At 24.3% G+C, this 576,716-nt stretch overlaps 5 protein-coding genes across 12 annotated transcripts; 2 read left to right on the top strand and 3 right to left on the bottom strand.

Annotated features, from left to right (window-relative positions):
• Positions 1 to 26,426: 26,426 nt before the first annotated feature.
• LOC122505008 (frizzled-2-like) lies at positions 26,427 to 472,503 on the bottom strand. 7 transcript variants are annotated; one of them, XM_043616409.1, is made up of 4 exons: positions 471,916 to 472,503; positions 460,924 to 461,006; positions 367,382 to 367,443; positions 26,427 to 29,253 (listed from the first exon to the last, which is right to left on the bottom strand). In XM_043616409.1, the coding sequence occupies exon 4, from the start codon at positions 29,203 to 29,205 to the stop codon at positions 27,031 to 27,033; it is 2,175 nt and encodes a 724-aa protein (XP_043472344.1). In that variant the 5' UTR covers positions 29,206 to 29,253; positions 367,382 to 367,443; positions 460,924 to 461,006; positions 471,916 to 472,503; the 3' UTR covers positions 26,427 to 27,030. The 7 variants fall into 7 exon arrangements, with proteins under 7 accessions (XP_043472344.1, XP_043472343.1, XP_043472342.1 ...); XM_043616408.1 differs by having other exon boundaries at positions 367,388 to 367,443; positions 460,924 to 461,011; XM_043616407.1 differs by having other exon boundaries at positions 460,924 to 461,011.
• On the top strand, positions 432,828 to 479,818 carry LOC122505011 (kelch-like protein 17). Of its 2 annotated transcripts, none has more exons than XM_043616414.1 (10): positions 432,828 to 433,426; positions 440,711 to 440,921; positions 462,361 to 462,481; positions 464,595 to 464,760; positions 473,798 to 473,991; positions 477,678 to 477,895; positions 477,958 to 478,140; positions 478,333 to 478,411; positions 478,699 to 478,877; positions 479,423 to 479,818. In XM_043616414.1, the coding sequence occupies exons 2-10, from the start codon at positions 440,728 to 440,730 to the stop codon at positions 479,622 to 479,624; spliced, it is 1,536 nt and encodes a 511-aa protein (XP_043472349.1). In that variant the 5' UTR covers positions 432,828 to 433,426; positions 440,711 to 440,727; the 3' UTR covers positions 479,625 to 479,818. The 2 variants fall into 2 exon arrangements, with proteins under 2 accessions (XP_043472349.1, XP_043472350.1); XM_043616415.1 differs by having other exon boundaries at positions 432,836 to 433,426; positions 477,678 to 477,847.
• On the top strand, positions 472,639 to 473,458 carry LOC122505014 (probable small nuclear ribonucleoprotein E). The gene has a single exon (XM_043616419.1). The coding sequence runs from the start codon at positions 472,744 to 472,746 to the stop codon at positions 473,026 to 473,028; it is 285 nt and encodes a 94-aa protein (XP_043472354.1). The 5' UTR covers positions 472,639 to 472,743; the 3' UTR covers positions 473,029 to 473,458.
• Positions 479,819 to 493,594: 13,776 nt separating the features above from the next.
• On the bottom strand, positions 493,595 to 530,148 carry LOC122505013 (knirps-related protein-like). The gene is made up of 3 exons (XM_043616418.1): positions 529,379 to 530,148; positions 507,713 to 507,790; positions 493,595 to 495,186 (listed from the first exon to the last, which is right to left on the bottom strand). Exons 2-3 carry the CDS (start codon positions 507,788 to 507,790, stop codon positions 494,092 to 494,094), a joined length of 1,173 nt encoding a protein of 390 aa, XP_043472353.1. The 5' UTR covers positions 529,379 to 530,148; the 3' UTR covers positions 493,595 to 494,091.
• A 19,913-nt stretch (positions 530,149 to 550,061) lies between these two features.
• Positions 550,062 to 560,546, bottom strand: LOC122505012. Its single transcript, XM_043616416.1, has 2 exons — positions 560,010 to 560,546; positions 550,062 to 552,537 (listed from the first exon to the last, which is right to left on the bottom strand). The coding sequence occupies exon 2, from the start codon at positions 552,476 to 552,478 to the stop codon at positions 551,141 to 551,143; it is 1,338 nt and encodes a 445-aa protein (XP_043472351.1). The 5' UTR covers positions 552,479 to 552,537; positions 560,010 to 560,546; the 3' UTR covers positions 550,062 to 551,140.
• Positions 560,547 to 576,716: the final 16,170 nt, after the last annotated feature.

Below are 576,716 nucleotides of genomic sequence, written 5' to 3' on the forward strand. Positions count from 1 at the left end.
CTCTCTATATATATGGTATTGAAAAAAAACACCTTATACGCGTTCACTCACAAAACCTATTTTTTCATTGGATTAAAAAAAAGAAAGGAAAAAGGAAAAACCTTGTTGTAAAAATTCAGGAAATATTGATTCGTGGAAAATTGTAAATGCGTACGCTATGATTTTTAATCTTTTTGCTTTTAAATTCTTTTTACAGTTTTTTTCACATTAAATAAGCGTGAAAAGGAAAAAAAAAACTACACAAATTATTAATTATATTAATCCTCGTACAAGCTAACTTTTCGGCTAACTTCTTACTGCCTTTTTTCAAAATAAAATTAGCAATTTTAAAATTAATAGAATTTAAAAATTTTCTAATTTAAATTTTTGTTGAAAATACTAAAAAAAAATTCAATTTTGGAGAAAATACAATTAATTGCAGAAATCCAATTATTTTCCTGAAAATATATTTAAAAATTGAAACAATTAAGAATTATTTTTTCTTTCTTTTTCTTTTGAATATTTCGCTACAGTATAAATTGTATATAGACTTTGTAGATATAATCATATTTTTCCCCACCTACGAGAGGAAATTTCAACGCCTAGAAAATAAATCAAGAAGGGGGAAATTTCTATTTTTAATTCAAAAGATGCGTATATATATATATATATTGCCCACCCAAGCAAAAGATGAAAAAAAAAAATAAGTCTTAGAAAATATCGCGAGATAAATTCCACACGATATAAAATTTACGATCACATCTCGATTCAACTATTTCAGAAACATTATCCACGCTTGTATTTTGATTGGTCCTTGCAATAATTAACATACAAATTGATGTAATATTTTCAATACACATTGAATTTTTCATTTTCATTGACGTTAAATGTTATTGAGAAAATTGTGTTCAGTCAGTTATGTTGAATTATATTTAATTACCTTCATCCATTCACTTTACAGAGAATAAACATTGACGTGTGAAATGTTGCGGTAATTATATTATATCAAATTGGGAATGGCAATACAGTGATGACGAGAGAGCAAAAGGCACATCAATTATGTTGATTTTATCACATATATGTAAAATAGAAATAATTAATTTACTTCGTTTAATGAATCAGTTTTTATATATATTTGACTTCTGTTTTTTTTTTTTTTTTGCTTTGTGGTAATTTTAATCGCAGACAAAATTAATTACTATTGACTTTTAGTTATTCGGAAGTAATACTGTAATAAAACTTTTGAATTTAAATTTTAAATTCAATAAAAAATGTTTAATTTATTATTCAATTAAATCTTGAATTTATAACTAATATAACTAATTTATAACATTGTAACTAATTTTTATTTTTAATTTTAATTTGTCAAAATTTAATTTCTTGCGATTTTTAATTTACTATATCATGAAAGTACTCTGGAATAATTATACTTTGCTTCCTTTAACTCGTTTGTGAGAGAACTTTCATGCCATCTGGACGGCAAATCCCAGAGTTAAAATGGCACGAAATTCAAATTTTTGAAAAATTTTAATAATTCAAAATCTTCTAAAATTAGTTAAATTTGTCAATATTATAATTAATTAATTATTAAAAATAATGGATTTATAGAAGAATTTTAGTTAAAAATACTAAAAAAAAAAATTGAATTTTGAAGAAGTTACAAATGATTGCAGAAATTCAATTACTTTCAGAAGTAATAAAATTCTTATCACAGAATTCAATTATGTCAAAAATTGAAAAAAAATCTCGTAAAAATCTTGATAAATAATAGAATTCTTCTTCAAAATCAATTATTTTCCAAAATTTTCCATATCTCTATTTTAATAAAATTATCCGAAAGAAATTAACTATTCAAAAAAAAAAATTTAAATAAAATTGTTAGCAAACATTATATTATTTTCAAAAATAATAAAACTTTCACAGGAATTGAATTGTTTACAAATTTTTTTTATAAATTTCTTCGCAATAATTCAATTATTTCCATAAATATTAGCATTTTTTTACAGAGATTCAATTATTTTAATAAATAATACTATTCTTCTCCGAAATTAAATTATTTACAATAATTTTAATAAAATTCTTGTCGAAATTTCAATTATCTTTATAAATAATAAAATTCTTCTGGAAAATTCAATTATTTTCATAAATATAGGTAATAATTTTTTTCAAAAATTTTAATTTTTATTCTGTTGATATTATAGTTGAATATTTTTAATTACATTTAATATTATTTCAAAAATTTTAACGCCATTAATTATTCGAAAGAATTCAATTATCTTGAGAAATATCAAAATTCTTTCTAGAAATTTAATTATTTTCAGGAATAATAATAAAATTCTTTGCAAAATTAAAATTACTTTCATTAATAAAAATATACATGACGGGAATTCAGTTACTTTTAAAAGTAATAAAATTCTTTGCAGAAATTCAATTATTTTTAAACATTTTTTTCACATTATCGTCAAGATTTCAATTATCTGAAAAAATGCAAAATTCTTCACCGAATTTTAATTATTTTCAAAAATTTTATTTCAATTCTTAGCAAAATTTCAATTATTATTAAAATTGGTACTTAACTCAATGATTTTTAATATCTACTACTTTAATAAAATTTTCAAAAAGAATTCAATTATTTACAAATTTTTTATAAATTTCTTCGCAATAATTTAAATATTTTCAACAAATAATAACATTTTTACAGGGATTGAATTATTTTCATAAATTAAAAAATTCTTTTTAATAATTCAATTATTTTCATAAATAATAAAATTCATCGCAGAATTTTAATTATTTTCAAAAAATATTTTAACATTACCGTCAAGATTTCAATTATCTTTAAAAATGCAAAATTTTTTTACTGAAATTCACTTACTTTTAAAGATTTTATTAAAATTCTTATCAAAATTTCAATTATTTTCAAAAATTGAATTAAAATTCTTATCAAAATTTAAACTATTTTCGAAAATTAAATTAAAATTTTTCCTAAAATTTCAACTAATTTCAAAAATTTTACTCAACTCAGAGATTTCCAATATCTACCAATTTAATAAAAAGTTTCCAAAAGAATTCAATTTAAAACATTTTTTTCAAGATTCTACGCAAACATTTAATTATTTTTCTAAATAATTCAAATTTCACAAGAATTCAATTATTTACAATTTTTTTATAAATTTCTTCGCAATAATTCAATTATTTTCATAAATAATAAAATTTTTTATAGAGGTTCAATTATTTTTACAGATAATAAAATTCTTTTTAGAAATTCAATTATTTTCATAAATAATAAAACTCATCGCAGAATTTCAATTATTTTTAAATCCAATTTTAATCGAATTTCTTGAAAAAAGTAACTATTCTTAAAAATTTTATTAAAATTCGTCAAAAGAATTTAATTATTTAAAAATTTGGTAATAAAATTCTTTATAAGAATTAAATTTTAAGAAATATTCAATTATATAATTTACTTTCGTAAATAATTGAATTCTCATAAAATTTTCTAATAAAAATTGATTTAAAAATGAATTTTTAGTTGAAATTTTAGATAATAATTGAATATGAAAATAATTTTGAAGAAGTTACAATAGCAATATTCTTATAATATAAAATAAATATTTTACCTTTAGAACATCTTTAATTATTATAAAACATGATTTCTTCATGTTTTATAATAATATCCTTATGTTATTGAATTTAAAATTTTTGGAAATTTTAATTTCTATGAAAGAATAATAATGATTAAATATTTATTTAAAAATAAAGTTCTTTAGAGGCAGGGAAAAAGTCAAAGATTTTTCTTGAAATCAGGGAATTATTTAATTTGGTAAAATATAAGTGTATTTTATTAAAAACCTGGAAAAATTTCGTTTTTTAATCTGGAAAACCTGGGAAAGTCAGGGAATTTGAAAAAAGCAAAAGTGTGACAACCCTGATATATTTTTGGAACATTAATTTCATTTAATGGATTGAATACTTTTTCCACTAAATTTTTAAGGAAAATAATAATAAAATTCGAAAATTCTAAAAATACCAAAAATAAATAATAAAAAAGCAAAGTAGGTACAAATTGAGATTCAAAAAGTAATCAAAATTTGCCGACATCACAAGAGAGAGAAAGAGAGACATTATAAACTATTCGTGCAGACATTTACCAACAAGTGGTCGAAATTCATTCATCATCAGTGCGAATAGAAAAAGTATCGTAAAATGATAAATGAAGTAGTATAAATGCAAATTTTCCTTTTTTTCTTTCAGAAAATATAACAAATTACTATATATAGTATGCAACTAAAGTAAATACTCTTGATATTTCATTTCAAATGACAGCGCGACTAAAAAGTATATATACAGGTACATATATATTACTTTATGACGCATTTAATCATTTTTCAAAAAAAAAAAAAAAAAAAAAAAAAAAAAATGAAAAAACCTTTTAATTTCTCTCAGAATCGTTTTTCTCTTTGTGCATAATTTATGTCACACACATATATATATATATATATATATATATATATATATATATACACGGAAAAAATTAATTTAGTACATTTTACGAAACTAATTTTGGAATAGCGGATACGGAGAGGAGTTTAGTATAAGATCAAACAGAATCAATAGTAATATATGATGACTGCGTTTCTCGAAAACTCAAAAAAAATTCTATGGAATTCACAAATGATCGGTTGGACGTTCTAATTCAAGAGTTTTGTAAAATGTTTAGCCTGAAGCGCATGCGCCACGGAAAAAAATATTCACGGAGAAAAAAACGAATAAAGCAGAAAAAAGAATTTCTTAATGTACCAATGAGCTCTCAAGACCATTTTTTCTCGACTTCTATAGGAGATAGATGATTGGTTCGACACATGTGACTGCACTCTACAACGCAATGGTTCGCTTGGATTGGCTTATTTTATTCTGACACTAACTTAACGGAAATACGCATACATATAAACGAATTCTGACGCAACGCACATACAATATAACTCGCACTTGTAGATGAAAGAATTGAGTTTCTTTATATACTAACTGAGGAGATTAAAACTGCGCTTGTGAGAAATGTCAATATACTGAATATTAATTTTTAAAAAAATCATTTTTTTAAAAGTTATACAAAATATTTTATGGTTTTTAAAATAACATTTTTTGATTATAATTAGTTATAAAATCTCTATAAAATTTTTCAATTTTTAGAAAATAATTTTATTCTTAATTTTAAATTATAAATAAATTGACAAAAAATTTTCAAAATTAAATTCAAACTCAAAAAATGTTTATATTAAATTGTCTAAAATTTGAAGTAATAACAGTTAAAACTTGAGAAATTAATATATATATATTGTCATCGGTAAATATTATGATAAACTATAAAATTTATTGGAATGTAAATTAAAAGAAATTAATAATAATTAAAAGTTTGGATTACAAAAGCACATAAAAAATGTTACGAATTTGGAACAATGAAATGTGAAATACGTAAAAGAAAACAATTATCCAAATGTTACCGGCAGGTAAAGCAGTTCTCTTTTTCCTTCCACATTATATCTATATACAGCAGACAAGTTAATACCGACGCGACGAGACAAGCTTCAACATATCTATTTATAACGCGACTTTTGGTACACCCCGTATAGAATTTTACGAAACTTTGTGTTCGAGAATTCACGATAGACAGCGAAGTGGAAACTCAAACCACGCGTTTTTAGATTGCACGAAACATTTTTACCATTTTCTGATAAAATGTTCACCAGAAAATACGTAACATTTCTACATTCAAGCTTGTTTTATAAATTACAACACTGGTTGCAGTTTCTCGACAATTGTTCTGCTTAAAGTAGTGAAAGTTTCTGGGTTTTTGAAAAACTTCGTCTAGGAATCTTAAATATCCGCTAGTGCGAAATTAGTTTCGTAAAATCTGCTGAACTTATTTTTTCCGTGTATATATATATATACATATACAGAAGCTGCAGAATCGACGAGGCAATCTAGACGAGAGTATATTTTTTCAAAGTTCAATTCTGCCCGCAGTAATTACATTATACGAATCAATTCGTAAATAGTTTTTCCACACAAGCAATCTCTCCTATATACTCTGAGTATATAACTACGAAAAGCAAAACCTAATAAAGTCGCGACATCAAAGGATTGAGTAATAAAAAAAAACCGATTTCCCTTTTTTTCCCCACAAAAAAAGGGCTTTAAAAAAAAATCCTGCCTGCTTTTCTAAAAAAAAAGGTTTAGTAGCTATAGACACTTGTAGAAATTAGAATTAATCAATTTTGACTTAATTTAGTTTTATGGTTTCAAAAGTTGATACTCGAGACTTAAAAGCTCGAGGGGGGGATTTTTTTTAAGATGGAAAGAAAAGGAGAGAAGAGAGAGAGAGAGAAAGAGAGATTGTGAAATTGCGAACGAGTTGTGCGATTTTATGTCGCGTTAACGAAGCCAGGCGTTAGTTACTAACGAATAACAATTTATCTTTGATGAAAGGATAAGATAAAATCTTACCAGCAGACTGTTCGATTACAATCGTTACAAGCGTCTTAGAGAGGTCTCTCTAGGGTTGCCACAGGTCAGGGAATTCAGGGAAAAATCAGGAAAAAGTAGAATTCGTCGGGGAAATCAGGGATTTTTGTTAAAAGTAATAAAAAAAATTAAATTTTTAGAATTCATAAGAAAATTCTGAATTTTTGTGATTTTTTCTTTTGCCTCATAAACTATGAAATTACCACGAATTCTAATACGAAACCATCAATTTTTTTCTATTTCTGACAATAATTTCTTTTCAAATAACTTAATTCTTGCAAGAATTGTCATAAAATTATTACTTAGAAATAATTTAATGAATGATTTTACTTAAATATTTCAAAATTAATTGAACTCTAAAAGAGTTGCATTTACAATTTTCACAAATAGATCAATATTTAAAAGGTTTTAATTTTAAATTTTAGAAAATTTTAATTTTGAATGAATTTAATTAGAAAGAACTTAGATTTTTGTAAAAAAAAATTAATAATTCAAATTCTTCTGAAATTAGTTCCATTTTTTAATATATAATTAATTAATTATTAAAAACAAATGAATTCATAGAAGAATTTTAGTTAAAAGCACTAAAAAAATTAATTTTGGAGAAGTTATGAATGATTGCAAAAATTCAATTATATTCAAAAATTTTTCAAAATTTTTTTTAATTCTTGGCGAAATTTCAATTATTTTTCAAAATTTTGCTCAATTCAATAATTTTCAACATCTAGTATTTTAATAAAATTTTCCAAAAGAAATCAATTAATTAAACCAAATTTTAATAAAATTCTACGCAAAATTGCAAACATTTAATTATTTTCAAAAATAATAAAACTCTCACAGGAATTCTATTATTTACAAATTTTTTTATAAAATTTCTTCACAATAATTCCATTATATCCATAAATATTAGAATTTTTTTACAGGGATTCAATTATTTTCATAAATTATTATAAAATTCTACTCCAAAATTCAACTATTTTCAATAATTTTAACAAAATTCTTTGCAAAATTTCAATTATTTTCCAAAAATTTCCTCAATTCAATAATTTTCAACATCTATTATACATTAATAAAATTTTCTAAAGGAAATCAATTATTTAATCAAAATTTTAATAAAATTCTACGCAAACATTTAATTATTTTCAAAAATAATAAAACTTTCTCAAAAATTCAATTATTTACAAATTTTTGTATAAATTTCTTCGCAATAATTCCATTATTTCCATAAATAATAGAATTTTTTACAGGGATTCAATTATTTTCATAATAATATAATTCTTCTCCGAATTTAAATTATTTACAATAATTTAAAAAAAAATTCTTGGCGAAATTTCAATTATTTTAAAAATTTTCTTCAATTCAATGATTTTTAGTAATTAACTAATTATTAAAAATAATGGATTTATAGAAGAATTTTAGTCAAAAACACTAAAAAATTTTAGTTTTTGGACAAGTTACAAATTATTGCAGAAATTCAATTATGATAAAATTTTTTAAAAAATTTTCGTCAAAATTTCAATTATTTTCACAAATATAATAATAAATAATAATTTCATTCAATAAATTTAATTTTAATTCTGTTGTGATTATAGTTGAATATTTTTAAATACATTTAATATTATTTGAAAAATTTTAACGCCATTAATTCTTCGAAAGAATTTAATTATTTTGATAAATATCAAAATTCTTTCTATAAAATCAATTATATTCAAGAATATTAATAAAATTCTTTGCAAAATTAAAATTATTTTCATAAATAAAAATAAGAATTCAATTACTTTTGAAAATTAATAAAATTCTTTGCAGAAATTCAATTACTTTCAAACATTTTTTTAACATTATCGTCAAGATTTGATTTATTTGAAAAAATGCAAAATTCTTTACCGAAATTCAATTATTTTCAAAAATTTTACTCAACTCAATGATTTTTAATATCTACTACATTAATAAAATTCTCCAAAAGAATTCAATTATTTACAATTTTTTTATAAATTTCTTCGCAAGAACTGCATCATTTTTATAAATAAAAAAATTTTTTAATTTAATTTATTTAATCATTTTCATAAATAATACAAATTTCACATAGGAATTCAATAATCTACATATTTTTTATTCATTACTTCGCACTAATTCAATTATTTTCATAAATAATAAAATTCTTTTGAGGTATTCAATTATTTTCATAAATAATGAAATTCATCCCAGAATTTCAATTATTTTTAATACAATTTTAATTCAATTCCTCGAAAAATGTAATTATACCTAAAAATTTTATTAAAATTCGTCGAAAGAATTCAATTATTTAAAAATTTGTTGATAAAATTCTTTTTCTGAATTTAATTTTTAAAAATTTTCAATTATTCATTAAATTATTTATTTTTCTATTTAAATCATTAATTATGCTTTGATTTAATTAAAGAATTTCCGAATAATCGAAATTTTTGGTTAATTTGAATTGTAAACAAACAGATTGGAAAATTCTCATTAAGAACTTTTTCGAAAATTATTTAAAATAATTGATTTAAAGAAGAATTTTAATTAAAAATTGTAGAAAATAATAATTGATTTAAAATGATGAAAATAATTTTGAAAAAGTTAGATTAACAATATTCTAATAATAAATAATAATGATTTTATCTCTCGGTCACCTTTAATTATATTATGTAAAACCGAAAGAAATCGATTTCTTTCTGTTTTACAATAATAATATTCTTATAAGTTATTAAATTTTTTTTTACCCGAAAATTCGCGTATTTTTATACGCGAAAATAAGAAGGCAAAAGAAATAACAAGTTTTAAAGGGTTGGAAAAGAGGTCTCCATGGGGAATTTGTATAAGGGTACGTGTGAACGGTCAGGGAGTTTACAAAAAAAAAAAAAAAAAAAAAAAAAAACGCGCACACGCACAAAAGAGAATATGTAACATGTACTTCTAAGAGATGCGCGTATTTTTTAATTTTAAATATCCATCATGGCCCTGGAGCATATTTGACTTGGGAGCGAGCGGCGAACCGACCGCGTTTGTGAATGCTAATTAGCTGCATGCTGCGCGGGTCCTTCTTCTCCACCATCGTGCAGTTTCGCTCCGGGGGCCATGCATCACGAGTTGTGTTTACGCGACCTTTGATTCCCTCGCTGATTTCGTCTAAATGCGAATCGCTTATAAGGTACACCTACTGATTCTGCCATCAAAAAAAATATATTTATACTCCCCTCCTCTCCCTATTAACGAAAAGACTGAATAATTTGTTATACACAAGATTTCTTTTTTTTTTTTTATTATTACTTTTGTTTCAAAAGAAATCCAATTAGGAAATTATTTATGTTATTATTTAGGGAAAGAAATATTTCAGTATGTTTTGTGATTCAGATTTAAATAAAAAGCGTTGTAAATTTCACTAAAAACACAATTTAAATTATTATCAAAATATAATTTTTTAATTATAAAAATTCAGAGATAAAATGGTGGATGAATCTCTCCACTTGAGAACGCCAAGGTCGCCACCAGGTGGCAAGGGGAATTCTAAGAAAACACTGAAGTGCCATCTAGCGGTGACCTTGGCGTTCGCAGGTGGAGAGTAGCATCTCGAGAAGTTCGTCAATCAATAATTATTTCCTCATTTCAAATTCCCTCACTTTTCCAGGTTTTCCAGGTTAAAAAACATAATTTTTTCATGTTTTTAAAACTACATTTATATTTTACAAAATTTAATTTTTAATTTTATTCTTAATTTTACAAAACTCCCTGATTTCCAGACAAAACGACTTTTTTCCTGTTCTATTACATTTATTTACGAATTTCTTTAATTATTGTAAAATTACTCAAAAATATCAATAACTTCGTTTTTAAATGAATATTTAATAATAATTATTTTTTTACAGAAATTAAAATTTTCAAAAATTTTAAATTCAATTACATATAAGATTATTATTATAAAACAAGAAGATATCGATCACTCCAAGTCTTCGACTCGGAATAATAGCTTTCTTCATGTTTTATAATAATTAAAACTTGATACTATCATTATTTTATATTATAAAAATATTGTTACTGTAATATCTTCAAAAATTATTTTCAATTCAATTTTTCATGTCTAGAATTTTAAACTAAAATTCTTTTTTAAAACAATTTTTTTTTAATAATTTTTGAAAAAGTTCTTCTTTGAGAATTTTTAAATCCATTAATTTTGTTTACAATATTCAATTTTACCTAAACTTGCGATTATTCTGACATTCTTTAATTAAATAAATTAGAAATTAAAAATTTTAAATAATTAAAAAAAAATTCTATTAAACTTTTTGAGAAAAATTAATTCTAAATTTCCTTAAAAATCTTGTCAAAAATTTAATTATTTTTATAGATAATACAATTATTCGCAAAAATTCAATTATTCTCAAAAAATTTGAATAAAATTCTTCGAAATAATTCAATTATTTTTAAAATTGACAAAATTCTTCGCAGGAATATTCAATTATTTTTAAAATTGATAAAAATTCTCCGTAAGAATCCAATTATTTTCAAAAATGATAAAATTCTTTGTAAATATTCAATTATTTTCAATATTAATTTTTACGTTATTTTGATTATTCTGATATTCTTCAATAAAATATATATTAGAAAATAAAAACTTCAAGAATTAAAAAAAAATTCAGTTAAACTTTTTAAAAAATCAATTCTACAGAATTGTTAATTAAAAGTAAGAAAAGTTGAAATTTTCTTAAAGATTTTAATTTGAAACATTTTAAAAATTCAATTATTTCTAAAAATTTACGCTATATTGCTTTCAATATTCAATAATAATCTAAAATTTTAACTGAAATCCATTTTTAAATCAATATTTATTAGAAAAATTCATGAGAATTCAATTATTTAAATACAAATAAAATTCAAATAAATATTTTATTAAGTAATTGAATGTTTCTTAAAATTAAATTTTTATAAAGACTTTTATCAACAAATTTTTAAATAATTGAATTCTCTTGACAAATTTTAATGAAATTTTTAAGAATAAGTTTATTTCTCGGAAATTTGATTAAAATTTGATTAAAAATAAATAAATAATTGAATTTCTCCAAAGAGAAAAGAGTTTTTGAAACTTTTTTTATGAGTTTTTCAAAAAAATAATTGAAATTTTGCCAAGAATTTTATTAAAGTTTATGAAAATATTTGAATTTCGGAGAAAAATTTATAAAGATTATTGAAATTTTGACGAGAATTTTTTTTTAAATATTTATTGAAATTTCTTTGATGAATTTTAATAAAATTTTTAAGAATAATCTCATTTTTCGAGGAATTTTATTAAAATTGTATTAAAAATAATTAAAAGTCTGAGATGAGTTTTATTATTTATGAAAATAATGAAATGTTTGCGTGATGGAATTAAAAAAGTTTTTTTTAAATAATTGAATTCTTATGAAAAATTTTATTAAAGTAGTAGATTTATTAAAAATCAATGAATTGAGGAAAGTTTTTGAAAATAATTGGAATTTTGCCTTGAATTTTATTAAAATATTGTTGGAAATAATCGAATTTCTAAGAAGAATTTTACTAATTTATAGAAAATAATTAAATTTATGCAATCGTTTGTAATTGCTTAAAAATTCAATTTCTTTTAGTGTTTTTAATTAAAATTCTTCTATAAATCCATTATTTTTAATAATCAATTAAAAATATATATTAAAAAATTTAACTAATTTCAGAAGAATTGGAATAATTAAAATTTCTCAAAAATTTACGTTCTTTTAGACGATTTCTAGTTAAATTCATTTGAAAATTGAAATTTTACAAAATTTCAAATTAAAATCTTTTGAAATTCATCTGTACTTATGAAAATTGTAAACGCAACTTTTTTAAAATTTAATTAATTTTGAAATATTTATGTAAAATTAAGTTTCAAGAATAAACTTTAGAAAATAACAATTTTCCAGGATTTCGATCAAAATTTCCTGACCTTTCCAGGTTTTTCCAAGGTTTATAAAATTCCCTGACATTTCCAAGTTTTCCAGGTTTCCAGGTTGCGTGGCAACACTGATTTATAATCAAATTTAAAGAGTTTCCTTATCGATATTATTATCTTCTCTAATTTTTTTATTAGAATTAATTTTTCTATACTAATTAAAATACTTAAACTTTCAGTTTAAGAAAAAAAAATTATGTTTGTTTCACTGCTCGCTAATTTTTAATTTAACGATATTAAAAAATAATTTATATTTGAAAAGAATATAGAGCAACTTTTAATGGCGTTAAGAAAATGCTTACAACAAAATTTATTATCTCACATGAAAAAAAAACCTTACGACGATTATAAGTCGCATTTAAAACGATGCAATTACTTGCAATGTCGCGATAAAAAATGAAAATTATTTTTCAAAGAATATAATAACTATACGAGATAATTGTTATATAAATAATGATGTTTATTACTCTCTTTCTAAAAAAGAAGCCGCACACACACACACACAATATATTTGTTAATGACAAAAATTAAGTTGAAAGAAAAAATTTACTTATTAAATAGTGAAAGAAATGCTTAATATATATAAAAAAAACCAGGAGAAGAAAAAGATTATTTCATTTCACTAATGAATCTTTGAGGCTCTTTAGAGGGGAAAAAAAAAAATTCCCGCAGAACTCTGCTAGAATAGAACGCTTGTAAAGTCTGAATGTGCGCGGATGAGAATTGCGCGCGTGTGCAGGTGGCCAGCAACATTAAATGAATCTTAAAATTCTCAGTGTAATTCAAAGTTAAAAGATTCTATAGAAATAAAAGTAAATTAAGGCAATGCGAAACTTTCAAAGTCGAGACATTCACCTTTTTTTCTCCCATAATCAAAGTGAAAATATTTTACAAAAAAAAAAAATTTCTTTTCTAATTATATTTAAAAAATATCGAGGAATTAATTCACCAAAAGCCTTTCAAAAACCCAAAGAAACCCAAGTTGATAATTATTGTATATAATTATTAAATGATATTTTACTTTCATATTGAAGATGTTTCGAATTTCTTTTTTTTTTCTGTTGGTATTCGCAGTTATTAGATTGTTTTTCCATGGTAATTGATATTTATCTTGTATATGTGCACGAATATATCGTTTATTATAATGAAAGAAAATAAGACTCAATAAAGGAACGGATAATTATATATTGTGGTATCAACAATCTACAATAAATAATTACAGTCTTCAGTTATTCAGAAAATGATGTGTCCTTGAAAGATGGAAGATACGGTACTTTTCTTATGAGAGGCAAAAAGCTCCAGTGAAATCGAAATGTAAACCAGATTTTGTAATTGCAAAAAAAAAAAAAAATTATCAATTTAGGTAAAATTTTGATAAAATAATTAAATAATTAAGTTTAATTAATGTTTACCAATATCTTTTTTTATCAAGTTTACTTTATACATTTATATTTATAATATTTTATGCAATACAAATTTAAATATATTGAAATAATGTTATTTATATAGTAACAATTTAATTATAATTTTCAATATTACTCTTCTTTCAATAATTGAATTGGAAAAAAGTGTTGCAAATTTGCAGTAAAAACACAATTTGAATTATTCTCACAATATAATTTTTTAATTACAAAAATTGAGGGATAAAAAATTTGAGAGACAAAATGGTGATTTAATTTTTCCACTTGAGAACGCCAAGGTCACCACCAGGTGGCAAGGGAAATTCCAAGAAAAAATTGAAGTGCCATCTAGCGGTGACCTTGACGTTCGCAGGTGGAGTATAGCATCTCCATATTGAATTGGAAGAAATATTAAACACATAAAAATTAAAAAAAAGGTTTTTTTTTAAGATTCTACGCAAACATTTAATTATTTTCATAATTAATACAAATTTCACAAGAATTCAATTATTTACAAATTTTTTATAAATTTCTTCGCAATAACTCCATTATGTCCATAAATATTAAAAATTTTTTTTACAGGAATTCAATCATTTTCAAAAATAATAAAATTCTTCTTCAAAATTCAATTTTTTAAAATAATTTTAGTAAAATTCTTGTCGAAATTTTAATTATTTTCAAAAATTTTCTTCAATTCAATGATTTTCAATATTTAATTAAATTAAAAAAAATTATAGACTTGCAGAAGAATTTTAATCAAAAACACTAAAATAATTAAAGTTTTGGAGAAGTTACAAATTATTGCAGAATTTTGATAAAATTTTTTTAAAAATTTCTTTAAAATTCCAATTATCTTTATAAATAATAAAATTCTTCTCCGAAATTCAATTATTTTCAAAAATAATAAATTTTTTTTAAGAATTCAATTATCTTGATAAATATTACAATTCTTTTCAAAAATTCAATTATTTTCAGGAATATATTAATAAAATTCTTTGCAAAATTAAAATTATTTTTATAAATAAAAATATACATCACAAGAATTCAATTAATTTTGAAAAGTAATAAAATTCTTTTCAGAAATTCAATTATTTTTAAACATTTTTTTTTTAACATTATCGTCAAGATTTTAATTATCTAAAAAAATGCAAAATTCTTCACCGAAATTCAATTATTTTCTTCTAAAATTTTATTAACATTCTTAGCAAAATTTTAATTATTTTTAGAAAATTTTACTCAACTCAATGATTTTTAATATCTAATCTAATCTAATTTGAATAAATACTAACATTTTTTACAAGGATTCTATTCTTTTCATAAATAATAAAATTCTTCACAGAAATTCAATTATTCTTTAAAGATTTTAATAAAATTCTTGGGTAAATTTCATTTATTTTTAATACAATTTTTAATCAAATTCCTCGAAAAATGTAATTATTCTTAAACATTTTTTGATAAAGTTCTTAATAAGAATTAAATTTTAAGAAACACTCAATTATTCAATGAATTATTTATTTTTTTAATTAAAGAAATGAATTCTCGTAGAATTGTCTAATAAAAATTGATTTAAATTCATTTTCAGTAAAAATTTTAGATAACAATTGAATATTATTAACATCATTATAGCGTGAAATCTTAGAAATAATTGAATTTTAAAAACAATTTTAATTAAATTTGTCTATAAAAATCTCAGGAAATCAATTATGTTCATAAATAATAAAATTTTTTTAAGAATTCAATTATCTTGATAAATATCAAAACTCTTTTCAGAAATTCAATTATTTTTAATAGGTACAATTTTTTAATTAAATTCCTCGAAAAATGTAATTATTCTTAAAAAATTTATTAAAATTCGTCGAAAGAATTCAATTATTTAAAAATTTGTTAATAAAATTCTTTTTCTGAATTCAATTTTAAGAAATATTCTATTATTCATTAAATTATTTATTTTTCTATTTAAATAATTGAATTCACGTAATATAAAATTTTTTGATAAAAATTAATTTTAGTCAAAATTTTAAATAATAATTGAATATTATAAGCATTCTAACCTGAATTTTTTTTTAGAAATAATTGAATTTCTTCTTCTTCTTCTTAAATGACTTGTGGCCTTGCCGAGTGTCAGAACTATTATAATTGAATTTCGAAAAGGTTTCAGATTTAAATCTTTGAAAATCTGAATTTTTCATAATTTTATCTTAACAATTCTGTAGAATTAATTTTTTGAAAAAGTTTAATTGAATTTTTTTTTAATTATTTGATGTTTTTTTCAAATTTATTGCTTCCTCGTGAAGAAATCTTTGATTTGATTGAAGGATTTTTCGAATAATCAAAATTTTTCGTTAATTAGAATTGTAAACAAATAGATTGGAAAATTGTCAAAGAACTTTTTCGAAAATTATTTAAAATAATAAATTGATTTAAAGAAGAATTTTAGTTAAAAGTTCTAGAAAGTAATAATTTAAAAGAAATGATAAAAATAGCATCTGCATATTGAATTAAAAAAAATAATAAACACACCAAAATTTTAAAAAATAAAAAATAATTGAAGAGCTAATTAACTGAAGGCAGAATTAATTGAAATATAATTAATTTCTTAAAAAAATTTATAAACAATTTGAATTAATTATTGCATTAAAAGTATCAATTGAATAATTATAATATAAGTGAATAATAAATAATAATAATAATAAATTATTATCTAAATTATGCAAATAATAAATAATCATAATAAATAAAAACCAGTTAGTTTTTTGAAAAAATAATTATTTTGTTAATAATAATGATAATTATAGAGTAATTTCCATCTCGAGTAAAAAAGAAACATTGTATTCACGGCAATAAATGTAAAGAACGGAAAATAATGACCATCAAGTATGGATGAACTGAATATCTAATGAGCTTAACCAGTTAAATATTATAAATTAACGGCTAGAAAAAATGTAAAAGTATTGTAAACAAGATAATTGCTTGTCATGTCTATATAAACAAGGAATGGAGTTTTAATTTTTTAATTAGTTATTATCAGCATTCTCGCACCTTTAAAAAAAAAGGATCATCATCATAACAATAATAATTAAAAAATATAAATGCGAAACAAAAATAGTTTCCTAAGTCTTTTAACGAGCAGATCATCATCATCATCATCATGGACCAAACTCTCTCTTTCCCTTTCTCTCTTCAACATTGGCCATAAACGTTCACGACGCACATATATACATTGTTTATGACGGTGATATTCGCAGTTCACTGCGTCGAAGACCATAAATTCGACGGCAGTTAGTCCTCTTGGTAGGCGTTCATCCCTGTCCGACCCCTGACCGAGAGTCGCGAAACCCACTCTCACTATATGGCAAAGTGAATACCGCATGATTCTTCTTTAGCATCCCAAGACCATACTTCACCAGACATTTTTATTTTTTCAAAAAAAAAAAAAAAAAAAATCAACAACAGCAGCAGCAACGGCGGCAGCAACAACTACTGCCGCTGGCAAGACTTCTTTTGACAAAATTCCCAAACCCTTGTAACTTTGCATTACAATAAGAGAAATTTCTTATAGACGAATAAAAGTTTTTCATGTTTTTCGTCGTAAGAATTTTATTATATGGTGTGTTCTCTCCTCATCCCCTTTTTACCGAGTTGAGTCCGGCTTTTGAATAGGATATAAAAATTCAAACACTGCGTCGTGTGGTTTTGCCCGTATGTGGCAAAAACATCGTGGCATTTAAAAATATTTTTTATTGTGTGCTTTAAATAGATTTTTTAGTTTTAAGTATCGCCTCTTGAAGTGCTTTTCTTGCAAATAAAACGAAAGAATATGTAAAAGAGTGGAAAAAAAGGAATAAAAAAAAGAATAAAAGAAAGAATACAGAAAAGATTATTTTCAATCTTTAAATTATTATTTTAGTTGAATTGTAGATATTTTATATCTGAAAAAGTGCGACGTTGTGTTTACTTGGAGAATACAATAATTCAGCTACTTCAGCTCATTTTTACCTACCTTCAGCTTAAATCTAATTGTTATTTTATGTTTAGCAATTATTGTTAGCTATCTAATAATTAGTTAATTTTTTTGCTGAAGCGAGAACATTTTTTTTTAATCCAAAAATAAATAGTCAGCCAAAAAAATATGTTTGATTTAAACATATTTTATATTTTAATTAAACGGAATTATGTTTCAATGAGACCTTGTTTCTTTTTCTCATTATTTTTTTTAAAAGTATTTTTAGTATTCTTTGTATTTTTTATAAGCGGATTTTTAAATGTTTTAAGTGTTTTTGGTATTTTTAGTCCTTTTTATATATTTTGTATTGTAGTGCTGAATACTAAAATACATAGTATTCTTAATATTTAGTACTTTTAGTATTCTTAGTGTTTTTATTATTATTTGCATTTTTAATATTTTTAATATTCTTAGTATTATTTGCACTTTTATATTTTCTTAATTTTTTTGTACTCTCAGTATTTTCAGTATTCTTACAAATTAGTATTATTTGCATTTTAAATATTCTCTATAATTTTTAGTTCTTTCAGTATTTTTAGTATTCTTAAGTATCGTTTATTGTATTTTTAACTTAGTAACTTAGTATCGTTTATATTTTTAATATTTAAAATTTTTTTTAGTAAACTCTGTATTTTTAGTATTCTTAGTATTATTTGCATTTTTGATTCTTTGTATTTTTTTAAAACCGGATTTTTAAATGTTTTAAGTGTTTTTGGTATTTTTACTCCTTTTTATATATTTTGTATTGTAGTACTGAATACTAAAATACATAGTATTCTTAATATTTAGTACTTTTAGTATTTAGTATTCTTAGTGTTTTTATTATTATTTGCATTTTTAATATTTTTAATATTCTTAGTATTATTTGCACTTTTATATTTTCTTAATTTTTTTGTACTCTCAGTATTTTCAGTATTCTTACAAATTAGTATTATTTGCATTTTAAATATTCTCTATAATTTTTAGTTCTTTCAGTATTTTTAGTATTCTTTAGTATCGTTTATTGTATTTTTAAATTAGTAACTTAGTATTGTTTATATTTTTAATATTTAAAATTTTTTTTAGTAAACTCTGTATTTTTAGTATTCTTAGTATTATTTGCATTTTTGATTCTTTGTATTTTTTTAAAACCGGATTTTTAAATATTTTAAGTGTTTTTGGAATTTTTAGTCCTTTTTACATATTTGGTATTGTAGTACTGAATACTAAAATACATAGTATTCTTAATATTTAGTACTTTTAGTATTTAGTATTCTTAGTGTTTTTATTATTATTTGCATTTTTAATATTTTTAATATTCTTAGTATTATTTGCACTTTTATATTTTCTTAATTTTTTTGTACTCTCAGTATTTTCAGTATTCTTACAAATTAGTATTATTTGCATTTTAAATATTCTCTATAATTTTTAGTTCTTTCAGTATTTTTAGTATTCTTTAGTATCGTTTATTGTATTTTTAAATTAGTAACTTAGTATTGTTTATATTTTTAATATTTAAAATTTTTTTTAGTAAACTCTGTATTTTTAGTATTCTTAGTATTATTTGCATTTTTGATTCTTTGTATTTTTTTAAAACCGGATTTTTAAATATTTTAAGTGTTTTTGGAATTTTTAGTCCTTTTTACATATTTGGTATTGTAGTACTGAATACTAAAATACATAGTATTCTTAATATTTAGTACTTTTAGTATTTAGTATTCTTAGTGTTTTTATTATTATTTGCATTTTTAATATTTTTAATATTCTTAGTATTATTTGCACTTTTATATTTTCTTAATTTTTTTGTACTCTCAGTATTTTCAGTATTCTTACAAATTAGTATTATTTGCATTTTAAATATTCTCTATAATTTTTAGTTCTTTCAGTATTTTTAGTATTCTTTAGTATCGTTTATTGTATTTTTAAATTAGTAACTTAGTATTGTTTATATTTTTAATATTTAAAATTTTTTTTAGTAAACTCTGTATTTTTAGTATTCTTAGTATTATTTGCATTTTTGATTCTTTGTATTTTTTTAAAACCGGATTTTTAAATATTTTAAGTGTTTTTGGAATTTTTAGTCCTTTTTACATATTTGGTATTGTAGTACTGAATACTAAAATACATAGTATTCTTAATATTTAGTACTTTTAGTATTTAGTATTCTTAGTGTTTTTATTATTATTTGCATTTTTAATATTTTTAATATTCTTAGTATTATTTGCACTTTTATATTTTCTTAATTTTTTTGTACTCTCGGTATTTTTAGTATTCTTACAAATTGGTATTATTTGCATTTTAAATATTCTCTATAATTTTTAGTTCTTTCAGTATTTTTAGTATTCTTTAGTATCGTTTATTGTATTTTTAACTTAGTAACTTAGTATCGTTTATATTTTTAATATTTAAAAATAATAATAATAATAATAATAATAATTTTTAATATTTATTTTTATTTTTTTAATATTTTTTTTCAATATTGTTAATTTTCTTTATGCTCTTAATATATTTTTTTATTAATATTTTTAGTATCCTCATAGTAATTCTAGTAATTTTCTCTCTAAAAAAAAAAATATTCTCTCTAAAAGTAAGTCATTTATTTGTAAAATGCTGGTAACTAATTCAAATAGTATTATTTTTACTAATTACCATTTAAATTCACTTATTGTAGATTCTATTAAATTAACTAACATTCACTCTCAAATTTTAAATATTTTTCTACTAAAAATTATTTAGTATATCTTACTAATTGCTAATGTTTACTTAGATCAATTATTCTATTAATTAATATACTAATAAATTAATTTAACTATATTTATTATTTATTTTTAACAAATTCAAATTTAAAGAGACGAGATATTCGCAGAATATTGAAGAATATTTGCTAAAATTTTAGTGAAAAAGAAAATTACTAAGTTTTATATTTTTTATTAAAAATTAAAAAGCTCTTTTAAAATAATAAATAATCCTTTTTATTGAGAGAAAAAAGCTCCTTTTTAAATAATAAAGAATCCTTTTTATTAAAAGTAAAAAAGCTTCTTTTTATTAAGAAGATTTTATTAAGAAGAAAAATTCTTTTTATTGAAAGTAAATAAACTCCTTTTTAAATAATAAAGAATCCTTTTTATGTAAATTATGTAAATAAGCTTTTTTAATACAGAAGCTTTTATTATTGAAAACAAAAAAAGCTTTGTTTCAAAAAAGGCGATTTTTATTAAAAACGAAAAAGCTCTTTTTAAAAAAATAAATAATTCTTTTTATTGAAAGTAAAAAAAAACTCTTCTTTAAATAATAAAGACTCCTTTTTATTGAAAGTAAAAAAGCTTTTTTTATTGAAAACAAAAAGCTAATTTTTAAAAAAGTAGATTTTTTATGGAAAACGAAAAAGCTCTTTTTACAAATAAAAAAAGCTCTTTTTAAAAAAAATAAATTATCCTTTTTATCGAAAGCAAAAAAAAATCTTTTTTAAAAAATGAAGAATATTTTTTATTGTAATTAAAAAAGCCCTTTTTTAAAAAAAATAAGTAATCCTTTTTATTGAAAGTAAATAAGTTTTTTTTGATAAAGAAGCTTTCATTATTGAAAACGAAAAAGCTATTTTTCAAAAAGTAGTTTTTTATTGAAAACGAAAAAGCTGTTTTTAAAAATAAAAAAAGCTCTTTTAAAAAAAATAAAAAATCCTTTTTATTGAAAGTAAAAAAACTTCTTTTAAATAATAAAAAATTCTTTTTTTTGAAATTAAAAAAGCCCTTTTTAAAAAAATAAAAAATTCTTTTTATTAAAAATAAATAATCCTTTTTATTAAAAGTAAAAAAGCTTTTTTTTTTAATAAAGAAGCTTTTTGTATTAAAAACAAAAAAGATATTTTTCAAAAAAAAAAAAAAATTTTCTTATAAAAAAATATTAATTCTACCACAACTAAACATTCTGCTTTATTTTCTATAGGTAATATTGTCTTTAAAAATCTATCAGCTGTAAAATTATAGAATTGAAAAAAAATATCCAAGCGTTACAAAAAGGGAGTGGGATTAAACTTGATGAAAGGTGTTGATTTAAGGAAAAAAATAGCGATTGAAGATAAATAATAATAAAGTGTATTAAAAATCGTATACAATTTTGATTCTCGAACGTGGTCGACGAACAATTACTTTTAAGGCTATGGCAACATAAATTATATTATTACAAAAAGACGACTGTCTTTGGAAACACCAGGCAGTCTTGAGACCATCGATCAACCTCGCGAAAAAACGTAAAAGCGAGACGAGGGAAAGCTCCAGCAAAAAAGAGACAGAGAGAGAGAGACATGCGATATACCTTTGCACCACAGTTCTTAAAAAATTTTATTATTCATTTAAAAGAAATGGAAAAAAAGACACAAAAAAAGGACAAAGCGCAAAAGAAAATTTAATTACAATTAATTAATTATTTAACTAATGAATCAATTCTTGCAGTAATTAATTAATTAAGTAAGTAACTTATTAATTTACTAACAAATTAATTAAGTAACTAACTAATTAATTAACTAACAAATTAATTAGGAAAGTGACTAATTAATTAATTAACTAACAAATTAATTAAGCAATAAATTAGATGAATTAATTCTAAAATAGAGATAAAAATATAGTAAAAGTATAGCAAAATATACAAAATTTTTTTGCAAATGATTTTCACTCTTATTTTTCGTGTGTAGTCTTCTTTTTATTGACAAACATTCCTGACAAAAAATTCATCGATACAAATTGAGTCATATTTTTTTTTTTTTTTTTTTTCTGAAAAAAATTGGTTTTCCCTCGTTTCTCGAAGTTGCGTCCTTCCGCTATTAGAATTTAAATTACCGTGTACTCCTTAATTTAAATGCGCAGAAACGATTCGATGCACTTTATACGTCATACGTTAAAGTTCGTTTTTTTGTTACTATTTTTTCCGTAACGACCGATCGTTTACCTTTTTTTGTTTTTTTTAAACTGTTCTTTCATTTTTTTCTTTATACGTGATATGTGAAACTAACTTCTTTTACTCTTGCTACCTTAAATTTTTATTTATGTGTACGTCTGTTTGGCAGAGGGACCGTCTCAAATTTACCTAAGACGGCTAAAAAAAGTTGCTTGAGGCAGTTTTTTTTTCGAGTCTTTTGACAATTTCTCTCATCATGTGTACAAATTTTTGTTTTTTTTTGTACACTGCACCTCGAAACAGAACAGCGCGCAATAAAATACTGTTTTTTGTTCGCATTTTTTTTTTTTTTTTTTTAAAGAAATTTTGAAAGATAACGCGCTATTACTCTTCTAGTTTCGCACATTTATATATATATAATATATATATATATTTTTTTATATTTATCTATAATATATAATTATGTATCTTTAACCGCGTTGTTTAAGAATCTACTTCAAGTCGCATCCAGATCATTAAACATTTATGGACTATAAAATAAAACAATAACAAAAAAAATTATTTCTTTATCATAGAGAAAAAAAAATCCTTAATTTCTCCATTTTGAAAAGTCAAGTTTTCGTTTTTAATTTCTTTTTCGAGAAATTACGAGTCAGACGAGTTTGTTGGTCGAAGTAGTGAACTTACAGTAAAGTACAACGACATTATTTGTGTATTTTTATATATATTTATGTGAATGTCTGGTTTATAAAAAAAGGACTTCAAAGTCAACACAATATGAAAGGACGACACATTTTTTCTTTATCTTCTAAACAGTAGAAAAAGGATTTTTTGACTATCGTATTTATAAATGTATATTATATATATATATATATATATATATATATATATATATTTTGAAAATTTATTTTTTTGTCTGACGCGTTCCTCTCTGTACACTCTTTGGACGCTTCGGATCACTTCCGCTCGTGACAAATAAGATTTTCGAGATCTCAAATAAAATTTGTTGCCTGCGCGATTTTTGCAGGCAATTTTTTTTTTTGTACACACTACCATCTACAAATATGACCGAAGTTATATTATTTATTTACAACAGAACATTGTTCAATAGAGGTGAAATATTTACAATTTTTTTGTTTATCCTCTTTACAAAGTTAGCCTATACACCCTCTCCTTCAAAATAGTTGATCAATTTTCGCGAGCTTCTTTCGATGAAATTTTTTTTTTTTTGCAGATTTTCATTACACTTTTTGTTATTTTTTTTTTTATCTTTCTATTACTAAAAATCTAAAAATCTATTTTTCAAAAATCTGTCTTCGAAAAAAGCAGGCGACTTGCGAAATTGATCAGCAATTTTTTTTTAATTAATTATATCGATTGCTAAAACTAGATAAATAGAAATTTTCTCGTGCTGAGAGAGTTGATTTTTCAGTGAAAATTACGACTTTTTCTTAATTTCTTTTCTTTGCAGTATTTTTTATTTCTTTACTTTTTTATTTATTTTTTAAATATTTTTATTTATATTTTTTAATTTCTTTTCTTTTGTAGTATCTTCATTTTAATTTGCTTTCAACGTTTGTCGAGAATAATTTTTTTTCAGGTTTTAATTTATTTTCATCTAGGAAAAATATTTATTTTTTCGTCTCGTATGAAAAACATATTTTCCATACTTTTCTTTTGGCAAAAATTTGCATTTTTCGCATTTAAAAAGAAATTTAAAGCTAATTAAAAATTTTTAGAATTCGGGAAAAGAATTCTTCACAATAGAACTCTGAATAAAAATAATAATAAAAAAATAAAAAAATGACTAAAAAATTATAAAAAAATATAAAAAATCTCTAATTACATCTAAATAACTATAAAATTATCAGTCCCGAATAGAACAGGAATATTTCATTTGACATTCTTGGAATATTCCATTGGAAAATTAAGAATATTTCTGTCTACATTTCAGAAATATTAAAATTTACTTTTTTTTCTTTTCTTTTCAAAAGAATTTGAATTATTTTTTTTTATATTACAGAGAAGAAGAGAAGAAAAATATTTTAAAAATATTTTTGGAATATTTTTTTTTTTAGAATTTTACAAGAAATATTTATTATGTTTATTAATATTGACACGATTTCCTAATTATTTCTATTCATTTTGTAAAAAATCAATTTCTTTTCAAATATAAACTTTCGGACTCTAGAAAGTAATATTCTCTGTATTAATATTCTAATAATATTTTCATGGAATATTCAAACAAAATATTGCTCCAATATTTAAATGGAATATTATTAGTTTTCCAATAAAATATTTTAACAATTCTTTCATTGAAATATTTTTACAGTTTTTCAAAAAAATATGTTTATATTATTCCAATTAAATATTTGCTTTATTTAAAAATATTTAATTCGAGTATTGAATGAATATTTCAATTAAATATTTTTATTATTTAAAAATTTTCTAATGAAATATCTAATAAAATTGTAATAAAATATTTCTTTAATCTTCCAATTAAATATTTTTAATGTTATTCCTAAAAAAAACGATGGAATATTCTGAAGGAATATTTCTGAAAAAATCCCCGAAATATTTTTAAGGAATATTGCTAAAAAATTGCTGCTATATATTGATGGAATATTCTGAAGGAATATTCTTAAAAAATTGATGGAATATTTTAAAGGAATATTGATAAAAAATTGCTGCAATATATTGATGGAATATTCTGACAAATTATTTCTGAAATATGGATGGAATATTTTGAAGGAATATTCCAGAAAATAAATAGAATAATTTAGAGGAATATCCCTAAAAAGTGTATGGAATATTACGAAGCAATACTGCCGAAATAGAATTGAACATTTTAACGAAATATTCCCAATATTTAAACGAAATATTCTAGAAATATGAATAACATTCCATTCACAATCATCAGTACAATCGGAACTGATTTTTGAATACTTAAAAAATATTATTTTTGGTCCACTGAAAAATAGTTTTTTTTTTCTTTTTCTCTTTCCTCTTCTTTTTTTCAATATTGACAAACGTTGAAATCCCATTCAAATGAGAGTAATTTGCATGAATTAATTATTATAAATAAACGACACACTGGGAATTGTCATTCGTAAAATCGTCGTATTTTCCATCAACTGACTCGGCGCTGAGTGACATGTAGACAAGACAATACACATTAGACGGACAAGCGGACCGTGCGATGTCCGAAGGAGTGCAGAGAGACTAAATAGAGTAAAAAGAGAGACAGAGAAGGATTTTTCACGTACTTTATACTCCCACACACATTCAATTAAAAAAAAAGAAAAAAGAAAAAAAAAATTACAACAACAGCATTCACTCATACTAAATCACAATCACACGCGCGACACCAAGACCTCTCTCGTATTTCTTGGATATACACGTCTGCCTTCGACTTTGGCTATATTCTCAAAGGTCATCCGGTTCAGAGAGAAGAGAACGGTATTTCCATCGACTCTTCGTTAACGATTTGAAATTCCCGCCTCTTGAAAGAGAGATAGAGAGAGAGAGGTTCCGTGTGTTTATATTCTTTTTTTTTCTTATCACGCGCTTTACAATACGTATATCGGGTACAAGACGCTTCAGCAAAGTCCGAGACACCACGAACATTATCTGATGAGTCTTTCAGAAGAGCTTTTTTCACAAACTCCCATTAAAGAGGTGTGTGCGTTTTTTTTTCTCATTCGCCTTCCGTTTTGGAATGTTCCCATTTCGTTGCTTTTTCAGTGTTTTCTACATTCTAATAATTGCTGCTTATATATATTAATATTGTTAGAGAACAAACATTATGTAAGAGTCATTATTTCTTTGGCTGTAAATTCGTGAATTAATTTAGGCACTAAAATTCAAGTGTTTTTTTTTATATCGTCAGGTTTTATTTTCCAAAAATTGGTGTTCAGCGTCAGAATAATGAAACTTACGTAAAAAAGAAGGGATTTATTTATTTTTGGATGTATTTACAGAAGTTGGATGTTTTGGTGCAAGCAAAAGGGAACATTCGAAAAAGGGACACGATTTTAATCAGGAGTCTACACTTCTGTGGCTTGAGTGTATGACGGAGCGAGTCCATGAGCAGGTGTGAGGGGTCCTGTTGAGGCAAGTGATCTCCTGGAGTAAATTGTGGCTGCCGAATGTGGCGTGTGCGGAGCGGTGTGCGGAGTATGCCTTCGGGAGGCCGACGCGAAGGGCTAAATGGGCCCGTAGTTGCTCAGAGCAGAGGGTCTTTCTTGTTGCTGTGATTCACAGCCTGCGGTGCTCATGTCCCCTCCCGCCGACTGGTGACGTCATACGTGTGAGAGGGGCTGTTGCTTGAAGACATGATGATGGAGATGATGTTGAGAGGCGCTGGCAACGCTGCCTGGGGGGAGGAGAGCACTTCCTGGACCTGGAGGCGGTGGATAGTGTGGAGCTGAGGGGCGGCCGACCATTCCCTTCACGCCTGACACATTACCAAGACCACTGACACCCGTGACACCACTGATTCCACCAGCGCCGACTCCGACCCCATCGCCGAACACTCGTCGCCATCGTCTTCGCCAAGAGTCCAAAGTCTTGCCACTCCAAATCCAAACGCCGGAAGTTATGCCCACCGCCAGAGCCATGAAGTACTTGAGCATCAGAATTGAGTACATGGGCCTAATTCGACGATGGCACGGGCAGGCCAACGACTCCAGCCAATCGTTCCTCATTGTCGACTCGTAGAGATGGCAGGCGAGGACCGCGCTCGCTGGAACGGTGTACAACACCGAGAAGACGCCAATGCGGATCATCAGTTTCTCCAGTTTGTTCGCCTTGGCGCCCGGCTGACGCTTGATTACCGAGCGGATTCTGAAGAGACTGACGAAACCCGCGAGGAGGAAGCTCGTTCCCAGGAGAAGGTAGACTAGAAGTGGAGCCAGAATGAACGTGGTGACACCCTCTGGGGCGACGGTGCACACTCCGGCGATTGGGTCGCCAGCGACTCCTCCGGCCAGCAGGGCCCAGACGGTCTGGGCTGTCGGGGCCAACCAGGCCGCGAGGTGGAAGTACTGCGAGTAGGAGGCAATCGCCTCATTTCCCCATTTGAGTCCCGCCGCCAGGAACCAAGTGAAGGCGAGAATAACCCACCAGACTGACGATGCCATCCCGAAGAAGTAGATCATCAGAAATACTGTGACGCACATTCCAGGACCCTGAGCCCCGGAGCGAAGTACCGGTCCATCGCAGGCAATCTCCTCGTGGCCAAGATAACTCCTGGTGAGATAGCCGAGGGACACGATGAAGTAGCAGGCCGAGAGGAAGACAATCGGCCTCTCCGGATACTTGAAGCGATGGGTGTCAATCAGAAAAGTGGTTATGGTGGTGAGGGTGCTTGCCGCGCAGAGGCCGCTCCACACAGCCAGCCAGACGGCCGCGAATCCCCTTTCCTCCGTCGTGAGGAACGCCCCGTGACACGGAATGTAACAATCTGGAATTCCTACAATGTCTTGATTGTGAACGGGCACCAGACCCGACCAGGGAATTTTGGCGGCGGTGGCTCCTGTCCCATGGAATGCAGGGTTTGCCCCCGCTGCCCCCAGGGGATTGTAGACGAGTGGTGCTCTGCATCTGCACGCGCACTCTCTTACCCTTTCCCCCGGAGGATTTTGACAGTTTTTTTGATTCTTTCCAGGTTTGCATTTGGGTGGTTGCGTGGTCTTCGATGGCCTCGTGGGCCTGGGCGGAGCTGCGGGCGCCAACGGCGGTTGACTTGCCGAACCGCCTTGCTCCGAAGTACTCGTCCTATTGTCCTGGTCCATACACAAATTATCCTGATCGCCCTGCATGGGCAATCTCTCGCAGGCCATTCGCTCGGGCCAAGAGAAGCCGTACTGCTGCATCAGCGGAGCGCAACCGGTTCGCGCCCTCTCACAAACACTCCGACAAGCCGGCAGCGGTTTATTGTACTCCGGCAGGCAAATCGGCGTGTACATGGAGCAGAGGAAAAATTTCAAATCCGGCGAACATTTAATTTCCACAAGGGGCCAAAATTGATGAACCTCCAATCCAGCCTCCTCCTGTGTGTCGTGATTCAATTCATTCGGCATTGCCGTGTAGTTGTAGCCAATTCCCCTGCACATGGGAATGGTGATTTCTTCACATCTGCCGAGTCCGTGATTGCCTCCATTTCCTGGATGACCGCCAATCATCGAGTGTCCCGGTCCACTTCCGCCGCCAATTGACGCGGATCCCAAATTACCTGGGTTCGCTCCATTGCCAGGTATTATTCCAACGACTGATGACGATGACGAGGATGATGAGGCGGATGATGATGAGGAGGAGGACTGAGGCGAGATCACACCGGGAACGAGATCCAATTCATTGTTCACGGGACCCACAGCCGATTCCGATCGAGTGATTGGCAATAGCAAGATTACCAGTAGAAACGATAAGTCCGCCATGGTCCTAGGTAAAAGCAGGGGTCCTCTCATGCGTCCCATTTTGGTGGCTGTGAACCCTTAAGCTCTCGGCTGTCGCATCACGCCTGCCTGAAATTCAAGAAAAAAGGGAAAAAATTATTCTCTTTGGACTTAATCAAGTGCGAATGAATTTTTTTTTTTTCTTTACAGTGAACGTATATAAATCAACGCACCAAGTATGCTGCTGATTTAAATCAACGTTTACTGGAGAGTAAAGCAAAACGAAGAGGAGAAAAAAAATGCGATGAATGTCGCTAATTTGATCTTAATGATTATTTATCGTACGCTCAGTTAACTTGAATCAGTAGCACATTCAGCGTTATTCTTTTCTTCTTTCAAAATTACTTTTAGAGAGACTCCATTACATTTTCTCGTGAAATTAATTTACTAAAGTAGCAAAATCCAAATTTTTTTTTTGCTAAAACTATTGTTTTAGCTTAATTAGATTTTTGATAAATTTTTGTTATTTTATTATTAAATTTAAATTGGTTGGAAAGAACTAATTTTATAATAAACAGTTAGTAACTGTATAAGTAAAAAGCCAGACATAATTGATTAATAATTAGTTATTTTCTACTAATAATTACTTTCTGCTACTAATTAGTTATTTTTTACTAGCTTTTGAAGTCAGTCTAGAATTGACTAATATTTTATTATTTTCTACAAATTTATTATCTACTAGTTTCTGTTACTAATTAGTTATTTTTAACTAATTGCTGAAGCAAAAAGTCAGCTCAGAATTGATTAATTATTAGATAGTTTCTAGTAAGAATTAATTACTTTCTACTATTAATTAATTCTTTTTAGATAATTTTTAGTTCCTTTCAGTAAACAATTAATAATAATAATAATAATAATAATAATAATAATAGGTAATTTTAATATTAATATATTATTCTTATCAATTATTAAAGATTATATTAGAATTATTAATTGTAATAATTATTATAATAATTATAATTAATTTTATTGTAAATTAATAATTATTATAATAATTATAATTAATTTTATTGTAAATTAATAATTATTATTGAATAATATTAACACAGGTGCGATAGATACTATGGCAAATTTTAATTAAAAATTAATTTTTTATTTCGTACAACCTCTTTTTTTTAATTATGAAAAAAAGTATTAGCCCGTGGTGGTTGGGTATCAAAGACGCACTAGAATCGTAATTATGCTCTAGTTATTTTTTCATTAAGGTTCAACTTTGACAACTAAATTGATATCGATCGAACATTTCTCTACTTTTTTTTATGGAATAAGTGAAATCTAAAGAATTCTCTTGACATAAAAAATGAATTATAATTACAATTGAAAGAGAAAAATATTATTTTAAATTAAATAGAGTCAATCAATAATTAAGTAATATAAAAATTATTGATGAAAAACAAATTTAATTTGATTGAAATTTAAATATACGCATTTGATGAAATTGAATTGAACGTAATTAAGGTGCAGTTAATTGAAAACAAAAAAATTTAATGAATTTTAATAATAAATACGTGGAATAATAAATACATACAAATGGAATAAAAATTGATAAATAATATATAGGGGAAAAAGAGTTTGGATAACATTTTTGATGAATTTGATGAGGAAATAAATGTAGTAATTAAAATAAAGTTAATTAAATTTTTCGAATAGCTGACAGTTGGAGAGGAGAAAATGTATATTTTTAATAATAATTCGAAATTTATTTTATTTTATTAAAGTGGAATTATTATTATAAATATTGTATAATATTTCAACAGTGAAGAGAAGTAAAAAAAATAGTAAAGCAGTAAAAATATAAAAGTAGTAAAAATAATAAAAATTACCTAAACATTTTCCCCCTCTCAACAATAAAAAACATGAAAAATGAATAACGAGACCAAACTACAATTAATAACAATAAAAATTAAATAAGACCAAAAAAAAGTGTAACATAAAATAATAAATCATGCCAGCACACCAAGACAAATCTTCTTTGTCAGTAGGAAATAAAAATAAAAAAAAAAAAAAAAAAAAAAAAAAAAAGATTAATGAAAGAAGAAAAATTGGAGATATTTCCTCTCGAATCCAGAACACGAATTGAGACGCGCAACTAAAATAATTCAGACTCTTAAATAATTTGTTTCGTGATTGTTTTAGTGGCATTCTATAAAAAAAGGGGAAGGGGGAAGAATGGCAGTCTGGAATAACGAGAGAAAGCGCAGAGAGCCAAAGATCGAGGAACACGGCGATCTTATAATAGTCGCGACCCGCGGAAAACACGTGACCAAAGTGAAATGTTATTGTAGGAGGCCGTGTTAGTTTTACCGTTTGTTAACTGCCATATAGTCACCCTAACGTGACGCTATTTTTAAGCCCCCCGACGTTGTTGCATCCGAGTGCAAACGTCGACTTGTGTGTATATAAACGCTCTCTCTCTCTCTCTCTCTCTCTTCTCGCCGTGTGTGGTTTTTTTGAATGCGATCGACGTGTTTGTTAAAAAAGAACATAACAAGAAAACGTGCGTCTCGTCACTCTCTCACTCTCTCTCTACTCATTGAGCCAACTCTTTCCTCTTAACCTCTGAACTCGTGAGCCTTCAATTACAACCTCGGGACTTGACGATGTACAAATGGGAAATCGAATCGTTATATGAGCCAACTTTGAGTTCAATAACCGGACAAATTGTTTATAGAGAAAAATTAGATTCAAAAATTTTTGTTTATTTTCAATTTTGAACAAAAAATGTGTTGGCATTTTGAATTTTGCAAAACTAACATCAAATTCGTAACCAGCGACCCCGAAAACCCCCCGAGAAACAAGTTTTAATCGAATGGGATCAATTTTTATTTTTGATAGCCGCCATATTGGATCCACCATTTTGAATTTTGTAAAACTAACATCAAATTCGTAATCAGCGATCCGAAAACCCCCGAGTAACAAGTTTTAATCGAATGAGATCAATTTTTACTTTTGACATCCGCCATATTGGATCTACCATTTTGAATTTTAATTAATTAACACCTGACTTGTAATCATTGACGCCGAAAACTTTTTCTAGTCAAGATTGTTATTGAAGCCATCATTTCTTTGCATGAACAAAACGCACCGAAATTTGATAATAATTTTATTACAACTTTCGAAATAATAAATATTCGATTCCTGAGAAATTTTAAAACTATTTTCCCTAGATATTTGAAGGTTAAGAAAAAAATTTATTAAGAATTTATCATATTAATTGGAATTTTGGGAAATATTAATATTCATGGAATTAAAAATAATTTAACATGTTTTTAAAAAATTGAAATTTTAGAAAAGTTTATTTAAATTTCAGAAAAATTATATGATAAAAGTATTTTAATTCTAATTTTGATAATAATCGAATTTTTGATAATTGAATTCTTATAAACAATTAATTGAAAATTTTTGAAATAATTAAAATTTCCTAAAATTATTTTCTAAATTTAGGAATTTCATTAATTTTAATGAAAATTTCTAAACATTCTATTGAATGTAACTGAATTTTCAAAGAATTTTATTTCAACTTTTGAAAATAATTGACTGATATTTTAATTATATTTTTCAAAGATAATTGAATTTTATATTCTCATCGAAAATGAAAAGCTCTTGTTTATAAACAAAAAATACAAATTTTTTTGAAATGATTGAAAAAATAATTGCAAAATGTTACAATTAAAATTTTTATTATAATCAGTAAATTTTAAAAAGAATTAAACTTAAAATTCTTTTAAAAAATAGAAATTTTGAAAAATTTTATTTAAAATTCCGAAAAATTAGTTTATTAAAATATTTTAATTATATTTTTTTAAAGATAATTGAATTTTTATAAACAAATAATGTAAAATTTTTGAAATGATTGAAATTTACTAAAATTCTATTAAAAATAATACATATTTTTCAAAAATTCTATTGAAAGTATAATTATTTTCTTAAAGATAATTGAATTTTTATAATTAAATTTAATTGAATTTTTTTGCAACAATTCAAATTTATTAAAATTCTATGAAAAATAATTGAAATTTCACAAAAAATTCTATTAAAAATTAATATGAATTTTTTTATGAATTACAACTAAAATTTTTGAAAATAATCGAGAAAAGTTGGATTTCAATGAAAATAATTGAAATTTCCAAAAAATGATATTAAAAATAATTGAATTTTTAACCAATTTTATTGTAATTTTTAAAAATAATCGATGGAAATTTGTCACAGTAACTAATTTTATTTTTAAAATAGATAAACACCTTGAAAGTTTTAAATCAAATTTTTGTTAACAAAAAATTATCTTTTTTTTAGAATTGACCCCTCTTTGAATTTTTTTTTATAGGAATCAGGGAAAAATTCAAAATTCTGTATGAAAATCAAGCTGTAAGAAAATAGAAATATTAAAAATTTTTAACCAAATTTTAAATTACCAAGAATTTTTACAACTCTAATAAAAAACTGACAGTTTACTCATTTTTATAGAAAAATTTAAAAATGACAACAAAAATGTTTTCAGCATTTTTTCTTTTTTGTATTTATGGTCAATTCTTCCCTAGGGGAGATTCGTCTTTCTCTCTTATTGCGCGATTATTATTAGTCAATGCCAATCGATGTTGGGTAACTTTGTCGGGCAATTACGAGGGGTTGATGATCAGACTCCGCAAAAAGGAGGGAGGGAAAGGAGACTCTTTCCCATTTTTTTTTTTTATTTTTTGTATGTGACTGGCACTTCTTGTCCCTATGGCTCATAAACACGTGACTCACGTTTATCACATAAATTTAAAATTATTCGGAAAAAAACAGAGCCGCGTGAAAGACCGTGAGGTCCCTTTTTTTTCCTAGGGCAAAAGATTTTTGAGGTTTTAAGGAATATTTATGTGAGGCATTGGGATCTTTAAGATTTACTCCTAACAGATGGGTTCATAAGTCAGATGAAGGGAAAAAAAAGAAATTTTTTTCCTTTTAACAAGCTACTCATTTGCGGTCTGTGTTGATCTTCTTTAAAAATCTAAATTGGTACATTAAACACTAAATGTCAATAGTTAAAAGAAAACAAATATTTCAAATTTCTAATTTTAATCTAATTCTAAATTTCTAATCAATCAAAATAGAAAAATTTAGAAAATTAAAAATTTAAAATAGAAGAATAGAAAATAGTTAATGGGAATTTTGGAAAAAAATGAAAAGAATTGAAATAGAATGTTGAAAGTAATGTTTATTACATAATGTTTATAGTTTTGTTGAAGTGTCATAAAAGATGGTTCTACATTAATAGGTTTAACGACAATTATTATTTTCTGGTATTGCTTATATGGTGGGAATGACTCCTTTATTGCGATATGTGAAGTTTCATGAAAAGCTATAAGCATTTAAAGGGTGTTAAGCACCGGCACGTACCTATATGTATTTCGATTGTGCTCATAACTTCCCATTACGATGAAAACCCTCCGGCAATTCACAGAGGGGGTGACAGAAAAGGGGTATAAGGGACGAAAAGAAGGGAGGGGTGGGTGCAAGTTACACTCTTGGCAATGAATCAGTTTTAAAGCCTCCTCTGCCAGGAATACGTTGTTTGGCTTGTAATATACTCTTCTTATATGCAAATCGTACCTTGCTCTTTAAAAGTATTCAAAAACTATTTTGAATTTAAGAAATATTATTATTTCTTGTCTGTCTCTCTTTATTCTTTTCGAATTTTGAAAAAAAGTCGCTTTAGTCGATTAAAAATACAAAAAAAGTCATGATTTTCCCCTTTCACTAATTTCTAAATTCAATTTTTCAAAACTTGAATAATTTTATTAAATAATTATAATTTGTTTTTCCATGGGAAATAAAATTAGAAAAATTTCAAATTAATATTTTTTGAAATTTAATAATTTCTTAAAATTACAATTATAACCCATTCAAAATTAAATTTTGAAATTTTCAACTAAACTTCATTTCCAAATGAATTATTTTTAATTTTTCTTCCAATTATTTAAATACAAAAATTCAATTTTCCTTAATAATTGTAACAGTATGTAACTGTTTATGGTTCTTTTTTATAAAAGTAATTAAGATGAATCACTGAAAATATTTAACTAAAAATGTTGAAAGTAACTGATTTTAAAAAATAATAAAAAAAAATTCTTAAAATTAATTTTTTAAATATATATTTAAATAATTTTTGGAAGTTTATAGGTTTTTAATTTATAGAATTGAAAAATTTCCTAATAATTGAAATTTGGTAAAATTTTTTAAAAATAATTGAACTTTTAAAAAATATAAAAAGAAATAATCAAATTTTTATGAAGAATTTTAATTTCAAAAATGAATATGATTTCTCAAAAATTTTAATAAGTCTAAAAAAGTAAATTTCAAAAAATTTTAATTTATTTTGTTCGAAGATAATTGTGTTTGAATAAAATAAATCTAATAAAGAAGAATCTTAAAAAATTATAATGAAAGAATTAAAAGACTCAGTTTTTTAAAAATATTGCATAATGTAATTTTACAAAAATAATTGAATTTCTTTAAAGAATTTTTGTATATAATTTCAAAGAAACTAATTTTTTGTTGAATTTTAATAAAAAAAATAATTTACACTATAAAAATTAAAATAAAAACGTATTTTATACCAAAAATGTGGTTTTTGTGGCAAAGCTTGGAAGAAAAGTCAAAAAAGTCGCAATTTTTGAAAATACTCGAAAAAGTTCTTTTATTTCTAATCTTTTCGAATTTCGAATTTAAAAAATGTTGTTTTTCTTTTGTCCCTTGTTTTTCTCTCTTTTTTCAATTGTAATAAATTATTTAATAGATAATTGGAATAAATAATTATAATATTTTTAAAAAAAATTTTTACTCCAATCAGAAAATTCTGTTTTCTACTTTTTCTTTTTTGAAATAGAGATTTAGTCTCTTCATTTCATCTCGTTTGTGAGAGAACTCTCATGCCATCTGGACGGCAAATCGCAGAGTTATAGTGGCGCGAAATTCAAATTCTGAAGAAATTCAAAAAAGCGAAATTTCTTTCTTTATTCTCTAAATAATAATTATAATTTTCTAGTAAAAATAATTTCCTTTAATAATAATTTCTTTCCCCAGTAATAATAATTCCCTTCCCTAATAATAATTTCTCCCTCTAGTCAATAAAATAACGGACATAATAAGACCAGCAGAATTTTCTTCAATAAAAATTTTCTCTCGACGACTTTTTTCTTTTTTTTGCTGAATAAAAATGACAGCAAAGTGTTGTTTCTTTTTTTTTTGCTCCAACTTTAATAAATAATCACTGGAATTTGAAATTCAGAAACGAATATATACACAAGGATAATGTAATCCAGATGAAGGTTTCTTTCATTTCTGTGAATGAGGTTCAAATGAAAGTTGGCGCTATCTGATAATGATTGACGTGAATGGAATAAGAACACTTTGAGATAAATCTCTAATGATGCATTGAACTGGAGTCGGTGTTGGCTTTGAAGTTTCGATACGAATTAATGAAACAGCGTTGTGAAGCTGCTGTATATATGTATTTTAGTCACATCGTTACTGGATGAAGATATTTGAAGATATTTTCCAATTTTTCCTTTGATTGTATTAGATGAAAAATTCTTTGGAAAATTGTTACTAAAAAAAAAAATATTTGTCTCTAAGAAAGAAAAAAGTAAATTATTGTAGAATTTTTAATTCAACTATTTTTACTATTTTTAATGTTACTCTTCAATTCAGATAATTTTTACTTCAAACCTTTAATTTACACATCAACTTGCAGAATTTATAGATTAACTTACTATTTAATAATTTCTTAACGGAATTAAAAGGAGTAGAATTTTGATTTTTTTTCTTATAAGAAATTTTATCACCCAGTTCGGGGAAAAAATTTTTACTTTAAGAAATCTTTTTCATCGTTTGAAGTGTTTTTTTCTTTTTTGCTGACATTTTGGACTCTTCTTTTTTTTAGTACCCACATCTTGCATGCAGAAGGAGACTTTTTTTTGGGGCCATTAAAAACGATACTAAACGTCATGGTGACTTTCATTTACCGTATGATCACCTCGAGTGAAGGGAAGTGTATGTAGTTTTTAAAAAGAAAGCTCTCGCGACGCTTAGTTTAGATTCTTATCGTAATTGCCGTGGTAACGAACTTTTAGCTTTTCATCGGTTTTTTTTTTTTTTTTGTGACGAAAGAGAAGACGATGAACCGTAGAATGAGTACAGTGAAGAAAGGTGACGGGGGGAAAAAAGAAGAAAGGAGGTGAAATGTAAGGTGGAAGGGGAGAAAAAAAGAAATAGAAGAAGATAAAAAAGAGGAAATAGAAGAAGATAAAAAAGAAAAAATAGAAAAAGAAGAAAAAAGAAGAAATGGATGAAAATAAAAAAGAAGAAATAGAAGAAGACAAAAAAGAAGAAATAGAAGAAAAAGAAGAAGAAGAGCTAAGTGGAAGGGAAAAAAAGAAGAGATAGAAGAGAAAAGGAAAAAGGAGGGAAGAAAGAAGAAACGGGAGAGAAAATAGAAGGAAGTGAAGAAAGAGAAGAAGAAAAGCGACTTCGCTTTTCTTCTTCTCTTTCTTCACTTCCTTCTTTTTTCTCTCCCGTTTCTTATTCTTTCTTGAGTGGAAGGTAAAAAAAAAGAAATAGGAGAGGATAAAAAAAAGAACATAAAGAAATGGAAAAGGGTAGAAAAGAAGAAAAAGGAAGAGAAGAAGAAGAAAAAAGAAGAAATAGAAGAGAATAAAAAAGAAGAAAAAAAAAGAAATGGAAGAGGATAAAAAAGGAACATAGAGAAATAGAAAAGGATAAAAAAGAAGAAAAAGAAAGAGAAGAAGAAAAAAGAAAAAGAAGAGAAAGAAGATGAAGAGAAGCGAAAAAGGAAGAGAAGAGGTAACGAGAGGATAGTCTCTGTCAAGTGGAGCCTCGATCAATATTATTATTTATTTATGAAAATAATTAAATTTTGCAAAAAATTTTGTTAAAATGCCTCAAAAAAATTGAATTTTTGGGAATAATAAATTTTGTTCAATTATCTTTAATAATTGAATTCTTTCGAAGAATTATTTATGTAAATAATTGAATTCTTGGGAAGAAATTTATTAAAATCTAAAAGAATAATTGAATTATTTAAAAAAAAATATAATTAAAATTCAATTTAAAATAATTCAATTTCTATGAAAAATTCAAATATTTTTGTAAATAATTGAATTTTTGCGAACGATTTTAATAGAATTTTTAAAAATAATTGAATTTCCAAGACAAAATTTATTATTTTTAAAAATAATTGAATTCTTGTAATCAATATTGTTATTTATGAAAATAATTGAATTTTGCAAAGAATTTTGTTAAAATGCCTCAAAAAGTTAAAATAATTGAATTTTCGGAAATAATAAATTTTGTTATTTATCTTTAATAATTGAATTCTTTCGAAGAATTATTTATGTAAATAATTGAATTCTTGGGAAGAATTTTATTAAAATTTTTAAATAATTGATTTTTTTCGACTAATTTTATGCAAATTCTAGTTTAAATAATTGAATTTCTGAGAAATGTTTATTATTCACAAAAAAAATCGAATTCTTACAAAGATTTTTTACAAAAAAATTTTTAAATAGTTGAATTCTGTTTCGAAATTTTATGAAAATAGTAGATATTGAAAATCATTAAATAGCGAAAAGTTTTTAAAAATAATTAAATTTTACAAAGATGTCTATTAAAATTTTTAAGAATAATTGAATGTCTGTGTGGAATTTTATTACATTTTTTTTTAAATAATTGAATTTCTAAAAAGTATTTTATTACTTATGAACATAATTGAATTTATGCAAACCATTTTATTAGAATTTTTTTAAATAATTGAATTTCCAAGAAAAAATTTATTACTTTTGAAAATAATTGAATTCTTGTGATCAATATTGTTATTTATGAAAATATAATTGAATTTTTCAAAGAATTTTGTTAAAATACCTCCAAATAATTGAATATTCGGGAATAATAAATTTTGTTATTTATCTTTAATAATTGAATAAGAATAATTACAATTTTTTGGCAATTCCTGTAAAATTATATTTGAAAATAATTGAAATCCTGCGATGAATTTTATTATTTATGAAAATAATTGAACAGTTGCAAAGAATTTTATTAAAATTTTCAAAAATAATTGAATTCCTGAGAAGAATTTTATTTATAAAAATAATTGAATTTTTAGCAAAAAATTTTATTAAAATCTGTAATAAGAATTGGATTTCTGCGTGCAAAATTTTATAAACATTGTTTTAAATAATTAATTTTTTCGAAATATAATAAATATTATATGATTTTTCCCGTTTCTTCTTTTTTCTTAAGTGGAAGGAGAAAAAAGAAGAAATAGGAGAGGATAAAAAAGAAGAACATAAAGAAATAGAAAAGGGTAAAAAAGAAGAAAAAGAAAGAGAAGTAGAAGAAAAAAGAAGAAATAGAAGAGGATAAAAAAGAAGAAAAAAGAAGAAATGGAAGATGATAAAAAAAGAACATAAAGAAATAGAAAAGGGTAAAAAAGAAGAAAAAGGAAGAGAAGTAGAAGAAAGAACAAGAAATAGAAGAGAATAAAAAAGAAGAAAAAAGAAGAAATAGAAGAGAATAAAAAAGAAAAAGAAAAGAAGAAGAAGAAGAAGAAGAAGAGAAGGGAAAAAGGAAGAGAAGAGGTAACGAGAGGATAGTCTCTGTCAAGTGGAGCCTCGAACAAGCAGCTATCTCGCGCCTACCTGTAGTTTATTTAAGAAACTCCATGGGACACCGAACCAACTCGTTCCCTCATTCCTCCCTCGCGTTTCCCTTCCTTCCTTCCAACCTCGAGAATCTTTGTAGGACGTAGGAGCTCTTCAGACAAGGATAATTCATGCGCGAGCCTCCTGCCGAGGCAGACACCAATTCCTCGGATATTATTTTTCTCCTTTTTTTTATTTTTTATTTTTTTTTTACTCTTCCTCTTTTTTTCTCAATGCTTACTTTTAATATTTCTTCGAGAGAGTTGTGTGAGAGCTCATTCGTATAGAAAAGACGTGTGGATAAACTTTGCAAAATTCTCCTTGTCATAAAGGTATCACAATATTTATATAAAGGATGATCCACGACTAGAGAAACAAAATTACTTCATTTACAAAATACTATATGTAAAGTGGTCGCACTTCTTTCAGTTTGTCAATTTCCCTGACAATTTTTACTGACATTAAAAAATTCCTATGTAATGAATTTTAATAATTTCTAAAAATTACAATTATATCCCTTTTTGAATTCAATTATTTTCTACAATTTTCAACTATAAGCTTCATCTGATCCTGATCCTGATTTTAATTAAAAAATTAAAATTTTAAACCAAAAAAGTGTTTTCTTGTAGTACGAAAATATTTTTTTTTCTTTTTGTCTAAGAACAAGAATTAATTAAGAAAAAAAAATTAGTTTACAAAAAAATCGAAAAGGCCCATTTTATCAATCGCATTTTTTTGAAAGCAGTCGAAAAAATCGAAGAAGTTATATACTATTCGAGCCATGAAAAAAAAAATGGTAAACATAACAAAAGAAAATTATACACGCTCGACGATTTTTATTATTTTCGGAAAAGTGGAACGCTCGCGTGTAGTTTCCTCTGCTTTTTTTTTGTTGCACTCACTGTTTTATAGTTTGAAAAACTGTATAATGCAAGTAACGACTTGCGAACTGCAACTATGGGAGGTAAATATAATTGGAGATTGTAATAATTGGATTCAAGAATGTTATAATTGGATGCAATAAACAACGGATCAGGTACTTTGTAGAGAGGCAAAAGCAGTACTCTCCTGTTTTATCTGGCTCTTCAATTTATTTCCAAGCGAGTTTAGTACTTAATTTCAGAATATAAAATTTTTCGTCCTGTTGTTTTCATTTTTTTTTTCTTTTTTCAGCGCCGAGATTTTAAGCCAGAAGGCATGTATGTTCATTGAAGATATTAGTTTTTTCAAAAGGTAAATATATAATTTAATATTGGAACCGTTTCACTTTTGTGAACAAACACAATTAACTCTTGGAGTACAGTGTGTAGGTATCGTATTACGAGGAGATAAGAAAGTTTGCAAAACTCAATCGCACGAGAGAGTGAGTGTGGATGTTGTGATTTAATGTTTGATTGTTACACAGTTTTACTGGCCATTTCAAATGATAATCTAGATTTACCTTTTGATAACGATATTAATATATAGAGCACATAATTGAAACAAGAATTCAAATATTTAAAAATACTTTACGGTATTTTGTGTTGTAAATAATAAAATTCGCACTTGATAATTAATTTTAGAAAAGTAGCAAAAAGTAGCTTTCAAACTAAAAAAAAGTAGTAAAAAGTACCTCGCGTGTAGAAATCTATCGAAAAATTAAACTTGACAACCAAAAAAACTCGATTTAGACACTTTACAAAACCCACAAAAATTCCATTCTATATTTTATTTTCCTGACTTTTTCCTAATTTTCATCAAAAATATTTACTTCTTTCTTATCCTGCTAATAAATTGAATTCCTGCAAAGAATTTCATATTATTCATGAAAGAATTTAAATATTTATAAAAATAATTTAATTCGTGCGAAGAATTTTATAAAAATTTTTCAATAATTTATTTCTTTCGACTAATTTTATGCAAATTCTAATTTAAATAATTGAATTTCTGAGAAAAGTTTATTATTCATGAAAAGAATTGAATTCTTACGAAGATTTTTACAAAAAAAAATTTTAAATAATTGAATTCTGTTTGGAAATTTTATGAAAATAGTAGATATTGAAAATCATTGAATTGCGTAAAGTTTTTAAAAATAATTAAATTTTACAAAGATGTCTATTAAAATTTATGAGAATAATTAAATGTCTGTGTGGAATTTTATTAATTTTTTTTAAAATAATTGAATTTCTAAAAAATATTTTATTATTTATGAAAATAATTGAATTTTTGCGAACGATTTTATTAAAATAATTTTTTAAAATAATTGAATTTCCAAGAAAAAATTTATTACTTTTGAAAATAATTGAATTCTTGTGATCAATATTGTTATTTATGAAAATATAATTGAATTTTTCAAAGAATTTTGTTAAAAAGCCTTAAATAATTGAATTTTCGGGAATAATAAATTTTGTTATTCATCGACATAATTGAATTCTTTTGAAGAATTATTTATGTAAATAATTGAATTCTTGGGAAGAATTTTATTAAAATTTTTAAATAATTGATTTTTTTCGACTAATTTTAAATTATAATTTAAATAATTGAATTTCTAAAAATTTTTATTATTCATGAAAGAATTCAATTCTTACGAAGATTTTTACAAAAAATATTTAAAATAATTGAATTCTATTTGGCAATTTTATGAAAATAGTATAGATATAAAAAATCATTAAATTGGGAAAAGTTTTTAAAAATAATTAAATTTTATACACGGAGAGACCCACATTTGCAAAAATTACTAAAAATGGTTGCAATGACCGGAAATAAGGGGATTTTTAGCATAATATACTACAGAATTAGATAAATTTACAAAAGAAATAGATAAATTTGCTACATTGAAATAGCAAGTTTTAATATTTTGTGTAAGAGTTGTAAATGTAGCGAAAATTGATTATAGTTTTCTCTAATTTAATTAGACAAAATCTGACAAATGAAGACATTTTCCACTAAAACTTTCTATCCACTGTAGTAATTTTTGGTGAGCAAGTGTGGCTAGCGAGCGCAGTCATATGGCGCCTGCATTTCTATTGGTTGCTAACTTCGTCAATCTCCGTAAATGAGCCGATGCCATCCGATCATTGACAGTGACTATGTTTCGCGTATGTAAAATAAATTTGGATATTATCTACAATAATTAAATATAAAGGGAAACGTAGGTCGTTCGTTATCTCAGAAAGAGACCATTATAAATTAATAAATTTTGCATCTATTCCTGTCCCAAGAACTATGTCTTATAATAAGTTGTTAAAAGTAAACTGCTTTCTCGTAAGTGCTGTAAATTTTCATCATTCAATATATAAGGAAACAAAGATGTATACTTTCAGTGAAATTCGTCGTCGTGCGTGCAGTTGTGTATTAGTGTATTAGTTAACCGCGTCTATACATATAAGTGAAATAAACATGTGTGTGTCTTCAAATATTTATCCAACAAATATATAAGTGTGTGTGTGTCTGTGTATGTAAAAATCCTTCCAGTTTGTCTCCATTAGTCAAGAATTGACGGGAAACCGGCGACAAAAATCCGTATTTTTTCTTTTCACTCTTTCTTTCTGCATTTACAACGACTATAGTAATTTTACGTACACAATACTTCTGAGTTTACTACAGTTGTTTGGAACTATTGGACGAAATAGTAAGAAACTTTGCTAATTTGGTGAATATTTGTCGGATTAGTGACTTAGTGTAGAAAATAGTAAAAAATACAAAAAATCCCCTTATTTCCGGTGGTTGCAATGTGAATATAGTAAATTCTAGTGTGATTTTATACAAAAATTAGTAATCTCGGTCTCTCCGTGTAAAGATATCTATTAAAATTTTTAAGAATAATTGAATGTCTGTGTGGAATTTTATTAATTTTTTAAAAAAATAATTGAATTTCTAAAAAGTATTTTATTAATTATGAAAATAATTGAATTTTTGCGAACGATTTTATTAAAATTTTTAAAAATTATTGAATTTTTAAGAAAAAATTTATTGCTTTTAAAAATAATTGAATTCTTGCGATCAATATTGTTATTTATGAAAATAATTGAATTTTGCAAAGAATTTTGTTAAAATGCCTCAAAATAATTGAATTTTCGGAAATAATAAATTTTGTTTTTATTTTATTTTTTTTTTTTAATAATTGAATTCTTTCGAAGAATTATTTATGTAAATAATTGAATTCTTGGGAAGAATTTTATTAAAATCTAAAAGAATAATTGAATTATTTAAAAAAAAACATAATTAAAATTCTATTTAAAATAATTGATTTCTTTCGAACAGTTTTATTAAAATATTTGAAAATAATTCAATTCCTGCGTGAAAAATTCAAATATTTTTGTAAATAATTGAATTCTTCCATAAAATTAAAAAAAAATTTTTTAATAATTGATTTTCTCGAGGAATTGAAATTAAATTGATAAGAATAATTACATTTTTTGAGCAATTCCTGTAAAATCATATTTGAAAATAATTGAAATCCTGCGATGAATTTTATTATTTATGAAAATAATTGAATAGTTGCAAAGAATTTTATTAAAATTTTCAAAAATAATTAAAGAATTTTATTTATAAAAATAATTGAATTATTGAGAAAAATTTTATTACAATCTGTAATAAGAATTGAATTTCTGTGCAAAATTTTATAAACATTGTTGAAAGTAATTAATTTTTTTCGAAATATAATAAATATTATGAACATTTTATTTTAAAATAATTGAATTCTTGTGGAAAACTTTATTTGTGAAATTAATTGATTTTTTCGATTAATTAATTTTAAATAGTATTAAAAATAATTAAAATTCGTCGATGAGTTTGTTATTTATGAAAATAATTGAATTTTGCAAAGAATTTTATCGAAAATTTTATTTAAAAATTTAATTTTCATGAAAAATGTTATTATTAGTGAAAGTAATTGAATTATTGTGAAGAATTGTGTAAAAATTTGGTTAAATAATTGATTTTTTTTGAAATTTTTTTAAAAATGCTAATCTAAATTAAATGAATTCCTGTGGAAATTTTATTGTTTATGAAACTAATTAAGTTTTGGATGAATTTTATTAATTTTTTTTTTAAATAATTACATTCTTTTGGGAAATTTTATGAAAATACAAGATATTGAAAATGAATTTCGAATATTTCTTGAAAATAATTGAATCGTTTTAAAAAATTTGATTATATTTTTTGAGAATAGTTTTCTGATTTCTAGTATTAGCGAATTTAAAGTAGTGGAAATTTAGAAAAAAAAATAGAAATAGTAGCTTTTAATGAAATAATGCCTGAAATAATGCCTGTACAACTTTTCCTGTCAATTGTTGTACATGTTTGTCATACATATTCCGTCATGTTGGCGAATTAGTTCACAAACTGTTTTCGTTGAGTGCGTGCTAGATGTGTATATATTTCATTTGAATTCTTCGAATTCACTTCATTCTCGCGGATATGAAGTGAGAGTTTATTATTAGATTCAAATGCTCTGCAACTGTTCACAATATTCTTCTCTTTATACGGTTGCAAAATGAGACTTATTTTTCGAAAAAGGGAATTAATAAAAAAAAAAATTTTTTTTCTTCTTATTTAGTGAGGAGAATTAAAAGGTGTGGACGTAATTTTCTACCACTAACCGGTAGATTTTAATAAATGATTTTCTTTTTTCTTTTTTACTTGTAAAAAAAAATTCAGGTTTTCAAAAGGACCGATACTCGTAACTATTTATTAGTCGCCCAGGCATTTTACATTCACGCCCATTGCGCTTGCTGTTTATACGAATATAAAGTGCTGTGTATATTATGCTTACTACTGAATTCAACTCCGCCCCGATGGTGGTTACGTTGTAATTTTCATGGACAATTTACTTGCGGAAGGCGCTTCTGTTATGTGTACGATTACAATTTTTTTTTTTTCATTTTATAATCAAAATTTCAAACGAATTTCATTCATTGACTTTCTTTCTTCTGGGGGGGAGCATTTAAACTTTCAATTTTATGCAAAACTGTTAATGTTAGTAATTTTAATTTTTAATTTTTAATTTTCACTTTGAATCTTTAAGTTAAGTTTTGTTTTTTTGATATTTTTTTTATTTTACTTTTATTTATTATTTATTTATTAAGTTCCAAAAGAATTAAAAATTAAAAATACCTTTTTGTACAAATTTAGTATATAGTAATTTCTTTCCTATTTGACAAATTTCTCTCTATCAAATTCGAATTTCGCGCCATTTTAACTCTGGGAGTTGCCGTCCAGATGGCATGAAAACTCTCTCATATACGAGATGGTTTAGACGAAGTACAACCAAATACTCCTCTTACTGTAATATTTACTTATTTATTTGTTTCTGAAAATAAATTACATATTAATAATGATAACTATAGTAAATAATAATTATCTTTATCATAAATAAAATTATTTATCATAAAAAACTAAAAAAATAATTGAAATGGTAAGAAACGGAGTCACTAATAGTTGTCTTTGGTCTTCTTTATATCATCTCGTTTATGAGCGAGTTTTCACGCCATCTGGACGGCAACGCTCAGAGTCATAATGGCGCGAAATTCAAATTCAAGAAAACGAAAAGCTTTAAAATTTATTAATTCATATATTATTATTAATTACTTTTTATTCTTGACTATTATCTATGACCGTATAAATTACTTTTATTAATAATTAACATATATTGTATATTATTACTTTTATTTTATCTTATAAAAATTGAAAATGTGATTAATGACAGAAGAATGATTCTCCTGTCTCTAAAAATTAAATTTACATAATTGCATATATCAGTGGAAAAAAAGAGAAAAAATAATTTCTCACAGATATAATTCTTGCGAAAGTCGTCAACCTTCATGAATCACGAATCATCGATCCGCGTCGATGAAAGGGTAAATATTACTCGCGAATACTGGTGCACACCAAAGCGACAACTCGTTCATAAATATTTACACAATTGTATTAAATGAGATAATGAGACGATAGTGCGACACACACACACACACACACATATAAATATATATTTAAATGTTTATGAATAATTATGAACCGAAAGTACAGTTTATGTCGCATACAATTGTAACCAGGAAATATTTTGAGAGAAACTGCCGCGCAAAGAGATATATTGATTGCATGTATATGTAGGGAGACCTGATTAATTACAGTGTTTACTCCAGACTCATTAACTCATGTGGGTCGGATTGCGAGATATAATATGAGATGTGTCGCCATTAATGAATTTTCTAACTGGTCTAAAGGTCTCAAGTTTATTAAAACGACAATTTCTTTTTTTCCTTCCCTCTCTTTCCTCCCACCTTTATATTCAATTAATCAATTCTGATAAGCTCCGTGGTATAAAAAGAAATTACATTACAAGTGTTAGATGAAGCTATTTTTAAATCACCAGAGAGAGAGAGAGAGAGTTGTGTAATAAGTGGCTTATTGAATAGGGCAATGATATTAACCTCATTCTATATATTTATTAGCCCCTACACAAATTCTACACAATAGGAGAAAAAAAAAAGAATTCTCGAACACGAAAAGAGAAGAATCGTCGAGTGGAAAAATTTAAGCGCGAAAAAAAGGGATGAAATTATAATAGGAAGGGGGTAAATTATAATTTAGCAAGGGATGTCGACGAAAGTACTTGCGACGTAGACACAGTAAAATTGCAAATTGCAGGTCATAAATAAATTACGGTATTATAAATTATCTCGAGTTTGCAAGGGCGTTACTTAATGAAGAAACTTTTCGAATATTAATGGCTTTTATGATTATATACATTATACAAGACGAAAACCGTTCGTCTTCAAAAAAAAGAAGAAGAACAAATTGTGTGATATTCGTTTGTGTTTTGGGATGCTTTTCATCTATATCTAAACGTATAAAAATGCAATTCCTTTCTGACAGATTTGATCTTTATGAAACACAATGTTAACTATATGCTGCAAAGTACATTTTATCGACCCTGTTGCTTTTATTCAGATTTACACCTTGTCAAGAATGTTCCCACATTCCTATATAGAGATCGTTATGAAATATAATATATAGATTGTTATTTTAATCATAATCCGCTTGCATAACCTTCTGCTTTTATGTGCAAAACGACTGAAAAGTATTTAATCCATAAAAGTGAAATATATTTTTTATTTTAATTAATTTTTATTTTAAATTATTATTATTATTGATACTATTATTAAGATAATAATTATTATTATAATTACTGTTTTTACAGTACATAATTTATATAGTCACTAGATATCAACACCCTACATTATATAGTATAAATTAGTTTATAAGTCTACAATTTATATCATATATAAATAATATTGTACACTGAAAAAAAATTTATTAGATTCAAATAAACGATTAATTGACTATTATCAATTAAATATTTACTTGAATCAAAAATAATATTTATTGGAGTCAATTAAATGGTTTAATTCATATTTGTTTCAAATACTGAAATTATTGGTTCAAATACAATTTAATTGACTCCAATAAATATTATTTTTGATTCAAGTAAATATTTAATTAATAATATAGTCAATTAATCGGTTATTTGAATCAATTAAATTTTTTTTTCAGTGTATATAAGCATTGTTAAGGGTTGCCACGCTTTTGCTCTTTTCAAATTCCCTAACTTTTCTAGGTTTTAAAAAACAGAATTTTTCCAGGTTTTTAAAACGAAAATTATTCGAAAACATCTATAACTTCATTTTTAAATAAATATTTAATCATTATTTTTTTATAGAAATTAAAATACTCAAAAATTTGAAATTCAATAGAACGCCTTGATGCAAGAACCAGACATAGCTCCGAGAAAAGAGTGGGGGGTTGTCCCCTGGCAATAAAATATTTAACTTCAAAATTTTGGAATTTTTAAATTTTATTTTTATAAAGAATAAAAAACTGCATCTTTTTTTCCTTTGAGAAAAAGTTGTAGGATTAATATTTTTTTAAATAAAATTGAAAAAATTGTTTTTTCTCAAACGAATTTTTAATTAAAATTTCATCTTCAACTCGCTGCCAAATCTACAATTTTGCATATTTTTAAATCAAATTTGGAATGGACACACTTTATATTATCCTTTTTGAGCATATATGTTTTAAAAATTTATATGTTTGTTTATAAACAAACTAAAAGATATTTATTAGCCAATGGTAAAATTTCAACACCATAATCTTTGAACGCTTCGTTTATCGAGGAAATTTTGAGCAAATGAAAACTTCCAGTGAAGAAGTTGTTCAAAATAGTATAAAAAAGTTTTCTGGAAATTATTAAATTATCAAAATTGATAGAAAAAATTCTAACAACGTTTAACTTTTCTCGCGCGGCGTACTCTAACGTAACGAACTTCTATATCTGGCGGAGCCAGCCAGGACTGTCTGTTTTTTCATTTCACAGCTTAGAATAATGAAAATAATTAATATTTATTATTTTAATAATATTTTTTAACGCTAATATAATAATTTATTTATTCTTATATTGAGTGATATGAAAAAATATTGTTTTCCGAAAAAAGCATATTAATGTTTTTTTTCATTATTCTAAGCTGCGAAATGAAAAAACAGACAGTCCTGGCTGGCTCCGCCAGATATAGAAGTTCGTTACGTTAGAGTACGCCGCGCGAGAAAAGTTAAACGTTGTTAGAATTTTTTCTATCAATTTTGATAATTTAATAATTTCCAGAAAACTTTTTTATACTATTTTGAACAACTTCTTCACTGGAAGTTTTCATTTGCTCAAAATTTCCTCGATAAACGAAGCGTTCAAAGATTATGGTGTTGAAATTTTACCATTGGCTAATAAATATCTTTTAGTTTGTTTATAAACAAACATATAAATTTTTAAAACATATATGCTCAAAAAGGATAATATAAAGTGTGTCCATTCCAAATTTGATTGAAAAATATGCAAAATTGTAGATTTGGCAGCGAGTTGAAGATGAAATTTTAATTAAAAATTCGTTTGAGAAAAAACAAGTTTTTCAATTTTATTTAAAAAAATATTAATCCTACAACTTTTTCTCAAAGGAAAAAAAGATGCAGTTTTTTATTCTTTATAAAAATAAAATTTAAAAATTCCAAAATTTTGAAGTTAAATATTTTATTGCCAGGGGACAACCCCCCACTCTTTTCTCGGAGCTATGTCTGGTTCTTGCATCAAGGCGTTCATATATCATAATAATTAAAACTTGCTACTTTGTTACTGTAACTTCTTCAAAAATTATTTTCATCCTTACGATTATTCATTACTAGAATTTTCAAACTAAAATTCTTTATTAAGTCAATTTTTTTTAATAATTTTTGAAAAAGTTCTTTGTGAATTTTCAAATTTTTTTGTTTACAATTTAATTTTACGAAATTTCGATTATTCTGAAATTCTTAAATTTAATATAATATTAGAAATTAAAAACTTCAAGTAATTAAAAAATAATCCATTAAACTTATTGAAAAAAATTAATTCTATAGAATTAATTTTTCTCAATAAGTTTAATGGAATTTTATAGAATTATAGAATTCTTAATTAAAACTATGAAACGTGCAAATTTGCAAAGATTTTAACTGAAATTCATTTTTAATCAATTTTTATTAGAAAATTCTACTAGAATTAAAGTATTTAAATAAAAACATAGTTTATTGAATAATTGAATGTTTCTGAAAATTGAATTCTCATAAAGAATTTTATCAACAAATTTTTAAATAATTGAATTCTTTCGACGAATTTTAATAAAATTTTCAAGAATAATATCTTTTTTCGAGGAATTCCATTAAAATTGTTGTTAAAAATAATTGAAATTCAGCATTTAGTTTTACTATTTATAGAAATAATTGAATCCCTGTAAAAAATGTTATTATTCATGAAAATAATTGAAAAATATATAAAAATAATTTGTAAATAATTGAATTCTTGTGAAATTTTTATTATTTATGAAAATAATGAAATGTTTGCGTAGAATTTTATTAAAATTTTTTTTAACCAATTGAATTCTTTAAGGAATTTTTATTAAAGTAGTAGATATTAAAAATCATTGAATTGAGGAAAGTTTTTGAAAATAATTAAAATTTCGCCAAGAATTTTATTCAAATTTTTGAAAATAATTGAATTTTTGAGAAGAATTTTACTATTTTTGAAAATAATTGAATTTCTGCAATTATTTTTAATTGTTTGCCTTCTAAAACTGAACTTAATTTGCTTTCAGAGGGTCACTGGTACTTATACCCCGGCCACTCGATATCGTTTGTGAGAGAACTTTCATGCCATCTGGACGGCAACTCCCAGAGTTATAATGGCGCGAAATTCAAATTGAATGGAAGAAAAATAGAAATAAGTGAAGAATATAAATACAAATAATAAAAATACTTTTACTCTTAATTAATAATGATCAATAACAATAGATAACAATATATAATAATAGTAATAATAGTAATAATAATAAAAAATTGATAATAATAAAACTAAGAAGATGATGATAAATATAATCTTCTGCGAAAGAAAACGATTAAATAAAATTCGTTCCAAATTTTTTTGAATAGTTCAAAGAAATTTACCCGAAAATCAAATAGGAAGAATTCAACAGGAAGGCGTTGAAATAACGAGCACATAGATTTATAAAGTGGAACTGAAACGATGAAAAGGTCACTGTGAGAGTTTCAATTAGAGCAAAGAATGAATACTATAATCGCATTGCTTCTTGGATAGTGAGAGTAATAAAATGATTATGAGAAGGACAATGACGTATATATACTGGTGAATAACGTTACTTGCAACTAGAGACCCCACATATACATTCAAATACCGTAGAAATGATTCCTCGGAACGCCACGCCTCTTCGCTAATTAATTAGGAATGAATTATGGATTCGCGCGCTCGGTTAATTGGATACGATTCGTTTGCTTTTACACTGCGTGTGCACTATTCGAGGATTCTATTAGGTCTGCGGTCGTCGTCATCGTCGTAGTCGTCGACGTCGTTTCTCTCTCTCTCTCTCCCTACTCTCACCAAGGAGGAATTTAAGCTTTTGGGTTCACATACATAACGCACAAAACGCAAAATGCACATATACAAGAACCATGACAACCATGATGAATTGCCACCGGAGAAAGGGATCTCTTCTTGGAACAATTTGTTGTTTCCATTAACATCAAAATTTCTTACACACAAAAATATCTCGATTATTAAAAATTAAATGGAAAATTGAAATATAGAGATAATTTAATTTCTTTTTGAATTTTGTAAACAAATTAAGGCGGAGGAATATGTTGATAAATGGGGAATTCATTTATTAAATTTGAATTTCGCGGCATTGTAGCTCTGGTAGTTGCCGTCCAGATGGCATGAAAACTCTCTCATAAACGAGTTAGAGGTCTATTTTTTCTTTTCGCAAATCAACTGCAAGTCAGAATCAAATACAGAAATAATTTGAAAACTGAAAATTGATCAAAGAGATCTACAAACTAATTAGAACATTTGTAACTTATCGAATAAGAAGTTTAAAAAAAATAACTAAAAAGAAGGTGAATTTAAAAAACGAAATCGGATAAAGATGGAAGTGCTAGAAGAATAACCATGAATTTAATTAAACAAGCAAGAGGGCAGCATGTAGTATTTGATTTTTTTCGGTACACACAAGAGAGAGATCTTGGTAGAAAGACCAGGTGGGTCTTGAGGGTTAGATTAAATCGTGACTCGCTACTTCTTGGAGTGGTTGTGCTCAACCCACGAGATACATCATGGGAGTGTCTTATTTCTACATAGTTTCTTTTTCTTCAAACCGGATGGTGTAACGGGTGCATGAGGATGAGAAGATAAAGCAGAGTCTCGTTACCATAGTCGTTGTTTACTTTTAATGGGCAAACCCCCAAAGATCCCTAACAACTTTTCAACATGCATGAACGCGCGAACGTTTTTCAATTGAAATAAACGATTGGACATTAAAAATAAATTTTAAACCGCGGTGAAGGATTTAAAAATGAACTCTAAGGGGGTTTTTTTTAAAAGAAAAGAGGTGGGAGTACAACTACTGTTAAAAAAGGGTTAAAAAGGCAAATCGTAAATCAACTCCCTGTGGAGTGCTCTGGAGGAGTTTTACTTTCATGATGTGCCCGAGAGGTTTCTTTCACGAAAAGATAAATAGTCAATTGGCTGTACGGTGTTTCATATATCTTCATGTCTGTTGGGCGCTCTCATTAGGGTCTCTCTCTCTCTCATCTCGTGTTTCTTATCTGTTCGTAACTAGATATTTCACCTAAGACTTTATCTTTAAACGATAAGACCGTTGGCATTTTGCTAGAAGGGTTCCTGCGAAGTGAAATCGTCCGGGAAAATGTTTATCTTTCCGTTTTCTTCCGCCCAAAGCGCATCTGCGTCTGATGAGTCCAAACTCGCGCCTTACTTTTCAAAAAGGGGATCTTTGATCTTCTTTCCGACCAAAAATAATTTCACATAATTGTTTATCGTACAAATTTTATCCTCTTCCTTTTGCATATTGACTTCGTTTTCTTTGATCAATTTTCAGTTTTCAAATTATTTCTATATTTGATTCTGCGACTTGCAGTTGATTTGCGAAAAGAAAAATAGAAACACGAATAGATGCGCTTTGACTCCTTCATCTCATTTATGAGAGAGTTTTCATGCCATCTGAACGGCAACTACCAGAGTTATAATGGCGCGAAATTTAAATTTATTAAAAGAAATTTGTGAACTAGAAAAAAGTCTATAAATTAATATAATACAAAATGAAGTGATTCACCTCTCGCACTCACTTTAAAGAAGCAAATTTATATTCTCGAACAATTTTGCTAATATTTTAAGAAGCTTTCACGATATTTATGACCCGAAAATACGAGATTCAAATTATTTTCTGTACTTTCCGATATTTTGGGAGCAATAATTCAACACCTTAATCCAAAATTATTATCCCTATTGCAAATATTTATTTCCAGAATTTATCATCGAGATAAAAATCTTTCCCCTTTTTTTCGTGCTTTACTCTCTTCGCCAGTAGCCAATTAAACGAATTCAAAATCTAAATCCAAATCAGCGACAATTTATAGAGAAAGAAGGTTAAATATCTACTTTCGAAGATCTAGGGTCATCGATTCGAGAAACTAGTTGTTTTAATTAAAATAACAAATGTTTCTTCGAGGTTTTAATTTTTTTTTTGAATGCAAACGCTATTGATGGTTCGATAGAAAATATTTTTTTATTCACAGAAAGAGAGGGGGGTTTTTGATATATATTTAAATAAGTCGACAACGATTCTGACATTGGCGTCGAGAGCGAGGAAAATCGTTGGGTCGTTTCTCAAGGTTCGTGATCGAAGATAGTGTGGACCAGGAGGCAGTTGGCTTCGCATAATAGATTACCTCCTCTCGAAACCCACGCCGGGTTGGGATTATCTTTAAAATATTTCCTCAACCTTATACCTATCTAAAGATACTTTGTACTTTATGTCCAAACTAACTTTTAAGTCCGAACGCACGGACTCACTTACACACACGAGTCTCTCAACTTCCGTAAAACTAACCATGACTCCTGATCCTTATCAATGAACCCCGTACATGTTGATCGCATGCACGCCAAGAGTATTTTCTTTTCATTTTCAAATGACCACAAAAAGAGCCTGGGTGACCCTATTCTTCGTTTTGTCCCATTCTCGAAACAAAGAGATTCAAAGATCAAAACCCTTTCTCTTAGCCTCAAATTTATTTAGAAATCTTCAATATGTCGTGATGGAGATAAAATTAATCAACGAATATGGTATATGGTACTTTTTAATACTTGTTTTCAGTTAAAATAACTTTTAAAAAAAAGTAAAAACAAACGGTGAAAGGTTGAGGAGAATTGACAGATATGCTATTTTATCTAATGCAAAAGGTGTCAGAAATAATTACATAAATTGAAACGCTTTCTATATTTATGTAAGTTTACGAATAATTTATTCCCAGTAACTTGACAAGTGTTTACAGTGTGCCATTTTCTGACGTTTCACGCTTGTTACACGCGCGCATTTTGTTCAAAAAAAAAAAAAGAAGGCAAAGCACGTAAGGGCGGATGCTGAGGCTCGTTAAGAAAAAAGCGAAAGAGAGAGACAGAGAGAAAGGAAATAAAATTGCGTGCAAGGAAGCTGGAAAGTCATTGAAATTTCCCATAAAATTATATACTGGAGGAATACAGATGTCAAACCAGTTTTATGAACATTTTGAACATAGGTTGCATTGAAGCAAGTTGAAGCTGATTACGGAGTACGATCAACATGACAAAGTAATAGAGTTAGCGATATCGTTTCGTCCAAGTCCAGAGTCTAATTTGAAGCTAAATCTTCGAGGCAGACTCCCCGGTAACCCCTCGAGCGAGAACTATAAATTCAACTCACGATGTATCCACGGGGCGATTTATTTGTTAGCTCTCGAGCAAAGGTTGTTGTTGAATCCAAAAGGCAAGGATGAATTCTCTCTCTTTCTCTCTATAGTAACATTGGCATTCGAAATATTTGCACACGCTCGCGATCGATAAGAGCCTCACCGTCACTTATTAGCGGGGAATACTTGCTCCCACCAAAGCTAAACATACACGCGGAACAATGAACTTTTGTCTTACAGATATTGGCCTTTGTAAACTCCAAAAATAGTTTCTTACTCTTCATTGGTTAATTTTTATAACTGATTATTTATTTTATTATTCCCTATGGAAAATAAACTACAATAATAATAAAATGGAAACAAAAATTGAAATAAAATTGAAATTTGAAGATAAAATATAAGCAATTTTCGTTTAGTTGAATATTCATAATATTTTGGGGTGACATAAAGAGAACTTTGTAGAAAGAGGTAAAAGAGTAAATTCTTGGAATTTTTTTTTTGTCAAAATCACCAAAACGTTGAGATAGAAATCCGAAGTTGAAATAACATAAATTATCTTCTCGTTTAATCTAAATGAAACGAGAGCGTAGATGATTTTCATCCGTGAAAATGAAAGAAGACGGTTTAATACCTGTCAAAAGTGATTGATGTGATGCTAATTTTCTCAAGGGAAACAAATTTCCATGCGCGATAGGGATTAAAAATCGATGGCATATGGGGGAACTATTTTTCCTTTCTCTCTCTCTCTCTCTCGTTATGATTTTTTTTCTTCTTTTCTCTCTCCCTACGCAGATCGGTAAACCAATGCATCACTAGACTGTCAACCATAGGTATATTGGCTTCGGCGATAAACTTTCCAGTTTGGTCGAAAAATTGTTTGCGCTTTTCTCTCGTGTCAATGGAATAGAAAGAGGAAGAAGAAGAAGAAGAAGGAGGAGAAGGAGGAGGAGAACATGAAAAAAGAAGAAGGAGGTCACACTCGACCGATATACGCGCCTTTTAATACATATCAGCATCCGCATGCATATGTATCATTTTGGATACGCTCCCGTGGATGCTTGTTCGTCTCAAGACTCTTGTGTGTGCATAGGCGTTGCCACACGTGGGTGCTCTGAAGAGCGAGCAAGCGAGGAAAAATGTTCTTGGGTGCGGTGCTCCCACTGATATTTTCCTCGGCTTTCGTGATAGGGACTTAAACGGTGCTACAAGCAAAAGAAGGGAGAATGCTGAGCAAAGCCTACAGGGCAGAACAAAAGATCCTACGTCTTCTTGACGCGTAAATCAAAAAGGTGACGTGGTTATAAACGTTCATGCCGCATTGGCATTAATTGAAAAAAGAATCGATTGCATATTTTCATATTTTAACTTTCTTCTTCTTCTTCTTCTTCTTATTCTATAAGCGAACCAACGAAAACAAGAGAAAGATTCTCTTATTTTTTCTTCCTTCTCTTCATTTTTCTCCTTTCCCTTATTTTTATCCCCTTTTCTTTATTTTTACCCGATCTTTTATTTTTCTTCGTCCTCTTCTTTTTCTCCTAAACGAAATTCACAAAGACACAATATTCCTCAAAGGATCCTGTTTTTTCAATGAATCAGCATCGAGGTGTGACTGGCGACTTTTTACATCGTTAGGCATATATACTGTCATACTCACTCGAGGAAGGAAACTTATCAAGGGGAAGAAAATTGTAAAACAAACTCTTTATAAAATATAAACTCTCATCCTTTGTGAAATAAAATTCTTTATTTAAAATTCTATATTTAAAAATCCTTTATTGGGCAATATTATCTAATGTATATAAAATCCACGCCCACTGATTTAAAATTTACGAAAGGGTTTTTTTTTTTTGAATCGTATTATAGTAACGGATCTTGGAATTTAAAGTTGCATATTTTATTTATATGAAATTCAGTATTTATTAAGCACGTAACTTGTTCTACGTGGAGATGAAGATAGAACATGAAACATGCGACAGTAAGGGTAAGTGTATGCAAAGTGCTCGTTTTCAATGCGCCAAGACAGAGGTATCCAATCAAAGTCGATGAAGTTTAGTTAAAAGAGTGCTTCGTAAACAAAGGCGCGTTCATCTACCTCATTATTACTTTTTTCTTCTTCTTCTTTCTTTGCTTCACGAATATAAAGATAAATATATTTCTTGAAAGGAGGAGAGAAGCCAGAAGTGGATAACAAGAAACACTTACTTATGGGAAATTAACATTTTTTCCTAAATTAATTTTTTTATGTTTCTTTTTGGAATTGATTACAGTAAACATAAAAAATATTTCTTTTTTTTATAAACAAATCAATGTAATAGTGAAAGAAGTCACTATTTGTTGTACTTCGTCTACATCATCTCGTTTATGAGAGAGTTTTTATGACATCTGGACGGCAACTACCAGAGTTAAAATGGCGCGAAATTCAAATTTAATAAAAGAACTTTGTGAATTAAAGACCGAAGAATACAAAATATTTTCTTTAGACAAAAAAATTTATTTCTTTTGATATAGAAATGATAATTTCTCCAAAAAATGAAAACATTTTCTCTCCGCTGTGAATGGGTAAAGATTTGAGTATATAAATATATATATTCGTTAAAGAAAGAAATATAACGTTTTCGAATATGTCTTAATAAGGATTTTGTAAAGTGTATATAATTAATTGCCGTGGAGAAAGGTTGAATGAGCGGGGGGGAGAAAAAAATACAGAAATGTCTACAAACCGAGAGAGGCAAACAAAGTAAACGAGTGCAAACCTTCTCTCCTTTTTGAGGTTGAAACTTTCGTAGAAATCGACTACTATCCGCAGAAGAAGAGTGCAGGTGTAAGAGGTTAATAATACATTCGAAGGTCTCGCTGCAGGCAAAACGCGTGCGTTCAATGATTATTTTGCCTCTCTTCCTAAAGGAATTGACTTCTTTTTTGTATTCATTGTTTCTTTAAAAACATTGTTGGCGAGAGAAACGAAAAAGTTGTTATATAGATTACTGGCAATCGTGAGGATACCGTATGCATGAGGAGCAACCGGAATTTCCTGATGCTGCTCTCTTTCTCTCTATTTTTCTTTTTCTCTCTCTGTATTTTCTTTTTCTTTTCTTCTTTCTCTCTGTTTCTTTCTTTCTCTTTATTTTTTTTCTTCTCCATATTTCTCTCTTTAATTTTCTATTCTTCGGTATATTTCTCTCTCTTTCTCTATTTTTCTCTTTGTCTCTTTCTTTCCCTCAATTTTCTTTTTCTCTCTATCAATCTTTTCCTTTTGTTTTAATTTTTCTTCGTCCTCCTTTTTCGCGTCTGTCTATCTATCAAAGAAGAAGGCGAAGAAGAAAAGGAAGAAGAAGATGATGATGATGAGAAGAATCTATCTTCCTCTCTCGGCATTTGATTTTCTCGGCTCGTTTGTTGCCGATGTTACATTCTGTGTTGCTACCGCGACGGTGTCGGCAGCATAGGATTAATTTATCGCGTAAACGAGCCTTCTTGGATGCAAACGACCTTCAAGCGATTTTGAACACTTCCCTCCTCCTCTTTCTCTCTCACTCTCCTTCATCTCTTCTTCAAGAAGTAATTACATTTTTCATTAGAAACACAAATTTTCATAGTAAATACGTCGCACTTTATTTAATTTCCCCCTCGTGTCGAACGTTTCAAATTTATCCCAAAATTGTTGTGGGAGATAACAAATCTTTGGATTTGTTATCTCCAACAACAATTTTGGGATAAATTTGAAATTTCCATTACATGGAAAATTGAAAGTGAATTAATTTTTTTAAATTTTGCTTCCACATGAGGAGAGTTTGTATTTTTTTAAATTATTTCGTTAAAATCATCCTCTATGGACAGAATTTTAAAAACGAAAAGAGAAAGTTGGAGAATATCAATGTGGAGAAAAATCTTATGATTCGTTGAAGATGTTTCCTTGGAGCGGAGCAGAGAGACGGTCGATAGCACTGCTGCCATCACCCACGACCATCGAGGGTAGCCCCTGAAATATCGCCGTCTCCTTCTCTCGCTCCTACATCAAATGTTTCGTTATCCTTGTCGTTTACTGTCTCTTTCCTTCTGTACACATATATACAGCACTGGCTCGTACAACGCTATGTTATCGATCCAACAGCCTCCCGTGAGAGCGATACGCGAAACTTTGAGTGAGCCGAGGGTTGCGGCTTTCGTGTGTATATATATCTGGATTTTGTTTATCGATATGTCAACCTAAAATGTCCCAAAAAGCAAAAAAAATAAAATAAAAAATAAATAACACGAACTACGATCCGACTGGGAAAACTAGATCGAATGCTAAAAAAGAAACTCGGAAAAACTTGTCACGAGAGCAATACGTGTATACAAAGACAGGAAATGTATGTACACACGCTATTACTGAACATGGTCTTCTTTTCCATCAACTTTTGTTTTCTGGCGAATGAGATTTTCTATTATTCTCGGAAATCGCTCCTTATTTGGAAATTTTATTCTCAAGTCGTAATTAATAGTGTCCTTAAAATTTTTTTTTGATCTTTTAAACAGACGACGCTTTTTTGTTACTTCTTTGAATTTTATAGTTATTCCAAATTCGAAATTTTATTCGACAAAATCCAGGGCTCGAACTAGGTCCGTAAATCCCATAAAGGTGCGTAAATTTGCTTCAAGCTTGTAAAAGTCCGTTTTTTTGAAAAAAGGTCCGTAAAGTCATTAATTTGATTGAAAAAAAACGAAAAGTTGGTAAATTGTACGATACAATTTGGAGAATTTTAGAGAAAATAACAAATGAATGAATAAGATCAATTATTTTCAAAAGTAACAAAATTCTTCGCAAAAATTTAATTATGTTAAAAAATTGTAAAAAATTCTCGTGGAAATTTCAATTATCTCTAGAAATAATAAAATTCTTCTTCTAAAATTCAATTAGTTGTAAAAATTTTGATAAATAAAATTTTTGGCAAAATTTCCAATATTTTAAAAAATTTTCCTCTTTTTAATGATTTTTAATATCTACTAATTTTAATAAAATTTTCCAAAAGAATTCAATTATTTAAAAAAAATTTAATAAAATTCGACGCAAAACATTTCATTGCTTTCATAAAATCATAAAAATTTCACACGAATTCAATTATTTACCAATTTCTTATAAATTTCTTCGCAACAATTCAATTACTTTTATAAATAGGTAGTAAAATTGTTACAGGAATTCAATTATTTTCATAAATAATAAAATTCATCGCAGAATTTCAATTATTTTTAATACAATTTTAATTCAATTCCTCGAAAAATGTAATTATTCCTAAAAATTTTATTAAAATTCATCAAGAAAATTCAATTATTTAAAAATGTTTTTGATGAAATTCTTCATAAAAATTTAATTTTATGAAACATTCCATTATTCAATAAATTATTTCTTTTTCTATATTAAAATAATTGAATTGTTGTAGAATTTTTTAATAAAAATTGATTTAAAAATGAATTTTAGTTGAAATTTTAGATAATAATTGAATATTAAAAGCAATACAGCGTGAATTTTTAGAAATAATTGAATTTTTCATATTTTAACGAACAATTCTGTGGAATTAATTTTCTTTTTTTAAGAAAGTTTAATTGCGGACTTTTTTTGGAATTATTTAGTTTTTATTTTGTAATACATTTTTAATTGAAGAATTTACGAATAATTGAAATTTTGTAAATTTGAATTGTAAACAAATGAATTTGAAAATTCACAAAGAACTTTTTCAAAATTTATTAAAAATAATGCCTATCGAGAAAAATGTAATTACTTTAAAAAATTTTATTAAAATTGATCGAAAGAATTCAATTATTTAAAAATTTGTTGATAAAACTCTTTATGGGAATTGAATTTTAAGAAATATTCAATTATTCAATAAATTATTTATTTTTGTTTTAAAATAATTGGATTCTAGTAGAATTTTCTAATAAAAATTGATTTTCATTTCATAAAAATGAATTCCAGTTAAAATTGTAGATAATAATTGAATATTAAAAGCGTGAATTTTTATAAATAATTGAATTTTGAAATTTTTTTTTTTTGAGAAAGTTTATTATTTATAGTTTTAAGTAAAAATGTTCTCTTATTTGATTTAAAAAAATTTTCTTCTTTGAATTTTCGCAAAAACTTTGAAAACTGCCTACATTTATTGCAGTTAAAGAAATAAATATAAAAAACCGTAACCGTGTGTTATTAATTTGATGTTAATTCACTCTTTGGAAATAAGGAACAATTATACTTTGAAATTTGCATTTCTCTTTGATCCTACGAGGGAAATTCTGTAAATCCTTTTTTTTCAGAGCTTAATTCTTCCACAGGTTTAATCTCCAGAATATCGCACTTTTCACGTCTCACATTCGCATTTCGAGATCCGATTTTGTATTCGAACGAGAGAAAAAAAATTACCTCGGAAAAAAAGGAAACGAAAAAAATCTTGTGAGAGCATTTCGTCATTAAATTTCGTTAACTGCGGAGAGAAATAAAATTACCAGAGAGAGAAAGAGGAAATTGCACTAGAGGCAAAATTAAACACAGTTTTCTTCGTCTTGTACCAAAAGTATAGGAATAAAAAATAAATATACCAAAAAAAAAAAAAAAAAAAAAAAAGAGAAATTTATGGATATTAATAGAGGATATTTTTTGGGAAACAAAATTGAGAAAAAAGGCAAAAAGAGAATCGCAATTAATAATAGAGAGGAAATCTGTAAATGCAAAAAGGTGAAGAAATGAAAGGAATAAAAGAGGAAAGAAATCAGAAAAAATTTTAGAAATAAAGGACAGGAAATGAGAAAAAAATTGGGGAAAAAAGAAGAGGAAATAGAAAAGAGAAAAAAAGGATGAAAAAAGAAGAAAAAAAAGAATTAATTCTTTTAAAGAAAATTTTATCTTCAAATTTGAATTTTTTTTCCTATAAATATATTGCTTGAATACAAAAATTCTAAATAAAATATTAGAAAAATAAATAAGTTTCAAAATGTTTAATTTTACTGATACTTATACTCGAGCGACTTCATTTCGTTTATGAGAGAGTTTTCATGCCATCTGGACGGCAATTTCCAGAGTTATAATGGCGCGAAATTCAAATTCAATGAAGGAAAATTGTTAACTAAGAAAATTATTACTTCACTAAAATAGAGAAAAATAAAAAAAGAATGAAAAAAAGAAAAAGGCAAAAGAGGAGAAAATTTTAAAACAAGTGAAAAAAGAAAAAAAAGAGAAAATAGAAAAAAGAGAAGAAAGCAAAAAATTAAGAAAGAGAGAAAAAAGAAAAAAAATAAGGAGAACGAAGAATAAGAAAAAGCGACAAAAATGTGAGTAAAGTAAAAGGGTTAAAATAAGAAGAGAAAAAAATAACAAATAAAGTGGGAGAGAGAGAGAGAAGGAGAAGAAAGAGAGAAAGAGAGAGAAAAAGGGAAAAAAGACAGTTGTCTCGCAGTTGGTGTTAACTCAAATGACTAAGAAGCCGTGACGATTTTTTCTTCGTCCCTTTTCCTGTGTCCACCCGTTATGCAGATACGCGCCTCATTCTACGAATAACAGCCCACACTATAATGTGCAACCGACCCGAGTACAAATTATGTGGAATTGCATAATTGGAATGAAAAATAGCGATTTTGCTGGAGAGCAGACGCCCTATTTTACCTTCCTCTGTCTGCGTATTCGTTATACAGAAACTTTACGCAAAGCAAGGAAAAGACAATTTTAACGATTCAAATTTCAACGTATTTTTAAATTCAATATTTTTACTGTTCAAAAAGAAAAATAAACTAAAACTTTCACCACTAAAAAAGGAATAAAATTAAATTTTACTTGCAATTATAGTAAAACGTAAATAGAAGGAAATTTTTCTCTTCATTTCGGTCAATTTTCTTACGCGGTAAAAGTAAAATTTACGATTTAAAAAATTATTATTTTCGGAAATAGTAAATTAGTTGTTAATTGGAAATTATTAATTTAATTGTGTAAAATTAATTGAAATAGTAAAAAAAATTAGTAAAATTTATTTTGATAGTCTAGTAAAATTCACTTTGGAAATAGTAAAAATTACTAAAAATCATTTCGGTCGTCCAGTAAAATTTACTTTGGAGATAGTAGAAATGAATAAAATCTGGTGCGATTGTCTAGTAAAATAAATTACTTTCCGAATAGTACACGGAAAAAAATATAAAGTAACTTTTACTACTTTTATAGTAAAAAATTCCCGGTAAAGCATTTCTGGTAGCTGTAATTTTTACTACTTTTGGAGTAAATTTTGCTACGTTCGAAGTAAATATTTGTAAAAATTAGTAGAATTTACTTCGAACGTGGTAAAATTTACTCCAAAAGTAGTAAAAATTACCAGAAATGCTTTACCGGGAATTTTTTACTATATAAAAGTATAGTAAAAGTTACTTTACATTTTTCTCCGTGTAAAATTTACTTTGAAAGTAGCAAAAATTAGTAAAATTTACTTTGAAAATAGTAAAAAATAATTAAATATATTTTGTAAATATTCAAAATTAGAAAAATTTACTTCGGTAGACAAATAAAATATTTATTTTGGAATTAGTAAAAATTAGTGAAATTTACTTTGAAAATAGTAGACATTAGTCAAATTTATTTCGGTTGCCGAGTAAAATTTACTTCGGTAGTCAAGTAAAATATTTATTTTGAAATTAGTAAAAATTAGTAAAATTTACTTTGAAAATAGTGAAAATTAGTAAAATTTATTTTGAATATAGTGACAATTATTAAATATATTTTGAAATGAGTAAAAATTAGTAAAATTTACTTTGAAAATAGTGAAAATTAGTAAAATTTATTTTGAATATAGTGACAATTATTAAATATATTTTGAAATGAGTAAAAATTAGTAAAATTTACTTTGAAAATAGTAAAAATTATTCAAATTTATTCTAGTCGTCTAGTAAAATTTACTTTGAAAGTAGCCAAAATTAGAAATATTTACTTTTGCAGTCAAGTAAAACATTTATTTTTAAAATAGTAAAAATTAGTAAAATTTACTTTGACAATATAGTAAAAATTAGTAAAATTTATTCTAGTCATCTAGTAAAATTTACTTTGAAAATAGTAAAAATTGCAAGAAATGAACAGCCGAGATTTTGCTCTGTAAATATATAGTAGGTAAAAATTACATTATTCATTTTCTTACTTTTTTTTCTTTCTTTTTCTAATTATTTAATTTTTCATATGTAAAAAAATATTTTCCACTGATGAGTAAATATTGATTTATTTGACAATATATTAGAAATTCATTGCTTTCTCAATTTGTGAATAATAATTTTGCAAAAAAAATCTTTTTTCTTTTTTTTTTTAAATTAACGTTAATGAAGGGAGAAGAAGAAAAAACAAAAAAAGTTATTAGCAAATTGAAATAATCTTTAGAAACTGATTTTAGTCAAACACAAGTAACCTGTAGAGAAAACTTCCTTTCGTTCTTCAAATGGAATGGTAATGGAGCCTTACATGTTGATGAGGTACTTACGTACTTTCACGCACATCTTTTTCGTTAAGAAAAAAAGAGAGGAAATAAAAATGAATACGCACGAGTTGCACACTCACCTGAAACAAACAAGAAAATATGTCAATTATACTTTCAAGCTCAAAGAGAATGAATTTTTATTTAACTTAATTCTTATATGTAGAGTTTATTTTTGGACTCTCGTTTATATTATTTTCTTTTTTTCGATTTGAGTGGTTTTTTCTCATTTTTTACTTCGTGTTTCTTTTAATTGTAGATTTTTAATGTTTTTCTTTTTGTTTTTTTTTTACTTATTTGGAGCAGCAAATTAATTTTTTGTATAGGATTTAATTTCTTAATTCCATGAATTTTAATTAATTCCTTAATTTCCATTTTATTTTCTACTTTTTTGAAAATATAATTTTATCACTTATTTTCTACTATTATTAAGAATTTCAATTTTCTTATTTAATTTTTTTCTCTGCAATTTTTACATTACAGAAATACCAAAAGATTAATAACTGAGCATTAAGATTTTTTATTTAAAAAAAAAAACACAAATTTTGCAATTAACAATTAAGTGGAAAAAACGACATAACACTGTCTTTATTTATGCAGAAAGCAAAGAAGCAAAAAAAAAAATGCCAAGAAAAAACAAGAAGAAGAAAAAATGTACACACACTGCAAAAAACGAACTATTTCTGAATAAACAATCGTCGACTTAAAAAATAATTCTCAAGAACACTTATGAACTTAAGCTGTGCTTCATGAGTCATTAAAATTCCTCGCATTTAATATTTTAAAAGCGTTTCGCATGATTTAAGTGTCTTTTCCAGAAAAACTTTAAGCTTGACATTTCCTCCGCAGATTAGCATAATTACAGTTTCGAGACTTTTTTTTCACCACTGAAATAAATCTTTACGCACATATACAGTATAAATTCTTCTCTACCCTACAATATGTTAATTTGTAAAATATACAAAAATTATTTTTTTTACGAAAAATTGAAAATTAGTAATTATAGAATAATTTGCGGAATTTATCGAAAGTTTAATTTTATCGAGAGATGACTGTATGTAAAAAATAATTTTCCCCTTTTTTTAAACCCGGCAATTATATTAGTTCTATGAATGAAAAATCATTCTCTCTCCATATTCTCGTTAGTGCTTTCTTATACTTTAGTCTTTTGTTTTATCGTCTACTCGTGTCAATGCATTATTTATTTGGAAAACGAGGAACAATAAAACTCGTGCAAACTAGGAGAAGATTTTCAATTGCGGTTCACAAAGCGCTGCGCGTTAATAAGTAAGTGGATCGAATTTGAAATGCAGATTGCCAGAACTAGTTGAGTCGGTAAACGTGAAACCTGTCCTCGCGTCCAATCTACAGCTATAATTACATCTATTCTTGGATGCGATATAAACTGTGAGGAGAACCGTGAAACTAGCGTCAAGGGGAGAGAGAAAAATTAAATCCCTAACAATTCTGGGCATTGTCTTTCTTTCTCTCTCTCTCTCTCTCACTGTAATTGTGTGTCTATTATATAGGGGGTTGGTAGTCACTAGATGGGGTTTGTATTCTTTTTATTTAATATTTAATATCTATTTTTATTAGGTGTGTCGTATTGATTTATTTACATGTTTATGGAAAATAATTACATATTAATAACAGGGCTCGAAACAGGGAAAGTTTCATGTTTCTTAAAAATTTTAAATTCAATTCTCATAAAGAATTTTATCGAAATTTTTTAAATAATTGAATTATTCGAGAAATACGATTCAAATTGTATTCAAAATAATTCACCCAGAGAAAAAAGTTATTTATTTTAACTAAAAGTGTATATTTAAGAAAAATTTATTTGTTGCAAATAAATATTTTATTTAAAATAAATAAACTAATATTTATTTCAAATAAATGCACTAATTAATCTAAAATAAAGAAATATATTTGCAATTTATGAAATAGTATATTTGTAGCAAATAAAAAATATATTTGATTCAAATAAATGTTTGTTTGACTTATAAGTAGACGCCTGCGCATATTGCATTGCTATAGTAAAACAATAAGATGTTTTGCTTTTAACAGTTTAACGCGTACAATTATAAGAGGTTTATTCATCATGAATAGTTAACAAATTTAATTGATTTAAGTACAGAATTTTTCTTTTTAAGTGAAAATTTTAATTAGTACAAAGTAACAGATTTGTATGTGATTTCATTTACATTTTAGTGTCTTATTTGAGATTTTGTGAGAAAAATGTGACAGTGGACTTTTACATATGAAGTGAAAAAGTAAAGTAAAATGACTAACAATAAAAAAACCTGACTTTATTTAACAAATATTCTTATAAAAATAAACATTTATTTTAATGAATATTAAAAGTTCCATTAGTGATTGTGATTGTTAAATTTATTTGAAGGTTATAAGTGAATTTTAATATTTTAGAATGCTTACAGGATTTATTAAAATGAAAAGTGTTTTTTATTTGTTCTAAATATAAAATATATTTAAAGAAAATATAAAATTTTTTTCATTTAAATAAAAATGGATATTTAAACGAAATATATTAATTCAAATAAAAAATATTATTTGAGCTAAATAAAAGTTTAGTTGGTTCTGTGACAAATATCCTTTTTTATTTGTTTGAAATAAATTTTATTTAATTCAAATAAATCATTTCTCTAGGTGTTGAAATTCTGCATTTAGTTTCATTATTTATGAATATAATTGAATTCCTAAAAAGAATTTTATTATTTATAGAAATAATTGAATTTCAGGGTGTCTACAATTTTCGTTCAACGAAATTCCCGGTTTTTCCCAGGCAATATCCTAATTTTTACCCGGTTTTTTTTCTCATCAAATTTAAATTTAAATTTGATTTCAAACATAAATAAATCTTTAAATTTGTTGAAAATAATGTTTTTTTTCAATAATTTTAATTGAAAATTTGGAAAATAATTGAATTAAACAAAGAATTTTTTTCCATTTTTTAAAAATAATCTTGTCTCTTTATAATTATAATTGAAAATTTGATTATTCAGTTTTATTAAAATTATATTGATAATAATTGAATTTCTGCTAAGAATTTTACTATTTATAAAAATAATATTGAATCCTTCCAAAGAACGCTAATATTTATGAAAATAATTTAATTCCTTTGTGAAGAATTTTATTAAAAGTTTTGAAAATAATAAGTAGCAATAATTAATTATTTACTTAATAAGTAATAAACATTTAATTTTCTCAAGAAACAAATAAATATCATTTATTTGAACATTCAGAAATTTGAAATTATAAAAATTTAAGAGAAGTTTAATAATTATAATTATTGAGTAATAAAAGAATGATATAATTTTTAGAAGCAAAAAATTGATTTAAAACTGTAAGAGGGACTTAAAATTTTAAAAATAAAATTATAATTACGCTCACTAACTTCTCTTGACTATTTTCGAAAAATTCAAATAAAATTCTTTAAAAGAATTCAATTATTTTTCAAAAAATGTAAAGAAATTTCAATTATTTCAAAAATTTTCAATTATTTGTTTAGAAAAATTCAATTATCTTGAAAGAATAGAATTAAAAAATTACAACAATCTTATTTTTCAGATTTAAAAAAAAAATTTGCGAAAGTTCATATTTTATTAAACAATTTTAAGTATGTATATTTTTTTAAATTAACTAATAAAAATTTTAATTATTAATAAATAATCTTCACCCTTAGAAACATGAATACATTATAATATGACTCTTTTAGAATTCAATTATTAATCAATAAATTATTAAATTTAAATACTTTGAAAATTCTATTTGCTAAAAAGTTTCTAATGAAATTTTTAACAAATTTAATTCCTACATTATTTTCAGTCGAATTTCACAATATTTCTATTTACTCCATAATTTTTTTTTAATTTATTTACATAATATGTTTGAATTGGTGACTGATTTTTTACTATCAAATTATTTATTTTTAACTAATTTGAATTTAGAGAACAGTATAAATATCTATAAAAAAAATTCTAAAAAGAATTTAATTATTTATGAAAATAATTAAATCACTGCGCAGAATTTTGTTACTCTTGAAAATAATTGAATTTCTGCAGTAATTTGTAATTTCTCAAAAATTAAATTTCTTTATTAGTGTTAAATTTTTTTGAATAAAATAATTAAATTTAATTAAATTTATTAAATCTTAAATTTTAAATAAAATTCTTCTAATAAGTCCATTATTTTTTATATTTATTGAAAAAGTTCTTGGAGAATATTTTAAATTCATTTGTTTACAATCCAATTTTACAAAATTACAATTATTCGGAAATTTTTCAGTTAAATAAGTATTAGAAAATAAAAACTTCAAAAAAATAATTTCAAGTAAAATTGAAATAAAACTTGTTTAAAAAAATTAATAACTTTAAAAAAAACATGGACAATAATTACAGTTACAAGATAAAATTTTTGTTGCAACACTGAATTAAATAAACGACTTTTTTTGCTTTATTTACTTTTTATACATTCAAAATTTAACTTGCACTGAAATTTAAATTTAAATTAATTAATTAAAATGTCTAAATTATTTATAGAAATTTACTAGAATTTACCACTGAAATTTACTACATATGTAAATAATAATTTTCTTAGTTAAAAATACCATTTCATTGAATTTGAATTTCGCGCCCTTGCATAGTTCTCTAAATTTCCGTCTAGGCATAAAAACTCTCTCGCAAACGAGATGGTGCAGACCAAGTATAACTATTACTAATAATCTTTACTTAAAAGTTTCTTTGAAAATCGTCTTGAAATGCGCAATAATTATCTAGATTTTATTCTACTCTGTAAAAATTGTAATATCCTTTCTTCTCGTGGACACAGTGTCTCGAAATGAATCCAGAATCAAATATTTCATCTCAAACAATAAAATCATCAGTCATCGCTTTTATTCTTTTTAGACTCTCGGCTTTTATATAGCATCAGAGAATTGAGGGATTTAATAGTGGAATTTTTTATCAGAGACTCGGCAATTAGCCCAATTGTCAGAACATGAACGCACTTAAATTTCATTTCTCACCAAGTTATATACTTTATAGAAATTACGGAGTCTTGGTCGTCTCTTCTTACTTATAGTACGATTCCTGGAATGCTTATATTTATTACGTTTAATTACGAGTTGTGGCCCCTCGTTACAGCTAGCTTTGCAAACGCAGAATTGAATGTAGTTACTGTATATATATATGGAATACAGAAAAGGAGAGAGAGAGAGAAGAAAGAGAGTGAGAGAGAGGAAAGTTAGTCTCCTGAACCAGTGGCGCCCCCCATGTCATCTCTGCATTTTCGCGAATAGCGCGAAGTTAGTCGACAGGCGAGGCATTGTGGTTAAATGAATTATTTTTAACGAGGTGGCATTATGCTCCCGGGCACAATGAAACTGTTGTTCAGAGAAACCTGGCGAGCGAGTGTCTCTCGCTACCGCGTTTTCACGGCTCTTTTCCGAGGGACCAACGTAAACTATATTGCTATTGCTATTGCTATTGCTGGCTAACCCTTCTCTCTTCCATTGTCCCATTCTGACTACTGCTGACTACTAACCCCCTCTTTGCATACAGATATAGTGACTTTTGACCCCCCCCCTCTTTATATGCCCATATAGTAACTACCCCCCCCCTCTGTGTTTTTATACAATGACTACTAACTCCCTCTAAATACATAGGGCCTAAGCAAAATTTATTTTCTCAAATTTTAATATAATTCTTGGCAAAATTTCAGTTATTTTCAAAAATTTTCTTCAATTCGATGATTTTTCATATCTACTATTTTATAGTCCTAAAGTTCTATTTATTTTCTATTTATTTTCAAATGAACGAAATTTATTTATTTCTTCTATTCAATTAAAATTCTTATATTAGAAATAATTTTGTATCGAGATAAAAAAAAATTAATTATAAAGATTCAACATGTAAAGATTAAGTTTTTAATATTTATTTAACAATTAATAATTTCTGAAAATATTTTTAATAAAAATATTTCGTTCATTTGAACGTTCAAAAGTTGAGAGTCATTATTTTAATCAAAATTTTCCAAATAAATTTAATTATTTAAAAAAAAAATTAAGGCAAAAATTAACTAAAAAAAAATGTTTTTTTAAGATTCTACGCAAACATTTAATTATTTTTCTAAATAATATACAAATTTCACAAGAAATCAATTATTTACAAATTTTTTTAATAAATTTCTTCGCAACAATTCAATTATTTTCATAAATAATAAATTTCTTTTTAGGAATTCAACTATTTTACATAAATAATAAAACTCATTTGGTGAATTTCAATTATTTTTAACGCAATTTTAATCGAATTCCTAGAAAAATGTAAAATTATTCTTAAAAATTTTATTAAAATTCGTCAAAAAAAATTCAATTACTTAAAAATGTTTTTGATAAAATTCTTTATGATATTTGAATTTGAATTTCAGAGAAGAATTTTATTATTTTTAAAAGTAATTAAAACTTTGACGAGAATTTTATGACTTTTGAAAATAATTGAATTTCTGCAAGCATTTGTAATTTCTCTGAAATTCTTCAAAATCGTAAAATTTACGAACTTTTCGTCTTTTTTCTATCAAATTATGGACCTTTTTTTTAAAAAAAACTGACTTTTACAGACTTGATGCAAATTTACGGACTTTAACAGGATTTACGGACCTAGTTCGATCCCCGTAATAATTATAATAACAATAATAAATAATAAATAATAAATAATAAATAATAAATAGTAAATAGTAACTATTTTTATTAATAATAAAATAATTTTTCATAAATAAATAAATCACTAGTGGTTGTACCTCATCTCCATTTCGTTTATGAGAGAGTTTTCATGCCATCTGGACGGCAACTCACAGAGTTATAATGCGGCGCGAAATTCAAATTCAATAAGGAAAACTTTTTGAACTGAAGAAAAAGAACTCAATTTTAGATAATAATTTTCAAAAATTTGGTGAAATCGTATCTAATAATATGTTTTATATAAAAATATTATTTCCCTTTTTCTTAATACATAAATACAAAAAGTTATTTTTACCATTTTTTCTGTTTTTAGAAAAAGGGGAAACGATATTTTTCTCTTTCTTCTTTCTCATGTGGAAATTACAAAATAAAATTTTTGGTTTTAAAAATTTATAATGAAAAAAATTCTAACTTTTTTTTTTAAAATTTTAATATAATTTTTAAGAAACTAGTTTTTACTAATTTCTTCTTTATTAATTTACACTTGAAGATTTTTCATTAAATTCTTTATTGAGAATTCAATTATTTTCCCAAAATTTACAATTAAACTTCTTCAAAAGTTGATTTTCAAAAATCTTAATAATAATACTTGATAAAAATAAATTATTTTCAATTAAATTTTATAAAATTTTAATTATTCCAAATCTTTTTAATTACGTTTATTTTGAAAATTTAATTAGAAAAATTATACAAAAATAATTTTTGAAAGATATTTGTCTAAAATTTTTTTTTTACACTAGAAAAATCGAAATAATTTGCAATTTCTTTTGGTATTTTGTTGCAATATTTGGAAAAAAAGTTGAAAATGTCGGAATTTTTGAAAATAAGTCAAAAAAAGTCTCATTTTTGGAAAATAGTCGAAAAAGTCAGAGGCCTGTCTAAACGACGCAAAAAAATATATGAAAATAAATCCTTTTTTTTTAAAGAAATGAATTTATTTTTAGCCTCCTTATTCTTTTTGATACACCGAAACGAGGGCGTTAAAAGAAGATTTTTCTCTTGGTTAAAGATCCAATTCATCATGTAATGAGAATCACGTGGAGAGAAGAGGACAGATTTTGCATCATTTTTTTTCTTTCTTTTTACTTCTCCACGAAACTGGCACTGGTTCATTAGTCAATTTTTCTCTAATTTGGTCATATATTTCGTTCAAAAAACTGCGAGAGTAATTAAAGGAGAAAAATAAATTTTTTTGTTTTTACTTTGGAACGTTTTTTATTTTTTAACTGTCAATTTCTCAAATATTTTCAAAAAAATAGGATTGCGATACAATTTTTGACATTTCTATGATTGATGCAATTCTTGTCATTTCTATTGATGAAATTTTTAACATTTTTGTTGAATTATTTACTGATTAAGTTATATATGTATATATATCTTTAAATGGAAACTTGTGCTGTGTGAAAAGAAAAATGTTGCCCAAGTATTTTTCCAGTGAAAAAGTTTCTACTTTATAATGTTTAGTGGGTGATTGACCTGCACTACTTAATTCGTGACAGATGTCTTTTAATCTGATAAAAGTTACACTGGTTAAGAAAACAGTGTTTCTAATTGATACATTTTGTATTATTTTAATAATTTATTATTTTTATTTTTATTATTTTTATTATTATTATTATTATTATTATTATTATTATTATTATTATTATTATTATTATTATTATTATTATTATTATTATTATTATTATTATTATTATTATTATTATTATTATTATTATTATTATTATTATTGTTATTATTACTTTTAAATTATTATTTATTATCACAAATATAATTTTGATAATTATATTTAATAATAATAAAAGTAATAATAATAATAATAATTATTATTATTATTATCAGTTTTCTAAGGATAATAATCAAAGTTAGTAAATACATTCAAGTAAAAAATATTTTCTTTTTTTTTCTATTTCTAATACAAAACCCCTTTTCTTTATGAGATTCTTATATTTACTATTCTCGAGAAAAGAAAAATACTAAACGGTTTATAATATTCTTATATTCTAACGGGAATTAAAATTTTTTTTTCCAATTTGTTGCGGTAGTTTAGATTGAAGGTAAAATCATTTGCGATAGCGTTTATATATCTATATATTTACACGATTATTTCAAATTGCTTTCTTCTAAATGAATCGATTTACGATTCGAATAGAATAGCGAGATTGTATTCGGAAAATAATTTATTGAAGACATAAAGTGTCGATTAGACGCATAACGAGAAATAATATGCTTAAATATTATTATAACATCGGAAATTAAATACCTAAACTTCAACGCCAAAGCTATTATTTTACGACAGTCATCAATAAGTAATTAAAAAAAATTCATAATGAGGAAAAAATTCGCATTTACGTTTGTAATTAACGTTTGAAAATAAAATTTATATATACAGAACTTTAGAATTTTTTCCAATTAATTTTGTTTAAAATGTTTACAATCAATTTTGTTTAGACTTAATTGTTAATTGTTATATTCAAAATTATTCAAAAATTTCCAAAAAAAATTTTTTTTGCGAAGGTTTATAGTTTTGGTATTTTTAATTTTTTAGAAATATGTATTATTTATTACATGTCATATTATTATATAATATTATTATATTATTATATAATATTTATAATTATTATATAATTTTTATAAATAATTTCAGGAAAAAAAATTTCTTTACGGTTTTTATTGTAAGGATTTAAAAAAACTTAAAGTTTTTTTAAATCCTTACAATAAAAACCGTAAAGAAATTTTTTTTCCTGAAATTATTTTTAAGAAGAATGATAAAACTTTTTCTTTATAAAAAGAATTCAAGTACTTGGGAAGAAAATTTATTAAAGGAACTTCTAAATTCCATTAACAACAACAACAACATCATCATCATCATCATTTCCATTTAAAACTATTTTCTAGAAAAAATTCTAAGAGACTTTCTTTCCAGACGATAATATTAATCTCCATTTTCTGTATAACCTGTTCATATAATGCTTACATGTAAAACACGTAAAATTGAGTAGCTCTATCTTTCTATAAGGGTGTTCACTCGTTCCCGCCAGTTGCATAGCGATAAGATAAGACTCTTAAATTATGAGTATTCTCGTCGAAAACACTCAAGACATTCGAGAAAGAGAGTGAGAGAGAGAGAGAGAGAGAAAGATACTCCCCCAGTTTATTTTTCCCCATTTTCGTTTCTTTTCTTGTTTTCTATATTCACTTTTTTTTGTCCCAACTACTGAATAAGTTTTTTCCCCCCCAAGATTCAAAGTTTTTTTCTTTCCCATTCAAAGTAATTCCCCCCTCCCCAAATATTTAAAGTATATTCCCCACTACATTTAAAGTATATACCCCCCAGGATTTAAAGTATATAATAACTAGTTGTCGTACACGTTTTCGACGAGTATAATATTGAGTTTTTTTTAAAATTGAAATTTATAATTACAACCAACTGTACTTGCCTTTGTGTATTTTATTCTCTGATAAATTTCGAATTATTATTTAAACAATTTCTATTATAATTTCTATTCAACAAAAATTGGGTAAATGATACTTTTTTAATACTTTGAATAATTTTTTATTTTCAAAAATGTATTAATTAACATTTTCTCCCTCTAAGCCGGGGGGGGGGACAAGTTTCAGTTTAGCAATTTCCCTGACATTTTCCTGACAATTTACTGATATGAAAATTACTTTTCTTGACAAAGCTCATTTTATAGGAAAATATGAAAGTTTACGGAAAATGAGTATAAAGTTTATGAATTTTAATAATTTCTAAACATTACAATTATAACCCTTCCTGAATTCAATTATTTTCTACAATTTTAAACTAAATTTCATCTTTAAATCAATTATTTTAAATAATTTTCCGAAATTTCTTCTAGAATTCAATTATTTAAATGGTTGGGGTACAATTTTTCTAAAACGTATTTTCTAATTTTTTATTTATTTATTATTAATAAAGGTCATTTTCTAAAAATTTCATTTTTTAATAAAGGTAATTTTTAAAAAAATTTTCTCCTAATAATATATTCAATTTTTGTAATAGCGATCAATATGTAAATGATTAAAAAATAAAATTTGCGAAAATTTTTTAATTCTTTAAAAAAAAATACTTGAGATTTTGTTAAAAAATTATAATAAAAAATAGAAATTATGCGAATTTTTTAACAAAATTCTAAAATAATCTACTTAACAATCTATAAATCTAAATATAATCTAGTTAATAAATAGAAATAATAAGAATCTTTTTCCTAATATATAGATGTTTAAATTTTGCTAAAAAACTGTTTTTATAAATAAACTAAATCTGGAAATTTTTGTATAAAAATGATGCAACTTATTATTTTTTTCAAAGAAGAACAGAATTTTGTTAACAAATTGTGATAAGAAATAGTAATTTTATAAAATTTTTTCTTCTTTTTCAAAAAGAAATTTTAAAATTTTGTAAACAGAATTTTCTAACTTCTATTGCCCGTAAATTTGTAAAATAAATAAATAAATAATTTGTAACTGTCCATGTTTTTTTCTGAAGTTTTTAAGGTATAATATATTTTCAAAAAATTATTATAAAGAAATTCTTAAAATTAATTTTTTTAAAAATATTTTTCAATAATTTTTGAAAGATAATATTAGTTTAAAATAATAATATAATATAAAATTTTATTAGTTTTTTAATTATATATAATTGATAAATTTCCAAACAATTGAAATTTGGTAAAATCTTTAAAAAAATATAAAATGATTGAATTTTTAAAAAATAATAAAAATCATCAAATTTTTGAAGAATTATAATTATAAATATGACTATGATTTCTCCGAAATTTTATAAAGTCTGAAAAAGTAAATTTTTATTCACTTTGTTCTAGGATAATTGAATTTTAAAAAATTATGATAAAATAATTCTAAGAATTAGATTTTAAAATCATGTAATATATTTCGAAAATAATTGAATATCTTAAAAGAATTTTTGTATAATTTAAATAAACTAATTAATTTTAAGTCGAAATTTAATTAAACATTTTGAATATGATTTTTTTCTCCCAAGTTTTTAAAAAATAATTCTGAAAACTTTTAATTTTTGTATTATTTTTTGTACCTATACATTTGAACTTTCGGAATTATATTTTTTAAAATACTGAAAATAATTGAATTTTAAAAATTTATAATGAAAAAAATTCTAAGAATTTCTTTTTTAAAAAATATTTTAATATTATTTTTAAGAAGCCAGTTTTTATTAATTTTCATTTTCATAAATTTATACTTGAAGATTTTTCATTAAATTCTTTTGAGAATTCAATTATTTTCACAAAATTTGTTCTATTAAATTTCTTCAAAAGTTGATTTTCAAAAATCTTAATAATAGTACTTGAAAAAAATCAATTATTTTCAATTAAATTTTACAAAATTTCAATTATTTCAAATCTTTTTAAATGTATAGGTATATTTCGAAAATTTAATTAGAAAAATTATACAAAAATAATTTTTGAAAGATTTGTCTATAGTTTTTTTTTACACTAGAAAAATCAAAGTAAGTTGCACTTTTTTATTAAAAATTCTAGTATTTTGTTTCAATATTTTTAAAAAAAAGTCGAAAAAGTCAGAATTTTTTAAAATAAGTCGAAAAAAGTCTCAATTTTTTTAATTTCCTTGACAAAAAATTTTTTTTCTTACATTTCCCTGACTTTACTGAGAAAAATTTTTTTTCCTGACATTTCCGCGACTTTACTGACAAAAAATTTTTTTCCTGACATTTCCCTGAATTTTATTTTATATATATTTATTTTTTATTTTGTGTCCTATCCAAAAGTCAAGCACTGTCAAGGAAGGATTCACGTACTTTTTTTTCCGTGTATGAAGAATTGTAACGTTAGTTTTAATTTTAATGTTAGTTTAAATTTTAATGTTAATTAAAATTTTAATGTTTAAATTTTAATGTTAGTTTAGGCTAGTGGTTAGTGGCCAAGTCTACAGTGTTAAAGGTTCCGAGTTCGATTCCCCAACGAGGCGAATATTTTCATTTCCAATTAATAAAGAAATTAACTTCGCTAATTTACCTACTTTAGGACCTGAATAATAAAAGAGCAAATAAATGAATAAATTTACAGAAAGAAGTCAGATTATTAATAATATAGACAGACATGTACTATACGAAACGTATTTATTTGCTTCATCGTCTTGAAATATAAAATTGGATTTCTTTAATGAAGCTACACACACACAGACACAGACAAGACGATAAATGAAATGATCTGAGTCATTAGAGATAAGAATATGCTCAATGATTATTTTGGTGTTGTGTTGCAAAATACGTGTATGAAATCACATGAAATGCATTAATGTATCGAGTGACTCGAAGACGTTCGCTTGCGTCCATGAGAGTGTGAAATTGAAAACACTCGGAACAATATTGGAGATACCAGGAGGAAGCATCAGGATATAATGTATTAACCGGTTCTATGTAGGCTTTCGCCTGTAAATAAGGACCTCGTTTCACAACATGGCTATAACGGAAAAACTTGCTCAAAACTTCTTATATTTTATTTCGTCTTTTTTTTTTTTTTTTTTTTTTTGCTTTTTCAACGCCAAAAGAAAATTTAATTATCCATTATAGTTATTTTATGCAATTTGAAAAAGAAAACAATTTACAATTTTTTTTTATTTCTCATTCTTATTCTATGAAGGAATTTGAGTAACTTGCGCGAGAATGAATAATTATATCCACTTCACTTGAATTACACGACTCAAAAAATATCAGTTTTCATAAAGTTGAATATTTTTAAATTCTATTTTTCATTGTTATGAAAAAAGTATCGAATCACAGCAGCTAGTATAACACTAGAGGGGGGATGAAAATAAATAAAAAGGGCTGGAACAGTCTGTTCTTCAGCTAGAAAAAGACTCATTTGTTTCAAATTTTTTGACCGAATAAAATTTCTACTTTGAAAGAAATCATTTTTTTAATTTTAGTTTCTATTTTTAAAACAAATTAATATTTTTCCAATTTTAATGTATATTTTGAAACTAATAATTAATTAGACTTCGAGACAAATATACTTTTATTTAACTTAAATTATATTTGAAGTAAAATATAAATTTTCCTTGAGTGTTGGAATTAAATTGACAATTAAGTGGCAAATGGAAAGGCAAACTTGTTGAAGAATATGTGGGAATATAAGCGCGTTAAAAAGGAGAGAAGTGTGAAAATTAGAAGTTATGAAGAATAGAGGAAAAAGTGCTTTATAAGTTTGTTATTTTTGCTGTATTTTTCCTTTTATAGATTTTTTTTGTCATTGTTTTTTTATTGTTTTTTTTTGGTGTGTCAAATGCCACAAAAATGAGAATCACTTTTCAAGAGAGTTAAATTTTTTTTTTTTTTTGCTATATTATTCCTTTTAGTGTTCAATTCGCGAACGAAAACATTTGAGAAATTGTTTTGCAAGAAAAGAGTTTTCAATTCAAGTTTAAACTTCCATAGAGCGCACATTGCGATATATAGGCAAAATAGCATCAAAGAAAAAGAAGTGTTCACATATACAAGCCCGCTTTTCCGGTCGCTGACCGTGGCGCGAGAATTGTAATCACTCCATTTTGCTCTCTTACTATTCACCGAGCATAATGCTTAACGATCGGTGCACAATGTTCATAAAAAAAAGCTTTTTCCCTACGAATACACACACTCACACATGAAAATTTCATTTCTATGATTCTGTCTAGAAAAAACTTTTGTATTCACAAAAAAATATTTTCATTACATGCGAATTCATTTGTGGAGAGAAATTGAATTTATTTTTTTTCAAATTGTTGATAATAGTTTTTATTTCAATATTGGAAATAATCAATGATAAAGTAACTAAGGAAATGATATAAAAATTAATAAAATAAAAATTAAAAATTAATAAAATAAAAAATAAAAACAAATAAAATTAAAATGCAGAAAAAATGAAAAAAGATTGAATGCAAATCAAATAAAAAATAAGAAAATAAAAACGAATAAAATTAACATGCAGAAAAAATAAAGAAAATTAAGCAGAAAATAAATAAGAAATAAGAAAATTTTCAGCAAATAAAATAAAAGTGCAAAAAAAAATACAGACAAGAGGAATAAAAATTAAAAAATTAAAAATAAATAAGAAAAAAATTAAGACAAAAAATGTATAATATAGACAATAAAAAACAAATGAAAATTAAGAAAAGAAAAATAAATAAAATAAAAATGTAGAAAAAAATCTTGTTAGAGAACAAAACGAATAAAAATCAAGAAAATAAAAAAAAATGGAATAAAAATGTAGGAAAAAATGTAAAAAACCAAACGAATAAAAATTAAGAAAATAAAAATCAAGAAAAAATACAGAAAATAAAACGAATAAAAATTAAGAAAATTAAAACGAATAAAATTAAAAAATAAAGAAAATTAAGCAGAAAATAAATAAGAAATAAGAAAGTTTTCAGCAAATAAAATAAACGTACAAAAAAAATACAGACAATACGAATAAAAATTAAAAAATTGAAAATAAATAAGAAAAAAATGAAGACAAAAAATATATAATATAGACAATGAAACAAATGAAAATTATGAAAAGAAAAATAAATAAATTAAAAATGTATAAAAAAATCCAGAGAACAAAACGAATAAAAATCAAGAAAATAAAAAAATGGAATAAAAATGTAAAAAACCAAACGAATAAAAATTAAAAAATAAAAATCAAGAAAAAATACAGAAAGTAAAACGAATAAATTTGAGAAAATAAAAATCAAGAAACAATACAGAAAACAAAAAGAATAAAAATTAACAAAAATAAAAATACAGAAAGTAAAACGAATAAACATTAAAAAAATAAAAAACTAAGAAAATAAAAATGCAGAAAAAATAAAAAAAAATAAAACGAATAAAAAAATGTAGAAAAAGTACAGAAAATAGAACAAATAAAAATTAAGAATCTAAAAATTCAAAAAATAGAAATTCAAAAACAAATACAGAAACAAAATAATACAGAAAATGATACAGAAAACAAGAACAAAGAAAATACTCAAAATAAAAAAAAAATAAAATAAAATATAATGAACCTGTCATGATAAAAAATGTAACAAATTTTTAAAGTTGCAGTAAAAGTAGTAGAATTAATTTGCGTCTTGTATAATTCCATCTTTTTTTTTTTACAATTATGAATAATTTGAATAAAACATTAGCATATCTGGCTTTAAATTAGACCCATAATTTATCTCTCACTATCGAAATTCGCTGGTACTTAAATTCCGAACATGATAATAATCATTGCCCTCATCATTAATATTATGTCAAACTTTCGAAATCGTTATTTTAACTTTTAAAAAGATTTTGCTAATTGATTGCGAATAATATTTCCCGTTGCAGATCGAAAAAAAAAATTACATACATATATTGATTTCAAGATTATTTTTTTCCTACTCATCCAGAATTATTTTTTAAATATTTTCCAGGGAATTCTTTTTTAAGAAACATTTAGGACAATTTAGAAAGATTTTAAAAGATTTAAAAAAATTTAAACAAATTTAAAATTATTTAAATTGATTAAAAAATTTTAGAAAGATTTTAAAAAATTTAGAAAGATTTAAAAAGATTTAAAAGAATTTAAAAAGATTTAAAAAGATTTAAAAAGATTTGAAAAGAATTTAGAAACATTTAAAAAATTTAGAAAGATTCAAAAAAGGTTTAAAGAATTTTAAGATTTAAAAACATTTTTTAAGAGAATTTAAAAAGATTTTAAAAGACTTTTAAGAAGATTTCTAACAAAAATTATTAAAAAGGTTTTAAGAAAAATTTTTACCAAAAGTCTTTCAAAATGATAACAACCGCAAGACTCTAATAAAACTTTCAGAATTCATTTTTAGGAGACCTCAGCTCCCAGAATTAGTCCTCCACTAAATTCACATAAAAAATAAATTAACGAGAGAAATACTGTAATAAAATAGCTACGCCATATATTTTCATCCACTCGTCTCGTGGCAAGGTCAAAAAAATAATATTTAGAAAATAAAAACTATTCTTTTTTTCTACAAATAAAAGTTTTGCGATTTTAATAAAAAAAAAACACGATTCATCAAACAGCAGTTTAAACACACACACTACGAAAATTTTACTCACTGTAAAGGGCAGTTCAAATTTGAGAAACCCATATTTCAAAGTGAAATCGAATTATAAAATCAGACGATAATTTAATTTTCAAGTGCATTTTGAACTGAGTGCATGCATAATGTAAACTCAACGAATTAAAAAGACTTTTTTATATTTGCAAAGAAATTTAAAATTTTTTAAAAGCTTTGATATTTTAAAAGAGCTTTTTAAATTAAAAAACACTTAGACTCTCTCTCTCTTCTTTTTTTTTCTTTATTAAAAGGGTCAATTAATTTAAAAGCGTTCGAAATTATTTAACGAGCCAATTCAGCAAATTATTGGTTTACTGAAAAATTAACGAACGAAAAAATTTGGGAAATAGAAGAAAAAAGGAAATTAAAAAATAAGAATTGAAAAATTAATCATATGATCGAACAATATTGTGAATAATTCCAGGAAAATTCAAATTAAAAAATGTATTTGAAAAAAAATTTGAATAAAATAATACGAAAACAATGGGTTTAATTAAGCAGTCATTTGTCTTGATTAGAAACAATTTTACCACTGTCACGTATATGTACATATAACTGTTCGCATTATTATATTCATATCTATAACCCTCCATTAAGTTTTAAGTATGTCGTAAAATTTATGTGTTTATCATTCTTTTCATTAATAATGATGAATAGAAATGTCCCCTCTCAATTATTATATTTCTATTCATCAAAGAAATAAAGAATCATTAGAAAAATTGCAAATTATTGTTGTTAAGGGATTTTTTTTTCATAAAGTCGAGAGGAAAATTTTTATTTCTTTATTTCTCTTCTTTATTTTATTTAATACTTTGATTTTTTCAGTGAAATTACAGATGAAATTAAATTTTTTTTATGCAAAAAGAGAACAAATTTTTTTCCAAGAACAAAAAGTAAATAATTTTTTATTTTTATTTTACTTTCATTCGTATTTTTATTTTATTTTCCATCTTGTATTCATTTTTATTTTCATTCTTATTTTTATTTTATTTTCATTCCTATATATTCATTTTTATTTTCATTTTTACTCGTATTTTTACGTTTGCAATTAGAAATTTTATTTATTTTATTTTTACTTCGTTGATGTAAACTTTTTGTATATAATTTAAGGAAGCAAATTTCTCTGTGTGTGAAACTTAACTGCGGAGAATTGGGAAAATTTTTCTTTTTTATAGTTGGGTGGGGTTTTTACTATACCGTTTCGAAATTAATTAAGCAGAGAGACTTTTTTTTCAACTAAATAAAGAATAAAAATTTAATTTTTGAATTAAAGAATATTATTAGAGTTTGGGTTAAAAATTTATAAGAAAACATTAAATTAATTTAAATTTAGTAAAATTTTACTGAAAATTAGTAAAATTTTACTAAAGATTATTAAAAAAATGATTAGTATTTTAAATTAGTGGATAAATTTTTACTAACTCCGATGTAGAGAGCAGTTTATGAATGAAAACCAAAAAGAAAAATTTTATTGATTTCCTAATAAATTTTACTTTACGTTCACAGTCGATTTTTAGTAATTTTAGATTGAATAATAATTATTTACTAATAAATTATTAAATATTGTATAATTATGAACCAATAAATTATTCACTAATGAAAATTACTAAAATTTGTTCCAATTTCAGAGAACGACCTTTCACTAATTTAGATTGAGAGAGCACTAATTTTGATTCAGACGATAAATATTTAAATAATTCCCCGTGACCTATCAAATCAGTCTAGTACAATTAATAATAAATAATCTAATCATTTGACTCTAAAAATTCATGAAAACATTTCCAAATATCAGATTTTTCTTGTTTATATTACAATAATTATATGTACATAATTTCCACGATGCTATCCAATAGTATGTTCAATTTTAACACTAAATAATTCCACTACTAAATAATTGACACAGATTTCAGATTCTAACTCTAAATAACACTATATACAATAATTCCGCCACTAAATAATTTCCAATAATACTGTGATGTCTACTAAATAATTCCCAATAATCCCAATACTAAATAATTCTAATAATCCCCTGCAATCGAGTATCTTTGTTGAAACAAAACCAAAAACAAACAATTCTCTAAAATTTTTCCAAACTTTTAAACTTTTTAAATTTTTAAATGAACGAAATTTTTTTTCTGCCTAAATATTTTTAAAAATTACTGTTCAATGAAGAATAAGAATTAATTAATAACAATTAAAAAAAATTAAATTAAAAAAAAAATTAAAATTAAAAATTACATTAAAAAAAAAATTAAAATTAAAAATTAAATTAAAATTAATTAAAATTAAATTAAATTAAATTAAATTAATTAAAATTAAATTAAATTAAATTAAATAAAATTAAATTAAAATTAAAAATTAAATTAAAATTAAAAATTAAATTAAAATTAATTAAAATTAAATTATATTGAATTAAAATTAAATATATTTTTTCAGCTACAACTTCATACTTTTTAATATGCAAAATATTTTTTTTTTTGTAAAAGGAAACAAAGTGAAAGAATTAAAAATTCTTTGGGGTTTATTCGATGGTTTGATGCTTTGGAAACAATACTAACTTTTAGTAGAAATATACTAATTTTTAGTAGAAAAGTACTAATTTCCAATATCCCAGAATGTAGCATATAGACACTCAGCTATAAAAATTGTTATTTGGACTTTTTAGTGATGAAAATGTGCCTAATTTCCATTATTTAATTTTTTTTAGCAATCAGTAGTTTTTTTATAAAAATAATGTTTAAATAATTAAATAAATTAAATTTAAATTATTAAATATTATTTCTTTATTAGAAATTAATTTCTACCAGCAGTTAGTAGTTTTTACTCAAAAGTAACAGTTTCTACTTACAAGTAGTAGTTTTCTAGTAAAAAACAGTAGATTTCTACTAAAAATTAGTAGTTGCTACTAGTAATTAGTAGTTTTTAAAAGGAATTAGTAGTTTTCTAGTAAAAAAAAGTTGTTTTCTACTAACAATTAGTAATTTTCTTGGTAAAAATAGTAAATTTCTAGTAGCAATTAGTAGTTTTCTAGAAAAAAATAAGTAAATTTCTACTAGCAATGAGTAGTTTTCTAATAAAAATAGTAGATTTCTACCAGCAATTAGTAGTTTTCTACTAAAAATTAGTAGTTTTTACTAGCAATAAATAATTTTTACAAGGAATTAGTAGTAAAAAATAGTAGATTTCTACTGACAATTAATAGTTTTCTAGTAAAAATAGAAAAATTTCTACTAGCAATTAGTAGTTTTCTAGCAAAAATGAGTAGATTTCAACTATCATAGTAGGTTTCTAGTAAAGATTAGCAGATTTCCATTAAAAATTAGTAGATTTCTACTAGCAATTAGTAGTTTTTACTCGCAAGTAATAGTTTCTACTTGCAAGTGGTAGTATTCTAGTAAAAAATAGTAGATTTCTACTAAATTTAGTAGTTGCTGCTAGCAATTGGTAGTTTTTAAAAGGCATTAGTAGTTTTCTAGTAAAAAAAAGTAGATTTCTACTAACATTTAGTAGTTTTCTAGTAAAAATAGTAAACTTCTACTAGCAATGAGTAGTTTTTTAATGAATGTAGTAGATTTCTACCAGCAATAAGTAGTTTTCTACTAAAAATTACTAGTTTTTACTAGCAATTTTTGACTGTGCTAAATGAATATATTTTTGTCTTGGGTCTATGTTAACCGATTTTAAGAATTAAAAAATTATATTTTTTTTTTAAAACCTACAATTTAAAATCTATTTATTTTGTAAAAAAAAATTTTAATTCTTTTTAAATTATTTATTTATAAAATTGCAATAAAAACACGTTTTTCACGTTCTATGCAAAATTAAAAAATACTATTATATTCTCCACATATTTTTGAGTTAAAAATTTTAAATTAGTAGATTTCTACTAGCAATTAGTAATTTTGCCTAGCAAATAGTTGTTTCTACTAGCAATTTGTAGTCTTCTAGGAAAAATTAGTAGTTTTCACTATCAAATAGTAGTTTTTTGGTAAAAATTAGTAGTTTGTAAAAGGAATTACTAAATTGCTAATAGCAATAAGTATGATTTCAACTATCAACTATCAGTAGTTTTTACTAGCAAATAGTTGTTTCTACTATAGCAATTTGTAGTTTTCTAGGAAAAATAAGCTGATATTTACTAGCACTTAGAAGTTTTTAATGGCAATTAGTAGTTTCTGAAAGCAATTAATAATTTTCTAGTTCAAAGTTAGTAGTTTTCTAGTAAAAAATTAGTAGATTTCTACTAATAATTATTAATTTTTTACTAGCAAGTATTAGCTTCTACCAGGAATTAGTAGTTTTCTACTAAAAATTACTAGATTTCTACTAATAATTATTAATTTTTTACTAGCAAGTATTAGTTTCTACCAGGAATTAGTAGTTTTCTACTAAAAATTACTAGATTTCTACTAATAATTAGTCATTTTTACTAGAGATTAGTAGTTTTCTATTAAAAATTAGTAGATTTCAATCAGAAAATAGTAGTTCTCTTCGAAAAATGAGTAATTTTCTTCTAGCACTTAGTATTTTCTACTAATAATTAGTAATTTTTACTATCAATTAGTACAAATTTCGACTCTAGTTTTTTTTGCCGTTTGGTTTGCAATTTTTTTTTGTTTTGACATTTTTCTTCTTCTGCCAATTGTCGATGCTTGCACACACAACTGGTAAAGGAGCAATGTTCCGAAGTTCTCGTGTGTATATGTATTATAAAATGGTCGGGGACTCCCCGAATGAGAGACGAGAAGAGAAAATAAAGAGACACGTGCATGTGATATACATTCGGTGTGCACTTTGCTTCCTTGTTGCTTCTCTTTGCATTTCGTAGGTAGATGTAGAAACTGTGGAATACCAAAAGGCAAGACTGACTACCAACTAACTCCCTTAATGTCGAATACACCCCGGGTTCAAATCCTCTCTCTCTCTCTCTCTTTTCTTCTTGACTCCAGAGATTCTATGAGAAGGCGAATCTCGATGAGAACAAAGGACTCGTGCCGAACAATGGCTATGTTTCCTTTTTTACATATCCACTTGGAGAGCTAGAGAACAAGGCATGCATAAGCGATCGTCCTCTCCAATATCGATATCCTTAGAGAGGCTAGAGATTCATCCTTTGCCTCCTCTCTAACTACAAGAAATCTTCAGCATTCATATTATCTTCGCTGTGCGCAGCAAATTCAGAATTATCGTCGTCGGTCATGATTTTTCTTTTTTCTTCTGTAAATATGTCTACTTTTTTTTTACTCTTTTGTCTACTTTGTGGTTTTGTTCTCTCTGAATTTGAAATAGGAGTTCTTTTTAGCAATTAAATAGTGCGGATTCGTTATGTACGTGAATTGGTGGCATTTGACTGGCTACAATAGTAGTGATATTCAAGTCATGACATTTTACTTCTTTTTAGTAGATATCTAGTAATTGTTAGTAGAAAACTGCAACTCCTAGTAGAAACTACTATTTTTTACTAGAAAACTACTAATTACTAGTAGAAATCTACTAAATTTTTAGTAAAAAACTGTAACTCCTAGTAGAAACTACTGCTTTCTAGTAGAAACTACTATTTTTACTAGAAAACTACTAATTACTAGTAGAAATCTACTAAATTTTTAGTAAAAAACTGTAACTCCTAGTAGAAACTACTGCTTTCTAGTAGAAACTACTATTTTTTACTAGAAAACTACTATTTGATAGTGAAAACTACTAATTACTAGTAGAAATCTACTAAATTTTTAGTAAAAAACTGTAACTCCTAGTAGAAACAACTGTTTTCTAGTAGAAACTACTATTTTTTACTAGAAAACTACTATTTGATAGTGAAAACTTCTAAATTTTTAATACAAAACTGTAACTCCTAGTAGAAACTACTAATTTTTACTAGAGAACTACTAATTTCTAGAAAAAACTAATAATTTTTACTAGAAAACTACTAATTACTAGTAAAATATTATTTTCTAGAATTTGTAATTCAAATTATTCTTTAAATCAATTATTTACAATAATTTTTTTAAAAATTCGGAGAATTTTCAAATGTATTTGTTTACAATTCAATTTTACGAAATTTCATCGATTGTTTGGAAATTCTTCAATTAAATATATATTTGTAAAATAAAAACTTGGAATAATTTCAATTAAACTTTTTGAAAAAAATAATTCTACAGAGTTTTTAGTTAAAAACTATGAAAAATTCAACTTTTCAAAGATTTGAATTTGAAACTTTTTCAAAATTCAATTATTTCTAAAAATTCACGCTTTATAATTATTTTAATATTCAATTATTATGTAAAATTCTAACTGAAATTCACTGAAATCAAATTCTATTGGAAAATTCTACGAGAATTCAATTATTCAAATACGAAAACAAATTATTTATTGAATAATTATTAAATGTTACTATTAAATGTTTCTTAAATTCTCATAAAGAATTTTATCAAAAATTTTTAAATAATTAAATTCTTTCGACGAATTTTAATAAAATTTTGAAAAATAATTACATTTTTCGAGGTATTTTGAAAATAATTAAAATTTTGCAATTATTTGAAACTTCTCCAAAATTCAATTTTATTTTAGTATTTTTAACTAAAATTCCTCGATAAATTCATTACTTTTAATGTAATGAATTAAATAAATATATTAAAAAATTTAACTAATTTCAGAATTATTTAAATTTTGAAAAATTTTGCAAAAATTTTAGTTCTTTAGAAATTCTAATAAAATTCATTCAAAATTGAAATTTTATCAAATTTAAAATTAAAATCTTTTTAAGTTCATCTATTTATGAAAATTGTAAACGAAACTATTTTAAAATTTAATTAATTTTCAAATGTATTAATAAAATTATTCATTAAATAATTTCTAAGTTATAATTTTATGATAATTCTTCAAGAATTAAGTTATTTAAAAAGAAATTATTGTCAGAAATGGAAAAATTGAAGGTTTTGTATTAGAATTTTTGTTTTTTTTAGAAAAAACAAATGTCAATTAATTATTTTTTTAGAGGAGTTCAACAAGTTAAGTTAACAAGTTAAATCGTTAAATTTGTACCATTTTGGAGTAAACAACTTGTGATTGTAAGTTCTTCAATGTTAATTTTTCCATCATTTTTCTCCTTTAAATATTAAATAAATTAAGTCAGTTTTTTGTGAATAACTTGAAAATATAATGAGGAAGGGTTGTGGGATGTATTTTTAAAAAAATGCATCTCACATTTTTTTAAATCAAAAATTTTGTTAGAAATCTCGAAAATCAGACAAAATTTTAGAAATTTTTTTTAAATTCCACACTATTTCCAAGTTTTTCACATAACATTCTCCAAATTGAGGGTCCTGATTAAAGAACCGGTTTTAATTGTTAAAGACTAAATTCTCGATTTCAAAATAAAAAAGGATTTAAATTTTCAATTTCCAGTAACCATTTTCTATTTGTATAAATAAAGATTATGAGAATGGTTCTCCAAAAAATATGATTTAAAACTTTTTAATTCTCTATTTATTGGACAATGATTTTCAGCTTAAAAAATTTTTAACCGGTTCTTTGATCGTTACCTTCAATTTCCTTTCAATTTCCAACTAAATAAATTTCGTTGGTTTAAAGGTTCAGAATTTTAGGGACATTTTTCTCTATCCACTATTTTCAAAAGAAGAATTTTTCAACCAAAGAATTTATAATTTCCTTTTTGAAAAATATATTTTTCTTTAATTGTTGATCAAGGGTTGTAAACCTCACTGAGGTAAAGTTTGCCCCTTTGTATCAGGTCTTTTAGTATTTAACACTTCGTTCCTTAAATGTATGTGTAAATTAACCCCCAATACGTAAAAAAATCATTATCTAAAAAGCTACAAATTTCCCTACATTAGCGAAATTTTTACTTGTTTCAATTAATACTTTCGCTATTCTAGAGAAACTTATCGCCCTTCCAGGTAAAATTTTTAATTCCTCAAGAAAAATTTCCGTCTTTTTGTAAACTTCCCATTTATCCCGTTTTTCTGTTTATCCTTTTTTTGAAGTAAATTTTCAAATCGAAAAACTTCACCTCCAATTCTCAATGCCACTTACTCCATAAATTTTTTCATTTTTTCACAAAAGTTACAAAAAAATGTTAAAATACCTTGATTATCAACGGCGGATTATTCTCCTAATAACTGCAATTAATCCATTTTTCCAAAAAACAAGAAACAAGTAATGATTTGTCAATCCTGGTAAACGAGTAACTTTTTTATTTTTCAAATTTCTTTTTCTTTTGAATATTCACTTTCAACTTTTTTTTTTATCATTCACAAGTGCACTGAACTCAAATTTCCTCCTTTTTGCGTTGATTTTTGATTTATTCGAAAAGTAGGAGAAACTCTTTTTTCGAAAAGGAAAACCCCCGCGGAGCAATTAATTCGCGACGAATGATTCTATGGGAAATAGACGGTGTGATCGATTTTGGCACGTGCGAGACAATATCGAGGGAAAAGAACCTTCCCCTTTGGCGAACGGGAACGCACTAAACGGGCAGCGTGGCAAGAGGAGAAACGAGCGAGAGCGATGGAGGAGCGTGGCACAAACACTGGCGTCGACCCCCCTTCTCCCATCGCTCTATCTCCCCCTTTTAAGCCTGCTTACCCAGTCAGTCCTCCTTTCCAGGGTCGGATTCAAAAGAAATTTTCCTCAAAATACGAAAGAGAGACGAGAAAATAGGGGAAAATTGAGAAAAAATTCAATTTTTACCAAGTTTTTGTTGTTTTTCAAAATTTTCGGAGTTAATTTTCACTCTTTGAGGTGTAAAATCTCTTTTGGAAGATTTGACAGGACTTGGGAAATTACTTTGTGGAAAAATCGAAGAGTGAAGAAGAGTCACTCTGATGAGGTGAATTTTGACACTTGAGTTAAAATTTTATTCTTTTATTACAGTGTAGAGTGAAATTGTAACTCTGGAGTGAAATTAGAGTAAAATTATAACTCCGAACTAAAAGTCGAGAAAAATTGCAACTCTAGAGTGAAATTTCAGTAAAATTTTAGTCCGGAGTGAAATTGGAGTATAATTATAAATCCAGAGTGAAATTGGCATAAAATTAAAACACTAGATTAAAATTAGAGTTAAATTGATAAGTAATACTGTAACTCTGGAGTGAAATTTTAGTAAAATTTTAATTCTGGAGTGAAATTGGAGTATAATTTTAACACTGGAGTACAATTTTAGTAAAATTAGAGTAACATTGCAACTCTAGAGTTGAAATTGAACTAAACCTACTGTAACTCTGGATTTTAATTGGAGTAAAATTGAAAGTCTAGAGTGAAATTCAAAAAAAATTTTAATTCTGGAGTGAAATTGGAGTATAATTTTAAATTTGGACGACAGCTGGAGTCAAATTTGATCCCTGGATTGAAATTGAAGTAAAATTGTAAATATGGAGTGAAATTTTAACTCTGGATTAAATTCAAGTAAAATCGTAACTCTGGAGTAAAATTGAAGTATGTAAATCTATATAACTTTGGAGTGAAATTAGAATTAAATTATAACTCTGGACTAAAATTCGAGAAAAATTGCAACTCTAGAGTGAAATTTCAGTAAAATTTTAGTCCGGAGTGAAATTGGAGTATAATTTTAAATCCAGAGTGAAATTGGAATAAAATTGAAACACTAGATTGAAATTAGAGTTAAATTGTTAAGTAATACTGTAATTCTGGAGTGAAATATTAGTAAAATTTTAATTCTGGAGTGAAATTGGAGTATAATTTTAACACTGGAGTACAATTTTGGTAAAATTTGAGTAACATTGCAACTCTAGAGTTGAAATTGAACTAAACCTGTAACTCTGGATTCAAATTGGAGTAAAATTGAAAGTCTAGAGTGAAATTCAAGAAAAATTTTAATTCTGGAGTGAAATTGGAGTATAATTTTAAATTTGGACGACAACTTGAGTGAAATTTTATCCCAGGAGTGAAATTGAAGTACAATTTTAAATCCAGAGTAACATTGGAATATAATATAAACACTGGATTAAAATTAAAGTTAAATTGTAGCTCTGGAGTAAAGCTTTGAATTGAAATTAAAGTGAAATTTTAACTTTGGAGTAAAATAGGAGTATAATTTTAAGACTGGAGTACAATTAGAGTAAAATTACAGTTGCGTTAAAACTTTGAGGTTGAAATTGAAGTAAACCTTTAACTTTGGATTCAAATTGGAGTAAAATTGCAAGTCTAGAGTAGAATTTTAGTAAAATTTTAATTCTGGAGTGAAATTGGAGTATAATTTTAAATTTGGACGACAATTGGAGTAAAATTTCATCCCTAGATTAAAATTCGAGTAAAATGCGAGTAAAACATTGCAAGTCTGGAATTACAATTAATGTAAAACTGTAACTCTATTGAAATTGGAGAAAAATTTTTAATCCTGATTGGAATAAAATTTAAACTCTGGATTAAATTGGAGTTAAATTGTAGCTCTGGTGGAAAACTGGAGTAAAATTTGTTTTTTGAGTAAAACTGAAGTAATAATGTAACGCTGAAGTGAAATGAAAGTTATAGATTTTAACTCTGGAGTAAAATAAGCGTATAATTTTAACACCAGAGTTCAATTGGAGTAATATTAGAGTAACGTTGCAACTCTGGAGTTGAAATTGAAGTAAACCTGTAACTCTGGATTCAAATTGGAGTAAAAATGCAGCTCTGGACTATAATTCAAGTAAAATAGCAACTCTGGAGTGAAATTTTAGTAAAATTTTAACTCTGGAGTGAAATTGGAGTACAATTTTAAATTCAGAGTAACATTGGAATATAATATAAACACTGGATTAAAATTAAAGTTAAATTGTAGCTCTGGAGTAAACCTGGAGTAAAATTTTAACCCATGAGTTAAATTGAAGTAAAACTGAAGTAAAACTGTAACTTTGGACTGAAATTGGTGTAAAATTTTAACTCTGGAGTAAAACTGGAGTGAAATTGTATCTCCTGAGTGAAATTGGAGTAAAATTAGACCAAAAAGCAACACTGTCGTAAAACCACAATATTCTCATCCCCTAAATAGTTGAATATCCCAAAAAAAAAAATTTACAAAACATCATAATTGGAACTAAACCAATCAGTTTGTTCTTTTCCTTCAAGAGCAATTAAAAAAAACTCTTCTAAATTATCAGAAAAAGCCGCACTATACAGTCAAAGAGTATTGCCAATAATAGCCGTATTATTGAGATGATATCTCCTTTTCGAAATGCAAAAGCTCGTAATTTACGTTCTATCTCAAGAAAAAAAGTACCATAAATTGAAAAGACTCCTCTTTTTTTTCTCTAATAAATTCATTATAATTAGAATGTATCTTATCGCGTGAGAGGGTCTCGTGATAACGTTATTTTTCTCTATATAAAACTTTTGTCACAACTCCCGTGTATATATATGTACGTTCATCTTATCCATTTTCATTTCTTTTTTAAGCAAATAAATATAACTTTCAAAAATTTCCGAGCAAAAATTCTTAACGGACAAAAGAAATGAAACTGGCTCAAAAAGTTCCTTTAGGCAACATTTCTCATGAGAATAGAAGAATTGGGCGCATTTTCTTCAAAAACTTTTCAATCTGAGAAAAAATATATATATAGAAATAACTTTCAAGAAAATATATATACACATTCTTAAAAGTTACTCCTTATATACATATATTTTAATTCTCTATTCTCTTGGAAAAATTGAGATTCAGTGAAATTTTGTTTCACATGAAAAATATTACTTGTGAATAATGATAATCGTAGAATGTGAAAGTATATTTCATTATTAAGTGTTTGTATAGAATTCGAAATATTTATATACTATTTATTATGATTTATGACATTCTTGTTTGTAATAATGATTCATTTTTACCAAATTCAAAAAAAAAAAATGAAAGGACATTGGAAATATTTTTTATCCCACTAAAAAGACAATCCGCTTAATGGAATTGTTTCTTAATTTAGGAAAAAATAATTTTCATGATTCGACGATTTAAAAGCAGGTGCTTTATTTTTAATAGAAGCTGTGAACAGGCTTCAGTAGTTTTTCTGCAATCAGAAAATGGACAGTGCTTTTAGAATGATATGAGTCGAGGAAAATATTAAAAGACTGCGTCAGAGGGATATTACAATATAAACTGTAAGTGAAAGGGTTTTCGAAATTTATATATTCTTCTTTGATTAAGAACACTTTTGTGGAATCAATTCTGTTGAAATTGTCTTTTCAAGATGAAAAAAAAGAGAGAAAAACGAAAAAAGAAAAATGTAAAAAAGAATAAAGGAAAGAAGAAAAAAAAGAAAGAAAGAGAAAAAAAATTTATGAAATAACAAAGAGAGAATAAATTTAAAAACCAAATTTTTTTTTCGTTACCAAGTTTGACTATATAGTCACGGAAGTTTCAAATAACTTTTGTTATTGGTTTACAAATGTTATTCCAATCTTATGAAGTCACTGGCATTCAATATACAATCAGTTGCATTCATTTGCATTCAGTTTGCAATCATTTGCATTTAATTTGCGATAATTTGCCTTCACTTTACAATCATTTGCATTCACTGTGCATTTATTGAAATCTGTTGCTTGCAATGATTTCTCTTACATTTCGAATATTTTTTTTTTTTTTTGAAAAAAATCATTTTTTTAAATTTATTCAATTTTTTTTTCGAATCTATTATTATTAGTAATTTTTTCTCGTCTAAATTGTAGTAGAAAATGATTGAATTTTATTGAAATAATATACTTTTATGTCTTATGTTTTCAATTTTTTTAAATTTCTTCTAGAGGAGGAATTGAACTCGAGTCTCGCCGGTTGCTTAGAATCTTGCACTCTTATCCCCGTGGCTAATCTGACGTACTCTTTCGTAATATATTTTCTGTTACATTTTCCAATTTTTTTAGCAGTATTCAGGGCATTTTTTAGTGTTATAAATTCTTTATGCAGTAAATTATTTTTTTTACTCTGAATGAGTATTTGACTAAAAAATTTACAAATATTTACAATATTTAAAATTTTTACTAATTCATCTTTAAATCTGAATTAATAAAAATTGTAGGCACTAATTCACACTACTAAAAAGTATTCACTAATTTTAAGTCAAATATTTCTATTTTCTTTAGCTTTAATTTTTTTTTAGAAAAAGTTTAGTGGAAAATGACCGAAAATTAGTCAAAATTGTCACTAACGTGAATTAATTCTTCAATTTTCATTAATTCCTCTCTAAATCTGAAGTAGTGGAAATTGGGTCACTAATTCACATTACTAAAAAATATTGACTAATTTTTAGTCAAATATTTCTATTTTCTTTTGTAGTTTTAATTTTTTTTATAAAAGTTTTAGTAAAAAATAGCTAAAAATTTGTCAAAATTCTTATTAATGAGTATTGGTTGAGGTACAGTTTTTCTAGAACGTATTTTCTCAAAATTATTTTCTAATAAAGGTGAATTTCTAAAAAAAACTATTTTCTAATGAAGGTGATTTTCTAATTTTCTTTCTTCTAATAAGGGTCATTTTCGAAAAATTTTATTTTCTAATAAAGGTAATTTTCAAAATTTTTTTTCTAACAATATTTAATTTTTGTAATGACGATCAATAATATGATTAAAAAATAAAATTTGGGAAAATTGTTTAACTCTTTTACAAAAGTACTGGAGATTTTGTTAAACAATTGTAATAAAAAATGGAAATTATGCAAATTTTTTAACAAAATTTAAAAATAATCTAGTTAAAAATCTATATATCTGATAATCTAGTTAACAAATAGAAATTAAAAGGATTTTTTTCCTAATGACATTTAAAATTTTCTATAAAAAATGTTTTATAAATAAATTAATTCTGGAAATTTTTGTATAAAAATGATGCAAATTATTATTTTTTTTTTCAAAGAAGAACAGAATTTTGTTAAGAAATTATGAGAAGAAATAGTAATTTTATAAAATTTTGTTCTTCTTTTTCAAAAAGAAACTTAGAATTTTGTAAACATGCAGAATTTTCTAACTTTTATCAAAATTATGGAATTTTACAAATTTATTGGAAAATAATTATTAGAAATCATAACTTTTTAGAAAAACTTTTTTTCGAAATCAAAACTTCTTAGAAAAACTTTTTTTAGAAAACAGATTTCATTAGAAATCGCTTTTTTTAAACAAAAAGAATTAGAAAATATTTTTTATAAAAAGTGACTAACCTACCATGACTACCATATGACCAACCTACCATTGTCACTAATATTTCTCTAAATCGAAATTAGTAAATTAAATATTGAGTTTCTAATTCATATTACTAAAATTTTTCAATAATTTTTAGAAACATTTTTTTTTCTATTTCTATTTTCTTTTGTAGTTTTAATTTTTTTACTACAATTTTAATGAAAGTAACAGAAAAATAGAAAAAATTCTCATATGATTTTTCCTGTGAGAGAGGGAAAGTACTAATTAAAAATACTACCGACTTCTACTAATTTGCAATAATCTTGTACTATATATTACGTTGTTTAATAGTTTTGATTTTTCTTACCAAAATTTTAGTAAAAATGACTTTCAATTAATAGAAATTATTACTATTTTAATTGTTAGTTAACGAATTTGTACTCTTTTAGATTTAGTCGTTTGATATAAAAAGTATTTTAAATATTTCAAAAATGAATTGTTTATTATTCAAAAATTCGAACTCTATTTCTAAGCAGAAAAAAATTTAAAATAACTCTTCATTGCAAAGTAAGTTTTATTAGTTCCGAATTAATTTTACTGAAGTTGACTTCGAAATTAGTAAAATTTACTCTTTAGTTAGTGAAAAATAAGTAAAAAAAATGCATGGTAACTCTAAACAGTTTAGATTTTTACTGTAAAAAAATATTAAAAATTTCTTTGATCGTTTTTTCTTGTATAGAAAGTCGTCTTATACTCCGAAGAAATCAATCTCGTTTATGAGAGAGTTTTCACGCCATCTGGACGGCAACTTCCAGAGTTATAATGGCGCGAAATTCAAATTTCCTTCAAACAAAATTATGCAAAATTATGGGAAAATATTTTATCCCCAAAATATTTTCTGTCTAATTTTCTACTATTACTTTTTAATTGTTGGTTTGTCAATTTTCTTTTATAAATACTTTCTAAATCTTAGGTGATGGAAAAATAATTTTTTTGTAGTATGAAGAATTATTTTCGTGTTTCTGTTTTTTTCTGACAATTGAGATAATTCTTCTCTCAATTATTATAAATTCTTCATACTAAAAAAATAATTTTTTGTTCTTTTTCAATTTTCTAAATCTTAAGTTTATGAAAAAATAGTTTTTTTTGTTCTTTTTCAATTTTCTAAATCTTAGGTTTATGGAAAAATAATTTTTTTCTTCTTTTTTTATTTTCTAAATCTTAGATTTATGGAAAAATAATTCTTTATACTATAAAAAAAATTTTTTTTGCCACACACTTCTCGTACATATAATGAATTGTTCTTATTTTTCTGCCCACTTCGCGCGCGCAGGTATCACTTTTCCATTTGCAGTTGAGTGTGTCATTTAACTCAACTGTAATTAGATATGCAAACTTCTTTCTTTTTTTTTCCCCAGTGCAATCAAGAATATAGCATTTTCCAGCAATCAGGCAAAATTTTGTCGACAATAAATATTATCTGCTGACTCATAAAACTTGAAGTTAAACTCAGGTAGGTAATAATTATAGTGAAAGATAGATAGTTTTACGGACATTTGTAATATATATTATAAATAGTCTAGGCATTATGCAAATTTTCGGAATGACAATAAATATGTATATAGATATGTGTATATATGGGGAAAAACTAGTTGACCGACCCTGTTTTTTGCCACCACTATATGTCGTCAACGTGTCTATCCCCCTCACCAGCCATAAGTTCCTTTGGAGTAGAAGGCCTAAAGAGTATATAGTGGAATAAAGAGGTGTAGGTGCCATTGACGCGTGTGGGAGTTCACTCACGCGTGTATTCAACGTATACACGATTCTTGTATATACGGTGTACCTTCTCTCTCTCTTTCTTTCTCTCTTTTTCTTTCTTCTTTCTCTCTTTCTTTTCTTCTCTTTCTCGCTCTTTTCTCTTTCTCTCACTCTCCTTTGCCCTTTTCTCTCTCTTACTCTCTCTCTTCGCTTTTTTTCTCTCTTCGCTTTTTCTCTCTCTCTTTTTCTTCTCCTCTCTCGCTCTCTTCCCCATGTGACGTCACACTGGGCGCCGTACAGAGAAGAGCGCGAATATAACGAGGTTCCCTTTGGTACAGACCGCGCGATCCTCTCTCTCTCTCTCTCTATCTCGTTTGCTTCGATCGCTAATTATCTTTCTCGCGATTCTCACAAGTTTCGTGCCCACGAAACGTGTACGTCGTCTTGTTCGTGTACAATTTTTTTTTCCTCCTCTTTTCTTTTTGACCTTTTGCGACAGAGACAGTAGAGATTGACCGGCGGAACATAGACACGATCTGGGACGTTCGTTAGCATACTGATTCGAGCTCTCTCTCTCTCTCTCTTTTTCTCTCTCGGGACCAAAAGATGTCCGTGGTTGTCATTTTAACCATTTATCATCCACCTACCTTTAACATCAAAAATAATTTTTATCAGATCTCCGCCCTTCCTAGAAATGTCAATTTTTCCATCAACTCCCATTTGTCAAGAAAAAAATTGTATTTTTTTAATCTTGATTGTCAAATTGAAAATTTTTCATGTTTGATGATAGTTAATTAAAGAATGTTTTTTTTTTGGTCTGCGCACACAAAGATAAAAAATTCAAGCCCTCTCTCTCTTTATTTCTTTCTTTTTCTTTCTCTATTTCTAGAGAGAAAAGAGAGAGATCGAGAGAGAAAAGAGAGAGAGAGAGAGGGGGGGGGGGCTTGAAGTTGAAGAAAATAAATTGAAGTTTCTTTTTGCAAGAAACTAAAGCGGATTATCGAATTAAAGACAACTTGGTCGAGAATCAATATAATATATAAAGCAGGAGGATTTAATTTACCTTGGAGCGTTAAAATAGGAATTATTTTTGAAACAAAAGACTCGAATTTAGGGGAGCATTAATAATGTTTCTGTTTCGTTTTGCGATCTCAAAGTTTTGTGTGCTGCGACCGGTTTTCTCTTTTGCAAAGTAAAGATCGAAGGACCGATTTCTGGTTGGCGCGACGGCGACCTGGTGAGAGACACGACGATCGGCGAGGCAAGATTATATATACAGAAAATATGCCTATATACGAGAGGCTGCTGCTGCCGCTGCTGCTGTTGGCTTTCGTTTCGAAGCTAAGGGTCACACCCAAGGCTCCCCCTTCATTTCCACCCTAACATGGAATCCTCAGACCCTTCTCGCTATATTTTCCCTCTTCCAAGATGAAACTTGCTAGGAAATGAGGGGTGTATTTTTCCAACAGAAAACTCCAGTAGCACAACGATTACGAGTTTCTTCTATTATATACGACTTCATTCATATATATATGTATACATCTATATAGCAATTCAACACATATTGGACCTCTAGAAAAAGTCATTTTCAAACACTGATTGAAATCCTTATTTACTTTCGCTAAGACACTTTCACCGAAAAATATATATTCCGCAAAGAATAATAAACTTTCAATAAGTATAAGAGGGACAAAAAACTTTAGGGGTAATTCAACTAATTACTTTTTTTTATATGAGGCGAAATTTCGAAGAGCAGACCGTTTTGGAAAAATTATTTATACTTTTTTCATCTATTTGCAATTTACAAATTTATTTATAATTGGGGAAAAATATAAAATAGTTTCGGAGGAAAAATCTGAACTGTCTGGAATTTCTGTGCATTTGTGTGGCAAATTTCAATACATCCGGAATAAAATTTACTATGGGGGGGGGGATCTATAAATTATGTAAGGCATTCTTTTGGACATTTCAATCCCCCTCCATTCACTAGTGCCATTTTTTTTTGTTGCTCCAACTTTCCCCTTAAAAAACGTATACGTAATTTATGAACGATCCTATATACTTCAAAATATTATTTATTTGCAATTAATTAAATATTTAACTGGACAGTAAAAAAAAAATATTAAGTAATTTTTACTATTTGCATTAAAGTAAAAGCGAAACTATGTTCTTTCATGCTCTTAAAATTATTTTTCCATCACCTAAAATTTAGAAAGTATTTTTTCAAAAAATTCAAAATCTAACAATTAAAAAGTAATAATAGAAAATTTGACTGAAAATATATTGGGAAAAATAATATTTTTACTAATTTTGTATAATTTTGTTTTAAGTACATTTGAATTTCGCGCCATTACAACTCTGGAATTTGCCGTTCAGATGGCGTGAAAACTCTCTCATAAACGAGATAGATTTCTTTGGAGTATAAGACGACTTTTTATACAAGGAAAAACGGTCAAAGAAATTTGTAATATTTTTTTACAGTAAAAAACTAAACTGTTTAGAGTTACAATGCATTTTTTTTATTTATTTTTTACTAACTATTGAGTAAATTTTACTAATTTTGAAGTCAACTTCAGTAAAATTAATACAAACGTAATAAAACTTACTATGCAATTAAGAATTATTTTACATTTTTTTCTGCGTAGAAATAGAGTAAGAATTTGAAATAATAAACAATTTTTTTTTTGAAATATTTGAAATACTTTTTATATCAAATTACTAAATCTGAAAGAGTACAAATTGGTTAATTAATAATTAAAACAGTAAGAATTTCCATTAATTGAAAGTCATTTTTTACTAAAATTTTTTTCTAAAAAAAGCGATTTATAATGAAATCTGTTTTTAGAAAAAAGTTTTTCTAACAAGTTTTGATTTCTAAAAGAAGTTTTTCTAAAAAGTTATGATTTCTTATAATTATTTTACAATAAATTTGTAAAATTCCATAATTTTGATAAAATTTAGAAAATTATGTTTACAAAATTATGTTTCTTTTTGAAAAAGAAGAAAATTTTTTATAAAATTACTATTTCTTAACAAAATTCTGTTCTTCTTTGAAAGAAAATAATAATTTGCATCATTTTATACCAAAATTTTCAGAATTAATTTATTTATATAACAATTTTTTTTTTAGAAAATTTTAAATATTATTAGGAAAAAAATCCTTATAATTTCTATTTGTTAACTAGATTATTAGATTTATAGATTTCTAACTAGATTATTTTTAAATTTTGTTAAAAAATTTTCGCAAATTTTATTTTTTAATTATATTATTGATCATCATTACAAAAATTGAATATTGTTAGAAAATTTTTTTTAAAAAATTACCTTTATTAGAAAATGAAATTTTTAGAAAATCACCTTCATTAGAAAAAAGTTTTTTTTAGAAATTCACCTTTATTAGAAAAAAAATTTTTAGAACTCGGAAAATACGTTTTAGAAAAACTGTACCCCAACCAATACACTCATTGGTAAAAATTTTGACAAATTTTTAGTTATTTTTCACTAAAACTTTTCTAAAAAAATTAAAACTACAAAAGAAAATAGAAATATTTGACTGAAAAGTATAGTGAATATTTTTTAGTAATGTAAATTAGTGACCCAATTTTTACTACTTCAGATTCAGACAGGAATTAATAAAAATTGAGTAATTAATTCACGTTAGTAACAATTTTAACTAATTTTCGGTCATTTTCCACTAAACTTTTTTTTAAAAAAATTAAAGCTAAAGAAAATAGAAATATTTGACTTAAAATTAGTGAATACTTTTTAGTAATGTGAATTATTGCCTAAAATTTTTACTAATTAAGATTTAGAGATGAGGTAGTGAAAATTGAGTATAATTTACTATTACCGTCTACTACAATTTACTTCAAGAATTAATACTACTTTTCGATCATTTTTCACTAAAACTTTATAGAAAAAAAAGTATTACTTAAATTAAACAGTAATATTCAACTAATTAGTAGGGAATATTTTTTCTATGATATACTTACTACTCTTAATGATAATTAGTGGCTCAATTTTTACTAGTCTAGATTTCCAGAAGCGCAAAATCGTGAATTTGCATTATTAATTCACAATTTCTTCTAAGGATATCAAATTGAGACAAAAATCGTATCAAAATTGTCGCGAACTAACGTTTTTATGTCTTAATTTGATATTCACAGAAAAAATGTGAATAAAAATAAGAAAAAAATTCTTTTTTTAATAAATTTTTTGCCAAATTTCGAAAAATATTAAATTACTAATACTTTTGAAATGAGTTTATTAATTATTACTAATATGTGTTTAAAAATTAATTCAAAAAGAGTATTAATTTATATGCTACTTTGCGGATAACGAAAAATTATTTTGAAATGCTGGAAAAAAAATTTTATCCGATAATATAAACGGTAATTTTTCCGAAATTAGGGGGAAATCAGTTTTTCCGAATATTGAATAGGAAATATTTCCGAAAGTAGGTGGAAAAATACTAGTCGCATAAAAACCGGAAATTATTCCTTTATTTTCGGCAAAGTATCCGAAGATCGCGGATTTTTTACCAGTTTTTCTGTAACAATTTCCAAAGTTAAATGGAAAAATAATTTTTCCGACAAAAGTCGGAAATTATTCCATAATTTTTTGTAAAGTTTCCAAAGATAGTGGATTTTTCACCAGTATTATTATGAAATATTTCTGAAGCGAAGTAAAAGAACAGTTCTCCCAATACTTAATTGGAAGTATTTCCAAAGTTAAGAGGAAATACACATTTTCCGAATATTTAGTAGGAAATATTTCTTCTTTCCTAATCTGAATTAGTAAAAAATTCAACTTTGAAAGCAAAAATCAGTAAAAATTGTCTGTTAAGTAATTATCGAATTTTGACTTTCTTAACCATTTGTTAAGTATATCAATAAATTATTTTTTTACATTTAATTTATAATTATTAGTCAACGTTTTTTTCACTAATTACTAAAGAAAAAAATCCGATATGTGTATTTATATACTACTCTTTAAATCTAAAAAAAGTGAAAATTTACTTAGAATACATCAAAAGTATTCCACGTAAGATAATAAGTATATATGTTACCGGCAAAGTATGTAATCAGGCATTTTATAAAATACCTAGGCAGTATATAAAATGCCTGTCTGTCTCAGGCAATGTGTATAAAAAAAAGATTTTCTATACATTGCCTAGGCATTATATAAAATGCCCACTAGACTTTAGGCAAAGTATAAAATTTAGTTTTATTTCAAATAATATACATTTTTCTGTTATAAAAATATTAACTTTCTTTTGTAATTTATTTGTTACAACACGGCATACTTGAATGACATTTCGACTGACACTGGACCTTATTTTTTATGCATAAATATTTGTTGCTTTGACAGTTTTTTACAAGAACATTTTACAAAACCTTGGCCTGTTCCTTTTTCTCGGTAGCTTTAACATTATTAACATCACTTATCAACTGCTTATACCGTTCGTCTGATAAAAATATACTGTTTTTTGCCATTGCATTTTTAATTTTAGAAAATTCGGAAAAAATCTATCCCTTGTCACTGAAACATTTCCTATTTCTGCACTCATTTTAAGTTCAAATTTATGTTTCTGCGACTGATTACCTCAAAATGTGAGAATTGACTGACAAAATTTGTATTTTCTGTTAATTAAGTATTATTCTTAAGAGTTAGAAATATTGAACTTCATTGTATAAAATTACTCACTGCTAACATGCAGCTATGTAAACATAGCTAAAATACTTATTGTTATATACTTATTATTTTCTATTTGTAATAGAAAAATCGTGGAAAGTGTTTATAGAAAAAGGTAGACGTTTCAAGCTGCTGAGACTATTATATACTTTACCTTATGCTCGATGGGCATTTTATAAAATACCTAGGAATTTTATAAAATGCCTAGGCAATATATGAAAAAATAATTTAATTATATACATTGCCTGAAATGGACAGGCTTTTTATATACTGCCTAGGCATTTTATAAAATGCCTGGATTTCATACTTTGCCGGTAACATATATATATATATATAATTAAAAATAAATGAAAAATCATTTATGAATTAGTCTACATGCACGTACTTTTTTACGTGAAAGACTTATGACGTAACTTTTCTAAGAGCATTTTCACTTACTTAAATTTGAAGAAAAATAATTAGTTTATTTTTACTGTTTTAAATTTAAAAACTGTTAAATAAGAAAAATAAATACTATGAATACTATGAATACTATGAATCGGTTGGTCAACAGTTTTAAAGAGATTGAATCTTTCGAAATTCCATAGAAGTTAGAAAGAACAGATTTTACTCCACATGTTTCTTAAAACTGATACTTTGCAGCAGATTCTCATAGCCTCCCTTGGTCGAGCGCGTCTAAGCGTGCGCTCCCAATGGTTGAAGGCTCCATTAAAAAAAACCCTACGCACAGACACCCAGGTGCGAAAAGTTGGTCGGGCCATGGTCGCGCCGACCAAGTGGATAGTCGTGCCGACCTTGGCAACCAAAGGTCGGCCGAACTAGCGAATTGTAACACCCGCCGTCCAGTGGCTGACATGGTCGGGCCGACTATGGCTGCCAAAGTCGGACCGACCAGGGGTGCCAAAGTTTTGCCAACCATGTGAAAGAATGTCGGCTTGACTTTGGCAACCATGGTCGTGCCGACCTTGGCAGCCAAAGGTCGGCCGAACTAGCGAATTGTAACACCCGCCGTCCAGTGGCTGACATGGCCGTGCCGACTATGGTTGCCAAAGTCGGGCCGACCAGGGGTGCCAAAGCTTTGCCGACCATGAGAAAGAAGGTCGGATTCACTTTGGCAACCTTGGTCGTGCCGACCTTGGCAGCCAAAAGTCGGCCGACCGATTGCAAAAAATTATTAATTATTTATTATTATTATTAATTATTAATATTCATTATTTATTTGTTTATTGTATACATCTTAACACTAAACGCAATCTTACACATAAATACAAATTAAAATTTCTAACGCTCGCAGGAATCGAACTCGCAACCTAACGCACCGAAGTCTAACACGCTAACCATTACGCTACGCTTACATGAAAGCCTAAGAACAAAAATGATTTTATAAGCTGCAACTTCAAACTGACCATCGGCCCGACTCTGGCCAAAGTCGGCCCGACCAAGTGAAATTAGGTTTTTTGCACTCTGGCTGCCATAGTTTTACCGACCGTCGGCCCGACTCAGGCCAGAGTCGGCCCGACCAACAGAAATTAACCTTTTTAAACTCTGGCTGCCATAGTTTTACCGACCGTCGGCCCGACTCAGGCCAAAGTCGGCCCGACCAACTAAAATTAGGTTCTCTAAACTCTGGCTGCCATAGTTTTACCGACCGTCGGCCCGACTCAGGCCAGAGTCGGCCCGACCAAGTGAAATTAGGTTTTTTGCACTCTGGCTGCCATAGTTTTACCGACCGTCGGCCCGACTCAGGCCAGAGTCGGCCCGACCAAGTGAAATTAGGTTTTTTGCACTCTGGCTGCCATAGTTTTACCGACCGTCGGCCCGACTCAGGCCAGAGTCGGCCCGACCAATTGAAATTAGGTTTTTTAAACTCTGGTTGCCATAGTTTTACCGACCATCGGCCCGACTCAGGCCAGAGTCGGCCCGACCAACTAAAATTAGGTTCTCTAAACTCTGGCTGCCATAGTTTTACCGACCGTCGGCCCGACTCAGGCCAGAGTCGGCCCGACCAATTGAAATTAGGTTTTTTAAACTCTGGTTGCCATAGTTTTACCGACCATCGGCCCGACTCAGGCCAGAGTCGGCCCGACCAACTAAAATTAGGTTCTCTAAACTCTGGCTGCCATACTTTAGCCGACCATCGGCCCGACTCAGGCCAGAGTCGGCCCGACCAACTAAAATTAGGTTCTCTAAACTCTGGTTGCCATAGTTTTACCGACCATCGGCCCGACTCAGGCCAAAGTCGGCCCGACCAACAGAAATTAACCTTTTTAAACTCTGGCTGCCATACTTTAGCCGACCATCGGCCCGACTCAGGCCAGAGTCGGCCCGACCAACTAAAATTAGGTTCTCTAAACTCTGGCTGCCATAGTTTTACCGACCATCGGCCCGACTGAGGCCAGAGTCGGCCCGACCAACTAAAATTAGGTTCTCTAAACTTTGGCACCCATAGTCGGCCCAAACTTGGGTGGAAACAGTAACCAAAGTCGGCCCGACTTTGGCTGCCGACCTATTGGCAGCCATAGATGGGCCGACCTGCGCCCGACCTTCCAACTCTGGCGGCCGACCAAAATTCGCACCTGGGCAGCACTATAAGGCTGACAGTTCAAATCGTGGTAAATAGATAAATAGATACTTCCGTAAAAATGTAAATAATAATTTTTTTAAAATTAATTTACATTTATTTTAATATATCAGAATGTAATATAAACAGTTTTGATTTTTTACATAAATATTCAAATGATTTAAGTAGAATTTCCGAATAAATAGTAGGAAATATTTCCGAAATTCATGGTAGATAATTCCTTTTATTTATTCGGAAAAATTTCCACCGTTTGGGGTTCCGTGCTGTCCGTATTTTTTCGGAAAAAATTCCGAAAAATTTTTTACAGTGTATAGACTTGAATTCGTGAGTCGGTTATTGTGCAGAGTTAATATAATAAAACAGCGATAAAAATCAGGAGATATATAATGAGAGTTGAAATATTCAATTTAAATTTACAAAAGAGAAATGAAAATGCAATTTTCTCTCTTTCAGCAAATTTTCCATATTTAATTAGAAACTCTCTTGTTGTTTCAACAAATATTGTCGGTATCTTTTCAATTTGTTATAACATCACACAAGTTTCACGTAAACTTCCACAACAGATTATATTAAATTTCATCTCAAGATCCTCGAGAATCCCTTTAGTGTTATTAAACTTGCCTTTCCTTATTTAAAAGAAAACACTTTTTTTAACCCAAAGAAAAAGTGTTTTCTCTGTTATGTAAATTGAAAAATAGGGGCCGAACTCAAAAAAATTCTTTTTTGAATATCCGTTCCCCTTTTTTTCTCCTTCCTGTGTCGCCTCTTTTTCTCTAAACACATAGTTTTTCTAAGGATATCAAATTGAGACAAAAAACGATTCGTTTTTTGTCTCAATTTGATATCCTTGGAAAAAATGCTTGTAACAAATAGCTTGTGAGCCTCTCTTACTTCTAAAAAGCGTTGTGCATTTTTCGAATGGAGCCATAAACGAAAATTGAAATGATTTATAGAAATTATATAATAGTTTGTATGTAGAAAATTATGATGAATAACTAGAAATGATGAATAACATTTAATTTCTGTTATACCGGAAAATTTTTGAAATAAGATAAGATCGATTGGAAAAGTTTCAAGCGCCCGCAGACAAGAGAGAGAGAGAGAGAGAGAGAAATCTTTATAGAATCTTTGAAAGGACGCGAGAGTTTTGCTGTCGCATGCCCGGGACACACGAATATATTTGTAGTGATTTCTGAAGTAAGAATTTGAAAGTGTGGTTTTTCGAGTCAAGTGGTTCGTCGTTGCATTGTTAGAAGAGAAACGAGTCGACTCTGCGCTTTTCCTTTTCTGTTAAATTGAATTCGTCTATAAGCGGGAAAATTTGCTTGCGTTCGCTCAAGCACACCCGAGAAGCTCAAGAAGAAACTTTTCCTGGAATAATTACAACTTACTGCCTTCGACCCCGAAAAACCTCTTCACACGGCCCTTCCTCCCTTCATCCTCGCGCTCGCGTCGTTTTTCAACTCTTATATAACTTCCAGTCCACGATTTCTTTCTTCATTTTCCCACAGCCACATTTACACTTTTCTTTTTTTTTTGAAAAAATGTCTTCAAGTTTAAATGCACTTCCGTTTCAGATAAAGTGGAAATGCTTTCAAAGAACTTACTTCCCCTTTGTAGTAGGTTAGTGATTCGTTAATTGAGGACTTGGGAGAACAAAGTTATTCTATTTGCTTTATTCTCGGATCAATGAGAGAAACTTTCCAAGAGTTTGCGCGCAATCTAAATATAATATAAGCAAAAATAATTAAATTCTATTCTTTTTGGAAGAAGGGGAGAATATTCGACTTGGAAAGAAAATTTTTCCAAAATATACAACGAAAGGTCGAAGAAACGTTCGAAAAAAAAGTGAAGAAAGGTACCTTAAGAAGCAAATTTTTTTTTAGGTTATGTTTGTCTTACTTTTATTTTTTTTACTATTTAATGGTTTCAAAAAATTATTTAAAATCACAGTAAATCGAGAGGTATTAAAAAGTGTTGCAGATTAAATTAACACCAAAAAAGATTTTAATAATCAATTTTGGTGTTATTTTTTACAATAAATGAAATTTTAGTTCATTACATTTTTTTGTAACTATAAAACATGAAGATATCGATAACTCCGAGTCTTCGACTCGGAGTCATTGATTTCTTCATATTTTATAATAATTAAAGATGAACAAGTAATAAAATCATTATTTTATATTATAAGATTATTATACTTCTTCAAAATTATTTTCATTACTTCAATTCAATTATTATTTTCAAAAATATTTAACTCCATTTTTGCTTTATAACAATTATTTTTTAATAATTTTCGAAAAAGTTCTTTGGCAATTTTCAAAAACATTTGTTTACAATATTCAATTTCACGAAATTTCAATTATTTCTAAATTCTTTAATTAAATGCATATTAGAAAACAAAAACTTCAAATAATATAAAAGAAAATTCAATTAAACTTTTTCAAAAAAATTAATTTCAAAATTCAATTATTTCTAAAAATTCACGCTATATTGCTTTTAATATTCAATTATAAATATTATAATGTAAAATTTTAACTGAAATTCATTTTTATAAAATGAAAATCAATTTTTATTAGAAAATTCTACAAGAATTTAATTATTTAAATGCAAAAATAAATAACTTATTGAATAATTAAATATTTCTCAAAATTCAATTCTCATAAAGAATTTTATTAACAAATTTTTAAATAATTGAATTCTTTTGTCGAATTTTATTAAAACTTGCATGTGAACATAATTACTTTTTTCAAGGAATTCAATTATAATTGTATGAAAAATAATTGAAACGCTACGATCAGTTTTATTATTAGTAAAAATAATTGAATCCTTAAGAAGAATTTTATTACTCTTGAAAATAATTGAATTTCTGCAATAATTTGTAACTTTTCTAAAATTAGATTTTTTTCTAGTGTTTTTAATTAAAATTCTCCAATAAATCCATTATTTTTAATAATTTTTTAAAAAGTTCTTTGAGAATTTTCAAATTCATTCGTTTACAATTCAATTTGACAAAATTTCAATTATTCGGAAATTCTGCAATTATAAATATATATTGAAAAACAAAAACTTGAAATAATTTCAATAAAAATCCTATTGAACTTTTAAAAAGAATTAATATTCTACAGAATGGTTTGTAAAAAATATGAAAAATTAAGATTTTCAATGATTTTAATTTGAAACTTTTTTCAAAATTTAATTATTTCTAAAAATCCACGTTATAATGCTTTTAATATTTAATTATAAACTAAAATTTTAACTAAAATTTATTTTTAAAACCGTTTTTATTAGTAAATTCTACGAGAATTCAATTATTTAAATACAAAAATAAATAATTTTTGAATAATTTCATTTTTCTTGAAATTAAACTCTCATAAAAAATGTTATCAACAAAGTTTTTAAATCATTAAATTCTTTGGACGAATTTTAATAAAATTTTTAAGAATAATTGAATTTTTCGATGAATTCGATTAAAATTGCATTAAAAATAATTGAAATTCTGCAATGAGTTTTATTATTTATGAAAATAATTGAATTCCTAAAAGAATTTTATTATTTATAAAAATAATTGAATCCCTCTGTAAAGATGTTATTATTTATGGAAATAATTGAATTATTGCGAAAAAATTTATAAAAAAATTTATAAATAATTGAATTTCTGTAAAAAATTTTATTATTTATGAAAATAATTGAATGTTTGCGTAGAATTTTATTCAAATTTTTTTTAATAATGGAATTCTTTTGGAAAATTTTATTGAAATAGTAGATATTGAAAATCATTGAATTTTGGAAAACTTTTGAAAATAATTGAAATTTTGACAAGAATTTGATTAAAATTTTGTAAAATAATTGAATATCAGAGAAGAATTTTATTATTTATAAAGAGAATTGAAATATTGACGAGAATGTTTAAAAAATTTTGAACACAATTGAATTTAGTAACTATGTTACTAAGTTAGTTAGTAAGTTAGTAACTAACTTACTAACTTACTATTCTCCCTGGAGAAGCTGAATTAATTGAATTTTTACAAATCGTTAACTTTGGTGTTTTATTTAAAGTAAAATTTCATTCATAGTCAAAAATATCACGAAAATAGATTATTTTCTTCCTTCTGGTGTTAATTTAATCCTAGAGGAATTAAACTGCAGCAGATTATTTTAATCCATTTTGGTGTTATTTTAACACCTCACGTTTTACTGTGTAAATAAATTCACAAACGTGTTTTGCCAAAAATAGTTCATTGAATTTAGTATATTTTTTTTAAAGAATTTAGTTCGGTATTTTATAAATAATTTATAATTCATTCGGTATTCTATAAAAGATATCGCATTACGCGAAAAATCTGTCTACTTTACATAAATACAAAATAGACGATCGTTTAGATGGAATCATTTGCTTTCATGGATGTCCATAAACGACTCTTTATGAAGGTTCATATCCCAATATCGCAGAATAAAATATTAAAAATTCCCCCAAATGAAAAAATTATCATTTTTCTACCTCTAATTCCATATTCTAATATATTTGTCTGTTTTCTAAAAAAATACCTCGCATCGTTTTTCAATTGGCGTGAATTCTTTACAAGAATAAATTTATCCCTTTCCTTCCACAGAGTCATTATTCAGAATAAAAAAATAACATTCTTTCTTTTTTCAGAAAAAAAAACTAAATATTCATATGTACAACTTAATATAAATGTGACGTTCGATCAAAATTGAAAGTGAAAAATTATTCGACATCGAAAAAATGGGAATACGATTAGATTAAAAACATGAAAATTGGAAACTAACAAATTAAAGACACCGCTATCTGTCAGTTCGAAAATAGAATGACAAATAAAGGGAAATTTTTTAAAAGAATTTCTGTATGTCTTTGAAAATAGAATGAAAAATAGGGAAAAAATGGAAAATTGGAAAAACAATCCCAATAACTGTTTTTAGAAGTAAATAAAAAATAGAGGAAATAAATAAAAAATAAAGGAAATAAATAAAAATAAATAAGGAAATAAATAAAATAAATGAAATAAAAGAAATAACTGAAGGAAATAAATAAAGGATATGTAATAAAGGAAATGATAAAAGTTGGCGAAGAGAAAGAAAATAATTTCTTATTGTTCGTTCTGATATTAATTTCTTATATCATAAATATTAAATGCACTGTATGACTGATAAGGGGGTTTTTTATCTTTTGTTTTGAACACCTTTCCTTAAGTAACGTCCAGTCAGCATAACATAATACGAAGCACATACCATGACGATAAAGTGACAGGAAGTTAGATTAGAATCAGAGTATAAACATGCCAATGGATCTTCGAAGAAATTCAATATATAAGATGTTTTTTACGCTATAATACGATTACCATATCATCAGACATTCCGTTATACACTTTATCGTTACACTCTCATTTTAAATATAATAGATCACTTACTCCGATTCCTTCACTTTGATTCGATATATCTAATCACTTATTCTTTATATCCGATGTGCGAACGGAAATTTTTATTTCTCTCTTCTTTATGATATATTATCACACGCAGGTTATTAATAATTTACCTTTAGTAGTGTGTATGGAATCCCCTCAATATTTGTAAATATATTTAAAAATATAATATATACTATATTTTTATCAAATAATTTAATTTCAAATGAATTAAGATTAAAAGTTTTAGTAATAAAAATGACTAAAACTGAATCAATGAAATTTGACTGATTTTCAGTGACTCTATACTTACGATTTGAATCAGTGAAATTTTCTTGAAAATCAGTTAAAAATTATTTAAATATCAGTCATTTTTCACTGATTGGAAAATTAAAAAATTACCTAAGGTTTGAGTGTGACTGAATAGAGTTACACTGATTCTCAGTCAAATTCACTGATCTTCAGTGGAATTTCACTAATTCAGATTTAAAGAATAATTAATTTAATAATAATAATAATAAATTTAATGACTTGTTTATTTATTTATTCACAAAAACAGTTAATTAAGATTAATTAAGATTAATTTTAAAGAGATTTAAATTAAAAATAATGAAATATTAGATTTTTAAAATATCTCAATTCTGTTTTCTAAAGTTAATTCAATTTTTATAAACAATTAACTAAAATTTTTTTAAATAGGTAATTAAAATTTTTTAAAATTATATTATAAAAAACAATTGACATTTACCAAAAATTCTATCAAATTTAATTTCTCTAGAATTTTTTTTTCAACCTTTAGAAAATAATCCAGGAAAGTTCGTTATTGTAAAACTTTCTGCAATAATGGAAATTGTCTAGAATTCCACTAAAAATAAACGTAATTTTATAAACAAGTAATTAAAATTTTCTAAAATTATATTAAAAATCATTGAAATTCACTTAGAAATAAAATTAATTGAATTTTAAAAGAATTCTATTGTAATATTTTGGAAAATAGTGGAGGTAAATTCGATATAGTAAAATTTTGTAAAATAAATGAATTTCCTAAAATACTATTAAAAATAAATGAAATTTCCCAAAGATTCTTTTAAAAAAAATGAAATTTTAATTAATTTTAATAAAATTTTTTTTAAATAATTCAAATTTTTGAAAGATTTTATTAAAAATTAATGAAATTTTAATAATTTTATTAAAATTTTCTAAAATTCTATTAAAAAAAAATTTTAATTTCCCAAAGGTTCTATTAAAAATTAATGAAATTTTAATTAATTTTAATAAAATTTTTTTTTTAAATAATTGAAATTTCCTAAAATTCTATTAAAAATAATTTAAATTTTCCAAAGGTTCTATTAAAAATTAATGAAATTTTCAATAATTTTATTAAATTTTTTCCTAAATAATTGAAATTTCCTAAAATTATATTCAAATCATTTTCATTTCCTATTAATTCTATTAAAAATAATTTAATTTTTTCAGAATTTTATTGAAATTTATAAAAATAATCCAGGGAAAATTCAGGTAACTTTTAATTAAGGAAATTAATTAAGTTTTGCTTAAATTATATTCAAAACAATTTTTATTTGACAAAAATTCTATTAAAAAATAATTGAATTTCTAAAGAATTCTATTGAAATTGTTTTAAAAAAATTGAATTTTTAAAGAATTTTATTGAAATTGTTTTTTAAAATAATTCAAATTTCCTAAAATTATGTTTGAAACAATTTTTATTTCCCAAAAATTCTATTGAAAATTGAATTTTTTTGAACAAAATAATTAAAATTTCGTAAAAATACATTAAAAATAATTAAATTTTTAAATTATTTTATTGATTTTATTGATTTTTTTAAGAATTTTATAGAAGTTGTTTTAAAATAATTAAAATTTCTTAAAATTATATTTAAAACAATTTTTATATCCCAAAAATTCTATTGAAAATTAAATTTTTATGAACAAATAATTAAAATTTCCTAAAAATGCATTAAAAATAATTGAATTTTTAATTATATTTTAGCTTAACAATTTTAAATTGAAATGAAATAAATGTGGATTCTCAACAATAAAAGCAACCTTTAAAATCTTTACAAAATTTTTAAAAATCCAAAAAACAAAATTTACATCTTTACTACTTTAATTAATTTTATTGACATATTTTTAAAATATTTGAAATTTTCTAAAACTATATTCAAAACAATTTTTATTTGACAAAAGTTCTATTAAAAATAATTGAAATTTTGAAGAATTATATTAAAATTTTTGAAAATAATCGGAGGAGGAAGTTTACCACAGTAACTATAATTTCTTGAATCAATGTAATTTTTTAAAAATACTTTAAAAATAACTGAAATTTTACAAAAATTCTATTTAAAATTGGATTTTTATGAAAAAAACCATTAAAATTTTCTAAAACTTATATTAAATATCTATAATTTAATTTTTAAATCATTTTATGGGAATTTTTTGAAATAATTGAAATTTTCTGAAATTACATTCAGAATATTATTTCTTAATAATATTCAATTATTTCAAAATAATTGAATTTTATTGAAATTTTAGAAAATAATAAATTGAGAAAATTTCGTCACTGTAACTAATTTTTCGAAAGAATTGAAATTCTATAAATAGAATCAATTATATTAATACAATATTGTATTAAATTAAAGTTTCTATAATTATATTCAAAATAATTATTTCCCAATAATTCTATTAATAAAAATATTTGGATTTTATTGAAATTTTTGAAAATAATCTAGGAAAGTTAGTCACAGTATACTAAGATTATTTTAAAAGTTTTAAATCACCCTTAAAGTTTTAAATCATTTTTTTTTGCTTTTAAAATTTTTCTCTTTTTTATAATTTAACTTTCCTTGAAATATAATAACTGAAAGATAAATAAATTTTCTTAACTGAGATCAGGGAAAAAATAAAAATTCCGTTTGCGAATCAGGAAAAAGTCAGGAAAAGACAAAATCAAATTTTCATAGCAACCCTGTATTATCATCAGCAAAAATTTTATCATATTAAAATGAGAATGAAGCTGTGCAATTAATTTGTTCATGAAAAGGGACGTATATTCGATATTAAAAAAAAATAATAAAAATAAGAAGAAGAAGAAGAAGAAGAAGAAACAAAAAGTAAAAAAAAGAAAGAAACTCGAACTAATTTCCCGACGAATGGGGCAATTAATGTACCGAAGAGAAAATCCGTTTAGCGTCGAGCAGGCAAGCTCCTCAAGATAAATTGGTTTCGAGGGATTTCTAAAGCAGGTCCTACCGTCCTAGTGCCACTCGTCAGTGCGCGCAGGAAATTCGAGGGGTGTACGGGACCTTTTGTGACGGCAGCAAGGACCCAAAGTCTTTTCGGCAAACTTCAAAGCAAGATGTGCCATGAATGTCAACCGTGACATAACAATGGTCAATAGTCAATATCCCCCCAATATTCTGCTTCGCTCTTTTTCCTCCAATACAGCACATTGGTCAGAAAAACATCCAGGGGGTTTGGTTTTGCTATGTCCTTGCGGATTTTTAATAGTTTTTTCAAGAAATTCCATTTTACACCATTTCCAAAACATTTTTTTCAAGAAAGATGTGGCATTCCTATTGTATAATTCGAATATGTCTGGAAAATTGATTTTTCTCTTTTTCTTTAATCAAACTATGATTTACGGGTGGGGGGAGGGAAGCGCAAATAATTTCAGGTAAATAAACTCTGTGTTAAGTAAACAAGTGTGGATTTTTTTTCTCCGCTCATTTTTCTTCTTTGGGTGCATGAAATTATTTTTTTCACATTCCATTTTTTAAAAATTTGTCCGATTTTCATGTTTGTAAAAATAATTCGACATTTTCTATACTTTTCTCAAAGCAGAATATTAAACCGTAAATTTTTGTTCATTTAAGAAAGTAAATATTTTGTAAATAACAAGAATAAATAGATAATAGAAATAAATTTTTAAATGATTAAATATTATTAATTTATTTAGTTTCACTAATTTTTAAATTATTTAGGTATTCAAATTTTTAATTATTAACAATATAATTGTTTACATTGTGTGATTAATAATTAATAATTAATTAGAATTCTTTCTTAATTACGATTACATTTCAAAATAATTTTTAAAAATAAACAAATAACATTTATTAAAATATTAAATTTATTTCAATGAAATTTGACAAAAATTTCAATTTTTTAATTGAATGTATTTTTGGAAATACAATTATTTTTCAAAAATTTTAATTACATTTTTTCAAGAAACAATTTTTTAGGAATTACTGAATTAAATTATTCAAAACTTCATTACTTTTTGTTAAACAAAAAAATAAAAACTTATTCTTATTTATTTTTCTACAGAAATTAAAATTTCAAAGAATTTCAATGAAATATTTCAGAAAAAATTATAACCAAAATCTGAAGAAATTTTTTTGATTAGTTTAAAGATTTTTGAAGATAAATAAGAAAAGTTTGAAGATTTGTCGTTTTAATCATCTCACAGTAAATTTGAGAGGTATTAAAAAGTGTTGCAGATTAAATTAACACCAAAGAAGATTAAAATAATCAATTTTGGTGTTATTTTTTATAATGAATGAAATTTTAGTTCATTCAATTTTTTTTAAACTATAAAATTTGAAGATATCGATAACTCCGAGTCTTCGACTCGGAGTCATCGATTTCTTCATATTTTATAATAATTAAACATACAATCATTATTTTATATTATAAGAATATTATACTTCTTCAAAATTATTTTCATTATTTCAATTCAATTATTATTTTTTTTAAAAACTTTTAACTACAATTTTACTTCATATCAATTATTTTTAATAATTTTCGAAAAAGTTCTTTGGCAATTTTCAAATCCATTTGTTTACAGTATTCAATTTCACGAAATTTCAATTATTCCTAAATTCTTTAATTAAATGCATATTAGAAAATAAAACCTTCAAATAATATAAAAGAAAATTCAATTAAACTTTTTCAAAAAAATTCATTTCAAAATTCAATTATTTCTAAAAATTCACGCTAAATTGCTTTTAATATTCAATTATAAATATTATAATTTAAAATTTGAACTAAAATTCATCTTTATGAATAATGAAAATCAATTTCTATTAGAAAATTCTACAAGACTTAATTATTTAAATGCAAAAGTAAATAATTTATTGAATAATTGAATGTTTCTCAAAATTCAATTCTCATAAAGAATTTTATTAACAAATTTTTAAATAATTGAATTCTTTTGTCGAATTTTTATTAAAAGTTGCATGAACATAATTACTTTTTTCAAGGAATTCAATTATAATTGTATGAGAAATCATTGAAAAGCTGCGATGAGTTTTATTATTAGTAAAAATAATTGAATCCTTAAGAAGAAATTTATTACTCTTGAAAATAATTGAATTTCTGCAATAATTTGTAACTTCTCTAAAATTAAAATTTTTTTTCTATTTTTTTAACTAAAATTCTTCAATAAATTCATTATTTTCAATAATTTTTAAAAAAGTTCTTTGAGAATTTTCAAATTCATTCGTTTACAATTCAATTTTACAAAATTTCAACTATTCGGAAATTCTGCAATTATAAATATATATTGAAAAATAAAAACTTGAAATAATTCCAATAAAAATCCTATTAAACTTATAAAAAGAATTAATTCTACAGAATTGTTTGTCAAAAATATGAAAAATTAAGAATTTCAATGATTTGAATTTGAAACATTTTCAAAATTTAATTATTTCTATAAAAATTCACATTATAATGCTTTTAATATTTAATTATAATCTAAAATTTTAACTGAAATTCATTTTTGAACCCATTTTTTTTAGTAAATTCTACGAGAATCCATGTTTTTTGAAATTAAATTCTCATAAAAAATGTTATCAGCAAATTTTTTAAATCATTAAATTCTTTGGACGAATTTTAATAAAATTTTTAGGAATAATTACATTTTTCGAGGAATTCGATTAAAATTGCATTAAAAATAATTGAAATTCTGCAATGAGTTTTATTATTTATGAAAATAATTGAATTATTGCGAAGAAATTAAAAAAAAAAAATTGTAAATAATTGAATTCCTTTAAAATTTTTTATTATTTATGAAAATAATTGAATGTTTGCGTAGAATTTTATTCAAATTTTTTTTAATAATGGAATTCTTATGGAAAATTTGATTGAAATAGTAGATATTGAAAATGATTGAATTTTAGAAAACTTTTGAAAATAATTGAAATTTTGACAAGAATTTGATTAAAATTTGGTATAATAATTGAATATCAGAGAAGAATTTTATTATTTATAAAGAGAATTAAAATTTTGACGAGAATTTAAAAAAATTTTTGAACACAATTGAATTTAGTAACTATGTTACTAAGTTAGTTAGTAAGTTAGTAACTAACTTACTAACTTACTATTCTCCCTGGAGAAGCTGAATTAATTGAATTTTTACAAATCGTTGACTTTGGTGTTTTATTTAAAGTAAAATTTCATTCATAGTTAAAAATAACACCAAAATAGATTATTTTAATCCTTTCTGGTGTTAATTTAATCCTAGGGGGATTAAACTGTTGCAGATTATTTTAATCCATTCTGGTGTTATTTTAACACCTCACGTTTTACTGTGCTGGCAGCAATGGACTCAGGGAAAACGTCAGAACTTTGTCTGAAAATCAGGGAAAAGTCAAGAAAAATCAAAATTACATTTTTTTGGCAACCGTGCAGAGAGAGCCCCCTGTTGAGTCAAAAATTTCGTATAGATATATTTTTTTTTGAAATCTGAGACAAGACTAACTTTCTGGTATGCAGTCTGCACAATAGATCTTTCTGATCTGACTCTATGGCAAAAGGATGACCTGCTAAAGTCGATCGACTGCAAAACTTGGTTCTATATAGTCCTATGCTATATATAGAGAGAAAAAAAGTTCGGAAGTCACAAGGGAAAGTTTTATATCTCACCACATGCGGCCGGAACTTTGTAGGTAAAGAGAAAAACTTAAAGGAAATAGAAGGAGACTGTATAGGGAGGATGCAGTTTAAGGTCGAATCGCAATGGCGATCTGTAAACTTTAACGTTCCTGTTACGGTTCTTCTTTTTGAGTTTGAAACGAAACTCGTGAGATCCGGTAGTCGATATATATATATATGTATATCTATATGTACAAGGATACGAATGAACTGGAAGAAGGTGTAGGTTAACGAGCCGTGAACTTCGATCCAAGAATGGATAGTAAACTGCTCGGCTGATTAGGAAACTGCTGATGTTTCCAACTCGGCTACTACCTTTATCGAAAACTTCAAAAAAAAGTCCACTTTTTAATTGGCTTGAGGAAAAAAAAATTATATAGAACCGAATGGAGAAGAGTAAATAACTTTTTTAGAATTTTCTTCGACAATTTTTTTCCAATTCAGTTGCTTTAATAAAATAATAATTTTAATAATAACAATTAACTATATTAATCTCCGTATTCTTTCATTCATTCTGTCCCATTCTGTCCGCAGTTTAAAGTTAGTTTCTGTATCTACTTTTGTTTTTTTTTCTTTAAAAAAATATTGTTTGACAAATCAAAAATATGCAGGTAATTTGTCATGATTTATAATAAAATAATCTTTGAAATTAGAAAATTAAAAGAAAATTATGATTAACAAATAAAAAATGTACCCATTTTGTTTGTTATATGCATTTTTCTATATAAAAAATTTCGTTTCTCTGATATCTAAATTATTATGCAAATTATTCTCCTTTTTATTTATAAAAAATACTAGAAAATTGTTAATTGTTGAAAAATTTTTATTAAGAAGTAGAAAATGTAATCATTTTATGCATAATTTTTATTTCTCAATAATAATATTGTTTACAATATTTTTTTTTCATTTTTTTCTTTTGGGAAGAAAAACATTTGATATTTATATATCTTAATATTTTTGTAGAAAATTTCAATTATTTTTATAAATGAAGAGTAAAATTCTTCCAATTTAATTTTGTCGAAGAATTTTACTCTTCATTTATAAAAATAATTGAAATGTTGACAATTTTTTTTCGATTTTTTGAATGTAATAATTGAATTTTTGCAAAGAATTTTATTAATTTTGAAAATAATTGAATTCATGTGATGAATATTGTTATTTATGAAAATAATTGTCTTCCTTCAAATGATTATTTTGTTTATGAAAATAATTGAATTACTGCGAAGAATTGATTACTAAATTTGAAAAAATTTCCTTTTTTCGAAACAATTTATGCAAAATCTGTTTTTAATAATTGAATTCATGTGAAATTTTTATTTATTTTTTGGGAAATAATTGCTTTTTATATTCAATTATTATATCTCAAATTTAAACTAAAATTTATTTTTAAATCAATTTTTATTACAAAATTCTACGAGAATTCAATTATTTAAAATTCAATACAAAAGTAAATAATTTATTGAATGTTTCTTAAAATTTAATTCATATATATAGAATTTAAACAAAAAATTTTTAAATGGTTGAATTCTTTTGACAAATTTTGTTAAAATAGTAAATATTAAAAATAATTTAATTGAGGAAACTTTATGAAAATAATTAAAATTTTGCCAAAAATTTATTTAGTTTATTGAAAATTTGCTTTTTTCGAAAAAATTTATGCAAATTTTATTTTAAATAATTAAATTCATATGAAATTTTTATTTTTTTGGAAAATAACTGAATATTTGTGTAGAATATTATCAAAATTTTTGTTTAATAATTTACTTTTATTACTTTTACAAATAATTTAATTCTTGTGATGAATACTATTATTTATGAAAATAATTGAATTTTGCAATGAATTTTATTAAAATTCATGAAAATAATTGAATTTTGTCCAAGAATTTTGCTCTTCATTTATAAAAGTAATTGAAATGTTGACGACAAGTTTTTTTAATGTTTTGAATATAATTGAATTTCTGCGAAGAATTTTATTAATTTTAATTAAAAATAATTGAATTCTTGTAATGAATATTACTATTTATTTATGAAAATAAATGAATTTTGTCCAAGAATTTTGCTCTTCATTTATAAAAATAATTGAAATGTTGACGACAAGTTTTTTTAATGTTTTGAATATAATTGAATTTCTGCGAATAATTTTATTAATTTTAAAAATAATTGAATTCATGTGATGAATATTGTTATTTATGAAAATAATTGTCTTCCTCCAAATGATTATTTTATTTATGAAAATAATTGAATTACTGCGAAGAATTGAATGGTAAATTTGAAAAAATTTGCTTTTTTCTTAAAAATTTATGCAAATTCTATTTTAAATCATTGAATTTATGTTAAGTAGTAGAATATTGAATATCATTAAATTGAAGAAAAAAAATTTCGAAAATGATTGAAGTTTTGCCATGAGTTTTATTAAAATTTTTGAAAAATAATTGAATTTTATTACTTTTAAAAATAATTGAATTCTTGAGATAAATATTATTTATTATAAAAGTAATTGAATTTTGCAATGAAATTTATTAAAATCGTGGCAATTTTATAGTTTATGAGACAAACAAAAAGACACAAAAAATCCGGATTTTTTTTATAAATTCTAAACATTTAATAAAACTCCCTGACTTTTCCCTGAATTCCCTGATTTCCCTGACCTGCGGCAACCCTGCTGTGGGCCTAAATCATCTGAACTTTATTCTAAATTCAAAAAAAGGGAGAAGAATATAAAATGTCTACATCTGGTGGATGACTTCTTTTGAAAAATATGTCTGTGTGTCTCATGAGTCTGGTATTTTTCATTTTTCTCCGGATTTTAAGGAAGTTTGCAAACATTTTCGGTTCATCAAAAGGAAGCACAAGGTTTTGATGGTTGACGACGACGACTACGACGATGGACGAGACAGAGAGAGGGAGAGAGAGAATCATGCTGAGAGACTATGACCTCCCAAATAGTCGATATCTCTCAAGTGGCCTCGGAAAACTTTTCTTGATGGGGAGAGAATATTCTGGATAATTGGTGTATTATAAATGAAGTTATATTGGTTTTTGGGGAAAATTTTAGATAAAAGTTGCCGCTTGTAACATTTTTCAGCATGTGGCGAGAGACCGGATATCTTGTCTAGTGTTTGATAATTTACCGTAAAGGACTCAGTGTTAAATAGGCGACCCTTTTTTTTTTCTTTCCCCCCATAAATACCATGCAAGGTCCATTTAAAAACTATTTAAAGATTAGAAGTTTGAGTTCTTTTTTCGGTTCGTTCTTTCTTTTTTTTTTATAGAAAAGTTTTGTTTGAATTGATAGTGCTGTCAAAATGATGGGAGACAACTAAAAAGTTTTTCTTATCTCGAGTATTTTTTCCGATACATTGCCCTATCAATGGTCAGTGTTTGATTTTATGGGAATTTGAACCTTCTTTATGATGATCTCATCGTTAAAAAACAAGGAATCGCTTTTTATTAAAAGTGGTTCCTGAATTTTTCTTTTATGAACTTTGCGATTTTTATGAAGTTTGACCTATTTTCATGAAATTTGGCTGTATTTTGAATTGAAATTAAATTTTGACTCAGTTTTACAAATTTTTGATTAATTTTTTTTTTAAATTGACTTTTTTTTATTTAACTTACGATTTTTAGACGAACTGATTGTTGAAGATTTACTCACCTGTAACAAAAAAAATATGGAATTGATCATTTTTGTTTAGAATGGAGAATTATAATTTGTAATCAATTGTTATAAATTAAATTACAACTTAATTCATAAAAATTAGACTCAATTTGAATAAAAAAGAAATGTTTCTTAAGTTTCGAATGTTCAAATTAAGTGAAAATTTTGGTACCTACTTAAATTATAATACAAAAGTTTGTTTCTATTTGTTAAAAAAATTATTTCTTAACAAAATAAATCTTAAATTTGGTTTATTTTTTGTTATTTGTATAAGAATACAGGAAAATATTTAAAAGAAAAATTTTATTCTATGCAAATATTCAAAACTTGCAGGAAAATAAGAAAAAATATGTCCCTAAAGTTTTCAACATTCAAATAAACGACATTTTTCCTATTTCTTTCAATTCGTATTTTGTTAAAAAATATTTTATTTTGCACATTAAAAAAAAATAAATTTTAAAGTAAATAAATAATAAATTTACATTAATTTTGAATTTAATATAGTAATTTTTAAAAATATCTAAAGAGAAAAATAATTTTGTTCATTTGATCGTTTAAAATTTCTATATAATTCTAAAATGAGTTTTGTTATTTATGAAAATAATTGAATTACTGCGAAGAATTAAATGCTGAATTTTAAAAAATTTGCTTTTTTCGAAAAAATTTATGCAAATTCTATTTTAAATAATTGAATTCATGTGAAATTTTTATATTTTTTTTTAAATAATTGAATGTTCGTGTAGAATATTATTAGAATTTTTGTTTAATAATAATTGAATTCTTTTGGGAAATTTTATTAAAGTACTTAGAATATTAAAAATCATTGAATTAAGAAAAATGTATGAAAATAATTGAATTTTGCAATGAATTTTATTAAAATTCCTGAAAATAATTGAATTTTATCTAAGAATTTTGCTCTTCATTTATAAAAATAATTGAAATGTTGACGAAAATTTTCTTTTCGATTTTTTGAAAGTAGATAATAAATTGAATCTCTGCGAAGAATTTTTTTAATTTTGAAAATAATTGAATTCATGTGATGAATATTGTTATATAATTATTTATAATTATAAATAATAATTATTATAATTATTTATAATTATTTATAAATAATTAAAATATTTATATTTATTTATATTTATAATTATTTATAATTATTTATTGAAAATAATTGAATTACTGCGAAGAATTGAATGCTAAATTTTAAAAAATTTGCTTTTTCGAAAAAACTTATGCAAATTTTATTTTAAATAATTGAATTCATGTGAAATGTTTATTTTTTGGAAAATAATTGAATTTTGTCCAAGAATTTTGCTCTTCATTCACGAAAATAATTGAAATCTTGACGACATTTTTATTAGATTTTTTTTTTAAATAATTGAATTTCTGCGATGATTTTTATTAATTTTGAAAATAATTGAATTCTTGTGATGAATTTAGTTATTTATGAAAATAATTGAATTTTACAATGAAGTTTATAAAAATTCCTGAACATAATGGAATTTCAACAAAGAATTTTTTTTTCGAAATTGGTGAAAATAATTGAATGTCTGGAAGGAATTTTAACATTTATTAAAATAGTTGATTTCTTTTAAAGAATTGCGTTAAAATTTTAAAAATTGAAACATACATAATTTCAATTTCATTATTTTTTGAAAATAATTAAAAGTTTGTGTAGAAATTTATTAATTTTTTTCTTAAATAATTGAATTCTTTCGAAAAATTTTGATGAAAATAGTTGATATTGAAAATCATTGAATTGAGGAAAATGTTTTGAAAATAATTGAATTTCGGAGAAGAATTTAATTATTTGTCAAAATTTTTTGAAAATAATTGAATTTCGAAGAAGAATTTAATTATTTGTAAAAATAATTGAAATTTTGATGAGAATTTAAAAAAATTTTTGAACATAATTAAATTTCTGCGAGGAATTTTATTACTTTTGAAAATAATTGAATAAATTTCTGCAAACATTTGTAATAATTTCTCTAAAATTCTCCAAATTATATCGTACAATTTACGAACTTCAAGCAAAGTTACGGACTTTTACGGGATTTACGGACCTATAGTTCGAGCCCTGCAATTAGTAAAAAATACAAACAGTAACAAATTATAATTATAGTCGAGGCTATAGTAAAAAAATAATAAGACAGTAAAAAATAATAATTAGTAGAAAGTAAGAATTAGTAAAAATAATAATTAGTGAAAAATTACAATTATAGCAAAAAATTATAATTAGCAAAAAATTACAATTTTCAAAAAATAATAATTACAAAAGGAATAATTAGTGAAAATAATAATTACAATAAGAATAATTAGTTTCGAAAAATAATAATTACAAAAAGAATAATTAGTAAAGAAAGGAATAATCACTAAATCTAGAAACCGAATAATAAAATTTAAAAAGAAGGAACCAAAATATTATGAAAGCCGAAAAGATCAAATATTTCCCTTAATTTGAGCCTCTTGCTGTCCCTCAAGAAAGAATTATTTTCAGCAAAGTGTACATAAAGTATAAAAAAGAAGGAAAAGGATAAAAAGAATCCCAGTCTCGTAGATTCACGATACTGTTACACTCGTGGGTCATGATCATCAATTTAATACAGTAAATCATAAATTCATTGATATCAAGTTCAATCTTTATAAAAAAAGTAAAGTTAGAAGTAGAAGAAGAAGAAGAAGAAGAAGAAGAAGAGATTTTATCGTCACACAGTTACAAGTGGCACCTGTGGTGTAACTTTCTGGTTTTTGTGGGAGGTAAAAAAGACAGATGGTGTCCTGCAGGGGGAACCAGAGAGTGAAAGAAGTAAATCTACATCTAGGATAAATTCTGTGGGTGCGCAAGAGAGGAGTAACCCGATACAACGGGAGATTTCAGAATGAGATTTAATAAATGCTCTATGTGCGCACACACAGGTATAAAATGTATAAATACACGTATGTACATACGTATGGTACCATATAGAAGAAGCGACATCTTAGCACCCACAAAAGCCTAAGGAGAGTCTAAGGAGAGTCGGATTTCGCCCAAGTTCTCAATTCTGTATCTACGCTGTCGTCTTTTAACGAATCTCTCTCTCTCTCTCTCTGTCTCTCTTTCTCAATTCCTCTCTCGTCGTACACTAACGTCGCTCTCAAAAAGGACCAGGGGCTTTACTTCTTTTTCTCTTCTTTTCCTCCATTGAAACCTTAATCGTCTTTTCGCGCCACCAGCTCTCCCTCCAAAAGATACAAAAGCCGGATGAATATTGGTAAATTGAATTTCCGGGAAAATTTTGATCGCACGAATAATGGTTTGCAATGAGAATATAAAAAAAAGAGAGAATAGAGAGAAATCATGAAAAGGAGGGAAAAAAAAAAATTTTTTTTTTCTTGCCCAATGGATATTTAATTTCACAAAATGCCGATTTTTTCTCTCTTTTATATTATCGAATAACCGAAGAATTGTTAAATTAGAAAAACGATTTTCAAAATCAAAGGATTAAATATATTTTTTGTAGAATTGACAGTGGAGTTAACATATTCTATTATTGAGGGAAAACAATTTTCCTAGCAATTTCAATAGAAATTTATTGAAAGAAATTTAAAGAGAAAATCTTACAATATCGTTAAATTGAAAGAGTTTCTTTTTCGTATGGAATACATTTATCTTTGACGAGATATTTTTAAATTCATGTAACCCATATTTTCTGAGTTACACTCTCCAGAGTTCTATTAATAAAGTATTGGAACGGAAGATTGGAATTAGAAACTTTGAGAATTATTCTGTGCATTTAGAACAATTGCTATCAATAGTCTCGAGATTAAAATTGCCAAATGGAAAATAATTCATGTTAATAAAATATTTTAATGTTTCCAAGTATTTAAATATTTCTATCAATTTCTTGAAAATTGAAAATTAGAATTTCATTCTAACTGATTTTTATTATTATTTTTATTAGGTATTATTATTATTACTAGCAATAATAAATTAGCGCACTAAAGCGGGCGACTAATTTCTTTTTTACTTTTTTAAAGAATTAACAATTTTTAAAATAATAGAATTTAAAAATTTTTTAATTCAAATTTTTTTTCATAAAAATAAAATATTAATTGGCATATAGTTTTAATACTATTATAACTATAATAATTATATATTCTGAGACAGGGAATTCGGGCAAAAGTCGTGGATTTTTATTAAAAGTACTGGAAAAAATTAAATTTTTAGAATTCATAACAAAATTCTAAATTTTGGTATCTTTTCTTTTTTTTTTTTTGCTCCATTCAATTATCTTAATAAATATTAAAATTATTTCCAGAAATTCAATTATTTTTATAAATACCAATATTCATCACAAGAATTTAATTCTTTTTAAAAATAAAAAAATCTAATAAAAATTGTCATCAACATTTTAATTATATTTATAAATGAATTTTAGCAAAATTCTTGGACAAAATTCAATTATTTTCAGGAATTTTAATAAAATTCATTGCAAAATTCAAGTATTCATCACAAAAATTAAATTATTTTTAAAAGTAAAAAAAATTCAATTATTTTTCAAAAATTTTAATAAAATTCATGGCAAAATTTCAATTATTTTAAAAAATTTTTCTCAATTCAATGATTTTCAATTATTAAACAAAAATTCTGATAATATTCTACACGAACATTCAATTATTTTTCAAAAAAAATAAAAATTTCCGATAAATTCAATTATTTAAAATAGAATTTGCAAAAATTTTTTCGAAAAAAGCCAATTTTTAAAACTTAGCATTCATTTCTTCTTAGTAATTTAATTATTTTCATAAATAAAATAATCAGTTGGTGGAAGTCAATTATTTTCATAAATAAGAATATTCATCACAAGAATTCAATTATTTTAAAAATTAATAAAATTCTTCGCAGAAATTCAATTACTTTCAAAAAATCGAATAAAAATTGTCGTCAACATTTCAATTATTTTTAAAAATGAAAAGCAAAATTTTTTGACAAAATTAAATTATTTTCAGGAATTTTAATAAAAATCACTGCAAAATTCAATTATTTTCATAAATAACAATATTCATCACAAGAATTCAATTATTTTTAAAATTAATAAAATTATTCGCAGAAATTCAATTATTTTCAGAAATAATAGAATTCATCACAAAAATTAAATTATTTTAAAAAAAGTTAATAAAATTCATGTCGAAATTACAATTATTTTCAAATTTTTTTCTTTATTCAATGATTTTGCAAAAGAATTCGATTATTTAAAGATTTGTTGTTTAAATTCTATATATGATTTTAATTTCAAGAAACATTCAATTATTCAATAAATTATTTACTTTTGTATTTAATTTTAAATAATCGAATTCTGGTAGAATTTTCTAATAAAAATTGATTTAAAAATAAAGAGTTCAAATTTTAGATAATAATTGAATATAAAAGCATTTACAGCGTGGATTTGTAGAAATAATTGAATTTTGAAAAGTTTTCAAATTTAAATATTTGAAAATATGAATTTTTCATACTTTTAATTGACAAATTTCTCTAGAATTAATTATTTTAAAAAAGTTTAATTGGATTTTTTTTAAATACTTTGAAGTTTTCATTTTTTAATATATGTTTAATTATTATTAAAGAACTTCCAAATAATTAAAATTTCATACGTAAAATTGAATTGCTATCAAATGGATTTGAAAATTCTCAAAGAACTTTTTAAAAAATTATTAAAAATAGTTGATTTAGAGAAGAATTTTAGTTAAAAATTCTAGAAAATAATAATTGAATTGAAATGATGAAAATAATTTTGAAGAAGTTATAACATTCTTATAATATAAAATAATTATTTTATCACTCGGTCATCTTTAATTATTATAAGTTGTTTAATTTCAAATTCAAACGTTTTTGAAATTAGCAACTTATAAAAATATTGTTATAAAACATGAAGACACCGATTGCTCCGAGTCTTCATGTTTTATAATAATTAACGATGACCGAGTTATAAAATAATTAGTTTTTATTATAAGAATATTGTGACTAACTTCTTCAAAATTATTTTCATCATTTCAATTCAATTATTATTTTCTAGAATTTTTAATTATTTTCTATGAAAATAACTTAACTCCTTAAAAAAAATTTTATTATTTATAAAAATAATGGAAAAGTTGTGGAAAAATAATAATAATTAAATATTTATTTAAAAAAGAAGTTATTGACGTTTTCGAATAATTTTACAACTAAAGAAATTCGTAATTAAATGTAACAGAACATTTTTTTTCGACTACAGATTTTTTTCTTTATTTTTATTTTATTGGACTGAGAATATTGAGAATAATTTTATGCATATTTAAAAACAATATTGCTATTATCAATACGATGAGAATAAAATCGCCAAACAGAAAACAAATTTAGGTCAATGAATTCAGTCTACAAATAAATTCAGTCAAATACATTCAGTCTACAAATTTTCCACTTCATATGAAAATATTTTTCTTTCACTGACAAAAAAAAACTCCTTAAACGACTTTTTTCTCTCTCATTCCTATAAGGATTATAAAAACAAATTTTATCATAAAAAGAATTTTACACAAAAAATGTATAATTAAAAAACTACCTACAGAAAAACTCACCTCTTTATAACAACTTAAAAACTATATTTTTATATTTCATATAAATAAAAATAAAAATGATCCTGCTAAAGAAAAAACCAATATACTTTATAAGCGGCCAAAAAAAAACAAGAAAAAAAGACGAATACAAAATATAACGAGTAAATAACGTTTCGTAAAAAAAATTGTGTATACATTTTGTTCCAATGATTTTTTTACAGAGAAAAGAAGTAAAGAGGATAAAAAAAAAAAAAAAAAATACTGTGAAAAAAGTTTCACGTTTCGCAAAAAAAAAAACAAAAAATTTATGTAAAAAAATTCCCAATGGTTGTTAATGCAAAACATACGTTCCCGACAATTCAGTATTGGATTCGCGCCGCGTGAAATATGAAATCGACTCAATAAAATTTGTTATCTGGCAACTTTACGAGACTTCCATCTAAAAATTCACTTCTGACTAAAATGAAATTTAATATTCAATTTTATGCACAAACGGGTGTTTACATATATATGTGTATGCATATATACATATACACTTCTCAATATTTAAAATTTCTATTATTTCCAATTCTCAAAGGTAATCAATGTAAATGAGCGTAAAAAGAGAGATGGGAAGTGAGTTGAAAAGAGATGTGGAAAAAATATGAAGAAGGAGAAGAAGATGGAGAAAGAGAGAAAAAGAGACGAAAAGAGATGGCAAAAAATATGAAGAAGAAGAAGATGGAAAAAGAAAGAGAAAGAGAGACGAAAAGAGAGACGAAAAAAGAGACGAAAAGAGAAGTAGAAAGAGAAGGGAAAAACGATAGAGAGACACACGTGAGAATGAAAGAAATAACAGTGTAAAAGCGCGTAAATACATCGCAGAAGGAATCGTCTTCCTATTTATATATTTGCGCATGGTAATAAAGCCGTAGCATGAATGCGCGTAAATTTGACAAAATATTATGGTTCGTTCGCCGTATCGTTTTGCCGGGAGGCAAGGTGATCACGAGAAAATTTACTGACATGTTGGTCCCATCTTAACCCCCTGTACCATGATTCTAAAAGCTTCGCGTAAATTTATGAGACCCATTGCGCGGGTTATACGCGCGCATGTAACAGTGAGAACCCAAAGGAGATTCGATTAATTCTTCCCGTAAAAAGAAAAAAAAAAATAAAAGAAGGAAACTTCACTTTCATTGCTAAAATCCGCAATGTACAAATTTCATCATTATTTCCGTGTTCGACAAGGCGAAAATACTTCTTCGCAAAAAAGAAATCATTATTTCACGAACAGTGTTCGAAACTTGAATTGATCGTTTTTGGAAAACGAGTTCTAATAATAAAAAATAAATTGAAAACTGATAACTGAATAATTTTTATTTGCTTGAAAATTGTGAATCAGAATTAATTTAATTTCTAACTAATTATTAAAATTATTACTATCAAAAATTCGCGCGCTTACGCTCGCGGCTAATTTTTTATTCACTTTTTAAAATAAAATTTTTAATAAAATTAGCAATTTTAAAAATAATACAACGTGAAAATTTTTAATTAAAATTTATTTTCATAAAAATGAAATATGAAATGGAATATAGTTTTAATATTATTATAAGTATAATATCATTTATTCTGAAACGCGGAATTCAGGAAAAAGTCAGGGATTTTTATTAAAAGTATTAAAAAAAATTAAATTTTTAGAATTCATAAAAAACTTCTAAATTTTTGTATCAAAAACTTTGCCTCATAAACTATGAAATTACCACAAATTATAATACAAAACCTTCAATTTTTTTCAATTTCTGAAAATCATTTCTTTTTAAATATAGTTAAATCTTGAACGACTATCGTAAAACAATGACTTATAAATTATTAAATGAATAATTTTACTTAAATATTTCAAAATTAATTTAATTTTAAAAGAGTTGGGTTTACAATTTTTATAAATAAATGAACTTCATACGGTTTTAATTAGAAATTTTAAAAAATATCAATTTTGAATGAATTTAATAAAAAAAATTTGAAGAACTTCAATATTTTTGAAAAATCTTAATAAATCAAAATCTTCTAAAATTAGTTAAATTTGTCAATATATATTAAATTAATTATTAAAAATAATAGATTTATAGAAGAATTTTAGTTAAAAATATTTTTAAAAAATTTAATTTTGAAGAAGGTACAAATAATTGAAGAAATTCAATTACTTTTCAAAGTAATAAAATTTTATTCTTATCATAGAATTCAATTATGTTCAAAATTTCAAAAAAATTCTCTCTTCAAAATCCCAATTATCTTTATAAATAATAAAATTCTTCTCCGAAATTCAATTATTTTCAAAAATTTTTTTTAAATTCTTGTCAAAATTTCAATTATTTTCAAATATTTTACTCATTTTAACAATTTTCAATGTCTCTACTATTTTAATAAAATTATCGAAAAGAAATCAATTATTTGAAAAAAAATTTAATAAAATTGTACGCAAACATTCAATTATTTTCATAAATAATAAAAATTTCACAGGAATTCAATTATTTACAAATTTTTTATAAGTTTCTTCACAATAATTCAATTATTTTCATAAATAATAAAAATTTCACAAGAATTCAATTATTTACAAACTTTTTATAAGTTTCTTCTCAAGAATTAAATTATTTTCATAAATAATAAAAATTTTACAGAAATTCAATTATTTACAAATTTTTTATAAGTTTCTTCTCAAGAATTAAATTATTTCCATAAATAATAAAAATTTCACAGAAATTCAATTATTTACAAATTTTTTATAAGTTTCTTCACAATAATTCAATTATATTTTCATAAATAATAAAAATTTCACAAGAATTCAATTATTTACAAACTTTTTATAAGTTTCTTCTCAAGAATTAAATTATTTCCATAAATAATAAAAATTTCACAGAAATTCAATTATTTACAAACTTTTTATAAGTTTCTTCACAATAATTCAATTATATTTTCATAAATAATAAAATTCATCGCAGAATTTCAATTATTTAATAATTTTTATATGATTTTAATTTTAAGAAACATTTAATTATTCAATAAATAATTTACTTTTGTACCTAAATAACTGAATTTATTCTCGTAGAATCTTCAAATAAAAATCGATTTAAAAATGAATTTTTGCTAAAATTTTAAATAATAATTGAATATGAAAATAATTTTCAAGAAGTTACAGTAATAATATTCTTATAATATAAAATAATTATTTTATCTCTCGAACATTTAATGTTTAATTATTATAAAAAATTTTTAAAGTTGTTTAATTTCAAAAAGGTTTGAATTTGAAATTATTGAAAATCTTAATTCCTATGGGAAAATAATAATAATTAAATATTTAAAAAATAAATTATTATTTTCGAATAATTATACAATTAAAGATATTCGTAAATAAATGTAACAGAACATTTTTTTTGAGTAAAATTTATTTCTTTTAATATTTGCTAAAAATTCAAAAATTTTCATATTCAATTAAAATTTATAAATGACAAATAGAATTTATAAACATTTTTTTTCTTTATTTTTAAAAAACTTTGAGTTTTATTAAAACAATTGTAATTAAGAAATATAAATTGTGTAAAAATTATTTCCTTATGAAAATTGAAAATTTCCAACAAAAATATTAAGAAACGGGAATATGTAATGTTTTTTTTCCCAAAATAAAAGAATGAGTTTGTAAACAATATTGTTATTGAGAAATAAAAATAATTTATTTCCTATTTCTTAATCATAATTTTTTAAAAATTTTGTATTTTTTATAAATAAAAAAGAGAAAAATTTGCATAATTTAGATCAATGAAACGAAATTTGTTATAGAAAAAAGCATAAAATAATAAACAAAATGAGTATATTTTTCATTTGTTAATTGTTAATCATGATTTTTTTAAATTTTCTAATTTCTAATATTATTTTATTATGAATCATAAAAAAATACCTGCATATTTTCGATATGTTAAACAATATTTTTTAAAGAAAAAAAAACAAAAGTATACACAAATACTAACTTTAAATATAGTTAATTTTTATTTATATTATTATTTATACTACGGAGCAGGGTTTTGAATTTTTTCCTGTGTAATATTTATCAAAATGTATTATAAAAAAAGTAAATTTTTTCGATTTCGGAAATTTTCTTTTGAATAACAAAATAATTTAGTTTTTAATGCATGAAATGGGATAAATAATTTACAATATTTTAGACTGGCCATTTATAAGCAAAAAAACAGAGTTTGCAAGCAACTATTGGATTTTCTGAATAGACTAAATAATTTTTTTTGAAAAATACAATTTAACGTAAATAAAAAAATGTAAATAAAAATACTAATGAATATCGTCTATTGTTTGATTAGTCTCAGTTTTAGTCACACAAGGTAAATAAAATATATTAAATAAAATAAAAAATAATATTAGTAATAATAATTATAGTCATATTCGAAGAGTTTTACAATCCCAGCTTTTGGTCAATATTGCCAATAAAAGCACAATATCTTCAGTCCCATCAAATTATTTTCAATTAGTTATTAAAAAGAGATCATAGAATTTATTCAAATTCAAAGAGATCCTTAAATTCCAAACTGCGTTTCCTTTATTCTCATTTTCATCTTTACCTTTAAAAAAAATATTCTATATTCCATTGAAATTAATAATCCATTAAAAATCTCTTCATGATCAATTTGTAGTATAATGAGAGAGAAGCAGATTTTTAGACATTAACTTCCCAAAGAATGAATATAACTTGCAATGCTAATTATATATTCAATCAGAGGCAAAAAAAGAATTCATCGCCGCGCGCGCAGGTAAATCGATAAAATGTAGAGCAGTAAATATTTAATGTATTTTTATATACTGACAGATTATTATTAGCCTATAGACCTGAGAGGATATTTTTTTTTCCTCCTCCTGATTGAATATAAAAAAAGGAGATAAAAAGAGAATCTTAGTAAAAAATAAAAAAAAAAGAAAAAAGAGAATACATAAAGTATATAGAAACTGAGGAGAATATGGAATCCTAAAGAAGAAATGTAAATAATGGGATAAATGTAGATGAATTTTGTTGCGGGGGAAATTTCCATCGAATATATATTGAATCGCAAACGAGATTGTCGATTTGGGATAAAGATCAGGGAAAATGGAAAGTACAAAAGAGCACAGAGAGCAAAGAGGAGTCATTCTCTCGCTGCTTTATTTTTTTTACGCATTTCGCGTATAATAAAATATAACCTCACGACAAATGTTTTCTGCCACGTGGGGATCAGTGTTTTATATACTTTTTTTATGTATGTTGTTCCTCCTATCTCATGCATTATTTAAAGTTCAAGGAACCAGTGTGTTATTTTCATTTTTAGCATATTTTCATATTTAAATGTCGTCGTCGTCGTTGTCGTCGTTGTCGTCGTTGTTGTGAAAAGAGACTTGGGAGACTTTGATCGACGTTGAATGGACATCGTGGCTTTCTTTCGTACACCCTATAAATATATAGGTATCTCCGTTTATGGTGGCTTCGAGTGGCAACTGCCAACCGGAAGAGTCCTTCGTCAAGCATATATACCCAGGCCAGGAAGAAGAGTAAAAGCAGGAAGAGAGAAGGAGAGAAGAAAACGTCAGTAGGAATGAGATATAAAAACGATAGAAAAAAAAGGACGAGGCAAAAATAAAATAAGAGGAGAAAAAAAAAATGCGAAACGGAAATAGAAATAAAAGAGGAGACTTGGGGCAAAAAAAAAAAAAAACAAAGATGGAGAAAACCGATATTTTAGTGTATTAAATGTACGGAGTGTTTTTTTTTCTCTTTTTTTCTTGTTTCATTATATCAAAATATTTTTATTTTTTTTCTTATACTTTTACGACGAAAACTAAATAAAAAACTATTCTTTAAAGAGATGTTTTAATTGAGAAAATATTTTTCGCTTCGAAGGGAAATTAGATTTGAAAATTTGTAATATTCTGTGGAAAAAAGGGGAGAAAATATTTCTATGAAGAAAATTATCATATATTTTATAGGTAACGATGGATTTTTAATTTTTAGTATAAACATTTTAGCAGACGTTTTAATTGACTTTTCTGGATTTCGTAAAATGTTTATAAAAATCTTCAAAACAATTCAATTATATTCGTAAAAAATAAAATTCTTCAAAACAATTTAATTATTTAAGAAATTTTAATAAAATCGTTGCTAAGAATTCAATTATTTTCAAAAGTTAAATTTTTCACATTAATTCAATTATTTAAAAAAAATTTAATAAAATTCTTTGTCAGATTTCAATTATTTTCAATTTTTTAATGAAATTTTTCTATAGAAATTAATTATTTTCAAAACATTTTAAGAAATTCTGAGAAATTCAATTACATTTAAAAAAAAATTTGAATAAAATTCTTCACAAGAAATTAATTATTTTCATAAATAATAATATTTTTCTCCAGAATTCAATTATTTTCACAAATAAAATTCTGCACAGGAATTCGATTCTTTAAAAAAAATGTTTAATAAAATTCGTTGCAAGAATTCAATTATTTTCATAAAAAACATAACTTGTCGCTGAATTTCAATTATTTTTTATACAAATTTAAATAAAATGATAAAAATTGCATTTATTCTTAAATTTTGTTTTTAATTTGTCTAAAGAATTCAATTATTTAAATAAAATTTAATAAAATTCTTCATAAAAATTCAATTTTAAGAAATATTCAATTATTTAATAAATTACTTAATTTTATTTCAGAGTCAGGGAATAAGTCAAAATTTTGTCTGAAAATCAAGGAAAAATTCTCCACAGAAATTTAATTATTTTCAAAAATTAAAAAAAAATTCTCGTCAACATTTTAATTATCTTTATAAATAGCAAAATTCTTCGCCGAAATTCAATTATATTCAGGATTTTTCATAAAATTTATTGTAAAATTCAATTATTTTCATAAATAAAAATATTCATCACATGAATTCAATTATTTTCTAAATTAATAAAATTCTTCACAGAAATTCAATTATTTAAAAAAAAAATCTAATAAAAATTATGTCGTCAGCATTTCAATTATTTTTATAAATGAAGAGCAAAATTCTTAAGATTAAATTATTTTCAGGGATTTTAATAAAAATCATTGCAAAATTTAATTATTTTCATAAAGAACAATATTCATCGCAAGAATTCAAATTATTTTCAAAAAAAAAAAAAATGAAAAAAAATAATTGTCAACATTTCAATTATTTTTATAAAAGAAGAGCAAAATTCTTCAACAAAATTCAATTATTTTCATAAATAACAATATTCATTACAAGAATTCAATTATTTTCAAAATTAATAAAATTATTCGCAGAAATTCAATTATTTGCAAAAAAAAAACGAAAAAAATTATTAACATTTTAATTATTTTTATATATGAAGAGCAAAATTCTTCGACAAAATTCAATTATTTTCATAAATAATAGAATTTATCACAAAAATTGACTTATTTTCAAAACTTTTAATAAAATTCATGTCAAAATTACAATTATTTTCAAATTTTTTTCTTTATTCAATAATTTTCAAAAAGAATTCAATTAAATTCAATTCAATTCAATTCAATTCAATTCAATTCAATTCAATTCAATTCAATTCAATTCAATTCAATTCAATTCAATTCAATTCAATTCAATTCAATTCAATTCAATTCAATTCAATTCAATTCAATTCAATTCAATTCAATTCAATTCAATTCAATTCAATTCAATTCAATTTAATTTAATTTAATTCAATTCAATTCAATTATTAAAAATACAATTTGTATAAATTTTTTGACAAAAAACAATTGTTTAGAACTTATTTTTATAAAATTCTTCCCAATAATTCAATTATTTTTATAAATAATAACGCTTTTTATAGATGTTCAATTATTTTCATAGATAATAAAATTATTTTTAGGAATTCAATTATTTTTATAAATAATAAAATTCATCGCAGAATTTCAATTATTTAAAAAAATTATTTAAACATTACTATCAAGATTTTATTTTTGTAGCTATACCCTGACTGTTAAATTAGTGAGCGATCTAGGGAGTATAAAAGATAAATTCTTTTTAAACAAAATACTATAATAAAAAAGAATGAAAAGAATAAAAGCGAAAATAAAAAACATTCCACTATCTAAAGAAAAAGGTCAAAATTTTCCAAATCAGCCAATTTTCAGTCTTAAAAAGTTTCTCCCATTTAAAAAGAGAGAAGCACAGAACAAAAAAGCAGAAGCAATAAAAAAAAAGAAAAATGGCGCATGGAATGAGAAAAGAAGATGAAGCATTTGGCTCTGGAGATGTTAGTTTCACGATAGGGTGCAGTGTATGTACACACACGAGAAAAACAAGAACAAAAAAAAAAAAAGCAGGAGAGACAAAAAAAGAAACTCAGGGGAAGAAACTAAAGGCACGAAGAAGATGATGAATCGATAAAGTAGGTGTTTGGTGAAGTTCGTGTCCGGGTATTATAGAGATCGAAAAAAAGGGGGAGATTCGAAATGCAGAAGTCGGACCTCCGAGAAGAGAGAGAGAGAGAGAGAGAGAGAAACCAGGGCTGAATGTTCAATTTCGTGACAGATTTTGTCCCACTCGATGACAGTTATATACTGGTTTTTTTCCTTCTTTTTTTGGTTTTCTGCAATCTTCACGTGTTCTTAAAAAAGTTGGTGTGTTGTATACATACGTATGTACGCGAGGAAAAGCAGAGAAGCAATCCGCTCCGTTATTCACACCCGAGTTTTAATCGAATCGACACATGTCGAGCGAGAGAGAGAGAGATGGAGAGTTGCAAAAGTTTTCATTTTCTATTTTTGGAATTCGTTTTAAATGCCAGGCTAAAGTCAGCGGAAAGATTCTTGTTTAAATTAGCAGTCATCATACTTTTTTTTTCTCCCGCTCAAAATGAACGAAATATTCGTGTTTATTTTTGGTTCTACATCTATATAAATCAAGTGCTTATATAAATCCATTTCCGATTGGAAACAATATTATACAAAGTTTTGAGTAAAAAGTTTGAATTTGTTTCAAATTCAAAAAGAAAACTCTGGAATAAAAATATTTATTTTTTAACTAATATTTAAAAATAAAATTTTGAATTTTAATGAAAGAAATTTTAGAGACTTATAACGACGTGAATTCAATATTATAATTAAATATATTCTCCACGAGTCACAGTGATTTACACCTCGTTCGGTCAGTCTCACTTGTGAGAGAGTTTTCATGCCATCTGGACGGAAGTTTCAGGCATTATAATGGCGGGAAATTCAAATTATAATTAAGTATGTTCATGACAGAACAAGAAAAAAAGTATTCTTCAAACAAATTATTTCAATAAAAACATTATTTTGCAGAAAAATTGATTTCCAGACAAAATTTTGACTTTTTCCCTGACCCTATGAAATAAAATAAATAATTTATTAAAAAATCGAATATTTCTTAAAATTGAATTTTTATGAAGAATTTTATCAAAATTTTTTTAAATAATTGCATTGTTTTATGAAAAATACTGAATATAATTGAATTTCGGCGAAGAATTTTGCTATTTATAAAGATAATTAAAATGTTCACGAGAATTTTTTTTTTAATTTTTGAAAATAATTGAATTTCTGTAGAGAATTTTTCCTTGATTTTCAGACAAAATTTTGACTTTTTCCCTGACTCTGAAATAAAATTAAGTAATTTATTAAATAATTGAATATTTCTTAAAATTGAATTTTAATGAAGAATTTTATTAAATTTTTTTTAAATAATTGAATTCTTTAGACAAATTAAAAACAAAATTTAAGAATAAATGCAATTTTTTATCATTTTATTTAAAATAGTATAAAAAATAATTGAAATTCTGCGACAAGTTTAGTTATTTATGAAAATAATTGAATTCTTGCAAAGAATTTTATTAAACATTTTTTAAAAGAATTGAATTCCTGTGCAAAATTTTATTTGTGAAAATAATTGAATTCCGGAAAAAAATTATTATTATATATGAAAATAATTAATTTTTTGTGAAGAATTTTATTCAAATTTTTTTTAAATAATTGAATTTCTCAGAATTTCTTAAATTTTTTTTAAAAATTATGAAATTCTATAGAGAAATAAAATTTTATTAAAAAATTGAAAATAATTGAATTCTGACAAAGAATTTTATTACATTTTTTTAAATACATAATTGAATTGCTGTGTAAAATTTCATTTTTGAAAAGAATTGAATTCTTGGCAAGCATTTTATTAAAATTTCCTAGATACATAATATTGAATTGCTTCGAATAATTTTATTTTTTAAAATAATTGAATTTTTTCGAAAATATTTATAAACATTTTTGGCAATAATTGTATTCCTAGGAAGAATGTTATATTTTACGAAGATAATTGTATTATGATCAATTTTTTTATTACAATTTTTCAAATTTATAAAGCATTTTATCAAATTTTTTAAAAATAATTGAATTATCAAGAAATTGTATAGGAAAATTTTATTAAAATTGCAATTTTATAGACTAAATCTTGTAAAGAATTTCTTCAAAACTTTTGGAAATAGAATTTTTTAAAAGAATTTTATTTAAATTTTTCGAAATAATTGCATTTCTTAGAACTATTTTTTTTAATTCGCTGAGTATATTTGAATTCTTTGAAGAAACTTCATTAAACAATTAAAAATAATTGAATTGGTGCGAAGAAATTTATAAAAAAAAAAAATTGGTAAGTAACTGAATTCCTGTTAAATTTTTATTAAAATTTTGTTTTTGAATAAGATAATAGAATTATTTTGGAAAATTTTATCAAAATAGTAGATATTAAAAATAATTAAAATGAGAAAATGTTTTGAAAATAATTGAAATTACAATAATTGAAAAATTTTGTAAAATCCTTAAACGATCGTTTGAAAATTTAAATAAAATCTACCTAAAAAAAGTCGCTGGTCAAAAAATTCCATAAATTTCAAAGTGCGAAGGATCGTCGCTTACTACAATTTGTAAAAGAGTTGTTTTTTTTAGTAATGAAGAATGAATAGGGTAATTTGATGGAGTGAAAAATGAATATGGTTTTAATTACCGTGAAAAGCGAGGGGGGAGGGGTTTGTGTTGTTATATATCGATTAAATGAAAATGTGCCCGTGAAACTCGAGATGGAATAAACTGTTACACGATACCGCATCGCTTCGTGTCGAGAAATAAGAATTTCGCTCTACCCTCTCGAAGACGACTAACGCCTGAAAAGCACGCTCGAAAAATGGAAATTTGAGATCCGTGCGCCCCTATATATGTATAATATACTGAATTCTTCTTTTTTAATAGAAAAATATATCTGCCGATGATTTACTAGAAAATTTAACATGACATTTAATATAACAATGAGTTTCTATTGTGGCTTGTTTTCTTTTTTTTTCATTTCAAACCGCGCACAGGTAGAAATAAGGTACATCAACTGCACTTTTTCACTGTCTCACCAATTTTATTTTTTTTTATTTTCTTTTCTCCTCACTTTATTCGGAAAATTAATTATTTTATTCCTAACTTTATTTTGAATATTTCGGTCAATGTTTTATTCATTATGAGCCAAGTATATTATTTAAACAAAAAAATAAATAAAGACTAAAAAAAATGAAATACCATTGCTAAATTTTTACTTATGTTTATAATTATATTATTATTTATTTCCTGTCTGATTATAATGACTATAATTATAATTATTATTATTATCATTTTAATTAATATATTATTATGATTACTAGCAACAATTCGCGCTCTAAAGCGAGCGGCTAACTTCTTACTTCCTTTTTTAAATAAAATTACTATTTTAGCAATTTTAAAAATAAAAGAATTTAAAAATTTTTAATTGAAATTTTTGTTGAAACACTAAAAAAATTCAATTTTGGAGAAATTATGAATAATTGCAAAAATTCAATTATTTTCAAAAGTGATAAAATTCTTCTCCTAAAATTGAATTATGTTCAATATTTAAAAAAAAAAATTCTCGTCAAAATCCCAATTATCTTTATGAATAACAAAATTCTTTCCTATAAATTTCAATTATTTTCAAAAATGTCAATAAAATTCTTGTCCTAATTTCTATTTTCAAAAAATTTTTTTTCATTTCAATGATTTTTAATATCTATATTTTCATAAAATTTTTCGAAAAGAATTCAATTATTTAAAAAAATTTTTAGTAAAATTGTACGCAAAGTCGCAAACATTTAATTATTTTCATAAATAATAAAAATTTTACAGGAATTCAATATTATTTATAAATTTTTTTAAATAATTCAATTATTTTTATAAATAATAACATTTTTTTAAGGAGTTCAATTATTTCCATAAAAAATAATTTTAAATTTTAGAAAATAAAAGTAACAATTCAATTGAAATGATGAAAATAATTTTGAAAAAGTTAGTTAACTTAAAATATTCTGATAATAAAAAATAATTATTTTTTTCACTCGGTCATCTTTAATAATTATTATAAAACATGAAGAAATCGGTCACTCCGAGTCTTCGACTCGGAGCAATCGATATCTTCATGCTTTATAAAAATAAAGGTTTGATTTTGAAATTTTTGAATATCTTAATTCCTGTGGAAAAATAAAAATTAAATATTTATTGAAAAAATAAGTTATTGGTGTTTTCGAATAATTTTACAATTAAAGAAATTCGTACAGAAATGTAACAGAACATTTTTTTGATTAAAATTTTTCTTTTTTTTTCTCTAAAAAATTAACAAGTTTCGATTTCATTTTCGATTGAAATTTGTGATAAATTTGTAATTGACAAATAGAATTTATAAACATTTTTTTCTTTTATTTTAAAAAAAACTTTTGAATTTTATTAAAGCAATTGTAATTTAGAAATAAAAAATGATGCAAATTATTTCCTTATGAAAAATTGAGAATTTTCTACAAAAAAGAAATCTACAAAAAGAATCAGTTTGTGAACAATTTTTTTTTTGTTGAGAAATAACGAAATTTGTTATAAAAAAAGCATTTAATCTACAACATTTATTTGTTAATAATTTTTCAAAAATGTTTTTAATATTTTAATTTCAAATATTATTTTATTAAAAATTATGAAAAAAATACCTGCATATTTCCGATATTTCAAATAATATTTTTTAAAGAAAAAACGAAAAACTGCCAGATAATTGAAACGACAAATCTTTAAACTTTTCTTATTAATCTTCAGAAATCTTTAAATTAGTCAAAAAAATTTCTAATTTTGAAATTAATCAGATTTTGATTATTTTTCTAAAATATGATATATGAAATTCAATTTCACAAACAATTTTAAAGAAATAAATTAATATTATTGTGTTTGAATCTATTTGCAGATTGAAGTTAGTTTTTGTATGTTTCTCAACTTTTTAATTAAATTTTATTCTCCAATGTTTTGAATTTTAAAAATTAACGCACTGAAAATTATTAAATTCGTGCAAAATTTTTATCCAAAACTTTGAAAATAATTAAAGTCATTTGACGAATTTTATCAAAATTTTTTTTAAATATTTTAAATCTTTCGAGGAAATGTAATTTTAAATTTTATTGAAAATAATATTGAATTCTCGCAAAAAAAAATATTATTATTTATAAAAAGAATCGAATTCTTCGAAAAAATGTTATTAAAATTATTGAAAATAATTTAACTCTTAACGAGAATTTTATTAAAAATTTTTTTAAATAATTGAATCTTTTCGTGAAATTTTATTAAAATTGTAATGAAAATAATTGAATTCCTGCGATGAATTTTACTATGTTTATAAAAACAATTGATATCTTCCAAAGAAGTTACTTGTACCCAGTCTAATGCATCTCATTTACGAGAGAACTTTCATGCCATCTGGACGGCAACGCACAGAGTTATAATGGCGCGAAATTCAAATTTATTGAATCAAATAAAAAGAATAATTGACAAAATATTGTTTTTTTTCATTCCTGTTTCTAATTAGGAAAATTTTAATTATTTATTAAAACTTTGTATATTGTTTACATAAATAAATAATGAAAATATCAAATTAAGTCACGAAATTATACTATTGTTTAGGTTTATAATATTACTTTCTTCATTTCTTTTCTCTTCCCTTGTGTATAATTATTCACCGAAGCTGTTTATCTAGTAATTAAAGACCTCCTTAAGATTACTTTTTTTTTCTTACCAGAAACATTATTTTTTTTACACTGCAGATTTCGGAATAGAAATTAGGTAATCAATTACGAGTGACTTCTACGTTGTTGTTCCTCGCTTATTCTTTGAATTCGAAACTGATGGAAGAAAAGGATAAGAGGAAGGATTCGTGCTGAACCTTGCACAGGCGAGGATTCATTTAGATTGCTCAGCGGGGTACGACACGACGATCCGAACGGGTTAGGAGTGTCCCAAGAACTTCGGGAGTATAGAAAAGGTTCTTTTATAAAGAAAAGAGAGAGACAGAGAGAGAAAAGGGGCAGACAAAAAATAAAAAACTTTGGAAAAAAATCAAAGACGAAAGAAAGAGAGAGAGAAAGAGAGAGAGAGAGAGAGAAAATAGGGGTGGGAGGTCAAAATAAACAAAAAATGAAAAAAAAGAAAAAAAAACAGGGAAAGAGAGGAAGAAGGAAAAGACTTGGTCCGTAAGTCCCAACACGGACCCGTGTTCACTGTACGCCACACGCTGAGTGACTTATGACGAACGATACTTTCAGCGTTGCTCATACTGACAAGCACTATTTCACTTATTCATATGCCAAAAACATTTTTTAACTCTTTCATTCCATTTTAAAAAGTAGAAGAAATTTATGAGACAGCAGAAGCGTTTGGATATGTGCTTATAGGAGAGCGATTTTTATTCCTCTTCTTCTTCTTCTTCTGCTGCTTCGTCTTCTTCTTTACTTTTTGAATATAAATATTTCTTCGCAATATTACACTCATGTCGAGCGTCTATAATTTTCATATAAAAGTCGTGAGAATATATTTTTTTCAAGAATTTGAATTTTTTTATTTTTCATATTTCAGCAAACGAATTAATGATGTCGATGCGAAATTGGATTTTTAAATTTTAAAACGAAATCAGTGAATATTTATTTATATGAATATTTTTTTCGATAATATTTTTATAATAAATAAATATTTGTTTAATTATTAATTATTTATTCATTTATAAATCAAGGGAATTTTATTTCTAACGGATTTCAATTCAGTGTACGACTTATTTCTATATTATTTAGTTATGGAAATGCCTCTTAGTTTTTTTTAAGAAAAGAAAAATAATCTTCATAAAATAGATGAATATTGAAATTTTATAAAATTTCAATTTTCAATGAATTTCATTGGAAATTTTAAAGATTACTTAGATTTTGAAAAATTTTAATAATTCAAATTCTTCTGAAATTTCTTAAATTTTTTAATGCATATATTTAATTAATTATTAAAAATAGTCGATTTATAGACGAATTTTACTCAAAAACACTTTTAAAAAAAGTGAATTTTGAAAAAATATAAATGATTTGAGAAATTCAATTATTATTTTTAAAAGTAATCAAATTCTTTTCGAAAATTCAATTATTTTAAAAAATTTTTATAAAATTCTTGGCAAAATTCAATTTTCTAAAAAATTTTTATAAAATTTTTGTCAAAATTTCAATTATTTTAAAAAATTCTATAAAAAAATTCTTGGCAAAATTCAATTTTTTAAACAGTTTTAATAAAATTTTTGGCAAAATTTCAATTAATTTCAAAAATTTTTCTCAATTTCATATGAATTCTATTATTATAAATTTCTTCGCAATAATTTCATTATTTTCAATAAATAATGAAATTTTTTACAGGTATTGAATTATTTTCATAAATAATAAAATTCTTCTTAAGGATTCAATTATTATCACAAAAAATAATAAAACTCATCGCAAAATTTCAATTATTTTTAATACAATTTTAATCGAATTCCTCGAAAAGTGTAATTGTTCTTAAGAATTTTATTAAAAATCGCCAAAAGAAATCAATTATTTAAAAATTTTTTGATAAAATTCTTTATGAGAATTCAATTTTAAAAAATATTTGATTATTCAATAAATTATTTATCTTTGCATTTAAATTTTAATTAATTGAATTCTCGAAGAATTTTCTAATAAAAATTTATTTAAAAATGAATTTTAGTTTAAATTTTAGATTTGAATATTTATTATTCAAATTTGTGAAATATTCAAATAATAATTGAACATTAAAAGCAGTACAATGTAAATTTTAAGAAATAATTGAATTTTCAAAAGGTTTCAAATTAAATTCTTTGAAAATCTTATAATTTTTCATATTTATAACCAACAATTCTGTAGAATTAATTATTTTGAAAAAGTTTAATTGAATTTTTTTCTTAAATTATTTTGAAGTGTTTATTTTTTAATATGTATTTAATTGAAGAATTTCTGAATAATTGAAATTTCACGTAAAATTGAATTGTAAACAAATTGATTTAAAAATTCTCAAAGAAGAACATTTTCAGAAATTATTAAAGATGATTGATTTAAAGAAGTATTTTATTTAAAAATTCAAGAAAATAATAATTGAATTAAAATGATGAAAGTAATTTTTAAAAAAAGTACAATAAAAATATTACTCGGTTATCTTTAATTTATTATAAAAAATGAAGAAATCGATTACTCCGAGTCGAAGACTCGGAGTAATCAATTTCTTCATGTTTTATAATAAATATTCTTGTAAGTTGTTAAATTTCAAAAATGTTTGAATTTTAAAATTTTTGAAAATCTTGATTCCTGTGGAAAAATAATAATAAATAATTTTATAATCTTTTTTTTAATAAATAGAAATTTTGTAAATATTTTTTCCAAAATAAATTTAAAATTTCTTAAACAATTAAGTTTTTCATATTAAAAAAAGGATAATATTTTGCAGGATTTAAATTCGTTAATCAAAAGAAATAGGGAATAAAAGTAAAAATACAATCAGGAATAGAATCGTGAATTTTTTGGAATAAAATCGTGAGTAAAATTGCGGAATATAATAAACAGGAATATACAATAATTATAGGAAGAAAAGCAGGAATTAAATTTGAAGAGAAATCAGAAATAAAATCCGGAATACGATCAGGATTGCAATTAGGAATAATTTCCAAAATACAATCAGGGATAAAATTATAAAAATATATCATAAAATATGTAAGAAAAAAGAAATCCATAAATTAGAAAACAGAATTCTTAAGTTAAGATGAACAAACTTATCCAAGCGTTCTCTCTCTCTCTCTCTCTCTCTCTCTCTCTCTCTCTCTCTCTTTCTCTCCTTTTTATAGAAGCATATTGCGAAAGAACATTTCCACGCGAAGAAAAGTTCGATAAAATGAATTCGTGATTTTAAAAGAAGAATGTTTGAAACTCAATTTTTAATTTTGAACAGACATGGGTAAAAATTCAGTCTGTACGCGCGGAATCAGTGGAATGGGAAATCACCAGAAGTTCTTAAAAGAGGGAAGAAGAGTGAGAGAGAGAGAGAGAAAAGAGAGAATCAAATAGTGAATCTACCATTCTTCACGCGCCGAAAATTCTCCGTCGAGAATATCTTATTTCAAGAGAAAAGAGAAAGAGAGAGAGAGAGGAGTCGTGAAGAGGGTTTTTTTTAAGGGGAAGGGAGAGGAAGGTGCGTTGTAGAAGAAAGTGAGAAAAGGAGCGGTTGATTTGTGTCCGAAACCACGTCTACAGCGGGATTCACAGTGGATGGTGCGCGGGTGGAATATCAAGCGATTTGACACTGCTATTATATACCGATTCTGTCCGATATCTCGCTTTTCTTTTTTTATTTCTCTTTTTTTTTGTCTTCTCTTCCCTTTTTTTTACCCCAAGTCTCGACAACGTTTGCCGTGATAAACGTTAATCCCAATGCTATACAGTTTTCCCGCTATTTTTGCCAGACTAGCAAAACTCTTTTTTTTCATTTATACTTTGCGATGAAAATGAAAAATTTTGTTCTGTTATTGATTCATCTGATTTTTCTTTTCCGAGATTCTCTTGTTGTTTCTATTATGAAGTTGTTGTCTGCCGAAGACTTCTCATCGTTATAATACTGCATTTTTCATATCATATCATTTTATTATCTTATTTTTTTCAGTAAATTATATAAATTTTAATCAATTATTTATTATTTATTATTATTACTAACAACATTTTATTCTTATTTTATTTTTTCAGTAAATTATATAAATTTTAATCAATTATTTATTATTTATTATTACTAGCAACATTTTCTTCTTATCTTATTTTTTCAGTAAATTATATAAATTTTAATCATTTATTTATTGTTATTATTACTAGAAAAAATTAGCGCGCGGCAAACTTCTTAATTCCTTTTTTTAAATAAAATTAGCAATTTTAAAAATAAGAGAATTTAAAAAATTTTAATTCGAATTCTTTTTTGAATTTGGGTTGCTACAAAAATTCAATTTTGTATTTCCCTGATTTCCAGACAAAATTTTGTCTTTTTCCCTAAATCTAAACAATATTCTGATTTACTCTAAAAATTATTTGATACTCAAACAAATGTTCTATTACATTTATTTAAGAATTTCCCTAATTGTAAAATTATTTCGAAAATAACAACAACTTTGTTTTTGAATAAATCTTTAATAATTATTATTTTTCCACAGGAATTAAGATTTTCAAAAATTTCAAATTTATAAACAGTTTAAAATTCAATTAATTTTAAGAATATTATTACAAAACATGAAGATATCGAGTACTCCGAGTCTTCGACTCGGAGTCATCGATTTCTTCATATTTTGTAATAATTAAACATACAATCATTATTTTATATTATAAAAGAATATTATTACTGTAACTTCTTCAAAATGATTTTCATCAATTCAATTAAATTATCATTCTTTAGAATTTTCAAATTGAAATTTTTCTTTAAATCAATTATTTTTAATAATTTTTAAATCCATTTGTTTACAATTCAATTTTACACGAAATTTCATTTATTCGAAAATTCTTCAATTAATTATATATTAGAAAATAAAAGCATGAAATAATTTTTTTAAAAAATTCAGTTAAACTTTTTGAAAAAAAATTAATTCTGCAGAATTGTTATAGTTAGAAGTAGGAAAAATTCAGATCTTCAAAGATTTTAATTTAAAACCTTTTCAAAATTCAATTGTTTCTAAAAATTTACGCTCTAATGCTTTTAATGTTCAATTAATTTATTATTTAAAATTTTAACTGAAATACATTTTTTTAAAAATATTTATTAGAAAATTTTACGAGAATTCAATTATTTATTTCTTTATTTCACAAACAATTAAATACAATAATAAATAATTTATTGAATAATTGAATGTTTCTCAAAATTGAATTCTTATTAAAAATTGTATCAATAAATTTTTAAATCATTAAATTCTTTCAACGAATTTTAATAACATTTTTAAGAATAATTACATTTTTTCGAGGTATTCGATTAAAATTGAATTAAAAATAATTGAAATTCTGCAATGAGTTTTATTATTTATGAAAATAATTGAATTCCTTAAAAAAATTTATTATTTATGGAAATAATTGAATCTGTGTAAAAAATTGCATAGTTTATGAAAATAATGGAATTATTACGAAGAAATTTCTAACAAATTTGAAAATAATTGAATTCATTGTAAATAATTGAATTTCTATGATATTTTTATTATTTATGAAAATAATTAAATGTTTTCGTAGAATTTTATCAAAATTTGTTTAATTCTTTTGGAAAATTTTATTAAAATAGCAGATATTGAAAATCATTAAATTGAGGATAATTTTTGAAAATAATTGAAATTGTGCCAAGAAATTTATTAAATTTTTTAAAAATAATTGAATTTCGGAGAAGAATTTTATTATTTATAAAGATAATCGAAATTTTGACGAGAACTATTTTTTAAATTTTTGAACATAATTGAATTTTTGCAATCATTTGAAGTTTTATCAAATTTCAAAATAATGCCTTTTGAAGTATGAATGAAGTTATTTAATTGGAAATTATTGTCAGAAATAGAAAAAATTAAAGGTTTCTTGATAATTTTATAGTTTATGAGGCTCGTTATATGAGGCAAACAAAAAAAAAAAACACAAAAATTCAGAATTTTCTTTTGAATTCTAAAAATTTAACTTTTTCCAGTACTTTTAATAAAAATCCCTGACTTTTTCCTGACTTCCCTGACTTTTCCCTGAATTCCCTGACCTGTGGCAACCTTGTTGAAACACTAAAAAAATTCAATTTTGGAGAAATTACAAATAATTGCAGAAATTCAATTATTTTCAAAAGTAATAAAATTCTTGTCATAAAAATCAATTATGTTCAAAATGTCAATAAAATTCTTGTCCTAATTTCAATGATCTTTCAAAATTTTTCTCATTTAAATGATTTTCAATATCTACTATTTTAATATAATTTTTCAAAAAGAATTCAATTATTTAAACAAAAATTAATAAAATTCTACACAAACATTTAATTATTTTCATAAATAATAAAACTCACAGTAATTCAATCATTTTCAATTTTTTTTGGAAATTTCTTCACAATGGACACTGATACTTATATCCTGTCAACTCCATGTCACTTGTGAGAGAATTTTCATGCCATCTGGACGGCAATTAACAGAGTTATAATGGCGCGAAATTCAAATTTAATGAATCAAGAAAAAGAAATAAGTGAAAATAATTTTTCCTTTTTTTAATTTTTACTCAAAACTTGACAATTTTTTTTATTTTTTTTATTTTGGAATCGTTAGTAACTTTGTATTTTTTTTCATGTTCACTTAAGGGGACTTTCTGGTTTAGAATTGACAAAAAAGGAAGGTTTTAAAACTTTTATTGTAAGAACAGTATTAAAGAAATTGTAAAAACTATTTTTGGACATTGTAGCACATTGCGTAGAGAAAATTTAAAAAATATGTTTGAGTGTATTTAGTTCAATTTCATAGCTGTAGGTGGCGTCTTCCAAAAGATACCTTTTTTTTGGTACGTTAGATTCCGGGCAACCTGTAATACATAAATTCAAGTTCCAAACGGGAATCTCTTCATAAGGATTTATTCTTGTGCCTAAACCTCAAAAACGATTTTTTTTAAAGGTTTTTTTATTTTATATGTACATTTTTCTCAAAAACTCGCAAAAACGCCGTGTTTTTGGGTCAATTTACCTCCATATAAAAACACAGGCGGTAGAAATATGAGTTTTTAGAGGTTTAGGCACCAGTTTTTTAAATAAAGAATCGAAAAATTTTTGGGATTTCAAAATCGGTTCGGTAGATTTCGAGAAAAGCTCTGTACCAGTTTGAAAAATGAGTTTTCGAGAAAAACGCGTTTAAAGTTTTCATAACATAATTCATTGAGTCATGAATATCAAACAACTTTTTATTACAACAGAACTTCGTATCCCGCTGTTTTTGGGGTCGCTGATTACGAATTTGATGTCCGTTTTGGAAAATCCAAAATGGCGGATCCAATATGGCGGACGAAAAAATAAAAATTCAACCGGATTTGCTTAAAACTTGCTACTCGGGGGTTTTTGGGGTCGCTGATTACGAATTTGATGTCAGTTTTTTAAAATACAAAATGGCGGATCCAATATGGCGGACGAAAAAATAAAAATTCAACCGGATTTGCTTAAAACTTGTTACTCGGGGGTTTTTGGGGTCGCTGATTACGAATTTGATGTCAGTTTTTGAAAATACAAAATGGCGGATCTAATATGGCGGACGAAAAAATAAAAATTCAACCGGATTTGCTTAAAACTTGCTACTCGGGGGTTTTTGGGGTCGCTGATTATGAATTTGATGTCAGTTTTTGGAAATTCAAAATGGCGGATCCAATATGGCGGACAGTATTACTTTCAAAATTGATAATGAAGTATTTGATTCAAACGCAATGCTTTAAGATTTTGAACATATGCTATTCATTCAACAATATCTGCTTTTGGCAGCCCGCAATAGCATATCTTTAGATTCTATAGCATTTTTTTTCAGTGCATATGTATTTAAAACGTTCCTAGAACGTTAATGTTTTGTGCCTATATTCATAACTAGCAATCTCAAAAGGCCACAAGTAACCATTTTCAACTAAATTTAATTAATTTCTTAATCTTTGTCCGCCATATTAGATCCGCCATTTTGTATTTTCAAAAACTGACATCAAATTCGTAATCAGCGACCCCAAAAACCCCCGAGTAACAAGTTTTAAGCAAATCCGGTTGAATTTTTATTTTTTCGTCCGCCATTTTGTATTTTCAAAAACTGACATCAAATTCATAATCAGCGACCCCAAAAACCCTCGAGTAACATGTTTCAAGCTAATATCAATAAAAGAGGAACACCAAATATGTAAATAAGATAACTGTAGATTGTTGTTGAAATACATACCGTCATAAATATTGTTATAACTTTTGTTTTTGTACATATTTTTTAAAAATCGTTTTGGGACAGTAATTCTATGATACTAAGGAACATTTTTAAGCAAAAAAAAAAAAATCGATTTTTTTGAAATTCTAAACCAGAAAGTCCCCTTAAGGTTGGAATTTTTTATTAACTTTTAGTCTTATTTTTTCAAATTGATCTATATCGACATTTTATTTTATTACAGCTCTCATTCGTAAAGAAAAAGAGAATTAAAGAAAAAATAATAATCGTCATGAAAAAAAAAAGAAGAAAAAAAATTAATCGCACCTTTTCGAATATATTTACTCGCAACAGTTAGAGAAAATATTTATCTTTCATTATAAAAACAACAAACGCGTTTTAAAAAAATCATGTTGTATTTTTCTTTTCTATTATAAGATACAATCTTTAATCGTTGAAAACGAGGTTTGGCGCGTACATATATAAAAAATAAGAGATGGAAAAAAAGATTTTGCCTTTTATTAAAAAAATAAGAGAGCCAACTCGTTAGAATTGAAATATGATCTATTGTTGTTTAACCAAATATGTATCTTGCGACTCCGATTATGGATGTCGGCAGCTTTATAGGATACTATTGTACAATTTGAGATCCTCTGCGAGACAGAATGACTTGCGGGCACTTTTGGTGCGAAGGCGCGCCCTACAACACACTGTTTATATATGTGTTTGTATTTTATAAAACGTTAAATTGAATATTGAATCTTGATTCTTGCATCTTGTGTGTATGAGTGTGAACCGAGAGAAACGATGTTCATGTTGAAATTTTATTTATTTTTTTCAATTATAATTTCATTTATTTTTTCAATTTACAAGTTCTTTTGTTTTTTCAATTATAATTTCATTTATTTATTTTTTTATTTTCACTTATTGTTTTATTTATTTTATCAGTATTATTATTATTGAGATAAATTTTTGTAGAAAGCCATATAATTTAAATAATAAAGATCTTAAACTTTGTTGTTTGGCCTAAGGGACAAACAAAAAAGTTTAAGATCTTTATTATTTATTATTACTATTGTTAAGAAAAAGTAAAAAAAAAGTAAAAAAAGTAAAAAAAGTAAAAAAAAGTAAAAGTAAAAGTACAAAATTATTATTACTAACAGAATAGTAATTATTAACAAAAAATTAAAAAAACATTTTGAATAAGGAGCAAATAATAATTATTAGTATTAAATATACAATAGTATAGCAATAACAATTATTACCAGTTTTTCTCGATTTTAATTAAAAGCTAATTTCCATTATTAACAGTTTCTAATAATTATAGATGCTCGAAATTAGCGTAATTGTTTCTTTATTAATTGTGACCATTCACGTGTAAAAATTGCTCAATAGAAATAATAATAATAATAATTATGATAATAATAATAATAATTTTAATAACGATAATGATAATAATAATTCCTTCGTAAATTGTGATAATTGCGTTAATTTCGCAAGAGAAGAAAAATGAAGTATCTCGATTAAGCATTTGGAATCAGTGAGAGAAACTCCTAATCTTAGGAGTGACATTCATGTTCAATGGACCGTGATAAAGGAATTGTAGCTGCTGATGATGTCTATTGTCATCAAATAGTGGTGGAATATGGGTAAAGTAATTTGTTGGCAATCGAGGTGGAAAGTGAAAAAAGCAGACAAAAGTTTTCCTCCGAATGTTTCAAATTTAATCTCAACACTATCGATTTATCGCGCCTCATACCTCTTTTCTCGTATTTCATATTTTTTATTATTTAATTTTTGCTGCGACATTTTCAATATTCAATTGTAGTCTAAATTTTATGAATTTTGTATTTTTTATTTTATCATTTTATTAATTTTTCTTGAATAAGAAGAAGAAGAAATGAAAAACAATTTAAAAAAGTAAAATAGAAAAATAAGTAAAAATATTAATAGAAAAAAATAAGTAAAAATGTTAAAATGAAAAAATGAGTAAAAATATTGAAATAAAAAATTAAGTAGAAATATTAAAATAAATAAATAAATAAAAATGTAAAAATAGAAAAATAGAAAAATAGAAAAATAGAAAAATAAGCAAAAATAGAAAAATAAGAAAATTAATAAAAATACTGAAAAAAATAAATCAAAATATAAAATTAAAAAGAATTAAGTGAATCTTGAAAATTATTAAATTTAACAAAATCTCACATTAAATCTGGTACTAAGTCTATTTCCTGTTACATAAACTTCCAGATGAACTGCTTCAGCAAAATGATCACGTATGACAAAAAGGAAGTTCTATCAAACTTTGACGACACGTATAAGGGTGAAGAAAGTACTGCTTCATAGAAAAAAAACTGAATTTATTTTTCTTGCAGTTCATTTTCAGATATAGTATAGGTAGCAAAATAAAAAAAAAAACTTACAACTTTATATTTTGTTCCAAATGATCCTATCAACTGTTGAGTTCAGGTTTACAATTTTTTTTATAACTATATAGGATCATATAATTATTTCTTTCAACTTTTCAACTCAAAAAACTTTTCAACTTTAAAGTTTCTTTGAAAATTTTTTGCTAACAACTTTTTTCATTTTGTTCTCTTCTGAATACAAATTTTTGTCTCTTTTAAACTAAAATTTATATTTGGAAAATAATTTTAAGTAAATATTTTCAAATATTCTTTCAAAAGGTACAAAATTTTTGAAAGTAGGTAATTGATTTCTTTCTAGGAAATTTATTTTTGGAAATATCTAATTGAATTCTTGCAAAGAATTTTATCAAAATCTTTGAAAATAATTGAATTTAATGATAAAATTTTATTAAAATTTTATTGAAAATAATTTAATTGTTTCGAAGATTTTAATTAAAATTCTTTCGAAGAATTTAGTTCATTAAAAATAATTGGAATCTTATAAAGAATTTTATCAAAAACTTTTGAAAAAAATTGAATTCTTTCAAGGGATTTTAATATTTTATTACAATTTTGAAAAACAATTGAGTTTGAATTTCTCCGAAAAATTATAGAAAAATCCAGTTTTTGTAACAAATTTTATTAAAATTTTAAAAATAATTAAATAGTTTTGAAGAATTTTATTAAAATTTTTGAAAATAATTCAATTCTTTCGAGAAATTTTATTAAAACTGTATTAAAAGTAATCGAATTTTTGCAAAGGTATTTATTATTTATGAAAATTATTTAAATTCTTGTAAAGCATTTTATTAAAATTTTTAAAAAGAATCGAATTATTTCAAAGAATTTTTTGTTATTTCTGAAAATAATTAAATTCTTGCAAAAAATTTGATCAAAATTTTTGAAAATAATTAAATTGTCTCAAGGAATTTTATTAAAATTTTTAAAAATAATTAAATTGTTTCAAGGAATTTTATTAAAATGTTTGTTAATTATTTAATTGTCTCGAAGAAAATTAAAATTCTTTCTAGGAATTTAGTTAATTAAAAACAATTGGATTCTTGTAAAGAATTTTATTAAAATTTTGAATAATAATTTAATTTTTTAGAGCAATTGCATTAAAATGGTATTAAAAATAATTTAATGTCTGCTAAGAAATTTATTATAGTTACAAATTTTTAAAAATAATTACATTTTTGACAGAATTTTTCATATTTATGAAGACAATTGAATTCTTGCAAAAAATGTTATTGAAATGTTTTAAATTCTTTCAATTTCTGCGAAGACTTCTGTTATTTATCAAGACAATTGAATTCTTGCCGAGAACTGTATTTTAAAATTTTTTAAATAAATAAATTTCTGACAAATATTTTAATTGTCTATGAGGAGAATTGAATTCTTTCGATGAATTTTATTAAAATTTGATAAAATAATTGAATTTTTATTAATATTATTAATTAATATTATTAATATTTAGAAAGTAAAAAATAATAATAATTAATTAGTTGGTAGAGAGATTTAACGTCATGTGGTTTTAATTAATAACTAATTAGTTAATAAGTGAATTTTTAAAAAATGTTAAATGTATGAAATCATTCTAAAAATTAATGTTAATATTTGAAAATAATTTAAAATATTTTCCCTGTCTTATTTTATAATAATAAAAAAATGTAATTGTAAATAAAAATTGGACAAGATTTTTGTCAAAAAAGAAAAAAAATTCCCCAAATAATTGTCATAAAAAAGATTGACAAAATATTGATTGTCCAAAAATAATCGCCAAAATAATTGTCCAAAAAGAATTGACAAAATAATTCCCACAATAATTTTTGGAAAGAAAATTGAAAAAATAATTGACAGAAAGAAAATTGAAAAAATAATTGACAGAAAGAAAATTGACAAAATAATTGACAGAAAAGAAAATTTACAAAATAATTATTATCAAAAAAAAAAAAAAAAAAAAAAAAAAAAAAATTCTCAAAGTCAAAACCAAAAAAATCGAATTACAAATAAATAGTGAAACCTCAAAAAAATGATTTCCGCACGTTAAACAAATTGCGAAATATATATATATATATAAGGAAAGTGGTATTGGGTGTGTGCGCAAGAGTTGATTAAGAATTAATCCGGTCATTACTGTATATGTCTATAGGGAGTGGGGCACGGTGTGAGGAAAAACGTATTATAACACTGTAAAACTCGTTCGAGGGGATTGTGTTACCGGGGGAGTACCCTTCCGGGCACTTGTGGTTCTTCGTTCACACCTCGGACTGAACCCTCTGCAATTCTGCATCGATGTGTGCAGAAAAAACTCACTCTCTCTCCAAGATATATTGTGAAAGAGATCGAGAGGGACAAAAAGAGGGCCGAGGCCGTGGGAGGGGGGAGGATTGAAAGAGATTGAGAAAGACAAGAAGAGAGAGCGAGAGAGAGAAAGAAGAAGAAGAAGAAGAAGAAAAAGAAATCAAGAAAGAAGAGAGAAAATAAAAACTGGAAAAAATTATAGAGAAAGGAGAGTGAGAAAAAATAAAAAGGAGAGAAAGGGATAATAGGTGGAGATATAAGAGAGAGAGAAGGAGAGGGAGAGAGAGAGAGAGAGAGAAACAGGGAGAAAGAAAAAGAAGAAAAACGAGAGAAAGAGAGAAACAAGGGAAAAGAGAAAGAAATAGAAGGAAAACGAGGGAAAGAAAAATAAAAACAAGGAGAAAGAGAAAGAAAAGAAGGAAAACGAGAAGAAGAAAAATAGAAACAAGGAGAAAGAAAAGAAGGAAAATGAGAGAAAGAGAGAGAGAAAGAAAGAAACAAGGGAAAAGAGAAAGAAAACGTGAGAAAGAAAGAGAGAAAGAAAAAGAGAGAGAGGAAGAAAGAAAAAGAAAGAGAGGGAGAAAAATGAAAAAAAAGAAAGAGAAAAATAAAGAAAAGAACAGAGAGAGAGAGAGAGAGGCGTGTGCCCGGAACAGACGTTTTATAAACGGGAGTTTATATTGCGCTGAATGGCGACGCATTTTGCCATCGGGGCCATGTTTACCACGCAGCTTATACTAAAAGTGACGAGCTTTTGCTCTTTAGTAACGAGAGTGCGTGGCAGAAAATTTCTTTTCCTTATTCACGCAGTCGCAACAATTGACGTAAATGGCCCCGGGGTCTAAAGTGTCATTCGCGTGGGTCGAGAAAGTCGATCAAGTTTGAGCCTCGAGGAATGAGTTTCTTATCTCCTGCGAAACGCTATATCTATTATTTTCTCTCTTTCTCTCTCTCTTTTTCTGTCTCTTAATCTCTGTATCTCCTTACAGTTTCCGGTTACATGATGCGGAGCTTGTGAAATTAAATCAGCTTGACATCGGACTTATGAAACCGATACTGATTAACATTTTTGCAAAACCATATTTCTTATAGCCACTTTAAATCTACATGGCAAATGCAAGTATTCTCCTTTTTAATCCCTTTAATCCTGTAGTTTGTCCTTTTTTCGAATTTCTAAATTTTAATGCGGAAATATATTTCAAAAAAGGAAAAAGAAACGAATCTTTTTCACACTCTACTAGCAGGAAACAATTTTCTTTCTTCTTTAAATTTGAATTTCGCGCCATTATAACTCTGTTAATTGCCGTCCAGATGGCATGAAAATCCTCTCACAAGTGACACGGAGTTGAAAAGGATATAAGTATCAGTGCCTATTGATTGACAATTCGGTTCAGCTTTAGTCACACAATTTATTATTATTAACAATAAATTATATTTTTAATAATAATAATAAAGCTGGAAAAATTAATTAAAATTTACTCGCAGTAAGTAAATTAACTCGCAGGGAAAAAAAGTTGTAGACAGGGGAAAAAAAGGTTGCGCAGGCGCGTAGCGGTTGGGCGAGCTTTTTTTCCCCTGTCTACAACTTTTTTTCCCTCTAACATTATCCAACCAAAATTGTTGAAAAGCAACCTTTTGATACGTTTTCTGTCTCAATTTTGCCATCCTTAGACAATAATATAAGTTTTGACCAAATAAGGATAGAAAATAAAAAAAGGAAAATTTGTCAAACATTTTTTTTAAAGAAAACACTCTCTCGGGTATTTGTACACAAAAGTTTTAGAAGGACAAAATTATTGTCTCGTTGCTATGGCTAAAATTTAATATACAGGAAATAATTCTATAGAGCTTTTCTTTTTAATCTACTTAATGTAATTTTCGTTTGATTTACTTCTTTTCCCTTCGACTTGTTTTCCTTTATTTTTGGGGGAAGAAAGTAATTGACAGAAATAAAGTTTACCTGACAAATAAATAATGGGGTTTCTGTGTAAATTATTAAAAAGTACATAAGGTATCGATCTGCGTGATGTTTATTTTTAGAATATTTCCCGCGCATCTTGGGCTTTCCACTCTGTTAATTTCCTTAACGATCTAACCTGAGAAATATTATATACTATTTATATATGTATATAAAGTATTTTTATTAATAAGAAAAAAAATAACTGTTCTACAAATAGAGGCGAGTATAAATACAATAATAATGTATTTTTATCCATTATTATCAACACACATCAAATATAAAGAGAGTGGAAATTGTATTATTAATATTTTTATTTTTTATTACATTCAGAGTAATAGTTTTTTTTTCTCCAATTTACTATTCAATTAAAGTGAAAAGGATTTCATTAATTATAGTTGTGTTTTTATTGAATTAGACTAAATATTAATTAAGCAAATTAAAATAAAAAAATAAGTGGATTAAATTAAGTAGAAAATTAATCAAATTGAGATGATTTAAAAATTAGTTAAATTAATTAATTTATTCAAAACTGTACGAGCATTGCCTATTCGTAAAAAATAGAAAGTAAATAAGTAAATAAATAAATAAATGAAAATAAGTTGATTTAAATAAAAAAAAATTAATTGAATCAATATTTAAATAAAAAATTAATTGAATTAATTTAAATAAGAAATTAAGTGATAAAAAAATAATAATTAAATTAAATAAAAAAATAGTTGAATTAATTTAATGAAAAAGTTAATTGAATTATTTTGAATAAAAAACTAATTGCATACATTTAATTAAAAAATTAATAGAATTAAATTCTCAGTAGGAAATTAATTAAATTAATTTATTAAATTTTAGGTAAAATTTTGAAATATCATATTTATTATAACAGTGACAAAACACTGGTATTACTATGTAAAATGATTGAAAAATAATATATGTTTTATAATGTAGGAAAATTTTTCTTTTTTTTTGTCAGTACGTCCCCTAGGGCGGGAAAATTATATAACCATTATAATGATGCCTTACAAAGAAAAATGGCTCGTTACATTTTACTTAATGCTTATAGTAGAGAATATAGTTATTGTTAAAATTTTTTGTTCCGTGGGATGAGTTTGACTGATTTTGAAAAGAAAATTAAATATATGTTAGATTTCAATAGAAATTGAATCCTATATAGACAAGAAAACCTTAATTTCACATATATTGAATTATTCGTCATTCGTTATTTCATCAAAAGCATGAGAGTATAGTGCAGTGTGTAACGAATCAAACTTGTCTCATTAGATTATATTAAAAAAAAAGACAATAAAACGAAGTTGTTGAAAAATCTTCAATTTAAAATATTTGATGAATTTTATTTCAATTCTTTTATTATTTCTTTTTCTCTGAATCAAGAATAGTTTTATTTTAATTTACTCGAATACCCTTTATTAACATTCTTTTTTACTATTTTCTTTTCACAATTTTTTTTTTATAATATTTAAAAGTATTTTTTAAAACTTTTTGACATTTTTGCACCTTATACAACTATTTAGCTATTATTACCTATTATTTTTATTATTATTTACTAAAACATTTCGAGTAGAATTTTTACAATTTTTTATTTTTACTATCAAATTAGTATAGTTTTAGTAAAATCAGATATTATTTTACTAAAACTTTTTGAGTAGAATTCTTACTATTTTTTATTTTTACTATCAAATTAATAATTTTAGCCAAATTAAAATTTTTTACTAACACTTTTTGAGTAGAATTCTTACTATTTTTTACTTTTACTATCAAATTAGTATTTGTATTAAAATTAAAAGGTTTTGACTAAAATTCTTACTATTTATAGTTTTTACTATAAAGTGTGTAGTTTGAATAGAATTCTGACTGTTTACTATTTTTACTGTGACATTATTATAGTTTTAGTAAAATTAAAAATTTTTTAGTAAAACTTTTTGAGTAGAATTCTAACTATTTTTTATGTTTACCATCTAATTAGTATATAGTTTCAGTAAAATTGAAAGGTTTTGAGTAAAATTCTTACTAGTTATTGTTTTTACTATAAAATTGTCAGTGTGACTAAAATTAGTAGTTTTAGGAAAATTAAAAATTCTTTAACTAATTAATTTTTTAATAAATTTTTTGAATAGAATTCTAAAATAATAAATAAAATTCTATAAAATTTGTAGTTTCAGTAAAATTAAAAGGTTTTGAGTAAAATTCTTACAGTTTAATATTTTTACTGTCAAATTAGTAGTTTTAGTCAAATTAAAGATTCTCATACTAATTAATTTCCTACTTCAACGGTTTGAGTAGAACTCTAATACTATTTACTATTTTAACTATAAAATTTCCAGTGTGAGTAAAATTCTTAAAGTTTACTATTTTTACTGTCAAATTAGTAGTTTTAGGAAAATTAGAAATTCTTTAACTAATTAATTTTTTAATAAATTTTTCGAGTAGAAAGCTTACTATTTACTATAAAATTTGTAGTTTCAGTAAAATTGAAAGGTTTTGAGTAAAATTCTTACTGTTTACTATTTTTACTGTCAAATTAGTAGTTTTAGTAAAATTAAAAATTCTTTAACTAATTAATTTTTTAATAAATTTTTCGAGTAGAAAGCTTACTATTTACTATAAAATTCGTAGTTTCAGTAAAATTGAAAGGTTTTGAGTAAAATTCTTACTGTTTACTATTTTTACTGTCAAATTAGTAGTTTTAGTAAAATTAAAAATTCTTTAACTAATTAATTTTTTAATAAATTTTTCGAGTAGAAAGCTTACTATTTACTATAAAATTCGTAGTTTCAGTAAAATTGAAAGGTTTTGAGTAAAATTCTTACTGTTTACTATTTTTACTGTCAAATTAGTAGTTTTAGTAAAATTAAAAATTCTTTAACTAATTAATTTTTTAATAAATTTTTCGAGTAGAATGCTTACTATTTACTATAAAATTCGTAGTTTCAGTAAAATTGAAAGGTTTTGAGTAAAATTCTTACTGTTTACTATTTTTACTGTCAAATTAGTAGTTTTAGTAAAATTACAAATTCTCATACTAATTAACTTTCTATTTCAACGGATTGAGTAGAATTCTTACTATTTACTATTTTTACTATAAAATTTGTGGTTTGAATAAAATTAAAATTAGTTGAGTAAAATTCTTACTGTCTACTATATATTTCAATTGTCAAATTAGCAGTTTTAGTAAAATTAAAAATTCGTTTACTAATTAATTTTTTTCTAAAACATTTTTAGATCTTATTATTTTTTATTTTCACTATCAAATTATTTTTTAATTCAGTTCAAGGCTTGTTACGTTAATTGTAATATTTTTATTTAATTTTATTTCTATTTAAATATTTTTATTCAATTTTATTTCTATTTAATTTCGTTTTTCATAATTTCGCAATGCTTTAATTTAATTTTTGATTGTTTGAAATTGAAATTGAAAATTGTTTGAAATGAATTGAAAAAAATTATCCGATTCTAATCTCCATTTTGATCATTTCTACCCAAAAACAAATGACATTCGCATTATTTTCTCCTCTCTGAAAGAAATATATCGTCTTTTCCCATTGACATATACAATATGTAAATATTTCGACAGCTTCAATAATTCCTGTGGCGAGAAAAAAAAGGACTTTCTTTCTTCTAGTTGAAGATATTCCCGAGTCAAGGTTTTTACCAGTTATATGCGCTACGATAACAAGGGGGTTTTATATCAGGTTGAACGATCGTGAATGAATAACCAACAAGCATAAAACGAGATAAACAGAATGCCAGGCCGATGAGAGGGAAAAAGAGGAAGACAATAGAAGGAGATAAATTGGAAAAACGAAGAAATGGAAGAGTGCTGACAAGATCGGAACAAGTATATGTAGAGAGCTGAGGAAATAAAGGAGACTGAATATAACTACTATACGGATGCATGAAAAGAATATATAGAGTGCAGTATTATATAGAAAGAGCGACGGAATCAGGGACCGTGGCCAACACAGCGTAAAATCCACTGGGCACGCGCCATTTCACTTAGCCCATGGCAGCCTCTTTTGGTTAGACCACTTCCCCCAATTTTTTTTTCCTTTTTTTTCTTTTTTTTCTCTCTTTTACCTCTTATTTGGATGTGCTTCTATTTCACGGATCAAGGTCAACGATTTCAGACAATGAAGAAATAGAAAAAAAAGGGTCAAACATTTTGCTGCAGGTATAATTTTCTACCTATTGTATTATTGTATTATAAAAATGAGGTAATATTTTTGTTGGGTTGAATATAGGTACAATTGGAACAATTTTTTTTTTTTTTTTTTTTGAGAAATGTTAACAAGACTGATAGTCAATATTAACCCAAGTTTGCTAAAGCAGGGTTGCCACAAAAATTTAATTTTGTTTTTTTCCGATTTCCAGACAAAATTTTAACTTTTTCCCTGACCCTAAAGAATATTCTGATTCAATCTAAAAATTATTAGATAGTCAAAAAAATGTTCTCAACTCATTTACTTAACAACTTCTTTGATTGTAAAATTATTCAAAAACATCAATAACTTCGTTTTCAAATAAATATTTAATTATTACTATTTTTCCATAGGAATTAAGATTTTGAAAATCAAACTTTTTGAAATACAGTAACTTATAAGAATTTTATTAAAAAACATGAAGAAATCGATCACTTCAAGTCGAAGACTCTGAGTGATCAATTTCTTCATGCTTTATAATGATTATAATTATTATAAAGATGAACCAGTGATAAAATCATTATTTCATATTATTTATGAAAATAATTGAATTGTAGCGAAGAAATTCTTGAAAAAAATTTAAAACGAATTGAATTCCTGTGAAATGATTATTATTCATAAAAATAATTGAATTATTGCAAAGATATTTATAAAAAAAATTTGTAAATAATTGAATAACTGTAAAATTTTTACTACGAAATAAAAATAATGGAATTATTATAAAGAAATATATAAAAAAAATTTAATTGAATTCCTGAAAAAATTTTATAATTTATGAAAATAATTAAATTATTATACAAAGAAAATTTATAAAAAAAAATTTTGTAAATAATTGAATTCCTGAAAATTTTTTATAATTTATGAAAATAATTAAATTATTACAATGAAAATTTATTTTAAAAATTTGTAAATAATTGAATATCTGTGTTAAGATTTTACTACATATGAAAATAATGACATTATTGGGAAGAAGTTTATAAAAGAATTTGTAAATAATTGAATATATGTGAATATTTTACTATAATAATGGAATTATAACGAAGAAATTTATAACAAAATTTGTAAATAATTGAATTCCTGTCAAATTTTTATAATTTATAAAAATAATTGAATTATTGCAAAGAAATTTATAAAAAAATTTGAAAAGAATTGAATTTAAATGAAATTTATATTATTCATGAAAATAATTGAATTATTGCGAAGAAATTTATAATAAAATTTATAAATAATTGAATTCCTATAAAATTTTTATAATTTATGAGAATATATGTAAATAATAGAATATCTGTGAAGATTTTACTACATACATATGAAAATAATGGAAATATTACGAAGAAGTTTATAAAAAAATTTGTAAATAATTGAATTCCTGTGAAATTTTTATAATTTATAAAAATAAATGAATTCTTGCGAAGAAATTTATGAAAAAATTTGTAAATAATTGAATACCTGTAAAATTTTTACTACGAATTAAAAATAATGGAATTATTGCAAAAAAATTTGTAAATAATTGAATTTATGACAAATGTTTATAATTCATGAAAATAATTGAATTATTAAAAAGAAATTTATAAAAAAATTTGTAAATAATTGAATTCATGAAAAATTTTTATAATTTATGAAAATAATTGAATTATTGCAAAGAAATTATTGATAACAAAATTTGTAAATAATTGAATTCCTGTAAAATTTTTATAATTTATGAAAATAATTGAATTATTGCAAAGAAATTTATGAAAAAATTTGTAAATAATTGAACATCTCTGAATATTCTACTATAATAATAGAATTATTGCGAAGAAATTTATAACAAAATTTATAAATAATTGAATTCCTGTGAAATTTTTATAATTTAAGAAAGTAATTGAATTATTGCAAAGAAATTTATAAGAAGATTTGTAATAATTGAATTTCTGTTAAGATTTTACTACATATGAAAATAATGGAATTATTGCGAAGAAATTTATAACAAAATTTGTAAATAATTGAATTCCTGTAAACTTTTTATAATTTATGAAAATAATTGAATTATTACAAAGAAAATTCATTAAAAAAATTTGTAATTAATTGAATATTTGTTAAGATTTTAATAATTTATGAAAATAATTGAATTATTGCGAGGAAATTTATAAAAAATTTTTAAAAAATTGAATTTCAGTGGAATTTATACAATTCATATAAATAATTGATTTATTGTGAAGAAATTTATAAAAAAATTTAAGAAGAATTTAATTCCAGTGAATAATTCAATTTACAAAAACAATTTAATTTAAATAATTAAATTCTTTCGAGAAATGTGATTATTTATATAAAAATAATTTAAATCTTGGTAAGAATTTTATTAAGATTGTATTAAAAATAAGTGAATGCTAATAAACAATTTTACCAAAATTTCTAAAAATAAATTGAATTTCTGCGAAAAATTTTATTAGAAATATGAAAATAATTCAATTCTCATATAAATAACTTTATCAAAATTTTTCAAAGTAATTGAAATCTTGGTGAGAATTATTGTTGAAACATTCAAAAATAATTGAATTTTTCCGAGTAATTAGTTAAAATATAATTTTTTCGGAAAAATTTTAATTCTCATAAAGAATTTAATCAAAAGTTTTCAAAATAATTTGAATTTTTGCGAAGAATTTTATTAAATTTTTAAAAATAATTGAATTCTTTTGACAATGTTGTTGAAGCATTGAAAATAATTGAATTCCTGAGAAGAATTCTCCAAAAAGAATTTAATCAAAATTTTTCACAATTATTTGACTTTTTAAAGAAGAATTTTATCAAATTTTCAAAAATAATTGAATTCTCTTAATAAATCTCATTTACATTGTATTTAAAAATAATTGAATTCCAGCGAAGAATTTTATTCAAGTTTTCAAAAAACAAGAAATTATAGGTAATAATAATTAATTAGTAAATTAGTCAATAATTGCATTTTTTTAAATTCTGAATCTGAAATTACGTATTCCAAAATTAATGTTTGAAAATAAAAAATGGAAATTGAAATAAATAAAATTAATAAGATGCAGATCAGGATCAACGATAGAAATTCGAGAACTGATAAAGTAATCTTGTATCAAAAGAAAAAAGTGCTGAACTTGATATAGAAAAAAGGATTTGCATAAATTATCGTCTTTCACTGATTTATAAAGTTTGCGAATAAAGAATAAAATGTGACTGATTTGAATTTTCTAGAGGAAGGAAATCAAAGTTGGTTGGGAGAAATTTGAAAATTTTCTGTCGGATGTAATGAACGAGGGTAGTTAATTTACTTTATTTCATGTATATATATGACGTTTTGAGTGAATGATGAGAAGGGTGGAATCTTGTGCTGATAGTGCATTCCCATGTCTTAGTAAAGTGTACATTTGTGAGAGAGAGCTGTACAAATTCTAAATTTCGAATTACATTACAATGCTCTGTACGTTCTCCAAAAAGGGTTGGATTTATTTGATCAAAGGGGTAATTGAAGAAGTGGTTTAGAATGAATCATTTCGGTTTGTTTTTCAAAGTTACTTCTTCATATTGTAAAATTTCTCAATCGTGGGTACAATGTATATATATACATATCTATAAAGATGGAATGAAATATGAAAGCGATGATAAATTTTTCCCCCTCGAGTATAAAGGAATGTAATGTGAATTCTCTTTGCAAATAGATTTTTTTGCGAAATTTGTGAAAAGGATTTTTAATTCTACAATTGACCTAATTCTGAATAAAAAAATCCACTTTTCTCAAGATTTTTTTTTTTTTTTTTTAAATTTATGAATTTTTATGTAAATTTATGAATATTATTTATAGAGAGAAATCTTTTTCTATAAATAACATTCAAAGAGTGCTTTCAAGAACATTTTATAGAAATTTTTTACAGATATTTCAAGAAATAAAAAATTTGTAGTTAGTCAAGTTTAACAATTCTTTCGCAGTTATTTTTTTACTAGAAATAAATTATTATTTTTAACTGATTCAGAAACAAAAAGTCAGTCACTGATTGTCAGTTAAAACTTAAAACACTTAAAACTATGATTTTTAACTGATTTAAATTAAGAGATTTAATAATTCTCATTTTGCGAATTAATCGCAGAATATTCTTTAGAGTCTAGGGAAAATGTCAAAATTTTTTCTGGAAATCAGGGAAAAGTTTGGGAAAAATAAAATAAAATTCTTGTGGCAATCCTGATGTCCAATTACTTGGCCAAAATTATTTCACAAAATGTTTCTCAAGATCACTGACAAGTATTTAGAAACAACTTAAATATTGGATTACAGAAAAAAGAGCATCAACATCATAGTAAATCGTGAGATATTAAAAAGTGTTGTAGATTAAATTAACACCAAAGAAGATTAAAATAATCAATTTTGGTGTGTTTTTTTACAATGAATGAAATTTAAGGTTAATTCAATTTTTTTATAACTATAAAATATATAATATAATATATATATTTTTATATATGAAGATATCGATAACTCCGAGTCTTCGACTCGGAGTTATCGATTTCTTCATATTTTATAATAATTCAAGATGACCAAGTAATAAAATCATTATTTTATATTATAAGAATATTATACTTCTTCAAAATTATTTTCATTATTTCAATTCAATTATTATTTTCAAAACTTTTCAACTACAATTTTACTTTATATCAATTATTTTTAATAATTTTCGAAAAAGTTCTTTGGCAATTTTCAAATCCATTTGTTTACAGTATTCAATTTCACGAAATTTCAATTATTCATAAATTCTTTAATTAAATGCATATTAGAAAACAAAAACTTCAAATAATATAAAAGAAAATTCAATTAAACTTTTTCAAAAAAATAAATTTCAAAATTCAATTATTTCTAAAAATTCACGCTATATTGCTTTTAATATTCAATTATAAATATTATAATTTAAAATTTGAACTAAAATTCATCTTTATGAATAATGAAAATCAATTTCTATTAGAAAATTCTACAAGAATTTAATTATTTAAATGCAAAAGTAAATAATTTATTGAATAATTGAATGTTTCTCAAAAATTAATTCTCATAAAGAATTTTATTAAAACATTTTTAAATAATGGAATTCTTTTGTCGAATTTTTATTGAAACTTGCATGAACATAATTACTTTTTTCAAGGAATTCAATTAAAATTTTATGAAAAATAATTGAAACGCTGCGATGAGTTTTATTATTAGTAAAAATAATTGAATCCTTAAGAAGAATTTTATTACTCTTGAAAATAATTGAATTTCTGCAATAATTTGTACCTTCTCTAAAATTAAATTTTTTTCGAATGTTTTTAACTAAAATTCTTCAATAAATCCATTATTTTTAATAATTTTTAAAAAAGTTCTTTGAAAATTTTCAAATTCATTCGTTTACAATTCAATTTTACAAAATTTCAATTATTTGGAAATTCTGCAATTATAAATATATATTGAAAAATAAAAACTTGAAATAATTCCAATAAAAATCCTATTAAACTTTTAAAAATAATTAATTCTACAGAATTGTTTGGCAAAAATATGAAAAATTAAGAATTTCAATGAATTGAATTTGAAACTTTTTCAAAATTTAATTATTTCTATAAAAATCCACGTTATAATGCTTTTAATATTTAATTATAATCTAAAATTTTAACTGAAATTCATTTTTAAATCCATTTTTTTTAGTAAATTCTACGAGAATTCATGTTTCTTGAAATTAAATTCTTATAAAAAATGTTATCAGCAAATTTTTTAAATAATTAAATTCTTTGGACGAATTTTAATAAAATTTTTAGGAATAATTACATTTTTCGAGGAATTCGATTAAAATTGCATTAAAAATAATATTGAAATTCTGCAATGAGTTTTATTATTTATGAAAATAATTGAATTATTGCGAAGAAATTTAAAAAAAAAAAATTGTAAATAATTGAATTCCTTTAAAATTTTTTATTATTTATGAAAATAATTGAATGTTTGCGTAGAATTTTATTCAAATTTGTTTTTAATAATGGAATTCTTTTGGAAAATTTGATTGAAATAGTAGATATTGAAAATGATTGAATTTTCGAAAACTTTTGAAAATAATTGAAATTTTGACAAGAATTTGATTAAAATTTGGTATAATAATTGAATATCAGAGAAGAATTTTATTATTTATAAAGAGAATTGAAATTTTGACGAGAATTTAAAAAAATTTTTAAACACAATTGAATTTAGTAACTATGTTACTAACTTACTATTCTCCCTGAAGATTTAAACATTTAAAGTAAAATTTCATTCATAGTTAAAAATAACACCAAAATAGATTATTTTAATCCTTTCTGGTGTTATTTTAACACCGTACGTTTTACTGTGTATACAATTTTAAGGTAACCGAAAAAATGAACAGTATTTTCCCTTTTACTCACTGTATAATCCCATATTTACACATGCTTTTAAATTTTCTCCAAAAGAAAGATAAAAAATCGTAGTTGAAAAAGATCAAAGACCGGGGCCTCCTCATAAAAACTATTCAAAACCAAATTTTACGAGCACACAACAGTTATCGTCATTTGATAGCCTCTTTACCACCCATAAGAATCTATAAAGAACTCGTCCAAGGGATACAAATCGAATCACTGTTTTTTTTTTTTTTTTAAAAAGGTATTTTCTCTATTTTATTTTATATTCTCATTTTTTATTCGAATTGGAATATTTTGATTCGAAAAAGTAGAAAAAAATTATAGTCAAAATGAACGAAATATTTTATCAAAAAAAAAAAAAAAAAAAAAAATAGTTCTTAATTGCTCAGCGGTCTAGCTTAATAGGGGACCATATATACATGTGTCGAGAAAAATTTGCATTATTCGATTAATGAGTCTCGGCTTTTTTCCGAAAGAGCGATATGGGAGATAGTGATCAAAATACGAAATATTAGTTTCGGGGCCTTAAAAGACAACGGGTGGGAGGTCGAAAAAAAAACTCACTTGGAGTTGGTCCAAGTATCCCGCGGTGTGTTCTTGCTGCTGCCAACTACGAACTCTATATGCGATGAGTATCTCGTGGCCGAGGATAAATTGACATTATTTATACGCCTGTCACGCGTCTCATTGTCTCGTGCGTTACTCTTGTACGGACGGACCCATACGTGCGAAAATAAAATAATAATAAACGTCCGTCAAGACTTCGTCTCTTTACAAAATGACTCCACGCGTAATATTCTCGGTACTTGCATTATGACGACCTGCACGATAATCCACGATTTTCGGTTCGAAAGGAATTTAACGCAAAGTCTTTTTCTTTTCTTTTTAATTAATACGTCCTTGTAGTAATGGAATTTTCGCTGAGAAACAAAAAATTTATTTTGGGAATATTTTTTTCACCTTTTGGTAATATATATGTGAGATTCAGATAATTTTTTTTATCAACTGGTCAGGGATTTTTATTAAAAGTACTGGAAAAAATTAAATTTTGGATAAGTTACATAAATGATTGCATAAATTCAATTATTTTCAAAAGTAATAAAATTCTTCCCCAATAATTCAGTTATTTTCATAAATAATAACATTTTTTACAAAAATTCAATTATTTTCATAAATAATAAATTGTTTCCATACAAAAATTCAATTATTTTCAAAAAAAAAAATAATAAAACTCATCATAGAATTTCAATTATTTTTAGTAGAATTTTAATTGAATTCCTCGAAAAAATTCAATTTTGTTGATAAAATTCTTTATGATAATTCAATTTCGAAAAATATTCATTTATTCAATAAATTAATTATTTTTGTATTTAAATAATTAAATTCTCATAGAATATTTCAATAAAAATTAATTTAAAAATTAATATCAGTTGAAATTTTAGATAATAATTAATTATTAAAATAATTGATAATTGAATTCTTTCGATGAGTTTACTTAAAATTGTATTAAAAATAATTATTGAAATCCTGTGAAGAATTTTATTAATTTATGAAAGAAATTGAATTCTTGCAATGAATTAAAAAAAATTTTTTTTTAAACAATTGAAATAATGTAAAGATTCTTATTATTTATGAAAATAATTGAATTCCTGCAACGAATTTTATTATAATTTTTGTAAATAATAAAATTATTTTTTTGAATACCGAAATTTAAATTTTTATAAAAATTGAATTCCAGCGAAGAATTTTATTCAAGTTTTCAAAAAACAAGAAATAATAGATAATAATAATTAATTAGTAAATTAGTCAATAATTGCATTTTTTTAAAATTCTGAATCTGAAATTACTGATTCCAAAATTAATATTTGAAAATAAAAAATGGAAATTGAAATAAATAAAATTATTAGATGCAGATCAGGATCTACGATAGAAATTCGAAAACTGATAAAGTAATCTTGTATCAAAATTCAAAAGAAAAAAATTTTTATTAATTTATGAAAGAAATTGAATTCTTGCAATGAATTTAAAAATTTTTTTTTTAAATAATTGAAATAATGTAAAGATTCTTATTATTTATGAAAATAATTGAATTCCTGCAACGAATTTTATTATAATTTTTGTAAATAATAAAATTTTTGTTTTTTGAATCCTGAAATTTAAATTTTTACAAAACATGAAAATAACAATTACTCCGAGTCGAAGACTCTGAGTGATTGATATCTTCATGTTTTATAATAATATTCTTATTTGAATTTTAAAAATGTTTGAATTTTAATGTTTTGGAGAATTTTAATTCCTATGAAAAAATAATAATTCAATACTTATTTGAAAATTTAATTATTGATGTTTGCGAATAATTTTACAATTTAAGAAATTTGTAAGTAAATGTAATATAATGTTTTTTTGAGTATCTAATAATTAACAGAGTCTTCTTAATCAGATATTTTTAAATGATTCAAATTTAGAGAGAAAAGTATGAAAAATTCAGATTTTCAAAAATTTTAATTTGAAACTTTACAAAATTGAATTATTTTTAAAAATTGATAATAGAATTTTCTTGACTAATTTTAATCAAAGTTTTAAGAATATTACATTTTTCGAAAAAATTAAAAAAAAATTGAATTAACAATAACTGAAATTCTGCGATGAGTTTTATTATTTATGCGAAAATAATTTAATTATTGCGAAGAATTTTATAAAAAAAAGTTTCAAACAATTTATTTTTTTTTTAAATAAAAAATTGTATTAAAATAGTAGAATATTGAAAATCATTATGAATTTGAAAAATTTTTGAAAATAATTGAATTCTTGGGAAGAATTTTATTAAAATATTTGAAAATCATTGAATTCCTGCAAAAAATTCTAATATTTTTGTAAATAATTGAATTCTTCCAAAGAATTTTAATAAAATATTTTTTTTTTAAATAATTGAATTCTTTGGAGAATTTTTATTAGAATTGTTTTTTGAAAATAATTTATTTAAAATAAATTATTGTTAAAAATAGAAAAAAATCGAAGCCTTTTTTTAGAATTCGTGATAATTTCATAGTTTATGAGACAAACAAAAAATACACAAAAATTCAGAATTTTCTTATAAATTCGAAACATTTAATTTTTCCCAGTATTTTTAATAAAAAAAACCCTGATTTTTCCCTGATTTTACTGATCAATTCTAATTTTTCTGACTTTTTCCTAAATTCCCTGATTTCCCTGAGCGTGGCAACCCTGTTGGAGAAAAATTGGGTGTTGTATTTTTAATTTTTTATAATTATCTTATATAGCTTACCTAGAAGCCAATAGAGGGAAAATAGATCCTTACCTGAAACAATAAGAAAAAATAGATTAATAAAAAATTAATTAACAAATTGTTTTATTTTTAATATTATTAATAGTAATTTTGTTACTACTAATTAGTTTTTCTAATTTTTTTAGTTTTTTTTTAACAATTAGTTATTTTTACTAATGTATAATTATAGTCATTCTTTACTATCTGCAGAAATAGTCATCAATGTTTTGCTTATCAAAAGTTTCTTCCTTTCATTTTAAAAAACTAAATATTTTTATCATTAATTAAAAATTTAAAAAAAATTGTTTTGCAGTAAAATGTTACGGAAAAAAACCACTAAATCAAGAACATTTTTAAATAAATATGATTTTTATCGAAATCTTTTTCCTAGTTACTTTTTCAGAGTAACTACTTTTGAAAAAGTGTAGGTCAAAAAAATATTTTCAAAAATAGATGAAAAGGAGCTTATAACAAAAAAAAAAATGGGATAAAATATAGTCGCAGATGAAAGAGATTTTTGTTTTCCATGTAAAATATGTAGATTATGAACTATCGGTGCATTATGATTCTTTTTTTTCTGTTTTTATTTTTTTTTTTTTTGCACACTCGTTGGTTGTTAGCTCGACATAAAAATTCGCGTGATATATCCCCAAAGCGCAAATTCGTATCGGATTGGCTCTCTCTCTCTTTCTCATCTGACAACACTCGCAAACCGATTTTTAGCTCCATTACTTTCTCGGAATCGCGCACGCGATAGTCCTACGGGAATCGCGATTACAATTCGCGACCGCAGACGCTTTTTTATCCGGAAAAAGCATCATTGCCAACATAGATATATATACTTTTAATCACCTCCAATAGCAAAACCAGGAGTGCTAATGCTTTATATTTTTTTTGCTTCTTCTTCTTTTTCTTCTTCATTTTTTTATTACCCTTTGAAAATAACGCTGATAATAATTAATTTCCACTCAATTAATTAAGCGGAAATTTTGCAATTTACAGAGAAATGAACACATTAAGATCGTGTGGATAATTAATTTTTCAATTTGTTTAATTACTTTTTGCAAAAATTGATTTATTAGTTTGATTGTGTATTTAGATATTTTATTTTTCTGTGTTCAAAACGCTGGGGATTTTCTTATTTTTGTGCTTTGCGAGTGTGTAGAAATATTTTTCGAAGTCGAATATTTTATATGTATAATATTTTATATGGTCATTTCGAGTGATTAAACAGAATATTTATTTTTAACAAAAGTTTTTGAAACAGAATATATATTTTTCACCAAAAACTTACGTTTTTATTGAAAAATATATGTTCTGTTTCAAAAACTTTTGTTCATTTAAGGAGCAAATTTTCAAAAGTAAATAAATTCATTTTTTAAAAAAAAAATTGAGATATACATAAAATTAATATTTTAAAGACCTTACAAATCGACCTGACAATGTTGATTTTAATGAAAAACATTTATTAACAAAGAAATTTAAAATTTACAAACTTTTTGACATAACCAACAAGACTTACAATTGTTATTATGTTTTTCATTGGAAAAAATTACCAAAATGTTCAGGTCACTGAATTATGATAAAGTTTAATTAAGAAGAATATTTTTTTGCTGCTCATTTTTTTTTCAGTGCCAAATTTTTCCTGAACTTTTTACTATTTTAATTTTAGTATAGTAAAACACTCAAAATTTCATTAATTCTTTCCATTTTACGTCAATTTATTTTATTATTTATTTAAATCATACTATATTTTTTACTATTTTTACAAATTTTATAGTAAAAACTATAAACTGTCATGAATTTTCTAAATTATTATCAATTTTTACTACTTTTGGAGTCAATGTTATACTATAATTTTGACTATTTTTGTAGAAAAATAAAAGTGACATAAATTTTTAATAATTTTTTCTATTTTTCATTTAAATTTTACTACAACTTTTGCTATTCTTATTCTTTTTTTAGTAATACCCAAACTATCACGAATTTTTACGAACTATTCATTTTACTATAATTTTTACTATTTTTGTAGTAAAACATAAATTCTTATGAATTTTTTCACAATTTTTTGTCAATTTTTTCTTTTTTTTGATTTCGGTTTAACTACAGTTTTCACTATTTTTCTAATTTTCATAGTAATACCTGAATTGTGATGAATTTTCTGAATTATTATCAATCTTTACTATTTCTGTAATTAATTTTACTCAAATTTTTATTTTTTTTTTTGTAGTAAAACACAAATTCTTATCATTTTTTTCACAAGTTTATGTCAATTTTTTTTTATTTTACTACATTTTTAACTATTTTTGTAATTTTAATAGTATTACCTAAACTGTGATGAATTTTCTTAATTATTATCAATTTTTACTATTATTAGAGTCAATGTTACTATAATTTTGACTATTTTTGTAGAAAAATAAAAGTGACATAAATTTTTAATAATTTTCTCTATTTTTCATTTAAATTTTACTACAAATTTGTATATTTTTACTATTCTTGTGGTAAAACCCATACTGTCCTGAATTTTTACGAACTATTGTCAATGTTTACTAATTTTGGAATCAACTTTACTAGAATTTTTACTATTTTTGTAGTAAAACACTTATGAATTTTTTCACAACGTTATGTCAATTTTTTTTTATTTTGATTTTACTACATTTTTCACTATTTTTGTAATTTTTATAGTAATACCTAAACTGTGAAGAATTTTTTTTAATTGCATATTACCATTTTTGACTATTTTTAGAATCAATGTTACTATAATTTTGACTTTTTTTGAAGAAAAATAAAACTGACATAAATTATTAGTACTTTTTTCTATGTTTCATTTGAATTTTACTGCAACTTTTGCTATTTTTACTATTTTTGTAGTAAAACCTTTACCATTTCTGAAATTAAATTTACTATAATTTTTACATTTTTTGGAGTAAAATCCAAACTATCGTGAATTTTCTGAATTAGTATCAAAGTTTACTATTTCTGGAATGAATTTCACTACAGTTTTTTACTATTTTTGTAGTAAAACACAAATTCTTATGGATTTTTTCGCAATTTTATGTCAATTTTTTTTTTTTATTTCAGTTTTACTACATTCTTCACTATTTTTCTAATTTTCATAGTAATACCTGAATTGTGATGAATTTTCTGAATTATTATCAATCTTTACTATTTCTGGAATTAATTTTACTATAATTTTTATTATTTTTGTAGTAAATCACAAATTCTTATCGATTTTTTCACAATTTTATGTCAATTTTTTCTTTTTTTTAATTCACTTTTACTACATTTTTCACTATTTTTACAAGTTTTATAGTAAAAACTATAAACTGTCATGAATTTACTGAATTATTATCAATTTTGACTATTTTTGAGGTCAATGTTACTTTAATTTTGACTATTTTGACTATTTTTGTAGAAAAATAAAAGTGACATAAATTTTTAATAATTTTTTCTATTTTCCATTTGAATTCTGCTACAAATTTTTCACTTTTTACTGTTTTTGTAGTAAAACCCAAACTATCATGAATTTTTACGAACTATTGTCAATGTTGACTATTTTTGGAATCAACTTTACTAGACTTTTTACTATTTTTGCAATAAAATACAAATTGTTAGGAATTTTGCAAAATGTCTTGTCAATTCTTTCTACTTTCGATTTCAATTGTTCTATAATTTTTACTATTTTTATAGTATAACCTAAAGTGTCTTGAATTTTTTCCAATTTTATTTTAGTTTTTTCAATTTTCAATATGTCAACTGTACCATAATTTTTTTTAAATATAAAGAACCATCACTGTAATATTTTTAGGAATAACTGCTGAATGATAAATTCACTTTCTTTAATTTTTAGGAATTGTTGTCAATTTTTATAATTTTTACAGTAATACCGAAACAGTCATTAATTTTTCAAAATTTTTTGTCAATTGTTTCTATTTTTAATTTCAGAAAAAAAGTTTTGTTATATTTTTCACTACTTTTATAATTTTAATAATGAAACCTAAAATATCAGGGATTTTTCAAAATTATTGTTAATTCTTATACTACATTATTTATCCCAGATGACCCTATAAAATTTTATACAATTTTTCTTTTCAATTTCAAATTGGAAATTCAAAAACAAAACAAAAATACATTCTGACCACTTTTAGAAAACGGAAAGTATTATAATTTCCTTTTTTTTTATTAATAAAATGTTTATTTCCGTTTTTATCGGAGATTTTTTTTTCGTTGCACGCATTAAAGCCCATAGGAAGTGTATACATATAATGTTGAAATCGCTCTTTGGAATAAAAATGTGAAAACGATTTCAAAGAAGTTTTGTATTTTTATGCAAATATCGAACCTGACCCTTCCACGTCTCTCACTCGCTTCCACAAATTTTCCATCTCTTTTGCTATCTCTCTGTATATATATATGTATGTATACGGCATAAGAATTAGTATTCAACACTCTGTCTCACCGTTTTCGTATGCAGAGAGTACTCTTGTCGAAATACTTGGGTGCATGCTTTTGTTCAACTTTTTCCTATATATGGTTTCCCTCATTTTCAGTTTCAATCCCAGCGAATCTCCTCTGAAATTAGTCGTGATAAGTTATCGTAACATAAACTTCATCCTTTTTCTCGAGAGAAAAAGAAACGGTTAAGTCAGCCGGAAAACTATTAAACTGCAAAATTAAAAGAAAAGAAAAAATACCAAAAAATCGTTTTTAATTTTGAGTATTTTTTCATTTCATACAATTATTTAGCTATTTTTATAAATAAATTACTTCTTTCGGTAAAGAAAAAGCAATCAACTAATTTTTTAAAACAAGATTTTAATTATTTAGTGCTTGAAATTAAATTTATTTTGTGAAGAAATTAATTATATGATTCTAAAAAATTACAGGGAATGTTTAATTAACTCTCTAAATTTGATTATAAATAATTATAGAATTACGATTATTTTTGAATATATTGAGATTCAATATGGAGATTCTACTCTCCACTTGAGAACGCCAAGGACACCGATAGATGGCAGTTTAGTTCCTTCTTGGAATTTCTCCTGCCACCTGGTGGCGACCTTGGCGTTCTCAAGTGGAGAAATTAAACCACCATTTTATCCCTCAAAAATTTTTTTATAATTAAAAAAATGTTATTTTTTCAGAATACAAATTAAAAGCAGTAAACAAATATCATCCAAACGTACATTTGCGCTTCTTTCGAAAAGTTAAAAAAAAAACAGATTCTTGGAAATAAATTGAAATCAGATTCGATTGAATATTGAATTGAATTCGATATTCGATTTGAATTGAAAAGAAGAGAGGAAAAATAATTTGATATATTTTTTGAAAATCTGTCATTTTTGTAAATATATATATAGAGAGCAAGAAAAAAATGTTTCTTCTGGGTCAAAAGATGAGAATGAGAAAAAGGTAAAAGGACTCTTTTTATGTCACTATTATGTGCATCGAATCTTCCATGTCATCAGGACTTTTTGGTGGTCCGGAATGTTTATTTTACTGACAGGGATTTAGAAAACTATGTCTGGAGATCTAAAATACAAGGGCGCTTGTAACATCTCGAGGATTTCATAACCGGATCTCAAAAACAGGCGCACCAACGCCATAGTCTCTCTCTTTCTCTCTCTTTCTCTATAGTGGCGAGCACTCAACCCTCGTCTTCCAGGTGGTTAAGCTGACTCGACGCGTCAAAAAGTATTTCGAGGATAAAGAAAGTTCTCGCAAGCGGATTACGGATTTTTTTTTCTCTATAGTGATGAGATTTCAGCCCTTAACCGAAACTAAAAAGAAATATTGCGCATACAATACGGAAAAAAAGGCGAAACGCCTGTATCAATATTATTTTTTAATTCGTCCCTCTTATTTTTCACACACCTTCGTCTATATGTACATTTTATCACTTGAAATTCTCAGCGGGAAAAAATAATAATAACGATGATGATAATAATAACAAAAATAATAATATACAAATAAAAAATCAATTCAATTATTTTTCTATGAATTATGAAATTCTTCGCAGGAATTTAATTATTTTCCATACAATTTTGTATTGATTTTTATTATTTTTCTATTTTTGTTAATTATTGAAATTTTTTTTTAATTTTAGATTTAATTTTAGATAAATTATACAAATTGCCAATTACAATTCCTATTAAAAGATATTTTTCAATACAATTTTCCATAAAACTTCTCGAAATAATTCAATTATTTTCAGACATAATAAAATTCTTTAATATAATTAATTAATTATTGATTATTTTAAGCAATTTTAATTAAATTCTTGACAAGAATTCAAATAATTTTTATAAATAATAAACTTCTTCGCAGAAGTTGAATTATTTTCAAAACAATTCTAATAAAATTTCTCGAACGAATTCAATTATTTTTAAAAATTTTAATAAAATTCTTCCAAACTATTCAATTGTGATCAAAAATGTTGATATAATTCTTAGCCAATATTCAATAATTTTCAGAAATAATAAAATTCTTCGCAAGAATTAAATTATTTTCAAAAATAATAAAATTCTTTGAAATATTTCGATTATTTACAAATTTTTAATAAAACACTTTACAAGAATTCAAATAATTTTCATAAATTAAAAATTATTTTCAAAACTGATATTAAAATCCTTTGCAAGAATTAAATTATTTTTAGAAACACTAAAACTGTTTGAAATAATTCAAGTATTATAAAAAATTTTAATTAAATTCTTCACAAGAATTTAAATAATTTTCATAAATAATAAATTTCTTCGCAGAAATTCAATTATTTTCAATGAAATTTTTATAAAATTTTTCGAAACAATTCAATTATTTTAAAGAAATGTTTTATTAAAGTTCTTTGGAAGAGTTTAATTATTTACAAAAATATTAGAATTTTTCACAGGAATTAAATTATTTTCAAATATTTTAATAAAATTGTTCAAAAGAAATCAATTATTTTAAATAAAATTTAAATTAAATGTTTTTGAAATAATTTAATTATTCTTTTAGACTTTAAATTTTTAATAACATTTTTCTCAAGAATTCAATTATTTACATAAATAAATGTTTAAAAGAATTCAATTATGTCGATAAGTAACAAAATTATTCCTGAAAATTCAATTATTTTGAGGAATTTTAATAAAATTCTTTGCAAAATTCAATTATTTTCATAAATAAAAATATTCATCGCAAGAATTCAATTATTTATAAAAGTAATTATTTAAAAACAATGTTTTATTAAAATTCTTTGGAAAAAATAAATTATTTACAAAAATATTAGAATTTTTCACAGAAATTCAATTATATTGAGGCATTTTAATAAAATTCTTTGCAAAATTCAATTATTTTTAAAAGTAATAAATTTTTTCTTGGAAATTCAATTATTTTAAAAAATTCTAATAAAATCGTTTTAAAAATCGTTTATATTGCGTCTACTCAACCTCTCTTACGAGTGAATTTTCATGCCCTCTAGACGGCAACTCCAAGAGTTAGAATGGCGCGAAATTCAAATTTAACGAAACAAGAAAGTTATAAACAATTTACAAAATTATAAAACATTTATAAAACAACTTTTTTGTAAAATTTAAATTGTTTATAATAAATTCCACTTTCTGATAATAATAACAATAAAATCAATGATATAAATTGAAAAGAAAAAAAAATATTCGAAACAAAAGAAACGATGTATAATCAACGATTCAATGTTTTACACGTTTTTTTTCTGTCACTTCTCATGGGAATCAAATATATATATATAAAATTTAACTCCGTCACTACCTGAATATATAAAATAGAAATTATAATACACGGCACGTCGAATATAAGCTTCACTGTCAAAACACACGATTGCTGCTCGTTTCAAAAATCTAAAATAAAAAAAAGAAGGGAAAAAAAGATAAGTTCGTCACTTTGATTCGAGAAATTCAACACTTATCGATCAATATATGTCTGCATTTTAATATGAGATCGTGTTCTAAAAGAAATAATTTTTTTTCTCCTCTCTCTCTCTCTCTCTTTCTCTTAAATTTAAATCGAACGTAAACTTACTGTCCACTTGTCGGGATATGTGTAAGATCTTATAAGTCCTCCTCTTATATTTTGGATGTAGGAGAAAAAAAAATATTAAACAGTGACCAATCGCATGATTTACCGGCATCCGGGTCCTCGAGAGAGAATACCTCTTGAGAATTAAATTATCATCTATTAATATCCAAACGTGTCCACTTGGATATTCTAATGTCACGTCCACCGTAGCCGTCAACTCACGAGAAAAATACAAGTCCTCTTGAAAAGAATTACAATTCTGAAAAAGTTTAAAGCAAAATAAATATTTGGAGTTCGTTTCTGGGCGCTTCTTTATTATTGATGATATTCTTTTTTTTTAATTTCAAAAAAATGGTTTCATATCTTTGGACTTTAAATTGAATGCTTCATTCGTATAAGTAAATTAATTTAATTAAATTCTGAATTCAATTATTTAAATTTAATTAATTGTTCAACTAGTTAAATTAAATTATTAATTGAGTAAGAATTAAATTACTCTCTAAATTTGAATTAGGAAAAATGTATACGAATTTTATTAGTGACTGACTTTTTGCTTTTGAATTAGTAAATTTTACTAATAAATAGTCATTTCTACTGATAACTAGTAATTTCTACTAATAAATAGTAATTTCTACTAATTTATTAGTAAACTGAGAAAAAAATTTATTTGATTCAAATAACCGATTATTTAACTATTATCAATTAAATATTTATACCTTGAATCAAATAATATTTATTGGAGTCAATTAAATTGTATTTGAACCAATAATTTCAGTATTTGAAGAAAATATCATTTAACTAACTCCAATAAATATTATTTGTTTCAATTAAATATTCAACTGATAATAGTCAAGTATTCGATTATTTGAATCAAATAAATTTTTTTTCAGTGTAACATTTGTTAGTAAATTTTACTAATAAATAGTAATTTCTACTAATTTATTAGTCAAATTTACGAATTAAAAAGCAAAAAGTCAGTCGCTAATTCAAATCAGTAAATTTAGTAGAAATTACTATTTATTAGTAAAATTTACTAATTCAATAGCAAATAGTCAGTCACTATTTTAAATTAGTAAACATTTTTACTATAATTCAAATTCAGAGATTAATAACGTAATTAGTTTAATTAATTTATTATTTATTTATTATTATATTATTATTATTATTATTATTTATTATTTATTATTATTATTATTATTATTATTATTATTATTATTATTATTATTATTATTATTATTATTATTATTATTATTATTATTATTATTATTATTATTATTATTATTATTATTATTATTATTATTATTATTATTATTATTATTATTATTATTAATTAATTTAATAATTACCTAAAATTAATAATTCTGTTAGTCTTTAAAAATATTTCGAATTCGTAGTTTAAATAATAATATAATAATAATAAATAATAATGTAAAAAAAATGTCAGGTATTTCCGTAATCAAGAGTTTGGAACGGATAAAAAGTTGAGGATAAATTTGACACGAAACTGTTGCATTCGCGAGTGCATATAAATCAATCTATCCAAATTTAACCCTTTTGCCATTAGATTCAAACAACGTTAGTCATTAGTTATGCTTTCGTGCGAAATAAATCAAATTCAACCCAAAGTCTTATTCCAGTCACGTGAGATTTCCCTCACGCACATTCCTTTTTATAATTTACCGCGTATTATTGAAATCTCAAAAGTGAAATACCAAATCTCAAGCGTTGACAACACTCAAGTTTATTATTTCCCCCTCCAAAAATAATCCTGTACTATTTATCTAACACAGTTTACTTTATTCACTTTAAAGTTTTACTCTAAACTGTGTTTGAAAATTGCAATCTTATATTTTTTTAACTTTTGTAAAAAAAATTCAAGGAAAAGTATTCTTTAGAGAGAGAGCTCTATAAATATTTTCTCATCTATAAATATTTCTCTATAAGAAATTATTTTCATCTGTATAAATATTTTTTTAATTATTAATTATTTTTAATTTAATTTTTATTTAATTAATTTAATTTAATTTCACCAACAAAATTTTCACTTTAAATTACACCGAAAATATTTTTATTTTCGAAGACAAAATTTTCACCTCCTGTCAAAAAATTCAAAAGTGAAAATTTTTTGAGTAAAAGTGAAAATATTTTCAGTGAAATTCAAAGTAAAATGTTTTTGATTGAAAGTTAAAATACTTTTTATGAAATTGAGAGTCAAAATATTTTTCGTGAAATTGCAAGTATAAAAATTGTTTCACAGAAAGTGAAAGTGAAAATATTTTGCGTGAAATTCAAAGTGAAAATTTTTTGTGTGAAAATGAAAATATTTTCTATAAAATTGAAAGTAAAAAGTTTTTAATTGAAGGTGAAAATATTTTTTGTGAAATTGAAAGTCAAAATATTCTGGATATAAAATTGAAAATGAAAATTTGTTGTCAAAATTGAAATTAAGAATGAATTTAATTAATTACAATGAAAATAAATAAAATTAAAAATTAATTACAATTAAATTAATAATTAATTAAATGAATTTAATTAATTACAATGAAATTAAAAATTAATTAAATTAATTTAAAATTATAACAGATGATTTAGTATCCAAATTGTATTAAATTCGCACCTTCTTTTCTAAAGGAAGAAAATTAATGTTTAGCACCACGAAATTTTCCCTCACACATTTTTTGTAACTCTTTGAATTTTTTATATTTCAATTTACAAAAAAAAACCCGCCTTTTTACTCAAAACTTTCTCAACAGGGAGAAGAAGAAGAGAAGAAAAACAAATTTTTCTTCCGCCTATACTATATGAGACAAAGTAAAAATTTTATTTCCCAGATTCAAAAAAAAAAAAAAAAGAAAAAAATTGTAATGAAGTCTCGCAACTAATGAAATTACTGTAAAAATGAAAATACTACTAGAGAAATGAGATTATTCGAGTGGTAATTACGTAAGTCAATCATTTGGACGGACAAGTGGCGAGTATGAAGAGGGTTAAATTTTTCTTTGAACACCCTCTAATGGGTATGCACATGTGGCCATACAGGGGTTGTAACTGTCGCGTGTCCAACCATCGTAATTCAACGGGGCTGCTCGCTTTTGATCGCATGGTTTGCCACAAGCGCAGAGCGTTCACGAGAAACCCAGACGGTCATGAACAGCAGAAAATATGCATTCGATCGATTTCTAAAATTGTTTGCTTTCAGATTAAAAAAAAAAGAAGAAGAAGAGAAGAGAGAGAGAGGGAGATTCAGCTTATGGATCACGATTGGAAAAAAAAGAATCTCATATCCTTCCATTGACAGAAATGGTTTATATAAAAATATCTCCATTTCACTTGAAATTGAATTCGAGTTTCAATTTCAATTTGTGTGGATGTAAGTTGTATTTTAGATATTTGTAACCAGTTTGGTTGATGGTTTATTTTTTGTTTTTTTTTTTGTTGGTTGGTTGGTTCTTGTTTGCTGCATTTTTTGTTTGCTAATTGTATCTGTTCCTGTTGTAGGGTTCGAACCAGTGAAAGTATTTAAAAATACGAACATTTCACTGAGAAAACGATTTATTTGATTGAAACCAATTTTGTTTAAATCAAACTTAAAATATCTTAGCAATACAGTCAAATATATTTAAGTTTAATTGAAATATATTTTTTGGTTCATTTAAAGAAATAATATATTTAATTCAAACATAAGTTATGCTTGATTTTAAATTATTTATAATCAACGTTTAAGTTTGAATCAAACATAAAATTTTTAAACATAATTTTTGTTTAAATCAAAACAGATAATACGTTTGAATTAAACATAATTATTCAAACAACTAATATTTTTTAATTAAAGCTTTTCAAATATTTTCTATATATTGGGATTAAGCTTACAAACTAATTTCAATAAAACAAAATCACTTAAAATTATTTTTTTACTTCAATCAGTTATTTTTAATAATTTCAGAAAAAGTTCTTTGAGAATTTTCAAATCCATTTATTTACAATTCAATTTTACGAAATTTCGATTATTCGAAAATTCTCCAATTACATATATATTAGAAATAAAAATTTCAAATATTTTCAAAAAAAGCTCAACTTTAAACTTTTTCAAGAAAATTAATTTAAAAATTAAAATTATTTCTAAAAATTCACGCTCTAATACTTTTAATATTCAATTATATTTTAAAATTTTAACTGAAATCCATTTTTAAATCAATTTTTATTAGAAAATTCTACTAGAATTCAATTATCTAAATACAAAGAGAAATAATTTATTGAATAATTGAATGTTTCTTAAAATTCAATTCTCATAAAGAATGTTATCAACAAATTTTTAAATAATTGAATTCTTTTGACGAATTTTAATAAAACTTTTAAGAATGATTACATTTTTTGAGAAATTTGATTAAAATAAAATTGTATTAAAAGTAATTGAAATTCTGCGATGAGTTTTATTATTTGTAAAAATAATTGAATCCCTAAGAAGAATTTTATTATTTTTAAACATAATTAAATTTCTGCGAGGAATTTTATTACTCTTGAAAATAATTGCATTTCGACAATAATTTGTAATTTCTCCAAAATTAAATTTTTTTCTTAGTGTTTTTAACTAAAATTTTTCTATAAATCCATTATCTTTAATTATTTTTGAAAAAGTACCTTAAGAATTTTCAAATTCATTTGTTTACAATTCAATTTTTCAAAATTACAATTATTCTGAAATTCTTCAATTAAATAATAATATTAGAAATTAAAAACTTCAAAAAAATAATTTCAAGAAAAATTTGAAATAAACTTTTTTAAAAAATTAATTATTCTATAGAATTGTTAGTTAAAACTTAAAAGTATGAAAAATTAACATTTTCAAAGATTTTATTAAATAAAACCTTTTACAAAATTCAATTATTTCTAAAAATTCACGCTATAATGCTTTTAATATTTAATTATAATCTAAAATTTGAAGTGAAATTCATTTTTAAATCAATTTTTATTAAAAAATTCTACTAGAATTCAATTATTAACAAAAAAAAATTTTTATTGAATAATTAAATGTTTCTTAAAGTTAAATTTCTATAAAGAATTTTATCAATAAATTTTTAAATAATAGATTTCTTTTGCCGAATTTTAAAAAAAGTTTTAAGAATAATTAAATTTTTTGAGAAATTCGATTAAAAGTGTATTAAAAATAATTGAAATTCTGCATTGAGTTTCATTATTTATGAAAATAATTGAATCCTATAAACAATTTTATTTACGAAAATAATTGAATTCCTGTAAAAATTTGATTATTCATGAAAATAATTGAATTATTTAGAATAAATTTATAAAAAATTTGTAAATAATTGAATTCCTGTGAATTTTTTATTATTTTATGAAAGTAATTAAATGTTTGCGTAGAATTTTATTAAAAATTTTTTAAATTAATATTGAATTCTTTTAGAAAATTTGATTAAAATAGTAGATATTAAAAATCATTGAATTGAGGTTGAAACTTTTTGAAAATAATTTAAATTTTGTCAAGAATTTTATTAAAATTATTGAAAATAATTGCGAATTCCGGGGAATTTAATTATTTCTAAAGATAACTGAAATTTCGAAGAGATTTTCTTTAAAATTTTTTGAACATAATAATTGAATTTCTGCGAAGAATTTTATTACTTTTGAAAATAATTGAAGTTCGAGCCCTGGTTTTTTTTTGTTGATCAATTTTTTTTTTTGTTTTTTGTTTGGCTTGTCTTTGGCATTCTTTTTATTGCTGGTTGATATTTTTTTCGGTTGTTTCTTGGTTTCCTTGTTGTATTCTTTTGTTATTTCTAAACCTTCGCGTAATTAGTCGAAATAAAAAAAACACGAAATTGATTTCACTTATTCAATTGAAAAATATTAAATTTCGTGTATAAATACAGTTGGGATAAAATTTATCGAACAAGATATTATTATCCATTTTATAAATAGCATTTGATATTAAATACTCGTTAAATTCACATAAATAAATGAATTCTCAATTTTACGTTTTGTTATATAATGCACATACAATTCGCAAATAAAACACGAAAGTTCAATATTAATTTTTCTATTTAAAAACACAAAGCTGATATTTGATTACTTTCATACAACCAGTTTTTGGCAAATTTTTTCTTTTTATTAACAATCGAGTTTAAAATTATCAGAAACAATTGAATATTTCCATTTCGAATTACGCTTTTATGTGGGAAAAAGACACAAAGACCGAGAGAGAGAGGCGATTTTAATATAAATTATAATTTTCATTATTTACAATTTTTAAATATTCATGAAATCCAAAATTATAAAAAATAGAAATCGTTTTCTCTTAAATAGATTTACAGCATTACAATAAGATTTGGATAAATAATTATAATGTTGATGATAATGAAACAAATCAACACAACTAATGATGTTTTCACTTGTAAATCGAATTGTTCTCACAAATGCTTTTGAATTCACCTGAATCACATTGAAAATTGCTTTCTCTCTCTGTTCTCACTATGGGGAGGGAAATAAATTCCAGTGTTCAGTGAAAATTTCAATGATGACTATGCTATTATATATTATTACTCTTGTCAGTGAAATACTTTCTGTGATGCATTAAAAAGCGCTCCGATGACATTATGTATAGAATATGTCATCACGTGATAATAATTCAACTTTATCGGTTCGCACGACCACATCACAGAGTGCTTCAGCTATTATTAAACCGCGACAGATTTTCGGTTGCTTCAATTATCGGACATGGACAAATATCAGGGAGTCACGAGAGGTTGAATTTATATTCATACAAATTCTCCTTTATATACATATATATAGGCTTATATATATATATAATATATGTTTACAAATACAGGGCTCGAACTAGGTCCGTAAATTCCATAAAGGTCCGTAAATTTGCTTCAAGTCCGTAAAAGTCAGTTTTTTTATGAAAAAAGGTCCGTAAAGTCCGCAATTTGATAGAAAAAGTTCGTAAATTGTGCGATATAATTTGGAGAATCTTAGAGAAATTACAAATGATTGTAGAAATTCAATTATTTTCAAAAGTAATGAAATTTATCGCAGAAATTCAATTATGTTCAAAAAATTAAAGAACTTCTCGTCAAACTTTCAATTATTTTTAGAAATAATAAAATTCTTCTCTAAAATTCAATTATTTTCATAAATTTTAATAAAATTTTTGGCAAAATTACAATTATTTTCAAAAATTTTCCTCAATTCAATGATTTTTAATATCTACTATTTTAATCAAGTTTTTCAAAAGAATTCAATATTATTTAAAAAAAATTTAATCCAATTCTACGCAAACATTTCATTATTTTCGTAAAATAATAAAAATTTCACAGAAATTCAATTATTTAGAAATTTTTTATAAATTTCTTCTAAATAATTCAATTATTTTCATGAATAATAAATTTTTTACAAATTCCTCGAAAAATGTTAGTTAGTCTTAAAAATTTTATTAAATTTTGTCAAAAGAATTCAATTATTTAAAAATTTATTGATAAGAGGTCTTTATGAGAATTCAATTTTAAGAAACATGCAATTATTCAATAAATTTTTTTTTATTCAAATAATTGAATTCTAGTAGAAATTTCTAATAAAAATTGACTTAAAAATGAATTTCACTTCAAATTTTAGATTATAAATGAATATTAAAAGCATTATGGCGTGAATTTTTAGAAATACTTGAATTTTAAAAAGGTTTCAAATTAAAATCTTTAAAAAATAATTCAAATATCTAAATAAATACCAAAATTTTTTCCAAAAAATTCAATTATTTTTAAAAAAATGTAAAAAAAATTGTTAACATTTCAATAATTAATATCTTTACAAATGAATAGTAAAACTCTGCGCCAAAATTCAATATTATTTTCAGGAATTTTATTAAAATTCATTTTGCAAAATTCAATTATTTTCATAAATAATAGTATTCATTACAAGAATTCAATTATTTTTAAAAATTTCAATTATTTTCAAAAAAATTTATTTAATTCAATGATTTTCAATTATTAAACAAAATATTTGATAACATTTTACACAAACATTAAATTATTCTCCCAAAAATTAAAAATTCCACAGGAATTCAATTATTTAAAATTAAAATAGAATTTGTATAATTTTTTTCGAAGAAATAAAATGTTTAAAAGTTTAATTATTATTTATTCTCATTAATAATAAAATCATTCAGAGGAAGTCAATTATTTTCATAAAAATAACATTATTCATCACAAGAATTGAAATGTTTTCAAAAGTATTAAAATTCAATTATTTTCAAAAATTCAATTATTTAAAAACAATTTTAACAAAATTCTACACGAATATTCAATTATTTTCTAAAATAATGAAAATTTCGCAGGAATTCAATTATTAAAAATAGAAATTAAATAAATTTTTTCGGGAAAAAATCAATTGTCTCTAAAACTTTTTATAAAATACTTCGCAATAATTCAATTTTTTTCATAAATAATAAAACTAATTGCAGAATTTCAATTATTTTTAATACAATTTTAATCCAATTTTTCTAAGATTGTAATTATTTTTAAAAAATTTTATGAAAAATTCAATTATTTGAAAATTTTTTGAAAAAATTCTACATGAGGATTCAATTTTAATAAACATTCCATTATTGAATAAATTATTAACTTTTTTATTTCAATAATTTAATTCTCGTTGAATTTTCTAAATAAAATTGATTTTAAAATGAATTTTAATAAAAATTTAAGATAATAATTGAATTTTTGAAAGCATTAAATAGCATGAATTTTTAAAATAATTGTATTTTGAAAAGGTTTCAAATTAAAATTAATATCAAATTAAAATTTTAATATCTACTTTTTTAATAAAATTTTCGAAAAAAATTTCATTATTTGAAATTTTTTTTTATAAAATTCTACATTAAAAATTATTTATTTTCATAAATAATAAAATTCTTTTTAGGAATTCAATTATTTTTATAAATCACAAAAATTCATTAAAACAATATAAATATAAAATTTATTTTAATACAATATTAATCAAATTCCTCGAAAAATATAATTATTCTTAAAAATTTTATTAATATTCTTCGAAAGAATTCAATTATTGAAAAATTTGTTAATAAAATTCTTTATGGGAATTGAATTTTAAGAAACATTGAATAAGTCAATAAATTATTTCTTTTTGTAGTTAAATAATTGAATTGTAGTAGAATTTTCTAATAAAAATTTATTTTCATTTAATAAAAATGAATTTCAGTTAAAATTTTAGATAACAATTGAATATTAAAAGCAATATAGCGTGAATTTTTAGAAATAATTGAATGTTAAAATTAATTTTTTTGAAAAATTTAATTAAAAAACTTACGATTAATTGAAATTTTGTAAAACTGAATATTGGAAACAAATGGATTTAAAAATTTTCAAAGAACTTTTTCGAAAATTATTAAAAATAATTGATTTAAAGAAGAATTTTAGTTCGGTCGATATCTTATCTTATTATCGATATCTTCATGTTTTATAGTTATGAAAAGTTTAATTTATAGTTTTAAGTAAACTATAAATTAAGTTATAGTTTTTTTAAGTTTTTTTTTAGTTTTTTTAAGTTATAGTTTTAAGTTTAAGTAAATGTTCTTTTATTTGACTCGCTCTGAGAAAACGATTTATTTGATTCAAACATATTTTGTTTAAATCAAACTTAAAATATCTTTGCAATACAGTCATATTTAAGTTTAATTGAAATATATTTTTTGGTTCATTTGAAGAAATAATATCCCAGGCGCGAAAGACCAATGCTGACGATGGATTGAAGATTTATTGAGCCTTGAACGCCCAGCCTGGGTAACCCAGTGTTGAAGCAGTCTTTATACCACTGTCACTCAATGTTGATTCAGCATTGGACACCAATGTTCGTTCCATGCTCGATTCAAGACTCGGTCAATCTTCGTGAGTGAAGCTCGAACATCTGATCTTAATTCAAGCCTGAATCAATCTTGACAGTTTATTTATTGACGTGTGCACTTAAAAATATTAAATATAAATATTTATAATTTATAAATTAATTAATATTAAAATATTTTTTATGATAATTTTGTATACTATTTAAAAATTATTATTAATTATTATTATCAAGATATCAATTGGTAAATAAATATTAATATTTATTTAGTGTATAATATTTATATTAATTATTAATTTATTAATAATAATGATTATTATTATTATTATTATTATAAAAAAATATTAAATTAAAAATAAATATTAAATATTATTATTATTATTATTATTATAATAATTATTATTATTAATTATATAAGATTTATATAAATAAAGTTAAATTATACATTATTATTTTTTTCTTGCACAGTGTCAAATAATTGTATTCAAAGTTCAAGAGTTTCGTTTGTCTGAAAAATTTTTAGTGAAAAAAATGTTTATTAGGGTGTAATAAATATTTATGCCTAGTAGTTTTACACTAGGATTAACTGTTTAGTAAATATGTATTATCAAAAAACTATTTTTTGTCAAACGCGTGCGATTAAACACAAATAACCTTGAGACTTTAGCATTGCCAACTCAAGAGTTTAACGTATGTGTTGAGTTGGTAATGCTGAAGTTTCAAGGTTATTTGTGTTTAGTCGCGCGCGTTTGACAAAAAATAGTTTTTTGATAAAATTTACTAAACAGTTAATCCTAGTGTAAAACTACTAAGCATAAATATTTATTACTACCTAATGAACATTTTTTTCACTAATAATTTTTCAGATAAACGAAACTCTTAAACTTTGAAAATAATAATTTGACACTGTACAAGAAAAAAAATAATATATATAATTTAACTTATAAAATTATCATAAAAAATATTTTAATAATAAATAATTTATAAATATTGATATTTAATATTGTTCAGTGCACACGGTAATAAAGAAAGTGAATATTGTATCAAGATTGACCGAGTCTTGAATCGAACATGGGACGAACATTGGTGTCCCATGCTGAACAAATATTGAGTGACGCTCCGTATATACAGAATATACTGCGCTGGCATTGAAATAGTAGATTAGGCGAGGTGCCTTCCAGCCTTCTGTGGCCGAGCGGTTTAAATGCGTGCGTTTAGGACTTCCGGTATGCGTTAGGGGCGGGGTGCGTGAGTTCGATCCCACATGCGAGAGCGAATATTTTTCATTCTTTGTTTTAAGCGTTATATCTAATAATAAAATTGTGTGTTGTGTTGTGAATAAAAAATGTGAATATGTTTGTAAATAATATTAAAAAGTCTGCTGAAAAATCGAGAAAAAAATGTACCGATTAACAGAAAAATTGTTTTCTTTTACTAAAATTATTTTTTTAATATTACTATTTCAAATGACATTTATTGTTATAGTAATATATTATTTATATGATAATAATATAATTATTATAATAGTAACTTAATGCCATTAAATTAACAAACGCATATAATATGAATAAAAATAATAACAATAATATTCATTACTATTATAATTATAATTATTACTATTATTATTATTATATACAATTCATATATCCATATTATATTGAATGAGCGCGAGAGACGCGTAAATTTGGGAACAGTGGAAGCAGCCTTGTTTCAGTCCTGCATTATAGGGTTCCGCAGCATTGATTGAACATTGAACGCCAATCTACAACAAAGACTGGAGCGTCAGTCTTAAATAAGTGTTACATTATAGCTAGAAGCAACCTTCGTTCCGCCGTCCCACCAAGGCTTGATCAATGTTGACCAAGCCTCAACGAAGGTTCCGTAAAGCCTGAATCCAGCGTCAGTTCTCGCCTGGGATATTTAATTCAAACATAAGTTATGCTTGATTTTAAATTATTTATAATCAACGTTTAAGTTTGAATCAAACATAATTTTTGTTTAAATCAAAACAGATAATATGTTTGAATTAAACATAATTATTCAAACAAATAATATTTTTCAATCAACGTAGTACATATTTTCTATATATTGGAATTAAGTTTACAAACTAATTTCAACTAAACAAAATCATTTTGAAATTATTTTTCAATTTGAAATAATAAGTATAATGTTTTCTCAGTGCGGACTGATTATATTTTTGTCATTAATTGGTCCGTAATTTATCATTTGTGGTCCGTAAAGTCCGCATATTTAAATACTTTCACTGGTTCGATATATAGGGGTTTATTTTATATATACATACATGTATACTGGTTAGTGAAAGCAATAATGAATTGAGAAGACAGTTGCCATTTGGTCTAGGCGGGAGCAATTGCAAGCACATATACAGAGAGCGTATCCGACAAACGGCAATTTAACGTTGTCGACGTCTCGGTCGATAGTCGAGCGACCCTTTGACCGTAGACGTTAATGCAGGGCCAGCCCTTTATTTCCGGCTGTCACCCCATCCTCGAGATGGTACCCGACGTTGGAGCCCTCCCATCGTTTCATGAGATGAACTAGATTACTGCTCGATGCCACGCCTCTTACCCAAAGGATTTGATTACGAATTAATCGTGATGCTTGGGGCCCTGCTGACAATACCAATGGGTTAAATTCATCCGCCGATGAGTTTATTGTCTTCAAACTCTCAAATTTTACTTCCTCAGAGACTCTTCTTCTTCTTCTTCTTCTTCTTCTTCACATATTGACAAGCTCGTTAACATTTTCTAACATTCAAATTCGATATACTATATCTTATCTTGTTTATGAGCGAATTTTCATGACATCTGGACGGCAACTCACGCGGAGAGACATAATGCCGCGAAATTTGAATTTAGCAAAACAAAAAAGCGATGCAACAAAAATTATAACCGTATTATAGCAAAAAACACGGTTGCCACAAAAATTTAATTTTCTTTTTCCCTGATTTCTAGACAAAATGTTGACTTTTCTCTTGGTACCCTAAAGAATATTCTAATTCACTCTAAAAATTATTAGATACTCACAAAAAATGTTCTATTACATTTATTTAGAAATTTCTTTCATTGTAAAATTATTCGAAAACGTCAATAATTTCTTTTTTAAATAAATATTTAATCATTGCTATTTTTCCATAGGAATTAAGGTTTTTCAAAAATTTCAAATTTAAACCGTTTTGAAAATCAACAACTTTAACAACTTATATAAGAATATTACTATAAAACAAGAAGATATCGATCACTCCGAGTCTTCGACAATCAATTATTATTATTTACAAGAACTCTTATCACTTATCACAAGAATGTTTAACTAATTCTTCTTTAAATCAATTATTTTTAATAATTTTTGAAAAAGTTCTTTGAGAATTTTCAAATTCATTTGCTTAAATTTCAATTTTACGTGAAATTTCGATTATTCAGAAATTCTTCAATATTCAATATAATTAGAAAATAAAAACTTAAAATAATTTTTTAAAAAATTCAATTAAACTTTTTAAAAAAAATTAATTCTTGTATTGCCCATTAATGATCCTTGTGATTGAGGGCTTAGACTTAAATAAATAAATAAATTCTACAAAATTGTTAGTTAAAAGTATGAAAAATTCAGAATGTTTAAAAAATTTAATATGAAACCTTTTCAAAATTCAATTATTTTAAAAATTCATGCTATAATGCTTTTAAAGTTCAATTATTATCTAAAATTTTTATTAAAATTCACTTTAAAATCAATTTTTATTAGAGAATTCAACGAGAATTCAATTATTAATAAACCTTAGTGATTCCAAACAATATCAATTCTTTTTTTTTAATTATTAAAATACAAAAGTAAATAATTTATTTAATAATTGAATGTTTCCTAAAATGGAATCCTCATAAAGAATTTTATCAACAAATTTTTAAATAATTGAATTTTAATAAAGTTTTTAAGAATAATTACATTATTAGAAAAATTCGCTAAAAATAGTATTTAAAGTAATTGAAATTTTCCGATAAGTTTTATTATTTATGAAAATAATTGAATTATTGCGAAGAATTTTAAAAAATATTTTAGACAATAAAATTTTTTTCAAAAAGATTTATACAAATTCTATTTGAAATAATTGAATTCCTGCAAAATTTTCATTATTTTAGAAAATAATTGAATATTCTTGAAGAATTTTGTCAAAATTGACTTTAAATAATTTAATTTCTTTGGTAAATTTTATTAAAATAATAAAATATACAAATTATTGAATTAAGAAAAATTTTTGAAATTAATTGAAATTTTGTAATGAATTTTATTAAAATTTTTTAAAATAATTGAATTTTAATACCTCCGAAAACAATTGAATTGTTGTGATGAATATTGATATTTATGAAAATAATTGACTTCCTCTGAATAATTTTATTATTAATGAAAATAATTAAACTTTTAAACATTTGATTTTTTCGATCAAAATTATACAAATTCTATTTTAAACATTTGAATTCCCATGAAATTTTTATTTTTTGGGAAAATAATTCAATGATCGTGTAGAATTTTATCAAATATTTTGTTTAATAATTGAAAATAATTGAATTAAGAAAAATTTTTTGCAAATAATTGAAATTTTGCCATGAATTTTATTAAATTTTTGAAAATAATTGAATTTTATAACTTTTGCAAATAATTGAATTCTTGTAAATTTTTTATTATTTATGAAAATAAATCATGTTTAATGTAGAATTTTATTAAAAAATTTCAAATAATTAAATTCTTTTGGAAATTTTTATTAAACATACAATGATACAATATTATTTTCAAAATTCATGCTATACTGCTTTTAAAATTCAATTATTATCTAAAATTTTTATTAAAATTCATTTTAAAATTAATTTTTATTAGAAAATCCAAGGAGAATTCAATTATTTAAATTCAAAAGTAAATAATTCATTCAATAATTGAATGTTTCTTAAAATTGAATTCTCATGAAGAATTCTGTAAACAAATTTTTAAATAATTGAATTTTAATAAAATTTTTAAAAATAATTACATTCTTAGAAAAATTTTATTAGAATAGTATTAAAAATAATTAAAATTCTCCGATGAGTTTTATGATTTATGAAAATAATTTAATTATTGCGAAGAAATTTCTAAAAAAAATTTGTAAATAATTGACTATTCGTGTAGAATTTTGTCAAAATTATTTGTAAATAATTGAATTTTTTTGAAAATCTTTATTAAAAGAGTAGATATTGAAAATCATTGAATTGTGGAAAATTTTTAAATATGTGACGCTCCACAAGAAAAAGGACCTTATTTACTCTTGTCATAAGGTCCCTTTTCTCGTGGAGCGTCACATATATTGGAAATTTTGCCAAGAATTTTATTGAAATTTTAGAAAATAATTTAATTTCGGAGAAGAATTTTATTCTTTATAAAGATAACTGAAATTTTGACGAGAATTTCTTTAAATTTTTGAATATAATTGAATTTCTGCAATCATTTGTAAATTCCTTAAAATTAACTTTTTTTAAAAATGTTTTTAACCAAAATTCTTCAATAAATCCATTATTTTTAATAACTAATCAAATATATTATATTAAAAAATGTAACTAATTTCAGAAGAATTTGAATTAAAATTTTTTAAAAATGTAAGTTCTTTCAAATTTTTAATTAAATTCATTCAAAATTGAAAATAAGTTGTATACGCAACTCTTTTAAAATTCAATTACTTTTGAAATATTTAAGTAAAATTATTCATTAAATAATTTATTTAAGTAATTATTTTACGATAGTTCTTGAAGAATTAAATTATTTAAAAAGAAATTGTTGTCAGAAATAGAAAAAATTGAAGGTTTTGTATTTAGAATTCGTGGTAATTTCATATTTTATGAGACAAACAAAACAGTCACCAAAATTCAGAATTTTCTTATGAATTATAAAAATTTAATTTTTTCCAGCACTTTTAATAAAAATCCCTGACTTTTCTCTGAATTGACCTGTGGCAACCCTGAAAATAGTAACAAAGAATAAAATTATAAATTAATACAAAAAAAAAACTCTTTTTGGTTTATAGAATATTACGACAATAAGCTACCGATTTCCAGTATGAACATTTTGGACTGTATGGGACAAAAAAATATTACGAACCGAAAGAGAAAAATCAACAGAAAACGGAATCTCTTATCCAATAAGTAGTAAATAAAATGATTTCTCCTCGAAATGGAGGAGTATTCTATTGTTCCTATTATATATCTCTGGTGATTGAAATCTGTAGTTTTCTCCCAAGGGGAATCTTCACCGTTCATGTTGAGTTGTTGATCAGAAAATCTTGATATGCGCCTTAAGTATATATATATGGACACTCCTTATACTTGTCAAAAAGAAAAAAGGAAAGAAAAAAAAAATCTCCGTATATTCGACGTGAACAACATGAGAAATTATTTTTTTTTCTGTAATTCGATTTCGACCACACCAATATAATACAAAGTGTGAGTCACGTGACACATGAGAATGTGGTATTACTAATTGTAATTTGAAAACATACCTCGCAATCCAGTCACGTTTTTCACTTCCAAACGAAATAACAATATTCTTTTTATAAAAATACACACACAACATATATATGTATGTGCGGGTGATTCAGGTACTGTTTGTAAATTAAGAAATTAAATTCTCAAAATTGAATTTCTTTTTTTGAAAATATAAATGAGTCGGTTAAAAATAAATTGAGGTTGGGGATTTATAATTCACTTGAATATTTCATCAGGGCATGGACACAATTTCTATTTTCTGATAACAATCATTGGGTTGCTACCGACAACGAATTTAATTTGCCCCACATGTCTTTAATCTTTCGCTGAATATTAATGAACCTTGTATATGTATGTATCGATTGAATTCGAAAATAGCTGATCACTGTTTCTTATTATTCGATAAATTCATTATGCAAATTATTAAGTTGTGTATATGTGATGTGTCGCGGAGAAAGGGACCTAAGAAGCTGTGAAAATATTGTAGATTATGTTCGTTATATTTTAAGTAGAAAAAAAGTTTGTTGACTCTTAATTCTTAAAACTTACAGGCTTCGGACTGAATTTAGAGATTCACACAATTTTAATTATTTTCACAAATACATTTTTACATTGTGATTTTTAATTGTAGAAAAAGTATTGAGGGACAAAATGGTGGTTTGATTTCTCCACTTGAGAACGCCAAGGTCGCCACCAGGTGGCAGGAGAAATTCCAAGAAAAGACTGAAGTGCCACCTAGCGGTGACCTTGGTGTTCTGAAGTGGAGAGATGCATCTCCATATTGAATATCAAGATGTTCGTCAACATTCGTAATTCTTTAATTATTTATAATCAAATTTAGAGAGTTTGGTAATTAATATAAAAACGAATTTCAATTTTTAATTTACTTTTCTTTCGGATATTTTGATGATTTCCAATATTTTTACAGTTTATAATTAATTTCTTCACTAAATAAATTGATAATTAACATCTCGTTTTAAAAAATTAATTAGAAGATGATAAACATAACCTATAAACTTTTGCTTTCTAGATCCTGTTATTCGCGACGCATCAAATATAAAAAAAAAAATTCGTTTCAGACACTTCACGAAACTGATAAGAATTCCATTCTAAATTTCATTTTCCTGCCTTTTTCCTAATTTTCATAAAATAAATATTGACTTCTTTCTTGTCCTGCTAATAAATTGAATTCCAGCAACGAATTTTATTATTCATGAAAAAATTTAAAAATATTTATAAAAATAATTTAATTCTTGCTAAGAATTTTATAAAAAAAATTAAATAATTGATTTATTTAGACAAATTTTCATGCAAATTCTAATTTAAATAATTTAATTTCTGAGAAATGTTTATTATATTCATGAAAAGAATTGAATTCTTACGAAGATTATTACAAAAAATGTTTTAAATAATTAAATTCTGTTTGGAAATTTTATGAAATTATAGTAGATGTTGAAAGTTATTGAATTGTGAAAAGTTTTTAAATAATTTAATTTTATAAAGAATTCTATTAAAAATTTTAAGAATAATTGAATATGTCTGTGTGGCATTTTATTAAATTCTTTGAAAATAATTAAATTTCTAAAACGCATTTTATTATTTATGAAAATAATTGAATTCTTGAGAACGACTTCATTAGAATTTTTTATTTATAATTGAATTTTCAAGAAAAAATTTATTATTTTTAAAAAGAATTGAATTCTTGTGATGAATATTGTTGTTTATAAAAATAATTAATTTTTGCAAAAAATTTTATTAAAATGACTCAAAATAATTGAATTTTTGGGAATAATTTTGTTATTTATCTTTAATAATTGAATACTTTGGAAGAATTATTTATGAAAATAATTGAATTCTTGAGAAGAATTTTATTAAAATCTAAAAGAATAATTCAATTATTTCAATCAAAGTTTAATTAAAATTGTATTTAAAATAATTGATTTCTTTCGAACAATTTTATTAAAATATTTTAAAATAATTGAATTCCTGTGTAAAATTCTAATATTTTTGATAATTGAATAGTGGCTAAGAGTTTTTATAAATTTTTCAAAAATAATTGAATTCCTGAGAAGAATTTTATTATTTATAAAAATAATTAAATTATTGAGAAAAATGTTATTAAATTATTTAAAAAAGAATTGAATTGCTGTGAAAAATTTTGATATTTTTGAAAATAATTGATTTTGCAAAGAATTTAATTAAAATGCCTCAAAATAATTGAATTTTCGGGGATAATTTTTTTATTTATCGACATAATTAAATTCTTTGCTAGAATTATTAAAGAAAATAATTGAATTCTTGGGAAGAATTTTATTAAAATCTAAAAAAATAATTCAATTATTTCAATAGAAGTTTAATTAAAATTGTATTTCAAATAATTGATTTCTTTCGAACAATTTTATTAAAATCTTTGAAAATAATTGAATTCCTGTGTAAAATTCTAATATTTTTGATAATAATTGAATAGTGGCTAAGAGTTTTTATAAATTTTTCAAAAATAATTGAATTCCGGAGAATAATTTTACTATTTATAAAAATAATTGAATTCTTTATAAGAATTTTATAAACATTGTTTTAAATAACTAATTTTTTCGAAATATAATAAATATTATGAAAATTTTTATTTTAAATAATTGAATTCTTGTCAAAAACTTTATTTGTGAAAATAATTGAATTTTTCGATGAATTAATTTAAAATAGTATTAAAAATAATTGAAATTTATCGGTGAGTTTTATTATTTATGAAAATAATTGAATTCTTACTTAGAATTTTATCAAAAAATTTGAATTTCCATGAAAAATGTTATTATTATTAGTGAAAGTAATTGAATTATTGTGAAGAATTGTATAAAAATTTTGTTAAATAATTGATTTTTTCGAAATTTTTTTTAAAATGCTATTTTAAATTAATTGAATTTCTGTGAAAATTTTATTATTTATGAAAATAATTTTAAAAAATTCAATTATTTACATAAATAATAAAATTCTAGAAAAATTTCAATTACCTACTATTCTATAAAATTTTTAAAACAATTATTCAAAGAAATACAATTAATTTCAACAATTTTGATAAAGTTATTATTTTTTCAATATAATTTATAAGAAGTAAAAGAGTGTTTTTCTTTAACTTTTAATATTGCCTTCCAAAAATCGAAAAAATTAATTTATTAAATAATTGTGGAAGAATTTACTGAATATTCAATTTAAGATGTTAAGTTTTCCTTCTTTCGATTCAAAGTCATTGAAATAAGCAACTCAAATAAAAGGACAATTTCATTCTATGTAACATTTTTATTTTTAAATATCTGAATTTTTTGTCATTGGATTTTTAATGTATTTGAACCTTTTGACCAGGACAAAAAATCCAGAAAAGAAGTAATTTCATTTACTTTGGATATTTTTTTTTTATTTTGACTTCTTGTCCGGATACCAAATAGTAGCATAACTTAAAAAAAAGCAGTGAATAGTAGGTTTTAGTAGAAGAGTGCGAAGCCTGAAAATTGTATTAATTTTTGCATGCATATTTTTTATACACCTGAGAAAAAGTAGGTACTGTTTTCGACAAAAAAAAAATCAAACATTGAGAAAAAACTTGATCGATAACAATGAATCGAAATAATAGTAGGTGCGGACTTTGGGACTTGCGTTGTACAAAAGGCAAGTTTTCGGTCTATGGGCGCGCTTCAACATCAAAGTGTAATAATTGCTGAATAATGAGCGGGTGGGCTTTGTCGGCATCTATTGGTTGCCAGGTGTCCCTGAATGCGGACAATAAATACGTTCTGATGGATCTCGGAATTTAATGGAAACTGAGCTCGTGCGCACGTACATTTCGTGTATGTATATAGATATACTCGACGTATATAATTATATATAGAAGAGCGTCAAACTCAAAGACTCGTTACGGGCAAAAAGGGGATGTGTCCCTGTCAAATAGGGACAGAGGGTGCCGACAAGATCCTTCGGACAAAGCAAGACAGACAACCCTAGCTTCTGTACTTCATGAAGCACCATGAGATAATTTCTTTTCCAGCTTTCTCTCTTTTACTTTTTAAAGCACTCACAATCAACATTTTTCTTCTTTTTCTCTGTCTCTCTCACTCTCTCTCTCTCTCTCTGTCTTGTGTGTGTTGCCTTAAATGAACGAATTTTTCTTCCTTCCTCATTATTTTCAACTATACTTTCTCATAATTTCAATTCATTTCACGTTTCTAACAAATATTTGTTTATGCAAATTTTTTTTTATTTTATATTTTTTATTTATTTTTATTTATTTTTTTTTCTTTGTATATTTTTTATTATTCAGAGAAATTTTTATTTGAAATAAATATAATATATTTGTGTTAAATAAATTTGTATTTGACTCACAGCCTTTTCATTTGTTTCGAATATCCAAATTTTTATTTGGAAACAATAAATTTTTTCAGCGGAGATATACAATTTTTATTTGAACCAAATAAAACTTATTTGAACTAAATACAATTTATTTGAACCAAATACAATTCATTCGAAAGAAATACAATAATTTATTTGAACCAAATACAATTTAATCGAAACAAATTCACTTTATTTGAATCAAATAAAATTTATTCGAAACAAATAAAATTTATTCGAAACGCAAATACAATTTATATTTGATTGTGAGAAAAATATACTTTTTTCTTTGGATGTAAAATGAATTATAAATTCGCTTTCATAAGTAATTTCATACAGAAAAATTTTAATTAAATTAAATAAAATATACTTGAGTTAAATAAAATATTTGTCTTTAAATTTAAAGTCCACTAAATTATTTACTTTACACAGATAAATTTATTTTACACACTGAAAAGAATTTTTTTTGATACAAATAAAGGATAATTTGTCTATTATTAAATAAATATTTCTTTCAATCAAATAATTTTTTTAAATTCCATACAATTTTTATTAAATGTTATTACTACCTTTAAATATTGAAAATATTGGTTCAAATCCAATTTAATTGAATTAAATAAAAATTAATTGATTCAAGTATAAATATTTGTTTGTTAGGCAGGTAATCGCGGCTATTTTAATCAAAACAATTTTTCTCTTAATTTAACTAGAAAATTAACTTTTAAATTAATTGTTGTTTTTAATTAATTATTCATATTCAATTAGTTGCTTATTTGTTTATTTACTTATTTGATGAATATATGGCCAAATTGTTATTAAATGATTAAAGAGAAAATATTGTTATTAAAATTTAGAAAGAGAAATTTTTTTTTGACTTTTATGCAAAAGAGAAATTAAAACGATGATATAGTAATTTATCAAAATGATAAATTTCCGATGATTGTGGCAGAAAGCGTCTATATACGAGTTATTAATTCTGACTCACTGATTAGTCAGCACATGTATGCGCTGATTTGAATCAACTGCATGGCTATAGTTCGGAATGGTAAATCAGAAAAGTTTCTCTTCATATAGGAATTCAATGCGAGTACATTTCAATCAATTTGTTGATTTTCACGTTCAATAAGTAAATAAACATTCTATTGGTATCCATTGACTATTTTCAATGAAATGTTAAAATTAATTGAAAATATTATTTATCCTTTTTTTCTAATCATCTTTTGTAAATATTTAATACAAAAAAATTATTTATAAAAAATTCGAATGTTTAGGAGAATATTTAGCAATTATTCTTTTTCTAAACTTTTACACTTTCTGTATTTTTTACAAGAAAAGAAACTTTGAAAAAAATTCTCGTAAATATCCCAATTATTTTTATAAATAATAAAATTTTTTTAAGGAATTCAATTATTTATTATTTCCATAAAAAATAATTTAAAATTCTAGAAAATATATAATTGAATTAAAATGATGAAAATAATTTTGATGAAGTTACAGTAACAATATTCTTAAAATATAAAATAATGATTTTATCTCTCGGTCATCTTTAATTATTATAAAACATGAAGAAATCGATCACTCCGAGTCTTCGACTCGGAGCAATCGATATCTTCATGTTTCATAACAATACTTTTATAAGTTGTTTAATTTAAAAAAGGTTTGGATTTAAAATTTTTGAATGTCTTAATTCCTGTAGAAAATTCTGTTCCAAAAATAAGATTAAAAATATAAATTGTGCAAATATTTTTCTTCTTTTTCTAAAACGAAATTTAATAATTTTGTTAAAAGAAATTGTGATTTATAAACAAAAATAATGCAAAATAAATAAATTTTCTATTTCTTAATCACAGTTGTTTAACAATTTTCTAATTTTGTTTAAAAGTAAAGAACAAAAATCTACTTAATTTCAATTTGACAAATCATAATATTTAACAAAATTTTAGTCTTTTAATGAAAAGAAGTGAAAAAAATTCTGATGATTTCTATTTGTCGTTACAATTTTGAATTAATTGTAAAATAAAAATATTTATAACATAATATAATATATAATCTATCTAAAGATATCAAAAAACAAAAGTTCAAGCAAAAGACAACTTCAGAGTGAGAGGGGCGGAAAAAGTGAATAAATTATAGAATGAAAGAATATTCAAATTATAAATATAAACTATATAAATTACAAAAAACTTTATATAAACTGTAAATCCATTATTTTTAGTAATTAATTAAATATATAATAAAAAATTTAACTAATTCCAGAAGAATTTGGATAACTATTAATTATTTATGAAAATTGTAAACGCAACTCTTTTAAAATTCAATTAATTTTGAAATATTTAAGTAAAATTATTCATTAAACAATTAAAATATTTATTTTATGATAGTTCTTCAAGAATTAAGTTATTTAAAAAAAAAATATTGTCAAAAATAGAAAAAATTGAAAGTTTTGTATTCGAATTCGAGGTAATTTCATAGTTTATGAGGCAAACAAAAAAGGCACAAAAATTCAGAATTTTCTTATGAATTCTAAAAATTTAATCTTTTCCAGTAATTTTAATAAAAATCACCGATTTCCCTGACCCATTCTACTTTCCGAGACTTTTCCTGACCTGTGACAACCCTGATGATTCTTTAGAATAATTCTAGTCAAATTCTATAGAACTTTCTCAACTGAAAATCAACTATATTTTGAAAAGAATAAAATTGTAAACAAGCATTTTTATTTTGTCGGTAAAAAATATTTCTATTACTTTTAATAATTGATCATAAACATTATGAATTTCGTTGACGAGCATTTAAGTATTTCACAATAATAGGACGAACGATTAAAAAAAATTTTTTTTATACTAATTTTAATAAATTTTTGATAAAATTTTTTTTTGATTCAAACAAATCACTGTTTATTTAAAAAAAGCTTTGATTGAAGCAAGAATTTTATTATTTGGAGAAAAAAAATTTTTTTTTTTTAAATAAGTGACTTAAATAAAAATTATTTGATACAAATAAAAATTATTTGATACAAATAAATATTTATTTGATACACATAAATGTCAATTGGTTACAAATAAATATTTATTTGATACACATAAATGTCAATTGGTTACAAATAAATATTTATTCGATACAAATAGATATCTATTTAATAAATATAAATATTTATTTGTCAAAAAACAAGTAATCCTTTATATGTGAATAAAATAAATTCTAAAGGATGGAAGAAGTTAACAATTTTTTAAAATAAATTCTTCTTACAAATTTTTAATTCTATTAAACAATAAAACACGCAAAATATCGTCATACACTTTTCCCTATACATATAAAAACACCTTTTTTTCTTCTCAAAAACTTAAAAACTTCAGCATTTGCGATTTAGAGAAATATGAAAGTACATTTAAAAAGAAAGCACACGCACGTATATAGAATAGAAGGAGGAGACGTGACATTCAAAATGGAGCAATACAATGAAAGTACCAGGGGAAAAAATTCTGACTTCCTATCACCAAAAGATCAAAGAGAAACTTCCCTCTACTTTATTTTTTTCCCCACGTTTTCCGCGCACCGGTACTCAAACAAAAAAAAATGATTTTATTTAAAAAAAAGAATTCTTCTTCAATCTCTATATAACTAATATTCACGAAGCGATTTTATTTTAATTCTTTTTTTCGATATATTCTATATATATAAATACAGCAACATGTTTGCCTTGTTGACATATCGATACATAACCCGGTGCCGGCTTGTCAAACTCGAAATACCTTACCTGATTGTTGATTAGATTGCACGATAATCCTCACAACCTCGTGTACTCGTCTCTCTCGCTCTATGGAATGCTTGATATCTTCCTGCTTCAACGATAAATCGATTTTCCTTGATAACAATCCAAATACACTGTGGTTATAATCAAAATCCACACACTCTCACACTATGTGATATATTTTGGGAGATTTTCACTTTTTTTCCTGGTTTACACGATTATTTTCTTTTACACACTTGATATGGGGGGGAAATTTAGTTTCATTCGGTTCACAATTCACTTTTTATCAACACTGATTTACGAACACTTGTATCTTATTTCCTTGAACTTCACCTAGTACCTTTATCAGTTGCCTTATCAGTTCAAGGTACCTTCTTTTCCCAAAATAATTTTCCTTAGAATCTATTTTTATTCCGTTTATAAAATTTCTAGCTTATTTTTTAGGATTTTTAGTTTTTACAAATAAAACAAAGTGTATAAATTATACGGTTTGTAAATATTTTTTCGTGTTAGAATACTTAGAATTTAGAATACTTTCTCGTGGTACTTTCCACAATTAACATTTAATTAAAAATGCTAATAAATCTCTTTTATAGAAAAGGTGGTTTTGAATCCCTTTTTCAAAAAAAAAAGAAAATTTGTGAAAAGACGAAAAATGGAAAAGTAGAGAAAAATTGGCACAAAGAGGGAAAAAACAACTTCTCAAGAAGAGATGAGATATTTGAAGAGTTGGGAAAATTGAAAAATTGGAGAAATTCGTTTCATTAGGGAAAAGGGTTGACTTCTTAAATCGTGGCTGATCGGTGGGTTGCCGGTGGCAAAGGCGCGCAAGTAATGAAACATTCGTGCTGTGAGCGCTCGCTTTTATCGACGCTAAGTTGCGCGCGCGCGGAAAATCGCGTGTTCCTCTACTAGGAACACTATATGGAGTTGATATTTGATGTATAAATATATGTGTGTGTGTGATGTTTCGAGTGTCCACACCAACACTAGATAACACGCACACTCGACCACACGACAAACGCACCCGGTGATAAAGTAGCTCACCCGCTTTGCTTACTCTGATAGGAATGTACATATAACGCACACTAAATTGACTAAATGACTGTACAAGTAGGAGTTTATGTATGTGTTAATGCCTATACGTGTATAATAGAGAGAAGGAGGTGCCATACTGGATTTTTTATGAGCTTGTTTCCTCATTTTCACCCTCCTTTTACCCCCCACTTGTTTCTTTTTCTTTGCGGCTTCATATCTATAAAAACCGCCCCTTAGGTACAATTATGTAGTATAGTCAACTGAGGCTAACTCTAATAGTGTATGGTGGAATTTTTAGTTTTACTAATTTACACTGAAAGACTTTGTGTTTCAAAATTTAATATGATCATTTCAAACAGGAGAAAATGATGTTTTTATGTTACCTAATCATACACTGCAAAAAGAAGTATCTTAATTTAAGATGTTTTGGTAGTCATTTCTAAGATGTTTTGGTAGACACTTTTTAGTTACTTGAAACATCTTAATTTAAGATGTTAAAAGTATCTTCGTACACATTTTCTGTGGTATTTTTGGGGCAAAAAGTTTTGAGGTTAACTATGGGCTCTTATGGAAAACACTTTATGTATCCTAGTTTTTAGTAACTTACACTTATGGCGCATCTTACGATTCTCAAGTAACTTATCGCTAAACATCTTATTGCAACAGAAACATCTTAATTTAAGATACTTTAAAGAACTTACAAAAGTATCTTACTTTTCTAAGATGGAAGAAATATCTTCATCACTGCTAAAACAGAGATGCCATTAGGCGGAGGAATTTCATCCCCACTCTTGCGCCATTTTACATTGACTTAAATGTAAAATGGTGCAAGAGTGGGGATGAAATTCCTCCGCCCAATGGCATCTCTGTGCTAAAACGTATAAAGCATCTTAAATATCAGTAAGATGCTTTAGAAAACATCTTATTTTAAAATGTAAGATACCAAATTGCAACGAATTGATACCAAAAATGTGGATTAAATCAAAAACTGATGCAAATTTTTAGCATCAATTTGATCCACTTTAGTATCAATATGATGCTTCAAAGAAAATTGTGTACCATTAAATAACCTAAAAACATCGTTTTTCCCTGTTTGATATGAACCATATTAAAATTTCAAATGAATTATATTAAATTTTGAAACAAATAGTCTTTCAGTGTATATTTGTATCTTAATAAAAAGAAAATCTTATTTTAAGGCATCAGCACGCAGTGTAAAAAATAAATCTTAATTTCTGTCCCGTTTTGACTAAAACTGTTTACGTTAGAAATATTATTGACCGAATCTTATAGTCTTCAAAGTATTATTTTATGTCCTAAAATTGACTTAATCTAGTATTAAGCTTAAAAATAGACTAGTTTTCAATCATTTTGGTTTTTAGATGTAAACGGTTTCAGACTTTGTTTTTTTTCTGTGCAAGCCTGACTTAAATATAAAGATGCAACATTTTTAGGATATATATTAGTCAATACTAAATTTAAGCTATAAGGATTTTGTATGATTTAACATTATACCAGACAGTGCTGACTTTAAGACTGATCTTGAATTAAAATTTACTTTTTAGTTTTTAGGGTAACTGCACCAATTGCCGAGGGTGCACCAATTGTCGAGGATCATAATTTTCTTTTTTAGATAAATAGTATAATATATAATATTTAAGAACAAAAAAAATTTCTAAATAAACTTTGTATTTTCAACTGTATATTTATACATTCAAATTTTGTAGCGATTCTACTAAAAGAATTATTTAATTAATATTATAATTCACTGCTGTGAAATTTACTCGAATCTCCATTTTCTTAATACTTCAGGTTGATTGAAACAGATTTTTAGAAATGCAAATTAAACGTATTTATAATGACTTTTTGTGTACAAAATTATTATTATAATTTTGTTCAAGAACTAAATTAATTTTGTATGCATGTTTTTTTGTTAAAAAAAAATATATAATATTTTTTAAAAGCAAATCATCGGTATTTGGTTCCTTTTTTTTGACAGTTCCATTTTTCGAGGTAATGCCTCGAAAATTGGTGTAGTCACTTTTTTCGCTGATGCACCATTTCTCGATAGTTAAGTGTTTATTTACTAAACGTCAAACATAAATGCCAAACATTTATAGGTACAGAGAAAAAGAAATCAAAATGCTCCAAAAATTTACAAAAACAGAAATTAAACACCAAAAAAACGAGGAAGAACGAAAAAAATTAATAAAAAAATGCATTATTTAAAACTAAAAAATGTTGTACTACAGTTTAATTATAATCAACCATTATATTTACAGTTCGTAATAAAAGTTTATTTTATTCGTTTACAAATTTAATGTGACTTAAATTAATTTATTTTTTCAATTAATGTCTGATTAACAAAATTGATTTAATTTAATGAACTTATTTATAAAAGTTTAAAAAACAGTTAAATAATTTTCTGTCCTGTATCATCTACTATAAAAAAGGTTTTATATCGATATTATAAATTATTCAATTATAGATAAATAAATATATTTGCTTTCTGGTAATGTTCTATAATATTTTTATCAAAAATAAATATCTACTTGATTTTCAAATATATGTACAGGTTAATTGTTAGGTTATATTGGGTTATAAGTTTAAAAATGTCATACCCTCGACAATTGGAACAGACCCTCGAGAAATTAGCACAAGACCATCGACAAATGGTGCTTTTGCTCGATTGACTTTTAAATATATTTTTTGCTTAACAATTTAGTTTATATTAAAAAAATAAATATTAATATTAAACATTATTAGATCCTTCGTCCAAATATACAAAAATCAAATTTTAAAGTGCATTTACTTCCGAGAAAAAAAATGTCAAAGTCACATGTTGCCTAAAACCATCGACAATTGGTACAGTTACCCTACTATGTGATCCTAAATTTAACTTTGTTTCAAAATTGAACCACTTATATTCACTTTAGTAAGAATTTTTACTAAATTTTAGACATTCTTTTGTAAAAGTTTACTCTATATCTGAAATAGCTATAAGTATAGATCTACTACTATAACCATTCCGAGTCAAATAAGAGAAAAATTTTACTTACTTATTATAAGAATATTGTAATTATTCAAAATTATTTTCATCATTTCAATTCAATTATTATTTTCAAGGAATTTATACCTAAAATTCTTCTTTAAATCAATTATTTTTAATAATTTCAGAAAAAGTTTTTTGAGAATTTTCATATCCATTTATTTACAATTCAATTTTACGAAATTTCGATTACTCGAAAATTCTTCAATTAAATATATATATATATATATATATATATATATTAGAAATAAAAACTTCAAATAATTTCAAAAAAAGCTCAACTTAACTTTTTCAAGAAAACGAATTTCAAAATTCAATTATTTCTAAAAATTCACCCTATAATGCTTTTAATATTCAATTGTCTAAAATTTTAACTGAAATTAATTTTTAAATAAATTTTTATTAGAAAATCCAACTAGAATTCAATTATTTAAATACAAAAATGAATAATTTATTGAATAATTCAATGCTTCTGAAAATTGAATTGTCATAAAGAAGTTTATCAAAAAATTTTTAAATAATTGAATTCTTTCGACGAATTTTAATAAAATTTTTAGGAATAATTACATTTTTCGAGAAATTCGATTAAAATTGTATTGAAAATAATTGAAATTTTGCGATAAGTTTTATTATTTGTGAAAATAATTGAATCCCTGAGAAGAATAAATTTTATTATTTTTTAACACAATTAAATTTCTACGAAGAAGATTATTACTTTTGAAAATAATTGAATTTCGGCAATAATTTGTAATTTCTCTATAAAATTAAATTTTTTTATTAGTGTTTTTAACTAAAATTCCTCTATAAATTTATTATCGTTAATAATTTTTGAAAAAGTTCCTTGAAAAATTTCAAATTCATTTGATTACAATTCAATTTTACAAAATTACAATTATTCCGAAAATTCTTCAATTAAATATAATATTAGAAATTAAAAACTTCAAAAAAATAATTTCAAGTAAAATTAAAATAAACTTTTTCAAAAAAATTAATTCTTCTACAGAATTGTTATAGTTAAATTGAAAGTATGAAACATTAAAATATTTAAAGATTTTAATTTTGAAACCTTTTACAAAATTCAATTATTTCTAAAAATTCACGCTATAATGCTTTTAATATTCAATTATTATAATCTAAAATTTGAAGTGAAATTCATTTTTAAATCAATTTTTATTAGAAAAATCAAAGAGGATTCAATTATTTAAAGACAAAAAAAATAATTTATTAAATAGTTGAATATTTCTTAAAATTGAATTCTCATAAAGAATTTTATCAACAAATTTTTAAATAATTGAATTCTTTCGACGAATTTTATTAAAAGTTTTAAGAAATACACTTTTCGAGGAATTGCATTAAAATTGTATTAAGAAGAATTTAAATTCTGCATTGAGTTGCATTATTTATGAAAATAATTGAATTTCTAAAAAGAATTTTATTTACGAAAATAATTGAATCCCTGTAAAAATTTAATTATTTATGGAAAACAAAATTTCTGAAGTTAAAATTACTAATATTTTTACTATTTTGTTGTAAAACCCAAATTGTCATGAATTTTTTCAAATATATTGTCAATTCTTTTTATATTCGGTTTTAATTTGTACTATAATTTTTACTATTTTCATCGTAAATCCCTGACTCTCATAAAGTCTTCCCAATTTTTTAATAATTAAGTTTATTTTCTGTTTCACTGTTACTCCTATTTTTCAATATTTTTATAGTAAAACCTAAAATGTTATGAATTTTTTTTTAATTATTGTCAATATTTACTATTTTTGAAGTTAAAATTTTTATTTTTTACTGTTTTTATTATTTAATAAGGAAAATCTAAAAATAATGAATTTTGGAAATTTTTGTTAGTGTTTTTCTATTTTCGATGTCAGGTTTACTATAATTTTTATTTTTTACTAAAATTTATTTCATATGGAAGAAATTAATAAACTTTTACCTCTTTCATAATAAAAACGAAACTGTTTTGAAAATCATATTGCTGCGCTTTTTTGCCAATTTTTCCGTTCTTAATTTTACTTGAATTAAATATTTATTTTTTCATTTTTAATTTTGCCACTTTTAAAGTATATTTTAGTAAAAATTATAGTAAAATCTAAAATTTACTTCGAAGGTATCAAAATTCAGTTTCGGAAATAGTAAAAGTTGACAGAACTTGAGTATAAATTCGAAACAGTTCAGATTGTAATTTGTGAATTATAGTAAAAGTTACTCTTTACTTTTTTCGGTCAAAATTAATAAATTCTGCTCTTGAAATATTAAAAGTTGTCAAAAATGTGCAAAAATTTCAAAATATTATCTTCGGACAAACAGTAAAATTTACATTAAAAATAATATAAAAAAATCACCTATCTTCGCACTTAAATTGAATTTATGTTACTTTTTTAAAATAGTAAATTTACAAAAGTGAGAAATTTAATTATACGACGACATTAATAAATAAAAAAAACCCGAAAGAAGAGAAAAATATAATCAAGAATTTATCGTGAGAGGACGTATATACATATATGTACAATAAAAAGAATGGAAACAAATTATAAGAAAGATCAATCATGTTTTCTGTCTTTTTCAGGGTTTTTTCCCACCAAAACAAAAAAAAAAAGTTCCAGAGCACTCAGACTTTCATCTGTGCTTCTCACAGAAATGCTGTTTTGACGTATAAGAGGCAAAAAAAAAATCCTTTATTGCTCATTTCATTTTTCAAACATTCAAGTGCTACATTTTTCCATGGGAAGTTTATTTTTCTCAAGGAAAAACTTTATTTTCCCCGCAAAGTTTCAATCAACTTCAATATTAACTCGAGCGACAGATTAATTTTTTTTATATCCAAAAAATGATAATGATGATGATAAACTTTATAGTGAAAATATTTTTCCCATCCTTTTAATGTTGAATTAATATCATTAAAAATTTATTTATACAATATTGCAAAATATTACTCTTGAAATTTCAGTTTTAAAAATAAAATAAAAATAATAATAAAACAATTTTCTGGATTTGTGAATAAGGGAATAAAATTTTACAAACACGGAAAATTTTTCGCGTTTAAAATTTTAACATATTAACAAGGATTGAAATAAACCAGAAGACTTTAATTCATTTTGGATTAAAATAAATTCGTCGAGAAATTATTTTCTCGAAATGATTCGGAATTTTTTTGTTTTCATTTATAGTGACATTTTTGTCATGAAAACAATTAATCCAAAAATGACAGGGGACTTTAATATTTTTTGATGCAAATTTAAGCTGTCATGTTTTTTAATACTTTGTAGTTTACTGTGAAACTGAATTCAGTAAAATGATGAATATTTTTCTATTTTCTGTTAAAGAAATAAAATAAAAATTTCTTTAAAATTAAAAAAAAAGAAAAAATTAAAATTAAAATTACAAAACCACAATTAAAGAAAACATTTTCATTGAATCGAGAAAAACAGTTTTTTATTCTTTATTTTCTTGTAATTTTCAAAATCAGGACACTACTTTCATAGTTAAAAAAATAGATTTTCTCTCTAATCATTGGAGTTAAAAATTCTGACTTATTTTTGAAAGATTACAAAGCGAGATTGTTTCTAACTCAGTATGAGACACGAGGAGAACATATATAAAAATAAATTAATTCTTTATTTTCGTGGGTCCAATTAAATGAATTAAATGAAAGCGGTATGCATAGCGGCATTTAAAAGATATCAGAATTTACGAAAAAAAAAATGCCGACAAAAGCTCAGTTTACAGTTGGCATATATATATGAGAGAAAAAAAAAGTGTTGAAACATTTTACCGGCGAATGAACAAGGACGACACTGTTAATTACAGCGAACGATAAGCACTGCGTTTTGTCGGACTGGAACGCCAAGCAAACACTTGTACCTACAACTACCTCTTAATCGTAGCGCCAAACATTTACGGAACGTCTCTCTTTTACTGATTTCCTTTAAGATTTATCACATACACACAAACACGATAAATAAATTCGCGAACAGCGCGAATATATATTTTACTAAATCTTATCTTCCACGCGCGGAACAATTGTTGCGAATCTCCGGTAAATTTGATGGAAAAATTTTAGTTTGCAATTTACTTGGAAAAATTTGCTACTTTTCCTTTTTTCTTAATTCCTGCATTTTTTTCTCTTCTTTGTATCATTTTAGAAAGCGATTTTGCAATTTGACTTTAAATTTAACTTTGATTTTAACTTTAATTTTAACTTTGACTTTGATTTTAACTTTGAATTTATAACTTTAACTTTGACTTTGATTTTAACTTTAATTTTAGCTTTAACTTTGACTTTTATTTTATACTTTGATTTTAACTTTAACTTTGGCTTTTAATTTTACATTGACTCCAACTTTAACTTTGACTTTAACTTGACCTCTGACTTGGATTTTAACTTTGACTTTGATTTTAATTTTTAACTTTAACTCTAACTTCGATTTTAACTTTAATTTCAGCTTTAACATTGACATTTACTTTTATTTTAACTTTGATTTTAACTTTAACTTTGACTTTTAATTTCACATTGATTTTAACTTTGACTTCCACTTTCACAGTGGAATTAAATTTGACTTTAAATTTCACTCTAAAAGTGAAAATCAAAGTCAAAGCTGAAGTCACAGTTAAAGTCTCACTTTTACTGTGACTTTAACTTTGACTTTCACTTAGACATTAAATTTAACTTTGAAAGTAAAAATCAAAGTCAAAGTTAAAATCAAAATAAAAGTGTAAATTAAAGTGAAAGTTAGACAAAATTAAAGTCAAAGTTGAAATCAAAGTAAAAGTGTAAATTAAAGTGAAAGTTAGACAAAATTAAAGTCAAAGTTGAAGTGAAAAAGTTAATGTCAAAGTCAAACTCGAGTCGAAAGTCAAAGTCAAAGTCTAACTTGAGGCGAAAGTCAAAGTTAAAGTTAAAGTCAAAGTGAAAGTCGAAGTCAAAGTCAAAGTCAAACTTGAGTCAAAGTCAAAGTCAAAGTTAAAGTCAAAGTTAAAGTTAAAGTCAAAGTTAAAGTCAAAGTCTAAGTTAAAATCTAAGTTTGAATCAAAGTAAAAGTCAAATTCATACTAAAGTTAAAGGCAAAATTAAAGTTAAATTTAAAGTAGAAAAATCAATGTCAAAGTTAAAGTAAAAAAGTCCATGTCAAAGTCAAACTCGAATCGAATGTCAAAAGTCAAATTACAAAATCGTCCCCCCTGAAAGTCTACGCAGATGATTGAAGTAATTTTTTTCCTTTTTCCTTTTTTTGTTATTCATATCTTTGATTAGAAATTTTTTTCGAGGAATTTTTTGTCTCCTTCTCAATTTCAGTAATAAGTTTCTTTATTGAAAAATAGAAGAGAGTCATAAATAAAATTCACTTCTTTAATTATTTCTCCACCGGAAGTGGACGTATCCTTTTCTTCCTAGTCTCCAATGTCCCCAAACACGATCCTCAAACTCTAATTTCTCAAATTGGTCGAACCAACGCAACCGCCTATCTATCTGGATTACCTAACCCTCATGCTTAATCGAAATTGCGTTATCCTCAAACTGGGGGTTATCTATATATAAGAACTAAAGAAAAAGCCCCTTTTCTTCAAACATTTTTCTTTCTCCGAATTACAAAAATTCATTTTACTGTCAATTCTCATTTCAATTAAAGTCACACTTTATTTTACAATAAATTAAGTGCGGGTGAGGTTCACAATATGTCAATAACGTTTATCAAGATTGAAAGAAAAAAAACTTAGTAAATAATGATTTTATACTTTAACAAATTTAGAATTTTTTAATTTAAAAAAATTTAATTAAACAGAGCTTTTTTTAATCAATAATGCTTTGTTTGAATAAAATAACATTATTTGAGCAATGAAGATTTGTTTAAATTGAATAAATATATTTTAGTGATTAAAAATTTTTTTGAACTAAAAAATTATAAAAATTTTAGATAAAAGAATTTTTTTTAATAAAATCATACATTTTTTGGCAAATAGAGCTTTTTTAATCAAACAAAAGCATTTTTATTCAAACGGTGCTTTTCTAATGAACTAAAACTTTTGTTAATAAATAATGAGCTGTTTGAATGCAAAAATTGTTTTTAATTAGCGACGACTGTTTGAATTATGTAAAAATTTCTTTAAAATTAAAGAACTTATTATGGGAACAAAATAATAATATTTAATTAAAGAAGAATTTTTTCAATTAAATAGGGAATTTTTAATAAAACAAATCTTTTTTTTTAATAAAATAAAGCCTTTTTATTAAATTTATTTATTTTAATCAAATTTAATTTAAAAAATTAAGTAAAAAAATAAATAAAACAAAAATTAAGTATTCAATAAACAGGTTTTATTTTATTAAAAAAAGCTCTGTAAAGATCTATTTGAATTTAGAAGTTTTTTTATTAACGAATAGATTTGTTTGAATAAAGTAAAATTTTCATTAAAGTTGAAAAAATTTTACTTCGAATCAAAATAATAATTTTCAATAAAACAAGAATATTTTTAATCAATTATAAAAATTTTTGTCACAACTTTTTTATTCAATTAAAGAATTTTCAATCAATCGGAGCTTTTTCAGATCAAAAAACTTTTTTTTATTGAATAATGATTCAATTGGATCAAAAAAATAATAATAATTTTTAAAGAAAGAAAATTTTTTTGAATTAAATGAATCATTTTCAGCCAAATAGAACTTTTCTGTTAAACAAAGCTTTCTTAAAAATAAAAATTTGTTTAAATCAAAAAAAGGTTTTCTAAACATCTAAAAATTTGTTAAAATTTAAATAAAGTTTTCTTTAGTAATTAAATTTTTTATTGGTACCAAAATAATAATTTTAAATTAAAGAAGAATTTTTTTTAATTAAGTAAAAAATTTTCAGTCAAATAGTTTTTTTTTAGTAAAATAAAGCTTCTATAATGATTAATGATTCATTTGGATCAAAAAAAGATTTTTTTATCAAGAAAAATTTATTTAAATCAAGTAAATTTTTCTTTAAAGTTAAAGAAATTTTCATTGAATTAAAATAATAATAGATAATAATAAGCCACTTTTTATCAAATAAATAATGCTTTTTCAATAAATAAAGATTTGTTTAAAGTTTAAAACAAGAAAATTTGCTTAAATTAAATAAAGTTTTTGTTAGTAATTTAAATTTTCTTTGCATCAAAATAATAATTTTGACAAAAAGAAGAAATTTCTTAAAACAAATAAAAAAATTTCAATCAAATATAGTTCTTTTTATTGAAATAAAGCTTTTTTAATGAATAATGATTTATTTTGAATCAAAAAAAGAGTATTTTCATCAAGAAAAATTTGTTTAAATCAAGTAAAATTTTTTTTAAAGTCAAAGAAATTTTCATTGAATCAAAATAATAATAATAATAACTTTGTAATGAAAGAAAAATTATTTGTATCAGATTTTCAATCAATAAATTATGCTTTTCTAATCAAACAAAGTTTTTTAATAAATAAAGATTTGTTTCAATCAAGAAGAGTTTTTTGATCAACAAAGATTTTACATTAAATAAAGTTTTCTTCAATAATTGAATTTTTCTTTGAATCAAATTAATGATTTTTGGATAAAAGAAGAATTTTTCGAATCAAATGAAACATTTTTAGTCAAAAAGAGTTTTTTTAATCAAATAGATATAATCAATAATGATTATTTGAATCAAAAACATCTTTTATTGCAAGTTAAATTAAATATCGAATTGATTTCACCGGAATAAAATTTGAATGACAACTATCTTGTATGACACTTTAATTTTTTTTTACCACAGCGAGCCTGGTGTAATTTTTCGACTCTAAATATAATTATTATTATAATAACTATATAACTACTTGAAATTATAAGTTGCTTGAAATGAACTTTTAAGTGGGTAAAATAATTTTTCACACACTCATTGAGAATATTCTTTATCTGTTGTTATAAGTATTAAGTACTTGTGTACATAAAATATATATTTATTGAGAGAGAATGAAATTTCTCGCGCGAGAGTTTATCGGTTGACAGGTCGTGCATGGAATTCATCAAGCATCTCCATCAGTTTTCGACGATGATCCTTGGTCCAACAAAGTATTATATGCACACAATGCGGTTGAGTTCATGATTCGCGAATACCATGCAATGTCACGCGCAACTATGACAGAGCAATTATTGGACATTGGAATAGACATCTAATGGAAGGGATCCCCGACAGGATTGTAATGCATTTCTGTCAAGCTGTGCCTTTCCGCGTCATATGCTCGAACATAAACTACCATCAAGTGTATATATTTCCTGTATTATTTCCCACTTTCACGGATTTCATCTCCTGTTTATATAATTTTATATATAAATCAAGGAAAAAAAGTTTTAGTAAATCTCTCTAAGCACATGGCTCGAACCAGTGAAAGTATTTCAAAATACGGACCATTTACGGACCAAAAATGAAAAATTACGGACCAATTACTGACAAAACAAACCAGTCCGAGTCAAATAAGAGAAAATTTTATACTTAAAACTATAAATTAAATTTTTCATAACTATAAAACATGAAGATTTCTTCATGATTTATAATAATTTAATCAAACGGCTGTATGAATTATAGGTAAAAATTTCTTTAAAATTCAAGAACTTTTCATGGGAGCAAAATAATAATATTTAACGAAAAAAGAATTTCTGCAATCAAATAGGGAATTTTTTAATAAAACAAAGCTTTTTTTAATAAAATAAAACCTTTCTATTGAATTTATTTATTTTAATCAAATTTAATTGAAAAAATTAAATAAAAAACAATTAAGTATTCAATAAACAGGCTTTATTTTATTAAAAAAAAACTCTGTAAAGATTTATTTGAATCTAGAATGTTTTTAATCAAATATAAAAATTTCAGTCACAGCTTTTTTATTCAATTAAAGAATTTTGAATCAATCGGAGCTTTTCTAGACCAAAAAGTTTTTTTTATTGAATAATTATTCACTTGGATAAAAAAAAGTTTCTTTCTATCAAGGAAGATTTTTTTTGTTGTAATTCTTCAAAATTATTTTCATCATTTCAATTCAATTATTATTTTCAAGAATTTTTAACTAAAATTCTTCATTAAAACGATTATTTTTAATAATTTACGAAAAAGTTCTTTGACAATTTTTAAATCCATTTGTTTACAATATTAAATTTAACGAAATTTCAATTATTCTTAAATTCAATTATTATCTAAAATTTTAACTGAAATTCATTTTTAAATCAATTTTAATTAGAAAATTCTACTAGAATCCAATTATTTAAATACAAAAAAAAACAATTTATTGCATATTTTCATGTTTGCATGTTTCTTAAACTTAAATTCTCATAAAGAATTTTATCAATAAATTTTTAAATAATAGAATTCTTTTGCCAAATTTTAATAAAATTTTTAAGAATAATTACATTTTTCGAAAAATTCGATTCAAATTGTATTAAATATAAAATTGAAATTTTACGATGAGTTTTATTATTTGTGAAAATAATTGAATCCCTAAGAAGAATTTTATTATTTTTTACCACAATTAAATTTCTGCGAAGAATTTTATTACTCTTAAAACTTAAAAGTAATGGAATTTCGACAATAATATATAATTTCTCCAAATTAAATTTTTTTATAACTGTCTTTAACTAAAATTTTTTTATAAATCAATTGTTTTTAATAATTTTTAAAAAAGTTATTTGAGAATTTTTAAATCTATTTATTTACAATTTAATGTTACAAAATTACAATTATTCTGAAATTCTTTAATTAAAAATAATATTAGAAATTAAAAACTTCAAAAAAATAATTTCAAGTAAAATTGAAACAAACTTTTTAAAAAAATTAATTCTTTTACAGAATTGTTAGTGAAAACTTTAAAAGTATAAAATTTATACAGATTTTAATACGAAACCTTTTACAAAATTTATTTCTTTCTAAAAATTCACGCTGTAATGCTTTTAATATTCATTTATGATATGAAATTTGATGTGAAATTTATTTTTAAATCAATTTTTATTAGAAAATTCAACTAGAATTCAATTATTTAAATACAAAAAGTTAATAATTTATTCAATAATTGAATGTTTCTTAAAATTCAATTCCCATAAAGAATTTTATAAACAAATTTTTAAATAATAGAATTCTTTTGACGAATTTTAATAAAATTTTTAAAAATAATTAAATTTTTCGAGGAATTTGATTAAAATTGTATAAAAAAATAATTGAAATTCTGCAATGAGTTTTATTACTTATGAAAGTAATTGAATTTCTAAACAGAAGTTTATTATTTTCGAAAATAATTCAATCCCTGTAAAAATTTTATTATTTATGTAAATAATTGAATTATTGCGAAGAAATTTATAAAAAAATTTTGTAAATAATAATTGAATTCCTGTAAATTTTTCTATTTAGAAATTCATTTGTTTATTTTTTTAAGTAATTTCAAATCAGAATTTTATCAGAATTTTCTTATATTTGGATTTTTTATTGTAAAAAGTTCAAAATTGAAATTAATTAGAAGAATAAACAAATGAATTTCCAAATAAAAAAATTGAAGAACAATGGTATTTTTTTAGTATTTTCAATGTTTATTTTCACAAAAAAATAGTAAAAATCAAATTTTTTCATTCTGCAATTATTATATAAATATAAAAATAAATTTTCTACAAAATAACGTAAAAGTTTTAAAATCTATAAATGTTTGGAAAAAATGAAAATGCAAACGAGGTAGAAATATTTTCTTACCGATTTCATTTTCTGACCATTAAACTCATCTCAAAAAAATACTATAAAAAAATTAATTTATGAAAGATTTAATTTCAAAAAAACTTAAATTAAAATTTTTTTTTAAAAAATTGTTTTATTCAAACAAATAATTATTTAGTAACAAAGATATGTTTGCTTAAAAAGAATATAATTGATTCAAAGAATGAGTTTTTCCATAAAATTATATTTTTTATTTGAAAACAATTTCTTTTTACTGTAAAAGAAAAAGCTTTGCTTGATAAAAGAAGCTTTCTTTAACAGAAGATGTTTTACATTACTTAAAGAACTCTTTTATTAATAAAAGCTTTGTTTTATTCTTTTTTGATTAAAAAAAAACTTTATGGGATACAATAAGTAATTTTTTTTAATTAAGAAAAATTTAACTGATGCAAAACAATGAATAAACAATATCATTAAATAAAAAATATTTACTTAATTAAAACAAATCTTCCTTTGATTATAAGAAATATTCTTCATCACAAAAAATTTTCTTTTAAAACAACAATTTTATACATATTTCAAACAAATCCTTTATTTATATAAAATTTTTTTAGTTAATTCTAACAAAGTTTTTTTTAATTTAGAAAAGCTCTTTAAAGTCAAAAAATTTGTTTGCTGATAAAAACAGTTTCATATGCTGCAAGTAAATCTTTTTCCAATTTAAAAAAGTTTTATTTAATTCAAACTAGTTTCTTTTTATTAAGAAAAACGTTTTATTTGCTTTAAAAAAATGTTCATTATTTAAATAAAGATGTATTTGATTCTAGTTCTGATTAAAAAAAATGTTCTTTGTTAAAAATTTATTTATTTAATTTAAAAATCAACTGATTAATTTTTTAATCTAATTTTTTTACTAATTTGAATTATAATGACTCACTTTTCACCTTTGAATTTAAATTTAAATGTTGAATTTTTATTGATTATAAATTTTACTAATAAATAAGAATTTCTACTTTGTTGGTCAAATTAACATTTTTTATTTTATATTTAATTTACTGACTTTTTAATTTTGATTAGTAAAAATTTTACTAATAAATTAGTAAATTTTAAATTTTACTAATAAATTAGTAAAAATTTTTACTAATTCAAATTTAGAGAGTAGTGAATAATAAAATGAATATAAATTAATATAAAAATTGAAAATAAACAAAAAATTAAAAATTAGAAAACATAAGGAAAGACATAAAAAGAAAATTGGCAATCTAATGAAAAAATATCTCGACAAAGGAAGAAAATGAGCAGAGCGCATAAAACACAGAATGAATGAAAGCCAAATTTTAAAAATATAAAAATTGTCCACTAGCATTTTATGTCCATGGACATAAATCTCAAAGTGCATGATACGGGTAATAAAAGTGTTGATATTCGATGTGTAATATCAAAAGAAAAATATGTATATATATTATGACAGAGAAAAAGCTTTTTGCAAAAAGTACATAAACATATATACATTTTAAAGAAGTAAATATATACATATAAAGAAATTGGCTTGAGGAAGAGGCATTTTGTCGAGGGATTTTCTTATTCTTTGCACGTTTATATTTATATACAAGAACAACATAACTATAGAATCGAATAAATGCATGCTTGGGATATGCAGTTACTTTAGGCGAAAAAGCTTTAAACTTGCAAACAGTAAACATATATTACCCGAGGTCTAAAAGGTAACGACGCTCGTAATTTTTAGCGATAGCGCAACGAGTGCTTTGGTTGGCGATACCAAATGAATTATATCTATACAACAACTTTACCGAAAGTACTTAACAGGGCTGCCAAGTATCGGTGACCTAGGAGCATAAATCACTTAAAAAAAGTGTCTTTCCACTATCAGTATTAATTCCCCGACAAAACTAACTGTCAGGATTCAAGGAAACATTTCATTTGCCATGTCGATTTTATTTTCTCTCCGTTTTCCTGTTTATTATATTATGTTCTCCTTATTTCAAAACTCTTCCTTTATTTATTCTGTATTGTATTTCTTATATTTTTTCTATTTTATTTCTTGTAAATTTCATTATTTTTTATACCGAAATATATTTTTATATTCCTAATATCTATTTTAAATCGTATTTTTCGTATTTTTTTTTCTTGTAAATTTCATTTTTTAAAAACATAGGTATTTATTTCGTGAAATAATTAAAATGATGCTCATATTTTTTGTTCTTGATTTTTTAACAGACTTTTGACATTATTTACAAACATGTTCACAGTTTTTGTTTACAACACTGATGCTCATATTTTCTTAAATAGACAAGCAAAAAGAAGAAATTTTTTTATAAATTTCTTCGCAATAATTCCATTATTTTCATAAATAATAAACACATTTTTTAAGGAATTTAATTATTTTCCTGAAAAACAATTAAATATTCTAGAAAATAATAATTAAATTTAAAATAATAAAAATAATTTTCAAGAAGTTATCTACAGTAACAATTTTCTTATAATATAAAATAATGATTTTATCACTCAGTCATCTTTAATTATTAGAAAACATGAAGAAATCGATTGCTCCGAGTCGAAGACTCGGAGCAATCGATATCTTCATGTTTTATAACAATTTTTTATAAATTGTTTAATTTCAAAAATGTTTAAATTTGAAATATTTGAAATTTTTGAAAATCTTCATTCCAATGGAAAAATGATAATAATAAATATTTAAAATATTCAAAAAAATTAATTATTGATGTTCTCGAATAATTTAAAAGAAATTCGTAAATAAATGTAACAGAACATTTTTTCGAGTAAAATTTCTTCCTTTATTTTCTAAAAGTTTCAGAAGTTTCAATTTCAATTAAAATTTGTAATTTATAAAAAGAATTTATAAACATTTTTTTCCTTAATTTCTAAAAGACTTAAAATTTTATTGAAGCAATTTTAAATAAGTTGCATAATTCGAGCCCTGCAAATATTTTCAATTTTAAAATTAATGTATTGGAAATAATTAAATTCTTGAAAAAAAATTTTATCAAACAATTTAAGAATAATATTAGATTCCTACAAAGAATTTTATTATTTCTGAAAATAATTGAATTCTTGTGTAGAATTTTATTAAAATTATTAAATTTATTATTATTATTATTATTATTATTATTATTAAATTTTATTAAAATTTTTGAAAATTCTATAATTAAATTATTTTAAAGAATTTCTTTGAATTTAATTAAAATAGTGAAGTTTCTTTAACAATTTTAATTGAAAATTTTGAAAGTAACTGACTTTTATGAACAATTTCTCTCAAGTTATTAAAATAATCGTCTTTGTTAATAATTGAAATTTGATTATTGAATTTTATTAAAAATTTTACAAAATGATTTAATTCTTCTCAGAATTTTATTACAATTTTCTATAATAATTTAATATATTCAAGGAATTTTATTATATTTTCTTGAAGTTTTTTTTGGAAATAATGTAGTTTTTTGAATAATTTTAATTAAAAATTTTGAAAATAATAATTGTATTAAACAAAGAATTTTTGTCAACTTTTTAATATAATCGTGTCTCTTAATAATTATAATTGAATATTTAATTATTGAAGTTTATTAAAAAAAATTGAATTGAAAATAATTGAATTCCCAAAAAGAATGTTATTATTTATAAAAAATATTTTAATTCTTGCGATAAATTTTACTACTTATAAAAAAAATTTTAAAGATGTATTAAAAATAATTGAATTCGCGTGAAGAATTTTATTATTTCTGAAAACAATTGAATTCTTGCAACGAATTCCATTAAATTTTTTGTAAATAATTGAATTCCTAGGAAAATTTTTTTAATTTGTAAAAATAATTTAATTCTTTCAAAGGATTTTATTGAAATTTTTGTAAATAATTGAATTTGCTTAAAGAATTTTATGAAAATTTAAAAGAATAATTCAATTATTTCGAATAATTTAATTAAATATGAGTAGGTACTAAAAATAATTGAATTCTTACAATGAATTTAATATTATTTATGAAAATAATTTAATGCTTATAAACAAATGTTATCAAAATTTTAGAAATTAATAATTTTCTTCCACAATATTTTATGTAAATACATATTTTAAATAATTGATTTTTTTCTAAAAATTTTAATAAAATTTATTACATTTTTTTAGGAATATATTTTAAATTGTATTATAGGTAAAAATAATTGAATTTCTGAGAAGAATTTTATTACTTATAAAAAAAATTAGATTGTTTCGAAGAATTTATTAAAATTTTAGAAAATAATTGAATTCTTTCGTGAAATTTTATTAAAATTTTGTTGAAAATATAAACAATAATAATTAATTATGTACTTAATAAGTGGATTTTTTGAATTTTGATTATGAAATTATTAAAAAATTGAATAGGTAATTTGATAATTTTTACATTTCTCATCTCTCATATTTTCACATTTATTTACTATTATTTTTCCCAATTATTATTTATTATTAATCAAATATTTTCCAAATAATTATTACACAAAAAAAATGTAATAATCATTGAAAAAAATTTTTTTTTTAATTCACTTTTTAAATGCAAGTAAAAATATTCCATTTCAGATATAAACATTAATTTTTCGCGAAATGATTGAAACTGTATTTTTAGTTTCCTTTCCCCCCTCCCCACTCCCAAAAAAAAAATAAAATTTACATAATTTATTGCATAAAAAACAAGCTAACGTTCATTTGCAAATTGCAAGCCGTTAATGGGAGCAAATTTAATATGCAAACCGTGTATAAAAATTCGCACCGTACAAAAAGCGGCTAAAGAGCAACGAAATCACTTTAACGTTCATATCGATTTGTATATTTGATTTCATTTTTTTCTTTTTTTTTCGAAAAAAAAGCAATAAAAAAAACCTAACAGAACAATTTGAGTTCATAAAAAAACTTTTCAACGCGTGAATTGAAAATGGTAAAAATTTAATTTTCATTTCAAACTTTCATAAAAGAGAGATGAGGATTTTCCACACATACACCAACGAAAAAAAAAAAAAAATTGGGATAACGTATGTAAAAAACGAAATTTACATTGTCAATGAATTTCAGTTGAATTGATAGAAAAAAAACTGACTTTTACGTATATCTATACTATTCCCTTTTTTTCTTCACGCAAAATCCTCATTTACATTTTGACAAAAACCATCCATATTTTTTTTTTCGTTATACGTTCTAATTTATCGGACTATTTTTTTTTTCCACCTATTGTTTTCTGTCAGGGAAAATTTAATATTTTTTTTTATTCACGTTTCACTAGACTAGATATATAAACTAAATACGAGAGAAGAGTTGTTGCGCATTCTGATGGTTTTTTCGGTTTTGAAAGCGCGAAACGGACACGGAACTGCAACACTAGGAAGTTCCTTAACTGTGAAAAGGGTATGAATAATCACTGTGGCTGGGTGTACAATAAAGTTGAAGATAACAACCGAGCTTGTGCTGTATATAAAGTGTGTATTTAAATATACGTATATATTGTATGTATATATATGTATATTTATATGTATATATATGTGGACTGTACTCCCTGGGTTTATAGGATACCGCCCGTTGAGGCATTGAAATCACGCGCGACGTCGCCGTGTTACGAAAGTCGGAAGCGACTGTCGATTGAGGCGCACCATTTGTGAATTTCAATGTGCAGCAGGCAGAAATCAAAGTACCGCGTGTATATTGTCACGTGTGCTTATGATTTTCGTTTTTCAGAAATGTCGTCGCATTTTCACGTTTTCATTATCAATGAACGACAGTTTGTAATTTTGGTCCAGCGAAACTTATTTTATAAATATCGCTATTCTCTACACCTAAATCTGAATTAGTAAAATTCTATACTTAAAAATAGTGAAATTGCACTCTTTAGTCATTTTTATAAACGACTTTTCTTGTTTTTAATTATTACATTGAAAAAAAAAATTTATTTGATTCAAAAAACCGAATATTTGACTCACAGTTTTTTTAAGGATATCAAATTGAGACAAAAAACGAATTCGTTTGAAGTTAATTGTTGTTCACTTTTTTGTTTTCTAACTTCTTGAATCAAATAAATTTTGTTTCAATGTAGTAAATAAAAACGAGAAAAGTCGTCTATGAAAATGACTAAAGAGTACAATTTCACTATTTGTAATTTCATTATCAAAATTCAAAATATGTACTTATTAATTAAATGATTACTTATTATTGTTTATATTTTCAACAAATATTTAATATAATTTCACGAAAGAAATCGATTATTTTTTTTTAAATAGTAAAATCTTTGAAAAAATTGAATTATTTTCAAATAAAATTTCACGAAAGAATTCAATTTTTTTCTTAATTCGTTATAAAATTTTTCAAAAGAATTCAATTATCTTCTAAAATTATAATAAATCCTTCGAAACAATATAATTTTCTTTATAAGTATAGTAAAATTCATCGCAAGAATGATATTATTTCAATTAATATTATTAAATTATTTTAGAAAATTGTAATAAAATTCTAAGAAGAATTAAATTCTTTTCTAAAATTTTTCATAAAATTTAATAATTAAATGTTTATTTTCAATTATTAACAAGGACGATTATTTTAATAGCTTGAAAGAAATTGTTCATAAAATTTAATTACTTTCAAAATTTTCAATTAAAATTATTAAAAAAAATACATTATTTTTAAAAAATTTAAACAAATAGTTCAAAGGAATTTAATTTAAATTTTTTTAAAATAATGGAGTTTTTTTAATAGTTTTAATCGAAAATTTTGAAAGTACATTTAATTTTATGACCAATTTCTTTAAAGTTATTAAAATAATCGTCTTTCTTGATAAATGAAATTAATCATATGATTGTATATTATATTTTTTTTTAAAATCGTCTTGGTTAATAATTGAAAATAAACATTTAATTATTAAATTTTATGAAAAATTTTAGAAAATAATTTAAATTTTTCTCAGAATTGTATTACAATTTTCTAAAATAATTAAACTTATTCAAGTAATTTTATTAAAATATATAGAAAATAATGAAATTCTTTCAAAAAATTAAACTCTTCTTGAAACAATTTTATTAGAGTTTTTGTAAATAATTGAATTCTTTTGAAGAATTTTTTGAAAATAATGTAGTTTTTTGAATAATTTGAAATAAAAATTTTGAAAATAATTGTATTAAACAAAGAATTTTTTTCAACTTTTTAAGATAATCGTGTCTGTTAATAAATATAATCGAATATTTGATTATTGAAGTTGATTAAAATTGAATTGAAAGTAATTGAATTCTTGAGAAGAATTTTATTACTTATAAAAAATAATTTAATTCTTGCGATAAATTTTTTATTAGATTGTTTCGAAGAATTTATTAAAATTTTATTAAAAATTTAAAAAATTGAACTATTTAAAATTGAAAATAATCAAATTTTCCGGAACTGTTCAATAATTCAATTTTGAAATTAATGTATTGAAAATCATTCAATTCTTGAAAATGAATTTTATTATTAATGAAAATTATTGAATTCTTGTAAAGAATTTTATTAAAATCATTAAATTTATTATTATTATTATTAAATTTTCTTAAAATTCAAAAAAATTCTAATTAAATTTCTTTAAAGAATCATTTTAATTGAACATTTTGAAAGTAATTGAATTTTATGAACAATTTCTAAAGGAAAACGATTATTTTAATAATTTGAATGAAATTGGACATAAAAACGAATGATTTAAAAAAAATTTTTTTTAAGTAAATTAATTTCAGTGTTATTTATTAAAATAAGTTTTTTTCATTACTCTAAATTGTTATAAATTAAATGCAATATTTTACTCACTGAAAAATTGGAAATTATATTGAGAAAACGATCGAACTCACCTGAAACAAAAAAAGAAGAATGTATAATATTAAAATTTTGTAAAAAAAAATTATTTTTTTCTCTAAAAATTTACTTTAATTCATTAATTGTAATAAAAATAATTATTTTTTTATTTGTTATCTAAATAATTACGCATTAAAAAATAAATAAGTAAACAAGTAAGTAAATAAGAGAATAAATATATATGTAAATAAATTAGTAAAGAAAAAGTAGAATAAACAATTAAATAAATTAACAAAAAAAAAAAAAGAAAAAGTAGGTAAATAAATAAAAAAAGTAATAAAAGAAGTCACTGTAAATTAATAACAAAAATAGAAAATTAATAAGAAACTGAATAAATAGATAAATATGTAAGTAAATAGATAAATTAATAAGCAAATAAAAAGTAAATAAATAAATGAATAAAAAAGGAAGAAAAAAAGGATTTTATTTGACTGCAATCAACAAATACTTTTTTTTGTCAGTAAAGTAGAGTTTTTATTTAATTTACACTTTTGGCAGTCAAATACTTTTTAAAAGAGGTCAATTATAATTTATTTATATATATATTTATTTATTTAATATAAATACCAACCATAATATACCAACCATTATATACCAACCATATTATTAAAATTCTGCCGACTGACAATTTTAATTAACTATAATCAACTATAATAATTATAATCAAACAATTTTTCGTTCCATAAATATTTATATGCGCAATTCTTGACCTTAATGAATGATTATAAAATTCAAACTAACAAACTGGAAAATAAAGATGAATTTTTCTAAAGGGTTAATTATTATCAAAAGACCACTCTTCGCTCCCGTGCACACACACACACACAAAGAATATAAGACAGAAAAGTCAAAGGAAAAAAATGTGAAAATCAAAGTATGTAGTATCAAAGTATGTATCATTCAGAATGATATATGTGAAGGAGAAATGTTTCCGCAATATGCGAGGAACGCAACTATAATTAGCCTCTTCTTGTCCTGTTTCCGATGTTGGAGGACATTATCGTGTTTCTCCCTCATTTTTTTTTTTTTTTTTTTTTTTTTTTTTTAATACTTTTTTTTCAGTATTGAGGACCAAAAATCTACTGCTGCGGGGATAAGATCGCCAACCTTAGTGCGCATTGAAGAAGCTCGCAGATGAGAGAGAGGAAGATCAAAGGTTCGAAAGCGATTGTTCTATATGTGCGGGTGCGCTATGGAACGTTTTTTCGAGTAGGTAGGTTTTTTAAAAGAGTGAGGGGTCGCGCTTATAGTTTGGAAGCGTGGAGCTAAGTGGCCACAAGTATACACCTCCTTCCCTTCCTTTTTTTCTCTCTCTCACTCTCACTTTGATTACCTCGACTTTTCTTTTTTTAAAATCGAGATTTTTAGCCGTAAAAGTCCTCTTGTCTCTCTGTTTTTATCAGCTTTACAAAGGGGGTTAAGATTCGTCAAGAATCTTGTCTATATAGATGCTGTGAATTCTCTGTGATAAAATGAGAATGATAACAGGTTTTTATGTATATATAGGTATGTGTATATATATATTGGATGCAGGTGAATTCAAAGAGAAGTGAATTAAGAGGCTCTTATTATTTCACGAGAATTGCAGAACAAAGAGTTTATGTATATGATAACATGGTACTTTGGAATATTTTAGAGATGATCTTTATTATAATTCCTCTTTGGCGAGCGAGTTGCTAATTAATAAGTGATTTTCGAGAAGGAGCTTCTTTCTTTCCTGTTGCCTTTAATCGACTATTATTTCATTTATTTAATAATGATAATAATAATAATAATGATATTAATAATAAAATTTTCACGAAAAATAAAAAGTTTTTTTTTAAACCCAAATGTTGAAAAAACATTTCTATTTGGCCTTAGAAATAAGTCTACCGAAGGACAGAAAAAAAATTTTTTTATAAAAGTTATTGCAAAATGAATTTGAAAAAAATAACTTTTAAAATAATTGTCGCTCATAAATTTTCTCAACGGATTTTGATTTCTTTATAGTTTTAATTATATGTTGAGATTTTTTTCAAATTTTTAAAAGGCGCAGAACATTAAAAAAAAAAGTAAATTGTTTATAAACAATTTATTAAATAATTATTAAAAAATAAATTTTTTAAAAAAATTTCTAATTCTAAAAGAAAGTATATTTTATCCCCTTTATATTCCCACTTGGTTCATTTAAATTGACTCGCATTCATTTAAGAGAAATAACATTTTGTTTAAAAAATTGCAAAAAAATTCATTTTACAATAAATTTAAAAAAAATATATATTTTTTTTCTGTCCTTTGATAAATTTATTCCTAAGGCCAAATAGAAATGTTTTTTCAACATTTCGATGAAAAAAAATACTTTTTACTTTTTGTGAAAATTTCACGAATTTACTGTTTCATTTATTTAGTTACACATTTACTTATTCTTTTATTTACCTCTATTCCAGGCTTGGCACTCAATAATTCATTTCAAAAAAGTGGCAAATAGTAGCTTTAAGAGTGAAAAAAGTAGTAAAAAAAAGTAGCTAACAAAAAATTTAATTTGACGACTGAAAAACACGTTTTAATAAATTTACAATAATTACAAAAAAAATTTTGATTCCGTATTTCTCTGATTTACATAAAAAATATTCACTTTTTATATTCTATTTTTATCTCATTATTTTATAATTCTACATAATACCTTGAATTTAAAATTTTTATGAAATTAAATTATTTTCCAAACTTTTAGTTAGAATTCTTGAAAAATTCGATTATATTTCAAAATAACTTTTAAAAGTAAAAATATAATTTTTGTTTAAATATAAAATTTTTCAAAAAACTAATTTTTTTCATAATTTTCTAAATTAAATTATTTATACTTGAATAATTTTTGTTCACTAAATACATAAATACTTACTTATTTTTCTTATAGAAATAAAATTTTTTCATATAATTTTAATGTAAAGGTTTTTTAAATTACCTATTTATAAAAATCCATACTATAACGCATTTAATATAAATTTATATTTATAATATAAATTTTAACTAAAATTAATTTTTCATAATTAATTCTTATTAGAACGTTCTACAAGATTTATCAATTATTAAAATACAAAAATAAATAATTGATGGAATAAATGATTATTTCTTCAAATTGAATACTTATAAATAATGTCATAAAAATTATGTAAAAAATTGATTTTTTTCTAAAAATTTAAATAAAATTTATAAAAATAATTACATTTTTCGAGGAATTTATTTTAACTTTTTATCAGGCAAAAATTTAATTCTTGCAAAGGATTTTATTCAAATTTTTGTAAGTAATTGAATTTGTTTAAATTTGAATTTAATATTATTTATGAAAATAATTTAATGCTTATAAACAAATGTTATCAAGATTTTAGAAATTATTTTCTTCCACAGTATTTTATGTAAATATTTTAAATAATTCATTATTTTTTCTAAAAATTTTAATAAAATTTATGAATATAATTACATTTTTCGAGGAATTTATTTAAAGATGTATTAAAAATAATTGAAAGAATTAAATTATTTTTACAAATTACAAAAATTTTCACAGGAATTAAAAAATTTACTGAAATTCATAGCAGGAATTAAATTATTTTCAAAAATAATAATAATAATAAAATTCTTCACACGATTTCAATTATTTTTAATACATCTTTAAATAAATTCCTCGAAAAATGTAATTATATTCATAAATTTTATTAAAATTTTTAGAAAAAATAATGAATTATTTAAAATATTTACATAAAATACTGTGGAAGAAAATAATTTAATTCTTGCAACGAATTTCAGTAAATTTTTGAATTCCTGTGAAAATTTTTTTAATTTGTAATAATAATTTAATTCTTGCAAAGGATTTTATTAAAATTTTTGTAACTAATATTGAATTTGTTTAAAGAATTTAATGAAAATTTAAAAGAATTAATTCAAATATTTCGAATAATTTAATTAAAACTGTGTACTAAAAATAATTGAATTCTTGCAATGAATTTAATTATTTATGAAAATAATTTAATGCTTATAAACAAATGTTATCAAAATTTTAGAAATTAATTATTTTCCTTCACAGCATTTTTTGTAAATATTTTAAATAATTGATTTTTTTTCTCAAAATTTTAATAAATTTTATGAAAATAATTACATTTTTCGAGGAATTTATTTAAAATTGTATTAAAAATAATTTAAATCGTGTGAAGAATTTTATTATTTATGAAAATAATTGAATTCTTGCAACGAATTTCAGTAAATTTTTGAATTCCTGTAAAAATTTTTTTAATTTGTAAAAATAATTTAATTCTTGCAAAGGATTTTATTAAAATTTTTGTAAATAATATTGAATTTGTTTAAAGAATTTTATGAAAATTTAAAACAATATTTCAATTATTTCGAATAATTTAATAAAAAATTTTGTACTAAAAATAATTGAATTCTTGCAAATGAATTTAATTATTTATGAAGATAATTTAATGCTTATAAACAAATGTTATTAAAACTTTAGAAATTAATTATTTTCTTCCACAGTATTTTATGTAAATATTTAGAATAATTCTCTTTCAAAATTTTTTTTTTCAAAATTATATTTCATATAATTGAATTCATGGGAAAATCTTATTATTCATCATGATATTAATTGAATTTTTTGCGAAGTATTTTATCAATTTTTTTTTATTTTTAAATAATTGAATTCTTTTGGGAAATTTTATTAAAATTGTATAGATTTTGAAAATATTTGAATTTCAGCGAAGGATTTCATGATTATTGTGAAAATAATAGAATTATTCTTGTAAAAATATTTTTGAATTGATTTTAAGAAGAATATTTATTAATAATCGATTAATAATCATTTCACTTCAACTTTCAGCGAATTTAAATTTTAAAGTAGTTCGAATTTTGAGAAAAAAAATAGAAAAAAGTAGTTTTTAGTTGCATAAATTTAAAAAAAAGTATTCAAATATTAGCTAATGGTAAAAAAAGTAGTAATAAGTAGTAACATTTTTGCAATTTTAATAATTTTAAAAATGTTTTTGAGGGATAAAATGAATTTCTCTTCTCCACTTGAGAATGCCAAGGACGCCACCAGGTGGCAGGAGAAATTCCAAGATAGAACCAAACTGCCATCTAGCGGTGACCTTGGCGTTCTCAGGTGGAGAGAAGCAACTCCATATTAAATCTCAAAATATTCGTCTATATTCGTAATTCTACAATTGTTTATAATTTTAGAGAGTTTGACAATTAATATAAACGAATATTGAAGCAAAATTTCCAAAAAGAAAAATCGCAGAGAAATTTATAAAGAAACAAATCTGAAATCTTCAAAAAAAAATGCGATCATTAACAAAAGCAAGACGGGTAACGTAAACAAAGTGTACGAAAAGTGAATATAAAGTGCCAATAAACAGAGACAGTATTTTTTTCTCAAGTGCATACACACAGATGGAACAAAAGCACCAAAATTGTAATTGGATTCGAAAAGAAGAAATGAAATCCTCGTGTTCCTTTATATCTCGACAAAAGTGTAATACGAACTAATTACCCTGTCGTCGACCGTCTTCTTCCTTCTCTCATCCTCATCAAAGCTGCACTTGACAGCACTCTGGACAATGAGTGGCGCTTTCTGCATACGCGGCATTAGAAGCAAAGGCTCGCGCGTGCATGAGCGCTGGAGGGAGGAAGTGCTACTAAAAGATAAGTACACAAAAGTCATTGGGAAAAGATGAAGGCAAAAAAGGAAGTCTCACCGATGACGATGATGATGACGATGAGGAGGAGGAAGGCAAGTAAGCGAGCACAAACGAAAAGAGAGAACACATTCCGCTTGATTAGCTCAACATGTGTGTACATGAAGATAAGTTATTGTCGTATAAAAGAATATCTGCTTCGCTTCTGTAAAAAGTAAATCTGCTTTTCCACTTCACTAAATTCCACTCTCAACAGGGGGTACAACATTTTTTTTCAAGCCTCCTTCTTCGTCTCTTTTACTTGAATTTCAATATATTGTTATCGAGAAATGCAGTTGAAAAAATCTCTTTCGAAGTGAAGTTAGCGTCGAAAGACGCTAACTTCACTTTGAAAGAGATTTTTTCAAACTATTATTTCTATTATTTTTAACTAAAACTACTTAGAAAAAAAACAGGGTTGCCACAAAAAATTAATTTCGTTTTTTTCTGATTCCCAGAAAAAATTTTGATTTTTTCCCTGACACTAAAGAATATTCTGATTCACTCTAAAAATTATAAAATTCACACAATTTCAATTATTTAAAAAAATGTTATAAAATTCGATGTAATAATTGAATTATTTTCATTTAAAGTAATAAAATTCTTCAAAGGATTTCAATTATTTAAAAGAAATTTAATAAAATTCGTTGCAGGATTTTAATAAAATCCTTCGCAAGTATTTTTATTTCAATTATTTTTATAAGTAATACAATTTTTTACATCAATAATTCAATTAATTTAAAAAAAATGTAATAAAATTCAATGTAAGAATTCAATTATTATCATAAATAATAACATTTTTCCTAGAATTTCAATTATTTAAAAAAAAAAAAATGTAGTAAAATTCGATGTAAGAATTCAATTATTTTTATAAATAAGTGAATTCTTCATTGGATTTTGAATTATTTAAAAAGTCATAAAAAATCAAGACTTCAATTACTTTTCTAAATAATAAAATTCTTCACAGGATTTCAATAATTTTTATTTTTTAATACAATTTTAAATAAATTCTTCGAAAAATGTAATTATTTTCAAAAATTTTTTTACTCAATTCAATTACATTTTCAAAATAATAAAAATCTTCGCTGGAATTCAAATATTTTCAAAATCTACTATGTTAATAAAATTTCTTAAAAGAATTCAATTATTCTCCTAAACAATAAAATTCTTCACAGGATTTCAATTATTTTTAAAATACAATTTGAAATAAATTCCTCAAAAAATGTACCTAATTAATTTCAAAAATTTTATTATAATTCTTCGAAAGAAAGAAATAAATGAAGAAGTAAATGATTATTTATGAATAACAATTATGATGATAATAATAATGAATAATAATTATGAATAAATGATAATATCAATTACTTTTAATAATTTTTGCAAAAGTTTCTAGAGAATTTTCAAATCAATTTGTTTACAATATTAAATTTTACGAAATTTTGATCATATTAGAAATTCCTCATTTTAATATTTAGAAAATAAAAACTAAAAATAATTTTTTTAAAAAATTCAATTAAACTTTTTCAAAATACAATTATTTCTAAAAATTAATGCAATAATACTGTAAATATTCAATTATTATCTAAAATTTTAACTAAAATTCATTTTTAAAACAATTTTTCTTAGAAAAATTCTACGGAGAATTCAATTACGTAAATACAAAAATGAAACAATTACTGAAAAAATGAACGTTTCTCAAAATTGAATTCTCATACAGAATTTTATCAACAAATTTTTAAATAATTGAATTTTTTCGACGAATGTTAATAAAATTTTCAAGAATAATTACATTTTTCGAGGAATTCGGTTAAAATATTGTATTAAAAATAATTGAAATTCTGCGATGAATTTTATTAATTCATGAAAATGATTGAATCATTGAAAAAAAAATTTATTTTTTATGAAAATAATTGAATTATTGCGAAGAAATTTATGAAAAATTTGAAAATAATTGAATTCCTGTGAAATTTTTATTATTTTTGAAAATAATTGAAAGGAGAAAAATTTTATTATTTTTAAAGATGATTAAAATATTGATGAGAATTTAAAAAAAAAATTTTGAACATAATTGAATTTTTGCAAACGTTTGTAACTTCTCTAAAATTCAATTTTTTTTTAGTGTTTTTCTCTAAAATTCTTCTATAAATCAATGATTTTTCATAAAAAATTAAAGTTTTTATCCTAAAATTTGAAAATAATTAAAGCCATTTGACGAATTTTATCAAAATGTTTTTCAAATAATTAAATTCTTTCGAGAAAATTCAATTGAAATTGTATTAAAAATTATATTGAATTCTCGCAAAAAATATTATTATTTATAAAAAGAATCAAATTCTTCCAAAGAATGTTATTAAAATTATTGAAAATAATTTAATTCTTAACAGGAATTTTATTAAAAATTTTTTTAAATAATTGAATCTTTTCGTGAAATTTTATTAAAATTTTTTTTGAAAGTAATTGAATTCCTGTGATGAATTTTATTTTGCTGTTTAGAAAAATTATTGAATTCTTCCTAAGAATTTTTTATTTAAATTTTTGAAAATAACTTAATTCTTATCATTAAACATTTGTTTAAATAATTTAATTTTTGCAAAAAATGTTATTAACATTTTTGAAAATAATAATCAAGAATATTTAATTATGTAGTTACTTAATAGGTGAATGTTTTAAAGATTGGGGTACAGTTTTTCTAAAACGTATTTTCTAATTTTTTATTTTCTAAAAATTTTTTTTCTAATACAGGTGAATTTCTAAAAATTTTTTTTCTAATAAAGGTGAATTTCTAAAAAACTTTTTTCTAATAAAGGTGATTTTCTAATTTTCTTTCTTCTAATAAAGGTCATTGTCTAAAAATTTATTTTTCTTATAAAGACAATTTAAAAAAAAAAAATGTTTCTAACCATATTCAATTTTTGTAATGACGACCAATAGGTATAGGTATGATTAGAAAATAAAATTTACGAAAATTTTTTAATTCTTTAAAAATAAATACTTGAGATTTCATTAAAAAATTATAATAAAAAATAGAAATTATGCAAATTTTTTAACAAAACTTTAAAAAAAGTTAAAAATGAAATTAAAAATCGTAATTAAGAAATAGAAAATATAGGGATTTTTTCCTAAAGATATTTCAAATTTTCTGCAAAAGTGTTTTAAAAATAAATTAATTTTGGAACTTTTAGTATAAAAATGATGCAAATTATTATTTTTTTTCCAAGAAAAACAGAATTTTGTTAATAAATTGTGATAAAAAATAGTAATTTTATTAAAAAAATTTTATTCTTTTTTAAAAAGAAACTTATAATTTTCTAAACAAAATTGTGATTAAGAAACAGAAAAAATGCAAAATAATTTTTGTTTCTTAATCTTAGTTTTTCTTAAAACAATTTTCTAACTTTTATCAAAATTATGGAAATTTTCAAATTTTAGGAAAATAAATATTAGAAATCATAACTTTTTAGAAAATTTTTGTTTAGAAATCAAAACTTGTGAGAAAAACTTTTTTTAGAAAACATATTTCATTAGAAATTGCTTTTTTTAGACAAACAGGATTAGAAAATATTTTTTAGAAGAAGTGACCACCTACCGTTTTAAATTTTGAATCTGAAATTATTGAACAATTAATGATTATATTTGAAAATATAAAATTTTAATTTGCAAAATAATAAATGGAAAAGTAACATTTACGATAGTAATTAATAATTATTACATTTATTATTGTAATCATAAGAATGTAAAGAACCAAAATTATAATTTATCTTTAAAAAATGGTTTATTTGAATTATTTAAATGTTTAAAAATATTTTCATTACACAAGTCAACATGCAATTTGCGCCTGACATTTAAGATATTTTTTATGATAGATTTATCGACAGATATGAGGAAAAAAATTATATTTTATCAAAAAGTTTGCTTTTGTATATAGGAGAACGTTTTTACCATATTTTTGAAAATTTATGATTTTCTGAATGAAATGGTCAATCAAAAATCTGTAAAGTACGTAATAAAACGTACTTTACAGATTTTTGATTGACCATTTCATGAGTATTGCATGAGTATGGATGTGCAAAATAAATATATTTTTTAAATTTTATTAAAAAATGGTGGCTGTGCAGCATTTCATTAGAAAGCGTCTCGTTTCAGGCTTCCATGTCCAGACAACTAACGTCCTTAATTTTTGATCTGGAAAAAAACGAAAATGTTGTCATTTTCTATACATCAACAGCTATCGACACACGAAGGTTTTTTTATATTACTTACTTTTATTTTTCTCAACAATTTTTAGAATTTTTTTTTTTTTGAAAATTGTCATTTTTTTGTTCAATCACGCACCATTTTGCAATAAATCAAAATATCGAAAAAATCCTACGTGTATCGATAGCTATTGATGTATAGAAAATGACAACATTTTGGTTTTTTTAAAATTAAAAAGTGAGGACGTTAGTAAGTTGTTCGGCCATGGAACCCTAAAAAAACAGACGTCTTCCAATAAAATGCTGCAACGCAGCCATTTTGTAATGAAATTTTTTTGAAAAAATATAGTTTGCATTTCAATACTCATGGAATAAAACGTACTTTACAGATTTTTAATTGGCCATTTCATTGAGCCAAAAAAAATTCCTAAAATATGCCTAATTTTCGTGATTTTTCCCCTTAACATGTTTGCAACTACTACAAAAGCAAACTTTAAAAAGAATGTGTATATTTTTTCTTTATTTTAGTGAATAATAAATAGAAAAATCATTATATAAACCCAGGCGCAAAATTTTTTCGTTTTTTTTGTTAAGCTGTGTTATTAATTGTTATACACAGCCTTCGCAAAATTTTCAAAAAATCTTTAAGTTTTTACAATATTTCTTCAAATTCTCATTGGCTCTACTTCGTCACTTTCGTTCGACTTCCTATTTATACCTTTTGCATCAGTTAACTATCATTCACGCATGTATATTTATTATTTATGTTATAGTTATAGTTGATATAACCAAAAGAATATATTGAAGAAGAAGAAAAAGATCTAACAGTTGATATCAACGAAAGTCATTAGAGAAAAAAAATACAGGAGCAAAGCTCACAAATTTGTTTCGTACCAAAAAAATTTCGTAATTAATTGTACCTGCGATATAAAATGCACCTATAGAAACTATATATTTATACACACATACGTTTTTGAAAGGCTCTCTTTATCAGATCAAAGTAATGGCTTAACATCATCTAATTTGATATCCAAAGACTTCTTATCTTCTTGAGTAATTCAAGCACAGTTTCGTGTATATGGCACGAGTGCCGGTATTGAGAAAGGCATATATACATACACAGTAGCACATAGTGAAAAAGGGATTTCTCTTGATGTTTTCTGCATTGGGAGGATGAGCGTGTCGTTGGCGCTCAAAAGAGAAGATTTTTTTAACCCCAACCTAACTTGAACGCGCGTAACGCCCCCGCGGTATTCTTCGGCTATGAAGACTGTAACACAGAGGAAAAAGGAGAGAGAAGGGGAAAAAGGGGTTTTTTTTTTTTTTTTGTAGGAGAAGGATGGTGCTGGTGCATGGTGTGTATGTATCGCTGAAGTTCATACAGGGAACGTCGAAAGGGTGCGAGTGCCACGCACTCACCACTCCAGTTTCTGTACGGATCTCTCTTTTTATTTTTGTAAAGTGACTTTTTTCTCGCAGTCCCACCTCTTTTTCAGGGTTCTCTCTTTTTCTTCTTCTTCTTCTTCGTCTATAGCCGACGACGTCGTCTTCTTTCTTCAACGAACTAACGCACGCACGCGCTCTTTAGTCCGCGGCATCGTCGGCGAATTCTTTGATCCGCTCTGTAATTAGTTGGTGGCAGCGTTGCTGCCTCCTCCCAACGGGGGTGGTAGCGAAAATGTTTGAGTGGCGATCAAAGTAGTGCGACTCTGACTTGCGCCGGGCAGAGGGTCGTGATGAAGCAAAATGGTTATAGAATGCTGTTTCTCTCTCTCTCTCTTTCTCTCTCTTTCTTTCTCTCTTTCTCGTGCTTGCTTCTCAGTAAATGTACATTACTCTATGTGTGTGTGTATATCGTGAAAAACGACGTTCTTATACAGCAGTTACTATACTCTTGGTGTAATTTTTACTATACTTCAGTTTTGATTCATTCCATATATTTTCCAAAAGCAATTAATTAATTAATTACTGTCCTTAATTTCTTTGGTTAAACAGCAAAGAAATTAATTAATTACTGTCCTTAATTTCTTAGGTTAAACAGCAAAGAAATTAATTAATTTCCAACCTTAATTTCTTTGGTAAAAAATATGGACAGAATCAAAATTGATGTATAGTAAAAATTACACCAACAGTATTTGTATAGGGGAATGTAGTCAAGGTTGGCCTACTGTCTAGGTAGGCCACTCGCGTTTTTTTGTCAAGTTCACTAGCGCCACCTACGCGCATTTTTGTCGAAGCTTGTCTTAGTGAAACCTAACTTTTTGTTCAATTACATTTTCGGAAAATCGAAAATTGTGTTTTCTGTGACGTCGGTACAAAAAAAGCTCAAAAAAAGTTTTGTGCATAATGTGAAAAACCATTAATAAAAGATAAAAAACAAATTGAATCGTCAAGGCAAGTATGCAGAAAATTTGTGGGACTCATGGTTGAAAGGAAAACAAAGTAAAAAATCGAATCCCGAAACGTATTTCTTTATGGTTACAACAATTCGGTAATGTTACTTACTGTCAAGGTCGGCCACTATGTGTTTAAAATGCGCAAAGTTGAGGACGAGCTACTTCATTTGCAAAAACTGCAATTCTGTATAACTCATAATATAATTGATCATCTTATTATTATTTTTATTTAATTTTATTAATATTTTAGTGCAAAACTTTTTTTTATTTATATTTATTTTTTTATATTGTTTATTGTTATTATTTTGTTATTTCATTAAGTTACAAACTGTAAACAATAAAGAATCAATTTTCCGTAACTCCAAACATGTTATTTTAGTTTTTAACGATTAATGCCCTTTGAATTTTAAACATGGCCGACCTTGACTGTAATGGCCAACCTGGACTACAAATTTTTTTTTTTTTAAATCTTTATAACTTTTTCATTTTTAAACCTGTCAATTTACTTTGTACAGAAAAAATGTTCCTATTAAACAGGACTTTCCAACCATATACTTCAATTGTCCAAATTCATTTTTAAAAAAAAGTTATAAACAAAAGTCAAAAAGGTGGCCGACCTAGACTATGTTCCCCTACTCTCTAAATCTGAATTTGTTCAAAATAACTAATCATTAATAAAATCATGAGTGACTTTTTGCTTCATCAATTAGTAAAAAATACTAATTATTAGTAGATAATTACTAATTATTAGTAAATAAATAACTACAAAAATAGTAAAATTCCACTAATTGAATTAGTTGATAAAATTTTCAGTCATTTTTACGTATAACCTAAGAGTGGATTTAATCATTAGTTTAAAAAAATTAAATAGTTTCAATTTTTTACTGTGGTACCAAAGCACGCCAGTTAGAAAGTCTAGAATTATTTTCTTGAATCAGACAATTAATTTTGTTTTTCATTGACTTTTCCCTAATTTCCAGACAAAATTTTGACTTTTTCTTTGAGCCAAAAGAATATTTTGATTCACTCTAAAAATAAAACTAGATATTAAAAAAAATGTTCTGTTCATTTATTTACGAATTTCTTTAATTGTAAAATTATTAGAATACATTCAATATTTTTTTTTAAATCGATATTAAATCATTATTATTTTTCAATAGAAATTAAGATTTCCAAAAAAAAAAAATTCAAATTCAAACTTTTATGAAATTTAACAACATATAAGAATATTAGGGTAGAGTGGGGTAAAAAAGCCATGGTGTAAAAAAGCCATTTGAGTTTTATTTAAAAACTATTAAGCCGATTTATCAGCTGTTTAGAATATAAATACTATTAGGTAATACGCAACTTTTGAATCTAATTTGAATGTTGTACTTAGATTAATATTGTTTTTATTGTAATTTTAATTTTTTGTTGCTTTTTTGAAAACATTTTGGTGAACTTTTCAAACATATTACAATCTGATTAAGTGAACGAATAGTAAAAGTAAATGTTTGTACATAAGGAGAAAAGTATACCGAAAACGTATACAATGTTAATTTTTAGAAATTGAACTGAATTAACAATTTATTTTTGCTTTTTTTAATAACTAGTCTTGGGTGTAAAAAAGCCAGGGCAAAAAATCCATTGAATATTTTGTGAAATTCACTTGTTTTCTATTTAAACTAACCTTCCTATTTTACAAAATTTCTCGTGTTTATTTAATAAAATAAATTAAACACGACGAAAAAGTAGTTCAAAGTGCATTTAAAAAATAAACAATGAATAAACGGTTGCAACGAAATATGTTATCTGTGGTAAAATTTAAAGAAAACTTCTAAAAAAGGTACGAAAAATTGGCAGTGCAAATCGAAAACAGGTAAACTTAATATAATTTTCAATTTTGCTTGCTAAAAACTCTTTCATAATTATTAAAATATTTTTCAAATAAGACTATTTGTCATATAAATAAAGGAAAACTATAAAAATACCTAAATTGATAACATGTTTTGCTAAAATCGTAGGGTGGCTTTTTCACCCCACCAGGTGGTGCAAAAAAGCCACTTGCAGTGCTTTCGTAAAACTCTTATAACTTAGTCCTTTCATGAGATAAAAAATATTTCCGTCAAAAATTTTCAAGTTTAATAACTAAACTTTCAATAACAATTGGAAATTTGAGAAAAAAATTTTAAATACAGATTTTACAGCATCAAAAGTAAAAATGTGGCTTTTTTACCCCACTCTACCCTATTATAAAACATGAAGCTAACGATTGATATCTTCCTGTTTTATAATAATTTAAATTTTCCATAAAATTTTTTTTAAAAAAAGATAAATTATTAACAAAATATTTTATAAAATCCTTCGCAAGAATTCAATTATTTTTACAGGTAATAAAATTTTTCACATGAATTCAATTATATTTAAAAAAAAAATGTAATACAATCCGTTGTAAAAATTTAATTATTTTCATAAATAATAACAATTTTCATAAGATTTCAATTATTTTTAAAATACAATTTTAAATGAATTCCTCCAGAAATATAATTATTTTTAAAAATTTTTTGCTTAATTCAATTACATTTTACAAATAATAAAATTCAAATATTTTTAAAATCTACTGTGTTAATAAAATTCTTTTGAAAGAATTCAATTATTTAACAAGAATGTAATGAAATTAGAAATTCATTGCAAGAATTCAATTATTTAAAAAAATTTTAAGAAAAATTGTTGCAAGAATTCAATTATTTTCAAAAACAATAAAATTCTTTAGAGGATTTCAATTATTAAAAACAGAATGTAATAAATATTCGTTAAAAGAAATTCAATTATTCTTCAAAATAATAAATATTCGTTAAAAGAATTCAATTATTCTTCAAAATAATAAAATTCCTAACAGGATTTCAATTATTTTTAATAAAATTTTAAGTAAATTCTTCGAAAAATATTATTATTTTTAAAAATTTTAATAAAATTCTTCGAAAGAATTCAATTATCAATTATTTTTAATAATTTTTGCAAAAGTTCCCTGAGAATTTTCCAATACATTTGTTCACAATTCAATTTTACGAAATTTCACTCTTCCAGAAATTTTTAAGTTAAAAATTATGGAAATAAAAACTTGAAATAATTTTAAAAAAAATCCAATTAAACTTTTTCAAAAAAATAAATTCTAAAGAAATGTTTAGTTAAAAGTATGAAAAATATAAATTTTTGAAAATTTTAATTTGAAACCTTTTCAAAAATCAATTATTATAAAAAATTCAGGCTATAGTGCTTTTAATATTCAATTATTATCTAAAATTTTAACTGAAATTCATTTTTAGTAAGTTATTAGAAATATATCCTTCCATAGTTTGATAATGTTGATAATGTATATGATCTTGGGAAGGTAAGATTTGAATAAAAAATTCAAAAGTGTGTCGTTAAAAGAGCGACGTTTCGTTGGCTAGGGTTTGCCAACCTCATCAGGCTAAAATTTTATTAAATAGATAGGTTACACATCAGTATTTCTTTGGAAAGGTCTAAAAGCACTATTTCAATAAATTAACAATAATGATATACCTAAATTTCGTTAGAACATCGAACACATGCTAACACGTCAAAGATTAAAATTCTGTCAAAATATAATAAAAAATCACTCCACACTTATAAAAATAAAATTTAAAGTAGAGAGAAGACATTCTCACACAGCGATTCACTGTCAACTGAAAAGAAATTTAATTATCTTACAAAGTCAAACCAGGAAACACGTGAGAGAAGTCAATGAACCAAAACATAAACACATTCTTAAATGAGGTACAAGTTATATTGATTTTATTATTTTCTCTATGGACACGAGTCCATACGTCTAAGTAAAGGAAAGAATGTTTTGTTTAAGGTGAAGATATCTTCCTTTCTGTTGATAGTGGAATGATTTGTTTTTATATGTAAAAATAAGGTATATCATTATTGTTAATTTATTGAAATAGTGCTTTTAGACCTTTCCAAAGAAATACTGATGTGTAACCTATCTATTTAATAAAATTTTAGCCTGATGAGGTTGGCAAACCCTAGCCAACGAAACGTCGCTCTTTTAACGACACACTTTTGAATTTTTTATTCAAATCTTACCTTCCCAAGATCATATACATTATCAACATTATGAAATTCATTTTTAAATAAATTTTCATTAGAAAATTCTACGAGAATTCAATTATTTAAATACAAAAATAAATAATTTATGGAATAAATGAATGTTTTCTTAAAATTGAATTCTCATAAAGAATTTTATCAACAAATTTTAAAATAATTAATTTTTTTCGACGAATTTTAATAAAATTTTCAAGAATAATTACATTTTTCGAGAAATACGATTGAAATTGTATGAAAAATAATTGAAATTCTATGATGAGTTTTATTATTAATAAAAATTTTATAAAAAGGTTATATAATCAGATTTTCGACCAAAATAATAACTACAATGCGGTCAACTATACAGTAACTTAAGATTTTCATTGTTCAGTACATTGTACGAAAGGGCAATATAAACCCGTTTATATACTAAATAAATAAATAAATAAATAAAAAATTTGTAAATAGATGAATTCCTGTGAAATTTTTATGATTTATGAAAATCATTTATAATGTTTGCTTAGAATTTTATCAAATTTTTTTTTAAACAATTGAATTCTTTCGAAAAATTTTATTAAAACAGTAGATATTGAAAATTATTAATTTAAGGGGAAATTTTAAAAAATAATTGTAATTTTTGCCAAGATTTTTTATTAAAATTTTTGAAAATAATTGAAGTTTGAAGAAGAATTTTATTATGTTTAAAGACCCGTGCAGAAATCGCCACTTTTGTTCCCGATTACCGCCCTGGCCCCGGTCGGGATTTCATGATCTGGCCCCGACTTCGTGGCCCCGACCAGGACCAGACCGGGTTTGCCCAAGGATCTACAAACAGCGCACAATGGGATTTTTTTTACAATTTACTGTTCAAAACTGTCTACAGCCTACAATTCTTAACCGGTTTCAGTATTCTTTATTTTAAATTAAAGGCGAATAAATTCTTAAGACATCCCTTAAGGTCAATTTTTTAGTTCTTAATTGTTTATAATTTTTATTTTCAATCAAAGTTAACAAATTAATACAATTTTTCAAAAAAGGAGGCTTATTTTCTTATTCCGTTGCTGCATATGATCTGAATCAGTTCAAATTAATACAATATGACCACCATATAATTAATAAAACAGAAAGTAATTTATATCAATTGTTATAAACAATATTAATTAACAAATAGTTAACTTTGATTTCTTTCCACTAAAAAATGTTTTTTTTACCTTTTCTTTTTAATTTAAGTTCATTTAAAGAATATTTGCCCTTTTTGATTATAAAATAACTTATTTAAATTGTTATAAACAATATTAATTAACAAATAGTTAACATTGATTCCTATTCCACTAAAAATTTTTTTTTCACATTTTCTTTTTAATTTAAGTCTATTTAAAGAATATTTGTCCTTTTTGATTAAAAAATAACTTATTTAAATTGTTATAAACAATATATTAAATAACAAATAGTTATGTAACTTATGCTCCTGTCCACCAAAAAAATTTTTTTTCACGTCTACTTTTTAATTTAAGTTCATTTTAAAAATATGTGTCCTTTTTGTTTAAAAAATAACTTATTTAAATGGTTACAAATAATATTAATTAACAAATAGTTAATTTTTGTTCCTTTCCACCAAAAATTTTTTTTTCACGTTTACTTTTTTATTTAGATAATGTTAAAAGACCACGGATATATAATATTAAATATTTAAATAAGTTATATTATAAGCAAAAAAGACATATATTCTTTAAAAGAACCTAAGTAAAAAAGAAAATTTGCAACAAAAATTTTCTGTTGGACAGGATCATAAGTTAACTATTTGTTAATTAATGTTGTTTATGACAATTGAAATATATTACTTTATGGGTTTTTAATTGTCTGCTGGTAATATTGGATTAATTTGAACTGATTTAGAGCATGTGCAGTAACGGAATAAGAAAATAAACGTCCGTTTTTAAAAAATTGTGTTAATTTGTTAACTTTGATTGAAATTTGAAAATAAAAATTATAAACAATTAAAAACTCAAAAATTGTCCTCGAGGGATGTCTTAAGAATTTATTCTCCTTTAATTTAAAACAATAGGACAAACGCACCAATTGTCGAAGGTGAACCATTTGTCGATGTTATCATGGTGATAACCAAAAATATTGCCTAAAATGTTAAATTTTTTTGTGGTTATAATATTAACATATTATTTTTGACATTTATAACTCTTAAAAACTCTTAATTGTTTTTCACACTTAAATTGAAATTCCATGTTTAAGGCAAAAAAATAAATTATTATTAATTAATAATTTTTAGTATTATTGTGAATTATTAATAATGAAAAAATTTTTATTATTTTAAAAAATAGTTAAATTATAAATAATATAGAATAAATAATTAAATTAACAATTTTTACCATATTATTATGATAAACATATTAATTTATATATATATATATATATATATATATATATATATATATATATATATATATATATATAACATACATTTTTAATAATTTTTCTATAAATAAATATGATACAGTCAATTTATTATGATAACACTGTATATAACGGTCCCATGATTCAAAAGGAAGTTTAAGCGAGGTCGCTTCCAAGCTTGCGTGGCTATGCGGTATGTGTATTCGACTTGCGTCCTCGAGGTCTAGGGTTCGGTCCCCCGTGCGTGCGATATTTTTCCGTCTTAGTTTTAAGTGTTTTGTGTATAATTCTTAATAATGTTACATAAAGTATAGGTTTAAATAATTATTAACAATAATAATAATTATAAATAATTATTAATTTAAATAAGATAGTCTGTCTAAATTAATGAAAGAAAATAAGAAAAATATTTTTTTTAAAAACTTAGTCCAATAAAAGCAATTCTAATAACTATTTACATTTTTAATGACACTCATAAAAGTTTATTTACTACAAAAATATTAATAATAATCATTAATATTGAAGTAAATACTCCCCATTCTTTAATAATCAAATAACAAGCTTTAATATAATAAAATGCAGTCAGTATTGGAATTCTACCTGGGTAGCGAAAAGATCGGGGGAAATCCCATGGCCCCGACCGGGTCCCGACAGGGCGGCCAGATCGGGCAAAGTGCCATGGCCCCGGTCAAAATTTCTGCACGGGGATAATTGAAATTTTGAAGATAATTTTTAAAAGTTTTTGAACATAATTGAATTTCTGCGAAGAATATTATTACTTTTGAAAATAATTGAATTTCTGGAATCATTTGTATCTTGTCCAAAATTCAAATTTTTCCAGTACTTTAATAAAAATCCCTGACTTTTCCCTGACCTGTAGCAAACCCCTCTGAATAACTGTATGTTCGAGTCTGACAGGGTATTTTTAATTCCTCTTTTCTTTATCAGTAGTATAAATGTTAATTCCAGTCAGACAAAAATTTACAATCTTGCTTCAAAAATCAGTGTTAAAATTTACCTTTAGTCAGACAAGTAACTAATTAATCATTAGTTTTTATAATAATGACCGCGTGAAAATAAACGAGAGAATTATTTAGAACATTGTCTGACTAAATGCAGATTTTTCTACTGATTTCCAAAGCAAGATGTATAAATCTTTTAAAACGAGTTTAGTTGTAACTATTTTCATAAAGCAGAAAAATAAGCAACTATACATCAATTTTATATGTTTTCAGAATCAGTAGTGATAGTTACTCTTCGTCAGATGTAGATTTTAATTTTTCCACATTTAGATTCGGAGAAAAAGAAATTGTAGGTTATGTTTCTAATGATGAACGTATAACCTACAATTTTTTGCTGCGTAGGTTATTTCAAACAAATTTTTTTATTGATGTCCTTTTTGGTTGGAAAGAAATATTTCAAAAAAAAAAACATAAACTATAAAATTTTTTTTCTACTTAGATCCTTCTTTCTTCAGTGCTTGCGTCACATCATTCAACATAATTCGCAAAAGAGGAAGTTGCATAACGAATATGCTTTTGTTTGCCACGACATTCCTCTGACGCGACTGAAAAGCGCGTATTTGCGACTGGTTTTCAACTCGAATCAACCATTATTTCTTGAGCTGAGAAACCAACTCAAAGGTTTTGCTTTCAAATATCCGAGGCAAGAGGCAAGAGTTTGTCTCCGCTTGTGCGAAGCGAAGGCTTGGCACTCGGTAATCTATGCGTAAATCTATTGCCGCGCAAAGCGAAACTGAATATATTTTGCTCTCTCTCTAGCATACACGAACATCTATTTGCGAGTGTGTTGCAGTTTGTAGTTGAGATGTGACTTGTTGAGTAGTACGCTACTCTGCACCCTCAAAGCCGCGCGCGATGGCAGATCGCGACTCATGACATGGTTTCAACCAGTTTCAACGTTCGTTCGACAGAGAGCAAAGAGAGAGAGGAGAACGTGGATATATATGGAATTTAATGCATTTGCAAAGAGTTATACGGAAAAACGGAACGTGCAACGAACCGGAAGATCACCCCCCTGCAATATTTCATGTGCCTCCTTTTTCCATATCGATCCCCCTCACCTCCCCCCCTTCAACCCCCTTCACTCAAATTGGCACTTACTTTGAAATTTGTTCTCTTTGTGGAAACAAGTCACTGGATTTCTCATAATGAGGAGAACAAAGATATATCCAGAGACAAAGGATTCGAAAGATTTTCGTTTTTTTGTTTTACTTTTTTTTCATACATATATATATATATATACAATACATTTGCCAGGGAGTTTATTTTCTTTTCTTTTCGGCTGAAAATTTGTTCTCGAAAAGTTTTTATTTCTATAAAAACAATCATTTTAAAGATGAATGATAAGAAAATGTTTTGTTTTAGAAACGGGAACGAAAAAAACGAGAAAATATTTATAATGATAATTAAATAATAATAATAATTATTATTATTATAATAATTGAAAATTTAAAAAAAAAAATTTAATTATTAACTATAATAATCTTCTTAATCTTTCTTTCATTTTTTCCACAGATTTATAATAAATCAATATTTGAAATTAGAAAATATAAAAAAATTATGATTAAAAACACAGTAAAACGTGAGGTGTTAAAATAACACCAGAATGGATTAAAATAATCTGCCACAGTTTAATTCCTCTAGGATTAAATTAACACCAAAAACGATTAAAATAATCTATTTTCGTGATATTTTTGACTATGAATGAAATTTTACTTTAAATAAAACACCAAAGTTAACGATTTGTAAAAATCCAATTAATTCATCTTCTCCAGCGAGAATAGTAACTTAGTAAGTTACTTACTAACTTACTAACTAACTTAGTAACATATAGTTACTAAATTCAATGGTGTTCAAAATTTCTTAAAAATTCTCGTCAATATTTCAATTCTCTTTATAAATAATAAAATTCTTCTCTGATATTCAATTATCATACAAAATTTTAATCAAATTCTTTTCAAAATTTCAATTATTTTTAAAAATGTTCTAAAATTCAATGCTTTTTAATATCTACTATTTCAATAAATTTTTCCAAAAGAATTCCATTATCAAAAAAAATTTGAATAAAATTCTACGCAAACATTCAATTATTTTCATAAATAATAAAAATTTTTACAGAAATTCAATTATTTACAATTTTTTTTATAAATTTCTTCGCAATAATTCAATTATTTCCATAAATAATACCATCCTTACAGGGATTCAATTGTTTTTATAAATAATAAAATTCTTTTAGGAATTCAATTATTTTCATAAATAATAAAACTCATTGCAGAATTTCAATTATTTTTAATGCAATTTTTATCGAATTCATCGAAAAATTCAATTATTCTTAAAAATTTTATTAAAATTCGTCCAAAGAATTTAATGATTTCAAAACTTTGTTGATAACATTTTTTATGAGAGTTTAATTTCAAGAAAAATGAAATTATTCAAAAATTATTTATTTTTGTATTTAAATAATTGAATTCTCGTAGAATTTACTAATAAAAACGGTTTCAAAAATAAATTTTAGTTAAAATTTTAGATTATTATTAAATATTAAAAGCATTATAACGTGGATTTTTAGAAATAATTAAATTTTGAAAAAAGTTTCAAATTAAAATCATTGAAAATCTTAATTTTTCATACTTTTTACAAACAATTCTGTAGAATTAATTATTTTTATAAGTTTAATAGGATTTTTATTGGAATTATTTCAAGTTTTTATTTTTCAATATATATTTAATTGCAGAATTTCCGAATAATTGAAATTTTGTAAAATTGAATTGTAAACGAATGAATTTGAAAATTCTCAAAGAACTTTTTTAAAAATTATTGAAAATAATGAATTTATTGAAGAATTTTCGTTAAAACACTAGAAAAAAATATTTTAATTTTAGAGAAGTTACAGATTATTGCAGAAATTCAATTATTTTCAAGAGTAATAAAATTCTTCTGAAGTATTCAATTATTTTTACTAATAATAAAACTAATCGTAGCGTTTAAATTATTTTTCATACAATTATAATTGAATTTCTTGAAAAAAGTAATTATGTTCATGCAAGTTTTAATGAAATTCAACAAAAGAATTCAATTATTTAAAAATTTGTTACTGAAAATTCTTTATGAGAATTGAATTTTGAGAAATATTCAATTATTCAATAAATTATTTATTTTTGCAATTAAATAATTAAATTCTTGTGGAATTTTCTAATAAAAATTGATTTTCATTTCATAAAAATGAATTTCAGTTAAAATTTTACATTATAATTGAATATTAAAAGCAATATAGCGTGAATTTTAAGAAATAATTGAATTTTGAAATTAATTTTTTTGAAAAAGTTTTATTGAATTTTCTTTTATATTATTTGAAGTTTTTATTTTCTAATATGTATTTAATTAAAGAATTTAGGAATAATTGAAATTTCGTGAAATTGAATATTGTAAACAAATGTTTTTGAAAATTGCCAAAGAACTTTTTCGAAAATTATTAAAAAATAATTGTTATAAAGTAAAATTGGAGTTAAATATTTTTGAAAATAATAATTGAATTGAAGTAATGAAAATAATTTTGAAGAAGTATAATAATCTTATAATATAAAATAATGATTTTATTACTTCTTCATCTTTAATTATTATAAAATATGAAGAAATCAATGACTCCGAGTCGAAGACTCGGAGTTATCGATATCTTCATGTTTTATAGTTATAAAAAAATGTAGTGAACTAAAATTTCATTTATTGTAAAAAATAACACCAAAATTGATTATTTAAATCTTTTTTGGTGTTAATTTAATCTGCAACACTTTTTAATACCTCTCGATTTACTGTGAAATAAATTTTGTTTATTATATGCTTTTTTCTATAACAAATTTTGTTTGACTGATCTAAATTATGCAAATTTTGCTCCTTTTTATTTATAAAAAATATGAGAAAATTGTGAAAAAATTATAATTAAGAAATAGGACATATACTTATATCTTATGAACAATTTATATTTCTCAATAACAATATTGTTCAGAAACTCATTCTTTTCTTTTGGAAAAGAAACATTATAATATTCTATTCTATTTGTCAATTACAAATTTTAATTGAAAATGAAATTGAAACTTTTTAAATTCTTAGAAAATAAAGGAAAAAATTTTATTCAAAAAAATGTTCTGTTATATTTATTTACGAATTTCTTTCATTGTAAAATTATTCAAAAACATCAATAACTTTTTTTTAAAATAAATATTTAATCAATATTATTTTCCAGTAGGAATTAAGAATTTCAAAAATTTCAAATTCAAATCTTTTTTAATTCAATAACTTATAAAAGTATTTGTTATAAAACATGAAGAAATAGATTGCTCCGAGTCGAAGACTCGGAGTGATCGATTTCTTCATGTTTTATTAATAATTAAAAATGACTGAGTGATAAAATCATTGTTTTAATATTATAAGAATATTATTTCAGTAACTTTTTCAAAATTATTTTCATCATTTCAAATAAACTATTATTCTCTACAATTTTTAATTATTTTTTATAAAAATAATTGACTTTAACAAAAAATTTTATTATTTATAAAAATAATTAAATTATTGCGAAGGAATTTATAAAAAAAATCTGCAAATAATTGAATTCCTGAGAAATTTTTATTATTAATAAAAATAATTAAATGTTTGCGTACTATTTTTGAGAATTTGATATTGATTTTAAAATAATTGAACTTTGGGGAAGAATTTTGTAAGATAATAAAATTTAACCTCAATTTCAAAAACTCAATAAAAATGTACAGTTGCAATTTTTTAAAATAATTAATTATTCTATGAATTATTCATTTTTGTATTTAAAGAACTGAATTCTGATAATGATTGATTTAAAAAAGAATTTTAGTTAAAACTATAATAATATTATTTAAAAATTCTAAAAAATAATTGAATTTTGCAAGACTTGAAGTTCAAATTTTCATAAAAATTTTTTCCAATCGTTTTACATTGAAAGTATTTCGAAATTTTAAGCAAATAAAGAACAATAAGTATTTAAATATTTATTTTACAAAAATGATTGAAATTTGAAAGATTTAATTTAGAAATTCTGAAAAAATTAGGTTTTTGAAAAATAGTAATTAAAATTTTTTGAAGATATACTTTAATTCTCGAAAATAATCTTAAAAAATAAAAGTAAATAAAAGTACATAATATTATTTATTATTTTGTATTACTTTCAAAAATTTTAATAAAATTCTTCGCAAAAATGTAATTATTGACAAAAATAATAATATTCTTTGGAAGAATTCAATTATTTTTAATTCTTTATGAATATTAAAATTCTTTGCAGAAGTTCAATTATTTTCAATACAATTTCAATGAAATTTAATAATCAAATTTTTAATTATAATTATTATTAACAGACACGATTATTTTAAAAGAAAACACTGTTTAATTAAATTAATTTTAAAAATTTGAATTAAAAAATGATGAAAAAACTCTATTACTTTCAAGAACTTAAAGAAATTCTTCAAAAGAATTTAATTTGCTATGAATAATTTTAATAAAATTTCGATAATAAAATTATTAATTACAGTTATTGAGAAAATTGATTATTTTCAACAAATTATAGAAGTTTTTTTAAAAGAATTCAATTATTTTCAATATTTTAATAAAGTTTCTGGAATGAATTAAATTATTTTAAAAAATTGTAATAAAATTCTGAGAAGAATTTAATTATTTTATAAAGATTTTAATAAAATTCAATAATTAAATGTTTATTTTTTATTGTTAATAATCCATTATTTTAAAAAAAAATTCATAGAAATTCTTTAAAAGAAATAAAGAATTCAAATAAAGGACGATATTTCTTTTTTTTTAATTTGTATTTTTTTTACAAAAAAAATAATTTTTTCTAAAAATGATTTATTTTTATATTAAAAAAAATGATTCTTAATTAATTAAAACTGGTTCGAAGCTTTATGATTATTATATTTACCTGAATCAAATATTAATTTTAATCAAATAAATTATATTTGAACTATAAATTTAAATCAAAATCAGTAATTTCTATATTCAAAGCAACAGTTTCAGTACTTGAAGCAATAATTCCAATATTAGAAGCAAATAGAAATTTAATTAACTTTAATAAAAATTATTTGGTAGAATTAAATATTTGCTTGATAATTAACAAGTAATCGTTAATTTGAATCAAATCAATTTCTATTTTTCGGTGTATATATAAAAAATATATTCTGTGTATATAGAATTAATAACTGGAGAAGAAGCAAAAACATTTTAATTAAATAATTACTGAATGAAATTAAATCAAAGCAGACGAAATTATATTTTTAAAACTGGTTTAAAGAAGAAGAGATCGGAGGAAGAGATTATTGTCCACATGATTGAGTGACTTAATTTTGAGAGGAATTTTTATTATCAAGTGTCATCTTTTTTTTAGTTGGAATGTATAAATATAAGGATTATACTTTCTTTTATTATTCTCCTGTTAAAATTGACAGTAAATTCTATATAAAAATAGAAATTTCATAAAAATGTTAAACCAACTTTAAATAATTTACATTTCCGCTCTAGTTTTTTATATTTCTATTTTTAGTGTTCAATAGTCGATTTCCACAGAAAAAGTGATTTTCTTATTAAGTAATAAATTACTGTAATTAATAACTAATTAAAATTTCTTCATAATTACTTAAAAACTACTTAAAACTATTGAATTAAAAATATTAATTATTAAATAATTAATTTTCAGCTAATTATAACTTTTCTCGGTTGATTTTTTGCTTCAGTAATTCGAACACCGCTGGAGAAAAGTTTCAGTTCAACTATGTAAATATAATATATTTGTGTTTAATTAATTTTTAACAAATAAATTTCTATTTGGCGGTCTATCAGTTCTGTCAAAAACTTTTTTTTTTTACCTTTATTTGTCTAATTTTTTTCAATTAAATTTAAAATATAGAATTATTTGGATTTTTTTCTGAATGAATTCAATTTTTTTTCTCAACGATAAAATAACGGAAAATTCGTCTCTATAATTTTGAAATTTAAAATAATTTCCTATAAGATTAAAAATAGACAGAAAATCAAAATACAAAATAATAAAATATACAAACAAAATCGTTTTCATCCGAGAGAATATAACAAGGGACAAGGAAGGCAGGCAGGCAGGCACTTTAAGTGGAGAATATTTCCACCAACTCTTATACTATATAGATTATTTCACGAGCAATGGAAATAATATCTTAATCTTCTTACGAGTGAGCAAGTTCAGTTTCTGATTCCAGATGAGACTCGAAAAATCCGTAAAGTAGACGTGCCAAAGCTGTTTGAGTACTTGCTTTCACCTTTTCAAGTATGAAACTCGTTTTCTCGGAAAAAGACGTAAAAATTATATATGTAATAAAACTTTCAAGTTTATCTAACCCAAACTATCATAATTTTATACATCTATATATAAAGATTACTGTTGAGTAGTCTCGTGATAAAGACAAAAACTTTGTCGCTAAAATTTTCAAAAAAAAAAGCCTGAAAACTTTTACTTTATTTTGCAAACATGTTGATAAATTTTACAGTTTGCTTTTAGCAACTTTTCTCAGATTTTAATTACAGAATTTTTTATTAGAAAAAAAATTTCTTATTGAAAATTTCATAAATTTTAAGTATAAAATTCAATAAAGGTTTGAGAATATTTTCGCATGATAATGACAAAAAATGAGAAAAAAAAGATAAAATTATAATTCGTGTGAAATTAAAAAGTAGTCGATAGAAAATTCGATTGAGTGAAAATTTGATGAAATGAAAATTCAGTGATATGCAAATTTTCTTGAATTACAATTTTGTTTCATTAGGAGATGAAAATTCGGTTTGACGCAAATTTTAATTAAAGTGGAAAATAGTTAAAATGAGAAAAAAAATCCGTTTTTTTCAAATAATAATTAAATCAAGAAAATTAATAAAATTTGTTGTGAAAAAAATTTTATGCTTTTTTAAGCATCTTTCCATAAAGATATAAAACCTTTTATTCCAACCAATAATTTCTCTGTTTGAAATAAATATATTTAACTGCGTTAAATAAAAATTATTCGACTAAAATAAATATTTGTTTGCTAATACTTAAGTGTAATCTACATTATATTTGATTTAATATTTGCCTTTTATTGAATTTTTGTTGGTATATTGGTAATAGTAATATTATGAAAAATATATAAAATAAATATAATAAAAATAATAATAATAAAAATATTTAGTATATATCTAATTTAATAATAATTAAATTTTGATTAAATAATTTTTTGTCAGTGTACAATTTTTTTTATCTACTTCATTAAAATAAATGTTTAGTAGTTGTAGAAAATTTAAAGTAATCAATCAAATTTTTCGGAACTATTCAGCATATTTTAATGAAGTTGAATGAGAAATTGTTGAATTGTATCCACGAAATATTTGTCAAATCATTATTCTATCCAAAAATAAAGGACAGTCAATGAAAATTTATCAAACTTATATATTCCGTGTAGCGCTGTCTTGTAACTATTTGATTGAATAATTGATTACATTTTCAATCGAATACCGCAACAGCAAAGAGAATCGAATAAATATTTCTCGAGAAATGTGTAACAAACTTTGACTTTTTTTTTCATTAATTCAAAGCGAGACGGATTTTTAATATTATTATTATTATTATTATTATATTATTATTAAAAAGAGTATTATTATAACTATTAATAAATTTCAATTTAAAAGTTTAAAGAATTTTCTACATTAAAAATTTGTTCGAAAAAATTCCATTGGATTTTTGTTTCAATTCAGTTGCAAAAAAAAAAAAATAGTGGAAATTTTGATAAATTTAGTTCGTGTCATCTAATTTTGTTAATAAATAATAGGTTTGTATAAACGAAACGAATTTGTATAAACGAAAAAAGAAAGGTAATTTCCCTTGATCAAAAATTTTTTCGAGAGAAAATTTCATCAACTTTTTTTCCAATTTAGTTGGAAAAATAATTGGATGGTAAAAATTTTGTTAAATATTAATAAAAGTTGATACTTTTGATTTAAAATTAAATTTATTTTCACTCTAACTTTAAAAGATTTTTATTTTTACTTTCAAATTGAAAATCTATTAAAGCAAAATCTATTAAAGAAAAAGTAGATTTTTTTCACATTCATTTTCACTTTGACAAATTTTTATTTTTAGTTTCATTTGTACTTTTAATCTCACTTTGATAGATTTTTATTTTCACTGTCATTTTCATTTTCGCATTGACAAATTTTTATTTTTCCTTTTATTTACACTTTCTTAGATTTTTATTTTCACTTTCTATCAAAGTGGAAGTGAAAGTGATGATAGTAAAAGTGAAAATAAAAATTTTGTCAACCTGAATGTGACAATAAAAGTGAAATTAAAAATAAGAATCTATCAAAGTGAATGTGAAAGTAAAAGTTGATTTTTATTTTCACTTCCATTTTCACTTTGACATTTTATTTTTATTATCCTTTTATTTCTACTGTCACTGTGATAGATTTTTAATTTCACTTTTTCTTTTACTTTGATGAAAACTGAAAAGAAAAATCTTTGAAAGTCTGTCAGAACTTAATTTTTACTTTTCATTTTTTTCTCATAGTAATAAGAATGAAATAAATAAAATAAAAAGTAATCAATAAAATAGAACATGAAAAATAAAAAGAAAGTAGGAAAAATAAAATAGAATTTTATTTTCATTTTTATTTTTGTTTATTTCTTCAATACCTATATTAATGAATTTTTGTTTAATGAAAATGAAAGTGAAAATGAAAGTTTTTATACATGAAAGTTTAAAACTGTGCTAAAATTTGATTTTCACTTTCATTCTCTATTTTATTGGAATTTATTTCACTCTTACTTTGATAAGAGTAAAAATGAAAGTGAAAATAAAATTCTATTATAAATTATTATAAATTATAAATATAATAATATATAATAATAATATATAATTCTATTCTACTAAAAAAAAAATTTCGCTTTTAATTTCACCACAAAAAATTTTCACTTTTAATTTCACCACAAAAAATTTTTACTTTAAATTTCACGCAAAATATTTTCACTTTCACTATTATCAAAAAAATTTCACTTTCACTTAAAAAATTGTCACCTCCACTCAAAAAATTTTCATTTTCAATTTCGTCAAAAAACATTTCACTTTCAATCAAAAAATTGTTGGTGAAATTGTAAGTGGAATTTTTTTCGTAGAAAGTGAAAGTATTTTGGGTGAAATTGAAAGTGAAAATTTGTTGGCAAAATTAAAATGAAGAATCTTTTAGAAGTGGTAATTCTTTGAGTGAAATTGTAAGTGACAATTTTTTCATAGAAATAAATGTTAAAATATTTTGAGTGCAAGTGAAAATATTTTGCGTGGAATTGAAAGTAAAAATTTTTGAATGAAAGTGAACATTTTTTGAGTGAAAGAGAGAATTTTTTGGGTGATGGTGAGAATTTTTTGGGTTAAAGCGAACATTTTTTGCGTTGTAGTGAAAATTTGTTGAGTGAAAGTGAAAATATTTTGAGTGAAAGTAAAATTGTAATTTGTAAGTGAACAATTTTTCATAAAACGTGAAAGTATTTTGAGTGAAATTGAAAATTTCTTAATTGACAGTAAAAATTAAAATGTTTTGGGTGAAATTGTAAATTTTTTGATTGAAATAGAAAATTTTTTAAGTGTAGGTAAAAACTTTGTGGGTTAAAGCGAACATTTTTTGCGTTAAAGTGAAAATTTTTTGAGTGAAAGAAAAAATTTTTGGGTGAAAGTAAAATTGTAAGTGAACAATTTTTCATAAAACGTGAAAGTATTTTGAGTAAAATTCAAAGTGATTGTGAACCTTTTTTAATTGACAGTAAAAGTGAAAATATTTTGGATGTAATTGAAAATTTTTTGAATGAAGGTGAAAATTTTGTGTAATAAAGCGAACATTTTTTGCGTTAAAGTGAAAATTTTCTGAGTGAAAGTGAAAATTGTTGGGTGAAAGTAAAAATATTTTACGTCTTTTGGTGAAATTGAGAGTGAAAATTTTTTTGAGTGAAAGTGAAAGTTACGTGATTAAAATATTTCCAGAAAATAAAATTATTTCTCCATTTCTTTTTTCTCTCCATAAAGTTAAAAAAATTTTCCCAATTTGCCCCCGTCGATATTTGGACGTAGAAGAAAATTTGGTCTCCAGATATATTATGGTAAATTTACTCAGACTTGTCAAGTCTTGAAGTTGACTTACATATTATACATGAGTGAAACTTGTCGAAAACTTGAGCTACTATCCTCAGTGGTGGATGGTGGAAATTTTCGTTAGTTTAGTCTCTTTGACTTAAAGCGATATAACCACGATCAATTTCGCAAACAGGAGAGAGAGAGAGAGAAAAGAGGTATTTTGCAAGTGAATATAAGGGTGGATTTTAGGAAGCGCAAAGCCTTGGAAACATTAATGCATCGAAATGTAGTTATACAGCTTGTAACTATATTTGAGGGGATGTGCCCGTGACGTGTCCGCCTGCCTCCCTTTGCAATATTCTGGCATAGATAACAAACAAGAAGCCTATATAACAAAACCCCCAGTCGACATCTACTTAGAGGTGCGGCCCGGATGCTGTGCACAAGGCACATTCTGAGCCGTCTCGAACATCTGTGTCGCAAATACTGTATACAATATATACACATTCACTCCCCATATTCTCCCCCGCTCGATTAATTCATTATACTGAAAATTAGTTGGGTTTCACCGAAACACTCATAACTTATATATATATATATACCGCATGTATGCACGAATCATATTTATTGATAAATCATGAGAAAAATTATTTATCGTCAATTTAATTCCGAAGCGGGCTCCATTCTTCTAAATTTTAATTATGGTTGAAAAAAATTATTTTGACTAATTATTTAGAAATTAATAGATTTTGTATAATATCACTTTGACTTCCGCTTCGATTTTGACTTTGACTTTCATTTTCACTTTACAGGTTTAGGGAAATCAGGGAATTGTCAGGAAAAGTAGAATTTTATTGGTCAGGGAAATCAGGGAAAAGTCAGGGATTTTTATTAAAAGTACTGGAAAAAATTTAATTTCTAGAATTCATAAGAAAAATTCTAAATTTTGGTGCCTTTTTTGTTTGCCTTATAAGCTATGAAGTTACCACGAATTTTAGTACAAAACCTTCAATTATTTTTTCCATTTTTTCCAAGAATGAATTTTTGTAATATTATTTAATTATTTGAAAAGCAAATTATCTTCATAAATAACAAAATTTTTCACTGAAATTCAATTATTTTTACAGGAATTTTAATAAAATTCTTTGCAAAATTCAATTATTTTCCAAAATTTTAACGATTATATTGTCAAGAATTCAATTTTTTTTATGAATGGCAAAATTCTTCACCAAAAATTCAATTATTTTCAATAATTTTTAATAAAATTCTTTGCAAAATTTCAATTATTTTAAAAAGTTTTTCGCAATTCAATTATTTTTAATTATTGAAAACAATTTTTTGATACAATTCTACGAAAACCTTCAATTATTTTCATAAAGAATAAAATTTCTTTTAGGAATTCAATTATTTTCATCGCAAAATTTCAAATAATTATTTAATACAATTTTAAATAAATTCCTCAAAAAATGCAATTATTCTTAAAAATTTAAATAAAATTTTTTGCAAAATTTCAATTATTTTCAAAAGTTTTTCGCAAATTCAATGATTTTGAATATTTACTATTTTCATCAAATTTATCACAAAATTTAATATTATTGAAAAAATTTTTTTGATACAATTCTACGAAAACATTCAATTATTTTCATAAAGAATAAAAATTTCTTTTAGGAATTCAATTATTTTTTATCGCAAAATTTGCAATAATTTTTAATACAAGTTTAAATAAATTTCTCGAAAAATGCAATTATTATTAAAAATTTTATTAAAACACTCGACGAAAGAATTCAATTTTAAGAAACATTCAATTATTCAATTAAATAATAAAATTCGTTGCAATAATTCAATTATTTAAATAAATAACTTTTAATTCGTCGCAGAAAGTCAATAATTTTCAAAAAAATTTTAAGTAATTCTGCAAAAGAATTCAATTATCTTATAGTAAACGAACAAAATTCTTATCATAAAATAAATTATTTTAAGGAATTTTAATAAAATTCTTTTCTAAAATTCAATTATTTTGATAAAAATCAAAATTTATTACAAGAATTCAATTCTTTTGAAAAGTAATAAAATACTTTCCAAAAATAAAATTATTTCCATAATTTTTGAAAAATTCTCGTCAATTATTTTAAAAAATCTCAATAAAATTCTTATGGTAAAATTTCAATTATTTAAAGAAAATTAAATAAAATTATTTTTAAAAATTTTAATAAAATTCTTCAAAAGTTTTCAATTATTTTCAAAAATTGTGATAAAATTCCTTATTTTAATAAATTTCAATAAAATTTTAATTAAATTCCTTAAAAGAAATTAATTATTTTCAAAAGTTGTTAATAAAATTCTTTGTTAATAAAAATTCAATTTTTAGGAACATTCAATTATTCAATAAATTATTTATTTTTTTATTTAAATAATTGAATGCTCATAGAATTTTCTAATAAAAATTTATTTCAAAATGAATTTCAGTTAAAATTTTAGATAATAATTGAATATTAAATCAATTATAGCGTGAATTTTTAGAAATAATTGAATTTTGAAAATCTGAATTTTTCATACTTTTAAATTAAAAATTCTGTGAAACTAAGTTTTTCGAAAAATTTTATTTGAATTTTTTTTTTTGAAATTATTTGAAGTTTTTATTTTCAAATATCAATTTAAATAAAGAATTTTCGAATAATTGAAATTTCATAAAATTGAATTGTAAACAACAGGATTTAAAAATTCCCAAAGAACTTTTTCAAAAATTATTAAAAATAATTGATTTAAAGAAGAATTTTAGTTAAAAATTCTAGAAAATAGTAATAATTGAATTTAAATGATGAAAATAATTTGAAAGAAGTAAGAGTACTTAACAATGTTTTTGTATAAAATAATAATTTAATCACTGTTATTTTTAATTATTATAAAAACATGAAAGAATCGATCACTCCAAGTCGAAGACTCGGAGAGATCGATATTTTTGTGTTTTATAATAATATTCTTATATAAGTTGTTAAATTTCAAAAGGTTGGAATTTGAAATTTTTGAGAATCTTAATTCCTATGGAATAATAATAATGATTAAATATTTATTTCAAAATGAAGTTATTAATGTTTTCGAATAATTTTACTTTTGAAGAAATTTGTAAATAAATGTAAATAGAACATTTTTTTGAGTATCTAATAATTTTTAGAGTGAATCAGAATATTCTTTAGGGTCAGGGTAAATGTAAAAATTCTGTCTGGAAATCAGGGAAAAGTCAGGAAAAAACAAAGTAAAGTTTTATGTGACAACCCTGCTCTAACTTTGACGATTACTTTGATTTTGATTTTGAATTTTAAAGCAAAAGTTAATGTCAAAGTCAAAATCGATTGAAATTTGTAATTTGACTTTGCCTTGGAAATAAATAATTTATTAAAGTTCTGAGACAAATACACTGTAAAAAAAGGAAGTTAAATTTTAACTCCCCAGGGGATTCTATAAAAGTCGCACCCATTGGAGAGTTAATGACAGGGGAGTTAAATAAAGAGAGTTAAAATTACACACCCAAATGCTAACTCCCCAAGGAAAAAATAACTCGCGCGGGTGTTGAATGAAGGGAGTTAGAAATTAACTCTCTTTTGGAGTTGATTTTTAACTCGAAAAATTTCACTCCCAACTCCCGAGTCCGTTAACTCCCTAAATTTTTTACAGTGTATAGAATTTTTTATTTTACTCAAATAAATTATATTTGGATCAAATAAATTATATTTGGATCAAATAAATTATATTTGGATCAAATAAATTATATTTGGTTCAAATAAATTTTTTCCCCGACTGCTGAGACTTCTTTCAAAATATTGTTTACTCATCTAAAAAGAAAATTTTACAAACAAATATAATGTAACAGAAAAAATCTCTACAAATAAGAAAAGATACATGAAAACTAAATTCATCATTCTTTCATCATCCATCTTTAAATTCGTATTTCTTTTTCACTAAAAATCGCGCAGAAAGAACTCTCAATCATGAAATTTTTTTTCCTTTCTACTTTTTTATTATCAAAAATAAAAAAAAGAGAAGAAAAGAAACTTCAACATCTCGAAAGTTTATACTTTATACTCTAGCTTAAACAAACTTGTATAAAGAATAACAAAAGGAGATGATGCATCGTCAGACTGAAAACTGACCGTAATTAATCTTTGTTCGTTCGAATACACGCACGCAATGATTGATGTATCGTCGCGACAAAAGATCAAAATTCACAAAAAAAAGAAAATATATCGATTTTGAATGGCACGATCGTCTATTTTGATAAACTGGTTGCAAATAATTTTTTTTCTTCCTCTGGGTGGCACTTGGACACTGATGATGACGTGTGATGCAGATTGAGCATGGAAATGGATGATTTAGATTTAGGGGGTTCCTATAATCGAGTAGTAGAGAGCGAGAGAGAGAGAGAGAGAGAAAAGTGGAGGGGGATCAGAGTGGGTCGAACCCCTCGAAATATTGATTGACATCCAAGTGACAGATTTCACTGGCCACACACCCCTTTAGCTGTGAACTGCAACGTATACCCCAGCCTGCGTGCATTCAGCCCCATACATGCCCTTTGTCATGCTGATTTGTTGCCGAGCCTCCAGTGGTGCCCAATCATGTGCGCCATTGTGCCAAAAAAAATGCTCTTAAAATATAAAATTCACATTTTTACATTCTCATTTTCAATAACGTGCCACTCATTTTTTTTCTTCTTTGTTCTTCAAATATAACTGTTTAATACATTTTATATACACTTTTTCCCCCTTCGACAAAAAAAGGAATTAGGTGACCCCTATTTTCGGACAATTTAATAAATTGAGATTTCTATTTAAGTTTATCCTATTACAGAAGTAATTTATATTTTTCTAATAAAAGAAGAATTTATTTTCTCATCAAGACGTTGGTTTATTTGACAAAATTTGAAATTTGAAATTTTTTGACTAAATCTGAATTAGTAAAAATGTTTACTTATTTTGAATTAGTGACTGACTTTTTGCTTTTGAATTAGTAAATTTCACTAATAAATTAGTAGAAATTACTATTTATTTAGTAAACTTTACTAATTAAAAAGAAAAAAGTCAGTCACTAATTTAAATTTAAAGAGAGATATTATTCTTTCTTCATTTTACTCATCCTAAAGTTTTAAATATTCAAATGAGCAAAATTTATTCAATTAACTGAAGTGCTGACAGATTGGAGGATTTTTCTTCAAATCTGAAGAAAATTAAAGCAATCTGCAATATTTGAAAAATTTGAAGAAATATTGTAAAATCTTGAAGACTTTTTGAAAATTTTGCGAAGGCTGTGCATATATCAAATAATAATGAAAATATTTATAAACATTTAAATAATATTAATAAACCATTTTTTAAAGATAAATTATAACTTTTGTTCTCTACATTCTTATGATTATAATAATAAATGTAACAATTATTAATTACTATCGTAAATGTTACTGTTCCATTTAATATTTTGCAAATTAAAAAATTTTATATTTCCAAAAATAAACATTAATTTTTGAATAATTTCAGATCCAAAAATTAAAAAATTCCCCTATTAACTACATAATTAACTATTCTTGTTTATTATTTTCAAAAATGCTAATAACATTTTTCGCAAGAATTAAATTATTTAAAAAAATTTTTAATGATAAGAATTAAGTTATTTTCAAAAATTTTAATAAAACATTCTTTGGAAGAATTCAATTATATTTTTATAAACAGTAAAATTCATCGCAGGAATTCAATTATTTTTCAAAACAATTTTAATAAAATTTCACGAAGAGATTCAATTGTTTACAAAAATTTTTAATAAAATTCTTGTTAAGAATTAAATTAATTTCAATAATTTTAATAAAATTCTTTGGAAAGAATTCGATTCTTTTTATAAATAATAATATTTTTTGCGATAATTCAATATTATTTTCAAAATTTTAATTAAATTTTCTCGAAAGAATTCAATTATTTAAAAAAGAAATTTTGATATAATTCGTCAAAGGACTTTAATTATTCACAAATTTTTGGATAAAAACCTTGCAAGAATTTAGTAATTTTCAGTGCATTGATTTTTCAAATTCAAATTGGAGAAATTCAATTATTTTCATAAGTAATAAAATTCTCCTTACAACAAAAGTTCAATTATGTTCAAAATTTAAAAAAAAATTTTCGTCAAAATCACAATTATCTTTATAAATAACAAAATTCTTATCTAAAATTCAATTATTTTGCAAAAATTTTCTTAATTCAATGATTTTCAATATCTACTCGTTTAATAAATTTCCTAAAAGAATTCAATTTTTTAATAAAATTTTACTCAAACATTTACAAATTAAATTCATAAATAATACATTTTTTTTATGAATTTAATTATTTTTATAAATAATGAATTTGTTTGAGGAATTTAATTATTTTCATAAATAATAAAGCTCATGGCAGAATTTTAATTATTTTTAGTACAATTTTCATCGAATTCCTCGAAAAATGTAATTATTCTTAAAAATGTGATTAAAATTCGTCAAAAGAATTCAATTATTTAAAAATTTGTTGATAAAATTCTTTATAAGAATTAAATTTAAAAAAACATTCAATGAATTATTTACTTTTGTATTTAAATAATTGAATAATTTTGAAAAAGTTTCAAATTAAAATATTTGTATTTTCTATACTTTTAACATGAAACTGAAGTTACCAACGTTGATTCAACGAAAAACTTAAAAAAAAATTTTCTCAGGATACAAATTTTCCTTGTATATTTTTAACCCAAGTAAACCCTCTAAACCCTAAAATAAAAAAAACGTGGGAAAAGCAGTGATTTTTATTCTATTTTTTTAATTTTTTCCAAAAATCACGAAATTTTAAATAAATTCATAAATCCTCGCCTCGGTAGTCATTTTTTTCTTTTGATAATTGTTTATTTTAATATTAGACGCTATTTAAAAAAAATTTTATACGTTTCCAAATCGGGGAAAACAGTAATTTTGGTTTTTTTGTCACGGATTTTTGGAAAATCCGAGCGTTTCAAGTAATTTAATAATTCCTCGCCTCGGTAGTTACTTTTTTCTTTTGATAATTGTTTATTTTATTATTACACATTATTTAAAAAAAATTTTAAGTAATTCCAAGTCGGGGAAAGCAGTGATTTTGAATTTTTTTGTGTCACGAATTTTCCAAAAATTCCGAAATTTCATTTAAATTAATAATTCCTCGCCTCGGTAGTCATTTTTTTCTTATAATAATTGTTTATTTTGACATTAGACGTTATTTTAAAAAAATTTCAAGTGATTCCAAGTCGGGGAAAGTAGTGATTTTTATTTTTTTTATCGAATTTTTTTCAAAAATAACGAAATTTTAATTAAATTAATAGTTCCTCGACCCAGTAGTCATTTTTTTCTTTTGATAATTGTTTATTTTAATATTAGACGCAATTTAAAAAAAATTTTGTACGTTTCCTTATCGGGGAAAACAGTAATTTTGGTTTTTTTGTCACGGATTTTTGGAAAATCCGGAAATTTTAAGTAATTTAATAATTTCCCCGCCTCGGTAGTTAATTTTTTCTTTTGATAATTGTTTATGTTAATATTACACGTTATTTAAGAAAAATTTTAAGTAATTCCAAGTCGGGGAAAGCAGTGATTTTGAATTTTTTTTGTGTCACGAATTTTCCAAAAATTCCGAAATTTCATTTAAATTCATAATTCCTCGCCTCAGTAGTCACTTTTTTCTTTTGATAATTGTTTATTTTGACATTAGACGTTATTTTAAAAAAATTTCAAGTGATTCCAAGTCGGGGAAAGCAGTGATATTTATTTTTTTTGTCGAATTTTTTCCAAAAATCCTGGAATTTCAATAAAAAATTCAAAATCACTGCTTTCCCCGACTTGGAACTACTTGGAATTTTTTTTAAATGGCACACGACATTAGAATAAACAATTATCAAAAGAAAAAAATGACTACCGAGGCGAGGAATTATGAATTTAATTAAAATTTCGTGATTTTTGGAAAAAATTTGCCAAAAAAAAATAAAAATCACTACTTTCCCCGACTTGGAATCACTTGAAGTTTTTTTAAAATAACGGCTAATGGCAAAATAAACAATTATCAAAAGAAAAAAATGACTACCGAAGCGAGGAATCATTGATTAATTTGCAATTTCGAGATTTTTGGAAAATTCGTGACACAAAAAAAATTCAAAATCACTGCTTTCCCCGACTTGGAATCACTTGAAATTTCTTTTAAATAACGTCTAATATTAAAATAAACAATTATCAAAAGAAAAAAGTAACTACCGAGGCGAGGAATTATTAAATTACTTGAAATGCTCGGATTTTTCAAAAATCCGTGACAAAAAAACCAAAATCACTGCTTTCCCCGACTTGGAACTATTTGGAATTTTTTTAAATGGCACTCGACATTAGAATAAACAATTATCAAAAGAAAAAAATGACTACCGAGGCGAGGAATTAAGAATTTAATTAAAGTTCGTGATTTTTGGAAAAAATTTGCCAAAAAAAAATAAAAATCACTTTTTTACCCACGTTTTTTTTATTTTAGGGTTTGGAGAGTTTACTTGGGTTAAAAATATACAAGAAAAATTTATATCCTTAGAAAATTTTTATTTAAGTTTTTCGTTGAATCAACGTTGGTAACTTCAGATTCATCTTTTAACTGGCAATTTTGAAGAATAAATATTTTTGAAAAAGTTTCATTTTTTTGAAATAATTTGGAGTTACATGGAATTTTTTCCAAATTGTCAGAAATTTTCCTATATTTTCATAAAGAATTTTTCCTAAACGTTTAAGAGAATTTTTCCAAACTTTTAGGATTTTGTCTACAGTATTTCATGAACATGCTTCTAAATTCATAAGAAGCTTTCTATAATTTATTAGAAAAATTTCCTTACCTATGTTAGTAAATTTTTCTAAATAATTGGTAAAATTTGCTTCCTAAATTTTTTTGGAAAAATTTTCAAAATTTTCCACACAGTGTATTTAATTGAAGAATTTCCGAATAATCGAAATTTCATAAAATTGAATTTTAAACAAATATATTTGAAACTTCTAAAAGAACTTTTTCAAAAATTTTTTAAAATAGTTGATTTAGAGAAGAATTTTGGTTAAAAATTCTAGAAAATAACAATTGAATTGAAATGATAAAAATAATTTTTAAGAAGTTACAGTAACAATATTCTTAATATAAAAATAATAATAATATTCTTATAAGTTGTTTAATTTCAAAATGGTTTGAATTTGACATTTTTAAAAAATCTTAATTCCTGTGGAAAAATAATAATAATTAAATATTTATTTAAAAAAGAAGTTATTGATGTTTTCGAATAATTTTACTTTTGAAGAAATTCGTAAATAAATGTAACAGAACATATTTTTTTAAGTAAAATTTTTTCCTTTATTTTCTAAAAATTTTGAAAATTCCAATTTATTTTTAAATAAAAATTTCCAATTGACAAATAGAATTCTTATTATAGTTAATTAATTTTTGTGACAACTCTTTCCAGACTTTTTTTTTACAAATAAACAATAAAAATCCGTGTATTTTTAAATAAATAAATTAGAAATACTGTTTTCAATTTGATTGCAAATTTTCATTCTATAAAGATAAGAAAAAAAGGGGAAAAGAAATAAAAGATGAAGAGGTGAATTAAAAGAGTTTTTTTTTGATAATAGTTTGGATCAAAAGCTGTCTGATGCGTTGGTCAGTGTCCATCTCGTTGGATGTGACAAAGAAATCGCGGAAGCGTTTATTTTCTGTATTATATAGTAGGCGGTGAAGGAGGAAAAAAAGTAGTATTCTTTTTTTGTTTTCCTTTTTTTTCTGTATATACTCTTTTTATCCGGTTCTTTTTGGAGTACTCATCGGATATATTACACTCGAATTGCACAAGTATTACTGGCTGTCTGTCTGTATATTTGTGGGAGGGGGTTTGGGACCATCGAAAAGAGACAGAGAAAATTAACTCGCAACGAGTGCTCTTCAGTTCGGGAAAAACGAGAGAGAATCCCACTTTTGCCCGGGGAATATAAAGCGGAGGCACTCAAGATGTTGATAATCGAGTTATATCTCTCTATCCTCTCTTCGTACGTAATCTGACGATTGCTTTCGGTATTTCATTTTATTTTTCCCTTATATTCCAACTCGACTTTTTTATTCTCTTCTTGAACGGTGCAATTCACTACATGGCAATTTTCAATATAGAAAAAAAAATAATAATCGTCCAGAAGAATTTTATTATCTATTTAATATATATAGGAATTTTCTTTTCTTTCAATTAGGGTAAATTTGATTTTGTAATAATGGGTAATACTTCAGTATTGCAATTATTACAAAAGTGGCAAATTTCATCAAATTATAAAGAATATTATTGTAAAACATGAGAGTGATAAAATCATTATTTTATATTATTATAAAAATATTTTATTCAAAATTGTTTTCATCATTTCAATTTAATTATTATTTTCTACAATTTTTAACTAAAATTCTTCTTTAAATCAAATATTTTTAGAAATTTTTGAGAATTTTCAAATCCACTTGTTAAGAAATTAAATTTTACGAATTTTCGATTAATTAGAAAATCTACAATTAAACATATATATTAGAAAATAAAAACTTTAAATAATTTCAAAAAAAATCTCAATTGCACTTTTTTAAAAAAATTTATTCTAAGAGAATTGAATTATTTAAATAAAAAAATAATGTATTGAATAATTGAATGCTTCTTAAAATTGAATTCTCATAAAGAATTTTATCAACAAATTTGTAAGTAATTGAATTCTTTCGACCAATTTTAATAAAATTTTTAACAATAATTACATTGCAATTTTGCGATTGTTATAATATTATTTATGAAAATAATTGAATTTCTAAAAAGAATTTTACTATTTATAAAAATAACTGTATCAGTGTAAAAATTTTATTATTTATGAAAATAATTGAATTATTGCAAAGAAATCTATAAAAAATTTGTAAATAATTGAAATCCTGTGAAATTTTTATTATTTATGAAAAACATTAAATGTTTTACGTAGAATTTTATTAGAATTTTTTTCAAATAATTGAATTCTTTTGGAAAATTTTAGAAAATATTTGAAATTTTGCTAAGAATTCTTTTATAATTTAAAAAAAAAAATTGAATTTTTGAAAAGAATTTTTTTAAATCTTTGAACATAATAATTAAATTTGTGCGAAGAATTTCATTACTTTTGAAAATAATTGTATCTTTGCAATCATTTAGAATATTATAATATTAGAAAATAAAAAATTCAATAATTTCAAAGAAAATTCAATTAAATTTTCTCAGGAAAAATAATTTTACAGAATTGTTAGTTAAAAAAGCAGGAAAGTATGAAAAATACAAATTTTGGAAGATTTTAATTTAAATTGAAACCTTTTAAAAATTCAATTAGTTCTAAAAAGTCATGCTTAATGCTTTTAATATTCAATTATTATCTAAAATTTTAACAGAAATTCATTTTTAAATTAATTTTTATTAGTATAAATTCTACAAGAATTTAATTATTTAAATGCAAATATTTTTCCAGGAATTCGATTAAAATTTTATTAAAAATAATTGAATTTCTGCGATGAGTTATATTATTTATGAAGACAATTGAATTTCTTAAAAAAATTTTATTATTTATGAAAATAATTGAATCACTGTAAAAATTTTATTATTTATGAAAATAATTAAATTCTTTGAAGGAATTTTAATAAAATTTTTAAGAATAATTACATTTTTCGAGGAATTTGTTTAAAATTTTAAAATTTGTTCTCATCTGCGATGAGTTATATTATATTTATTTATGAAAATAATTGAATCACTGTAAAAATTTTATTATTTATGAAAATAATTAAATTCTTTCCAGGAATTTTAATAAAATTTTTAAGAATAATTACATTGTTTGAGGATTTCTTATAAAATTGTATTAAAAATATTTGAAATTCTGCGATGAGTTTTATTATTATTTATGAATGTAATTGAATTCCTAAAACAAATTTTATTATTTATGAAAATAATTGAATTTCGGGGAAGCATTTTTTTTTTATTTATAAAGATCATTGAAATTTTGACTATTAATTTGTTTAAATTTTTGAAAATAATTGAATTTCTGCGAAGAATTTTATTACTTTTGAAAATAATTAAATTTCTGCAATCATGTGTAAATATTCAATTTATTTATTGTTTTAACTATAGAATTCTTCTAGAAGTCCATTATTTTTAATAATTAATTAAATATTTATAAATTAAATGAATCTTTCGACAGTCATTTATTTATTGAAATTGTAAACGCAACTCTTTTAAAATTCAATTAATTTTGAATTTTTTAAGTAAAATTATTCATTAAATAACTTCTAAGTAATAATAATTTTATGATAGTTCTTGAAGAATTAAGTTATTTAAAAAGAAATTATTGCCAGAAATAGAAAAAATTGAAGGTTTTGTATTAAAATTCTTGGTAATTTCATAGTTTATATGTCAAACAAAAAGGAGAAAAAAATTTAGAATATTTTTATGAGTTCAAAAAATTAAATTTATTTCAGTACTTTTAATAAAAATCCCTGACTTTTCTCTGATTTTTCTGAACAATTCTTTTTCTCCTGACTTTTCCCTGAATTCCCTGACCTGTGGCAACCCTGTTTAATTAAACTGATCCACAACTTTTTAAAGTTCCAATAAATACGAAATATTTCTTATTAAAAATATTTTTATATATTACTAATTGCAATAAAAATTAACAATTTGAATTCTAAATTAAATTTGAAAATTAATTTTTTTTTATTCTATTCGAGGCCTATTATTATTATTACCATTTTTTAATATAATGTACGAGATTAAACAGAATTGATGGGGAAATATATTTGAAACCGATAACACTTGATCAGACATTTATTTTAATAAATATTTAACGGAATAAAATTTGCAGTTTTCTGACAAAGAGATAGAGCGATAGAGAGAAAGGTAATTATTTTACATTTATCGTTATATATTTGAAATGAATTGTGAATGGGTCAAACTGATATTTGGCAGCAGATTTATTTTTAGCCACAGACGCGTCGAGGCGAGAAAATTAATTCGTGGATCGTTAATAATGATTGTCCCGTGTGACGTCATCGTGTTCAATTCGCAAATGACATTAAAAGCTTTGACGCCAATTCTCTTCTTCAATAAAACATTCACTTTTTTTTTATTGTTTTCTGTATCTAAATGAAACAAATATTTTTACTCTGAAAATCAATTGATGCACATTAATTCTTGATTCTTGAAATGCACATATTATTCATTCTTCGTATGAAAGAAATGATTTCTCTAGATTCTTATAATTGAATAATTCTCTATCTATATAAAGATAACAAACTGTAATTGTTCGTTTCAGAAATAAAATTTCTTTTCGTGTAAAATGAAAGAATTTTTTTTCTTACAATTTTTCTTTTTTTGGAAAATAATACTTGAAATTGATTTATATACAAAATATATAAAAAATTTTCATACAAATATTAAAAATTTCTTGATCGAGAAATAAAACAAAATTTTCTAAACAAAAAAAAAATTAAAATTTTCAAATTTTCTTATTTGAGTGAAAAATATTTTTCTCTCAAAACAAAATTCTCCTTTTACTATCTGCATTCAAAACAAAATGTTTTCCCGAATGAATGAAATTATTTTATGAATGTACAAAATTACGTAGAGATACAAACACAAAGTCAATTTCAATAATGCTTTCGGAAAAGTCCAGTTTAAGTTTGCGGCTGAAACTTGCTCAATGATGGGGAAAATGGAGAACATCGACTAAAGTAGTCCAAAAAAAAAGGAGAAGAAGAGGACGAAAAAAATATAGCGGGTATTACTATAAGTGAAGGCACGTGACCGCAATTATTTTCCACTCGACAATATTTCCTCTTTCTGACATTCCTGAAATTTTCCCTGAGGCATTTAGAGAAGATAAAGTTTTCCCATTTCAAACAACTTTGCAGACATTTCTGAAATAGATCGTTATACATTTTCTATATAAACATCTACAAATCTCTTCTCTACAACTCAAGAATATATGCGCGTATATCGCTCATGCAAAATAACATATATCTTTTTAAATTTTTACAATTTTTTTCCCCTATTTGAAAATCGTGTCAATTTTATCATATACTTTAAAAAAAATTCGATTGATACTAAACTGAATTTTTTTTTCTTTTTTTTTTTTTTGATTGAAGAACTTTGAATAATGTTTTATTCTTTATTATTATTTCTGTTAACATTATCATTATTATTATTTTTATTATTACAGCGCTCGAACCAGGGAAAGATCATTAAAAATTCCAATTATTATTTCAACGCTATTTTCAAGCTAATTATTTTTATTTTACCAAATGATAATTTTTAAATATTTTGCAAACAAAAAGCGTTTTTTTTTAAAGTATAGCAGTAACGATGTTTAGTATAAAATTAGCAGTAAAGAAATAGCCCTGATAAAAAATAGACACGGTAACAAAAATACGGACTTTATGAACCAAAAATGGAAAATTACGGACCATTTTTACAATATAAGAATATTGTACTTCTACAATAATATTATTTCATCATTTCAATTCAATTATTATTTTCAAAGAATTTTTACCTAAAATTCTTCTCTAAATCAATTATTTTTAATAATTTCAGAAAAAGTTCTTTGAGAATATTCAAATCCATTTGTTTACAATTCAATTTTATGAAATTTCTATTATTCGAAAATTCTCGAATTAAATATAAATTAGAAATAAAAACTTCAAATAATTTCAAAAAAAAGCTCAACTATAAACTTTTTCAAATAAATTAATTTCAAAATTCAATTATTTATAAAAATTAAAAAATTAAAAATTTCTGCGAAGAATTTCATTACTTTTGAAAATAATTGTATTTTTGCAATCATTTAGAATATTATAATATTAGAAAATAAAAACTTTAAATGTTTAAATATTTTCAAATAAAATTCAATTCAATTTTGTCAAAAAAAAAATAATTCTACAGAATTGTTTGTAAGGATAATTAAAATATTGACTACAATTTTTTTTTAGATTTTTTGAAATTAATTGAATTTGTGCGAAGAATTTTATTAATTTTGAAAATAATTGAATTCTTTTGATGAATATTGGTATTTATAAAAATAATTGAATTTTACAATAAATTTTATAATAATTCCTAAATATAATTGAATTTCAGCGAAGAAATAAATTCTACTAAAATTGAATTATTTAAATAAAAAAATAATGTATTGAGTAATTGAATGTTTCTTAAAATGGAATTCTCATTAAGAATTTTATCAACTAATTTTTAAATAATTGAATTCTTTCGATGAATTTTATTAGAAGTTTTAATAATAATTACAATTTTCGAGGAATTACATTAAAATTGTATATGAAAGTACCACGAATTGTAAAAAAAAAACCTTACATTTTTTCTATTCCTAACAATAATTTATTTTAAATAACTTGATTCCATTGGAAAATTGACAAAAAGTAATTACTTATAAATCATTTCGCCGAAATTCAATTATAATCAGGAATTTTTATAAAATTTAATGTAAAATCCAATTATTTTTATAAATACGAATATTCATCAAAAAGAATTCAATTATTTTTAAAATTAATAAAATTCTTCGCACAAATTCAATTACTTTCAAAAAATCTAAAGAAAAAATTGTAGCCAATATTTTAATTATCTTTATAAATGAATAGCAACATTCTTCGACAAAATTCAATTATTTTCAGGAATTTTAATGAAATTCATTGCGAAATTCAATTATTTTCATAAATCATTCATAATTCAATTACTAAACAAAAATTTTGATAATATTCTACACGAAAATTGAATTATTATTTAAAAAATAAAAATTTCACAGGAATTCAACTATTTACAAATTTTTTTAAAAATTTCTTCTAAATAATTCAATTATTTTTATAAATAATGAAACCCAATGCAGAATTTCAATTATTTTTAATACAATTTAAATGGAATTCCTCAAAAAGTGCAATTATTCTTAAAACTTTTATTAAAATTTGTCGTAAAAATTCAATTATTTAAAAATTTGTTGCTAAAATTCTTTATCAGAATTCCACTTTAAGATACACTTAATTATTCAATAAATTATTTATTTTTGTATTTAAATAATTGAATTCTAGTAAAATTTTCTAATAAAAATTTATTTAAAAATGAATTTAACTTAAAATTTTAGATTATAATTGAGTATTTAAAGTATTATAACGGGAATTTTTAGAAATAATTGAATTTTGCAAAAGTTTCAAATTAAAATCTTTGAAAATTTTAATTTTCCATACTTTTCACTAACATTTCTGTAGACGAATTAATTTTTTGGAAAAATTTTATTTCAATTTTACTTGAAATGATTTTTTTAATGTTTTTATTTTCTAATATTATATTTAATTGAAGAATTTCCAAATAATGGTAATTTTGTAAAATTGAATTGTATACAATTGAATTTGAAAGTTATCAAAAACGTTTTTCAAAAATTATTAAAAGTTATGGACTTATAGAAGAATTTTAGTTAAAAACACTAATAAAAAATTTAATTTTTGTGAAATTACAAATTATTGCAGAAATTCAATTATTATAAAAAATAATAAAATTCTTCGCAGAAATTCAATTATGTTCAAAAATTTATTTGAATTCTCGTCAAAATATCAATTATTTTTATAGAAATAATAAAATTCTTCTTTAAAATTCAATTATTTTCATAAATTTTAATAAAATTCTTTGCAAAATTCTTGCAACGAATTTTATTACATTCTTTTTAAATAATTGAATTTTTTGAGAAATTTTATTAACATATAGTAGATTTTGAAAATATTTGAATTTCAGCGAATAATTTCATTATTTTGTGAAATGTAATTGAATTGAGCAAAAAAATTTTGAAAATACTTACATTTCTCGAGGAATTCATTTAAAATTGTATTAAAAATAAACCAAGTTGAAGTCTACAACGTTGATCAACGAAAAAAATTGTTTTCTTAGTAAATTAATTAAAAATGCGCAGCAATATTTACCCAAAAATATTTAGAAAAAAAAGATTGATGTTTATATTTTGATAATAATTATTTTACAATTAAATATTAAATTAAAAATAATATTTGAAAGTATTATATAATTTTTTTTCATTGATAAACGTTGTGGACTTCAACTTCGTTAAAAATAATTGAAATCTTATGAAAATTGTTATTATTTAATAATTAAATTTTTACAGCGGATTTTATTAAATTTCTTTACATAATTGAATTCAAGTGAAATATTGATTAAAAAAAATATTGATGTTTTCCAATAATTTAACAGTTAAAGAAATTTGTAAATAAAAGTAGGTAATAGAACGTTTTTTTGAGTATCTAATAATTTTTAGAGTGAATCAAAATATTCTTTAGGGTTAAAGGGAAGAAGGAAAAAATTTTGTCTGAAAATCAGGAAAAAAGAAAATTAAATTTTTGTGGCAACCTTGAATAAACTCTTTCTAAAAATTAAAATCCCTTACACGAAAAAATCACCATGATCCCTGGGACTATAATATATGTATGAATCATAAATTCTCGGTATGTAAACATTTAACACTGAGTCTATTAATATTAATTTGAAACAGTGACTCTCGTTATTTCATTTGCCTGTGATACTAATTCAAGCTTAACGCGAATTGTAATAATCTTCTGACGATCCTAATTAGGAGTCATTGGTCACCAGTGTGTTATTGAACAAACAAAACTCTACACACTGGAATCAAGTACTGGGAATTCGCCAACGCAACTGCCAAAAGGCTTAAAGCCTTATAACGATGAATGCCAGAGATGAATTTATTTTTAGGGCATTTCTTAATCATCTTTTTCTTTTTTTTTTATTTTCTTTCTTTCTTTCTTTTTTTGCTTTTTTTTGCCTAACAGATTTATAGCACGACCTTATAAGAACGTTTGTTCTACCTTCAAATATAAACTCAAATCATGGCCACGGGCGTCGATAAATTCCTTTTAATTTTTGCAGCATATCAAAGAGTTACTTTCATGTTCCCAGAATCACTTGGTCCATGCCCCTCTACACATCTTCAATTATTATCCGCCTACCAGTGTGCGGTAACATCTTCTTGAAAATCCCCATGGAAATAAAATAAATACAATATACATCTTTTCATAAATTATTTAGAGAATAATAAAATTGTCCACTTGTTCTATTTTGGAAAAAAAAGATTTTGTTTTTGGTATCAAAAGTTTCGAATTAGTGCCTTTTCTATTTTTTATCAGGGCTATTTTTTTACTGCTAATTTTATTAATAAGGATTCTTACTGTTACTTTTAAAAAGGCGCTATTTATTTGCAAAATATTTAAAAATTACCATTTGGTAATTTTCGTTGAAAATAATTAGCATTTTTTAATGATCTTCAACGTATGTTACATCCAAGAAATTACTCCTTTCAAATAAATGTTTATTTTACTGTATAGTTAATTATTTATCTGATTCAAGAAAATATTTCTAGTCTAGTTAATTATTTATTTGATTAAAGTACTTTTTTTCCATTGCCTGATATTTAACTTGTGATATATTAAAAATGATTTTTATTTGAAGAGAATATTTCTTTTCCTGCTTGTATTGTATCTTTTTGATATATGCATTCGTACATAAAGCACATGGATTCTCCATCTTATCTGACCGTTTGGTTGGTAATGGTCCATCGACTATTTCTATTTGGGTGAGGAACTCGTTTGAAAGTAAATCGAACTTCTGTTCACCGAGTCGCAAAAATCGAATATATATAGTAAGAAGGGAAAAAAGCATCACCTACTCTATAATCCGATTGTGTTCTATCAAAGCGTAATACCTTCGCATTTCAACCCAACAATATTTAACTTTTTATGTCCCTTCATCGGCCGTAAACATTAATTCCACTTAAGTACGTTGTATTCAAATTTTCTTATTTAGTTTTAAATCCCCCAAATAGGAGGGATTTCAATTACAAACGTTTCATTAATTTCTAATCATTTTTTTATTCTAAAATAATTTTTCACTCTCCAAATATTTTTTGTTTCCTTAATATTTCTTTTCTTCTCTTTCTAATAATAATAATTATTAATTCAATATTTTTGGAAGCCATAAAATTATATAAATAAAAGATGTTTGCTTCTTTTATTTATTTAAATAATAATTAATTATTATCATAATACAGTACCTAATGATAATAAAAATAGTAATAATAATAACAGGTCTCGAATTAGGTCCGTAAATATTCTGTAAAGGTCTGTAAATTTTCTTCAAGTCCGTAAAAGTCAGTCTTTTTTAAAAAAAAGGTCCGTAAAGTCCGTAATTTTATTGAAAAGGAACGAAAAGTTCGTAAATTGTACGATATAATTTGGAGAATTTTAGAGAAATTACAAATTATTGCAGAAATTCAATTATTTTCAAAAATAATAAAATTCTTTGCAGAAATTCAATTATGTTCAGAAATTTTTATAAAATTCTCGTCAAAATTTCAATTATTTTTAGAAATAATAAAATTCTTCTCCGAAATTCAATATTATAAATAAATAATTCAAATTTTGCCAAGAATTTTACTAAAATTTATAAAAATAATTGAATTTCGGAGAAGAATTTTATTATTTCTAAAAATAATTGAAATTTTGACAAGAATTTTTAAAAATTTTTTGAACAAAATTGAATTTCTACGAAGAATTTTATTATTTTTGAAAATAATTGAATTTCTGCAATAATTTCTAATTTCTCCAAAATTAAATTAACTTTCAAATTCAATTGTATACAATTTTCAATTTTACAAAATTACCGCATTATTCGGAAATTCTTGAATTAAATATAATATTAGAAAATAAAAACTTCAAAAAAATAATTAATTTTTAATCTTAATTCAATTAATATTCTCTAGAATTTTTAACTAAAATTCTTCTTTAAAAAATAATAATTTTTGGAAAAGTTCTTTGAGAATTTTCAAGTCCATTTGTCTACGAATCAATTTTACGAAATTTCAATTATTTGGAAATTATACAATTAAATATTATATTAAAAATTAAAATCTTCTAATAATTTAAAAAAAGAATTTAAATAAAATTTTTTGAAGAAAATTAGTTTTAAAGAATTTTTAATTTAAAAGTATGGAAAATTCAGACTTTCAAAGATTTTAATGTGAAATTTTTTCAAAATTCAATTATTATCTAAAATTTTAACCGAAATTCATTTTGAAAGGAATTTTTATTAGAAAATTCTACGAGAATTAAATTATTTAAATTCAAATATAAATAATTAATTGAATACTTAAATGTTTATATCAAAATTGAATTCTCATAAAGAATTTTATTAACAAATTTTTAAATAATTGAATTCTTTCGACGAATTTTAAGAGAATTTTTAAGAATAATTACATTTTTCCAGAAATTCGATTAAAATTGTATTAAAAATAATTGCAGAAATTCAATTATTTTCAAAAATAATAAAATTCTTTGCAGAAATTCAATTATGTTCAGAAATTTTTAAAAATTCTCGTCAAAATTTCAATTATTTTTAGAAATAATAAAATTCTTCTCCGAAATTCAATTATAAATAAATCATTCAAATTTTGCCAAGAATTTTACTACAATTTATGAAAATAATTGAATTTTGGAGAAGAATTTTATTATTTCTAAAAATAATTGAAATTTTGACGAGAATTTTTAAAAATTTTTGAACAAAATTGAATTTCTGCGAAGAATTTTACTATTTTTGAAAATAATTGAATTTCTGCAATAATTTCTAATTTCTCCAAAATTAAATTAACTTTCAAATTCAATTGTATACAATTTTCAATTTTACAAAATTACCATTATTCGGAAATTCTTGAATTAAATATAATATTAGAAAATAAAAACTTCAAAAAAATAATTTCAAGTAAAATTGAAATAAACTTTTTCAAAAAAATTAATTCTTCTACAGAATTGTTAATTAAAAGTAGTATAAAAAATTAAAATTCCTAAAGATTTTTATTTGAAATTTTTTCAAGTTCAATCATTTCTAAAAATTCACGCATATATAATAGGTATTTTAAATATTTAATTATAATCTAAAATTTTAAGTTTAATTCATTTTTAAATCAAGTTTTATTAAAAAATTCTACTGGAATTCAATTATTTAAATACAAAAATACATAATTTATTGAATATTTGAATGTTTCGCAAAATTGAATTCTCACAATGAATTGTATCAACAAACTTTTAAAAAATTTAATTCTTTCGACGAATTTTAATAAAAGTTTTAAGAATAATTACACTTTTTCTGGAATTCCATTAAAATTGTATTAAAAATAATTGAATTTCTGTATTGAGTTTAATTATTTATGAAAAAAATTGAATTATTTAGAAGAAATTTATATAAAATTTGTAAATAATAATTGAATTCCTGTGAATTTTTTTTTTTTTTGAAAAGTAATTGAATTTTAGTGTAGAATATTATCAAAATTTTTGTTTAGTTATTGAATTATGAATTATGTTATTTATTTATGAAAATAATTGAATTTTGCAATGAATTTTATTAAAATACCTGAAAATAGTTGAATTTTGATGAAGAATTTTCGTATTCATTTATAAAGATAATTGAAATTTTGACTACAATTTTTTTTTTAGATTTTTTGAAAGTAATTGAATATCTGCGAACAATTTTATTAAATTATTGAAAATAATTGAATTCTTATGATAAATCTTGTTATTTATGAAAATAATTTAATTTTACAATGAATTTTATAAAAATTCCTGAATATAATTGAATTTTGGCGAAGAATTTTGCTATTTATAAAGATAATTGAAAATTTTTCGAAAAGTTTTTTAATAATAATTGAAATTCTAAATTCTAATTTCTAATAATTGAAATTCTAAACATTTAATTTTTTCCAGTACTTTTAATAAAAATCCCCGACTTTTCCCTGATCTGTGGCAACCCTATTATTTTTTCCTCATAGAAGAAGAATTATATTTTTATTAGTTTGTTCAGTTTGAAAAAAGGATTTTTCAAATTAGGAAAAAAATTATTTTACTAATAATTTAATAAAAAAAAATATAATCATAGAAAATAATAATATAATTATTCAAATATAATTATTATAATTTCACATACAATTATTATCTATATTTCAATATATTTACTTACGAAATGAACTTGACAGAAAACATATTTTTTAACTCACCTGAAACAAAAGGAAAAGAAAATATATTAGAATTATTATGAAAAAGAAAATGGAATTCTTTTTATTTTTCCTTAGTCTACAAGTAATAATAATCTTAATCTTAGAAATAAACAATCTGCAGTATTTGAAAAAGAAGTAAAAAATGAGAATTATAAAAAATAATGTCCAGGAAAAATAATAATTAGGCATAAATAAAAAAAACGATTAAGTAAATATATATAGTAGGGTGGAACATCCATTTATTTTCATCACACGATCATTTTTCAAAGAAAATTTATTTTTATGATGACAATATTAAATAAATAACAGATTAATTTTCTCCAACTATTTTTTTTTTATTTTTTGTTCTCTCAGGGAAATAAAATCTTTGGACTCTGCTTCTGCAACAAAGAGCAGGAGCTTTTTCTTTGAAAAATGAAAAAAAAGGAGCGCAAAACTTTCTTGAAAATCCCAATAAATCCGAAAGCGAGGTTCGTAAATAAAATTCGACATGGAAGTACATTGATCTCAGTAATAAATAAAGTATAATGTATCTTGTCTTTGCGCTTTCTCGATGGAGAAAAATTTATATCTCCTTTGATTTATTTCGTTGGTTGCATGATCGTAATAGTGATTTATATTATTAAACTGCCAGTTCGAGTGGTGGACCTCCTCCTAATGCAACAAGATTCGATCGCTATTTATATGTACATATATAGTGTGCGATAAGTCCATAATAATTTTTCGACTTGTATTTATTCTTTCTCTCTCTCATTTACGCGTGGGATGCTTGTTGCCAACACTATATAGACTGTATGTATATATGAAGACGTAATTGGACCGGTTGACAGTTTCCCGGAGCATTTATTTGACATGTGACATGATTCAGTGGCGTTGACACGTCTTCAATTAGAGTCGCACCATCGAAACAATAATCATGATTCAACTAAGCTGTTTTTGTTGAACCCACTATTGTCAAACCTTTTTTTCACCAATTGAAAGATTTAGGAAGTAACAAATGCTCAACTCAAGCCGGAGAGAATTATAATCTCATTTAGGCCTTAATTTCGCGGATGCGAACAATTGTCGTGATTTGAGAAAATTATTTTCTCATAGCTTGGATATGTATGCAAGAGCTCGAGGGAAAATCAGAGGAACTATAAATGAAAAAATTTCAAAGAAAAAAAATTTCAAAGAAACAAGAAGTTTTTAATAAACAGAATCAAAACTTCTTGTTTCTTTCAGGTACACATTTTCTCTCGCTTTTATACTCTGAGAAAACGATTTATTTAATTCAAACATATTTTGTTTAAATCAAACTTAAAATATCTTTGCTATATATATCTTTGCTATAAGTTTAATTGAAACACATATTTTTTGGTTCATTTGAGGAAATAATATATTTAATTCAAACATAAGTTATGGTTGATTTTAAATTATTATTTACCAAGCAGAAGAGGTGCATAAAGCAATATTTACTTCAAATTTGAAGAATGTTTTATCAAAATCGATTTTCTCAAGTATAAAAGTAAGAGAAATATTACAAAGAATTCTAAAATAAATTTCGATTTTTTTCGGGAAACAATTTAAAATTTTGTTTTTCCTTGACTTTTTCCTGATTTCCAGACAAAATCTTGACTTCTTTTATTTATTCTATTTATTTACGAAATTTCTTTCATTGTTAAATTATACAAAAACATCAATAACTTGATTTTTTAATAAATATTTAATTATTATTTTTCCACAGAAAAATGATTATTTTTCTATTAAGATATTAAAAAATTTCAAATTCAAAACTTTTTGAAATTCAACAACTTTTAAGAATATTATTATAAAACATGAAGATATCGATGACTCGGAGTCATCGATTTCTTCATGTTTTATAATAATTAAAGATACCGAGTGATAAAATTATTATTTTATATTATAATAATATTGTAACTGTAACTTCTTCAAAATTATTTTCATCATTTTAATTCAATTATGATTTTCTTAATTTTAAACTAAAATTCTTCTTTAAATCAATTATTTTTAATAATTTTTGAAAATTAAAACCGCTTCTATAAATTTAAAAAAAAATTCAAATAAAATTTTCGAAAAAAATTAGTTTTACGAAATTTTTAATTTAGAAGTATAAAAAATTCAGATTTTCAAAGATTTTAATTAAAAATTCAATTATTATCTAAAATTTTAACAGAAATTCATTTTGAAATAAATTTTTATAAGACAATTCTACGAGAATTCAATTATTTAAATAAAAAAAAATAAATAATTAATTGAATAATTGAATGTTTCTTAAAATTGAATTTTTATGAAGAATTTTATTAACAAATTTTTAAATAATTGAATTCTTTTGACGAATTTCAATAAAATTTTTAAGAATAATTACATTTTTCGAGAAATTCGATTAAAATTGTATTAAAAATATTTGAAATTCGGCGATGAGTTTGATTATTTATGAAAATAATTGAAATCATAAAAAGAATTTTATTATTAATGAAGATACTTGAATAACTGTAAGAATTTTATTATTTATGAAGAAAATAATGAAATTATTGCAAAGAAATTTATAAAAAATTTATAAATAATTGAATTCCTGTGAAATTTTTATTATTTTATAAAAACAATTAAATTTTTGCGTAAAATTTTATTAATTTTTTTTAAATAATTGAATTCTTTTGGAAAATTTCATTAAAATATTAGATTTTGAAAATTATTGAAAAGAGGAAATGTTTTGAAAATAATTGAAATTTTGTCCATAATTTGATTTACCAACATTTTTGAAAATAATTGAATTTCGGAGAAGAATTTTATTATTTCTAAAAATAATTGACATTTACACGAGAATTTAAAACAAATTTTGAACATAATTGAATAGTTGCTAAGAAATTTATAAAAAATTTGTACATAATTGATTTCTTGTGGGATTTTCATTATTTATGAAAATAATTAAATCTTTGCGTAGAATTTTATTTACATATTATTCATATTTATAAAGATAATAGAAAATTTTGATGAGAATTTATAAAAATTTTAGTTGAATATAATATTTGAATTTCAGCGAAGAATTTTATTACTTTTGAAAATAATTAAATTTTTGCAATCATTTGGTACTTCTCCAAAATTCATTTTTTTTAAAAGTATTTTTTACAAGAAATTGTTTTATGAATCCATTTTTTTCAATAATTTTTGAAATTTTTCTTTGAGAATTTTTCAATTCATTTGTTTACAATTCAATTTTACGAAATTTCGATTATTTGGAAATTTTTCAATTAAATACATGAAAAAAAAATTTAAATAATATTCCAAAGAAAAATTCAATTTAACCGAATTAAACTTTTTTAAAAATATTAATTCTATAAAGAATTGTTAGTTAAAAGTATGGAGAATTCAAATTTTTAAAGAATTTAATTATTCAATTATTTTTATCAATAAAAATTCAATTATTTCTGAAAATCCATGCTATCATGCTTTTAATATTCAATTGTTACTTAAAATCTTTACTAAAATTCATTTTTGAATAAATTTTTAACAAAAAATTCTACAAGAATTCAATTATTTAAATACAAAAATAAATAATTTATTGAATAATTGAATGCTTCTTTAAATTGAATTGTCATGAAGAATTTTATTATAACAAATTTTTAAATAATTGAATTCTTTCGACGAATTTTAATAAAATTTTAAACAATAATATAATATTCTCGAATTTTTCGAGAAAATGGTTTAAAATTGTATTAAAAATAATTGAAATTCTGCTATGAGTTTTATTATTTATGAAAATAATTGAATTCCTAAAAAGAATTTTTTTTATGAAAATAATTGAATTTCGAGTAAATTCCTAAAAAGCATTTTATTATTTATGAAAATAATTGAATTATTACAAAGAAATTTATAAAAAATTTTATTTAAATATTAGGTAGATATTAAAAATTATTGAATTGAGGAAAATTTTTAAAAATAATTGAAATTTTGCCAAGATTTTTATTAAAATTTATGAAAATAATTGAATTTCGGAGAAGAATTTTATTAATTCTGAAAATAATTGAAATTTTGACAAGAATTTAAATTTTATTAAAATTTTGTCAAATAATTGAATTTTGGAGAAGAATTTTATTTTCTCTAAAGATAATTGGAATTTTGACTATAATTAATAATTTCAAATTGAAATCTTTTGAAGTTCAAATACAAATTACGAACTTATCTTAAAATTCTATTTACGTTTTTTAAACAACCTTTTTTAAAAAGAAAACTGAATTTTACGTACTTAAAAGAAATAAATAAATAAAACAACTTTAAAAATGCGAACAAAACTTAATTTATGGAAATTTATAGCAATAATTAATATCCCCCTTTGTTGAGTTCACAACAATTATTCTCGCCAAATTGGGAATTGTGCTCGACACCGAAAATTCCTTGTCGAGTTCTATTAAGCGTAATCTTAATTACAAATTGTAAAGCGCGAGAAAGAGGGGAATGTATAAGGAAACATAAAGTTCTCTAATTACAAGAAAACAGCGTGGATAATCATAGTGGCAGTAACGGTCAAGCAAAAATATATATTCCTAGGCACGATTCACTGATAATTATAAACACACACACACACACACACACATACTACAGAAAGGTGGCTGAACAAACGTTCCTCCATAGACGATTCTCATGTATGTTATCGTTCTAATTGCTTTTGTAAACGAATCCATACATGTACGAGAAATATTCACACACAATGAGCAGCTAACGAGTATATATACATAAGAATATGATTGTCAAGGTGTTAAAGGCAAAAAGAAGAAGAGAAAAAAAAGAGTGAAGGGAAGTCGAATGGAAGGAAGTTGTACAGGCTACATTTAAATAAAGGCATTGTTGATTGCATGATGTATATATATTTATGAAGAATAAACGCCGTGGGTCTTTTATTCATTTGTGACAATTTCGAAGAATCGAACGCTTTTAGAATTTTGAATTTCTTTTTTTTCCTTCTTTCTCATTTTAAATAGTCTCTTATTCAATTTTCAAGAGGATCACGTTTAATTGTCTGACAGGTGGTGAAATGTGTATCCCTCAAATGCTCCATAGTATGTGAATATTTTCTATTCAATTCAAATGTTAATATACACGGAAAGAAAATTATATTAAATTTTGTAAAAGTGCTTCTCAATTTAGGGAAAAAGTGCACCAAACCGAAAATTTTGGTATATCAAAAATACTAAACAGTGAAAGAAATAATTTGAAATTTAGTATAATAATATCAAATATCAAGAATTTTAATCTAACTTTACTAAATTTCAAATTATTTCTTTCACTGTTTAGTATTTTTGATACCAAAATTTCGGTTTGGTGCACTTTTTCCCTAAACTGTAAAAACTTTTACAAAATAAATATTATATGTGTTAATATATGTAATAAATTTTCTCTCCGTGTACTGTTAATATAATGATTTTTGAATGAGAATTTTGAAAATCATTATATTAAATTATTAACAGTAGGTACAAGTCGGGAAAAAATAAAAAAATGTGAATTAAAATTAATTTCTTCGTAAATATATCTTTTGGGTCTAATTTATTTTTTACGTGGGTTGAGTTCACATAACAATTGGAGAAAAAATACATTTTTTACTTTTCCGAATAAAAAATATCGTTTTCTTTTAATCGTTAATAACGATAAAGAAGATGAGAACGATAAGAACTTTATAAACTTCTTTGAAATTATCTTAAAATCAAGAATGTTAAATTCTGAAAAAGTGGAAAAATAATTTAAAATTTACTGAAAAAAATGAAAAAAATATAATTAACAATTATTAATAATAATTTAATAACAATTAAGAAATTAATAGTCTCAAAAATCGAAAACATCTTGAGACAAAACACTTGTACTGTCCTTATTTCCATTATATGTAGATATATATATTTCGAAGGACATAAAACAATTACGATAGAGTCTTGCAAGCATTCATGGCTCGTAATTCATTGCGGGGTATAAATTTACAGCGTCCGGAAGTCATCAGAGGATGTTTAGTCACATTGATGACTTTATAGGTTTAGGCCACGTGACAAAGATTATGATCGAAAGCGACGAACTTCTGCCTCATTTCGACAGTAATAAAATATCGTTTTACGGGCGTTAAACGCTCGTAAAACTTGCACACCCTGCGCGCTTGCATGCGTAACTTTCACACTCTAGACAAGGGTTTATCCCTGCGGGTTACGGGTACCTATACACAACACCCGCAGTTCATCTCCGAACTTTATTGACGTGGTTATTTTTACTTGTTTGGTCTCAAAATACCGCACTGATTTCATTTAAAACTACATTAACCCGACAGCTATAAATAGAAGATAAAAACAGACAATTTATTTTCAATTCAATAGTACGTTTAACTTTTATTGAGAAATCCTTTCGAGAACTCTTTAAATTTATATTTATTATATGAATATTGCAGGTGATAATTTGCTCAATATATTTTTACGGGGATTTAATTAATTTATTTTTTATTATTACAGGGCTCGAATCAGTGAAAGTATTTAAAAATACGGACTCTACGGACCAAAGATGAAAAATTACGGATCAATTTATTTATAGTTTTAAGTTAATAGTTTCAATATATTGAAATAATTACTAAAAAACTATAAATTAAATTTTTCATAACTATACAAAACATGAAAATGACCAAGTGCGATAAAATCGCATTTACAATTCAATTATTATTTACAAGAATTTTTAACTAAAATTTTCCTTTAAATCAATTATTTTTAATAACTTTCCCAAACAGTTCTTTGACAATTTTCAAATCAATTTATTTGTAACATTCAATTTTACGAAATTTTAATTATTTGTAAATTCTTCAATTAAATAAATATTAGAAAATAAAAACTTCAAATAATATAAAACAAATTGAATTAAACTTTTTCAAAAAAATTAATTTCAAAATTCAATTATTTCTAAAAAAATCACCCTATAATGCTTCCAATATTCAATTGTTTGAAATTTTAACTAAAATTTATTTTTAAATCAATTTTTATTAGAAAATTCTACTAAAATTCAATTATTTGAATACAAAAATAAATAATTTATGGAATAATTGAATGTTTCTTAAAATTCAAATCCCATAAAGAATTTTATCAACAAATTTTTAAATAATTGAATTCTTTCGGTGAATTTTAATAAATTTTTAAGAATAATTACATTTTTAAAAAAATACGATTAAAATTGTATTAAAAATAATTGAAATTCTGCATTGAGTTTCATTATTTATGTGAATAATTGAATTATTTAGAAGAAATTTATTAAAAATTTGTAAATAATTGAAATTTTGTGAAATTTTTATTTTTTTTTAAAGTAATTGAATTTTAGAGTAGAATATTATCAAAATTTTTGTTTAGTAATTGAATTATTCATTTATAAAGATAATTGAAATGTTGACTACAATTTTTTTTTAGATTTTTTGAAAGTAATTAAATTTGTGCGAAGAATTTTATTAATTTTGAAAATAATTGAATTCTTTTGATGAATATATTGGTATTTATAAAAATAATTGAATTTTACAATAAATTTTTATAAAAATTCCTGAATATAATTGAATTTTGGCGAAGAAATAAATTCTACTAAAATTCAATTATTTAAATAAAAAAAATAATGTATTGAGTAATTGAATGTTTCTTAAAATTGAATTCCGAAGAAGAATGTTATTATTTTTAGACAATATTTAATTTTTGCGAAAAATATTATTACTTTTGAAAATAATTAAAATTCTGCAATAATTTGTAACTTTTCCAAAATAAAATTTTTATTTCGTGTTTTCAAATAAAATTCTTCTATAACTACAATTAAACTTTCTGAAAAAAATTAATTCCCACGAATTGTTAGTTAAAAATATGAAAAAATCAGATTTTCAAAGATTTTAATTCGAAACCTTTTCAAAATTCAATTATTTCTAAAAATTAACACTCTTATGCTTTTAATATTCCATTAGAGTATAAAATTTTAAGTAAAATTCATTTTGAAATAAATTTTTATTAGAAAATTCTACGAGAATTCAATTATTTCAAACTAAAACAAATAATTTTTTGAATGAATGAATGCTTCTTAAAATTCAATTATCATGAAAAAAAAATTTTTAAATAATTGAATTCTCTTGACGAAATTTAATAAAACTTTTAAGAATAATAATTTTTTCATAGAAATAATTGAACTATTGAGAACAAATTTATAAAAAATTTGTAAATAATTTATTTTTTGTAGAAATTTGTATTATTTATAAAAATAATTAAGTGTTTGAGTAGAATATAATCAAAAATTTTATAAATAATTTAATTCTTTTGGAATATTCTAGAAAATAATTGCAATTTTGCCAAGAATTTTATTAATATTTTTAAAAGTAATTAAATTTCGGAGAAAAATTTTATTATTTATTAAGATAATTGAAATTTTAGGAATATTTTTTTTTAATTTTCAAACATAATCTAAAATTTTAACTAAAATTAAATTAATATTAATTTTTATTAAAAAATTCTACAAGAATTTAATTATTTGAATACAAAAGTAAATAATTTATTAAATATTTAAATGTTTCTCAAAATTGAATTCTGATAAAGAATTTTATCAACAAATTATTAAATAATTGAATTCTTTTGGTAAATTTTTTATAAAATTTTTAAGAATAATTACATTTTTCGTGGAATTCGGTTTAAATTGTATTAAAAATAATTGAAATTCTGCAATAAGTTTTATTATTTATGAAAAATAATGGATTTATTGCGAAGAAATTTATAAAAAAATTTGTAAATATTTGAATTCCTGTGAAATTTTTATTATTTATGAAAGTAATTAAATGTTTTCGCAGAATTTTATTAAAATTTTATTTAAATAATTGAAATATTGCCAAGAATTTTATTAACTTTTGAAAATAATTGAAATTTTGACGAGAATTTAAAAAAAATTTTTAACATAATTGAATTTTTGCATAGAATTTTATTATTTCTAAAATAATTGAATTTTTGGAATCATTCGTAACTTCACTAAAATTCAATTTTTCTTAGTGTTTTAAACTAAAATTCTTTTATAAATCTATTTTTTTAAATATTTAATTAAATATGTATTAAAAAAATTGAACTAATTTCAAAAGATTTGGAATTATTATAATTTTTCAATAATCTAAGTTCTTTGGTAAAATTAATTAAAAATTGAAATTTTATAACATATTTTCAAATTGAAATCTTTTGAAGTTGATCTATTTATGAAAATTGAAAACTCAACTCTTAAAATTCAATTAATTTTGAAACATATAAGTAATATTTTAAATTGATCTTTAAATAATTTTTAATTAATAATTTTTTAAAAGTTTTTCAAAAATTAAGTTATTTGAAAAGAAATTATTTGACAGAAATAGAAAAATTTGAAGGTTTTGTATTAGATTTCAAGAATAAACACAATAACTTTGAAAAACAACAATTTTTCAGGATTTCGATCGAAATTCCCTGACTTTTACAGGTTTTTTTTTGTTTTTTCAAGGTTTATAAAATTCGCTGACATTTCCCGGTTGAGTGGCAACTTTGTATATAGTAAAAATCATTTTACGGATTCTACATGCAGAATAATTTTCTGACTATTTTTTACTCTGAATCATCAGTATTTTTTTCAGATACAAATATTGAAATAATTTTTCTTTCAACGTAGATTTCAGTAGATTTTCACCTATTAATTTCTACAAAACAAGAAAGTGATAAAAAATAATTTCTTCACACACAATCACGAATAGATAATTCGATCGGATAAGAAAACTCTTTTTTTTTTTTTAAGTTTTCGTTTCCTATCCGATTAGAAGTCAGTCAAGCCTAGTGACACGTCTATAATAAACCAAGTTTGTCAAATTCCTTTGGGGAAATTGAGAACCTTTCATGAATAATTTTCCTTTCATTTGAGCTTAAAATATCCCTAGATGATGTGGTTATATAATCAATGGATTAAATGTGACAAGTCATGACGATGAAAACGCCTTGAATATTATACTATCTATATAGGGGAGAATGGGGTGCGAGAATTAAGCAGCTGGCGAAACATTTCTTTTTTCTTTCATTTTTTTTTTAAATAAAAAGAAAAAAAAACGTTGATCGACAAAACCCGTATCGATAACGTGTGTGCGTATGTATCGTCACATTCGAGAAAAACTTCCTGATGGCCATTGTCAGTTTTGATTTCAAAGCAAAAATGTTTCAAAAAGTGACAGTATACCTCTTGTATGTTTATACTGACATTTGAGAACAACTCGTCGCACGCCCTACGGACTTATGTGTCAAATGTTCAAGGGGTAACTTTTCTATTTAAAAGAAGAAAAAAAAAATGAAAACGAATTGTACAACCAGTTGTGCGTTATTTTTAGTTTTGATAACTCCTTCAAATATGTCGGGGATTTTTCTTCTTTATTTATAGATAAATAAGGGTTACGGTTTGACATTTTTTTCCTAACTTTATTTCATTTTCTGAAAATTTTGAACGTTCAAATTAATGAAAATATTTATTTCTTTTTTTAAATTCAAATCATATTATACAAACACTATTTAAGAAAAACTAATTAGGAAAGTTTCAAATTATATTCAAAACATGAAAATATCGATCAATTTTTATTGCTCAATTTTCTAATTAATTAATTAATTAATTAATTAAATTAAATTTTTAATCTTAATTAATTTTTTAGTTTTATAATATAGTTAAAAATGACCGAGAGATAAAATTATTATTTTACATTATTCTGTCAAATAAATTCTTTTCAAATAACTTAATTTTTGAAGAACTATCAAAATATTATAACTTATAAATTATTTAAAGAGAAATTTAAAATATTACTTGTATGTTTCAAAATTAATTGAATTTTAAGAGTTGAGTTTTCAATTTTCATAAATAGATCAACTTCAAAAGATTTCAATTTCAAAATGTTACAAAATTTTAATTTTTAACTAATTTTATTATAGAACTTAGATTATAGAAAAATTTTAATAATTCCAATACTTTTGAAATTAGTTAAATTTTTTAATACTTACTTAATTAATTAATGAAAAACATAGATTTATAGAAGAATTTTAGTTAAAAACACTACACTGTAAAAAATTTAGGGAGTTAACGGACTCGGGAGTTGGGAGTGAAATTTTTCGAGTTAAAAATCAACTCCAAAAGAGAGTTAATTTCTAACTCCCTTCATTCAACACCCGCGCGAGTTATTTTTTCCATGGGGAGTTAGCATTTGGGTGTGAAATTTTAACTCTCTTTATTTAACTCCCCTGGCATTAACTCCCCAATGGGTGCGACTTTTATAGAATCCCCTGGGGAGTTGAAATTTAACTCCCTTTTTTTACAGTGTAGGAAAAATTGAATTTTAGTGAAGTTACAAATGATTGCAAAAACTCAATTATATTTTAAAAGTATAATAAAATTCTATGCCGAGATTCAATTATATTAAAATTTTTTTTTTAATTCTCGTCAAAATTTCAATTATTTTCAAAAGTTAACAAAATTCTTCGCTCCGAAATTCAATAATTTTCAAAAATATTAATAAAATTTTTTGTCAAAATGATCAATTATTTAAATAAAATTTTAAATAAATAATAAAACTTTCACAGAAATTCAAATATTTACAAATTTTTTTTAAATTTCTTCGCAATGAATACATTATTTTTCATAAATTTAATAATAAAACTCATTGCAGAATTTCAATTATTTTTAATACAATTTAAATTGAATTTCACAAAAATGAAATTATTCCTAAATGTTTTATAAAAATTTGCGAAAAGAATTCAATTATTTAAAAATTTTTTGATAAAATTCTTTATCAGAATTCAATTTTGAGAAACATTTAATTATTCAATAAATTATTTATTTTAGTATTCAAATAATTAAATCTTTGTAGAATTTTTTAATAAAAATTGATTTTAATTTAATTTTTAGTTAAAATTTTTAAATTATCTTCAAAAATTGTAATAACATTCTTGGTAAAATTGCAATTATTTTCTAGAATATTATTCCAAAAGAATTCAATTATTTATAAAATTTTTGATAAAATTCTACTCAAACATTTAATTACTTTTATAAATAATACAAATTTCTCCAGAAAATAAATTATTTACAAATTTTTTATGAATTTCTTCTCAATAATTCAATTATTTTTATAAAAAATATAATTATTCTTAAAAATTTTATTAAAATTCGTTGAAAGAATTAAATTATTTAAAAATTTGTTAGTAAGATTCTTTTTATGAGAATTCTATTTTAAAAAAAACATTCAATTACCGTAAGTGAGGCTAAATTCGCTCAATTTTTCAATTCTTTTTTAAATAACTTCGGGAAACGATGAAAATAAACATTAGCACTGAAAATATATAATCTTTAACCCTTTATCTTTCCTATTACTGCATAAAGAAATTAAAATATGTTGCAGAAAATTATTTATAAGCCGTTTTTTTGTGAGCGACTTTACCTTTAAATGATGGGTAAATTCGCTCACCATTATTATTCTGGCAAAATATATTATAATCTACAAAAATGAAACTAAATATTCTTTAGAATCAATAAAGAAAAAAATTAAGAACAATATACAAAGTTATTGGAATAAATATTTAATATTGTTTTATCAATAAGTAATTAGATTCAATCATTCAATCAAACGTACTCATAACCATAAAAAACAAGGTTAAGTTTGACAGTTTAGTGCTTAAACCGTTTTAAATCGTTTAATTTTCAGTTATAAGAGTACTATTATTTAAAAAAATCGAATTATAAATTAAATTAATTAACATACTTAAAATATCCAGGCCCAAACATCTTTTTTGTTGACTTATTTCCTGAGCGAATTTACACAACAAATTTGAATTTTTTTTAAATTGATTTTTTGCAGAATCTGTTTATTGCTTTAATTTTTGTGCTTTATGAAAATCATGTTGGAGATACAGGAAATGTAATGTTCAGAAGTATTCAACTTAAAAATTTTGAAGTAAAGCTTTATTTCCTACTTTTTCATACTACTTGTTCAATATGAAAATTATTCACTTGTGTTTTAAATATAATTTCTACTGAAAGTTACCAATGAATTTGCTGCAAATAAATTTTAAATTAAAGTTTACCATTTATATTAACCAAAACAATTGTAAATCTTAAATATTTCTGTCTAAAAAGTATGTTAATCGAATTTTAAAAAATAGACATCGGTTGAGCGAATTTACCCTACATGAGCGAATTTAGCCTCACTTACGGTATTTAATAAATTATTCATTTTTGTATTTAGAAAATTAAATTCTCGTATAATGTTCTAATAAAAATTGATTTAAAAATAAATTTCTGTTAAAATTTTAAATAATAATATTGAATATTAAAAGAATTCTAGTGTGAATTTTTAGAAATAATTGAATTTTTAGAAGGTTTCGAATTAATTTCGAATTGAAATGATGAAAATAATTTCAAAGAAGTTACAGCAACAATATTCTTATAATTATAAAATAATTTGAATTTTCCCAGAATTTTTATAAATAAAATAAAATAAAATAATTATTTTATCACTTGGTTATCTTTAATTATTGTAAAGTTGTTGAATTTCAAAGGTAGGTAAACCTACAAGTACCACTTTCACAAAAAATTTTTTTTTTATACCAGAATTAAGAACTAATTTAGTGCTAATTTAGTACCATATTTAAAAATTTAGAGCTGCTAAACTTTTTAAAAAAACGTATGGTACTGCCAGCTTGACGTATAGCTACAAGTACCATACCCTAAAAAATAACAATTTTTAAAAAACTTTTCCACAGGAATTTAGAACTAATTTAGTGCTCTAGCATAGCATTAAAAAGAATTTTCCAAAAACTACCCTTAATCTCAAAAACTACCTAACGAAAAAAAAATATTTTTTCAAAATTTTTTTCACAGAAATTTAGAACTAATTTAGTGCTCTCACATAGAATTAAAAGGATTATTTTATAAAAACTACCCTTAACCTCAAAAACTACCTAATAAAAATTAAGAAACAAATTTTAAAAAAAAATTTTTCGATAGAATTTTAAAGCTAATAAAGTTTTCAAACTTAGTACTGAAAGATGTTTTCCAAAAACTAATTTTAACCTGAGCTAATTTAGTGCTCAAACAATGCACAAGAAAAATTTTTCACAAAAGTACCTTTTACCTCAAAAACTACAAGAAAACAAAGACATAATTATTTCTTAAAAATTTTTTCAGAGCAATTTAGAGATAATTTTGTGCTCAAGAATAGAAATTAAAAGTAATTCACAAAAACTACCTTTTACCTCAAAAACTATCTACAGGAATTTAAAAGGCACATATTTCCAAAATTCTATTCATAGGATTTTAGAACCAATTTAGTGCTCTAACATAGCATTAAAAAGAATTTTCCAAAAACTACCCTTAATCTCAAAACTACCTAACGAAAAAAAAATATTTTTTCAAAATTTTTTTCACAGAAATTTAGAACTAATTTAGTGCTCCCACATAGAATTAAAAGGAGTATTTTACAAAAACTACCCTTAACCTCAAAAACTACCTAGCAAACATAAAAATGTATATTTTTTCAAAACTTTTTTCAATTGAATTTAGAGCTAATTCAGTGCTCTAACAGAGTATTAAAAAGAATTTTCTAAAAAATACTCCTAACCTAAAAAAGTAGACAAAGGAAATAAAAAGGCATTTTTTAAAATTCTTTTTTCACAACAATTTAGAACTAATTTAGTGCTAATTTAGTACCATATATAAAAATTTAGAGCTGTTAAACTTCTTAAGGAAACGTATGGTACTACATATGCTTGACGTATAGCTACAAGTACCATACCCTAAAAAAAATGAATTTTTAAAAAACTTTTTCACAGGAATTTAGAACTAATTTAGTGCTTATCTAGTACGATATATAAAAAATTAGAGCTGTTAAATTTTTTAAGAAAACGTATGGTACTACATATGCTTGACGTATAGCTCCAAGTACCATACCCTAAAAAATAACAATTTTTAAAAAACTTTTCCACAGGAATTTAGAACTAATTTAGTGCTAATTTAGTACCATATATAAAAATTTAGAGCTGTTAAACTTCTTAAGGAAACGTATGGTACTACATATGCTTGACGTATAGCTACAAGTACCATACCTTAAAAAATAGCAATTTTTAAAAAACTTTTCCACAGGAATTTAGAACTAATTTAGTGCTAATTTAGTACCATATATAAAAATTTAGAGCTGTTAAACATCTTAAGAAAATGTATGGTACTACAGGCTTGACGTATATAGCTATAAGTTCCTTATGAAACTGAAGTTACCAACGTTTGTTCGACGAAAAATATAATACGTAACAATTTCCCCGCCTCAGATTCAATTTTTTTCCACATTTATTATAGATACTAATATTAGAAGCCATTAGAAATTATTTTCAAGTGGAACCAGGTCGGGGAGGGCAACGATTTTGATCTTTTGTTATGGATTTTCCGAAAAATCCGCGACAAAAATCAAAATCATTGCCTTCGAAATTTCTGAATTTTCGAAAAATCTGTGACAAAAAAAAGTCAAAATCGTTGCCCTCCCCGACCTGGTTCCACTTGAAAATAATTTCTAATGGCTTCTAACATTAGTATTTATAATAAAAGTGAAAAAAATTGGATCTGAGGCGGGGAAATAGAAATTGTTACGTATTATATTTTTCGTCGAGCAAAAGTTGGTAACTTCAGTTTCATAGTTCCTTACACTAAAAAGTAAGAATTTTTAAAAATCTTTTTCACCGGAATTGAGAATTAATTTAGTGCTCTAACATAGCATTAAGAAGAATTTTCCAAAAACTATCATCAACCTCAAAAACTACCTACCTACAGAAAATAAAAAGGCAAAATTTTTAAAAAAAATTTCTTATGAATTTATAGCTAATTTAGTGCTCTAGAATGGCATTTAATAGATTTTTCCAAAAAGCTGCATTTAATCTCAAACCTATAAAAATTGTACTACATTTTAGTCTAAAAGAACTCATGTATTAGTGAGAGTCTACTAACTTTATTGTAAAATACCTAGGGGAGAGGTACGCACGTTGAGACGGGTTCTGTTTTTCAGTTATAATTTTTAAAAAACAAAATTTAGCGAAAAATTCGAAATGCTTTCTTAAAAGTATTGTCCAGGGCTACAACATTACCAAAGAAAGTTATTTTTTTTGGACAAAATTGAAAAATTTATAGCTGATTTTTTAAACATGTTATTTTTGACCAAAAAAAATTGGTACGCACGTTGAGACACCCATAATAATTTATTTTAAATTGAAACAAAATGAATAATTACGTCAGATTCTAATTGTTTGTTGTTTATTTACTTATTTTGATGGTCTTAACTCAAAGAAAAAAAATTAAAACATTAAAAATTAACTTAAAAAAATAATTAAAAAATAAAATTTTATTTTGCACAAAAATAATTAATCGAAATTTTTATATTCGCAATTTTTACAGGTGAAGAACATGTAAAACGCTTAAAAATTGTGGATTCAAAATCAATTTTAATGACAGTACTATTTTCAAACCGTGAGCGTTTTAACCTGCGTACCACAGTGTGTCTCAACGTGCAGACCTTGCTGTTATTTTTTTAAAGCTTTGAAATTATTTGTAGATGGTAAATACACTAAACAGTAATTCTGAAAAACACTTTTTTTAACTAAAAAATTGGTTCGCTCTAGTTCTACCAAAAAAAACAGGAGTTATTGCGCTTTTTTTAATTAAAAAGTTTGGTATTAATGATACGACAAAATGCCAATAGAATTTTTGGTATTATCAGTTACACAGGTTATAATATCTTAGTGTCTCAACGCGCGTACCTCTCCCCTACTAATTAAATGTAACTCTTTACATACGTATAATTGGTTTTCTTCTATAAAATTACTAAGTTTCTAGTGTTAATTGAGTAGGTTTATACTAGAAATTAGCAAATTGTTCTATTGAATTAGTGAGACGCATACTTATTCCCGAAATCTTTTTTGACCAAGTATGTATTTGATATAAAACTACTTAACTTAAAATTCACATAATATGCACATTATTCGACATAAATTTCATTGTTCACAAAAACGATTTAACATAAATATCATTTGTCATAGAATTCATTACACAGAAATATTATGTAACATAAAACTCAGATAACTTAATTCCCATTTGACATAAAAATTATGTAACATAAATTTCTATTGACATAAAAATCATTTAACATAAATTTCTTTTGACATAAAATTCATTTAACGTAAATTTTATTTGTTATAAAATTCATTTGACTTCAATTTCATTTGGCATAAATGTCATTTAACGTAATTCTCATTTGACATAAATATCATTAGACATAAAATTAGCTTGACATAAATTTCATTTGACGTGAATATCATTTAACATAATTTATTCATTTACCATGAATTCCATTTAACATAATTCTCATTTGGCATAAAATTTACTTGACATAAATTTCATTTGGTATAAATCCCATTTAACATAATTTTCATTTGACATAAAGTTCACTTGATATCAATTTCATTTGAAGGATAACTCATTACACATAATTCTCATTTGACATAAAATTCATTCGTCATAGATTTTATTTTACATACAGATCATTTGACATGGAAATATAGGCGCGAATTTCAAAATTGGCGAATCACAATGTTGTTGATAATATATAATTGGTTACTTTTAAAATTCGCGCCGATATTGTTATGTAAAATGTAATTTGTGTAAAATGATTTTTATGTCAAATGAGAATTTTGTTGAATGACTTTTATGACAAATGAGAATTGTGTTAAATTTCTTTTATGTCAAATGAACTTTATGTCAAATGAAAATTATGTTAAATGGGATTTATACCAAATGAAATTTATGTCAAGTAAATTTTATGCCAAATGAGAATTATGTTAAATGAAATTTATGCTAAATGAAATTTATATAAATTTAATTTTACGTTAAATAATAATTATGTTAAATGATATTCACGTCAAATGAAATTTATGTCAAGCTAATTTTATGTCTAATGATATTTATGTCAAATGAGAATTACGTTAAATGACATTTATGCCAAATGAAATTGATGTCAAATGAATTTTATAACAAATAAAATTTACGTTAAATGAATTTTATGTCAAAAGAAATATATGTTAAATGATTTTTATGTCAATAGAAATTTATGTATTACATAATTTTTATGTCAAATGCGAATTAAGTTACCTGAGTTTTATGTAACATAATATTTCTGTTTAATGAATTCTATGACAAATGATATTTATGTTAAATGGTTTTTGTGTGCAATGAAATTTATGTCAAATAATGTGCATATTATGTGAATTTTAAGTAAACTAGTTTTATATCAAATAACTATTTGGTCAAAAAAGATTTCGGGAATAAGCATGCGTCTCGAATTAGTAAACGTTTCCAATTTTTTCTACTTAGTATAGAAATTTCTAATTCATATTTAGATTGTGTAATATTATGTTCTGTATTAAAAAATAATTTTTGCTTTTCTACACGGAGAGAGAATATATATTAAATTTTGTAAAAATATTTTCAAATTGGGGAAAAAGTGCGACAAAGCGAAATTTTGATATCAAAAAATACTAAACTTTAAAAAAACTTATATGAAATTTAGTAAAGTTATATTAGAATTTAATTAATATTCTTGATATTTGATATAATTATACTAAATTTCACATAAGTTTTTTTAAAGTTTAGTATTTTTTGATATCAAAATTTCGCTTTGTCGCACTTTTTCCCCAATTTAAAAATATTTTTACAAAATTTAATATATATTCTCTCTCCGTGTACATATTTAACTAACGTTTATAACTTTTACTACACTTCAGAATTTTTAAAAATATTTATATTGAAATAATATTTCGTTTATTTGATTATTGAGAATTTTCGAAACAAAAATTTACTGACACTAGAATGCGTAAAGTAATCATTTTACGCACTGAAAATCAGTTTACACACTGTTTTCAGTGTGTAAAATTCAATTTTACAGGTTAGTGTTGCAAAAAATATTTTTCCTATGGAAAAAGTTTTTGAAAAATATGCCTTTTTATTTGTGTTAGGTAGTTTAAGAGGTTGAGGATAGTTTTTTGGAAAATTCTTCTTAATGATATGTTAAAGCACTAAATTAATTCTCTATTCCTGTGAAAAAGATTTTTAAAAATTCTTACTTTTTAGTGTACCATACGTTTTCTTAAAAAATTTAACAGCTCTAATTTTTTATATATCGTACTAGATAAGCACTAAATTAGTTCTAAATTCCTGTGAAAAAGTTTTTTAAAAATTCATTTTTTTTAGGGTATGGTACTTGTAGCTATACGTCAAGCATATGTAGTACCATACGTTTTCTTAAAAAATTTAACAGTTCTAATTTTCTATATATGGTACTAAATTAGCACTAAATTAGTTTTAAATTCCTGTGGAAAAGTTTTTTAAAAATTGTTATTTTTTAGGGTATGGTACTTGGAGCTATACGTCAAGCATATGTAGTACCATACGTTTCCTTAAGAAGTTTAACAGCTCTAAATTTTTATATATGGTACTAAATTAGCACTAAATTAGTTCTAAATTCCTGTGGAAAAGTTTTTTAAAAATTGTTATTTTTTAAGGTATGGTACTTGTAGCTATACGTCAAGCATATGTAGTACCATACGTTTCCTTAAGAAGTTTAACAGCTCTAAATTTTTATATATGGTACTAAATTAGCACTAAATTAGTTCTAAATTCCTGTGGAAAAGTTTTTTAAAAATTGTTATTTTTTAGGGTATGGTACTTGGAGCTATACGTCAAGCATATGTAGTACCATAAGTTTCCTTAAGAAGTTTAACAGCTCTAAATTTTTATATATGGTACTAAATTAGCACTAAATTAGTTCTAAATTCCTGTGGAAAAGTTTTTTAAAAATTGTTATTTTTTAGGGTATGGTACTTGTAGCTATACGTCAAGCATATGTAGTACCATACGTTTTCTTAAAAAATTTAACAGTTCTAATTTTCTATATATGGTACTTAATTAGCACTAAATTAGTTCTAAATTCCTGTGGAAAAGTTTTTTAAAAATTGTTATTTTTTAGGGTATGGTACTTGGAGCTATACGTCAAGCATATGTAGTACCATACGTTTCCTTAAGAAGTTTAACAGCTCTAAATTTTTATATATGGTACTAAATTAGCACTAAATTAGTTCTAAATTCCTGTGGAAAAGTTTTTTAAAAATTGTTATTTTTTAGGGTATGGTACTTGGAGCTATACGTCAAGCATATGTAGTACCATAAGTTTCCTTAAGAAGTTTAACAGCTCTAAATTTTTATATATGGTACTAAATTAGCACTAAATTAGTTCTAAATTCCTGTGGAAAAGTTTTTTAAAAATTGTTATTTTTTAGGGTATGGTACTTGGAGCTATACGTCAAGCATATGTAGTACCATACGTTTCCTTAAGAAGTTTAACAGCTCTAAATTTTTATATATGGTACTAAATTAGCACTAAATTAGTTCTAAATTCCTGTGGAAAAGTTTTTTAAAAATTGTTATTTTTTAAGGTATGGTACTTGTAGCTATACGTCAAGCATATGTAGTACCATACGTTTCCTTAAGAAGTTTAACAGCTCTAAATTTTTATATATGGTACTAAATTAGCACTAAATTAGTTCTAAATTGTTGTGAAAAAAGAATTTTAAAAAATGCCTTTTTATTTCCTTTGTCTACTTTTTTAGGTTAGGAGTATTTTTTAGAAAATTCTTTTTAATACTCTGTTAGAGCACTGAATTAGCTCTAAATTCAATTGAAAAAAGTTTTGAAAAAATATACATTTTTATGTTTGCTAGGTAGTTTTTGAGGTTAAGGGTAGTTTTTGTAAAATACTCCTTTTAATTCTATGTGGGAGCACTAAATTAGTTCTAAATTTCTGTGAAAAAAATTTTGAAAAAATATTTTTTTTTCGTTAGGTAGTTTTGAGATTAAGGGTAGTTTTTGGAAAATTCTTTTTAATGCTATGTTAGAGCACTAAATTGGTTCTAAAATCCTATGAATAGAATTTTGGAAATATGTGCCTTTTAAATTCCTGTAGATAGTTTTTGAGGTAAAAGGTAGTTTTTGTGAATTACTTTTAATTTCTATTCTTGAGCACAAAATTATCTCTAAATTGCTCTGAAAAAATTTTTAAGAAATAATTATGTCTTTGTTTTCTTGTAGTTTTTGAGGTAAAAGGTACTTTTGTGAAAAATTTTTCTTGTGCATTGTTTGAGCACTAAATTAGCTCAGGTTAAAATTAGTTTTTGGAAAACATCTTTCAGTACTAAGTTTGAAAACTTTATTAGCTTTAAAATTCTATCGAAAAATTTTTTTTTAAAATTTGTTTCTTAATTTTTATTAGGTAGTTTTTGAGGTTAAGGGTAGTTTTTATAAAATAATCCTTTTAATTCTATGTGAGAGCACTAAATTAGTTCTAAATTTCTGTGAAAAAAATTTTGAAAAAATATTTTTTTTTCGTTAGGTAGTTTTTGAGATTAAGGGTAGTTTTTGGAAAATTCTTTTTAATGCTATGCTAGAGCACTAAATTAGTTCTAAATTCCTGTGGAAAAGTTTTTTAAAAATTGTTATTTTTTAGGGTATGGTACTTGTAGCTATACGTCAAGCTGGCAGTACCATACGTTTTTTTAAAAAGTTTAGCAGCTCTAAATTTTTAAATATGGTACTAAATTAGCACTAAATTAGTTCTTAATTCTGGTATAAAAAAAAATTTTTTTTGTGAAAGTGGTACTTGTAGGTTTACCTACCTGAATTTCAAAAGGTTTGAATTTGAAATTTTTTTCAAAATTTTTAAAGTAATTCTGCAAAACTGGTCAATTATCTTGGAAAACAACAAAATTCTTTCCATAAAATCAATTATTTAAATGAATTTTAATAAAATTCTTTTCCAAAATTCAATTATTTTGACAAATATCAAAATTTATCACAAGAATTCAATTCTTTTGAATAGTAATAAAACACTTTGCAGAAATTAGATTATTTTAAAAATTTTTTAAAAATTCTTGTCAAGAATTAAGTTATTTACTTATTTTCATAAATAGGTGGCTTAATTTCTCTCAAGAAGTAAATTATTTTCAAAAAGTTCAATAAAATTCTTGTCAAAATTTCAATTATTCAAACAAAATTTAATAAAATTCTTCGCATGAATGCAATTATTTTCATAAATTATTATTTAAATTCTTCTCATGAATTCAATTATTTTTCAAAATTTTAATAAAATTCTACAAAAGTTTTCAATTATTTTCAAAAAAATTGTAATAAAATTCCTAAATTCAATAAATTTCCGTAAAAATTTAACTAAATTCCTTAAAAGAAATGAATTATTTTCAAAAGTTGTTAAGAAAATTCTTCATAAAAATTTAATTTTGAGAAAAATTCAACTATACAATAAATTATTTATTCTTCAATTTAAATAATTGAATTCAGCGTAGAATTTTCTAATAAAAATTTATTACAAAATGAATTTCGATTAAAATTTTAGATAATAATTGAATATTAAAAGAATTCTAGCGTGAATTTTTAGAAATAATAAAATTTTGAAAAGTTTTCAAATTAAAATATTAGAAAATCTGAATTTTTTATTCTTTTAACCTAACAGTTCTGTAGAATTAAATTTTTTCAGAAAGTTTAATTGCGAATTTCTCAAATTATTTAAAGTCTTTATTTTCTAATATATATATGTAATTGGAGAATTTTCGAATTATCGAAATTTCGTAAAATTGAATATTGTAATCAAATGAATTTGAAAATTCTCAAAGAACTTTTTCAAAAATTATTAAAAATAATTGATTTAGAGAAGAATTTCAGTTAAAAATCCTAGAAAGTAGTAGTAATTGAATTGAAATGATGAAAATAATTTCGAAAAAGTTAGAGTAACCATTTTTTTTTATATAAAATAATAATTTAATCCCTGGGTTATTTTTAATTACTATAAAAACATAAAGATATCGATTGCTCCGAGTCGAAGACTCGGAGTGATCGATTTCTTCATGTTTTATAACATTTTTTTTCAAATTGTTTAATTTCAAAAAGGTTTGAATTTGAAATTTTTTGAAAATCTTAATTCCTATAAAAAAATAATAATAATTAAATATTTATTTCAAAATGAAGTTATTGATGTTTTCGAATAATTTTACTTTTGAAGAAATTCGTAAATAAAAAAAAAGATCCAAAATTAAAATTTTTCGATTGTTTAAAAATCGTAAAATATTTTATCAATAAGAATTTTAGAAAATACCAAAAGAATTTTTTTATTCAAAATTATTCATTTTTTTGAAATATTTTCTTTCCCGACTTTGTTTAATTAACCGTGAGAACTGTGAATTTTCAGCACAAACTGCGTATATTGCAAATGGAAAATAAGAGGCGATTTGTCGAAAAAATACTGGCTAAAAATAAATGTTTTTTCTTCAGGAATAAGAAACACGTAGAGCAAGGGAAAATATACTACTGTATACACGTAGAGAGGGTTGCGCGGGATTTGAAAAATAAGGGTTTGCCTTGAGAAAAAGAGGGAAAAAAAAATAAACGAGGATAAGTCTAGAAAAAGAAAGAAAGAAAAAAAAGGGGTGAGAGGGAGAGAAGGAAGTGGAAAAGTATATAGTTGAAACAAATGGATAGAGAAACACGCGAAAGGTGCGGATTTTGTTTAGCGCATTTCGAGTCAAAAAGAACCGTTTCCTGTTTGCTTAACCTTTCAAAAAGGAACAATACATATGTATATATATGAGTAAGGTAAAAGGAAAATGAGCGAAAGAGATGAAAGTTAATACTTGGTACATTACTTTTATGAATTTTCGTTGAATTCTTATTGTTATCGCTTGGAATTTACAGACTATTCAGTAATGCGTTAAATAAAAAAAGGAGGGAAAAAAATTGTTTCTCTCGTAAATATTTATTTGTTAATTGATTACTTGATTCATATCAATTTTTTGTGTTTATTTTTTACTGTATTTATTTTTCTTCTTTATTATATTTTTCAAATAAATTTTTTGTACTGTTCAAACTTTTCTGTTTATACTAACTTTTTTTCTTCATTGTTTTATTATCATTAACGTCAATATTTCTATAAACTTTCAGTTTAATATTAGTGATAATTGTATGGAAAAAAAACCCTAGTCTCTTAAATTTATTTACCTCAATCAAAAGGAAAAATAATTTGATTCAAATAACCGATTACTAGTCTATATTATCAAATAAATATTTACCTTTCAATCAAATAATTTTTATAGAAATCCAATAAATGTATTATTTTGAACTTATAATTTCAGTATTTGAAGCAAACACCATTTAATTGAGTTAAATAAAAATTATTTGATGGCTTGATGCAAATAAATATTAGCATTATTTGATTATTTACAAGTTAAGGTTTATTTTAAATTTTGAATCAAATAATAATTATTTTTCAGTGCATTTGTATATTTTTATTTTTTTTTAAAATTTTTTATTGTTTAAAAATTAATTTACATTATGGAAAAAAGAAATTGAAAACAAACTCAATAAAAGGGAGTAAAATAAAAGAGAGAATGACGCTATTATAATTTCAAAGTAAAATTATTTATTATTAAATTATATTAAAATTTTTATATTTTTACAAGAATTTTTTTTTTCATAACTTTTTCTAACTCGAGACAGAATTCCCTTATCTGTATTTTGAATATTTTTGACGAGGGATCCCACGAGGATTCTGTAGGTATAACCCTGGCTGGAACCAGGGATAAATTCAGGGATTATATCATCACTGGACGGATTAGAAAGTGCGTCTCTACTGACTCAAATTACCATACCTATGTCACGTTCCATTTGCATTGATTTATCAACGAAAATTTTTACACGCTCATTTATTCGCAATAGAGAAAGAATATTTCCCTCCCCATTCTTTTTATTTTGCACAAAAAGATTAAATTTTTGCAAATAAAAAATTATGATTTTTTAATTTCATTTCGGACTTTTCGGATTAAAAATGAAAAATTACGGACCAATTACTCATTCAAATTCAATTCCCATAAAGAATTTTATCAACAAATTTTTAAATAATTGAATTCTTTCGACGAATTTTAATTTTTAATAATATTTTTTAGAGTAATTACATTTTTTGACAAATTCGATTAAAATTGTATAAAAAATGATTGAAATTCTGCGATGAGTTTTATTATTTGTGAAAATAATTGAATCCCTGAAAAGAATGTTATTTTTTTTTAAACAATATTTAATTTCTGCAAAGAATATTATTACTCTAAAAAATAATTGAATTTCTGCAATAATTTGTAACTTTTCCCAAAAAAATTTTTATTTTGTGTTTTCAACTAAAATTCTTCTATAAATGCATTATTTTTAATAATTTTTAAAAAAGTTCTTTGAGTACTTTCAAATTCATATGTTTACAAATCAATTCTTCAATTAAATATATATTAGAAAATAAAAACTTCAAATAATTTCAAAAAAAAAAAATCTCAATTGAAGTTTCTGAAAAAAATTAGTTCTTCAGAATTGTTAGTTAAAAATATGAAAAATTCAGATTTTCAAAGATTTTAATTTAAAACCTTGTTAAAAATTTAAAATTCAATTATTTTTAAAAATTCACACAATAATGTTTTTAATATTTAATTATAATCTAAAATTTTAACTGAAATCTATTTTTAAATCAATTTTTATGAGACAATTCTACTAGACATCAATTATTTAAAAACAAACATATATAATTTATTGAATAATTGAATGTTTCTTAAAAATAAATTTCCATACAGAAGTTTATCAATAAATTTTTCAATAATTGAATTCTTTTGACAATTTTTAATAAATATTTTAAAAATAATTGAAATTCTGCAATGAGTTTTATTATTTATGAAAATAATTGGGCGATTGTAAAGAAATTAATAAAAAATTTGTAAAATAATTGAATTCCTGTGAAATTTTTATTACTTTATGAAAGTAATTAACGGTTTGCGTAGAATTTCATTAATTTTTTAAAAATAATTGAATTCTTTTGGAAAAGTTTATTAAAATAGTATATATATTAAAAATCATTAAATTCTGGAAATTTTTGAAAATAATTGAAATTTTGCCAAGAATTTTATTAAAATTTTTAAAAATTAATTGAAATTTTGACGACAATTTTATTAAAATTTTTGAAAATAATTGAATTTTGGAGAAGAATTTAATTATTTCTTAAAATAATTGAAATTTTGACTAGAATTTTTAAAAAATTTTGAACATAATTGAATTTTTTTTGTTAAAAGTCAGTTTTTGAATAATTGAATTTTGGCAATCATTTGTAACTTTTCAAAAATAAACTTTTTATTGTTCTTTTTCTATAAATTCTTCTATAAATAAATTCATTATTTTTAATAATTTTTGAAAAAGTTCTTTGATAACTTTAAAATTCATTTGTTTACAATTCAATTTTACAAAATTTCAATTATTCGTAAATTCTTCAATTAAATATCTATTAGAAAATAAAAACTTGAAATAATTTAAAAAAAAAGCCGCAATTAAACTTTCTCAAAAAAATTAATTCCACAGAATTGTTAGTTAAAAATATGAAAAATTCAGTTTTCAAAAATTTCAATTTAAAACCTTTTCAAAATTCAATTATTTCTAAAAATTCACGCTGTATGCTTTTAATATTCAATTATAATATAAAATTTCAACTGAAATTCATTTTTAAATCAATTTTTATTAAAAAATTCTACTAGAATTCAATTATTTTAATACAAAAAGAAATAATTTATTGAATAATTAAATATTCCTTAAAATCAGTTATCATAAAGAATTTTATCAAAAACAGTTTTAAATAATTGAATTCTTTTGACCAATTTTAATAAAAATTTTAAGAATAATTACATTTTTCTAGGAATTCCGTTAAAATTGTGTTTTAAAAATTTTATTTTATTTTATTTATGTATTATTTATGTATTATTTATGTAAATAATTGAATTCATAAAAAGAATTTTACTATTTATGAAAATAATTGAATCAATGTAAAAATTTTATCAACTATTTATGAAAATAATTGAATTATTTAGAAGAAATTTATAGAAAAATTTGTAAATAATTGAATTCCTGTGAAGTTTTTATTATTTTATGAAAACAATTAAATGCTTGCGTAGAATTTTATTAAATTTCTTTTAAATAATTGAATTCTTTTCGAAAATTTTGTTAAAATAATAGATATTGAAAATCATTGAAAAGAGGAAAATTTTTGAGAATAATTGAAATTTTGCCAACAATGTTATTTACCAAAATTTTTCAAAATGATTGCATTTCGGAGAAGAATTTTATTATTTCTAAAGATAATTGAAATTTTGATGAGAATTTTTAAAAATTTTTGAACATACGATTTTAATTTCTGCGAAGAATTTTATTACTTTTGAAAATAATTGAATTTCTCCAATCATTTGTAATTTCTCTAAAATTCTCCAAATTATATCGTACAATTTACGAACTTTTCGTTCTTTTTCATTAAAATTACGGACTTTACGGACCTTTTTTTTTTTTTTAAACTGACTTTTAAGGACTTTTAGCAACGTTACGGGCTTTTACGGGAATTGCGGACCTAGTTCGAGCCCTGTGTTTTTTGTCAGTATAGTACTAATAGTTTTTAAAGAAAAAAAAAAAAAGAAAAAGAAAATAAATCGTATTTTTACAAGACAGAAGATGGTTATTTGGGACGTAATAACATAAACAAAGGAGTAAAATCAATTTGTAGTTTCTGAAGCGGTTACAGTAGCAGATGGAACGTTTGTTTAGGATTTGGTGGCTTTCATCATAAGGAGAGAGGCGAAGGGATGGCGCCTATCATTATATATTGGGGGCTAGTGGCTTTCTTGTCTATTTTCTACTTCCACTCCTCTGTCAAAACATAGGAATATTTCCAAAGTAATGGCATCGAACATTCTATATGACTATATGTACATACACGCCATTAGGTTCACTCTAATGACTCTTAAATGTCCAGAAAACTGGAAACGTGGAACCATTTAGTGTCACTCTTGTTTTTCGGAAAAACAACCCCTACTTACGTATATATACGTATAGTAAAACTGACGTCGTCGTTTTCTAGATGCGCCTTGTCTAAACACCATTATGTCGTAAATCGTTAATTGACACGGGTGATGGACGATCAGTTCATCATTATTTTCAAAAAGAAAAAGAAAAAGGCAAACCATAGCAAATAATTAATTCACTTGTTGTGTAATTATGACTAATTTGTTAATTTTTAATCTTTTAGAAAAAAAATTTAATGTTCCTAAAGTTTCGAATATGTTTACACTTTAAATGTAACGAAGATGATATTTTTATTACTGCGCTTTAAATTCTTATACTTTTTGAAATTTGTACCTACTTTATCAGAAAGTAGTATTTTTATTTTTTATACTAAAAATATTAATTCTTAACTAACTGTTTAATTTTTTTTTTATTTTTAATCTCAGTATATAGTCATTTTTTGAATTATTATTATTTCTCCACAAAAATTAAGATTTTCCAAAACCAAAAATTTCAAACCCTTTGAAATTCGATAATCTATAAAAATTGCTACTGTAACTTCTCCAAATTTATTTGAAAGATTTTAATTTATTTACTGCTTTCTAGAATTTCTATCTAAAATTCTACTCTAAATAAATTAATTTTCAATAATTTTTAAAGAAAGTTGTTTAAAAATTCAATTGTTTAAGGACAAAAAAGTTTACGTACAATATTTCGGAAATCCATTTGTTTACAATTCAATTTTCAGGGTTGCCACAAAAATTAAATTTTTTTCCCATGATTTCCAGACAAAATTTTAAATTTTCCCCTGCGATCTTGAAGAATATTCTGATTCACTCTAAAAATTATTAGATACTCAAAAAAAATGTTGTACTCCATTAATTTACAAATTTGTAAAATTATTTGAAACAATGAAACACTAATAGTTTTATTTAAAAAAAAATATTTAAAAACATTACTATTTTTCCATAGGAATTAAGATTTTACAATAATTCTAAATTCAAACCTTCTTGACATTTAACAACTTGTAAGAATATTGATACTGTAACTTCTTCAAAATTATTTCCATCATTTTAATTCAATTATTATTTTCTACAATTTTTAACTAATATTTTTCTTTAAATAAGTTATTGTCAATTAATTTTTGAAAAAAATTCTTTGAGAATTTTAAGATATTTTTGTTTAAAATTAAATTTTACGAAATTTCGATTATTCGTAAATTTTTCAATTAAATATATATATGAAAATAAAAATTTAAATAAATTTCAGAAAAAAATTCAATTAAACTTTTTCAAAAAAAAATAATTCCACAAAATTGTTAGTTAAAAAAAAATTCAGATTTTTAAAGATTTTAATTTGAAACCTTTCAAAATTCAATTATTTCTAAAAATTCACGCTATATATGCTATTAATATTCAATTATAATCTAAAATTTTAATTGAAATCCATTTTTAAATCAATTTTTATTAGAAAATTCTTCTAGAATTCAATTATTTAAATAAAAAAATTTTTTTTTGAATAATTTAATGTTTCTTAAAATTCAATTCTCATAAAGAATTTTATCAACAAATTTTTAAATAATTTAATTCATTCAACGAATTTTAATAAAATTTTTAATAATAATTATATTTTTCACAGAAATAATTGAATTATTGAGAAGAAATTTACAAAAAAAAATTGTAAGTAATTTATTTTCTGGAGAAATTTATATTATTTATGAAAGTAATTTAATGTTTGAGTAGAATTTTATCAAAAATTTTATAAATAATTGAATTCTTTTGAAAAATTTGAAAAAATAATTGCAATTTTGCCAAGAATTTTATTAAAATTTTTGAAAATAATTAAATTTTGGAGAAAAATTTTATTATTTGTAAAGATAATTGAAATTTTAACGATAGTTTTTTTATTTTTGAATATAATCTAAAATTTTAAATGAAATTAAATTGATATCAATTTTTATTAAAAAATTTTACATGAATTTAACTTTTTAAAAATAAAAATAAATAATTCATAGAATAATTAAATGTTTCTTTGAATTGACTTCTGATAAAAAATTTTATCAACGAGTTTTTAAATAAATGAATTATTTTGACGAATTTTTGTTTTTGAATACATTATTTATTTTTTTATTTCCTTTTATTTTTTTGAAGAATTCGATTGAAATTGTATTGAAAATAATTGAAATTCTGCGATGAGTTATTATTATTATTATTTTTAATTCTCAAAATAATGAAATGTTTGCGTATAATTTTATTAAAAATTTTTTTAAATAATTTAAATTTTGCCAAAAATTCTTTCAAAATTTTTGAAAATAAATGAATTTTGGAGAAGAATTTTATAACTTATGAAGATAATTAAAATTTAGACAAGAATTTAAAAAATTTTTTGAACAGAATTATTGAAATTCTGCGAAGAATTTTATTATTTTTGAAAATAATTGAATTTTTTCAAGCATTTGTAACTTCTACAGAATTCAATATTTTTTTTTGTATTTTTAACAAATAAAATTCTTCTATAAAACCATTATTTTTGATAATTAATTAAATATCTATTAAAAAATTTAATTGATTTCAGAAGAATTAGAATTATTAAAATTTTTCTAAAATGTGAGTTCTTTAAAATTTCTAATTAAATGCATTCAAAATTGAAAGTTTATAAAATTTCTTATTAAATTCATTCAAAATTGAAAGTTTATAAAATTTCCACTTGAAACGTTTTACCTATTATTTTTTTTTATTCTTATCATTTTTATTATTAGTATATAAATGTGCCTAATTATCATAATTTCTCATTTCTACTCGTTAACCAGAAATTAAAATATTTCGCAAACATTGAATTACAAATTCAAGAATTTACGACCGTGACAATAATTTAAATAAATATAATTTGTAGCATCATTACACATTTTTTTCGAACAGAAAAAATCGCATTCCAAACGAAGAGAATTTAAACTTCCAATTACAGTAAAAGAGTGTCAAGAGTGTCAAAAAAAAAAAAAAAAAAAAAAAAAAAATTGTCGAGAATATAGAAATGATATCTATTCAATATTGATACGTATATGGAAAACAAACACTGTGAAAGAGAAGAGGAAGAAAAAAAAATGTAGAAATTGCGAGAGAAAGGACATTTCAAGTGAAAGAAGGTAAATTTCGAAAAAATCACGTCTCGCTAACTTTAGCGAGAACGTGCTATTTTTATTATCCATATAAAGTCGAAGATATCGTGGCGGCACTTGTTCTTTTTTCCTTTTTTTTCTTCCTCCCGTTAATGCTTATGTTGCCGCCCATCATTGAGGATCGTTGTTGTATACCCATGTGATTATTATTGCATTTAAATTGGCGAGGTGTAACCCTTTAAAGCGAAACAAGCTTTGGTAGGAACCGCAAATATTGGCCCATTACGTATCACAATGATTCCCTACCGCCGAACCGCATCCACACCGTCAACTATACAAAGCCTATGAATAAGCCAACAGCGAGACCCGGCAACACGCATTCCAATTTTGGTCGTGTTTTCCTCCGGCTTCAGTAAGCAGGGTCATATTGATTTCCAACTTTTGTCTCGTCCTCGCGTGATCAAGAATATTACTGCTTTATACAAAAAAAAAAAAAAAACAGAAAAAATGATAAAAAAAATACTGCGGGGAAAAAATCGTCTATGTTTGTACACGTTGGGAAATACCCTGAGTTCATCATTCTTGAGTTGGTAATTTTTTTTACAAGCCGACTTGATTATCTTTTTATGATTTTATCTTAATTTGGTGTTTTATTTCTGTGAATGTTTCTAATATGATGATAATGATGATGATGATTATGATAATAATGATGATAAAATTATCCTTTCCATCAAAATAATTATGATTATTAATAATGATAATGATGATGACGATAAAATTATCCTTTTAAGTAATCATAATAATTATGATAATTTATTATCGCACTCTTAGTAACGAGATGGATACATAAATTACTCTATACAAATTATTTTAGTGACACAAAAATTTGATTTTGTTTTACTCAAAAAAATTAATTTCAAAATTCAATTAATTTCTAAAAATTCACGCTTTTAATATTCAATCATTATCGAAAATTTTAACTGAAATTCATTTTTATAAAAGGAAAATCAATTTTTATTAGAAAATTCTACTACAATTCAGTTATTTAACTACAAAAATTAATAATTTATTGAAAAATTTAATGTTTCTAAAAATTCAATTTCCATAACAAATGTTTTAATTCTGTCGACAAATTTTAATATAATTTTTTAGAATAATTCCATTTTTTTAAAAATTTGATTAAAATTGTATTAAAAATAATTGAAATCCTGCAATGAGTTTTATTATTTGTCAAAATTATTGAATCCCTGAGACGAATTTTATTATTTTTAAACAATATTTAATTTCTGCAAAGAATATTTTTACTCTTGAAAATAATTGAATTTCTGCAATAATTTGTAACTTTAAAAAATTAAATTTTTTTTTTGTGTTTTCAACTAAAATTCTTCTATAAATGCATTATTTTTAATAATTTTTGAAAAAGTTCTTTGAGTACTTTTAAATTCATTTGTTTACAATTCAATTTTACAAAATTTCAATTATTCGTAAATTCTTCAATTAAATATGTATTAGAAAATAAAAACTTTAATTGATTTCTGAAAAAAATTCAATTAAACTTTTTCAAAAAAAATTAATTCCACAGAATTGTTAAATAAAAATATAAAACATTCAGATTTTCAAAAATTTTAATTTGAAACCTTTTCAAAATTCAATTATTTAAAAAAATTCACGCTATATTGCTTTTAATATTGAATTATAATGTAAAATATCAACTGAAATTCATTTTTCAATCAATTTTTATAAAAGAATTCTACTAGAATTCAATTGTTTTAATACAAAAAGAAATAATTTAGTGAATAATTGAATGTTTCTTAAAATTCAATAATCATAAAGAATTTTGTCAACAAATTTTTAATTAATTACCTAAATTCTTTCGACCAATTTTAATAACATTTTTTATAGTAATTATATTTTTCGAGAAATTCGATTAAAATTTTATTCAAAATAATTAAATTTCTACAATCCTAATTTGTAAGTTTTCCAAAATTAGATTTTTTTCCGTGTTTTTAATTAAAATTCTACTTTAGAAGCATTATTTTTAATAATTTTTGAAAAAGTTCTTTGAGTATTTTTCAAATTCATTTGTTTACAATTCAATTTTACAAAATTTCAATTATTTGTAAATTTTCCAATTAAATAAATATTTGAAAATAAAAACTTCAAAAAGTTTTTAAAACAATTCCATTAAATTTTTCCAAAAAAATTTATTCTACAGAATTGTTAGTAAAAAATAGGAAAAATTCAAATTTTCAAAAATTTCAATTTGAAACCTTTTCAAAAATCAATTATTTCTAAAAATTCACGTTATATTGCATTTAATATTCAATTATAATATAAAATTTCAACTGTACTTCATTTTAAAATAAATTTTTATTAAAAAATTCTACTAGAATTCAATTATTTTATTACAAAAAAGAAATAATTTATTTAATAATTGAATGTTTCTTAAAATTCATTTATCATAAAGAATTTTATCAAAAACATTTTTAAATAATTAAATTCTCTTGACGAATTTAAAAAAAAATTTTTAAGAATAATTACTTTTTTTAATAATTCGATTAAAATTGTGTTAAAATAGTTGAAATTCAGCAATGAGTTTCACTATTTATGAAAATAATTGAATTTCTGAAAAAAATTTTATTGTAATTGCGAAAGTAATTGAATCCCTTTAAAGTTTTATTATTTATAAAAAAAATAATTGAATTGTTGGGAAAAAATTTAATAAAAATTTGTAGATAATTGAATTCTTGTGAAATTCTTATTATTTTTATGAAAAAAATTAAATAGAATTTTATTAAATTATTTCTAAATAATTGACTTTTGGAAAATTTTATTAAAATGGTAGATATTAAAAATCATTGATAAGAGGAAAATTTTTGAAAATAATTGAAATTTTGCCAATAATTTTATTTACCAAAATTTTTAAAAATAATTGAATTTCGGAGAAGAATTTTATTATTTCTAAAAATAATTGAAATTTTCACTAGAATTTAAAAAAAATTTTAACATAATTGAATTGTTGCGAAGAAATTTATAAAAAATTTGTAAATAATTGAATTCCTGTGAAGTTTTTATTATTTTATGAAAAAAATTGAACGTTCTATATTCTATTACATTTATTTACGAATTTCTTTAATTGTAAAATTATTCGAAAACATCAATAATTTTATTTTGAAATAAATATTTAAATATTATTATTTTTTATAGATATTAAGATTTTTAATACAATTTTTTAAGAATAATGACATTTTTCAAGAAAATTCGATTAAAATTGTATGAAAAATAATTGAAATCCTGGATGGAGTTTAATTTTTTCTAAATAATTGAATTCTTTTGGAAAATTTTATTAAAATAGTATATATTCAAAATCATTGAATTCCAGAAAATTTTTGAAAATAATTGAAATTTTGCCAATAATTTTAATTACTAAAAGATAATTGAAATTTCCACGAGAATTTAAAAAAAATTTTGAACATAATTGAATTTTTGCGAAGGAATTTATAACAAATTTGAAAATAATTGAATTAATGTGAAGTTTTTATTATTTTATGAAAAAAATTAAATGTTTGCGTAGAATTTTATTAAATTTTTTTTAAATAATTGAATTCTTTTGGAAATTTTTATTAAAATAGTAGATATTGAAAATCATTGAAAGAAGGAAATTTTTTGAATATAATTGAAATTTTGCCAACAATGTTATTTACCAAAATTTTTGAAAATAATTGAATTTCGGAGAAGAATTTTATTATATCTAAAGATAATTGAAATTTACACGAGAGTTTAAAAAAATTTTTGAACATAATTGAATTTCTGTGAAGAATTTTATTACCCTTTGAAAATAATTGAATTAATGCATTCATTTGTAATTTCTCTAAAATTCTCCAAATTATATTGTAAAATTTACGAACTTTTCGTTCTTTTTCAATTAAATTACGGACTTTACGGACCTTTTTTCAAAAAAACGGACTTTTACGGTATTTACGGACCTAGTTCGAGCCCTGTCTGATGATTTCATCATTTTTGATGCTTCGATTTGATCCCTGCATTCAGCTTATTTCTCGACCCAAACTAATTATTTTTTCCATCAATTCCAAATAACTGCAAATTTCGATGATTCATTTTATTATTTGATTTCCGAAATTGAATACTATTTTCGATATAATTTATTTCCAAAATTAAATACCATTTTCGATATAATTTATTCCAAAAATTGAATACTATTTTCGATATAATTTCTTTCTCCTCGTGTCTTGATGATCCATATTGAACCAGATGACAATTAAATTAATGCGTCTTTGAAACCATGATTAGGCATAAGGCTCTGCGTACATAACCCTTAATTATCTTTTGATCGAAACACGTCTCTTGCGGCAAATAACCTACTTATTGATTACAATAGAGAATTAGGGGGTGAGTATGCGTACAATGTCGAGCACAATTGTATATTCGAGAGACAGAGAGAGAGAGAGAGAGAGAGAGAGAGAGGCTCTCTGCTTTTCACCAAACTTGATGAGAGAATCATTGATTTTGATAGGCGGCAGCAGAAGTAATTTATAATGAAATAATTGAGGAACCTGTTATTTCATTTCCTGTGGCTCACGCAAAATGTGAATAAATATCAGTCACAATAAATCCATTCAATTTTTCATAGAATACATAAAGTTTTTGATGAAAAATTTCCGAATCATTGTTTTTCATCACACTGAGGGATCAATTTTGCAGTTTCATCGCTCTTTTCTCTCTCCCTCTCCCTCTTTGTTCGTATACTGCTTTTGAAAAATTACTTTTTTTAAAAAGAAGAAGAAAATTTTCCCCAAAATTTTTAATTTTTAACATCTGAACTACCATGGTAAAAATTTGACAGCGAAATCTTTACCACAAAAAATTAATTTTGTTTTTCCCTGACTTTTCCTTGATTTCCAGACAAAATTTTGAATTTTTCCCTGACCATAAAAAATATTTTGATTCACTCACAAAATGATTTGACACTCCAAAAAATGTTCTATTACATTTATTTACGAATTTCTATAATTTCATTTTTAGATAAATATTTAATCATTATTATTTTTGCATAGAAATTAAGAATTTTAAGAATTTTAAATTCAAACCTCTTTGAAATTCAACAACTTTAAAGAATATTATTATAAAAATTTTTAAAGTAATTTGTTAACAATTCAAAGTTACAAACGTTCGATTATTTGGAAATTCTTCAATTAAATATATATTAGAAAATAAAAACTTCAAATAATTTGAAAAAGAAATTCAATTAAACTTTTTCAAAAAAATTAATTCTACAGAATTGTTAGTAAAAAGAATGAACAATTCAGATTTTTCAAAATTTCAACTTGTAACCCTTTCAAAATTCAATTATTTCTAAAAACTCATACTATAATGCTTTTAATATTCAATTATTAACAAAAATTTTAACTAAATTTCATTTTAAAATCAATTTTTATTTAAAAACTTCCACGAGAATTCAATTGTTTAAATACAAAAATAAACAATTTATTGAATAATTGAATATTTAGCAAAATTGAATTTTCATAAAGAATTTTATCAACAAAGTTTTAAATAATTAAATTCTGTTGACGAATACTAATGCAATTTTTTAAGAACAATTACATTTTTCGAGAAAATTCAATTAAAATTGTATTAAAAATAATTGAAATCCTGGAAGGAGTTTAATTTTTTTTAAATAATTGAATTCTTTTGTAAAATTTTATTGGGTCAAAATAAGTGAAACCGGCCACTTGAAAAATTTTTATCTCCAATCATCAAGTTATCTATGATTTTTGGTAGATATATGAGTACACTTTTTCCCCCTAAAATATTTTAAAAAAAAAAATTTTATTTTTGAAGTAATCAGGTATTGAAGTTTTGGGTCATTTTATTTTCATTTTATTATTACTTTGAAACAAATCAAGATAATTAAGTAAATTTTTTTTTAAATTAAAGCTTAAAGTCTATACTTTAAAGATGAAATAAAGCGATTGCTAAAAAATGAAAATTTATAATTGTTATTAACAATTCTTTTAAACAATTGCAAATTGAAGAATGTTCTCAATGTTTTTGAAAGATTAAATTACGATATATTGATGCGCAAAACTATAAGGATTCATTTAAAAAAAAGAAAAATGAGTAACCTCCAATATTATAGAAATTGTGTAGATTTTTCTGACAAAATGCAGGCGAAAATTGACTCAAGTTCCTGGAAAAAGATAAAATTGCAAACGAATAAATAAGATCTTCTTTTGTTTTGTTAGAAACAAAAATTTTACAAGTGGCCGGATTCACTTATTTTGGCCCTATTAAAATAGTAGATATTAAAAATCATTGAATTGTGTTGACAATTTTTGAAAATAATTAAAATTTTGCCGAGATTTTTATTAAAATTTTTGAAAATAATTCAATTTCGGAGAAGAATTTTATTATTTATAAAGATAATTGAAAGTTTAACGAGAATTTTTAGAAAATTTTTAACATAATGGAATTTTTGAGAAGAATTTTATTACTTTTGAAAATAATTAAATTTCTGCAATTATTTATATCTTCTCCAAAATTTAATTTTTTAAATATTTTTTAACTAAAATTCTTCTTTAAATACATTATTTTTAATAATTAATAAAATATATTTATAAAATTAACTAATTTCAGAAGAATTTAAATTATTAAAATTTTTCAAAAATCTAAGATCTTTAAAATTTCTAATTAAAATCATTCAAAATTGAAATTTTATAAAATTTCTGATTAAATTCATTCAAAATTGAAATTTTATAAAATTTCAAATTAAAACCTTTTTGAAGTTAATTTATTTATGAAAATTGTAAACGCAACTCTTTTAAAATCCAATTAGTTTAAAAATATTTAAGTAAAATTATTCATTAAGTAATAATTTTATGATAGTTCTACAAGAATCCATTTCATAAAAATATTGCGAAGCTGGTATTATTCTTTAAATAGACAAATACGAATTTTAAAATTATTTTTTGTTATAATTATAATTTACTTATAATATATTATAATATACATTTCAATATATATTTACTTACGAAGTAAACTCGACGGAAAACATAGTATGTTGATTAACTCACCTGAAACAGAAAGAAAAAAAACTTAATATTAAAGAATTATTATCGAAAAAATACTTAAATTTAGGACTCATAAAATTTCACACGTTTAAATATTCCTTTTTGATTTTTTATTTTATTTTATTTATTATAACGTTCCGAATTTACGGATTTTTTCCCCTCATTTTCCCGCTTTGAAAGTTTTTTTTCTATTTTTTTTTTTTTGAAAAAAGGGAAAAAATGTTATTCACTTTTCGACAAAGTATTTACTTGGTGTGAAAAAAATCTGAGGCGTGATTAACAATGTTGACAACAATGATAAATTTTGCAATTTAATCTCCTTCTCTCTTTTAACCGCTTTAGAAATTTTTTTTTCGACAAAAGAGGAAAAATATCACCAAAATTTTATACGTTGAATTTTTTACTTTTTTCAATTTAAAACTTATAAGAATATTAAAAAATTATATAATATTAAATTTAATAAAAAAATGTGTGAAAGATAAAAAAATTTATAAATTGAAAAAATTTTTCGTTCATTTTCCTTTCTTTTTTCTATGTCAGTTATCAATTTAGTGTTACAAAATTTTAGTATTGTCATAAAAAACTTAACGTTTCTCTCTTTAAAAATTATTTTTAAAAAGGGGTTTATTACGTAATTTCATTTTACTTTGATTTTTATTTTCATTTTTATTTTTACTCTCACTTATTGATAAAATTTTGATTTTTACTTTTACTTTTGTTTTCACTTTCAGTTTGATAAATTTTATTTCCACTTTTACATTTATAGAATTTATTTATACTTTCTATTTAATAAAAGCCATCAACAGACAGTGAAAATAAAAATCTATGAAAGTGAAAATGAAAATAAAAGTAAAATTAAATATTTATCAAAGTGAAAGTGAAAGTAAAAGTGAAAATAAAAGTATAAAATGGAAATTTTTAGAAGTGAAAATAAAGGGAAAAAAAAAATTTTTCAAAATGAAAGTGAAAATGAAAGTTAAAGAAGAAATTAATTTACATAATCTACTCCCTGATTTTAGCATTTTTCTTGATTTAATTTCACTTTCATTTCGAATAGACTTCTACGTCAAATTCATTTTACGTTAGAATTTGAATTAACTTTGACGCCAAATTAATTTTGATTTCGAATTAGAATTAACTTCAAAATAAATTTGTCGTTAAAATCAATACGAAACCTAAATGAATTTATCGTCAAAATCAATTCGAGTTCAACATCAAAATGAATTTGATTTCTTCGAATTCGAAGTGAAATCAACTACTCCTAGATGAAAAAAACAAAATTTTTTATTTTTCTTTCTATTATTTTTTACTGCCTTTTCTCATAAAAATAATAGAAAAAAATTTTAGAACTGAAAACTTGATAGAAAAAAAAAATATAAATCCCTTTCTTTTCTCTCTTTTGAAAATAGAGTTTGAAGAGAATTTCGCCCGAGAAGAGAGTCTTTTTTTATTAAAAAAAAAATGTTATTCACTTTTCAACAAAGTATTTACTTGATGTATACCTACAGAAAAAAAAATCTGAGACATGTGATTAACAAGTATGCTTTTCCAGGAAATGTCGGTAATTTCAAAACATCGGATTGATGTCTTTGAGGGGGTGAAAAAAAGAGCTAAAGACTAAAGGAGACAAAATGAAGAAGAAAAAAGAAGAAGGTAACAAGGAAGAAAAGGTTTTTTTTCACGTCCCACAGGATTTGTTAAGCATTGTTTGGAGTCGTTTGGATCGTCGCCTGTCGGTGGTGGTGTGTGCAACAACCAACGTCTCTCTCTCTCTCACGCTTTTTTTTTTTTTTGCTCATCTCCCTCCTCTATCCCCTTTAGTCGACGATTCTCTCCTCTCTCTGTGTATAGGTAACGTTCTTCTCTGTCCACCCTTCTTCGCAGAAACAGGCGGCCTTTCAGGGGTGGCTCGAGACTGTCACTTGGTGATGGATGATTGTACCCCAAACGCGATCAATTCGCCTACTCGCGTGCGCACGTGGTAAACTCGCACCCTCAAAATACGTACGTACCAAGTTCAAATTCTCTGTTGCTTTGTGTGTATACTGGGTGCTTCCCGAAATTCACATCGGACCAGATTATTTTATTCATTCTTCCATCTGTTGTATTAAATTTACTGTAATTCTCATTTTTATTGTTCGGTATATATATATAGTGCGAATGCATCATTTTACAAGCAATTTGTGGATTTTATTGATAATTATTTCCTTCAATTTCTTCAACATTTAAATTAAAATTTTTATATTTTTTCAACTTTTGAATTATTAAATTTCCCAGCATTTATGTTTCAGAATTTAAAATAAGGGTAAAGTAATCTTTATAATTGATAAACAATACACTCACAGAAATTATCTATTAAACACAGGACTTAATCTAGGTCCGTAAATCCCGTAAAGGTCCGTAAATTTGTTAAAAGTCAATAAACGTCAGTTTTTTTTAAAAAAAGTCCGTAAATTGATTGAAAAAGAACGAAAAGTTCGTAAATTGTACGATATAATTTGGAGAATTTTAAAGAAATTACAAATGAATGCAGAAATTCAATTATTTTCGAAAATTTTGGTAAATAAAATGGTTGGCAAAATTTCAATTATTTTCAAGAATTTTCCTCTTTTCAATGATTTTCAATATCTACTATTTTAATAAAATATTCCAAAAGAATTTAATTACCTAAAAAATTTTACGCAAACATTTAATCTATTTTCATAAAATGAGGCTCCGAATCTTAAAAGGTCACTTTTACCATTTAAAATCAATGTTGAAAGTGCCCATTTAAGATTCGGAGCCTGAAATAATAAAAATTTCACTGGAATTAAATTATTTACAAATTTTTTTATAAATTTCTTCTAAATAATTCAATTATTTTCATAAATAATAAAAATTTCACATGAATTCAATTATTTTCGTAAATAACAAAATTCTTTTTAGGAATTCAATTATTCTCATAAACAATAATACTCATTGCTAAATTTCAATTATTTTTAAATTTTCACACAATTTTAATCGAATTCCTAGAAAAATGTAATTATTCTTAAAAATTTTATTAAAATTCGTCAAAAGAATTCAATTACTTAAAAATGTTTTTGATAAAACTCTTTATAGGAATTGAATTTTAAGAAACATTCAATTATTCAATAAATTATTTCTTTTTGTATTAAAATAATTGAATTCTAGTAGAATTTTTTAATAAAAATTGATTTAAAAATGAATTTGAGTTAAAATTTTTAATTACTATAATATAATTGAATATTAAATCAATATAGCGTGAATTTTTAGGAATAATTGAATTTTGAAAAGGTTTCAAATTACAATCAGAAAATCTGAATTTTTTATACTTTTTACTAACAATTCTTTAAAATTAATTTTTTTGAAAAAGTTTAATAGAATTTTTTTAAAATTAATTGAAGTTTTTATTTTCAAATATTTATTTAATTGAAAAATTTAAAAATAATTGAAATTTTGTAAAATTGAATTGTAAACAAATGAATTTGAAAAATACTCAAAGAACTTTTTCAAAAATTTTTAAAAATAATGCTTCTAGAGTAGAATTTTAATTAAAAACACGGAAGAAATCTAATTTTGGAAAACTTACAAATTAGGATTGCAGAAATCTAATTATTTTGAATAAAATTTTAATCGAATTTCTCGAAAAATATAATTACTATAAAAAATGTTATTAAAATTGGTCGAAAGAATTTAATTAATTAAAAATTTGTTGACAAAATTCTTTATGATTATTGAATTTTAAGAAACATTCAATTATTCACTAAATTATTTCTTTTCGTATTAAAACACTTGAATTCTAGTAGAATTTTTTTATAAAAATTGATTGAAAAATGAATTTTAGTTTATATTTTATATTATAATTCAATATTAAAAGCAGTAGAGCGTGAATTTTTATAAATAATTGAATTTTGAAAAGGTTTTAAATTAAAATTTTTGAAAATCTGAATGTTTTATATTTTTATTTAAAAATTCTGTGGAATTAATTTTTTTTGAAAAAGTTTAATTGAATTTTTTTTCAGAAATCAATTAAAGTTTTTATTTTCTAATACACATTTAATTGAAGAATTTACGAATAATTGAAATTTTGTAAAATTGAATTGTAAACAAATGAATTTGAAAGTACTCAAAGAACTTTTTTAAAAATTATTAAAAATAATGCATTTCTAGAAGAATTTTAGTTGAAAACACAAAAAAAAAATTTAATTTTTTAAAGTTACAAATTATTGCAGAAATTCAATTATTTTCAAGAGTAATAATATTCTTGGCAAAAATTAAATATTGTTTAAAAATAATAAAATTCTTTTTAGGGATTCAATAATTTTGACAAATAATAAAACTCATCGCAAAATTTCAATTATTTTTAATACAATTTTAATCGAATTTATAAAAAAAGGGAATTATTCTAAAAAATTTTATTAAAATTCATCGAAAGAATTAAATCATTTGTTATGGAAATTGAATTTTTGGAAACATTAAATTATTTAATAAATTATTAATTTTTGTAATTAAATAACTGAATTGTGGTAGAATTTTGTAATAAAAATTGATGTAAAAATGAATTTCAGTTAAAATTTTCGATAATGATTGAATATTAAAAGCGTGAATTTTTAGAAATAATTGAATTTTGAAATTAATTTTTTTGAGAAATTTTAATTGAGGATTTTTTTATATTATTTGAAGTTTTCAATTAATAAGAATTTATTTTCAATTTATTTATTATTGTAATTTATAATATTATTAATTTTATAATTGAAATGAAAAAATTGTATTATTTTTTATTTTTCATGTTTGAAAAGTCTGACTAAAGTGTAATTAATCTACTAATCTTCTAAAACTTATAGCGAAATATTTAACCATTGTCTGACTAAACTCGACTTTTACTACTCGTTTTAGGAATTTGACAAATAATTAAAAATCTTGTCAGACTAAAAGTGAAAAAAAATATTCAAACATTGTCTGACTAAACCCGACTTTTACTACTTGTATTATTAATTTGCCAAAACATTTAAAATCTTGTCTGACTAAATCTAATCAATACTACTGATTTATAAACTACAAGGCTTTTACTTTTTGTCACAAGTAATTCTTTAATTTAATCGGATAAATTCCTATTTTAGTGAAGAATTCAGCATCTAACATTATTGATAATAAAATTCTTGGTAGAAATTCAATTATTTTTAAAAATTTCCCTCAATTCAATAATTTTTAATATATCTACCATTTTATTAAAATTTTCTAAAAGAATTTAATTATTTAAAAAATATTTTGATAAAATGCTACGTAAAGTCGTAAACATTTAATTTTTTTCACAAGTAATAAAAATTTCACACGAATTTAATTATTTACAAAATTTTTATAAATTACTTCTCAAAAATTTCCATTATTTTCATAAATTATAACATTTTTTACAGGGATTCAATTATAATAAAATTCTTGCTCACAAGTTAATAAATTTTATTAAGCCTTTCTTTGAATTTCCAAACTTTTTAATTTCAAACCAAACAGAATTTTTTTTTATTCACTGCAACGTCATTGCAATGAAATATATGTTTGCCGATATTTCAATGCAGTATATACCCGAGTCGAAATTTAGACCCTACTTAGCCTCTGAAAATGTAGGGCTTATTCAGGTTTAGCAGTCGTAAAGTAGGGTCTGATTTCAATACAATTTTTAAAAACTAGACCCTCCTTTGACTCCCAAAATAGGCTGAAATTTGCCAATCTTCCATTTGGAGAAGCAAAGGAGGGTCTACTTCTAAGAAACCTATACCGTACTTTTAAACCTCGTAGACCCTATTTTCATACTCCTAGACCCTACAATTAGAAAAAGAAAAATTTGAAGATTTGCTCAGATTCAATTGAAGCACTAGGGATGAGTAAAAGTGGAATTTTATGTGTTTTATAGCGTCTATATACACGAAGTGTATATAGACGCTATAAAACACATCATTATTTATGAATTTGGAGTACTTTTTGCATTTGCAGTGTTTCAAGTAATGCATTAAAAAATAATTCAAAATTTTCTTTTAGAATGTAGGGTCTAGGAGTATGAAAGTAGGGTCTACGAGGTTTAAAAGTACGGTATAGGTTTCTTAGAAGTAGACCCTCCTTTGCTTCTCCAAATGGAAGATTGGCAAATTTCCGCCTGTTTTGGGAGTCAAAGTAGGGTCTAATTGTATTAGAATTAGACCCTACTTTACGACTGCTAAACCTGAATAGACCCTGAAAATTCAGGGTGAAAGTAGGGCTTAAATTTCGACTCGGGTACCTACAAAAAATCGAAAACAACAAACGATGCCGCAAAAAAGAGAAAAAAAAATACATTACAGTTTGTTTCCAATGACAAATATGAAGCTGTTTATATCTTTATACTAAAATTCTCTATTATAAATGGCACTCCTTTCAGGCTTGAAGAGCAATTTCCAGGAATCAGAGGAACGTAAAAAATGAACGCGAGGAAAAATTGAAATTGAAGTAAAGTGGTACTATGTGAGAGAGAGTTGAAAGATGAGAGGAAGCAACGCACATGATGCACAATCCGAGAACATTTATCATTTCCTGTCCCTTTTGTCATTGAGTCTTGAAAATCGGGGGTTGCAAAAGAGAGAGAGAGAGAGAGAGAGAGAGAGAGAGAGAGAGAGAAATATATAAGCGATGGTATTTATGAGACTGGATGAAAGCGATCGTCCTCGTATAGTTTGTCTTCCCTTGGAGGCATCATTCAAGTATTTCTCCTCTCTCAACGTGCTTAACCTATTCGCCCTCCTCTTCCTTTCTCTCTTACCTTTCCTCTTCCTCTCTGTCTCTCCTTTACCTTCTCTCACTTATTTAACCTTTCTCACTCTCACTCTCTCTTACATTTCCTCTCTCTCTCTCTCGATTTCTTCATGTTTTATAATAATTAAAGATTACCGAGTGATAAAATCATCTATTCAATTATTATTTTCAAGAATTTTTAACCAAAATTCTTCTTTAAATCGATTATTTTTAATAATTTTCCATAAAGTACTTTGACAATTTTCAAATCAATTTGTTTGCAATTTTCAATTATTATCTTAAATTTAAACAGAAATTCACTTTTAAATCAATTTTTATTCGAAAATTCTACTAGAATTCAATTATTTGAATACAAAAAGAAATAATTTATTGAATAATTGAATGTTTCTTAAAATTGAATTCTCATAAAGAATTTTATCGACAAATTTAAAAAAAAAATGAATTTTTTCGACGGATTTTAATCAAATTTTTAAAAATAATTACATTTTTCAAGAAATTCAATTAAAATTGTATTAAAAATAATTGAAATTCTGCAATGAGTTTTATTGTTTATGAAAATAATTGAATTCTCGAGGAAAATGTTATTATTTGGTAAAATAATTGAATTATTGTGAAGAATTTTATTAAAATTCTTTAAATAATAAAATTCCTGCAAAGAATTTGATTAGAAAATAATTTAATTCTCATAAACAATTTTATCAACATTTTTAAAAGTAATTTAAATTTCGACGAAGAATTTTATCAAAATTTTTAAAAATAATTGAATTCTTTTGAGAAATTTTATTTAAATTCTATTTGAAAATAATTGAATTACTGCAAAAAAAAGTATGTAAATTGTGAGAATACTTGAATTCTCTCGACGAATTTTAATAACATTTTTAAGAATAATTAAATTTTTCCAGAAATTCAATTAAAATTATTGTATTAAAAATAATTGAAATTTTTCGATGAATTTTATTATTTGTGAAAATAATTGAATCCCCAAAATTCTTCTATAAATGCATTATATTAAATAATTTTTGAAAAAGGTTTTTTAAGAATTTTTATATTCATTTGCTTACAATTCAATTATAAAAATTTCAATTATTCGTAAATTCTTCAATTAAATATGTATTAGAAAATAAAAACTTGAAATAATTTTTAAAAAAATATTAATTCCACAGAATTGTTAGTTAAAAATATGAAAGATTTAGATTTTCAAAAATTTCAATTTGAAACCGTTTTAAAATTCAATTATTTCTAAAAATTCACACTCTTATACTTTTAATATTCAATTATAATGTAAAATATCAACTGAAATTCATTTTTCAATCAATTTTTATAAAAAAATTCTACGAGAACTTAATTATTATTTTAATACAAAAAGAAATAATGTATTGAATAATTGAATGTTTCTTTAAAATTCAATTCTCATAAAGAGTTTTAGCAAAAACATTTTTAAGAAATTGAATTCTCTTGACGAATTTTAATAAAATTTTTTAGAATAATTACATTTTTCTAGGAATTCGATGAAAATTTTATTAAAAATAATTGAAACTCTGCGATGAGTTTTATTATTTGTCAAAATTATTGAATCCCTAAGAAGAATTTTTTTAATTTTAAACAATATTTAATTTTTGCAAAGAATATTATTACTCTTGAAAATAATTGAATTCTTGCAACGAATTTTATTAAAAAATTTTTTAAACAATTGAATTCCTCTAAAGAATTTTATTTGTGATAATAATAGAACTTCGGAGAAAAATATTATTATTTATGAAAATAATTTATTTCTTATGAAGAGTTGTATTAAATTTTTTTTAATAATTGAATTTCTCGGGATTGTTTAAAACTTTTTGAAATTCATCAAATTTTTTCGAGAAATTTCATTAAAAAATTGAAAATAATTAAAATCTGACGAAGAATTTTATTAAGTTTTTTTTTAAACATTTGAATTCCACAGAATTGTTAGTTAAAAATATGAAAAATTTAGATTTTCAAAGATTTTAATTCCAAACCTTTTCAAAATTCAATTATTTTTAAAAATTCACGCTTTGCTTTTAATATTCAATTATAATCGAAAATTTTATCTGAAATCCATTTTTAAATCAATTTTTATTAGATAATTCTACTAGAATTCAATTATTTAAATAGTACAAAAAAAATAATCTATTGAATAATTGCATTTTTCTTAAAATTGAATTCTCATAAAGAATTTTATCAATAAATTTTTAAATAATTGAATTTTTTCGACGGATTTTAATCAAATTTTTAAGAATAATTACATTTTTCGAGGTATTTAATTAAAATAGTATTAAAAATAATTGAAATTCTACATTGAGTTTCATTATTTATGAAAATAATTGAATTCCTTAAAATAATTTTATTTACGAAATTAATTGAATCTCTGTAAAAATTTTGATTATTTATGAAAATAATTGAATTATTTGGAAGAAATTTATAAAAAAATTTGTAAATAATTGAATTCCTGTGGTTAATATATAGAAAAATTTCTAAGTAGAATGGTTATGCTTAATCCAAAAAAAAAAGTATTTCTCGGGGACTCTTGTCGAAGTGCGTAAGGCCAATAGGGCAGGAGTATAAACAATAAATAAAAAAAATATATATATAATAAAGAAGAGCAGTGATGTGCAAAAGTTTTAATAATTCTAAAATAAATTATAAAAAAATACTTTGAAATCGGAAAAGACGAGAAATTGATTAAAAGTGATTTTGAGAACTGATAATTTTAAAGTTATTTTTTAATAAATAATTTTAAAAATATTAAAACTTTTTCACATCACTACCCTTCTTTATGATATTTTAGAGTTATTCACAAAAACTAGCTTAATTTATTTAATATTTTAAGAAAAAAGTGGTCGAAAAAATTAACATTGAATTCTGTAACAATCACATGCTGTTAAAAATCATTGAATTAAGGAAAATTTTTTTAAATAACTGAAATTTTGCCAAGGATTTTATTAAAACTTTCGAAAATAATTGAATTTTTAAAAAATAATTGAAATTTTGACAAGAATTTTTAAAAATGTTTGAACATAATTTAATTTTTGTGAAGAATTTTATTATTTTCGAAAATAATTGAATTTCTGCAATCATTTTTGATTTCTCCAAAATTCTCAAAATTATATTGTACAATTTGCGAACTTTTCGTCTTTTCTCAATCAAATTACCGACTTTACGGACATTTAAAAAAAATAATGTCTTTTACGGACTTGAAGTAAATTTACGCACCTTTACGGGATTTACGGACCTAGTTCGAGCCCTGCCTTTACCTTCTCCACTTTTCTTTATCTCTCTCTCTCTCTCTCTCTCTCTCTCTCTCCTACCTTCTCTCTTCCTCATCTCCCAGGGTCTAATTTGCATAGCAAATTTTAATCAACATAACCTCAAACTGCAATATATACTCAAAGTACATATATATTTGAGTACATACATGCATTACATGTATGCATTACGTATTTAGGAGTACACGAAGGAAAGAGAGCGAGAGAGAGAGAGAGAGTGTTCTCCTCGCAGGCAAGAAACTCGACAACGCTCATGTGTTCACCACCCCGTAATTACTTTCTCTCATGGTGTACGTTAATTCAAATTGCTTTCGAATTACCTAACGTGCGAGGCCTTCTTACGCTCTCGCTTCCTCATCCCTCTTTTTGACACACACACTCAACGCCACAGTGAGCCGGTTGAATTTTAGCTTTGCCACTGGCACAAAAGGCGTTACCAGCGTCACGCGGTACCGGAAGTGGCAGTAGAAGAAGAAGGAGAAGAAGAAGAAAAAGAAGAAAACGAGGAGGAGCAAGAGGTGAAAAAGCCACTCGATTTGGCAAATTTCCAACAGCGGTTTTCACTTTTTCGATTTCTTCCTCAAAATTCCTCTCTCTTTTTTATTTTCAATTACTATCTCTATACATATACAAGTCTCGTGTATTATGGATTGATATTGAAAATTCAATATAAATATATAATGTATTTGTAATCTTTATACGTTTATCTCTTATTTAATGGATGTTCAATTTCCCGTAATTCTCCCATATATCCCCGAGTCGAAATTTAAGCCCTACTTTCACCCTGAATTTTCAGGGTCTATTCAGGTTTAGCAGTCGTAAAGTAGGGTCTAATTCTAATACAATTAGACCCTACTTTGACTCCCAAAACAGGCGGAAATTTGCCAATCTTCCATTTGGAGAAGCAAAGGAGGGTCTACTTCTAAGAAACCTATACCGTACTTTTAAACCTCGTAGACCCTACTTTCATACTCCTAGACCCTACATTCTAAAAGAAAATTTTGAATTATTTTTTAATGCATTACTTGAAACACTGCAAATGCAAAAAGTACTCCAAATTCATAAATAATGATGTGTTTTATAGCGTCTATATACACTTCGTGTATATAGACGCTATAAAACACATAAAATTCCACTTTTACTCATCCCTAGTGCTTCAATTGAATCTGAGCAAATCTTCAAATTTTTCTTTTTCTAATTGTAGGGTCTAGGAGTATGAAAATAGGGTCTACGAGGTTTAAAAGTACGGTATAGGTTTCTTAGAAGTAGACCCTCCTTTGCTTCTCCAAATGGAAGATTGGCAACTTTCAGCCTATTTTGGGAGTCAAAGGAGGGTCTAGTTTTTAAAAATTGTATTGAAATCAGACCCTACTTTACGACTGCTAAACCTGAATAAGCCCTACATTTTCAGAGGCTAAGTAGGGTCTAAATTTCGACTCGGGTCGTCACATTAATTTTCAATCTCTGTATACTATATAGTGTGTACATATATGTATGGTTGCATTGATTTTCAATTATCTATTCGCTGCCATTCTAACCAGTGGAGGCTTCACTTGTATCATTGTATTAACATTTTCAGCGGTTATTGAAATTTCAGCGAAATATATCGATCACTAATTTTAATTTATAAACTGTAAGTTTGCTCTTCATAATCAGTGTGATTTTACAATTGGGAGCGCTAATTATGAAACTCTTATCATTTTGTTTATTGTTTATTATTATAAATAAAAAATAAATAAAAATTATTTATTATTATCAATATTATTATTATTATTATTAGGGTTTCATAGCAACGGGTCGAAACCCTTTGCATTTTGGAGAAGTTACAATTGCAGAAATTTAATTATTTTCAAAAGTAATAAAATTCTTCAAAGAAATTCGATTATGTTCAAATATTGAAAAAAATTCTCCATTCTCGTCAAAATTTCAATTATTTTTAGAAATAATTAAATTCTTCTCCGAAATTCAATTATTTTCATAAATTTTTAATAAAATTCTTGGCAAAATTTCAATTATTTTTAAAAATTTACCTCAATTCAATGATTTTCAATATCTACTATTTTAATAAAATTTTCTAAAAGAATTCATTTATTTTTAAAAAATTAATAAAATTCTACGCAAACCTTTAATTGTTTTCATAAAATAACAAAAATTCACCAGGAATTTAATTATTTACCTACAAATTTTTTATACATTTCTTCGCAACAATTCAATTATTTTCATAAATAATAAAATTTTTACACGGATTCAATTATTTTCGTAAATAATAAAATTCTTTTTAGGAATTCAAAATTATTTTCATAAATAATAAAACTCATTGCTAAAGTTCAATTTAAAAATGGATTTCAGTGAAAATTTTAGATTATAATTGAATATTAAAAGAAAAAGAAAAATTTTATAGTTAAAAACACAAAAAAAATCTAATTTTGAAAAAGTTACAAATTAGGATCGCAGAATTTCAATTATTCTTAAATACAATTTTCATCGAATTTCTCAAAAAATGTAATTACTCTAAAAAATGTTATTAAAATTGGTTAAAAGAATTCAATTATTTAAAAATTTGTTCATAAAATTCGTTATGGGAATTGAATTTTAAGAAACATTTAATTATTCAATAAATTATTTCATTTTGTAGTTAAATAATTGAATTCTAGTAGAATTTTCTAATTAAAATTGATTGAAAAATGGATTTCAGTTAAAATTTTAGATAATAATTGAATATTAAAAGCATTATAGCGTGAATTTTTATAAATAATTGAATTTTGAAAAGGTTTTAAATTAAAATTTTTGAAAATCTGAATTTTTCATGATTTTAATTAAAAATTCTGTGGAATTAATTTCTTTTAGAAAGTTTAATTGCAAATTTTTTTTTTGAAATTATTTAAAGTTTTTATTTTCTAAATATTTAATTAAAGAATTTACGAAAAATCCAAATTTCCTAAAATTGAATTCTAAATTTCTAAACAAATGGATTTGAAAATTCATAAGGAAATTTTGCCATAATGATTAAAAATAATTGATAATTTAATTCTTTTGAAGAATTTTATTATTTAGGAGAATAATTGTATTCTTGCAACGAATTTTTATTAAATTTTTTTTTAATAATTGAAATCTTGTGAAGAATTTTATTGTTTATGAAAATAATTGAATTCTTGCAATGATTTTTATTAAATTTTTTTAAAATAATTGAATTCCGTAAAGAATTTTATTATTTATGAAAATAATTGAATTCTTGCAATGAATTTTATTACATTTTTTAAAAATAATTGAATTCTATTGAGAAATTTTATTAACATAGTAGATTTTGAAAATATTTGAATTTTAGCAAAGAAATTCATTATTATTTGTGAGATTTAATTGAATTGAGCAAAAAATGTTTGAAAATAATTACGTTTCTGAAGGAATTCATTTAAAAATGTATAAACAAATTTATTTGACAAAAATTAAGGTCCTGAAGAAGTGAAGACATTCTAAGTTTTAAAAATGTATTAAAAATAATTGAAATTCTATGAAAAATGTTATTATTAATAAAAATAATTAAATTCTTACAACGAATTTTATTAAATTTTTTTAAATAATGTAATTCATGTGAAAAATTTTATTACTTGTAAAAATAATTTAATTCTTGCGAAGGATTTTAGAAAAAAATTGTTATATTTTAATTTTTTTTCTAAATTTTTTTTGGAAATTTAAATTATTATAATTTGTTGAATTTCATAAAGGTTTGAATTTGAATTTTTCGGGAAATTTTAATTTCTATAGAAAAATAATAATGATTAAATATTTATTTTTAAAAAAAAATATTGATGTTTTCGAATAATTTTACAATTGAAAAAATTCGTAAATAAATGTAATAGAATGTTTTTTTATCTAAATTATTTAATTATTTTTAAAATGATTCAGTACTTATATTCTTTAGGGTCAGGGAAAAATTATGGAAAAACTCAACAAGAATTCACAATTATGCAAAAAAAGAAAATTTGCAAGGAAAAATTACTATAGAAACTCTGTAATTATAACCCTGTAAATAATTATCACCTTGTAAATAATTGTCACCTTGTAAATAATTATCTCCATGTAAATAATTATAACCCTCCGAATAATTATTACCCTGTGAATAATTAGTTAAAAATTAGTTTCACATGGTCTATTCCTGGAAATATAATTATAACCCTGTAAATAAATAATTCTGTAAATTTTTTCGAAATTGAACTTTAATTCTCTAAATTTCCTTTTTTTTAAGTCAACTTTACCAATTTACAAGGAATTAAAAATTATTTATCTCGATTTTTGTAAAATTTCCTCTCTCTATCCATGTACATACGTATATGTTGAGTCGATAGAATCAAAGCATCTATTACTAAGCCAGTTTTCATTCGTATAGCAACAAGGCGGCACACGGTTCTCATGATGAGAAGAAAATTCACTCGGTAATGAACGCTCTCTCATACAGTAATTTGTAAAAGGAGGTTTTTTTTTCATAAGTAAATAAAAATTTTCTTTTCTATCCCCTGAATTGCAGTGTTAGCATTTTGTTCGTGAATTTCTTTTTACTATATATAATTCTCAACTAATTTCTTAGTTAAGAACCGCGTATATTACAGAACTGCACACTCTACTCTTTAAAGAATTTCATAAAAAGAATTTTTCACATAAATTTTTCTTAAAATTACGTTATATTCAAAGCTCTTTTCTATGGTTGAATATAAATAAAAAAAAAAAAAAAGAACGGAGTTTGGTAAATAGAAAATAATATTCTCAGCGCTTTAGGGATTATTTCCAAAAGAAGAAAAAAATACGCTTTTACAGTTTATTATCTCTTTTGTGGACTGTAAAAAGCAATGCTAAATTAGAGCCGATTTCAGGAATTAAACTGGGATCAAATTGCGAGATTTAATACCCAAATTCAGTTCTAAATTGATACTTATCTGCTGTTTTGAACGTTAAAATTTTTATCACTTCTTTCAATTTGTATTTTATTGAAAATTATTGATTTTTTTAAATTATAAATTTACTTTGACTTTCGATTCGATTTTGACTTTGACATTGACAAAAAATTAATTTTGTTTTTTCCTTACTTTTCCTTGATTTTCAGACAAAATTTTGCATTTTAAACTGACCCTGAAAAATATTCTGACTAGCTCTAAAAATTATTAGATTAATTACAAATAAATTCAATTAAAGTTTTTCAAAAAAAATTAAATCTACAAAATTGTTAGTTAAAAGTATGAAAAATACAAATTTTCAAAGATTTTAATTTGAAACCAATTCAAAATTCAATTATTTCCAATAATACATTCTATAATGTTTTTAATATTCAATTATTATCTAAGATTAAAATTAAAATTTATTTTTATATCAATTTTTATTATAGAAAATTCTACGAGAATTCAATTATTTACAAACAAAAATAATTAATTTATTGAATAGCTCAATGTTTGTTAAAATTTAATTCTCATAAGGAATTTTATCAAAAAAAAATTTTTAATAATTAAAATATCTCGACGAATTTTAATAAAACTTTTAAGAATAATTACATATTGGAAGGAATTCGTTTAAAATTGTATTAAAAATTGTTTTGAATTCCTAAAAAGACTTTTATTATTTATGAAAATAATTGAATCCCTGTAAAAAATTATTTATAAAAATAATTGAATTATTGCAAAGACATTTATAAAAAAATTTGTAAATAATTGAATTTCTGTGAAATTTTTTATTATTTATGCAAAAAATTAAATGTTTGCAAAGAATTTTATTAAAATCGACGCTGTTATGTTTTAAATATTGAATTATCTAAAATTTAAACTCAAATTCATTTTTAAATTAATTTTTATTACAAAATTCTACAAGAATCCAATTTAATTATTTAAATACAAAAATAAATAATTTATTAAATAATGAAATGTTTCTTAAAATTTAATTCTCTTCACTAATTGTAATAAAATTTTTATGAATATTTACATTTTTCGTAGAATTCGCTTAAAATTGTATTAAAAATATTTGAATACCTGTAAAAATTTTATTATTTATGAAAATAATTGAATTAATGCGAAGAAATTTTTATAAAAAATTTGTAAATAATTGGATTCATGTGAAATTTTTATTATTTATGTAAAAAATTAAATGTTTGCTCAGAATTTTATTAAAAAATTTTTAAAATAATTAAATTTATTTGTAAAAATTATATTAAAATTATAGATATTAAAAATCATTGAATTGAGAAAAATTTCTGAAAATAATTGAAATTTGGCAAAGAATTTTATTAAACTTTTTGAAAATAATTGAATTTTGAAGAAGAATTTTATTATTTGTAAAAATAATTGAAATTTTGACAAGAATTTTACTACTTTTTAAAATAATTGAATAACTAAATTTTTTTTAGAATTTTAAACTAAATATTCTTCTTTAAATTCATTATTTAAAATAATTAATTAATATTAATGAATGTAACTAATTTCAGAAGAATTCAAATTATTAAAATTTTTTAAAAATTTAAGCTTTTTCAAAATTTCTAACTAAATTCATTTAAAATTGAAATTTTATAAAATTTCAATTAATTTCCAAATGTTTAAGTAAAATTATTCATTAACTAACTTATAAATAATAATTTTATAAAAGCAGCTCAAGAATTAAGTTATTTATAAAGAAGTTATAAATTAGCAATTTTAAAAATAATAGAATTTAAAAAATTTTCAAATTAAAATTTTTGTTGAAAACACTACAAAAATTCAATTTTGGAGAAATTATAAATAATTGCAGAAATTCAATTATTTTTAAAGAAAATAAAATTTAACTATGTTCAAAATTTGAAAAAAATTCTCTTAAAAATCCCAATTATCTTTATAATTAACAAAATTCTTCTCCAAAGTTCAATTATTTTCATAAATGTCAAAAAAATTCTTGTCCCAATTTCAATTATTATCAAAAAATTTTTTAATTTCAAAGATTTTCAATATCTACTATTTTAATAAAATTTTCCAAAAGAATTCAATTATTTAAAAAAAAATTTAATAAAATTTTATGCAAAGATTTAATTATTTTCATAAATAATAAAAATTTCACAGGAATTTAATTATTCTTATAAATAATAAAATTTTTTTAAGGAATTCAATTATTTTCATAAAAAATAATTAAATGTTCTAGAAAATAATAATTGAATTAAAATGATGAAAATAAATTTGATGAAGTTACAGTAACAATATTCTTATAATATAAAATAATAATTTTATCTCTCGGTCATTTTTAATTATTAGAAAACATGAAGAAATCGATCACTCCGAGTCTTCGACTCGGAGCAATCGATATCTTCATGTTTTATAACAAAATACTTTTATAAGTTGTTTAATTTAAAAAAGGTATGAATTTGAATCTTTTGAATGTCTTAATTCCTGTGGAAAATCCTGCTCCAAAAATAAGATTAAAAATAGAAATTGTGCAAATATTTTTCTTCTTTTTCCAAAAGAAAATAATAATTTTGTTAAAAAACTTGTGATTCATAAAGAAAAATAATGCAAAATAAATAAATTTTCTATTTCTTAATCACAGTTGTTTAACAATTTTCTAATTTTGTTTAGAAGTAAAGAACAAAAATCTGCATAATTTCAATTTGACAAAACATAATTTTTAACAAAATTTTAGTCTTTGAATGAAAAAAAGTGAAAAAAATTCTGATGATTTCTATTTTTTATTACAATGTTGAAATAATTATAAAATAAAAATAATTATAACATAATAATAGAATATACAATCTATATCTAAAGATAACAAAAAACAAAAGAATAAACAAAAGACAACTTCAGAGTGTGAGGGACAGAAAAAGTGAATGAATCAAAGAATGAAAGAACATTCAAATTATTATAGTTAATTTTTTCCAGTATTTTTAATAAAAATCCCTGTCAGAGTGTAAATGAAAATCAAAGTGAAAGTGAAAATCAAAGTGAATGTGAAAATCAAAGTGAAAGTCAAAGTCAAAGTTTTTAATATCAATATCAAAGTCGAAATCAAATCGAAACTAAAAATCAAATAACAAAATTGCACCCTAGTAATTTTAAATAAAATATCAAAATCTACAAAAAAAAAAATTCCCTTTATTTGAACGTTCCAAATTTTAAAGTGCAACTCTTCTTACACTGCAATTTATTTGAACAACGACTCTTTCATTTTGTTAAAATTATACAAACACACACACCTTTCGAGAGTGTCAATTATTATTAACAAGAGAGAAAGAGAAGAACAAAAAGAAAAAACTTGAGACTCCAATTAACTTTAGAATTTAAAAACAAGAAGATATCTCGTCACTATATAGATGTGGAAAAAGTTTTTCGCCAATATTTACACACAGACACATAGACACATACACATGATTAAACTTGAGTCAAATAAGGCGTCGTATGCAAAGCATGAATTGAATAGCAGTTGAGTTTTAGCGAAATGCAAATTTGCACGAGCAATCGCGCGAAAGCCAATAGCGTTAATTGGTTTCAGGTATAAATTGGCATCGTCTCGTATTACATCCTCCGACAATCCCTAAACTCATCTCCATAGGCTCTCTTCAACTTGCAAAATTATCAACTTTCCATCAATATCCCATTTCCTATAGTCACTGGAAAAAATACCCCACAGAAAAAAAAATGTATTTTCCAAAAAAAACACATATTTGAAAAAGAGAATGAAAGTTCCGAGTCGGGAAAGTTCAACGACCTTGTCTTGTTTTTCTCCAATGATTTCTATTTTTTTTTTAAACCATCGTCTCTTATTTTTTTTAAATAAATATTAATTTTCCATTTATTGATAAGGGTAAATTTTGTCCTTATAACTTACCCTTGAATTATTTTAATTTCCAAATTGAGAAAAGTGGCGAAAATTTGAGCGATGAAAGCGAAAACAGAGTTTATCACTGGTCACTATTTTTCTTTATTAAAAAAAAAAACACTATCGAAGAGGTTGCACAGGAAAAAAAAATTTTTTGAAATCTCGATCGATTGGCTTATCGATTAGTAACACAATATAAACACCGGAAACCGGCAGAAGCACGCCGGAAATGTGGGTTAACCTTGAAAGGACCGGTTCCGACGGTACGCGAAAGTGTTTTGGGTGGCGAGTATCAACACGACGCTGGCGACGCCGCTTGTCAGCCGGCAGAATTTCCGGAAATCGATAGGACAACGTCGCACATGCGTAAATCATGCGCGACCATACCAAAAAGGGGTTTTCTAGACAACGCTTTCTCTCTCGCTCTCTCTCTCTCTCTCTCTCTCTCTTTCTCTCTTTCCTAAAGTAATGTGAATTTCTTTTTCCATTTGACTTCTCTCTTTCACTTTCTATAGCATTTTTCTTTACTCACTCTGCTTACTCTTACTCTTCAGCAGACCGCCGTTTTTCTTTTCCCAGTACATGTCGTTGGCATACCGCTTCTTGCAAATTTTCTCATTCGCCTCTTCTCCTGTTTTTAGATATATGTACACAAACACGAATTCCTTTCGTAAAAGATGAAAATCAATCGAATTTTCCGTGTTTGGAATTTGAGAAAATTTTTGGAAGATTTTTTTAATGCATTTGTCAGAAGTAAATTTTTCTAAGGTTTCTTTTTTGGAAAGCAATTCTTTGATGATATAATTTATGTTAGAGGATTATCTTTCTGTACTCATATTTCTACTGAATAATGCAACATGCACATATATATATTGTTGGAGTAATTCTAATGTCGAGAATTATTCATCACTTATGAAGGGTTATTCGATTCGGTGAAATAATTTTCCTTAAACTCTGCAAAATTTGTATTGCAGCGAAAATTGAGCTTCTATTTCAGAATATTCTGTTTTCCCAGCTGAAAAAGTTCTATATATAATTTCAGAATTATTCTATAGAATTATTCTATATGAATTCTAGTATCTATTCTATAGAATTTCACTAGTTTAATTCTATGAAAATTTCTACATGAATTCTATTAAATTTTAGTTAATTTTTAATTTGTTGATAAACATTTTTATGGGTATTGAATTTAAAAAAAATTCAATTATTCAATTAAAATTATTTATTTTTCTATTTAAATAATTGAATTCTTGTAGAATTTTCTATTAAAAATTATAATTTCAGTTAAAACTTTGGATAATAATTGAATATTAAAAGCATTATATCGTGAATTTTTAGAAATAATTGAATTTTGAAATTAATTTGTTTGAAAAAGTTTAATTGAATTTGTTTTAAATATTATTTCAAGTTTTTATTTTTTAATATATATTTAATTGAAGAATTTACGAATAATTGAACTTTGTAAAATAGACTTATTCCAATTGTATGAAATTTTCATCCATTTAAATTCTTGTCTAACTAAAGAAGTTTTTACTATACTGTTTACTAATTACTGGAAATTACATTTTTCCTCACTTTTTATTGCTTTAACAGTTTAACTATTGTTGCAAATTTTGTAATTTAAGAAAGTCTTATAAAACTTATTTTACTATACAGAAATTTAAAAGAAAATAATTGTCTGACTAATGAAAATATTCACTACTGATTAGAAAATATTTGAATTTAAATATAATTTTTATAGTTTCACAAAGTCTCAAAAAACTTCTTTTTACTAATAAAATTAAAAGAAATTTTAAAATTTGTTTAACTTTAGGGAATATTAATATTAAATATTTACACCTGATTAAAAAATGTTTGAATTCAAAATTTTGTGCATGACGAAAAGTAATTTTAATTTTAACCAATACTAACTGGATATTTTTCCTAATTACATTTCTGTCTGATGGTAATTGATTTACACTAGTATCTGGAAACTTTTATTGATTGCTTTTCTTTCGGACTGAAATTGATTTATACTGCTATAATGGGAAATATTTATTCATTACATTTCTGTCTTAATAAAACTGTAATTCACTGTTGATGCCAAGAATACAAGGAATTTTTTGTTTTTGTCTGACTAAATACAATTTTTACTACTGATACCAAATACTAAAATTTTAAAGTCTGACTAAATTGACTTTCTCCACTTAATTAAAATCAGTATTAAAAACTTTTCCAGTCAGACTGAAATTTAAATTATTATTTTTTCTTATAAGTAGTAGAAATCAGTTTCAATCAATGTTGAAATTAACTTGGTATACATTTTTATATATCAGTAGAAAAAGACAGTTTAGTCAGACCTCCAAAAACTTAAAATACACATCAGTAGTGAAAGAAATAAAGAGTGAAACTAAAATTAAAATTGAATGTAATTTTATTGTAAGTAGTAAAAATAGTATTTAGTCAATTTAATTTTAGTCAAACAATGCATAAATATTTTTGTATTTTGATTTAAACATTTTCTGCCTAAAATTTATTTGTACTACTAATTTAAAAATTGGAATCATTATAAATTTTTGCCAACTGCAAATTTTTTATTTGCAAAAATTTTAATGAAACTGTCTTTTTTTTTACTTTTGAACAAACATATAAAAGAAGATTTTAAAATTGTCTGATTAAAATCGATTTGTACTACTAGTTTTAGAATTTTAATCATTACAAAAATTTTTTTTGCAAATTGTGAGTTTTTTAATTTGAAAAAGTTTAATGAAACTGTCTTTTGCTGCTTCGAAACAAATCTTTAAAACATAATGAAACATTGAATTGTCTGACTAAAATTTATTTTTACTACTAGTTTGAAAATTTTAATCATTATATATGGGCAATTCCACGTGAGATTTAAGTCGACCTCTTAAAATCGGACAAAAATATTTTTTTTCTATTCTGTATCGAAAAAAACAGATACGTATTTTTTTATTTATGTTTAATTGTCCAAATTTTCGAGTTATGAATTTTCGAAAATTTGGACTTTTAATTGTAGACCTATATTCAGTAGCTTATAAGTCCGAAAATATTGAATTTAGGAAAAAGTTGTCAAAAAATGAAAGTTTTAGTTTTCTTTCGACTTTTAAAAAATGTAAAAAAAAAATTTTTTTTATAAACAAATTAATTTTTTTTAACTTTGGGCCGGATTTTTTTTAATTTTTTTTTTATTTTCTTGTACCTTATAATATAGAGAAGATTTTCCAAAAAGTCCCGAAATGGGCCTGATGTGTTAAATGAGTTTTAAAATATTTTCAAAAATCACTTGCAAGCATCACAGTGGGATTTTTTTTACATTTAACTTTTTGAAACTGTTTACAGCGTAGACCCTTTTATTTAAAACAAAGAACACTCAAATATATTAAAAATTATATGCTGTAGACAGTTTTAGAAAGTTAATTGTAAAAAAATCCCACTGTGATGCTTGCAAGTGACTTTTGAAAATATTTTAAAACTCATTTAACACATCAGGCCCATTTCGGGACTTTTTGGAAAATCTTCTCTATATTATAAGGTACAAGAAAATAAAAAAAAAATAAAAAAAAATCCGGCCCAAAGTTAAAAAAAATTAATTTGTTTATAAAAAAAAAATTTTTTTTTAATAAAAAATAAAAAAAAAAATTTTTTTTGTTTACATTTTTTAAAAGTCGAAAGAAAACTAAAACTTTCATTTTTTGACAACTTTTTCCTAAACTGAATAATTTCGGACTTATAAGCTACTGAATATAGGTCTACAATTAAAAGTCCAAATTTTCGAAAATTCATAACTCGAAAATTTGGACAATTAAACATAAATAAAAAAATACGTATCTGTTCTTTTTCGATACAGAATAGAAAAAAAATATTTTTGGCCGATTTTAAGAGGTCGACTTAAATCTCACGTGGAATTGCCCATATATATTTTGCGAACTACGAACTTTTTAATTTGAAAAATTGAAATGACACTCTCTTTTTCTACTTTTAAAAGAAATATATAAAAAACATTGAAACATTGTCTGACTAAAATTGATTTGTGGTACTGGTTTTAAAATTTTATAGGAAAATTTATGATTAAAGAACTCAAAGAACACGGGGAAGAAAAAGAAGAGTAGAAAAGATGAAAAAATAGAATAAGAAATAATATAAAAAAAAATAAAATAAAGAAGAAAAAGACGTAGAAGAAGAAGAAGAATAAAAAGTAGAAGAATAAGAAAAGAAAGAGATGCAAAAGAAAGGTAGATTTGATAAAAAAATTCTGATAGTTGATAACCAAAAATACAAAAAAAAAATTATTCCTTTACAAACCAACAGAAAAATTCAATATTCATAAGCATTTTTACATTACCTAAACGTCAACTTTCATCCCTTTCAAATACAAAATGCTCAAAGGAGTTCCAAGGCAAATCAAAAGAAGATTGAGAATTTCGAAATTCTTTCTTTATAGAAGTGCGTGTGATGCTTTGGAGTGTTTAGATATCTGAGATGCTTGCACAATGTCACTCCTGCAGTGAATGCCATACCGCAAGCATACCACTTCGAAATCATCTCTCTAATACGACATGCGGTATACATACATTGGATATATATATATATATATGTAGATTTGTACATATATACACATACAAAACACTTGAAAACATTATCTGAAATGTTGTTTTCGTTTATCAAATTTCGAGAGAGAAAAAAATGCAATAATCTCCCGTTCATTCTCGAGAGGATATGGTAAATAATTGCGTTTTCAAACACAGAGAGATACAATTTATTATTCGCTACTGCGCGTCTGAATCACTTTTAGATCCTTCAAGTATAGAAGAGGAGAAAAATGAAGCTTGAAGGTAAGCTTGGGTATTCATACGGAAAGGAGAGTCTTTCTCTTCAAGAGCTAAAAAAAATTTCCGTCTACAAGAAGTAAAAGTAAAAAAAAATTAAGTATATTCCTTTATATGCAAGCATTGTGCAGCGAAAGGCACATGATAATAATAATAGTAACAATAATAACAAAAATAATAATAATAATAATATTAATAATAATAAAAATAATAATAGTATAATAATAGTAATAATAATAATATTAATAATAATATTAATAATAGTAATAATAATAATAATAATAATAATAGAAAAATTCCCTAAGAAGACGCTTTATTTAGAAACGCACGACTTAACAGAAATTATTTACTGAATCGCTAAAATACGTTTCTGTACGGTTAAAAGAAGAAAATTCTGTTTTGAGCATTTGACAGCTGGAAAACGACATGAATTTAAAACAAATGTGGTCGGACTGAAAGTGGCATTTTCTACTGTTGTGTAAAGAGAAAAAAATTAAAAGTAAGACGGCTGACTAATATTTATTTTTACTACTTTAAAATGGTGATAATAATTCACAGTGAAACTAATTAATAAAAATATTTTTTTCATCTAATAATTAATAGTAGTAAATAATAATGATACTAGATCTTTAAAATACAAGGATTACAAATATTGTCTGACTAAACTTTACTAAACTTTACTACTGAATCTAAACGTGAAAGTATTAAAAATCTTTGTCTGACTAAAGAGTTAGTTTTACTACTGATTCTTAAAATACATAAAGTAAAATAGTTGCTTATCTTGTTGATTTACTGCTAATGTAGTTTAATAGTTTAATCTTCAATACTAGTTTACTATACTAATGACTTAAAAAATAAACAAGACAGTAATTTAAAGATTAGAGTTTTTAAATTAGTAGTATAAATCGGTTTTAGTCAGACTAAGTTTAAAAAATTTTTGTACATTTTTAAGTAAGTAGGACTGTGTCGTCATAAATTTTCATCGATAGTAAAAGTGGTAAATAGTAATAGATATGTGATGGTTCAAAACTATTGAAATTAGTAGTAGAAAGTAGTTTTAGTCAGAAAATGATAAAATATCCTTCTAAGATCAACTTTTTCTACTAAAAAAAAAAATTTAACCGTTGGCTGACTAAAACTGATTTATACTATTGAATCGAAACTTCCAATCTTTTTGTTTACAATTCAATTTTACAAAATTCTTCATTTAAATATATATTAGAAAATAAAAACTTAAAATAATTTCAAAAAAGTTCCAATAAACTTTTTTAAAAAAATTAAATCTACACAATTTTCAGTTAAAAGTATAAAAAATTCAAACTTTCAGAGATTATAATTTGAAACCTTTTCAAAATTTAATTATTTCTAAAAGTACTTGAAATTCGATAAAATGGAACTGACTTTTATTTATTTAATTTTATTTAGAGAATAAAATAAATAAATAAATAATATATAATAATAATAATAATAATAATAATAATAATAAATAAATAAATAAATAAATAAAACATTTAAATTCCTGTCTAAGTAAAAAAGAATTTACTACTAATTCCAAAGACACAGAATTGTCATTTCTGTCCGACTAAATATTGTTTTCACTACTTATGGTCTATTCATAAACTATAAGTAAAACTTTAAGGGGGTCAATAGAAGAAACGTCGCTAATGTATTTAAGATTTCCAAAAAAGTAAGGATGATGGGGGGGGGGGGTAAAATTTCAAAAAAATGTCTTACGTGTAATAACAAATGTTTGTAAATATCTCCTTACAGACAATCGAAAAATTTCCAAAAGACTAATTAAACTGTTTCTTCTATTAATACACAAACTTATGGATTAAAATATTCAAATACTGTCTGACTAAAAACTGACTTCCACTACTTAATGGATTATAAAGGGGTTGAACGTACACCGCCCCATGAACTCAAGTTTAATCTCAAGTAAACAAGATATAGAAAAAAAACTTTCTAAAAACATGCTAATGTTTTTTACTTGAATATACCTCTATCTTTACAAAAAAATAAAATCATTTTATATAATAAAAAATTTTAATCAAAAGGAAAGAAAGCTAGACACTGAAAGTTTCTTTATGCCTTATTTTTATCCCTTCCTTTTTTTCCTTCGCCCGACATGCGATACGACTTCGTCTTCCGGATGTGTATATATATCGATATTTTTACGGGCTTTTGCATAATCAAGTCATCGATCGACATTGAGTCGATGTCATTCCCTGTCAGAATAAAAATAGAGACAAGCCGGGTCGATGTCTCTCCTAGACATAAAAAATACATAAAATTCTTTATATATATATACATCCTTGTACTTTTTCCTCTTTTCTTCTTCTTCTTCTTCTTCTTCTTTTTCGTTGATTACAGAAATTCGTTCAACGAACAGGATTAGAAGTATAACTTCAGAGGACTAGAGGAGAGAGGCGAGGGGACAAATTCTTGAAAATGAACGATGTTAAAGGCGCATCAAACCGGCAACGAATTGGACAAATGCCAAAAAATTTTGTCTATACAAGATCTTTGCCAAGGAAATTTTTGCATTGCGTTATATGCGTTTTAACTCTCACAGTGAGAGCAATGACGCGGAATCTTATACTTTCTATCTTCGTTGTATTTTTCCCCCTCAATTCCAAGAATCTTGTCATTTCAACTTCCATATTCTCTATCTTATATGGCAATGAATATATGTTTCCTCCTATTCTTCCTCCCCCCACCCCGCACCCTCATGAGACTTGTAGGAGACTATTTGTCGTTGAAAGGATTGTAAAAAAGGGAATATCCACCAAAAGAGTCTCTCTCTCTTTTCTCTCTATTTCTCTTCCTCTCTCTCTTTATCTTTTTAAAAAGAAAATGACACTGGGTGTAAAAGGAAATCACACTCGAAAGATCTCTAAATTGTCCAACCAACAGAAATGGACAATTACTTGAGAAAATTGAGAAAATTGTAAAAGTTGTCAAAATTGTCAAAATTGTAACAATTGTAAAAATTCTAAAAATTGTAAAAATTGTAAAAATTGTAACAATTGTAAAAATCGTAAAATTTGTAACAATTGTAAAACTTGTGGAAATTGTGGAAATAGTGAAAATTGTACGAATTGTTGTACCTATTGTAACGATGAGTAAAAAAGAGAAAAAGTAAACAAATTCAAGAAAAATCCAACTTGTATAAAATTTCAAAATCGTAAAAAAGTGGATTTTGTTATCAGAATGATTGCGAAAAATAAAAAACCTTAAAATTATCTCTTTCTTTTTTTTGTGTGGTGGAAAATAAAATTTATACTGTTTCATTCAAAGGAATTTTATTTCTTTTTCAAATAAAATTCGAGACGAAGGTTTTTTTTATTTGCTTTTTTCTACATTTACATATTTATACAGAAACGCACGACTTATTACAGAAATTATTTTGTAAATCGCTAAAGAATGTTTCTGTAAGGTTAAAAATAGAAAATAAATAAATTCTTGTTCTGAGAATTTGACAGTTGGAGAACGACATGAATTTAAAACAAATGTGGTCTGACTGGAAATGACATATTTTCCACTGTTATCCAAAGAAGGAGAAATAAAAGTAAGACGGCTGAGTAAAATTGTTTTCTACTACTTTCAAAATTGGAGTAATAGTCAAAAATAATAATAATAATTCAAGGTTTTTAAAATAGACCAAGTTTAAATAAACTGTATGAATGACTCGATTTAAAAATCAGTAGTAAAATTTACCTTTAGTCAGGCAAAGTTCTAAATTCTATCATTTATTTTCAGAATCATTAGTAAACAATAACTAATGACTAATTAGTTATTTGTCCGACTAAAGGTAAACTTTACTACTGATTCTTAAAGTAAGATGTAAATTTTTTGTCTGACGAAAATTAACATTTACTATACTGATAAAGAAAAAAGGAATTAAAAATATACCGTCAGATTTGAATTACTTAAAATTTTTTGAAAATAATTCAGTTTCTGCGACGAATTAAAAGTTATTTGTAAAAAATAATTGAATTATTGCAAATAATTTTATTATTTTATTTAATAAAGTTGAATGTTTCATAAAATTTAAATCTAAGAATATTATAATAAAACATGACTGAGAGTTTCATTTATGAAAATAATTGAATTTCTACAATCATTTGTAATTCAATTTTGGAGAAATTGCAAATAATTGCAGAAATTCAATTATTTTCAAAAAAAAATAATAAAATTATTATCAAAAAATTTTTTAATTTCAAAGATTTTCAATATCTATTATTTTTAAAAAATTTTCCAAAAGAATTCAATTATTTAAAAAAAAATTTAATAAAATTTTATGCAAAGATTTAATTATTTTCATAAATAATAAAAATTTCACAGGAATTCAATTATTCTTATAAATAATAAAATTTTTTTAAGGAATTCAATTATTTTCATAAAAAATAATTTAAAATTCTAGAAGATAATAATTGAATTAAAATGATGAAAATAATTTTGATGAAGTTACAGTAACAATATTCTTATAATATAAAATAATTATTTTATCTCTCGGTCATCTTTAATTATTAGAAAACATGAAGAAATCGAAGACTCGGAGCAATCGATATCTTCATGTTTTATAGCAATACTTTTATAAGTTGTTTAATTTAATTATTTAATTTAATTTAATATTTTTTTAAATTTTCTTATTATTTAATTTTTTTTATAAAGGTTTGAATTTGAAATTTTTGAATGTCTTAATTTCTGTGAAAAATCCTATTCCAAAAATAAGATTAAAAATAGGAATTGTGCAAATATTTTTCCTCTGTTTCTAAAACAAAATAATAATTTTGTTAAAAAAATTTTGATTCATAAACAGAAATAATGCAAAATAAATAAATTTTCTATTTCTTAATCACAGTTGTTTAACAATTTTCTAATTTTGTTTAGAAGTAAAGAACAAAAATCTGCATAATTTCAATTTGCCAAAAAATAATATTTAACAAAATTTTAGTCTTTTAATGAAAAGAAGTGAAAAAAATTCTGATGATTTCTATTTGTCATTACAATTTTTCATTTACTATTTAAATGATTTTATATTAATTTTTAAAAAATTTTTAGTGATTTTATTTTATTCTCTATTTTTAAAAATGTTAGATTACTTTAATTTTTCAAATTCTACATAACTTTATTTTCATTTCTTCAAATTTTAATTTTATTTTCATTTCTTCGAGTTTAAATTTTATTTTCATTTCTTCAAATTCGAATTTTATTTTCATTTCTTCAAATTTCAATTTTACTTTCATTTTTTTAAATTTTAATTGTATTTTAATTTTTTAAAAATGTAATTTAATTTTATTTTCTACTTTCAAATTTCACTACATCCTGTACAAGTGAGTTATACTTTTTGTCCCTATTATTACCAGCAAAAGGTAGAAATATTAAATAAAAAATTTTCGAAAATTTTATTTTTAATTATAAGAGTGAGAAAATAAAGTAAGTTTCCAAGAAATTAAAAAGTCATTTTAAATCAATTAATGTTAATAGCCAACGAAGAGAAATTTACTAAATCTTTCTTCTGAATCAGTCTAACTTTTAGTCTATCGAATATTAATATTCCTATTAATATTTTTTAACAGGAATTTAAAAAATATTTATCCATAGTCTGACTAAAACTGATTTGTACTACTAGTTTCGAAATTTTAATCATTTCATTTTAATTTAAATAAATGTGAAATAAACTTCTAACGGATTTACATAATTGAAAATGAGAAAAATAAAGAAAATAGTCCAAGAATAATAATATAGAATACTTTCCCTTCAAATAAACGAATTTTTTGTTTGTTAAAATAATTTTTAAACACACAACGGCAAAATAATGTAAATTAAACATTAACGTAGTCGTTCATTTGAATTTCCGAAACTTGAAACATTTTTGAATTGATAATAAAATAAAAATTGATTCGATTCGAGCTTGAAATTTCTCGGTCAGCGGAATATTTTTACATCGCATCTTTATAAATTTGAAACATTGAAAGTAAGTCGTTTTCTGGCTATGGCCTTTTTTTGACCGTATAATACACGAAAATGGAAAGAAACTGTAGAAAAAAAAGACAAAGAGAGATCGAGGGTAAATAGGGGGCGAGTGAGAAGGAAAGAAATAGAAAGAAAGAGAGAGACAGAAACTGAAAGTGAGAGTGAGAAAAGGACCAGGGGTGAACGGCAAGCGTTCTCTATTGCGACGGGTGTTGCCATGACACCACGAAAGCTTCACTCCCGTTTTCCAAATCTCTCTCTCTCTCTCTCTCTCTCTCCTCTCCGACCCCCATGGGCAGTGTGCTTCGCCTCGTTCAACACCCCCGAATTGCGAGATACTCGTAAAATTACCTTCAATGGAACAAGAAAAGAGAAAAAAAAGAGAGAAAGATACCTCTTCCTTATTTTTTCCGTTCATTAAAATAGTTGAGGTGGATCAAATGATCATTTTATCACTCCCTCCAAAAACCCTCTCTCTCTCTCTCTCTTACACCACTTTTTATTTCGTGTTTAACGGTCAAAAGTGCTCATTACTATCTGAAAATTAACAGGAACCTCGAATTTAAACTACCCATTAAGATTTTCATTACCTCTCTCTTTTTTCCTTCTCCAATATATAGAGAAAGTTATATACGAAAAATGTACCATTCGATGTAGAAGTGGAAAAAGCAAATAAAAAAAAACCTTCTTGAATTTTATTTTGAAAAAGAAATAAAATTCTTTTGAATGAAACTGTATAAAATGGAAATCTAAATTTTATTTTCCACCGCACAAAAAAGAGAAGAGATAATTTTAAGGTTTTATTTTTTGCCATCGTGATAGGAGAATTTACTTTTTTACGATTTTCAATCGTAGATTTTTGAATCAGTAGTTAAATAATAAATACTTCCTTTAGTCAGATTGATTTCGAAATTATTTTCTTTCAGTAGTAAAATGTCTATTCGTAAGTCTGACTAAAGTGCCCTTTTTCTACTGATTTATAAAAATTTATACCAAATTAATTTCAACATTGCTTGGAACTGACTTCTACTTTTTATGGGAAATAAGCAACAATTTGGTCTGACTGACTTTTTCTACTTATATAGAAATTTGTTTAAAGAAAATATTTAAATATTGCCTGACTCTAACTAATTTATACTACTAACTTGAAGATTTCAATAATTACAATCATGTCTGACTAAATACTGTTTTTACTACTGATTTCGTCAGACACAAAATTTAAATTCAAATACTTGTTAATCAGTAACCAAATTTCAATTTTTTTTTTTTATTTCAGTAGTAAAAAGAAGTTTTGTGAAACTTTGTAAAACTAAAAAATTAGCGTCAGTAGTAAAAGTAATAAAGGAGGAAAAAAAATCATAAAACCTAGTTGCCTTTAATAAGTAGTATTTTTACTTTTTTCTAAAAAAATAAAAAGAGTTGAATAAGACAATTCTAGTCAGTCAATGATCAAATACTTTTAATATTTAGCAACAAATATTTTTAGATCAGTAGAAAAAGGCAGTTTAGTCAGACTTTTCAAGGTTATAAAATTTGTAACAATAACAATTGAAAAAATAATTATAGTAAAACAAGAACTAAAATGTATGTAATTTAATATCGGTAATAAAAACAATATTTAGTCAGACAAAAATGTAATAGTTAAAAAAATTTAAAGTAGTAGTATAAACCAGTTTTAGTCAGACAATGCTGAAATATTTTGTATACTTTTGTATATAAGTAGAAAAAATCTGTTTAGTCAGACAAAAAAAGTAAGTTTTTTTAAAAATCAGTAAAAAAAAATTTTTAGTCAGACATGAATTGTCTTTGATCAGAAAAATATTAGATTTGTAAAAAATTTGTAATTTAAATTTTTGTTGAAAATACTAAATAATAGGTACAAATTTGGAAAAATTACAAGTAATTGCAGAAATTCAATTATTTTTAAAAGTAATAAAATTCAATTGTCTTTCAAATTAAAAAAAAAAATTCTCGTCAAAATAATAAAAATTTCACAGAATTTCAATTATTTCAATAAATAATAACATTTTTTTAAGGAATTCAATTATTTTCATAAAAAATAATTAAAAATTGCAGAAAAAAATAATTGATTTTGAATGATCGCTATCTTCATGTTTTATAAAAATATTCCTATAAGTTATTGAATTTAAAATAATTTGAATTTGAAATTTTTGAAATTCTTAATTCATATGAAAAAATAATATTGATTAAATATTTATTTAAAAAAAAATTATTGATTTTTTCGAATAATTTTACAATTAAAGAAATTCGTAAATAAATGTAACAAAACATTTTTTTGAGTAAAATTTTTTTCCTTTTTTTCTAAAAATTTAAAAATTTTCAATCTCATTTTCAATTAAAATTTGTAATTGACAAATAGAATAGAATATGTAGTGTTTCTTTTCCAAAAGAAAAGATTGAGTTTCTGAACAATATTGTTAGTGAGAAATATAAATTATGCATAAAATGGGAATAATTCCTATTTTTAAATTATAATTTTTTAACAATTTAACAATTTTCTATTTTTTATAAATAAAAAGGAGAAAAATTTATTTATTCATAATAAACAAAATTTATTTGTTAATCATAATTTTTTTATATTTTCTAATTTCAAATATTGTTTTATTATAAATTATGAAAAAATACCTGCATTTTGTCGATCTGTCAAACAATATTTAAAAAAAACAAAAAAGAAACAAAAAAACAAAAGCACAGACAAAAACGAACTTTAGTGTGAACAGACAGAATAAAAGAATGAAATACAAAAATTATTATAGTTAATAAGAAAAAAATCCATAAACAAATCAAAAATAGTAACTAAACGAGTTTAAATAAAATCAGTAAAATAAATAATTATATTCTATTGCTTTCCCTGTGCAACCAAACAAATAAATAAAAATAATCAAGTTAAAAAGAAAAAAGAATGTCTCTAAAGATTCGAACGTTCAAAAAAAGGACGATTTTTTTATATTTCGTTAAAATTTCAATTTCGTCAGAAAGTATTCTTCTGTTAATTTAGAAAATTAATTACATTCTATAAATGTTCGGTTAGTTTAATATTTAATATTCTTTTCAGTAATTTTCGAGGAAATTTTAATAGAAGAAAAAAAATATTTGAACCTTCCAAACTTTAGGAAATAAAAGCTATTAATTTTTTAATAATTTATAAGAGGATCAATAAAAATCAAAATGAATAGAATTATTAATTTTTTTTACAATTTTTGCAAATTTTTGCAAAGAAAATTTAATTTAAATTTCAATAATTTCAAAGTCTCAATATGTACGATAGATATAGCGAATGTTGATAAAAAAGAGAATAATTGCCCAATTTAGTTAAATAAAAAACCGATAAATAGAGAATTTGAAAAATTTTTGTGAAAAATGAATATTCAGTGAAATGTAAATTCTCATAAAAAGTAATTGGGTTTGAATGCAAAAAATTAACAATTTTCTCATATTTTTTATAAATAAAAAGGAGAAAAATTTCAGTCAAACAAAATTTGTTATAAAAAAAAGCATATAATAAAGAAAATTTATTTGTTAATCATAATTTTTTTATATTTTCTAATTTCAAATATTGTTTTGTTATAAATCATGAAAAAAGATCTGCATTTTGTTGATCTGTGAAACAATATTTTTTAAAGAAAAAAAAAACAAAAAGCAAAAGCATACACAAAAACTAACTTCAAAGTGTGGACAGACAGAATGAAAGAATGAAATCCGAAGATTATTTTAATTAATGTTTGATTATTTTCTTTTGGTTTGGAGTGACACTGAACTAATTTCAGTGTTTTACTTCAGATTCGGTCAGACCTGAAACTAAATTCGGTTTGATAATTAAGTTTCGGTATGGGACGAAACTAAATTCACTCTGATAATTCAGTTCGGTCTCCTAAACTTTATTTTCAAACTGACCCGAAACTAAATTCAGATCGTTAATTCGTTTTCGTTAATTTGGTGGGTAATTTGGTTTTTATACAAAAACTAAACTAAACTTTAAAAAATTACCGCCTTTTCTTGAAATTGATTTTCATTTCAAATTTAAAAAAGAGAAAAAAACAAAAATTTCTCTGGCGTGACGAATTATTTATACAATATACAGATATATATATGTACAGAGTTTCGTTTATTAATACATTGGTAATTTTCCCCCTGTTTGATTTACCACTTCCGACGATGATATAGTCAGAATAAATCTGATATTCGCAATTCATCTTGTGTTGAGTTTTGTATCACAAAATGCAGACAAAAGCCCCGGGAACGCACACGCAATGGACACGCGTCGAGGCTTATGGCCTATCTGAATTGCAAATCTGGAACGCAATTAAAAGTGTATCTCGCGCGAGAGTGTAACGGCAAGAGTCGAATTTGCAATTAAGGCAAAAAACATTAACGATCGCGTCGTATGCGAGTGAGAGAGACAAACAAAAAGGATATATTCCGAATGACGTCTACGAAATTAGCGATTATTAAGGGAAAACATTTTTCTGTTAAAATTTAAAAACAACTGTATTTTTTATGTTCTCTTCTCTTTTATGTACAAATTCTACAATTTACCTGATGGGACTTCTTCTTCACGAAAATATAATTTCTCTTGTTTTACTTTTATTCTTATTAATCAAATTATTCAAATTGCTAAGAAAAAATGAACTTTTTTTTAAACTTTTTTTCAATTTTTTCTTTGCTTTTATAAGGAAACTACAAAAATTTCTATTTTTGCAGTGAATTTTGACAGAATTCTGCGATTAAATTAAATTCTGATAATTATTTATAAATTTATAAAACAATTTTTGATTTTATACCTTTCATTATACCTATATTTTTTTTAATTTGATCAATATTATTATCACTAGGGTTTGAATTTTTAATACAATTTGTAGAAAAAGCCTTTTATAAATAAATAGCTGTGTAAATAAATAAGTAAATACATAAAATTTTCAAAAGTTTATTTCTTTGCTTGTAAAAACAATAAAAAATACAACAATATAAATATTTACTATTTATAAGTAAATGTATAATTTTTACATTATCTGTAACCTCGACGAGTTACTGATTTTTGATAAGTAAATTTTCATAACATGTTTTAGTCATTTTACATTGATTTATTTGTTTATTTGCAAAAAAAATTTTTTTAAAAATTAATAAAAAAAAATTTTTTTAAATTAAAATAAAAAAAAATTAATAAAAAAAGGATCCTATTGTACACATTGTATTCAAATTTTAAATTAAGATAATAATAATCAAATTTAAAAAATAATTGTTTATCTTGATTGACATTTGCAATGACTTTTCTTTACATTTGTCTGAAAGTCGATGGATCTAAATTTGTAAACATTCAAATGAACGAAATTCATTTATTTTTTCTTCAAATTGAATTTCTATTACAATAATTTTGCGTTACTACGAATAAAAGAATTAGTTATAAAAATAAATTTAATTTTTTTAATTTTTATTGAAAGTCGCAAAATTGTATTGATTATACTGTCGAAAAATGCATAATTTAATTTTAAAATTTTTATTTTTGTTTTTCTTTAATTTTTTATCGTCAAAACTCTTCTCCCATGGCTCCAATTTTAGGCGAATTGTTTTTCCCACTGGGTATATTATTTAAGAAACAAAACATTATCGGAATTTTCTTCATAATTTTACGGTACATTTTTTAAATAAAATTTCCCGGGGGGGATTAAAGTTTAAAAAATAAATCATTCAGATGTTGTCGCCGTAAGAAACAACTAATATTATTATTTTTGGTGAGTTGGTTACTCAACTGAGAGCCAACTCTACTTTATTTATTTAACAAGTAAAAGTACAAAAACTTGGAGATAATCAATCCTTCCAATTCTTCACTGAGCCTTATTGGAAGACAAACGTGCTATCACTTTGAGTAGCGACTAATTAATCTGACCACACCTGCTTATGCTTTAGTTTTAAAGGACTGTGAACTCGTCCCCACTCTTTACAATACACACTCATACTTCATACTGTCGACACAGACAGTAGATAATAAAGTCATTTTTTCTAAAAGACTTTTAAATAATAATTAAATTATTATTGTTAATTAACGAATTGTTTTTTGTAATTATTCTTTAATAAAAAAGCCTGAATACGGTTCTTCTAGTTTCATAATATTTTAATGTTTAGTTTTCAACTCTAAAGAAAATAGAATTTAAGTGAAATTCATTTTTTAATTACTTTTTATTAGAAAATTTTTCGAGAATTCAATTATTTCAATACAAAAATAAATAAATTATTAAATAATTGAATACTTCTTAAAGTTAAAATTTTGACAAGAATTTCATCAAAATTTTTAAAAATAATTGAATTCTTTTGGAGAATTAAAAAAAAAATTTTAAGAATAAATGCAATTTTCTATCATTTTATTTGAAATTGTATAAAAAATAATTGAAATTCTGCGATAAGTTTTGTTATTTAAGAAAATAATTGAAATATGATGAAGAATTTTATTAAATTTTTTTTTAAATAATTGAATTTCCGTGAAAATGTTTATTTTTTAAAAGAATATTGAATTCTTGAAAAAAATTTTATTAAAATTTCTTAAATAATTGAATTGTTTAGAAGAATTTTATTTTTTACGAAAATAATTGAATTGTTTCGAAGATTTTTACTAACATTTTTGACAATAATAATTGTATTCCTAGGAAGAATTTTATATTTTACGAAAATAATGATATTCTGTGATAAATTTTATTATCATTTTTCAAATTTTTAAAGCATTTTATCAAAATTTTTTAAAATAATTGAATTCTCGAGAAAAATTTTATTGTTTATAAAAATAATTGATTTCTTGTGAAGAATTTTATTCAAATTTTTGTTAATAATTGAATTCCCATAAAAAATGTATTATTTCTAAAAATAATTGAATTCTTAAGAAGAATTGTATTGGAAATAATTGAATTGTATAGGAAAATTTTATTAAAATTGCAATTTTATTAACTAAATCTTGTAAAGAATTTTGTCGAAATTTTTTTTTAAATAATAGAATTTTTAAAAGAATTTTATTTAAATTTTTAGAAACAATTAAATTTTTTATAACTATTTTTTTAAATTCTCTTAATATATTTGAATTCTTTCGAGAAACTTCATTAAAAAATTAAGAATAATTGAATTGGAGCGAAGAAATTTATAAAAAAAAATTGATAAGTAATTAAATTCCTGTGAAATTTTTATTATTATTCTTAATTGAATTCTTTTGGAAAATTTAATAAAAATACTAGATAATAAAAATAATTGAAATAATGGGATTTTTTGAAAATAATTGAATTGAAATTTTACCAAAAATTTTATTACATTTTTTGAAAATAATTGAATTTCGGAGAAAAATTTTATTATTTATAAAGATAATTAAAATTTTGACGAGAATTTTTTTTAATTTTTGAACATAATTGAATTTATGCGAAGAAGTTGAAAATAATTAAATTTATGTAATCAGTTGTTCTTAAAAAAATTCTATTTAAATTCATTAAAAATTGATATTTTTAAAAATTTTAAATTGAAACTTTTTAAGTTCATCTATTTATGAAGATTGTAAGCGCAACTCTTTTGAAATTGAATTGATTTTGAAATTTTTAAGTAAAATTAAATTTTAAATAATTTTTAAGTAATAATTTTATGATATTTCTTCAAGAATTAAGTTATTTAAAAAGAAATTATTGTCAGATATAGAAAAAAAAATTGAAGGTTTTGTATTAGAATTCTTGTCAATTTCATAATTTATGAGGTAAACAAAAAAGACATGATAATTCATAATTTTCTTATAAATTCTAAAATTTAATTTTTTCCAGTACTTTTAATAAAAATCCCTGACTAATTCTAATTTCCATGACTTTTCCTTGAATTTCCCGACCTGTGGCAACCTTGTTATATCAAAAAATAGATTAAATCCTAATTTAATCCAAATTTTTAGTATCATTTTGATCCAATTGGGTATCAATTTAATACTTTCAAGAAAACTATGTGATCAAGAAAAGTAATAGTATAAAGTTTCTAAATGAAATATTGTACTTCATATAAAATTTAAGAAACTTTAAACGTTTAAAAAAAAAACATTTTCATAAAATTACTGATATCAATAAAAAGATGTCATGAGTAATTTACGAAAATATTTTCTTCATTTGAACTTGTGGATCATCATTATTTTTAATTTTTAAAATTAGCACCCGAAAACTATTTCTCTAATCATTCTAATTATTATTAACGTTTCGATGACCTTCACCAAGAATTTTTTTTTTCACTGATTGCGAGAATAATTAAGATTTCCATTCCAGAAAAAAAAGAAATCATAAAAATTTCTAAAATTGTTTTCTAATGACATAAAGAGATGACACTAGTTTTACGCAAATTTGGTTTTTTGACATGTTTTTCTTGTTTTCATTTTAATATGTCTCTCAGATGATTGCCGACAATATCAATTAGTGTGTGGTCCCGTATAATTTATCAGAGAGAAATGCCGCTCCTCGTTGTATACACAAGATTTACGAATCAATGTGTGGGGAATAAATGTCGATACCTGTGGAAGCGAGGAGCATCTTGTTTACACGAGAAGAAAGATCGATTCAAAATTGCCGGTTTTATGGTTAACCGGTTAATCGAGCCACCTCTTGATGGATCCGAGTGTATAATCATCATCATCGTCATTCAAGCCCTACCAGTAATTTGTAAGTCGTAAAACAAGCTATATGGCTCGTGTCGAGGGTGACGCAGGTTGAATGTAGTGTAAACGCATTTTTCTTTTTGTATAATAATAATATATGGAAAATTTTATCTCTATTTTCCAAATTCCCAACTTTTATTTTCACTCAACGTGGTAAATAATATTTAGTTAATTTTATTTATTTCAATAATGTACGTGCTTTGGGGAAAGAAAAAAAAATTATATATTATTGAGGCTTCTCTGAAGTTATGAACGTTCAAATGAACGAATCTTCTTTTCAGACTTCGCACTCCATAATTAATTGTATAAAAATTTTGTTAAATAATTAATTCCTTTCGACTATTTTATGCAAATTCGAATTCAAATAATTGAATTTCTGAGAAATTTTTATTATACATAAAAATAATTGAATTCTTACAAACATTTTTACAAAAATTTTTTTAAATAATTCAATTCTGTTTGGAAATTTTCTGAAAATAGTAGATATTGAAAATTATTGAATTTCAAAAAGTTTTTAAAAATAATTAAAACAAAGAAATCTTATTAAAATTTTTGACAATAATTAAATGTCTTTGTGGTATTTTATTAATTTTTTTCCAAAATAATTGAATTCTTGTGAAAGACTTTATTAAAATCTTTTTAAATAATTTGAATTTCCAAGAAGAAATTTATTACTTTTAAAAATAATTAAATTCTTGTGACGAATATTGTTATTTATGAAAATAATTAAATTTTTTCGAAGAATTTTATTAATTAATTTCGGGAATAATTTTATTAATTATCGACATAATTGAATTCTTTCGAAGAATTATTTATGTAAATAATTGAATTCTTGGGAAGAATAATTAATAAAAATGATAATAATAATTGAATTATTTTTAAAAAAAATGTAATTAAAATTGTATTTCAAATAATTGATTTCTTTTCAACAATTTTATTAAAATAGTTGAAAATAATTGAACTCGTGTGAAAAATTCTAATATTTTTGTAAATAATTCAATTTTTCCAAAGAATTAAAAAAAAAACTATTTTTTAATAATTTATTTTTTCGAAGAATTGAAATTAAATTTTTAAGAATAATTACATTTTTCGAGCAATTACTGTAAAATTTGTATTAAAAATTATTGAAATCCTGCTATGAATTTTTTTATTTATGAAAATAATTGAAAAATTGCTAAGAATTTTATACAGATTTTCAAAAATAATTGAATTCTTGAGAGGAATTTTATTATTTATGAAAATAATTGAATTAATTGCGAAAAATTTTATTAAAAATTAAAATATTTAAAAAGAATTGAATTTCTGTGAAAAATTTTGTTATTTTGAAAATTATTGAATTATTCTTAACAATTTTATAAACATTATTTTATAAAAAGATTTCAATAAATTACTGATTGCAATAAAAATTCAAAATTTAAATTTTAGTAGAAAGAATTAGTAGAAAAAATTTAATTTGAAGGAAAAATGAATAAATTTCATTCATTTGAACGTTAAAAACTTTAGACTCATTTTAATTCTTCTTTTTACACTAACAAACATTTATAATTAATTATAATTATATTTAATCGTCAATCTTTGTAAAATTCAATTATTTACCAATTCTTAAATTAATATTTTTTGAAATTTCAATTTCTTTTAAATTTCTAATTAAATTCTTTAACAAATTGTATTATTATTAAAAAAAATTTACAAAATTCTAATTAATTCGATAATTTTTTAATAATCTTTTAAAAATTCAAGTATCTTTAAAATTATTGAAGTAAAATTTCTTAGAAACCAATTTTTTCAGATTTTTAAATAAAAATATTGAAAACTTGAATAATTTTGAAAATAAATATTTAATTATTATTTATTTCTTCACAGCAATTGAAAAGTATTTCAATTTTCAAGAATTTTAGTTTAAAACCTAAACTTTAATTATTATTATTATTAAACAATTTTGAAAATTGTAACTTTTTTTGAATTAAAATCCTTCTTTATGCTAATTAAAATTAATTTACTTTAAGAAATTTATTTTAGAATTTAATTATTTTAAATAAATTTAATTATTTAGAGATGAAAAAAATTTAAAGTATTGTCTTTAAACTCATAGTGATTCAAAAGTATTTATAAGATAAATACAAAATTCGAGGAGATATTAAAAATTTTATCATATATAAAAATATTTTTCGACACCAAAAAAGCAGAATTTTTTGAAGAACTGACTTGTGGGAATCCTATTTTTGTTGAGGCTCGGTGAAACTAGCGACCCGCCGGCCGCCACCCATCAGAAGAATCCATAGGCGCCGACACACATAGTAGCGCGGTGGCCCTATACGGTTCAATAAACGCAAAAACAACGTACGCTAGCTATTACAGTCTATTAAAAATATTTTCAATTGTCACATTTTCAAGAGCAATAATCCCCCTTTAATTTTTGACCAAGAAATAAGCATTCGGTCTTAAATTATTCGAGTTATGAATTTTTTTCCGATTTTTTTTTTAATTTTCGTTTTTCTGATACGGGCGGGTGGGGACGCTGGCTATCAAAAATTTATTAAAAATATTTTTAATTGTCACATTTTGAAGAGCAATAATCCCCCTTTAGTTTCTGACAAAGAAATAAGCATTTGGTCTTAAATTATTCGAGTTATGAATTTTTTTCCGATTTTTTTTTTAATTTTCGTTTTTCTGATACGGGCGGGTGGGGACGCTGGCTATCAAAAATTTATTAAAAATATTTTTAATTGTCACATTTTGAAGAGCAATAATCCCCCTTTAGTTTCTGACAAAGAAATAAGCATTTGGTCTTAAATTATTCGAGTTATGAATTTTTTTCCGATTTTTTTTTTAATTTTCGTTTTTCTGATACGGGCGGGTGGGGACGCTGGCTATCAAAAATTTATTAAAAATATTTTTAATTGTCATATTTTGAAGAGCAATAATCCCCCTTTAATTTGCGACCAAGAAACAAAGAATTGGTCTTAAATTATTCGAGTTATGAATTTTTTTCCGTTTTTTTTTTCCAATTTTCGTTTTTCTGATACGAGCGGGTGGGGACGCTGACTATCAAAAATTTTTTAAATAAATTCTTATTGGTCACATTTTAAGAAGCATTAATCGCTCTTTAATTTTTGACCAAGAAATAAGCATTCGGTCTAAAATTGTTCGAGTTATAAATTTTTTTCCGATTTTTTTCCCAATTTTCGTTTTTCTGATACGGGCGGGTGGGGACGCTGGCTATCAAAAATTTATTAAAAATATTTTTAATTGTCACATTTTGAAGAGCAATAATCCCCCTTTAATTTGCGACCAAGAAACAAAGAATTGGTCTTAAATTGTTCGAGTTATAAATTTTTTTCCGATTTTTTTCCCAATTTTCGTTTTTCTGATACGGGCGGGTGGGGACGCTGACTATCAAAAATTTTTTAAATAAATTCTTATTGGTCACATTTTAAGAAGCATTAATCGCTCTTTAATTTTTGACCAAGAAATAAGCATTCGGTCTAAAATTGTTCGAGTTATGAATTTTTTTCCGATTTTTTTTCCAATTTTCGTTTTTCTGATACGAGCGGGTGGGGACGCTGACTATCAAAAATTTTTTAAATAAATTCTCATTGGTCACATTTTAAGAAGCATTAATCGCTCTTTAATTTTTGACCAAGAAATAAGCATTCGGTCTAAAATTATTCGAGTTATAAATTTTTTTCCGATTTTTTTCCAATTTTCGTTTTTCTGATACGGGCGGGTGGGGACGCTGGCTATCAAAAATTTATTAAAAATATTTTTAATTGTCACATTTTGAAGAGCAATAATCCCCCTTTAATTTGCGACCAAGAAACAAAGAATTGGTCTTAAATTATTCGAGTTATAAATTTTTTTCCGATTTTTTTCCCAATTTTCGTTTTTCTGATACGGGCGGGTGGGGACGCTGACTATCAAAAATTTTTTAAATAAATTCTTATTGGTCACATTTTAAGAAGCATTAATCGCTCTTTAATTTTTGACCAAGAAATAAGCATTCGGTCTAAAATTATTCGAGTTATAAATTTTTTTCCGATTTTTTTCCCAATTTTCGTTTTTCTGATACGGGCGGGTGGGGACGCTGGCTATCAAAAATTCGAACAATTTTAGACCAAATTTTTATTTTTTGGTCACAAATTTAAGGGGGATTATTGCTCTTTAAAATGTGACTATTGCATTTTTTTCTATAAACTGTAATAGCTAGCGTACGTTGTTTTTGCGTTGATTGAACGGTATAGGGCCACCGCGCAACTATGTGTGTCGGCGCCTATGGATTCTTCTGATGGCTGGCGGCCGGCGGGTCGCTAGTTTCATCGAGCCTTTTGTTGAATGATTTCTGTTAATTATTTATATTTCTTTTATCTTTTTCCATAGACTACAATATTTCTAAATTCAGAATCCAAATTTTTGTTAAGACGATACTTTTGTTTTCAACTTAATTCAATCAATTTTTCTACATTCAAATTAGATTTCAATAAAACCGTTTAAAAAAGTTTCAGTATAAAATTTACTTTTGAATTAGTAAAATTTTCTCTAAAAAATACTAAAATTTAATATTCAAAATTTTTATTTACAGAATAACTTTTACTTTTATATCAAAGAAAATTTCTTTATGAAAATTAAAAAAATTTTACTTAAAAAGCAGTGAAATTTACTCTGGAAATAGAATAAAATAATAATATATTTTTATATTATAAAAAACTATAATTTTTCTAAAGTTTGCAAAAGGTAAAAATTTTCTTCTTGAAAATAACTAAAGAATTTTATAACTTATTTACAAAAATGATAATTTTTTTTAATCTTTTCTTTTTTTAAAAAGGGGGAAAGGAAAAAATATGCAAGTTTTTAAAAATTTCAGAGGATTTTCTTAATTTTAAGGGATAAAAAAGGGGAGAAGAGGAAAAAATGGAGAGTATATAAATAAAAGGACTAATTATGATCTTTGAAATAATTTTATAGAAAAATAAAAAAAACAGAAGTGTTTAAAATATCAACGCTTATTTTAACGGTTAAAACTTTAGACACATGAGTAAAAATGAAAATTTTTTTTCTACAATATTGAAAATTATATTTAATAAGTTTTTAATTATACTTAACAGCTCATTTAATAATTTTAATATATGTCAAAAATTAATTGAAAAAAGGCGAATTTTATGTCAAATTAAAAATTTTTGTTTCCTCCTATGAAAAGCAATTAAAATTCATTAAACTTCACGCTCAGCAGAGGGCGTCGAATTAATTGAGAAAAATATTCGCCTTCGACGACTATAGGGGTCTAGGAAAACTTTGTCGACAAAATTTTATTCGATTCGATGAATTCGACGCGATTTCTTTCTCAACAGAGTATTTTCGTAATTTTTTTTTCTCCTTCATTTTTAAAAGTGAAGATTTAAAATTTTTTTTCCTTTTTTGAAAATTATTTTCATGGGTTTTTTTTTGTCAAGAGAGGAAAAATGAGTATTTTTTTGATCAAGAAAGAGAGAGAGAGAGAATAATTCACAAGCATCGAGATGACTGATCGCGTACGCGTATTATTGAGAAACGAAAAAATCAATGAGGTAGAAATTTACACCCGCGCACAAAGTTCACTGAAGTTTTCTCTTTTTTTTTTAGTGAACTCGTACCTAAATGAAACGCTAAGCAGAAAAGCTTTTCACCAAATTCTTTTTTCGTACTTTACAAGTAAAGATATTTTTTTCAAGGGACGATTGAATTGCGTGCGTTGACTCTCGTGAGTACTGTGTGTCGACGGTTTTCTTTTTTTTTTTTCTTTTTTGTCAACAAACATTACTCTTTTTTTTTAATCTACTTGGCAAAGTTGTCAAAGAAGGATAAAGAAAAAAAGTATAGAAAAAAATGAGTGAAAACCTACATGTAGGGGAACATAGTCTAGGTCGGCCACCTTTTTGACTTTTGTTTATAACTTTTTTTTAAAAATGAATTTGGACAATTGAAGTATATGGTTGGAAAGTCCTGTTTAATAGGAACATTTTTTCTGTACAAAGTAAATTGACAGGTTTAAAAATGAAAAAGTTATAAAGATTTAAAAAAAAAAAATTTGTAGTCCAGGTTGGCCATTACAGTCAAGGTCGGCCATGTTTAAAATTCAAAGGGCATTAATCGTTAAAAAATAAAATAACATGTTTGGAGTTACGGAAAATTGATTCTTTATTGTTTACAGTTTGTAACTTAATGAAATAACAAAATAATAACAATAAACAATATAAAAAAATAAATATAAATAAAAAAAAGTTTTGCACTAAAATATTAATAAAATTAAATAAAAATATTAATAAGATGATCAATTATATTATGAGTTATACAGAATTGCAGTTTTTGCAAATGAAGTAGCTCGTCCTCATCTTTGCGCATTTTAAACACATAGTGGCCGACCTTGACAGTAAGTAACATTACCGAATTGTTGTAACCATAAAGAAATGCGTTTCGGGATTCGATTTTTTACTTTGTTTTCCTTTCAACCATGAGTCCCACAAATTTTCTGCATACTTGCCTTGACGATTCAATTTGTTTTTTATCTTTTATTAATGGTTTTTCACATTATGCACAAAACTTTTTTTCAGCTTTTTTTGTACCGACGTCACAGAAAACACAATTTTTGATTTTCCGAAAATGTAATTGAACAAAAAGTTAGGTTTCACTAAGACAAGCCTCGACAAATATTCGCGTAGGTGGCGCTAGTGAACTTGACAAAAAAACGCGAGTGGCCTACCTAGACAGTAGACCAACCTTGACTACATTCCCCTACTAAATATGCAGCAAAGTGGAAATTGTGGAACGTAACATTTTTTTTTATTTTCCACAGTATTTAGAACATTTTGTGAAAATATTCATATTTTCATGAAAATATATTTCAGTTTTAAATAAATTAAAATCTTGACTAAAATAATGATAATGATAAAAATAAATTGAAATTTCAAGACATTACACAGAGAAAAAAAAATATTCAAACATAAAATTTTAGTCAAATGATAATTAAAAAGAATAATTTAATTTTTGGACTACAGCATTTGTCTCCCTATTTATTAATTTTACTACTGATGCAAATTTACAATTTTCAAAAGGCAGTCTAAACTGTCTTTTTCCATTAATTTTTATTTTTGTAGATCAAAATATTCCTAAGAAAATATTTGAATATGAATTTACTAGAACTGACTTACATTGCTTGTACGAACTTGAAAACAATTTTAAATTCCTGTCTGACTGAAAACGACTTTACTACTAATTTCAAAATAACGATTTTAGATTTTGTAACTCTACTTATTATGTTCACTACGTATGCAAATTTTTTTCTTAGAAAATAATAAACAGTAAAGAAAAATTAAAATCCTATTGGTTTTAAATTCAGTAGTAAAAAACAGTTTTAGTCAGACAAAATTTTAAACTATTGTCAATATTTAATTCTTTTAGTGATAAGTTTTGTATAGATCAGTAGAAAAAGACAGTTAAGTCATACTTTTCAGTAATAAAGTAGTCGAACAGAAATGTAGTGGATGAAAATTTAAAATTAGTAGTAGAAAATAGTTTTAGTCAGACAATGCTAAAATTTTTGTCTCGTTAACATTTCTGTATAGGTATGAAAAAAAATTATTTCCTTGAAGTTTTTTAAATTAAATAATTCTTCGTCTGACTAAAAATAGTTTTTACTACTAATTCTTAAAGAGCAATAAAATAAAATAGATGCTTAACTTGTTTACTTACTATCACTAGTGACTCTAAAAATAAACAATGAAGATAATTTAGTACGTTGTCTGACTAATTGTAGATTTTACTACTGATTTTTATAATATAGGATATAAATAACGACACTACAAATAAACTAGAGAATTTAGAAAGTTGTCTGACTAAAGGTAGGTTATACTACTGATTATTAAAGCAAGATGTTAATTTTTGTCTGACTTAAATTAATGTTTACTACTGATAAAAAAAGATTTTAAAATATTTTGTGAGACAGGAAAATACATATACTAAAACTAAAAAAAACAGAATTGAGCAGTTCGGCTGACTAAAGAGACGTTTTACTACTGATTTTTAAAGCAAAATGTAAATTTTTGTCTGATTTAGATTCAATTTTGGTGTTTATAGAAAAGGGATTAAAAAGATTTTGCCAAACTAGAACATAAAACTACTAAAATTAAAATGAAAGTAATTTAGAAATTTGTCTGACTATTGCAAATATTTACTACTGTTAAAAAATATTGGACTTTTAATTTTTGTCTGACTAAAACTAATTTTAACTATTAACAAAAAGTATATTATTCTTCAGCTATCGGTCTGTCTAAATTCAACTGTTTTTGTACTGATACAAAAAAAAATTAAACCATTGGCTGACTAAAACTATTTTATACTACTGATTTCAACAATACAAGAATTTTATTTACACTACTAATTGGAAGTTTGCAATCATTACATTCCTGTCTGACTAAAACTAGTTTCTACTACTTATTTTCAACTAATGTCTTTTTAATAATTTTCGAAAAAGTTCTTTGCTAATTTTCGAATCCATTTGTTAACAATATTCAATTTTACGAAATTTCAATTATTCGTAAATTCTTTAATTAAATAAATATTAGAAAATAAAAACTTAAAATAATATTTAAAAAATTCAATTAAACTTTTTCAAAAAAATTAATTTCAAAATTCAATTATTTCTAAAAATCCACGCTATATTGCTTTTAATATTCAATTATAATGTAAAATTTTAACTGAAATTCATTTTTTTGAAATGAAAATCAATTTTTATTAGAAAATTCTACTAGAATTCAAATATTTAAATACAAAAATAATTAATATTTATTGAATAATTAAATGTTTCTTAAAATTAAATTCCCATAAAGAATCGTTAACAACAAATTTTCAAATAATTGAATTCTATCAACGAATTTTAATAAAAAATTTTAAGAATAATTACATTTTTCGAATAAATTCGATTAAAATTGTATTAAAAATAATTGAAATTCTGCAATGCAAAACATCTTCTATTAATCCATTATTTTTAATAATTTTGAAATAAGTTGTTTAAAATTTTTCAAATTCAATATTTAGTAAATTCTTTCACAGTTATTTAATAAATTAATTTTTTCAAGTTTTGGAAGACGTATATAAAAAGTAAAAGAAAAACACTCTTTTACTTTTTTATAAAATTGACGACGTTTCTATTCAGAACCTGACCACCGAAACGTCGTCTATTTTATAAAAAAGTAAAAGAGTGTTTTTCTTTTATATCTTTTATATACGTCTTCCAAAAATCGAAAAAATTAATTTATTTTTCAAATTCATTTGTTTACAATTCAATTTTACAAAATTTCAATTATTCGTAAATTCTTCAATTAAATATATATATTAGGAAATAAAAACTTTAATTAATTCCAAAAAGAAATCCGCAATTAAAGTTTCTCAAAAAAATTTATTTCACACAATTAACAAAAACAGTTAAAAATATGAAAAATTCAAATTTTCAAAGATTTTAATATTTTTAAGAATTTTTTCGAGGAATTCGATTAAAATTGTATTAAAAATAATTGATATTCTGCAAATGAGTTTTATTATTAATGAAAATAATTGAATGCTTAAAAAGAATTTTATTATTTACGAAAATAATTGAATCCCCGTAAAAATTTTATTATTTACAAAAATAATTGAATGATTGCGAAAAAATTTATAAAAAAAAATTTGTAAATAATGAAAATCCTGTGGAATTTTTATTATTTTTTGAAAATAATTAAAAGTTTGTGTAGAATTTTATTAAATTTTTTTTTTCAAATAATTGAATTCTTTTGGAAAATTTGATGAAAATTAGTAGATATTGAAAATCATTGAATTGAGGAAAATTTTTGAAAATAATTGGAATTTCGGAGAAGAATTTAATTATTTCTAAAGATAATTGAGATTTTGATGAGAATTTTTAAAAATTTTGGAACATAGTTGAATTTCTGCGAAGAATTTTATTACTTTTGAAAATAATTGAATTTCTGCAATCATTTTTAATTTCTCTAAAAATTCTCCAAATTATATTGTACAATTTACGAACTTTTCATTCTTTTTCAATCAAATTACGGACTTTACGGATCTTTTTCCAAAAAAACGGACTTTCACGGACGTCAAGCAAAGTTACGGACTTTTACGTGATTTACGGTCCTAGTTCGAGCTCTGGCACAACCGAAAATTTCCGCACTTTCCACAATATTTTCTTCAAGCAAATTTTTATTTTTCTCAAAAAAAAAAAAAAACTAGAATCAATACAGAAATAAAAAGTCGAAAATTAAAAATGCCTTTTAATAAACTAGAAAATGAAAGATTTCGAAACGCGTATAAACTTTCAGTGGAATAATAATGAAAAATTCTACCAAGACCGTGAAGTTTAGACAAGAGGAGGGTGGAGGAGAAGAAGAAAAATTGGAACAATGTCGGAAATAATTACTGTCCCGTCATGTTCCGTCGTATTAGTAACGACTAATTATCTATGTTCGCGATGAATCACGACAACAGTAGTGATAAAAAAAAGACAACACTGCGCACAGACTTTGTTTGATGAAAATAAAGTATGTACATGACAGGGGTGTTATTTCTCCAATGTCTCTCTCTCTCTCTCTCTTTCTCTATATATATACAGCTCACACACGTGATAGTCTAGGACTAGTCTGATTCGATGGATCGCGATCCATTCGATATCGTGAATGATTCCCGAAAAAAAAGGAAGCAAAAGGGAGGAATAACGAGAATCATTTCGATATGGGGAAAATGCAGTCCCTCTCTTTCCACGAACACACGGCAATTCCATGCCAACACACACACTGCAGTGGAATTAACTCCAGGTGTATATGTGTGTGCAAAAATACACGTATATGTGTATATAACGCACTCTCTATATGGTTATGGCAGGTTTCAGGAGACTTTCATTTTAGTTTATTCATACTGGACCCTTTAAACTTTTCGCTTATGTCATGCGTTTCATCATGATAAAACTGATATGAAAATTAGCCTCAGTTTTTTTTTTCTATATACTCTTTCAATTTTATATCTCGTAATTTTTCCTAACCGAAACCATTACCAATGGGGGAAAAGCCGAAAGGAAAATTTCCTCTGAAAAGGGGATAGTTTTTTTTAAATACATATAATCACTAGAAATGATTAAAAAAAAAACTTCTGCTTTATAGGAATTGATGGAAAATGTAATAAATACCTAATCATTTTTTTTCCAAATTCAGACTATAAAATTAGTAGAAATTTTTACTAATAATTAATATTAAAATATTATGAGCAGTTTAATAAGCTAATAAAATAGTTGAATAGTTTAATAGCTATTGTTAAACATTGAAAAATTATTCGGTAATTAATTTTAGCTTAATATTCAACAAATATAATTAATAAAACGAAACTCACCATTACCTGAAGTTCCCCCATCTGCGAAGCTGTGACGAAAACATCTCCGCATCAATGGGCACCTTTGAACAAAAAAGGATAAAAATTAGGGTGAAGTAAATTATTTTTAATAAATTATTTATTAATTTATTTTTATGATTTTTAAAAATCATATTAAAATTAATGAAAAATTTTCCATTAATTAATGGAACTGCATTTGACTAATTAAATATTTTTTATAGAGAATGTCTAAAATGTCTAAAAAGTTTATTAATATTTATAAATTTATTAAACAAAAAATTTATTAAAAAATGAAAAATTGAATAATGGAAAGTGTTTGTAATATATAATAGAATTATTTATAATAACTAATATAATAATATAAGAAAAAAAATCTATAAACAAAACAAAAATAGTACCTGAACGAGTTTAAATCAGTGAAATAAATAAAAATAAATCACTTAAAAACAAAAGTCAAAAAGAATGTCTCTAAAGATAAAAAGATTCGAACGTTCAAATAACGACGATTTTTTTATATTTCATTAAAATTTCAATTTCGTTAGAAAATATTCTTCTGTTAATTTAAAAAATTAATTCCTTTTCCATAAATGTTCGACTAGTTTAATATTTAATATTCTTTTCAGTAATTTTCAAGAACTTTTCAATAGAAGAAAAAAGATTGTTCATTTGAACCTTCTAAACTTTAGAAAATAAAAGCTATTAATTTTTTTTACAATTTCTGCAAAATTTTTTCAAAGAAAATTTAATTTAAATTTTCAATAATTTCAAAGTCCAATATGTACGATAGATATAGCGAATGTCGATAAAAAAGGGAATAATTGCCGAATTTGGTTAAATAAAAAACCGATAAATAGAGAATTTGGAAAATTTTTGTGAAAAATGAATATTCAGTGAAATGTAAATTCTCTTAAAAATAGTAATTGGGTTTAAACTTTAAATGCAAAAATAAAAATCCAATTTAACGCATATTATGAGAAATTAAAGTTTTCATCGAATTATTTAAATAAAAAATTGTTTCAAGAGAAAATTCTAGTAAAAAATTTTAAAAAGTATATTGAATAAAAATTTAACTCTATTTAACGTAGGTATAGTTAGGAATAATTTAAATTTTACAAACTTTCTAGTTTCTATACAATTTTTAATATGCAATATTGCATATTCAAGGAGTAGCAGTCAAGCTAAAAGTTAGTCGAACTGCATAATTTTTTATTTTATGTAATTAAAATGTATTTCAGAGAAAGTGTGAATATATTCTTTGTCTCCTTGAACATGGAAACAGGTTTTTTTTTTAAAAATACTTGTGAATTTTTTTCCACTAATTTCAATTTCTATTTAAATATAAATTGCTTTTTGCCTTTCAAAATTACAATACAAAAAAATATATGAAATAATTCTATAAAAATATAAAAGGAATTCTCTGATTTTCAGACAAAATTTTCACATTTATTTACGAAATTCTTTAATTGAAAAGTTACTCGAAAACACCAATAACTTCTTTTTTAAATAAATATTTAATCTTTTTTATATTCCAATAGAAATAAAGATTTTAAACAATTTCAAATTATATCCTTTTGAAATTCAATAACTTATAAAAATTAAAAATAGCCCAGTGATTAAATTATTATTTTATATAAAAATATTGTTGATCTAACCTATTCGAAATTATTTTCATCATTTAAATTCAATTATTACTATTTTTTAGAATTTTTCAGTAAAATTCTTGTTTAAATCAACTATGAAAAATTCAGACTTTTAAAGATTTTAATTTGAAACCTTTTCAAAATTTAATTATTTCTAAAAATTTAGCTATAATGCTATTAAAATTCAATTATTATCTAAAATTTTAGCCGAAATTCATTTTGAAATAAATTTTTATTAGAAAATTCTACGAGAATTCAATTATTTAAATACAAAAATAAATTTATTGAATATTTAAACGTTTCTTTAAATTGAATTTTCATGAAGAATTTTATTCACAACCTTTGAAAATAATTAATTTCTTTTCAGGAATTTAATAAAAATTTTACTGAAATTTATTAAATTAAGGAATTTTAACACAATTTTTGAAAATAATTGAAATTTTTTGAAGAATTTTATTAAAATTTTTAAAAATAATTAAATTCATGGGAAGAATTTAAATAATAATTTATGAAAATAATTGCATTCATGCTAAGAATTTTATTAAATTTTGTTTAAATAATTAAAATTTTGCCAAGAATTTAATTGAAATTTTTGAAAATAATTGACTTCTTGAGAAGAATTTCGCTACCTATTTATAAAAAAAAACTAAATTCTTGACGAATTTTTCAAAAATGTTGAAAATAATTTATTTTCTGCAAAGTATTTTATTACTTTTTAAAAGAATTGAATTTTTGTGATAAATTTTAATAATATCAAAATAATTGAATTTTTGAAAAGAATTTTATTAAAATTCCTTAAAATAATTGATTTTATGGTAAGAATTTTGTTGTTTACCAAAATATTTGGATTCTTTTACAGGATTACTTCAAAAGTTTTGAAAATAATTGATTTTCTGCGACGAATTAAAAGTTATTTATGAAAATAATTAAATTATTGCAACGAATTTTATAATTTTATTGAATAAAATTGAATGTTTCTTAAAATTAACAATTTTAAAAATAATAGAATTTAAAAATTTTCCAATTTAAATTTTTGTTAAAAAAACTAAGAAAAAATTCAATTTTGGAGAAATGACAAATAATTGCAGAAATTTAATTATCTTAAAAAAAATAAAATTCAATTATGTTCAAAATTTAAAGAAAATACTCGTAGAAATCCCAATTATCTTTATAAATATAACAAAATTCTTCTCTAAAGTTCAACTATATTCATAAATGTCAAAATAATTCTTGTCCTAATTTCAATTATTTTCAAAAATTTTTCTTATTTCAATGATTTTCAATATCTAAGATTTTAATAAAATTTCCCAAAACGAATTCAATAATTTAAAAAAAATTTTAATAAAATTGTATGTAAATTGTAAACATTTAATTATTTTTATATTCTATAATAAAAATTTCACAAGAATTCAATTATTTTCATTTTCAATAATAATCAATTGTTTTAAGGAATTCAATTATTATTTTCATAAAAAAATTATTTAAAGTTCTAGAAAATAATAATTGAATTAAAATGATGAAAAAATGAAAATAATTTTGATAAAGTTACAGTAACAATATTCTTATAATATAAAATAATTATTTTATCTCTCGGTCATCTTTAATTATTAGAAAACATGAAGAAATCGATCACTCCGAGTCTTCGACTCGGAGCAATCGATATCTTCATGTTTTATAACAATACTTTTATAAGTTGTTTAATTTAAAAAAGGTTCGAATTTGAAATTTTTGAATGTCTTAATACCTGTGGAAAATCCTGTTCCAAAAATAAGATTAAAAATAGAAATTGTGCAAATATTTTTCTTCTTTTTCGAAAAGAAAATAATAATGTTGTTAAAAAAATTGTGATCCATAAAGAAAAATAATGCAAAATGAATAAATTTTCTATTTCTTAATCACAGTTGTTTAACAATTTTCTAATTTTGCTTACAAGTATAAACAAAAATCTGCATAATTTCAATTTGACAAAACATAATATTTAACATAATTTTAGTCTTTTAATGAAAAGAAGTGAACAAAATTCTGATGATTTCTATTTTTCATTACAATTTGGAATTAATTAGAAAATGAAAATAATTATAACATAATAATAGAATATACAATCTATCTAAAGATATAAGAAAAAACAAAAGAATAAACAAAAGACAACTTCAGAGTGTGAGGGACAGATAAAATGAAAGAATAATGAAAGAATGAAAGAACATTTAAATTATTATAGTTAATATTTAGGTAAAATTATTCATTAAATAATTTATGTAAGTCCCGAGACAAGTATAAATTTATTTAACTCAAATCAATTATAATTGATTCAAGTAAAATTTTCCTGATTGTAAAAAATTCTGAAAAAAAAATTTAATTGATTCAAATAACCGATTAATTGACTATTATCAATTAAATATTTACTTAAAACAAATAATATTTATTGGAGTCAATTAAATGGTATTTGATCAAACAATTTCAGTATTTGAAGCAAATATGAATTGAACCATTTAATTGACTCCAATAAATATTATTTGATTCAATTAAATATTTAATTGATAATAGCCAATTAATCGGTTATTTGAATCAAATAAATTTTTTTTTCAGTGTATTAACAACAACAAAAATGTGAAAGAAAATGAAAATAATTGAAATCATCTAATGTACTGTCGTTACATATGCAAATAAGTAATTTCTATTCCAAGAAGAAGGAAGTGATTAACAGAGACATTTGGATAATTCCATTTAACAAAAATAGATTGGCAATTAGTCACTTGCGGATTCCCGATTTAAACCAAGACGTAAATTGTAATCACTTGAGAGATCGAGAGAGAGAGAGAGAGAGGATGTATTAGGTATTAGCTTAGCTTCTCAAGACCCACGGTGACGACTGCTTTAAGAGAGTCGTGACAGTTTTATGGCAAGCGTGGAAATAATGCTCGTGCCGGCTCCTATACTTCTTGCGCGCCTCTCTCACGCGGCGTTTGTTATTCAACTCGCGACGTTCCTTCGGATAAAGTGCAGATCGTTTCTAAAATAATTGCACCCTGACTTAGTTTGCTGCTGAATTATTCTCCACAAATTCCTTAGAGAAATGTTAAGATGAATTCAACTTTTACGTGACGTCCTTTAGCGATGAATCACGCACTCTCAATGGTCAATTCTTATAAGCGACAATAAATTATATATATTAATATCGGAAAAATCCTTCTTTGTCCGAAGTTCCGAACAAAGGAAGATCATTTATATTTTCGAATAAATTTACAATTTACAATTTATGTTAATTTGTAATTTGTAAACTTCATTTTTATTTAACTCAGGGTTTATTTTTTACTAAATTAAATAAATAATAAATTTTTATAATTACACGGAACTTTGATATAAATACTGTAATCTGCATTATTATAATATTTATTTATTACTCAATCAATTTCGGAGAAGAATTTTATTATTTATAAAGATAATTGAAATTTTGAAGAGAATTAAAAAAAAAATTTTTTGAAGAAAATTGAATGTCTGCGAAGAATTTTATTAGTTTTGTAAATAATTGAATTTCTGCAATCATTTGTAACTTCTTTAAAATTCAATTCTTTTACTGTTTTTAACTAAAATTCTTCTATAAATCCATTGAAACTATTTTATTATGATTTTTATTGTCGAATAAATTCGCTATTTATGTTTATTAATTTATAAATTTATATTTAATAAATATATATGCAAATTTAAAAATTTTTTAAATTAAATTAAATTTAAAATCCTTCAAAAACTATTTATTAATATTTACAGAGTAAAAAAACTTATTGGGAATTTTTTTTAGCAGACCGTGAAAAAAATTCCTACTTTCAACCTTTTAACTAAACGTTAATATTTTTGATACTTTTGTTAATTTGTTTGCTACCAAAATCAAAAATAAGCAACATTACTTTTGTAAATTTTTTCGCAAAAGTATAAAATTCGAAATTTTATACAATTTTCCAAAGAAATCCTACAAAATTTTCATAAATATACAATGCAATTTTCATGGAAATTCTACGGATTTACCGATTGAAATTTTCACCTCTAAATTCCACGGAGAACTTTGTGAAAAAATTGATTTTATTGTAAAAAGGAAAAAAAATACAATTTTGAAACAAAAAGAAAGAATATTTTAAGTCACAAAAGTTGACCTAAAAATTGAATATCGAGGGGGAAAAAAAAGAAGAGAAAAAAAGAGTACTAGAACTAGTCAATTCAGAAGAAAAAGTAATATTTTTTCTTAAAACCCAGTTTCAATTGTATAACCAGATCTGCAGATGCTCGAGAGCTGCTTACCCCAAGGGAATAAGTAGAAGAGAAAGAGAGAGGGTGTTTCGTCTGCATTTAGAGTGTATTTTATTTCTCGAAAGTCTTTTCCTTTTCGCGCGGGTTTTTCTCGCGAACAATAATACACGTCTCTTCATTGTCATAAAATGTTTAAAAGAACAGAAGACACATAGATCGATAATGACTCACATTATACTCTCTCACTCATTCTCTCTACATCACTCTTTTTCTCTCTTTTTCTCTCTTTCTTTCTCTCTCTATTTTAACACTAAAAAAATGCCTCATGATTCAAATAAACTGCGTGAATTTAATTTAATTTCATTTCGTTTTCTTTTCATTAAAAAATTTCTAAAGATTATAGAATTTTTTAATTCCATAAAGTCAATTGTTTTAAAAGAGATAAAAACAATTTTTTCAATGAAAAAAACATATATTCATGTCAATCATGAGGAAAAAGTTTATTTCACTGAATTGCTGTTTATAATAATCTACAGCGCGGTTGGAAATTATTATCTAAATAATAGAAATTTCATGGAAAAGTCGAAATTCAAAAAAATAAAATAAAATTTTGTTTTAAAAATTGCAGGGCTCGAACTATAGGTTTGTAAATCCCGTAAAGGTCTGTAAATTTGCTTGAAGTCCGTAAAAGTCAATTTTTTTTCAAAAATGGTCCGTAAAGTCCGTAATTTGATAGAAAAAGGACGGAAAGTTTGTAAATTGTACGATATAATTTGGATTATTTTAGAGAAATTATACAAATGATTGCGGAAATTCAATTTTTTTTCAAAAGTAATAAAATTCTTCGCAAAAATTCAATTATATTCAAAAATTTTTTTAAATTCTCGTCAAAATTTCAATTATTTTTAGAAATAATAAAATTCTTCTCCAAAATTCAATTATTTTCATAAATTTTAATAGAATTCTTGGCAAAATTTCAATTATTTTCAAAAATTTTCTCAATTCAATGATTTTCTATAACTATTATTTTAATCAAATTTTCTAAAAGAATTCAATATTATTAAAAAAAATTTTAATAAAATTCTATGCAAATATTTGATTATTTTCATAAATATAATAAAATTCTACGCAAACATTTAATTATTTTCGTAAAATAATAAAAAAAGTCACAGGAATTCAATTATTTACAAATTTTTTATAAATTTCTTCTAAATAATTCAATTATTTTCATGAATAATAAAATTTTTACAGGGATTCAATTATTTTCATAAATAATAAAACTCAATGCAGAATTTCAATTATTTTTAATGCAATTTTAATGGAATTTCTCGAAAAGTGTAATTATTCTTGCAAATTATATTAAAATCAGTCGAAAAAATTAAATTATTTAAAAATTTGTCGATAACATTCTTTATGAGAATTTAATTTTCAGAAACATTTATTTATTCAATAAATTATTTATTTTTGTATTTAAATAATTGAATTCTCGTAGAATTTTCTATAATAAAAATTGATTTAAAAATTAATTTCAGTTAAAATTTTAGATAATAATTGAATATTAAAAGCAATAATTGTAAACAAATGGATTTGAAAATTCTCAAAGAACTTTTTTAAAATTTTTTTAAAATAATTGATATAAAGAAGAATTTTATTCAAAAAATCTAGAAAATAATTATTTTGAAAAATTTTTAAAAAATTGTCGTCAACATTTCAATTAACTTTATAAATATCAAAATTCTTCGTTGAAATTCAATTATATTCAGGATTTTTTTTATAAAATTCATTGCAAAGTTTAATTATTTTCATAAATAACAATATTCATCAGATAAGATTTTAATTATTTTCAAAATTAATAAAATTCTTCTTAGGAATTCAATTATTTTCAAAAAATCTAAAAAAGTTGTCGTCAATATTTCAATTATCTTTATAAATGAATAGCAAAATTTTTCTGCAAAATTCAATTATTTTCAAAAATTTTAACAAAACTCATTGCAAAATTTCAATTATTTTCAAAAAATTTTCTTAATTCAATAATTTGTATATCCATTATTTTAATAAGATTTCCTAAAAGAATTTAATTATTTAAAAACAATTTTGACAAAGTTCTACACGAATATTCAATTATTTTCTAAAATAATGAAAATTTCACAAGAATTCAATTATTCAAAAATTCAAAATAGACTTTGCATAAAGTTTTTCAAAAAAAAAAATCATTTGTTTGCAACTTCTTTTATAAAATTCTTCGCAATAATTCAATTATTTTAAAAAATTGATTGATTATGTATAAGAATTGAATTTCAAGAAACATTCAATTATTCAATAATTTAATTATGTTTGTATTTCAATAATTGAATTCTCGTAGGATTTTCTAATAAAAATTGATTTAGAAAATTAATTTCAGATAAAGTTTCAGATAATAATTGAATTTTGCGAGAAGTTAGTAATGTAATTGCATTTTTGTAGAAATAATTGAATTTTGTAAATGTTTCAAATTAAAATCTTTGAAAACCTGAATTTTTCATACTTTTAATTAAAAATTCTATGGAATTAATTTTTTTCAAAAAGCTTAATCGAAATTTTTAAAAATTATTTCCAGTTTTTATTTTCTAATGTTTATTTAATTGAAGAGTTTTCGAATAATCGAAATTTCACGTAAAATTAAATAGTAAACAAATGGATTTGAAAATTCTTAAAGAACTTTTTCCTGAAGTTATTAAAAATAATTGTTTAAAGAAGAATTTTAGTTAAAAATTCTTGAAAATAATAATTGAATTGATAATGATGTTATCACTATCGGTCATCTTTAATTATTATGAAAAATTTAATTTATAGTTTTAAGTAAAATTTTCTCTTCTTTGACTAGGACTGGTTATATTTTTGTTAGTAATTTGGACCGTAAATGGTCAGTAATTTTTCATTCTTGATTTGTAAAGTCCAAAAATACTTCTTAATACTTTCACTCGAGAGTTCACGTTTGGAGTTAAAATTTAACTCCCATTTTTCATTGTAATAAATAATAAAAGCTACAATAGCGAAAATTTTCGTTTAATTATAAGTTTCTACTCTTCAAGTTAAAGTAAAAATGAAAAATGAATTTTGAAAAATGAAAAATCAATACCTAACTATACAATCCCTCTGATGATGATAAATTCAATATCCCTTCTGATTACCAGGAAGATTTCAATTATTTTCTAAAATTGTTTTGACTTTATCAATATTGTACATTTGTAGTAGTTGTGCGGTCAAAATGATTTCAGAGGGGTTGGAACACGACAATTTGAAATTGGTCACCACCAAGTTACGTCCCACTGATTATGAACTATCGCGGGCAATTATTCGCCAATCACACTTGCCTACTGATAGGAACGAGTGACGGTGACATCCCAGTCGTGTATATTGGGCTATCATCCATTTAATCGCAGCAAATAGCTGCTGCTGTTTCGTTACAAGGGTCTCTCTCTCTCTCTCTCTCTCTCTCTCTCTCTCTCTCTCTCTCTCTCTCTCTCTCTCTCTCCGAACACAATTCGCAGAAGGGCATCACTCACTTTCTCTCGACAACAATTTAACTCTAATTTAAAATTTAAACGTGAATTCAGTGGAGAGTAAATAAATAAATAAATAAACTACTAGTTTAATAGTTCATTGAAACTACTAGTTTAATTAATCGAAACCACTATTTTAATAATTTATTACTAAATTGGCAGTTTGATGAATTAAAAAGAAAAATATTTTCTAAAGTCTTAAGCCTCTCATTAATAGAGAAAAGATTAAAATTTTTCTCTTCTTCGAAAAAAAATTTGCCGCATAAGTTATTTTTATTGACTTCTTGAATATAAAACGTTAAGTACGTAAGTTGTAAGGCTGGCTCGACAGTTTGCGAGGTGAAGAATCCATTTGATATCACTAAGCGGAAATAGACGGATCTTATCCTCTGAATGACGTTGAAAATGCGGTTTTCGCGAACGTAAGTTTTCAGATCAGAAAAAGGAGAGATGGTTTGAGCTATCATCGACGTCAAGGGAGGAAAAATATTCCACGCGGAAAAGATCCCCCTCCACCCCGAGACTCACCCTTATATCCAATACCAAGAGACCGCGCGTCTTCTCAGCTAACTTTGCTTCCACCGCATGAGAAAGAGAGAAGGGTCGATCCTTGCCTTGGACGTATTTTCATAATCGATTTCGCTAGGGGGCTTCCGACCAAAGAAACCTATTCCCTACACACACACACACACACATACTCTTACGTTAGGCACTGCAAATTTCCTCCTGATTCTTCACGCCAAAATGGAAAAATGTCTTGAGATCTCTGAATAAGACTTGACATCCCAGAATGACAGGTATATTCAGTTTAATGTCTATTTTATATGATAGAAAGTCTTATCGCAATCTCTCTTGTGGATTATATATATATATATATATACTCGGAATAAAATTTATTTCGCACTATCGCACTTATTTACGAACACAGTAAATCGTGAGGTATTAAAAAGTATTGCAGATTAAATTAACACCAAAAAAAAAATTAAAATAATTAATTTTGGTGTTATTTTCTTCAATGAATGAAATTTTAGTTCATTAAATTTTTTTATAACTATAAAACATGAAGATATCCATAACTCCGAGTCTTCGACTCGGAGTCATTGATTTCTTCAAATTTTGTAATAATTAAAGATGAACAAGTAATAAAATAATTATTTTATATTATAAGAATATTATACTTCTTCAAAATTATTTTCATTACTTCAATTCAATTATTATTTTCTAGAATTTTTAACTAAAATTCTTCTTTAAATCAATTATTTTTAATAATTTTCGAAAAAGTTTTTTGGCAATTTTCAAATCAATTTGTTTACAGTATTCAATTTCACGAAATTTCAATTATTCCTAAATTCTTTAATTATATGCATATTAGAAAATAAAACCTTCAAATAATATAAAAGAAAATTCAATTAAACTTTTTCAAAAAAACTAATTTCAAAATTCAATTATTTCTAAAAATTCACGCTAAATCGCTTTTAATATTCAATTATAAATATTATAATTTAAAATTTGAACTAAAATTCATCTTTATGAATAATGAAAATAAATTTCTATTAGAAAATTCTACAAGAATTTAATTATTTAAATGCAAAAGTAAATAATTTGTTGTATAATTCAATGTTTCTCAAAAATCAAATCTCATAAAGAATTTTATTAACAAATTTTTAAATAATTGAATTCTTTTGTCGAATTTTTATTTAAACTTGCATGAACATAATTACTTTTTTCAAGGAATTCAATTATAATTGTATGAAAAATCATTGAAACGCTGCGATGAGTTTTATTATTAGTAAAAATAATTGAATCCTTAAGAAGAATTTTATTACTCTTGAAAATAATTAAATTTCTGCAATAATTTCTAACTTCTCTAAAATTAAATTTTTTTTCTAGTGTTTTTAACTGAAATTCTTCAATAAATCCATTATTTTTAATAATTTTTAAAAAAGTTCTTTGAGAATTTTCAAATTCATTCGTTTTACAATTCAAATTTACAAAATTTCAATTATTCGGAAATTCTGCAATTAAATATATATAATGAAAAATAAAAACTTGAAATAATTTAAATAAAAATCCTATTAAACTTTTAAAAATAATTAATTCTACAGAATTGATTGTCAAAAATATGAAAAATTAAGAATTTCAATGATTTGAATTTGAAACATTTTCAAAATTTAATTATTTCTATAAAAATTCACGTTATAATGCTTTTAATATTTAATTATAATCTGAAATTTTAACTGAAATTCATTTTTAAACCCATTTTTATTATTAATTTCTACGAGAATTCAATTATTTAAATACAAAAATAATTAATATTTATTGAATAATTAAATGTTTCTTAAAATTAAATTCCCATAAAGAATCGTTAACAACAAATTTTCAAATAATTGAATTCTATCAACGAATTTTAATAAAAAAAATTTAAGAATAATTACATTTTTCGAATAAATTCGATTAAAATTGTATTAAAAATAATTGAAATTCTGCAATGCAAAACTTCTTCTATAAATCCATTATTTTAATAATTTTGAAATAAGTTGTTTAAAATTTTTCAAATTCAATATTTAGTAAATTCTTTCACAGTTATTTAATAAATTAATTTTTTCGAGTTTTGGAAGACGTATATAAAAAGTAAAAGAAAAACACTCTTTTACTTTTTTATAAAATAGACGACATTTCTATTCAGAACCTGACCACCGAAACGTCGTCTATTTTATAAAAAATTAAAAGAGTGTTTTTCTTTTACCTTTTATATACGTCTTCCAAAAATCGAAAAAATTAATTTATGTTTCAAATTCATTTGTTTACAATTCAATTTTACAAAATTTCAATTATTCGTAAATTCTTCAATTAAATATATATTAGAAAATAAAAACTTTAATTAATTCCAAAAAAGAAATCCGCAATTAAAGTTTCTCAAAAAAATTTATTTCACAGAATTAACAAAAACAGTTAAAAATATGAAAAATTCAAATTTTCAAAGATTTTAATATTTTTAAGAATTTTTTCGAGGAATTCGATTAAAATTGTATTAAAAATAATTGATATTCTGCAATGAGTTTTATTATTAATGAAAATAATAGAATTCTTAAAAAGAATTTTATTATTTACGAAAATAATTGAATTATTGCGAAGAAGTTCATAAAAAAATTTGTAAATAATTGAATTCCTTTAAAATTTTTCATTATTTATGGAAATAATTGAATGTTTTGCGTAGAACTTTATTCAAATTTTTTTTAATAATGGAATTCTTTTGGAAAATTTGATTGAAATAGTAGATATTAAAAATCATTGAATTTTAGAAAACTTTTGAAAATAATTGAAATTTTAACAAGAATTTGATTAAAATTTTGTAAAATAATTGAATATCAGAGAAGAATTTTATTATTTATAAAGAGAATTGAAATTTTTACGGGAATTTTTTTAAATTTTTGAAATTTGTTGTTAGACAGGAAGAAAACTTCGATTAAGCAACAATTTTGGGTAGTAACACAGTCAGTCATTGCTTAATTTTTAAACCTAATTTTGAGTGGTGTATGTCACCTATAGACAGCCAAAAAAAAATTATTTAAGTAAGAAAAAATGAAAAAATGCTTTTTTCATTAGTAAAAATCAATTACAGTCAGACAAAGAAAGTTATGATGTATTATCAGTAGTAAAAGTCAATAACAGCCAGACATATGTATTTATATTTTAATAAATTATATTCTGAGAAGCACAAAAAAGATATTTTTAATTGATTTTAAATCGTGTTTTCAGTAGTACAAGTCAAAGAACCTAAAGTTCTGAACGTTCAAATGAACGAAATTTATTTATTTCTTCTCCAAATTAAATTTTTATTGCAATTATTTTGCGTTACTATTCAAAAAATTAATTACTGAGTTTCTAAACTTAAATATTTCAGTTTTGAAATTTGTTTGTGATAAGTAATTTATTAAAATATCTTCAATAAAAAATATTTCGTTCATTTGAACGTTCAAAACTTGGGGATCATACAAGTCATATGTTATCAGACAAGAAGAAAACTTCGTATTTTTTCAGTAATAAGGGGCCGTACACATAATACGTCACGCGGCTAGGGGGAGGGAGGGGGTCTGAGAATTGTGACTAAGTGTGACATGGGGGAGGGGGGGTGAACTCATGTGTTACGTCACAATCTTTTAAATTCAAAGATTATAAGAAATTATATGTGACAATGTCACTTTTTCTAAATAAAACAAGTTAAAAATGCTTTAAACTATTTAATATCTATTATGTACCTGTTTAACATCTATTGGTATATTATTTATAATATGATAAATAATATATTCTCTTAATTTGAATCAGTTAAAAATCATGGTTTTAACTGACAATCAGCAGTGACTGACTTTTTGCTTCTGAATCAGTTAAAAATAACTGAAAAATTATCCACAAAACACCGAAATTTTTCTAAATATTGTATATTAACGATTTGCTTGCATAATTCGAAAAATTTACTTGCAAAGTTTATTTTAAAATTGTGTAAAGATTTAAATTTTTCACTCCAATAAATGTCTATCGTCAAATTTTCTTAAAAATATAGCATGAAACTTTCCTGAACATTTGATTTGCATTTTCGACTATACTTTCGTGAAAATTTTCCTGAAAATTTAACTTAAATTTTCAGGAAAGTTTCGCGCTAAATATTTATTGAAGTGGGATATTTATATCTTTCCACAATTTTCACTAAACTTTGCATTTAAATATTTCGAAGCTTGCGAGTAAATCTTTAGTAACTTTTTAGGAAAGTTTCGGTGCTATGTAGGTAGTTAAACGTGACTAATTGAATCAATCAAAAACAATTGTATTGAAACATCAGTTATTTTCAACAAATTGTCAAAAAAAATTACTATTTGAATTAGTGACTGACTTTTTACTTCTAAATCAGGTATTTTTAACTGATTCAATAATTTAGAGTGTAAGATATAATATATATTGTCCAATGTATAAAATTTACAGTGAAATTTACGAGTGTGACGTGACGTAGGGGGGAGGGGGGGTTCAAGATTTGGGACGAAGTGTGACATAGGGGGAGGGAGGGGTTAAAAATGGTCAAAAATCGCGTGACGTATTATGTGTACGGCCCCTAAGCCAGACAACGATTATTTTTTAAATCTAATTTTCAATTGTTAATGTCACCTATATAGTAAGACAAGACAAAATTTTAGACAAAAAAATGAATAAAAAAGGTTTATTTCAGTAGTAAAAGTCGATTTTAGTCAGACACATAATTTTTAATGTTTGTTTGGATTTATTATTGTCAGAAGAAAAATTCCGTTACAACTAGACATCTATATATATAATTTAATAAATTATATAGTGAGAACCACAAAAAAGATATTTTAAATCGTGTTTTTAGCAGTACAAGTCATTTGTTGTTAGACAAGTAGAAAACTTCGATTTTTTTCAGGTATAAATTTTCAGTTATAAGCCAGACAATAATTATTTTTTATACCTAATGTTGAATTGCTAATATCATCTATAGTCAGACAAAAATAAATTTTAGACACAAAAAAATTTGCAAAATAGTTGTGCAATTTTTTGTTTTTTAAGTCTAAGTAGTACAAGTCAATGTCAGTCAGACCGCTATCATTTATAAAGATAATTACAATTTTGACGAGAATTTCAAAAAAAAAATTTGAAAATAATTTAATTTCTGGAAAGAATTTTAATGTTTATTAAGATAGTTAAATTCTTTTAAATAATTGCGTTAAAATTTTTAAAATTGAAACTAATTTCGACAGAATGGAAATTAAAGTTTTTCAAAAAATAAAAAATACTTCATTAAATGATTTATAAGTAATAACTTTACGGCAGTTCTTCAATAAAATTAAGTTATTGAAAATAAATTATTGTCAGAAATAGAAAAATTTAGAAATTTTTTATTAGAATTCGTGGTAATTTCATAGTTTATGAGACAAGCAAAAATACAGAAATTCAAAATTTACTTATAAATTTTAAACATTTATTTTTTTCAGTACTTTTAATAAAAATTCCTGACTTTTCCCTGATTTCCCTGACCAATTCTACTTTCCATGACTTTTCCCTGATTTCCCTGATCTGTGGCAACCCTGATGAAATTTGTCCAGTGCTGCCAGATGATTAAAACGACAAATCTTCAAAAACTAATCAAAAAAATTTCTTCAGATTTTGGTTATAATTTTTTCTAAAATATGATAAATGAAATTAAATTTCATAAACAATTTTAAAGAAATAAATTAATATTTAAATAACAGCACAATATAAATTAATATTGTTGTGTTTTTGAATCTGTTCGCAGTTTCAAGTCAGTTTTTGTTTGCTTCTCAACTTTTTTAATTCTTTTTCAATATTTTGAATTTTAAAAATTAGGTAATGCACTAAAAATTGCTATAAATTCTTGCAAAGTATTTATCAAAAAATTTGAAAATAATTAAAGTCATTTGACGAATTTTATCAAAATTTTTTTCAAATAATTGAATTTTTTCGAGAAAATATAAATAAAATTGTATTGAAAATAATATTGAATTCTCGCAAGAAATATTCTTTATGAAAAGAATCGAATTCTTCCAAAGAATGTTATTAAAATTATTGAAAATAATTTAATTCTTAACTTAACAGAATTCAATGTTAATTTTTTCGACCACTTTTTTCTTCAAATATTTAATAAATTGAGCTGAAATTTTGTAAGAAAGTCTAAATTATAATAAAGAAGGGCAGTGATGCGCAAAAGTTTTGATAATTCAAAAATAAATTATAATAAAACACTTTGAAATCGGTAAAGACGAGAAATTGATAAGAAATGACCGTGACAACTGATAATTTTAAAGTAATTTGTAATAATTAATTTTAAAAATATTAAAACTTTTGCACATCACTGCCCATCTTTATTGTATTTTAGACTTTCGTACAAAATTTCAACTCAATTTATTAAACATTTAAAGAGAAAAGTGATCGAAAAAATTACCATTGAGAACCTAACAATCACATGCTGTTAACAAGAATGTTATTAAAAATTTTTTTAAATAATTGAATCTTTTCGTGAATTTTTATTTAAATTGTTTGAAAATAATTGAATTATTGCGATGAATTTTACTGTTTATAAAAATAATGTAATACTTACAAAGAATGTTTTATTAAAATTTCTTAAAAGAACTTAATTCTAATCATTAAAAATTGTTTTAAATAATTATTAATTCTTGCGAAAAATGTTATTAACATTTTTGAAAATAATAAACAAGAATAGTTAATTATGTAGTTAATAGGTGAATATTTTAAATTTTGAATCTGAAATTATTCAAAAATTAATGTTTATATTTGAAAATATAACATTTTTGTAATTTGCAAAATATAATATGGAACAGCAATCGATATCTTCATGTTTTATAACAATTTTTTATAAGTTGTTTAATTTCAAAAAGGTTTGAATTTCAAATTTTTGAAAATCTTAATTTCTATGGAAAAGTAATACCTAATAATTAAAAAAAATATTAATTTAAAAAAGAGGTTATTGTTGTTTTCGAATAATTTTAAAGAAATTCGTAAATAAATGTTTCAGAACATTTTTTTTTAGTAAAATTTTTTTCTTTATTTTCTAACAGTTTAAAAAGTTTCAATTTCATTTAAAATTTGTTTTTGAAAAAAAGGCGATTTGTCGCTTTTTAATTAAAAACATTTGGAAAAAGTCGATTAGTCGCAATTTTTCACAAAAAAGTCGAAAAAGTCTGTAATTTAAATCAAGTATTAATGTTAATGATTTACAATCCCGACACTGTCTATGGTGTGGGGAATAAAGGAAAAGGTATTTTGAACTATCGATCGCTCAATCAATCCATCAATCAATAGTAAATAAAAATTTTGTCTCCCGATGGCTCAAAATTGAATTGTACTTTAATCCCGAAAAAATATATATAAAGTAGAGGAAACCCCTTTTTTCATTTGAATTCTGTCAAGAGCTGCTTGCGTGCGGGTGGGATATTCGATTTCCAATTTTATATAGGATATTTTCTCAATTCCTATGTACATGTCAAGATGACTCGTGAAATAGCGAAAGAGAGAGAGAGAGAGAGAGAGTGAGAGAGAGTGAGTGAAAATCGATTGGCACTTTGGACAACAAAGAGGCGTCGAGCGTATGTCGAATTCACGAAGGGTCGTCATCATGTTTGATTAAGCTTCCAAGGGTTTACTTGGTTCGGATTTTATATACATATTCTATATATATATGACTATGTATAGATGTATATTATTCCTACGTGCTGGATAGTAACGCAATACGATTGTATTTACTCTGTGCGTCAGGGACGGTCCCTTTGAGATTTTGGCTTCAGTAATAAACCGCCCTGAGGTTACGATTAGAATTGAGCGGCGTCGATGCACCCTATATTTAACTTTTATATACATATATATATATACGTATATATTTAAGTATAAAAGTGTAAGTATCGTATTACGAACTAGAAGCATTTTTCGAATCAATTGTTCGTGGCCGTTGGCGCGAAAAATTAACAGGCGTCGATATGAATAAAATTAAAATCGACTTACACACTCTCGATGTTGAGATATTTCCATATCTCATCTTTGGGAGGAAATTTTTTTTCCCCTTACAGCAAAATCGATTATTTTTTAGTGTGCTGGATAAATTTCTCTTCGTAGCGAATTTTATTCAATTTTAAAAGGGCCTTGATTCAATTCGACATAAATCCTATATTTTCAAGAACTATATATAATATATATCCTATATTTCGAATCGTGTATTTCCCCTTTTGAACTGGTTTTTTTTTACTTTCTTTTTTTAACTTTACTTTTCAAGTTTCAACAACAAGAAAAAAAACCGATTTAAGAAGAAACTTAAATAAAACTGAGAAAAGAAACCAAAATATTGAGAAAGTGTGATAAAATAAGAAGTGCAGGAGGAAAAGTAGAAAATAATTTTGTTTCCTTAAAGTTAAATTCTACTCATGTCAGAAGGAATAGAAATTTGTCGAACTGATGAAATTTTCAATTTTTTTTATTTTAATTTCAATTTTCAACTGCACTGAAAAAAACTTAATTTACTTCAAATAATGTATTATTTAAATAATAGATTCAAAGAAATAAATATCAACACAAAAATGAACTAATAAACAAAAAAAACTTGAATTACTCAAAAAAATGTATTTATTTGTAAGAAATAATTTTTGTTTAAATCAGGGTTGCCAAAAATTTAATTTTGTTTTTTCATGACTTTTTCTCTGGTCCTAAAGAATATTCTGATTCACTCTAAAAAAGATCAGTTACTCAAAAACATGTTGTATTACAATTATATTTATTTATGAATATCTTTAATTGTAAAATTATTCGAAAACATCAGATTGAAAAAAAATTCTGTTTGGAATAACCAGAAAATTATTATTATTATTTTATATTACAAGAATATTGTTACTGTAAGTAACTTCTTCAATAATATTTTCATCATTTCAATTTATTTATTATTTATATTTTCTGGAATTTTTAACTAAAATTCTTCTATAAATTTATAGTATTTAATAATTTTAGACAAAGTTCTTTAAAAATTTTCAAATTCATTTGTTTACAATTTAATTTTATGAAGATTTGATTATTTATTCGAAAATTGTTCAATTAAAATAATATAAATTATAAAATAAAAACTTCAAATAATTTCAAAAAAAATCCAATTAAACTTTTAAAAAAAAATTAATTCTACAGAATTGGTAGATAACTAAAATTCATTTTTTAATTAAATTTTATTAGAAAATTCTACGGTGTTTTAATTATTTAAATACAAAAATAAATAATTTATTGAATAATGGAATGTTTCTCAAACAAAAAAATATTTCTCAAGATCAATTATCATAAAGAATTTCAAGAAAAAAATTTTTAAATATCCAATTCAATTTTTTCGACAAACAATAAAATTTTTAATTTTTAATCAATAATTACAGTTTTTGAGGAATTCTATTAAAATTGTATTAAAAAAATAATTGCAATTCTGCGACGAGTTTTATTATTTATGAAAATAATTAAACGTTTGAAAAGAATTTTTTTAAACTTTTTTTTAAATAATTGAATTGTTTTAAAAAACTTTATTAGAATAGTAGATATTGAAAATCATTGAATTGAGGAAAATTTTTTAAAATAATTGAAATTTTGCCAAGAATTTTATTAAAATTTATTGAAATAATTGGAATTTTTGAAAAGAATTTTAATACTTTCGAAAATAATTAAAAGTTTTACGAGAATTGAAAAAAATTTTAAAGAAAATTGAATTTCTGCGAAGAATTTTATTGCTTTTAAAAATAATTGAATTTCTGCAATTATTTGTAACTTCTCCAAAATTCAATTTTTTTTAGTTTTTTTTAAACTAAAATTCTCCTATAAATCCATTATTATTAAAATGTATATTAAAAAATTCAACTAATTTTAGAAGAATTTGAATTATTAAAATTTTTCAAAAATCTTAATACTTCTTTAAAATTTTAAATTAAAATCGTTTAAAATTTAAATTTTCTAAAATTTCAAATTGAAACCTTTTTAAGTTTTCATTTATTTGTGAAAATTGTAAAAGCAAGTCTTTTAAAATTCAATTAATTTTGAAATATTTAAGTAAAATTATTCATTTAATAATTTATAAATAACAATTTTCTAATGGTTCTTCAAAAATTAAGTTATTTAAAAAGAAATTATTGTCAGAAACAGAAAAAATTTCTTATTCTAATAAAGGTAATTTTCCAAATTTCTTTTTTTTTATCAATATTCAAATTTTTTTGTAATGACGATCAATAAATGATTAAAAAATAAAATTTATGAAAATTTGTTAATTCTTTTAAAAAAATACTTGAGATTTCGTTAAAAAATTGTAATAAAAAAATAGAAATTATGCAAATTTTTTAACAAAATTTTAAACTAATCTAGTTAAAAATCATAATTAACAAATATAAATTATAGAAATTTTTTCTCTAAAGATATTTAAAATTTTCTAAAAAAATGTTTTATAAATTTATTAATTTTGGAAATTTTTGTATAAAAATGATGGAAATTATTATTTCCTTTTTTCAATAAAGAAGAGAACTATTTTAAAAAAATGTGATATGAAAAAGGAATTTTATAAAAAAAAATTCTTCTTTTTCGAAAAGAAATTCATAATTTTGTGAACAGAATTGTGATTAAAAAGCAGAAAATATGCAAAAATAGTTTCTATTTACTAATCTCAATTATTTAACAATTTTCTAACTTTTATGAAAATTATGGAATTTCACCAATTTTCAGGAAAATAAATATTAGAAATCATAACTTTTTAGAAAAACGTTTTTTAGAAATCAAAACTTGTTAGAAAAAGTTTTATTAGAAAAGAGATTTTATTAGAAATCGTCTTCTTTTAAACAAAAAGGATTAGAAAATATTTTTTAGAAAAGTTGACCACCTACCCTAAAAATTTAATTTTTTTTTGAGTACTTTTAATACAAATGGGCACTGCCCGTAAATTTGTAAAAATAAATAAATAAAAATTTCTGATTTTTTTCTGAGTTCCTTGACCTGCAGCAACCCTGTAAATCAATTTTGGTGAAGTTGACAATGTTTACAATCAATGCTTCTAAAAAAAAACCTTTTTTTATGCAGCTTATTATAAATTTCTATCTAAAAATTTCTCTCTAAATTAGAATCAGTAAAAATATTCAAATGAACAAAATTGATTTATTTTTTAAAATTAAAAAGTTCCTTGCAATAATATTTGCGTCAAGTATCACAAAATCATTTTGCTTCAGAGCGTATAAAAAAAATGATGGACCCAAGGACCCAATTTTGAGAGATATGAATAAGTGTCAAGTCTTGTCGAGGATCCAATGAGACATACTGATATCTCGGCTGGCTAAATACTCATCGAACTGTAACCGAGTAAGTGTACATACGTCGTATCTCGCTATCTGTGGTTAACGGTGGTGCGAGATCCAATCGTTGCACTGCCTCGGGTCATATCCTGCAAGAAACCATCGACCGAGAAGGCGTCAGTCGTGAACCATCTCATTGGCCCGCGATATAAACCGAGAAATACATCCCCAACATTCTCGATACACACACACACACTCACACATATACATCTTATAAGAAACACATTCGACCAATATCGATATTGCCCCGTGTAAAGTCGATGTATTGCCAAAGAAGAAATTTTCAACTCCCCTGTATATAATCCCGGTATTTCCTTATCCTTCGGTATTTTCTGTAATATTTCAATTTATAAGCTTTAGCATCATCATTTTCTACACGAGTTTATTGGATTATACGACTTGAATTATCTTTCAAAACTATTTTCGAATCTTTTATATATGTCGGCAATTTTTATTTATCTACTGTTAAAGTTTTATTAAAGTGTAATCTAAAAACTGTTTCTCTTAAAGAAAACAAATTTTAACCTCAGGTCTTTTGGACCTGAATTCAATTATTTAGAAATTTGTTGATAAAATTCTTTATGAGAATTCAATTTTATGAAACATTCAATTATTCAATGAATTATTTTTATTATTTAAATAATTGAATTCTAGTAGAATTTTATAATAAAAAATTATTTAAAAATAAATCTCACTTAAAATTTCAGATAATGGTTTATTATTACTATTATTATTATTATTATTATCAGATATAAAAAGATTTTTCACACGGAAGATAATAAAATTTTCCTTTTTGTCACATGAAAAAAAATTGTCTACACTGTAGATAATAAAATTTATCAATTCTGAAACAATTTTGAAAATCAAAAGGTTGAAATAAAATTTCAAAATTCAAAATGCTTTTACACTTTCCTAAAGTACACTTGAAAAGTGCAAGTCGAAAGAGTCGTAAAATCCATGGTCTGTCACTCAGATTTACAAAAAAAAAAAAATGATGACATCGAAAAAATATCTCACAGAATATATATATTGAAAATGAGGATAGAAAAAAATTGTTTGATTTGCAGATGACGATCTCATTTTTTTTCGAGTAATTCGCTCCAGAGAGAAACCGGCATGACTCTCCAGAGAGGAACAGAATAGCATTGAAGTTACTTCAGTTTCTTTGTAACTACAGTTCTCCATTGTAACTACAGCTACAATGACATTCCCCTTTGGGAGCTGAGTGGGGTGCATTTTAAAGTAAACTACTCCAAGTTTTAAGTTGTTTCAGACGGAAAAGTCTTGAAAGAATTTTATGCCCTTTTCAATATTCCTAAATATTTTCGCCAATTACAGGAATAATTTGGAAAGAATCGATAAAGTTTATTTTGGAAAAAAGAAGGTATTTGCTTTTTGGGGTACAGTTTTCCTAAAAAGCAATTTCTTGCAAAACTTCAGCTCAATTTATTAAATATTTAGACTGAAAAAAACTATAATGATTCAATAGTACAAAAAAAAATGTTCTACTACATTTATTTGCGAATTCCTTTAATTGTAAAATTATTCGAAAAAAGCATAAATTTTATTTAAAATAAATATTTAATCACTATTATTTTTCCATAGGAATTAAAATTTTCAAAAATTTTAAATTCAATCCATTTGAAATTTAACAACTTGTAAGAATATTATTATAAAACAAGATGACCGAGTACTTTTTTTCCAGCACTTTTAATAAACCATTCCGAGTCAAATAAGAAAACATTTTACTTAAAACTATAATTATAAATTAAATTTTTCATAATTATAAAACATGAAGATATCAATAACTCCGAGTCTTCGACTCGGAGTGATCGATTTCTTCATGTTTTATAATAATTAAAGATGACAGAGTGATAAAATCTTTCTCAATTTAATTATTTTTTTCAAGAATTTTTAACTAAAATTCTTCTTTGAATCGATTACTTTTAATAATTTTCGAAAAAGTTCTTTGACAATTTTCAAATCCATTTGTTTGTAATATTTAATTTTACGTCAATTATTCGTAAATTCTTCAATTAAATAAATATTACAAAATAAAAACTTGAAATAATATTTAAAAAATTCATTAAAACTTTTCAAATAAAATTAATTCAATTATTATTAATTCAATTATTTAAAAAAATTCACGCTATATTGCTTTTAATATTCAATTATTATCTAAAATTTTGACTGAAATTCATTTTTAAATCAATTTTTATTAGAAAATTCTACTAAAATTCAATTATTTAAATACAAAAATAAATAATTTATTGAATAACTGAATGTTTCTTAAAATTCAATTCTCATATAGAATCGATATCAACAAATTTTCAAATAATTGAATTCTATCAACGAATTTTAATAAAATTTTTAAGAATAATTACATTTTTCGATATATTCGATTAAAATTGTATTAAAAATAATTGAAATTCTAAAATTAGTTTTATTATTTGTGAAAATAATTGAATCCCTAATAAAAATTTTATTACTTTTGAACAATATTTAATTTTTACGAAGATAATATTATTAGTCTTGAGAATAATTTAATTTTTGCAATAATTTTATAACTTTTACAAAATTTTTTTTTACAAAAATTTTTTTTTCGTGTTTTTAACTAAACAACTTCTATAAATCCATTATTTTTAATAATTTTTGAAAAAGTTCTTTAAGAATTTTCAAATTTACTTTTTTGCAATTAAATTTTACAAAATTTCAATTATTCGCGAATTCTCCAATCAAATATATATTAGAAAATAAAAACTTTAAATAATTTTTAAAAAATCCGCAATTAAAGTTTTTAAAAAAAAATTAATTCCACAAAATTTCTTAGTTAAAAATATGAAAAATTCAAATTTTCAAAGATTTTAATCTAAAATCTTTTCAGAATTAAATTATTTCAAAAAATTTATGCTCTAATGGTTTTAAAATTCAATTATAATCTACAATTTTAACTGAAACCCATTTAAAAATCAATGTTTATGAAAAAATTTTACTAGAATTCAATTATTTAAATACAAAAATAACAATTTGTTGAATAATCTTATGTTTCTTAAAATTGAATTCTCATCAAGAATTTTATCTACAAATTTTTAAATAACCAATTTCTTTTGCCGAATTTTAATAAAATTTTGTATAAAAAAATAATTGAATTCCTAAAAAGAATTTTATTATTTACGAAAATAATTGAATTCCCTTAAAAATTTTATTATTTATAAAAGTAATTGAATGATTGCGAAGAAATTTATAAAAAAATTTGTAAATAATGAAATTCCTATGAAATTTTAATTATTTTCTAAAAATAATTAAAAGTTTGTGCAGAATTTTATTAAATTTTTTTTTTCAAATAATTGAATTCTTTTGGAAAATTTGATGAAAATTAGTAGATATTGAAAATCATTGAATTGAGGAAAATTTTTGAAAATAATTGAATTTCGAAGAAGAATTTAATTATTTCTAAAAGTAATTGAAATTTTGATGAGAATTTAAAAAAAATTTTTGAACATAATTGAATTTCTGCGAAGAATTTTATTACTTTTGACAATAATCGAATTTCTGCAATTATTTGTAATTTCTCTAAAATTCTCAAAATTATATCGTAAAATTGACTTTTCATTCTTTTTGAATCAAATTACGGACTTTACGGACCTAGTTCGAGCCCTGTTGTATACTAAAAACATAACTGTCTAATTAGTAAACAACGAGAAGGTTGAATTTCCGTCTGTATACACTGTAAAAAATTTAGGGAGTTAACGGACTCGGGAGTTGAGAGTGAAATTTTTCGAGTTAAAAATCAACTCCAAAAGAGAGTTAATTTCTAACTCCCTTCATTCAACACCCGCGCGAGTTATTTTTTTTATGGGGAGTTAGCATTTGGGTGTTAAATTTTAACTCTCTTTATTTAACTCCCCTGGCATTAACTCCCCAATGGGTGCGACTTTTATAGACCCCCCGGGGGAGTTAAAATTTAACTCCCTTTTTTTACAGTGTAGTCTCAAGATCATCTAGAGTTCCAATGCAGTAAGCCAACCTAAACTGGGTCGTTATGACAAACCAGTAAAAAAGATTTCTACCATTCGCCCCTCAACATAAAAAAAACTTTTACCAACCCCACACGAGAAGTCTTTCTCTACTTATTACTCCTGAAAAAAAATTCAATTCCAACTTGCTTCATTCGAAATCGTGTCTCCTTTGCACTGAAGCTATAAATATTGTAGCAAATAAAGTGCATCAATTGTTTCCAGTGTAGCAATTTAAAAGGAGGGGTTTGGCTCTTTCTCAAGCAATTTACGTCCAGGAACCGGCTGGTAAAACCACTAATGCCGCTTCCATTATAACATCACTTCCGATTTGGCATTCCCAAAGAGATATTCGACGCCCGACGCGCCGGTTTCAGCCCCCTGACCCCCTGCCTCATCTTTGTAGCATTTTCAGAGTGTGTGAGAGAGAAGGGGTGCAAGTTGTGGGGTTCAAATATCAGCGTTGCAATTTCAAGACCTCGCGGCGAGAGACGCTCATTCATATTCATTGCATCAAAGTTGGCTATGGGTGTTCTGCGTATTTACGCTCTTTGATACATACGAAACTCTGTAAAAAAAGAGAAAAAAAAAGAAAAACTTTAGACACTATCAATAACCTGCGCGCATCATATTCCGTATATTCATATAATACATCAATGCCTTTCATCGTTACACCCACCGGGGAAATATTATTTATACAAATATTTTCGCACCTTTGACTCTCATTTTTTTTCATCAATGGTCTCTTTTTCGTTATAATTTTTTTCACCTAAAGTGAATATAATTTCATATGTATACGATATTCTCTCGATTTATAAAAATTTAATAGAGTACACTGAGGGGGGAATTTTTCACGGCTACCATTTTTTACTGCTAGGAAAATTCAACTTCCCTTTTTTACAGTGTAAAATTTTATACCAACTGTTAAAAAAAGGAAGTTGAATTTGAACTTTAAATTTTTTTCAGAGAAAGTGTGACTATCTATGTCACAATCTTTTTTATTAACTAATTTTTCCTTGAGAAAATTAATTGGTCTCCAGGCTTATAATTGTACCCGAATTAGCAATTTTATTAAAAAAAGGGCAATTTTTGTCACAAATGACACTTTTTTGAAAAAGGGTTCATTTCCAAAAAGATTTGAATTAAGAAAATATTTTTAGTTCATCTCTGAAGTGTAAAAGAATTTTTCCTTGAAAAGATAAAATTATCTCAAAACTTAATTGCATCCAAAATAATGATTTTACTAAAAAAGTGCAATTTTTGACAAAAATGGCACATTTTGAGAGCAAAGGCTCATTTCCGAAAAGGTTTTGAGCTGAAAAACTATTTATAATTTATCTCTAATGTAAAAAAGAATTTTTCCTTAAAAAAATAAAACTGTCTCGAAACTTAATTGCATCCAAATTACTAACTGCACTAAAAAAGTGAAATTTTTGACAAAAATGACCATTTTTTGAAAAAGGGTTCATTTCCGAAAAGGCGTTAACCTACATAACTGTTTATAATTAATCTCTGTAGTATAAAATATTTTTTTCTTGAGAAAATAAAATTGGTCCGAAGCTTAATTACTATTAAATTTCTTTTTTTATTCAAAAAGTGCAAAAAAAAAAAAAAAATGGCACATTTTTGAGAAAAAGACTTATTTTTGAAATGGTTTTGAATTGTGAAACTGTTTATAATTATTATCTTTGAAATACCTATAAAATAATTTTTCCTTGAGAAAATAAAATAGTCTCGATGCTTAAATTGCACCCGAATTAACCATTTTTTTTTAAAAAGTGCAATTTTTGTCAAAAATTACACTGTATTGAAAAAATGGCTTATTTCCGAAAAGATAAGTTAGTATAAAAGAAGTATATAAGAAGTATAAAATAATTTTTCCTTGAGAAAAAAATGATCTCGATGCTGAATTGTATCCAAATTAATAACTTTACTAAAAAAGGGCAATTTTTGTCAAAAGTGACACTTTTTTGAAAAAGGGTTCGTTTCCGAAATAGTTTTGATCTGGGAAAGTATTTACAATTCATCTCTGAAGTATATAATATTTTTTTCTTGAGAAAATAAAATGGACTCAAAGCTTAATTGCATCCAAAATAATAATTTTTCTTTAAAAAGTGCAATTTTTGACAAAAATGGTACATTTTGAGAGAAGAGCTCATTTCCGAAAAAGTTTGAACTGAGAAAGTATTGATAATTTATCTCTGAAGTATAAAATAATTTTCCTTGAGAAAATAAAATGGTCTCAAAGCTTAATTGCTTCTAAATTTCTAATTTCATTCAAAAAGTGCAATTTTTTACAAAAATGGTACTTTTTTGAGAAAAGGGCTCAAAAGGGCTCAAAAGTTTTGAACTGGGAAAGTATTTATAATTTATATCTGATGTATAAAATAATTTTTCCTTGAAAAGATAAAATGGTCTTCGCTGAATTGCATCCAAATTAATAATTTTACTTAAAAAGTGCAATTTTTTGACAAAAATGGCACTTTTGTGAAAAAGGGCTCATTTCCGAAAAGGGTTTCAACTGGGAAAGTATTTACAATTTATCTTTTAAGTATGCAACATTTTTTCTTGAGAAAATAAAATTATCTCGATGATTAATTGCATCCAAATTAATAATTGTACTGAAAAAGTGCAATTTTTGACAAAAATGGCACCTTATTGAAAAAAGGGTAACAGTCACATGCTGTTAAGAAAAAAGAAACTCGTGTTTCTCTAGTTCTACAATAATTTGCATATAGACTTTAAAAATTTTTAAACAATAAACTTTGATGCTTTATAAAAACCTACGAACCATACATGAGATGTGAACGTTCGAAATAAACAAAATCTTCTGTGTAGATATTAATTTTTTTTAAATTGATCATAATAGTTCTGAAATTCAACAAGGCCACAAGTCATATAAGAAGAAGAAGAAGAAAATTGATGATTATTAATAGAAATCAATATCTTAAACTTTGTAATTTCTTTTTATGTTATATAACTCAGGAGCATTGTGGATTACAATGCTCTTGAGTTATTTTTAATTTTAAGAATAAATAATTGAATTCCTTTCACTTAAAAATAACGATTACTCGTCGATTAAGAAGTAAATATTTAAATTTCTATGAAATAATTTTTAATTCAACTCTATTAAATAGAATTTTTTATTACTTTGAAGAAAATAGTATTTACTTGAATGCACTAAAAAATTCTGTATTAAAAATTATTTGAAAGCAGACCTTCTTTTCATTGCAAATGAAAATAAGAATGAAATGAATAATAAGAATGTGAAATACTGTTATGTTTGCGGTGACAAATACAGTAAAAGTAAATAATTAGAAAACGACAATCATAATAAGAATGGTATTGTCCTGTTTATCAATAGAGCCGCTATATAGAGGTCGTCTGGTATGAAGGAATTACTGTTTCGTACCGTGGATAATTTTTTTTCCCTGGATGAAAGCGTCTGTTTTCATATGAGTAGAATGTATAAACCAAGTATAACATCTGTACTCGTGTACTTTTATATTCGTTTGTATAAATAGCGCATCCACAAATTTGTTGTATATATGACATTCAACTTCATTCGCGCGTTATATAAACGCTGTAAATGAGGGTTTGGTGATTCAACATCAACAAATGCGCTCTATAAAAGTTCTCCCAGTAAAACAAGCTATGAAAATAAGTAATCAGCAGAAAAAAAAAAAATTTCTTCTTCTAATGAAGTTACTCTCGTGAAAACAATGCAACAAAAAAAGGGTATACGTGTTTCATTTGTTTGAGAAAAATAAACGAAATATATTTTTAAATGTACTGATAGTGTATTTGAAGAACATGTATATGTAACTGAAGAATATGTTTATGTAACTGAAGTATATAATTGAAGAAAAGGAAATGTATAAAAGTTTTGTGAAAAGAAAATTTGTATGTGTTGGATCCATTCAGTTGGGTTTCCCTATTATGTTCTCTTGTCAATGCGGATTCCATTCGATTCGAGATTCGATTCGACGCTTTGACACTTGAACATTGTTTAAGCTGTCGCTTCGAAAAGCTGGACATGAACACCTCCAACAAAAGCTGTCGGAAATTCATGAAACCGCAGACCGTCGTTACTCTTATCTCACGCTTTACTTCTGATGTTAATTAGAGGAATTCTCAAATTAACGCGAGAGGAAAAGCTGATTTATTCCAGTAGTGTCATTAAGGAAACAAATTGTTAATTTTCATATAAAATCAGTGTTGCGACAAAAATTTAATTTTACTTTTCCCTCATTTTCAAGCAGAAATTTACTACTCTTTTTCTCTCACCCAAAAATATATATTCTGCTTCACTCTCAAAATTTTCTAAAATTAGTTAAATTTATCAATATATATTTAATTAATTATTAAAAATAATGGATTTATAGAAGAATTTTAGTTAAAAACACTAAAGAAAATTGAATTTGAAAGATACAAACGATTATAGAAATTCAATTATTTTCAAAAGTAATAAAATTGTTATCACAAAATTCAATTATGTTCAAAATTTACAAAAAAATCTCGACAAAATCCCTATTATTAGGTATCTTTATAAATAAAAAAATTCTTCTTCAAAATTCAATTATTTTCAAAAAATTAAAATAAAATTCTTGTCAAAATTTCAATTATTTTCAAAAATTTTCCTCATTTCCATGATTTTTAATATCTACTATTTTAATAAAATTACACAAAAGAATTTAATTGTTTAAAAACCATTATAATAAAATTGTATTCAAACATTTAATTATTTTCATAAATAATAAAAATTTCACTTTTTAATGCAATTTTAATCAAATTCCTAGAAAAATGGAATTATTCTTAAAAATTTTATTAAAATTCGCCAAAAGAATTCAATTATTTAAAAATTTGTTAATAAAATTCTTTATAAGAATTCAATTTTAAGAAACATTCAATTATTCAATAAATAATTTACTTTTGTATTTAAATAATTGAATTCTCGTAAAATTTTCCAAAAAAATAATGATTTGAAAATGAATTTTAGTTTAAATTTTGGACAATAATAGAATATGAAAATAATTTTTAAGAAATTACAGTAACAATATTCTTATAATATAAAATAATTATTGTAACACTCGATCCTCTTTAATTATTATAAAACATGAAAAAATCGATCACTCGAAAAATTTTTGAAAATAATTGAAATTTTGACAAGAATTTTATTAAATTATTTGCAAATAATTTAATTTTTCCGAAGAATTTTAATACTTTTGAAAATAATTGAATTCTTGTCATGAAGATTATTATTTATCAAAATAATTGAATTTTGCAAAAATTTAATAAAAATTCCTGAAAATAATTGAAATTCCGTTAAGAATTTTCTTATTTATCAAGATGTAATTGAATTCTTTCTAAGAACTGCGTTTAAAACTTTTGAAATAATAAAATATAATTTAAAGAATTCAACTAATTTTAACAGAATTATAATTCAAAATTTTCAAAAAAAATTAGTTGCATAGAAATGTTAATTAAAAATATGAAAAAATCAAATTTTCAAAGATTTAAATTTGAAACCTTTTCAAAATTAAATTATTTCGAAAAAATCTATAATTTTTCTCATATTTAATTAGTATTCAAAACATTAACTGAAATTAATTCGAAAATTGTAATTAAACACAAAAAAATAATTTGTTGAATTATTTAATGTTCCTTAAAATTGAATTCTTTCGATGAATTTAATAAAATTTTGAAGAACAATTGCCTTTTCCAAGGAACTTATTAAAAATTGTATTTAAAAATATTTGAAATTGTGCGATAAGTTATTATTATTTATGAAAATAATTAAATTCTTGCGAAGAATTTTATAAACAATTTTGAAATAATTTATATTCGTCGAAAAATTTTATGCAAATTGTATTTTATTTCTGTAAAAATTCCTGTAAACTTTTTATTATTTATAAAAATAATTGAATGTTTTCGTAGAATTTTATCAAAAATTTTTTTAAATGCACTGAGAAAAAAATTTTGTTTAATTCAAAAATATGTAGTCAACGAAAAAAATATGTTCGAATTAAGCATAATTTATAATTGAATTAAAGGCAATTTTTATTGAATCAAAATTCGTTAGGTAAATTTTAAGAAATTAGTAGATATTTGAAATCATTGAATTGAGAAAAATTTTTGAAAATAATTATAAAGTTGGCCAAGAATTTCATTAAATTTTATTTTCGAAAATAATTAAATTTCTGCGAAGAATTTTAATACATTAAGAAAAATTGAAATCTTTATTTTTACAAGAATTCAATTATTTATTTCTTTATTTTACAATCAATTAAATACAAAAATAAATAATTTATTAAATAATTGAATGTTTTTTAAAATTGAATTCTTATAAAGAGTTTTATTAAAAATATTTTTAAATCATTAAATTCTATCGACAAATATTAATAAAATTTTTAAAAATAATTAGATTTTTTCTTGGAATTCGATTAAAATTGAATTAAAAATAATTGAAATTCTGCTATGAGTTTTATTATTCATAAAAATAATTGAATTCCTAAAAAAAATTTATTATTTACGAAAATAATTAAATTTGTTTAATAAATTGCATAGTTTATGAAAATAATGGAATTATTACGAAAAAATTTCTAACAAAATTTGAAAATAATTGAATTCCTCTGATATTTTTATTATTTATGAAAATAATGAAAAGTTTTCGTAAACTTTTATCAAAATTTGTTTTAAATAATTGAATTCTTTTGAAAAATTTTATTTAAATAGTAGATATTAAAAATCATTAAATTGAGGAAAGTTTTTAAAAATAATTCAAATTTTGCCAAAAATTTATTAATTTTTTTGAAAATAATTGAATTTTGGAGAAGAATTTTATTATTTACAAAGATAGTTTGAAATTTTGACGAGAACTTTTCTAAACTTGTCAACATAATTGAATTTTCGTAGTCATTTATAACTTTTCCAAAATCCAATTTATTTTGTTTTTAACTAAAATTCTTTTTAGTTTCAAATAAAACTTTTTTCTAAATGTAAATATTGTAATTAAATTTTTCGTAATTCGTGTCTTCGCCATAGTACAATTATGTCTTTTCCTTAATTTGAAAAATTCCCTTTTCTCAAACTGAATACCCCTTCTAAAAATTAAAATCCCTTGTTTTACCTGATATTAAATGAAAAATTACTGTAATTCCAGTATTAAAATTGATTATTTTTATTAAAATTGATTTATTTTTCTATCCATATTTTCTAATTGGATCAAATTTTGTCCTTTTATCATTCACAAAGCAAAAGGGTGAAAAATCGTACAAGAAAACCGTCAAATAAAAAGTAGATATGTTTTTATTTTATGATTGGTCTTACGCTAAAGTGCACACAAAACGAACCATTAATTATCGAACAACGATGTCGGCATTCAAAGGGAAGTTGATTGAACCCGAGGGTGTGCGCGTCTGTCTATATATCTACAAAAAATGTATGAGTGTCTTCGTTTGTGTGTGTATGTGTGTGTGTATGAGAAGTGGTGCTTTAATAACGAGAAAAATCTAACACTCGCAGTGTCAAAAAAACTTGCGGTACAACCCCTCATATATACTTGAGGCCTTAGCATGGGACTTCTTGCCCCCAATAATTGTGCACAACGGGTGGCTACTCACGTTGTTGTTACATTTGACAGTTTCCGACATATGAGGACTCACTGTTTCGAGAGTGCACGCGGTACCGAGTTATGTGCATCGAAGTCCTTAAAGTGGTCCTTCATTCTTTTTTTTTTTTACTTCTTCCTTTCATTTCATTATGGCGGCACCTCTCTTTTCTCTAAATCTATTGTCAAAATTTTGCACCTCCTATAAAACCCTCCACGAAAAATCGTTGTACCATTCCCAAAACACGCCCCACTTTTTTTCAACATTGATTCATATAGTATATAATTATTTCATCTGTTTACACACACAAATCAAAAATGAAACGTAGGTTGTTCTCAAATTTCGCAATATGTTCGGAACAATAAATTGCTAAACAGTTTTTATGATTCAGTGTCGCGTTAACAGTGCTCGAACCAGTGAAAATATTTAAAAATACAGACTTTACGGACGAAACATGAAAAATTAGAGACCAATTACTGACAAAAATATAACCAGTTTCAGTCAAATAAGAGAATATTTTTTTTAAAACTATAAATTAAATTTTTCATAACTATAAAACATGAAGATATCGATAAGTCTTTGACTCGGAGTGATCGATTTCTTTATGTTTTATAATAATTAAAGATGACCGAGTGATAAAATCATTATCAATTCAATTATTATTTTCAAGAATTTTTAACTAAAATTCTTCTTTAAATCAAATATTTTTAATAATTTTCGAAAAAGTTCTTTGAATATTTTCAAATCCATTTGTTTGTAATATTCAATTTTACGAAATTTCAATTATTAGTAAATTCTTCAATTAAATAAATATTACAAAATAAGAACATAAAATAATATAAAAAAAATTTGCAAATTAAACTTTTTCAAGAAAATTAATTTCAAAATTCAATTATTTTTAAAAATTCATGCTATATTGCATTTAATATTCAATTATTAACTAAAAATTTAACTGCAATTCATGTTTCAATCAATTTTTATTAGAAAATTCAACTAGAATTCAATTATTTAAATACAAAAAGTTAATAATTTATTCAATAATTGAATGTTTCTTAAAATTCAATTCCCATAAAGAATTTTATAAACAAATTTTTAAATAATTGAATTTTTTTGACGGATTTTAATAAAATTTTTAAGAATAATTACATTTTTCAAGAAATTCGATTAAAATTTTATTAAAAATAATAATTACAATTCTGCAATGATATTTATTATTTATGAAAATAATTGAATTCCTAAAGAGAATGTTATTATTAACGAACATATAATTGAATCCCTGTAAAAATTGTATTACTTATGAAAATCTTCTGCAAATTATCGGCTGTGGTTACTTTTTATAAATTGTGAATTAAATTAATTTTGATAACCCAGATATTAATTGGAATTGCTCTAGCAATAGTTTAGGACCAGTAAACGATTTATGTATTAACAATGTTAATAAACAGAAGATAAGGTTCACTCAGCCGATAATCAGCAGCAGATGAAAAATTATTTATTTATTTTTGAGCGAACTTTATCTTTAGTTTAGTAACAATTTTTAGTCATAAAACTTTTTACTGGTTTCAAACTATTGCTAGAAAAATTCCAATTAATATCTGGGTCATAAAAATTAATTTATGTAATTCACAATTCATAAAAAGTAACCACAGCCGATAATCAGCAGCAGATGAAAAATTATTTATTTATTTTTGAGTGAACTTTATCTTCTGTTTAGTAACAATTTTTAGTCATAAAACTTTTTACTGGTTTCAAACTATTGATAAAAAAATTCCAATTAATATCTGGGTTATCAAAATTAATTTAATTCACAATTCACAAAAAATAACCATAGCCGAAAATCAGCAGAAGATGAAAAATTATTTATTTATTTTTGAGCGAACTTTATCTTCTGTTTACTAACAATTTTTAGTCATACAATTTTTTACTGGTCCTAAGTTATTACTAGAACAATTCCAATTAAAATCTGAGTCATAAAAATTAATTTTATGAATTGTGAATTAAATGAATATCGATGACCCAGATATTAATTGAAATTGTTCTAGCAATAGTTTTGGAACAGTAAACAATTTTAGTACTAGCAATTGTCAATAAACAGAAGATAAAATTTGCTCAAAAACTAATTTTCAAAGTATATAGTGCTGTTATTTTGTTTGGATTTATAATTTTTAGTATTTTATTTAATTTTCAAAGTATTTTTAAAAAAATGTGCAAAATATTTTTTTTAGTCAAAACCATAGAAAAATTTTAATAGAAAAAATATAAAGATGAATCAATTATCAATGGAAGAAACAAGTCAAAGCAAAGAATTTCCTTATATCAACAAAAAGTTTTTTCTTGGTGAAACTTAGATGACGTCGCTTATAAATATTAGTTTGTAAATATTTTATGAGAAATTTTTCATAATGAATTTATATTTTCTGATATTTTATTTTAATTTAATAAATTATCAATTCCATAAAAATGTTGCACTGCAGATAATTGTCATTGAATAAACGAATCAGAATTTTTAAATTATTTCTTTGATAATTATATTTTATTTATTAACTATACCTATATATTTTTTAATATATATTATTACTTACGAAATAAAATCGACAGGAAACATTTAACTCACCTGAAACAAAAAGAGGAGAAAATAGTTAATTTTAGAATTATTATCAAAAAAATAAAAAAAAAATGAAGTGAAATAATAATTCATACAACTACATTTATCAGGGTGGCCGCAAAATTTTATTTTGCGGCCTGAAAATTCCCTAACTTTTCCCTGACTAACAAATTTTTGAATTATTTAATATTCTACATTGAAATGTCCGTAAGAAGGTCCAAACTTATAAAAAATGTGACACCATTATAATGAGCTATATTACAAAAACGTCTAAATATAAAATTGAATTGACATTTAAGTATTAAAGTTTTTTAATTTGTGGTTTTTTTCGATCAAAATTCCCTGACTTTTAAAGAATTTTTAAAAATTCCCTGACTTTTCCCTGAAATTTTGATTATTAGAACATTTTTAAATTAAATATATATTAAAAAATTCAAATTAGTTCAAAAAAAATTTTCAGAAACTATCTGCTCGAGAATTTTCAGTTAAAATTATTTAAAATTCAAAATTTGAATTCGAAACCTTTTGAAATTCAATTGTTTATCAAATTGATTTCAAAGTTCATAAGGCAGACAAAAAGAAATTTAAACAGAATTAAATTTTTAAAATACTTTAAACAATCCAAAATTGTAGTTATTTTTAATCATTTCCTTAAAATTTTTAATTAAAATTTTTGTTTGAACGCTTCTTCGGAAAAAAATTTCTTTAGAATAATTAGAAAAATGTACTTTAGAAGTACCTAGTAAAATTTACTATTGAAATGAATATTTAATAAGAATATATTTTCAAGTTTCAACCTAACTAAAAAATTATCAAACTTAAAAAAAATTATAATTTTATAAGGTTTTTTTTTTAAAAAAGTGGAAAAGGAAAAAATATGCATGATTTTATGTGTTTTAAGGAATTTTATTAATTAAAAGGGACAAAAAAGAGAAATAAGAAAAAAAAGAGGACTAAATAAATAAGAGGGCTAATTATGATCCCTGTTAATAATAATAAAAAATTTATTTTTAAACACTAGAGTTTTTAATTTATTAAAAACTAATTAAAATTTGATTAATTTTAATGATTGTGATAGTTACTTTTAAAGTGCACTGATAAAAAATAATCAAATTATATAATTATTAAAAATACTGAATTGATAAAAAATAATCGTTTTTTTAATTTATTAAAAATTAATTAAAATTTAATTAATTTTTTATGATTATGATAAAGTGGAAGGAAATTTTAATTATTCCCTTATAAGACTGTGAGCGATACGATTTTTTTTTTAACTTTTCCCTTTTATAATTCCGGTTTGATTGATTTTTTTTCCATCTGTAATTGAGTTTCACAATTCTTATTGAAAAATTGTAAAGAAAGTACTGAATAATATAATTGCTTTCTTCTCACCACTTCCAATATGGTCTCCAGTGGACTTTTTTTTATGTAATTCTGATTTTTGTGTAATTTCATCTCTTCATTAATCTTGTTCACTTAAAAAGTATTAAGATCGTTTTTTTTAATTAAATATTCGCTTTGACTGTATCGTCAATGATTTTTTTATTTAAAAATTAAAATCTTAATTTTCAATTATTGAAAATATTTAAATGAACTAAAATCGTGGAAAATGGAAAATCATGAATCATTCAAGCACTGAATTCAAAATTTCAAACATAACAATTTAGAGATGAGTAAAAATGATAAAGAAGTGAATAAAATTTGATAAAGATAAAAATAGAGAACCAAAGAATTTGAATTTTATTTTTATTCAAGAAACGATCAAAATTTAAAAAAAAAATTCTGAATCAATTTCCCCTTTTTGTTTTCAATTAAAAAAGAATTTGATTTTTCAAACTACGATAACTGTGCACAAAATAGGAAAGTTGATTACTATGACAATGTGCATTGTAAACAATATATAAAAAAAAATTGAATGAATAATAGTAGAAAAAAGGGGAAGGATTGAAAATCCCTTTAGTACGTCAAACAATGGGGGAGAATGAAATGAAAACGTTGAATGAATTTAGAAGAGTTTTCAATTAAAATTTATCAATAGCAAAGCCGAATTCCAGAATTCTATCGTTTTTTGGTCCTTGGACGAGCTTTCAGTTTGAGAGAAAGGTGAACAAAAAAAAAGAAGAAATCACAGGGTGAGAATGAAGAAGGTGAGAGAGTGGTCGCGAAATGAAAACGGTGGCCCTTTGTCGAATAACGGAAACGCCTTTAATGGTTTCTCGCCTGCGTCCGACACATTTGGGGAAAAAAAAGTTGAGTCGAGCACACATTTTCTCCACGCAATACCATCATCGTCATATCACTACAATTACTGCCAACACCAATATCTAACATTTCAGGAGAAAAAAAGAAAAAAAATTGCGGATATAGCATATAAAGAGAGGAAAAACTGGGACACACAGTCTGTTTATCAGTCACTATTCTCTTTGTACAATTCGTGTCAAACATGGAATATAAAAATATAAAACTAAAATAAAACACTACGATTTTACTAAAATCTGGATTAATTTTATATTATGGGTATATTATATATAAACTTCAATTTATCAATGATTTCTGATTCTGAATTTCAAAATTCACTTACTAAGTATATAATTAATTATTATATTGTTTATTATTTTCAGAAATATTAATAAAATTCTTTTCAAGAATTCAATTATTTTTTGAAATTTTAATAAATATTCATAAAAATATAATTATTTTCATAAATAATAACATTCTTTGGAAAAATTCAATTATTTTTTTAAATTTCAATAAAATTCTTTGCAAGAATTCAATTAGTTTCATAACATTCAATTATTTTTATAAATAGTAAAATTATTTAGAGAAATTAAACTATTTTCAATACAATTTAAATAAAATATCACGAATTAAATTATTTTTAGGCCTAATTATTCTTATAAACAGTGAAACTCTTTGCAAGAGTTAAATTAATTTTATAAATAATAAAATTCTTGTCACGAATACAATAATTTTCATAGAATTTAAATAAAATTCAATAATAAAATCTTCTATTAAAAATATTAATATACACGATTATTTTCAAAAGTTGGAAGAATTCAATTATTTTCTAAAATGTTAGTTAATTCTTCCAAACAATTAAATTATTTTTATAATAAAAATTTTTGCAGGAATTAAATTATCTTCAATACAATTTTCATAAAATTCAACAATCAAATTTTTAATTATAAATTATTAACAGAAAGGAATATTTTAAAAAATTGAAAAAAAAATTTTTGTCAATTCGATTATTTTCAAATTTGTAATTAAAATTAATTACAAAAACTCTAATAAAATTGTTTAGAAGAATTTAATTTTCAATCAATAGTTTTTATTAAAATTTAATAGTAAAATTATAAAGACAATTATTAGCAAAATCAATTATAAAAAAAATACAGACATTTTTCGAAAAATTTCAATTGTTGTAAAATCCTTATTAATAGTATCCATTCTTCGAAAGAATTTAATTATTTTCAATATGTATTTAAATAAAATTCCTTAAATGTATTAAATTATTTTTAAAAATTACAATAATGTTTTGAGAAAAATTTAATTATATTCTAAAAATTGTAGTAGAATTTAATTATCAATTATTAAAAAACACGATTACCCATGTAGAAATTGCAGTAGGATTCTCATAGGGCCTTGTAAAATTTCCCCTTTACCTATCTAAGTCTAGTAAGGAAAAATGTAGGGAACTAGTTAGGCCCCTGGATTTTCTGTGACTCTCGGATCTTGCCAGAAAAATATTATTAGGAAATGTAGCACGGACCCTACGAGAACCTCAACAGAAAAACTGATTTTTTTCTGTTTTTTCATTTCTAATGACTTTTAACCAAAATTTTGATTGTCTAATAGCGTTCGGGTGGACCTGCTACTACTTAAAAGTTGAAATAAAATTCGTTATCCTTCAAGATTGAGTAGCTATTGTTCATTAGATGATAATTTACAAGAATTTCGTTTATTAAAATAATTTTGGCAAAATTACTAGTCAAAATACTCCATCCGCCAATTAGCAGACAATCGAATTTTCAAGTTTTGCGTAGCTAAGAGCTTTAAAAAATTAAATTGTTAATAAACAATTGATTTTGTTGTTGCCTATTGTTTACTAGAAGTTTATTTTCATGAATTTTACTCAGTAAAATAATTTTGGCAAATAACTAGTCAAAATACTCCATCCGCCAATCAGCAGACAATCGAATTTTCGAGTTTTGCGAAGCTAAGAGCTTTAAAAAATTAAATTGTTAATAAACAATTGATTTTGTTGTTGCCTATTGTTCACTAGATGATTATCTACAAGAAATTTTATTAATTAAATAATTTTGGCAAAACTACTAGTCAAAATACTCCATCCGCCAATCAGCAGACAATCGAATTTTCGAGTTTTGCGAAGCTAAGAGCTTTAAAAAATTAAATTGTTAATAAACAATTGATTTTGTTGTTGCCTATTGTTTACTAGATGTTTATTTACATGAATTTTACTCAATAAAATAATTTTGGCAAAATTACTAGTCAAAATACTCCATCCGCCAATTAGCAGACAATCGAATTTTCGAGTTTTGCGAAGCTAAGAGCTTTAAAAAATTAAATTGTTAATAAACAATTGATTTTGTTGTTGCCTATTGTTCACTAGATGATTATCTACAAGAAATTTTATTAATTAAATAATTTTGGCAAAACTACTAGTCAAAATACTCCATCCGCCAATTAGCAGACAATCGAATTTTCGAGTTTTGCGAAGCTAAGGGCTATAAAAAATTAAATTGTTAATAAACCATTGATTTTGTTGTTGCCTATTGTTCACTAGATGTTTATTTACAAGAAATTTTATTAATTAAATAATTTTGGCAAAACTACTAGTCAAAATACTCCATCCGCCAATCAGCAGACAATCGAATTTTCGAGTTTTGCGAAGCTAAGAGCTTTAAAAAATTAAATTGTTAATAAACAATTGATTTTGTTGTTGCCTATTGTTTACTAGATGTTTATTTACATGAATTTTACTCAATAAAATAATTTTGGCAAAATTACTAGTCAAAATACTCCATCCGCCAATTAGCAGACAATCGAATTTTCGAGTTTTGCGAAGCTAAGAGCTTTAAAAAATTAAATTGTTAATAAACAATTGATTTTGTTGTTGCCTATTGTTCACTAGATGTTTATTTACAAGATTTTCGTTTATTAAAATAATTTTGGCAAAATTACTAGTCAAAATACTCCATCCGCCAATTAGCAGACAATCGATTTTTCGAGTTTTGCGAAGCTAAGAGCTTTAAAAAATTAAATTGTTAATAAACAATTGATTTTGTTGTTGCCTATTGTTCACTAGATGATTATCTACAAGAAATTTTATTAATTAAATAATTTTGGCAAAACTACTAGTCAAAATACTCCATCCGCCAATTAGCAGACAATCGATTTTTAGAGTTTTGCGAAGCTAAGAGCTTTAAAAAATTAAATTGTTAATAAACAATTGATTTTGTTGTTGCCTATTGTTCACTAGATGTTTATTTACAAGAATTTCGTTTATTAAAATAATTTTGGAAAAATTACTAGTCAAAATACTCCATCCGCCAATTAGCAGACAATCGAATTTTCGAGTTTTGCGAAGCTAAGAGCTTTAAAAAATTAAATTGTTAATAAACAATTGATTTTGTTGTTGCCTATTGTTCACTAGATGTTTATTTACAAGAATTTCGTTTATTAAAATAATTTTGGAAAAATTACTAGTCAAAATACTCCATCCGCCAATTAGCAGACAATCGAATTTTCGAGTTTTGCGAAGCTAAGAGCTTTAAAAAATTAAATTGTTAATAAACAATTGATTTTGTTGTTGCCTATTGTTCACTAGATGTTTATTTACAAGATTTTCGTTTATTAAAATAATTTTGGCAAAATTACTAGTCAAAATACTCCATCCGCCAATTAGCAGACAATCGATTTTTCGAGTTTTGCGAAGCTAAGAGCTTTTAAAAATTAAATTGTTAAAAAACAATTGATTTTGTTGATGCCTATTGTTTATTAGATGTTTATTTACAAGAATTATTATTAATTAAATAATTTTGGCAAAACTACTAGTCAAAATACTCCATCCGCCAATTAGCAGACAATCGATTTTTAGAGTTTTGCGAAGCTAAGAGCTTTAAAAAATTAAATTGTTAATAAACAATTGATTTTGTTGTTGCCTATTGTTTACTAGATGTTTATTTACATGAATTTTACTCAAAAAAATAATTTTGGCAAAATTACTAGTCAAAATACTCCATCCGCCAATTAGCAGACAATCGAATTTTCGAGTTTTGCGAAGCTAAGAGCTTAAAAAAATTAAATTGTTAAAAAACAATTGATTTTGTTGTTGCCTATTGTTTACTAGATGTTTATTTACATGAATTTTACTCAAAAAAATAATTTTGGCAAAATTACTAGTCAAAATACTCCATCCGCCAATTAGCAGACAATCGAATTTTCGAGTTTTGCGAAGCTAAGAGCTTTTAAAAATTAAATTGTTAAAAAACAATTGATTTTGTTGATGCCTATTGTTTATTAGATGTTTATTTACAAGAATTTTTATTAATTAAATAATTTTGGCAAAACTACTAGTCAAAATACTCCATCCGCCAATTAGCAGACAATCGAATTTTAGAGTTTTCCGAAGCTAAGAGCTTTAAAAAATTAAATTGTTAATAAACAATTGATTTTGTTGTTGCCTATTGTTCACTAGATGTTTATTTACAAGATTTTCGTTTATTAAAATAATTTTGGCAAAATTACTAGTCAAAATACTCCATCCGCCAATTAGCAGACAATCGAATTTTCGAGTTTTGCGAAGCTAAGAGCTTTAAAAAATTAAATTGTTAATAAACAATTGATTTTGTTGTTGCCTATTGTTCACTAGATGTTTATTTACAAGATTTTCGTTTATTAAAATAATTTTGGCAAAACTACTAGTCAAAATACTCCATCCGCCAATTAGCAGACAATCGAATTTTAGAGTTTTGCGAAGCTAAGAGCTTTAAAAAATTAAATTGTTAATAAACAATTGATTTTGTTGTTGCCTATTGTTCACTAGATGTTTATTTACAAGATTTTCGTTTATTAAAATAATTTTGGCAAAATTACTAGTCAAAATACTCCATCCGCCAATTAGCAGACAATCGAATTTTAGAGTTTTGCGAAGCTAAGAGCTTTAAAAAATTAAATTGTTAATAAACAATTGATTTTGTTGTTGCCGATTGTTTACTAGATGTTTATTTACATGAATTTTACTCAGTAAAATAATTTTGGCAAAATTACTAGTCAAAATACTCCATCCGCCAATTAGCAGACAATCGAATTTTCGAGTTTTGCGAAGCTAAGAGCTTTAAAAAATTAAATTGTTAAAAAACAATTGATTTTGTTGATGCCTATTGTTTATTAGATGTTTATTTACATGAATTTTTATTAATTAAATAATTTTGGAAAAATTACTAGTCAAAATACTCCATCCGCCAATTAGCAGACAATCGAATTTTCGAGTTTGCGAAGCTAAGAGCTTTAAAAAATTAAATTGATAAAAAACAATTGATTTTGTTGATGCCTATTGTTTATTAGATGTTTATTTACAAGAATTTTTATTAATTAAATAATTTTGGCAAAACTACTAGTCAAAATACTCCATCCGCCAATTAGCAGACAATCGATTTTTAGAGTTTTGCGAAGCTAAGAGCTTTAAAAAATTAAATTGTTAATAAACAATTGATTTTGTTGTTGCCTATTGTTAACTAGATGTTTATTTACATAAATTTTACTCAGTAAAATAATTTTGGCAAAATTACTAGTCAAAATACTCCATCCGCCAATTAGCAGACAATCGAATTTTCGAGTTTTGCGAAGCTAAGAGCTTTAAAAAATTAAATTGTTAAAAAACAATTGATTTTGTTGTTGCCTATTGTTCACTAGATGATTATCTACAAGAATTTTTATTAATTAAATAATTTTGGCAAAACTACTAGTCAAAATACTCCATCCGCCAATTAGCAGACAATCGAATTTTCGAGTTTTGCGAAGCTAAGAGCTATAAAAAATTAAATTGTTAATAAACAATTGATTTTGTTGTTGCCTATTGTTCACTAGATGTTTATTTACAAGAATTTCGTTTATTAAAATAATTTTGGCAAAATTACTAGTCAAAATACTCCATCCGCCAATTAGCAGACAATCGAATTTTCGAGTTTTGCGAAGCTAAGAGCTTTAAAAAATTAAATTGTTAATAAACAATTGATTTTGTTGTTGCCTATTGTTCACTAGATGTTTATTTACAAGAATTTCGTTTATTAAAATAATTTTGGCAAAATTACTAGTCAAAATACTCCATCCGCCAATTAGCAGACAATCGAATTTTCGAGTTTTGCGAAGCTAAGAGCTTTAAAAAATTAAATTGTTAAAAAACAATTGATTTTGTTGTTGCCTATTGTTTACTAGATGATTATCTACAAGAATTTTTATTAATTGAATAATTTTGGCAAAACTACTAGTCAAAATACTCCATCCGCCAATTAGCAGACAATCGATTTTTAGAGTTTTGCGAAGCTAAGAGCTTTAAAAAATTAAATTGTTAATAAACAATTGATTTTGTTGTTGCCTATTGTTCACTAGATGTTTATTTACAAGATTTTCGTTTATTAAAATAATTTTGGCAAAATTACTAGTCAAAATACTCCATCCGCCAATTAGCAGACAATCGAATTTTAGAGTTTTGCGAAGCTAAGAGCTTTAAAAAATTAAATTGTTAATAAACAATTGATTTTGTTGTTGCCGATTGTTTACTAGATGTTTATTTACATGAATTTTACTCAGTAAAATAATTTTGGCAAAATTACTAGTCAAAATACTCCATCCGCCAATTAGCAGACAATCGAATTTTCGAGTTTTGCGAAGCTAAGAGCTTTAAAAAATTAAATTGTTAAAAAACAATTGATTTTGTTGATGCCTATTGTTTATTAGATGTTTATTTACATGAATTTTTATTAATTAAATAATTTTGGAAAAATTACTAGTCAAAATACTCCATCCGCCAATTAGCAGACAATCGAATTTTCGAGTTTGCGAAGCTAAGAGCTTTAAAAAATTAAATTGATAAAAAACAATTGATTTTGTTGATGCCTATTGTTTATTAGATGTTTATTTACAAGAATTTTTATTAATTAAATAATTTTGGCAAAACTACTAGTCAAAATACTCCATCCGCCAATTAGCAGACAATCGATTTTTAGAGTTTTGCGAAGCTAAGAGCTTTAAAAAATTAAATTGTTAATAAACAATTGATTTTGTTGTTGCCTATTGTTAACTAGATGTTTATTTACATAAATTTTACTCAGTAAAATAATTTTGGCAAAATTACTAGTCAAAATACTCCATCCGCCAATTAGCAGACAATCGAATTTTCGAGTTTTGCGAAGCTAAGAGCTTTAAAAAATTAAATTGTTAAAAAACAATTGATTTTGTTGTTGCCTATTGTTCACTAGATGATTATCTACAAGAATTTTATTAATTAAATAATTTTGGCAAAACTACTAGTCAAAATACTCCATCCGCCAATTAGCAGACAATCGAATTTTCGAGTTTTGCGAAGCTAAGAGCTATAAAAAATTAAATTGTTAATAAACAATTGATTTTGTTGTTGCCTATTGTTCACTAGATGTTTATTTACAAGAATTTCGTTTATTAAAATAATTTTGGCAAAATTACTAGTCAAAATACTCCATCCGCCAATTAGCAGACAATCGAATTTTCGAGTTTTGCGAAGCTAAGAGCTTTAAAAAATTAAATTGTTAATAAACAATTGATTTTGTTGTTGCCTATTGTTCACTAGATGTTTATTTACAAGAATTTCGTTTATTAAAATAATTTTGGCAAAATTACTAGTCAAAATACTCCATCCGCCAATTAGCAGACAATCGAATTTTCGAGTTTTGCGAAGCTAAGAGCTTTAAAAAATTAAATTGTTAAAAAACAATTGATTTTGTTGTTGCCTATTGTTTACTAGATGATTATCTACAAGAATTTTTATTAATTGAATAATTTTGGCAAAACTACTAGTCAAAATACTCCATCCGCCAATTAGCAGACAATCGATTTTTAGAGTTTTGCGAAGCTAAGAGCTTTAAAAAATTAAATTGTTAATAAACAATTGATTTTGTTGTTGCCTATTGTTTACTAGATGATTTTTTACATGAATTTTACTCAATAAAATAATTTTGGCAAAATTACTAGTCCAAATACTCCATCCGCCAATTAGCAGACAATCGAATTTTCGAGTTTTGCGAAGCTAAGAGCTTTAAAAAATTAAATTGTTAATAAACAATTGATTTTGTTGTTGCCTATTGTTTACTAGATGTTTATTTACAAGAATTTTTATTAATTAAATAATTTTGGCAAAATAAGTAGTCAGAATACTCCATCCGCCAATCAGCAGACAATCGAATTTTCGAGTTTTGCGAAGCTAAGAGCTTTAAAATGTAAATTGTTAATAAACAATTGATTTTGTTATTGCCTATTGTTCACTAGATGTTTATTTACAAGAATTTTTATTAATTAAATAATTTTGGCAAAATAACTAGTCAGAATACTCCATCCGCCAATCAGCAGACAATCGAATTTTCGAGTTTTGCGAAGCTAAGAGCTTTAAAAAATTAAATTGTTAATAAACAATTGATTTTGTTGTTGCCTATTGTTTACTAGATGATTATTTACATGAATTTTACTCAATAAAATAATTTTGGCAAAATTACTAGTCAAAATACTCCATCCGCCAATTAGCAGACAATCGATTTTTAGAGTTTTGCGAAGCTAAGAGCTTTAAAAAATTAAATTGTTAATAAACAATTGATTTTGTTGTTCCCTATTGTTCACTAGATGTTTATTTACAAGATTTTCGTTTATTAAAATAATTTTGGCAAAATTACTAGTCAAAATACTCCATCCGCCAATTAGCAGACAATCGATTTTTCGAGTTTTGCGAAGCTAAGAGCTTTAAAAAATTAAATTGTTAATAAACAATTGATTTTGTTGTTGCCTATTGTTCACTAGATGTTTATTTACAAGAATTTCGTTTATTAAAATAATTTTGGCAAAATTACTAGTCAAAATACTCCATCCGCCAATTAGCAGACAATCGAATTTTCGAGTTTTGCGAAGCTAAGAGCTTTAAAAAATTAAATTGTTAATAAACAATTGATTTTGTTGTTGCCTATTGTTCACTAGATGTTTATTTACAAGAATTTTTATTAATTAAATAATTTTGGCAAAATAAGTAGTCAGAATACTCCATCCGCCAATCAGCAGACAATCGAATTTTCGAGTTTTGCGAAGCTAAGAGCTTTAAAATGTAAATTGTTAATAAATAATTGATTTTGTTGTTGCCTATTGTTCACTAGATGTTTATTTACAAGAATTTTTATTAATTAAATAATTTTGGCAAAATAACTAGTCAGAATACTCCATCCGCCAATCAGCAGACAATCGAATTTTCGAGTTTTGCGAAGCTAAGAGCTTTAAAAAATTAAATTGTTAATAAACAATTCATTTTGTTGTTGCCTATCGTTCACTAGATGTTTATTTACAAGAATTTTTATTAATTAAATAATTTTGGCAAAATTACTAGTCAAAATACTCCATCCGCCAATTAGCAGACAATCGAATTTTCGAGTTTTGCGAAGCTAAGAGCTTTAAAAAATTAAATTGTTAATAAACAATTGATTTTGTTGTTGCCTATTGTTTACTAGAAGTTTATTTACATGAATTTTACTCAGTAAAATAATTTTGGCAAAATTACTAGTCAAAATACTCCATCCGCCAATTAGCAGACAATCGAATTTTCGAGTTTTGCGAAGCTAAGAGCTTTAAAAAATTAAATTGTTAATAACAAATTGATTTTGTACTTGCCTATTGTTCACTAGATGTTTATTTACAAGAATTTCGTTTATTAAAATAATTTTGGCAAAACTACTAGTCAAAATACTCCATCCGCTAATTAGCAGACAATCGATTTTTAGAGTTTTGCGAAGCTAAGAGCTTTAAAAAATTAAATTGTTAATAAACAATTGATTTTGTTGTTGCCTATTGTTCACTAGATGTTTATTTACAAGAATTTTTATTAATTAAATAATTTTGGCAAAATTACTAGTCAAAATACTCCATCCGCCAAATAGCAGACAATCGAATTTTCGAGTTTTGCGAAGCTAAGAGCTTTAAAAAATTAAATTGTTAATAAACAATTGATTTTGTTGTTGCCTATTGTTCACTAGATGTTTATTTACAAGAATTTTTATTAATTAAATAATTTTGGCAAAATTACTAGTCAAAATACTCCATCCGCCAATTAGCAGACAATCGAATTTTCGAGTTTTGCGAAGCTAAGAGCTTTAAAAAATTAAATTGTTAATAAACAATTGATTTTGTTGTTGCCTATTGTTCACTAGATGTTTATTTACAAGAATTTTTATTAATTAAATAATTTTGGCAAAATAACTAGTCAGAATACTCCATCCGCCAATTAGCAGACAATCGAATTTTCGAGTTTTGCGAAGCTAAGAGCTTTAAAAAATTAAATTGTTAAAAAACAATTGATTTTGTTGATGCCTATTGTTTATTAGAAGTTTATTTACATGAATTTTACTCAGTAAAATAATTTTGGCAAAATTACTAGTCAAAATACTCCATCCGCCAATTAGCAGACAATCGAATTTTCGAGTTTTGCGAAGCTAAGAGCTTTAAAAAATTAAATTGTTAATAAACAATTGATTTTGTTGTTGCCTATTGTTCACTAGATAATTATTTACAAGAATTTTTATTAATTAAATAATTTTGGCAAAATTACTAGTCAAAATACTCCATCCGCCAATTAGCAGACAATCGAATTTTCGAGTTTTGCGAAGCTAAGAGCTTTAAAAAATTAAATTGTTAATAAACAATTGATTTTGTTGTTGCCTATTGTTTACTAGAAGTTTATTTACATGAATTTTACTCAGTAAAATAATTTTGGCAAAATTACTAGTCAAAATACTCCATCCGCCAATTAGCAGACAATCAAATTTTCGAGTTTTGCGAAGCTAAGAGCTTTAAAAAATTAAATTGTTAATAAACAATTGATTTTGTTGTTGCCTATTATTCACTAGATGTTTATTTACAAGATTTTCGTTTATTAAAATAATTTTGGCAAAATTACTAGTCAAAATACTCCATCCGCCAATTAGCAGACAATCGATTTTTCGAGTTTTGCGAAGCTAAGAGCTTTAAAAAATTAAATTGTTAATAAACAATTGATTTTGTTGTTGCCTTTGTTCACTAGATGTTTATTTACAAGAATTTCGTTTATTAAAATAATTTTGGCAAAATTACTAGTCAAAATACTCCATCCGCCAATTAGCAGACAATCGAATTTTCGAGTTTTCGAAGCTAAGAGCTTTAAAAATTAATTGTTAATAAACAATTGATTTTGTTGTTGCCTATTGTTTACTAGATGTTTATTTACAAGAATTTATTCAGTAAATAATTTTGGCAAAATTACTAGTCAAAATACTCCATCCGCCAATTAGCAGACAATCGAATTTTCGAGTTTTCGAAGCTAAGAGCTTTAAAAAATTAAATTGTTAATAAACAATTGATTTGTTGTTGCCTGTTGTTACTAGATGTTATTTACAGATTCTTCAGTAAAATAATTTTGGCAAAATTACTAGTCAAAATACTCCATCCGCCAATTAGCAGACAATCGAATTTTCGAGTTTGCGAAGCTAAGAGCTTTAAAAAATTAATTGTTAATAAACAATTGATTTTGTTGTTGCCTATTGTTTACTAGATGTTTATTTACATGAATTTTACTCAGTAAAATAATTTTGGCAAAATTACTAGTCAAAATACTCCATCCGCCAATTAGCAGACAATCGAATTTTCGAGTTTTGCGAAGCTAAGAGCTTTAAAAATTAAATTGTTAATAAACAATTGATTTTGTTGTTGCCTATTGTTCATTAGATGTTTATTTACAAGAATTTCTTTAGTAAAATAATTTTGGCAAAATTACTAGTCAAAATACTCCATCCGCCAATTAGCAGACAATCGAATTTTCGAGTTTTCGAAGCTAAGAGCTTTAAAAATTAAATTGTTAATAAACAATTGATTTTGTTGTTGCCTATTGTTATTAGATGTTTATTACAAGAATTTCTTCAGTAAAATAATTTTGGCAAAATTACTAGTCAAAATACTCCATCCGCCAATTAGCAGACAATCGAATTTTCGAGTTTTGCGAAGCTAAGAGCTTTAAAAATTAAATTGTTAATAAACAATTGATTTTGTTGTTGCCTATTGTTTATTAGATGTTTATTTACAAGAATTTACTTCAGTAAATAATTTTGGCAAAATTACTAGTCAAAATACTCCATCCGCCAATTAGCAGACAATCGAATTTTCGAGTTTTGCGAAGCTAAGAGCTTTAAAAAATTAAATTGTTAAAAAACAATTGATTTTGTTGATGCCTATTGTTTATTAGATGTTTATTTACAAGAATTTTTATTAATTAAATAATTTTGGCAAAACTACTAGTCAAAATACTCCATCCGCCAATTAGCAGACAATCGAATTTTCGAGTTTTGCGAAGCTAAGAGCTTTAAAAAATTAAATTGTTAAGAAACAATTGATTTTGTTGTTGCCTATTGTTCACTAGATGTTTATTTACAAGAATTTCGTTTATTAAAATAATTTTGGCAAAATTACTAGTCAAAATACTCCATCCGCCAATTAGCAGACAATCGAATTTTCGAGTTTTGCGAAGCTAAGAGCTTTAAAAAATTAAATTGTTAATAAACAATTGATTTTGTTGTTGCCTATTGTTCACTAGATGTTTATTTACAAGAATTTCGTTTATTAAAATAATTTTGGCAAAATTACTAGTCAAAATACTCCATCCGCCAATTAGCAGACAATCGAATTTTCGAGTTTTGCGAAGCTAAGAGCTTTAAAAAATTAAATTGTTAAAAAACAATTGATTTTGTTGTTGCCTATTGTTCACTAGATGATTATCTACAAGAATTTTTATTAATTAAATAATTTTGGCAAAACTACTAGTCAAAATACTCCATCCGCCAATTAGCAGACAATCGAATTTTCGAGTTTTGCGAAGCTAAGAGCTTTAAAAAATTAAATTGTTAATAAACAATTCATTTTGTTGTTGCCTATCGTTCACTAGATGTTTATTTACAAGAATTTCGTTTATTAAAATAATTTTGGCAAAATTACTAGTCAAAATACTCCATCCGCCAATTAGCAGACAATCGATTTTTCGAGTTTTTAAGAGCTTTAAAAAATTAAATTGTTAATAAACAATTGATTTTGTTGTTGCCTATTGTTTACTAGATGTTTATTTACAAGATTTTCGTTTATTAAAATAATTTTGGCAAAATTACTAGTCAAAATACTCCATCCGCCAATTAGCAGACAATCGAATTTTCGAGTTTTGCGAAGCTAAGAGCTTTAAAATGTAAATTGTTAAGAAACAATTGATTTTGTTGTTGCCTATTGTTTACTAGAAGTTTATTAACATGAATTTTACTCAATAAAATAATTTTGGCAAAATTACTAGTCAAAATACTCCATCCGACAATTAGCAGCCAATCGAATTTTTGAGTTTTGCGAAGCTAAGAGCTTTAAAAAATTAAATTGTTAATAAACAATTGACTTTGTTGTTGCCTATTGTTTACTAGAAGTTTATTAACATGAATTTTACTCAATAAAATAATTTTGGCAAAATTACTAGTCAAAATACTCCATCCGCCAATTAGCAGACAATCGATTTTTCGAGTTTTGCGAAGCTAAGAGCTTTAAAAAATTAAATTGTTAATAAACAATTGATTTTGTTGTTCCCTATTGTTCACTAGATGTTTATTTACAAGATTTTCGTTTATTAAAATAATTTTGGCAAAATTACTAGTCAAAATACTCCATCCGCCAATTAGCAGACAATCGATTTTTCGAGTTTTGCGAAGCTAAGAGCTTTAAAAAATTAAATTGTTAATAAACAATTGATTTTGTTGTTGCCTATTGTTTACTAGAAGTTTATTAACATGAATTTTACTCAATAAAATAATTTTGGCAAAATTACTAGTCAAAATACTCCATCCGCCAATTAGCAGACAATCGAATTTTCGAGTTTTGCGAAGCTAAGAGCTTTAAAAAATTAAATTGTTAAAAAACAATTGATTTTGTTGTTGCCTATTGTTCACTAGATGATTATCTACAAGAATTTTTATTAATTAAATAATTTTGGCAAAATTACTAGTCAAAATACTCCATCCGCCAATTAGCAGACAATCGAATTTTCGAGTTTTGCGAAGCTAAGAGCTTTAAAAAATTAAATTGTTAATAAACAATTGACTTTGTTGTTGCCTATTGTTAACTAGAAGTTTATTAACATGAATTTTACTCAATAAAATAATTTTGGCAAAATTACTAGTCAAAATACTCCATCCGCCAATTAGCAGACAATCGAATTTTCGAGTTTTGCGAAGCTAAGAGCTTTAAAAAATTAAATTGTTAATAAACAATTGATTTCAAGATTTTCGTTTATTAAAATAATTTTGGCAAAATTACTAGTCAAAATACTCCATCCGCCAATTAGCAGACAATCGAATTTTCGAGTTTTGCGAAGCTAAGAGCTTTAAAAAATTAAATTGTTAATAAACAATTGATTTTGTTGTTGCCTATTGTTTACTAGAAGTTTATTTACATGAATTTTACTCAGTAAAATAATTTTGGCAAAATTACTAGTCAAAATACTCCATCCGCCAATTAGCAGACAATCGAATTTTCGAGTTTTGCGAAGCTAAGAGCTTTAAAAAATTAAATTGTTAATAAACAATTGACTTTGTTGTTGCCTATTGTTTACTAGAAGTTTATTAACATGAATTTTACTCAATAAAATAATTTTGGCAAAATTACTAGTCAAAATACTCCATCCGCCAATTAGCAGACAATCGAATTTTCGAGTTTTTCGAAGCTAAGAGCTTTAAAAAATTCAATTGTTAATAAACAATTGATTTTGTTGTTGCCTATTGTTTATTAGATGTTTATTTACAAGAATTTATTAGTAAATAATTTTGGCAAAATTACTAGTCAAAATACTCCATCCGCCAATTAGCAGACAATCGAATTTTCGAGTTTTGCGAAGCTAAGAGCTTTAAAAAATTAAATTGTTAATAAACAATTGATTTTGTTGTTGCCTATTGTTTATTAGATGTTTATTTACAAGAATTTCTTCCAGTAATAATTTTGGCAAAATTACTAGTCAAAATACTCCATCCGCCAATTAGCAGACAATCGAATTTTCGAGTTTTCGAAGCTAAGAGCTTTAAAAAATTCAATTGTTAATAAACAATTGATTTTGTTGTTGCCTGTTGTTACTAGATGTTTATTTACAAGAATTTCTTTCAGTAAAATAATTTTGGCAAAATTACTAGTCAAAATACTCCATCCGCCAATTAGCAGACAATCGAATTTTCGAGTTTTGCGAAGCTAAGAGCTTTAAAAAATTAAATTGTTAAAAAACAATTGATTTTGTTGATGCCTATTGTTTATTAGATGTTTATTTACAAGAATTTCGTTTATTAAAATAATTTTGGCAAAATTACTAGTCAAAATACTCCATCCGCCAATTAGCAGACAATCGAATTTTCGAGTTTTGCGAAGCTAAGAGCTTTAAAAAATTAAATTGTTAATAAACAATTGATTTTGTTGTTGCCTATTGTTTACTAGAAGTTTATTTATATGAAATTTACTCAATAAAATAATTTTGGCAAAATTACTAGTCAAAATACTCCATCCGCCAATTAGCAGACAATCGATTTTTCGAGTTTTTAAGAGCTTTAAAAAATTAAATTGTTAATAAACAATTGATTTTGTTGTTGCCTATTGTTCACTAGATGTTTATTTACAAGATTTTCGTTTATTAAAATAATTTTGGCAAAATTACTAGTCAAAATACTCCATCCGCCAATTAGCAGACAATCGATTTTTCGAGTTTTGCGAAGCTAAGAGCTTTAAAAAATTAAATTGTTAATAAACAATTGATTTTGTTGTTGCCTATTGTTTACTAGATAATTATTTACAAGAATTTTTATTAATTAAATAATTTTAGCAAAACTACTAGTCAAAATACTCCATCCGCCAATTAGCAGACAATCGAATTTTCGAGTTTTGCGAAGCTAAGAGCTTTAAAAAATTAAATTGTTAATAAACAATTCATTTTGTTGTTGCCTATCGTTCACTAGATGTTTATTTACAAGAATTTTGTTTATTAAAATAATTTTGGCAAAATTACTAGTCAAAATACTCCATCCGCCAATTAGCAGACAATCGAATTTTCGAGTTTTGCGAAGCTAAGAGCTTTAAAAAATTAAATTGTCAAGAAACAATTGATTTTGTTGTTGCCTATTGTTCACTAGATGTTTATTTACAAGAATTTCGTTTATTAAAATAATTTTGGCAAAATTACTAGTCAAAATACTCCATCCGCCAATTAGCAGACAATCGAATTTTCGAGTTTTGCGAAGCTAAGAGCTTTAAAAAATTAAATTGTTAATAAACAATTGATTTTGTTGTTGCCTATTGTTCACTAGATGTTTATTTACAAGAATTTCGTTTATTAAAATAATTTTGGCAAAATTACTAGTCAAAATACTCCATCCGCCAATTAGCAGACAATCGAATTTTCGAGTTTTGCGAAGCTAAGAGCTTTAAAAAATTAAATTGTTAAAAAACAATTAATTTTGTTGTTGCCTATTGTTCACTAGATGATTATCTACAAGAATTTTTATTAATTAAATAATTTTGGCAAAACTACTAGTCAAAATACTCCATCCGCCAATTAGCAGACAATCGAATTTTCGAGTTTTGCGAAGCTAAGAGCTTTAAAAAATTAAATTGTTAATAAACAATTCATTTTGTTGTTGCCTATCGTTCACTAGATGTTTATTTACAAGAATTTCGTTTATTAAAATAATTTTGGCAAAATTACTAGTCAAAATACTCCATCCGCCAATTAGCAGACAATCGAATTTTCGAGTTTTGCGAAGCTAAGAGCTTTAAAAAATTAAATTGTTAAAAAACAATTAATTTTGTTGTTGCCTATTGTTCACTAGATGATTATCTACAAGAAATTTTATTAATTAAATAATTTTGGCAAAACTACTAGTCAAAATACTCCATCCGCCAATTAGCAGACAATCGAATTTTCGAGTTTTGCGAAGCTAAGAGCTTTAAAAAATTAAATTGTTAAAAAACAATTGATTTTGTTGTTGCCTATTGTTCACTAGATGATTATCTACAAGAATTTTTATTAATTAAATAATTTTGGCAAAACTACTAGTCAAAATACTCCATCCGCCAATTAGCAGACAATTGAATTTTCGAGTTTTGCGAAGCTAAGAGCTTTAAAAAATTAAATTGTTAAAAAACAATTGATTTTGTTGATGCCTATTGTTTATTAGATGTTTATTTACAAGAATTTTTATTAATTAAATAATTTTGGCAAAACTACTAGTCAAAATACTCCATCCGCCAATTAGCAGACAATCGATTTTTCGAGTTTTGCGAAGCTAAGAGCTTTAAAAAATTAAATTGTTAATAAACAATTGATTTTGTTGTTGCCTATTGTTTACTAGATGTTTATTTACATGAATTTTACTCAGTAAAATAATTTTGGCAAAATTACTAGTCAAATTACTCCATCCGCCAATTAGCAGACAATCGAATTTTCGAGTTTTGCGAAGCTAAGAGTTTTAAAAAATTAAATTGTTAATAAACAATTGATTTGTATGTTAAATTATGTTTGTAGAATATTTGTATTTAACTATATAGTGAAAGAAATTATCGCGAAAAAGAAAGATTGAAGAATTGATCATTTCGTATTATTCAGTTGCGACGCCTATGGATTTGTTAGGCATCTGGCGGATCGCTAGCATCACAGCACCGTCTGATAGCGTTCGGGTGAGGGTTCTACTACTTAAGAATTGCAAGAAAATACTTTATTCTTCAGGATTGAGTAGGGCTTAGTCCCTACTAGAACTCAGGTGATTTTCAGATTATTAGAATATTTAAATTTGGAAGAAATAAATTTTTACAAGATCCGAGTGTCACACAAAACTTAAAAGAAATTCTTCAAAACATTCAATTATTGTAAACATTTTTAATTGCGCACCGGTTAAAGTTTTAAGTCCCTAAAATTGTCTCTCATATTTAAAATATTAATTTTTAACTATATGTATTATGTCCCTGAAATTAGCGTCAACGCTTAGCGAAAAAAACAATTTTTTTTGAACTTTTTAGAGATGAAAATGTCGCTAATTTTACTTTTTTTTCATTCACCTTATCGAAGTGAAAAATATGTTCAAGGTACTTTTCTTAACCTAAAATCTCAAAATAAAAACGGTGAATATTTTTTATTTTTGCGAAAGAAACTTCAGAGGCCTAAGTTTGTGGGTTAGGTGTAGCAGGGGAAAGAAGGAGATCGCAGCGGCTGCGCGAAACTTTTTTCCCCGGCGTCACTACTTTTTTCCCCTCTTACGTCATCTATCCTATAAACTTCGATTTTAAACCCGCTTCGCATGTCAAGAACTTGGAAAATTACCAATAGAAATTTTTCCTTTTGTACGATTTTGTTTTCTGTTAACCGAATAAAGTTTAAAAATATTCAAATTCGGAAAAGGGCAAATCCAAATTAAATATCAGATTCAAACCATTCATTTTAAAGATTTTCTCATCACTAAAAACCTCGCGTGCACAAAATAGCCCCGCTTGACTTTACAGACTTTTTTTTGTGCGCCTCTTTTTTCTAATAGATAAAAACCCATTTTCGGTTTAGCAATTATATAGATGAATAAAATTAAATTGTCACTCCTGAAAAGCGTAACATTCATAATTCAATACGTAGGAAAATGTCATTACAGTAGCGTTTCGGCGAAAGCAATACGCTATGTCGAATCGCGATGTGATTTCGAAAGCGAGTGTTTACTCTGTTGAATGTAAAATTTCAATTAACCGTGTGCCACGACTCGATTTGATTATCGAACTCGGGGGGCTTGATTACCGATTCAATTGTTGTAACGAATGCGAAGAGGAGCTTGCATCTATTTGCCTCATCCATATACACAGCAGCTTGCATATATACCCCTACAAAGGCTTATTCTTCAGAGTAATCCTCCTGAACCATCTTTTATGTACTTCACCATCCGATCACCTTTCTCTCAATCAATTAAAGGCTTCGCACCACTTTGTCAACTTTGAAAAATCGATTTTTCTTTCACGCGGAGTCAAACACCTCAAAAATGTTGTTCGAAAATTTTAGAAAGATCCGAGTTCTCTGAATATGTTTTTTGCAACACTAACATATAAAGTTCACCTAAAAATAAAGTTTTATTTTAACACCAAAATGGATTAAATTATTTATTTTTGTATTTAGTAATAACTGAATTCTCGTAGAATTTTCTAATAAAAATTGATTTGAAAATGAATTTCAGTTAAAATTATAAATAATAATTGAATATTAAAAGCATTATAGCGTGAATTGTTATAGAAATAATTGAATTTTTAGTGTTAGGAAAAAAGTCAAAATTTTGTCTGAAAATCAGGGAAAAACAAAATTTAATTTTTGTGCCAACGCTGATAATTTTTGTAAATTTTTGTAAAAGAATAAAAGAGGTAAAAAAGAGTGATATTTTCATCTATAAAAATCCGAAATAAATACAATTTTTGACGCTGATTATCGACACTAACTTTAGCGTCGATAATCAAGCCTTTCTTCCAGATACCCTTAACTCTTAATGTCAATATTCTAGTTTTAAAAAAGCTTTTAGGACAATTTGAAAATAGAAAAAAACTGAATGGCTTCTCTGTATATAAAAATTAATCCACCCGCTTCCGGATTATCCGATATACATATATATATATAGAAAGTACATAGTGCAAGTCAAGAGTGAGAGAGAGAGAGAGGGAGTGAGAGAGTTGATTGGAGGAATTTTGAGTCGCTCATTTTCCAGGAACGATGCAATGTCTGACAGTAATTGTCGCGGAAAGATCGCTTAATGGCCCTCGAGAAGCACACCATCGCATTACGCGAATTTGCGGTAGGAACGCAGGTACATATACCGACACCTAACGAAATTGTCGCATTACGCCGTTTAGCGTCATACCCATGAGTGTTATGGGCTGACAGTATTCTATGGGAGAAGTTTCACAAGCGAGGGTTGAATTTTCTGTTAAAGTTACCATCTTTGCTCACTCAATTCCCTAACTGACTTTCTCAAGATCACTGCAGAAATAGAGCAATTATCTTCTCTCGGAAAATATATATACGTGCGTGTGAATAAAGTCCCTATTTGCGAATACAATATCTACCAAGAGAACAATCTCCAAGTCATGAAATTTACTTTTAATTGTTGCTAAAAGAATTTGACCATTTTTTAACATTTTTTTCTTCTTTTCTTTTATTTTTCTTTGCTCTCTCTTTCTTCCTTTCTTCTTTTTTTCTCTTTTAAGCCCTTTTTGCTTTTTCTCTTATTTCTTTTTAAATTCACATTTTTCTATTTTTGCAGTCTTTCTATTTTCTTTTTTTTTGGAATTCATCCACTTTTTTATTTCAGGCCTCAAACTCACGAGACTATTGATATTTTTTTGAAAATTTTTCCACCTCATACAACTATTTGCCTAAATAAATTACTAATGAGACTTATTTCGTTAAAAAATCCACTAATAAACAAAAATATAACCAGTCCGAGTCAAATAAGAGAACAATTTACTCAAAACTATAAATTAAATTTAAAAAAAAAATCGACTTGGAGTTATCGATTTCTTCATGTTTTATAATAATTAAAGACGACCGAGTGATAAAATCATTTACAATTCAATTATTATTTTCAAGAATTTTTAACTAAAATTCTATTCTTTAAATCGATTACTTTTAATAATTTTCGAAAAAGTTCTTTGACAACTTTCAAATCCATTTGTTTGTAATAATCAATTTTACCAAATTTCAATTATTCGTAAATCATTAATTAAATAAATATTTTAAAATAAAAACTTCAAATAATATTAAAAAATTCAATTAAACTTTTTCAAAACAATTAATTTCAAAATTCAATTATTTTTAAAAATTCACGCTATATTGCTTTTAATATTTCAATTATTATCTAAAATTTTAACTGAAATTCATTTTTAAATCAATTTTTATTAGAAAATTCTACTAGAATTCAATTATTTAAATACAAAAATAAATAATTTATTGAATAATTGAATGTTTCATTACATTCAATTCCAAAAAAGAATCGGTATCAACAAATTTTCAAATAATTGAATTCTATCAACGAATTTTAATAAAATTTTTAAGAATAATTACAATTTTCGATAAATTTGATTAAAATTGTATTAAAAATAATTGAAATCCTGCAATGAGTTTTATTATTTGTGAAAATAATTGAATCCCTAATAAAAATTTTAATATACTTTTGACCAATATTTCATTTTTACGAAGAAAATTATTACTCTTAAGAAAATAATTTAATTTTTGCAATAGTTTTGTAACTTTTACAAAATTGAATTTTTTTATCGTGTTTTGAACTAAACATCTTCTATGAATCTATTATTTTTAATAATTTTTAAAAAAGTTCTTTAAAAATTTTCAAATTTATTTGTTTACAATTCCATTTTACAAAATTTCAATTATTCGTAAATTCATCAATTAAATATATATTAGAAAATAAAAACTTTAAATAATTTCAAAAAAAAATCCGCAATTAAAATTTCTCAAAAAAAAAAAAAATTAATTCCACAGAATTATTAGTTAAAAATACGAAAAATTGAGATTTCCAAAGATTTTAATTTGAAACTTTTCCAAAATTCAATTATTTCTAAAAATTCACGCCATATTGCTTTTAAGATTCTATTATTATCTGAAATTTTAACTGAAATTCATGTTTAAATAAATTTTAATTAGAAAGTTCTACTAGAATTCAATTATTTAAATAAAAAAAAGTGAATAATTGAATTTTTCTTAAAATTTAATTCCCATAATGAATTTTATCAACAAATTTTTAAATAATTGAATTCATTCGACGAATTTTAATAAAATTTTAAAAAATAATTACATTTTTCGAGAAATACAATTGTATTAAAAATAAATGAAATTCTGCGATGAGTTTTATTATTTGTGAAATTAATTAAAACAATGTACAAAATTTTATTATTTATGAAAATAATTTAATCTTTTGCAAAAATTTTATTATTTATGAAAATAATTGAATGATTGCGAAGAAATTTATAAGAAATTTGCAAATAATTGAATTCCGGTGAAATTTTTATTATTTTATGAAAACAATTAAAGGTTTGCGTAGAATTTTATTAAATTCATTTTAAATAAATTGAAATTTTTCGACGAATTTTAATAAAATTTTTAAAAATAATTACATTTTTCGAGAAATTCGATTAAAATTGTATTAAAAATAATTGAAACTCTGCAATAAGTTTTATTATTTATAAAAATAATTTAATTATTGAGAAGAATTTTATTATTTACGAAAATAATTGAATCCCTGTAAAAACTTTATTATTTATCAAAAAAAATTGAATGATTGCAAAGAAATTTTTAAGAAATTTGCAAATAATTAAATTCCTATGAAATTTTTATTATTTTATGAAAATAATTAAGTTTGCGTAGAATTTTATTAAATTTTTTTTTAAATAATTGAATTCTAAATTAAACAAATTTTATTAAAATAGTAGATATTAAAAATCATTGAATTGAGGAAAATTTTTGAAAATAATTGAAAATTTTCCAAGAATTTTATTAATATTTTTGAAAATAATTGAATTTTGGAGAAGAATTTTATTATTTCTAAAGATAATTGAAATTTTGACGAGAATTTAAAAAGATTTTTGAACATAATTGAACATAATTGAATTCCTGTTAAGAATTTTATTACTTTTGAAAATAATTGAATTTCTGCAATTATTCGTAATTTCTATAAAATTCTCCAAATTATAACGTACAATTTACAAACATTTCATCTTTTCTTAATCAAATTACGAAATTTACGGACATTTAAAAAAAATGACTTTTACGGACTTTTACGGGATTTACGGACCTAGTTCGAGCCCTGACCATTTTGTCCCTCAATAAATTATTCATTATTATTAAAAAATAAAAATTAAATATTAAAGAAAAGTTTATTTTCAATATTTTCATAGAAATAGCAATTAAAATCCAATTTGAATTTCAATTTTTGATTAGTAAAAACACAATTTCTCTAGTTTTTAGTTATAACACACTAAATGCATCGTTGCGTAATGGCCGCTTGGAAATTTTTTGTCATTAAGAATTGAAAATTCTTTTTTTTTTGTAATCTAATGCGACTAAAGCGACTCTTTTGTTCTATAGAATTGCTCCGAGGTGTGTCATCCTATTATCATCTTCATAGCAACAGAATCATTATTTTTTCTCTCCCTCCCCCTTTTTTTCTTCTTTCTTCGTATTTTTCTTTTTCCCCTTCTTCTATCTTTTCCTCTATCATTTTATCATCTACTTTTATTCCTTATTCTTAATCTTCATTTCTGAAGTATCATCCTCGTAATCAACTTTTTTCGTTTTTCTTTTCTTTTTCTTCCTTTTACCGCCGTTTCTTATCTTTTTTACAAAAGGGACTCTACAAAATAATTATCATTTTTTCCTTTTTATTATGTTGCTTGGGTTATGTCTACTGTTTTCTTTTATTTATCTTCTTTTCTAAACTGTGATCAATTCTTTTCTGTTTCTTCTTCTTCTGGAAAACAAGAATGTAAAAAAAACGTTTCTTTTGAAACGTATCTAAAATTTTATCTTAAATTGTATAATAAAACTTTTTTACTCTTTAACAAAACTTAATGTTTAAAATCATTCTGACATGTGTCGCAACTCTGGGAAAATTTACTCCGGATGTATAGTGAAAGTTGCAAAGCGCAGAAATTCGAGACAGTTGCTTTAGTAGTTTGTGAATAGTAATAATTCTTCTATACTTATTTCTTGTTTAAAAATTATTGTATCGTATTAGAATTCTAAAATTAGAATTATCTACCTTGCAGTTTTCGGAGGATGTTAAATTACTGATTGCTATGCATCGAAAGTTCTACTGATTCAGATTAATTTTTAAAATAGTTGTATCCGAACTTTCTTTCTCTTATTATACTTTTCAGCAATTTAATATTTCATGAAAATCTGTTAGGTAACAATTGACTGAAATTTTAAAACTCTTTATATTTTTTTTAAAATTGAAAATTCGTTGGATTTTATAGAAATACTTTTTAGAGTTATTTGGAAGTTTTAAATTAAATCTCTTTATACTACAGGGTTGCCACAAATATTTAATTTTGTTTTTCCCTGATTATTACTTAATTTCAAACTTTATAAAATACTTACGAACTTTAATAAAATTTTGAGTTATTCCACAAACCGGTTTTTGAGATTTAGTAGTCTCAATATCAATTTTTTCCATTTCGACACGTTTTCTCATAAAATGTAGAATATTTATTAAAATTTCCACTCAACTTATTGAAATCTCTTAAAAATCTTCTTCCAGTATATGAAATTTTATAAAAGTATTTTTCAATTTAAATATTCCTGAGGTTAGAGTCGACATTACACTACAAGAAAAAATATTTTTATTCAAATAACCACGTATACTTGTCTATTATCAAATAATAATTATTAACTTGAATCAAATAATATTTATTTAAATCAATTAAATAGTACACACATTACAAGTTATATCTGAAATAGATTTCGTTAAAATTACCAAAGAAAAATAATAAAAGTATATTTTTCGACTCAAAAGTAAAATTTTTCTATTTTTCTTCTACGAATTTCTATTTTCCTTCTTTTTTTTTATCAAAAACACCAGTTATGCATTTTGGTCCATTATCATTCTTACTGGAATGTGGATTGGTATGCCCATCGAAACAACCAAAGGATCCATGTATGGAGCGACCAATAATGTGGGGATAATGCCGTTAATACTCCCGCTAATGCGTTTAATTTTCGACGCATTATGGATCTCAATTTCGAGCGCAAAGCGCCAGTTATACGCGCGTTTAAAGAACAAAAAAAAAAATTTTACGCGAAATTAATTTTTACTACATCATAAAAAATTCTCCCTTTAGAAACCATAAAAAATATATTTCATGTTACACGCGCGAAGAAATTTTATGAGAATGTATACTTAATTCTTTATAAATTAAAAAAAGAAAAAAAAATAAAATGGAAAAATTTTATAAAAGAATTTTTCATTCGCACCTAAAAAATTTATTTCTTTAAAATGTACCACTGTACTGTATATCGATCTGTTGAATATTTCAAGAATCTAGAAATCACTTCTGTGATTATTTTTACCATCTTCCGATTCTCGTTACCTGATGAACCGATTTTGTTTTACCTGCCGTCGGTATTTTACTTTAGGATTATTTTTGATATTTTAGTTCAAAAAATTGAATATAAAAATTTATGTATTCAAATACTTAACTTCCGTTTCATTTTTCAAATTCTTAATTTAAATAAAAAAATTACTTTTCAAAATTTTGCGCTGAAAAATTTTTTTTTTAAACAACTATTTGAAATTATTAAATAAATATTTTCTGGAATCAAATAATTTTTATATATAAACTAAATAAAATTTATTTTAACCAATACTTTTTGTTTTTAAATCCAACAAAAGTTAATTTAAAGATATTTTAATTTAATTGAAAACATCATTTAATTTTAAAATACGAGAAAAGTCATTTGACACTAATAAATGTTTATTTGATCTAAATTCATATTTATTTAATAATAAACAAGTTTTCATTAATTATTTTCTTAGTAATATCAAAAAATGTAAAATTCGAAAAAATGGAAATTTGAACCTTAAACCAAAAAGAAATGTTTTATTTGAACTAAGTATAATATATTTGTGTTAAATAAATGTAAATTTGTCTCAAAGACATCTTATTTGTTCCAAATAAAAATTGTATTGTTAGAAAAAAATTTTCTTTGGCAAAAATAATTTATTTATTCATAATTTATTTGAAACAAAAAAATTTATTTGAACCACATAATACATAATTGATTTATTAAATATTAATTCAGACTGACCCAAAGAACAAGTAATTGAATTGAACAAAACAAACATTTGTTTGAATTGAACGAAATAATATTTATTTTAACCAAGTACAATAATTTTGAACCAAATAAAATATATTTGAATAATTTCATTAAATAATAACTAAACAGTATTTCTTTGAACCTAATATTATTTATTTGAATGATTAAAATTTATTAAAATGAACCAAATAATATTTATATGACCCAAATAACATTTATTTAAACTAACAATAATATATTTGGACCAATAATATTTATTTAAATTGGAAAAAATTATATTTATTTGATCCAAATACAATATACCTACTTAACATAAATAAAATTTATTTGAATTGAAACAAATAATATTCATTTGAACCAAATTCAATAAATATGAACCAAACAGAATTTATTTTAATAATCTAATTAAATAATAACGAAATAATGTTTAGTTGAACTGAATAAAATTTATTTAATTTTAAATTGATCCAAATAATATTTCTGTGAAGTGAACCAAATAAAATTTAATTCAATAGAACTAAATAATATTTATTTGAAACAAACACAATAAATTTGAATCAAACAACATTTATTTCAACAATTAAATTGAATAATAATCAAATCAAATTTATTTGCATTGAACCAAATAATATTTAATTGAATCAAGTAAATTTTATTTCAATAATTTAATTGAATAATTACCAAAGAATATTTATTTAAATCAAATATAATATTTGATTGAACCAAGTAAATTTTATTTCAAAAATTTAGTTGAATAATTACTAAATAATGTTTATTTTAATTAAATAAAATTTACTTAAACTGATTCAAATAATATTTATTTGAACTAAATACAATTTTTTTAAATTGAACCAAAAAAAATTCATTTGAACTGAATGAAATATTATTCATTTGAACCAAATAAAATTTGAATTAAATCAAATAATATTTTCTTGACCCAAATATAATTTAATTCAAATGAACCAAATAAAATTTATTTGAATTGAACCAAATTAATTTGTATTTAAATAATTTAATTGAATAATAACCAAAGAATATTTATTTCAATCAAGTAAAATTTATCTAAATTCAACCAAATAATATTTATTTTAACTGAACCAAATAATATTTATTTCATTCAAATTAAATTTATTTAAACTGAACCAAATAATATTTCTGCGAACCGAATAATACTTATTTTAAACAAATATAATAAATTTCTTAACCAAATAAATTTTATTTGAATCATTAAAATTTATTTAAATTTAACCAAATACAATATATTTATTTATTTGAACATAAACATATTTATTTATTTGGACCAATGAAATTTATTCGAATTTAGCAATCAATCCAATTAAAATTTTCTATTCTTCTTCCCTGCCTCCTTTTTTTATTTCTTCTAAATAGATAATTTCACATTATATCCGCAAAAATATTTAAAAAAATAAAAAACTAAAAACCACAATTTTCCAAAAGAAAAAAAAAAGGAATCCCCTTTTTTCTCTCTCGGTCTCTATTTAAAATCACATTATTTGGGGGGAAATTTGGCGAAAAACTAGAGAGCATTTTTACAGAGTAAACGTAAATGCAGTGTAATACGATCAAAGGAGGAGAGGATCCTTGGATCCTTTTGATGGTGCTCCGGCGAGGATGTGGCAACAACGGGCAACCAATGATCTTGTGGGAGCACTGGCCAGAAGAAGAAAAAGTCTAAAGCTAAACACCTGAGAGAAGAGAGCCGCCGAGAGTGAGTCTGGTTTTCGAGAGAACAGTGAACAGGAATATTTTTCGACTCTTTAATTTCCTTCCGCGTTCATGACTTAAAATATCACACATCACGTATCATTTCAAACCGGTATAATAGCGCTCTCACACAATCTCATAATCGTGATTCACTCTTTGTTGACACTAATTCGATTTGTTGTGATTTCATCGAAAATTTTACTTTTCGCTAAATCACACACACACACACACGTATATATCTATATAACGTTGAAACGTTTTTATTATATATAGAGACTCTTCAAAAGTATATTCTCAAACATTTCTCCTCGCGTACAGTTGTGTTCTCGCGCTCCGAAAAATCAGGCAAAAATTATTCGGTTTTGAAGGAAAAAAGGAAAAGAAATTGTTTATTATTTTATTGTATGTCTTGTGTTTGGAATTTTATTTTCGTTAAATTTTCTGAATTCAAAATTTTAATAAAAGTTTTTTGTAACTTTAGAAGTTTGTTGTTTAAATATTGCTTGAAAACGCTCGAATGAAATCGTTTATTGAAAAGTGTAAAACGTGTTTGACAAGTCTGCTCAGTACCTGGGGATAGGGTTTTATGGAGTTATTAATGGACTAAAGGTAAATATTTTACGAAAGATCTTTTAATAGTTCATTTAATAGAACTATAAATTAATTTAAAAGTTTAGAAAATTTTTTTTTTAATATTTAACTTTGTTGAGATTTTTTCCTTTTAGTAGATAAGTTGCAATAATCATAAAACATTTCACTATAACTGCTAAATGTCTAAACGTCTAAAGTTTAAAAAATTTTAAATTTACTATTACATTAAATTGTTGAATTTAAAAAATAAATCTTTATATTGAAGAAACATTTATTTGACTCAAATAAACGTTACTTTTCTCTTATCGAATAAATGTTTATCTAATTTTTATCATTAATGTCAATTACAGTCAATTAAATGATAGTTGCTTTAAATATAGAAATTATTGGTTCAAATAAATTAAATTTAAATAAAAATTATATGATTCAAGTACTTATTTGATAATAAACTTATTATCAAATAAATATTTGAATCAAATAAAATAAGTACTTGAATAATCGGTTATTTAAATCAAATTCTTTTTCAGTAAATTTATTTTTAATAATTATAATTTTTTAATATTTGTACTATTACCAATTTCTATTTAAACGTTATAAAAAATTAATTATATTCGCTGAAAGTTTAATTTTATTTAAAGAATAGTTGAAAGAATTTACAAGAAAACAAAATAATTAATAAAATAAGCAAAGTAGTTATTAAATATTAATAAATAATTAAATTATTACTCACAATTTTATAAACAAAATAAATAAGAAATATTTATTTATTTAGAAATAATAAATTCCTATACATAATTATAAATAAAAATAAAAAAAATAAACATAAATAAATATAATTTATAATAAATGCTGTTGCAGTATAATCAAATTTTTCTAAAAATAAATACTAGCAAATACAAATTGAAGATAATTCAATGTCATTTATTTTGCAAGTTTATCATTCTTGAAGAATATCAAGACACATGTACTTTCAGTTTACAATCGTAATTTATTAAAATTAAGGTAGGTCGTCTGCAATGATCCTTACCAAAATTTATAATAAATACAATTTGGAAAGATTTCAAGTAATGTAAATTTATTTTTTATTTATTATTTATCATTGTGTTTACTAAGATAGAAGAATATATAAAATTTGCAAGCATTGCTATTGAATTTTTCAATTCTTTAAGTTAAAGGTTTTCTACTTTTTTACAAATCCATATACACGTAAATAAATAAAAAAAAAAATTATTACTCAACTAATTCAAATTTTTTAAAAATTTCGTGAAATTAATTCCTTTTTTAAATATAAATAAATACATAATAATAATAACTAAATTAATTCAGTAATTTATTCAGTAATGACTATTTTAATAAATTAAAATCATAATTAATAAGTTGATATTTTTATTATCGCGTTTTAAATTTGAATATTATTACGAAATATAGTTTTTCATTTTTCATAAATTATTTTATAAATAAGTAAATAATTAATTTGCATTATGCTCCATTTCATTAGAGTAACTTTTCAAAACATTTGAGCATAAAAAAAAATTCATTCATTTGAACATTCAAAACTTTAGGGAAATAGTATTTTGATAAATTAATGATAAATATTAAAATAGTAGATATTGAAAATCATTGAAATTAGAAAAATTTTTGAAAATAATTAAATTAGGACAAGAATTTTTTTGCCATTTACGAAAATAATTGAACTTTGGAGAAGAATTTTGTTATTTATAAAGATAATTGGGATTTTTACGAGAATTTTTTACAAATTTTGAACACAGTTGAATTTTATTTATTTATTTATTTTTTTTAAATGATTGAATTTCTGAAATTATTTGTAATTTCTCCAAAATTGAATTTTTTTAGTGTTTTCAACAAAAATTTAAATTTTTAAATTCCATTATTTTTAAAATTGCTAATTTAATTAAAGAAAGGCAGGAAGAAGTTAGCCGCGCGAATTGTTACTATTTAATTTATAATTAACATTTTGACGAATTAAAATAATTATTAATCTCAAAATATGAATTAGTAGATTTCTACTAATTAAAGAATTGCGGATTCCTTTACTAGCTATTCAAATAGACAGAATTTTACTAATTTTTAGTAGAACACAAATAATAAAAAATAATAATAATAATAATAATAATAATAATAATAATAATAATAATAATAATAATAATAATAATAATAATAATAATACAAAATAATAAAAAACTAATCAAGCAATGATTAATTATAAAAATAATAGTTTTTTTTACTACAAATTGTAAATTGTTATTAATTTCTATTTTTATTCATTTTTATTCTATCTATTCATAAATTCTTATTATTTAATTGGTAAACGAAATTTTTGGCTTATTTTTATCAATTTTCTCTTATTTTGAAAAATTGGCATATTTTTATAAAACTCACTTCTTTAGACGAATTGATTGTTGAGGATTTACTCACCTGTAACAAAAAAATGAAATTAATTATTTGTTTGGAATTAAAAAAATTACGACTTAATTTAAATAAAAAAAAAAAATTTACTAAAGCTTCGAATGTTCAAATGAGTGACAATTTTTCTACTTATTTGGAATTTAACAGAAAATGTTTCTTTTCCTTATTGTAAAAGTTAATTTTTAACTAACTAAATTTATAATTTGGGTTGAATACTTAAAACTTTAAGGAAATAAAAAAAATTTTGTACACTTTGATTTTGTTTAAAAATTGTTTTCTATAACTAAAAATAAGTTTATGTTTACTATTTTTCATTAAAAATTTAACTAAAAAGTGAATTTTTGTTTCTCTTAATCGTGGAGAGAAAAGGAAAAATATATAAGAAGTAGAAGTAAAATGAATATAAATAAATAATAGATACCTAATAACAACAATTTCCACTAATTTTTAGAAAAATTATACAATATTGTATTTAGTAGTTTTCAATTTATTTACTTTTTTATTTTTCCTTTCTCATTTTATTTTATTTACTACTTTCTTTATTGCCTCCTCATAGAGGAAGGATTGAATTTATTAATTATCATTTTCTTTTAATTTTTATTTATCAAAATAATTAAATCCAAACTGTAATTTATAATTAAAAAAAAACTTCAAAAATAATGTTGCATATTTATCAAATTAATGACCCAATAACCAAAACTTCATTGACAGTATATTAAATCCAAATGGCAAATTTCCTCCAGTGTAATATTTGCGTAAATTTCAATTACAATCTCGGATAATACAATAAATATAAATATAAACTCCATAAATGTCGCTCTTGTCATTTTAACGGGCTAATTTTAATAAAACACGACGCAGATAACTGATAATATATAAACACGATACGATATTGCATATTAAACCATATAAATTCATCGAGAGAAATTGTATCAATTTTTAGAAAACCAGATTTCCACGCAAATCTAAATTCTATCAAAAATATTTCTGCAAATATCCGATTGCTTTTTAACTATATATCTATAAAAAAAAAACTCTTCGCACACACGGTGCAGGATTATTTTTCCCCTACAAAAGTACCTGCAAAACGTGCGAACAGACACAAAGATAAAAAAAGGAAGAAAAAAGCAAAAAAAAAAGTCAAACTGATAAAACGGAAGCAAAATTTTCGTTGGACACACTCTTCCTTCATTTGTATATATATAGGAGGTCGCGCACAATCGACGGATGGTGCGTTCGAAAACTATACAAAACCAAACTAATTAAAAGGGAATCAAGCGTCGCTTGCTGTGTTATACAGATCAGGCGAGTGAGGGCTTGCTTGTTTCCGCATGGATGGGCAAATCAAATATTAATCGTGCAATTAGCGCCAATTGTACTTTAATCGGTTTTGTTTTTTCAGTTTGAAAATGAATGGTCGACGGATGGTGTGACAAGAATTTCTAGGGGGGGGGGGGGGTGGGAGTTATAACGTCGACACGCGCCACCATCCGTTTCGTTTGTCATCAGTCACTAAACTCTGTGACTTGTGGTCTAATTAATTTTTAATTAAATGAGAAAAAAAATTTTCATTCTACGCTTTCTTTATCGTATATACATATATATTAACATTTGGAAAAAAAACCTGACTAATATTCAGTAACAGGGTTGCCACAAAAATTTAATTTCGTTTTCCCCTGAATTTTCCCTGATTTCCAGACAAAATTTTGAATTTTTCCCTGGCCCTAAAGAATATTCTGACTCACTCTAAAAATGATTAGATTAATTGTAAAATTATTCGAAAACACCAATAACTTCATTTTTAAATAAATATTTAATCATTATTATTTTTTCATAGGAATTATGATTTTCAAAAATTTCAAATTTAATAACTGATAAAAATATTATTGTAAAACATAAAGAAATGGATCACTCCGAGTCTTCGACTCGGAGTGATCGATTTCTTCATGTGTTATAGTAATTAACAATGATCGAGTGATAAAATCATTATTTTAAGGGGCACACCTAGTGTGAGCGCCTAAAAAAACGGTGATTTTTAGGAATTTTTTTTGAAGAATGTATTGCGTCAAATGTTTTCAATTTTTTTTACCTTTATTTGTCTATAAATCAGTTCTTAATTTTTTATTTTTGTAAAGAAAAATACATATTTTTTTAAAAGTTATGTCCTATCTCGCAAGTGTAAAAAAAAAGTTGTCCCACTGCTGCAGTGATTGCGGCCTTCTGAGTGACTGAAATCAAAAAAACCAAAAAGATTATTAAACTAGAAGACATTTGCCGTACTATGACCCTCGGATGGAAAAAAATATTGAATTTCAAAAAAATGGCGGAGTTTTGAAAAAAAAATTATAAATTTCGACTAAAAAATTCGATAGTTTTTAGCATCCCAAAATTTTATTTTTCATCCAAAAAAAAAAACTGGAGCCTCATAGTACGGCAAATATCTTCTAGTTTAATAATCTTTTTGGTTTTTTTTATTTCAGTCACTCAGAAGGCCGCAATAACTGCAGCAGTGGAGAAACTGGTTTTTTTTATATAGCGAATAACTCTTTAGAAAAAAGATATTTTTCTTTGCAAAAATTACAAAATGTTCACTATTTATACAAATATACATGTACAAAACTTTAAAAAAAATTAGATGCAATAATTTCCTTGAAAAAAATTCCTAAAAATCGACGTTTTTTTCAGTCACTCACACTAGGTGTACCCCTTAATTTATTATTAAATATCAAATTTTTTTTTATTAAATTAAATTAAATTTATTATAAGAATATTATTAATGTAATTATACTTCAAAATTATTTTCATAATTTAATTCAATAATTATTTTCTACAATTTTTAAAAAAAATTCTTCTTTAAATCAATTATTTTTTAATAATTTTTGAAAAAGTTCTTTTTAAGAATTTTCAAATCCATTTGTTTGCAATTCAGTTTTACGTGAAATTTCGATTATTCGGAAATTCTTCAATTAAATATACATTAAAAAATACAAATTAAAATAATTTAAAAAAATTGCGATTAAGCTTTTTGAAGAAAATTAGTTTCTTAGAATTTTTAATATTAACTGTATGAAAAATTCAGATTTTCAAAGTTTTGAATTTAAAACCTTTTAAATTTTATTAGAATTAAATATTAGAATTAAATTTTCTTAGAAAATTCTACGATAATTAAATTATTTGAAAACAAACATGGATAATTTATTGAATAATTGAATGTTTCTTAAAATTGAAATCTTATACATAATCTTTGCAACAAATTTTTGAATAATTGAATTTTTTATTTATGAAAATAATCGAATTACTGCGAAGAATTTTATGCCAAATTTAAAAACATTTGATTTTTTCGAAAAAATGTATGCAAATTCTATTTTAAATAATTGATTTCCTGTGGAATTTTATTTTTTTTCAAAAATTATTGAATCTTCGTGTAGAATTTTATGAAAATTTTTGTTTAATAATTGAATTATTTTGGGAAATTTTAATAAAATTGCAGAATATTGAAAATTAGTGCATTAGGAAAAATTTTTTGAAAATAATTTAATTTTTTACTTTTGAAAATAATTGAATTCTTGTGATGAATATTGTTATTTATGAAAACAATTCAATTTTATTAAAATTCCTGAATAAAACTGAATTTTCTCGAAGAATTTTGATATTTATTTATAAGGATAATTAAAATGTTGACAATTTTTTATAGATTTTTTGAAAATAATTGAATTTTAATGAATTTTAATAATTTTGAAAATAATTGAATTCTTGTGATGAATATTGTTATTTATGAAAATAATTGAATTTTCGAATGAATTTTATACGAATTTCTGAATATAATTGAATTTCAGCGAAGAATTTTATGCCAAATTTTACATTTGATTTTTTCCAAAAAATTTATGCAAATTCTATTTTAAATAATTGATTTCCTGTGAAATTTTTATTTTTGTTCGACAATTATTGAATCCTCGTGTAGAATTTTATAAAATTTTTTGTTTATTAATTGAATTGTTTTGGGAAATTTTAATAAAATAGAAGAATAATGAAAATCATTGAATTAAGAAAAATTTTTGAAAATAATTGACATTTTGCCATGAATTTTATTAAAGTTTTTGAAAATAATTGAATTTTCTACTTTTGAAAATAATTTAATTCTTATGATGAATACTATTTTTATTTATGAAAATAATTAAATTTTACAATGTATTTTATTAAAATTCCTGGAAATAATTGAATTTTCTCGAAGAATTTTGATATTCATTTATAAAGATAATTGAAATGTTGACAATTTTTTATAGATTTTTTGAAAATAATTGAATTTTCGAATGAATTTTATACGAATTCCTGAATATAATTCAATTTCAGCGAAGAATTTTATGCCAAATTTTACAATATTTGATTTTTTCGAAAAAAATTATGCAAATTCTGTTTTAAATAATTGATTTCCTGTGGAATTTTATTTTTTTTCGAAAATTATTGAATTTTCGTGTAGAATTTTGTGAAAATTTTTGTTTAATAATAATTGAATTGTTTTGGGAAATTTTACTAAAATTGCAGAATATTGAAAATCATTGGATTAAGAAAAATTTTTTGAAAATATTTGATTTTTTGCCATGAATTTTATTAACATTTTTAAAAATAATTAAATTTTCTACTTTTAAAAATAATTGAATTCTTGTGATGAATATTGTTATTTATGAAAACAATTGAATTTTATAATGAATTTTATTAAAATTCCTGAATAAATTATAAAACTGAATTTTCTCGAAGAATTTTGATATTCTTCTTGGATTATATTAATACCCCAAAGATTTTCTGTGATATTGTATAATAAACATAGAAGCAGATGAATGAAAATGCATTTAATGTTTTCTTTTTCTTTTTTGGTAGAAAATTAAGAAAAGAAAATGGGAACTAGGGCAGTGGCGGTTGGTGGATCAACAGGAGCTGTTGTTACCGGAGAGGCTGGACTCGCTGGGGTTCCAAGACTTTTAGAAGATTTAGCCAGGCTTTCAGAGGACAAAGAATCCGCTGATATTGTCTTTCTTCTAGGAAGGGACGAAACTCCCGTTTATGCCCATAGAATTATTCTTCAAGCAAGGTTAGTGATTCGAATGAAAAATTCTATAATATATATTTAATTGATACGGGGAAAAAAATATATATAAATTCCTTCGCGTGCAATTAATCCTCTTGAAAAATTCTAATGCAGAAGTAATAAATTATTGTTTTAAGGAAGAATTCGAGAGAAGCAATTGAAATATAAATTAGTTCAACTCCAGTTTCGTATTTTTAATTAAAAATACCTTCTCATTTCATTTGTGACGAGAATCGAAAAATAATGACAACATTCAAACAAATAAAGACCAATTTTCATTTAAAATTCATTTGGATAAAAAATGTGTATACAATTTAATTTACACTTCTACTAGAAAACACAATTTTTTTGTTATTTACACTCTAAATATGAGTTAGTATAGAAAATTACTAAAAAAATAATAAAAAATCGTCGACAAACTAATTAAATTAATTAATTAATAATAATTAGTAAATTTGTTTTGTTTAAAGTCACGATAAAATAATTTAATTATTAAATTCAGTTATTGAATTCACTAACGCATTTAGTGATATAGATGACTAGCAAATAATGGAATTTTACTATTTTTTTTACAATTTTTAACTAAACTTCTTCTTTAAATCAATTATTTTTGATAATTTTCAGCAAATTTCTTCTAGAATTAAATTATTTAAATAAAAAAATTTAAATTTTTTAAAAATAATTACAACTGTAATTCTATAGTAATTCCCATAAAGAATTTTATTTATGAAAATAATTTAATTCCGGAGAAAAATATTATTCTTTATGAAAATAATTAATTTCTTGTGAAAAATTTTATTTTATCTTTTTTTAAATAATTGAATTTCTTAGAATTTTTTAAAACTTTTAGAATAATAATTGAATTCCATCGAGAAATTTCATTGAAAAATTGAAAATAATGGAAATCTGACGAAGAAATTTATTAATATTTCTTAAATAACTAAATGGCTTCAAAGAATTTTATTTTTTACGAAAGATAATTGAATTGTTTCGAAGATTTTTACAAACATTTTTGACAATAATTGTATTCCCAGGAAGAATGTTATATTTTACGATAATAATTGTATTCTATGATGAATTTTATTATAATTTAAAAAATTTTAAAGCATTTCAGGTATGCATATTTTTTTAAAATAATTGAATTCATGAGAAAAATTTTATTATTTATGAAAGTAATTGATTTCTTGCAAAGAATTTGATTCAAATTTTTTTTAAATAATTGAATTCCCATAAATAAATGTATTATTTGTGAAAATAATTGAATTCTTAAGAAGAAATGTATTGAAAATGTGACGCGTTCCCAAGAAAGGTACCTAAGAAGGAAAAAATTTGAGGTTATGTTTTAAATTTTTTAGTAAAAATACAGAAAGAGAATCAATTAATAATTAAAAATTGTTGGTCTTCAAGTCCTTATTATATTTAAAATATTTAATGAATATTGGTTTCAAATTCAAATAATTAAAAATTAACTTTTAATCAAGATAAATCTAACTCGAACCCAACCTATAATTCGTTTGCTTCTTAGGTACCTTTCTTGGGGTCGCGTCACAAATAATTGTGACATTTATTAAATAATAGAATTAAACTATTTGAGGTTTGCTAATTGTTAGTAAAATTCTACAAAATCAAATATCAAAAATTCTACTAAAAATTTGTAAAATTTTACTAATTGCTAGTAAAATTTATTACTAAATAATTTGAGGGACGATTTTTCATCTTTTCGTTAGTAACTTTCTACTGATTCAGATAAAATTTCGTGACCGAGACTAAATATGTCTCGGATATTCATTAAATAAATAAATATGGAAGTTTTTCAAACTTATTTCTTTACAATCGGCACGAAACTAAATTCAATTATTAAATTTTCATCACTTTATTTTCGGATCAAGACTAAAAAAAAATTAAAACTAAAATATTAAATTTTACTCTTCTTTCAAGCATCGGTCTCTGTTAATTATAAAACCTAAAAAGAAAATTAATGCACAGAATAAAAAAAAATCATATTATTGAATATAGAAGCTCTTCAATATCTATATGTATATATAAGAAAATGACGAAAAAATCTTGAGAAAATCTCAAGGCAGAAATGAATTTTAATTAAGCAAAGGATTGTTAAGAAGAAACGAAAATCAATCGAGAGTTCTAATTAGTCGGGGGATAATCCCGTGAAGCCTTGCAGTTTTCTCTCCTTTGAATCGAAAGAATTCTAATTATTAAAAAGAAGATTCGATGATACTTAAGAATGTTAGCCGGAGAGAGATTGGCAAGGAACTGGAAACACGAGAGAAAGAGAGAGAAGGGGGTGTCACTCCCCTGACTAATTGTAAAGTCAATTATAAAATCCACGTTCGTTCAATGCTGACAATATACCCTCCCGATAAGTTTTTAGTGAATAGAACCTTTTATAACTTTCGGGAATTTATTTATCCCTTTTTTTCGATTGGATTTCTCGCACACTTTTCCCACTTTTTCCCTTTTATACACCGCATATCTGATGTGCACATCTCTTTTTCATTTCGCACAGTGTTGTCACCCTCTCGCACACTGGTTTGTAGTCGAATATTGGGAAATTAAGTTACGCATGCCCATGACAGCTTGAACAATGCGAGACTCTGTATACAATGAAAATTCAGTTCCAATACCCGTTTCTCTCTCTTTCTCCCTCTTTCTCTCTCTCTCACTCTCTCTCTCACTCTCTCTTTCTCTTTCTCTTTGACAAAGTGACGACGAAATGGAATTGAATCAATAAAGAGTGAAATTCACTCACAGAGTCGCGAATGACATACACAAATCGCCTTCAGTTTGGATTTCGATTTACTCGAGTACGGTCAATGGTACTTGGAGGAAAACTGATAGGATTATTGTTTAGTTTCGCGCCAGAGAAGAGCGCGCGGAAATTGGAATCTCCAAAGTGGTCTGTTGAGATGATGGAAGTATAAACTGAAGCGAAGAAAGTAAACTTTCAAAACAAATTGAACAAAAGATTCATTCCTATACTAAAAAGAGGTGCACACAGAGCAGCAGCAGCAGCACATTTTTTTATTTCCCTAGATTCATTCGCTCTCAAACTAGTAAAACTTTTCAACTTCTTTCATTAAAATTGTAAAACGATCTCTATTATTCGCGCTATATTCATTTCTCAAATTTATTAGGTTTCTACTTTCATTGTTTTCTTTGGAGTACATTTTCTGTGGCTTCATTGTTTCTGATAATTTCAAAATTCAATTTATCAAAATTGTTGGAAATTTTCAGAGCACAGTATATCGAATAAATTATTGATAAAATATTCTTGTATTACAAGAAATTTTAATAACTTTGCTTATAATAAATTTGTCAAATATATGTACAATAAAAATAAAATTTTTTCTATTAAAATAAAAAACGCTTCTTAAATAAAGGAATATTCTTAATAATAGAGGATTCCAGGGATTGCAACAAAAATTTTATTTTATCTTTCCCTGACTTTTCACTGATTTCCAGACAAAATTTTGACTTTTTCTCTAAACAAGAATATTCTACGATTCACTCTAAAAATGATAAGAAACTCAAAAGAATCTTCTATTACATTTATTTGCGAATTTCCTTAATTGTAAAATTATGTTGAGAATTTTCAAATTCATTTGTTTACAAATCAATTTTACGTTAAATTTCGATTATTCGGAAATTCTTCAATTAAATATACCTACATTTTAAAATAAAAACTTGAAATCATTTTTAAAAATTTCGATTAAGCTTTTTGAAAAAAATTAGTTCCATCGAATTTTTAATTAAATGTATGAAAATTGCAAATTTTCAAAGATTTTAATTTGAAACTTTTACAAAGTTCAATTATTTCTAAAAATTGCAATTATTAGTAACTTTTCCAAAATTCAATTATCAGGATTCCTACAGAAATCCGAATTTAAAATTCCATACCTTTTCGATGATTTCCAGGTCAAATTTTTACGAAATTCCAGTGGAATATTAAATCTAATTTCAATATTTTTGGGCTCTTTAAAAACACTTTACTTATTTAATAGTCTCCACCCTTTGGTAAAAATTCTAAAATTATCAAAATTTATCAAAAATTCGAAAAACCGATTTTTTAAAATTTTAAAGTTTTTCTTCTCTTTGATAGTATTTAGCTTCATTATTTTTGGGCTCTTGGAAAATACTTTACTTATTAAATAGTCTCGAATCTTTGGTAAAAAATCTAAAATTATCAAAAATTCGAAAAAATTCAAAAAACCGAATTTCTTAAAGTTCAACATTTTTTCCTCTCTTTAATGGGATTTAGCTTCATTATTTTTGTGCTTTTGAAAAATAGTTTAGGGGTCGTCCATATACCACGTGGACACTTTTTAGACACTTTTTGACCCCCCCTCCCCCCCTCGTGGACAATCGTGGATTTTTGACGAACCCCTCCCTCCCCCCTGATTGTCCACGTGGACAATCGGGTATTTTATTTTAAAATAGTGAATAATAAAAAGATATTTAATAAGAAATACAATTAAAAAATTCTTAAAATTTTTTTATAACAATTTTCTTTAAAATTCAATAAAGATTAAATTATCTTAAAATATTATTAAATAGGTAAATACCATTTTTAGTATTATAGAGAGGACTTTGGCAGCAATATATCTTCAATTATTATATTAGTAGAAATACTTAATCTCTTCTGTAACAAATCTAAAAATTTTTTAAAATCCAATAGCTTTGAGCCTTCACATAAACAATAATAGAAATTATTTTTTTTAGAATTTGTAAGAGTTTGTAGAGGTTGCTTTGTATTCCTAATTGTCAAATTTGCATATATTCATATTTGTGCATTTACGATAATGATTTTGTAATATAAATTAAAAAAGAATTTGGCGTTTTTTTGACAGTTAAATAAATTTCGGATTACAAATATTGTCTGATCACAATCTAATAATAATCTAATAATAAAGTTGAATATAAAGAAAAAAAAGATATAAAATTAAACTTTTGTGTCCACGTGGACATTTGTATTGACCCCCCCCCCTCCCCCCTCGTGGAAAATCGTGGATTTTTGGCGAATCCCCCCCCCTAAACTGTCCACGCGGTATATGGACGACCCCTTACTTATTTAATAGTCTCGAATCTTTGGTAAAAAATCTAAAATTATCAAAAATTCAAAAAACCGAATTTCATAAAATTTAACATTTTTTCCTCTCTTTTGTAGGATTTAGCTTCATTATTTTTGGGCTCTTGGAAAATACTTTACTTATTTAATAGTCTCCCTTTGTTAAAAAATAAAAAAATTATCAAAAATCCGAAAAATCGAATTTCTTAAAATTCAACATTTTTTCTTCTCTTTTATGCCATTAAGCTTTATTATTATTTGAATTTCTATTCAAGAGAAAAAATGGAAAACAGAAAAAATTTAGAAACTTTTAAATATTCCAGGCCTTTTCCATGATTTCCCTGATTTCCAGAAGCCTTTTAAAAATTCAATACCATTTCCATGATTTCCAGATTCTGTAGGAACCCTGTAATTATTAATCTAAACCTTTTACTGAAATTAATTTTTAAAACAATTTTTATTAGCAAATTCAACGAAAATTAAATTAATTAAATACATAGATAATTTATTTAATAATTGAATTGTTTTGGGAGATTTTAATAAAATTGTAGAATATTAAAAATCATTGAATTAAGAAAATATTTTAAAAAATAATAATTGCCTTTTTTCCATGAATTTTATTTAAATTTTTGAAAATAAATTGAATTTTTTACTTTTGACAATAATTAAATTCTTGTGATGAATACTATTATTTATTAAAATAATTGACTTTTACAATGAATTTTATTAAAATTCCTGGAAATAATTGAATTTTCTCGAAAAATTTTGATATTCATTTATAAAGATAATTGAAATGTTGACAATCTTTTATACATTTTTTGAAAATAATTGAATTTTAAAGAATTTTATTAATTTTGAAAATAATTGAATTTTAGAATGAATTTTATTAAAATTCCTGGAAATAATTGAATTTTCTCGAAAAATTTTGATATTCATTTATAAAGATTATTGAAATATTGACATTTTCTTATACATTTTTTGAAAATAATTGAATATATTCTCTTCTTTAAATGTATATCTTTTTAGAAATATTTCTTACTTATTTAAGAATATAGATTTCTTAAGAAACTTTTTCTAAAATAAAAAATATTGTAATGTAATTTATTCTCAAAATTTATGTAAAAGAAGTTATATTCCTAAATTTAGAATAAAATTTTTTCAGTGAATTTTGAAAAGGATCTGACATTTCTCAAAAGTATACTCAATATATATTCTTCAGAAGAATATTTAACTTTATATGCAAGTCTGAAAATGATATAAGAAAAGAAATTTATCCTCTCCAAATAGGAGAGAAAATTCTTCTGTATTATTGAATTTTCTCTAAATCTGAAGCGGTAAAATTTTCACTGTTCTCCAGTCATTTTTCATTATTCATAAGTTTTTGATCCCCTTAAATGAACGAATCTTGTTCATTTTAATTTTTAATTCAGAATTTATAAGAATCATTTTTAATTCTGAATTTGAAATTTGTTAAAAATTAAACAAAAAGGGAAGAATATTTGATAATTTCAGTGATTTATAAATTACTACTTATAATTCTTTCCATTTCTTCACTGACTTTTTATAAAATTTGATGGACAGAAATAAAAAAAATGCCACTGATTTTATTCCCCTATAGAGAAGAAACTTTGTAGAAAAAAAAATATTTTTACTATATAGAGAGGAAAATTTTTAGGAGCATTTTTTAGATCTAAAACCTTAAAACAAAAGGTTTGGTATTTTTTTTTATTTTTACGAAGTAAAATGTTTTTCTACTCTCAGCTTATAGACGATAACTTCAGGGACGTTAAATAAAAAAAACGTAAAATGATAATTCGGTGAAATGAGAAACCAATGAATAGCAAATTCAGGAAGAAACGGAAATTTCATCAAATGAAAATCCAGTCAAATGCAAATTTTCTTAAACATAGCAATTTGACTGAATGAAAAAATAAAAAATCAGTTAAAGGAAAATTTTCAAATTTTGAGATTTAACCAAATGCAAATTATTTAAATAAAAAACTTTTTTTAGAAAACAATTCAATTAATGAAAACAATTTTGAAGAAATCAAAAAATTGGAAAAAGGAGTAAAACAAAAATAAAGAAGAATAAATGAACAAAAAAATATGAAAGAAGATTAGAATAAAAATAAAAGAAGAGATAATTTTAACAAAATTTTTAAAAATAATTGAATTCCAGCAACAAATTTTATTAAAATGAAGTAGTTTTTTTCGACGAATTTAATTGAAATTTTTAAAAATAACTAAATTTTTTCTAAGAATGTCATTAAAATTTTGGAAAATAATTGAATTCCTGTGAAGAATTATATTATTTTTAAAAATAATTGAATTCTTGCGAAGAATTTTTTTCAAAATGTATGAAAGCAATAAATAATATTAATAATAATTAATTAGCCAATTAGTTGATAAGTGTAGGTATTTTTTTATTTTTTAATTCTTTCGAGAAATTTTATTGAAAGTAAATCATTTTTTGCGAAAAATTTTATTATTTATATAAATAATTTAATTCAGCCTAAGAATATTATTAAGATTTTGAAAAATAATTGAATTGTTTTGAGAAATTTTATATTAAAATTCCTTAAAATAATTAAATTTTATGGGAAGAATTTTGTTGTTTATCAAGATTATTGAATTCATTTGCAGAATTATTTAAAAACTTTTGAAAATAATTGATTTTCTGCGACGAATTAAAAGTTATTTATGAAAATAATTGAATTATTGCAACTAATTTTATTATTTTATTGAATAATTAAATGTATCTTAAAATTAAATTCTTTCGTCATGTTTTAATAAAATTTTTACGATTAATTGCATTTTTCGAGAAATTTATTTAAAATTATATGTATTAAAAGTATTTGAAATTTTGCGATGAAAATAATTTGAATTCTTAAATGAAATTTTACTATTTATGAAAATAATTGAATGTTTTCGTAATATTGTATAAAAATTTTTTTTTTTTATAATTAAATCTTTTGATAAATTTTATGAAAATAGTAAATATTGAAAATTATTGATTCGCGAAAAACTTTTAAAAATAATTGAATTTTGCAAAGAATTTTATTTAAATTCGTAAAAATAATTAAATTTACCTGTGAAGAATTTTGTTATTTATTGAGATAATTGGGTGAAAATTTTTGAGATAATTAAATAATATTAAAAAATTCATTCTTGTCAGAAATAGAAAATTTTTTTGAAGGTTTTATATTAGAATTTTCTTATGAATTCTAAAAATTAATTTTTTTCCAGTACTTTTAATAAAAATCCCTGACTTTTCCCTGATTTCCCTGACCTGTGTCAACCCTAATTCTTTCAAAGAATATTATTAAATTTTTTGAAAATAATTGAAATCCAGTGAAGAATTATCACATACTATTTTTAAAAATAATTGAATTCTTGCGATGATTTTTTAAAAATAATATTTCGAAGCAATAAATTGTAATAATAATAAATTAATTAGTTAATAGGAAATTTTTTTATATTTGAGTCTAAAAATTATTTAACAACTGAAGTTGAGTAGACATATTCAAGATTCCTGCACCGAGATTTACCGACACCCTGTGGTTTGAGTATTGACTAACTAGTTCAAGTGTAGGCTAAAAAAGGGTCGGTAAATGTCGGTGCAGAAATCTTGAATTAGAACCGTACGAGCATATCTATTAAATTGATATTTCAAAATGAAAATTATTATATTTGTACAATAATACACGGAGAGACCCACATTCGTAAAAATTACTAAAAACGGTTGCAATGACCGGAAATAAGGGGACTTTTAGCATAATGTACTACAGAATTAGATAAATTTACAAAAGAAATAGATAAATTTGCTACATTGAAATAGCAAGTTTTAATATTTTGTGTAAGAGTTGTAAATGTAGCGAAAATTGATTATAGTTTTCTCTAATTTAATTAGACAAAATCTGACAAATGAAAACATTTTCCACTAAAATCTTCTATCCACTGTAGTAATTTTTGGTGAGCAAGTGTGGCTAGCGAGTGCAGTCATATGGCGCCTGTATTTCTATTGGTTGCTAACCTCGTCAATCTCCGTAAATGAGCCGATGCCTTCCGATCATTGACAGTGACTATGTTTCGCGTATGTAAAATAAATTTGGATATTATCTACAATAATTAAATATAAAGTGAAACGTAGGTCGTTCGGTATCTCAGAAATTGACCATTATAAATTAATAAATTTTGCATTTATTCCTGTCCCAAGAAGTATGTCTTATAATAAGTTGTTAAAAGTAAACTGCTTTCTCGTAAGTGCTGTAAATTTTCATCATTCAATATATAAGGAAACAAAGATGTATACTTTCAGTGAAATTCGTTGTCGTGCGTGCAGTTGTGTATTAGTGTATTAATTAACCGCGTCTATACATATAAGTGAAATAAACATGTGTGTGTCTTCAAATATTTATCCAACAACAAATATATAAGTGTGTGAGTGTGTGTGTCTGTGTATGTAAAAATCCTTCCAGTTTACCTCCACTAGTCAAGAATTGACGGGAAACCGGCGACAAAAATCCGTATTTTTTCCTTTCACTCTTTCTTTCTGCATTTACAACGACTATAGTAATTTTACGTACACAATGTTTCTGAGTTTTACTACAGTTGTTTGGAACTATTGGACGAAATAGTAAGAAACTTTGCTAATTTGGTGAACATTTGTCGGGATTAGTGACTTAGTGTAGAAAATAGTAAAAAATACAAAAAGTCCCCTTATTTCCGGTGGTTGCAATGTGAATATAGTAAATTCTAGTGTGATTTTATACAAAAATTAGTAATCTCGGTCTCTCCGTGTAAAGAGAATTCAACGTTGCTAGTATTATTCTAAATAATGATAAATAAATAAAAAAACAGAAAAGAATAAAAACCAAATAAAGAGAATGAAGATGATAAACCACAATAAAATTAATCCTTTTACAGTAATAGAGAAAATAAAAAAAAATTTATATATTTCAATTTATATTCAATATCCAGAATGAAAATTTTCTTTATCGTTTGTGACTGTCCGCGTAGCAAAAATAAGCCCTGACAAAAACATGTTTTCAAACGAAAGCTTTCAAGATGTTTTTTATCACAACATCTGCTCGTATGGCATATCCAATCATAAAATCCACTCTATGAGTGTTTTATCCCATTTTTTTTGTCGCCCAACGCAAAGTGCGAGTGGGGTTGATTTGACTTTCCGCAAGCGGAAACCGAGCGGTTTTTGCGAATCGGAGATCACTAAAAGTTGTACCATAATCGCGTGGTCGTTAGTTGAGGAGCCCGCGGCAACATTCAACCCTTGCCATGGCTTTAGCTTTTAGAATATATATAGTATATGCGTGAAACGAAACTCCGTGCTCTGTTTCTCTTCTTTTCCTCAAAGCCCACGGGCTATAGGCAACCCTCGTAAGCGCAGAAGGCCTATTCTTTTCTCGCTGCCACTCGTTGATTTTTGGTTTTCTTTGATTCCGTCCCGACTTTCGTCTGTGATTAGAGAAAAGCTCTCAGTCTCTCCCTCTTTCTCTCTCTCTCTTTTCCATTCTACTGTTTTCTTCTTCTCTTTTTTTCTATTTTTTGTTTTCCTTTTTTTTTCTCTTTTTATCTGTACAGTATTATATAACGTCAATGTGTTTTTTTTCTTCTTTCTTTTACTTCTAAAAAAATAATGTTTCCACTTAACCTCGAATCGTCAAAAATGTGATTTATTTTTATTTTAAAATCTGTGTTTATTTTCTTTTATATATATATTTTTTAAATCACAATATTAAATGGAAACGTCATTAAATTTAACCCAGATTTTCAAAATCATTGATTTGGATGCAGTTGACTTGAATATGCTAAATTATTTTTTCCCCTTGCAATTAAAATTTCTATTATTTTTCCTGTCAGTTGGTTTGAAAAAAATCTTAATATTTTTAATGCAGAAATGGGAAATTTTATTTTTTTTACTGAAAATATGTCACTATAGATTTCAATTTTCTTTTAAATTATATATTTCTTTCATTTAATTAAGAATTCAATATTCAAATAAATTCCGAGAAAAATTTTCAAGAAACCAAGTTTTTCAGAATTTTTAAACTAAAATTACTCAAAATTCAAAAAATTTCAATTTAAAACGTTTTGAAATTTAATAAGTTATTTCCAAAAAAGTTTATATAACTCTTCAAATCAAATATTCAATTATTTTCTTGAAATTCAAACTAAAATTCTTCTTTAAGGGCATTTGAACCATTATGACGTCAGAATGTGTGCAAAGCATGAGTTTTAAAATTGTGACGCCATAATGGTTCAAATGCCCTTAAAACCATAATTTTTTAATAATCCTCAGAAATTTAATTATTTTTATAAAATTTTGTTATTACAACTATTCAGATATTCGATTCTTTATTTAAATTGAGTTTTAAACTAAAAAAAACTAAAAAAAAGTAAAAGCATTTTTAACTAAAATTCTTCTCTAAATTAATTATTATTTAATAATTTTAAAAATGTAAATTAATTTCAAACATATTTTAATAAAAAATGTTACAAAATTTAATTCTTTTTTTCTAAAATTGTTAACCAAAATTCTTCTCTGAATCGATTATATTTTATTAATTTTCAGAAATTCAATTATTTCTAAAATTTTATTCTTTAACTTTTACAATTTTGAAATATTTTCTAGATTTTTTTAATAAAATACTTCTCTAAATCAATTATTTTTTAAATAATAATTTTCAGAAATTTAATTATTTTAAACAATTTTTTCTGTAACTTTTCGAATAATAATAATAATTATAATTTCAATTGAATTTTAAACTAAAATAAACACAGAGTTTTTAAGCTAAAATTCTTCTCTAATAAATAATTTACAGAAATTTAATTATTTTCAAATATTTTTACTACAACTTTTCCAATATTCAATTATTTTCTGGAGTTTTTGACTAAAATTCTTCTCTAAATCAAAACAATTTTTAAAATAATTTTCAAAAATTTAATTATTTGATTGTTTTCAAAAATTTTTTCTTTAAGTTTTTGAATAATAATAATAATTATTTCAATTCAACTGACCAAAAAAACTCGTTTTAAACACTTCACATAACTGACAAAAATTCCATTCTATATTTAATTTTCATAACTTCTCCTAATTTTCATCAGAAATCTTTACTTCTTTTTGCTAATAAATGCTAATAAATTGAATTTCTGCAACGAATTTTATTATTCATGAAAGAATTTAAATATTTATAATAATTCTAATTTAAATAATTGAGTTCCTGAGAAATTCTTATTATTCTTGAAAAGAATTGAATTCTTACGAAGATTTTTACAAAAATTTTTTTTCATTATTAAATTCTGTTTGGAAATTTTATGAAAATAGGAGATATTAAAAATCATTGAATTGACAAAAGTTTTTAAAAATAATTAAATTTTACAAAAAATTCAATTAACATTTTTGACAATAATTGCATTCTTTGGAAGAATTTTATTAAAATCTAAAAGAATAATTGAATTATTTAAAAAAAATTTAATTAAAATTATATAATTTAAAATAATTCATTTCTTTAGAACAATTTTATTTTGAAATATTTATTAAAATTAAATTAAGAAAAATAAATAAAGTTTTTGAACAATTTCTGTAAATTGTATCTAAAATAATTGAAATCCAGCAATGAATTTTATTATTTTTATGAAAATAATTGAATACTTGCTAAGAATTTTATTAAAATTTTTAAAAATAATTAAATTCCTGAGAAGAATTTTATTATTTTTGAAAATTCTCGAATTATTGCGAAAAATTTTATTAAAATTTTTAAAAAGAATTAAATTTCTGTGAAAATTTTGTTATTTTTGAAAATAATTCAATTCTCCATAAGAATTTTATAAACATTGTTTTAAATAATTAATTTTTTCGAAATATAATAAATATTTTGGAAATTTTATTTAAAATAATTGAATTCTAGTGGAAAACTTTATTTGTAAAAATAATTGAATTTTTTGATTAATTAATTAAAAAATGCTTTTAAAAATAATTGAAATTCTTCGATGAGTTTTATTATTTATGAAAATATTTGAATTCTTGCTTAGAATTTTATCAAAAATCTTTTTTAAAAAATTGAATTTCATCCATGAAGAATGTTATTATTATTAAAAGTAATTAAATTATTGTGAAGAATTGTATGAAAATTGTGTTAAATAATTGATTTTCTCAAAATTTGATGAAAATACAAGTTATTGAAAATAATTGAATTTGGATTATTTTTTGAAAATAATTGAATTGTTCTAAAGAATTGATTATCATTTTTGAGAATAGTTTTTTGATTTCTAGTATTAGCGAATTTAAAGCAGTGGAAATTCTAAAAAAAAACAGAAATGTCAGAAATAGTAGCTTTTAGTGTCTGAAATCTAAAAAAAAAAACCCAAATAGTAGCATAACGTAAAAAAAGTAGTAAATAGTAGGTTTTAGTAGATAAGTGCAAGACTTGAATTTAAAGAAAAACAAATTTCTTTTTCCATCGATAAAAGGTAAATAAAAATTTTGCATTAAAAAAATATTCACAATTTTCAAATAAAAAAAAAAAATTACTCGAAAATTTCCCCACAAATTCAATAAGAGTTGGAACTATATTTTTTGAGAAAAAGAAGAACTCATAAACATGTATATATGAGAAATGTTTAGAAAATTAACGTGTGACATTATTCCACAACACGACGATGAAGATGATGTTTCTCACAGTACTTTTTATTTTTGATGAAATCGTAAATTATAACGGTTTTACGCTCGACGTTTCCCGACGCAAAGTTAAAGGTAGACTTTTAGCGTTTTTCATGAAGGGGAAAATGGGGTATAAAGGTTCTGGGGTGGGGCGGGAGGGAGGTCACAGAAGGTGGAAATACGAAACCCGCCGCTCAAGAGCTGCCAAGCAGGTACCTTGGTGTAGCTGCATCAAAGTCTGGCTTTCCATTTGCCTTTGCGCCCAACATGCCGTGCCCTTTGACACATTTCTTTTGATTCAAGGTGTACTGCGCTTTACATGCTTCTACGACACATTCAATAGGTCTTTGCTGTTGATTCTGTTCTTTAAGTCATATACTACTCGGCACTGTTTAGAATATGATGCAGACATTACGCTACTGTATATTCTTTAAGCATAAACTACACATATATATATGTTTGTTAATTTCACCATCTTATCATTAATCCGTTGCGTTGATTCGCCTCACTTTGATGTCGAATTTTCTCTCATTTTTTTTTCTTTCAACTCTTTTGACAATTTACATTGTGCATTCGACTTTTGCATTTTATTCCTATATGTATGCTCTAAGAACTTAATTACAAATTATAGAAACAGTGCTGCAATAAAATTGCAGCACTGTTTCTAATTTGTAATTATAAAATAATATTATTTATTTTATTATTACAAATAATAATTTGTAATATGATTTTAATTATTTTAAAAATGTAATTCTTTATTACACTGAGAAAACAATATAGGTTTACTTCAATCAAACAATTATTTCTTTTATACAGTCAAGCAAAAATTATTTTTGAATTAATCATAATAATTTTCAATCAATAAAAATTGCGTTTAATTCAATTATAAAATATGTTTATATAGGGTGGTCACAAATTTCAGTTTATCAATTTCCCTGACATTTCCCTGACATCAAAATTATTTTCCCTGACAAAATTCTTTTCACAGGAAAATATGAAAGTTTACGGAAAATGAATAAAATTTATTAAATTTAATAATTTCTAAAAACTACAATTATAACCCTTCCTGAATTCAATTACATTCTCTACTTTCCAACTAAACTTCATCTCTAAATCAATTATTTTAAATAATTTTCCGAAAGTTCTTCTGGATAATAAAATTATTTAAATACAAAAATTCAATTTTTTTATAATTATAACTGCCCATGTTTTTTTCTTAAGTTTATTAAGGTATAATATTTTCAAAAAATAAAAATAATCAAATTTTTGAAGAATTTTAATTATGAATATGACCATGATTTCTCCAAAATTTTAATAAAACCAAAAAAGTGAATTTTTATTTGCCTTATTCGAAGATAACTAAATCTTAAAAAAATATGATTAACAAATTCTAAGAATTAAGTAGTTTTGAAAAATATTTTAATGTAATTTTTCGAAAACAATTGAATTTCTTAAAAGAGTTTTTGTACTATTTAAAAAAACTAGATAATTAATTTTTTGATGAATTTTAATTAAATATTTTGAACATGATTTTTTTCTCCAAAATGTTAAAAATAATTCTAAAATGTTATTATTTTTTTGTATCTATTTGAATTTTCGGAAATATGTACCTAATAATTGAAAGTATACTGAAAATACTAAAATTAAAAAATTTAGAAGCTAATTTTCATTAATTTTCCTTTTTAAATTTAAGTTAAAAAAGATTTTTCATTAAAATTTTTGATAATTCAATTATTTTAATAATTTGCAATGAAAATTCTTCAAAAGTTGATTTTTAAAAATTCTAATAAAATACTTTTAAAAAATTAATTATTTTCAATTAAATTTTACAAAATTTCAATTATTCAAAATCTTTTTGATTGTATATTTCGAAAATTTAAGTTTAAAAATGATAGATTTCAAAATCCATCCATAATTTTGTAGAAAAATATGTTTTTGTATCCACAGAAAAATTGCCAAATGAAAAAATTGATTTTTACCATTTTTGAAGAATTTTTTTCAAAAAAATACATTGTTATTAGTTGAAAAATACAAAAAGAATACCATTGTTATTGAATTTTTTTATATGTTAATTCATTTGTTTATTTTTCATACTAATTTCAAATGATAATTTTTTAAAATATAAAAAAATGATAATAAAATTATGATTTGAAATTAAAAAAATAATCAATTATTTTTCATAATTTTTGAAAAGTTCTTTGAGAATTCAATTACCTAATAACAAAAATTCAATTTTTTTTTAATAATTATTGTAACTGTCGTCCATGCCTTTTTTAAAGTTATAAAGGTATAATATTTTCAAAAAAATTTTATTCAAGAAATTCTAAAAATTAATTGTTTAAAAATATTTTTTAATAATTTTTGAAAAATTTTCAAACAATAATTAAAATTTGATAAAATAATCTAAAAAATAATTAAATTTTTGAAAAATATAAAAAAATCAAATTTTTGGAGAATTTGAATTATAAATAAGTACGAATATGATTTTTCCAAAATTTTAATGTAATTGCAGGGTGGCCGCAAGATTGACTTTATCAATTTCCCTGACATTTTACTGACATAACAATGAATTTCCCTGACAAAAATTTTTTTGTTTAGAGCAAAAAATGTATTGCATGACCGTCTTAATTTCTTTAATTGCCCTGACAAAAAAATTTTTCCTGACATTTCCCTGACTTCACTGACAAAAATTTTTTTCCTGACATTTCCCTGACTTTACTGACAAAATATTTTTTTCCCTGACATTTCCCTGACTTTACTGACTTTACTTACATGTGGCCACCCTGAATTGAAAATATTGAAAATAATTGAATTTTAAAAATATAATGAAAAAATTCTAAGAATTGCTTTTATGAAAAATATTTTAATATAATTTTCATTAATTTTTATTTTTAAATTTACACTTAAAAAATTTTTTTTATGAAAAATTTGAGAATTCAATTATTTTCAAAAATTATAATAAAATACTTTAAAAAAATCAATAATTTGTAATTAAATTTTTCAAAATTCCAATTATTTAAAATCTTAATTAAATTTTTCAAAATTTCAGTTATTCAAAATCTTTTTAATTGTATATTTCAAAAATTCAATTAGAAAAATTATACAAAAATAATTTTTGAAGGATTTGTCTATAGTTATTTTCCACACTTTAAAAATCGAAATAATAAGTTGCACATTATAATAAAAATGAAATATTTTGTTGCAATATTTAGAGAAAAAGCCGAAAAAGTCGCAATTTTTGTAAATAAGTAAAAAAAAAAAGTCGCTTTTTTTAAATAATTGAAAAAACTCAAAAGTCATAATATCCGAAACCTAAAAATAGGAAGTTGATAACAATAAAATATATATATATATATATATATATTTCACTTCGTTCGTCAATTTAATTCTAAACCAAGACTAAAATCATCAAAAATTCATAAATTTTATTTCACCAAAAATTTTATGAATATTAAACAATTTTCTTTAGTCCATATAACTTCTAATAATTTAAATTTCATTTAAAAAAATATAATGAGCAAAGGTATAAATTAAATTTTCTCAAAGACCGTATACTTAAGCTTTCCTTTTTTTTAAAGAAAATAAAAAGGTATTTACAAAAGTAAAGGAAAGTATAAAAGCAACCTTTTGCATTAAGATACTTTACAAATGCAAGAAAAATTGTACAAACGACTTGAGTGAAATAAACGCGACTTATTCACAGTGAAAGAAGATAAAATTTTCTCCCATTTCTTCCGTCTTCAATAAAATATCTCTAGAGAATAATAATTTTAAACCAATTTATGAGAATTTTCATTTCAAATTATTCTTCGGGGAAAAAATAATAATTTCTATATAAAAAGTAGCATTTCTTTTTTTCATCAAGATTATTATCATTTTAAATTATCTACTACATCAAATAGATTGAAAACATTTTTTGCCAAGGGGGAAAAAATATACACGAATCATAGACGTAATACATGTGTATGTATTTTTTTTTAACAGAAGGGGAAAAAAATTGATTTTGTCCTCCTTTGCTCTTCTCTTGATCGTGCCTAAGTTCACGTGTGAGATGATCATTAACATCAGAGTATATATATGTATATAAAATTGTAGACTACAGTAGTTATGCATTCTCCTGTGGAAAGCGAGCTTTCTGACGAAGTCAATTAAGCTCTTTTGTGTGACAAGAGAAGCACAGCCAGAAGTGGTGATAAAGGCAGTAGGTACAATCTTTCTACGTGGGTTGCACTAAGGAACTACAATACTAGGAGTGAAGCGTGCCAGTGAAATAATTTTTCAAATCTATCGTTTGCGGATTGTAATTTTCGTACGAGAATTATCCTCTTTCTTTTATTGGGAATTACATTAAATATAGAGAACACGATTTATCAAATTCAAAAATTCTCTACTCCATTAATTAAGAGTGATTTATTGAAGGAAGCTTCTCACTAATATAAGTTTACAACTCTTACTTAATGTAGATAAATAAACAGAGATATAAGCTATTTTCTCAGAGTCGTAAACCTACCTATTTGTGTAATTAATTTTTACTACTATTTAACTTTTACCGTCGTTTTTTTATCATCATCATATAATTAATATTGTGGTGTAGATAATTTTACTAATTTTTTATTGTCTTCTTATTTTTCGAAAATCAATTATACACTCGCAAAAGAAATTCATTTTTCAATCAATTTTTATTAGAAAATTCTATGAGAATTAAATTATTTAAACACAAAAATAAATAATTTATCGAATAATTTTATCAATTAAATTGAATTAGTTTATCAACAAATAATTAAATAATTGACTTCTTTCGACAAATTCTAATAAAATTTTTTGAAGAATTTAATTAAAATTGTATTAAAAATATAATTGAAATTCTTGGATGAGTATTATTATTTATGAAAATAATGAAATTGTTGCGAAGAAATTTATAAAAATTTGCAAATAATTAAATTCCCGTGAAATTTTTGTTATTTATGAATATAATTAATTATTCAAAATTCTTTTGACTAATTTCAATAAAAATTTTAAGAATAATTTCATTTTTCGAGAAATCAGATTAAAATTGTAATATAGAAATAATTGAATCTCTGTAAAAAATTTGATTAAATTAAGAAAACTTTTTGAAAATAATTGAAATTTTGAAAAGAATTTTATTAAAATTTTTGAAAATAATTGAATTTTGGAGAAAAATTTTATTATTTATTAAGATAATTGAAATTTTGACGAGAATTTTCAAACTTTAGATCATAATTGAATTCTTTAGACGAAATTTAATAATATTTCTTTTTAAATAATTAAATTCTTTTGTAAAATTTTACTAAAATAGTAGATATATTGAAAATAATTTAATTTTGATAAGTTACTGAAGTTAATTAAATTTCGGGGAAAAATTTTATTAACATTATTTTGAAAAAAATTGATAATTGTTAAAAAGAATTTCATTAAAATTTTTGAAAATAATTTAATTCTTTAGAGAAATTTAATTAAAAATGTATTGACAATAATTACTTAAATTCTAATAAATAAAATTACAGGAAGGCTTTTTAAAATAATTGAATTTCTTTGACGAATTTTAAGAATATTTTTAAGAATAATTTCATTTTTCGAGAAATTATAGATTAAAATTGTATTAAAAAAAAAATTGAAATTCTGCGATGAGTTCTATTATTTTTGATAATAATTGAATGTCTAAAAAATGTTATTATTTATGAAAATAATTTAACTACTGCGAAGAAATTTATAAAAAATTTGTAAATAATTGAATTCCTGTGTAAAATAGTAGGTATAATAGATATTGAAAATCATTGAATTGCGGAAAACTTTTGAAAATAATTGAAATTTTGCAAAGAATTTTATTTAAATTATTAGAAATAATTAAAATTTTGCTATTTATAAAGAAAATTGAATTCTTGTCGAGATATTCGTTAAAATTCTTGAAAATAATTGAATTTCAACGAAGAATTTTATTACTTTTGAAAATAATTGAATTTTGCAAAGAATTTTATTAAGATTCCTAAAATTCATTAAATTTCAGTGAAGGATTTTGTTACTTATGAAGATAATTGCGTTAAAACTTTTGAAATAATTAAATAATATTAAAAAATTCATTCTTGACAAAAATAGAAAAAAAATTTAAGGTTTTGTATTAAAATTCGTGGTAATTTCATAGTTTTTAAGGCAATAAATACAATTTTGTTAAAAACTTTCACAATCGAAAATTAATATTATAATAAATTTATGAAAAAACTCACTTTTTTTGGAGAAACCATTTTGAATCTGTTGAAGATGCTGATGTTGATCCTGGTGATCTTGAAGAGACACACACACACAGACACTGCACTAGAAGAACACAAAATATTGTTTTGAAAAAAAATTAGACAGTTTAAATAATAAACAAAATTATTTTCTACAAACAATAATGAAAAATAAGTTCTAAATAAATAATAAGTTAATTAAGTAAATTGATAACAAACTAAATTAATAAATAATAAGCGAAATACATAAGTAAATAATTTAAATTAAATAAATAAATAATAAACAATATAAACTTTTTTATTAAAATAAAATAGACGCAAATGGAAGATCACATTTCCAGAATACTAATGACACAAGCACTGATTTTAAAAACACAAACTTTAAAAATAAAAAAAAAAATTACACGCAATATTGAACGAGTTTTTAAATTATAAAATCTCACGAGGTTGACATGCGCAAAGCAAATGAAGAACTGAATTTATGGGCGCAAATAAATTTATGCGTAACCTTAATTCCAAAGGAAACAAAGAGACAAGGACGGACTGTTTCGGAAAATGCAGATAAGAAACTCAAACTTGAGAGGTTACTAGACTGAGACTGAAAACAATAACAACATAAACCCTGCTTCAAATTTGTCCTTCAAAGTGATATTATAAACGATGCAATATATAGATTACAATATTGCCTGAAGGCGAGTTGAAGGTACAAGTTTTAAGGGTAGAAGAATAAAATTTTCGAAAATCAATAATAAAAGAGGAAAATTTAATCTCTCTTCAATTCAAAAAATTTTGACTCACATATTTCAAACAAATCATTCGTTTATTATAAGGAAGAAATTTTATTCTTATTATTTTGAATTATTTTTCATTTCCATTTATTTATTTATTATTATTATTATTCATTATTATTTTAATTAAATTATTAATCACTTTTTTCAAATCACATAACTTCGAGTTAAATATTTCAAACTAATTAATTATTATAATAAAAAATTTTTATTTGATTCACACAATTTAATAAAATTATTATTAAAATTAAACAATTAATTTATTATAATACATAATAATTGTAATAACAATAATAATATTTGTAATAATAATTATTATTATATTTTTCATTAATAAATTATTTTTTATTTGTCGCTCATAAATTTTTTCAACGAATTTTGACGTCTTATAATCTTTATATTATGGTATGTTGAGACTTTTTTCTAATTTTTAAATGACGCAGAACATTAAAAATAACTGTTTATCAAAAATTTATAAAATAATTATTAAAAAATAATTTTTTGAAAATTTTCTAATTCTAAACGGAAGTATATTTCATTCCCTTTGTATTCGTGCTTGTTTCATTTAAAAATGTTGCGAAAAATAAACAAAATAATTTTGAAAAAAATAAATAACATTTCAACTAATAAAATAAATAATTTTTAGATGCAAAAATTTCACGGGAGCCAAAAGAATTGGAGCACCCGGAAATCCAGCTCCCGTTCGTATGCCACACGCTCATCCAGAAACATTTCGTCAATTCGTTCATTATATCTACACGGGAAAGGTAATTTCAATGTTCTTCTTCATGTTTTATAACAATTAAAGATGACCGAGTGATAAAATCATTTACAATTCAATTACTGTTTACAAGAATTTTTATATAAAATTCTTCTTTAAATCGATTATCGATTATTTTTAATAATTTTCGAAAAAGTTCTTTGACAATTTTCAAATCCATTTGTTTACAATATTCAATTTTACGGAATTTTGATTATTCGTAAATTCTTCAATTAAATAAATATTAGAAAATAAAAACATAAAATAATATTAAAAAAATTCAATTAAAAATTTTCAAAAAAATTAATTTCAAAATTCAATTATTTTTAAAAATTCACGCTATATTGCTTTTAATATTCAATTATTATCCAAAATTTTAACTGAAATTCATTTTTAAATCAAATTTTATTAGAAAATTCTACGGGAATTCAACTATTTAAATACAAAAATAAATAATTTATCATGAATAATTGAATTTTTCATAAGATTCAATTCCCATCAAGAATCATTATCAATATATATTTTCAAATAATTGAATTCTATCAACGAATTTTAATACAATTTTTAAGAATAATTATATTTTTCAAGAAATTTGATTAAAATTGTATTCAAAATAATTGAAATTCTGCAATGAATTTTATTATTTGTGAAAATAATTGAATTGAAATTTTATTACTTTTGAACAATATTTCATTTTTGCGAAGAATATTATTATTCTTGACAATAATTGAATTTTTGCAATAATTTGTAACTTTTACAAAATTGAATTTTTTTCCAGGTTTTTTTAACTAAACATCTTCTATAAATCCATTATTTTTAGAATTTTTTGAAAAAGTTCTTTAAGAATTTTAAAATTTATTTGTTTACAATTCAATTTTATAAAATTTAAACTATTCGTAAATTCTCCAATTAAATAAATATTAGAAAAATAAAAACTTTAAATAATTTCAAAAAAAATCCGCAAATAAAGTTTCCCAAAAAAAAATTAATTCCACAGAATTGTTAGTTAAAAAAATGAAAAATTTAAATTTTCAAAGATTTTAATCTAAAACCTTTTCAAAATTTAATTATTTCTAAAAATTTACGTTCTAATGCTTTTTAGAATTCAATTATAATCTAAAATTTTAACTAAATTTTAATTTTTAAATCAATGTTTATGAGAAAATTCTACTATAATTCAATCAAAAATAACAATTTATTGAATAATTGCATGTTTCTTAAAATTGAATTCTCATAAAGAATTTCATCAATAAATTTTTAAATATCTGAATTTTTTTGACAAATTTTAATAAAATTTTAAAGAATTTTTTCGAGGAATTCGATTAAAATTGTGTTAAAAATAATTGAAATTCTGCATATGAGTTTTATTATTTGTGAAAGTAATTGAATCCCTAAGAAGAATTTTATTATTTACGAAAATAATTGAATCATCGTAAAAATTCTATAATTTTTGAAAATAATTGAATGATTACGAAGAAATTTATAACAAAAATTTGTAAATAATGAAATTCCTGTAAAATTTTTATTATTTTTTAAAAATAATTAAAGTTTGTGTGGAATTTTATTAATTCTTTTTTTAAATAATTGAATTCTTTTGGAAAATTTTATGAAAATATTAGATATTGAAAATCATTGAATTGAGGAAATTATTTAAAAATAATTGAATTTCGGAGAAGAATTTAATTATTTTTAAAGATAATTGAAATTTTGACGAAAATTTAAAAAATGTTTTAACATAATTGAATTTCTGCGAAGAATTTTATTACTTTTGAAAATATAATTGAATTTCTACAATCATTTGTAATTTCTCTATATTTATCCAAATTATATCGTACAATTTACGAACTTTTCATCCTTTTTGAATCAAATTACGGAATTTACGGCCTTTTTAAAAAAAAACAGACTTTTACGGACTTCACGCAAAGTTACGGACTTTTACGGGATTTACGGACCTAGTTCGAGCCCTGAATAAAGAAAAAATTTTCTAAATCGTTGATAACAAATTTTGCAAACTTTACTAAAATGTATAATCAACAAAATTTGTTCAAAGATTTATCATTTTTTATTCGCCTCATTTTTTTTTTTTTTTTTTTTTGCCTTCGTTGCCGTTGTTTTTGCAGATAATGCTTCAAGACAGTGGAATTTTTGAAATGCTCGGACTTGCACAGGAATTAGGCGTCGAGGAACTTTGGAGAAGCTGCGAAGAACACGTGTCGGCGACACTCAGTCCCGGAAATGCTTGCGCCCTTCTCACTGCAGCTCTTGATGCTCAAGAGCGAGTTCTTGGTACGTAAAAAGCGAGACTTTTTAATTAAAAGTATTTTCTAATTAAATAAATTCCTTTGTCAGCAATTTTTTTCGCCTTCAACCAAACGCAAAATGTACACATGTCAAAAAAAAAATTTTTTTTTTAACATACATTTAGCTGTAAACTAAATAACATCCGCAAAAGAAATGCATGAACTGAAATTGAAAAAAGAAAAATTTCCCAGATGATTTTTTTGAAATCAAGAATATATTTTACTCTGCAGTCATAATTTTGACGGAACAAATATTTTCTCCACAAAATATTTTCCAAAAAAATCAAAATGAGAGTAAAAGAAATATTAGGAAAAATATTAATTAAATTGTAAATGTATTAAAATAAGAACAGAGTTGCCACAAAAATTTAATTCTGATTTCCAGACAAAATTTTGACTTTTTCCCTGACACTGAAGAATATTCTCATGATTCACTCCAAAAATTATTAGATACCCAAAAAAATGTTCTAGAACATTTATTATTTTTCCATGGGAATTAAGATATTCAGAAATTTGAAAATCAAACCTTTTTGAAATTCAACAACTTATAATAATTAATAAAAATTAAAGAGGACCGAGTAACAATAAAATATTATAAGAATATTTTTAAACTGTAACTTCTTCAAAATTATTTACATCATTTCAATTTAATTACTATTATTATCTAAACAATTTTTAACTAAACTTTTTTTTCTATAAATCAATTCTTTTTAATAATTTTTGAAAAAGTTCTTTGAGAGTTTCCTTCACGAATTTTATTAAAATTTTTAAAAATAATTACAATTTTTCCAGAAATTTGATTAAAATTGTATTAAAAATGATTGAAATCCTATGAAGAGAATTTTTTCTATTTACGAAAATAATTGAATTCTTGCAAAGAATTTAATTAATTTTTATTATAAATAATTGAACCCCTGTGAAAAATGTTATAATTTGCAAAATTAATTTAATTTTTTAGAAGAATTTTATTAAAATTTTTAAAAATAATTAAATTCTTTGGAAGAATTCTATTAAAATTGTTCTAAAAATAATTGAATTTTTATAAAAAAAAATTATAAAAAGGTTTGAAAATAATATTGAACTTCTTTTAGAATTATATCAATTATAAAAATCATTGAATTTCCGAAATTTTTTTAGACGAATTTAATTAAAATTGTTTTCAAAATTTAATTAATCCTAAAAATTATGCTGTAATTGTTTTAATATTCAATTATTATCTAAAATTTTAACAAAAATTCATTTTTAAATCAATTTTTTTAGAAAATTTTACGAGAATTAAATTCTTTAAAGACAAAAATAAATAATTTATTAAATAATTGCATGTTTCTTAAAATTCAATACCCTGAAAGAGTTTAACAAAATTTTTGAAAATAATTGAATTGTTTTGACGAATTGTATAAAAATTTTTAAAAATAATTACAATTTTTCCAGAATTATGATTAAAATTCTATTAAAAATAATTGACCTTAATTAAAAATTAAGGTCCTTGAAAAAAATACCGAAATTTAAAATAATTGAAATTCTACGAAGAATTTTTTTTATTTATGAAAATAATTGAATTCCTGCAACAAATTTTATTAATTATTATTTTAAAATTTCACTGTAAAAAATTTAGGGAGTTAACGGACTCGGGAGTTAAATTTTTCGAGTTAAAAATCAACTCCAAAAGAGAGTTAATTTCTAACTCCCTTCATTCAACACCCGCGCGAGTTATTTTTTCCTTGGGGAGTTTGCATTTGGGTGTGAAGTTTTAACTCTCTTTATTTAACTCCCCTGGCATTAACTCCCCAATGGGTGCGACTTTTATAGACTCCCCTGGGGAGTTAAAATTTAACTCCTTTTTTTTACAGTGTTTAAATAATTGAATTCCTGTGAAAAGTTTTATTATTTTTAAAAAATAATTTAATTCTTGAGAAGGATTTTATTAAAATTTTTGAAAATAATTGAATTCTTTCGAAAAATTAAATTAAAATTGTTCTATAAATAATTGAATTTTCATAAAAAAAATTTATAAAAAAGTTTGAAAATAATTGTGTTTCTAAAATTTTTTAAAGACAAATTTAATTAAAATAATTGTTTTCAAAATTCAATTGTTTCTAAAAATTTATGCTGTAATGTTTTTAATATTCAATTATTATCTAAAATTTTAACAGAAATTCATTATTAAATCAATTTTTATTAGAAAATTGTAAGAGAATTCAATTATTTAAGTACAAAAATAAATAATTTATTGAACAGACACTTTTATTATTTATGAAAATAATTGAACTACCGTGAAGAAATTTATAAAAAATTTACAAATAATACACTGTAAAAAATTTAGGGAGTTAACGGACTCGGGAGTTGGGAGTGAAATTTTTCGAGTTAAAAATCAACTCCAAAAGAGAGTTAATTTCTAACTCCCTTCATTCAACACCCGCGCGAGTTATTTTTTCCATGGGGAGTTAGCATTTGGGTGTTAAATTTTAACTCTCTTTATTTAACTCCCCTGGCATTAACTCCCCAATGGGTGCGATTTTTATAGACCCCCCTGGGGAGTTAAAATTTAACTCCCTTTTTTTACAGTGTAATTGAATTCCTGCCGAATTTTTAATTTATAAAAATAATTAAATGTTTGTGTAATTTTATTAAATTTTTTTTAAATAATTGAATTCTTTCGAAGAATTTCAATAACATTTTTAAGAAAAATTGTATTTGTCCAAGGAATTGATTTAAATTTTATTGAAAATAATTGAAATCTTTCGATTATTTTTATAATTTATAAAAATAATTGAATTCTTGCAACGAATTTTATTAAAATTTTTTAAAATAATTGAATTCCTGAGAAGAATGTTATTATTTATAAAAATTACATTTTTGAACATAATTGAATTTCTGCGAAGAATTTTATTACTTTTGAAAATAATTGAATTTCTGAGAAGAATTTTATTACTTTTGAAAATAATTGAATTTCTGAGAAGAATTTTATTACTTTTGAAAATAATTCAATTTACAAAGAAAAAAAAACACCAAAATTCAGAATTTTCTTATGAATTCCAAAAATTTAATTATTTCCAGTACTTTTAATAAAAAATCCCTGACTTTTTCCTGAATTCTCTCTGACCTGTCCCTGTGGCAACCCTGAAGAAGAAATATTAATGAATTTATTATTCAGAGAAATAAGCAATTACAGAAATTACACTCGATCTAAAAACCAAATGCAAAAGAAAAAAAAAAATGAAACTTGGAAGTTGAAAACTAATGTAATTTATCCTAATGGTAAAGCATCCATTACGATCAGAGAGGCACTTGTAAAAGAGCAATTTTTCTTTTTTGAAAATACTCTACGAGACATGAGAATGAAAACGACGAGAGAAAGAAGCTTCGGATAGAACAATTTTGTGATCGATGATTGAATATTGTTGAAGGAGAAGAGGAGAAAAAAAATGAAAATAAAAGAAGAAGTAAAGTGCAAAAACCGATATGCTAGGTGACAGCAAAAAAGGAAATTGGTAGGAGAATAAAGGGTGTCCTATAAAAAGTGACATTCCCAAAGCGCCATCAATCTTCATTATCTTAATTTCGGTGCACAATACACACATCTATATATAGATAAATATATATATATAGTATATGACCACAAATATGTGTTGGTGTTATATCCCTAGATATCGGAGGGAAGTTGGAACCCATTGTGTTTGTTATTGCCCTGCGGGCTCAGAATTTTCCGTTTATCGTTCGGAAGAAAATTGCTATGGAAGGTAAAATGAAACGAATGGAAAAATCATTGGTTGTGGTCTCGACAATTATAGAGGCAGACATTCATTTTTTATATTGTTCCGCACTCAGTTCTACTAATTCCATTTTTGTTCTGATGTGAAAAATTCAAGTTGATTTGCGCAAGGTTCATTTTCCATTTTTTTCCAAACAGACAAAAATTCCTATATTTTTTTGTTTGTTAATTAATCTAATTTAATTCAGTCTTCAAAAGTGTATTGGAAGAATTCTGTAGGATATATTTTGACTAATTCCATGAATTCTTCGATTTCCTTCAAGTAAAAATTGTGTTTTCTTCCATTTTCTTTCACACCGAATAATTAAATCTCGTGATGTAAGGCAAAATAATTATTATTCCTAAAAGAGAATAAAAGAAAACACAAATTTTAGACGGAAGAAATAAACATTTTTTTTTTAAATTAGTGAATTTGATTAATAATAATAAAATAATTTTAATTTTAAATAAATTACAGGGTTGCCACGCTTTTGCTCATTTCAAATTCCCTGACTTTTCCAGGTTAAAAAACGGAATTTTTCCAGGATTTTAAAACTACATTTATATTTTGCATTTATATTTATCTTTTTTAAATAAATATTATAATCATTATAATTTTTTCATAGGAATTAAAATTCTTCAAAAGATTCAAATTCAAACCTTTTTTTTAAATTAAACAACTTATAAAAAATTGTTATAAAACATGAAAAACTCCGATTAAACCGATAAAACTCCGAGTCTTCGACTCGGTGCAATCGATTTCTTTATGTTTTATAATAATTAAAAATGGCCCAGTGATAAAAAAAATTATTGTATATTATAAGAATATTGTTACTGTAACTTATTCAAAATTACTTTCATCACTTGAATTTAATTATTGTTTTCCAGAATTTTTAAATAAAATTCTTCTTTAATTTAATTATTTTTAATAATTTTTGAAAAATTTCTTTGAAAATTTTCAAATCCTTTTGTTTACAATTATTTAATTTTACGAAATTTCATCGATTATTCGGAAATTCTTCAAACAAATATATATTAGAAAATAAAAACTTTAAATAACTTTAAAAAAAATTCAATTAAACTTTTTCAAAAAATATTCAATTATTATTATCTAAAATTTTAACTGAAATTCATATTTAAATCAATTTTTATTCGAAAATTGTACGAAAATTCAATTATTATATTTATAATACAAAAATATAATTTATTGATGAATTTAATGTTTCTTAAAATTGAACTCTCATTTAAAGAATTTTTTTAACAATAATTTTTAAATAGGTAGGTAATTAAAATTCTATTGAAGAATTTCAATAAAATTTTTAAGAATAATTTCATCTTTCGAGAAATTAAATTAAAACCTTTTTAAAAATAATTGAATCTCTGTAAAAAATTTGATTGAATTGAGAAAAGTTTTTGAAAATAATTGTAATTTTGACAAGAAATTTATTAAAATTTTTGAAAATAATTGAATTTTGAAGAAAAGTTTTATTATTTGTAAAGATAATAATTGAAATGTTGAGGATAAACTTTTGCTATAATGCTTTTAATATTTTCAATTATATATATAAAATTTTAACTGAAATTCATTTTTAAATCAATTTTTATTAGAAAATTCTACTAGAATTCAATTATTTAAATACAAAAATAAATAATTGATTGAATGTTTCTTAAAATTTAATTCTTGTTAAGAATTTTATCACCAAATTTTTAAATAATTGACTCCTTTTGACGAATTTTAATACATTTTTTAAAAATAATTACATATTTTGAGGAATTTTGATAATAATTGAAATTCTTCGATGAGTCTTATTATTTATGAAAATAATTGAATTTCTAATAAGAATTTTACTATTTGTAAGAATAAATCAATTTTTGCCTGGAATTTTATTAAAAATTTTATAAAAAAAGGAATTCTTTTGAAAATTTTTTAAAATTAATACAAATTTGGCCTAGAATTTTATTAACATTTTGGAAAATAATTGAATTTTGAAGAAAAGTTTTATTATTTATAAAGATATTTGAAATTTTGACGATAATTTTTTTAAACTTTTGAACATAATTGAATTTCTGCGAAGAATTTTATTACTTTTGAAAATAATTGAATTCTTTTGTAAAATTTTATTGAAATAGTAGATATTGAAAATAATTGAATTTTAATAAATTATTGAAATTAATTAAATTTCTAGGAAGAGTTTTATTAAAATTATTTTGAAAAAAATAGAATTGTTAAAAAGAATTTCATTAAAATTTTTTAAAATAATTCAATAATTCTTTCAAGAAATTGAAAATAATTGAATTTCTTTGATGAATTTTAATAAAATTTTTTAAAATAATTACATTTTTCGAGGAATTCTATTAAGATTGTATTAAAAATAATTGAAATGCTGCAATGAGTTTTAATATTTATGAAAATAAATGAAAATCTATAAAGTTTTATTATTATTTTTTATTTATTATTTATGAAAATAATTGAATATCTGTAAAAAATTTGATTATTTATAAAAATAATTGAATTATTGCGAAGAAATTTATGAAGAATTAGTAAATAATAGAATTCCTTGTGAAATTTTTATTATTTAATTAATTCATTCAAAATTGAAATTTTACAAAATTGCAAATTAAAACCTTTTAAAGTTTATCTATTTATGAAAATTATAAACGAAATTGTTTTAAATTTAAATTAATTTTGAAATATTTAAGAAAAATTAGATTTCAAGAATAAGCACAATAACTTTAGAAAACAATAATTTTCCAGGATTCCGATCAAAATTCCCTGATTTTTCCAGGTTTTTTCAATGTTTTTAAAATTCCCTGACATTTCCAGGTTTTGCAGATTGCGTGGCAACCCTGAATTAATTTTAAAAAAATAATAATATTCATAAAATAATATTTTTGATATTTTAATTGTATATTTTGTAATGTTGAAATTTCTTTTTATATTTCATAAAGTTTGTTTGATTTGAGTAAAACTTATCCCCATTGACTGTTTCTTGTAATTAACAGGAACTGTAATAAAGTAATTAAAAGTCGAGAAAGACTTTCTTAATTACTTTAGTTACAGCGAAAATAAAGATTAATGTTCATTTTCCTTACTTTTTTTAAATTTATCAAAATATTTTACTTATAACTAATCAAATATTTAATTTTTTAATCAATTTTTGCTAAATGTTAAATAAACAAAATAAATAAATAAAAGTACATGAAGAATTTACAATGCACTCTAAAAATAATAAATAAAATATCTTTCCAGACAAATTTTATAATAAAAATTATTTCAATTTACTGGAAAAAAATATATATTTTTAATGTAAATTGGATATTTTTTTAAATACATATAATATAGAAGTAATTTAGTAATAAATAATAATTCTGATAAAATAGGTACATTACCGACAAATTTGAAAAAGTTGGTAACTTTCCAGAATGGTGGCAGCACTTTCTGACGAAAAAATTCCTTTGTCTTTGTTCGATTTGTTGCTTCAACTCTTTAAATGTTTAATTACGAATGAAAAAATAACAGAAAGAAATACCGAATTAATTTTAAATATATTCTTTTCGAGTAGAAATCAATGTCACACTTTTAAAAACACTTTTCACATTCTGACAACGTGCCACCGGCTCACAGGGGAAATTGTCACTGGAGGGACAACAAAACTCGGAATTGATTTGCAAATTCAACTACATCTACTTATTGTCATTTTTAGAAAACATGCACAATTGATATTACTTATAACAGTGATGATACTTTCAACAAGCGGACTCTAATAATTTCAAAACTTTACTTTCATTATCTGTGAACTCTGCAAGAAAGTGATATACTAACCTCAACTTTTCGTCTCTTGCAATTTTCATATCAAACTTCAAAAAATTCTTATTTTACACTTTTATATCACGATATTACAAACTAGAACAACTTTTTCCGGAAATAACAAATCTAGACACTACTAGACACTGATGTTAAAAAGATTAAAATATAAAAAACCTATTTGTTGTCCCTCCACTCTTCCGACATCGACACCGGCGGCAGCCATACTGTCCATTGCTGCCAACACTGCAAAACTATACAATGTTGGCGACATTGCCAAAGCGGCAGCCATGCCACTGACCTTGCGCATGCGTCATATTTACAAGCTTTCCGGCGTCTGTTTACGATTGTCGTCGTACACGTTGTCTATAAACGAAAACGTAATTATTTTTCTAATATAAAACTATACGAAAATGTCGTATAAAGGTCCACAAAAAGTGCAAAAGGTGATGGTACAACCCATCAACCTTATATTCCGTTATTTACAAAATCGTTCGCGAGTTCAAGTTTGGTTGTACGAGAATGTTAACCTACGAATCGAGGGACACATCGTTGGTTTTGACGAATATATGAACCTGGTGTTGGACGATGCCGAGGAATATCATGTCAAGACGAAAAACAGAAAGACCCTGGGTCGTATTATGCTCAAAGGTGACAATATAACGCTTATTCAAAATACAAATCCAGGAGCAAACTAGACTAGTCAACATAACCTCAACACATCATTCCCTTGACAAACTACTTTTTTGAAAGAGAAACCAGATTTTTGGAGTTGGGACAACAGTGATATCTATTTTGTATCAATTTTCTACTTGAAAACTTGTATCTACCGACTATTTACTGTCGTCTTCAAGTCGAAGCTGTCAACATAACCTCAGCGACAACAATGAGTTATTCCTGAGGCTCCGATTTTCGCTTTGGATTGCTTTTGTCAACATCATCTTCAATTCGTTCTTCGATTACAGTGTCAATGGTTACCTCAAGTAAATTTGGAGTGGAAGTTTGTAAACATTGACTCTTAGCTTTGTTGATAATGATAAACAAGTGTTGGGATTTTTCAGAGAAAATTGTATTCCAAAAAGCAATCTGTACATTACTTTCGTAACTAATATTTTTCACTTCCAAATTTCAATTTAAATTTCATAAAATAGAAAATGTTTTGAAAAAATTAAATTGTTAAAGTTTACAGTATTTGTATTAGAAAGGAAAAAAAATAATCAAAGTTATTTTTTTGTTTACAAAATATGTAAAAACAAATCGCTCGTAATTTAATTAAAAAAAAGTGTAAAATTCATATTTTGTGTTATTATTTTGTCTATTTTTAATTATATTGCAAAATTCCCCATTAGTTTTAATATGGTATTTAAATGTTAAGGAGACTGTCAGTTAAGTATTTTTCTATTTATTTTCTAATTTTGCTAAAGTATTAAAAAGAAAAGGATTAAAATGAAAATATTTACTTTTCAGGAGGCAAAGGAGCGTGTTCGTCATTTATCGAGAGATGTTTCGCATTCATAGGGGAAAATGCAGTGGACACTGTGAAAACTCCGGCTTTTTGCAATCTACCGAAAGACGCTTTGGTGAAATTGATTTCTTCCGATTATCTTGGTCTTGAGGAGGAAGATGTCTGGAGAGCCGTTTTAAATTGGGCAAAATACCAGGTAATTTATATTGACGAATTATTATTTTGTAATAAAAAAGCCTAAATATATTTTTACGCTATTTCATTACAAAATAATTCAGAAACCGGTTTTAACAAAAACCAAATATTGACTAAATAATGTTCCTAAAGTTTTTAAGGTTCTAATTAATGTTATCTTCTATTTAAATATTTTCTAAAATCACTTTAGTAACAATCAGTCTTCATACTAATCTGGTAAAACTTATTTACTAATTTTAATGATTTGCTACTATTTGGATAATTTTTTTTAGATTTACTAATAAAAGCAACTTTTTTTTAGAATTTTCTTTTTTCTTTTTAGAATTTACACTATTTAAATTCTCCATTCATTGAATCAAAAAAATTATTCTAAAAAAATTTAATAAAATAATTTGAAAAGATTCAATTATTTTCAACAATTTTCAACAATTTTTTCGCAAGAATTCAGTTATTGTCACAAATAATAGAATTTTTCGCAGGAAGTCAATTATTTTCACAAATAGAATTTTCAGAGGATTTCAATTATTTTTAATACAATTTTTAATGAAATCTCGCAAAATGCAATTCTTCTTAAAATTTTGTTTTAAATTCTTGGCAAACTTTCAACTATTTTTAAAAATTTTCCAAAAGAATTCAATTATTTAAAAAAAAATTTAATAAAATTACGCAAACATTTAATTATTTTTAGAAATAATAAAAATTTCACAGGACTTTAATTATTTTCAAATTTTTCATAAATTTCTTCGCAGTAGTTCAATTATTTTCATAAATAATACATTTTTTACAGGGATTCAATTATTTTGATAAATAATAAAATTCTTTTTAGAAATTCAATTATTATCATAAATAATAAAAGTGGCTATTCAAAAAATACTTAACGCTATTTTTTGAAAATTTTATAATTCAATTATTCAATAAATTATTTATTTTCGTATTTAAATAATTGTATTCTCGAAGAATTTGCTGATTAAAATTGAATTAAAAACTAATTTCTGTTAAAATTTTAGATAATAATTGAATATTAAAAGCATTTCAGCATAAATTTTTAGAAATAATTGAATTTTGAAAACAATTTTAATTAAATTCGTCTAAAAAAATTTCAGAAATTCAATTATTTTCATAAATGATAAAATTCTTTAAAGGAATTCAATTATTTTCAAACCTTTTTATAAATTTTTTTATAAAAATTCAATTATTTTTAGTAGGGGAACATAGTCTAGGTCGGCCACCTTTTTGACTTTTGTTTATAACTTTTTTTTAAAAATGAATTTGGACAATTGAAGTATATGGTTGGAAAGTCCTGTTTAATAGGAACATTTTTTCTGTACAAAGTAAATTGACAGGTTTAAAAATGAAAAAGTTATAAAGATTTAAAAAAAAAAAATTTGTAGTCCAGGTTGGCCATTACAGTCAAGGTCGGCCATGTTTAAAATTCAAAGGGCATTAATCGTTAAAAAATAAAATAACATGTTTGGAGTTACGGAAAATTGATTCTTTATTGTTTACAGTTTGTAACTTAATGAAATAACAAAATAATAACAATAAACAATATAAAAAAATAAATATAAATAAAAAAAAGTTTTGCATTAAAATATTAATAAAATTAAATAAAAATATTAATAAGATGATCAATTATATTATGAGTTATACAGAATTGCAGTTTTTGCAAATGAAGTAGCTCGTCCTCATCTTTGCGCATTTTAAACACATAGTGGCCGACCTTGACAGTAAGTAACATTACCGAATTGTTGTAACCATAAAGAAATGCGTTTCGGGATTCGATTTTTTACTTTGTTTTCCTTTCAACCATGAGTCCCACAAATTTTCTGCATACTTGCCTTGACGATTCAATTTGTTTTTTATCTTTTATTAATGGTTTTTCACATTATGCACAAAACTTTTTTTCAGCTTTTTTTGTACCGACGTCACAGAAAACACAATTTTTGATTTTCCGAAAATGTAATTGAACAAAAAGTTAGGTTTCACTAAGACAAGCCTCGACAAATATTCGCGTAGGTGGCGCTAGTGAACTTGACAAAAAAACGCGAGTGGCCTACCTAGACAGTAGACCAACCTTGACTACATTCCCCTACAATTTTAATTGAATTCTTCGAAAGTATTTAGGAATTATTTTTAAAAATTTTAATAAAATTCTTCTCAAGAATTAAATTATTTTTGCAAATAATAAAATTTTTCACAGAAATTCATTTATTTAAAATAAAAATTAATAAAATTCGTTGCAAGAATTCAATTATTTCCATAAATAAAAATTCTCCGTAGAATTTCAATTATTTTTAATACAATTTTAATCAAATTTCTGGAAAAATTGTAATTATTCTTTAAAATTTTAATAAAATTCGTCAAAAGAATTCAATTAATTTTATAACTTTTAATAAAAAATTATACAAAAAAGATTAAATTATTTCTAAAGATAATGACATTTTTCACAGAATTTTAATTATTCAAAAGAATTCTTATAAAATTCGTTGCAATAAATCAATTATTCTTATAAATCAAAAAATTCTTCGCAGGATTTCATTCCTCGATAGATGCAATTATTCTTAAAATCATAAATTCTTTGATAAAAAAGAAATTAACAAAATTCTTCGAAAGAATTTAATTATTTTCAAAAATTTTGATAAGATTCTGTATGAGTATTCAATTTTATAAAATAATCAATTATTCTATCAATTATTTATTTTTCTTTTTAAATATTTGAATTTTCCTTTCAGTTTCTAGAATAAAAATTGAATTAAAAATTAATTTCAGTTAAAAGTTTAGATAATTATTGAATATTTGAAGTGTTATAATGAATTGTATAAGTAATTAAATTCCAAAAGATTTTTAAACTTAAATATTTGAAAATTCTAATTGTTGTAAAACTATATATAATCTAAAAATGTATAAATTTACCATTTTTCTAAGAAATTATTAAAATATTGAATAATATTATTTAAAAATTGCAAAAAAATTGAATTTTGGAAGAATTGCAATTGTATTTTGTAGAAATTAAATTTAATAGGTAATTAAAAATATTTAATAAAAATTATTTAAGTTTTGAATAATTTAATTTGAAAAATATGAAAAAATTAGTCTTTCGAAGAATTGAAATTGAATTTTTTTAGATAGGTAGTTAAATTTTTGTAACTGATTTTAAAAAAATTAATTTTTCCGAAATTCGAAATTTTGTACAAATTTAACTGAAATAAATTTTATATTTTAAAGAATTTTATTTTTTCACTTTTATAAATTGTTTTTAAATATAATCATATTGTTGAAGAATTCTAAATAAAAATTTGGAAAACAATTGAATTTTAGAAAAATTTAGAATTGGAAATTGTTACCAGAATAAAAAAAGTAAATAGTCTTTATGGAAATCAAGAAATAGTCAGGAAAATTCATAATCAATTTTTTTGTGAATCTTTAGTCGTCAAATTTAATTTTTCGAAAGCTACTTTTTTACTACTTTTTGTCAGTCTTTGAAACTACTTTTTGCTACTTTTTTAAATTACTTATCGAGTGCGAAGCTTGTAAAACAGAAAATAAAGTAAATTAAATATTGTTTAGTTACAATTTTTTCAATATTATCGTTGTTAATTTGAACGTTCGAAAATTTAGGAACTTACTAAATATATTTTTTGTCCATAAAAAAAAGAAAAATTTTTACAGAATTAAAAATAATTCTAGGCTGGAGTCACACAACCAACGCAACATTGGACTGAGGAAGAACGCGCCAGGGTCTGTCAACATTTAGCCGGAGTGATTGGTCACGTGCGTCTTTTGCTGATTGACAGTCAAGTTTTTGCAGAGGAAGTCGAGCCAACTGGAGCAGTTCCCATAGAAATGTCATTGGAGAGGTACGAATTTTTCAATGCCGATCGATCGAGCCACTCAAAATCCTCAAGGTACGACTTTGTGGGGTTCTTGCTTAATTTCTGAATCATCGAGTCTTGTGATTTTGTTTCAGATACAGGTATGCAGCCTTGCCGAATAAATATGCCGAGGTGTGCGCTGACAAAAGACTGCAACCTAGAGTTAGTCCATTTCTATTTCCTGGATCACAAATTCTCTCGAGGAATAAAATGCCTTTTCAACGTTTACTCAATCAGTGGTTTGGTGTTCCGAAACAAACCTGGCATTTAGTTTATCGGTACGTGGAAAGTTATTACAAGGAAGCTTAATTTTCAATCTTCATTTGTGCTCTTAATTATGAAACTTAATTTGTCCATTTAATTTTGAAAATTAATTTAGTAAAAAAATGTGTAAATTTTAATTCTTGATTTTTGAATTAATAACAAAGAGGAATGGAATGAAAAATTATTTTATGGGAATTTTTTTTCAGGGCTTCTAGACATGGTTATTCAGCTTCTGCTTTTCATCGTCATTGCGACGGAGTTTCTCCAACTTATGTGATAGCTGTGGTAAATATTGCCAAAAAAACGTAATAAATAAATATTCTGATTAAAAATTCTAGTAAAAAATTAGAATTTAAATAAAAAGAAAATATTTGATTTAAATAAAAGGTTATTTAATTGTAATCAAATAAATATTTACTTCAGTTCAACTATATTTGAACCAATAATTTCGGTTCTTGTGAACAACATTTGATTAGATTTAATCATTATTCGATAGAAATGAATATTTATTTGCTATTATTTTGAATTTAATTTTTCGTTGATTTTTATTATTTTATCTATTATTTTATCAGGGCTCTCGAGGTGAAATTTGCGGTGGATTCAGTGACGTTCCTTGGGGAAAAACAAATGCCAAAGGACACTATGTTCCATCTGAGAAAGCTTTTCTCTTCACATTAACGAATAATCAAGACGTTCCGCCAACGAAATTTGACATTGTCAAGAAACCGTTTGCAATATGCTATCATCCAGAGTAAGTTTTGACAAATTTTTATTTCTACATTCTAAAAAATTCAGAACATTCAAATCAATAAAATATTTTTTTAATATAAGAATTTTCTATAATTACCGAGTTGAGTAAGATTTGAAAAAGTAAATTCAACAATTTAAAATTTTATAAATAATTTTTTAACACCGAGCACAATATTATTACAATAAGTTTTTAATTCGTAACAAAAAAATATGTAAATTTCGTTATCCTAATTACATCAATTTTTATTATTTCGAATCTAAAATAATTTAATTCTTGCATAGAATTTTATTAGAATTTTTCAAAAGATTTGAATTCTTTCGAAGAATGTTTTTAAAACTTTTGAAAATACATTAAATTCTTTGAAAGAATTTAATTAAAGATATAATGAAATTAAATGAATTTTTCCAACATTATAAATGTTGCGAACTTGATTAAATATTTAATTATTCAAAATTCACTATTTAAAAGTTCGACGAGAATTTTAATTTCTTTTTTAATAAATGCAAAATATTCTTTTCTTAATAATGTGTGATTTTTCTTTTCAGTATTGGACCGATTTTTGGAGCTGGCGCTGATCTTCTGATTTCTAATAATTGCAACGCCAATATGGACAGTTACAGTAATTTACCCCACAGTTATGATGGGGAGCATGCATCGAATTCATTACTCATGGGAGATTATCATTTTACTGTGGTTGATTACGAAGTTTTCACTCCAAGCAACGCGTTTCTTAAATCACCCCATTAAGCTCGCTTTACTGAGTAAGATTATGTAAATATATATTTAAAAATGACTTCATATCCGAAAAAAAGAGACAAGCTCAACAAAAATAGACTTTCCAATAGAATACTCATAATTTATCTGTTATTTATGTTGCCTGTGAACATACGATTTAGATCTTAAAGTGATTATTACAATAAATAATTTTTTAAAGTGTAAAATCAATTTTTACTGATAATTCAAAGAGCACTTTCGGTATTTTTCAATTAATTTCCAAAAATTTAAATAATTATACAGGAGTCTTTTAATTACTGAACTAAATTTGGCAGTTTTTTTTAAATCAATATAATTCGCTTTTTGTTTTCTGTAAAATTACAGCAGTGACGTTTACAACGTTTATGATCAATGATCAATGATGTCTTGTTGTTGAAATCTAATTTTACTTAAATATTTCAAAATTAATTGAATTTTAAAAGAGTTGCATTTACAATTGTCATAAATAAATAAACTTCAAAAGTTTTCAATTAGAAATTTTAGAAAATTTCAATTTTGAATGAATAAATTAAATAATAAATATTTCATAGGAATTCTATATTATTTACAAATTCTTTATAAATTTCTTCTCAATTATTTTTATAAGACATAAATAATCAAATTTTGAACTAGGAATTCAATTATTTTCATAAATAATCAAATTCTATAAATTCAATTATTTATTTCCATAAATAATAAAACTCATCGCAGAATTTCAATTATTTTTAAAATAATGTTAATGGAATTTCTCGAAAAATGTAATTATTCCTAAAATTTTTATTAAAATTCATCAAAGAAATTCAATTATTTTAATAAGCCTTCCTATAATTTTATTTATTACAATTGAAGTATTATTGTCAATACATTTTTAATTAAATTTCTTAAAAGAATTAAATTATTTTCAAAACTTTTAATAAAATTCTTTTTAACAATTCAATTTTTTTTCAAAATAATTTTAATAAAATTCTTCGTAGAAATTTAATTAATTTCAATAACTTATCAAAATTCAATTATTTTTAACATCTACTATTTTAATAAAATTTCACAAAAGAATTCAATTATTTTAAAAAGAAATATATTATTAAAATTCATCTCAAGAATTCAATTATTTTCAAAAGTAATAAAATTCTTCGCAGAATTCCAATTATGATCAAAAGTTTAAAAAAATTCTTGTCAAAATTTCAATTATCTTTATAAATAATAAAATTCTTCTTCAAAATTCAATTATTTTCAAAAATTTCAATAAAATTCTTAGCAAAATTTCAATTATTTTCAAAAACTCTTTTCAATTCAATTAAATTTTTTACAGAGATTCAATTATTTTTAATACAATTTTAATCTAATTTCTCGTAAAATGAAATTATTCTTAAAAATATTCTAAAAAATTCGTCAAAAGAATTTTAATTATTTAAAAATTTGTTGATAAAATTCTTTACGAGAGTTCAATTTTAATAAACATTCAATTATTTAATAAATTATTTATTTTTGTATTTAAATAATTGAATTCTCGTAGAATTTTCTAATAAAAATTGATTTAAATGTGCATTTTAGTTAAAATTTTAGATAATAACTGAATATTAAACTCTAAATTTGAATTAGTAAAAATGGTTTCTAATTTGAATTAGTGACTGACTTTTTGCTTTTGAATTAGCAGATTTTACTTTCTTTTAAAGAGAAAGTATTATAGCGCGAATTTTTAAAAATAATTGAATTTTGAAAAGGTTTCAAATTATTATAATCTTTGAATGTTTGAATTTTTCATACTTTTAACTGAAAATTGTGTAGATTTAATTTTTTTAAAAAAGTTTATTGGAACTTTTTAGAAATTATTTGAAGTTTTAAAGTTTTTTTTTAAGAATATATATTTAATTAAAGTATTTCCGAATAATCAATGAAATTTCGTAAAATTAAATTTTGTAAACAAAAGGATTTGAAAGTGTTCAAAGAAATTTTTCAAAAATTATTAAAAATAATTAATTTAAAGAAGAATTTTAGTTGAAAATTTTAGAAAAATTCAATTCACAATTGAATTAAAATGAGAATAATTTTGATGAAGTCTTAAATTTATTATAAAACATGAAGAAATCGATCACTCCGAGTCTTCGACTCGGAGCAATCGATTTCTTCATGTTTTATAACAATTTTTTTTAAATTGTTTAATTTCAAAAAGGTTTGAATTTGAATGTTTTGAAAATCTTAATTCTTATGGTATAATAATGATTAAATATTTATTTAAAAAAGAAGCAATAGAACATTTTTTTGAGTAATAATTTTTAAACTGAATGAGAATATTTTTTAAGTCAATGAGAAGTAAGAATTTTGTTTAAGGGAAAGTCAGGGAAAAATTAAATTTTTGTTGGCAACAAATGTAGTTTTAAAAACATGGAAAAATTCCGTTTTGACCTGGAAAAGTCAGGGAATTTCAAATGAAGTGTGGCAGCCACGTAAAAAATTTTTTCGAATCTAAATTCAGAAAAATATGAGTAGAAAACAACTTCTTTTCTCACAAACGTTGTGAATTTTACCAAAGTGTAAAATTTTTATTTTAAGCGAACTTTCTTTATTTACTAAATATTCTTGATAATTTTTTTTTCTTTTGTCGAGTTTTATTATTATCTACTGTTTTATTTTCTTGAGCGTTAAAATATTTTATTTTATTGATCATTGAAAAAAATTTTTTTGTATTGTTGACAAGTGTGTGTGTGTGTGTGTGTGTGTGGCTCTAGAGGTAAAAATTTATGGGGTAGAAATTCAGTGGTTAACCATAGTCTTCCTGGAATAATGGTTTTAAAATGTTCGCATGAAGATTTAGTCTCGCACGCGAAAATAAACACATATTCCTTAAGGATGAGTTTGAGCACGACATCGACCTGGTGATTATTCAGTAGTAAAAGTGCTTGGGGGACGCGGTCGTGTTTAATAATGAGAAGTGAACCAACCAGTGGTAACCCCATGAACCGCGGTCACATAAACCACGGATTTATATGCGAGGAACATTGCGCGAGTTACGTTCGCTATGGCGCGAATTTACAAGATAAGAAGAGAGAGGGAAAGGGAGAAAGAAAAAGAGAGAAAAAATTATGGCTTAACAGGAACGAGGAAGATGAAAACGAAAAACATCGAGTAATTCTGATGCTTCTTTCAAATTCCCACGTCCGATTCGCTGGGATTGAGTATTTTTGTTTTAATTTCCAAAAATGCAAAACTCAGGCCTAAGATATTGAACTTTTTGGATTTTTTCTCTACTAAAAAAAATTTTTTTTCGAACTTATTTTCAAAAACTACGGCGTTCTTTTATACTTTTTTCCTAATATTGCAGCAAAATATGATTTTTTTGGTATAAAATGCCAACTTATTTCAATTCTTATAGAGTGAAAAATGGCTAGTCAAATCTTTCAAAATTATTTTTGCAAATAATTTTTTTTTAAATAATTAAATTTTTGATACATATAATTACAGGGTGTCTAACGGTCAGGGAAGTCAGGGAATTTTTTTGGTCAGGGAAAAGTCAGGGAATGGCAGAAAATTTCATTGAAAGTCAGGGAAATTTCTAAAAATTTATACAAAAATTAAAATTTTTTGTGAATAAAAAATTTTTTTAATTTAACAAAACTTAGAAGATTTTTATTATCGTTTTGTTTCTATCATTAGATATTAATTTATTGCTAAATATGTCAGTTACCATATTTTTGTCGCAAGAAAGCAAAAATAAAATTAGTAAAAAGTCATGGAAAAGTCAGGCAATTTTTTTCTCAATCCTTGTTAGACACCCTGAATTAAAAAGTATTTAAATAATTGAAATTTCGTAAAATTTTTATGAAAATAAGTGTTTTTTTAAATTGTTTCATTAAAATTAGATTTTGAAGAATTTTAATTGCAAATTTTGAAAATAACTGAATTCTCAAAATTTTTAATGAAATGTCTTCAGATTAAAATATTTATGGAAATTAATGAAGTAATCTTCATAAAATTGTATTAAAATAATTTGTAAAAAAGCAATTCTTAGAATTTTTTTAAAATTAATTTAAAATTTTTAAGAATTTTTCCAAATTTTTACTTAAAATTCTTCTAAAAATAAATTTTTAGATTGTCCAAAAATTTTTTCAGCAAGTTCAATTATTTTTGATAATTTTCAATTACAATGTTTTCGAAAAAGTGATTCTTATAGAATTTTTTTCTTATAATTTTGTTTTCAAAAATTTGTATGAAAATTCTTCAAATAAAAATCGGAAAATGTAAATTAATGAAAATTAGCTTCAAAAAATTATATTAAAATATTTTCTAAAAATAATTTTTTGAATTTTTTCGTTACAATTTTATAAAATTCAATTATTTTCAATAAGTCGAATTACAAATTTCCGAAAATTCAAAGACAAGAACTAATTAAATTAAATTATTTTTAAATATCTAATTTTCTAGATTTATTATTAAAATTTTGGACAAAATTCATTTTCAAAATTTCCTATTAAAATCCTTAAAAAAAATTCATCTGTTCTTTAAAATGTCAAAAAATTTTTTTAACAAATTGAATTATTTTTGATAAATTTAACAATTACAATGTTTTTTAAAAAGTAATTCTTACAGAATTTTTTTGGCACAATTTTGTTGTCAAAAATTGTTATAAAACATCTTCAAATAAAAATTGGAAAATGAGAAAAATGAAAATTAGCGTCAAAGAAATTATATTAAATTATTTTATAAAAATAATTCTTTGAATTTTTTCAGCAAAATTTTATATAAAATTCAATTATTTTCAATAAGTTGAATTACAAATGAAAATTAATGAAACTAAGCTTCAAAATATTATATTAAAATATTTTCTAAAAATAATTCTTTGAATTTTTTCCTTACAGTTTTATAAAATTCAATTATTTTCAACAAGTCGAATTACAAATTTCCGAAAATTCAAAGATAAAAACTAATTAAATTTAATTATTCTTAAATAACTAATTTTCTACAATTATTTTTTTAAATTTTGGACAAAAATCATATTCAAAATTTTAAATTAAAATTCTTAAGAAAAATTCATTAGTTTTTTAAAATGTCCAAAAATTCTTTTAACAATTTCAAGTATTTTTGATAAATTTTACAATTACAATGTTTTCTAAAAAGTACCTAATTCTTATAGGATTTTTTTCTCATAATTTTGTTTACAAAAATTTTTATAAAACATCTTCAAATAAAAATTAGAAAATGAAAATTAATGAAAATTAGCTTCCAAAAATTATATTAAATTAATTTAAAAAAATAATTCTTTGAATTTTTCCATTAAAATTTTATAAAATTCAATTATTTTCATTAAGTTGAATTAGAAATTTTCGAAAATTCAAAGACAAAAACTAATTAAATTAAATTATTTTTAAATATCTAATTTTCTAGAATTATTATGAAAATTTTGGAAACAAAATCATTTTCAACATTTTCTATTAAAATTATTAAAAAAAAATTCATCAGTTTTTTAAAATGTCCAAAAATTCTTTTAACAAATTCAATTGTATTCAAAAAGAGTTACTAAATTTCAATAATTTGGAAATTTGAAATTAAATATAATTGAAAAAACTAATAAATTTCAAAAAATATTTTAAATTATTTGTAAAAAAACTAAATTGAAGAATTTTAGATAATAATTTTTTTAAATCAATAATTTTTAATACTGTTGCTTATTTAAATTTTTTTTTTATTTTAGAATTATTGAAATTTTCTAATTTAATATTTTGGAGATTAAATAGTAACAAGAAATTAGTAAAAAAAATGGTTTAGAATCAAAAATCATAATTAAATTTGTAAATTTTTTTAATTCTATTAATTTTTATTAGCTGGTAATCATCTGAATTGTTGCTGATATGTTGCTGAATAAAATCCTGAAGAAATAAACATTTTATTTTAAATTTTAAGTCGTAGCAGTCACAGCCGAATGTTAGCAGAAGATCCAAATTTAGGAAAAAAGAAGTTTAAATTTAATTTTTGTAATTGCAGTAATTTTTATAAGCTTTTAATTATCTGAATTGTTGCTGGGATGTTGCTAAACAACATCTTGAAAAGAAAAAAAAATTTTATTTTATTTTAGTTTAACTTTTAAGTCGTAGCAGCGAAGATCAAAATTTGGGAAAAGACGTTTAAATTCAAATTTTTTTTTAATTTTAGTAAATTTATTAAACTAGAAATCGAAATTTATCTAAATTAAATATAAGTAATTGAATTGAATTTGAAAATAATTGAATTTATATGAAGAATGTTGTCAAAATTTTTAAAATTTAATTTAATTTTATCAAAAAATTGTATTAAAATTTTTGAAAATAAAATATAATTTACATTGTTATCTATTTTTTTTTTTTTTTTTGAAAATAATTAACTTTTTCACCTATATTGTAAGAGAAAAAAATTCCTTGAAAAATATATAAATTTTATACTTTTTATAACTAAAACTTGTCGTTTCCACATCTTTTTTCTTCTTGATCTTTTTGCATAAAAAAAATGTTATACTATTTCCTTTTCTACAAATGTGTAAATAAAATATTTTCACTGCAAACCAGTGAATTAAATTGTACGAGATAAAATAAGAAAAAAAAGTCGAATTGCTAATTAAAAGACCACCACGTTTGCTTTGAAACGATTTAAGAATCAGGATGAAGCTTGTTCTTTAGCGACGATGATACAAAACACTCCCCTGCGATTATACCGTGATATATCTCAAAGGCAAACTAATTGATATTTGAACTTGAATCGTTTATTCGAGTAAAGGCGGATTGTAAACGCGCACACCCAAGGGAGAATACTTCATGTACACGTTGAATATTCATGCCGACGAGGCATTATATGAGTTAGTACCATCTTCTTTGGTCGGGTTTATTATGTTACCTATTTATGCTCGTAACCTTTTCTTGGGTTTCGCACAGAACGTCGTGTCTTTCATTTTTTATTTATTTTTTTATTTTTTATTTTTTATTTTTTATTTTTATTTCCTTTATGCGAAAACGACTACGAAAATGATGTTGTCGTTGTCATGGGACACTTAGCTGTCGAATGCTTTCTGCGGTTTTCGTCATATGTATTTATTTTATTCTCAAATCAAACGAGATTCCCAAGCAAAATGTAATTTATCTTTAGAAAAATTCTTTCCAAAATATAATTCCTTTCATAATTTCTCTCATTTCTATTTTTATTTTTTCTTTTTTCTTTATTATCTCTCATCAGTGTGGAGGAAAAAATTTAATAGAATTATTTCTAAATTATCATATTCTTTTCCGCTTTTATTTGTTATTATAATTTTCTTTTAATTCAATTTGTGAAATTGCAAATTTTTTCCTTTCTTTGCTAATTGCGATTTCTATTAGAAATTTTTTTTATGTAAAATTCAGTAATTTTTTTCAATTTCTTTTTTTTTACTTTTTAAAGAAAAAAGTCAATAAATTAAATTAATAATTTCAATAATAATTAAAATAAATATTTTTAATACTTTTATTAAAATAATTAAAATAAATAAAATAATTAATAATTATTTTATTAAATAATACTTTCTCTCTCTTTGTTATGTATAATTAAAAGCATTCGTTTCTTTTTAATTACAAGCTTTTGGATTAATTTGTACTTTTTCGAACTTTTTCGACTATTTTCAGAAAAGGCGACTTTTTTTCGAATTATTTTCAAAAATGCGAATTTTTCGATTTTTCTTACAAATATTTCTACAAATACGATTTTATTTTAATATGAAATAAAAATTATATCGTTTTTTGTAGTGTGAAAAAAAATATATCCAAATACCTATTTCACAATTTATTTTTGAATAATTTTTTAAACTTTCAAACCATATAATTAAAAAGTTTTCGAAAAATTAAAACTTTAAAAATTTTATTGAAAATAATTGATATTTTATAATATTTAATTTTTTAAAATAAAATTTAAAAAAATTTTAATTGCAAATTTTTGAAAATAATTAAGTTCACAAAAAGTTTAATGAAAAATCAATATGAAAATTTGCATCAAAAATACAATGTTAGGCAATTTTTTCAAAAACTGTAATTATTGGAATATAATTTTAATTTTTTTAAATTCAAATAGTTTTAATATTTTCATTTTACATATGATACAGATTCAATTATCTACGCAAAAAACATTTGAATTAATTATTTTTAAGTCCATTTTTTGAAATTTTTAAAATTTAGGAGAAACAATTAATTTAAAAATTTTTAATTAAAATTCTTCAAAATAATTTATTAATTTTTTAAATAGTCCAAGAAACTTTTTTTAAGAAATTTAATTATTTTTGAAAAATAACATTACAATTTTTTTAAAAAACTATTTCTTAGAATTTTCTAATCATAATTGTTTAAATTAAATTATTTTTCAAAGAAGTAAATTAAAACTATAAAAAACATTTTTTTTTAAACTTATCATTTACATTTTTAAGAAATCGAGTATTTTTATATTTGTAAATTAAATAAAACTAATAAATAATATAAAAAAATAATAAATAGTAAATAATTATAATAATAAATGTAAATTCTGCAAAAATTTTATTATTTTCTAATATTTTTCAAAAATTCAAATTAAGTTTTAAAAATTTTACTAAATTTCAATGATTTGGAAATTTTTCATTTTACATTGTATTTGAAAAATATTGTCTCTTTAAAAAATTATTTTTGAATTTATCATTAAATGTTTATAATCAAATTTAAAAAAATTTTAATTGAAAATGTTGTAAAATAATTTTATTCTCAAAAAAATTTAATGAAGAATCAGAATGAAAATTAGCTATTGGAAAAAATATTATTGAGAAAGTTTTTTAAAATGTAAGTCTTAGAATATTTCTATTACAATTTTTTTAATGCAATTATTTTCAAAATTTCAATTCCATCTTTTAAAAATTCAAAAATCTACAAAACATATAGTGAAATAAAATTTTTTTTAAAATATCTCATTTTTATTGAATTATTATTAAAAAGAAAAAACATTTATTTTCCAAATTTTTAATTAAAATTCTTCATAAAAATTGATTAGTTTCTTACATTGTCAAAAAATTTCTTTTAATTATTTTTAAAAAAATACCATTACAATATTTTTAAGAAACTATTTCATAGAACTTTTTTATCTAATTTTTATCACAATTTTTTTTTTTCAATTAATGTTTTTAAATTTCAATTTGGTAAATTAAAATTTATAATAAAATTTGTTTTATTAGAATTAAAATTTTTGATGTAATTAAAATTCTTTAGAAATTTTATTATTCTTTAATATTTTCTAAAAAGTCTTTTAAAATATTCAATTATTTTCTTAAAATTTTACTCTATTATTTGGAAATTTTTTAATTCCATATAATTAAAAAATCCATCGGTTATTTAAAAATCACTCAAAAGTATTTTTAAAAAACTAATTTTATGAATATTTTTTATTATAGTTCTAGAAAATTTTAATCTTAAATTCTTGTAAAACTTTCGGAGAAAACGGAAAAAATATGAAAAATAATTGATTTTGAGAATAAGTTTACTTAAAAATTTTTGAAAATAATTAATTTTTCGAAGAGTTGCAAATTTAATTTTTAGAAATAATTAAATTTTTGAATTTTTGAAATTCAGTTTTAAAAAATTCTAAAATTCTTGTAGAAAAATAAATAACAGGCATTTAAATATTTTTATTTGACAAAATTATTAAATTTTTGAATAATTGAATTTAGAAATTAATAAAGAGCCTGGGAATAACTTAATTCATTTTGAATTTTTATTTTTTAAGCAAAAAAATTATTAAAATACTAAATTATTATTGAATAATCTTTTTTTAAAAAGAAAATTGTCTGTTAAAGTGAAATAAATTAAAGACGTTCGAATTTTTTCTTCGCATGCATCGGTTGAAAATAATAAAGAGACGATAAATTTGGATAAAAATTTTTGTATATATTTTGCGAAAGTCTTCATTGCTAATAACTTATAATCATATATAAATCTCGATTTTCTTAACAATGATTGACGTTTTGTAATTTTGGCACCGCATAATTTCTATGAAAATAAAAAAAATGAAATAAATTTCCAGTCGTTTTTTTTTCTTCTTTTTTATACAGATTTCCTCTCGTTTTTTTTCGGAAAATTTAACGAAAAATACATTATAAAATTATAAATTATACAAATATTGCCAAATAAATTTAATTTAACTTAATTTATACAAATAATAAGCAGCGTAACAAATGCAACGAATCATTATTAACGCACCTTTTTTTTTTTGCTATTTACATATTATATTAATATACTGGCCTGCGTCCCCTTAGTCGCATAAAATTGATCAATCATTAGAATATGTACAATTATTTTGACCCTGTTTTAACAACGTCATTTTCATTTGTATAAGACATCAGAGATTTCTCAAAAAATGTCCATTTTCGTTTTGTTCAAAATTTACATTTGTCCGATTTTGAAATTAATTTCAATTCAATTACAATTTGTTTTTTTTGTTTTTTGTTTTTTTACAATTCTAATTAAGAAAGGTAACGTAAAAATACTGGCCTCTCATTGACTTTATTCGAAACTTATTCGATATAATTATTGCAAAAATTTGCAAAATTCAATTTTATTTCTCGATGATTTGCGTATTTCTCATTTTTTTTAAAAAAAGCAGAACTTAATTGATTAGTTTAGAAAAAAACTATTTACAGGAATTTTTTCGTTTTAGAAATATTTACAATTATAGATTTACAAAAGACAAGATTTCGTAGTAGAAAATTTGTCAAAATTATTTTTTTACAATTTTTTTTTCTCTCTTTTTTAGTTTACCCACCAAAAAAAAGTAGTAAATCATTTGGGAAGTTGAACAAAGTTAATCTTTTATAAATATGGAAATTATTTTTTAAATGCGAAATCGAAAAATATAACTTTTTTTCACCCACAAGTTTTAATTTTTTTCTCGATATTTTCGCACGGCACACGGAGAATAAATTCTAAAACATCAGGTATGAGGGAAGAACCATGTTTTACAAATCGGTTACTCCTTGAGATCCGGTGTGCGTTAAAAGGGAACTTGTGTTCTAAAAAGACGACCTTGTATCTGTGGATAAAACGCTCGTACAGAAATTACTCGTTTAATAACAAGATTAAAACCACTTGTCTCTTTTGATATCATCTCCAAAGGGTACAAAACTTTGACTAAAAAAAAACGAAAAAAAAATATTTACTTCCTGTTCCTATATCGTTCTAATAAAAAATGTTTTTCTATTTTTAATAATTTGTGGAAATAAATTCGATAATAATTTCTGTTAAATTGCGTTGTACAATTTTTTTTCTAATTTAAATATAATAGATTATTTATTCGATTGGAAACAATTCGTTAATTGATTCGTTGATAAAAATTTGCGAAAAGAAAGACAGTCGATATTTGGTTTTTAGTGGACGAAAAAATGGAAAGTAGATAACTTTTACTGCTTATAAAGTGAAAAGTAATTCGGAATTTTTACTACAAATTTGAAAATTTCTAGAGGAAAATTGACTATATACTTCTGAACTAAATTCTACAGATTTTATTGAAAACTACGATTTTTAATAAAATTAGATCGGAATTTTACTGAAACATAGAAAACTGTTTGAAATAGAATCAAATAACAAAATATTAGTAAAATTTACTTATTCGAAAATAGTAAAATTTAGTAAAATTTACTTATTCGAAAATAGTAAAATTTAGTAAAATTTACTTATTCGAAAATAGTAAAATTTAATAAAATTTATTTATTCGAAAAAAGTAAAAATTATTAAAATTTACTTATTTGAAAATAGTAAAATTTAGTAAAATTTACTTATTGGAAAAAAGTAATTTACTTATTCTAGAATAGTAAAAAAAATTCCAGACTAGAAATGCAGAGAATTTGCTGTGAGTTTATATTTTACTAGACGAAATTAGTAAATTTACTTTATTTATTCTTTTCTTGTGGCTATTTTTACTACATCTGGAGAGTAAAATTAACTCGTTTCAGAGGAAATTTTAGCGAAAATTAGTAAAATTTACTCTTTAAATATAGAAAAAATTGCCATACCAAAAATACACATAAATTTTTGCCACTTTTGATTTTTTTATCAAAATTGTAAAAATTTATTTTATTCGTTTTTCCGGTGTGGCATTTTTACTATTTCTAGAAAATAAATTCTACTAGTTTCATAAGAAATTTTAGCAAAAAATACTCAAGAATTTCGAGCAATTTTGGTTTTACTACATGAAAATAGTAAAACTTACTTTATTTCTTCTTTTCTTGTGTCATTTTTTTACTATTTCAGAATTTTATTAAAAGACATTGAAAGATATTAAAGAAAATTAAAGTAAATATCACGATTTTACTAAACTTTACTTCGAAAATTTTGAAAATTGACAGAAATATACTCAACAATTCCGGGCAATTTTGGTTTTACTATGAAATTAGTAAAATTTACTTTATTTCTTCTATTCGTTTGTCAATTTTTACTATTTTGGAATTTTATTCAATTATTAAGAAGAAAATTAAATAAAAATTAGCAAAAATATATAATTTTACTAAATTTTACTTCGAAAATGGTAAAAATTAAGAGAAATATTCAACAATTCCTGAAAGTTTATGGTTTTACAATGAAAATAGTAAAATTTACTTTATTTCTTCTATTCGTTTTTCAATTTTTACTATTTTGGAATTTTATTCAAAGATAAAGGAAAATATTAAATAAAAATAATGAAAATATATCATTTTAATTCGAAAATGGTAAAAATTAATAGAAATATTCCAAAATTCCGGAGAGTTTATGATTTTACTATGAAGTAAAATTTTCTTTATTCGTTTTGTTCGTCTAGCAATATTTTCAGTATACCTGCGAATAAAAATTTTTATTTATTTCGAAAGAAATTTTAGAAAAACGTAGTAAAATATATACTGGAAATAGTAAAAATTAGAAAATAAAAGTTTACCTTTTACTACGAAAGTAGTAAAAGTTATATACTTTATTCTTTTCATTCATGTATAAAATTTTTTACTATTTCCAGGGAATAAATTTTACTAGTCGCTAAAAAATTTTTTAGTAAAAATTAGTAAAATTTACTTATTAGAAAATAGTAGAAATCGCCACACTAGAAATGGACAGAAATTTCTGTAGTTTTAAATTTTACTAGATAAAATTAGTAAAATTTACTTTATTTTTTCTCTACTTGTGTCAATTTTTACTAGATTCGAAAAGTAAAATTTATCAATTGCAGAGGTCTTTTCAGCAACAATTAGAAAAAGTTTACTCAATTGTATTTTTTGATTAAATAGTAAAAATTGCCATACTGAAAATGCTCAGAAATTTCTCTTAGAGATTGCACTATCCAAAAGGAGTAAAATTTACTTTTTTTCTTCTCTTCTTTCTTCTTCTCAATTTTTACTATTTCCAAAGAGTAAATTTGACTAGTTCCAAAAAAAATTCTTTTGGTAAAAGTCAGTATTTACTCAATTTTGAAAAAGTTGTAATTGCTCCGAAATTCCGGTCGGTATTAGGTTTTTTCTTTAAATTAATAAAATTAAAAACTTTTAAATAGTACAAATTTGCTCTTTAAAATTAGTAAAAGTTACTTCATTCCTCTTTTTTCCCACATTGTATAAAAAGAGTTGAGGATACGGAGTTTACATTGGTATCGAAGACTTGTAAGATAATGTGCTTCGCACTTCGACATGTGTTTTCGAACATAGTCCTTAATACAATACACTGAGAACATGTGCTTGCTCCCTGGACATATTTATCACGGAACATGGCTAAAGATAGAGTTTAACATATTTTAGTCCATTAATGAAGAAAAAAATATTCTCTTTTTATAACAATTCTGAACTGTCTTTTCTTTTACAAAATTTCAAAACTACTTTTCCAGAAATTCTTCCGAATTCAATTCGCAAAGTAATTTTCACCAAATAATAATAATTTATACTCTTTTGATTCTTTTGATTGTGAAACAAACTCAAAACATTAATTTTCCAAAAATTAAAAAGGACACTGTGGGTTTGACTCGATTTTTCTAAAAATTGTCTGGATTTTGAAGCTCTTGTTTCTTAATTTTTAAAAATTACAAAGGACTCCGCAGGATTGACTGCATTTTTCTGAAACTTTGTTCGGTTTTTTGAAGTTCTTGTTTCGAATGTCAAGAACTATTATTGTACCTTGAAGTTGCGGAAAAATCGACTGCAAGCTAAAATTCGAATGTTTCTTTGACAATTATTTTTGGAAAAACGCCAGTGGGCTTCTCAAAGAACAAAGGTTTCTGAAGAATTCCCTTTCTTCAGAAAAGAGGAAAAACTATTTTAGTTTTGTTCCCTTACAGGAGAAAGACAAATCAAGACATGAATTCTTAATTCTGTTCCTTCCAATCACAGATTCGAAAAAAGTTTACCTCGTTCTAAAAATTCATGCCAGAGAATTTTTTCGAACAGAAGTTTAAAACAAAAGTTCAAAACAGAAGTTAAAAACAAAAGTCCAAAAGAAAAGTTGAAAACAGATGATTAAATTCGTGTTGTAAGGTCAATAGCGACGTGTCTTCTCTTCAACGGTGGACTATCCCTGTCACTGCAATTATCATCATCAATATCAACATAATCATTATTTCTATGATGCTTCACGGAATTAATTGTCTTCATTGATAAATCCATGGGATTATCCTGAGGCGGTAATGGTGGAGCACTATCAGAATCAGGTGTTCCTGGCGGTGAATCAATTTCCGATTTAGTCTTCGCGTTTCTCTCAATTTTCAGCATTCCATCCAAATGATAGAATCTCTTCGCGTAAAATTCATCGTCATGCTCATCGCTGTCCGGTGTATTCGATCTTGTATTATTGTTATTGTGATTTTGCGCCAATCGATCATTATTATTGTTGGTGCAATTTTCATTGTCGGTGGAATGTCGCGTATTGCTGGTAATTGGTGAAGTTTGATGAAGATTGGAGTGATTGTTGTTGAGTAGAGGATGTGTGGCGCCATGAGAATTGGCATAGAGATGATAGGGTGAGAACATTGATAGACTTGGTGGTGGAAGGAATGCGGGTGGTAGAAGGGACATTCCACCGAGATGAAAACCAAGGGGAAGGCCCATTATTTCCTTGCTCAGATTTGACAAATCGGAGGGATGATGAAGATGGGAGAGTGGTCGGAAATTTTGGTGATAGGCGGCTCTCCTTTCGGACACCTCGACGGAACTGTCGCTGTTGTGCGATTCTGGTGAACTGATGCTGGGTGATGTGGAATTTTTGTAGTCGTCGAGTCCTAGGAGGAGGACGTCGTCCTTTCGGGGTGTGTGATGAATTGCGACTGGACTTGTGAGATTTGGCCTTTGTTGTTGATTCTGATGGTGTTGCTGTTGATGTTGCTGCTGTTGTTGCTGCTGTTGTTGTTGTTGTTGTTCTTGAAGGAGGCAGTGAATTTTGAACCAGTTTGATCTTCGACCGTATCTTGAACCGGATTTTGACATTCCGACGAGGAGACACTTTCGCAGTCGACAAGCTTTGCAGGCGGTTCGATTCTTTTTGTTTATCACACACTCGCCTCCGTTCTTGCATTCCGATATGCTGTTCAGGTTGTTGTAGGAGCGACCAAAGAAGGACTGAAAACAAAAATTTTAAGTCTGGTTTATTTTGATGAAATAAAGCAAAAAATAAAGAAGTAAAGCAAACAGTAAAAAGTAAAGCAAACAGTAAACTATAACCAAAAATCTTAATTAATCTCTAAACTAAAAGTAACCAAATAAAAAAAGAAAACAACTAAAATTAGACAAAACTGAAATTAACTGGGAAATTATGAAAACGCTGACGAAACATGTCGATTATTCGCGCCCAGGAGTAATGGATCACACGCTGGTATAATTGTTTTATAAATGGTGTTAAGGCGGAGGAAATGAGAGTGTAGGTTTCAGAAAGTGGAAAAAAAAAATGATTTCCAGTGACATAGTCACGGAGCTCCTTATAACCAGATGGTTTGAATTTATATTTGTGGGATAAATTAGCGTAACCACGCGCTCTCATTGTCTTGTATATTCATTGAGAGCGAAGGGATCCGTCGAGTATAATGTCCTCTACTAACATTAGACGCGTGCGGCCTACTATACTATCGTTTTTGTTTAAGTTAATTGCCCAAATGGTGCAACAAACACGATTCCGACATCATTGTTTCGCGTTGGTGTTTCATCTTTATTCTTCTCTCTATGTACACAAAACATAATATATATCGCTGTATAATAAATCACCTTGTAATAAATAAAACTTTTTTTTTTCTCGTATTCATCATTTACTTTTAGTTTTCACGATACCATCTCTCTTTCAAGGCTGATGGCTATTCTTTTGTGTTCTTGTTTAAATCAGTTGACTTCTGTTCTTTAATTTTTTATAAGCTTTATAGCTTGAGTGGAATTTAAGAGACAAAAATTAAAGTTAGCATTAAAAATAAACTTGTAAACAATTTAGGAAGTAAATATGGAGCAACTGGAGAAGGGGGTTAAAAATTGACTGACAGAAAGAGCGAGTGGACGATAACAATTTACTGATGAAGTCACGAAGCGACAATTTGCGCAATTCTGCCACCAACAGGTAGGTAAAGCGTAATGGTAGCATTTTCTCGATTGTGTCATCGTTTTCTGTTGCAGTCGCGTGCACCCGTGTCCATAGACCGACACCAAGAATTACAATTGCCTTATGATGTTCACGGTTTAATGTCTCTTACCAAACAAATGTCCATCTGGAATTTCACATGTTTTTTTTCTCATTCCCTCAAAAAAAAAAAAGAAGGAAAAAACATAAAACATCCAAAACAATTCGAATATTTTTACTAAAAAAAACATCCGAAACAATTCGAATATTTTTACTAAAAAAAACATCCAAAACAATTCGAATATTTGTACTAAAAAAACATCCGAAACAATTCGAATTTTTTACTACAATTAAAATAAATATAGAAACTAGTTAACATTTAAAGAGCTAATTTAGATACAGAGCAAACAAATATTTTGCAAAAGAAAATTTCAATTCAAAAAACATCAATTGATAAAATTACAATTACAAAAAAATACCTACTAAAAACAAAAGGAAAATAAATATTAAAATCATTATAATTTTTCCACAGGAATTAAAATTCTTCAAAAGATTCAAATTCAAACCTTTTTGAAGTGGAAAAAAAGTGGAAAAAAAATTTTATAATTTTTCCAATTTTAAGAACTTTCATTGATTATTCGGAAATTCTTCAATTAAATATATATTTGAAAATAGAAACTTGAAATAATTTCAAAAAAGTTCAAATAAACTTTTTTATAAAAATTAAATCTACACAATTTTCAGTTAAAAGTATAAAAAATTAAAACTTTCAAAGATTATAATTTGAAACCTTTTCAAAATTCAATTATTTTTAAAAATTGATGCTATAATTTTTTCTCTTAAAAATTTAATTAGTAAAAATGTTTACTAATTGAAATTATAGTGACTGACTTTTTGCTTTTGAATTAGTAAATTTTACTATTAAATTAGTAGAAACGACTATTTATTGGTAAAATCTGCTAATTCAAAAGCAAAAAGTCAGTCACTAATTCAAATTAAGAAACATTTTTACTAATTCAAATTTAGAGTTTAATATTCAATAATTATTATCTAAAATTTAAGCTGAAATGCATACTTAAATCAATTTTTATTACAAAATTCAACGAGAATTCAATTATTTAAATAAAAAAATAAATAATTTTTAGAATAATTGAATCTGTGTAAAAAATTTGATTGAATTGAAAAATGTTTTTGAAAATAATTAAAATTTTGACGAGAATTTTATTAAAATTTTTGAAAATAATTTAATTCTTTCAAGAAATTTAATTAAAAATGTATTGATAATAATACTTAAATTCTAATAAATAAATTATGGGAAAACTTTTTAAAATACTTTAATTTCTTTGACGAATTTTAAGAATATTTTTAAGAATAATTTCATTTTTCAAGAAATTAGATTAAAATTGTATTAAAAATAATTGAATCTCTGTAAAAAAAATTTGATTGAATTGAAAAAATTTTTTTGAAAATAATTGAAATTTTGACGAGAATTTTATTAAAATTTTTGAAAATAATTGAATTTTGAAGAAAAATTTTATTATTTATAAAGATAATTGAAATTTTGACCAGAATTTTTTTAAACTTTTGACCATAAGAAGAATTTTATTAGTTTTTAAAATAATCGAATTCTTATTGTGACGAATTTTAATATTTCTTTTTAAATAATTGAAATCTTTTGTGAAATTTTATTGAAATAGGTAGATATTGAAAATAATTGAATTTTGATAAATTATTGAAATTAATTAAATTTCTACGAAAAATTTTATTAAAATTATTTTTTGAAAAAAAATTGAATTGTTACAAAGAGTTTCATTAAAATTTTTGAAGATAATTTAATTCTTTCAAGAAATTTAATGAAAAATATATTGATAATAATACTTAAATTTTAAAAATAAATTATAGGAAGGCTTTTTAAAATAATTGAATTTCTTTGATGAATTTTAATAAAAAATTTTAAGAATAATTTCATTTTTCGGGAAATTCCATTAAAATTTGTATTAAAAATAATTGAAATTTTTCGATGAGTTTTATTATTTATGAAAATAAATTGAAAACCTTCAAAGTTTTTTAATATTTATGAAAATAATTAAATTTCTGTAAAAAAAATGTTATTATTTATAAAAATAATTGAATTATTGTGAAGAAATTTATGAAAAATGTGTAAATAATAGAATTTCTGTGAAATTTTTATTATTTAATTAATTCATTAAAAATTGAAATTTTTCAAAATTTTAAATTAAAACCTTCTCAAGTTTATCTATTTTTGAAAATTGTAAACGCAACTCTTTTAAAATTAAATTAATTTTAAAATATTTAAGAAAAATTAGATTTCGAGAATAAGCAGAATAACTATTTAGAAAAAAATAATTTTCCAGAATTTCTGATCAAAATTCCCTGACTTTTCCAGCTTTTTTTCAAGGTTTATAAAATTCCCTAACATTTCCAGGTTTTCAGATTACGTGGCAACTATGATATATAGAAACTTTTATTAAATAATTAAAAAGTGAAATAAATTTCCCCTTCCAATGATAATAATAAAGAATAGAAAAGAGAAAAACCTTATAAACAAAAAGTGAAACAAAACGAGGAAAAGTTCGATTAAGTGAATATAATACAATTTAAGTACATATTTAACACATGAAAAAGTTTTTTTTTACTCCAATCAGACAAATTACACGTTACTCGCGCATATACGGTAGAAATTTTATGCCACTTAACATCTAAATAATCAGGTAACATTACTCCCAAGATCTCTTATCTTATTAAATCTTATCTCCTCCATAAAGATAGAATTTAGCTTTCTAATAGCAAATTAGGCGGGAATTACAAAATTGTGTGAATATAATACGCGCAAGTGAGTGCTGTCTAAGCAATTATTTCAAGCTTATAAGAACATTAGATACGCTTGTTTCTTTCTAATTTCTTGTGTTTTAAAGGAATTATTACAAATAGTATATTTATATGTATATACAACAAAAGTCAGAGACACACTTTACGGAGGGGGAAAAAAAATGTATATATCTCTTTCTCAATATTAATGGGCGTCGAGGACTCGTCCTAAACATGTGGAACGATTGAGAAAAGCAAGAAGTAAAAAAAAAAGAAAAAATAGAAGGAGGGAGAAAAAAGGAAGAGGTAGTTTGATTACAAGTTGCAATTTGCTTGTAAAGTTTGTCGTGTGTTTATTTTCTGTTTCGGTGGTGCGCTCAATGAGAGCAATAGGTCACAGGAAGAGCTCGTTTCCAGGACAAACGAACCATAAACTATTAATAATATTAACGGCTAACGAGTGGAAAAAAAGCGAAAGTGGACAAACCCACCTCTATTCCATTTGGTTTATACGATATGATATTCTTTTTGAAATTGCCGAAACATGACCGCGTTTCATTTTTTTTTTCTTTCCACAATTACTCAATTATATGAACTTCTGCTACTGAAGAGGGACATTTTTCCCTATTTTTCGCTGATTTGAAAACTTAATCAAATTATGTAAATGAATTTTATTTAATAAATATTTACACGTCTATATTCTTGCCATTGGAAAAAATCGTTTTAAAAAAAATATTGTCAATTAATTCCGTTTAATTTGGAATTTATAGACGAATTATAAAATTTCAAGTGGATCAGCTGTTTCGTTCGTGCGCCGCCATTTTGTTTCTCGTAATTCTCAGAAGTGACTGAATACAGCAGGAAAAAGTTTGAATTTGAAAAAAAAAGTTATAAATAAAATTGCAATTTTAGTGAAGGAGAATAAAACGAAAATTGCAATTGTAAATAAAATTAAGAGTCAGAGTTTTTCTGCGGATATCAAATTGAGACAAAAAACGAATCAAAAGTGTTGCAACACTTTTGATTCGTTTTTTGTCTCAATTTGATATATCCGCAGAAAAACTCTGACTGTCAATAAAAATTTAACAAACTTTTCGAACTAAAAATAAAAAAAAATAAATAAAAAATAAATCTTCCCGCAACTATTGTCTTGTGAGGATCCTAACAAAAAAAATATTAAAGACAAGACGAAAATTTCCTCAACTTTCTTCACTTTATAACACACACACACATAATGAAATTATTTTCATTTAATTAAATTTCCGCTTGTTTTAGTGTAACATTTTTGACGCAATTTAATTCTACCGGAAAAATGATAGTCATCAACAAAAACATTATATTGTGATTTGTAATTGAAGTAACTAGGAATCTGTTTATGATCTTGATGAGGTGATTATGGTTTTTTTCTACACATTTTCCCTTCGACCTAGAGCCATTTCCGTTTTCATTTCATTTCATTTCATTTCAAAAAAAAAAAAAAAAAAAAGTAGTGCCAAGCGTGCAAAGAGGACGTCGTTATTTAGAACTTGGTATCCACGCGCCTCTATTCACCAATTCAATTTAAGTCAAGGCCACTATTTTTCTTTATAAATATATTCAATTTACATATTACACGAAGAATACAAAATTAGAGTGAAAGTAAAGGGATCTCTGTGAAATAGTTATTATAACTCTTCCTACGAAAAATTATGAATGACGTAAGAATCTTCTTCTTCTTTTTTTTTCCTAATAATGACTGTACTTCTTTTATAACAATAGAGAAATTTCACACTAATTGACAAATTAGTGAAATATGGGTAAGGAGAAAATAATTTTAATGACAGGGTTGTTACGAAAAATTTAATTTTGTTTTTCCTTAACACATTTCCCTAATTTCCGCAGAGAGAAATTTTAGACGATTCTCCTCATTTTTTTTATGAATTATTTTACGAGAATTATTTTTATTTATTTATCAAAATATAATTTTATTTTGTTAATTTATTATTTATTTATTTACAAGAATTATTCTAAAAAATGGAGAAAATTTTTTAAAAAAATGTAATTATTTTCAAATTTTGAAAAAAATTATTCGAAAGTTCAATAACTTTTTAAATTTTTAATTCAATTAATTAAATTATTTTTAGAATGGAATTTGTATTTTTTTGTTATTCTTCTTACTTTAAGAAAAGAAAAAAATCTTCAATTGTTTTTTTCAAAATTTCCTTATTTATCCTGTTTTCAAATTAAAAGTTTTTGAAAATTTAATTAATTTTCAAAACCACAATAAAATAAAATTTAATTAAATTAAATTTTCAATTCTTTGTTATTAAATTTAGTTTTTAATAATTTGCTATTAAATTAAATTTTCAATTATTTATTAATGAACTCAATTTTCAATTAAATTTTCAGTTATATTTATTATTGAATTGTATATTAAATTAAATATTCAATTAAATATTAAATTTAAGTTTCAATTGTTTATTGTACAATTTAATTCACTCACAAAAAAATTCAATTATCTTCAGTAGAATTATAGACGATTTCAATTATTATTCAAAATTTTTTTTAAAAATCATATTGTTTCACAATTTTTGAGTAAAATTCTCAAAAGACTCAAATTTTCAAAAAATTTCAATTAAAAACTTTTTGAAATTCAATTTTATCTGCAAAAATTACAACTTTAACTTTTCTTATTTATTCTTTTTTCAAGATTTGTAAAGATTTTTTTTTCTTGACGATTTAAAAGTTTTTTTTAAGTGGAAAAAAAGAAATCTTTGAATAATTTAATTCTTAGCAAGAATTTTATGAAAATTTTTCAGAATAATTAAACTGTTCATATTTTCAAAAATTTTAATAAAATTTCACGAAAGAATTCAATTATTTTTTTAAATTTTTATAAATCCTTCTAAACAATTCAATTATTTTTTAAAATAGTAAAATCTTTATAAAAATTCAATTATTTTTAAAACAATTTTAATTGAATTCCCCGGAAGAATTCAATTTTTTTAAAAAATGTTTAACACATTTCGCAAGAATTCAATTAATTTTATAAATAGTAAAATTCTTTGCAGGAATTCAATTCTTTTCAAAACAATTTTAATTAAATTCCTCGGATGAATTCAAATATTTTTAAATGTTTACATAAATTTAACTATTATTTTTATAAATATATTAAAATTCTTTGCAGGAATTAAATTATTTTTAACTCAATTTAAATAACATTACACGAAAGAATTTAATTATTTTCAAAAATTTCCATAAAATTCAATTTCAAACTAGAATTTAAAATTCTCTAAGAATAATTCAATAACATATTCTCAAAATATTTTTAAAAAAGTCTATATAAAAATTAAATTACTTTCAATGCAATTTTTAAATATATTCGTCAAAAAAATTGAAAGAATTCTATTATTTTCAAAAAATAACGAAATTCTTGTGATGAATTCAATTATTTTGAATATACTTAATTTTAATAAAATTCTTTAAAGACATTCAATTATTTTCGAAACAACTTTAATTGAATTTCTCGAGAAAATTTCATTATTTTTAAATATTTCTATAAAATTCTTCATAAAAAATTAATTATTTCTTAAAATTTTAATAAATTCTTCGAAACATTTCAATTATTTTTATAAATAGTAAAATTCTTTGCAATAATTCAATTATTTTTATAAATATTGTAAAATCCTTTGCAGAAATTCAATTCTTTTCAAAGTAATTTTAATAGAATTCTTCGAAAGAATTTAAATTATCAAATAATAAAATTCATTTATTTTCTAACATTTTAATAAATTCTTCGCGAAAAATAAATTATTTTCAATACAATTTTAATAATATTCTTCTTCATAAAATTCAATTGATTTCAAAATTCTCAATTATAATTATTAAAGAAACTCCATTAGTTTAAAAAAAAATTCAAAGAAATTCTTTAAAAGAATTTAATTAGGATTTTTATAAATTTTAATTAAATTTTTCGCGAGAATTCAGTTATTTTGCTAAATAATAAAATTCTTTGCAACAAGTCGGTGAGTTTCAATACATTATAATTTTAAAATTGAAAATATTTGAAAAGAAAAATTATAAAAAAGTTAAGAAACAAAAAAGCAATGAACAACTAACTTCAAACTGCGAACAGATTACCGGAACATGTACTTTATTATTATTAATATTAATATTTATTATTAATAATAACAAAAAAATAATAAATAAACAATAAAAATAATAATAATTAATTATAGAAATAGTAGAAAATTTCCTTCCGAATTATTTATTTGTAAAATGGAAAATTTTGATCCAATGGAAGGTAGATAAATAACAACAGATAGTGTTATTTCATTTATTTAACGACGTTTCGATGACATGGTTTGTCATCCTCTTCAGGTTAACTAAAATTATAAATGTAAGTTACATGTCAATAAGTATAAAACTATGTCTTGTCGTTGCGATTAAAATACCGATACTGAAAATAACACTATCTGTTGTTATTTATCTACCTTCTATTGGATCAAAATTTTCCATTTTACAAATAAATAATAAATTAGTATTAGAATTAGAAAAAATGGAATTGATACTGCAGGACTGGAAATTAGTGAAGAGAACAATAAAGAATCTTGTCTTAGGAAATGTAATAGTAAATTAAAAATCAATTTTTGCGAATTGAGAATATATAATAAGCAATGTTTATGAGAGGAAGACGATAAGTATAACAATTTCACAGGGTAATTACAGGTGAGGTGATTATGTCAGATTTTGAAAAGTGAAGACTGCTCAGGTTTTTCGAAGTGAATCATCATTAAGAGACTTAAGCACAACGCTCTACATAATTTCCATTGTGTAACGCGCGCGTCCATGAACGAGCTTGACTCCTAGCGAGCGCGCGATTTACCTGCTCGTCCATATGGTTTATGTGCTGATGGCTATACTCAATTTTCCGCAGTAGATATCTATATATATATATAATATAATATATAGTTATAAGAATATGGCTCGAAAAAAAAACAACAGAGAAAAAAAAAGTGGGGCCCCTTCCGGCGCTTCGCACTTGTCCGCCGCAATTGTTTCCGCCCTAGTTAACGATTACGTCATGTCGACATTGTTTCGTTTCGTTATTTTCGTTTTCAGGCCCATCGTAGCATGTCACCGTCCCCTCCTACGCCACCATACCGTCACCGTCGCCAGAGCACCATAACCATCACTATCGGTTTCTCTCCACCATGACCATTTACTCCTCACGGCTAGCCGATACATTTTTCTTTTTTTTTTATTCTTCTTCTAAACTCATTTTTTTCTAAGTGAAATTATATTTACTTTTACTTTAAATTCGAATTAGTGAGGATTTCGGGGTTTCTCTACGGGGGGAAGGGGGTTTGATATAAATTTGTTAATTTCCAAAAAAAGAAAAAAGTACTCTTCTTTCTTTTTCTTCTTTCCGTCGGTTTTTTATTTTCCTGAAGTTTTAAATGTTCAAATGAACGAATTTTTTCTGCTAAATAATATTTTTTGGAAATTAATTTAGTAAAATAAAAAATAATATAAAATAAACATTTTAAGAATAATAAATAAATATAAAGAAAAATTTCGTGAAAAAGTTTCTGGGAAAATTCAAAAATATAAAGAAGATAGCGTCGACGCTTAGCGTCAAAAACTATTTTTTCAAGTATTAAGAGATGAAAATATTACTAATTTTTTTACTACTTTCATTCACCTCGTAAGTGAAAACTATGTTTAAGGCACTTTTTTAAATTAAAAACTTTAAAAAATATAGTTAAATTTTAATTTTAAAAATAATAAAATTTAAATTTAAAAAATTCTTTAATTTTGGAGAAAAAATTAAAATTTACTAAAAAAAATTTTACTAGAAGTATAAATTACTAAAACTGTAAATTTTACTAGATGTAAATTTTACTAGAATGAAGATTTACTAAAATTAAATTTCACTGGCAATTACAAATTGTACTAAAACTGTGAAATATTTTTCTAATAAATGAAAGTACTATACTCAAATCTGATTATGTGATAATATTAAAAAAAATATTAAAACATTAAAAAAATATATTATTATATTATTATGTTATAATTATTTTTATTTTATAATTAATTCAAAATTGTAATGACAAATAGAAAGCATCAGAATTTTTTTCTCTTCTTTTCATTAAAAGACTAAAATTTAAATATTAAATATTATGTTAAATAAATATTATTATTATTATTATTATTATTATTATTATTAATATTATGTTAAATATTATGTTTTGTTAAATTAAAATTATACAGATTTTTGTTCTTTACTTCTAAACAAAATTAGAAAATTGTTAAACAACTGTGATTAAGAAATAGAAAATTTATTTATTTTGCATTATTTTTGTTTATGAATCACAATTTTTTTAACAAAATTATTATTTTGTTTTAGAAAAAGAAGAAAAATATTTGCACAATTTCTATTTTTAATCTTATTTTTGGAACAGGATTTTCCACATGAATTAAGACATTCAAAAATTTCAAATTCAAATCTTTTTTAAATTAAACAATTTATAAAAGTATTGTTATAAAACATGAAGAAATCGATTGCTCCGAGTCTTCGACTCGGAGTGATCGATTTCTTCATGTTTTATAATTAATTAAAGATGACTTAGTAATAAAATCATTATTTTATATTATAAGAATATTGTTACTGTAACTTCATTAAAATTATTTTCATCATTTTAATTCAATTAAATTCTTATACAGAATTTTAGCAACAAATTTTTAAATAATTGAATTCTTTCGACGAATTTTAATAACATTTTTATTAATAATTACATTTTTTGAAGAATTCGATTAAAATTGTAAATAATTAAAATTCTGCAATGACTTTTATTATTTATGAAAATAATTGACTCTGTGAAATTTTCATTATTTTAGATGATAATTGAATATTCGTTTGGAACTTTGTCAAAATTTTTTTTAAATAATAATTGAATTCTTTTGGGAAATTTTATTAAAATATAGTAGAATATTGAAAATCATTGAATTAAGAAAAATTTTTGAAAATAATTGAAATTATGCCATGAATTTTATTAAAAATTTTGTAAATAATTGAATTTTATTACTTTGAAAAATAATTGAATTCTTGTGACGAATACTATTATTTATGAAAACAATTAAATTTTGCAGTGAATTTTATTAAAATTCCTGAAAATAATTGAATTTTGTCGAAGAATTTTGCTATTCAATTATATAGAGATAATTGAAATGTTGACGACAATTTTTTTTTATTCTTTGAAAATAATTGAATTTCTGCGAAGAATTTTATTAATTTTGGAAATAATTGAATTCTTATGATAAATATTGTTATTTATGAAAATAATTGAATTCTTGTGATGAATATTGTTATTTATGAAAATAATTGAATCTGTGAAAATTGAATAATTGAATCTCTGTGAAATTTAAATTGTTTTAGATGATAATTGAATATTCGTTTGGAACTTTGGCAAAATTGTTTTTAAATAATTGAATTCTTTTTGGGAAATTTTATTAAAATAGTAGATATTGAAAATAATTGAAATTAGAAAAATTTTTGAAAATAATTGAAATTAGGACAAGAATTTTTTCGACATTTATGAAAATAATATTGAACTTTGGAGAAGAATTTTGTTAGTTATAAAGATAATTGTGATTTTTTCAAATTTTGAACATAGTTGAATTTTATTTTTTTTTAAATAATTGAATTTCTGCAAATTGTTGCTAGAAATAGAATTTAAATATTAAGAATAATAAACAAAGAATAAATAAAGAAGAGGAAAAAGTTTGGTTGATTTTGACTTTTTAAAATTTTAAAATTCAAATGGAAAAATTTGAAAAAAAATTTTCGAAAATTCTCATAAGATTCAAGGACCGAGAATTGTAAATTGAAGACTTTGCATCGACAGTTCAGGTCCCCTGACACGCATGCCTAGCCAAACGTTTAACCTCACCTCCTTATACACCGAATCGAGAAAGCGATTGAGCATTTTGCGAAATAGTGGTCAATATTTGAAAAAAAAGTTTAAAAGAAAAATTAAAGAATCGTTCCGTACAAAATTTAATTTAATTATTTCCCCCTAGATTTCTTTATCAAGCGCTGAAAATTATAACTTAGGTAGAATTTTATAAGAAAAATTACTTTTAGTTCAAAGATATAAAATTAATTAAAGTTAATTAAAAATTATAACTTTTGTTATTTATAACTTTAAAAAAAGTCGTTTTTTAGAAACCTTTAGAAAACTAATAAAAACTATAAATTTAATTCTATAAAAAATTAATTAACTTCGAAGATTAAAGTTAATTAAAAATTATAACTTGTTAGTCATAATTTTATTATAAATATTAACTTATTTTTAGTCATTTCATTGTTCATCTATTTTTTCCTAATTATAATTTTTCTTTCCTATCTAATTATTTATTTATTTTTATATTTATTTAATATACAGACCTGAAATCCTATCAAAAAAAATGAAAATAAAAAGATACGCAATTACTCCAGATGAATAAGCAGAATATACCCACACTCCGTGTATGTAAGAATTTTATCAATGTTTGCTTTAAAAAATAATGTTTCAAAATTCCTTTATATGCAAATTTTCGAAAAGAGAGTATTATAGGTATTTTTTTCCTACATCAAGATTGATTGTTCGTGTAGACAATTTCTGCGTTTACATAATTTGCCGTATATTTCAGTTTTTCAGGAAGTGAATCTCTTTAATAATCCAGAATCTTTATTACCTTACAGCCCTCGCAGGTGAATGCACCAAAGTGAAAACCTGCCGCAGGTTCTCCACACACCTTACACTGCTGGTTCATCTGAAATTTTATTTAATTAATTAATTTTTTTATTTATAATATCCCTCAGTCCATTCGACTATACATGGGTAACGAAAACTTTAATTTAATTTACAATTTCATAAATTTTATTTTATTAATTTCATTATTTTATTAATTTTGAGGGATAAAATGGTGGTTTAAGTTCTCCACTTGAGAACGCCAAGGTCGCCACCAGGTGGCAGGAAAAATTCCAAGAAAAATTTCAAGAAAATACCAAAGTGCCACCTGGCGGTGACCTTGGCGTTCGCAGGTGGAGAGTAGCATCTCCATATTGAACCTCGAAATTTTCGTCAATATTCGTAACCTTATAATTATTTATAATCAAATTTAGAGACTTTGTCAATTAATATAAATGAATTTCAATTTTTAATATTTATCTTCTCCATATTTTTACATCAGTCTTCAATTTTTCTAGAGTCTTAAAATTAATTTCTTCACTAAATAAATTGTTATTTAAAATCTAGTTTTAAGATATTAATTAGTGGTTTTTTTTTACGAAATAAGTAACTTATTTACAAAAATAGTAGATAAATAAAATAAAAGTATAATAAATAAAAAAGTATAAATACTTTTTGTAAAGATTAGTAAAGAATTATTAGTAAAGTATATATATTATTCGTAAAGTATATTATTAGCAAAGCAAAGAAAATTTATATCCCAGTCAGAAAAAAAAATATTCAATTTATGTAAACGTCTACTCTCTTTATATTTAGAAACAGTATGACAGTTATAAACTTTTTTATATTCTTTTTTTAAGAACAAAAAAAAAAAAAAATACGAACGCATTTCGTTTGCAGACCACAAAGAGAAAAATTCCCGGAACTTTAAAAAATACCTTTTACTTATATACAATATTTATTTTTGCATTGTGCGGCGAGAAAAGAAGAAGAAAAAAAGAAAAGAAAAAACCAATTCCCTTCGAATTGTCTATAAAAATTATGTAATTATCTGATATTTTCATAACCACCTGACAAATCCACATAATGTAATCGTTATCGCGTATTTTGCTATGATCGGTCGATTGCAAATGGAAATATAAAAGAGAGGTTTCAAGTAGCATTGCACAATTCACTTTGGCGCGCAAATCGTTGAATCGTTGCAAAGTGGTGCGTGTTACATTCAACGAGCGGAAAACTTCACAGTTTTTTTTTTTTTTTTACTTTACTTTTCTTTCCTTCTTCAAAACTTTGTTCCTTCGTTTATAAGATTCCCTCTTTTTGCGCTTATTATTACCTCTAATATAGTCATAATAATGAAATATGGGTCAAAAGGTGATGATTCCTTATTTTCATGCTCTACTTCCCTTTTCTCATTTATCAATATTATAATTTTCTATTAACGATATAAATTTTAATTGCTTCTTTATTTATTTATTTTTTGTCGCTGAACATAGTGTTGACGCTCAGCGTCAAAAACTATATTATTTAATAAGGTTTTTAGAGATGAAAATGTCACTAATTTTACTTACATTATTTCCCTAGGGAGTTAAAATATCTTCCAGTGTGCTTTTTAACCCAAATTCTTCGAACAAATTGTTTTTATTCTTTTCGGTTTCCTGGAAAAATATTTTTCGACGCTCAACTTCGATGCCAACTTCAGGGACGTTATTTTTTACTTTCTTTATTTTCTCATCTATATTTTTCTAAGGATATCAAATTGAGACAGAAAACGAATAAAAATTGTTGCGAAGCAAAAGTTTGTGCTTTTAATAAATATCTCGAAGAAATGCATATTATTGACCTATATTTAAAGTTTAGTGACTATCAAAAAATAGGAACAATCGCGACTTTCATACATGACGTTCGATTGCTAAGTGGGAAAGTAAATTTCAGCTAATGGAAGAGACATCGATTTGTTTGATCAACGGTGTCTCTTTTTCCTGACCTACACCCTAGAGTAGTTAGCACTTCTCATTTTTTTTTTTTTTTTTTTTTTTTTTTTTTGTGCTGACTGAGAGAACCGGATGGTGCGCGTACATAATCTCCAGTGAAATATAATAAATAAGTAAATAGTCTCTCGCGCACTCACTCCGCATAGATTCTCAAGTGTTTTCAATATTCTTCATTTTCTTTCTCAATCCCATTTCTTTCGCTTGACCTGACATCATTCACATAATTATTATTATTTTGTTAAAATGAAAAACATGCGTCGAAAGTTGAAAAAAAATTCCGTTCTACTATTCTATCTTCTAATCGAACAATTAAATCAAAATTTACTAGAAAAAATTAAATAAATAAATAAATAATTAATAAAATTAAATTTTATGTTAGTGAATGCAAAACAATGTTTCTCTTCTTTTTCTTTTATCGAAAATTTGAATCAAATTTTGTTCAGTTGAAAAATGCAAACATGTGTATTAATGAGAGTAAAAAAAAAAGAAAAAAATACAATAAAAAAAATAAATAGAAAATATTCAGAAGATATAACAATATTTAGAAGCAATAAGGACACTTTAGAGAGAGAAGAATTTCACCTGAGTGATCTTGCAATTGTCAAATAGTTATAAAAATGTTGACTGAATGGGGCGAGCGCAACATTATGGAGGAATGGCGTAATTATTGTTGGGTGTGTATTAAGTGAATTCGATTTCGATCTTTACGGCTGACAATTTGTTTCGAGTTAAAGGGAATAGGAGAATAAGTGAGAATAAGGCACGGTTCAGAGAGGATTAGTATAAAGTGCTCCAAGGAGAAAGAGATCGACTTATCAATCTGATCTTCAAAAGAGATAGATCAATGGACTGCGCGAAGCTGACGATCCTTAGTGAGACGTGCGAGATAGTCCATTGAGAATCTTCTCCCAAGCCCCTGGTGTTCCGCAACCTGGACTGATTACAGGTGTGTATCCGGCATTCCATTCAGGCGAATATAAATATTACGCTCCAGCATTTCACACTCATGCACTTCATCGAAATTAAATTAATTTTAATCTTTTCCGAATGGCTGTATTTTTTTTTTTTTTTTTTTTTTTTTGATTGTTATTATTACGCATGTTTGTATTTTTTTTTACTGGATTATTACGCATTTCTGTATTTTTTTTCCTCTGTTTATTACGCATCTCTAATTTTTCTCTCATTTTCTTCATTAATATTCTCTTCCAGGCTTCGCACTTATTTTCTAAAACCTACTATTTAATACTTTTATTACTTTTATTATTTTTTTTTATTATCAAAATTCTTCTATTTGAATACTTTTTTTAGATTTCAGCCACTAAAAGTTACTATTTCTGTTTTTTTTTTTAAATTTCCAATACTTTAAATTCGCTAATGCTAAAAATCAAAAAACTATTGTCAACAATTATAATCAAATTGTTTAAAACGATTCAATATCTAGTATTTTTATAAAATTTTGCAAAAGAATTAAATTATTTTTAAAAAATTGATAAAATTCATCCAAAATTTAATTATTTTCATAAATAATATACAATTTCCACAGGAATTCAATTAATTTAGAATAGCATTTTCAAAAAAATTTCGAAAAAATCAATTATTTAACAAAATTTTTATACAATAATTGTATAAAATAATTCAAATACTTTCACTAATAACATTTCTCCATGGAAATTCAATTTTGTAAGAAATTTTTTGATAAAATTCTAAGAAGTTCAATTCTTTTTCAACATTTAATAAAATTTTTCTTAATAATTCAATTATTTTCATAAATAATAAAATTCATCACAGGATTTTAATTATTTTTAATGCAATTTTATAGGAATTGCTCAAAAAAAATGTAATTATTCTTAAAAAATTAATTTTAATTCCTCGAAAAAAAGAATTATTTACAAAAATGATTTTTTAAAAATCTTTGGAAGAATTCAATTATTTACAAAAATAAAATATTAGAATTTTTCATAGAAATGCAATACTTTTTCAAATATTTTAATAAAATTGTTCGAAAGAAATCAATTATTTTAAATACAATTTTAATTAAATCTTTTTGAAATAATTTAATTATTCTTTTAGATTTTAATAAAATTCTTCGCAAGAATTAAATTATTTACATAAATAAATAAATAATTCTTCGAAAGAATTAAATTATTAAAGATAAATAACAAAATTATTTTTAAAAATTCAATTATTTTGAGACATTTTAATAAAATTCTTTGCAAATTCAATTATTTTCGTAAATAACAATATTCATCACAAAAAATTCAATTATTTTTAAAAATAATAAATTTCTTTTTGAAAATTCAATTATTTAAAAAAAATTCTAATAAAATCGTTCGCAAGAATTCAATTATTGTCAAAAATTTTATTTGAATTCTTTGTAAACTTTAATTATTTTTAAAGACTCTTTGCAATTCAATGATTTTCAATATCTACTAATTTCATAAAATTTACAAACAGAATTCAATTATTTAAAACATCTTTTGTAAAAATCTTCGTAAGAATTCAATTCTTTTCATAAATAATAAAAATTTCTCAGGAATTCAATTATTTAAATTAGAATTTTCATAAAATTATTCGAAATAAATCAATTATTTAAAAATGTTTATAAAATTCTTCGCAAAAATTTAATTATTTTTATAAATATTTAAATTCTTTTATGAATAATAAATTTTCCTTGCAGAAATTCAATTTATTAGCAGGGTAAAAAAGAAGTAAATATTTTTGATGAAAATGAGGAAAAAGTCAGGAAAATAAAATATAAAATGGATTTTTTGTCAGTTTTGTGAAATTTTTTTGGTCAAGTTTAATTTTTCGATAGTTACTTTTTTTACTACTTTTCTTATTTTGAAATTGCTTTTTGTCTACTTTTTTAAAATTAATTATAGAGTGAAAATAAAATTCTGTTAAAGTGAAAAGAAAATTCTATTAAAATGAAAATGAATGTAAAAAAAAATTCTATCAAAATGAAAATGAAAGTGAAAATAAAATTCAATTAAAGATGAAAATAAAAATAAAATTCTTTCAATGTGAAAATGAAAGTGAAAAAAAAATCTGTCAAAGTGAAAGTGAAAATGAGAGTGAAAGTGAAAATGAAAGTGAAAATAGAATGGAAATCACATAATAGACTCCCCTGGAACAACTATACAAATTACACTACATCAACGAAACTTTTAATTGTTACAGTTAAAACTTTCGCTATTTCAAAGAAATCTATATGGCTATTCTATATTGGTAATATGCTCCAACAGAAATCAAAGAATCCGAATATTAAATCATAAATATAAATCTTTCAGCTTAAAAAAGATCTTCTTTCAGCTAAAAGATTCATTTTTGCGCCCTCATATATAATAAACAATAATGAAAATAAAAAAAAGCCCATGTGAATACACGTTTTGTATAATATAGCGAGAGACCATGAATTAGATGGTTATCGAGGCGAAAAATAAAGACTTGTTATAAAATTACTTGGCAAACTCCACCTCATTTTGATGTCGCACTTCATTTTGAGATTATCTTCATCTGGCATTAACGAAATGGTTGTTTGTTCTCTCCTTGACAAAACAATATTATTCAGCACCTCGTTAACGGTTACTCGAGAGCATATAATGATGAACACCTACGTCTCGATCTCTATCAAACTTGAAACGCTCAATTCTCTCTCTCTATAGATATACGTGTACCAGACATTAAATCGCTTTGAAATTACTTAGACATTATATTATGCTTTAACAGTATTTATAAATACAATGTTGATTTTTCAATAAGTGTGTGTCGTCGGTTTATCGAAAATGAAAAAAAAAAAATATAATAATAAAATAGGGGGACGATTATTACGAGAGAGAAAAGATCTCATCAATGATCGCCAAGAGGCAGACCTTGGTTGCGCGATCAAGAGCCGTGAGAAACGTAGCAGCGGAGGTCTTCCTACCGGCGGTTGTCGGTGTGCAAACTTTCAGCGCGCAATCACTATGAAAGTGATTATTATCGATTCATGCAAAATGGGGCTTCGATAATAATCAATGATCGTCGGTGATCACGCGTTAGTCTTTTAATCCGTATTTGGAGGATTTTTTCTTTCTCGATAAAGAGCTGTGAATTTTTCGAAAAAAAAACACTTTCGTTTATACTTGAAATAGGGCACTGGCAAGGATCGACACTAGTTTTCCTAGTCTCTGTCGAAGCGCTCTTTTTTTTAATATATATTTATATATTTTTTATAATTTATATTTACTGTATTTTTTTGATAATATTTTTTTCCAATCTAGTTTTTGTATGTGGAAAAGCCTTTTTTTCTTCTTATTATCTATTTACTTCATTTGACTTTTTCTCTCTAATAGAGCTAATCTAGTTTCTGCGAAAAAGTCTTGTCTTTTTCCTATCTTTATATTTATTTCATTTAATTTTTTTAAATAAAATTCATCATTAAAACGGATCGCATGATAATTCATCTACAAAAATTATTAGTTTGAATGTTATTTGATAGAATTTTTCTTTTACAATAATTTCTAACACTAAAAGCTACTTTTTTCTTTTTTTTAGAATTTACACTGCTTGAAATCAACTAATAATTAAAATAAAAAATTATTCTCCAAAAATTTTTAAATTTCTTTGAAACGATTATATTATTTTGAAAAATTTTTTAAAAATTTTTCGTAAGAATTCAATTATTTTTCCAAATAATGAAAATCTTCGCAGAAATTCAATTATTTTCAATATTTTCTATTATTTAATAAAATTTCCCAAAAGAATTCAATTATTTAAAAGAATTTTATAAAAATTCTTTGTGAACATTCAATTTCATAAATAATACAATTTTTACAGGAATTCAATTATTTAAAATACAATTTTCATAAAATTCTTGACGGGAATTCAATTATTATTTGAAAATGTTAATGCAACTCTTCGCAGAAATTCAATTATTTTTAAAAATTTTATTAAAATTCTATATGTACCTAAGAATTGAATTTTATTTTCAATAACATTCTTATTAAATTCGTTGAAAAAAATTTATAAGAATTAAATTATTCAAGTAAATAATAAAATTCTTCGCTGGAATTCAAATTATTTTCATATTAATATAATACTTTAGATAAATTCAATTACTTTGGATATAATTTTAATAAATTTCTTCGCAGAAATTTAATTATTTTCATAGATAATAAAATTTTTACATGAATTCAATGACATTTTAAAGTTAAAATACAATTTTCATAAAAATTTTCAAACAAAATAAACTATTTAAAAAAATTTTATTCTTTGCAAGTCCTAAATTATTGTTATAAATAATAATAATACGTTTCACAGAATTTCAATTATTTTTTATACAATTTTAAAAGAATTTCTCGAAAAATGCAAATATTTTTAAAAGTGTTACTAAAATTCTTCGAAAGAATACAATTATTATTTTAAGAAATGTTGATAAAATTCTTTATAAGAATTCAATTTTAAAAAATAGTTAGTCATTCAATAAATTATTTATTTTTATATTTAAATAATTGAATTTTCGTAGAACTTTCTAAGAAAAAATGATTTATAATTGAATTTCATTAAAAAAATTTAGTTCATAATTAAATATTAGAAGTGTTATATTATGAATTTTTAGAAATAATTAAATTTCAAATGATTTTTAAATTGTAATCTTTGAACATTTTAATTGTTGTAAAATTGTAATAATATTTAATTTTTTATTTTTTTAATATATTTAATCAACAAAAAAATTATTGAATTTTGGAAGAATTATTGTTGTAATTTTTAGAAATTGTTAAATTTTAAAAAGATTTTACACAGTAATTGCATTTAAAATATTGTAATTGTAATTTCTGTGGATAAATAAATAAGTAGGTGTTTAAATATTTATTTAACAAAAATAATAATAATAATAATTATTATAATGTTTTGAATGTAATTTAATTTGAAAATTATGAAAAATATGTAAAATGTTTTTCTTTTGAAAAACTGTAATTAAAATGTTTTAAAGATAGTTGAATTCCCGAGCATTATTTTTTAAAAGAATAAATTATATTTTCGCAATTTTTCAATAGCTACTTTTTTAAAATTAATTATTGAGTGCGAGGCCTGTAGTTTTTTTTTCTTTTTTACCCTTGTTTTCTTTTGTCAAAGATTTACTGGAAAATGACTAAATAGTCTAAAATAGTAAAAATTCATATACACCGAAAAAAAAAATATTCTTGTTTTAAGAGGACAATTCCTCTTCTAAAATCCTCTTAAATTTTATTCTTGAATTAAGAATATTACTCTTCATTGGAAGAGTACTCTACTTTGAAGAGGAATTACTCTTAAGTGGAGAATAATCCTCTTAAAATAAGAGGACGTTTTTTGAGCCATATACAAGAGGAAAATATGCATTGAAATAAGAGGAATCCTCTTAAAACAAGAATATTTTTTTTTCAGTGTAGGAAAGTGAATATAAGTAGTTCAGTTTATAACCACAAAATTTTGAAGGTTCAAATGAACGAAATTTATTATTTTTCCAACTTATTTACAAAAAGAATTTATATTGATAAAAATTTACTAATAATTTAATATTTTAACTAACCTTTTTTATCAGTTACTATTATTTTTATCGGAAAGAAATTTATCATTTTTTGAACTTTTTTCAAAAAAGAATTTATAATGAAAAAATTTATTATAGTAAATTTATTTTTTAATTTAATATTTTAACTAATAATTTTTATCGTATTCATGCACCCTATATATTGGAATGTAACGAATAGATTAAGAATTCCTTCCCCTTATATTTACATTCTTAGGGTTGAGTTGTGGCAAATAAAAGGAAAAAAAATTATTGTCACTTTTTACTTTTACGCTCGAAAACACATTTTTTTTCTCTTTCTCAAATCGCTGTCACTGCCATATTTGAAGGGAGCGTGAAACCATTGCAATTCTTAAGGTGTCTATTCATTTATATATTGGTGTATAAGAAATCTTTGCGCGCACCCGAGGCAACTATTGCACCGCGTCGAGAGAGTAAAGAGCCGAGGCAGTATTTCAATTTTAGATTGCTGTGATTTCAAAGCAGACGAATTTTTTTTTCTCGTTCCAAACACAATTTCGATGTGACTTTAAAACCTTGGCGCGCAGCAGCAAAAAAAAAAGGAACAGCGCTAAAAAGGTAAAGCGTGTCGGTAAAGATTTTAAAGATTTTTCATTTTTTTCCGACAACATTTTCCTTTCTCTCTCTCTCTCTCTCTCTCTCTCTCTCTCTCTCTCTCTCTCTCTCTCTCTCTCTCTCTCTCTCTCTCTCTCTCTCTCTCTCTCTCTCTCTCTCTCTCTCTCTCTCTCTCTCTCTCTCTCTCTCTCTAGGTTCAACAAACAAGACAACAATTACTGAGGATTAGAGTTTATGACACTGTGTTTTTTTTCCTTTTTTTACGCTTCCCAAGTTTGGACGACGATTTTTTGAATTCCTATGGAGGACAATTGAGGCATCAAAAGAAAAAAAAAAAAAACACGATAGGAAAAAAAACATCTTTTTTTTATGTTGAATTACCTCCAGTCGTTTTATGACAACGAAGAATTGGACGAGCAATATAAACGTAAAAGGTGCAAATCGGATGAGAGCTTTGAGTATAAACGAAGTCCTGCTCTCAGGTAAACTTTTTTATGGCACGCTTCGAGCTCTGTTGTAATTATTGGTATAAGGTAATAAAAAAAAAATGACGGAATAATGTTATTGAATATGCTTATGATGAGCTTTTCACTGCACCCGAGTTTTTTTTCTCACAAAAATCACGAGGGATTTTTGTGAAAAAAATTGTCCCCCCACGCGACGAAAGTGTTAATTATTAACTTTTATCCACAAAATATTTTTTTGATAACGTAATATTTAAAATTATCGAAATTATTAACAATAAAGTATTTATTATTTATTTTATTTCTACTAAACAATGGAATTTTTTTTCGTACTATTTGTTTTAATATTTAATAATAAGTATTATTATTAATATTTTTATTACTTTTTTTGTTTTTGTTTTACAAGAAGAAAAATAACAATAATAAAAATAATAATAACATTCATTGTTTAGTAACTATTTAATATTAATACAAACGGTTTTTTTTTAAATTTTAAGTATCAACGATAAACTATTTCGAACTATTTATTTAATTGGAGCAGAAATTCCCAAAAATGTCGATTTTACACGTCAGTGAAGTTTCACGATCATTGATAGAGAAAAAAATTAATTTTCTCCTGGAGAAATAATATAATTTATTTCTATTTTCTATTTCTATTTATTTCTAATTTTTATATAAAAATTAGAAAATAAAAAATAGAAATAGTATTTTCTAATATTGTGTTAATTTATTCCATTAACAAGAAAGAAATAAATAAAATTAAAAAAAAGAAGAATAAAAATTCTCTTCTTATTTGCAAAAAAGTTTATCCGAAAAATATTGTCATTTGTCATTCTGCAAATTTGTTTCAGATGTTTAGATTACAGAATGTTTGACTTTCAAACATAATTTTACGCTCCACTTATCGTAAAACAGTTGTGAAAACATTTGAGTAAAGGAATCCGGTTCAATTTTTCAGGTATATACATATATATATAGGAAATAACGTTGACACTTTTTAAAAAAATTTCAATTTTTTACGCCCTCTTTTCTGCAATAAAACTTTCTGTTCAAGGTCACACACGTTCTTCTGGAGTTTTTTTTGTTCTATTTTACTTTCTTTCGTTTTTTCTTTTTTTTTTTGTCAAAATAGGAAATAGTATAATACAAAAGACATTTTTTTCTGCTCGAAATAGGCGACAAAAATTGGTGAATTGAAAGTTTTAACTCTTTTAGAACTAACAATAAGTATGAGAAATTTGAAATGAAAAATTAAATATTTTCATACTTATCCGTTTTTTTGAGAGGAATATTTTTTTCTTTTCAAATTTTACTAATTTCATTTCATTCGGTCAAAAAGATTTTCTAAACTTACTGTAAATAAAGTCCGAAAAATAAAGTAAAGTGAAATTTATTTTTATAAAAATTAATTTTTTAATTTCCAAAAAGATTATTTTCTCTAATGAAATTCAAATTTGAAGGAAGTACCAAAAAAATTATCATTTATTTGATCGATAGAAACTTTAAGGGCATTACTTGTCAATTTTACTGCAATTTTAATTTTTTTCAAAATTTTAAATATTTCTTTCAAGCCTTAAATTTAACAATATTAAAACTTTTGTTTTCAAATTTAAATATTTAAATTTTCAGAAAATTCTACAACGTACGAGTATTATTTATTTATATTTATTATCTTTAATTTATTATTATTATTATAAAAAAACAAAGAATTGTATTTATGATGTTTCGGTTTGTTTGTATAAAAATAATAAATTATTTTTATTTCACTAAGATCATGGATTTACTTTAAACAAAAATTACATCTAAAATTTTAAACCAAAACAAAAAATTGTTGTTAATTCAAGAAGATCAATTTCTAAAGAAAATCTAAAGAGACTTTAAACAATAATTGTTTAACTTTAAAAAGAACACAAATTTCTTAGACTCAAAAAAAGTTTTATTTAAATCAAAGAAGTTTGATATTTAAATCAAAGAAATTCGATTATTGAGTCAAAGAAATTTTATCATTGATATTGGGTCAAAGAAATAATTTTTCAATTTAAAGAGGAAAATTTCTTTGAAACAAATAAATTGTTTTTAAATTAAAGAAATTATTTTTGAATTAAGGAAATTTTTTTAGAATCAAAGAAAAATTAATTTTCAATTGAAGAAGTAGCTCAAAGAAATTGATTTATTTAATTCGACAAAAATTTTGTTCTGGACGTGTTATTAATTATTTTATTTACTAATTTATTTATAATAAAAAAATTAAATCATAAGAACTAAACGCTTTTAAAGAAAAATAAAAAAATCTACATGAAAAAAATGAAAATAACGTAATTTTTACTATACTATTTTAGGAAACTTCTGGAAATTTGTTTAACAACTTTTACTATACTTTCGAAGCAAATTTTGCTATACGTTCAAAGTAAGTTTTACTATAGTTTTTGTACAGAAGTGTATACCTTAAATTTATATCAGAATTTGCTCCAAAGATAGCAAAAGTTTTAGAGCAGAAATTGAAATTTTAGTCCTAAATATAGTAAAAAATCGTACTCTAAATTTTTTTTCATAACAAAAAACATTTTTTTCCACCAGAAAAAATATTCAATTTGACAGTTGAGAAGCCCCTTTCACACACAAACACAATAATTATACCTACACAACAGAGATTGGGAAACAATTTCCGAGAGTGAAAACGGTCACGACCTTGATACGGTTCTTTTTTTTTTTTATTCTCCTCCGCGTCTTAATCGCGCGAAAGTAATTAAGGCTATGGTTTAATAGACGCGCGCGAGAAACACTATACACACAGCGCGGATTCGTAATACACGTTGGGGAAAAATGAAAAAGCAGAGAGAGAGAGAGAGAGAGAGAGAGAGAGAGAGAGAGAAAAAAGAACAAGCAGAACGTTAAAAAGAATGGCACTTGGAAATTGTGTAATAGAACGCATCCACGTGCGCGTATCTCTATTATATGATAAAAAGGCTCCAACAACGAGTTTTATGTATGGAACGCATGCTTACCAAATGGAAACACACACTCTATGTACCTTTTTTTAATTGCACCTCGGTATTAACAACATTATAAACAATTCGCAATATTTTTCATCCTATCCCCATATAGATATCGAATAAGCGTACATACACCTCTCGAAGCGTGACGAAACTTTTGATATCCGTCATAGTTCCATTATTAGTGTATTATATATCTATATATATGAAGAGGCAATTTGTATGACGTTTCTATATAAGTGAGTGCATTTCTAGTTTGCGATCGTAATTGTTTCTCACGGAAAAAATGTTCTTTATATCAAATGTGCAATTTTTTTCGCTTTTTTGTAAAAAAAAGTTTTGTAACATTAATTGCGGAGATTTTTACTCTCTGAATTCTAATAAAAGAGATTTTATATACTGGAATTTAGAAGAAATGGAAAGCTTTATCTTAAATTCAGTAAAATTTGTATAGAGTACAGTGGGGTATAAAAGCCATGGGGTAAAAAGGACTGACTTTTTTATTTTGAAATAGTAAATTTTACTAATAAATTACTATTTACTCACTTGACTATTTATCAATAATTAAATATTTACTTGACTCAAACAATTTTTAATTGAGTCAATTAAATTTTATTTGCTTCAAATACTGAAATTATTGAGTTAAAAAAAATTTAGTTGACTTAAATAAAAATTATTTGATTTCAGTATATAAATATTTATTTGATAATAGACAAGTAATCGGTTATTTGAATCAAATAAAGGGCCTACAGCGGAGTAAGCATGCAAAATCTGCCCCCGCTCAAAAAAATTTGAAATTCCTGTTACATGTTGGCAACATTAAGATAAAATTTTTCACCAAATATTTTTTCAAAAAATGTATTTTTGTAAGAGTTATGGAGGGGGAAAGAAAAAATCAAAAATTTGTTTTTTCTCGAAAACCACTGGATCGATTTTAATGAAATTTATACGTGTTTTATAAATTAATAAGAGGAATTTAAAAAAAAAATTTCAAAAAATTTTGCCCGAAAAAAACCCCAAAAAAAAATTTTTTAATTTTCAAAAAAAATGTTTTTGGTCTTATTTTATAGAGATACTACTTTGGAATTTTTACAGAAAATTCTCCTAAATGTGTACTTTTAAGAAATATTTTTGTCGATTTTTTTAATTGGGTACCACATAGTTAAAAAAATTAAAATCCTAGGTGGCGCATCATTCCGGCTGAAGCACAATGTATCCCAGTAACAGATTATTTTTAAATTTCCCTGAAGTGTTTTCGAGAAAAAAAATTTTTTTTGATTTTTCTTTCCCCCTCCATAATTCTTACAAAAATACATTTTTTGAAAAAATATTTGGTGAAAAATTTTATCTTAATGCTGCCAATATGTAACAAGAATTTCAAATTTTTTTGAATTAGTGACTGATTTTTTGTTTTTGAATTAGTAGAAATTACTATTGTCTAGTAAAATTTACTAATTGAGTAAATTTTACTAATAAATTAGTAGAAATTACTATTGAATAGTAAAATTTACTAATTAAGTAAATTTTACTAATAAATTAGTAGAACTTTCTATTGACTAGAAAAATTTACTAATTCAAAAGCAAAAAATCAGTCATTAATTCAAATAAGTAAACATTTTAAACATTTTTTACTAATTAAAATTTAGAGAGTTGGTTTTATATTAAAATAACACTGGAAAAAAATTTTAAAAATTAATTTATTTATTTATTTATTTATTATCAAATAACTGATTACTTGTTTATTATCAAATAAATATTTACTTGAATCAAATAATTTTTATTTAAGTCAACTAAATTGTTTTTTTTTTTTTTGAACTTTTATAGTTGTAAAAAAATTTAAATATCGATTTTATATACCACAAAAAGTATAACAGTCTTTTTTTCATACTCTTCTCTAAATACTTCTTATTTAGGGACAAAATTATAGTGAAAATATAGTCTGTGAAAGTAATTTTAATTGTTTATTTTTTCTTTTTTCTTTTATTTAAAAGTTTTTGTAAAAAATAAATTTTGACTGCGAATAAAAAAAAATTACCAGAAAAAAATTGTGAATTTAAAATACTAAAGAGATTAAATTAGTCAATTTTACTAATAAATATAGAAATCTATAGTGTGTTAGTAAAATTTACTGATTTCAAAGCAAAAGGTCAGTTACTAATTCAAATTAGTGGATATTTTTACTAAAGTAAAAATTATGGAGTAAAAAGTGTCTTTTTAAGTTTGTAAGGCCAAAAATTTGTTGAATTTAAGAAAACACGAATTTAATTTCTACTAAGTGCTTTAAAAATTTCTTTTAAAATTTGCTTTTTAAAGTTTGTCAATGATTTACTCTTTAAGTGTGAATTAGCTAAAATTTTTACTGATTTGAATTAGGGACTAAAAAAATTAGTAATTCTAAACAAGCCTTATTTTTTCTAGTAAATTCCATAGTTTTAACATAATTGAAATTAACAGAAAAATTTCAAACCGTTTGTTTTTCTTAAAAACGCAGAACGATCGAAAAATACTTAATAGCCTATATTTTTAAGCTGAAAACAAAAATAAGTCAATTCTAGGACGCTTTAAAGGCTAAAAATATTTCAAAATTGGTTCTATTCTAAAAAATTTTAGTCAAAAGTTGACTGAAAGTATAAATATTTTTTTTAAAAAGCTGGTGATAAAAAAAACCTTATTTTGAGATTTAAAACTTAAGATTCATTTCTCTGGAACTGATTTGAAAGCATTATGTTTCCAGAAATTTTTTTTTTCTCTATAGTTTTTTAAAATGAACTTAATTTTACTTTTGAGACAGAAGTACGTCTAAAGTTCAATTTTTTGCTTTTAAGATCTAATTGACTTAAATTCAGCATACTTTAGAAATGGATAGAAATTCAAAATCTCTATTTAGTAATGAACAATAGTAATTGGTTATTTGAATCTAATAAAATAATTTCCAAATTTTGTATCAATATTTTTCAAAAATCCAATAATTTCTTACTTTTAATGAGAATATGCGATTAAAAAATGTTTAAACATTGAAATTAAAACATGAAATTTTCCTAATTATCAAAAAAATACCATCAGTATCTTTAGAAAAAATATTTCTGCATTTTTTCCAAAAAATTCTTTAAAAATAAGAAAAAGTACCATTTCTATTAAGAAAAATGTTATTCGCCTAACAGAATTTAGAAAAAATTGAATTTCCAAACATTTAGGAAAATTACCATGTTTTTCAGAAAAAAAATTTTTCTCTTAACTCATTTTTCAGAAAATTCTCATAGAAAAGTTTGGAAAAATTCACGAAATTTCTAACAGTGTATGTTTTAAGCTTATAAATATTGGCTACTTTTCAATTATTTCGTCATAGTTTTCTTGAAAGCATCAAATTTGATGACAAAAATTTCGATCTTTTATTTGCTCCACATTTTTGTATCTTTTTGGTATCAATTCGTTGCAATTCGAAACTTTTAATTTAACAGTGCTACAACAATTTTTTTAAAAGTATCAAATTAATAAAATTAATACCAAAGTGAATCAAATTGATAACAAAAATTTGCATCAATTTTTTATTTCATCCAAATTTTTTGTATCAATAATTTGTTGCAACTTGATATTTTTAAGTTAAAAAAATAATTTTAAGATGTACACAGTTTTTTTTGCAGATATCAAATTGAGACAAAAGAAGAATAAAAAGTGTTGCGAAGCAACAGTTTTGATTCGTTTTTTGTCTCAATTTGGTATCTGCAGAAAAAACTCTGTATAAATGCTGTTTCAGACAGATAATTTTAATATTAAAAAAAAGAATTTTATAATTTGATACAAATAACATTTTCAATATTAAAATTAAAAAAAAAAATTTCAATATTAAAAAAAATAATTTTAATATTTGATACAAATAACATTTTCATCAGTTTCTCTAAGATTCTAAAATTGAGAAAAAATATAACATTTCATGTTTTTTTTATCTCAATTTGATATCCTTAGAAAAACTGTGAAGGGAAAAATAAATCACATTTTCTTCTCACTATAAAGTGAGAAAAATCCCCTTCTAATAAACACCCTCAATATCCACAGTATTTATGTATTGCTCGTTTGCAAACTATAGAGTAATGTGCAATGATTAATCAATGTTTCGATCAATCGAATCGACTTAGCGGCATCAAAAGAAAAAGAGAGACTTTATTGAAAGGTGGCTCTCTTTGAAATGGGAATAGAAAATAAATATATAAGATTAGAAGCAAAAGAGCGCGCACACAGGTATTTTAATCTTCTATTAGCTCAATAGACATTCGAGAAGTGGTATATCGTAACGGATACATATAAACAAGCGATGGGAACAGTTATATACGTCGACTGATATCGTGAGGATCGTTACAGATAATAATCTTTGCCAGTTCGCGATATGTCTACTGATGAATTAACTAATTACATCGCGATCAATGATCATAGCGAGGCGCTTGATTTTTCACTCGATGATCTTGCAACCTGCATTTATTTATATATATAGCTATATATATACCCCATTTGTAAAGGGAATGGTATTATAAAAGTTGGAAATATTGTCGAACCGTGACGCTTGACGCTATTCGTGTCTCGATTCAAAGACAAAGAAATCAATCGTTTTGTACCTTGTATACATATATATAAATAAGAGAAATACAATAAATAAATATAAATTACGAAATGCGAGCGTATTTTCTTTAAGCGTGCAAAGAATTATTTCGAGAAGAAAAAAATTCGCGACTAAATTGATATAAAAAGTGACATGATTTATGCATGATTTGAGAATAGTTTTGATTCAGACAATTACGATGAGAAATTCATCTCGAGCTTTTCTTTTCGCTATTGGGTAAATCGTTGCGGCTTTTTATTTTTAACTCTAATATTACAGTGGAAAAAAAATTTATTTTATTCAAGCAAATAGGATATTAGCATCAAATAAATTTTTTTAAAACAATCAAAATAAATTTGCCTTAAATTTAATTTAAAGCAAATAAATTTTATTTGAAACAATAACTTTAGTATTTCAAAAAATAATTTTAATATTATAAAAAATAATTTTAGTATCTGGTACCAATAACATTTAATTGACTCAATTCAAAATTATTTAATTCAAATATCCGACTACTTGTCTCATAAATATTTACTTGAATCAAATAAATTTAATTTCAAGACAAATAAATTGTATTTGAAACAATGACTTTAGTATTTGAACCAAATAACATTTAATTGACTTAAATATAAATTATTTATTTGATAATAAACAAATAATAACGGTTGTTTGAATCAAATTTTTTTTAAGAGAATAAAAATAAATTTGCCTTAAATTTAATTTAAGGCAAATAAATTGTATTTGAAACAATAACTTTAGTATTTAAAACAATAATTTTAATATTAAAGAAAATATTTTTAGTGTTTGATACAAATAACATTTAATTGATCGAATTCAAAATTATTTAATTAAAATATCTGATTACTTGTCCGCATTATCAAATTTACTTGAATCAAATAAATTTAATTTTAAGACAAATAAATTGTATTTGAAATAATAACTTTAGTATTTGAAGCAAATAACATTTAATTGACTTAAATATTAATGATTTGATTCAAGAAAATATTTATTTGTTAATAAATAAATAATAACGGTTGTTTGAATCAAATAAATTTCTTTTTCACTGTATAGTTTCATTGTAATTTTGATGAACAAAAAGTTTTGAACGTTCAAATGAACAAAATATTTTTTGTTAAAAATATTTTCATAGATTATTGATTACAATTCAAATTAAAAACTCAAATTTTACATTTAGAAACATTATAATTAATTTGCTTAATAGTGACGCAAAATTATAGTAATTAAAATTTAATTTGAAGAAGAAATAAATAAATTTCGTTCATTTGAACGTTCAAAACTTTAACCTCCTTAATTTTGAACGTTCAAGTGAAAAATTTTTTTCGAAAATTATTAAACTAAATGTAAATATTTATTTAAATAATTTTAAATATTTCTATTTTGAATAGAATAATATTTATTCAGTTAAGAATTAATTTTTTGTACGCAGTAAATAATATTTCTATTAAAAAGCAAATTAAAAATAGTAAAAATATTGGTATAGTAAAAATATCTAAATTATATGAGAAAATTTACGAATCTTCGATGAATTTTTTTGCAGAAATAAAAATATTAAATAAATAAAGAATAAAAATAAAAGTTATTTTGTTCATTTGAACCTTAAAAACTTGTGGATCATAAAATTTACAATTCGCCCTGATCCACAAGTTTTGAAGGTTCAAATGAACAAAATAATTTTCATTAAAAATTATTATTTTTATAAATTATCATAGTTTCAATAAAAATTAAAAACTTAAATTCTACATTTAAAAACTTTATAATTAATCTTCTTCATATAGCGACGCAAAATTATTGTAATTAAAATTTAATTTCAAGCAGAAATAAATTAATTTCTTTCCCTATACGATTTTCCAAATTTTCAGAATAATTTTTATTATTCAAAAATTTGTTTCAATAATAAATAGAAAATTATTTTTTTCCTTTAATATAATGAAGATTTTTTTAATAAATGAGAAAAGTTTTAAAAAGTTATATAATAATCTAGAAAATAATTATCTGCCCATTAAAAAAATATTCAAAATTTATTTATATACTAAAAACGGATTTGAAAATTTATTTAATATATTAAATATTTGAAAATTCATTCTTTCCTGCAAAACTAATTATTATAATTAAAAATTTAAAATACTAAAAATATCTAAGAACAAGAAAGGAATGTAAAGACTTAGAAAAAATAGTAACCAAACAGGCACACTTTAGTAAAGCGTAACAATAAATTACCCATTAAATTTCATATAAATTCCGATTAGAATTAAAATTTATTATAATTAATTCACGATCTCGATTATAGAAACGGAAGAAATCGTAAAAACAATTTTATCGTTTACCAAATAAGTGGAAAAAAATAACAGAATTTTAAGAAAGAATAAATTTTAAATACATTAATGTAAATTAAAAAAAAATAATATACAAACAAAATATATAAATATATTTTATATATTTTTTTTAAATACACATATATATTATTTTTTCTATACACAAATACGTAAAATATTTCAATTAATTCCTTTACTTTACTGTACTCTTTTATTTCTAGTAATAAATTTTTAATTAACTTTAGCTAAAGACGATCGAAATAAAAACAATATATAATTTGCGGAGCATTATAGTTCCGCATACTCAATAGAAAATATTTCTCGTACAGAACATTAATTGAATTGTTGACCTTCTTTTGCAGATAATACTGTGAATACAGTTGATAATAATGAGGTGAGTGTAAATATTATTTAAATATTACTAAATATATATTAAAGTATCAAAATTTTGATAATTATTTTATTATACAATAGTAAGAGGAAAATTTTATAATTCATACTCTAAAATACTTTTGCGTTTCTATTTGGCAATAATTTAATATCGATTTAATTCAATTACCTTATTTTTTAAATCTAAATAAAAATTATTAGTGGAAATTGAGCCACGAATTCCGTTTAGTACCTATGAGAATTTTAACTATTTTTTTCTTCAGTTTTCAGTGAAATTAAGTAAGAAAAAATATTTGCTGTATGATTTTATATATTATAATTGTCTCGATGTTTAATATAATAATTTAATAGTATTAGTATTTAATATTATTATAAATTAATTAATTAATTTATTTATTAATTTATAATTTATATTAATTTATTAATATAATAATTATATAAAAGTTTATTTACTCTCTAAACGAATTAGTAAAAATGTTTACTAATTAGTGACAGACCTTTTGATTTGGAATTAGTAAATTTTTCTTTGACTTTTTGTTTTTGAATTAGAACTTTTTACTAATAAATTAGTAAAAAATACCATTTATTAGTGAAATTTACTAATTCAAAAGCAAAAAGTCAGTCACTAATTTTTACTAATTCAAATTAGTAAACATTTTTGCTAATTTATTTATAGAGATATATAATAATTATAAAAATACATAATTATTACAAAATAATATTTTATAGTAAAAATTAGTGAATAATTTTACTAATGCGAATCAGTTGCTAAATTTTTGCTGTAATTTAAATTCAGGGAAGTAAATTGGGAGTAAATCGAGTTAACAAATAAATATTTACTTGAATCAAATAAATTCTACTTATTTAAATTTTGTTTCATTGAAATTTCGAAAGATTAAATGAAAGAGTTTTTTTATGTCTAAATGTTTTCTAAAATTACTATGCAAAAACGGAAAAATAATTTAAAGTCAACATTTATTTAGTTGAAAATTAATTTTTTTGTGTATAAAATAATATTTTTTAGTAAAATACAAATTGAAATAAGTAACAAAATATCGGGGTTCATTTGAAAATGAAAATTTCAGGGACATCGTATTTTTAGTTAAACAATGTTGATATAATAATGACGAGAAGAGAATAATTTTAGCTTTTTGTTAAAATCATTTTATTTTAAATATTTTGTAATAAAAGGCTTAAATAATAATAATAATAATAATAATAATAATAACAAAAATATTTGAATTTTTCCCGAATTATTCATAAACAGCAGAGTTAGTCCCTCATTTTTTCATAGTTTTAATTTTTCAATAAAAACATTAATAAAAAATAAGAATAATATTAATAACAAATAAGCGAATAATAAAAAATTATAATGAAAACAATAACAAACATTAACAATAATTGAATTATAATAAAATTCAATCAAATTTATGTCTTTAAAGTTTCAAACGTTCAAATGAACGACGATATTTTCATAATTCTTTTTAATTTGTATTTTATTGCAAAATATTGTCTTTATAATTAAAAAAGTAATTTTTATGAAATGAATATTCAATTCTAATATTTTTCATTTCAGTCTATTAATTTTTAAAAATATCAAAGTCCACAGAAATATTTCCTTTATTTGAACTTTTAAATTTTCAGGGAAATTCAAATTGATTTGGTAATTCAAATTTTTTTTGAAAAATGTCAATTAGCCGATTATTCAAAGAAAGAAATGTAAAACATTCAACAACAAAAAATTAAAAACTATAAACCAAAGAAATACAAATAACATACCTTTTAATTCGTGTTAAATTCGCAATTAATCAAAAATCCCAATTTTCGAAAAATCGTGATATCCTCACAAGTTGTGTACAATGTTCACTGTTTCCAAGAGCACCATTATTTTTTTTCAAAATCACAAAATCAGTCACCTTCACTTTTTAATTTTGATAGGAAAAAAAAGTAAATCAAAATATCAACAAAACACAGTCATTAATCCTCCAAGCGAGTTTTTCGGTCCAAGTGCGTGCACAGAAATTTGTTCCTTACGAAAATTCACAATTCGTATCCAAATTTATTTATCACTATTCAAAATTCAGTAGAAAAAAAAAAATTTGTTTTTCACAATTTCGAAAAAAAAAGATAGTAAACTATCCTCTGGAGAATGAAAAAAAAAGAAATTGTACCCTTGAATAAAATAAAACCGCAAAAAACAAAATCGGTTGCTTTGCGGTAGCGCGGGTGTTTATATATCATATATAGAAAAAAAAAACAACAACGCAAGGTGTCAATGCGACGATGACTGTTAGGTGAATGATCTTTTGGGAAGTGAGGGTGTCTTGATTGTTAAATCACTCCCCACCTGTGTGAGAGAACCTAATGATTTTGGTCTGTCAGTCAGTGCCAGACGTACCAGCGAATGGCACGCTCACTATACACTCGTCAGTGGGTCCTCGTTTTTTTTTTCTTCTTTCCTCTCTTTTTCTTTCTTTGCGCGCGCAAACGATCTCTTTCTCTCTTAACTATGCACGTTAGGGGGCCTTATAGATACTGTTTGTTGAATCGCAAATGCAAGGTCCCATCCACTGTTGTACAGGTGGGACGTGGGTCCTGAGGGTCCCCTTTAACATCGATGAGGGGAGGGGGAAATTCTCGATGAATGTGGGACTTACCTTCGTGGGTCCACAATGAGTAGTGGGAGGTGAAAAGGTGGAGCCTATTTTGCGCCCCTCTTTCTTATGGTCCCTTCCTTTTTCACCTTCATATTTCTTCTCACCACCACCACCACCGACGACAACAACAACAACCACTATCACATGGACCTCTTCGGGTCTATGACTTATTGAAAATCTTCACGCAACTCTTTTTTTTATTTATGTTTTCTATATGCCTTGAATTTAGTCGATTCAAGGGAATATGGATCTTTTTCTTTTCTTTGTTTACGCTTTTTTGGGAGTTAGGTTTTCTTTCTTTACTCTCTGAATCTGAATTAGTAGAATTTTACTAATTTAATTATTTATTCTACTAATACTAATTTTCTACTAAAAAAATTTCCATTTTTGATTAATAGAATATAACAAATTGTAAGTAAAATTTTAATAATTTTTTTAGTAAAATTTCACTAATTGCTAGTTGTCTAATTTAACTTCAAAAAAATTATTTTAGTCAAATAATAGACAATTACTTGTCTATTATAAAATTAATATTTACTTGTATCAAATAATTTTTATTTGTGTCAATTATAATTATTGTATTTGTTTCAAATACTGAAAATATTGGTTCAAATATATATATGATTTATTTGAATCAAAGGTGTGCGCAGAAAAAAAAATAAAAAACAACTTAAAAAATTCTTTATTTTTTATAATATTTGTTTAATTTCTACTCTCTAAAATTAAATGAGCGAGAAAAGTCGTATAAAAATTCAATTTAGTGAAAATTTCCACTAATTTTTAGAAAAATTTGACACTATTTCATTTAGTATTTTTAAATTTTCAACTAAATTATATTAGTTAAAAATTACTAAAAATTGGTAGAAATGTTTACTAATTTAAATAAGTGGACAATTTTTTACTATTTCAGATTTAGAGAATAGATAAATAATTTTAATCAAAAAGAAAGATTAAAGAAGCATCTTAGAACAATTTCTATTGCTTTTTACATTAACAAACATAAAAATGTATTCGATTGTAATTTTTGTAAAATTCAATTATTTTTTAATTTATAAATTTAAATTTAATTCAAATTCAATTGTATTTTTAATTAAATCTCTCAAAATTTCAATTATTCTTAATCTAATTCTAAAAAATTTCAAAGATTATATTCCCTGAAATGTCAATTATTTGAAGAAATTTCAATTAATCGTTTATTGAAATTCAATTATTTTTAATATAATTATTGGAAATTTCAATTATTTTCAATGTAATTAAAAGAAATTACAATTACTTCTTTTTAATTAAATTAAAATTTAAATATAGGAATACATTCAATTGCGAGCTTTGTAAAATTCAATTATTTACCAATTATAAAATTGGAATTCATTAAAAATTCGATATTTTTTAAATCTCTAATGGAATTTAAAAAAAAAATTCAATTAATTTTCTTTAAATTTCACAACAGTGGAATTAATTTTTTAGAAATTTAATTAACGATAGGTACTGTTTTAATCATTTTTAACTGACATTCAGTGCAATTTCACTGATTGAAACCGTTAAAATAATAGAGTTACTCGAATCAGTCAAATTTCACTGATTTCTTTTTAGAATTTCCAAATATTTTCAAAAATTACCGATTGACATAAAAATCGCAAACATGAATTTTACCATTTTAAACTGTAAAGAATTTTTTAATACGTGATGCAATATTATTATTATTAATACGATTTTAATAATATTGAGGAAACTAAAAATGATTAAAAATTTTAATCAAATTAAATTTAAGGGAGCGTTCACAAATTACGTAACGCTAATTTTTGAAAATTTTGACCCCCCCCCCTCCCCCCATGTAACACAATGTTACATACATTAGCGCCATTTTTTCTGCTGTACATAACAAATAGCTAGACCCCCCCCTCCCCTTTATAATGTTACGTAATTTGTGAACGCTCCCTAATTTAAAACTGATTAAAATTTTAGGCTCAAAAATTGTTTGAATTTAAGAAAAAATATATTTAAGCTGAAGGTGATTCTATTGTTATATGATTTCAATCAGACAAGTATTATTTTGACGTATAACTTAAAACTTAAAAGTAAATTTAACTAACAAATAATTGTCTTTAAATCTTAAAGCATATAATTATTTTTGAAAATTACTTTCTGTAAAGAAAAATCGCATTAAAATGAAACATTCACTTAGTTAATAATTAATTTTTGTAATGTAAAAAAAATCTTCTTTTGCAAAAGAATACATGATCAATTATATTATTGTTATAATTATTTTTATTTTATAATTAATTCAAAATTGTAATGACAAATAGAAATCATTAGAACTTTTTTCACTTCTTTTCATTAAAAGACTAAAATTTTGTTAAATCTTATGTTTTGTCAAATTGAAATTTTGCAGATTTTTGCTCTTTACTTCTAAGCAAAATTAGAAAATTGTTAAACAACTGTGATTAAGAAATAGAAAATTTATTTATTTTTCATTATTTTTCTTTATGAATCACAATTTTTTTAACAAAATTATTACTGTAACTTCATCAAAATTATTTTCATCATTTTAATTCAATAATTATTATTTTCTAAAATTTAAGACTATTGTTTATGAAAATAATTGAATTCTTTAAAAAAAATTTATTATTTATAAAAATAATTGAATTCCTGTGAAATTTTTATTATTTATGAAAAGAATTAAATGTTTGCATACAATTTTATTAAAATTTTTTTTTAAATACTTAAATTCTTTTTGGGAAATTTTATTAAAATAGTAGATATTGAAAATCATTGAAATTAGAAAAATGCATTTTATTTTTGAAAATAATTGAAATTAGGACAAGAATTTTTTTGACATTTATATGAAAATAATTGAACTTTGGAGAAGAATTTTGTTATTTATAAAGATAATTGAGATTTTTACGAGAATTTTTTTCAAATTTTGAACATAGTTGAATTTTATAAGAAGAATTTTATTTTTTTTTTTTGAAAATAATTGAATTTCTGCAGTTATTTGTAATTTCTCCAAAATTGAATTTTTTTTAGTGTTTTCAACAAAAATTTAAATTAGAAAATTTAAAAAATTCTATTATTTTTAAAATTTCTAATTTTATTTAAGAAAAGGTAGTAAAAAGTTGGTTTGTTGTTAGTAGGAGTATAATTGAAAGTAGTGTTTTTCAAGCATGATACGCGCATACATATTTTGATAAACCTCAGTGTATAAATATATACTCCGATTTTATTATCTGGTATAGAAATGTATCATTGAAGTCAAAGTGCTTTGCCAGGTGAGATGAGAAGTGTTTATCCATCGAAAAAGGGTTAGTGTATAATAATACATAAATCTCTTGTATAATACAGTCTCAATATGTGAGAAAATTGTGCGCGCTTAACTTTTGTGTATATAACGAGTTAATCACAGATAATCACACTATACTCTATTCTTGTGCTGAAGGAGGTGAATTTTCAATAATAATTGGAAAAAAATCGCGTCCTCTTGGGCAATGACTTTTTCACGCGCCTCGAAATTTACATAGGGAAGAGTTCGTTTTGATGTTTGAGAAAGCTGTTTGTATTCCAGTCAATGCGAACCCTCCGGCATGAACTAGGAAAGTTTCTTTGGTTTTTGTCAATTGAAGAAAACACGCGGATGTTCCAAAGAGAAAACGATCCGAATCGTGGGAAGCTTGTTAACAACCACCTCTTATTTTTTTTTCTTTGTCATAAATTGTCAAAATCGCTCCTTTCCCTCTTATAAATTGAAATAATATAAATATTGCTCTCGAGAAATTGCTTGCACAAAAAAATGTGCTTTTTGTATTAGTTGATAGGAAATTCTAAGTGGTAGAAAATTTTTTAAAACTCTTGTAAACAATAATTAATTTGAATTTACCAAAAAAAAAAAAAAAAAAAAATGATTTCAAATATTAATTAAATTACACAAAACTACGTTAATTATTACGTTGAGAAGAGGTCACGATTTTACCGAGCGATAATTACAATTCCCATGTCTATATAGAATCACTATAACGCTTTTGTTTTGCCCCTGAGCAAAATCATAATTAACTAAGTATACGCCTTCACACATTTATCGAGAGACGCGGATATATTTAAGCTATATATATACACACAATGGATTCATCAATTTTATTCAATACAAATAGAACTTTACAATGTGTTAAAGTGTTAACCTCCAGGCCGAAAATGTAGAAAGTGTAATTTCTGACAGTTATGGTAGAATAGATTCAGTTAAATTACAGAACAAACAAAGAAGAAATATATATATATATACTGCTACTACACGTACCAATATAATGTAATGTAATTTAACATTTATTAATCACCAATTTATTAAATTTTAATAAATTTATTTCTTTTAGAAAAAGTATTTTTATAAATGATAATAAATGAAGAAAAGAATAGATCAATTAATGTTTGATATACTGTTGAATAAATAAATAAATAAATAAATAAATTTTTGTTTTAATGATGGGATTTTTTATAAATAAATAAAATAAATACAAAAATATAAATATAATATATAAAAATAAATAAAGAAGAAAAAGAATAAAAAAGAAAATAAGAATAAAAAGTACTAAAAATAATAAAAAAACATTAGGTACATAAAAAGTTAATAAAAAATTAAATAAAAACTATCAATAAAAAATTTAAAATAAATAATTTTTCGTTTCACTGTTGAACTTTTTCAAAAATTAACAAAAAAAATAATGAAAAGTATAAATAAAACAATAAAAAATAAAGAAAAAGTATGAATAAATATAAAGTTTTGTTTTACTCTTGGGCTTTTTTCATAAATAAATAAATTCAAAATAAAAAAATAAATAAAGAAGAAGAAAAAAAAGAACAAGGGAAAAGAATCCAAAAAGTATAAAACATAATTTAAAAAATTAAAAAAGAGAAAAAGAATAAAAAGTAGAAAAAACAATAAATAAAATAGAATTGAAAAAGAAAAAAAAGGAATGAAAAGTACGAAATCAATAAGAAGCCAAAAATAAAAAAATTTAATTTAAAAATAAAAAACGACGAACAAAAATTGAAAAAGAGAAAAAAAGAATAAAATGTAGAAAAAACAATAAATGAGAAAAATTCATATAAAATTGGAAATAACGGAATAAATAAGTTTTTGTTTTACACTTGAATTTTTCCATAAATAAAAAAGTAAATAAAATAATAAAAAATAAGAAAAAGTACCTACCTATAAATAAATTTTTGTTTTACTGTTGGGCTTTTTTCATAAATAAATAAATTAAAAATAAAAAATAAACAAAAAAAAAAGAAAAGTAATAAAAAATGAGAAGAAAAAATAAAAAATACAAAAAAATAATAAAAAATTAATTAAAAAAACAAAAAAGAGAAAAGGAATAAGTGCAAAGAAATTAATAAATAAAAAGGAAAAAGAGTATGAAAACATAATAAAAAACAATAAATAAAAAATAGAAAACATAAGTAAAAAACGACGGAAAAAATTAAAAAAGAGAATAAAAAGTAGAAAAAACAATGAAAAACCAAAAGAATAGATAAGAAATAAATAAAATTAATTAATAAAAAAATAGAAAAAATTAAAAAAGAGGATAAAAAATACAAAAACAATGAAAAACAAAAAGAATAAATAAGAAATAAATAAAAATAATTAATAAAAAAATGAAAAAAAGTAAAAAACGACAAAAAAAATTAAAAACGAGAAAAATTAGAAATAACAATAAATAAGAATTAAGTAAAAAAAATGAATAAAAAAATTAAAAATAGAAATAAAAAAAGAAGTAAATAAAAAAAGCAAACAAACGAAAAAAATAAATAAATGAAATGATATTCATGAATATCAAGTTCAAATAAAAATAAAATGATATTTGTAATAATTATATTGCGTGATAGAATTCGTGCATTATTTCCTAAATTACAAAAGTTATTTCGAAACAATTTATTACCGCATTAAGAAATGGAATATACAGTCAAATTATGATCTATAAAAATCAAAGAATAGTTAATAAATTTTAATTACTTTCTAAACTAATTTAAATTAAAATAAATTTAATAGAAACCAATTTTTTCTCACCTGAAACATTTTATTTATACATACGAACGAGTAATAAAAATATATCTAAAATGATAATGATTATATTATGTAACCACAATTTGTAAGTATTTAATTTTTTTCTCCTATACATAATATTTTTTCAATCCTTCAATTTGCTTTTAATCACTAATTAATTATTCAATACCACAACAATTTTACGACATTTTTTTAAACATTGATTTTTTAAAACTTTTTATATAAAAAATACGTTAAGAAAAAAATACAGTATCTACCTACCTGTAATAGTGTTTCTAAATTTGTTTACCTTCAACAAAGTAGAAATAATTATTTTAGGACTAATCCAAGTTTTAAATTTGTTTTTTCAATTTTTTTTTTCGTTTGTTTGCACCAAGGTCTGTGTTTGTCTCGAAAAAATGCCTCAGATTTATCTGAAAATATTCCAAAAAGGGAAATTTTTAAACTCATCACATTAAAACTGTTAAATCTGAAAAAGATAGTCATCACAGGTATTATAAAAACTTGGAAGGGAACATTTTTGTGCACCTATAACGTAGACATTTAATCTGGTCGAGAAAAAGAAAGAGAGAGAGAGAGAAGGAGAGAAAAAGGGGGATTACGAAAAATTACTCTACTTACCAGAAAACATAAAGGAAAAGAGAAAAAAAAAAATAAAAATAATAAAATACCGTAAATATTTTGACAAAAATTGAACTTTTTAAATCGCTTCGAAAAATTCCTGTACTATTAAGAAAAGGTGGGAAAAAGTTCGAACAATGTAAAGAGAACGGTAATATGGTCAGGAAAAAGGGACGTTGGTCTGTGTCATAAAACGATAATGATGCTCCCTATACAGATCACTTAATCAGGTTTTTGGGTTTTACGGGGCAAACTTTTCTCAAATGCAAAGTTTCCACTCAGCACTAAAAGTATATCATAAAATGTCGGCACAAAAATGGTTTTATTATCATAGGTTTCCTTTTATAATAGGCAAAACGGGTGTACCCTCTTAAAAAAAAATAACAGAAAGAATTGGTACCGTTTTTAACTAAAAAGTAGAAGTTCTAAGCTTATCCATATTATAATCATAAACTAATAAATTTTTTTCGTTTTTTTTCTTTTTTTCCACAAAAAAAAAAAAAAAAATGTTTTTTTAGGTTCTTTTTCCTTTACGATATTTCGTCCCGTTCTAGTTTTTGCTTAAGAGTATTTTCGAGTTATTACTTTATTGCAGTAGTTTTTTTTTCCTCTAGACTATTTTATATGTGTATATATATGCCTCACCCCAATTCACCGTTATAAAAAATGCAAAAGAGGGAAAAAAACGAGCAAAAAAATTTTTATTTTTTTTTTGCTACATCAATATAGTGGATGACTTTTTTCCTGTACCGTTACAATTGTAATGACTCTAAAAAATTTCTTTAAAATGACCCCCTTAAATTACCTTAAAAAAATTCTTTTTTCTTCAATTTTCGACTTTTTAATTATTTAATTATTTAATTTTTTAAAAATAATAAATTATAATATTATTAAAAATGATTTTTTTTATTTAATTATTTAATTCGACTTTCAAAAACATTTTGGCGAATTGATTTTTTTTACTGAAAAAAAATTTATATTATAAATTAAAGAAAAAATTAATCAAAAAAATGGATTATCAAAAATTTATTTACTTGAATCAAATTAATTTTTATTTAAAAGCAATAAATTGTTTTTACACCAATAATTTTGGTATTTGCAACAAATAGCATATTTATTTTATACAAGGAAATATTTATTTGATACAAAGAAATATGTACTTTGATAATAGACAAAGAAATTTATTTGATTCAAATAAACGATTTGTCTAATATCAAAAAAATATTTGCTTTAATCAAAAAATTTTTATTTTAATCAATTAAATGGTATTTGCTTCTAATAATGAATTTCTTGATTCAAATACAATTTATTTGAAAATAGACAAACAATCGGTTATTTGAATCAAATAAATTTTTTTTAAATCTATTGTTATTATTTTATTATTATTACAGGTTTGCAACAAAAATTTAATTTTGATTTTCCCGGATTTCCAGATAAAATTTTGACTTTTTCCCTGACTCTAAAGAATATTCTGATTCACACTGAAAATTTATTATTAAGTAGATTCTCAAAGAAAAGTTCTATTAAATTTATTTACAAACTCTAATTGTAAAATTATTCGAAAACATTAATAGCTTAATTTTTTTAACTGTAACTTCTTCAAAACTATTTTCAAGAATTTTTAACTAATACCATTTTTTAAATCAATTATTTTTAATAATATTAGAAAAAGTTTTTTAAAAATTTTCAAACCTATTTGTTTACAATTCAATTTTACGAAATTTCGATTATTCCGAAATAAAAATTTCAAATAATTTCAAAAAAAAAAAATTTAATTAAACTTTTTCAAAAAAATTAATTCTACAGAATTATTAGTTAAAAGTATGAAGAATTCAGATTTTCAAAGATTTCAATTTAAAACCTTTTCAAAATTCAATTATTTCTAAAAATTCATGCCACAATGCTTTTAATATTGAATTATTATTTAAAATTTTAATTGAAAATTTATTTTTAAATCAATTTTTTTTTTAAATTTTACTAGAATTCAATTATTTAAATACAAAAATAAATAATTGATTGAATAATTAAAATGTTTCTCAAAATTGAATTCTTTCGACGAATTTTAATAAAATTTTCAAGAATAATTACATTTTTCGAAGAATTCGATTAAAATTGTATTAAAAATAATTGATATTCTGCAATGAGTTTTATTATTTATGAAAACAATTGAATCCTTAAAAAGAATTTTATTATTTATGAAAATAATTGAATCTCTGTAAAGAATTTTATTATTTATGAAAATAATTGAATTATTGAGAAGAAATTTATAGAAAAAATTTTAAATAATTGAATTCTTTTGGAAAATTGTTGAAAATAATTGAATTTTGGAGGAGAATTCTATTATTTATAAAAATTTATTAAAATTTTGACGAGAATTTTTATAAAATCTTTAAACATAATTGAATTATTGCGAAGAATTTTATCACTTTTGAAAATAATTGAATTCCTATGAAATTGTTATTGTTTATAAAAATAATTAAATGTTTGCTTAGAATTTTATTTAAATTTTTTTTGAAATAATTGAATTATTTTGGAAAATTGTTTAAAAATAGTAGATATTGAAAATCATTGAATTGAGGAAAATTTTGTAAAATAATTGAAATTTAACCAAGAATTTTATTAAAAGTTTTGAATATAATTGAATTTCGGAGAAGAATTTTATTATTATTTGATACGAATAAATATTTATGTAACAGCAAACACGTAGACATTTATTGGAATGAAATAAATTTTTTTCCATGTGTCAAATATTTTGGTAATTTTTCTTCTCTCCTTCTTTTTTTGGAAGAAAATGAAAATAATTATTCGAAAATAAATGCGTTATTGTGACGCATAAATTAGAAATTATATTCTTCGGGTGATAAATTACTGTAGTCTAATAAACCCACATGATGTACGTTCCTTAGATTTATGATTCAAGTTTTATCAGGTGTTTTTTTTTTTTTTTTTTTTTTTTTCTTTTTTGAGGAAAATGATTTGAACTTTTAAATGGGTTAAGTGGCGAGATTCATTGAGAGTTTATAATGTAATTCGGATGAATTGATGACTTTCTAAAAATGTGGAATTTCTTTTTTTTTCTAATTTTTCTTTCAATTGTCGACTTGAACTGTCTTTCAGTGAAGAATTGTCTTATTTTCACCTCGACATAAGAGGTGCGGCTGAGATGATGCGGTTCTTCGAAAACTTTAAGGAAGACACGCATGGCCTGGTAATTGCGTTCTATGCACTGAAAAGAGATTGCGCTAATCCTTTGACCTTTTCTCTCAACTTTGTTGCTGACTCGAACTGAACATTTTTCCATTCTTCGATATATAGATATACATACAACTTGAGAGAGCAGAAGGGAATCACCATTTCCCCCTTTCTTCTCCCCCTCCGAAACGCCGATTTCAAACTTACTTTCCTTCGCCTTCTCAAAGATGGCTCTAGGTGTTTTATCTTCTCTTTTGTTTTCTTCATCCCCTTAATTTAACGAAAAAATTTCACCGAATTATATCAATCGATGCTAAACTTTTAGTACCAGGGTGGAAATTTGATAAAAAAAAATTAAATTCCTATTTTATAGTGAAAAAAGTAAGAAAGTGTCTTTTTTACCTCACTCTACTCTAATTTATTTATATTCCAGTCCTGAAAATAAAATTAATCTTAATTTAGAGTTAAACTTGTGTAAAAATAAAATATTTTTATAATCTGATTTTGATCTAGTTGCAACTAGAAAGAACTATAATTTTATATCATTCAATTATATTAAATAATAATATGAATGAAGATCGTTTGAATTTAAAAATTAATTTTTTAACAATAATAAATTTTTAAAATATTTTAATTTTACAAAATAAAAAAATTTTAAATAATTTCCAAAACGAAGCAAAACATTTTTCACATTTAAAAGTATTATTTTAAATGTGAAAGTAATTAATTAAACCAGTTAAATATTTAAAGAATTAACTAATATAATAATTTGAATGTTCCTTTATTCTTTCATTCATTCACTTTTTCTGTCCCTCACACTCTCAAGTTTTCTTTTGTTTATACTTTTGTTTTTTGTTATCTTTAGATAGATTGTATATTATATTATTGTTATAGTTATTTTCATTTTCTAATTAATTCAAAATTGTAATGAAAAATAGAAATCATCAGAATTTTTTTCACTTCTTTTCATTAAAAGACTAAAATTAAGTTAAATATTATGTTTTGTCAAAATAAAATTATGCAGATTTTTGTTCTTTACTTCTAAACAAAATTAGAAAATTGCTAAACAACTGTGATTAAGAAATAGAAAATTTATTTATTTAACATTATTTTTGTTTATGAATCACAATTTTTTTAACAAAATTATTATTTTGTTTTAGAAAAAGAAGAAAAATATTTGCACAATTCCTATTTTTAATCTTTTTTTTTGGAACAGGATTTTCCACAGGAATTAAAACATTCAAAAATTTCAAATTCAAACCTTTTTTTAAATTTAACAACTTATAAAAGAATTGTTATAAAACATGAAGATATCGATTGCTCCGAGTCGAAGACTCGGAGTGAGCGATTTCTTCATGTTTTCTAATAATTAAAGATGACCGAGAGATAAAATCATTATTTTATATTATAAAAATATTGTTACTGTAACTTCATCAAAATTATTTTCATAATTTTAATTCAATTATTATTTTCTAAAATTTAAGATTATTGTTTATGAAAATAATTGAATTCCTGTGAAATTTTTATTATTTATGAAAAGAATTAAATGTTTGCATACAATTTTATTAAAATGTTTTTTAAATAGGTAAATGAATTTTTTTTCGGGATTTTTACGAGAATTTTTTTAAAATTTTAAACACAATTGAATTTTATAGGAAAAATTTTCTTTTTTTTAAAAAAATAATTGAATTTCTGCAATTATTTGTAATTTCTCCAAAATTGAATTTTTTTAGTGTTTTCAACAAAAATTTAAATTAGAAAATTTTTAAATTCTACTATTTTTAAAATTGCTAATTTTATTTTAAAAAAAGACAGGGGTCGTCTATGTTATTTCATTTTCTACTTTGACTTTCATTTTCACTTTCATTTCAAAAGATTTTTATTTTCACATTCATTTTTAATTTTATAATTTTCTTTTCACTTTTACTTTTATAGATTTTTAATTATATTTTCACTTTCACTTTGACAGTTTTTTTCACTCTCCATCAAAGTGAAACATGAAATTAAACATTTTTTAAGTGAAAAAATTTCATCTTAAGAAAGATGAAAGTGAAAATGAAAATAAAAGTAAAAAATTTATCAAAATTGCCACTGAAAATAAAAATCTGTTAAAATGAAAATAAAGGTGAAAAAAATTTATCAAAGTGAAAGTAAAAATAGAATTGATAATAAAAATCTTTAAAAGGCAAAATGAAGATGAAAGAAAATTGATCAAAGTGAGAGTAATAATAAAAGTGTATTTTATTGCAAAATTTTTGATAAATCGAAATATTGCGTAAAATTTAATTGAAAATAATAATTAAATCTTAGACGTATTTTAAATGAACTTTCCTTTTTTTTAAATAATTGAATTTTTAAAAAACTTTTTCAAAATTACTAAAAAGAATTTATTTAGAGAAGAATTTTAGTTAAAAATTTTAGAAATTAATTGCATTTTGTAAGAATAATAGTTGTAATTTATAGAAATAATTCAAAAGATTTGAAATTGTAATTTTTAGAAATTTTAAGTCTTGTGAAAAAATAAATAATAATAATAATTAATTAAAAGAAATTTATTAATTCAAAAAAGTTAATCCTTAGCTATATAAATAAATGTTTAATAAACGTCATTTCTATTTATTTATTTATTTCAGGACTATTATTATTATTATAAAATATTCTAAAATTACTTTCCGAAAGAAATTTTTTATTTCAACGTTTAAAATTTTAGGAAAATAATTATTCAAGGGGAGAAAAAGGGAACAAATTATGATTCTTTGAACAAATAAAAGTCCTTTTTATTACAAATTTGAAATTTTTTTTTACATGTAATTAAACTTTTGGACAATTTTTACCGAATAGTAAATAATATACATAATAAATTCATAAATACTTATAATTATAATATATCAATTAACAGAAGTTAACGACAATTATAATAATTAAAAATAATCAAATAAATGAAAATTATATTTGAATTCAATTCTATTAGAACTGTTGAATATATTTTGAATATATATTGTAATATTAGTCGAACATATAGAAATTTCCCCTATTCATGTATAGGGAACAATAAATTATATTGTTCGAACTAATGGAAAAAATGATTAATTTTACAAGGACCTTCAAAATCGTAATATATGTGGCACAACTATACACAATTATAAAGATTGAGTGCACAAATTGTTTCACAATTATTAAACAAAATTTTCAATCACGAAAGAATCAAAGATTACTAAATCAATGTTTTCAATAAAAGAAAGAAATTTTTCTTTTCGTGAAACAATAAAGTAGTAAATAAAATATTGTCAATATTTTCAATGATGATAAAACGATAAAAGGAGAGGAGATTTTAGACAATTTCGAAATGACCATGATTTGTTTACTTGTAAATGCGAGAGGCACCTGTCGCCTCTATTTTGAGGCCGAATGCAAAATCCTTGAAATTTTTAAGTATCGAAAAATATTTTTTTTTAATTTTCTAAATTTTTTATTTTATTATTCGTTTTTATTTTTTTATTTATTGTTCTATTCATTTTTATTTTTGTTTAAATTGTATTACGTAGCTCTTTCTTAATTTGGTTACAAAAAAAAAATTTTTTTTAAAATTATTTTTAATTTTATTATGCAGCTTTCTCTTAATTTGATTACAGAATTTTTTTTTCTCCCCTTAAATGAATTCCTTATTTCATTGAATAAAAAATTACAAAATAAAAATCAATACATATGATTGATTGGATTTTATATGCAAAAAAAAAGAAAGATGATTGTCTTTTTTTTCACGCAGATTACCCGCACGTATAAAGAAATCAACGATTGATTTGCAAATTGGCATTCGCGCATTTATAAAGAATTCAGAAGAATATCAATATATGCTAATATTCTCAATCTATGTATATATTTTCTTTTAATATTCTCGAGTCCGATATTATTGTTGGTTGATTTAGAAAATGCGGATCTCATAATATGGGAATCATTAGGTATATGTAGGGAAAGACAGACGGGAATTTTGCAATCATTGATCGGAAAGAAGATGCAATCGTGTTTTTCTCAAACTCATAAGAGACAACAACACCTCGTAAGTAATGTGCGTAACGGACTTGGAAAAACTGCTACATGTCAGTAGATCATTGAATGATTTGCAATCGACGGCCTAGAAAGGAAAACGAATTGCATCTCATCTATTTTACTATATTATTGATCCTTGACTGTTTCTGTGGCGCTGTTAATTTTCTGCTTCATCATCATTTCGAATGTACTTTTGAACCGGATTTATTGGCGGTTATAAAATTGTTTTCTCTTCTTTTTGTAATTTCAACGAAGGCGCACAAATTCGGAAGTCTTTTTTTTTCTTCTCCATTTTTTCTATTTTGCGCTAATCTTCGAATATAATCTTTTCCTTAGTCTTTCTGTCTTATTTTTGTTATCTTTTTTTTTGTTACATATCAAATTTTAACAATCATCAAATTGTATACAGTAAAAAATTTGTTCTCGAATGTTTACAAAAGTATTTGGTCTCTTTTTATCCGTTTGCATAATTTGTCATTTTTACTTGAAAAACAGATTTTAAAAGAAACTTTTACTATAGTTACACAGCTAAATTTTATGTTGGTTTTAAACAAAAAAATATTTAACTTTGAAATTTATTTTCCAAGTTTTTAATTTTCTACTGAAATTGTAGTGCAATATTAGTAGAATTAGTAGCAATTTTTCCTTATTTATAATTTTATATATTGCAAAAATTTGAGACAATTTAAGATTAACACTGAATAATATGAAAATCTATGTTACAATGTAAAATGATTACAATTTACTATTTTGATTCGCCATAGATTATTTTCCAAACTACAGATTATGACAAAAATTAATAAACTTCACATTTTATACATTTTGTATAATATACATTCAATTCATTTGTTAATGAATGAATAAATTTTTTGCATATTATACATCTAGACTGTTACATTTTTAGTTAATTCAACCATGACTGCACGGAGAAAAAGGAATTGTTACATCTACTAGTGGATTGTTAATATAGAACTAACAAATCTGATTTGTTGTTGCAACAATTCTTTTTGTTCTCTTAACAAATTAATTGTTATCCCTTTTTCTCCGTGTGTGTAATTCGTTTAACTATTTTTCATCTAGTTGGAAAATAATGATTGAAAAGTAGTGAAATCTACTAATTCAAGAATTTTTTGCTTACTTTTTCTAATTTTACAAATTATAACAAATTTGAAAATTTTATAAAAACGCTGATAATAATTAAAAATAAACTTACTACTTAAAGTCATCAGATAGAAAAAGTAGTTTCGCAAATACAGCTCAATCTGTTTAGATAAAATACTTGAAGTTCAAATTTTTAGGAATGATAAAAAAGAGTACACACGACACGTGGGAAACCACTTTCTCTGAGTAATTTATTCTGGATGCCCTTGAAGGAATACTTCATTTTTTGAAATTCTTAATTTTAAACAATATATGTTCAACAGATTGAAAAACAAAATTTTTTCTTACCAAAATATTCGGTTAAATCGACTAACGCAAAACTGGCGAATTTTCGACCAACTGATGATGCTTAGGATTTCGGCAATGAAAACGACGCTTGCAAGAGTGTATCCAAAAGCTAAAATTCTCCAAACCAGTGGAAGCAATTTTTCCTTTGATAATTCCTCTAGTGCAGGTGGGACATTATACTGGTTCAATGCATCATAGTCAAATAATTTGGATGTTAAGCCTGATTCTGATGCTTTCAGAATTATTTCGTTAAAGCTATCAATGTATGGTGAACTAAATCTTGACGTCCAAATCTGGAAGTAAGATGACAAAACTTCGGGAAGTACTTTCATGTTCATTTTCTGCGTTTTTTGTTGGAAAATTTTCAATAATTTTTCAGCTTCAGGTATCAAACAGGTCACATTCTCATGTTTAGACAAGAAGTCCAGGCAGTCAAAATCAGTCCATTGATCAGGATACACAATAGATTTTGTGCCTAATCTTTGGATTTCCAAGATGGGACTAATTAACAAATGCTTCTTCGTTACTGCATCTGTCATAGGTGTCAGATCAGAGCTAGCTAATTCTTTGAGTGTTGTTATTTCCGATTCTGGACGCCAACTAATGTCCAGAATTACTGAGTAAAAGTAGCTGGAGTAGGCAATGCAACTCACTAGCAGCACTCCCAGAATAATCCTTTCTGATAATACTTCAGGTTCGTTGACGCTGGACAATCCCATTACAATTTGACTGATATTAAACGTTTCCCATGTTCTTCGACTCAATTTCAGCACGATGGCTGTCATCCGAAGCAAGGCAATCGTACCGATGGTTACGCACATCATGGTAATTAATTCCTCAGACATTACTGTGATCTTACTTATTTTTGAATTTTTGGGAATTACAGCTTTCTTATTACCAATTCTTGTAACACGGTCTTTCATAAAGATAGCATAATTATCATCCTTAAGAAAGTATTGAACTGGTGTTACAGTCATTTCCAATCTGTAATGCTTAAAATATTTTTGAATATTGAATTTTCTTGAGATTTCCACAAAATGCATTTTGTAGTTGCAATTCATAACTTTGGAAAAAAGTTTGCAAAATCTTTTAGATATTGCAATCTCTAATTGAGTTAGTTTATCATTCTTAGGTCGAAGGTGCAGAAATTTTAGCGCATACCCATGTAGATTTCTCAGTTTGTTTGGAAACCATTCAGTGGCATTTGTTATTCTTTGAGCGGTATAGGTTCCTGCAAAACGATTCGTCTGATGCAAAATCGATTGATTCAATTTGTCGCCTGATAAGAATTCCTGGTTGTCGTTTAGTTGTGTCATTACAGCAATATCAAGAAATTCATTCGACCAGAAAGATTGAAGCAATTTCTTTATTGAAGAAGAATTGCTTTGTGGAAAAAGGTTGATCAAACATTTCGGATGTGGACGTCCTCTTGACAGATGATGCAGTTGATTACCTACAGTTGTTACTTGAATCCTATTCTCATTCAATTTTCCGCTGAGAAATAGAATAAACAATGTCGTTCTTCTGGGATTTTGTAGAGCCGACGAGTAGTTAGTCTCGATGAATTGATACCGAAAAGAAGACAAACTGATGCACAAGGTTGGAAAGTGCTTGCCAACTTCTCGTACGAGAGGATTTACTCTTGAACTTGAATAATTCATCATGTGATCGCCAACGACAAACATTACCTAATAAAGAAATAATAATATTTAATAAGCAGAATAAAAATATGTTTTAAATGATTGTTGTCAGAGCAAATGTATTAAAAATTTAGCTGATGTTGGCTAATGTAGGAAATTTATCTGATGCCTCAGCAAACATTTTCACTGTGGTTGCTTATTATGAGTGACTTAGCATAGGCAAACATCAGTTAGTGTTAGAGTTTTATTCATTTACATCTTTATAGATGAAGTATTGTGTTCATGAAATGATTACAGTTATAAAATTGTATCAACAATGTTAATGGCAATGGTTTTTTATAAACTAGTAAAAGACTTAAATTATTTTCTTCTTCTAAAATACCTGATACAATTTCGACTCTTTCTGCAGATAGTCTGCTAATCCTCTTAGGTAATTATTTTTAGGCAGATCTTTTAGATTGCCAGACTCAATAATAATTATTAAAAACAAACAGTACTTTAAGAACTTCATATCAAAAGTTAATAAAATTATAACTAGAAAGAAAGAGAATGTTCCGCCTTTACAATATCAAGGCACTTCTCTGAGTGAAAATTTACTGAAATTTTTTCTTTCTTATTTCTGTATTTTAGATCTAATTTCGTAGATGGTCGACTTGATTGTGAAACTACACTTTGTACAATATTTAAAGTATCGATCTATTCCTGTAATTATGTAATGTCCTTAACCTACAAGTGCTGGAGGTCGTTATAATATTCACCGAAATATTTATAATACAAAATATTGCAAATAAATTATAATTATAATAATATTTTCTTAAGTAGAAAATATGATAAATATGCTTTGTCTCAACTCGAGCATGTGAGAGTTAAAAGTAGCTTCAAATATAATAATCAAAATATCAATAAAAATATCATATTCTTTGAAAATAATAGAAAAAGATCTAATAAAAGAGAATACACACGATATGCTAATGTAACAGAAAAATAAAAAAAAAATGTAAATCTCTTTTTATAAATTTGTGTTTGAAAAAATTTGTTTACGCGTCAAAATATCAAAATCATCTTACAAAATATTTAAAAACTTGGTTAAGTTAAACTTAACCATTTTAATCTGCATACAGTAAAGCAGGGTCAAATTTTCTCAAAAAAATCAAAGTTGGTCATGGGTCTTTCAATTTTTGTGAAACTTGGTATAAAGGTAGTGTTTTATGACAAAAGATTTTAGGAAAAAAAGATTTTTAAAAATTTTCAAAATTGTGGATTTTACCGGGTATTAAACATAAAAACACATTTTTTTAAAAAAACGAGTAACTTTTATCCATTTAGTTAGATATTGTTTACATTTTAGGTAATAATAGTGGATTTATCGAACAATTTAAAGTGCAATAATAAAGAAAAAAAAATCCAAAATTTGCCCGGAAAAAAGTCAAAAAAAATTTTAATTTCATTTTTTCGGGCATAAGCACCCCTTCTATTTTTTGTAACTATAATATTTAGATTCGTTATCTTCTCCAAAACATATAGGTCACAATTTTTTTTCTTTATTATATAAAAGCTATAATTTTTTATAAAACTCACTGTTTATACTTATCCAAAATCTTCAACCCCTTCCCCCCTACAATTTTGTATAAAATTTCATAATTACTTAGTGGCTTTAAGTACTCATTCATAGCTCTAAATACTTTGAAAATATTAGCCCGATCTAACAACTTGCAATTTTGTCAATGGTACACTTGAGAAAAGCCCCTTATATATTACATACACATTTTGAGATTCAAAATTGTTTAAGAACAAGTTTATAATGGCAAAACTTAATTTTTAAAAATTCCTTTTTTACTAAAAATTAACAAAAAAATATTAGAATGCGAAAATCCACGCTTAAAAACGTGTGGTGCACATCTCAGGCGTGCATTTACGCGAGATCGATATCTGTGCACCTCGAGACAAAAAGTCGATATTTCGGTTAGTTTTAAAGTCTCCAGGGATTTTTTTTTGCAAAAAATTTTTGAGAAGATAACGAATCCAAATATTATAGTTACAAAAAATCGAAGGAGTGCTTATGCCCGAAAAAATGAAATTAAAATTTTTTTTGACTTTTTTTCCGGGCAAATTTTGGATTTTTTTTTCTTTATTATTGCACTTTAAATTGTTCGATAAATCAACTATTATTACCTAAAATATAAACAAAATCTAACTAAATGGATAAAAGTTATTCGCTAAAACAATGTGTTTTAATGTCTAATACCCGGTAAAATCCACAATTTTGAAAATTTTTAATAATCTTTTTTTCCTAAAATCTTTTGTCATAAAACACTACCTTTATACCAAGTTTCACAAAAATTGAAAGACCCATGACCAACTTTGATTTTTTTGAGAAAATTTGACCCTGCAATGATTTTTGCAAAAAATCGAAAATTTTAAAATCACAAATAAAACTGCCAGTACTATAGATTGGCGGTGATTCTAGTTTCACATACTTATAGAAGATTAAAATTATTTATTGATTCTAAATTACCTGATACAATTTCGACTCTTTCTGCAGATAGTTTGTGAATCTACTTAGGTAATCATTTTTAGACGGATCTGTTAGTTTAACAGTTCCAATAATTATCAAAAACAAACTGTACTTTAAGAACTTCATATTAGAAGTTATTAAACGTTGTGACGTATGAATTTAACTAATTTTATTTTAAGTTAAAAGTTTCTGCTTTACGTCAGGCAAAATCCGACGCTTTCAACAAAAAAATAATAATTTGAAATTTAAGTTAATAAATTTCGCCGTCAGGCGCCAATTAATTTTAAAGCTAAATTAATAAACTTTTACTCGGCTCGACTAACAACAAATTTAACTCCTCTGAGTTTACTCTCTCACTCAGAGGGAATTCTGCTCGAATGATTGGCAAGCAGAAAATGCCAACGACGAGACACGACTGGCACAATATCGGCAAAACGACTCACCCACGGTGATGACTCCCTTTTCGGCTTCCTGGTTTCCCTCCTTTCTCTCGGCTTTTCGGCGTTGTTTTCTCGAAGGATGTTCGGCTTAATCCAAAGGGAAAAAAGGGAGGTTGACACAAAAGAAAAACTATTATTTCACTCTCAATTTACAAGTCTCACACTATGAATTTTATTACTCCTTTTACTCGAAGTATACTACTCCACTCTACACTAAGTTCGACACACTCAATTGTTATTTCACTACAGGAAAACGATTTTATTCACTCGGTGAAAACTTCGACAGTATTGCACGGCGGAAATCAAAATCATTATGGCGGCGAAAGTATTAGACACCTGTTGTCTCGGCATTTCTCCGCACATGGTTCATCTTCTTCTTCTCGTTCTCCGAAAATAGTACTGGCCCCGCCATCTATCACTTTCTCCGGTAGCCAGCCGCGCGACCCACTTTCGTTACTTCTAGTAGGTCAGCCGGCGATACTGGCTTTCTCTAATTACCATGATAACTGGGCCTGTTGATTCGGGGCTTTTTCCGACGGATGGCGTGACGATTCAGAATTTTCGGCAATTAAATGACAAGATCGAAAATTCACTTCGTCACAATCCCCTCCCCATGACCGGTACTATTTTATATAGGACTGTCATCATCTGATGATCCTGAAAACTGGCTTTTCTAGTTTGTTCGGCTCTTCTCTTTTCTTATTCGGCTCTCCTCCTCTCTCGTTCGGCTCTACTCCTTTCTCATTCGGCTCTCCTCCTTTCTCGTTCGGCTCTTCTCCTTTCTCGTTCGGCTCTCCTCTTTTCTCGTTCGGCTCTCCTCCTTTCTCGTTCGGCTCTATTTCTTTCTTGTTCGGCTCTCCTCCTTTCTCGTTCGGCTCTATTTCTTTCTCGTTCGGCTCTCCTCCTTTCTCGTTCGGCTCTATTTGCTTTCCTATTCTTTCTTTTTCTTTGCCTTCCTCTCCTCCAACAATTGTCTAATGGCCAAGTCGACCGTTGACGCTGGGAGACCGGCTAGAGCCTTTGTGATGGCCATGATTTTCTCCACTAGGTCCTCGTCTTCCTTTTCTTCCACACTCGTTGACTGAGACTTTGGGCCTTCTGGTTCATTGCCCTCCTTTGGCTCTAACAGTCCCTTTTCCTCCATTACTGGTTCTTGGGTGTCTCCTTCCACCAGTTTGTCATCCTCGTTCGGCATGTTGGCCTCGTTTGTTGACTCGATGTCTTCTCCTTCTGGCTCATCGGTCCCAATATCCTCTACATCTTCTTCCACGTAATAGGGGATACCCTTAAAACGGCAGTATGCTTCCGCGCATCTTGGGCAGTCCGTCATTTCGGTGTTTCGACGTCCACAGTTTCGGCAATAGATATGAAGAATAGGGTATTTGCAATCCGCCGCCCTATGTCCTCGCCTCCAGCAGTTAAAGCAACAATAGGGGGGTGGGTCTAAACCTTCGATTGTTGGGATCTCCTTCAGACCACTAAAGATGACCCCGTTTTTCCTCGGTTTCCAACCACTGGTGTCTTCTTGACTATTTTCTCCACGTCTTTCTCTTCTGGGCTCCTTGCGCCTTGCGCCGGTCTCCTCGACGCGCCTGACCGGTGGTCCAGGATGGGGCGAGTGTGATCGTTGTGCCCTCTGCACAGGCTCCCCACTCTCCATGTCTTCCTTTCGGAGCACCGGGCGCTTTCGTTCTTCAATGGCTCTTCGTTGACTGGCCCGCATTCTTTCCAACGACACAGACGTTAGTGGCTCTTGGAGACGTAGGAAACGGTCTAATTCAAACTCAGCCAACCGGCTCTCATACTCCTCGTTGCTTTCACCTGGTCGTCTATCGGCTGGCCAGCGATAAGGCACCACTATCTCTGCGCCATCTGGTCTACACCCTTTTATTGGTTTCTCAGTGGCTTTTTCTAGGGCGCTCAAATCGGCCCAGTCACTCGACATGGTTATTGGTTCGAGTAGGCCTCCTACTGCTCCTTCTTCGCTTTCTGCTTCGGCTCTCCTCGGTCTAATTTCCTCTCTCGGCTCACCCTCTTCCACGATTTGTTGTGCCCTTAGTGGTTCTTGATTTCCCTCCTCAGTAATTGGGAACGACAAGTATGAGGGTCTTTCCAATTGATGTCCTTCGATGGCAAATTCGGGGAAAGGGCGGTGTTTGGATTGAGGACGTCCTCGTCTCTCCATCCTGGCGCTTTCCTTTCCCAGTTCCTCCAATTTTCGACCACCTCTTTCTCTGGAACGACGGCTTCCTTGCGGCATATATGGCATGACTCTCCTCTCTTTCTCTCTTTCGGCACGACCTTTCCACTTTCGGCTCTCCTTTCGATCTAAAAACGAATTTAATTATGCAAAAGGGGACATACTATTTTCCACATTTTAGACAGGTAAGTAAGGTTTCAGGTCTGTTATGTGGACTTTAGGTACTCGGCGGCTCTGTTCATCTCGTAAGATGAAAACAGTTGGCGATAGGACCTCAATGATCTCATATGGACCTTCGTATTTCGGCGCTAATTTGGTCGCGAACTTTTGTGCCCCACTGGACAATTTATGGCTTTTTCGCAACACTAAGTCTCCTACTTTGAAAGTTACTTCTCTCCTACCTTTGTCGTAATACTTGGTTTGTCTCGCCCGTTCTTTATCAATATGTCTGGCTACCATGTCCCTTAACGCGTCTAATCTCTTAATTCGGTCTACCCAGTTCTCCGGCTCTATCCTAACTACTTCTCTCCTTTTCTCTATTTCTCTTCGCAGGCTCTTTACTGGTTTCGGGTGCCTTCCATAGTTCAGGAACGCTGGAGATGTTTTCGTTGCCGCTTGGGTGGCTGTGTTCACGGCGTGGCGGAACTCGTGCACATGAAGATCCCAGTTCCTATGATCAGTACCAATGAAAGTGGAGATCATTGTTTTAAGGGTCCTGTTGCTTCTTTCGACTGGGTTGGCTTGTGGATGGTAAGGAGGGGTCGTAATGTGTTTGACTCCATATTCCTCAAGGGTGGACTTTAGAAATTTGTTGTCAAACTCCTTACCGTTGTCAGTCAGTAAGTACTCTGGCGTTTCCCATCTGAATAGGACCAACTCTTCGAGTGCTTTGGCTACCGACTTCCCATCAGCTGACCTCAGTGGCTTCACCTCAATCCACCTCGAGAACAAGTCCTGGAACACCACCAAGTACTTGCACTGGCTCTTACTCGGTGGAAACTCCATCGTATCGGCAGCTACTACGGCCCACGGTCTCTCGACGATCCTCTGGCCCATCAGTCCGACTGGTCCAGTTTGAGATACTTTATGCAGTTGACACTGGAGGCAATGCGTCACATAGTGGTGTATATCGTTCCATATGCCTGGCCAATAGTATTCTCGTGCTATCCGATCGTAAGTTTTCTCAATCCCTAAGTGTCCGGCTGATGCTTGGGCGTGGCCATCTTCCATCACTCGGGCTCTGTACTCTTTTGGCACCACCAGTTTCCAGCCATCCTCATCTCCGTTTATCGGCAGTAAAAGTGGGTCACTTCTGTGACGATATAGGTTCTCGTTCTCAACGATCCACCCTGGGAACCTCTGAGGGTGTTGGTTCACCAGCTCTCGGCGTTTGAGGTACCACTGATCCTCAATGGATTCAAACGCGGCTATTGACTCTTCTTCTTCCTCCTGTAACCTGGACAATGCATCTGGGACATGATGTTGTGCACCTCTTCTGTGAACTATGTCGAAGTCCCACTGTTGCATTTCTAGGGCCCATCTGGCTAATCGGCCTGTAGGATCTTTCAAGTTCCTGAGCCATTTTAGGGCACTGTGGTCCGTGATCACATGGAATTTGTACCCCTCGATGTACGGCCTGAACTTTTTGATCGACCACAGTAATGACAGACACTCCTTTTCTGTCACACTATAGTTTTTCTCTGGCTCCGTTAAGACTCGGCTGATGTAGACTATCGGATGCTCTCCGTCTTCAAACTCTTGCGTTAGTACGGCTCCAATGGCATAGTTGCTGGCGTCACACTGAATTGTGAACTTCTTCGTGAAGTCAGGTCGGGCTAAGACTGGCGCAGATGTCAGCTTCTGTTTGAGCTGTTCAAAAGCTTCTTGTTGCTCTTCCTCCCACTCCCACGTTCGGCCTTTGTGTAGCAACTTCAGCAATGGTATTTTAATTTCGCTGTCGTTTGGAATAAAACGGGAATACCACCCGACCATGCCTAAGAAACGTCTGAGTTGTCTTACGTTCTTCGGCTCTGGATAGTTTCTCACCGGCTCTGTTTTATTCGGATCTGGCCTCAGACCCTCTCTGTCCAATAAGTAACCCAGATAAGTTACTTCGGAACACCCGAACTCACACTTATCTGGGTTCACTATTAACTTCGCTTTGTTCAACTCCTTGAGGACGAACTCTAACCACTTAGCATGTTCTTCAAAAGTGTCTGTGACTACTATGATGTCGTCCAGGTACCCAAAGATATGCGGTTCTACTTTCGGCCCAAGCAATGCGTCGATTAGACGTTGGAACGTCATCGGCGCGTTCATAAGTCCAAATGGCATTCGGCGAAACTGCCATAGTCCTGACCCAGGTATGGCGAAAGCAGTGTATTTCTTGCTCTCTTCGGCCATTGGTATTTGGTGATATGCCAGTTTGAGATCTACCTTCGACAAATATCTGGCTTTTCGGAGCTTGTCTAAAATATAATCAATGGATGGCAATGGATACCCATCTTTGATTGTAACTTTGTTGACATCTCTATAGTCGTTGCACTGTCGAAAATCGTTCTCTCCTCTTCTCGTGATTACTGGCGCACTTCTCCAACGGCTGGCTGATGGCTCAATGATCCCAAGCTTGTACAACTTTGCGGCATTACCTTGGGCCCAAGTCAACATGGCTGGCGACATCCGTCTTATTCCATGTTGTACTGGCGTTTCGTCCGTAACACGTATATGATGTTCCGTCAGGTCTGTCATTCCGTGTTCTTCCGATTCTGGCAACACCCACTTGTCTACAATGGCCTGGATGATGCTCTTCTGCTCGTCGTCGAGCGCAGAAATACCGGCACATTCGGCGAATATTAAATTTTCGTTCCCGTCTTTTTCTTTCGGCCCAAACTCGTGCCATTCTCCATTGAATACTCTCCATACTCCTTCTTTCAGCTTCACTTCCATGTCCCAGGCCTTACAGAAGTCGATGCCCAAGATGATGTCTTGTGTCAAAGTCTTCATGACTTTTACTGCGAATTTCTGGGCAAATCCGTCGACTACGATGTTAAGGTCCAGAAGTCCGGCTGTTTCGGTGATACCTCCTGTTGCACTCCTCACAACTGTACCACACGGCTGAATTCGGCTTTTGAAAGGCTCTGCTACTCTGGTGGTGATTACTGAAATCATAGCACCAGGATCGAAAAGTGCCTCGTAATGATGGTCGCCGATAGACATGTCGAAGAAGTATCTATTCTCCGTCCTAGATCCGTCGATGTCCTCCTCATTACTTAGGTTCGGGTCAGCTGTGACTCTCACAGCCTCTCCCCTCCCCTGGACTATAGGTACCGGGATCTCATCCGTACCTTTTGTCCCACACTCTTTGGCCATCTTCTCTGCTTCGTTTCGGTGGAGTGAGCTCTCCTCACTTGATCGCTCTTGTTTAAATTCTGGCACGAATTTGAACGCGTTGTCCTCTGTCAAATCGTCCCTACCTATGACTGGCTCTAACTTTTTCTTAACTTTCATTTCTATTTCTAATTCTACTTCTCTCTCAGTTTTTACCCAACTACAACTGGGCGTAAATCTATCTCTATACTCGCTATTTATCTCTACTCTACATGGCTCAACTATCTCGGCTCTCCTTTCTACTACACACGGCTCCCGTAATTCGGCTCTTGTCTTTACGACACTCGGCTCACGAAATTCGGCTCTACACTCTACTATACTCGGCTCACGTAATTCGGCTTTACACTCTACTATATTCGGCTCACGTAATTCGGCTTTACACTCTACTATATTCGGCTCACGTAATTCGGCTTTACACTCTACTATATTCGGCTCACGTAATTCGGCTTTACATCCCTCAACAGTATTATTTACTGTCCTGTTGGGTTTGAGGGGGGTACAGGACTGCTCTGTGCCCCCCACACACCGTTTCCCAAAGCGGCTCTGACTGACACACAATTTGGACAATTTAGGAAATTGCATCCTGGCCTCTTACATACCAAACACGCTTCTGTTTGGGCTGGCTTCAGAGGGCATTGATTTGAATAATGCCCTTGTTGCTGGCAAGAAAAACAAGTTCTCTGAGGGCAATCTCTGGCTCGATGTCCTGTAGTTTGACAGTGAAAACATGCCCCAACGAATTCTTTAGGGGTATTTGGGGTTTGTGTACCATTTTGCCCCGGTTTGGGTCCTTTAGGGCCATTTGGCCTGGGGTAATTTGGTTTCATTTCAGGCGGAAACATCCCTGGGTAAATCATTGGGTAGGCAAATTGCATTGGCATTTGCATTGCTTGGGGTGGCGTAGTACTGGCAACTTGGCCCTGGGCCATTGCTGGCTTCTGGCTTGGTGTTGCTGGACTAATGGCTTCGACGTTCTCTTCTTCTGGTTTACTGTTTTCTTTCTTACTTTTCTTACTCTTCTTCTTCTTTTTCTTCGGCTTCTCGGCTTTAGTGGAGTGATCGCTTTCACTCGACTCAGGCTCTTTCTCCAAAGCGGCCACTTTTTCGCTCTTTACGTGTTTGTGACCATTCTTCTTTTCTTTTACGGCCGCTGACGGAAAACGCATCTTTTCCTTAGGTGGGGGCGGGGCGTATCTTTCGTCCAAGTCCTTTGCCTTCTCGTAGTTCCTTAGGATCTTCTCCATCTGGCTCAATGACTCGAACTGCAGTCTCTCCAGTTGGCGTCTGTAGGCTGGAGTCAGGCCTTTGTAAGCCACCTTGATTTGTTGTTTCTGGCTCAAAGGTCGTTTCATATGACCTAATATTAGTCGGAGACTCGTCAGGTATGGGGAAATTTTCTCTCCCTTGCCCTGAGTCCTGGCTCTTAATTCGTCTATGACATCATCATCGTCGACCACAACCAAATACTCATTTTTAAAGGCTCTTTGGAATGACTTCCAAGAACTTATTTCACGGCGCAGTGACCTGAACCAACTACTGGCGGATTTCTGTAGGATTATCGGCAGTACTTGTAAGATCTCTTGATCTGAGAAACCTGAGTTGGCTCTACAGTCTTCCAGTCTCTCCAGAAATTCTTCGGCATCGTCTTCATCTCCAAAGAATTTTAGGTCCCAGTCCTTAAGGGTTTTGATCACTTTTGACCTCCGGCCGGGCTTAATTTTTTCGCTTCCTCCCCCACTACTTAGGCGTTGACTCAAATCACTCTCAGAATCGGACTCACTCGTAGAGTCATCTAAGATTGATCTTCGGCTCTCCTTTGCGGCTTTCTTCGGCTTTCGTGTTTTTCTCTCTTTTCGTTCGCTTTTTATACTCACTCGGTTTTCGCTTCTACTCTCGCAACTACACTTTTCACTTCCACGGTTCTCCTCGCTATCATCATACTCGATTCGTCTCTCTACCTTGTCTCTTTTACCCCTTCTACTACTCGCGCTATCATTATTTTCAAATTCCGTGATCGGCTCTCCATTTTTCGGCACTCTACGATGAGTGACATCAACGTCACTCACACTATTTCGGCTAGAATGGCTTCTCGGGGCGGGTGTGGGCCTCACTCTATCATTAGTATGATGTGAGTGTGAGGTCTCGGCTAGGAGGGAATTTCTTTGAGGGGACACTAGTCTCGATTGCTGGTGGTGAATCAGATGGTGCCCCTCTGCAACCTCAGCCCTACATTGGCTTTGTCGTAGCTCCCACCCCCCTCCCGAATACTGACGGTCCAATTTCTCAGCGTACTCCATGATTTTTTTTATTTCGGGTGACAAACCCAAACGCGCGACTGAATCTCGAAGGCTCTGGACATTCGGAGCCATTGTGGCTGAGGTGATGGTGTGCGGCGATGTCATGACAGTGCTCGTTGTCATACTTAATTGAGCACTGGTAGTGGTGGGAGAAACTGTCGTCATACTGGCGGTTGTCATGACTGGGGTTGGGGGTGTAAAATTTGGGGCGGATGCTACGCTGGTCGGACTGTGCCTACTGTACGATGCTCTGTCCCTTGTTTTACTTTCCCCACTTCCTATGTTTTTCTTGGCACTAATACGCTCTATGACTTGACTTGCCCCGCTGTCTGAATCTTCGTCATCTGCCGATGACATCTGGCCACCCCGACGATAATTCACAAATGGAAATTTTTCCATTTCTGGCTCCGGAAACGCTTCCAACAAAAAGATTTTGTCGGAATTTCCTAAGTCATACCGATCGCAAAATGGCACGTCGCTACCGTCGTTTAGTGCTAATCTCATTTCCGCTCGTAGTAGCCTCTCCTTCAAAACTTGTGGCGAACCACTGATACACAGTTGGTGTCTCAGTAAGTTCGTCACTATCTGGCCAACTTGCATGATTTTAATTTTTTCCCATGCTCGGCTTACGCACGGTACTTCAATTAATTCACTCATGCGTCTTTTGTAGTCCTGCATATCATCAATTGCCTTTGCCATTTTAAAAAAAATATTTTTAAAGAAAAATTTTCTAAGTAAAGAAAATTTTTTTTTTTTTCGGGGGGGTGCACGATTTGTATATACGGCACTGTGCTGTCTTAAAGCAAGGACGTGACTACTCAACGAGGGCCCCCTTTTGAAATTTTTAATTTTCTGGCGGACTGGTGGCTCGACTCTCCCTCTGTCTCTTCTTCTCGTTCTCTCTCTCTCTTTCTCTGTGTAGCCGCTATTACTACTACTACTGGGCCACTTTTTCCTGGCGCGCGCAAACTTTCTCTCGGCTGTCGAAATTTTTAAATCTCCCGGCGCGTCGTTTCTCTCGACCGTCCGGCGCACTATTTGCAGTCACGTGACTAATTCGAATTTTATTTCCGGTCTAACATGTGCTCGGCATAAATTTTTTTGGGGAAAATTTTGATTTTGCACGAGTTTGTTGGGAATTTTACTCGGATTTTTCTCACAGAACTGGCTTTCGACAAAAAAAAATTTTTAAATTGCTGAATTCAATTTTTATCACGGCAGGAAATTTTTACAGTCTTAAAAGAAAAGAAATTTTCAAATTAAATGGCAAAGGCACTCTACAATTTTATTTTACGCAGTTTTCGACAATAATTTACTCATAATTTATGAATAAATAAATTTCGGCATTGGCAAAATAAATCGGCAAACAATTCGGCAACTTAATTTTTGAATTTTCTTGGCAAAAAAAAATATATTTGGCTCAAAAAAAATATATAAAATTCAAAAATTTCGGCTTTTGGCTATTGAATTCTGAACTTTCGGCTTTTGACAAGAACTTGTCGGCTTTGGCAATTTTAATGTTCAGAATTCTGGCAAAAATTTGGTACAACACAATGTCAAATTTATGTTTATAGTCGTGTCTCGGTTCGAGCCTGGCCCCACGTTGGGCGCCAAATTTTGTGACGTATGAATTTAACTAATTTTATTTTAAGTTAAAAGTTTCTGCTTTACGTCAGGCAAAATCCGACGCTTTCAACAAAAAAATAATAATTTGAAATTTAAGTTAATAAATTTCGCCGTCAGGCGCCAATTAATTTTAAAGCTAAATTAATAAACTTTTACTCGGCTCGACTAACAACAAATTTAACTCCTCTGAGTTTACTCTCTCACTCAGAGGGAATTCTGCTCGAATGATTGGCAAGCAGAAAATGCCAACGACGAGACACGACTGGCACAATATCGGCAAAACGACTCACCCACGGTGATGACTCCCTTTTCGGCTTCCTGGTTTCCCTCCTTTCTCTCGGCTTTTCGGCGTTGTTTTCTCGAAGGATGTTCGGCTTAATCCAAAGGGAAAAAAGGGAGGTTGACACAAAAGAAAAACTATTATTTCACTCTCAATTTACAAGTCTCACACTATGAATTTTATTACTCCTTTTACTCGAAGTATACTACTCCACTCTACACTAAGTTCGACACACTCAATTGTTATTTCACTACAGGAAAACGATTTTATTCACTCGGTGAAAACTTCGACAGTATTGCACGGCGGAAATCAAAATCATTATGGCGGCGAAAGTATTAGACACCTGTTGTCTCGGCATTTCTCCGCACATGGTTCATCTTCTTCTTCTCGTTCTCCGAAAATAGTACTGGCCCCGCCATCTATCACTTTCTCCGGTAGCCAGCCGCGCGACCCACTTTCGTTACTTCTAGTAGGTCAGCCGGCGATACTGGCTTTCTCTAATTACCATGATAACTGGGCCTGTTGATTCGGGGCTTTTTCCGACGGATGGCGTGACGATTCAGAATTTTCGGCAATTAAATGACAAGATCGAAAATTCACTTCGTCACAACGTTATAGAAATTTTAACTTTAAGTCTGCAAGAAGAGAAGTTCGTTGTGTCCTCCCAGTTTGCAGTACTAAAGCAAACTACACATTCTTGAGTGGAAATTTACTTGACTTTTGCTATATTTCTTTTGAAAACTATTTTTGTATGTCACCCCTTAATTTTCTTCATTTTCCCTAGATATTATCATTTTAACAGAGAAAATACGTTTTGTATAACGTTTAGTATATTGATTTACTCCTGTGAGTCTCCTATGTCCTTAGAAATATTGAACCAGAAATTATGCTTCATGCGTTACATAAATAATTTCTCAAGTTTTTAGAATCCTTATGCTTTGGCGAATTTTTTTGGTATTGTACTACTTTCAAAGTATCAATTTAAAACAAATAAATGTTGATATTTACTAAACTTTTTCACAGTTTGTTTCCTGGAATCGTGCAATTTAATTTCTAATTGTATATTATATCAAACTTTATATGATAATTATTAAAAATATGATTAAAAATTAAAAAATTATTTAACAATAATTTTGAAAGAATACTGACTATTGTTTAATGTATTAATAATTTATAAAATTGTTAGATAACAAGAATGAATAAGAACTACTAATTTATAGTACCAATCTTAGAGTAAAAAATATCTACTATAATTGAAAGAGTGAAACTTTATTATTTCAATTAATAGCTCACAGTTTTTCTAAGAATATATTATTCCTGTAATTATTCAATGTCCTTAACCTACACGTATCTGAAGTTCAATTTTCGATTTGCTCAACAACATTCCCTTTAAGGAATGCTTTATTTCTTTGAGATTCTAAATTTCAAATAATGGTAATAAATTCTGCAGCTTAATAATTAAAATTTTTTCTTACCAAAATATACTGTTCAACCGACTGATGCAAAACTACCAAATTTTCGACCAACTGATGTTGCCTAGGATTTCAGCAATAAAAACGATGCTTGCAATCTCTGTATTTATTTTAGCTCTGTATCCCAGAGCTAAAATTCCCAAAATCAGTGGAAGCAATTTCTCCTTTGATAATTCCTCCAGTGAAGATGGAACATTATACTGGTTCGGTACGTCATAGCCAAATAATTTGGATGTTAAGCCTGATTCTAATGCTTGCAGAATTATTTCGTCAAAACGATCAGTGTATGGCAAATTAAATCTTGTCGTCCAAAGCTGCAAGTAAGATGACAAAACTTGCGGAAGTACTTTCATGTTAATTTTTTGTCGTACCAATTGGAAATCCTTTACTAGTTTCTCAGCATCAGGTATCATACAGGTCACATTTTCATACTTAGATAAGAAATCCAGGTAGTCAAAATAATTCCAGTGATCAGGATGCACAGCTGACTTTTTGCCTAATTTTTTAATTACAGATAGAGGACTCTTCAAAAATACCAGCTTTGTTGATGGAGTTGTCAAAGGTGTCAGATCAGAGCTAACCAATTCTTTGAGTGTTGCTATTTCCGATTGTGGACGCCAACTGATGTCCAGAATCACTGAGTAAAAGTAGCTGGAGTAAGCAATGCAACTCACTAGCAGCACTCCAAGAATAATCCTTTCTGATAATACTTTAGGTTCGTTGACGTTGGACAATCCCATTACAATTAATTATAACTACTAATTTAGTTATACAAAACTACCAATTTTCTTGTAAAATATATCATCCAAATGGAAACGTCCACGTCGTTTCCGCGGTATATCTGTTTATAAAATCTAAGGTGTTGTTGTTTTTTAATAAACTATCTTTAACGAATTCAATGTTTTTGAGTGGAATTTATTGTGTAAAATTTTTATAGCTCTATCGATTAGATTGTATACTATTATGTCAATTTTTAGGTTGAAAGGGTGTTTGGAGTTGTTGTTAATAGTGCGTCCAGAGAATGTATTATAGGCTTTTTACACCAATCAGTTATGAACTTGTTTTTGTCATTAATTATAAGAACGTCTAAAAAGTTAATACTTCTTTTGAATTTCAAAGGTGAATTGTAGTTATTCATTATTGAAAGTCTCAATCGTTCTTCTAAATTTGTTCGTTGGTATGCACGTGATTATATCATCCACATATCTAAAGAAGAAAATCGGTTTAAGTGATAATTTTGTTATACAAGAGGTTTCAAGGTCGCACATGACAATATCTGCGAATGGTCCAGAAATTGATGAATAGTGTGCCCGAGGTAGCGTATATTTGTTTATAAAACTTGTCATTAGATTTAAAAAAAGTGTTGCCAAAATAAAATTGGCAAGATTCAAGTAAGTCATCTAATGGAATATTGATATGTTGAGATATTCAATTTTTATTTCCATTGATTCGGAGTGATGGCTCATTTTAACATTCAGATGTAGAAAGCAGCAAAGCTTAATAAATATTATTTTTTCCCCCTGCATTGTTATCGAAGAAGTAATGTTTCAAAAACTTCGCCGGTAAACTTCCTATATATAAATGCTAAAACAATTGATTTGCGAAATAGGCTTTCGCGATTTTATGAATCATCGCTTAGAAATATAGAGGTCTTCATTTGTGAAGAAGGAAGGAAGAGGTAGAAGGCAGAAATTGAACGAAGGTGCGTGGACGATGTAATGTGGGAGAGGTCGAAGGAGGCCAAGAAGAGGTCGCGCACGAGGCACGCATGCCGGAATACGCAGGGACGGTGTTCATAAAGTCTCAGATATAGAGGAATACGAGTTGGGGTGTTGGAACATATATCGATACTCTATGACGGTATACATATAATATCCACATGATGAGGAGCAGGCACAAGATTTGCCACGAAGTTCCACAAGGGTAATATCTACCTGCCTCCTTCAAGCCAAGATCGATCCAGGAGTTGAGCGAGCGCGAACCTCACAGCGAGGTTAAACGTCCAACGTATCTCAAAACTATTCGAGCTGAAAAGTCATCATCGATACTCGATACCTCCTCAAACTTCCTAGGAAACTCAACGGTCCACGAGGAGAGTTATGCATTATGATTTCTGCAAAACTAATCCCAACTGATAATATAATCCCTTGCTTATATGACTCGTTATAACCATTTGGAAAAAATTCCAACAACTCGAGGTAAAGGAAATGAAATAATTTCTTGAAAATTGATTTCAAATTTAATGTAATTAAGTAACGTAGGAAACTAATAACAAGTTTTCATACTAATTTACTTTTATTAACTTTCAACCCGGAACGTATTTTTTATTTTTTTTTACATGATAAAAATCTCTTCTATTTTTAGATTTAGAGAACTAATTTTAGACCAAAGCATTATCTGGAACAATAACTGACTAAATTTATGATTTTGAGTATGTGGTAGAGAAAGAAGGTACATACGTTCCAAAAAAAATGCTTTCTGTACTTATATAGAAGGAATGATTGAATAACGTTAATAACAGCTTCGGAACTTGTATATTACTTCCATGTCGAGCACCTTCCGACACTTAATATTTTACCGAATGAATTATTTACTACGTTCATTGCGTCGCTGGAATTCAGGGAATTTAATGTTTTTCTCTTCGGCGGTAAATTTTTAATTTACTTTCATAAATCATTTACCCTTTTCTTTATGTATCTATACAAGGGATTAACTTTATTTCATTATTCAATCTCATCAATCAATCATTGTTATACCATTAAAGGACCAATCGATTAACTATATATAGATTAACCATCATTCTGCTAATTATTAATAAATTTACTGCAATAGAAAAATACAAATATTTCATTATTATTATTTATTAATAATTTAATATTTATTGCAAACATTATATGAAAATTCATTACGACAATGAATTTTTTATTAAACTGTTAAAAAAATGGCAAATATTGTTTTTCATTAGAAGAATTTAAAAATCAAATGAACAAAATAAATAAAAGAAAATAAAGAAAAATAAACGTAGCATTCATTCTTTTCACATATCAAATTCGTAATAATAGTAATAATATTAATAATAATTATTATTGTTAATTATTTTTGTAATTATATACATTATTATAATTAGGTATAATTACATCAATTATAGTGATAATTAAATATTATAAGTAATATTATTATTTATTACTATTGTTATTGCTATATACTATAATAATTATTGAATATAATAAAAATATTGAATATAATAATTATTGTTATAAAAAATTAATATTTCCTGCAACTCGATTAATATTTTGATTTTAATTTCATGAGTCTATCAACTCGATTTCGCACTTTGACCGGCTAATATATAAAGAGAGTGCAAAGTCGTATGGAACTCGTAAGTATGGATACATCAAGGGAAGCATCAGCTACCACACGTGAGATCTTCATTGACTTGCGACATTGAGAAATATCTCACCTCTGCCATCGAAACATTCAACTTGCATCGGCAAAGTGCTAATCATGTCTAAAGTGCGGAAAATAGAAGAAGCATTAACCATGGCTCCCATTAGTGTGACCGCGTCGAGATTAATAATTATCATACATTGGGTTTGAAGTTGAGAGAAAAAAAACTGAATAAAACAAAAAACAAAACCCCATACACTTTTTATCATCGCTCTCCTGCTGTGGCATCACGTCTCAATGCAAACGCGATTATCGTAATTTCTCGAGCTATTTCTTATGCACGTGTATTACAGAGAACTTGTTCGATAAGATCAACTCACGCGCACAAGATCTAAGGGACGCAAGTGTGGGAAAATTAATAAACTTTAAATATATGCACGCTGTACTTTAGAGTTATTTCAATTTTACGTTATGTAAATATTTCACTGTATGGGAAGATTTATTTTTGGAAACTTTGAATAATATTAGAAATCATGCTTCAAAAATTTTGAACGTTCAAATGAAGGAGATATTTTTTTTAGTATAAATTCTTTTAAAAGTTACTGCGAGTGTAATAAAAATTAAAAAGGTTAATCAGAAAATTTATAAATAAATAAATTATTCTTTAATACGTGATGCGAAATTAATAATGTATAGTTTGAAATTAAGAATTTGTTTTAAAATGATACTTTGAAACTAGAACAAATAAAAAAAAACGCAAAAGCATAAGGATTCTAAAAACTTGAGAAATAATAAACGATGTAACGTATGAAGTATAATTTCTGGTTCAATATTTCTAAGGACATAGGAAAATCACAGGAATAAATCAATATATTAAACGTTATAGAAAACATATTTTCACAGTTAAAACGATACCATCTACGGAAAGTGAAGAAAATTAAGGGGTGGCGTACAAAAATAGTTTTAAAAAGAAATACAGCAGAAGTCCAGTAAATTTATAATTTACACTGAAGATTGTGTAGTTTACTTTAGTACTGCAAACTGGGAAGACAGACGAGCTTCTCTTTTTGCAGTCCTTAAGTTAAAATAACTTTTGATATGAAGTTCTTAAAGTTCAGTTTGTTTTTGATAATTATCGGAACTGTTAATCTAACAGATCCGACTAAAAATGATTACCTAAGAGGATTAACAAAGTATCTGCAAAAAGAGTCGAAATTGTATCAGGTATTTCAGAATCAATAAATAATTTCAATGAAAAGAAAACTTCTACCAGTCGCTATTACTGATAATTTTATCTTTGTGATATTAAAATTTTCGATTTTTTGCAAAAATCATTAACCTTCTATATGCAAAGCAAAAATTAAATTTATGTTAACGAATTTGTTTTTAAACATTTTTGTTTATAAACTGATTATGATTTTTTAAAGAATAAATAAAAATTTTTCAAACAAAAATATAAAAAAAACCATTTTAAAAAATTTTTTATTTTCCTGTAAAATTACTTAACCCTTAAAGCGCACACTTACAAATCCATCCTTAAACCGCACACTGGGTGTGCGACACCAGGGGACTTTAAAGTGTGTTCTCCAAGCTGGAATAGGATATTATCTTTTAGAAAAATTATCTTATATCGCTGAGTATATCTATTTTAAAGGAAAATAGGTTTCATAATGATTTATTTAATCTTAATAATAAAAAAAAGTTTTTTAAAACTACTGAAATTGACTTAAATTGAAAGCTGGGTGTCAGACACTCAGAAATGTTTCGCAATCAACTTCATAAAGTTATCAATAGCACAAAGATACTTGGGAGACTAATGTTATTCAGGGAACAAAAATAGTTAAGTACAAAATGTACCGTCCAATCGCTATTGGACGGTACATTTTACACATGTTTGATTTTTACCCAGGGTGCGCTTTAAGAGTTAAAATTAGCTACCATACTGAAAATATTTGCTACGACACATAAGCGTACTACATTTATCTTCGATTGTTAAATATTATTATTTCTATATCAGGTAATGTTTGTCGTTGACGATCACATGATGAATTATCGAAGTTCAAGAGTAAATACTCTCGTTCGAGAAGTTGGCAAGCACTTTCCAACCTTGTGCATCAGTTTGTCTTCTTTTCGGTATAAATTCATCGAGACTAACTACTCGTCGGCTCTACAAAATCCCAGAAGAACGACATTGTTTATTCTCTATCTAAGCGGCAACCCAAACGAGACTAGGATTCAAGAGGAAACTGTAGGTGATCAACTGAAACATCTGTCAATGGACCATACAAATCCAAAATGTTTACTCAACCTTTTTCCACAAGGCAATTCTTCATCAATAAAGATATTGCTTCAATCTTTGTGGAGGAATGATTTTCTCGACATTGCTGTAATGACACAACTAAACGACAACCAGAAATTCTTAACAGGCAACAAATTAAATCAATTGATTTTGCATCAGATAAATCGTTTTGCAGGAACCTATACCGCTCAAAGAATAGCAGATGCCACTGAATGGTTTCCAAACAAACTGAGAAACCTAAATAGGCGTGATTTAAAATTTTTGGCCATTACTAAAAATATTTCTGCTTTTTCGGTTAATAACAAAAGGAAATTGAAATTAGCAGAAATTTTTACTACTGGTATTAATTGCCGTGCAAGCACGTTAGTTATTAAAAACAAAAATGCAAACGCAATTAATAAAATTATCAACAAAAACAGGATAGAAATGGTCTTACATTCATTCGAAATTTTTAACTCAAACGATAATGATTATAAACATCAGAAAGAGCGTGTTACAAGAATTGATACTGTAAAAGCTGTAATTCCCATAAATTCAAAAATAAGTAAGATCACAGTAATGTCTGAGGAATTAATTAGCATGATGTGTGTCACCGTCGGTGCGATTGTCTTGCTTCGAATCACAGCCTTCGTATTAAAATTGGATAGAAGAACATGGCAAACGTTTAACATCGGTCGAATTATAATGGGAATGTCAACCGACAACGAGCCTGAAGAATCTCCAGAAAGGATTATTCTTGGAGTACTGCTACTAAGTTGCATTGCTTACTCAAGCTACTTTTACTCAGTAGTTCTGGACATAAATTGGCAACCACAAACGGAAATAACAACACTCAAAGAATTGCTTAATTCCGCTCTGACACCTATGACACATTCAGTAATAAAGGAACACTTGTTGACTAGTCCTATTTCGGAAATTCAGAAATTGGGTAAAAAGTCAGCTGCATATCCTGATCATTGGGATCATTTTAGCTGCCTGGATTTCTTGTCTAAGAAGAAAAATGTGACCTGTATAATCAGTAGACCTGAAGAAGATGTTAATTATTTTGATTTTGGAACACAAAATAAGACAACAAGGATACTCCCCCAACCTTTGGCATATTACTTTGAGTCATTTCAGATGAGATCTCATTCACCTTTCATTGGACGCTTTAACGAAATAATTCTGCGAGCATCAGAATCTGGCATACTGTCAAAATTGTTAGACTATTATAAAATAGAGCAACGTAGTGTTCCATCTGCTCCAGAGAAAATCTCAAAGGAAAAATTGCTTCCACTGCTTTGTTACATTATGGCTATTGGATACACTTTTGCATTGGCCGCTTTTATTGCTGAAATCCGAAGCAACATCAGTTGGTCGAAGATTCGCCAGTTTTGGATTAGTCGTTTCAACATCATCAAAGGAATGTTTTGGTAAGAAAGAATTTTGATTTCAAAGCCGTTAAATGCAAAGAAATTAGGATTCGAAAAAATCAATTTTTTATTATTTAGTAATTCTGATAGAAAAAACTTGTCTCTATCAGAATCACTAAATAATAAAAAATTGATTTTTTCGAATCGTAGGTTCCTTTCAAGTTTCCCTGTCACATAAGTATATTCTCTCACCGATGATATAGATCGGTTGGTGGAATCCCATAGCTTGCGATCACGAAGGTTAAGCATCGTTGAGTGCGGTTAGTACTTGAAAAATTTGACGCCGAGGCTATGTTTGTACATTTGTGATGTTTATCAAAATGTTCATGTCTCGACAGTCAATAAATAGGTTGTACTCGGGACTAGTTTTTCTGTAGTTTTTCTCTCCCCTGGACGAATGTCCAGGCAAATGCGAGTACTCCTAATTCAAGTCGGCTGCAGCCGCAAAAGTAGGAACCCCAAAGTGTTTTTGTGAGTTGGAAAAAGTTGAGTAATGATGTTGAGGAGATTGTAAAGGACGAAAGTCATTCAATGAAATCTTACTTCTATTGTCTCTCCGTGTATATGAATTTATTATAAATATTCATTTCATTTTGCATAGAATTTTAAAGTCACATTAAAAATAAAAAATTATTCAATGTCGTTTTATCATTTCTTGGCAGTTATTTTTGGGGAAAAAGAAAATTAGGAAGAAAACTTTTAATAAATTTGTAAATAAACGAATTTTTTAACAATGATAGTTTAAAAAATAGTACAAAATTAAAAAAATTCTTAAAAGTTTAAAAAATTTTTAAACTTTAGAAAGAAGCTATGTAACTAAATATAATTTTAAATCAATATTTTTGCAAGGACATAGAAAACCTACAAGAAAAAAATCAATACTTTAAATGTTGTAAAAAACGTATTTTCTCAATTAAAACGATATTATCTACGAAAATTAGAACTGACAAACAGAAATAAGAATAAATAAAATAAAAGAATAAACTTCCACTCACAGAAGTACTTGAGGTTGTGGAGGCAGAAGAGTTTCTTTCTTTGAAGTTATAATTTTGATAACATGTTCTAATTTCTGATATGAAGTTCTTAAAGTTCAGTTTGTTTTCAATCATTATTGGAACTGTCAATTTAAAAGATCCACCTAAAAATGATTATTTAAAAGGATTAACAAACTATTTGCAGAAAGAGTCGAAATTGCATCAGGTAATTCATAATCAATAAATAATTTAAGTCTTTGCACTCCTGAGAGAAGTTCAGGACTTTAATCGTTCTGCTAGACGTTGCTTTGTGCTTTTCTGCTAGTGGAGCTAAAACTGTCTCTCATTGGAATAGTCTCACGTCCATATTTCTCAAAACGGGGCATCAAACATCTCTCAAAGAATCTCAAAGTTCTCAAACCGTAGGCATAGGTTTACATGAGAACCGCAATTAATACTTTTCACAGAAATTTCTACCTCTTATTTTTTTCTTTGTTTGTAGGATATGACGTTCCGTGATTCTCTCAGTGTACTTATTAAAAAAAATTCTGCCTATCTCATTAATGATAGTGTTATCTTCATAATCATTTCATGATCACTTTGAATTTTTTTAATTTTTCAGTTTAAATACCTTTCTAGCTTGATACTTTGTAATCTGCATAGTGTATATATTTAGACGCTAAATAATATTTTTCATTCAAATCATTAAAAATTATTTACTACAGTGAAAACATTTGCTAGGATTAATAATTGAGTTTACTTAGTTAAAGTTTAAGGAAATTCGATATCAAAGAAAGGTTTTCATATTTCATATCAAACTTGTTAGCTTCCTCTACTTTAATGAACTAAGATGATGCAATGATAATAATTACAATATAAATTTATTTTTGTAATTAAATATTACTATTTCTGTATCAGGTAATGATTGTCGTTGGCGATCACATGACGAATTATTCAAGCTCAAGAGTAAATCCTCTCGTTCGAGATGTTGCCAAGCACTTTCCAATCCTGTGCATCAGCTTGTCTTCTTTTCGATATCGAATTATGAGTACCAAGTACTCGTATTTAGAAACCCCGAGGAGAACAACATTGTTTATTCTATTTCTCAGCGGCAAACCGAATGAAACTATGATTCAAGAGGTAAATGTAGGTAAAACCCTCAAACGTCTATCAATACAATATCCGAATCCGAAATGTTTGATCAACCTTTTTCCACAAAGGAATTCTTCATCAATAAAAAGAATGCTTCAATCTTTGTGGAGGAATGATTTTCTCGACATTGCTGTAATGACACAACTAAACGACAACCAGGAATTCTTAACAGGCGACAAATTGAATCAATCGATTTTGCATCAGATAAATCCTTTTGCTAGGACCTATTCTGCTCAAAGAATAACAGATGACACTGAATGGTTTCCAAATAAATTAAAAAATCTTCATGGATACACGTTAAAATTTGCCTTTATGCGGTTTAATATACGTTCAACTATAACCGTAAAAGAAGCAGAGTTGGTCCGTCTTTTTACCAATGGTATTAATTGCATTGCAAAAGTATTTTTTATTTCATACGGAAATGAAAACGCAATTAAAAAAACTATCGATGGAAACAGGATAGAAATGGTCATAAATAGATTTCACTATATTCTGATGACCGTCGCAGATAATAATATTGTGAAAACACGGATTACAAAAATTGGTTCTATGAATGCTGTAGTTCCAAGAAATTCAAGAATAAGTAAGATCACAGTAATGTCCGAGGAATTAATTACCATGATATGTATAACCGTCGTAGCGATAGCTTTGCTTCGAATAACAGCCTTCGTGTTCAAATTTAACAGGAAAACATGGCAAACGTTTAACATCAGCCGAATTGTAATGGGAATGTCAACCACCAACGAACCTGAAGAAGCACTAGAAAGAATTATTTTTGGCGTACTGATGCTAAGTTGCATTGCTTACTCAAGCTACTTTTACTCGGTGATTCTAGACATCAATTGGCGACCACAAACCGAAATAACAACTCTCAAGGAACTGCTTGATTCTGCTCTGACACCTACAGTACCTCCATTAATAAGGAAACAGACGTTAACTAGTCCTATCAAGGAGATTCAGAAATTGAGTACAAAATCTATTGAGTATCCTGACAAATGGCTGTATTCTGACTGCCTGGATTTCTTGTCTAAGTATAAAAATGTGTCCTGCATAATGAGCGATGCTGAACAACATGTAAGGTCTTTCAAATTGAGAAGGCAGAAAGACACAAAAATACTTCCTGAACCTTTGGCATATTATATGGATTCGCTGTTGGCAAGATCTTATTCACCTTACATTGAATACTTTGACGAAATAACTCTGCAAGCCACAGAATCTGGCATACTTTCAAAATTGTTCGCTGATGATATAATGGAGCAACGTAGTGTTCCATCTGCACCAGAGAAAATCTCAAAGGAAAAATTGCTTCCACTGCTTTGTTACATTATGGCTATTGGATACACTTTTGCATTGGTCGCTTTTATTGCTGAAATCGGAAGCAGCATCAGTTGGTCAAAAATTCGCCAGTTTTGCATCAGTCGATTCAACATAATTAGAGAAATACGTTGGTAAGAAAAAATTTTGTTTTTTAAGCTGTTGAATATGGGGGAAAGTGGTGAAGGGGAGCAGAACCCGGTAAAAAAAATAATTTAATACCCGTGTAGAAATTGAAAATAGGACTTCGTAAGGCCCTGAATAGACGCCCTTTCGTTTAGTGAGGCGCAAACTAGGAAAATTAGTCAGGACCCGTCTAATTTCGTCACGCTTGAAATATCAGGTGATGATGTGGAAAGATAGACAGGTTCTAACTAGAGTGCCTTGTCACTGCCTGAATAGAAAAGCACAATGTGGGGATTTAACTAGAGGGCCTCTTCAGCGCCTCATTAGTTTTTCTAAATACATAAGCAAAAATTTTGGACAGACGTAATATTGCGCCAGTAATACTGAACAAGTCACTGAACAAACACACATGTAAACAACACTGTTTCGACCAATCAACCTATCACTTACTTAACACTAACACTAACGCATAACTAACACTAACTCGCACGCTATGAATCTAGTTTCTCATCGTCCTTATATACTAAACAGAACATTTCTTTAGCGCTTGTGAGAAAAAGTGCAATATTTCGAATTTTTAAAATCGTAAATATTTTTGCTCAAATAGTTTTTAAACTTTAAATAGTATTTTAATATGCGTTTAGAACTATTTTTCTGGTAATTTCATTGCTTATTATTTAGAAATTGGGATTTGTCAATGAAATTGAAAATTAATTGAAATACCTAATAGGGTCATATATAAATACCAGATAGATTTCCCTGTTCAGACAAAAAGGGCATTCTAGTCAGAGCCTGATTGAAATATTTAACAAGGGCATAAATAGATCCAGCTAGATTTTCTTATTTGGAAAAAGAAGGCATTCTAGTCAGTGCCCTATTGTCACCTATCTAGACATTATTAGTGTGGTTGGCCTCACTAAATCCTCATCAGTGCCCTTCTTTAAATAAGGCGAAATCGGGCAATTTCCACACGGGTATTGACACCGAATGAAATGAAACAAATTAATTTAATTCACCCTGTGAATGCGATTTTAAATGTTTTGAGTAAGGTAAAATGAGGATAATTCAAGGAAAAAAAAACGTTTGGAAGAATTTGTACCATGTATTCTGAAATATAGTAAACTGTCTGGTTCTGTCATATTAGTTGGAAAAATCTGGGAAGTATTAAAAAATTCAAAAATGCAGGAGAAAAACCATTGTCTAATAGATAGTTTTAATTAAAAAAGTAAATTATGTTTTGAATGTAAAAAAATATTAACAGAAAAGAAAAAAATCGAAAAAATAAATTTAACCTTGTATGTTCCACTTTTCACGTTGGTGTTTAAAATAATGTAAACAGTTTGTAATCGATTGCAAAGAAAATTGTATTTTTTGAAAAGTAACTCTTATTGTTTACCCAGGGAGAATAGAATAAAGAATACACACTTTTTCTAAATCAAATCGAAACAAAAAACGTATAAAAATTGTTGCATCGATGCAACAATTTTTATACGTTTTTTGTCTCGATTTGATTTAGAAAAAGTGTGTAGTAAATAAATGTTTGTTTCTATCTTTAAAATGTTTGATCAATAAATTTTTGTAAATATGTTCCAAGGGGAAAAAAATAATCAATTCTCTTGATGAATGTAAAAAATGTATTATTTGCTTAATAAATGGTGTGTTATGAAATGTTCTGTTCTGATTTAAAGTGTGTACACTTGATTGCAAGATGAGACATTATATTTTCGAACATGAAAATTTAAGTGCCGAAATTAAGTAGGTGGACATAAAAATTATGGGTGCGGTGATGAAGAGGGCTTTTTTTTGCAGCGTTGAATCGCGTTCATAAATAATGATAATAAGTGATGCGCCAAATGGAAAGTGTTTTAGGTACTTTATTATCTCTCCGCTAAATAAGGTTTGTTGCACCATTGCACACACTTAAGATATATAATTATTGTCGTGGCTTCTGCTTTCGCTCGTTTCTTTTCTTCTTCCTTATATACTTATTTTCGCTTTTTAAATTCAATCATCGAATTGGCCAAAAATAATAATTTCCGTGACTCATCTTCATCACTTTTTCTTTAACAAAAAAAAATTCATAATTGCAGGAAAAATTACTGAACTAAAATGTTACTATTAGTAATTCAGAATTGTTCTGTATACCGAAAGAGGAAAAGATTGGAAATATTTTCTTTTTGGATTGTTGAGAATAAAAAAAAACGCTTTTGAGATTCGTTGACGTGAATATAACGAAAGTCGTAAACAAACTAAAGTGGTCGCGGTTAATGAAGGGATCCTTCGGTTTCATTGGCGTATCTAATTTTCGCGAACGAAGGAGAAAAGAGTGAGAATCGCGTGCAAGGAAACAGTTAGTTTCGTATGGTATATATACGCAATTCGCTACCGTGTTTCACTATCACCATCTTAATGCCTCTCAAGTTTAATGTCGTCCAAAAGTCGAAATTTTTTTTCCTTTGCCGAAAAGTTTGTATTTCGCGTAAAGTATTTATGCGTAAAAAAAAGAGTTTCCAATCAAAAGAAGGCCTCTCTCTAAAGACACTATATATTTTTGTAAGAACAGCATTTTACTAAGAACAATATTTTACCGATAAAATAAAAAATCGGTAAAAAGAATGGAGAGTTCAATAAATATACGGAACTCTGGAAATTTTGAAAGATTTGAAATCGCAAATCGAGGAAATAATTTTGCAATAACGCTTTAATATGCTTCGGGTCGAAGAGTCCATAGGGACCGTTACGCGATTGTGCTCACCCTTCCCTTCTTCTTTGGCATTTTAATTATTACCTGCATTAACCCTTTCTTGAACCCGCTTATAAGCGTTGCGCGCCGGGCAAGTTCATATATCGCCTCATTGGCGAAATTACCCGCACGAAGGGGGACAGAAGTCGCGTGGAAAAGTCAAGAGATCGTGAAGCTAACGATTGGAAAATTGATACGTCAAGATTTTATCAGACTTGACTCTGAGAGTTTGTGTTGTGCGCTATTCCGCTATTCCCGTTATTTAAACGTAAAGAATATAATATGTGTTGAGAAAAAAAAAGGAAATTTTTTTTTTTATTACGTGCTAGATAAGAGTGTTTATTATGTATATACGTTGAACAACATATATATATATATATAGAGTTTGATAGGACAGTGAATTTTTTTCACACAGTGCGCGCTCGCGCGCAAAGGATGATAATCGGATGGGTCAAGCTCTTTTAGCGATTCTCGTATACACGCACAAGGCACTTGTCTTTTTTTCCTAAATATGATACGATAGCCGTTTATAATCAATTACCGCTCGGTAATTGTATGCTAATTTTTCACGTCTGCTAATTCTGTATGGTCATTCATGAGCTTAAGAAAAGGGAACTTGTATATAGGAAGAGAGTATAAAGATGTGCTCTTTTGATGATAAATATTTCTTCCCAATGCATCATTATGGATTTTTTTTACTGCTATTTATAATAGGAGGACTTTAAATTAATTTGGAAAGAGTTAAGAATTTTTGACAAAATTAAATACATATCTTCCTCATAAGGAAGCAATAAAGAGAGGAAAAATGAAAAAAGGAAGAAAAAAGATTTAGAAAGAATCATGAAATGAATAAATTTTTTTTGAGTCTAATAAATTGCTTTTGAATCAAATAAATTTTTCTTGAGTCAAATATAATTTTATTCAGTCAAGAAAATTTTCTTTAAATCAAATTAATTATTTTTCGAATCAAAGAAAAAATAATTTTCTATCTATAAAAAAGAAGTTCAAAGCAAACGATTTATTTAAATAAAAAGAACTTTTCTCAAAACCCAAAAAAATAAAGAAAAAAGGAACAAAAAAGAACTATCAAAAAACAAAAAAAGTTGACAGAAAATATGTAAAAAAAATAATTTCTTTTCCAAAGTAAACGAATCCAAAAATTTAGTGTTTAAAAATTTATTTATTCACAAAAAAAATTTCGTTACTTTCCAGGTGAGAGAGACACCTTTTCTTCTTGACTTCTCATTTTTTTTTCTTACACCGCGAAGAGTCATCCCCTATTTGCAAAAATGGCGAAGTCATTGCCTCACACGTCTCTCTCGGTTCGTTTCGTCAAAAAAGTTTCGATTTCAGGCAGATGTCAGGACAGTTACACAATATACAGTACTAATCGTTATTGACACCAGAAAGAAAGGATGAGTTTCAGAAAAGAAATAATTTTTTTTTCTTACTCTCATAGGGGCGTGTTATTTTTACAAAATGAAAAGTGATTATATATATTTTCTTCTTTCTAGATAGAATGACGTATTACATCACTATATGTATCTTTAGACAGCTTGTTTTCTTTAACGTACATCAAAAAATTTTTTAATTTTACCAAAAATAAAAACAGTTTAGCAGAGTTAAAAAAAATAGTAAATCTTATGACAGACAATAATTCTATTGAAGTTTTAAAGAAAAAAAAGATGCCGCGCTGATATTTTAATGCAGCGAAATCTCTGCCATATAAAAAATACTACGTATAAAGTAAATTCAATAAGCAAAATCAGATCAAATAATAATAAAAATATTTATAAACATTTAAATAATATAAATAATCCATTTTTTAAAGATAAATT

The sequence above is a fragment of the Leptopilina heterotoma genome, unplaced genomic scaffold, assembly GCF_015476425.1.
Source record: "Leptopilina heterotoma isolate Lh14 unplaced genomic scaffold, ASM1547642v1 Lhet_33, whole genome shotgun sequence".
Taxonomy (NCBI): domain Eukaryota; kingdom Metazoa; phylum Arthropoda; class Insecta; order Hymenoptera; family Figitidae; genus Leptopilina; species Leptopilina heterotoma.

Coding starts and splice junctions, on each gene's coding strand:
- LOC122505014 (XM_043616419.1), top strand. CDS start 472,744: ATGTCGTATAAAGGTCCACAAAAAGTGCAAAAGGTGATGGTACAACCC.
- LOC122505012 (XM_043616416.1), bottom strand. CDS start 552,478: ATGCCATATATGCCGCAAGGAAGCCGTCGTTCCAGAGAAAGAGGTGGT.
- LOC122505013 (XM_043616418.1), bottom strand. CDS start 507,790: ATGAACCAGCAGTGTAAGGTGTGTGGAGAACCTGCGGCAGGTTTTCAC. Junction 495,187..507,712: donor TCACCTGCGAGGGCTGTAAG/GTAATAAAGATT, acceptor TTTTGTTTTCAG/TCCTTCTTTGGTCGCTCCTA.
- LOC122505008 (XM_043616409.1), bottom strand. CDS start 29,205: ATGGGACGCATGAGAGGACCCCTGCTTTTACCTAGGACCATGGCGGAC.
- LOC122505011 (XM_043616414.1), top strand. CDS start 440,728: ATGGGAACTAGGGCAGTGGCGGTTGGTGGATCAACAGGAGCTGTTGTT. Junction 473,992..477,677: donor TAAATTGGGCAAAATACCAG/GTAATTTATATT, acceptor AAATAATTCTAG/GCTGGAGTCACACAACCAAC. Junction 478,141..478,332: donor ACCTGGCATTTAGTTTATCG/GTACGTGGAAAG, acceptor ATTTTTTTTCAG/GGCTTCTAGACATGGTTATT.